The sequence below is a fragment of the Epinephelus lanceolatus genome, chromosome 6 (assembly GCF_041903045.1).
Source record: "Epinephelus lanceolatus isolate andai-2023 chromosome 6, ASM4190304v1, whole genome shotgun sequence".
Classification (NCBI taxonomy): Eukaryota; Metazoa; Chordata; class Actinopteri; order Perciformes; family Serranidae; genus Epinephelus; species Epinephelus lanceolatus.
The window spans coordinates 7,634,035-8,210,750 of record NC_135739.1 but is presented as its reverse complement, the minus strand read 5'-3'; the positions used below and the strand labels follow the sequence as shown (position 1 = coordinate 8,210,750).

General features: G+C 41.1%; 13 protein-coding genes across 29 annotated transcripts; 6 read left to right on the top strand and 7 right to left on the bottom strand.

Moving 5' to 3' along the window:
• Positions 1 to 645: 645 nt before the first annotated feature.
• dpt (dermatopontin) lies at positions 646 to 7,671 on the bottom strand. The gene is made up of 4 exons (XM_033621331.2): positions 7,288 to 7,671; positions 3,428 to 3,553; positions 1,700 to 1,807; positions 646 to 1,465 (listed from the first exon to the last, which is right to left on the bottom strand). Exons 1-4 carry the CDS (start codon positions 7,560 to 7,562, stop codon positions 1,399 to 1,401), a joined length of 576 nt encoding a protein of 191 aa, XP_033477222.1. The 5' UTR covers positions 7,563 to 7,671; the 3' UTR covers positions 646 to 1,398.
• A 7,564-nt stretch (positions 7,672 to 15,235) lies between these two features.
• nme7 (NME/NM23 family member 7) lies at positions 15,236 to 99,797 on the bottom strand. Of its 3 annotated transcripts, none has more exons than XM_078168569.1 (12): positions 99,668 to 99,797; positions 96,912 to 97,013; positions 96,418 to 96,584; positions 94,012 to 94,122; positions 90,341 to 90,391; positions 89,923 to 90,130; positions 89,705 to 89,810; positions 83,874 to 83,938; positions 82,279 to 82,347; positions 81,079 to 81,180; positions 18,869 to 18,980; positions 15,236 to 16,898 (listed from the first exon to the last, which is right to left on the bottom strand). In XM_078168569.1, exons 1-11 carry the CDS (start codon positions 99,668 to 99,670, stop codon positions 18,870 to 18,872), a joined length of 1,095 nt encoding a protein of 364 aa, XP_078024695.1. In that variant the 5' UTR covers positions 99,671 to 99,797; the 3' UTR covers positions 15,236 to 16,898; position 18,869. The 3 variants fall into 3 exon arrangements, with proteins under 3 accessions (XP_078024695.1, XP_033478429.1, XP_033478428.1); XM_033622537.2 differs by lacking the exons at positions 15,236 to 16,898; positions 18,869 to 18,980 and adding exons at positions 65,092 to 66,512; positions 68,249 to 68,356; XM_033622538.2 differs by lacking the exon at positions 15,236 to 16,898 and having other exon boundaries at positions 18,406 to 18,980.
• Positions 56,461 to 66,427, top strand: atp1b1a (ATPase Na+/K+ transporting subunit beta 1a). The gene is made up of 6 exons (XM_033622539.2): positions 56,461 to 56,730; positions 61,170 to 61,298; positions 62,689 to 62,844; positions 63,009 to 63,193; positions 64,881 to 64,964; positions 65,068 to 66,427. Exons 1-6 carry the CDS (start codon positions 56,637 to 56,639, stop codon positions 65,323 to 65,325), a joined length of 906 nt encoding a protein of 301 aa, XP_033478430.1. The 5' UTR covers positions 56,461 to 56,636; the 3' UTR covers positions 65,326 to 66,427.
• A 461-nt stretch (positions 99,798 to 100,258) lies between the features above and the next one.
• On the top strand, positions 100,259 to 108,092 carry LOC117254067 (betaine-homocysteine S-methyltransferase). The gene is made up of 8 exons (XM_078168570.1): positions 100,259 to 100,547; positions 103,267 to 103,334; positions 103,689 to 103,861; positions 103,950 to 104,053; positions 105,657 to 105,818; positions 105,919 to 106,124; positions 106,543 to 106,622; positions 106,708 to 108,092. The coding sequence occupies exons 1-8, from the start codon at positions 100,443 to 100,445 to the stop codon at positions 106,794 to 106,796; spliced, it is 987 nt and encodes a 328-aa protein (XP_078024696.1). The 5' UTR covers positions 100,259 to 100,442; the 3' UTR covers positions 106,797 to 108,092.
• On the bottom strand, positions 106,846 to 116,281 carry LOC117253666 (basic immunoglobulin-like variable motif-containing protein). 3 transcript variants are annotated; one of them, XM_078168567.1, is made up of 10 exons: positions 115,903 to 116,281; positions 114,482 to 115,042; positions 114,274 to 114,403; positions 111,623 to 111,718; positions 111,432 to 111,536; positions 111,239 to 111,333; positions 111,022 to 111,154; positions 110,478 to 110,561; positions 110,301 to 110,397; positions 106,846 to 110,204 (listed from the first exon to the last, which is right to left on the bottom strand). In XM_078168567.1, the coding sequence occupies exons 2-10, from the start codon at positions 114,966 to 114,968 to the stop codon at positions 109,902 to 109,904; spliced, it is 1,530 nt and encodes a 509-aa protein (XP_078024693.1). In that variant the 5' UTR covers positions 114,969 to 115,042; positions 115,903 to 116,281; the 3' UTR covers positions 106,846 to 109,901. The 3 variants fall into 3 exon arrangements, with proteins under 3 accessions (XP_078024693.1, XP_033477138.2, XP_033477139.2); XM_033621247.2 differs by having other exon boundaries at positions 115,999 to 116,281; XM_033621248.2 differs by having other exon boundaries at positions 116,114 to 116,281.
• A 115-nt stretch (positions 116,282 to 116,396) lies between these two features.
• On the top strand, positions 116,397 to 125,117 carry LOC117253300 (inosine-uridine preferring nucleoside hydrolase). Its single transcript, XM_033620651.2, has 6 exons — positions 116,397 to 116,555; positions 117,655 to 117,843; positions 119,982 to 120,164; positions 120,254 to 120,365; positions 121,015 to 121,151; positions 121,233 to 125,117. Exons 1-6 carry the CDS (start codon positions 116,412 to 116,414, stop codon positions 121,593 to 121,595), a joined length of 1,128 nt encoding a protein of 375 aa, XP_033476542.2. The 5' UTR covers positions 116,397 to 116,411; the 3' UTR covers positions 121,596 to 125,117.
• A 3,917-nt stretch (positions 125,118 to 129,034) lies between these two features.
• On the bottom strand, positions 129,035 to 172,024 carry tmem131 (transmembrane protein 131). Of its 2 annotated transcripts, none has more exons than XM_078168566.1 (41): positions 171,707 to 172,024; positions 166,775 to 166,836; positions 166,272 to 166,312; positions 161,466 to 161,534; positions 159,148 to 159,268; positions 152,750 to 152,866; positions 152,535 to 152,657; positions 150,516 to 150,596; positions 150,258 to 150,408; positions 150,117 to 150,173; positions 149,972 to 150,033; positions 149,779 to 149,887; positions 147,133 to 147,241; positions 146,874 to 147,027; positions 146,602 to 146,772; positions 144,442 to 144,552; positions 143,913 to 144,047; positions 143,279 to 143,383; positions 143,102 to 143,188; positions 142,794 to 142,946; positions 142,629 to 142,704; positions 142,431 to 142,545; positions 142,049 to 142,187; positions 141,809 to 141,918; positions 141,648 to 141,720; positions 141,360 to 141,511; positions 141,139 to 141,281; positions 139,772 to 139,958; positions 136,841 to 137,026; positions 136,294 to 136,449; positions 135,238 to 135,677; positions 134,959 to 135,143; positions 133,611 to 133,741; positions 133,405 to 133,523; positions 133,173 to 133,325; positions 132,277 to 132,427; positions 130,750 to 130,865; positions 130,568 to 130,649; positions 130,378 to 130,481; positions 130,104 to 130,264; positions 129,035 to 130,025 (listed from the first exon to the last, which is right to left on the bottom strand). In XM_078168566.1, exons 1-41 carry the CDS (start codon positions 171,876 to 171,878, stop codon positions 129,759 to 129,761), a joined length of 5,436 nt encoding a protein of 1,811 aa, XP_078024692.1. In that variant the 5' UTR covers positions 171,879 to 172,024; the 3' UTR covers positions 129,035 to 129,758. The 2 variants fall into 2 exon arrangements, with proteins under 2 accessions (XP_078024692.1, XP_033477308.2); XM_033621417.2 differs by having other exon boundaries at positions 135,283 to 135,677.
• Positions 172,025 to 186,151: 14,127 nt separating this feature from the next.
• cnga3a (cyclic nucleotide gated channel subunit alpha 3a) lies at positions 186,152 to 199,301 on the top strand. 4 transcript variants are annotated; one of them, XM_033620726.2, is made up of 9 exons: positions 186,155 to 186,463; positions 189,466 to 189,590; positions 189,774 to 189,863; positions 191,738 to 191,911; positions 193,429 to 193,488; positions 194,040 to 194,228; positions 194,345 to 194,446; positions 194,528 to 194,634; positions 196,057 to 199,301. In XM_033620726.2, the coding sequence occupies exons 2-9, from the start codon at positions 189,490 to 189,492 to the stop codon at positions 197,451 to 197,453; spliced, it is 2,220 nt and encodes a 739-aa protein (XP_033476617.2). In that variant the 5' UTR covers positions 186,155 to 186,463; positions 189,466 to 189,489; the 3' UTR covers positions 197,454 to 199,301. The 4 variants fall into 4 exon arrangements, with proteins under 4 accessions (XP_078024690.1, XP_033476617.2, XP_078024691.1 ...); XM_033620727.2 differs by having other exon boundaries at positions 186,163 to 186,463; positions 191,783 to 191,911; XM_078168564.1 differs by lacking the exons at positions 193,429 to 193,488; positions 194,040 to 194,228 and having other exon boundaries at positions 186,152 to 186,463.
• Positions 199,302 to 202,064: 2,763 nt separating this feature from the next.
• Positions 202,065 to 214,864, bottom strand: ube3a (ubiquitin protein ligase E3A). Of its 2 annotated transcripts, none has more exons than XM_033622389.2 (11): positions 214,554 to 214,864; positions 210,490 to 210,536; positions 208,839 to 209,122; positions 207,545 to 208,749; positions 206,905 to 207,049; positions 206,058 to 206,263; positions 205,192 to 205,356; positions 204,569 to 204,724; positions 204,406 to 204,479; positions 203,398 to 203,541; positions 202,065 to 203,124 (listed from the first exon to the last, which is right to left on the bottom strand). In XM_033622389.2, coding segments are annotated over exons 2-11 (2,502 nt in total). In that variant the 5' UTR covers positions 210,492 to 210,536; positions 214,554 to 214,864; the 3' UTR covers positions 202,065 to 203,003. The 2 variants fall into 2 exon arrangements, with proteins under 2 accessions (XP_033478280.1, XP_033478281.1); XM_033622390.2 differs by having other exon boundaries at positions 208,839 to 208,926.
• A 20,392-nt stretch (positions 214,865 to 235,256) lies between these two features.
• Positions 235,257 to 284,868, bottom strand: atp10a (ATPase phospholipid transporting 10A). Its single transcript, XM_033621198.2, has 21 exons — positions 284,245 to 284,868; positions 278,413 to 278,617; positions 275,255 to 275,340; positions 268,745 to 268,851; positions 268,524 to 268,655; positions 268,220 to 268,350; positions 263,321 to 263,573; positions 263,017 to 263,234; positions 262,739 to 262,933; positions 257,188 to 257,746; positions 252,739 to 252,842; positions 252,215 to 252,341; positions 251,926 to 252,110; positions 250,255 to 250,606; positions 244,954 to 245,030; positions 242,456 to 242,581; positions 242,104 to 242,304; positions 240,567 to 240,647; positions 239,457 to 239,561; positions 236,186 to 236,373; positions 235,257 to 236,009 (listed from the first exon to the last, which is right to left on the bottom strand). The coding sequence occupies exons 1-21, from the start codon at positions 284,718 to 284,720 to the stop codon at positions 235,370 to 235,372; spliced, it is 4,548 nt and encodes a 1,515-aa protein (XP_033477089.2). The 5' UTR covers positions 284,721 to 284,868; the 3' UTR covers positions 235,257 to 235,369.
• Positions 284,869 to 327,339: 42,471 nt separating this feature from the next.
• On the bottom strand, positions 327,340 to 427,512 carry gabrb3 (gamma-aminobutyric acid type A receptor subunit beta3). Of its 4 annotated transcripts, XM_033621440.2 has the most exons (11): positions 427,063 to 427,512; positions 390,235 to 390,282; positions 385,163 to 385,254; positions 384,979 to 385,046; positions 358,051 to 358,271; positions 354,492 to 354,574; positions 352,263 to 352,400; positions 348,577 to 348,729; positions 336,425 to 336,669; positions 333,549 to 333,629; positions 327,340 to 331,171 (listed from the first exon to the last, which is right to left on the bottom strand). In XM_033621440.2, the coding sequence occupies exons 1-11, from the start codon at positions 427,155 to 427,157 to the stop codon at positions 330,836 to 330,838; spliced, it is 1,560 nt and encodes a 519-aa protein (XP_033477331.2). In that variant the 5' UTR covers positions 427,158 to 427,512; the 3' UTR covers positions 327,340 to 330,835. The 4 variants fall into 4 exon arrangements, with proteins under 4 accessions (XP_033477331.2, XP_078024685.1, XP_033477332.2 ...); XM_078168559.1 differs by lacking the exon at positions 333,549 to 333,629 and having other exon boundaries at positions 427,063 to 427,510; XM_033621441.2 differs by lacking the exons at positions 390,235 to 390,282; positions 427,063 to 427,512 and adding an exon at positions 385,345 to 385,484.
• gabra5 (gamma-aminobutyric acid type A receptor subunit alpha5) lies at positions 385,381 to 443,289 on the top strand. Of its 4 annotated transcripts, none has more exons than XM_078168561.1 (12): positions 385,381 to 385,514; positions 393,107 to 393,182; positions 393,831 to 394,297; positions 395,349 to 395,433; positions 395,608 to 395,732; positions 398,130 to 398,197; positions 399,925 to 400,145; positions 407,397 to 407,479; positions 425,854 to 425,997; positions 433,519 to 433,671; positions 435,729 to 435,940; positions 437,943 to 443,289. In XM_078168561.1, exons 4-12 carry the CDS (start codon positions 395,351 to 395,353, stop codon positions 438,231 to 438,233), a joined length of 1,380 nt encoding a protein of 459 aa, XP_078024687.1. In that variant the 5' UTR covers positions 385,381 to 385,514; positions 393,107 to 393,182; positions 393,831 to 394,297; positions 395,349 to 395,350; the 3' UTR covers positions 438,234 to 443,289. The 4 variants fall into 4 exon arrangements, with proteins under 4 accessions (XP_078024687.1, XP_078024688.1, XP_033477334.1 ...); XM_078168562.1 differs by lacking the exon at positions 393,107 to 393,182 and having other exon boundaries at positions 385,383 to 385,514; positions 393,831 to 394,019; positions 394,179 to 394,297; XM_033621443.2 differs by lacking the exon at positions 393,107 to 393,182 and having other exon boundaries at positions 385,383 to 385,514.
• Positions 443,290 to 449,503: 6,214 nt separating this feature from the next.
• Positions 449,504 to 575,614, top strand: gabrg3 (gamma-aminobutyric acid type A receptor subunit gamma3). 2 transcript variants are annotated; one of them, XM_033621203.2, is made up of 9 exons: positions 449,504 to 449,641; positions 454,976 to 455,121; positions 490,433 to 490,500; positions 524,330 to 524,550; positions 537,349 to 537,431; positions 546,660 to 546,797; positions 554,298 to 554,450; positions 560,752 to 560,951; positions 564,629 to 575,614. In XM_033621203.2, exons 2-9 carry the CDS (start codon positions 455,028 to 455,030, stop codon positions 564,905 to 564,907), a joined length of 1,236 nt encoding a protein of 411 aa, XP_033477094.1. In that variant the 5' UTR covers positions 449,504 to 449,641; positions 454,976 to 455,027; the 3' UTR covers positions 564,908 to 575,614. The 2 variants fall into 2 exon arrangements, with proteins under 2 accessions (XP_033477094.1, XP_033477093.1); XM_033621202.2 differs by lacking the exon at positions 449,504 to 449,641 and adding an exon at positions 454,447 to 454,773.
• The last annotated feature ends 1,102 nt before the right edge of the window (positions 575,615 to 576,716 follow it).

Below are 576,716 nucleotides of genomic sequence, written 5' to 3'. Positions count from 1 at the left end.
AGAATTTGCTAGGGGCGGGGCATCTGGATTTCCAGGTTAGTTATGGTCCAGAGTGAATCATTTAGATACTGAGACACTGGTGTATAGGTGATGATTAGCGTAAGAGATATGGGATAAAAAAGTTTTTTTTTTAAAAATCCTGTCACCCAAAATACGATAATGGTGTTGGTCTTCTCTTCTAACTCTCAGCAAAAACCTGAATAAGTCAAACCATTCCTTTGATTTTTTTAACACTGTAAGTTTCTTATCATGTGAGCAATAACTGGGTCACTGCTGATGTGGTAATCCCTAATGTCAGACCCTTCCAGCAGTGTGTTATGGCAATATGAAGCAGTGTTGAGTTTGCCTTCAGCCAAGTTAAGCCCAAAAGAGCTGTTGATATCGTCATGGCTGACTTCATCCACTCTGTGTTTTTGGAAGGCTTACACTCTCACGTAGCGAGATTATCCTTCCTCCCGCAACCTTTTCCCTCCACGAGTTCATCCTGTTGTTTTCAGTGACTTCAATGCTCATAAGATTTCAATTAATATATTTAATGTAAAACATCATATACTCTGTTATGAGATCTAAACTGAGTTTTTTTGGCATTGTGTTAAAAAACGAACAACCAGATCTTTATATTAAATAAATGACTTTACAAAGTAATCCAAAGAAGGGGATGGTTTTAATCCCATTTTCACACAGTACAGTTACATGAGTGCTAGTACAGTATTGCCAAAGAGAACAAGACACTTTAATAAAGGAGAGATTTGAAGTCAATTGAAAGCAGGTGGGACACTTCCATCGCACACAAAGCTCATAACGCCAGTGATTCTGAAAGAGCTTCGCATTACTTGCAACACACACACACAACTGTTACCTCCAAGACAATATGCCAATCAGTCACACCTAACACTCACTGAATGCTTTTATGACCGTGAAAATCATCCAACTAAAGCCATTTTGTTTGGCCATCGCTGTCATGTGACCTCAGACTAAGAGGTCCTGGAGCCGAGCCTGATGCAGTGTTTTCCACCACTGTGACCGCAGCATCAAGTAATTGACTTTGTTTTGGAAAACCACTTTCACATGATGCCAAATGACTTCCAGTTCCTCCAGTAACTAAATGAAAACACTTAAGCTTTCCACAGTATCCAGTGGAGCCCAAATCCCCTGCAGACCCTCTGTGTTGATGCTTAGTATATCAATATTCACCTTTATATGAGCAGTCATTTTTGCATGCTAGACTAAGAAACAGTGATTATACAGGCAGATATCAAACACCTGGGGTTGATCCATTTATCAGAATACATGAATGAAAGTGTTGTGTATAATGTCAGTATTATGTGTTTGTTTAAATGCAGAGTAAATATGTCGTTAACAGTGTTTATGGAAAAGAAAATAATGCTGCTGACAAGTTTATAAATTTTCAAATTCACAGTCAAAGTCTGTCATTCTGCACAGGATGTACTTCCACTGCCGATCTCTGAAACAAAGAACAAGACAAAGTCCTGTCAGTTCAGTGACCATAAATTACCAGACTTTATTGTTTCTTCAGTTTTTTGTTTGTTCTGCCAATAAGTTCTGGTCCCATATGGAGGTCGTTCCTTCCAGTTCAGCCTTGAGAGGATTTCAACAATTTTTGGACGGACCATAGATCCAAAGTGCTGCCTCGTGGGATCAGAAGTTATTGGGAAATAAACAGATGTTGTGAGCAAACCTGAGCACTCCACTGAAGGTGGTCTGGGCACCTCGGACGAAGTAGCCATAGCTGGGAACCACCATCTCTGCCTCTTCTCTGAAGTATTCAGGGATGTCATTGGTTTTCCTGTGGAAGGCAACAGAAGTGTGTGTAATGTTTTGGCATGTCAAGTATTAAAGTACTGACCTTTTAAAGCAGTGGTTCCCAACTGGTGGATTGCGGGTCATTCCAAGTGACTTGCAAACATGTCAAGTTTGTAAAAAAACACACCTTATTTTTAAATACAGTGAATTTCCAGCACAAAGGCTTTATTAATTAGTGCTGTTTTCTGCTGTAGACTGAGTGACTAACAGATTACTTGACAGAGACGGCAAACTAGCTGAAGAAAATGGCCAAACGCAAGTATGATGCTGAATGTATTAAACTGTGTGGACCTCAAACTAATGACTGAAGAGAAATCTGGGCCAGTTGGGAACCACTGTTTTAAAGAGTCGATTGTCATTTTGGGAATACACTTATGTGCTTTCTTGCCATGATTTTAGTAGGAAGATCAATACCAATTTCATGTTTATACGGTAAAATGAAGCTATACGGTCAGGTGATGGTTAACTTAACACAAGGAATGAATGTAGGGGCAAATAGTGAGCCTGGCTCCGTCCATAAGTGGGAAAAAATGTCTACCAGCACCTCTAACGCTGGCTCCCTCTAGAGGACAATCGGGCACATTTTAGGTACGCGCATTGACCCTGCGCTAAGTCCCGTCCCCAGATAAAGACTGGCCAATCATAGCGTAGCACCGGGCTTCATTTTCAGGCTGGTTTTGTGGATTTGGAGCTAAATGTTGCTCCTGGGGCACGTCGTGTATTAATGATAGTCGTTACCTGGAGAGGTTGGAAAAAGATATACGTTTCTTCCCTGTTCCAAAACCAGAATCAAACCCTGAAAAGTGTAGGGTTAGCTAGCTAGCTACTGAAGATATAGCCTACTGAATGTATACACATGCCATTGTTTGACTTCACCAGGAGATCCCTAGCCTGGATACTGGAAATCCAGACCCAAATCTAGAAAGATTTAGGGTAAAATGGCCCAACTCGAGGGGCGGCACCAAGCACGCATTTGTAAATATCACTGCACGCAATTGGATAACACTACGACCAATGAGAACAATACATGTGCTGAGGTATACGCGTAGCTGCCAGCGGAGCTAACTGGTAGATTAGACTCTTGCCGTATCCGGTCAGCAAAACAGCAAAAACGTCCTTCTTGCAAAGAAAAGATTCAAGCGCTGTCTTCTGTTCCTCTTTTAGAGAAAAAGCCAAGTCTAACTCGTTCACTGTAGCGGCCAAAGCCTCTGGCCCGCCTATATCAGATACACCAATGTGATTGGTGCAGCTCGGTTTCATGGGCATAGGTAATGAGCATCATTACTGATTGCCAGAGTGACTCGCTGAGCAAATTCAAATTGTGCTCTCACAAGAACTCTGGATTTCCAGGGTAGGAGATCCCTGCTCGTCTGACCTGACTCTGGAGATGGTCCATCTCAGGCACAACTCGGCACATTAAAACTGGTAATGGAAACACTGTCATGGTTGGGCTCAGCACAGCAAGAAGTGCCAATGGAAAAGCCAGAAAAGTGGTATCAATCTTCCAATCTAACTCTTGACAAGAAAGGGAATAAGCATATTTTCCAAAATCATAAATCTTAAAGTATATTCCTTTATCATGACCCTGTGAGCATGTACGTACATGCAGGAGTAGGGGCAGCGGCGTTTGTAATAGCAGCAGTAGAACTGCCATTCCCGGTCAAGGACAGATTCAAAGTACTTGCTCTGTACGCCTGCTACCAGGCCGTTACGAGTGCATGTTGAAGTCCTGCAAAGACAAAAGAGAGTCATTCAGTTATCAATAAAACTATTTTAATTTATGACATTGAAAGACGAAGAAGAAGAAGATCTAAAATGACCTCTTGCTTTTAAATCATTGTTTTCTCTGCTATCAAATATACAATTATTTCTTGAGAGATAAAACACTGAAAAACATTTCAGACCCAAAAAATCTACTTATTTTGAAGTAAATACTGGTTTGTTTGCACTTTGTTCATGGCCCCTACACTTTGCTGTCGCCACAACACATCCAAGAATACCAGGTCCAAGCAGCAGGAGCTGCTGCACAATGTGTGGATGTTTGTCATGGCAACATGGGCACAGCCATCAGCCATTCAGCCAGTGGGGGTGGTTTCCCTGCAGGGTAATGTCCTCACTGGTGTAATTCAAGCAGACAGCTATGTTAAAGAGGCAGGCGTGGCAGTGATAGAGTTCACAGTGTTTGTCTTTGAATCAGTGAGCTGGGTGCAGTCGAGCTGAAGTGGAAATCAATCAGAAGAGCACAAATGAAAAAATGCTCTCCGACCAAGAACAAGTAATCTGAAGCAGATACAGTTGAGTCAGCGGACTGTTTAGTATGATTCAAGCTGCTGTTTACACGGAGACGTCAGGTTACAATTGTCCCACTGTACAGGTTTTCCCAACTTTTATCCAAGTCCTTTAATCGGATCAACCTTTGTGTGCAGTTTGTGGAACATGTTTGTGTGGATATTCTTCTGTTTTTACTATCTAGTTTTTGTGAATGACATGTTGCAAAAGTCCCGCAGTAAGCTGAAACATGTGGCCCATAAAATGCAATGTGATGTCTCTGAAGAGCCACTGACACAGCCTGTTGGACAGATCTTGTTTAGATTCACTGGAGGAAGTCATGTTCCCAGGATCTGTCAGTGGAGAACACATATTGATGTTCTGGACTGAGACGGTGATTCATGCAGCACCGGGAGGACCTGGCTTTGTTCCTCTGAATGAGAAAACAGTTGACAAAATTCAACTTTTTATGAGAGTAACAAAGAGATAAACAAGTGGAAGGTTTTTAGGCATTCTCTTATATAAAGCATTACATTAACTCCACTGCTTATCCTTTATAAATGTGTATTACTTTGCTTTTTGTATGCACACGTGGAGAAATATGTTCCACAGTTGGGATTACTCATGCAGTTTAGAATGAGCGGGAAATATCTGACGTCATTTAATTCTTCCCAGGTTACACCATTATTAAATCAAATTTTATAAAGTGTTCAATGGACCATTTTCCATGTTACTTCTCCTCACTCTAGTGAGTAGTAGCAACTAGTGGCCAATCTGTTTGAATTCAGTGATGTGATATGTTCACCTACTGCGCAGTCATGTTATAACAAGGCTAAAGGCTTTTACACACCAAGTCCATATTTTTCATCCAAAATTGTTGCACGTTGGGGCACCCAGTAGTTCAGTGGTTAGAGCAGGCGTCCCATGTACAAAGGCAATGTCTTTGCCATAGCAGACGTGTGTTTGATTCCAGCCTGCAGCATTTTGCTGCATGTCATCCCCTTTTCATACAAAGGCATTTTTTGCATTCATGAAAAGACTTAAGAGAGTTGTTTGACCAAGAAGCAGTGAAGAAAATGTGGCGTGACGGGACACGAACATCAGCAACAAGAGAGAGAAACAGGCAGAGGTGGACAACGGGCCAGCAAATAAAAGAAGTTGAAATGGAGGCAAGCGAAGGTAACATTAGCCTATCCGGAAATGCACAACAGCAATGATGATGACAATGAGTGCAATTCAATAGCCTCACAGCACCATTTTATAACTCAGGTAGCCGCGGTGCCAAATTCAAGACATGGGCAGTGAGTGGCAACAGCGAAGAGAAGCAAATGTTAGGCTTTCCATTAGGGCTGCAACGATTAGTCGACTAATCGATGACTAATCGACTATTAAAATAATCGGTGACTATTTTAGTAGTCGACTAATCGGTTTGAGTTTTCACAGAAAAGTACTATAAAAGTACCCCAAAATACTCTTATTGCAGCTTCTTACGTTCAAATATTGGCAGCTTTACACACTCACCCATGACGGTGAACTAAAACCCTTTGGTGTGAGTACGAAACAAGACATTAGATGACATAATTTTGGGGTTTGGGAGAGACAGACCGACATTTCTCAACATTTTAACAAATTTTTTGATAAAATGATTAGTCAACAAATCGAAGAAATAATCATTCATTGTGCAAGATGTGTGTGCATAATGATTTTTATCGGATGACAGATTATGAAATAAAACCCAGCCTGCTCTCATTCCCAGGTTGTCAAATACCAACCAAATATCGACACCAAAGGCACCCTTAATGTCTTCATTTTATTAATGTCTTTACGGCTGACTCCAATGTAAATCCATCCGTGGTGATATTCTACGCTGAGAACAAGTGACATAGTATAAAGCACAAGAGAGCCCACATAGGGTGGGAGGGAGCTGTGGTGGATGCAAACAAATCCGGAATTTCACCCAGGGGACCAAAATTCACGTCCTACGTGAAATTAGAAGTAAATGTTTTAACATAACATTACGCAATTTACGTACGGTTGTCACACACTGATGTCAGTCATAATGTATTTATGTCACAAACATACTTATTTTAACCCAAAACATGTTTTTTGCCTAACCTGCAAAGTAGTTTTGTTGACCAAACCTAACAGCGACTGGTTTAGAACATTAACCACGTTACAATGTGTTTCTGTGCGTCACATAGGTGCGCCAGAGGGTGTTTTTGCGTCACTATCAGACGCTGAGAGGTGTGACAAAGCGTCAATATTTGTACAACCTGGGAGTGAGAACGAGTTGAAAAAAAAAAATGCACATGAAAATATGACCTTGGTGTGCAAAGGCCTAAGAAGAGCCGATGCAACCTGGTCTCTAAACAACCATAGACATTCTCTGGATGCAGCTGCATCTGTCTTTAAACGAGGACTGGAGGTCTTCCATTCCAACAACACGGGTGGTTTTGTTCATACAACAGTTTCAGCATCAAACTCCACACAGTTCTCATATGGGCCTTCGTCGTCTGCCAATAGTGGCCTTTAACAACCTGTGTTGCTGGTCAGAGTTTGTCCCTAAGAAGACATGACGCAACGTAACTCAGTAATTCAGGCAAGATTCTTTAAATCTTTGATCTGGTTCCTCTTGTTAATTGGAACAATGTTAGACAAGTGGGCCAAAGATGTGCCTATATGACGTGGCTTTCACATGGATCTGTTCGTAATATATGTCCCTCTGAATTGCTTTTCTGGACCTGAACGAACGAATGAATAAACATGTTCACAGCTGCCGTGCAGAGTTAAAGAGAGGCTGTAGGAAACTGCTCAAAGCAAGTTTACCACACTTACTGTACACATGTAGTCTGACTCAGATGTTGATCCTCTTTCAGTGCATTTCTGAATTTGTGTATATTATTCTGCATCATTTATTTATGCTGCTGCTGTTTATATCCCTGTTGGCTCAGGCACTCAGTGTAATGGTGTTTGCATGATCATAAACAGGAGAAAAACCTGCTGTTCATCAGAGTGCATTCTCTGTGCCACAGAGCAGCCATCCTACCAAGAAAACTAGTTAATTAAACTTGTCCATCAGTCCTACTAACATTGTATTTAAAGTTTTAAAACACTCTAAATATATAACAATAAGCAACATAGCTGTAAAAGTCAAAGAAAGTAGATAGTTTTAAGTAAATAAATCAGAGAACTCACCATTCCATCCCAGCACGGCTGATGTCGTCCCACCAGCAGTCAGTGGGCTCCCCCAGACCCTCAGGTGTGGGCTGGCATTCAAACGACCACAAGCGGTCCATGCCGTCCGCCTCGCTATAGTAGCTCCTGGTAGCCACCAGGACCTCTCCGTGGGGACACTGGAAGTTAAAGCTCTGGCGGTAGCCATTGACCCAGCCCATGTCATGGTGGTCTTGAGACTGAGCTGCCACTGTGGCCAGCAGACACGACGCCAACACTACCAGAGCAGGATTCATGTTGAAGAAATCAGTCCGTCTGCTGCGTTCCCTCACAGCTGCCCGACTTTAAACTCCTCCAAGTTTCCAACTTTTGTTGTCCAGATGTTTTGTAACCAGGAGTGATGTGTAATCTGCTGCTCATGGGACAAATCCAAAAGTGGACCTCGCTTAGCGTTTTAAGGTAGACTCTGAGACACAGTGTTAACAAAGTCTCACCGTGGGAAAGGGTTTACCTTAAAACACAGCACTTTCACATAACATGCAATTTAAAAAACTGTCGGCACGTTTGAACCATCTAATTACTCAGGCTGCAGAGTGTTCATGGTTTTTTTTATGTAATCTGTACTTAGGGAAAATAAACAGTTTTATTTTTATCATAAAAATCACCACATTTATTTCACCAAAAAGACATAAATAAACATTATTTTGTGACAGTTTTGCAACATACATTAAAATGCTGAATGATTCTGACAGAATTGAAAATCATAATTTTATTGAGCAATGCATCAGTAACATAAACTGCATGAAATAATAAATGTAGCCACAATGACTGGTTTGTGTCGTCCCATTTTGGAGCCTGATGTTTGGCATTTTGACTGTTGCCATCTTTGACTTTTGGAGCCAGAAGAAACCATATTTGTATGAGAGGGTGGAGATAACCCTAACGTTAGCTGCTAGCTTGGTTAGCATGGCACATTTGGGGCAGCAGTAGCTCAGTCAATAGGGACTTGGGTTGGGAACGGGAGGGTTGCCAGTTTAAGTCCCCATCAGGACTGAATATGGAGCATGGACTGGTAGCTGGAGAGGTGCCAGCTCCATTTAATGCATGTATAGGTCCAGTTTGTGCATGTGTGTATTTTAGGCCTGTGTGTATATGACAACAGAGTGAAAAAAAAATTGAATTTCCCCTCTGAGATTAATAAATAGTATCTTGTTTTTCTTTCTTTACAGCTATGGTGAACAGCCATAGTGCTACTGCTAATGCTAATTTTCTGTAGCAAAAAACAGGCATAAAACCATAAAAACAAAATGTACCTATGATAGAAATTGTATACCTGACTTTTTAAAGGGTCTTTTAGTACAACCAACCACTGAACAATAACTTAGCTTAACTTTCATAAACTGAAAACACTGAAATAGTAATATCACTGGTGCTCTGGGGTTGCACCATGGTTATGTTCCATTATCAATATTGTCGCCATGGTATTGGCTTGTTAATGAACGGCACCCATCTGTTACTCAGGCAGCCGCAACCTTAATTATATGTAACTTTAAGCCTTGATAAAATGTAAACAGGTGAATTGTTATTTCTGCTGTAAAGTTGGGCATTTTAACATGGGGGTCTGCGGACACTGACTCACCTTTGGAGCCAGCCTCAAGTGGCCGTTAGAGGAAGTGCAGTTTTTGGCATTTCTGTATTGGCTTAATTTTTCAGCCTCGGTGGTTGCCGTTTGGCTCATATCAACTGTGTGATAATAAGTAGGGAGGGAATGTGTCTTTATTCAGGAGATTTTTTACAGACATAAAAATAATAATCAGATCTTAATAAAGTGGAAAAGCAACAGCCAGAACATAAAGGAGTTTATCAAACATGATGCAAGGAAACACCAAAATAAAATTAAATATTTTATTTTAAAATATCTATTAATATGTTTAAATTCTCCTATGTTTAAATGCGATATCGAAAAAGGACTGGACGGTGGCCATCATCTAATATGCTCACATGTGCACCACACACTTCATATCAGGTTAGGGAAAAAGTGTTTCCTGTTGAAGGGATGAATAATGTTATGTGTATTAAGGGTTGTCATGTCCGCCTCATCAGAAACTGGGGAGGTATTAAGAGGAATATTGGATTTCTCTGTAATGCTAACTTTTTAGCACATTAGCTAACGTTAGCTTTGAAAGCAAAACAAACTGGAGTCTATTCAAGAGTCAGTCTCCTTTGTAAGATTGGCATAATGATCAACCACAAAGCTTTCCCTGACATCATCCATCCACTGAGTGAGAGCATACGGGTCGGCCAGTCTGGTCCCGTTGGTCAGTGTTTACTCATTCAGGTAACACTCGTGGTCCCAGAGGGTGAGTGACTTGACATGGTGCAGTCTGACGCTCTACACTAAAATGAGAGCCCTGTTGGTCGAAGAAACAGAGCAATATATTTCTATATAAATTTAAGAAATGGTCCAGAGCGTACTCCGGCACTCAAGTACACAATGAGTATTTCCAAACGCACCAATCTCATCTTCCTCCACTGTCTAAAACAAGCCAACAGAACTCACTAGCTAGTGCTGGCTAATGTCTGTGGAGAATTGTTTTGCCTCCAGCTAAGGCCCACCCACCACAAGACGTCATACTGTTTACCAACAGCAAATGGGTATATGTGGTCACTTCTGGCTCCAAAAATCAAAAAATGCCAAACTCAAGGCTTTAAAATGGGAGTCCACAAACCAATGGATGACGTCACAGTGGCTGCGTCCAGTATTTTATACAGTCTATGGGTGGTTGGTCAGATTTAGTGGGTACTTCTTTCCCCAACTGTCTCATGAGCCAACACCGAGCCAACTTTCACAAACACCTCTACAAGTAAGATTAAGGTGAGATGCTTCATTCGAAGAGTTTTCTAACAGTAGATTTGAGATTTGAAGAGAACAGACGTTAAGGAACAGGACTAAATGGTTGCTTTTGCAAATGTATGTCTGCTTAATTTCTTCACCACCATTGAAGCGCAGCACACAGTTGCTTCCCTGAGTTTTAATTGCGGACCTTTATTTCACGTTTGAGGATTGTCCACAGGGCCAGTTTATTTGAGGTTGGGGAGTCAGTGTTGAGAGACAGATTGGATTTGTTGGTGATAAGAAATATACAACACCAGCCATATCCCTCAACTTTGATTTGCATTTAAGCCCAGGAGAAAGATGCATTGAAGCTATATATTTTAATATCACAATAACAAAAACCTACGACAACATCTGATCTTCTATCACATCAAGATTATATCAGCTCTGCGTTAGGGTAATTGACTAAAAGGTTTATTCCACTTTGCTTTTACCAACACCACAAGATGACCATCCATTACAAACAATCATTCACATGTCTTGGAAATAAAGCTGCTCTGCACAGATAGAGATCACAAAGTGCTAACATGACGCCACACACAAATGGATCCGCGCAGAGTCACTCATCCATTTTCTTCACGGCATCACAAGATAACAGCTCTTAAATTCTCCACAGCTTCTGCTGTTCCTGTGAAACTGTGCTCTTGTAAAAGCTGACTGACAGACAAATTAGGCTCTGTTAGAAAATGAGCTCATATTATTTATGGAGCGTGGTGTTAGAACAGTTTGTGCAAGTGTTGTTTTTGGATGTGCTTACATATTTTTTTTTTTCCTAATAAAAGATGTAGTTTGACGACATTATGTGCAGAGGTCATTGGAGCTTAATGATGACATTTAGATTTTACTTTGTTCAGGAAGAATGTGTCCCACGTAACACTGAGACACACGTGATGTTACTTCATCAGCAGTGGTGATGACATGGCACTTTTTACAGTGGAGAGTGACAAAAAAACGCTGCCAGTGACTAACACAGCTGTTGGCAATGAATTTAAATGTTCTTGTAATGTAAGATGCATTATTCATAATCATTCATGATTCAAGGTTTTTTTTTAAACAATCTTGCTGAATGTGTTCAGTGAAATGCAGGGTTGCTTACACTGGAGCATATTTGTCTTTTTCTCAGTTATATGAATTCACTTTAAAGGAAACAGTTCACCCCAAAATTAAAAAAAACAAACACATTTTTTCTCTTACCTGTAGTGCTTTGATCAGTCTAGATTGGTTTGGTGTGGGTTGCTGACTCTGAGAGATGTCTGCCGTCTCTCAAATATAATGAAATTAAATGGCACTCAAACTTGTGGTACTCAAAAAAAAACAAACAAAAAAAACCAAAAATATTTGCAAAACTCAACAGCGATGTCTCTTTCTAGAAATCATGACCCGGTTACTCAAGATAATCCACAGACCTTTATGTTATGTTGTTCAGACTCTACATTCAGTGAATGTAGAGTCTGTAGGCAAACCTCGGAGATCTTGCCTCCGGAAGAAGAGTGGAAGAGCCCTGGTTTCCGGTTGTAGGCTATTTGTAGTCCGTGTGATATTGACCAATCATGTTTGAGCCGGCTGCAGTTGTTGCCAGGTTAAACGGTCCGTGTGGTGAATTAACGGGGCGGAACATAATTGGTGTCACTGCAAACTCTGAATCCATCGCAATGGTTCAGCATATTTACTTATATATAAACGGAAGTCGGAAACGGAAATTCGCCTCCTCCGCCCAAATCAAACCGGAAAGCCAGAAAATCAGGGGTCTGCCCCCAGAGGCTGTATTTGCCATCTGCCAGAAGTCAGACACCGAATACAGCCAATGGGTTCCGAGAATGCCTTTTAACTAACATCCGCTAACCATATCACTGCGCAGAAGGAAGCGTGTATCTGCTCACAGACGAGAGGCCCGTGCTCGTGACAGTGCAGGATGTAAACACAGATTAAAGTTTAGCCCCTCCAAGATTTTGCGAGCTTCTTGGGGGCGACGCTCAAGATATAGAGGCTTACCCACGCTTTCAAAAACTTGTAGACAGGTGCATAGGAGGAAAGTGTCCATAGGCAAAGAAAAAAGAAGACGGTTGTGTTACTTGCAATAAACTTTATATCGTTTTGGTCGTCAGACCTTCAATAGTCACTTTAGTTTCTCTTTTATGTCAGACATGTATTAAGGCTCATTTATGCTCCCTTTACGTATGAAAATGTATACGTCCGTTTCAAACGATGTTACCGTCACTGCCCACATACTTCCGTGCGCCCTTTACACTGGCATGGATGTTAACCAATATATCCACCAGAATGCAGCCCAGTCAAAAATTTATGACAACAACAAACTCAAAAACAAACATGGCGACTGTGGAGGAGATATTGATAGTGTACTTCTTGCATAAAAGACAAAAACAGAGGCAGCGTTGTAGGAGGCGGTGGTCGGTAAGGCTGTTAAATACATCACGACTGGAGGACGGAGAATTCTTTTCTCTAGTACTGCCGATGAGAGAAATTGAATTCTTATTTCTTCTTCGTGTCTCACTAGAGCTACGTATCGGGTAGTGACAGCAACACTGCCCCCACGGTTCCCGGTAGTACTGCTCCGTTTGGCCCGTATCTGTAAGCTTTATGGAAACGTGCAGAAATACGGACAAAATGAACGCGGAGCACGGACAGAAGGCTCCGTCCATTTCCTGAACTGTATTTAACGTTGAGCATAAATGGGCCTTTAGGGTGTTACATACCTTGACGTGTTTTGGCGGAAACTTCCACCTTCCTTAGAAGTGTTACTTGGTAGTGGTTGTGATGCGTATTTATCAGCTGATCTGTCTGATAAAGACGCATCACAATCACCAACACCCAAGGGTAAGGGTAACACCCTAATACATGTCTGATATAAAAGAACAACTAAAGTGATTATCAGGAACTGAAGACATAATGAACATCATTGAACTAGACCTTCAACACGTCTAGTTAACACAGCAGCAGTGGCTAACTCCCAACACCGAGCTGTTGAACACTCCCAACAATCTCACACCAACACCGAACCAGCCTGATTCCGTCATTTATCCTTGTGTCATTGACCTGTCGTTAACCATTGGGTAACGTTAGCCATGTGATGCTAGCAGTTAGCCCTGTCACTGTGTGTGGCTCTGTCCCAGGCACAGAGCTCCCACTCCCGCAGCAGTAGTCTCATGATAAACAGAGAGCGGAGCAAGGATGGGCTGAGCAAATTCATAAGCTGTACACAAACAACAACAACAACAAATAACATTTTACCCTGCTATTGAATTTATCAAATGTATTTTTTTGCCTCTTTCAGCACCACAAGCTGAGTGCCATCTAGTCCCATTACACTGAAGAGAAGATAGACATCTCTACAGCCGATATCTCACTCAGAAACTAGACACCTTGGTTCTTTTAAACTGTTTTCCTGCCATTAAAAACACCTAATAGAAACTGTTTGTTTGATGAATGAGGAGAGAAATCCATTTGATCACTGTGTGCCTGAGAATCTGATCCCGTGTGAGAGATCATCCTCAAAGCATCTAAAAATAAACAACAGCACATGTTCAGGAATAGTGTTCGACTTGCTGGATGAGGAGTTCCACAAAAGTCAAAATGGAGCAGAAGCGGGGGGGTATTTATAGAAACTATCGTCTATTTAAAAATCTCTATTTAGAGCAGAGATGTTGGCACTTGGAGAATGTAGGGCTTCATTCATAATACTTTGATCTGACTGTGACACACAGCCTGTACTGTGCCAAAGATCGCACAGTGAAGGCAGCCAGGCCTCTGGCTGAGGGCTGGTCCGCACAATGTCTTTAAAGTTAACCAAGATCTGAACACCACTGACATTCAGATGCTGCTGAATTTGCAAACGAAAGCTACTTTGAATAATCCACTAATCATTGTTTTAAAATAATTTAATAAGTATAGTGAACCAGTTTGAATGCAAGTCACAACTGAAATGTTTTTATTTATCTGAATGCACTCCAGTGATGAACTGGTTTTTAAAGATGACACAGTAACATCTTTGGGTCAGATGTGCACCAATAAATGCCAGTCTTTTTTTAAGACAAATATTTGGGAGCTAAAGTACACATCTGCTTTTCATTGAATCCAACACCAGCTTTCCACAGCAACACTTGCAGGACACCACGCAGTCCTTTTTTAAATATCACTATAAGTTTCCTGCGACTGATGCTGCGTGCACCATGAGTTTAGGTCTATGTGTGACATCAGTCAGCTCCAGTTATTTAAAGATAGGGTGGGGCAAAGAAACCACACTAGGGGAATTAATTGTAGATCTTTTGTTATGTCTTAAATGCTTTTCATACTCTGACAGCTCCCTCTGTAGATTCTGTCCTCTTTGGTCTCCCTCTCCAGTGTCTTCATAAACTCCAGTTGGTCCAGAATTCAGCCGCCTGTATCATTACTAGAACCCCCTCCATCGATCCTATCACTCCTGCTCTCCAGCAGACTTCCTATTAAAAATCACATCGACTTCAAGATTCTGCTTCGCACCTTTAAGCCCCTTCCTACACTATATGAACAAAGGTATTTGGCCACACCTGTTAATTATTGAATTCCAGTGTTTCTTTTTTTTTTAAAAACTTTTTATTTATGCTGTGCAGTTCATACATTCATCTTTTCACAAATAAGCATTTTGCATTTCTCTTTAACTTTGTATGAATTTAAGAGAAAAAAAAGATACAACAAATCAAATACCCAGTACTAAAAAAACAAACACACAAACAAAAGGCAAAAAAACAACTAAATATACAGTAAGTGTGCAAGCGATAAAGATATAACCATTTTATGTGTTTTTAGTACAATTTCATTTTTTCCCTCCTTCCTCCTCCTAGTTACAGGGCTCAAAAGTAATATTTTACACAGATAGCATTACTGCCATAAATTTTTAAATTAGTAGCATAGCACATCATTTAGTTGTGCAAAAAAGAAAAACAGAGAAAAAAAAACAACAACACAAAAACGAATTGGCTCAGCACCACACACACATATATATATATATATATATATATATATATATATATATATATATATATATATATATATATATATATATATTCTCCTTTCTCTTCCATCCTTTTCCTTCTTTTCTTTCCTATTATTGACAGTGAACAAAGTTTTGGTGGCAAATGCCATCAAATTAGAGAGAATCTTGAGCTCTGCGTTGACATCCAAGGCGACCATATTTCCATAAAAAGTCAGTTTTCAGCTGAATTTTAGCTGTAATCTTTTCCATAATATGGACCTCATTCACCTTTTGTTGCCATTGTTTTAAGTTGGGGGGTTGTGGCTGCAACCATAATACCGTAATAGTTTTTTGGCTATTAAAAGCAGGGTCCTCAGTAAATATGTTTTCTTTTTCCCCATTTGGAATCCTGAAGGGATGCCCAAAATAAATAACTTTGGGTCAAGTTTTATTTTTATATCCAAAATTTGCTCTATTATCCTTTTAACATCGTTCCAGTACTCCTGCAAATTTAGACAGGCCCACATTATATGTGAGAGGTCCCCTTGTTGGCCACAACCCCTCCAGCATAGTGCTGATGAAACGCCCCAGCAAGCATTTTTATGGTTTAAAAAAACGTCTAATAGCCGTCTACATGAAGACCTGATGTCTAGGCTAAATCACGGCTGAATTTGGGCTGTCAGTGAAAATTTGGTAGATGTTTAGCCTTAGCCAAAGTGTAGACGTCATCAATTATATGGCTATGTAGAGACCATGTCCAAAAAATGGAGATAAACATATTTTAATTACTGTTGACTCTCCATACGTGATTGAATATCATACCGCACGCCATCTGCAATGGCGAAAATTACATTTAATCAATTTCAAAATTAAATCGGCTAGATTTGGGTTACATGTAGCTAGACTAAATCGGAGTTAAATACAGCCAATACGTTTAAATCATGACTATTGCTTGCTGGGGCCATATTTTGCTGTTATAATTGGAGTTCTGAAATATCTGTTTTTAATCTTCCAGTGAAATTCCCTCCAATTTGGACTATTTGTTAATTTATGACCAGACAAACAAGTTTCATCCCATTCATTTTCACTAATTAGTATATTCAGTTCAATTTCCCACTTTTTTATTCTCTAAATCTTTGTTTTTAAGATCTTGTTGCAAAGCTCTGTAAAACCTTGAGATAAGTAATAAGAATTCCAGTGTTTCAATCAGACCCGTTGCCACAGGTGTTTGAAATCAAGGACCTAACTGTGCAGTCTCCATTTGCAAACATTTGTGATACAAAATGGGGCGTTCTGAAGAGTTCAGAAACATCATACTGTGGTAGGACGCCACCTTTGCAATAAGATGGTTCGTGAAATTTCATCCCTGCTGGATATTCCACGGTCAACTGTCAGTGATATTATTAGAAAGTGGAAGCATTTAGGAACAACAGCAACTCAGCCACAAAGCAGAAGACCACGTAAAATCACATTACATAACTGAAGAGCTTTGAGCTTCCACTGGCATTAATGTGAGCACAAAAAAATGGGAGGGAGCTTCGTGGAACGGGCTCCACGGCGGAGCAGTTGCATACAAGCCTCACATTACCAAGTCCAACGCCAAGTGTCAGCTGGAGTGGTATAAAGCACGCTGACACTGGACTGTGGAGCGATGGAAATGTGTTCTGTGGAGTGACGAATCACACTTTTCCGTTTGGCAGTCAGATGGGTGAGTCTGGGTTTGGCGGATGCCGGGAGGACGTTACCTGCCTTACTGCATTGTGCCAACTGTGAAGTTTGGTGGAGGAGGGATAATGGTATGAGGCTGTTTTTCAGGGTTTAGGACGATCTTAATGCTTCAGCATGCCAAGACATTTGAGACAATGCTACACTTCCAACTTAGTGGCAACAGTTTGGGGAAGGCCCTTTTCTATTCAAACATGATTTGGTTTGACATGGTTTGATGAGTTTGGCATGGCACAGAGCCCTGACCTCAACCCCTTCGAGCGCCTTTCAGATGAACTGGAACAGAGATTGCAAGCCAGGCCTTCTTGTCCAACATCAGTGCCTGACAGATGCTCTACAGAATGAATGGGCACAAATTCCCATAGAAACACTCCAAAATCTTGTTGGAAGCGTTCCAAGAAGAGTGGAAGCTGTTATAGCTTCAAAAGGGAGACAAACTCCATATTAAAGCACATCTATATGAATACAATGTCATTATAGTTCCTGTTGACCATTACACCAACAGGAACTATAATGTCATTATAGTTCCTGTTGGTGTAATGGTCAGGTGCACCTGTCTGAACTCCATATCTACACACCCTCCAGTACTCTTAGATCCTCTTCTGCAATCTAACTCACACCATCATCTGCTCACTTGACTACTATGGGTTCTAGAGCCTTCAGCCGTTCTGCCCCAGGCCTCTGGAACTCTCTCCCCAATAACATTCGCAATATTGACTCGTTTTCCACTTTCAAATCCTGTCTGAAAACACATCTTTTCAAGTTGGCATATTTGGTCTTATGACTTTATGATGATGATTTTATACCTAATATTTATGATTAGGATTTTTGTCTAATCATTTTATTAACTTATTACTGTATATTACTGGATTGTTTGACTTTATGATCTATGGATTGATTGCTGCTTGTGGTTTTTTTAACTGTCTCGTATGGCGTCCTTGAGTGCTTTGAAATGCGCCCAAAAATAAAATGGATTATTATTATCATTATAGAAGGATAAAAGCACAATGACTATGCCACTCACCAAAACACTGACTGACAAACTGGATTAGTCTCCCAGTTGGAGGGTCGGTGGTTTGATCCCTGGCTCCTGCAGTCTACGTGTCGAAGTGTCCTTGAGCAAGATAATGAACCCCAAATTGCTCCCAACGGCTGTGCCATCGATCTGTGAGTGTATGTGTATATTTATCTGATGAGGTCAGGTGTCACCTTTTGTGGCATTTGTGTGTTGTGAAGCACTTTGAGTGGCTGAGTGGTTTTCTAGTGAGACTAGTAAAATGCTATATAAATGCAGTATATTTATATAAATGACTCATTCTAAGGTAACAAAACACAATTCTTTTTTTCTTATTTTCAGGTGATTATACATTGAAGAAAACATACTCATAATATTATAATCCATTTCTGCCAGTATGTCCTCCTAAATCCGACACACTGGACCTTTAATATTGGACAGGTCTACATATCCCTAGACACTGAGCTAAATGCTAAAGCGTCCTAACATCCTCCCAGTGACACAATGCTAACATGCTATGCTTAGCAGGTAATATAATGTCCACCATGTTCTCCATTTTAATTTAGCATATTAAGATTTTCTAATTAGCACAAAACAGAGAGCAGAGCTGAGGCTGATGGGATCTGTTTTGCAGATACTTGGACGTAAATCAACACTTGCACAAAAACATTTTTGACCTGATTCTGGTGCTGGATGAAAAATCAGAGAATCATCAAAGGGATTTAATTTCATCCAGAAGAGGGCATGACTAACAACACAACATGTTCATAAGCAACCCTACAATATTTGTCATCTATACTGGCAACCTGATTGTGGCACTGTTTATAGTGTATATATTGAATTGCATCATATTTGCATCTTACTATTATCTAATCCTTATATTTGGCACCTGCTGTTATGTTATTTTAGGCTTATTGTATGTTGCACTCTTAACTTTGTATTGCAACTGCTGCACAGCAATTTCACTCAGGATAAATGAAATTATATCCTAGCTTACCTTAACGACAACAATTTTTTTCCAGCTGAAAACACCATGTCTCACAAGGTAGGGTTCTTACTTTGGATGAGGAGAAGGCTGCAGCATGCAGGGAGAGGACGGACCCGCCAGCCTGTGTGGGTTCATAAGAGGAAACATGTATTAATATATGTATGTTAACCTGTTTCTGTAGTGTTATTGTTCAGCAGTTGTTCAGTGTAAATATGTGGTGCTCCCATTGCAAAGCATAAAAAAATACATGGTCCTGGAAAAATGCATTGGTGGACATGACCCCTTAGTCATTGAAATTCATCCTCTGTGGACTAAGAATACAACATTTCATGGCAATTCATCCAACAGTTGTTGAGGTATTACTGTCTGAACTGAAGCAGTGGACCTACCAACCAATATTCACCAATGTATATGGCTTGTGTGGCTGAAAGAAAAAGGAAAACAAACTTGATCTTTGCTCTGAGATGCAAACTCTGGTCTCTGGTATGGATGTCAGGGTGCTAGACCCTCGTCCAACACCTGGACATGTCTCTCATTCATCAGAGAAAGAGTGGTATAGAGAGGTTAGTAGTTCTCAACAGGCTTAAATAATTACAACCCAAACTGAACCAACCCCTCTGAGCTGAAGAGTGAACCCAGCCCATCCAAGATTATTGTTTATTTATTATTATTATTTTCCAACTGGTCCAGCCACAGGGTCCACATTTCTCCTTAGTTGTTAATTCATTGGTCATGTTGTCAAGCTAGTTCGCTGTATCTGTCAAGTAGCTGTCCATTAGTCACTCACTTTACAGCAGGAAACTGCACTTCAAAATAAAAGCTCTGTGCCAAAAATTCACTTTACTTAAAAATAAAGTCTGTGTTTTCAAACTTGACATGTTTGCAAGTCACTTGTGGTCCATTCAGGACGGGACCCAGGACCCATTTTTGGACCCGACCCACCAGTTGGGGACCACTGGTTTAAAATACTGATCCCAACCCCGCAAAAAACACTTGTCAGTTTCCCAAAGCCCAGGACACACCGGCTGAATGGCAGCACTAGCGGGTCCATGTCATTGGTCCGACATCCCATTAGTCCGACATCCTATTAGTCCAACTGTCCGCGGTGCTGAACGGCTCCCGGCGGGCGTATTTCTACCTTGATGGTGCGCCGCGACCAGCTCTGGGTCAGCTGGGAAAGGCCTGAGGCAAAGCAGGCTCACAGCTTATGTGTTTTCACTTTCTTTTTCATTTTAACCCACACCATGATGAACCAAGTGGTTTTTGTGCCTAAACCTAACCAGACCTTAACCACGGGGCATCATGATGATTTCAGAACAACAGGACTTTGGAACAATGGGTTTAACATGGTCGGAACAATGGGATGTCGGACCAATGGGCAGTTCCCGCACTAGCCATGCACGTCTCCAGGGGAAAATGAACCAGCTGGGTGGATCACCAGCTCTCCACATTGTACTTCCTGCCAGAGAAGCTCCCTGTTCTGGCCTGGAGGAAGAACAGAGTCCAACACGGAACCTGGCTGCTCCTCTCCTTCCCTCCCTGCCCGTCAGGCTCAGGTTGAGATTGAGAACTCTAGTTGAAAGTAAGGATGAAGTTATATTTATGAGAAGTTCAGGCATCTTGAGCCAATGTTAGGTGATTAACACTTTAATGAACAGGAACTCCAGTGTTTCAGTGAACGTCCACCAACAAGACTGACATTCAAAAGCCCTGTTACTGAACGTCTGACGACAAAGACACTCCTCATACTGCACATTGAAACATGCTTTGTTTCCACAAGAGAAATGTACTACTGTGTTTATTATGATGGGAAATATAAAAGCCTAATCCAAACATCCAATTTGTTACACAGCAGTTTACACATACACACTGACAATAACTCATCTCCTGCCTGTAGAGCCTGTCAGGGCAGCTCTGGTCTCTCAGCACCAGGACAGACTTTCATTGTCCCAGTGTCCACAGTGAGGTTTGTATTTAAATCAGCGGGCATGAGCAGCTGCCAAGGAGATAGTGTCCCATTCAGAAATGTTTCTACAAAGAGGACATCTTTAGACTGTGCGTATGAGAGCAGAACAACCTGTGATTCTTCCAAACAGAAATCTGATAGAAAATTATACTAACTAACTAAAACTCGCCCTGCATTCTCAGTTTGGTGCGCTTCATTTATTCAGCATGAAACTGTCATCTCTTGTCAATTATCACCACACTGAAGGCATTGTTTGAAATGTGTGAGAATCTGAACAGTATCAAAGGACCATGAGAGGGCAGAACGAGGGCTCTGAATAACTCTGGTCAAAACAGACATTCATGTTTAAATCAGGTCATCAACACCCACTGCTGGGAGGGCAACTTTTAAAACTTATTCCACTACAGATTATTAAATACATGCTCTAAAATGTAACGTGTAACATATGCAATATGATCACTCGGACTAGGGGGAGGCAGGGTGGGTAGTGGTTAGCAGAGTGTAATCTGCCAGTTAGCTCCGCCGGTAGCGCTCTGGATACGTCACCCCGTGTATTGTTCTGATTGGTCGTAGTGTTATCCAATTGTGTGCAGTGATATTTACAAATGCATGCTTGGTGCCGCCCCTCGAGTTGGGCCGTTCTCATTACTCATGGCCAGACCCTAAATCTTTCTAGATTTGGGTCTGGATTTCCAGGCTAGTTGTTATGCATCTTTTTGCAGTTTTGTGTCTCTTTAAGGTAATTTTGTGGGTTTTTTTGGTCATTTCATGTCAGAATAAATGTTGGCATTGTATGTTTTGTTTTTGCAAACCACAGATATGAACTATAGGCGGCATTGTGATGCACTGTTGCCTCACAGTAAGGGGATTCCAGGTTCGAACCCACCAGCCAGCTAGGGCCCCTCTGTGTGGAGCTTGCACGTTCTCCCCATGTCAGGTGGGGTACTCCAGCTTCCTCCCACAGTCCAAAGACATGCAGGTTAATTGGTGACTCTAAATTGGCCATAGGTGTGAATGTGAGTGTGAATGGTTGTCTGTCTCTATGTGTCAGCCCTGTGATGGTCTGGTAACCTGTCCAGGGTGTACCCTGCCTCTCGCCCAGTGTCAGCTGGGATAGGCTCCAGCCACGCAATGACCACCAACAGGATAAGTGGTTAGAGAAAATAACTGAATACTCAAACTAAGTATTCTAAATATCACTTTTGGAATACTTTAAAATTGTCTTGCAGAGCTATTTGTCTGGGTCTTATATTTTCATGCCAAGCACAAACGACAGTGTCCTGGTTGTGCATCTCCTCTGCCATTATTGTGTGGTTGGTGCACTGCACACACTTTCTAAAAAATCTGTTTATGAGAAATGAATTTTACAATATGTCTAAACTGCAAGCGAGCATCGCTATGCACCTGTATTACATCGTGTATAAAACATGTAGACTACCTGCCGCCTGTGCGCTTGACTGGAGACATAAACACTTAAAAGATGGGCGAGTATCATCTATCTTTTTATGTTTATACTTTTAAACAGAGAATACATGTTTTAAACTGTGATATTTACTGGAAATGACAGACAGTATAGCCAACACTACGCAGGTTGTTATTAACGATGATCATTTATCAGAGACTTCCTCAGGATCTCCCTCCAGTCAGCTGCCAGCTCTCTGCAGTTAGGTTTCTGCAGTTAAATAAGGAGGTGTTGTGTAGATAACTCCTTATTTCAACTTCACGAATCAGCTGTTTCTTGCTCATTGCGGAGTTTTTAAAGCAAGTGACAGAAATAACACGGAACATTCTGATAGAAAACAACAGCATCAAGGTGACGCTCAGTCATGTTGCATTCAGTTAGGACACGGTGTTAGAGCAAATAAAACAAAACAAAGTAATCCCTTTAATGAATACACTTACTCATATTTTGTCTTTTAAATATGTATCTTGTATCCTCTTCCTCCTCAACCCTGTCAGCACCTGCTAGACAACACAGCTCAGCAGACACCATATTATTCCACGTCACCGTCTGCCTGTGTCAGCTGTAGCGTCCCCTCAAAATGATATGTATCATGTCATACCACAAAACAACAATGTTGTAACCATACACAGACTCGTAGCAACATTGTCTGGTCTCATACACGGTATGTGGCACACATGAGGGTCAGTTTCTCCTTTGTCTCACATAACCAGTCTCGCACTGTGGAGAAAGATCTGGCTGAATTCCACACTAAGGAAAAAAAACTCTCTGGATTGTTTGTATTTCTTTAAACCAATCACAGTCGTCTTAGGCAGTGATAGTGTCAGGGGAAACTTGTTTTGGTGGAGAGGTGAGCGAGACAGGTCTGGCTATGTGAGAGTAGTTCCATGTAGCCACGGGGATTTTGGAAACGGTAACACAGAGGAAGAGTGTTACCATCTGAGAAAGGCGGCAACAATCTACATCCCATGAGCCAGACTAGTTTCTACTCACGCTGTAAAAATGACAAACGCAAATTGTCATAAACTGAAATAGACCCGCGAGTGTTGTTTAAGTGTTGAGCAGCCGACCATAAATCAACCTCAGTATTGCTCTGTCTCCAAACACAGGTACAATTTAGGTTACATTCATGGGATTGAGTGACATTAGCTAAATGCGGTAATGCTAACATTACTACATACTAGCCTGAAATAAGGTCGGTGGTCAACACAAGCTGAAGAGACTTTGATGTTCTGTTGTACGACATAAAATATGTCAGTAGAAGTCGCACTTGTGAATTTTAAAGCTTTTCTGTGTCTTAAAAAGGCAGTTGCTAACGAGTGGCTAAATGAGACAGCAAAACGTTTTGACGAGGGAACCAGGGCAAAGCTAACGTCTGCTTTGACCTACAGAAAAACATCATCCCTGGAGCACTCTACCCCCTTATGTTAGATGGTACATAAATATAAAAATATAAAGATACTGAATGATATTGCTCAATTGTGATAGCATAGTTAGCTAGCAAACAACATTTGACTTACTTTTTTAAACGGGTATGTTTCATTGTTAATATTCACTATGCCTCTATTCAGCTGTGGCTTTTGTGTTTGTCTTTTTCGTTAATGTGCTTGTGTTTTTCAAATCTGCACAGCATTTTTGGATGTACAATTTGTTTTTAAAAGGCAGAAAGGAGAAAATAACTCTGATGTCTGTCTTTTGGGACCCAAAACAACTAATACTTAGGTTAATTTACAAAGCCCTCTACTGGCCATTGTGACCTTTGTTCGTCTTGAGCAAAGGAGAAAGTCAGGTGACATTATTACAGAGACATAAGGTCCTCAGACGGTGGTCAGGGTGGATGGATAACTTTGGAGACTGCTGTTTGTTTCCAGTTTCCCCCTTACAGTCAGCATTGATTTGTTTTAACCATGACCGCGATCATTACCTGACCTTAACCAAGATGTGTTTTTGCTTAAACCTACAAAACCTTAACCATAGCTGTGTCAAATCAGAAAATTATTTACTTATTACGTTTAGTGTTGTAACGGTTTTGGAAGACACTTAAAAACGATGTTCTGCTGACAGGGCTTCACTTGTCGTGTAATTTGGATGATTTGTTTCAATAGAGTTATCTAATCTTGGGCTTTGAGACTACAAATGTAGAACAGAAAGCCTGCGATAGGAGATGTGGGCACTAACCAGGCAGGAAGAGTCTCATAAAAGATAATATCAGGCGCCATGGTGGCCTTGGGCTTTATTAAGGTGCTGATCTTGAACCAAAACGTCTCTGTCTTAAGTCCAGCCAGGGATCTTTATAGCACACAATTCCCCAGCTCTCTCATTCACTCACTTCCTGTCATCTCTCTCCTTCTGATTTCTGTTTAGGGCATACAAAAGCCATAGTTGCATTATGGGAAATGTCAAGTTTTCAAGCCACACCAGGGAGTAAAAGTCAGGATATATGGCCGTCTTTTATTAATGTTAATCTCTCTCAAGTCCCCGAGCAATACTAAATTGCTGCCGTGCCCCTTTAAAGTTTAATCCAAACAAACATACCAGACAGTTCAACATGTTGAATGTCAGTGAAGTGTATTAATAAGCAAAGCATACAACTTGACTCGGTGCTGGATGAGTATGAAAAGGTCATGCAAATATCATCCAGAACCAAACACCATGATCATGGATCTGATCATTTTAATATGCAAAGCTGTAATTATTAGCTTTGTATCCATGATATGATGTGAACTACTAATCCTGTCAAACCCAAACCACAAGGTGACGCGTCGCTGGAAGCTTCTTATGAATTATTAGGGCGTGTGTTCACATTGCATTTCTCTTTTGCAGAGAAGCATCGACAGAGAGCTGGGAAGTGTTTCATCTCAGTGTTTCATATGAAAAAGCGTTGCTGTATGCATGGGTTTTGTTTCTATGACAACAATATCTTGACATTACTAGTACATTCATAAATGGCGTTGGACTGTACCATTCAGTTATTTAAAACACCTTTTTCTCAGAGCAGCAGAGCGTACTTTGGGCATTCTGCTTAGGGAGACGGAGCAACAGAACGCCAGGCGGAGTGAATGGTTGTTAATTCATGTAGAAATAGAACACTCATTTTAGTATGGAGTGTGAGATTAGATTTATGAACGCAACCTTTGTAAGATAGGTAGCTAACTTAATGCTACGTCAACAGAGGGCTGACTACACAGTTGAGCCTTGCACAAGACTGTTATCTTAATCTCCCGCCCGCTCTCGTAGAAGATGTCCTGAAGAGACTTCTGCCGGCCAGCTACTTCCGGTTTAGCCTCGTGCTAACTTGAATGGGGATGCATTCATTTTCCATAACCTCTTATCCTGTTAGGGGTCGCGGGGGGGCTGGAGCGTATCCCAGCTGACACTGGGTGAGAGGCAGGGTACACCCTGGACAGGTCACCAGACTATCACAGGGCTGACACATAGAGACAGACAACCATTCACACTCACATTCACACCTACGGACAATTTAGAGTCACCAATTAACCTGCATGTCTTTGGACTGTGGGAGGAAGCTGGAGTACCCAGAGAAAACCCACGGTGACACGGGGAGAACATGCAAATTCCACACAGAAGGGCTCCCCCACCCTGGGGTTCGGACCCCCCAGACCGACTGGGGATGTAATGAGGAGAAAAAGTAGCCCTATAAAGTTTTAATTGGCGGCTCTTCCAGATTTTCCAAATGTCATTGGACCAAATTCAATGACAGGCACACAGAGGGCCAGTAAAGTGACAGACTTTTATCACACTGATTAGGAGTAGCGTTCCTAATTTGATTGTATTCCAAAGAATCCTGGCCCCGGTAGAGTATTTCTTGTACGCCGACTCCCACGCACAGCAAAGTTGAAACCACTCTACCTGTTCTTATGTGTTACTTAGCGTTCTGTTTTTCAGAATGTTTCCAATATGTTAGTACCAAAATGTTCAACACTCAATGTACCAACTCATGTTTATTATAATGACAAAAAGCTGTTGTTGCAGTGTATTTTTTCCTTTATAAGTCCCTCACACAGCTTAGAATAAGAAGAGGAAGAAGAATATTTTTGCAACACTGTGTACTCTGTTCTGAATGAAGTGCGATGACTCATTGATATAATTATCCGTGAAAGTATGAATGAATTTAGCAAAACAAACATTTAACCATCTCAGTCTCATACTCAAAAACTAATTATGAATGAATCGCCTGAAACCTTACTTCTAAAAACACAACTATTTCTGGTATGCAGGGTTACCCAACTGCCACTGTGAGGATGTCAAGAGGTCCCCCAGCATGGTCCATTTTCCCATAAGACCTTTGCTGTTTAATAGTGCTTCACTGATGAAATTAAGGGGCCAGCCAAAAGGCCACCATAATAACGTCTACAAAACAAATCACTTTGCTTCAGGCTGTAACCTCATTAGAACAATGCGTCGTGCTTGCTCGGAGGATGTGTCTGAGCCATGGCTGGCGAGGCAGGCAGGCAGAGATAAGCCCCACTGACAGTAGTGATAATGGGAGAGCAGGAATGATTGCCTGGAAAATAATCAAGCCGCAAGTATTTCAGGCGCATGATACCCTGTTCTCGTTTATTTGGCTATACTGATGCAGCAACTTCCCCCTCGGGCTTCAAGGTTATCTGGGAGATGATATGTAGGGGTCAAAACGTTTGTCTGATCTTCACACTGATCAGAGCAAGGTGCACTCACATTTCTTTTTCATTGAATTAACATAAGTGTCGCACAAATGCCAAACACTGACACTGTCTGTGATCATTTTGTACATAACTGCACATCTGTGTCTCATATTTTGACACTGTGCTCACAAATTAAACAAATGTATTAGTTCTGCTCAGAAAACCAGAACAGTTCACCAGCTCTGTCTCATCTCCTCTGACAGATCCCAGAAAGTTGGGTTACCAGACCTAGAACAAATTCATTTCCAGTGGCTCAGCGACACTGCAGTGACACCCAGTTATTACTATGGAAGTCAAACTACAATTTGAAGTCTCTTCACTTTTTGGGAAAGGAAACTGTAAACTTTGGTGATACCCAGCGTAAACTCACAGAATGTTTGGTACTGGGTTTCTGCAGATGCTTGAAAAGTTTGAAAATGCACTGAGTTCATTCATCTAAAAAAGGCTTTATCTGGTATTAAAATGGTATTAAAAAGTCTTAAAAATGCAAAGACACGGGAAGGAGGATTTTATGAATCTTTGTAGTAACTGCGCGCTAGCTGTCACTTAACCCTGGGCGACATGGGGAACTGCAAATTCAACAAAAAATAGCTGTTTATCCAAGATTTTACAGCATGACTTAAACTGGTACAAGTACGGTATAGGAGCCAGAATGTGTATTAAATCTCTGTATTCCAGTAGTAATCGGCACAGGGGTGGGTGTGGTTTCACATTATTTTACCTGTTCATTCACTGGCTAGGTGCAGTTTTGGCTCTGATATTTCCTGTTGACTGTAATCACATCACTTATTTGGTTTCACCTCATTTTGCTTTAGTTATTTAGTTGTTTGTTTAATAAATCATCATAAAATGCATCTTTGGACTTCAGCATGGATTTTATTCAATGAGTCACAATTACGAGCCTACTCGGCCTCTTAGCTGCTTTTTTCATTGATGGTACAGTCGCTACATAAAAGATTTTTCAGGCTCAGCACGATGGGGAATCAAGGTAGTAGAATCCCACATGCAGAGTGACAAACACGAAATCACCAATAAAACCCACCAACGAACAACAGGTATTTCCCTCCACCATGCCTCCCTCCTATCTCTCATACCAGCACCAAGGTCAGCGGCAACAAATCACCCAACAACCTGCAGTAGTGCGGCCTATCCAATGTGTCAAGACTCCGCAATTGTCCACATGGCAATAAAAAAGTCTTAAGAAGTCTTAAATCTAACTTGCCTGAAGCTGTAGGTGGGATTTTCTTGTGAAGTGTTATGCACACAGTTTGTATGATATCTTACCACCTAGCACCACTACCCACTCCCCTTCTGCTATTTGCAAGCCATTGTTTTACAAGGGCATCATCGCTGCATGCTTGCCACACCCAAGATGATTGTGGGGGTGCACAGGCATGTCAGGCGCTCATGACAGGTCAACAATGTGATGCAGAACTAATGTTTTGAGGAACTAACATATCAAAATGGAAATCTTTCTCAACAGTGTTCACTCAGATAGACAGTCTGTAGGTTTACAGAGTGGACAGATATTTGACAGGGATGAATAGAAAAACTGGAGATGCCTCTGAGCAGGGGCGTGAATATAGACAGTGACACAGGGCGACTGCAATGGGGCCCCGTGGGGTGAGGGCCCACAGAGAGAGTGGGTTCTTCCAACTAAATGTTAGACAGATAAAAGGCCCTTATGAGTACTATAGATTGCTACTTTAGAAATATGCCTGTGTTCTATATATGCCATTGAAATAGCAAACCCATCTCCATATACAGTATGTGATGATTATTTTTGGGTAATATGTATGTTGTTTTTATCCAATGTCAAGTCTCTATTTTATCATGTGACGATGAGATTATACAATAGCTAGTTTAGCGTGCCTTCGGGCCCATCATAACAGCGTGCACTGTTGCCACCTGTAACTCCTTTCCGCCTCTGCCTCCAAGACAAACAGAACAAATTGCCCAGCTGACGGTAATAAACCAAAAAACAAGTCAGTTAGAAAATATGACGAACACTGTCTTACTCTTAGGTTCTCAGTGAATACACCGGGAGATGAAGAGACGCTAGTGTGTAATTTATGTCTGAAAACTCTGGCAGCAGTATGACCCAACAAAAGACACTTAGAAATATTACACTCCAGTCACGTCAATAAGCCACTCGAGTTCTTTCAGAGAAAACTTTCTGAATACCGTCAGTGGGAACAAAGGGTAAAAGCTGTATCAGTGAAAAACAAAGCACTTGATATTTCAATACACAAGCTGAACTTGGCCCATGATAATGGAAGCTTCCAGACCTTTCTCTAGCTCTGTGGAGATTGGACTGGCTGCACAAGAATAAACTTAAGATAACTCTGACTTTTGGTCTCACGCATGAACTCCTGTCTCTTGGGTCAAAGTTTTGTGTTTGTTTGACCCGGCCATCCACCCCGACCATCTCCCTAAGCGGATATTGTTGCTCTTTATACTACGTGACTTGACTTCCTCCTTTACTCTAATCATGTGATGGGAGACAGCCTGCAGCACATTGGTCATGTGATCACAGCCTCCTGGCTCACGATTACGTGGGTTCAATACAGATTATGGTGTGTTGCTTTAGGTAGGCATACGTAAGAACAGTGAATGAGAACAACCTGTGATACCACAGCTGTATTAAAAGTAGGGCTGTCATAATAACACATTAATTTCGATTAATTAATCAGAAAAAATAATACATTAAAAAGAATAACACTGATTAATTGCGTTCTGTGGTGACCCTGTTCATCAGTGAAAGCCCCAGAGGCTTTGTCACATGATGGGGTCAGACGAGAAGACACTGCTTGGCCCTGTGAATGGCATGTTTACATGTAAAAAAAAAAACCCAGATGAAACTGTTGATAGGAGCATCGTTCTCTACAGTTTCTGCAGTAAGAAATTTTTATACTAACAGAGTACTAAAAGCCTGAAATATCACCTCAATGCAAAGCATTTAGCAGCGAATCCAGAGGTCCGAGCTAGCGCAGCCTCTGATGCTAGCATTAGCATGCAGCCTCGTCAAGCTACCCTTGACCAGGTGTTCAGATGCAAACTGAGTAAGTCTACCTGTGAATAGGTCCCTTGCAAAATGTATTGCAATGGACTGCAGACCAGACCGCCGTAGATTAATTAATCACAGAGCATGTAATTAATTTGATTTTTTTATAATCACTTGACAGCCATAATTAAAAGAGGGTAAAACTGTTGTTTGGACACATGTGGAATACGTGTCAAAGCTTCATGCCTCATGGTTTACACTGGCAGCGGCTGACGGACATCTGAGAGTTGGCATTGTTGAGAAATATGCCGCCAACTTTTCATGGTACCTTCTGATGCAGAAAACATAGATCATAGTGATGATACTGTGCAGGCCTTTGTTTCACTCTGCTGACTTCCTTTAGAGCCATCTGCAGGTATCTGTCCCATCTGTCCCATGGCAGATCTTCAAAAGTTTATTTTGTGCAACCAGCAGCAGACTGTTGCGAGGTAACCATTAAAACCATGCAAACACCAAATTCTTTTAGTTATGGGTAATTATATAACAGTTTCTGCTGAAAATAAAACAAGAGGAGTGACCACATTCGGCAGGGGGTGTGGAAAAGTGTTTGCATTTCCTGCATTCTGGTGAATTTTTGTGCACCAATTTATGGTGGAAATGTCTTTATTTATGTAAAAGATTTCAGGTGAAAGGTGTCAATTCAAAATATAAAAACATAATTGGATATAATGCAGTGAGGCTCTTGGGTGTTCTGAATTGTTGTCAGACCTCCGCCAAGGCCAAATGACCTATCTCACAATGTTAAAGAAAATGATGTGTTTGGATCCTCTCCAAATTTAATGGGTCCTCCCTCGGGCAATGCTACAGCCGTCCACTGAGTGTCATGAAAATCAGGCCAGTAGGTTTTATGTAACCGTGCTGTCAGACAAACAAATCATCGTAACCTTGGGGGAGGTAAATATAGCAAGTGAAAAAACAGTGATATATTTTATATTTAAGGGGACGAGGACACAGGGATAATAAACCCTATACTGTCAGTCACTATCATATACTATAGGGATGTTATCAATTACAATACAGGCAGATGTGATGCTGTGGTGACCAACACCAAAGAAAAGTTTCTCCCCTGGCACAGATTAAATCCTGAAAACTCACCTCTGTTCATCAGAATCACATATTTATAAGGAAAAACATCCTCTCATAAGATGGAACTTTCAACTTTGCCTCATTTAGTATACGCAGAACTATGAATATGCAAATGAGTGCCATCCCTCAGGCAGTCACCTGCAGCTCGAGCACACCTGCTCACCTTCAACTCTGTTCATCAAACCTCTGCTTGTAAACAGTAACATGAGTCTTTAGCTTGACTACGTCATCAAACAGCCAATAACAAGAAGCTAATATCAGACAAACCTCATTCCTTGGGGCGGCTGTAGGTTCGATTCCAGCCTGCGGCCCTTTGCTGCATGTCATCCCCTCTTGCTCCACCTTTCACGCTATCTGTCTTTCAAATAAGGGCAAAAGTGCCAAAAAAAAAAATCTAACAAAGATAAGCCTCACTCCTGACCGCCAGCTCAGCCCGTTTTCATTCTGAAGTCATCAGATACCAGCGCTCTGTCAGTGATTTCGATGCCAAAAGCCTTCTTTCAGAGCGGTATGATACATCGCCAGTTGGCTGGACAGCACCTTTCACGGCAGTATGATACGTTGCGTCAGTTTGAATCGCTCCCGGTAGAAATGTCAGATAAGGAGCTGGAAAGTCTGAATGGGTCCAACAAATCCTGGACTTTCACCTGGGAGGCCGGTGTTTGCTTCCCGTATGAATTTAGAGCCAAACCATGATGTTTTTTTCCTAAACCTAACAACGTGTTTTCTTGCCTATCCATAACCCTGTGCCTACATGACGTAAACAGACATGCTGTCCTGGAACAACAACAAACGCAGGAGGATACCTAATGTGTAATATGTGGACGTGAACAGCACTGACAAAGTGGCCATATGTGATGAGTTGGGATGACGACTCGTTGGCCAGTTCTGACAGGTTTAAGTGAAAATTAAACTTAACTTGCAAAACACTGATACATAGTCTGGCCTCTCCTCTGATACTGCACATGGGAGAAGTTTACCTGTTATTGTACTTTAACCCAAGCCATGATCTTTTTCCTAAACCCCACCAAGAAAGGGCGCAAACATCTTCCCACAGCTCCAATACCCTTTGTTTTTCTGTAGCGTTATGCTAATGATATGGAAAGCCCCATCCTGCAAGTTGATGAGATTTGTTCCTTAGATGTGTGATGTAACAAACCCTGCAAGTCTGAATCTGTGTTACTGAGACTGTCATTGGGAAACTGATAGCTCAACATTCTGTTTTGCTCTCTGTATGAGCCCCAAACACTTTCCAGAAATTAAAATCCAACTGGGGCCAATCAGGGATCTGCACTGTAGTTGATGACGTAAAATGCAGACTGCAGCTTGCAGAGGAGTAACGGCAACAATTAAACAAAAGCATGCATTCGCAGAGTTTTTTGGAGAAAAGACGTTTTCGCTGTTCTTCTGACTGGATTTGACAAAAGCCTGATTTATTAACTGACGCCACTGGTAATGAAGAAGATGTTCTCTGGTGTTTTGTTACACTGACTAGCGGGAGGAGTTTGTCCGTCAAGGCGAGTACTCTTGTCCACTGAGTGTTTGGGGTGGCATCGAGTCCAGACTGATATAGAGAGCGAAACAGAATGTTGAGCTCACATTGTCAGGATGGTCCTCCCAGGCTACGAAACTGAAGTTCCAATGCGAAAATGTTCCGTTGTGGTGCTTAATGCTTATTTTGCTCGTGATATGTCTTGTAGCATCTCAAAAACACGATACAGACAAGCTGACAATGTCCAGAGCTTTGTTTTCTCTTTAACTTTTATAACCCTGAATGTTCCCAGAAACAATCCTTACCATGATCACAGGTTGTGATATGAAGATTAATCAGGCAACTATTGTGTTCTCAGATTGTGAGCAATTATTTTTTCATGTAAAACATCTACAGCCAGAATCTTACCTTTGACCCATATAAAACATGCTTATGCAAATCAGCTTCTTCCAACTCCTGAACATCACAAAATCAAATCAATGCAATCAACCAGAGAGCTAAAATTACATATCCATACCCTTAAATCACACCTTAATGACAGCGATGCTCTTTTTTTCCTGTCTCAGACAAGCAGCCCTGCTCCATCTGTCTTCCAACATAGATCACACCAATCCTCACATCCCTTCATTGGCTCTCACACCCATCTCCTGACTCGACTAGCCTTTTCGATGCAGGATCTATTTGTGTCCTCTGTATTTGTATATTTGTCCTCTCTGTTCAGAGCTGTAAATGCATTTCTTATTTTTCTGTATCTGTATCCTGTGAAGTATGGTGTAACTTTGGTTTAAAAGATGCTGTATGACTAAAATCCTACGTCAACCTGTCCAACAGGATATTTTTTCCTCTGAGAACAACAACATTGAACTGCCAAAAACATTAAACTGAAGTTTCTTCCTCTGATCACAGACAAACCCTCCAGAATGCTCAGATCATCAGACACTGGTCTCTTAACTGTGCCCATGATAAGAAGTAAAAAAAAAGCCTATAACCATGAACTTTGTTTAAAAAAAAAAGCCCCTCTCACCCCTCAAAGGTGCAAAATGGTTCACACAGAAAGCGTTTTGCAGGTTGCAAAACATGAGTTGCACCACACTGCCTTGTTTTTTTAAACTGAATGTCTCTCATGAAAAAACTTCTTTTTGCTGCACCTTTTTATTGTTGCCAGGCAACCACCCCATGAGGCCCCGATCACAGAGAAAGTGTTTTATCAGCTGGAGGCGGCTTTTTTAAATTGTTTTGAGAATGATGCTTTTTGCTCGCGTTTTTTGTGTTGCGACGCACCTTGTGATTCTGCACTAGTCTTGGCATTTTTGCCGGAGCGCTGTGAACTCCTGGAGTTGAAAAAACTTCAACTAAAGCAGAAAAATGCCCCATGTCATCTCTTTTTTTTGTCATCTTATTCCTGTTGTCCAGTCAAATGATTTGAGAGGCGGGCCTTCTGTGGTGGTCACGACAACAAGTTTACAGTTGGTAAACAATGGAGGAGAAACTGGTTGTAGTGGTTGCTGGATACCCAGAGCTATACGGTCCTATGACAAACAGCAGGTTGTCAAACTGCCCCCAAGTCATCCTAAAATATGCCTGGAAACGGCCATCATCAAGGAGAAGCTCCTGGACCAACTGGTGGTGCTCCCTGTGGTACTCTAAAATGTTGAGGCAGAGACACTTGCTGTAGCTCTGGTTGAGGGTGAGAGGCTGTCAGTAAATAGTGTGTTGGGCACAGGGAAACAGAGATCTGTGTGGGTACATGAGAGCCTAAAAAAGAGGGTGGATCACAGGGAGTACCACCAGTTGGTCCAGGAGCTTCTCCTCCATGATGGCTGTTTCAAGTGCTGTACTTATATGCTTCCACGCCTGCTGTTTTCTATTGAGATCCATTGTGTACCAACTGTAAACTTGTTGCCATGACCACCACAGAAGGCCTGCTTCTCAAATCATCCAATTGGACAATTGGGAAAAAAAGCGGAGATGATGATCACTTTAACATTCTGAAAAGTTGAGGTTTTTTTCAACTCAAGGAGTTTAGAGCGCTCCGGCAAAAACACCAGTTGCCTAGAGTTCAAAAACACAAGGCACGTAGCAATGCAAACAGCATTGTTAACAAAACAGCGAGCAAAAAGCTTAATTCTTATTATTAACAATTACAAAAAGTCGCCTCCAGCTGCTAAAACGGATTATGTGTGATCGGGGCCTTAGTCCGCCCCTGCAGTAGGATTCCTCTCTAAGTGGAGCACCAACTACACTGCCATGTCTTTCCCTGAGACACAGAAATCAGGGTTCCAAAATAGAAACAAAGAGAAGCAAAATTCAGAAAGTGCATTAGAAAGACATGGATCAAGAGAGGAAGGGTAGAAGGCCCACAGAGACTTAACTTAAACTTGAATTTTACTTTTACTGTACTGTACGAGGGCTTGTTTTGTTGAGTATTCTGTTTCCTATATAATTCAGTTAACTCCAATCTCCATGTCACTTAATGGAATATCTCTACAAACAGGCATGGCATCTGTAATCTAATCCGCAGCAGGGAGAAGTGGGCTGAAATGATCATAAATCATACAGCAGAGTGGAACATGTGGTAAGTGGCACTGACTCTGCTAATGCTGTATTGTTTTTCAGCCTCAGATGTTGATGTTATTCAAATGACTATTTCAACAATCAGTGAATTTATTTCCCTCCTAAGGCTCAACGTTTGCAGCATATTTGAAATTCAAATCAAAACTCTGCGCTGTTAGCATCAAAGGTGAACCATGTCCAAGGTCAGTTTTCATGCATTAAATTTATTCCCTGATAACACTTCATTTAAGCATGCTCGTGGTAGGTAATAAAAATGGCTGTACTCCATTTCTTCACCATTAAAAACTGATTATCTTTGCTCCAAATTATCCACAATTTCACTGTAACATGTGTGAAACGTAACCTTATCAGATCCTGCTGATTCTGGTTCCTTCTCTTGGGTTGATTCAAACACTTTTTTTTTCCATTTCCAAATTACACACCTACACAGCACAGTCATCTCTACACCGTGTTTGAAGAACTGGGTCAGTGACTGCTGACAGACACTGGGTTACAGAGCTGCATGTCAACACAGCTACTACACTCCACTGCTGGAGTGATACTGAAAAATCACTACAAGATACAACCTGTGATGTGACTTTTTTTTAAGGTTTTAAAGAGACGACTGTGAAAATGATGAGAGAATAATAAAATGCTGTCAGAGAACAACACATTTAGTCAGAAACTTGGCTTTCCCAACATGTCAACAACCAGCAGGTTCGACACAGCTCAGTTTGGCATGTTATGGTCAACATGAGTTACTGTATGGATGATTCAATAAAGAAATAAATGTCGAGGGGTGACAACCAACCAGTACATCACATCCACTATGTTGACTCTCCGACAACAATAACAACACATTAATGACCACTTTCAATGACGTCACAGCGACAACCTTGTGATGACTGAGCGATGACCCATGACCAGCCGCACATTATCTCATGTCACAGCCCATATCACACACATGGGTTGTTTCCCAAAGGGGTAGGTCGTATGTCACAAGATAATTAAGGTATCCAAACACACTTTCATCATACCTTCTTATTTTCTATATATAGCTGAAGTTAACGCCAGCTTTACCTCATGCTCTGCAAAGGACCTCAGTTAAATAAAATCTACTTTATACAGTAAAATCAAACTGGCACATTTTAATGTACGATGTTAACACCAGACAAAATGCACCAGCAAATACTGAGTATATATCGAAGCACTTCCATCCATACTAAACATTACAGAGAGTAACTATGGTGGATCTGGACTGTGCAGTGATGCAGGATTGAACCCTATTGGTGATACTTATGATAAAAACAAAATATAATTTATCTTCTGAGAGGATCAGCTCTTGCTGTGGTGACTGTATGGAAAATAATGTGACGTGCAGGGTATTGATTTTGCCGCGTAACTCGGACAACTGCTCCCCCATCATTTTACCCTGCAGGGCACACTCTCCATCGGCACGCTCCACAGCAGACATCCCTCACGTCCTACTCTGCCTCAGTCCGTCTGTCATTGAGCTGTGAGAGTTTCTGTCGCAAACACACACAACTCTGCTGATCAAACGGCAAGTTCGTCTCTTGTTCATCACGTTGTCAATAAAGGAGTCATACATTTTAATATTTAACTGTACTAGAATATGCAGGAAGTATCCCAAATCTGACTGTCTCTCTCTGCCTGGTGTTTGATGTCTGATGATGTACTGGATTAAACTGCACCAACTATTCCCATATTATATGTGTGCGAATCCTTCCACAAATCCAAATTTGCAGTGTTGAAAACAGCCAACGCATGTTCAGGATGAAGGGTTGACAAAGCGTCCTACAACGTCAACAACCAACGTCAACACCCAGGGTACCTGGCACGTCGTATCTGAACGTGGAAAATTCATAACAAAAAGTTGAATTTTGACAAGGTCGGACTGAGAATGTGATGTTAAGTAAGTAGTCTCTATATACAGACTCTACATTCAGTGAATGTAGAGTCTGTAGGCAAACCCCGGAGATCTTGCCTCCGGAAGAAGAGCGGAAGAGCCCTGGTTTCCGGTTGTAGGCTGTTTGTAGTCCGCGTGATATTGACCAATCACGTTTGAGCCGGCTGCAGTTGTTGCCAGGTTAAACGGTCCGTGCGGTGAACTAACGAGGCGGAACATAATTGGCGTCACTGCAAACTCTGAGTCCATCGCAATAGAGTGTGCCAGGGCTGACGTCAAAACCCGGAAGTTTAGCATCGCGCTGGTTCCCGGAAGAGAAAGTGAATGTGATTTTTGCATTGCGTTTTGGATTATGTCAGAAAATAAGCTCTGTGGCTAACACAAGTTTATGATACTTACAGGTTTTGTTCAGCGAGACAATCTTCACATATGAACACCTTTCATACTGCATTTGAAGCTTAAATGCGATCGCCAGAAGTAAAAAGCTAACGTTAGGCTTTAACGGACTTCATGACTACTCCACGGTCGCATGACTCTTGACGTCACCGCCACTAAGCTTTCAACTGATTTCTGCCGCTTTATTTTAAAAACATTGTATAATGGGGAAATCGGACTGTTTAAGCTAAATAAGAAGCTGTAATGGCGGACTGCCAGCACTCTCGCCTGTTCGGGGGTGATGACGTTTAATGTCCCCGACAGGGTTTGTAGTCGTATTGAGCATCTTGTCAGCAACCGCCTTTTTTACGACACGTAAAAACTTATATATAATAAAACCTTATTTGAGGCATTTTACCAAAATCCCATTCAAAAAACGTACTGACTTTTAGACGAGAGAATTGGAAGTGCTAAAAGCGCTAACGGAGTTCTGGGTTTACTGGCACACTCTATGTTTCAGCATATTTACTTACATATAAACGGAAGTTGGAAACGGAAATTCGCCTCCTCCGCCCAACTGTAAAGCACTTTGGTTGGCCGTTGGCTGTTTTAAAGGTGCTATATAAATAAAGCTGACATTGACATTGACAAATCAAACCGGAATGCCAAAAAATCGGGGGTCTGCCCCCAGAGGCTCTATCGCCGTCTGCCGGAAGTCAGACGCCAAATACAGCCGATGGGTTCCGAGAATGCCTGCTAAGTAATGTCAATGTAAGTAACAAGTGCTGTAGCTTGTGATTGTACAACCACACAAGTCACTTTTAATCAAGTGATCGTGTAAATCTCCTCTTTGTAAGTACATTGACCAGGCTGGGCTAAATTTGAACTGACAAACAGCAGCTGACTCCTGGTGTGCTGGAAAACAAAACCAATAAAGCCAAAGTCAAAGAAAGACCTGTGAGCAGTCAAAAATAAACTGAAAAGCCTGAAGCCATGCATTTGTCAAATAGGGCCTTTTTTTATTAGCCTACTGACTGAGCATGCATTTACTTTCACTTTTTAATCTGGCTACAGTTAGTGTTGCAGTGTATTAAACATTGACATCTACTACACATGTTTAGTATTTTTTATTCTTTCATTGACTTTACATCATCAGCAACTGTGTTAGGAAGTCACTGACAGTATTCAGTTGTATTTTTTAATCTCCTGGAATAAATATCTGATATAGGCAGTCAATTACCATAAAATGTTCAGCTGTGTCACCTCTATAGGATGTTATTGTATCTCCAGTGTCTTGTTGATCGTGTTGTGCACAGCGTGACCGCATGTTAAGTCCTGCTTATTCACCTGTGACAGCAGAACAAGGAGGGCTGCACACAGGGAGGAGGGCTGCCCCGTTAAATGTAAAGGTCAAACCATCAAAGGGTCCACGTGTTGCTCAGGAACTTAAGAAGGATAGGATGTGCAGGCCCTTCTCGACTAATCCTTATAATGAGAAGTTCACGTCAACTTTTCCAGGCGGCACTCAAACCTCAGCGTGTAATTTGAAGGCTGGTAACAAAGACATGCTTGTTTGTGGATACAACACAGGAAAAGGATCAGCCCAGGTTAATGAGTACAAAATGAGCTTTCTTCCACTAAACGCTGGTCGAGGACATTCTCGTGGGACTGTAACAAGTCTGCTATACTGCATATATACTTACTTTTATACTGCATGCATAGTAGTAATATTATTTAAATAGTTCATGAAAGTTTAGAGCTGCAACTAATGAATATTTTCATTATCAAATAATCTGCCTATTATTTTCTTGATAAAATGTTTTGTCAATAATGTGTCAGAAAATAGATAAACATGCCCTGTGTAATTTCCCAGGGCCTGTGGTGACATCATTTTATCCGTCCGACAGTCCATTAATCCAAAGATATTCAGTTTATCATCATGTATGACAAAGGAAAACATCAAAGTCTCACATTAAAGACGCACAAAATCTTTGCTAATTCATTTTCTGTCGATAAACTAATCGATTAATCATTGAGGCTCTATAAAGATTAATAAAATGCAACCACTCACCACATATCTGAGGGCAGACTGAAAAAATTTAATGAATACCCAACCTTTAATATGAGTTATTGTCGCATTAAAGGACAACTTTGCTGATTTTCCAACTCATTCTCACTCCGACCTCGTCACATATCACCGTTTGGTCATTGACTTTCCATGTCCGGATACCACATTAAAGGTACCCTGGGTGCATTGGTTGTTGACGTCCTGGGACACTGTGTCAAGTTCTGCCTGTTACATGCGTTGTCTTCTTTCAAAATAAGTTTACATACAGGGTCTTTCAAAATGATTGCACTAAGCCAGTGCAACACCGCGAATTTATGTTGTTTTTTTTTCCTTTAACAACTACGCACGAGGTTGGGTTTAGGAGAAAAGAACAGAGTTTTCCTTTATACTCCTGCGGGACGTGAACACCACTCTCCCGCCCGCGAATATGCTTTTCGTAGGTGGTATCTGGGAAAAATTTGCAAAAGTCCCGCCCTCAAGCGCTAGGATTGGACAGGTAGCCTGTCAGTCAAACTTGCACCCCAGCCAGAGCTACGTCATCATTCCTTCATTCATATCTTCTCTACAGCCAGTCTGCCGCTGTTACTTAGAAATGAAAATGTATGTCAACTTCGCCTTCACGCACCAAACAGCTGTAACGAAATTGTGAGGCCAGAGAGAAATGTTGATTCGTTTGCCTTTGTAATCTTGGATATTTCTATAAAAGAGAAATGTTGATTCATTTGTTTGCTCTTTTGTTTGATCATTAGGCTGTGTTAATAGGCCTACGTTGTAAATAGTTCATTGTTCTTCTTAATTACGCCATTACTATAATTTAATTATGTAGAAATTATTTATATATTGAATAATTACTTGCATTGCTATAATTCCATTATGTAGAAATTATTTATATATTGAATAATTATTCTAATGTGCTTGGCTTAGACCTAGGCTATTTGAATTGTGGTAGGTGATCAGATCAGCCCGCACAGCATTGCAAAACTGGATAATATCATGTCAGATCAGACTGAAGTCAAACTAGTAGCCTACATCATGGATATATATAGAACACGGCCTACACAGTCCAACTTCTGCATCACAATCATGGGTAGAAGGGTGGAAAAAATTAGCACTCTCAAATTTTTATTAATATTACATCAATGTGTTCCACCTAGGGACATATTGGCTTCCACACAGTGAGCCAAGCTGTGAGGAGCGGCTGGCTTCCTCCCTGTCCTCTTATAGGGGTGGTCACACACGCCAATCAGAGAAATTTGTTTGACTAATGTTAGTTTAATAATAAATATTCATTACAATCTCCTTACAATCACAGTCTCCTTCCCTGCGATGAAGCGCGAGCCGGCAGGGAAGCGCGAGCGAGCGATGCAGTCACGTGACGGATTTTGGCCTTTTTGGATTGGATCAGGGACTTAACCAACGTGATTGGATAATCTCCGGCTATCCCCTCATTAATAATCATGATTTTCCCGGATTCCACCTACGAAAGCTCCCGCCCGCCCCACTCAGACCTTTACCACCTTAACCTTCCTTCTTGTTCCGCCCGTTTCCCCCTGACACCACTGAGCGCTATTAAAATATGACGGTGACTGGCAGCGTATCATGCCAACGTTAAAGGATGGCTTTTTTTGTTGGTGTCTGACGCTCCAAGTCACAGCCCAAGCACCGGATTTCGATGCCTTTGGAGTGAGCTAGGGTTGGATTTTCAACCAGGTCTGTGTCACTGTGGTTAATGCAGTGTGTACAGATAAATGGTGTTTGCCTTTCCCCTATTCAGCACCAGGAACTCCCCTCCCACCCTGTGAGCAAAAGTTAGCAACAAGACATTTCAATTAACCTGTTACACATCCTACAGCGGATTTTGACTGGCAAGAAAACCATTAATCTGCACACACTGTCCACAACACAGTGATACAGACCTGGTTGAAAATCAGCAAAGTCTCCCTTTAGAATAAGTATTAGTCTCATTATGAAGTCGTAATATCTTTATGTCTTAAAGAGCATGAGCTGTGGGTTTGAAGAAAGCCGATCACCAGAATAAATGCTGGCATTGTGCGTTTCTGCAAACCACTGACATGTCTTGTGTTTGTTCGTTCTAGAGTCCAGGCTGAAGCTTTTGCAACCAAAGGCCCTGAGACTCTGGAATGACCTGCTCGAGGATATAAGGCTGTCTGAGTCACCGTCTTCGTTGAAGTGTCTCCTAAAAACATACCTCTAACAGAAAGCATCTCCTGATTTTATCTGAACTTTCTATTTTATTGCTATCTTATTGATTTTATTTCCTATTTATTATCTTAATTTTAGTTTTGGCATTCTTTATTTTAGCTTTTACTTTGGTGACATTTTAGTTTGTTTCATTCTCCTTGGGTTTTAAATGTGTTCAGTTTTATTGTACAGCTCTTTGTAACTGTGTTTTGAAAGGTGCTGTTTAAATAAAGCTTATTATTTTTATTATTACCGTGTCTTTACGTTTCATCAGCTGCTGTGGTGAATGTGTGGTTTGTATGTTCCAACACAAAGACAAATACCCAATGCTGGGGGCACAGTCACAGAAATGCTTCAATGAACCGGTAAAAAACAACCGTTTTGCAGCAGTTTGCAGCTTGGCAGCTGTCTCGCCTTGGCCTCATAACTTCCTCCTCACAGTGACAAAGTAAACTCATATCCTACATGTAATCAGAGCTATGTCACTTTAGAAATGTTGATATGATTCATATGAAATGAACAAATGTAACAGGTGGTGTGCAGAAACAGTGCCAGCATTTTCTTGTGGCGCCTGAACTGCTTTGTCATTAGGACAATAATTGCAACACACTTGATCATTCTTCTGTTATCTTGAAAGTGAGAACTGGAACACAGAGGTAGAAAGGTAAAGTACAGCTGCTACAGTTGGAATGGAGAGTTAGTGAAAGGCTGAGACTCACTGCACCAACAACATTCTCAGACTTTTTATGGTCGTCATCTTGTGCACCTGCTGTACATGATTACTGCTTTGGACAGAGAGCTATCACCTTCACTCAGGTTTCTTTTGAAGTGCAGAGAATGAGGTGTCTGGCACTGCCACAGCTCGAATGTAATGGTATTCTATCTCTGACATCACAAGTCAAGTTAAGAACTACTGCTTGCTTTCACACCTCACACTTCAGGGATCAGAACTGCTGTCTGTAATGTAGCAAACTGAAGAACATGTAGAGAGCAGAGTGAGAAAGGCTGAAGAATATCTGCCTGTAAGTGGCTGACAGATTTACTTTCCTGACCTTGTAAATGTGCATTAAAGGTTCAGTGTGTCGGATTTAGGGGGAGATATTGGCAGAAGTGGACTATAATATAATAAGTACAGTACAGGCCAAAAGTTTGGACACACCTTCTCATTCAATGCGTTTTCCTTATTTTCATGACTATTTACATTGTAGATTCTCACTGAAGGCATCAAAACTATGAATGAACACATGTGGAGTTATGTACTTAACAAAAAAAGGTGAAATAACTGAAAACATGTTTTATATTCTAGTTTCTTCAAAATAGCCACCCTTTGCTCTGATTACTGCTTTGCACACTCTTGGCATTCTCTCCATGAGCTTCAAGAGGTAGTCACCTGAAATGGTTTCCACTTCACAGGTGTGCCTTATCAGGGTTAATTAGTGGAATTTCTTGCTTTATCAATGGGGTTGGGACCATCAGTTGTGTTGTGCAGAAGTCAGGTTAATACACAGCCGACAGCCCTATTGGACAACTGTTAAAATTCATATTATGGCAAGAACCAATCAGCTAACTAAAGAAAAACGAGTGGCCATCATTACTTTAAGAAATGAAGGTCAGTCAGTCCGGAAAATTGCAAAAACTTTAAATGTGTCCCCAAGTGGAGTCGCAAAAACCATCAAGCGCTACAACCAAACTGGCACACATGAGGACCGACCCAGGAAAGGAAGACCAAGAGTCACCTCTGCTTCTGAGGATAAGTTCATCCGAGTCACCAGCCTCAGAAATCGCAAGTTAACAGCAGCTCAGATCAGAGACCAGATGAATGCCACACAGAGTTCTAGCAGCAGACCCATCTCTAGAACAACTGTTAAGAGGAGACTGCGCCAATCAGGCCTTCATGGTCAAATAGCTGCTAGGAAACCACTGCTAAGGAGAGGCAACAAGCAGAAGAGATTTGTTTGGGCCAAGAAACACAAGGAATGGACATTAGACCAGTGGAAATCTGTGCTTTGGTCTGATGAGTCCAAATTTGAGATCTTTGGTTCCAAGCGCCGTGTCTTTGTGAGACGCAGAAAAGGTGAACGGATGGATTCCACATGCCTGGTTCCCACTGTGAAGCATGGAGGAGGAGGTGTGATGGTGTGGGAGTGTTTTGCTGGTGACACTGTGGGGGATTTATTCAAAATTGAAGGCACACTGAACCAGCATGGCTACCACAGCATCCTGCAGCGACATGCCATCCCATCCGGTTTGCGTTTAGTTGGACGATCATTTATTTTTCAACAGGACAATGACCCCAAACACACCTCCAGGCTGTGTTAGGGCTATTTGACCAAGAAGGAGAGTGATGGAGTGCTGCGGCAGATGACCTGGCCTCCACAGCCACCGGACCTGAACCCAATCGAGATGGTTTGGGGTGAGCTGGACCGCAGAGTGAAGGCAAAGGGGCCAACAAGTGCTAAACACGTCTGGGAACTCCTTCAAGACTGTTGGAAAACCATTTCAGGTGACTACCTCTTGAAGCTCATGGAGAGAATGCCAAGAGTGTGCAAAGCAGTAATCAGAGCAAAGGGTGGCTATTTTGAAGAAACTAGAATATAAAACATGTTTTCAGTTATTTCACCTTTTTTTGTTAAGTACATAACTCCACATGTGTTCATTCATAGTTTTGATGCCTTCAGTGAGAATCTACAATGTAAATAGTCATGAAAATAAAGAAAACGCATTGAATGAGAAGGTGTGTCCAAACTTTTGGCCTGTACTGTATGTTGTCTTTAGTGTGTAGTCACCTGAAAATAAGAACCGCTGTGTTTTGTTACTTAAGAATGAGACGTATATGCCTACATAGGGAGCGGGTCCTCATTTACAGAGATCGATAGGTCGCACTACCATGTTTCTACGGTAGCCCAGAACAGGCAAACCAAACACTGGCTCTAGACAGGGCCATTCTCGTTTTCATCTGTCTGTTTTGGAGAGGAAGAAACCTCTGTGGATAATTCGGCTCCCAGTAAAAACCTCCTGAGGGTCTGGATGTTAAGTAATTAGAGAAAAAAGGTGAGCACACGTTAGCAGGAGCTGGGCTAACGGCCGCCTCTGACATGCCGAACAGCTTCAGAGAAACACTGATTTGTAACACGAGACAGCTTTACGTTGTATTTTTATAGTTTAATCAGCGGTTCTGTTTGTTTTGGGGAGGAAGAGACCTCTGGGGATAAATTGGTTCATGGTAAAAACCTCCTGAATGCCTGGATCAGAAATAAGGTGAGCATATAGGCGCTGGGCTAGCACAGGAGAAACACCGATTTGAAACCTGAAACTGCTTAATTCAGTGTTTTTACCAGTTTTAATCACCTGGTCTGTTTATTTTGGAGAGGAGGAGACCTCTGCGAATAATCCGACTCATGGTAAAAACCTCCTGAATGTTTGAGATAAAAAATAAAGGTGAGCACACATATCAGGTGCGACATGCCAAACAGTATACAGGAAACACTCATTTGTAACGTGAAACTACTTTATTCAGTATTTACACCGGTTTTAATCACTTTATCTATTTGTTTTTGAGAGGAAGAGACCTCTGTGGATAATTCGGCTCCCTGTACAAATGTCCTGAACAATGAACACTGGAGGAATTCTAACCAGGAGCTCATTGTTTTGATTTTCAGACCACCACCTTTACTGTTTTGGTTCAGTTTCAGTGCTCTCATCTAATTTTGCAAAAAGCTTAGGACGCATTCACACTGGTGCTTTTTGGTCCGCTTTAAACGAACCCTGGTCCACTTCCACGGATAGTTTGGTTCATTTGGAGAGGTGTGTGGACGCTCATTCGAAATCTGGTGCGGACCAAACATGTGAACCCTGTCCGCTTGAAAACTGGGGGTCTTGGTTCTCTTGCAAGTGAACCCTAGTGCGGTTTGCTTACAGTTGGTAATGCAAACGGACTATCCAGTGAACTTAAGAGAGGAAGTGAACCAAAGAGAGGAAATGAGTTAGAGCACAGTGCATTTTGGGTAGAAAAAAACAAAGCCAACAGCGCGAACCGGGAGAAGCAGAGGTAAAAAAAGAAAAAGCTGGAAAATGTCTCGTGGGCAGACGTGGAGTTGCGAGGAGGTGCAGGCACTTATTGATATATGGTCAGAGGAATATATATCGCAGTTGCATGTGGATTTCCGTTTTCAGTCCTGGCCAATCGATGAGCCGGGTTTTCTAATTCCTCATGCTTTTTTCAGAGGTTGTTTCGGGCAATACCGCCCCCAAACGAGTGGCTGTTGTAACTGCATGACGTTGTCCAGGCAGTTTGGTCCACTTTAAAAAGTGCAGTGCGAAAGTGAACCAAACCAAATGAAGGTGTGAAATTTTTTGGCATTCCCTGCCCAATGGAACCAAGTCCCCCGGACTATCCTGGTGTGAATGCGCCCTTAGACAGACTCACTGTATTCTTCCTGTCCAGCACCAAAGAAAAAGTTAGCAACTAGCTGGTAAATATAGAAATCAAAACAAAAGCTAAGAGGAGAATGGAGACATTAATCAAGTAGCCAGAAAAACAACTCCAATGATTATATCTGCTTGATGTGTAAATAAGCAATTGTTTGTTTACATGCTTTTCATAATAATAATAATAATAATAATAATAATAATAATACATTTTATTTAAGGGCGCCTTTCATGGCACTCAAGGTCACCTTACAAAAGTACAGAAGTGCATAAAAACAGGGATAAAAACAAACAATAAAATACAATGGACAGTGCAAGAGTATGAGAGTTTGAACAGATGGGTTTTCAGTCTGGTTTTAAAGAGGGGTAAGGAGTCCATGTTGCGGAGGTCAGGGGGGAGGGAGTTCCAAAACTGGGGAGCCAAGCGGCTGAATGCTCGGCCCCCCATGGTGACGAGGCGAGCAGAGGGGACAGAGAGATGGATGGAGGAAGAGGATCGGAGGGTACGGGTAGGTACAGAGATATTAATGAGGTCAGAGAGGTATGGAGGGGCAAGACTGTGGATGGCTCTGTATGTATGGAGTAGGATTTTGTATTGAATGCGGTATGTGATGGGGAGCCAGTGGAGCTGCTGCAGGATGGGTGTGATGTGGTGAGTGGATGGTGTTCTTGAAATGATGCGAGCTGCTGAATTCTGTACCAGTTGAAGTTTATGGAGGGTTTTCTGGGGGAGGCCAAACAGAAGGGAATTGCAATAGTCAAGTCTGGAGGTGACTAAACTGTGAACCAGAATGGCGGTGGTGTGAGGGGTGAGAGAGGGGCGGAGGCGGTTGATGTTTCAGAGGTGGAAGTAGGCAGACCGGGTTATGTTGTTAATGTGTGCTGTGAAGGAGAGTGTGCTGTCGAGGATGACACCCAGACTCTTTACCTGAGGGGAAGGGGAGATGGAGGAGTGGTTGAATGGAATGGTGAAGTTATTGGATTTGTTGAGAGTGGATTTAGAGCCAATTATTAACTAATCATAAACTGTTGTAAAATGCTTTGGCAGGGAAACAATTACCAGCATGGCTTCAGCTCGAAGGAATTATTTAAAGTCCTTTCCTCTGCCTCTCTGTCTCACCTGATAACACAAGACTGTTTTGCTCTGCGTACAGTGTGTATCCACAGCGCTGTCAAACAGCCAGTCCAGGAGGCACATCGTCCCTCCGGCCCGCTGCATAGACACAGTATTGTTGATGAGCTCACACGCTGCATACCAGATTCCATCCACAACCTGTCTCAGAATGCTGCACCTCCTGGTAATCTTGGCAAACCCTTGATCTATGCAAACAGTGTGCTGCTATGTTATCACTTCGGAATCAATAGTCTCACAAAGGAGTGTATTACATTGTTTACTCATAGTGGTGTGAAAACAGACCAGCACATAACACTGGCTGTTTTACTCTGCACCAAACAGAATTAACTGATAAATCAGATGAAGGAGGGAAGTTGTGGTTTACTTCATGTTGAATCTCATTTGAGAATAAAAGAGGAATTCAGAATCAGAGCAGAGGTGTTCGTTTATAGAAAGATGGTTTGTATCATTTTATTTGAACTCACTCTTCTGATATCCTAAACATATTGTACTGAAAACTTTCTGTCTGATCTTATTTAAATGTGTCATCTGTGCTGTCACACCTCTTTTGATGACTTTGTACCTCTCTAATTGATATTTTTGTAAGTGTTGCTTTTGTTTCACAATGGCTGGGAGCGCTCATGGTGACAGCTGGTACTTTTACTGTATACTTCAGTTACAAAACTACTGTTGCTCTCCTTTGCTACAGAAGCTTATAAAGCACCTCCTGTGAGCCAGAAGAAGCATGAGCGGATCATGAGGCAATGGGCCCCCTGGGCACAGATATGCAAAAGGCCCCTCCACCTCTCCAGACACACAGACTCTGTGGTGGTTTTGCCTCTTTTGTTGTTTTTGTTTTGTGTCTCTTTGTGTCTCTGTGGTCATTTTGTGTCCCTTTGATGTGATTTTATACCCTTTTTGTAATTTCGGTTACTTTAGGGTAAATTTGGATCTATTTAAGGTAATTTTGTGTCATTTTGAGGTGATGTTATGTGTTTTTGGTCATTTTGTGTGTACTTGTAGTCATCTTGTATCTCTTTGTGGTTGCTTTGCGGTCATTGTGTGTCTCTCTGTGGTTATTTAATGTCTCTTTGTGGTTATTTAATGTCTCTTTGTGGACATTTTGTGTCTCTTTGATGTGATTTTATGCCCTTTTTGTTGTTGTTTCATGTCTGCCTGAGGTCATTTCGGTCACTTTTTGGTAAATTTGGACCTATTGAAGGTCATTTTATGTCATTTTGAGGTAATGTTTTGGTCATTTTATGTGTCTCTGTAGTCATTTTGTGTGTCTTTGTAGTCATCTTGTATCTTTTTGTGGTTGTTTTGTGTCTCTCTGTGGTCATTTTGTGTCTCACTGTGGTCATTTAATGTCTCTTTGTGGTTGTTTGGCATCTCTGTGGTCATTTAATGTCTCTCTGTGGTCATTTTAAGTCTCTCTGTGGTCATTTAATGTCTTTCTGTGGTCATTTAATGTCTCTCTGTGGTCATTTAATGTCTCTTTGTGGTTGTTTGGCGTCTGTGGTCATTTAATGTCTCTCTGTGGTCATTTAATGTCTCTCTGTGGTCATTTTGTGTCTCACTGTGGTCATTTAATGTCTCTTTGTGGTTGTTTGGCGTCTCTGTGGTCATTTAATGTCTCTGTGGTCATTTACTGTCTCTCTGTGGCCATTTAGTGTCTCTCTGTGGTCATTTAATGTCTCTTTGTGGTCATTTAGTGTCTCTTTGTGGTCATTTAATGTCTCTCTGTGGTCATTTTAAGTCTCTCTGTGGTCATTTAATGTCTCTCTGTGGTCATTTAATGTCTCTTTGTGGTCATTTTAAGTCTCTTTGTGGTCATTTAATGTCTCTCTGTGGTCATTTTAAATCTCTCTGTGGTCATTTAATGTCTCTCTGTGGTCATTTAATGTCTCTTTGTGGCCATTTAGTGTCTCTCTGTGGTCATTTAATGTCTCTTTGTGGTCATTTTAAGTCTCTTTGTGGTCATTTAATGTCTCTCTGTGGTCATTTTAAATCTCTCTGTGGTCATTTTATGTCTCTCTGTGGTCATTTAATGTCTCTTTGTGGCCATTTAGTGTCTCTCTGTGGTCATTTAATGTCTATGTGGTCATTTAATGTCTCTTTGTGGTCATTTAGTGTCTCTCTGTGGTCATTTAATGTCTCTTTGTGGCCATTTATTGTCTCTCTGTGGTCATTTAATGTCTCTGTGGTCATTTAATGTCTCTTTGTGGTCATTTTAAGTCTCTCTGTGGTCATTTAATGTCTCTGTGGTCATTTAATCTCTCCTTGTGGTCATTTAGTGTATCTCTGTGGTCATTTAATGTCTCTTTGTGGTCATTTAGTGTCTCTCTGTGGTCATTTGGTGTCTCTTTGTGGTCATTTAATGTCTCTGTGGTCATTTAATGTCTCTCTGTGGTCATTTAGTGTCTCTTTGTGGTCATTTAATGTCTCTGTGGTCATTTAATGTCTCTCTGTGGTCATTTTAAGTCTCTCTGTGGTCATTTAATGTCTCTCTGTGGTCATTTAATGTCTCTGTGGCCATTTAGTGTCTCTCTGTGGTCATTTAATGTCTCTTTGTGGTCATTTAATGTCTCTCTGTGGGTGGTCATTTTAAGTCTCTCTGTGGTCATTTAATGTCTCTCTGTGGTCATTTAATGTCTCTGTGGTCATTTAGTGTCTCTTTGTGGTCATTTAATGTCTCTCTGTGGTCATTTTAAGTCTCTCTGTGGTCATTTAATGTCTCTCTGTGGTCATTTAATGTCTCTCTGTGGTTGTTTTGCGTTTCTTTGAGGTGATTTTGTGCTGTTTTTGGTCATTTTGTGTCTGTGGTCATTTCATGTCAGAATAATTGTTGGCACTGTATGTTTTGTTTTTGCAAGCCATGGATATATGAACTATATAGGTGGCACTGAGGTACAGCGATTAGCGCTGTCCCTTCACAGTGAGAGGGTTCCACGTTCGAACTCACCCGCCCATCCGGCTGGGGCCCTTGTGTGTGGAGCTTGCATGTTCTCCCTGTGTCAGCTGGAGTTTCCTGGCTTCCTCCCACAGTCCAGAGACATGCTGGTTAGATTAACTGGTGACTCTAAATTGCCTGTAGGCCTGTGTGTGTGTGTGGGCATGTATGGTTGTCTGTCTCTATGTGTCAGCCCTGTGATAGTCTGGCGACCTGTCCAGGGTGGGATTCAGCTGGGACCCCTAACAGGATAGTCATGGATAATGAATTAATTAATGAATATGAACTGTGCCTGTGTCTGATAGGCCTGCTCAGTTATCCATCCATGATGTAAAACTTGTACAATGCACTGTATATGTTCAGGGACTGCTGTGTTTTAACAACTGACCAAAGAGTGTAACATAAAATAAATGCATCAATGCAAAGATGTACAGATTAATACCTGCAGGACAGCTGTGAATTTACACAACTTCCCATTGCAGGGAGGACAGAAAGCAGACTCAGTAACTCAGTGTATATGATGTGTTTTTCAACTTCATTACCAACAATTGTGAGTTCATGACATTAAACGACGAGCTGAGATGAGACTTGTTAACACTCACTGGGCATTGATTCAACTGATCATATCACAGCTTAATAAAAGACACTGTTTAGCATAGCAGCAAATTTTGTTCTTGGCCTCTCCAGAAACCCTCCTAAAGTTGCAGGACACAATTCTTCAGTACCGTCGATGTCATTACCATTATTTATGATGATAAGATTAGAATTGGCATGATGGAAAACAGTATTATGCAGTTCACTTCAATCTTCTGCGAATGTTTTAATCTTATACAAGATGAAGTATTCACTCATAAACACGATGAGTGGAGGGAAGCGCCTCCTCCGTGTGCAACCATGCAGTCACCCACAGACTTCCCAGCACTCAGTGTCATCATTCTGTGACTCATGACCAAGTGACACTGAGTTAGAGTACCAGAGGACATGTGACCAAGTGTTGGATTCAACTTAATATGGACTATTGATCACAACAAATAAAGCCTTTCTCGATTGTTCCAAAGCAAAAGTTAGACTCTGAGGACTCTGCAGCCTACATGTTATAAAGCAGGTTGAATTCCCACCTCCCATCCTGTTTAGCTCTTGTTCCATCAACACTCACTTCTTTGTGTATTTTTCCATGTGAGTGTTTGTTTCAGCTGGAATTTGATGCCTAACCAAAATATCATGATTGCACTTTTTAAAAGACAGGTTAGCATGAAATATTATGTCTCGCTGACGCTGCTGGCCATTGGAGCAGACGCTGCCTTACAAGTGGAGCCTCTCAAATCCCTGTTTGTTAGTTTTCAACTTGTGAATGCTGTTCCTCTTTCTCAGAGCAGTTTGTTTGTGTCTGGCATGCTGTCATTATGCTCCAGTCTGTTCCCCATATGACACATTTAATACGTTTTCAGTTTTTTTATCAGCTTTGGCTTCTACAAACAAAAGGGATGATTGCCAGACCACTTTCATGGCCAAAACCAGCTGACTGATATTTAACTTATCAAGATGACCATCCTTTGTAGCGGTGACCAAAATAAATAGGATTAAAGTACTTTAAGGTGCCATACCAGTGGGTCTAAATGTACAGCAGGCAATAAGCAACTGCTGGATTAAGCTACTCAAGCTGCACCTATGCTGAAGACTAAGTATAGTTAAAATCAGTTTACTTCTTTTAGTAGAAAATTGTTTAGTCACCTTAGTCATGTCATGGAATATGTTCTTTATGTATCAACAGTTACAAAGAAGCAGAATCTGAAGTCTTAGATTACACATCTAAAAATAAAATGAGAATCCAAATATAAAATGGTGGAGGTACTTGCATTTTACTTGAATATTTATATTTTCTGCTACTTTATTCTTCATGTAATTTACTTTTTACTCCACTACGTTTATTTCAAAACTTTGGTTACTAATAATACAAAAATGTAAATACAAATAAATGAATAAACAATGTATTATTATAGGTTAAAATAAGACAAGGCTTGATTGATCCCCAAGGAAATTCACGAGCTAATTTTGGCTAAATAAGTACAAATTTTACAAAATAATCATGATATTTGTAAATTTAATAGACTTATATTATCACTATGCTGGTAAAATGGAATTACATCTGGTCAAGAGCACATTATTAAAACTTTTTCAGGACAAAGTGGCAACCTCCTGAAAACTGCAGTTCCTCTTACGGCCACCTATGGCCACACTGGCTCTAGAAGTGAGTCAATCCCCACAGACCCCCATCTTAAAATGTTAAAATAAACATGTTTACAGCCTGGTAGAAAAAAACAAAAACATTTAGGTATTTATAGCTAATGATAGCTCATGACAACGGTACAGGGTGTGAAGTTTTAAATAAATCACCTGTCAACAGTATTTTTAAGACTTAAAGTTATGGCTGAAATGCCATACTTGAGGATTCAAAATGTGAGTCCACAACCATTGGGTGATGGCACAGTGGCTACGTCCATTGTTTTTACAGTCTATATTTAGGACTTGAAACTCAAAGTTTTGAACTTGTTTTTGGACTTGACTCAGGACTTGCCTGTCTTGACTTGGGAATTAATTGCAAAGACTTTGAATTGTGACTTGCAAAACAATGACTTGGTCCCAAGTATTAAGTAGCAGAATATGCAAATACTCAAGTAAAGTTCAAGTACCTCATAACTGTAGCATATTTATGTACTGCAGTAACATTCTACTAGCCTATTAGCTTAGTAGCAATATCAGCATATTAATTTAACTTATAAAATTACATTATAATAAAATGTATTTGTTGATTTGTTTGATATTTTCAATGCAAATCTTGAAAATAAATGGTAACTAAAGTGTAAAAATGAATGTAATGCATTAAAAAGTACAATATTTGCCTGTGTAATGGAGTAGACTACAAAGTATAAAGTAGCAGAAAATGCAAATACTCAAGTAAAGTACAAGTATCTCATAAACGTGGCCTATTTATGTACAATACTTGACTAAATGTTGGCCGGCTTAGTGGGCTAATGTTCGATTAGCCTATTAGCAATATTAGCATATTATCTTAGAAAGTAAGTAACTTAAATTTCAAAATAAGCCTAAACGTAGTTGATTAAAAAGTGCAGTATTTGTCTGTGAAGCTTAGTGGATTAAAAAATATGAGGTAGCAAAAATTGCTACTACCCAAGTAAAGTACACTACAGTACTTGAGTAAATGTATCTAGTAACATTCCACTAGCCTATTAGCAATATTAGGACATTATCTTAAGGTATAATAAGACATCATAATTAATTTATTTGTTGATTTGTTTGAGATTGATACTGTCGATCTTCAAAACAACTAGTAACTAAAGTTTAGAATATGCATTTAATATGCAAAAACTCAAGTATCTCATAACTGTAGCCTATTTATGTACAGCAGTTGGGGAAATGTAGGCCTATTTAGTAGGCCAATGTTCCATTAGCCTATTTGCAATATTAGAATATTATCTTAACCAAATAAAAGACATCATAACTTATTTGTTTGTTGATTATATTTAGTATTACAATCTTAAGTAACTTGTAAGTGTTAAAACAGGCCTCAATGTAGTGTATTAAAAAGGGCAACATTTGCCTGTGAAGCGTAGTATAGTAGAAAGTGTAAAGTAGCAGACAATGCTAGTACCAAGGTAAAGTACACTGCAGTATTCAAGTAAATGTTCCTAGTAAATGTTCCTAGCAATATTCCACTAGCCTATTGGCATATTACCAATATTAGCATATTATCTTAACCCACTATTTGACATCATACCTTATTTGTTTATTAATTATATTTGGTTTTATCAATCTAAATCTTCAAACTAACCAGGGACTAAAGTTTAAAACAGGTCTAAATGTAGTTGATTAGAAAGTGTAATATTTGTCTGTGAAGTGTGGTCTAGTAGAAAGTAGAAAGTAGCAGAAAATACTATTACCAACATAAAGTACACTATAGTACTTGAGTAAGTGTACCGAGTAACGTTTTACTAGCCTATTAGCACATTAGCAATATTAACACATTAGCTTAACATATAGGCTAATAATACATCATAATTCATTTATTTGTTCATTTATTGGTTAAAAAGCACAATATTTGGCAATTATTGCTACTGGAGTAGACTAAAAAGTATAGAGTTTCAGAAAATGCAAATACTTGAGTAAAGTATAAATATCTCATATCTTTAGCCTATTTAAGTACAGTACTTGGGTAAATGTAGGCCTAGGCTAATGTTCCACTAGCCTATAAGCAATATTAGCATATTATCTTACCCAATAATTTGACATCAAAACTGATTTGTTTGTTAATTATATTTGATATTACCAGTCTAAATCTTCAAAGTAACGACTAAACGTAGTGGATTGCAAAGCCAAATATTTGCCTATAAAGTGTAGTTGGAGTAGAAGGTATAAAGTAGCAGACAATGCTCAGGGACGGTTTTTGCTATGGACAATGTGGGTGACCGCCCAGGGCGCACTCTATGTGAGGGCGCATGAGTGCCCTCCAAAAAAAAACAAACAAAAAAACCCCAAAACAAAACTCGCCAGTTTTCTAGACTACCGCTCATTTCCACGTCAAGTTAGTGGAGTGGGCGCTGGGGCACCCCTATTATCAGCAGCAGAAAGGAAAGGCGAATCCTGGCGGTTGTGGGTTGAACGGGGGTCACAGACAGGAATACGGCGGAGGCTCATAGTGCTCTGCGGCACAAGATAACGGCTTACCGGCGACAGAGAAGTCCGACTCCAGGTCCAGTAATTTCCTCTTTCGTTGGTGTCATGACTGCCCAAAAGTACCTGGACAACTGAGCCGTGGTGGCACACAGGTATGTGGTGTGTCAGAGGAGCAACGAGCCGTTCACATTTCTCCCTTTGTGGCAGGAAACGGCCCACAAACCTCACCGCACTTTAGGGACTGTTCTTTACTTGTCAGGGGAGGAAGGTGGCTGGTTGATTTTTATTTTATTTTTTTTATTTTATTTTGATCCCCCCATGTTAATCACTTATTGATGCTGTTTTTGAAGTATGAATAAGTCAATAAGTAATTTATTCCATTGAAATATCAGTGATGTATTATAGAAAAGTGATTTATCTTTTTATAAATGACAAAAGGCACATCTAACCCATTTTTGCTGTGGTACTATGATACTACTCAGAACTGTGATACTTTCACTGGTATCGTACCGTGGGGGGTGGGGAGCGGTGGGGGGTTGGGGGGGCGCCAAGGCGTCGGCCGGCGTAAAACTAGCCAGGACCACCTCTGACAATGCTAATACCAAAGTAAAGTACAGTACTTTAGTGAATGTACTTTGTAAGATTCTACTAGCCTATTAGCACATTATCTTACCCAATATGTTGACATCATAAATTATGTATTTGTTTTTTATATTTGGTTTTATCAATCTACATCTTAAAAGTAATGAGTAACTAAAGTTTTAAAACAGGTCTGAATGTAGTTGATTAAAAAGTGCACTATTTACCTGTGAAGTTTAGTGGAGTAGAAAGTATAACCTAGCAGGAAACGCTGGTACCATTGATTATTCATATTTGGTATTATCAATGTTAATCTTCAAAGTAACTAGTAACTTAATTTTAAGTAAAATAAGCCTAAATGTAGTGGGTTAAAACATGTATAAGTGTATTGGCGTAGAAGGTCTAAAGTAGCAGACAATGATAATACCAAAGAAAAGTACACTACAGTACTTGAATAATGTACCTTGTAAGGTTCTACTAGCCTATTAGCAATATTAGCTTAACCAATAACAAGACATCATAACTTGTTTATTTATTATTTATATTTGGTATTATCAGTGTAAATCTTCAACATATCCTGTAACTTAAGTTTTAAACAAGTCTAAATGTTGGTTACAAAGTGCAGTATTTGTGAATTTTAGCTGGGAAGAAAGTATAAACTAGCAGAAAATGCTAGTACCAAAGTAAAGTACACTACAGTAGTTGAGTAAATGTAGTCAGTAACGTCCCTCCACCTGTGGTTACCATGGCACTGGCATCATTTAAACCGTTTTGTGTCAACTGTTGGAGACTTTGTGTGAGCCCGGGTCTCTGTGTAATTTCATTAGTGTGTTAGCTTGTAGCAGCCCCCCCCTCTTCTTCTTCGTCTCCCTGTTACGCAAAAAGCAGAGGCTGAATGTGATTTGCTGGAGTCAGCCCTCCCTCTTCAGGGGGTAACTTATTACGGGAGTTTGCAGGCGGAGTCGGTTTCCCCGAGAGATAAATTGTGTGTGGTATTATTGGAGGAGTCGGGTACGAAATTGTCCTTTCGCGTTTCCTGTGAGGGACAGTCAACAGTCTGAGCTCGAGACACCTGAAACCAAACCGCTAAATCACCGAGAGAGAAAGGGGGACATTACCGGGGGAGTTAACATGTCTGGAAACAAAGAGAGCGACGGCGGGTGGAAGACGTTTCTGTGGAATTCAGAGAAAAAGGAGTTTCTGGGACGAACAGGCAGCAGTTGGTGTAAGTCTTCATTTCCTATTTAACTTCCACGAGCGAGCTAACCGTGCGGAGACGGCGGTTACCGTGTCAAACACGCAGTGATGGAGGTTAGCTCAGAGAGGGGGGACTGTCGGTGTCCTGTTGGGATCTTTTTTTCTTCTTCTTCTCCATTTCCTGACTGTACAGACAGACAGACAGACAGACAGCACCTGTTAGAGCTGACTGCCTTTAACAGGCTGCGTCGTGACTTCGCTTTTCAATGGAGGCTGTGCGTTAGAAGTTGCTCTGTCAAAATCTGATTAAACTCAACTGTGGAGCATAAAACGGGCGTTTCTCACTGATAGAGCCTCGTAGACACATTACAGGTCGAATATAGTTAAAAAATAATGCTAATTATATTTAATAAAAATCAATTAACTCGCTTTTTTGGTTCCTTTTACACATTGAGTGTTAGCGCGTGAGTTTTACAAGACTCAAATTAGGCAAATTGTGGTTAATGCATTGTAATAAGAGATGATTACCGAAGGCGTAGCCCATACCGGGCCATTCATTAATAAACGTCCTTTATGAAAAGGTCATCCTGAAGGACAGTGTGTGGTGGGCCAGGACTTTTCACTAATCCAAACGGTGAAAGTTGGGCTGGGTTGCCTCACTGCTCTTGTATTTTAGCCTCTTAAATGAGAGTAAAGAACCAACAAGAGGACATTTTATTTCTCTATATAATAAGCTGAATGGCTAATGAGTCGCTCCTGTGTACAGCAGGCCCGGTTTGCTCTCACTCAAACCCAAGATTAATGGATCTAATCGTTTTACCCGTTTTCAAGACTTTAAGTCGGGGGAATGCTCGCCTTAATGCGGCCAGCACTGCTTGTTGATTTGATAGGATAACCACACGGGTCATTATACAGTGCCCATTAAGCTGGTTAAACCATTTTAAAAATTACAAATGCCCCTTTTTTCCTGCCTCCCCAACCTGTGTGAAACACAGCCGGGTTCGGCCAGACACCGCTTGGTAACACGGTGCTGAACAGATCACGACTCACATGTCTCAAGGGCCGCCCCTCTCCATCTCACAGCCTTTGCTTTTTTTTCTATGTTCCGCTGAAAGAAACGAAGCAGTGCTCGGCATGCCTGTGCCACTTTAAAGCTCTCATTCCTCACAGCTTCATCAAATAAACAGCTGATTTCCGAGAAAGAGTGACAGCGAGGGGCAGGAATCACAGTAATGCTGCTGTGGTATCGTCACAGCTGCTGTGTGGCAACAATGGCGAGTTTATGGGCGAACTTACAGCAGCTACTTGTAGATGGAAAATTTCAGTTAACACGCTGCTGGTGCAGTAATATCACCTCTCCTGTAGTTGCACGACTAGTATGCATCTACAACATGGTTACTGGTGGTGTTTGTCCAGAGGGGAGGTGATGTCGCACTTCAGTAAAAGCGAGCGATGTTGCTGTTAAAGCAACAGGTATGTCCTTGAAGGCAGAGAGTTGCTGCAACAGTCTCAGTGTGTCTGTGCAGCTCGTGTGAGCAATGTTCAACGCTACACGGTGATTAAAGTGAGCTGTTTCTATTTCTGCTGTTTGATATTTGGCAGATTGAGTGTCACACAGCGGCTCGGATCGTCTCCACCAGTGTTATAATCACATTGACTTATGTAATGTCAGAGATATATGCACCTTAGCGTCGACTGGGCTTCAAGTATAAAGTGTGGAGAGATCATGCATTGAGTGTGGTGTGAAATGTGGTGACGGTTTCCTCACAGCACGCTGCAGCAGTCTGGTGGGGGGAGGTGCTCTCCATTCAAACTCTGCCTGTCACCACCAGTAGGCCAGTTTCTGAGCTATTTACGTATCTGTGCAACAGGGTTGATATGTGCCGACAAAATGGTGTTGCCTCTGTCACCCACGTGCACTCACAAAGCTCAGGTAGTTGGCGGCAACTATCACAATGCCCACATATTCTGCTTTTAGTCAACTAAGAAGTGATACTGATACTAAAATGAAAAGTCACAGAGCCAGACAGGGCTGACTGAAGCAAACAGTGGCTCTGACTTGTGACTTCACACCCCTGTTCATTTCACCTGCATCCATGTGAAAAAATATTTTGCAGAGACATTAGGTGCTGCTTTTTAATTTTAAATCCTAAAGAAATCCCTGCACATAGCTCCAATCCTAGACATCTGTTCAGCACGGGTGTCAGTGTATAGTTTCCCTCTCAACAGGTGCATATAGCGCAGCAGGCCTGCTATGCTGCAGGCACGCTCATAAGAAAATAGCTCACCATGCCTTTACTTTGGTGGCAGGCGCTGTGACAACAAGTAGCCATGTTGAAGTGGAGATATGTCACACTTATTCAGATGTTTTACTTGTGCTTTTACGCTGATAAAGTTCTGAAGATGTCTTTAAGAGAAAAAGAGATGTTGCTCTCTTGATCATGTGTGCTGGAAACACTGCTCGTGTCCTTTCAGTGCGTTTTGAATGCCAAAATTCTCAGTATCAGAGTAGCACGCAGCACGACGAGGGCAGGCCCAGCGAGCCAACTGAATCTCCTGCAGACTTCTCAGTTAATGTGGCCTGTAGCAGGAGATAAGGCCGCGGAGCTGAACCTGTTATCAACCCACCAAACTGGTTTCGCTGTGGCTGATTTTGACATGAAACCGGCAGTGGGGAGACGTTTTTTGGGAAGGTGCCACAATAACAGCAAACACATGAGGAATCTGGGAGCGCTGATGGTTGTCTGTCGGTTTTCAGGAACCCAAAATCAGGAGCCAGGAGATGGCTGTTGCTGTGTGACAGTGGTAGAAAAACAATCTAGCATCTAAAAAGACTTGTGTTATGTAGGTAGCCAAAATAAAAATAAAGTTTTGGTAGAGTTTTTCCATGGATTTCAAGGCCCTTTGTTCTTAACAGTTACATTCCTTTAACAGAAATATTTGTATATGAGAATTTTAAGAGCTTTCCATCAATTCAAAATATATTTGTTGTTCTATTAAATATTAATTACTCCCTTAGGTGCATGGGAAATCAAATAAACCAGTAAAAACTGGATTGTAAAGTTATTTTAGGTCAGTTTTTAGGGTGTGCAGTAGGACCAGACTATAAACTGTAAATTTTAAGGTTTCATTTGAGATCACAGAAGACAAACATGTTGTGTTTGGAGATTCACTGGTCTTTGAGATCACCACAGAAACATTTTTTACACCAGTGATGACCACAATGTTACATCTCAGAGTCATGGTATAGAGGATTGTACAGAAACTTAATTACAGACAGAAAACACACCGCCTACTGAGAGCACACACAGTTAACTGTTGTTTTATGTCTTCTCTACTGAACCCGACTGAAAGTAGGCAAACAAGAAAGTTTTCTGTCTACAACGACGACATGAATAAACACAGAGGAAGAAAAAGTGGAGCCTTTTTTTCAGTTAGGCAAGGACAGTGTTTTCATGTCAAACCTGTTGTAAGTGACGACACGGTGGGGGGAAGGGTCTGCGTGAGAAGTGGCTTGTGACTCATTCTGTTGAACTGGGACCGTGGCCCTCCTGCTGTTGCATAATTGGAGTAAATTTTAAATTAGGTGAAAATGAGAAGAGAGGTGTGGAGGCTCTAGCAAAGGCAGCTTACAAGGTTTTTCTTGTCGCCTGAAGGGTTTGTCCAAAGTGTGCGTGCTGTTTAAAGATTTGAGACACAAACAAAGTTGAGAGAATAAAAGCTTTGCTCATGACTAGAACTGACTAGAGCTGCAACAGAAACCTAATTTGCGACTATTTTGATTTTTGAATATCCATTTTAATCACTTAATTAAATTAAAAAGCCAAACTTCTGCTGGTTTCATGCTTCTTAAGTGTGACAATTTAATGCTTTTCTTTGTCATACATGATAATAAATTAAATAGCTTTGGATTTTTGGACTGTTTTTATATTTTACTGTTTTACTGTTTATTTATATGTCGCTCTGGGCAATTACCAACATTTTTCACTATTTTCAGACATTTTTTTGACAAAATGATTAATTGTTTAATCAAGGTTGCAGCCCGAGCATTGACCTTACTTTGCTTTTAATTAAAAAAACTTCATGTTTTTTATGTTTACTGGTCATTGAATTAAAACTTGTTTACGCACTGTAACATTTGAAAAAACGTTAATCATTTTTAGGTCTGCTTTTCCCCCAAATTGATTAATGGTTTGGTCTATGAAATGTCAAAAAATGTAAACAAAAAGCTCATCCTGATTTTCCACTTCAAGGTCTTTAAATGTCTTGTTTTGTCTGGCCAACAATCCAGAGATATTTAGTTTGCAATGATATTAAACAAACAGTAAATCTTCACTAAAATCAGAGAATGTTTGGTATTTTTCCTTCATGAATGACTGAAAACATAAATTAAACAGTTAATCTGCACTGTGTTGCACTTCTAATCCTTTTACACTATTAATGAAATGTTTGTTTTTACCCCTACAGTTAAAATCTTCCTCTTCTACGTGATATTCTATGGGTGCTTGGCTGGAATTTTCATTGGGACCATTCAGGCGTTGCTGCTCACGTTAAGCGCCTACAAACCAACCTACCAGGACAGAGTCGCTCCCCCAGGTAAATTCACCATTCACATTTTTACTTTTTAAGTGTCCTGCTACGGTGATGGATGTTTTTGTTCAAGCTCAAGAAAGAGTTGTTTTGGGCTGTATCAGAAATGTTTTTGGCTGTGTGAAGTCTCTGTGATGCTGCGGCTGTCTGTGGTTCATGTAGTAAAAAATGACTGTTGGGGTGTGCCTTGCAGCTACTCAATCAGTTGTCTTTCTGACCTTAGATAGGTTCAGCCATTTTGTCCTTCACTCCTCTCAGCCAGTCAATGTTCCCCCCCTCAGGCAACAGGGGAACTGTTGTCGCTTACACCCATTGTGACTGAAATGATTCATGTGTGCTACGACTGTGTCACAGCCGACATGTTTACATACACGTGTGACCAGAGTTTGTAGCTCACTCTGTGTATAATAATGGGTTGGTTTTGTCACAGCTTAGAAGCCTTTAAGCTTGTTTTGCTGCAGAAAAATTCTAATCTGTAATCTTGTGAGAACATCAAACGCTGTTACAGTTACACTACGAGTGTTTTGAAATATCCTGAGAGCTTGGAGACGGTGTAGATTTTAGGTGCCCAGCCTTTTCTTGTTGTGCCAGTACTTGTTTGCACAGCACATGCTCTAGCCTTGGCGGTATTTTTAGCAGTCATTGTAAATGACTGGCTTCATGCACGCGGGTTAGTTTGCCTGCCGTTTTGTCTGTCAGCCGTCCACTGCTGACAATCAAAGAGTAGCCTGGAAGAGACAGAAGTGTGGCGCGCTTTGAGCTGAAGTGAGTTTCCAGTAGTGGCATGATAAAGGAAGCAGGGAGTAGTTAGATTTTTTTTTTTTTTTTTTCAGAGCTCAAGCCCGCCTCTCACTCTGGGGCTAAAAGTTTCCATTGTGAGAGAGACACACGTGAGAGTGGATGGGTGGGGGCAGGGTGTTGGTGAACTTTCACAAGCCTCTACTGAAATTCAAATGACTAAACTTCCCTGTCTCTGCGGCTCAAATAAGTCGAATCTCCCTCATAACTGTGGCAACAAATAAAGATTGGAGACAGAGAAAAAGCACATGAAATGTCATGTTTGCTTTCACTGCTCTTACCCATCTCATTCTCTTCATGCCACGCCTCACCCGGGCCTTGTGCACAAGATCTGTGGAAAATTACAGCTATAAAGAGCTGACAGAGACCATCTGAGGAAATCCCCAAGACCCTACATTGTGTGTTGTCCTAAGATAATAGACCCGAGGCTCTCTCCAGATTCTACAAAGAATAGGTCACATGACATAAAGCTTATGTTGGGAAAAAAAACAACAAATAGTTTTTATTGTTTTTCTCAAGTTGTTGTTTTTAACTCTCCTAGACTCAATCTTTTCCCACTTACTTTGTTTCTTATCAAAAACTATTTTGTGTTTTTCAGGTCTATCACACACCCCACGCTCAGAAAAATCCGAAATTTCCTTCACCTTGACCTCGCCGAAAACATACAAGAAGTACATCGATGCCCTAGACGCTTTTCTTGAGAATTACAATGATACGCTTCAGGAGAGTGAGCAGAAATTCGAGGACTGTGGAAGCAAGTATAATCCAATCACACAGGGACTGTTATACTCTCTGGCTGATCCCTGATTAGCATGTAACAATCAAGATTTGTCACTCATATTTATGTCTTTCGATCAGTTAACAATACATTCTCATAACAAACATCTTAATAACACTTCTTAAATGTACCGTTTGCAGCTGCTCCTTCAACATACAGGGACCGCGGCAGTCTGGAGACCGACTCAGAGGAGAGGAAAGCCTGCCGTTTCAGGAGGGCTTGGCTCGGTAGCTGCTCAGGGACTCCCGACACAAGTTATGGCTTCAAGGATGGAAAGCCGTGCATCATCGTCAAGCTCAACAGGATTGTCAACTTCAAACCAAAGGTAGGTTTACAGCACACTTAGAACATTATAGGTTTTATTTTTTACAGGTGCATTCACACTGATAAAGGGTTAAGAATAAGTTTTAAAGGGGAGCTATTATGCTCATTGTCGGGTTCATACCTGCATTTTGGGTTTTTGGAACATGTTTACATGCTTTAATGTTAGAAAAACACTATTTTTCCTCATGCTGTCTGTGCTGGAACACCTGTATTCCCCCCTCAGCCTCAAACACTCGTGTTTCTTTAAGCCCCCCTCTCAAAAAAGCCCTGTCTGCTCTGATTGGCAAGGATTTCAGGGTATAGCGGCACCTTTGAACGTGAATGATCACCAATAAGAGCTTCGGAACCAAAATCTTCACAAGCGGATATTTTCCAGCAGGAATATGACGTGAAATCGGAGAAAAATTTACACGATCAACGTTAGCATGTAGCAGTGTAGGCTAAACGCTTGCAGTAGCACGCCTGGAGCAGATAACCAAAAAAAGAAATCCGTCACCAGCTGACGTCAGCTTGTCTCAAAAATAGAAAAGACAGTTTTCAGAATGGTCTAAAGCCTGAGGTTTTTGCTCACAGATTACTTTTAAGTCATTATTTGAAACTTTGGCCAAGTTTGATACAAACATCCATCGTAACATTTTATGACAGAAAATAAGGAAAAGCATAATAGGTCCCCTTTAAACCAGTAATGTTTAAATGTGTCAGAAAAAAATATATGAGAGCCGATTCTTAAAGACTGACGAAACGGGTTTAACCTAATTTAACTAGTATGAAACGTCACCCACCAAGGACTTAAACTTGGCAGGCCACGTGACACACAGTGTAAAGCAGCTGTGAAAATCGTGAAACTTAAAGCAGCACAAAAACAGTTCTTGGAGGGTAAATCAGCTGCATTCAGTAGCAGTAAATCAGGAAGTTTAGTTTTAAAAAAAAAGCATGCAGAACATACTGTATGTTTGCCTATCTTACATATTTTATCTTCAGTACTGATTGACTAACTTTTTAAGACATTTTCATGCATCCAGCTGCAGGCCACAAGTTGGATGTGATGGATTTTTTTGTTCTGACGTGACTTGAATGCAGCGAAGATGTGCTCCATGTCTTTGATGTGTAATATGTGTAAAATTCCCCATCACAGTCAGTTAGCTGCTGCATATGTGAACAAAGCTGTGTACACTTCAGTGTCTCCAGAGGGACGCATGAGTCAGCGTCTGTTGGGGCTGAAAACTACAAGTTTCAAAATGATGTTAAAGAAGTTAAAAGAAGTGACGTTTCTAGACTTTTGTAGCCCGCTCCTACAGCCACATTAGCCGATGCAAGCACAACACATGACTGAACTGTGGGCTGGTAGAGTTGTGGGTAATGTAGGCGGCTGAACTAAAAAACAGTTTTTATTTTTTTAAACTGGCCATCATGATTGAAACACAGTTACAGACAGAGCTACATTAGTGGAATACTCCACAAGTTACAAATTGTAACTCACTACACAAAAGTAACATGCTGTTTTACACATTTGCAACCTTGCCGTGGTCTTGGAGACAACTTACTTAAATACTAAATAAACTCGCAACACACCAAGTTGCATGCAAGTTTCACCATTTACAACCATCACCCTGGTTCTGCTGCCGACCACAATAAAACCTTACAAACGACACACCAGGATGTTCATGAACATGTCTCTCTTATTTCAGGCTCCTTCTAACAATCAGTCCCTCCCAGACGCTCTGCAGAGCAGACTTCAGCCCAACGTGATCCCCATTCACTGCAAAAATAAGGTATGTTTGATTTGACAGCATTTGGCCATGATGTATAAGTACATACAGTATGTATTGATGCCGTAAGAAAGGTTCGAATCAAAGTCAACCTTGCTGTTTGCAGAGAGACGAGGACGAAGGCAAGATCGGAGAGATCAAGTACTTCGGCATGGGCGAAGGCTTTCCTCTCCAGTACTACCCGTACTATGGCAAAGCGCTGCACCCCCAGTACCTGCAGCCTCTGGTGGCCATTCAGTTTACCAACCTCACCATAGGCCAGGATATCCGCATCGAGTGCAAAGCATATGGCGCAAACATTGCCTACAGCGAGAAAGACCGCTATCAAGGACGCTTTGATGTTAAGTTCCAAATCGAGTCGTGACCTCAGCCATGACGAGCACTCTCATTTTGAAACAACTAAAATGTAGAGAATAAAAGAGTTCAGATAAAACACCACTAGTCTTTGAACATTCATAATATACAGGACCTACACTTAATCTGTGTGCTTTACACTAGCTTTTCTGTGTGTTTGTCGAGGGTTAGAATGTAAAATACAAGAGTAGCAATAGCAAATATTTATTCTACTGTACATGAAAATATTCCTTGAGCCATGGGATGTGTTCATCTATTACTGTAAAACCGCAATTCCACTACTGACGTGTAGCGAGCTGTGTTTCTGTCCCCAAAGTATTTCATCCTAATGTGGTTTCTATATATTTTTGGAGTGTCCAGTGCTGTAGTCGAGTCCTGTTGTAATCTCTTCTGTCTTATGTCAGCTTTAGTGGTCCAAGGTGTGTGCGTGTACGCTCGTGTCCGTGTGCAGGTGTGTTACTCAATGTGAGAGCGTGGGGTGTGTGTCAATGTGCTCTGACTAACTGAAATACTAGCATGGTACTCTGAACCTTTACGGCCCATGTTTGAGTAAATGACTGCGCTCCATGGAATCCTTTTGTTCTTTTTTGGCGTGTTTCTTCATCCAAGTTCAAGTTGACTGCGGAAGGATATGTTTGTACACCTTTTCTTTGTTGTTCACCTTAGCTGTAGGATATGGTTTGATGACATTTCTGTTTGATACTCTTACATCTGTTCATTCTTAATTCATAGTGTAGAGCTTTGTGGGTCCAGCCTAGAAGACTGTCACCTCCATGGAAACAGTGGCAACTCAGTGCTTGAAATCTGTTTTGCTGGAGACATCACATGACGTGATGCAACTTACTATTGAATGTTTTAGCCATTTTCATGGTGGAAGAATTTTATATTTATGCAGTTGTACATTTTTTTCAAAGTGTAATGTATGAATCCAATACCAAAGTCGCTGGTCAAAAAGTTAGAGAATATCAGAGGCAATGCAGTATCCCGTGTAATAAGATGTTTAGTCGGTGTGAAAATACTTAATTCAATGTTGAAGATCAAAACACTTGTCAGGAGTCTGCTCTTGTCACTTTATTTAATCTGCATAAGGCTGAAACAATAAAACAGAAAAATGAGACAACTGTGAAGTCTGTGAATATGTAGTGAAATGTTTTCTTGTCGCGCTCATCCATCCAAAATCTTGAAGAAATATTGCACCTGTAAAAGGAAAAGAAAATAAATGACAGTACCGATTGAATTTAAACATAAAGAGTCAGTTCGAAACACAAACAGATTTTTCTCCTAACCTGTAGTGCTATTTATCAGTCTAGATTGTTTTGGTGTGAGTTGATGAGTGTTGGAGAAATCGGCTGTAGAGATGTCTGCCTTCTCCCGGTATAACAGAACGAGATGACACTCGGCACCAAAAAATACATCTGAAAAACTCAAAAATCAGTGTCTCTTTCCAGAAGTCATGACCTAGCTACTCAAGATAATCCACAGACATTGTCGTGAGCAGTTTCAAGTAGGAATTATTTTCTTTCTACCAAACTACACCTGCCAAACCTATCATTGCACAGAGGGCAGTGTGCATCTACTGCTAGCTCACCTAGCACCACCAAGCTAGCTACTGTTACAGTTGATCCAAGGAGGACGCCATTAATGCACGAGGCTCTTGTCCACAAGCCCTCAGGAGGTGCACCTGGCTTTAAAGCCAATATTTGTTTGGCCAAACAGTGGACTTACAACTTCTGAGTCGTCATGTGATGCCACTGGGCCCAAAAAGGCTGTTTCCTATAGACTTAACATGTTGAAAGAGACATCTGTAAATCAGCTGATACATAATTTTTTAGCGTTACAACCCCCGTGAAATGACCTGTATCACTATTAAGTTCAGACCCATTCAGTCCATAAACATTTGGAAAGTCTAGAAAAGTCACAAGATTGGATCATTTTATTTCCTCTCAAGTTAGCCGAGGGCTAAACCAGAAGTTAGCCGCTCAGCCACCAATGATAATGAAGCAGCGCACATCATCCAGGTGATTTTACATGCAGCAGTTTGTGGCTTCAGGCCCCACTGAGCAACTTTCATTGGAATGAATGGGGTCCCGCGTCAAATGCTACATCCAGGTGTTTTTAACACATCCATACCCATCCATGAGTAGATGCACGTTTCCTTCTGTGTTGTGATTTGGTTGCTGGAATCAGTTTGTTACAAAGAAAATAGTTCCGACATGAAACTACTCACAAGGTCTTTGGATTATCTTAAATAACAAGGTCATGATTTCTGGTAAGAGACTTTGCTGACATTGCTGAAACATTGCCAACACTCGACAACTCGCACCAAAACAATCTGATTAATAAAAGCTCTAGAGGAAGAGGAAAAATATGTAGTTTTGATTTTGGGGCTACCTGTCCCTTTAACATCAAAGTATGAGCCAGTCTTTTCTCTGTGATATCAGAATAATGACACTGTAAACGTTCAGAGTAAATTCTCTGTACAAGCCCTTTCTTGGCCACTGTGTCCCGGTCTTGGGAAAATGGCAGCTCAGTCAGTCACAGGCTAATGTTTAACAAGGAGGCATTTGTCCGGGCAACAGATCAGGAGTGAACAATGACGCTCGATGGGTCAGACCCACTCCCTACAAAACAATGGTTGTGTTTCAAATTCCTCTGCCATTCTTGTTCTCCTCAAAACGCAGTTTGAGCTGAGGTTGCCCCGGCCCACAGAGCAGAGTCATGAGACTCGTCTAAAGACACGGCTTCTCACAGAGTCGGGGGTTTTGTTCTTGGCCAAACGCAAGGTAGTTATTTATGCATGGACTCAAAGACAATGAGGAAACCTATTTGCAGGATCAGAGAAACTACAGATGGAATCACGTGGGTGTACTCCACAGCACATGGAGCGTACAATGTGTGTGTGTGTGTGTGTGTGTCAGTGACATAGCACCCACCTCCAGAACACCGTCCTCAGGGAGGTCTGTACAGTGGACGGCGTTTTTCACTTTGTCTTTACCGTAAAGAGCACGCAGCGTGTTTGGACGAAGATGCCGTGAAATTTCCTGTTGGATGAAAACATCTCGATCATGACTCCTTCAACTCATAAACACAAACAAATCATCTTATTAATATTCAACTCATGACTAGAGTTGCAACTAATGATTGTATGTGTTATCAGTTAATTTGCCCATTATTTTCCCAATTAATCGATTATTTCATTAATTAAATGAAAGAAATAATTAAATCATGCCGTGTGTAATTTCCCATAGCCAAAGGTTACATCTTTAAAAAGTATGTTTTATTAAACTATTCAGTTTATCACTATGAATGACAAAGACAAGCAGCAAATTCTTTCATTCAAAATTAAAAGCACATGTTTTTCCTGTTACCTGCAGTGCTGTTTGTCAGTCTAGATTAATTTGGTGTGAGTTGCTGAGTGTTGGAGATGTCAGCTGTAGAGATGTCTGCCTTCTTTCCAGTTCAATGGGACTAGGTGGCACTGGAGCAACTAGTAACGCCGACACCAGAGGAATCTAGACTAATAAACAGCACTACAGATGAGACGGAAAATGTGTACTTTTGATTTTGGGGTAAACTGTCCCTTTAAAAAGCATGAAATTAGCAAATGTTTGACTTTTTTTTTTGCTTTAAAAAAAAGACTATAATTTGATGATCAAAATAGTTGCCAATTAACTGACTAATTGTTGCAGCTCTACCCGGCACTACAAACATGGAACTAACACCAGTGATGTAAAAGGTTTGAAATATAAAAACAAGTCCTGTGTGAAAGACAGAGTGGAGTTTTGAAACTGAACATCCTGTACTATTGCATGTTACCAAGACACAGTGATTACTCAGCAACTAAACATGTGATCCTGCAGAGGAAGTGACCAAACACTCACACTCAGCAACCTTTTTACACACTCAATAGTAATAAAGGGACAGATTACTACTGTTTGCTTTTTACATTTCAGAATTTAAATGTTAACCAGAAGCAAAATCTCAGTCTCTTGACATAATACTGCAGAAGGTATTGATACTTTTGGCTCACTACATGATTTATGTTTAAACGACATATTCCAGATAACAGTTTCCATACTCCTCTCTATAAAAGGCAACAAATTAAATAAAATATTCTTACCTTAAAATATTCTCTCATTACTGTACATAGCAAATATATTAAGGAGTCACTTAGTTCCCCTTTTCACTGCTCACAAATGCACTTTTTTGTCCGGGCAGTAGTTTCATCTTGTGTGTCTGCTCTTTTTCTTTCAACATCAGACACTCCCAAGGTCAAAGCCGGGCTACTCCTGGTGCCTCCAGGAAATGCAACCCTCCCACAGGGTCCACCATCAGGGGAGGGACAATGTCTAAATAATTAATTCCACAAGACGACTATTAACTCTTAGGGGATGCAAACAGTATACGACATATATGTTTGATGTTCGAGCAGTAGGGTCAACATCAAAGCATATATACTTCAATCTGATCAAAGTCGGCCACTGTTACTTAACATCTCTCTTCTTATCAGAGAATCAACAATTTAACAAGGTTTGTTTCACCTCATAAATAATCTGACCGTGTCTTACGGCAGGGAAACATTCCCTATGACAAGTTCTTTATCCTCCTGTGGTTTATGAGAGCGCACACAAAAGGCAGGAACAAGTTTCAAGGTCATGAATCAACTTAAACAAAAGTCTCCCGGTTCTAATGATCGGTTGTACGACACAACATTGAATTGACTACGTAAGAAATAAAATCTGCTGCGGGGTTCAAGGATCATGGGAAATGTGGATCACCTGGGAACTACGGGCCAGCTGAGTTCTTTTTTAGCTCTTTTCCAAACAGTGTTGGTTTTTGAAGTTACACATTTGTTTATGATGATTAATGTGTTTTTCCAACAGGGCAATAAAAGAGTCAGACAAAAGTTCCATCATGCAACAATACAACATACAAAGGATCTATAAGCCTAAGCTTAAATACTGTATGTTACTGGGTTTTTTTTGGTTCCCAGCCTTAAGCCAGGTGACAACATTAAAAAAAAAAAGAAGCCAAATTTCAAGCATGCCGACAAACACAACTGTGTCAATGAGGTGATGATTTTTGGCCAAATGGCGGTCATGTTTTTCAGTCAATCAAGTTGATCTCATTAAATCGGAGTAAAGTCCTTCTGGGGTCAAACCTCTCTTCTCGTGATATAAAGAACATTGTAAAAGCTTCACAATTCAAATTGCAAAAGAACGAAGGGACATGGACATTTCAAATGGTAGTTTCCATTTATACATTCAGCCACTGTGGAGATGTCAACGTCTGAAGTCTAGGGAAAACTCTTTCATCTTAGTTTCCCTCGGGATTAATAAAGTGTTTATCTATCTAATTTAAGCACGTGTTTAAAGGAGCATAACATCAGTAGGCTGTAAGCTGTAAGCAGGTGATTTCCGTCCGTCCCTAGGGACAGGTCGCGGGGGCAGCATGCTGAGAATGGTACATCCCTCTTCTCACCAACACTTTCCAGTTCCTCCTGGGGGATCCCGAGGCGTTCCCAGGCCAGATGAGATACATAATCCCTCCGGCCCGTTCTGGCTCTGCCCCAGGGTTTGCTACCAGTTAGATGTACCCAGAAACAATGGGAGGCAGCTGGGAGGCATCCTGATCAGATGCCTGAACCGCCTCAACTCACCCCTTTCGATGTGGAGGAGCAGCAGCTCTACTTCAAGCTTCCTCCAGATGTCTGAGCTCCTCACCCTATCTCTAAGGCTGAGACCAGTGACCCTACAGAGTAAACTCTTTTCAGCCACTTGTATCGCAATCTCATTTTGATCGCTACCAAAAGCTCATGACCATAGGTGAGGGTGAGAACGTAGATGGACTGTTAAATCAAGAGCTTTGCCTTCCACCTGAGCTCCCACATCACCACCACTGTCCAGTTCAGTGCCCGCATTACTGTGGACGCTTCGCCAAAAAACCTATCCATCCCAGTCTCCATTTTACCCTCACTCACGAGCAAGACCCTGAGATACTTGAACTCCTTCGCTAGGAGCAGTAACACTCTCCCGACCCATAGGGGGAATCCTTCGTTTTCCAGCAGAGATCCATGACCTCAGACTTGGACGTACTGACTCTCATCCCGACTGCTTCACACTTGGCTGCAAACCGCCCCAGTGCATGCTGGAGGTTACGGCATGATGAAGCCAAGAGAAAAATACTGACCCAGGAAAATATACACTTAACATCTGACATGAAAAAAAAAACTGCTGAGAACACAAATCCATCCGAGAGGTCTCCTTGATGAGTTATATAAAGAAGATACTGAGCTGGGGAACATAGGATCCTGGGAACATTAATACGCCCCCGCACTTTTGGGGTTATAAATATTGAGTGGCATGGCCCTAGGGATGGCAATGTTAATCCGTTGGTCAGTCCACCAGTAGTCCGACTCACCGGATGTAGACTGTGGCTATAAGCCTGCCACAGGCTGGCTTTTTAGGCACGACATTCTCCTTCCCTTTCACTATCTGTGTTACTTTTTTCAAATCCCCTTCACTACGAAAAACAACACATGCCTCAGAGCTAACAACCTACACACTGAAAATGGCAAGTTCGGATGAAGATCTGGATGGTGAGTAAGGCATGCCTGCTTTGTTCTTTTAGTGAAATGTTGTAAAGATCTACATCAACAACAACCTAGCACCTTGGAAAAACCTCTGTCTCACAGGTCTCTCTTACCCGAAGTTGATCCAGAGAAATATCTCAGCTACTAGCTGACATTCATGGTCTTCAGAGGATGAATCCTGCTTAACTTGATAATCAACTGTTCCTTTAGCACCACCAGCCATGAGATCAAAGTTGTATTTTTCGCATACAAATACCTGCTAAACTAACGACATTCCCATCAGCCTCTGCTGTACTTTATGTTTGGTGCTAACATGTTAGCATTAGGGATGTCGAGAGTTAACTGGTAATCGGTTAACCACAGAGAATTTGACCAGTTACACATGTCAGTCTATAGGTTAATTTTGCCATCTTCAGTTTACTGCACTGAACACCACCTGGGTCTGGTAGGAGCTAGCAAGTTAGCTGTGCTGCTCAATCAGTGATAACCACTAGTAACGCCGACCCGACCCACAGCGTTGCTGTAGAAACATTGTGCTCATCCTCCTGTCTCCCCAAGCTCACCCCAGTGAGTAGGTGGTTCGATTTTTGAGCTGTAAATCCCTTTTAACATTTACTGTGTTATCATTGTTTGTCCTTTTACCAGCATTAGCAGTGTCAACACTGCTAATGGTGCTAACATTGTTATTAACAATGCTAAAGGGGTCTTGTGACTCAAAATGAAGCTGCTTACTAAAGGGGTAGACCTGGCAAAGACTGGAGGGTGGGCACAATGTTTCAGCAGCAACGTGTTTTGGCACCAGGACAGATTTGCCAGCTGTAATTGCTGACTGAGTGGTATCACCAGCTAGCTGATGTTAGCTCCCACCCTACCCAGGTGGAGCATGGTGCATAGCAGCTAATGAGCCATTGGAGACCCAAGGGTGGGCAGTGGGCGTGTTTCCACATGTTTGCTGTCTGTCAGCAAAACCAACAGATATAAAACAAAGGGCAGGATGAGCAGCCTTTCTGTGTCATATTACAGCCTCACAGAGCTGCTAGCATGGCTGCAGACTCTTAGTGGTCAAACTGAACTGGCTTGCAAAATGACTTGTAATAAATTTTGCCATTGTAGTCCAGTGATCGTTTGGCAAATTCAATTAACACTACAGAAAGTCTTCACAAAAACGGTTATTATAAAACTCAAAGTCAGTTATTATCAGCTAAACTGTAACAGTGGTCTTTCAAGTACCATCATCTGGCTAATTGGTATAATTGTTAGCATCAATCAGATTGTATCAGTCAGACAGAAGTTCAACAATTAGAAACTAAAGCAGAACTTCTTACATGGCTGCTCAGTTGTATAATAATCTTCGTCAGTATAATGAATTGTGTCTGTATGTCGTTGGTATGTGTCCCAGGAAACACAATACAGCAGCTTGTGAGTATAGTAACAACCTACAAAATGGCCCTGACCAGGCAGTGGCCTCTTGTTTATGTGTCCCATGTCACACGTGACTGAAGCCAATGATGGTAAAGGGAAAATTAGAGATAAACTTAGAGATTTACTTATGATAAAAGAATTCTTTGCAAAGCACTGCTCTCTGTAATTACATTAGTTACTCATGAGTACTGTCAGAGTTTAATTTGATTTTAATGAGTCCCATAGTGTGCTAGACCGATGTTCACGTAACGACTGCTGCCTTTTGTGGACAGTAATGGCCGGGGCAGAGTGACCTGGTAGTTACATGACCATCCAGAACTCTAAAAGTTTCACGTCTGATTGTTCATGCTCTGCTGACTGTCCAGCCCTGCTGAAGTGAGGGAGTCTGACCACAGTGGATACCAGTGTGGTTTAGGCACATTTAAAAAAACCAGGCTCGCTCCATTTCAGTCACTGTGTTATCGAAGGATTCTGCCAACCCAACCACTAACAAACATGCAAATAGAACAGTGTTTCCCTGGAGTGACTGCGTTAGCCTGGCTGAGAGGGGGGAGGGTTCATGCTAACCCAATTACACATTCATTGTATCACCTACCACCACACCAAAATCCCTCTCTCAAATGCAACACTGATAGTTCTTCAAAGCTTCTTTAAATATGTATCAGTCCACAGTCTACATGAACCACACTTTGCAATTATTCAGTAAGAAAAATATGTCACTATTAAAGCTGGTTACATTACAGCTGTTACTCCCATTATTTTCCTCTTCCAAAACAGTGGTGAACAACACCAGGAGCAAATGCCAGGAGTTGAGTTTTCATTCAAACAAAATCCTAACTGTTGTGTTAAATGTGTGCCAAATGAAGCACACACAGAGCACACTGGGCCAATGAGGCATTTTAAAACGCTATTTATAAAAAATGGGGTCCGGCACAGTCCACATAAAACGCACCGCAGCCACGTTACATCACTTCCAGCAAACTTCACAGAGAACAATGAGGGTAAAACAGCATCACTGATCCGTTTAAACCAAATATTCTCTGGTGTGGCTCAGCTTTAAACACAAAAACACAGAATCTCTCAGCATGTTAGAGTGACGTTTACTACAGTGCCTGTTTGTAACCTGCAACCTACTGACAGCATTATCTTCACTTCACCTACTCAACTGACTTTAGCAGTTAAAATAACAGACACTCCACTGTCCTGCTGTTGTTACAGACATGTGGCGTGACCACAGACACTTTCCTTGCTCATGGATTCACAGTGATGCACCTCTGCAGAATGAATATGGGGGAAACACTGTAATGAATATCTGGTGTTATTTTTGGCATGACAAATGCTAGTTAAGGTGAACAACTGCCGTAAACGTTTGAAATAACTCATAACTTTTCACCTACATATAGCTTTGTGAAATAAAAAAAGGCCTGTGGTTAAATTTCCATTTTGATCAAAATCCCCAAAATGTGTTTTTATCTAGAGATTTATCTAAAGATTACTGTATTTCATTTTAACAAATAAGCTGCAGAAAAGTGCCATGTACACCTTGGACAAATGTCTTACCTATGAAAATACAATCTGAAATTATACTGTGTTGGGGTGGCTTTAAATTTAATTAAAAAAAAAAACTAGGCTTATATAAAATGAAATAAAATAATATAATATAAAATGAAATAAAATAATATAAGATCAAATGAAATAAAATAATATAAGATAAGATGAAATAAAATAATCAGAGAAACACAAATCTTGCCATCACAAATCTGAAAAATGTAGTAAAATTAAATTTCATGTGCGTTATTATTTATGACATACATCTTGTGTCTTGACCTCAATCACGAGGCATGTAACTCTTGTCTTATCACAGATTTATAGCTTTATAGTTGGAATGGTATTTCTTGTGTTTTTATAACACCATACTATCTTTTCATGTTTTATTACTACAACTACTACTACTGTCTATTGGCACGCTGCCCTTTTGTGTTTTTATTCTATATAAAAACTAACCATATAAAGAATACATATATGCAATGTAAATACAAAATGTCTGCTCTGTGTAAAAATATTGTCTTTAAAAGCAGTCATAGATTTCTGTAATCTCCCTCATATTACAAAACTTGAAAAAAGCAATCCCAGTTTGTTGTTACAATTTTCAACATTAGGTTTAATCAACGACAAACTCTCTTGGTTTTAAAAAAAGAACATTGACGTGTGTAAACGGGGTGAATCAAGTTTCTGTCCTGCTCAGATGGATCTTTTGAGTGTACTACAGTGCACTAAATTTAGCATAGTGACTGGCTACCAGGAACAGCTGATATCTTTTTCCACAAAAGCATTATGCAGACGGGTCAAAAATCAATAGGAAAAGCATATTTTTAGCCAACATGATGCATGGATAGTGTCTTAGCCTCCTGCAACAGGAAGTTCAGGCCTATTTGATCATGTCTTACACCCATCATCTACAGTAAGACAGAGTGAGGCACCATGCTCTGCTCATGTGTAGTGGAGGGCACAGATTTATTAAGGTGCTGATTTAAAGAGGAAGTAATAAAACACAATGGAAGAAGGTAGAGAGTTAAATCTGGGTCAAGACCGTTGTGTCTGTCCACTCTGATATCAGCACACATCACAAGACAGAGCACGGTCACATGCCTGAGTTGGTACAATTCAAAGCAGCTATGGGTGTGGAGGTGTGAATACATGAGGCAAAAATACAGTACAGGATGTATGAATGCTGTATGAAGAGGTCAGAATGTTTATTAATAGTTAAGGGTCAGTTGCTTGTGGTAAGAACAGATTATTGATTAATTCCAGAGTACTTAAGACTAATCTATAAACAACTGAGGTCTTGTGTGAATAAAAACACATGACTACAGAGCTGAAGGACTCGATGACCTCAAACACACTTTATCATATTAAGAGTTGATGGCAGATCAATTTAAAGGGATTTTTCAGATTTTTTGAAGTGGGGTTGTACAAGGTACTGACTTATAATCACTGTATTGCTCACAGTAGATGGTGGTCAACACGCCCCAGTTTGAAGAAGCAGGCAGGAATACCACCACAGAAGACAGGGGCAGCTGCAAAACTTATTTTAGGCACCTCCGAAAAAAATCTTTATCAGTGTAGGTGTAAGTTATATTTAGAATATTTTCATAGCTTTATCTTGCTGTCAAACAGCCCTTTCCAGTGAAGAACTGAAGCTGTTATCAATGCTCTCCTTAAATCCAGACTCCATTTACAAAAACAGCAATTTTATCCCACAGAACTCAAGATGGGCACGAGTACTTGATTTGGACATCAGTATTTGTTTAACGTTTACAGTAATCACCACCCAACCTCCCATATGTGAATGTGACTTTTACTTTTATTTTTTCATATTTAAAATGGGTGAAATATTTCATTGTAGAGCTGCGTGCAGCGTATTGCTTCACTCAGTGCCTCCTTGCCCTGCTGTCGCTCTCTCTCTGTTTATCATGAGACTACCGCTGTGGGAGCACTGACAGAGCTAACTGTTAGCATCACATGGCTAACAGTTATCAACCTCTGTAACAGCAGCAACAGAAAGTTTGCTGATTTCTCTTATGTTAACTTTGAATTCATGGTTTAAAAGGCTAATTGAAGCCTTGTTGTTTAATAAAGGAATTTCAAATTACACATGTATTCCATTGTTGGCCAATTTGCATTTCAATCAGGAACACTTTTGTCAAAGAAAACTTTATATCCATTTGCAGTATTACATTTAGCGGTATGGCTCTGTTCTGGGGCCCCTCTGCCTTTCCTTGGGCCTATGCAGAAAGCCTCTTCCATGAACCTACGTGGAAAGCATAAGGTGGAGAGAGCACACCTCTACCCTTCCACATGCAAATGAGGAAGAGGCAAACCTTCCTGCCCTTCCATGCGCCTACATGGAAAGCCTAAGGCAGGGAGAGCAGCAGCAGAGCACATTCTTACACAGAAAACAAGAGTTGTCGGTCTACTGCTGCCTCAATCACTTAGTTTGTTTGTGCTATTGTGTGACTTTGGTTTTAGAGGGATAGAAAGTCACACAATAATAGAAACAAACTAATTGATCGAGGCAGCAGTAGACCAACAACTCCTGTTTTCAATTTCATTTGTCAAAGGAGTCTGGTGGCTATAAAGAGGGCATAGATGACTGCTTCAGTTCCCAATTAGAAAGGGCCGCCTGATGGCAAGATAAAGTGGAAAAACTATTCAAAAAACATACTTCTAAACTGTTCTGATTTTTGTTAGGTGGCTAAAATACTTTTTGTTGCTGCCCCAATCCACAGCAGCACATTTGCTTATCTTCCGTGGCCAAACCGGGGGCGTGCTGACTGCCATCCACTGTAGGTGATACACTGACTATGGATAAGTACCTCATATAACCCCACTTCAAAGAATTCAAACAATCCCTTTAAATTGATCTAGCATCAACTCTAATATGATAAAGTAAAAAGTGTGTCAGCTGTACAGTCATGTGTTTTTATTCACACAAGATCTGTATTGTTTATGGATTGGTCTTAAGTCAACTGGAATTTATCAATATTAGCCCATTCTTAGCACAAACAACTGACCCTTCCTTTTTAATAAGCATTCTGACCTCGTTATACAGTCTGGCCTTCCAGTGTTTGTTCAGTCCAACCTGTCAGCCTGATAATGGCGTCTGGAATGTCCTCACACACTTCTTTTGTCAAGAAAATGTCCTGTACTTTGGTACTGAGCAGAACAATGTTACACGGACACACACGCCCTCCCAGTGACCTCATCAGCTAGCCTCTAACATGCTGATCTAGCCCACAACATTTCTCCTCTGAGGTCTCGGTGCTGCTGAGACTTTCCATTTATCTCGTGTATCAAATAACCGACCTCCACCGAAGAGTAGGAGTGTTAATGTTTAGGTTATCTGTCAGATAATAGAAAGGTGGTGAGTTTGAGGTCACGGAGTTATGAAACTGCTTCAACTCCCAGTTAGTCAGTTGAGTCTGAAGCAATCAAGGAGGTTACAGAGGCTTTAAAAGAGAACAAAGTGTCAGAACGAATGACAGCAACTGAAGAAGAGAGCCTCTGGCAGCAGCCTGAACTATGTCAAATATAGTGAGAAATTTATTTCCCCCCGTATACACTGATGCCACCTTATTGCTCAGATCCCCTTTTTTCAATTGTTCACACCTAAACTGACCAAAACGTGCAGAAGAGGCCGGTGAAGTCAGCGTTAACAGTTTTATCTATAAGCTAATGTGCAGCAAATTTGTGACCAGGTGATGACAAGGACGAGGAGAAAGAGAGACACATTTTTGGTGGCGTAATGGCTGCTCCTTTTGTTCAGAGGTGTGCACGGATGCAGAGTCGGAGCAAGGAGTGGTGGGATCCTGGCTAAAAGCTTCACTGGCACAGATTTCATTCAATAAATTACAGGACAGCAAGGGCTACTTTTAACTACATCCTCCATGTTTGTATTCACAGAGTGACTCCTGCCAGTAAGAACTGTGATGAATGTCAATTTAGACTGATGTAAAAGTCGCATAAATGCCAATATGTGCAGACTGAGGTCACACTGCACAAACCAGACCTGTATCTGACTTAGTATTACATATGAAAGAGGGCCCAAAATAGAATTGAAAAAGATCAGATTCCATGTTGTTTGTGCTTTTCACACTTCAGTGAAACAAAAACAAACAAAAACAAAACAAACAAACAAACAAAAAAAACAGATCAAACTCACAAAAGAGGAAATCATCCGTCTGAATGTAGCTTAAGTATTGCAGGAATTCACCCAACCATACAATAAGATAGGGTGGTCACAAAGGTTAAATTATTTTGGCACCAATGGTGTATTTCAGTGATCGTCAACTGGCTGAAGCTTTGGCGGACCACATACAGTAATTATTATAATTAGCAAGTTGACCCTCAACTTGTGGGACAGGTTCAGGCAAGCTTACTAGAAAAATATTAAAATATTAAATGTCAAAAAGCAACAAAGCAGCGTCCCGAGTAAGTTATTAATAACTCATAGAAATGTTGCGTGCAATAGTCCACCTTCCACCTTCTCATCCCCTCTCTATGTCACTGTCAGGTCTGAGTCCTGATGATTGTGCTACTATAATGTATTAAGTTCACAGTGTGCGGGTCATATTTTCTGCTGGTTGGACAATGTGAATTGGATAAGCTTAGGCAGCTGAAACAAATTCCTGCCATATCTTTATTTAATAGGGGCAAACTAACAGCTCTCATTTAATGTTGTGTTTTATTTTTTTAATCATTATTAAAATAATTGTATTATATTATTAAAAAAAGGCTGATTAGGCTCTTTTTTTTGAAAGTCTGCTCCCCACAGTGTCTGCTTAGAAAAACTCTGTCCCTTGGACTAATGTAGCTGATGACCCCTGGTGCACTGTCACGTGACCTGGAAATCATTAGCCAATTAATTGACCCCTTTCCCGCTCTGTGGCTGCATTGTCGGTCACATTTTGATAGTGGCCTGGAGGATTGACAGAAAGCATAACAAAATAATTAAATAAACTGAATTTTAAAAAAAGAAACAGCAGAAATGACGAGACATGAAAGAACAGAATTATTTTTAACAAGACTGACAGCTGAGTCATGGACGACTGCTGAACTGGTGGGGGAGCTGTGCAGGTGTGTAGTCCCTCATTTTTATGGTGGCAGAGCATCTTATCATTAGATTTCACATCACGAACCAGCACAGCCCTGCAGCACTGGTTCCACAGCACCCAAAATCACACCCATGCACTGCACGTGTTCACACACTTGCTCACACACACATACACACGGGCCAGCTCTGTTATGTAGTCATAAAGACCACAAAGTCTTGACAGTGTGCACTGAGCTCGGCTAAAACAACATTCTCCAACTTAGTTTATTTTGTCTCATTCAAGATTCTTCAAACCCGATACATCTGCATTACTATTCATGTCATCAGCTTTGAACCAATCAGAGCTTGAAATGAAATAAATATTAAGCTCAGTTATGTAGAAAATACGGAGCTCCTCAGTCACCTGGTTTCCAGCTGTCAGACTTAATGACGGTGTACACCAGAGTTAGATCACACAGTAAAACCTAAACTCAGAAGATTTAGTCAGGCTTATGCAGGATACAAGACAGAGAGAATGCCAAATAGTTGGCTGCACAGGCTCTAAGATAAGATAAGCGTTTATTGATCCCCAGAGGGGAAATACACAAATAACTTAAAATAAAAAGGGACACAGAGGAAGGACAATAATGTTGTTGTTGCTTTTTCCAGGCTCAACAGTCAAACTCACACAGCAGCAGAAATGGCTTCATTTATAAAGTAAAGCAAATAAATTATATTATTGGAACATTTTTGAGGGGAGCATTTATAGCAGTGCCATTGTGTTAGACTGCATTAAGTTTGGCTGTAGTCAGAATAAAGTGGCAGCTGACTGTATGTTACATATCAAAATGGCATATGTTGTTTGTAAGAATGTATTTATATGCTTATTGTTCATGTCACTTAATTTTCTTTTGTTTTTTTGTCTTGCATGTTCAAAATAAATATATCAATCAATCAAAACCAGATTATCTGTTGGCTGTCCTTGACAACAAGGACATTTGAAAACTCATTTCAAAAGGAGGTTGACGGATGGATAATCATTCGAAGAAGACGTATTGATTTTTTACCACATGTAACCAAACGTTTGACATTTCAATTGCAGGAGAGGCTTCCAGTCTGGAGTATAATGAGGAAACAGCAAATAATATTAGACTCACTGGATCAGCAGGTCCACAGAATTCCCTGAATGTCTGCGGCGTGTCGGTGCCATGGATCTCAAGGACCATGCAGGGTCCGGAGCACAGCTCTGTCACCATACTCTGCAGGGAGAGAGACATGACGACACTTTACCAGGGGTTCCCAACATTTTCACAGCTGAATTTTCAAAGCAATTCATAATATTTGACCCAATATAAGTAGTTATAAAACTGCTAAACTGCTAGGTGGTAACTTGGTAACTTTACTTGCTCGTTAGACATTCCTGCAGCCAACTTGCTGTAGATGCCGATAAACCACACCAGCAATTGTTTTGTGGACACATCTAATAGCTATTTCATGACCTTGCCTGTACCTGAGGGTATGCGATACCTTATTTAAAAATTAAGTTGATCGCTGTCATGTCCTGGTAGTCTTCCCCTATCCCAGGGGATCAATGACCCAACACAGATGCCAGATATTATAGATATCTGGACCACGATACCAGATTAAATCAAAAATGTATTTGATTGAATCATGAGGTATTGTTGGGGTAAGCGTTGCCTGTAAATAACGGACCTATTAATAGCCAAATGCTTGACTGTACTGCAGCAGCCTCCTTCTCAAGCTGACGTTAGCTGTCCATCTGTAACTGTCACCAGCATCATTTAGTGACATACCACACTGACACTGAATGTTTATCTTCTGTGCCTTAAATATCAGTGTGACAGCCACGGTTAACCTGCTGCTTTCCTGTTTTTATCCTTATGTGACAGCACGTTTCTCTCCCCCAGAAGGTGCTGGTCTGGTCTGTGTTATATCACGTGATACTAGTGATGTTTCCAAGGTCACCCTGTGCAGCAGTAGATTTTATATTAGCAATACAAAGAAGGTATTTTGCATAACGTATTTTGGGATTTGTATGGAAATATTTTGAACAATAGCTAAGACAAAGTATATTCAAAACATTGTGTTAATTCCAAACCATTTCCCTGCCTGGAAACAGTCTTTCTAGGAATTTCATAACAATGGGACTGATAGTGACAACATGCAATGACTCAACTTCAAACAGATTACAACACCATCAGGGAGATTTAGTCACTTCTCAAAATCTTTACCAAAGATAAGGCAGTGTTTGTGTGTTTTTATTGAAAGTAACAGTTGGCAGCAGCACGATGCAGGTACTTGCTATGATGGCACAACAACGCAGTGTTTATACTCACAGGATACTCCGTGACAACCCCTTTGTACACTTCAAAGAACTCTTCTGCGTTCGCCCGGTCCACGTTGAACTGAAAAAAAGAAATATTACACGTGAAAAACAAAAATGAAAGTTTGATAATGGAATATAGATTAAATTAAATATGAGAAAGAAAAACAATAAAGGCAGAGTGAAGGAATTCCCCTTAATCAAATGGAAATACTTCACTTAGTATAGTTGCTTTGAACTGTAACAACAGCTCCATCATCACAGACGACCTTTTGTAATTTCAAAAAAAAAAAATACTTATGTACAGTACTAACATCGTCAAGGCTGTGGCACCATGTCCTGGGAACAAAAGGCACCGCATGAATTGTTAATGTGCTCCAACTTTATTCCCATTAATGCACACCATGCTCTGCATGCTGCTACAGAGATAAAACCCTGATTGATTTATTTCTGTCCTACAGCCCAGAATGTGCATCACGTCTGATGTGGCAAAATGAATGGACTGGGAGGTCACTGTTTGCAGCAGCTCAATTATGAGGTCAGGCTGGATCACAGGAAGTCAATACGGTGACCATATTGGTTACGAGTAAAGCTAAGATACACGGGCATAAGAGAACATTATATTAAATACAGTATATGTATCGTTTAATTACCTCCACCAAGGAGGTTATGTTTTTAGGTTTGTTTGTCAGGAGGATTACAGAAAAACTACAGGCCTGATTTTCATGATACTTGGAAAGAGCTTATTAAATTTTGGAGCAGATCTGAATCACTGAGCGGATACACAAATTATTTCTCCCTTTCATTAACATTGCGACACAGGGCATTTGGCCTCGTTGGAACAAATGTCATACATCTTAATATCCAGCTGATGGTGGTAAAGTTCAATACTGGCATATCACAGCCAACAGTAGAAACACTATGACTGCATATCACAGTCTGCATTTGCGAGCAGCAGGAATCCTCTGGGGTGGCCTACACATGTAGCTGCTCCAACTTCACACAGAAAGCAGTCATTATGGAGCGCTCAGTGGTTTCATGCTAGAAATGGAACAACTGGAACAGCATGTGTGTGGATACTAAGTTGATGAATCATACTGATTTGTGTAATTAAGTTGTTTATTCAACATGCAAATTTAAATTTGATTCAAGTACAATTTGCTTCCTTGTTTTCAGAACTGTTTTTGATAACAAGCTGCCATTATTTCAGTCGAAGCATTTGATATTTGTACATGATAATAAAGTGTTTTCTGGATTTCACAAATGTATGTTAAGCATGTTAAGTATTTCCACGGTAACTGTAACATTTAGAGAAATATAACGAGGACCAGAAAGAGAGCACACATGACCAATTTTAAAGTCTCTGAATTTGCCTCCTGTGTGCTTCATAATTGATTTTGATGGTCTGAGTCCCACCTATTTATCAGATTTGTTTTTATCGTATGAACCCTCAGGTCCTCTGGTAGTGGCCTTTTAATTATCCCCCCCCAAAAAACACGGTGAGGCATCATTTCATAACTATAGTCCACGTCTATAAATTTGACAACACACAGAAAACATATGACAGACTCTACGAGACCACAGGAGAATTATCTGTTAAAGTTTTACCATCTGAAGGGCTGAGATTTCAAATCCAGCTGCAGATATGGAGTTCAGGATCTTCCCGGTCAGACCTGTGAACACATCAAAGCTGTTCATATTTATGGGCTTTTATGAGCTTTATTCTAAGTTTACACAGAGTGACAAGGAAGGAGTTTATTGCTACAATAAAGTCTTCAGTGTGATCCTAAGCAAATAATGTCTTTGGCAGACTTCACTAATTGAAGTGAGGTAAATGACAAGGATTATTGTTACAGAATAAGCCATGAAGCCATCATACTGCTCCTATACAAACATCAAATGTTATCTTATGTTGCAATGACCTCACATTGTACGGACTCCTTTGTACAAAGTACAGTGTGATTGTCTTACAGATGTCCTATCTATTCGAGCAGAGGAGACATTATTTTTGTCCCGACAGTTAACACTTCAGAGAGAGAGATACAGAGCTGTTCCTCTTGTCACTGAGGCAGAGCTTTAATGTAAAAATGGTACAACCACAGTGACAAAGGTGCAGCAGTGACAGTGAAGGTCAGACAGCTGCAGACACACATAATTGAAAGAGGGCGCCAGTCTCATAATCTCATTCAGACATCCTGATAAAAAGTAGCCTGTGTTCTCGTCAGGGAGGATAGGTGTCCACAGTTTCCATTAATTCTAAACACTGCTGTGTGCGATCGTGACTTTCAGTTCGGACCAGCGAGCGCTGATGAATTTCTCTCTTATTTGGGTGACTGCTCGGTCACAGTCCACATGTGTGTATCAGGTGAGTAACCACCGTCTGAGTCCTCTGTGTCCTCCCCGGGCTGCACACAGCAGCCTGCCTAGGATAGGCACACACTCAGCGCAGCTCCCAAAAGCAGCTGGTGCTGTTGCTAGGAGATCCTATTCTGGGTGCCTGGCAACAGAAGCTTCTCTATTCCAGTCATGTCTGAGTGCATGTGCAGCCACAATTTCCCTTATCACCACTGTGATTGGCTGTGTCCTGCACACGTAGCTGTAACGTAATTTGGCCTCCTAAGTGATCTTCAGGGGAAATGTTTGTCATTGAACTGGTTGACTGTCTCGGTTTGAGCTCGGCTGGACAAACCCCTCAGACTGGGTCACTACTTTTGGCTCGGACCAAATGTATCACCTTACGTCTGAAGGTTAACACTGTTGTCACATTAAAATAGTGACAGTAGTAGTAGTTGTTTTGTTTTTTACTACAATACCTGTCGCCTTCCTACAAGACTAGTCTGATAACTAGAATTCCAGCTTCACGACTGTTTGCCTCCGTGAACCAGTACAGTTTACATCAATGTCTGTGAGAACATGGATGCTTCAAACACATCTTCCCCTCCGGGCAGTAAAGAAGATCTATACAAGCAGCACAGTTTGAAGGTGGACACCCAAGAGGAGTGTCACCGTTTCAGTATCTGACCAAACGTCTCCCCTTCTGTTCCTCAGATATGATGTTGAATAATGGCCAGAAAAGTGTTTTTGCAGAATATTATGATGTCACAGTGATGCTGACCTTTGACCTTTTGGATATGAAATGTCATCATTTTATCTCATTGGACATACAGTATGTGTGAGATTTTGTCATTAGTAGCATATAAATTCTTGAGTTATGTCCAAAAACATGTTTTGTGATGTCAGTGACAAAGTGAGTCAAAGTGAATGTTTGTGCCAAATTTGAAAAACATTCCCTTAAGGTGTTCTTGAAATATTGCGTTCACAAGAATCTGAAACTGACTGAATATGAACTCTGGCAGGCAGACGCCAAAACAGTCAACTAATTGTTAAGAGGGATGGGAATACTCAAAACACCTGCAACATGCGACTACCTCTACAAACAAGTTTCATAAAATTAAACAAGCTCCTCACATCAGATTTCCTCAGAAAATGATTTTATTGGGAAGGACGAATATCAGAAGGCGAATGGCGGTGTGTTAAAGCAGTATTTCACTTCTGGAAAGATGGTCTTCTCATAAATCTGGTCTGTCTATGCAGACGTAAGATGCAAATACTTTTGAAACTGGTGCTACCTGGCCAGAGAAAACAGAGGAAAATGGCTATTCCATTTGCTTTTGCTGGAGAAGTAAAAAAAAAACCTACAACTACCACAATGCACTGCACCACACCAGACCAATAAACACTCCTACAGGTGGGTGACATAATGCGAGTTGCTCGTCTAAAAATACAATCTCGTATCACATGTAAACAGTAAGCTAAAATATGATTCTGAAAACATTTGAGGTGTGAAATAGGCAGCGAAGAACATCTAGGTTTTGGTGGCACAGTGGTACAGTGGTTAGCATTGTCACCTCACAGCAAGAGGGTTCCTGGTTCGAACCAGGGTGGGGGAGCCCTCTGTGCAGAGTCTGCATGTTCTCCCCATGTTAGCTTAGGTTTTCTGCGGGTACTCTGCTTCCTCCTACAGTCCAAAGACATGCGGATTTACCGGTGACTCTAAATTGTCCATAGGTGTGAATGTGAGTGTGAATGGTTGTCTGTCTATGTGTCAGCCCTGTGATAGTCTGGTGACCTGTCCAGGGTGTGCCCCGCCTCTTGCCCAATCTCAGCTGGGATAGGCTCCAGCACCGCTGCAGCAATAAGCAGATACAGAAAATGAACGCCTAGTTTTACGGTTTGATCTTCACAATACAGGAAACAGTGGAGTTTCTGTTCACACACTCTCATGTTACAGCTAAACAGGGTACTAAAATGTGTTTCTGAAAACACTGAAGTCAGAAATTGGTAATAAAATAACAGAATCTTGGTTTATATTTGATCAGCACTGCCTAGTTATACCGTTTGATCAGTTTGGTCTGAGTTTGGGAGAGAGGGGCGGATCTCTCTCTCGATCCCCTTCTGTTAAAAAAATTGCGGAAGTAAAATCTGTGGTTTGAGCAGCAGCCCTAGAAACCAGCAAAAATCCATCTAATGACGTGATTTGAGCCACACATGAGAAGGGAGATCTGGGCACTGGTAGGACAGAGGGAGATTTACCACAGTTTATTTACACATGCTAATGACACTGTTAAGACACAAAGCTGGTTGAAAATCAGCAGAGTATTCCTTTAAGGAAGGTGTCACGATCATGTCTTTGTGAGCTACAGAACAGTATCAGTTTTACTGTACTGGAGACAGCAAAGCCTGTTGTAAGCACATACCCATCAGGCAGCCAGACCACAATGAGCACAGAGAAATTTGTGGGCTGACTTTGAAAGGTCACATGCACTCCTACTCAGATACAGGCCTGTGCTAGAAATGTTTAAATGAAATGTGTTTTACCATCACGGAGAGAGCATGTTTAATAAATAGGTCTATAAATCAACAGTACACTGGTGAACCTTTGTGGCTGTTTGTTTTGAACCGATACCAAGCAGCAGGCTGCAGCCCCTGGCTTTTAATAAATGTTAACAAAACAAGACGAAAGGAGAACAGCCAAGAGAGATATTTGGTCACTCTTGATAAACGGACACAGCCTAAATTACAACACCGTCACATCAGTGTAATTGCAGATAACCATCAGCAATTACACTGGCATTAATTGAAACATTATACAAATGTGTGCTTTATGTTTTGGAGGAATTTAATTTTGCAGCAGATAGAGAGATCAGCCGTTTCTAAATTGTGCCCCACAGCAAAACAAAGCATGCCAGTACTTTTTTTTTTTTAATGGATCCACTCTCATAGATATTTCTCACGGAAGACAGTTCAACTTGTCATAGCAGGAAAAGCACAGGTGTAACTGCAGTAATAACATTAATGATGGCTTTATTCCATTTAGGTGTGGCAGGATATTATGCCAGGGAGCAGCATGCACAGCACCAGGGTCCTGGCACACCTACAGCCCATATACAGGCATTACTAATGTTATTTTGATGGATCAAAATGTCCTGCCATGACAAGGCACTATACACTGAGAATAACACAACATTAAACACATGAATGCTATTAATGGAATCATTTATGTGGAGTCCTTTTACTTATGTTGCTTCCTCTCTGATGTTTAAATAAACAAGCAGGGAGGGGCATGCTCCAATCTAAATGTCATCTCAGCTCACAATGTTCCTGTGTTTGTCTCTGCTGATTTTTTGTTTTCAGGGCTCCCTAATGAAGTGTCGTCAAGTGTTTCCAAACAAGACAAAGGGTCTGCAGCAACACTGTGAGGCTGTGCTTTGAGATAAATGCCAACATTAGCATGTTAGCATACTAAGATTAGCACACAACAGAAAGTATAGCTGAGGCTGGTAGGAATGTCAATAGTTTTGAAGGTGTTAGGTCAAAAGGTATTTGACCAGATGGTGGCGCTAGGAGAAATGTAAGAGGAACACCAGAGTCATTCAACGCAATCCCTAAAGCAATGCCGTTAGCATGGCTAAAAATAGAGAATGAACACAGCACACAGAGCTCAAATACACCCATGGAAACTTGATATAAACCTCCTCTAAATCAGATACCAAACAAATAACCGCTGAGATCAAATCAGCAGTAAAGATTAAATTAATTTATACGGGACCACAGTGAGCTTGTTTATTCTAATGAGCAGCGTGTGAGCTTATATGTCCGGGACAAGTCGTCCAGGTCTCCCCTCTGTCAACAACTCTGTGTCTGCATACTTCAGCGCCGTCCAGAGAATTTCACATTTCACAGGTCAGAGCTCCAGTGGCATGCTCCGTGAACAGGGATCAGGGCAGGGATTTGGAAAAATCCAAAGCCAAATTTGGTACGTCGTGCCTTTGTGTGACACAAAGACATTAACATCAGCTATAGGTGGAGGGGGAGACGAAGTTATAAAAGTCACAGGCTGGTCACTAGGACTGCCCCTATCCATTATGTTTTTCTTGACTAATCTTGACTAATATATCTTTAGATTCGATTAATATAACAATTATTTTATAAAATAAAGATTTAAAACCTGTCTCATTAGTATTTAATCTTATTCAGTCATCGTCTCTTAGAAACAATCATAATAACGGCACATTTTAAAATTAGTCTTATTTCCACATCACTGCTGTGGTACAATTAATAATAATGCCTGATCAAAAAATTACTGGACCTCAAACTCAGCAGCAGTGCTTAATTTAATCACTGTATCTCAACAACTTTTCCCCGTACAGGACAACCAGTAACTTTCCTAAGCACTTGACTTAAACTTAAAATGGCTATAACATGGATTTGTTTCATCACTGGAATAATATGCAGTTTAGATAATCACTGGTAGGTGTATTTTTGCCTCAGTGAAGAACTGATAGGATTCACACACTGTAAAAACACTCTCTGATGTTAGTTTAAGCAGTTTTCTCACTCGTGCATGGCCATTTAAGTAAACAGAAAATATAAAACGGCTGAATAACAATGTGTCACGTCAGCAGTGGTGCAGAAAGGTCAAGAGACTTCAGCACAAAAAGTAAACAGGACGGTGCTGTCTGACTGCCGATTTGACACAGCACTCCAGGACACTTTTGCTTCAAGTGTCCATAGCAGCTGTTCTCCTGTGATCAGACATTTTAGCCACAGCCATGAGCTGCAGCTCGTTCTCTGGAGGAATCAATGCTTTGACCAGGCCCAGAGGAAGTGAGCCGAGCAGAAGTGAGACAATTTTCATAGTGGGCAAACAGTGGTACTGCAATATCCAGGGTCTGCCACATGCCACACTTCTTATTCTGGCACCATGTTGGCTAAAATGTTGGTGACATTCGCACATGTAAACACAACAGCAACATCATACAGTTATTGACATGACTTCAAGTGTTTCTGCTGACCTTGACAGCCTCACTGCATAATTTAGGAATGTATCAACAGACAGACACATACTTATTAATATACAGACAGGTTATGTTCCCTACCTTCTGATATGGCATGTGGCTTGATGATACAGCATGTGCAGTCTGTATAAATGGCTGTATTTGAAGGACCGTGGCCAATTGTGGATGGGAAAAAAAATTCAAGCTCCTGAAAAAACAAACACAAAACACTTTAGAGTGTGTAATCATCTCTGAGTGTGAAGCACAAAGCACAAAGGGCACACATGAACATGAATAAAGCTAAAGCTGCACATTCTTACTCTCGCTGCTGCAGCAAGTGAGTCAGAGCCATGACCAACATTTTTGATGCCATCTGTTCCAAACTGGGCACGGACACTTTGCGGCGCCTCCTTCCGCGCCACAGCAGGGTCTGCAGGTCCCAGGAGCCTCCTCCAGATAGACATGGCCTCATCACCCATCAGCTCCATGGCAACCACAGGGCCCGAGGACACGAACTGCACCAGGTTACTGCAAAATGGAGCAACGATGGAATAACCCATTAATACAAGTGGAATTCCTGCGAGCAGAAGGTCAGCTGTGTTAACTGTGTTCAAATGTCACTACAGTGTCATTAAGATCAATGTCACAGGTTCTGTTAATGATAACGACCGGCTACCAGAGGTGTTTTCTGTTAGCTCACACCTGCTCAAAACTTGCAAATCATTTACAGGCACTTACTTGAAGAAAGGCTTTGACTGATGTTCTGCATAAAAGTCTGCCGCTTGCCTCCTGTGATGTAAGAAAACCATAAAACAATTATGTTAATGAGTGGCCATATTATCTAAGGTATACTATGTGTGAACTCTACATACCAAACTACCAACAAAGACATTCACAGAGATCATAATATTTATGTAATTTCTTGCCAGAGTAAAAAGCAGCTGTGTGAAATTTATGCTTTTTGGTGTGCAAGGTTTTAGCTTCTTAATAGTTTGGAAACTACTCCACACTTTTCTGTGAAAACCCAGAGGACATGTATACTGATGTCAAGTTTTCATTCAACAGTTAAAAATGTACACATTTGCATGATGTCAGCTCACTTAAAGAGGTATTTAACTGCTAAAAGGAGGGTCTTATCATAAAACTGGGCCGTCTATGCTGTAAAAAGATGTCAGTAATTTTGACATTGGTGCTGCATGACCAGAGAAAACAGAGGAAAAGGGCTGTGGCATTTGCTTTTGCTCAAGAGAAAGAAAACCAACAACTACCACTGTGCAGTAGGCTGCACCAGACCAAAAAATGCTCCCACTGGTGGTTGACGTAATGCGAGTTCATCCGTTTTGACTCAGAAAACAATACGGTGGCCAGCTGGTAACAAACAGCCTCATATCACAGTTACACAGTAAGCTGAAATATGTTTCTGAAAACATTTAAGGCGAGAAATAGGCACTGCAGTAACAGAATCTTGGTTTACATTTGATTCAGCACTGCCTAAGTTTGAGAGAAAGCGAGGAAAGAGAGGGGCAGCTCTCTCTTGAAGCGCTTCTTTACTCTATGTCACTAGCTGGACTCCCATTTTGAAGCCTCTAGTTCAGCATCGTGGACGTTGCCATCTTGGACTTTGGAGCCAGAAGTGACCGTATTTTGTCGAATCTGGAGCTGTGGAGGAGCAAGGGGTGGATCTGACTGAGAAGCCGAGGACACTATCGGCTGACAGCCTGTCACTCAAAGTGGCCAGCCCTTAATTATGCACAACTTTTAGACTCAATAAAATGTAAACAGGTGAGTCATATAAAAATTCACCCCCGTACAGTTGTCATGAACGGGAAAATTAACTATACAGACCAAAACCTCTTTTTGCATTTGGCTGTAAACACGTTTATTTCTGCTGTAAAGTCGGGCATTTTAACATGGGGGTCTATAAGGATTGACTGGCTTCTGACACCAGCCTCAAGTGGCACAGAACTGCAGTGTTTGGCACTTTCATGTTGGCTTCATTTTTCAGCCCTGGAGGTTGGCGACCTGTGACTCCTGACCCCGGCTAGGGGTCGCCAAAGCTTCAAAGGCGGCGGTGAGACCTTTTTCATTTAAGAGGTGTATGAAAACTTAAAAAAATGCACAGTTTATAAGTTTGTTCTGTACAGTTATTGTTATACATTGAAAATAATATGGAATACACATAAGTTATGTCACTTAGTCAGGGGTCGTCAGTTTACTCAATGACAGAAGAGGTCCTTTAAGGAAAGAGGTTGGGAACCACTGCTCTTTGTGTCCATGTTGGCTGGGTTACAAAAATGCGGAAGTTCAATCTGTAATTCGAGCATCAGCCCTAAAGTCAGCTGTGAGCAGGGAGATCTGGGCGTTGGCAACATAGAGGGAAGTTCACCACATTTACTCAGACTTACCACACTGCTATGACACAAAGTCATATCATATCATAAATCAGAAAAGTGTCCCTTTAATGTGAGTCATCATGAGAAGTATTTTATCCTGATTGCAAACACTGCAGCTAAAAAAAATGTATAATTATTTCTGGACTTTGTTATGTTTTTAATTTATCATATAATGTTATATCTCTACCTTTTTAATACCACATGATGATTTGATTTGAATGATGTAATCAATGCTCAGTACAGGGGTGGGGGTTACTTTGATATGTTGTGTTTTTGTTTATTATTTTTGTCAATTTTTATCATAAAAAAGAATGAGCAGATACTTTTAAGTGCACCTACAAACTGTATTTTATATGTTGTAAATACCCAATAAATATATCTATAAAAAATTTACACATTTTCCAGCAGATTGCAGTATTTGTAGATGCAGATTTTTTTATTACTGGCAGCTGGAGAAAGCTTTGAAACAGTAGTCACCTTCATACTGGGCAACAGACAGTTTTACTTTAGTTATCTGTGCAGAGGAACATCGTTGAAAGAACTGTTCAATTTTAATGAAACATGCAAACAATTAATTTTCAACCAAAATATTTTAGAAACTTTTATTGACCTGAATAAATAAAATCTAAAAAATTCCAAGATATTAATGCTAATCAAAATACCACCTACAACTCTGAATTAAACCCGTCATATGCTTTCAAATATTTTCTAATACTTGTCAGATCTAGTGATGGGCGAAAAATGAATTAACAAATCTTTTGAATGACTCTTTTTAGTGTCTGGTATGTACCAGGTCAGCCTTTCAAACGTTTGAATACTTGACAATCCATTACATGTCGTAACGTAGTGCAGCAACGGCGAGATCGATTATAGCAGACTCGAGCCACTAATGGGGCATTAACATGCTCTACAGATGTTCGTTCTTCTGACTTCGGTGTGTTTATGAGCTTTGAGTTTTAATGTGAAAACATGGACGCTACAAAGATGATGTGTTACGTTTTATTACTCAGAGTGTTTCAACAACACATTGATAAAGAAATGTAAAGGCCTCATTTTTCAGATTATTCCAACATCACATGAATGCAGCACCAGAGAAGGTAAATGGGACTTCTGCTGCTTCCCCCTCGAAGAGCAACAGATCGTTGGTCAGTGACATATCTGTAACATCATATTGAGCTTTCCTACATACAAGACGGAGCTGAATCAATGAATTAAAATGAATATTTAATCTTTATTAGTGTAAACGTATACATGATGACCGGTTATGCACTAAAGAGAAGTTTTATGGGGCAGCAGCACGAGCTGCTCCTCCATTGACACTTCAGACAAATCTTAAGATGTAAATGTTTTCAATGGCCTTTGGTTGTTCGTAGTGGTTTTAATATTTTAGTATTTTATAATCTTTTTATGTATGTAATTGTTCTTATCTGCGCTATTCTGTTTTATATTTGTGTACATGTTATATTGCTATATAGGTGTGTTCATTCTTTTAATTTGTACAGCAAGGAAATTGTTGTTTTTAAATGTGCCATAGAAGTAAACGTGCATGTACTATAACAGTCACAGAGACACTGACACCATATTTTGCAAAACTCAAAGGAACCAATACTGTGACAAGAATCTGTCTGCCCATCACTACTCAGATCATTTAAAACACCACAATGAACAAACTACAGAAGCATTATCAGCAAAGTGCACCTAGGCATCAAATGTAAAACTAAAAAGTGCACATTAGACTCGTTGCTTCATCTGAGCCTGAGAGGAGTTTGATAATATGTTTGCACCACAACTGAGCACCTGATAAAACCGTAATTAAACACCAACCTTGTCTGCCCCTTGGAACGCCATATGTTCGTAATGTGTGTGAGAAAGCAGAGCCATCCATCTGTTTGTGTGAGGATACTGGCAGCAAACTGCCTGTTTCTGCCTCTCTGAGAAGAGTTTGTCCGATACATTACCACAGTGTGTGATTTGTAGTTTTATTAAACACTCTCACTGGCGAGGCTTCGACCTTACCATGTCAGCGTTGTCATTTTGGCTTTGGTCACAATCAGGTTGGAGGCGTATATCAGTTCAAGGACATCTCCGATCTTGGTGACGACATCTGGCTTTATCACAGCTAGAGTTCTGGAAACATGGGGAGAAAAATAGAAAGTGAGTCATGGCTGACGTATAATGGATGGATGGTGGATGGACTTGAACCTGTATAGTGCCTTTCTAGTGTCCTGACTCTTTTATAGTACATGTCACATTCACCCACTCACACACACATCCATACACTGGTGGCCGAGGCTTCTAACAATGTGCAGCCTACTCCTCAGATAACCATTCACATCACACTCACACACATCAGAAGCAATTTGGAGCTCAGTGTCTTGCCCAAGGACAATTTGACAATGCGTACTGGAGGAGCCGTGTTCGTACCACCAATTTTCTGATTAGTGGACGACCACAGCCGCTGCTGCTCAGTATTACATATAAGCCAATAAGAGGCAACTCAGGAGAACCAGACCAGAAACACTGTCCCACTTACAGTAATGAATGCTTTATAATGTGTAGGGCTGGGTATCGTACCTCGAGATATACAGGGTAACAAGTGAATTGTGTCCATAGCACACAGACAAACCAAAGATCACAGAGCTCGGTCAGTCTTGAGGACTTATTCTAAGGGCTGGGCGATATGGCCCTAAAATAATATCACAATATTTCAGGGTATATTTGCATTTAATAGTTCAGCAAAATAAGATCTATCACCAATTACACATTTAAACAGCTCCCAAATACACAAATGTTCCCTGGGATCTATATTTATATATAAATCAACAGGTGGTTTCCTTCTTTCAGTAAAATCCTAAATGATCGTTTTTTTCCCACCTGGACCTTTATGCTCTGCCATCTCTAATCATCACACTGTAACCTGTGACAGGCTGTTATGATACAACAACTATCACACGTTTGTCGAGCCGCAAACGTCACGTAGGTTTACATTACCAAAGGTTTATGACAAAATCACTTGATGACACTGACTCCCGTGCGTGCACGGCGAGAGCTGCTGTACTGCTGCCAGAGGAGCCACTGACTGAGATCCCTCTGAGTGGTAAGTCACTAAAAGAGTCTGAGAAGTCCGGCGCTGTTCACAAAACATTCAGGACGCCACAGTTTATTCCACACTACTGAGGCTGCTCCTCTTTTTGGAACCATTGCAGAGTCGGTAATAATTTGCTTTTGTCATGCTTGTTGTTGTCCTCATTAATAGTATGACATCAATATGTAAACAGGTCGAAATATCATGATTATCACGATATGAATTTCTTATATGATATCAAAAATAATACCTGTATTATAGTGAACAAGATGATACGGCACACCCCTACTTATTCTTCAAATGTTGCTTGATTTAGATACCATGTTAGGTCAAGATAAACCATGATAAAACTTCCAGTGGTTAGTATCACGGTTTCACATCTGAATTATTGTTAAAACTGTGTTTTAAGCGTGCGATGTAGGTTTGTTTTGCTATTCCCTTGATTACAGAGAGAGCATGCAGCAGACAAACCCAGTGATGCTGCTGGTCCCTTGTCCCAATCTATAGCGACACAGACACTCGAGTAAGTATTTAAAGAGAGGCTATCTTTAATGTTAAAGGTACACTATGCAGGATTGTCGGTTACACACTTGCCAGCAATATTAAGAGTAAAAGCCAACCCCAGATTCTCTATGGCATTCTGCCTTGCTATATATGTGTTTTTTGGCGTTGTGTCTCTTGGATGCCTGCTGCTTACGGTCTGGCACCTGGTCGCTCGCTATCTTCTTATAAAACCATGACCTCATCTGAGCACTGAGGGGATACACGCCCATAAACCTACCGAACACAGAAAATAAGAAGAAAATACAGGTAGAGGGCAGAGTCTCACATACTTGTTGTGGGTCATAAATGATGATTGAGAGGATTTATTTCTGTTTGAGTCTATTTTTTGGGGGGTTGGGGGGAATCCTACATAGTTTATCTTTAATCCATAATGGATATGGTCTTAATATTCTTTTAATGTGTATTGTTTTGGTATCTGTGCCAAAATAAATACATAACAAGTAAAATGACAAATAAAATGTGATTAATCAATATAGTCATCGTCAAGTTATTTAAACACATAAAATCAAAGTCATGCTGTTGCCTTAAAAATCTGATTGACAGCTGATTAACAGCAGATATAACACATTACAACACATTTTATTTATTTTTAATAATCATCATACTGTGGACTAAGTACAACGTGTAGGAGTGTGCAGTGTAAACAGATCACACCTCTCTATAAATAATGCTAAAATAAAAGGTATGAGCCGCAGTTAGAGGTGATGTAAAGCTGCGAGACGTGTAACCGGAGAGGATCAGTCAGACATATCACATAACCAACACAATCGTACCTTTCTTTTTTGCTGCCGAGTTTGTTTGCTGTGTACTGATCTCCGTATTCAATCAGATTCAGCTGCCGTGAGAACACGTTCACTCGATTCCCGACAAACAGGTCCTCTTGATGGATGTCGTCATATTTGGTCCTTCTCAAGAATATCCGCTGGTTTTTTACATCAAACTACAAATAAAAAAACAGACATGTTGGTTTATTAAGCTGCAGACTTGTGTCATTCATGATATCAATGTGCCAGAGAGCATACAACCCGCGTGCAAAGTTTTTTCAGATGTCAACAGTGAAAAACATCAGCAAAATTCTATACACAGTAGATTGACAAAAAATACATGATCAGAATAAATACTTGGACCTTGTATTCTCCTTAAATATTCAGTCAGACTAAAAGGCATAACAAATTCTAATTATAATAGTCCTGCCTTTATAAGTGGCCTAAAAAAGTTGAAACAGCCAATGTAACAGCACATTTAAAGTACAGTAACGAATGCATACCATTTCCACCGAGCTATCTTTGGGGTAGTAGAACAGTTGATAGCGCCGCAGGAGAGCTGCAGTGGGGTCATACCACTCAGCAAGAAAGGCATAGCGATCCTCCTGATAATGTCAAGGAACAGAACAAATCAGAGTAATAAGGAGACACAAAATAACCCACAGCGAGCTTTGAAAGGTCACGTCATAATGTCGCTTTGAACCATGAGGCTATGATACTGTAACAACTTTTGTGTTTGCTCAAAGATATTTGTGTAGGTCTCAGTCCCTGATATAGATCCAAATAACAATTACCACAAATAAGAGAAGATACACACTATGTATGAGTTCAAATTATTAAAGTTCAAGTGGCATCTCTGTCTGTGTTAACGGCTCTGTATTTGTTGCTGGATACGAACAACTACAATTCACAGATGCTTTATATAACTCTTCAGCTATGTTCCAATGCACGCCTTAGTGTTTCAGATTTTTGGTTGCACCATCACACCTCATGGTATTGTTTTGATTATGATAATCATCTTGCAGAGGCTTGAAACATTTTTGAATTAGGCAAAGTTACGTTGCTGTGCAGACTTTTTTTAAAATCTGATTTTTGACTGCACAACCACACAACAAAAATGTAACTCTAACAACAACAGATGTAGAACTGATCATTGTGCTGGATAACCTAATTTAGGAATGTTTCAAGTTGCTGCAAGTTAAATAAACACATCCAAATACACCAGTAAGGTTCTTTAAAGAGTGGACTTGAGTGAGATGGCAGACTGTGGTAATAAGGTTTTCACAAACTCAAGGTTAAAGGTTTCAAGAATGTCTTGTTATAATGGCAGCTTATTTAAAAGCAATGATGTCTGACTTAGAACAATCTAATATCAACACTTGACTGGAGACAGATCTGCTTCTATTTATCTCATCAACCAAAGAGGACTAAAAGCTATGGACATCAATAAATGACTGCCTCAGGTTAATTTGTCAGTTTGGCTTAAACATAGTTAAGGTTACTGAAGCGGCAGCTCATTTGTTAGAATTGTCACCTCATAGCAACGGGGGCCCGTGTTTGACCTCCAGCACTTTATGTGCAGGCGATCCAATTTCCTCACTCAGTCTAAAGTCAGGTGAATGAAAGAAGCCGGTGTGTTTGTTTGTCTCAGTGAAGGACAACATGTCCTTCATGTGTTTCCTTATCTTCTGCTCATTGGTAACTTCAAAAAAGCTCCAGCCCCCTTGACCCTAAATGAGTAATCGGAGAATTTAGATATTGGATGATGAAATAATCTTATTAAAAATGTTTCAATATATGTGTTTATTAACAAATGCAAATTGGCGGTGTATGATACAAACTGTCATGTAATGGGTTAATATTTAATTAAATAATGACTTCATTTAATCATAAAACAATTAAATAAAAAGAATGAAATTAAAACCCTGGAAGAATTGATCTTTTTTTTTTTTTTTTTTAAAGGTCACATATATGGCCTTTGACCAAAGTTTTCTCTTAAAAGGGCAAAAAGTTAAAAAATCATCTAGGAATAAGATAGTTCGCTTAGTGCAAACACAGACTAAAGACATACTGACACATTTTTGATGTTTTACCAGTGAGCTTACCCACTATCACAGGAAAATGGACATTGAGACCAGTGCCACAGTTGCAATATTTGCTCAAAGGCATTTAAGCAGAACAGGTGCTTTTTTGTCACTTTTGCCACAGCAACCTGCAACGATTTTGTGAGGTTAAATTAAAACTAACTTTTAATGTTAGTTCACAAGCTAATATCCAGACTGAGACATTTGGTTTCCTTCACACTTAAATGTACTGACCATCTAGCTCTAGTTTGTACCAGGCGTATATCCATGTTCCCAGGGTTCTATGCTCTCCAGCTAAATATCCTTTTATTATGATACACTATGGAGATCTTTTAAATGGTTTAATATTCTCAGCACTGTTTCTACCTAGGTGAAATGTTCAATATATGCCTCCCTGGGTCTATATGTTGAAATCACACACAGTTTATAGTGTATTGTTATTCTCCTTGAATCCAAAGCATTCAGATTTTCTTCTTGAATTAACAGATCGATAGCGCCACAATGGCTAAACGGATTTTTACTATTCAAAATGCATTTTAAACGTCTACTTGTCTTTGTTGTTTTGCATTTTAAACTGCAGAGACAGCCGTCTTACAACATTCAGAACACAGGACCCTGTTAACATAGTGCTAGTCCTGTGTGTACCTCTCATGTGTTATCACAAACTGGACATATTGACCACTTAACTTGGCATAACACACTCCGCAACTCATGGCAGACTCGTTATATTGATATCAAACTTATTTAATCGGTAAATTAGTCACAACTATTAACTTTGCACTATAACGTTAAATTAGGAACAGGTGCAAACGCTACAGGCTGAGCTAACGTTAACTAGTCGATGCTCAACTTCCGGGACATTAGCTAGTTAGTTACCACAAAATATTGTTGTAATAAAACGGGCTTTAAGTTGTTTATTAATAAATGTAGCTTTCCATAATGCCGCTATCAATAAAATAACTCTATTAAGTCTAACGTCGTCGTTTAACGGTAACGTTAGGTCAGTTGGTAACGTTAACTGTTATGCTAACTGTTAGCTGTTAGCAAGTGTTTGCTATGCTAACGTTAGCGAACCGTTTTCCGTTTGGTCCGTTAAAGCGTTACAAGTCGACGGTGCTGAATCTCTAACCAACGAATATTGGTCATTGTTGTTGAACAGAGATGTTTTAACTTACCATTTTTTGGACAAATTAACAAAAACTACGTGTTCCGACACTGTTGACAGCTAGCAAACATTAGCCACGGCGGGCTGTGCTTCGTTTCTATAGTAACGGTAGTGACAGGCTGAGGTGCGTTCAGGGTGCATTCACAAACAATGGACATGAATAGAGCAGAGGGGACGTTTAATCACTTCAGCTTTCACCGGTGAAGAAAACTGCTGCAGATAATCATTATTTTCAAAGATAACATGAATTATACAGTAACAAAATTGTGTAGTTACACCGTGCTATTAGCTAAAATTACATAAGTGAAAATCAGTGGGGAAATATTGATATCTTGAACTGCAAAATGACCTGATGTTTATAAGCTTTGTTCAAGAAGCAACTTTACACTTCAGGGTTTAAAAAAAAACATAAGAATTGACTAATCAAGTGCTGGACTACAATGGACTACAACTCTAATACAACCCTTCACATCTTCAAGCTCTATCTGATTGCACTGTCAAAGTTTCACGTGCCATCTAGTGGTCGTCTGCTGCTATTGCGTTGGTCGGAATTAAGTCAGTTCTTAAAATTTCGAGCGGCTTTAAACGCAACATCTGCACCTTTTTACCCGGAACAACAACAGTCTGATAAACAACATACACATGACTTTAGTTTCTGCAGTAGGAGTTTAAACTATTTGTATATAGTCTATGTTATTTGCTCTATCCCGTCGACTGTGTGTGTTTAGAGTGAACAAGAGTCTTTGACATAACCTCAGTGTCTTATTTAAGTGTCTCTTGTCTCCATGGGTTCCTCTGCTCGTCTTAGACTTTACATGAATGATAATGGACCATTAATCCTGGATGGTGGACTGGCGACTGAGCTGGAAGCGCAAGGAGCCAAATTACAGGTAAAACATTACAGATAAATAATTCAGATACAGTCAACTGCTTCAGTGCGTCAACTTTGGTCTCTATCAGCCATGGTTTCTCTTTTAAGATATAATCTCTCAGCTGCACAGCTTCCTGTTTACCAGCTGGGTTTTTTAAACATGTAATTTTTAAATCATACAATATAAATAATATGTGTTTTGTTGGCTAAGACCACATTTAGCTCCATCTTATGTAGATATATCCCCTCGTTGATCAGTCAAGTTTTTCTGATTCAGATTCTAAATCAGATTTTTTAAAAATACTGAAGATGCCTCAGACTAATTGACCATTATTATTCTTGCAATGTTTGTTTTTGGATTACAAGGTTAAAGCAGAGTCATTTTGACCTTGTAGAGTTAAACAATCTAGCATAGGAGTTGTATTTCCATGGTAACAACCAATGACAGTGGTTGTCAACTGATGAAAAAACTTACAATAAGAATGGCAGTGGTGGAAGAACAGTTTACTTACTTAAAGTAAAGTAAAGGTGACACCACAATAATTAAAATCTAAGTGTGAAAGTGTGTTACAAAAAATGTAAGCACAGAATAAAAGTATTCAGTATGCAGCCAGAATGGGCTCTGTCACTGTTACATTAATATATATTGTACTTTTGAATTATTAATTATTTTGGATGCAGTGACATGTGAGCTGCATTTTAATGTTGCAGCTGGCTGCAGTAAAGTTAATACTGGGTGTCTACAGGTATCAGACCGTTAAATTTAATGCCTGTTAAGTACTGTTCAAGACACCTTTTAACCAAATTTAGGACAGATTTTTGGACAAATCATGTTTCACTTATTTAAGCATGGCAGGCAAGTAGTATACAGTACATGTGGTCTTTTGTAGAGGTAAATGTTATGTAGGAATTTGTATTTTAGAAGTGTGGACTTTTACACAGAAAGGCTTCACTCATTTTCACAAAAATAAGTTCCCCCGTTAAAGGTTTTTTTGGGGGGAGTTTTTCCTTATCCGCTGCGAGGGTCCTAAGGACAGAGGGATGTCGTATGCTGTAAAGCCCTGTGAGGCAAATTGTGATTTATGATATTGGGCTTTATGAATAAAATTGACTGATTGATTGATTGATTGAAAAAGAAATTAAAAAATGGATAAATGAAATTATATAAAATGTTTGTAGCAGTTAAAACCTCACAAATTTAAACTCAAGACTATTTAATGACTGTCGCAACATTGAATTAAAGACATTTTAAAACTTTTTAAGGACCTGTAGATACCCTGAATATTTTAATAGTTTTAAACACTGTTGGGTGTTTTAATTTACTGTATAACAACACATTGTATTTTATATGCTCATTAAAGTTACTAGTAACTACGTTTGCCAAATAAATGATGGAGAGTAAGTAGCATTAATTAATATAATTACATGCAGTACAAGTATCTCAGAAATGTACTTAAATACAGTACTTTACTTTAAGGATGGGAGAAGAAGAAGAATATAAATTAACACTTAGTGCAGATGACGTAATGATAACCCGAACAAATGTAAACACATTGCTAGAATTTTCCATCCATCTTCTAACCGCTTCATCCTCTTGAGGGTCGTGGGGGGGCTGGAGCCTATCCCAGCTGACATCGGGCGAGAGGCAGGGTACACCCTGGACAGGTCGCCAGACTATCGCAGGGCTGACACATAGAGACAAACAACCATTCACACCTATGGACAATTTAGAGTTATCAGTTAACCTAGTCCCCAATCTGCATGTCTTTGGACTGTGGGAGGAAGCCAGAGTGCCCGGAGAGAACCCACGCTGACACGGGGAGAACATGCAAACTCCACACAGAAGGGCTCCCACACCCGGGATCGAACCGGCAACCCTCTTGCTGTGAGGCGACAGTGCTAACCACCACACCACCATGCCGCCCAAATAGAAAAATCTAGTCTATAATATAAGTTCAACACTCAAAAAACAGAGGTAATGAGGACAATACAATAATAGGAGAACAACTTGGAAAAGAAGTCGAGAAAATATAATTTTAAATGAGAATGCAATAAACTAAAATACTTAGGGATTTTAATTCCAAAAAACTTGGAGGAGATATTTGAAATTAACTTTTTTTTTAAATGAACAGACCAGGTTACAGATGAATTAAACAGATGGAAATTATTAAACCTATCCATTTTTTGAAAAGATTAAATCAATTAAAATGAGTACACTCCACAGATTTCTCTTTTCGTTCCAGAATTTACCAAGCAATATACGTTAAGGGTTAGGGTAACACCCTTAGAAAATTCATATGGGAGGATAAAAAGCCACGAGTGAAATTAAAAGACCTGAAACTAGTACTTTAGCAGTAAATATTCGGAGTTATTTTTCCTCCACTGGAGAGGAGGCATGCTTTTGCAGTTGTTGTTAGATAAATAATAAAACTACTAGATGGCGCCATTGGCCCTGCACTGACTGTTGTCTGTGACTCTTCCATACTGCCCATATTCCATGTGCATATGTTGGAACATAAGCAAAATAATGCAAATGAATTTGAATTGAAAGGTTGCTTTCATATTAAAAAAAAATAGAGAGATATTTTTTTGCACAACTGGGATATTTATGAAACATCATGTATTAGGAGACATCTGAAAACTTAACTGAAAAACTGGGATGAATATTTCTCTTATCAGTCAAACACATCCAGATTATAAAGTTAGATTTAAGTGTCTGTGTGTGTGTGTGTGTTCAGGGAGATCCTCTGTGGAGCGCCAGGCTCTTGCATACCAACCCTCAGGCCATAAGAGATGCTCATCACAGGTGGGTGCATGCAAAATAATACAGCTGCAACAAAACAGTCTGTCTCCAGCTTCTCACATGAGAGGATCTGCTGCTTTTCTCTGTGTTACATTAAAGTAAAGTGAATAGTTTGGGGTTTTGGAGTGTTAGTCGGACACAACAAAACATTTATAACATGACTTAGCGCTCTATGATATACACCGATCAGCCAAAACATTCAAACCACTGACAGGTGAAGTGAATAACTTTGATTATTTTGTTCCAGTGCATTGTTCTGCTGGGAAACCTTTGGTTCTGGCATTCATGTGGATACCACCTGACATGTTCCACCCACTCAAACCCACCGTCACCATCATATTTCTGACACGTTAACAGGTTTCTCCTCAGCGGTGCTGATGTTATCACAACAGCTACGTATCAGGCGAGTATCACAGGGTTCATCGATCACCTGGATGTGAGCTGTGAACGTGCCCGAGAGCTGCTGATGTCTGGAGTTCACCTGGCCAAAGAGACGGCAGAGACATTTGTCTGTGACGCTCGTCCAGCAGGTAGGAAACTCTACACTGTGTGATGTGTTTAAAGCTGTGAAACACTGCGTGTCTGTGAGCTGTGATGCTGTTTGTGTACCTCTCCAAGGGCAGAGATGTCCCCTGGTGGCCGGCTCTGTTGGACCGTACGGGGCCTTTCTGCACAACGGCTCAGAGTACACTGGGGCGTATGCACAGGAGATGAGTATTGAAGTGAGTGGCTGTCAGATGCTGCTGACATAAGGAGTGACTGTTCGTGCTGTGTGAAGGATTTCTTTTACATCATATGAATATTAAACTGTCAGGAAAACATATCAGCCAGTCTCAGGCACTCGGCTAATAATCTTTATGGGTGGACTGGTTTATACTAGTCTGTAGCTCTAACAGGGTGGAAGATTTTGAGCTAAGTTAGCCTTTAGCTCTGTGAACCAGACTTCTTCAGCTAACCGTCTGCATAAACAGAACTTTTATATCCATCCATCCATTTTCATCCACCCATCCGGGGCCGAGTCGTGGGAGCAGCAGGCCGAGCAAAGCACCCCAGACATCCTTCTCCCCAGCAACACTTTCCAGCTCCTCCTGGGGGACCCCAAGGTGTTCCCAGGCCAGATGAGATATGTAATCCCTCCAGTGTGTTCTGGGTCTGCCCCAGGGCCTCCTACCAGTAGGACGTGCCTGGAACACCTCCCCAGGAGGATCCTGATCAGATGCCCGAACCACCTCAATTGACCCCTTTCGACGCAAAGGAGCAGCGGCTCTACTCCAAGCTCCCTCTAGATGTCCGAGCTCCTCCCCTTATCTCTAAGGCTGAGCCCAGCCACCCCACGGAGGAAACTCGTTTCGGACATTTGTATCTGCGACCTCATTCTTTCAGTCACTACCCAGAGCTCATGACCACAGTTGAGGGTTGGGACGTAGATGGACCAGTAAATCAAAAGCTTAGCCTTCCCTCTTCACCTCTTCTCCACGACGGACCGGCGCAGCGCCTGCATCACTGCAGAAGCCGCACCAAACTGCCGATCCATCTCACGCTCCATTTTAACCTCACTCGTGAACAAGACCCCGAGATACTTGAACTCCCTCGCTTGAGGCAGTAACTCTCCCCCAACCCAGAGAGGGCAGTCCACTATTTTCCGACAGAGAACCATGGCCTCAGATTTGGAGGTGCTGATTCTCATCCCGACCGTTTCACACTCAGCAAACCGCCCCAGTGCATGCTGGAGGTCACGGCGTGATGATGCCAACAGAACCACATCATCTGCAAAAAGCAGAGATGCAATTCTGAGGTCCCCAAACTGGACCCCTTCCTCCCCCCGGCTGTTCCTCGAGATTATATAACTTTTATAACTATACCAAATATGTTTTAAAGGACCAACTTCCTTCATGATTCAGCCTGACGGGGTGAAAGTTTGAGAGTGTGACAAACAGATTAACATCATGAAACAAGGGAAAAAAGACGAGGTAGAGTTTAAGCTCACCACACTTTGCTCCTTTGAGTTCCCGCCAAAAAATGATGTCACTTCCTGAAGATGGTCTCTATGGAATTGTAGTCTTTTTATGCAGAAGGTGGATAACAAAGATCTTAATCTGCAGAGGAAGCCATTCCTTATAAATATGTGACATATTTTAAAGAAAATATGAGGAGGTAATTCATGGGGAGAGAAATGTTTCTGCACCACAGCAGTGACCTTCTTACTGACTCGTGTGAACTTGTGTTATCATGGTGCATGTTTGGTCATATTTTCCCGTTGTAGATTATTTGTTGTAGAATTAAGTCACGATCAGTGTTCTCAGGCATCTCTTTTTCTCTTCCAAGGAGTTTAAAGTTTGGCATCGTCCTCAGATCGACTGCTTGGCAGCAGCAGGAGCTGATCTCCTCGCTTTCGAGACAATCCCCAGCATCAAAGAGGCGGAGGCCCTGATTGAGCTGCTCAGAGAGTTCCCAAACTCTCAAGCCTGGCTCTCCTTCTCCTGTAAGGTAACCACTGCTCATCGTCACTGTAGTTACTGTGGCTTCCTCGTTAACTGTCGTACGTTGTTTCAAAATAACTCACATTTTTGTGCTCACACCCTGTCAGGATGGGACATGTATATCAGATGGCAGCTCCTTCAGCGAGGCAGTGCAGATGGCGAACAGATGCACGCAGCTGGTTGCTGTCGGAGTCAACTGCTGCTCCCCAGCGCTGGTGGAGCCGCTGCTGCAGTCTGCAAGGTCGCTGCTGAGCCCGGACATGAGCTGGGTGGTGTACCCGAACAGTGGCGAGGACTGGGACTCTGAGCAGGGGTGAGTGTGTGGTCAGGAGATTCAATATCAAGGTCACAGCTTCAGTGACATCATCAGTGTGACATCTTATACAAAAGCAGAGCTATTCTGCTGTCCAACATATTACATTGCTTTACTCAGGTTAAATAATGTTGGCTTAACCTTGATTTGCAGCTGTGTTATACACTCACTGGCCACTTTATTAGGTACACCCGTTCAAGTGCTCATTAACACAAATGGCTAATAATACATTATAAGAGCTGTTCTGCATCATAATTTCATATTTTAAGGACTTTTTGCTGATAATACTTTTGTACAGTTATGTTAAATATATAGAATTTTAAATGCAGGACCTTTACTAGTAATGGAGTATTTTACAGTGTAGTATTGCTGAGTACTTCCACCACCACTGTTTCATGTTGTTTTTATCCTTCATAAGGTGGCTGACATCAGAGAAAACATCAGCATCGATATCTGAACTGGGTCACACATGGATGAAACAAGGTGCTGCTTTGATAGGTAAGGTCAACTGTTTTCTCTTCCTTTAAGTTTTGTTTTGTTTTTCTGTTTTTCCTCTGATGAGTTTCTGATGTTTCTTCATCAGGGGGCTGCTGTCGCATCGGTCCTGCTCACATAGCAGAGTTACGGCGAGAGTTAAAAGGAAGTTGCACATCTCCATCCTCGGCCGTGTGACTGGACTGGAAGCAGTGATTGTGGTGAAGAAAGATGTCTGTTCCAGGAGTTTATAAAAAGATCTTAATTTATTGTAAAATAAATAAATAAATCACTACATCAAATCACACAATGACGTCTGTGTGGGGTCAAAGGCGAACAGAACTGTGAGGACAAACTGTGGCTGTACACAAATCAACGTGAAGCTAAACCATGCAGTCTTCACTTTCTGTGGTTTCACATTTTCAAAGAGTTGTAGGGATTCCACGATCACTTCTGTACAGCTCCTGTCTTTTTAAAAACTGGGATCATCTACGCAACAGTCTCACTGGAGGTTTCACAAAGCACAAACAAAATGTCAGCTGCTTTCACAACACTTGAAACTGGACGGCATTTCCACTGAACTAACCACAGGCGCAACACAAGCCCACTTACCTGTACAATGAGTTGTGGAGGTGTGTCATGTTTGAACAGAATTTACAGCAGATGTGTGGACGTCGTGTTCTCTAACAGCACTAGTGGAACATAATGTGCACTCTTACAGAACCACTGCAGTGAGTTTAACATGAAGTGATAGCAACAAAATCAGATTCAGAGGAATGTGCATGTGATTAGCAGTCGGGTGAAATATAAAACAATCCTGTGGTGTGAACACCTGTGAGAACATCTAATCTCCATGTATTAGTACGACACAGGGGTGGACAAAATAACAGAAACACCTTACAGTGCAGTGGCCATGAAGTTTATACCACTCAATACAACTAGAAGTCAATTTTTGAGGCCGTAGTTTGATGTGCTGTCAGGAAAATTGTATTTTTTTTTATATGTTTGTTATACGTCATCATGATTTTTGAGACTTTCCACCTTTATTACAGAACATACAGATGTATTAGCAGCTCAGACGGCGACTATCTGCACGCCTCTAGATCTTGTACAATAAAGGAATACTTCACCTGCAAAATATCTATTTGTATATTCAGTACTCACCCAATGTTGCCTTGAATTTCAACAGAAAACTCCATTTCACATGGATTCTTCATTCAAATTAAGTTTTTAGAGTAATTATTATACAAATTATCATTTTGCAGGTGAAGTTTTCTCTTAATACATTGTGTGGAAAACAAACAATAATAGTCTATTAACTAACACACTGCTCAATGGTAGTTTGATGTGGCTGACTTGTGGAGTAGCTGCCGTTGTTTTTGATTTAAAGCAGTTGGTGTATCGTTGGTAGATGCTGGCAGAGACAGAAAAGTGAGGAAACGTCAAAAATCATGAAGACAAAGAGGAACAGTAGGCAGAACCTCACCAACCCTGACTCTGAAAGATTATTTGATTGAAAGCACTCACGACTACAATATGGCCCCAAAAATGACAGCTGAGTTGACTCCACATCTGATAGTCTTAAAAAACTGTCAAGTACAAGTCTGGTGATAAACTATATTTTTATACTGTCAACAAATCCCATCAAGAGACCAAAACCAACACTGAACTGATCCTGTTATCAAGTGTCTGTGTATTCAAAACATGATGTTCCTCTGTCCCACAGAGCACCACTGTTTCAAAAACACATCACTGACCACTTTTACACCTTACATTAAAATGTGTTTTACCACATAAAAGCACAGGTGTAAATGTACCCAAAATGCAATGAGAAGGTGCTGCTCTTCAATCCACCAAACCTCCTCTTGGAGGTGTCAGGAAAACACTGTGACCACACTGAACCCAAGTGTAACTGCAACTGCTTTTTCGATCTGCGTCCAACTATGTAGCCAGGAATACGTAATCATGTGCAAGTTTTTCAAAACAGCAAGGCAGCAGCAGCTCTCCCATCACCTGACACTGAAGCTACAGGGCACACAGTGGTCTCCATCTCATCTGATGTTAACACAGCTGCGGTGCCTCCCTCATCGCTCTCAACATAGCATATTGTTCCTGTTGATCGCTGTCTTTACAGACAGGTAACAAAGAAAACTCTGGACCAGCAAAGACTATTTTAAATGTTTGTCTCAGTTTTACACCAATAGTGTCTTTAAAAATCATCTAATAATGTGCAAAAAAATAATCAAGACATTTTTTTGTATTCTTATCATAACAGTTGTTGACAGGCAGGGGCGGGGCCTGTTTGGTTCTTTGAGCTGGACAGAGCAATCAGATCTAAAGGAGGACACTGGGGACATTTATTAATGCAGCTGTAAATATAATCAGGTTCAATCATATCTATATAACTAGATACAATCTGGAAAAAGGACACATCCAAGGTGTTGCAGTGGATTCCTTCATTCCAATGAACATGGGCACTGTAATCGTATATTCGCCATCCTGCTGCCATGACTCCTCAGTGATGCAGCAAATGTGAATTAATCCCCCGCTAGAAATAGTCCCCGACAAATGTGCTATTTTCTTCTATTTAAATTTATTCTGCTTATTTAGAGCTGCTATAATTAACATTTTTATAATCAAAATGTATTAAGTGACAATGAAAATGTGAAAAGGGTCTCTCATAGTGATGAAGCTACAGACAAGAGTCACTCAAATCAAAAACTCCCCTCGGCTTTAAGGGGTTTTATGATGGGTTTCAGCTGTCAGGCTGCCACTTCGTGTTACTGTGTGACTCTGGTGTTTTAAAGGGTTAGTTGGGATTTACCAAAGTCACATAATAACAAACACACTACTTGATCGAGGCAGCGGTAGCCAGGTAAAGCAGTGAAAATATTCTAAATATAGCATATATTACTTCATAAAACCACACTTCAAAAAATCTAAACTATCCCTTTAAAGGCAATGACATGTCAGTGTTGTGTTAATGTGATTGTTTCCCCCAAATGGAAAAAAAACAGTTTAAGTTTAACAATGAAACTACTGTATATCAGCTATTTAAAGCTTTGCAATTCACGTCCCCAGCAACAGTAAATGGGCTCTGGGCTGAGAGCCAGAGACAGGCCGAGGATCTCAGAGAGCACTGAGAAACAGACTAACACGTTGTTGGTTTTAGTTTTAGCATGAGATTTGTTGGCAGTAAAATATATTATAACAGCAGAGCTATCCTCTCAAATGTATCTCAGAGCTACTGTACTGTAATATCTGTTACTTAACCCCCTCCCCCCGTATGTCCCGTGAACCTTTTCAGTCTGTGATGTCTTCTTCAAGGTCGCTGTCAGGGGAGCTCCTCTGTCTGTACTCTGTGGTGTTGGACAGACGTTTCCAGCTGGTGTCCTTCTGACTTCCCATACTGTGTGAGCGTCCCAGGTTGGCCAGGCGCTTGGATGACGTCCTCTCCTCCGCCTCCTCTGCGGCGCTCACCTGGGGCCGCTCTGTGCCGTGTTGGTGGAAGTCGTGGCGCAGGTTCTCCAAGTTAAGAGCCCAGGGGCCGAGCTTCTGCCAGTTCACCCTCTGGAAGGCCATGATGCAGTGCAGGTTGCCACCCACCTGTGAGCCAAGCGAGCGTTCTCTCAGTTAGCCTCTGACCCTGACATGTTAACACAATCAGCAATGTTTAAAATAACAGGTGTGAGGAAGGGGAACCTTTTTGGTTTTGCGGCGCTGAATCCCCCTCTCTGTGTGACGGATGTCCAGGTATTCTGGATTTTGTGTGTTGAGGTCTGTCACAATGTCGAGCCACCTGAAAAGAGACGCTTCATGTTCAGCAGCTGAAATACAGGACACGATCAAATAAGGAAACTGAATGGAGACAGCGCTTACTTTTTACAGTGGATAGCTGGGTGTTTCCTGCTGGGCTCGCCAATGAGGATCCAGTACTCCATTTCATTGGTGGGTAAAGGGCCCCTTTGCAAAGAAAGGACACCACTGATCAGTTTCTAAACTCTTTTCAGGCCCTATCTGACATGTGAGTATAAATATCCAGCCCTTGGAAAACTTGCATTTACCCACTGTGGCCGTACAGTCCACACTCCTACACACAAAGTTGGTTCCACTGTCAAACATCTCTGCCTAAAGAGGAAGTAGACTTACCTGTGCTACTTATTATACTCATATTATTTTCCTTTTAAGGATAACTTGGACTCTACTTTCCCATGTTTTGCGTCTGAGAGACAAAAGAAACACCAATTTTTTAAATTGGTCCATTTATACTTGTTTCTAATCCAGACCTGGAAATTACAAAAATCCAATTCCATCATTTCCACACTGTGTAGGAACCCTGTGAACTACTCATCAAAAAATATACATATCAGCAAAACAGCCAGTAATATAAATACTGAACTTACAGTGCAGCGATGGGACCTACCTATAAGCCTTTGCTGCTTTGAGTGGCGTAGCTTCAAAGCCCACTGGGCAGAAGTAGTGGTTCTGGCAGTGGTAAATGTAGGCCATAGACTCATCCTTCAGTCCTTGTGTCAGCTTCATCAATGCTCCTTCAGCTAAAAAGACGTGAGCGGTGATCACTTTTGTTTTGTGTCTGTATTAGCGGACATGCAGTTGAGTTTGACAGCTGGGGGACTCACCTGTCTCTCCTGCTGTCTTGTGTTTCCCGTGCGGCTTGTACAGAATGTAGGAGCAACCTCGCACTCGGAAATTGTCATTGATTTGTCTGAACCACCTGTAAGAACAATGTACTGATAACTGAGCTGCATACATAAATACATACATATCAATGTAGTGTTTATTTTATAGAAACAAACAAGCACTTTTGTTTACCGCATTAAGGTTGCGTTGCCAGTGAAAGGACCGAACTTGATTTCTTCAAAAGGCGGCTGAAAACCCAGAATATGCAGAGCCTCCTCCTGAGAGATGGGCGGCAGACTAGCAATGCAAATAAATACACACTAAGTGTCAGAGGAGCTGCATTTTTACATGGCGTCTGACAGAGGACATTATGTGCTGCTCACCTCCCGGCACCCAGAGTGCTGTACAAGAAGTTCCAGCAGGAAACCAGAGAAGAGATTCCACATGAAGTCTTGTACTGTGGCCGACTGATGCAGTACCTGAAGCACAAAGGATCCCCAGGACATTTAAATATAACAGAATATATTATATTACAACTGTAACACATTTTTCAGTGCTGAGTTCACTTTGTAAAACCTCTCTCACAGTCAGCACAACAGATGTCAGTCTGGACTACTGACTTTTCATTGCTTATAAAATACATTCAATGACACTTTTCTAACTCACACTCAACCAAATTTCTGTGCATTTAAACTTTGTAAATGTTCAGATACCAGGGCTCAAAATACCACCTGCATATTTAATGTAGTGCAGGTAAAATTTGAGCTACACACGTAATTCTTAGCTCTACATGTACCAATGCACGGACCTTTGTACAGACAATATGTTGTGCAGGGCTGCCCACTCTCACACACTGACCCTGACACTTACAGACTGACACATTCCACATGCTTTCATGCCACACATCCATTTTCTCACGTAATGAAAATTAATTTATAATAGATAATGTTGCGATGCAAAAAGAGGACACTGACAGACAAAACAGAGCAGCAGCTTTTGACACACGTCTATTACTGCTGCTATGGTACCAGTGTTACGTCGCAGACTGTTCCTCTGTCGATATGTGTTTCCCCTCCACTTAAACCTGACCCAAACCCTTAGCCCTAACCCTAACCAACAAGGGGGGCGTTACGCGTTAACAGGGGGGGAAACGCTATTCAGTGGGCGAACACATTTTGATACAACACCGGTACTTGGAGCGGCCAAAAAGGATGCTTGCAAAACTTGTATTACTAATAATTTAGTTTAGTTTCCATATTAGGTTTGCTGAACATTGTAAATAACATTCCTGCTAGTTCCCAGAAGTCATTTCACTGCACATTACTGTACAGGGAAACTCAGCTCAAATGATATGTGTGACATTGAAAATATACTAATTTTTAAACTCTCCTAAATTAAATGAATATGTGTTTTCCTTCTGAGGAAAGTGTCAGTGTAATCTTACTCAGAATGACCCTGATTATAATCAAGTAAAATTTTAAGCTATTTTACTGTACAGATTTTTGGGGTAAGTCAACTCAGATTACATCATGACGCACTCACAATTTCCTCATATTTGAACTGTCGTGCAAAAGAAATGTCATAGTGGTCGATGTTGGTCGATTTCTTTTGGTCGCAGCTGTGGTGGAATGACAAGATGACAAAATTTGCATGTAATTTTAAAGCAGAGCCAAGTATTTTGAGCCCTGCGTGCTGTTGTGAATTAGAAGACAATACGCTACACTCCGTTATTTCTAAAAAAAAACAAAAATTGTAGTAGTTGTACAGGATGATGTGACACTTCAAGACTCTCTTCCAGTGACAGAGTGGTTCACAGCTCATCTCAGGACGGAGTCACTTTTCCTGCCTCGTTACTTTCCATTCCTCAACCCAACAGAGGAATTCTGCTCCATATGGAGCTGGAATGTTTATGACCACCAGCCAAATGATCTGATGTCCCTGTTGGACTCAGTAAATGCTGGATGTCTGGACAGTTCTGCAGAAGACTGCCAGGGATGGATCAGGCACACAAAGAGATCCAAGAGAGGAAATTACGTGTAGGGATGGCATTCGACAACTGGTTCCAAATCTCATCCATCTGAGTTGTACACCTCCAAGCTTATCAATTCCCGCATGTTTTTCTGACAGTTGCAAAGCAAAACAATGAGGTAAAACTCAAGTGTTTGCACTGATGGAAACTTGGAACACGGAGGATTCATGGCGGAGAGGAATTAAACGGTCCTAAGCTTCATTTCACAAAGAAAGATGACAACAGTCTTCTAGTAAGAATGGAAACACGAGCAATATACTGAAACATCTTTCTACGCAACATGAGCTTAAATCCTAAGAACGCCATGTATTTGACACTACGTATGAGTGCCACTGCTTCCCAACTGAGCAGCACGTCAGTTACAGAGAGTAAATATCCTGTTATAATAACATCAGTGCCGCACAGGCAGGCTTAGCAGATTTTATATTTAAGAAATAATAATAAAACAGTTGCACTGATGCTGAAAACCTGTGAAGGCCTACTTCTTTCAACACAATAAAATCTTCTCATCACTAGTTAGATCTAATGTTGCATGTAATGATGCAGAACACAGGGTTGACAACCACTGTTTTCTATATTTCTATATCTGTATCTATCCTAAACATATATGTATAATGAATATATGTAGTTCTATATTGTGTTATTTGATTTACATTAATTCATTTTGTTCACTTTAAATTACTGTGTGCAAACAGGAAATAAGCCTACTGAAGCATTTTGCAGCATTTCTGATTCATCTCTGACATATACTGTTACACAGTGACATAACCATGCAGTAAAGAGGTGCCCTTCTTTTTATAGTAATGCAATCTTAATTCATGCTGAAAAAATATACAAATAAAAGACACCTAAAACTAAACTCATAGTAGAGTTCATAATTGTCACTGACTGTAAAAAGCTATGATTGAAAATGTTCTGGAGCTAACAGCGCTCCTGCAGCCTGATGTGAAGCTCACTTCAATGGGTTTCTCTTTTAAACTCTTGAGGCTCTAAATATAACATTACCATCTTCTGAGGTCCAGCACTTTCCTCTGTTTGATCTCCTCCAGCGAGGCATGAGGAGAGACGTCTTGCAGATTTCGGCTGGGTCTGTCTGATGACTTCATCTTCTTGGTGCTGCATTTCTTCACATTGCCTGAAACACAGCATCAGTCAATGTCGGATAAACAAGGGTTGAAACTGTCACAGGCTTCTCTAATAACATGTTTCTTACTTGTTCTTGTTTTCCTGGTGAGCACCGCATTGAAGTCTGTGGTATCAATCTCCCAGGCTAAAATAGGTTTAGCGTGGCTGGAGGACACTTCAACCATGTCACAATCCCCATCTGATCCCACATGGGCCCCTCCCGAATGGCCAGCACTGAAATCAGATGCAGGTTTTGGCTTCACAAGAGACAGCCCGTCGTCCTGCTTGCTCGTGACAACGTCCCTGGCTGCATTTGGGGGACGGTACACGGAGGGAGCCTGGTTGAGAAGAGCATAATCAGAGCAGACCGTGTAGAACTTCTCACGGGAGTGTGTGACCGGGCAGGTCCACGGCAGGTGGAGCTCGGCGCTCGAAGCCCTCCTTACTCTGGCAGCGTCCCGGGCGATGGAGCTGAGCAGACCATGTTCCTCCTCCCCATTGGTGGGCCTTTGCAGCCCCGACGGTTCTGCTGGCCCAGATAGGTTTGCTCCTTGACTTTCTGATGTATTAGGCATTGAACAGCCACTTATATGATGGATGACAGAGCTAGCTGAGGCTGACTGTGATGCTGAAGTGATGGCTGGCTTTTCTGGTGATGAAAGGACAGGCATTTTTTAGACACAGATATAAAAGGAAGATGGAGCTGAAGCGACAGAGACCACACACTGTGCATGCAGGGACATCTGATCACATAAATCATTTTGTACTACTGTTTTCAAAGTGGTAACTCTGAAACAGACCTATTGTGGACCTACTTTTTTATTCAATCGACAGAAAAGTAATCAGCAACTATTCTGATACTAACTGAATCATGTAAAGTATACTGCCCAGTTTGTAGACACAATCGCCACAAAAAGGGAGAGTGAAAGTCTTCTAGATTCAATCTCATTTGGCATTTCACCTCGCTGTATTTGAGTTTTTCAAGCGCTGTGTCTCTTGGATGCCTTCTGCTTGCAGCCTGGCACATGGTCGCTACCTTTTATTAAGCACCAGAGCACTGTAAAAGTACATGCCCATAAACGTCCCAAACACAAAAATTAAGACAGAGGGCAGAGTCTCTGCAGGAAAACACCACATAATTCTAGTGGGTCACAAGGGATAAGTGTGAGGGATTACTTCTGTATGAGTCTATACATTATTTTCTAGGGAAATCCTGCATGTTATATCTTTATATAATAATGCCATAAATGATTTGCTCCTTACCTTGGTCTTACATTATAATAAATTTAATGGGAATATTAGTTGGACAAAACGTGTGATGGAGTCATTCAGGCTCTATGATATTCTAACAGGGTTTTGCAATATTTTGAAGACTAAACGACTAATCGATTAATCGAGAAAATAATCCACAGATTGATCAGTAACTAACACAATCGTTGCTTGCAGCCCTACCCTCAATGTCCTTGTTCTAACTTACAGCCACATTAGACAGCACCACACAAATATTACCTTTAACCTCTAATAAGTCACCTATTGCGAACAGAGCCTCTTTAATACCCGGCTGTAGGAAGCTGCGCGGTTATTGAACATTAACTAACATTTCACCTGTGCAGCCGCTGTAACCGAGACGAGCACGCAGCTCCAGCTATCAGTGCTGCACGGTATTGTAGTTAGCAGATGTAAACACGCCCAGCTGGTCCGTTATTCTTTCCCATCATACCTCGTGAGAAGGCTCAAAGCCAGACGGGGGTGGAAACCGGCTAAACGTCAAGCTAACTACATATCACTCCACGCAGGTGCACATTAGCGCCGGACATGTTAGAAATAAGCGATAATAAATCCCAAACGTCGTCCTCCTGACCCGTATCTTCTTCCTGTGCAGGTTTACAGGACCGTACCATTCTGAGAGCCAACCGGGGTGTCCGAAAATATTAACGCTGTATTACAACATTAAAACACTCGCGTCAACAATGTAGACAAACACAAAAGTAATACTGCCTGTTGAAGACCGTGTTTCAATGAGTTATATTAAATTTACTTTACATATACACGTCACTTTCAGAGGGCCTGACCCCCGTGTTAGTACGCAGTGGTACAATCCAACAGTTCAAACCAATCACAGGAGCGTCTGCGGCGACTCTTTAAACTTTTCTTCGCTGAAGGTAAGCCTGTCCCATATTTTACTGACCAGCCGAATACTAAAAATAATAAATAATAATACTTACACTATAATTCATGTTGGCATAGACGCATTTTTTTTAATTCGTATGCATTATCAGTCACGCGCTTTGTTAAACCGCACGCACACTTCAGAGGTGAAAAAGACTAAATAAGTGTTATGCTGCATTCACGCGCTCCTCGGGTGGTCCCGTTTCCTGAGGAACATACATGTATATTAATAGTAATAATAATTGGGAAGTGGTTCTTCCGACTTGGGTGTGTTCACGAGCTTTAAGTCGTAATGGGAAAACAACATGGACGCTACAAAGGAGCTGTGTTGTATTTTATTGCCCAGAGCTTTTTAACAACACGGTGATAACAGTTGAATCTTTGTATTACTGTGATTTTGTCCCAGACTTGTTGCTGCACCAAGACATCCCTAAAACTACAGATATCACTTTACCTGACTGATGCTAATAAATAACTTTTCTAACGGATCTCTTCATGGGCAGCAACTAACGGTTACATTACATATGAGTTACAGATAAAGGCGCGCAATGTGTGAATTAATAAAAGTTTATTTCCATGATGGGAACATTTACTTTAGTCCGCCATGTTTCTGCATATGTGACATTAACTCAGTTACTCATTTCCCAAAATGTCCGAGTTATTGTTCCAAGTTGAGGGGGCGTTCAGTTGAATTTTCCCAACCAGTAACTCACTTTTTCCGATGATTCCGGACACCGCATGAATGCAGGGTTTAAAAGCCAGAGGCGTTTCTAGGATTTCCTACGGGGGCCCGGGGGGATCATTCCCTGGGATTTTTAAAGAATATACAAACAAGCTATATTTTAATGTTAGTTTTTACTCTGGTACCTTATTAAAAAAATACCTTACACTATAGGATTAATTGCCACATGAAAGGGGAGGTTATGTATAAATTAGTTGTATTAGTTCATGGTAACATGGTGTAAAGAAAGAATAAAATATAACACTCACAAACTTCTTTTAACGTCTTTGTTAACTGAGCCTGTAGCTTCCAGCCTTTGAAAGACGTGATGTAGTATTTTTACTGTGATTTTGGAAATGTATATGTTACAGGAAACCATGGCAAGCAAGCAGGTGATCATCGACACTGACTGCGGCATAGATGATGCTCAGGCCATCATGATGGCCCTGGCAGCACCTCACATTCAGATCATGGGCATTACCTGTGTATTTGGAAACGCAACAGTCAACCATGTGTGTCAGAATGTTCTGAGGGTGCTCTCCGTCTGTGAGCGCAAGGGGGTAAGTTTTCTGAGGCTGTCTTTAAATGACCACATGAAAATATTTTTAGACAGAATATAAACTCACTGTCACTGTCCCACTCAGTTTCCTCTAAAACGGTTGATGTGAAATGTTTTCTGTGATCTGCCACAACACACTAATGATGGTTTACTTAGGCTTAGGTACATAACCTATTTGGTTGAGGTTACAAGGTGATAGTGATCACTGTTAAAACAACCAACCATTGTTAGCTGTTAATAGCTGATGGGTAGGTAATAAACAACGCCCTTCACTTTGCTTACTTCCTCCCTAAAGAGATTTTTTGCTTTGTGCTAGCATCACTATGTTTGCTCACTAGCCTGAGATTAGAGGGTGGGATCATTAGGGATGTTTGCAGTGGAGTTGTATTGTCATCTGTAGTCTCAGGCCTCGATCACACAGAAAGCGTTTTAGCAGCTGGAGGCACCTTTTTGTAAATATTTTTAATGAGAATCAAGACTTTTGTGCAGGTTTTTTGCGTTGCGACGCACCTTGCGTTTCTGCGTGCTAGGCACCTGGCATTTTTGACAGAGCATTCTGAACTCCTCAAGTTGAAAAAACTTTTCACTCTGTGCGGAAAAGTGCCCCACATCATCACTTTTTCCTCACCTTATTTCCCATTGTCCAGTTGGATTATTTGAGAGGCGGGCCTTTTGTAGTTGTCACGACAACAAGTTTACAGTAGGTGCACAATGGAGGAGAAACTGGTGGTAGCAGTTGCTGGATACCCAGAGCTATATGACCCGACAACAGACAGCAGGTTGTCAAACTGCCTCCAAGTCATCCTTAAATATGCCTGGAAACAGCAATCATGGAGGCAAAGCTCCTGGACCAACTGGAGGTACTCCCCATGATCCACCCTCTTCTTTAGGGTCTCATGTACCCACACAGATCTCTGCTTCTCTGCTGACAGCCTCTCACCCTCAACCAGAGCTACAGACAGTACCCTCTGCCTCAACATTTTAAGAAATAGCTACTAGGACGTGATAGGGTAAACAATAAAAAGGCGCAACAAGTGTTTTGTTTTTTCTTATGAGTGGCACTCAATTTTTAAAACAAGCAGTGCAGTCACCCTATAATTTTCATTCAACACATCATTTCCTGGTGCATTAAAACCAAAGACTTCAGCTGGTAAACTGAGTGCACTCAGGACATGTGATTATTTACACCAAAAAAGTGACACTATTCAAATCTTTTTACACAAGCTGGTGCTGTACTGTACATAAATATTGTATTCATTAAGCCCCATTTGGATTTGATTAACATTACAGGAAGACGCGTGGAATGAAATATTCACTGTGCTCCTCTTTAATTTAACTGATCTGTAACAGATGTTGACGTTCAGCTGGAGACGCACAGGAGAATCTCCGCAGCTGACATTACAACAACCCTTGTGGGGTCTTGCTCTTTTTTCTGTAGTTGTATGGGTCCCCAAATAGGCCCACATGTTGATGTTAACATGTCTCCATACATCAGATTAGCAGAGATATTTCTGAGCTGATTTAAAAATAAGTACAGTAGAGGGAAGCAGAAAAAAATATGAGCTCCGCTTTAAATAAACAAGACGATCACTCTCAACAGGAATTAAAGGAACTGTAAGACAGTCAGAGCATGTCTATGCTTCAGTAGTTGTCTGCACACAACTCACAACATGAAGGTAGCTGAGCTGGTGGCTAGCAGCTAACAGTGCTAATGGCGCGAACAGTGCTGACAGAGCACTACACCTCCACGATGACGCACGGTCAGACCGGCGAACAGAGAAGCTCGGAGTACACACACACAGAGGGAGCACAACTTCATTATCTGCTCAAGACGCCGTCACTCCACTATATCTTTACGTAGTTCAGTTTAGGACAAAATGTTAAAATCCCTGACGCACAAACTTGAGAATATGAATGGCAGTAATAGTGCCATCTGGGGGTCCGAGTGGGAGCCAAAGGGTCAGATGGATAGAAAAGCAGGAAAAGGGCAAAGTTTGACAGAAAAGGACACCATCACTCCAATATATATTTACACAGAAACAGATATTTGCTGCTGTATTAATGCTCTGAATGTCAGGTATAGTTCCTTTATTACAAAAGTATTCATGAGGATTATCTTTCCCTTTTGTTTCTCTGCAGATCCCTGTGTTCCGAGGTGCTGCTGGTCCTCTAGTTGGAGCCAGTAACCCCGTTAGTAACCACTTTGGAACTGATGGACTCGGGGATGTGATTGAAGATAAAGACCCACACTGGGCGGAGAAAATCCAGAGAGAGCATGCAGTCAATGCAATGATTAGGCTGGTGAATGAAAACAAGAAACAGGTGAGAAACCTCTCAGTGGTCGGTCTGTGTGTGTGTGTGTGTGTGTGGCTGGTCTCTGATGTTCAACCACTAAAATGTGCTCCCCACAGGTCTCCCTGGTGGCCCTTGGCCCTCTCACTAATCTGGCACTGGCTATCAGACTGGATCCATGTTTCCCCCAAAAGCTCAAAGACCTGTACATTATGGGAGGCAACATGGAAGGTAATACCAGCACATGATTATAGGGTTTGATTTTGAAACATGTAAAGGTCCAGTGTGTAGGTTTTAGGCAGAAATTATTATTGGCAGAAATGGAATATAATAAATATGTTTTCTTTAGTGTATAATCACCTGAAAATTAGTCAGTTTATATCTACATAGGGAGCAGATGCTCGTCCACGGAGATCGCCATGTTGCACCGTCATATTACTAAAGTAGCCCAGAATGGACAAACCAAACACTGGCTCTAGATAGATCCATTTGTGTTTTCATGTCAGCCACTATAGTTAGCAGCACCTCGGCGACGAGCAACATTGGTAAAACACTGATTTGTTAATGTGAAACTGCTTTCTTCACTGTTTATCACCGGATTAAATCACTGGGTTTATTTGTTTTGGTGAGGCAGAAACCTCTGTGGATAAATAGGCAAAAACCTCCTAAAGGAAAGGTGAGCACACTTTAGCAGGTGTTGGGCAAGTGGCCCGTCTGTGATGAGCCAAACAGCAGCAGAGAAACTCCTTTTACTGGTTTTAATCCCTGGAGAAGTTTCAGCTGGTTGCAATCTGCAACGGTCACCACTAGATGCCACTAAATCCCCCAAATTTTACACACTGCTCCTTTAAGATTGCATAACTTGATTTCGTCTTTGCAGGAAAAGGAAATGTGACACTATGTGCCGAGTTCAACTTTGCATTGGATCCAGAGTCTGCCTATATTGTTCTTGAGGAGTTTCACTGCCCTACATTCCTGGCATCCTGGGAGTACTCGTGCAGAAATGCACTGACGTGGGTAAGACATGCGCTCGCAAAGAAGTCTATGACTCTGCATGTCTTTTCCACTTAAAACTTATTTGAGTTCATTTTTGTGCAGGAGTTCTTTGAAGAGCTGATCAATCAGGACACACCTGCTTCAAACTTTATGAAGTTAATAACATCGAAATGCTGGGCTTACTCCAAAAACGTTATGAAGAGCAAGAGAGACGTGTACTTTGGACCTGGCTTTGTCTCTTACGACGCCTACGCAATGGCCGCGTGTATTGACGAAAGTGTGGTAACAGAGACAATCCAGTGTCCCGTCCGTGTGGAGCTGCAGGGTTCCATCACTCGAGGCATGATGGCACTGGACCGCACAAATGAGCTGAAGAAGAGCCACAGTGTGTTTGTTCTCACGAAGTGTGACATTGCCAAGTTTAGTAAGTTACTCATGAAGTCTGTTAGACGACCTGAGAAGTAATCACTGATGACATATGTATGGGTATGGAGAAAAAAGATAAGTTCCTCCTTCAATCAAATCATTTTTGAGTATATCGAATTAAAAAAAATATGATTTTTGCTTAAACCCTTTAAACCCTGACAAATTGAGGTGATGTACAATATCAACCTTTTCTCCATTCTAAATTTCACTAGAGGTGCACTAATGGATCGACTTAGCGACTTTATCTCTGAAAAGCGACTAGCAACAAATTCAGCAACTTATTCATTGGGGAAAAGTTCATAGTTTATTTCCATGCATCCTGCTCAGAGTAATCACAGTGACTGTCTCTTTTGCCAGAGGCGCGGGGTCTCTTCTACCCCCTCTCTCCCCTCTTGAGCCGTGCACACACTGGGTCTTATTCATTAAACCTGAGCAGAATGAATTTGTGTGTAAACTCTTCGCAGAAGGAAATTTACGGGTATTTCATCATTCATCAATATGCTACTAGCTCCGATCTTTTCATAGATTCTAACAAAGTCTACACCTGTTTCTGACTGCTCGTAGTGCTTGTGTAAATAAGATACTGCACAGAAATGTTGATTGTCATTATTAGAAATTACAATTTTAGTTCGTGTTGTGCTGTTATGTTCATGACAAAAGATTAGAAATAACACATTTAGCTAGACTAGTTGGTATTTAGCAGATTTAGGCTTCGGATTAAGATTCTTAAAAACATGAAGTAATAATTTAAATCGACTTAATACAAAACTGGAAAACACAGTTCTGCCAATAAATAAAATAACATCTCCTCCTCTGCCCTCTTTACGCACTGCAGTCCCAAACTGCATGTAATTTTTGTTTAATTTAATTATCAGAGACTTGACGTAGGAGATGTAAACATTATTTCAAATTGAATATTGGTTTAAAAAGACCTGTGGATGTGGGAAAGCAATTCGGCGTATGTCTTGTTGGTGAATTCAAATCTGCCAGAGAGTTAGAGGAAGCTGATGTGGTTTTACGCCAGACTATATTACTTGTTGTTAAATTTAACGGTGGGTTATGACCGACATCAGACTGCCTGCATTAAGATGTTTTAATGGTGGTTTCATTTAACAACAGAGACAGAGAATGCCGAGGCTCAGGGCAAACACAGTAGTTAGCTGGCTGTCCATGACGGCAGATGAGGGAGATGTGATGCTGCTCTGCAGGGTGCTTGGTGTGTGTGCAGTTGACACAAGGGAAGCTGACGACGGAGGGGCAGGGGCTCGATTCAAATGATGCTGTCAGGCAAACAACATGCTTCTAAGTGTTTTTTCAATTTTCTCAATCCCAATTCACCTAAGATAACTTCAGAGTCAGCACTGGACAAGTTTGTCTTTACTCTTTCTTTGTTTGCTCCATGTTCACAGGTCGACAGGACGCACCTATCCATAGTAACTATCACCTCCATATATGGTCGTCACTGACATATTTATGGGCAGGGATGTACACTGACTGCTTACAAGTGGGAGCGCGCTGTCAATTTATTATTGATTGGCACTCATGCACATACACACGTGCCTACGATTAAATCTGAGTTTTCCATGGCATTCATGAATCCAGTGTAGGGTTTTAGTACCAAGCTTTTTTATGTGCAAATCTACTGAGAGATTTGCTGACATTTCCTGAATGAGACCCAGTGTGTGGCAGGCAGGAGAGGAGACACTACTGTACACACACCTTTACATTCCATATTGATACTAATTCATAAATAATTTTTTAATTCTACAAACAAATAGATAATTATCGTTTTAAGTAAATGATGAATAGTAGGCTCTCTGTAATATCACTACATCCACAGTATAGACTACTGTTTTCTCTGATTGTTCTTCTCTGATATGTAAATAATTCATTTGAGCATATGAAAGTCTGTTGCTCCTTTTTTCTTTTTGAAAAGTAAAACATGCTACACAGATATACTACAAGTCATTTTCAGCTGGATTATATTTGTACAAAAAAGCTCCGTCCAGTAACCTGCTGTACTTTTTATTTGGAGTTGAAGTGAGAGTAAGAGAAGGTCAGGTACGTTTGTGCAGCTTTGGAGAAGATGTGAAAGTTATTTAATAGTCAGTGTTTAAAATGAACCTACAGTTAAATCTCCCGTTAAAGGAAAGTGACAATCATGTTCGTGTATGCTGTCCATTATAGAGAGATGGAGAAAGAGAGAAAATCAGAATTGGCAAATCAAACTAAAAATAAACTGGAAATCAGAATTGGCCAAGAAAATTTCAATTGTTGCAAACCATTACAAGGCCACCTTCATAAAGTTTTTGTTCACTGTTACATATTTAACTGGGCTTCTGTCGTAACAAGCAGCTACAGCACCAAACCTGGGGCTCCCATTTTTGCCCAGATGTGCAGGAAATGCAATAGTTTGATGATGGGGCAATGTTACAGGGGGTGTAAGAAAATTTGTATTTAATACAGTTTAAAAAGTCATTTTCCATGATCTTTTACAAGAATACACTACTGACATTTTAATGCTTGAAACTTACCCTTTCACGTATAGTGTAACCAAGGATTGAACATCCCATCCAGACTTGCTGTGTTTGGAAGTTTTTTGGAACTTGTCTCATCTCACTTTCCTCTCCTGCCCTCGTCACCCGTACACCGTCCTCTCCTTGCCTACTCTCCTTTCTCCTCATCTGTGCATCACTAAGGTCCCCTGTACTTTCTCATATCTATGTTTGATCCATGGCCGCTATCCAAGGGTGGATAAACTCCTGGTGCCTGTCATATGACACAGATAAGCAAAGCACAATGTACATTTATATCGCCATAAATTAATGAATTCAACACTATAATCATGCTATTTTTAAATCTTTGTAGTTCTGGATTTCCTCATCTGAAGTGTTAAGGCCTTTGCACACCAAGTCTGTATTAGTCTGGATTTTTTTGTGTGTGGTTTTTTTTTTTTTTTTTAATACATCACTCAATAAAAATCATTGTGCACATAAACCTTGCTGAGTCTGATATGTTTTTTTTAATTGTTCTATTTCCATGCATGCTATGACTTTTTTTATTTCAGTTAGCTGTGTATCACAAACAAAGAAAAACACACGCACATCCAAACCGGAAGAAGGGCAGGTAGTGAGCCGAAAACGATGCAATCAACAGAAAAATCAAACAGCTCGCACACTGCAGGGCTCCAATGCTCAGTCGTAAATTATTCAGGTGAGTAACGTTTCGAGCGTCAGGCTCTTCATCAGGCTGACGCTCGAAACGTTACTCACCTGAATAAATAGTTAGCTGTGTAACCTCTTGGTCACAAGCAGCATGTACAATAACCAAACCTCTTATGATGATATTAAATCGAGCAATTAAAATCTTGGACAGGAGGGGCGCCAGTGGCTTAGTGGATAGAGCAGCACCCCATGTACAAGGCTGTTATCGCAGTGGCCTGGGTTCGAATCCAGCCTGTGGCCCTTTGCTGCACGGCATCCCCTCTCTCTCCCCCTTTCACTCTTAGCTGTCCTGTCCATTAAAGGCAAAATGCCTGCAAAAAATATCCAAAAAAAAAAAAAAAATCTTGGACAGGGAACCAATAAGAGCACATCATTGCCACGTTCCTCAGAAACTAAATATACAAAGTTTTGATAATTTCATTAATTTCAAACTCATCCATAAACACCTAAATAATTAGGCTCCCCAGGTGCTCAGTGACCTTGTGGTTCCACTTAGAGCTTCAGTCTCAGTACCACGTGGAGCAGCCAGTGGGAGCTGTAAGGTTCCCCTGTGTAACTCCGTTTTTGGACAAACAGCCTTTTCTGCCCATTGTGGAATACTTTATCTACAGAGCTCAAATTGGTTGCTGATTTCATTTACTTTAAACTCAAACTGAAACCGAAGGAGGAGGAATCAGTTATGCAGTCATGAATAATTTGGTGCTTCATATTCTATGGTCCTAATTATGTATTGCAGTTTGCGTCTTGTATTGTTGTCTGTATTTTTACTGTTGTTTGTACTTTTACTTGTGTTGTTGTTGCTGAGTCTTTTGTATCTTAAGGCCCAGCTAGGGACGGGCATTGCAAATTAGCTTAGGCTATAAATGCTGTGATGTGTGGCATTTAAGTATGCTACATACTTGTCCCTAAACAAATGAACATTAAATAAAAAATATTCATTGTGAAAACTCACAATATGAGAGAGAGAGAGAGCCCTTTACTCGCTTGTGTCTCTCCACTTGAGGTACCTCCCTCTTTCTGCACCATGGCGACCTGCATGAGTCATACAAGCACTTAGTGTTTATCAGTCTGGCACTGACTTTCAAGCATGAGGGAAAACAGACATGATTATAATATCACTGTATTCCTAATGTATTTGATTATAACCTCTAAATTTTATTACATCAAAATGAGCTTATGTAATTGCGTGTCATTTCCAGGTTTTCCATTACCATGCGAACTACACTGCATTCTGCTGGATAGGCTTTGTCGAGGAAGCAGACTAGAGTTTCAGAGTCTGTGTGTAAAGATGATTGACACAGTAAGAGGTCATATTTATCTTTAACCATGCAATAAGTTTGGACGAAAAATAATAACTTGGTGTGCAAAGGCCTTTAATGTCCTATTTCAGTCAATATGTGTGTCTTTGTGTTGTTATCCCAACCAAATTGTATTTTATAGTAACACACAACTGCCACAAGATAGCAAAAGCTACATTTAAGGAGCAGTATAAGTCAGTTAATTTCTCACAACATATTCCTGCAAATGTTTCACAGTAAAGGCCTTGCGATAAAACGAAGGGCTTCCCTTTATTCAGATGCTACAGGACTTTTAACTTCAAATGGAATCCGGATGTATGAAGTTTGCACATCATAACGCCATAAACATGTAACAGGGCAAACAGGAGCAGCTCTGAAAAGGAGGATGCTTCATGCTAATATGACTGAATCAAACAGAGTGAAGTAGGAATAAAGGCCTATCTGTAAAATAATCCACCTTCAAATAAAGGCTTGGTACCTTCTGCAGTTTAGGTACATTAAGTGGCCACTATATGAGCAGACAAAGTGCTGTCTGTGAAAAAGATTGTGCAAACTATTCAAACGAAGTGCTGGCAGATCAATACAATACAACCTGACTTTCCAGACTACCTGACTGAATTAATACATCATTGACAGATTGGACTCTGCCAACGTGCTGCCTGTGTACTAGCAATATTTTAACTTTTACACAGCTCTGAATAACTAAAACTCTGTTAAGAGGGCACAGTAAGAACTGCTGAACTTGGCCAACTTTACTTCATCATTACCGGTACTTAACTGAATTTAAATGACCCTAACAGCCATTACCCTTGCAATTAGCATGAGAGTCACTTGTGCTAATCGTTAATGGGGAGCGTGCCTATGTTCCCACAGCCCTGTGTTCCCACAGCTCTATGTTCCCACACTTCCTTTTTCATAAATTTGTATCAGATTTTATCCACCTTTCTCCCAATTTGGTAGCCAATTACACCCAACCTATTATCCCCCTAACCCTAACCCTTGTGGGAGGATAGGGCTGAAATTGAAGGGAAATGTAGGAACACAAAACCTAATTTTGAAAATGTCCTAGAAATGTGGGAACATAGGGTTTCATTTTGAGAAAAATCTTAGAAATATGGGAACTGTGGGAACATAGGGCCTAATTTTAAGAAAAATCTTAGAAATGCGGGAACATAGGGCCTAATTTAAGAAAAATCTTAGAAATGTGGGAACATAGGGCTGTGAGAACATAGGGCCTAATTTTAAGAAAAATCTTAGAAATGTGGGAACATAGGGCTGTGGGAACATAGGGCCTAATTTAAGAAAAATCTTCGAAATGTGGGAACATAGGGCCTAATTTTAAGAAAAATCTTAGAAATGTGGGAACATAGGGCTGTGGGAACATAGGGCCTAATTTTAAGAAAAATCTTAGAAATGTGGGAACATAGGGCCTAATTTAAGAAAAATCTTAGAAATGTGGGAACATAGGGCTGTAGGAACATAGGGCCTAATTTTAAGAAAAATCTTAGAAATGTGGGAACATAGGGCCTAATTTTAAGAAAAATCTTAGAAATGTGGGAACATAGGGCTGTGGGAACATAGGGCCTAGTTTTCAGTGAAAAAAAAATTCTTAGAAATGTGGGAACATAGAGCTGTGGGAACATAGGGCTGACCCCCGTTAATGCTAATCTATCTGGCACCACGTATGCCAATTGTATACGTACACTTGAAATCACAGTATAATTTGAGAACCACACAAATGTTCAAAACTTTGTATGACCATACATTGCAACGGCAGGATGTAGTTAATGATAGCCGTTAGCCGTTCCATTAGCATTAGCCTGTGTATCGCTTATGCTAATCACTAATACTAATAGCTAATGCTAATCTAGCTAGCACAAATGCCAGTCTTACAGGTAATGTCAAACTCATAGTATAACTTGAAACCCACACAAATGTTTATGACTTAATAAGAATTTACATATTAACAATATAATGTAGTTAATGATAGCCGTTACCCTTTCCATTAGCCTGTAAAATGTTGATGCTAATTGCTAGCACACATATGTTTGTTGTTTTCACAGACGTTTTTAAGGGTTTAAACTATTTATGCCAAGTGGTTTAACGTTATATTGTATTTTTTCACAACAACAGCCCCCTTACAGCACTCTTACCTGGACATTTCTGTAACAATAGTCACTAACATTCTTCATATCTGGCCTTCAAGTCAACGTCCATCTTTCGTGCATCAGCTGTTGACCATGAACTGGACCCTGACACAGCTGAGCTCAGAGCGCCCTCTGCTGACCTTTGACAGACCATTGCAGCTACACACACACAACAGTATCTGCTGCTGTCACTGTCAAACAATATAGGAACATTTCCAAACTTTACAGAAGTTTAAATTATTCATGTATTCATTTCTTCTTATGCTTTGTTGTTTCATTTAATATTGTGATGTTTATTTAGGTTGTTTGACCTGCTAAAATATGTCTTGTTTTTGTGTTTAAATGCGTGTATAAATGTCCCTAAGTGTTTATATTATTAAATAAATTCACTGTGCTCCAGAGGTCTGTGAAATTATATATTATAGGCTATGTTTTAGTGGTCTTAAAATATATTTAGAATACTTTCACCACTTTACCTTGGCCGTCAGACACCTCTTTTCGACGGGGAACTGAAACAGTTCAGGGCTTCCTGACTCCACTGATACAAACTGTCATGACTGTTAGCCGTTCTGTTAGCATTAGCCTGTGACTCGCTTATGCTAATCACTAGCACTAACTGCTAATGCCAATCTAGCAGCACACATGCCACTTTTCCACAGAAACTAAAATGTACAGTATGATTTGAGTCTCCATCTTTCCTCAGCTTTACACAACTTGACACGTTTTCAATGCTCCCATGTGGGAAAGAGAAAACAGTTATTGCAGGTTTAAATAGAATACAAAAAGACATGAAAAACAAGATGTTCTGCTGAAATCCTTTATTTAAATTTGCTGACAAATAGAGGTGATGTACAATACAAACCTCAAACGCAAGTGTTCTTTGATCACCAATTAATTCTCACCGAAGGCTTCTTGATATTATCAGGGCAGAGCCCGCTTTAAAATGGGAACATGAATGTCCATGAAGCTTTTGGGGCCGTTGGTGCTCTGAAGAATCACATTTCAGATTATGAAAGGTCGCTGCTGCCAAATAAAAGACTAGTTCAATGATTTAGACGCAGATGTTTGCGAATTTGACTTTTTCAAACCAATTTGTATAAGAAACCAATAAGAACCAAAATGACTGTGAAAAGAAGACTGATGGCTTAAAAGAAGACATCTGTTCCAACATTAATACTGAACACCAGAGACTCCGCGCCGTGTACCCAACTTTGAGAAGGAATGCAGCACTACCAGCCTTTCTATAACAGCAAAAATGTCTGCACTGGCGTTAACATACCATGCTATTACCATTTTTAATTTAGGGGCACCTGTTAAAACAAATCCAAATAAAAAGTTCTGCCCCCCATGAATAAAAAGCTGCAGTGAACTAAATTGCGGGGCTGGTAGCCTACAGCACTGGGCTACCCAACCCATTACACTTCAGGTAACATTGCTTTCTGTTGGGATTCTCTGATTATAAAAGAATTAGATTTAGCGTACAGAGTACATCCAATCCATGATGTGCTTCTGTTAAGTGCAGTCATGTGCAGTTTAATTGCCGTTGTCAGAGGAGCTGGGCCACGGCTCAGAGCTGCGCCTGCTCAGGGTGGGGCGCCACATGTTCCACGGGTTGTAGGTCCGACTCATCTCCGTTGAAGTTGGCGGCGACGGGGCGGGACTGCTGACCAGGTCAGTGAGCGTTGTTGAGTTGGTCGTTGGAGGGAAAGGGTGTAAGGCTGAATCTGCGCTTGTTGACCAAATGGAGCTGCCGAAGGGTGTGGCTGCAGACCAGGGATTGCGGGTGTTTCCCAGGAGTGACTTCAAAAAGAGAAGAGAAGCTTCACAATAGTATCACGAGCAGGGGGAGCTACGTTAAACACAAATAAGGGATCTTACTACTGTTGGGGCAGTCGGTGAGCTGGAGCTGCTGGGCCAGGAGTGCAGAGAGTCACTGCTCGGTATGTCCCAGATGGAGGAGGCGGAGGCGGAGGCGGAGGTGAACTCAGGCCAGCTTTGCTGAGGCTCTGATGACTTTGGGAGATTCATTCCACTGAAAACTAACAACACACACACACACACTTCAGTTTGGACGCAGCCAGCCAGCTATAACCTGTAACACCAGTTATTCTACGTTCTTCTGTTTGATGGTAAATCAAACTGCATGGGTTACCTCCTGTCAGGTTGAAGGAATTGTTGGGTCCAAAAGCAGAGAATGAGTTTGCCGAATGGAAGTTTGGACTGCTGGCTGTGTCAATGGGACTCCACAATCCAGAGCTATGGGAGAAAGAAAAGCAGAATTTTAAATGAGCTAAATCTTGATGTCACGTCTGGATGCAAATGTATTCATTTTGTCACATTACCTGTCAGAGCTGTCACTTTCCACTGATGTCATGTGTGCCAGACTCTTCCCCTGGCTGTCAGTTTTACCTGGGCCAGAGCCACCTGTCAGCGACATCAAACATCAGTGTTGTCCCATAAACTAACCACCATAGCAACAATGAACACACTTTGATGGAGAGTTAGTTCATGGTTTCATACTTACCAGGGCTTTTATCATAACCAGCAGCTACAGCAGCGAAGGTGGGGTTCCCATTTTTGCCTGGGAGTGGAGTGGCTGCAGACAGTTTATTTCCTGGGGCCTTCTTTTGGTTTCCCTCACTGCAACAGAAATTCACCAAAAATCTGGATTAGATTTTAGATACACATTTAAAATACCAAACCAAAATAACATGCTTTATTATAATAATAGCTAAAATTCTTATCTCAGTATTTACAGGCTGACTAGCACACGCAATACGTATCTGTTTTTTTTTTTCCTACAAAATGGGCGACATGTTTTCAGCTGCAAGTCAAAGCCACGTTTCAAATGTCACAAGCACTTTTATAAAAACAGACTGTGATCAAAATAAAATGCAAAAACAGGAATTTTATACCCTGTTTGAAAATACACAGCTGAACAACATGTGAATGAAAAATTATGTAACATATATAGCAGGGCTGTACGGTTAACGTTTTGCACACAGCACTGGAGCTACAGAGGTTTAAAGGTTTGCAGCACAGGACACAAAACTATAACATGAGTATTTCAAATGAATCTAGTGCTGGAAAATGATTTAAATATTTTCATTTATTAAAGCTATTAATCTTATTTATGCACAGAGCATTAACAGAGAGGCCGAGGGAGGGAAGGAGCGAGAGTCATAAACTAGGAGTACAGCGCTGGATTGCACATGTGCTGCCGTAATTTTATCTCACAGACTGATTTAGTGCAGCACGTACAACATATAGACCAATGTAGACTAAGTAACAGACAGATTAAACAGAGGCGCAGCTCTGTGAGTGTTGCTGGAGAACTTGTGAGTGAGTGAGTGGGACGGAGAGTGTGAGAGAGGAGCGATGCTCATTGGTTTGCTTTATGTAACACAACTTGACCCTATATTGATATAAACGCTGTTGTCTAAATCTATATCTTGCTGGAAACATATGGATACATTGTACATAGTCGTTACATGGCCCAGCCCTAACTGTTTCTAAAATGTTTGATAAAATGGTAATTTAAAGATGGGTTGAAGGGTCAAGGCTGGCTTTCTTGAGAAACTCTGCTGCACTGCTGTGATTATAAAGGTTAAAAATGCAAGAGCAAAAACCTCCTGAGGAAAACCTCCTCAGTTCAATACAGCAAACATAGTACATAGTTCAATACAGCTGATTTTAATCAGTTAAAAAAATGCCTTGATTGGCCCTGATACCATCATTAAGATCAGATCATGACATCCCTAGTTATATGTTTTATATCCAGAAAAAAACGCCTCTCCCCTGACTAATTTCTTGACAGGCAAGTCTCGCCTTCTTTAGTATGATGTTGACGTATCACTGCAATGGTCTGACACAGTCAATGTGGCGTTAACATATATGTGTCTGGTTCTGACAGTCGCTGGCAGTGATAGTGGGGAAACAAGAGGTCCTGGCGCCTGTGAGAGCTTTTTTACAGACACCTTGGTTCTTTCAGAATTTCAAACATGAACAAAACAAGGTGTTGTTTTAGCTACACATTTGACCGAGTGGATACCTGCTACTGTTGAGCACGCTGCTGTAGGTGCCTCTGGACAGTAAGCTGGGGGAGGTGGGTGGAGGGGAGCAGGTCCCTGCTGTGACGGATCTCTTCAGGAAAGGGTCTGCGTTTATTGTCTGGAGGGAGATCTGCTGAAGACTATCTGCTTCTGCACATGGGGAACAGGAGAAAATCAAACCAGTTAGCGTCTGAATAAGGACACAGAACACGACAGGACAGTTTCAGGTCTGAATTTAAATGTTAAATTACCCAGACTGTGAAACAACATCTGTGACGGTATACAAATGTTCAAATCGTCACCAAGATATGAGGAGGGGAAATTTTAAAGACTGGAGGGACAAATAAAGCTCATTTCCCACCAGACCAAAACCCACTAACGCCCACTAACACCTGGCTTCTGTCTTGAGTGGGGAAGGTTACAATCAGCATTCATTTCTTTGCCCTGTGAGGCAAATTGTGATTTGTGATATTGGGCTTTATAAATAAAATTGATTGAATTGATTGATTGATTGATTTCCAGGACAAATGACTGCAGTGGTCACAGCTCTGGCTTTGACCAGCAGTGATGGAAACATGACATCTGGGTGGACGTGCTAACTTTTAAACATGCATAGCTGCAGTTACATTTCGTTTAGAGTCTACGTGACACGACCCTTTAAACCGCACCCACCACCAGTACAGTAGACCGTGGAAGTGTGCCCTCTAGTGGAATTCTCCAGTAACATTCACAGCACATGGGCAGGTATGTGAATGATTTCCTGCCAGTAGTCTCCGCAAACCCATGGTTTAAAAGTATATCTCTGGCCTCACATTCAATCAAATCACCAGCATTGAAAAATAAAAATCTGATCACCAAAAAAAAAAAAAAAAAAAAAAAAAAGATCTTGACTTACGGACGCTGTTTTTGGAAAGTGGTACATCCCACTCTGGAGAAGCAAACTCCTTCTCCCCCTCAGAGCTGCTGCTGTGGCCCAACTCTGGCACTGGACCGCTGGACAACAGTTTGGCCAACAGAGAGGGGCGCCCTTCTTCCAGCTTCCCATCAACTGTCAAAACAAATGTGTCACTAACATATCTGTACTGAAGCGGACAGCAACGTGACAACATGTAGGTGAAGACACTCACATCTCTGTTTCTGCAGCGGTCTTGTCTTTGGGATGTTGGTGAGAGGGTGCAGAGCTTTGGATGTGAAGCTCTTGCGCTGTTTGTTCTCCAGCGGTGTGACATATGGCAGCTCCAGAGAACTAAGGACAATAAAGATCCGTCATAAAAAGGTTTGAAAAATGCAGTGAATGAAAGATGATGTATTATTTGTGATTAAATAAACTGACCTGGATTTTTCTACGGGGCTCTCTTTCTTTATGGTTCCTTGTTTCTTGGTTTTGGGTTTGATTAGGAAATTTGAAGTCTCTTCTTTCACTTTTCCTGTTGTTGCTGTTCTTCCTTTCTTTTTCACTGGTTCCTGGAAAAAATGTTCAGAAAAGCAGAATAACAGCATGTTTATTATGATTTCATCTCCATAGCAGTAGATGCTAGAGCTGTTTCTGTAGTCTTCTTACATCTCTTTAGTCTGTCAGTGCTAGTATGAAAATTATAATAACAGCATGGCCACAATCACTCCAAATACTTCATTTAACAGGAAAACGGGGCTAAACACAAGCAATGAATCAAAGCATCTAAATGTGTTAAATAGTCCGATGAGAACACTCGAAACGAAGGTGCAACTGAGAAAAGGTGTCTACAGGTATCAGACAGTTACATCTAATGCCTTTTACGACCCTTCCAGATAATATGGTTATTAGAGTGAGTTAGGTTAATCCACATTTTGCCGACAGCTAAGTGCAGGTATAAGTAAAAACAGTATCTGGGTAAGTGGTAGGTTTCAAAGCCCAGGTCAGACCAAAGATTCGCAACGAGACGAGATGAAACATGCAGCTGTTTCCAATGTGCCATTCTGAGATGTTTTGAAAACCTGCCAGTTCACACCAATTCAACTAGATGACACGGTGTATCATCTCTATGCAACAACTCTCTGTACTTCTGTTCTGATTTGCAGCTTTTCCGGTTTATTTTATGGCTGAATATAATTTGTAGCTTCTTAAAATATGAATGGAGATAGTGATAGTGAGATACTGGCTACAGCTGCATTTGTAGTAGTGATGAAACAGCTAATAACTGAAACAAAACAAGCATCAGATGGACTGTATTCATAATAAATACGGCACAATAATATAAGTAAGCAGCGCCAATTAATCAGTCAATGAGATGTGTGAGTGTGAGGCGGGTGGAAACAGGTAATGTGCTTTATGTTCTAAAACCAGCTGCCGGCCATTTGCCCAGCTGAGTTGCAGGTGGCACCATCAGCTGGCTTGAGTCGAGCTCAGACTGACCAGTTCACACCGCTGCAACTTTCCTCTGCAATGATCTACAAAGGTTTCATCTCGTCTCATTGCGAATCTTTGGTCAGAACTGGGCTTTAAGAATGGGCGGCTGTGGCTAAGAGGCAGAGCGGGTCGTCCTCCAATCGGAAGCTCGGCGGAGCATCAGAACATCTCTAGTAAACAAGTTAAGTCTCCTCAGAGTTTTGTGTTCAAGTCTCCAGTCTCCAGCTCTGGTAGATGCAATGCATGAAGAGACAGCTTTGACAGAAAACATGTCCAACACAGGATGTGAGCGTACCTCTTTGATGTTTGTCTCCACATCTGGATTGGAGGTCTCTGTGGTGGTGGAGGAGCTGTCGTCGTTATCGGCCAGGTTATCTTTGAGCTCGTCTCCCTGAGTCTTTACTGTGGATTTCTTCTCTTTCTCTTCCTTCTTCCTCTGGGCTTTTGTTTTGCCTCGCAGCTTCCCTTTGGATTCCAACACTGCACATGATATTAACACACATGTTAAAAGACCTGTAGATGATCACAGAGGCGTTCTGTCCTACTCTCCTGTGACAAACACAAATGTGAGTACCTTTGTTTTGTATTGACTGAGTGCTCTGTTCCTGTAGAGTCTCACCACTGAGTGAATCTGGACGGTCGAGGTCGTTGTCCATGGCTCCTATCAGGTTGGCGTATTCTGCATCCTCAGGACAGAGGCCTCTGTGAGGCAGCGATGACCCGGCTAAACTTTGACCCTGGAGGTCCAGTTGTTTGGTGCTCCGAGCCTTTCGGTTGGTGAGCTGGCAGCCAGCTGGAGGGCCTTCTTGGCCTGAGGTTGCACTTCCTTTGGTCAGTTGCGAGGAAGTTGCTTGCATAGTTGGGCGGCTGAAGCCGATCCTGGACCTCTTATCTTGGCTGTCTGAGTCGGACAAGGTGCGACTGTTGCCCTGTCGGCCTCCGACCCGAGCTGCTCCGTTGCTGGACGCATATACTCCTCTGGAGTTCTGGGGAGGGTCGCCGTAATCGTTCAACCTGAAAGGTCAAATAAAATTCCTGTTCAAACACACTGTACATGCTGCACCTCCCCTCTGTAGTTAAATCTTCTGCCACGTAAACCAACTTCCTTTGGATCTCTTCAGTGCTGCATTGTGTGGTATTGCTTTATGGATTATACTGTGGCAGAAAAAAAAAATACTTCATATTTTTCTCTTGTGTTTCTAGAGTTAGGTGTTTTTGTGGACTTGTAAGGAATTGTTGAGGAAGTTTGATGTAATATTTTCCACCAGACGGAGGATGGGAAATAATCTCAGAAGGAATCAGACACTGTCAGAACTGTGGACAATGGTTCGTCACAGATACTTGACTACAGCCCAACAGACATTCACTGTCGTCTGTGTGTCACAGTCCCTTTAACGCCTCATCAATCAGAATGATAGAATATCCGTAAAAGAATTTTAGAGCAATTTCAACAACAGTTGACAAAATCTTGGCCTGTTTCCTTTTGAGTCTTTAATACTTTGTTTTTAACATTAGATCTCTCTTCCTCTCCATTAGATAAACATTATCTCTCTCTGTACACTGATGACATCATGTGATTTGATCAGCCTGTGCCTGAGATGTTACTCAGCTTCTTCTATGTTACACTTACTTTGAATCACTGTCCATTTGCACAATGTCCCTGAGATTAAATGGTCTCCCAGTCTCCAAGGTGGAGTTGGACTCCACAGAGACACGTCTCTTGAAAGGCTCCCATATGCTCTGAGCCTCCAGGTAGGCTGTGGCGATCACCAACAGAAACATGGAACTGAAGACACGAAGACAAAACAAATATGAACGGTTAGTCAGGTTGAAATACAAAACAAAATGTAACACAAAAATCAACACTGGCACCCGAGTTTACATGTCTCCTGGCGTTAGCATGTAGCTACATGTAGCAGTGTATGTAATGTAAAAATTTGACCACAGAGAAATTAACGAGCTGACGTCAGCTTGTCTCAGAAGAAGAAAAAAATCTTTGGAAACTGAGGCTGGTGCTCGCAGGGATAACTATTACATACATTTGCCTCATTATTTGAAACTCTGGCCACGTTTCACCTCAACATCTGACACTGTAACATTATATATATGACAGACAATGAGGTAAAGCACAATAGGTCCCTTTTAATGCTACACTGTGAGTACAGAGTGGTTCCCACCTCATAATGAGAGACACTATGATGTAGAGCTCCAGCTCCCAGCTCGGTCTGGGCAGGGTCTCTGCACATGCAGCTAACATGTGGTAGGGCAAGGAGGCGTTCAGGACAAACACAAACTCAGAGCCTCCACATGTCACCAATTTCAGCTCCCGGATCACTCGAGATGAGGTGAAGTCGGGTGTAAACCTGTGAGGAAAGGAAGGACATGTTAAAAGGCTGCTCACTCAACGATACAAAAACCTGTCCTTGTGTGGCCTTTACTGACTGTCTGACAAACCATTGTTATATTGAACATTCCTGAGGTGAGGCATGCAGCAAACCAGTTTGAGAAAGGCTGCTGCATTTTCCTCTGATGCTCTAATTTTCAAAGCATGTGTTAGTCACAAACTCGAGGAAGTGAAGGTCTTCCAGAGAGGATGTGTTTACTCTGCCTCTGCACTGATGCGGGCAAATTTACAGCATGTGCACATGTGCAGTTTGGTAAAAAGTTTTTACTCTTACAAGCTGTAAGTTGGAGAAGACTAATATATTTGCCAATATGACTTTTTAGGCTTTTTTTGTTGATAGCAGTGAGGAAGAAAGGAGCAACTAATGACTTTAACAATGGCTACATTCCATTCAGGTGCCAGTTCCAAGTGCTTTGGCAGCGACTGTCAGTGACACTATAAATAGAATAAAACAGTCAAAGGCCTTCAGTGTTTTCAGCTCCACCTGTGCTTCTCCTGCAATGACAAGGCAAAATATCTGCCATGAGAAAAGTCTACACCACAGTGAGACAAAAAGGATTTTGCTCTGAAATTTCATCGAGCTTTGTTCCATACATGTTTAATAAAAACACGATTTAGTTATCAGTCAGCATTTGCACTAGTATGAGCATTTATCATCAAATGTGCAATGTTAAAGGCCGACTCCGTCACTGTTCTTTTTCAAATGGAAACACTGCTGCAAACTCAGGCGTTTGCTTAAAGCAGTGACGGAGTGACGAGTCCTCCAAATCTCACCGAACCACTCTTCTCCAAATGCTGCTCATTTCCAATATGAATACTATTGTAAAGATCATAAATAATTAAAACCTGTGTGTTTGTGTGTCAAAATATTTACACCTACTGTGACGTGTCAAAAGGCTGATCATAAGAATGTGGCGTAAACTGCCCCGCCCCAACAAGTGTGACTAAACAGTCAGTTCACACCCACATAGTTACAAGAACGAGGTCGTTACGGGAAGTATTGTGTTAAAATACACGTGCCAAAAAATACTGAAGTGTAACCTGAGAGTGACATCAAACTGTGATGATATCATGTCAGCCTGGAGAAGTATCAACCCTCTCTGTGTGTCAGTAAGAATTAAAGACACTGCTGTGGAAATATCCAATTTGCATATCAACTGCATGACAACTGTTGCCAGGTGAAGACAGTGAGAGCATTATGAGAGACAGTTCCCCAGAGGCAAAGGCAGAAGGTGAGAGCTGATAAGCATCTGTTTGTAACAAACAGTGATATTCAAGTATAGGTTGCAATTCTACTTCAGTCTCACGTGCGTGTGCCCCGAGGCAGCCATGGAAGCTTTTGTTTGCAAGCAATAAATAATCTACAACAGATTATGTTTGCAATGAGGCAAACACATGTGGAAACACCTTTAGGGTGTGCCATGGGTGTGTAGCATCTTTACAACATGACACTCAAGTTCAAATTTTGAGAACAAATTCTGTCATTTCAATTGCAAATTACTTGTTGAGAGTTTACAGCAGTTTCATAGTTTAAAATTAGCATCACAGGAAAGAAGAGTTGATCTTCAAACTCGTGGCATTTGGTGGCTGTGCACTACCGTGACTTTTTTTTAACACCTTTGCTGTTAGAAGGATGTTATCTCTCACAGGAAACCAGCAGGTGACAGCCACAGAACAACGCTGATGTGTCAGAAGAGCTGGTCGGGGAATTTTTTGAAATAGAAATAGAAAATAATCTTCATTCACCTATAACTGAGGACCAGTTAGCTCTCTACCGCATGCAAGACTGTCTCACACTGAGCTAAATTAAACAAGTAACACCACTGAGGTACATAACACAAACATAATGCAGTTTGTGGTCATTTATGGTGTGTGGTGTTTTGCTGGGGGAAGAGCTCAACCCTGCTCTTACAAACACAGAGGAGCTTAGTGGAGTTCACTCTGCACTGCTGTGTATGAAAGCTTCACGAGTTAAAACATCTGTGTAACAGCTGACTTTAAAAAAAAAGGATCCGATCAGGCTCAATATGACAATACTGATCAGTTAAAACAAGCCTTGATCTGCCCCATCTCTAGTTCCCAGGGTCCAGTGTTTCCAAGCTTTATCAGGGGAACCTGAAAAAGATGTTCCCCCACCCTGTATTCATTTAATACAGCATAAGTTAACTGGATAATATTTATTAAATTTGAGCTGAACACAACACGAAGGTTAATGTGTGTTAAGAGAACAATGGATCTGGGAACACATGACCCTGACAAACAGATTCGCTCCAACAATTTATACCCACAGAGCTGGTGTCACTCGAACTTTTGAGTAAAACTTGAAGATGACTGTCCTGACTTCAATATTTGAGATTTCCTAGCAAACATTTGAGAATTTAACAAGTGAATATGTGTTCACTTTGAGCGTGGACGTGAACTTTAAGCGAAGAAGAAAAATAAGACCTGAGGGGAGCAAGCTGAGGCTTCAGAGAGACAGAGCGCCAATTCATCCTCTTACTGAAGGCTTACTCAGCTGGAGAGGCTGAGGACAAGTATTAATAGAGCTTCTGGGAGATGGGGAGAACACACACACACACACACACACACACACTGAAGTTCCCATGGAGTAACCATATTCCTAAACTGCCTTCCAACTCTGGGTCTAGATCACACACAGCTAAACACTCGTGGACAAACACAGACGACACGTTTGTTCACTCACAGTATGATGAGGTCTTTTGAAGCATTTGGCTTAAGTGCAAATTCTTGACAGTTGAGAACTTTGAATCCATATCCTTCACAAGCTTGTCCGTTGATTTCTGCCGACCTGATGGTGATGGGGAGCAGGCCCGTGTTCTCCACCCTGAAGGTTCTTTTCAGGGTGAAGTTTGGCTCCTTGACTTTTGTCTCTGAAATAAATGAAAGGATAGTAATTAATGGACACTGGATACATTACAGAGAGAGACATTTTTAATATCATTCAGAGCAGGTCAGTTGTTTTTATGACTTATCTTTCAGACAGGTCACACAGTTTTGTAGGATCTTTGTTAATCCTAATCATAATGTTTTTGTTTTACCACTCTGTGTTTAATGTTTAAAGTGATGACGTAGCCACAGTAAAAGGCCGCTCTAAAATGTGTGGTTTTGTCTTAAAAAAGTAAATTCACTGGGCACTCTGAACAATGGACTACGGTCTATAAGGGCTATGGTCACACACATGAGATTTATTCATGAGGAAAACACTTGTACAAAGTGCCAAACACTAGTCGGGTATGACTCTGCTGAAGATGACAAGCACGCAGATGAGCTTCCCTGAGACATATTCTGACTGCACAAAAATTCTTCTGTTGTCCAATCGTTGCTTCAGCTGTACAGGTGGCTGGTGTCAGACCATCGTGCAGGTAAAGACGCTGGTTTTGAGCTAGTGTGGTTACACATGGTCTGCAGTTGTGAGGCCGGTTTGATGTGCAAGGTTTGGAGACAGCATCTGAGATATCTTATGGTAGTGACATGAACATTCAGTTCACGGGGAACAGCTCAGGCGAACGTTGCTGCAGTCAGCATGATAATGGCACGCTCCCTCAAAACCTGCAACATCCGTGACATTGTGGGAACAAAAGATGAACTTCAGGCACTCGTGCGTGGAGCAGGAACAGATGCGTTTGAATGAAGCCTTTATTTCAAAACACGGCTGCTTACATTAAAAATACCGACCAGTTTCGACTCTCTGGTCTTCGTCAGGGTGCAAAAAAAAAAAAAAAAAAAACAGGGGCGTTGTGTTGTGTTGTGTGATTAAACTGCACATTTTAGAGTGGCCTTTTATCATGACCAGCCCAAGGCACACCTGCGTAGTATTCTCTAAGCATTTTGTGTGCACAAAAAAGTGTTTCATGTTCGACTTCAACTTGTGAAAAAGTGGGAGCAAATACCAAAGTGCGTTTACATATTTGTTCAGTGTATATGTGGCTTTGTGTAAATGAAACTGTATTAAATCGCATCTGGATTTCATCTGGATACGAGACAAATGAAATGGCGAATGTAAACTGGGCCCGCAGTCACACTGATCAGACTACAGCAACATGAACTCACTCTCTGTGCAGTCTTTCAGCAGCGCCTCGGTCATCTTGAACCTCAGCGAGCTGCCCTGTCCCGGAGGCTTCCCTGCAACTTTAAGGCTCTCCGTCGTACCTCGGCCGTGAAGTACGATTGTGTCGATCACAGTCAGGTTATTCCTAAACAGTGAAGCGCACAATGTCAGAAGGGAAATTTACTACAGGGACTGTTTGACTTCCATTAAAGAATAAACGTACCTGACTATGAGGAGGGAGGAGACACTGTGGTTGCTGGTGGGAGTGAACCTCACGCTGAACGACTTGACTTCTCCGGGCAGCAGGAGGAGGTTATACACAAAGGGTCTGGTTGATCCCTCTACAAACCCTGTACTGCTCTTCATTAGGGATGTCTGCCAAACAAACAGAGCGCCTGTTAGAGACAAACAGCTTCCACATGCTGCCTCCGTCACGGACAAGAGGGCTGTGATTAGCAATTATATGTCAACCAGCTGATTCTCTGAATTCCGTAATTTGTGTAGCACTCACTTGATTTCTGTGAACCTGGAACTCTAAGGTGTTTGTTTCAATGTTGATGTTGGACAAATTTGCTAATGGAAGCCTGGAAGATAAAATCAGAGATGATTATCGTCAGTGTAAGACGAGGGGGTGAAGAGCAAGGACATGTTGGGCTTGTGGAGATTTCCCACCTGTCAGCCAGCTTTCCAGTAAACACAGAGGGGCTGGGTAACAGGGCCAGGGGGAGAACTTGGACATAGACAAGGACGTCGGCTGGATTTTGCAGAATCACCTCCTCCTCCTGCAGAAATACAGAAAAATGTCCCATGTTAGTTCACAACACAGAACTTTAACAACACCTTAAGATGTTTCTGCATGTGTGTGTTTGCGCACATGTGCTAACAAGAGGCGGGTGATTTGTTTGTACTCACAGAGGAGCTGTTTGTGTTGGTCAGAGGGAATGTAATTCGCTGCGAGGAGTTGACCAGTGAGGGCCAGGTCAAGTGTGCCGTTATTTTAGCCTGCACATTTTTCTGCAGGTCAGTGTTGACTTCAAAGACGGCTTCAATCCTTCAGTGAGAGAAGAAAACATCTGTAATTAGACTGCTGTTGTGGAGCAGGGGTGTTCGTTCAGTTACTTTTGCTTTTGATAGTTACTGGTTAATGAGTGTCAGGCTAACTGGGGCACAACTGTTTGCTGTAAATGGAGGAACAGCAAAATAAGTGATAGTTTCTCCACACGTGGGATGTCAACGGCTAACCATTCATCAGTCTAATTTAACAGTATAATGTCCTAACTCTTAACATGCTTACTTGTGGCCCGAGCGCTCTTTCAGCTCTTTCCATCGCCTGAGGAGTTTCTGGTGAAGATCGACGTCAGCATCCCAGATATCCTCCTGGAGCGCGAGCCCGTGAGGCTTTGACTCAGCTGTGAAAGTTAAAATATTTTTTAATGTAGACTCTTGTTTCACGAGATTTTAATGTTACACACACTCAAAAAAAAAAACTTACATTTAAGCACAAATGGCAGCCCCACATAACAGTGATCACCACACTGCAAGCTGGCATCAAAATAAATATTAGCCACCTGAAAAAGATGGAGGAAAGAAAATAAGTTCATGTTTATAAGGACACTTGTGGCTCACTAATGTTTTGCTCGGTCAGATGAGGGTCTACCTTTGATTTACGTCTTGGCTCCAGCTCGTCTTTGTTGTTGCGGAGCCGTTTATAATAGAAGCGTATATCTTCTGTCAGGGAGCGGATCTGCTGTAGCCTCACTTTCTGAGTAAAAGAGCTCTGTATGCTGAAGCTTTGATGAACAATTTTCCCCTAAAGACAAAAACACAAATACAGACATGTTAAGTGTCAAAATGCCGCAGGTCTTTCACAGGAATGTGGCCTCTGCAGGTGACATTTCATCTCATCCCCTGCTTGCTGCCAGCTCAGTACAGGTGTGAAATCTAACTCATGAATTTGTTACTTACTGGAAATGAAGGTGGTAAAACGATGTGCTTGGGAGAGCTGTTTAATGTACCGACAGCGATGAGCGCTTTAACTGGGATGGTTAATATCTGAGGGAAAAGGAAAGTCACCATTAGACTAACTGCTTGTGCATTTCTTTGAGGGAACAGAGTAAACAGCAGATGTGACCGGCTACCTACCTCATAGTCTGTGGTTATGTGTATGGCTCCATCATACGTGCCCTCCAGTGCCTTGGCCACAAGTGTCACTCTGAATGCTGCATAATAGCCAGATGCTAGTATCACCTTTGTAGGGACAAAAATATGTGTTAGTTTCATTTCTCTTTTTAATAATAATGCAAAAACCTCAAAGTGCTCAGGCTGCAGATTGTTATCATGAGGAAGCTGTTAGCTAGAAAGTACCTCTTTCTTCTTTTAACATGTCTGTCAATTTCTGCTGATGTTTTATCACCTTCTACTTTTGTTTCTCTATGCTACCTTTATTTTTTGTGCTTCATGAATCTTTTCTGATCCCAAATCAAATTCTGTATTTACTGAAAACAGTTAGGAGTGATGACTGTTGGTGTCTGAGTTGTTTTTGGTCCCCCCTCTGTTGGGGTACCTAGCACACAGATCTGGTACTAAACGGTGGAGCTGTGAACACTGCAGTCTGATTGGTCAATAGAGGACGCTCACTCTGCTCAGGGCTGAACTGTGGCTGGTTTTGAAGTTCATGTAACCACTGTTCATACCGTGGAGAGTTTATTACTGTGACTATCAAAATAAAAGATGTTTTGCTGCCTCTCACAGCAGCTGGAGTCTGAGAAAAACGTACTGTTTTGTGATTGGAGGCTGAGGTGTTCTGCAGCTCTCTCAGGCGACTCAGGGCCACTGTTGTGTTTCCTTTCTCTGTCTTTAGCAGCTCCATGGACAGGCTGTCTCCTGTCACCAGCCAGGACTTGATCTCCAGCTGGAGGACAAACAGCAGTTTGTAAAGGACAGAAAGGAAAAGTGCAGAATTTTCGCACTACAATTGGAGTCACAAGCTGTGACAGTACTTAAAATTGCTCACCCATCACCTACTACTGGGGAATCAAGTGTTATTATAAGGGCTGATGTTGCAACAGGTTTAACTGTTCAAAAAATTTGAAGGCACAAGTCAGCATATTTCAAATACCATGTAAAACCACTTCACACAATGGACCTAACTGTGTGAGGCTACAGCGAATAACTTCCCTCTTTCCTTTTTTAAATTCCCTTCCAAGAATCACTGTCTAGAAAATCTGACCGCTGTTACATAATCAGCTATTGTTTCTTGTATTGTGTGCTGTAGCAATGACTGTGGTAATGCTGCGTGAACTCACCTCTATGGGATTACTGTTCACCACCACAAATGTGATGCTGCTGGTGTCTGTTGCACTGCGAACGCCAAAGTCCAGGATGTTCTCCTTCAGACTGGGAGGCAGGACCAGAGGCTGTTCACAGCAGGCGACAAAAACAAACACCACGTTATACAGACACACTCACTAACAGTCATGACATCAACTCTGTCCTACAACAGGCAAAAGAGGTCAAAATTTAGTTAAGACCTGAATCTGACTTCTTGACTTCTGTTTTACTGTAAATCAAATCATTTTGCCATAAAAAGACAGAGCTAACAGCCATCGTTGATACACTCTGGTTGTGACGTTACTGCATTCTCAGCTTAGCAGATCTCAGTCTGCCGTCTGAGCTTTTGACTCCAGTGGAATTCATGCAATTCTGTGGTGTGGTTAAGGTTTTAAATGTATTAAATTGTAAACTAATTCCTTATTCTGATTTAGGTATAAAAAATTATAGTAAAAGGACAGACACCTAGCAAAACAGAAATACATTTAGTTCCCAGAAGCTATGGGCTGTTCAAAAAATACAGAATAAAGTTTATTTTCTCAAAGAACGAGTTAAAACGAGCAAGAAACCTGAGGGAACGTGTGTTAGGAGGAGATAGAGTGGGTTATGGAGGAGAAAAAAAAAATGACTCATGTATCAATAAATAATTAAATAAACAAATAAATAAATGTCTTAATAAATAAAGGAATATATACGTGCTGAAATACATATTAGCAGAGGCTGGGACCTCATTAACATACAGACACAGAAATGCAGAAATAACTAAATGTAGTTGTACAAAAATGTAGAAATAAATTTATGATATTTATTTATTTATGCCCCATGAAAATAAATGTAAAAAATAAATAAATAAATGTATAAATAAATGCGGGAATATAATTAATTCTGCAAAAAAATGAATAAATACTAAAATAAATAAATGAAATAAATAAATGCATAAATAAATGCGGGAATATTATTAATTCTGTAAAAATATGAATAAATACTGAAATAAATAAATGTATAAATAAATGCGGGAATATAATTAATTCTATAAAAAATGAATAAATACTGAAATAAATAAATGTATAAATAAATGTGGGAATATTATTAATTCTGTAAAAAAAAAAAAGAATAAATACTGAAATAAATAAATGTATAAATAAATGTGGGAATATTATTAATTCTGTAAAAAAATGAATAAATACTGAAATAACTAAATGTATAAATAAATGTATAAATAATGCGGGAATATAATTAATTCTGTAAAAAAATGAATAAATACTGAAATAAATACTGAAATAAATAAATGCATAAATAAATGCAGGAATATTATTAATTCTGTAAAAATATGAATAAATACTGAAATAACTAAATGTATAAATAAATGCGGGAATATAATTAATTCTATAAAAAATGAATAAATACTGAAATAAATAAATGTATAAATAAATGCAGGAAAATAATTAATCCTGTAAAAACAAAAAAAGAATAAAAACTGAAATAAATAAATGCATAAACAAATAATTAAAAATAAATAAATTCATAAAACAATAAATAAATAAAAAGTTTAAATCAACTTGTAAATGGTTAAATACATACATAAATAAATACTGATAATTCAAACAGGACATAAATAAATAAATAAATATCTTAAATTATTTCTACATTTTTGTACTACATTTATTTATTTCTGTGACTGTACTATAAATAGGGTCCAATCTCTGCAAATATTTATTTTAGCATTTCTTTGCTCTTTTATTTATCTATGGCATTTTTCATCCTCCATAGCAGTTTCCCTATCCAAAGGCAGAGTGCCATGTCAGCATGTTTGGGTATAATGTTGGCAGCATTGCAATCATTTCTGATTAAAATACCGTCACCATAAAATACTAAAATGAAGTTATCACAACTGTTCCATCTGTGATGCAGTTTGCCAGCTATCCTAAAAACATTAAACCCTTTTTTCTTCACTTCACAGCTTCAGCAGTTGATGCTGTAAACCTCTGTAGGGCAGTGTTGTATGAAGGATAAAGACCGCCGGTGTCTCTGATAAGACTAATTTGCTCTTTGTTCAGTGCCACTTTGATGTAAGTCAATTAGCTCCACGTAAAGAGGATGCTCTCTTCCAGATAAACTGCGTGTCCTTTGTGTACCTCCAGGAAGCCCGTGTAAGCTCGGACAGGCAGGTGAAACTTGGACGCATTTGTGATGAGCAGGATGTTGCTGTCTATGTGAATGGAGGGTCGCACTGGCCGGAAGAGGAGGGAGAAGATGTAACGTGACTCGTGTGGGGGAATAAGGATGGGCGCGCTGAAGTTCTGCACCTAAAACAGAGAAGAGGAAAAGTGATGTCATAATGACCTCTGTACATACACACACATCACAATCTGAGTGACCTCTGTGAACTCATCCTGCTGACTCTCACATTAAACATGGTTTTAGCCTCTTCAGGCAGGGACACGTTGTGTATCCGGATTGCAAAGCTGAAGGCATTTGTGAGGAAGATGGGTCTGTCCACTGGGTCGACGGGGCTGTCCCTGATGTGGAACAATGTTGCTGTGTGGTCAAAGCCCAGGTAGCTGCCAGAAGACAGGCAAACAGAAACAGACCATTTATTAGGAACATTTATCACATACATAATACATGACGCCACTCTTTCAATGTATATCCACAGAGCAACTCACCCATCTAAAACTTCTGCCTGGTAAGGGATTTCAAGCTTGGAGTAACTCTTTTCTTTCGCTTTGACAGTTATCTTACCAGAGAACTGATATGGTCTTCTTGCTTTTGAAGCTGCAAGGAAAAAAAAAAAAACAAGATCGAAACAGCGGATAAGTTCAGTGAAAAAGGATATACACGGCCCCACAAGAGGAAGTTGTGCTAACTAAAAAGTGCTCAAGTAAGGACATGATGTAAAACTCTCACAGCTGAAGAATAGCATGACCAGTTCATTTCTGTGACACACACAAGGGGGACTGACCTCTGATTCCTTTTTTTAATTTTCACCCAAGTATATGAATAAACCTAAAATTCAGTTAAAATAGGAGAGTCTAAGACGGAAGTTTAACACACTTGTTCAGATTACTTTTTGTGTCACTGTCAGCCGGTGAAGACCAAGAGGAGGAAATTGACATCATGCTGTTCGCACTGTATCTGGAGTTTCAGTGGAAATGGTTCATCTAGCTGCACTATTTTAAAGTGACTCTGAACAACTACACTTTCATCAGTTAAGATCTTTTGGTTAACTGTCTGAATCCCACAGATGGAGGCAGCGGTGAAGGCGTATGGCAGCTCATGTTTTTTAATTTTGACAATATTTAACTTTTACGGCTTAGTTTGCAATTAAATTTCCCTAAAAAACATCTAATATGAATTAATATGTTAAAGCAGAAAAGATAAGAGTTGAACTAAGGAATAAAATGAGATGTACACTCTGGGGTGTATTCACAAAGAATGGCTGCAGCTGCTGATAACACTATCAGCTGCCCCGTCTCAAGGTCCGATTCACCGACAATATACCAGCACAAATATGCCAATAAAGTTTTGCAACTGATTAAAATTTGCCCTTGTTTTTTTTTTTTGCATCTGATTGCAATTATCCATGTGGCAGAGTATAAATGAGTCAAAAGGTGCCTTTGTGCCAAGTACACAGCAGGCAACTGCAGAGAGAAAAAGAAAAAACTAGGTGTGAAGGCATTCTTCAAAACTTCAGGCAAGAAATTTAAAGGCCGAGTGAAATGAAAAATAGACTTTCCCAGTTTTAATCCTGTTTTAACTGATCATTAATCTCTTGTTTTATGCCAAATGTAAGTCAAAAAAATCAGTATTGAGGTATTCTCCTTCTGTAAAACCAGGTAAATCTGTTTTACAAGTCTGATGACTCATCCTGCACTCCTGGGCGTTTACAGTCCAATCAGATGAGACATTGGGCGACTCGCTCGTCACACCAGTCAAATAAACCCACACTTCACTGTTCATGGGTTGTAGCAGCTAACAGAGAAATATGGAGAGAGACAGGAAGAGATGTGTGTTCAGATATCAGCGGGCAAAACCTTTGTTTTCATTTCCAAAACAACGTGGCAGAGGTCTAATTCATTCATCCCTCTCTCATCTTCTTCCTGATCTAATGGCAAGGGAGGTGTGTGTGGAGCCGGCAGTCTGCTGGGCTGAATCCAAATGTCCGGACTTCAACGCACTTGCGGACTTTGTTGGCACGTTCCTGGGAAGTCCGGCAGTGCAGACTTTCTGCAGGCTTCCAGAGAGTCCGCTTGGGATGCAGACTTCAGCAGAGTTTACTGGTTTAATTATCCACATTTCTGTTTTTGAAAGCATGTAGCCTGTTTTATAGAGACGTATGAATATGTTTTTGTTCAGTAACAAAAAAGGCCATAGATGTATTTCTATCTTGTTATCTGCAGGGACAGATGAGTAGGCACTGTTCATCAACTTATACGACATATATATGAATATGACAGCAGAGATAGTTGAACGTTTCCACGGCAACAGGTAAAAAAGTCTCAAGGGCTGTCTATCAGCCGCTTGCAGTCTCTGCCCTCGCAGACTTTATGTGATGACGGTGAATATGACACACTACGTACAACTGAAGTTTGGACGGCTCAGTCCGCAAGTCCAGAGGGACATTTGGATTCAGCCCTGTAGATCTGTATCACATTAAGCCTGCCTACTTTTTAGCGGTCCAATCAAATACGAAGGATTTGATTGAAACCTCTCTTGTATCTGTACTGAATGTTCCACTTCACAGGGAAATCTGTCACAGTACACAAGCCAAAGATGCTCTAACTTCTCTTTCTCTTTCACTGGGACTTTAAACATGTCAGAAGAAACACGCTTCAGTTGCCACCAACTATCCGGAGGTGCTGATACTTTCACTGTGACTGCAATTTTGTGAACTGGACCATTTTTGGAGTTTATTTGCATAGAAAGGGGTTGATTTTGCACCAAATGTATGCATATAGACTAAATTTATACACATGCAAATAGCACAGGAGCACCAAGACACGATGTGATTGGCAGCGCAGTAACACGGTTTCTTTTTGTCTTATTTGTGCAGGTTCAATGGCCGCAAAAGCCGCACAATTCTTTTGTGAATTTGCCCATTAGTTGCCAGTTTATTAGGTACACCAAGCTAAATCTAATGCAGTCTAATTGAAAAGTCTGCTATTTATCCTACACTCAAATATATCAATAATATAAACACCTGTCAGTATAATGAAATACAACAGTATCACAAACTACAGACTCCAAAACGATCATATATATTTGAATCAACAACAATGTCAAATATTGCCACAGTAAAGAACAATACTTACCGTCAAAACTAATACTTGCAACTTTGGTATATCGGCTCTCCCCGGCTTTCAGTGTGACTGCTTTGAAATCTACTGTGACTGCTTCATTTGATGGTGTTGTACGTACACTCTGTGAAGCGTAAATAAAGGACGGAGTTAGATGAGCGATAAGGTAACAGTTTAAGGATATAAAGACGCGCCTACAGATACTTACTGTAATTGGAACGTCTTTTGTTCCTGAATTTAAAAGGTGTAGATTCAGCAGTTTTGGACGATCTGTAGATGAGAGAGAGAACGTAGGAGTGAGCGAAGAAGCACAGAGAAAGATTAAATGTTGCTTCTTTTGCAGGACTCCTCACCTTGTGATCGCAGCGTACCAAAGTCAAGCATCTCTGTGGAGGAGTATATACCAGGGGCTGCAGAAACAAAAGAACATTCAGTACCACAATAAATGTACGATAGTGTGGGTGATACAAATTCACAAAGGTTTGAAAGTCCACCTGATGTGACCTCCACCTCTACAGGGAGGATGATGAATTGGTCCTCACTGGGGGCATTGGTTTTGATTCTGATGAAAGCCGTGTGGTTGTCGACATCTCTCGAAGAGAAGCTGGCTCTCATCACCCCCTTTGTCTCAAATGGAGGAATCTCCTGGAGACAGAAGCTCAGCGTCAGTGACAGTGACTCAACTCTGACCGAGACTATCGTTCATCTTCAACACAAACACTGGAACAAACACACTGAGACTTGAGACTAACCCATAATTTTCCAGTGCCTCCTTGTTGACCTGTGGGAAGCTCTAGATGAAGATCCCCACCACTGGAGTACATCTCAACAACCTGGAGTAAGACAAGAAAAGGGAACACAGCCCATACCTATCAAATCAGTCCGCCAACACATAAGGCAAAGTTCACCACCTTTTATCTGGATGTCCAGTCACGGCTTTAACTTCCTCAGTGTGTGCTGTATTGACAAAGGCAGCTGCTTTCTCCTGCTTGTGGAGCTGTGCCAGCTGTGCCAACACAGGCCAATGCCCGCAGCGGTTAGCTTATAGCCTACAGCTATTACATTGTTAGTCAAAACAGAGCCCTAGGTGACAAAAACACTCATTCATTGGTCATCTGCCCTCTCAGTCCTACTAGTGTTGGTTGGCTTTTCCAATTCATATTCTGGAACCAGGTCTCCAATACGCCTCTGTCAAAGTGAGGAGTCAAACTTTCATGCATAGTAACAAATACACGGGTCTTCTCTTGTTTTGTCGCAGCAACAGCATCCAGCAAAAACTGCCCATGTAAAATGTATCCCTCTGCATTCATATTTTGGGATGACATGATTTGTTGTTGGAAACATATCTTTGAAATAAAAATGGGGCCGTATTCACAAACATTCTCAGAACAATCTCAGAGCGCTCCTAACTTAGCCTAAAAGTTTTTAGTAAGGAGTCCTAGCTTAGGGGTGATTTAGGAAAGTTTAAAAAGCAGCTCTGAGCGAGGAAGGGACAGAGACTTTTACCTTAGTGAGGAGGTACGGTTGACTCTGTTGCTAGGTGTGGTGCATTCTTTTAACACGTGATTGGTTGACACAGACACACCCTTTTGTGAGCCTGTAAGGTGTGGACACGTAGTAGAAATGAAATGATCTGCTGACTGTGACAGTGTTGTCATTGCTCATGTGATCACTCTGCTGATGGAAGGTTGAGACGTCAGACGTCATCACTGCTGCACAGTTGCATTTTTCCAGTTTTCCAAATATCTTAGTGTTGTGATCATTTTATTTCTGGCTTTATAGTGTTAGGTGGGAAATGTGTGTGTATTCTCCAGTGTTTGGTGAATATTTCTCTGACCTCTTTGTGTTTCCACCATTTTCTCCTCTGATTAAGAAACTCTTGAGCCTCTTAACCCTACGGGCCTGAATCGTCCAAATTCACACCTGTTCTATTGATTTTCTCCGCGACCATGCGTCATAGCAAGAAGCCACACCTATCACGTGAAACAGCGGAACCGCAGCTTTCTGACAAGACCAAGCACTTGTCGGTAGTCAAATGTTTTCACAACGAATGCAGGGTTGCACAAAAATGCTGTCATCTGTCCACCTGGCACAAACCACATGTTTTGGACAACTGTGAAGTGACACAATGTCCCACCATCACGGTTTTTATATTTCCAGATTCCAGAGAGTCTCCCCTCTTCAGATATGGCAGAAGATGTAAACTTCCAACTTGCTATGGTGAGATACATGTAAAAAATGTAAGAATCTAGTAACACAGATTTGTTTTTTAACCTTAGGAGCTCTTTTAAGGTCTAAGATGCTTTGTGAATAACTTTTATTTTTAAAAGGACATAGTCTTAACTTTAAGGGGAAATTCTAAGTAAACAGCTGGCTAACACTGGCACATTTATTGAAATGTTGATTAATGTGAGTTGTCCTCATAAAAGAAATAAAAGCAAGCTTTGTGAATACAGCAGCTGTTTTTTAGTGCCGTCTGTCACACGGGTGAAATCCAGCCTGTAGTTCCTCGTGCATCCAGCGCCATCATTTCACATGATAGTTAGTAGTTGGAAGCTCCAATCTAGAAAGTTCTCCTGCTCCAGAAGTGTTGCCAGCAGTGCCTTTATGTCCAAGGATGACCTCAACTGTCCTGTCACTATAGCAAGCACTGAGGAATTTAGTGCTTCACTTGACATCAACACTAACATGAAAGGTGGTGAATTTTACCTTTAAGCAGCTGTTAGATATAAAAATAAATCAGTGCACATTCGACAGTTTGAGCTTTTTACCTGCAGTGGTTCACTGAACGGGTTGTGGATGTTTATTAAAGGTGAGAAGCTGCTGTTTACTGGGACTCGAGCCCCGATGAAGGGCCGCAGTCTGTAGGGGTTTGGGATGCCGACCCCAAAAACCTTCAGGGCAGAGACAGAGATGCAAAATGAGTCACATTAATTCCACTATTCATTTTATAGAGGAATGAAGTATTGTTTATTTTAGTCCGTACCTGGTATGTAAACACTCCATGATGTGATGTATTAATAAATAAAGTGTTTTCTACATTCCCAACTACTCGAGCGAGAAACACGACATCGAATGACGTGTTCCCTCCTGGTGGAATTATCTGATGAGAGAACAGATGAAAAGAATTAGGACACTAAACATGATGTGCAGTACAACAGAGCAGAATACAGTTTACAGTATGTGCTGCCCCCAAACAGCTGGGCTAGTAGCCTGAAACATCTGAACACACCTGACCTTAAAGACCTGCTGCTACAAAAACATTACAGCTACACTCTAACTTGACTGTTTTTGCAAGTGGTGACTGTTGAGTGGAGTTTTGACTCAGAGTTCCCTGAATCCCTTCCTGTTAGTTTACACGAACATGAACATCTGCAGACCGAAAGAGTATCTTGTTGATTCGTACAAACTGAAACATCATGTTGTGCACGAATGTAACAGAACAGATCTTCTTGTGTCATCTTCTCTGCTTCAGAACGTTCAGAGAGTCTCAAAATGCAGATAGTGGAAGGAGTGAAAGGGCAGAGGGATTTTAAAAACATTTTTAACAGCCACTTCGGCGTGAGAAATTTACTGCCCGTCAGCTAAAGGCTTGGTGGAAGTGCAGGAGCAAAAAGATAAAGCCTAATAGGAAACATACACTCTAACCTGTGCATTATTCATTTATCAAGGAAAGTTTTTTCAGTCAGGAAACCTCTTCAAGCAGGAAACTATATATAAGCTGTGCCATTTTCATCAACATCCCAGGGGCATGGGTTTGGTTTCACAAGTGAACATATATATCCTGCATTTATACACACTTAGAACAATCTAATTCCTCTTCCTCCGCATGTTTTTCGGGTTAAAATGAAATATAATTAAACTGGTTGTCGTTCTTTCCATGATGACAGTGCTGCAGAACAAAAATAAAAAAACAGAAATACTGTTTAAACCTCTGCTGTTATAAATGCACTAAACCTTTTTCAATCTATGTTTAGTTTCCTTGACAGAGATGACAGATAATCTTGTGTTTGCATCTTTAGTACACAGAGTTCTGTGCTTTACTGCACGTGCTTCACCTCTGATTGATGATCTACTCGTGTCATTTTTAGGAGATTTTTAACTATAATTAAAGCCCTATTTGCACAGGATTAGTATTACCTGGGGACCTTGTATGATTTAGAAAATACCCTCAGTCTGTGTTTTGTGTAGCACATTCGCACAGGATAAGCAAAGGTTGTATTTTACTGGGATTTACTGACATTATTCCCTGCATTACTAGCAGTGATGTGCAGTGTTAACCTCCTTTTTTCCCTTGTTTTTTTAATGTGGGTTAAAGGTCCAGTGTGTAGGACTTAGTGGCAGATTGCAACCAACTGAAACCTCTCCCATGTGCCGAGCATATAGAGGAATTATGGTGGCCTAGGCAAAAATGCAAATGGCCCTATCAAGAGCAGTGTTTGGTCAGTCTGTTCAGGGCTACTGTAGAAACAAGGCGAACTCTGTGAAAAGGGAAGCTGCTCCGTATGTAAATATAAATGGTTCATTCCAAGGTAAAACGCAGCTTTTCACACTGAGCTGATTCTACCACACATTGTCACATCATCCATTTCATCATCTTTTCAGATTTGATTTGAGCTCACTTTTTCTGCAAATGGGTCTCCATGTTGTGTAGCAAGATGAGCCTCCTGCACCACAAAATAATCCCTACAACAGCTTCCGTGATTGTCGACTGGCAAAGAGGTGTGAAGGAAACTAAAACCTAAACGCAACCCCAAATCACCAACATGCCGATTTGCATGACGTCTTTATTAGGTGAAATATGGTAACTTGCAGTAGAATTTCTTTACTACACAGCAGATTCACACGGGATTAAGATCACAGAGAGACCACCTATGCAATTATTTCAAATTACTTCAGGCCTTCAGGTAATACTAGTCCCGTGTGAATAGGGTTTAAAATGCACACAGGAAATAGAGAAGTGACACATAGCTGGAAACTAATAAAAGGAGAAAGAGACAACTCTGGGAACATCTTAGGAGGAAGAAGTATTATATCTTTGGAATAACATTTTGCTTTAAGTTCCCAATCTCTTCTGTGGCAGCTGTGCTCCAACTGTTTAACACATTAATTTGCTGCACATAAAACTTTACTGCATAAGAAAAGTATACTTCAAAGTATTAATAAATATCATGAATTCGGGATACAACTAAAAAACGCTGACAGTCACTTGGTCTGATGTGCAACACGTGTGCCACTGGAACATGTGACCACAGCAGAGGTCTCTGGGGATTGTTCTCTCTCCAACTATATATGGGCTTGAGCGCAAAGAAGAATGTTGGTGAAAAATGACGCTCGGCGAAATAATCAGAAATAGATTCAAAGGTATGCATCGGTTCCATGCAGCTAATAAAGTGAACATGTATTTGGCATTTATTTAAGAAAAACACATCCATGTTAAATCAAAGCATGGCATGTCTCAAGAGGATGGGTCCAAAATAAATCTTTCACACACAGTATGCTCTCCCATCAGGTTTTTTAGGATGATAAATTAGCTCTATGCCTTTGGGCAAGAGGAGTGGGTAGTCTGAGTGCTTGCAGAACCAAATATTAACGCATATCAGCTCTCTAAACTGCAAACAACCTGTAATCCCTGCTCCTAAAGTTGCCAATAATTCATAGAGACGTGACGTTTCAAATAAACTACCACACAAAGCTATAGATCCAAAATCTTCCCTTTGAACTCAACTGATAAAACCTGATGACGTCATTAATAAAAATAAAATCTGTGAAATGGAGAATCTCCCTGGAGATGTGATTTTATCTACCATAATGTAGAAAGCCTTTATACAAACATATCTCATGACAGAGGACAATAGGCCTCAAGTTGTTATCTTCAAACCAGCACTGAATTCCTTCCTCCTGAATGTCTCTGTAAACTAGACTGTTGTGTCCTGAGGTTGAGTTCATTTTTCACCACTGATATGCACATTACTGCCCTACAGAGACATAACTATTACCACTTGGACAAAAACACAAACAACAAACATCCTCCTCTTGACATATCTTACATAATCAACGTCTTAGGGCTATACATTGACCTAAACTACTCTGTGATCTTAAGTAAGTAAATCATGTGTGCAGAAACAGAGTGATAGATAAGTGATAGGTCTTTCCCGTCAGAGCAGCCTTTACATGCAGCGCAGACGACATGATATATTTGCTAATACGTTCTGATGAAAAACATATATTGGAAAAGCATCACAGTGCTGCTAACAACAATTAAATCAAGGCTGTTATCCTGTTGATCTAATGCCTGCCCAAAGCCGCTATTTTGTCTTTTAACTTCTGAAAGTGGCATGTGTGTTGTGTAGATAGACATCTGCTGCCTGTGATCACTTCGCATCTAGACTTTATCAAATATCTGACCAGCTCTGTAACCTACAAAGTGAAGGGCTGCTAAAGCTGAACTTTGAACTTAAGACTTTCTTGAACAGCAGTCTGACAAACATCAACAGCTATTTATGTAGCAGTGCTGATAAGATCAGTTCCCGTGCACAGCTCTGGGATCAGCTGGTCAGCTTTCTGTCATACCAGTCATGATGACTGGTCAGATGGTAATATATTTGTTTGTAATAATATGACATCATGGCAGAAGCTGTGTGAGTGTGTTAACGTGATATTTTCACTGTGGAGACTCATTTGTTTAGCTGCACTCTTACACTGCACAGTCCAGTTTTCCATGACGTGGAGTGATTATTGATAACAAGCTTATTATTCTATTTTGTTCTGATAAGTTAGATCAGAGCTGTTCAGACCATTTTCATCATAGAAATAGCTGCTGCAGCACAGAGCGAGTTCAGCTAGTTGTATGACAGTCTCTCAAAACAGATATCTGCCTATGGTCCTGATCATACAGAAAGCTCTTTAGCAGCTGGAAGTGGCTTTTTGTAATTGTTTTTAAGGGGAATTAAACTTATGCGCAGAGCGGAAAAGTGCACCACATCATCTCCACTTTCTTCCCATTGTCTAATCAGATGATTTGAGAGAAAACGGTGGTAGCGGTTGCTGGATACAAAGAGCTATATGACTTTATAAACCGCAGTTATCAGCAGGCGTGGAAGCATATAAGTGCAGTACTTGAAACAGACATCATTGAGGCGAAGCTCCTGGACCAACTAGTGGTACTCCCCATGATCCACCCTCTATTTTAGGCTCTAATGTACCCACGCAGATCTGGATACCCAGAGCTATGTGACTACAAACTGCAGTTATCAACAGGCTTGGAAGCATATAAGTGCAGTACATGAAACAGCCATCACTGAGGAGAAGCTCCTGGACCAACTGGTGGTACTCCCCATGATCCACCCTCTTTTTTAGGGTCTCATGTACCCACTCAGATCTCTGTTTCCCTGTGCCCTACAAACTATTTGCTGACAGCCTCTCACCCTCAACCAGAGCTACAGCAGGTACCCTCAGCCTCAACATTTTAGAACTACTAATAACTGTGAAAAAAAAAAAAAATTAAATGGTAAATTTATTACATGGGAAGGTTAGGGTAAGTAGGTGATGGGGTGGTGCAAAATGCTTTCTGTGTGATTGGCGCCTATGAATGCAGAATCTGTCGGCAACAGGAACAAGATTTTGGTATCTAAAGGATTGTGTTGTTGTCCAAGTAGCACTGACTAATCATGTTTGAGCTAGTTTTAAATGTCTGCACTAAAACAGTAGGGATGTAACAATATATTGATCTGGATCAATGCATCGATTCAATGATCAACAATCAAACAGCACTGATGCAAAGTCAAAACACTGATACATATCGTCATCTTTAAGATTCACCTCAGCAAGTCTGTATTACCATTTCCGTCCAAGTGTGCCTCCTTCCTAAACATTCAAACAGTGCTAGCGGCCTAGCGCCAAGGAGACAATGGCACACAGCCAAGAAAAAGACAAAGATATTAATTGTTATCCTCTTATATCGATCACAAGCACCTGATCTGAATCAAAACTGTACTGTGACAGTCTGTGATATCAGCAAATATCACGTCATTATCCAAAGACTCAGTATAAAATCGTAACATTATTTAACTTGTGATTCACTTGGTAAACAGTCTGTGTGTAGAGCAAAAGAGGCGGGACGCGTAGGCCAAATCAAAATCTCGTAAACCATCTGACAAGAATTTAGTTGGGTTTTTTTTAAAGTGTTTTTTAAATGATCTCCATTTATATGCAGATATCTGTTTATAAAGATTCACCTAAATGTCGTCTGGACCTAAAACATCTACAAAAAGTTGATAATCTGACTGTAAACAATGATTAGCACACAGAAGAAGAAGCTACATCGGCTACACCGCAACCCCTGAAAAATCAGCCCCCAGAGGCTAAAACATTGTCCGACCGACATCCGATGGGTTCTGAGATTGGTCGTAAGCAAACACTGAACTTGGTGCTAAAGATCATATTTATTATAAAGCAGCACACATAGTAACACACAGAACAGGGTCACGGGTCGTATTCGAACCCTGACTGCTAACAAGGACTCAGCCTACATCTAGATGGGACACACGCTGTACTGGGTGAGCTAGACGTCGCCCCAGAGGTCATATTATTTAATCCAATGTATAAGCGGTGGTGTCCTCATAAATGTGGCCATGTGTTCCCAACTTTGAGAACCATACAGTAGCTTGTGTGAATTGATAAGAACCTTTTACTCGTACGTACTGGAGCTGTCAATAGCAACTGGAGGTTAAAAGATAAAACCGGAGATGGAATAAACAAAAACAGGAAGAAGCCGCATGAGGTAAACAGGCCCTTTACGTCAATGTCAGTTATTTTGGACCCATCCTCCTGGGACACTGCATCCTGTGGGTTTAAATGACTTGTGCAGTGTCTTCTAATAAATGCCAATGAAGAGTGTGTGTCATGTTTAATAACTGTGTCTAGTCCCTAGTCTGGTTTACTGTGTGTTTGTGTGTTTGGACTGTCTCTTTATGCGCTGCCTTTCATTTCTTTGGTGTGGTCACATGTTCTAATGACTCATGATTTGCATGGGGACTTCCCACTTTATCGTCAGTGTCTGTATGCTGCTGTTTACACTTCTGCTGTTGGTGTTTGAAGAAGGGCCCTGACTGCTACTACTAAAAGACAGGAGGATTCAGTATACTGTGTTTTCTGATTAGTCCCTTGATTACAATAATCAAGCCAAGTTATCACACTGAAAGAAATGCTACATGAAGCATGATTATCAAATAACAGGGTGAGATCGACACACGCCACATGACTTAAGACAAAGGGAACTGCTTTTTTTATATAACAACAGAAAAATCTGCATTTTCAAAGTATTAGATTTGTTGTGACAAAAAACCAAATCAATGTTATGTTTCTGAGTGAGTAAGTACTTACCCTATTCTGGAAAAAGGATGCGTGAAAATGTGCTGTTGTTGCTGATATTGATATCAAACTAATTTCTTCTGAGCTAGGATTATGTAAATAAACTTTCTCCATTTTTGGCATTCCAACGGGCCTGAAAACAAAGAAAAGAAGCATTTGTAAGAGCAAGTTAGCCACAATGCACTTATTTTGCACTGCTAGAGGATACTCCTACTCCTTTTCCACTGAAATTAGCACGTGTACATGTTTTTTCAACACAGGAAACCCGCTAAAAAAGGCAATAGACTCCTTTGCAATTGCCATCAAACCAAAACCAGATATATAAAAAGAAGTAACCATCATACTTATTTAGTCTTTCTTTCAGACAAATGTGCAGACTAATGTAGATTAATATTAAAGTGTTGAGACAGACGGTATCACTGCATCTCACCAGTACAAGGGCTAAAATTAGCATCCTCACCCAGATGTTTCCATAAATGCAGATCAGAGCCGGAGCCGATAAATGCCTGTGACTACCGCAGAGTCATTTGACTCAGGTGTGAATGCTGATTTTAATCTTTCCCAGATATTAGAAGAATCCGGGTTTTAGCGGGTTTTGTTAGCACCCGCTATCAAGAGAAGGGCTCCAGACACATACATATACACACTTGTGGATGCCACTTCTCATAACTACCCCATATGCTGTCAAAGTCACTCTTGCTGCTGCCTTCTAGTGTTTCAATCAAAACTGTGACTCTTACACTGCTTGTAGAAAAACAACTGACTGTTAAAACAGATTCAAATTCTGGAGAAACGCAGATGAGAAAGCGCTGGGATAAACAAATAGATGTCATGTAGGTTGTCTGGGCACAATACAGGACCAAACAAAGCTGAATGTAAACACTGTCAGAAAACAGCGGCGTGTATCACAGCCTCTACAGATGCAGTAAGTGCTGTATGTACGGCAAGCGAGGAGAAAGTGACGGTGTGTCTGCAGTCGGGACAGGCAAGTAAGGCATCAGGCTAGCAGTAAACCATGAATGTAACAGCGAGTGTGCAGTGTGAGCTACAGTTTGTCAGAACTGGTGAAGCTATTTTAGTGGTGTGTGTAGAGAAATGTTTTTTCTGTCGTCTGATCAGCCTTCAAACTATTTCTGGCACTGCTAAATCCATATAGGGGAAACACCGAACATATGAACAGACACTCCGATGTAACCTCCCTTGGATATTTGACATTCCTCTGGGTTACCATACCCGAATTACTAATTTATTGTAAAGGCCCGTACAAGTAGCTCTGCATGTTACAACCCATCTAAGGTATACGTTGTACTTTACATTACTGCTAAGCAGCATCTCACACACGTCATATACTTTTTGATTCCTACCTTCCAGACAGCCTGTGGGTTTTTATTTCAACAAGACATAAAATCAACTTGTAGGGACTTGAAAGTTTTTGAATCTCCCTTCTCAAAAATACAAAATCATGCAGTGAAGAAGTAACTCTGGCTCAAGGACAAAAGCCATGACATGTTCATGGTGATGGATTGTTTCTAGGCCATCTGATTAAACCTGAAAAGTCACCTGTATTGTCCTTTAAACAAGGTGGATAACGACGCACGTCTGGTTCCTCCAACATAATTAAGACATACGTAAACATGTCCATCATCTTAATATCTTAAATGAAGTGCATATAGAGTTGAGCCTCTATAGGCTGATTTATTTAAGACCTCTAATCCAACCGTGCCTTCCTTTCCAGTGTATTAGAGACAGGGTGAGAATTTCTCAAGGTTTCATTTTCATGCCCTCAAAACATTCACGGCTGATAAGTGAATTGTTTATTGAGGAAGTAGGACAGGGGAGGGCAGGCTGAGATAGCTGGGTCTCTCACTGTGAGTTAATGTAAGGGGACCCCGCTCCTCTGAGAGCTGCTCAATCGTTTGCACTCTGCACCCTGTTCGGGTAGGCCACACTTGAAGCTGGGTCACGCTACATGGGTGTGCACCCACTGTCAGAGTGGAATGTGATCTATTAAGTCTACCGCAGGTGAAGCTATTTGTTGGAGTCAAATGCTTATTCGGTGATGCATAGACTGTTGACAGGCAGAAGCTACACACCTTGGAGTAACTCAAATGGTGTGCTGAGACATTATGAAGAGTTACAGGACACACTGTACAAGCAGCAGTCTGTAAACTATGCATTTGGTTTTGAAAATGTTTTGTAATTTATCAGATTGCTTCTGATCTAATATTTCGAGTTGATGAGTTTTTTCATGTCAAAAAAGCAACTTAGCAAACACAGATTATACAAAGAAATATATAATTAAATACTGGAGAAAAATATTAAAGACTCACTGTTCATGAAAGTCCAACATTGGAGGTTCAAATCGTATAGGGCGGCAGTTCCCACGGTGCGGGGACGTGCTGTGAGAGACATCAAAATTTGACAGCAGCAACAGCAGCAACAGCAGGACAGGAAAAACAGTATCCATGTTTATGTGCATTTCAAACAATTGAGGGGCTCAACACACGAGCACAGACACCACAGTCTGTGCCCAGGCTCTTTTAACAAAGCATTAAGATGGCCATGGGACCACTCCCATATAGGGCACAATATTTCCATATGTAAAATCTCCATGAAAATCCATAGATACAAAAAATAAATCAACCGGACAAGAAAACCAAACCAAAAAAACAAACGCGTATCTCTCCTTGTAGCCTTCAGTGTTTGGGTGTTTCTCTCACACAAAGTCGACTACTTTTGAGCATCGGCTGCACCCGCCTGGATGAGGACACGCTCATAACTCACCAAACCTGTTCCACAACAGGTGTAACTTAACAATAGATACGGCCGTCCCTGCAGAGAACCAACTCCTCTTTGTAAAATACAACAGAAAGTGTGTAATGAGAGCCTCTATGTAAATCTCACAGAGAGGGAGAGAAGTTCATCAGTGATGCGGGCGTGGCACATAACCGAGCTTTATGTGATTTGATGGCTGAAAAGCAAACACCTGAGTGTCACATGCTCTGTTTACCAAGAATATGAAGCAGTTGTGGCACTTGGTTTGTGCTGCTCAAAAAATGCATTTGAAAAACTCAACAGCAGTGTCTCTTTCCAGAAGTCATGACCTAGTTGTTCAATCATCCACAGACCTCGTTGTGAGCTGTTTTACATAGGAAATATTTCCTTGCTATACCTGTGCCAACTGTATCTGTCAAGCCTCCAGGAACAGTGCAGGGCTTTGAAGCCACTTTTACATATTGGCCAAACGAAGAATTACAACTTCTGCATCTGTCACATGACGCCATTGGCCTGATAAGAACTTTTGCTCTAGACTTATATAAAGAAGAAGACTTCTTTTAAGTGTCACAACTCCTGTGAATGACTCATTTCACTATCAGGATTTGATCCACCTGGTCCGACAACATTAAAAAGTCTAGAAAAGCCGCACAATTGAAACAACTTTTCCACAAGTTAGCAGAAGGCTAAACCGGAAGTTTGCCTTTGGCTGCAAAAATGTCTCTGACGTGCCTGCTCAATGGGCCCAAACACGCAGAGGATCCGGGTAATATCATACCACAGACACTGAGCTTCTTTGGCTTCAAGCACCATTGAGCAACTTCATAGGAATGATTGGAAGGTCCAATTCACTTCATACATCCACGGTATAGCCATGCAAAAGGAAGCGTGCATCTACTCATGGACAAGACAGTTGTGCTCATGACAGCACGAGATGTAAATATTAATAGTCCTCCTCAGCTGAGGCTAACGTGAGCTAGCTCAGTGGTGCTAGGTGAGCTAGCAGTAGATGCACTCTTCCTTCTGCGCAGTGGTGCAGTTTGGTAGACAGAAAATAGTTCCTGCATTAAACTGCTCACAACAAGGTCTGTGGATTATCTATAGTAACAGGGTCATTGTTTCTGGAAAGAGACACTGCTGTGGAGTTTTTCAAATGTAATTTTTGGCACTTGGAGCACTACAAGCTGAGTGTCATCTAGTCCCACTACGCTGGAGAGAAGGCAGACATCTCTACAACTGGTATCTACAACACTCACACCAACACAATCTGGAACGTATGTATTTTGGATTTTGGTGTGAACTCTCCCTTTAAGATGGCCAAGAAAAAAATTACCTGCAAAGAAACGCTATAGCTGAAATCTTTCATACCTTCACTATGGTATTCGCACCAGGATAGATGTGGTGGTACCTAATGCCATCCACTAACACACCACTCACATGCAATTGCGCTAATATCACCCTGGAGTCAGACAATTAACCGGAGATCAATTTCACCTATTTACTACCAGGCCTATGAGTATGGGAGCAGACAATGGCTGCAGCAGCGTACTCCAATAGCAGAGCTCACAGGAGACGGGATGGATTTCCAACCCCTGAGGCGCACAGTAATCCAGACAGAGCCCCGGCCATGCACTGTTCCTCCTGGATAATCTGTCATCTGCAGTCTGTCCTCGCTTCTCCCGTTAATAGAACAACGGCTGACAAAATTCTTGCGGGATTAAGGATTCGGATGGATCCTGGCTGTGAATTCTGCGCGGCCTTTCGCTCGGCGCTTCAGAGCTAATGTGTTGAATGTCAGGGTGTAATTGGAGGAGCCGGGGAGATCATGAGGAGGGCTGTGCCTCTTGGCCTCAGCTCGGCATATGCCCAGTGTCAGGCTAACCTTAATACCAGTGCATTAAAAGAAAACATAGTGACAGTGAAAATAAATTCCTGTGGTGGTGACTACCATGTTGACAACTGTCTATACAGAAGAGTGAGAGGAGCACACTGAATATAAAGAAGAGATTGTAATTTACACCCAACAGTTCCCAGACACTACACACACACAGTGAGGAAAAGGGGAAGTTGAACATTTGAAAAACCTGAAACAACACAGTCAAACAGCAAAATACCCTCCTCCCCCCTAACTCTAGGGAGCGGTCATGCTATGCCTGTGGGAGATAACCCTTTTATGGATTAGAACATACTGTACAAACAGTAAAGGCCTGCTGTTGTATGCTGAACTGAGACACATGTGTAGGGACAATTAAGGACAGAGTATTGATTATATGTGAACGTCATGATGTTAATAAGTCAACTGTGCTGTACATGTTTGCTGCCTCAAAAACAGTGTGTACTTGTTCAGGCAGTTCTACCTGTTGGACACAGAGCCACGTAGCCCTTTCCAGCAGGTCAAACATTTAAGACACACACTGCAAAATCTGTGCCGTATCTGAGCATTTCAGTGAACTCTGTACGGTTCTTAGAAAGCTACTATAGTTCTCACTCTCACTCAGTCATGTTTGTCTGGAGGCATTTGAGCGATCCTCGACTAACAGGCAATGTGACCTAACCAGGGACGGCTGTCAGTAGCAGAAGTGGCGCTCCGTTGGTTGAAGTAATAAAAACACACACCCATCTGCCTGTCTGCTCTGCTCCACTCTGCCCTGTCAGTGTGGGTACAAACTGTCAAACTCATATTGGCTGTCTCTGCAGTCTGCCCTGCCAGATCTCAACTCTTCCAAGTCGCTGTGGCAGTACAGAGGCACACTGTGGTCTGGTGGAGCAACAGGTGACACAGACTGAACAGCTTCCCTGACGACTTGTGTCACAACCAGTACGTTTCAGAGAGCCGAGGGGGTTGTATGGGTATGGGTATCTCAGGGGAAACAGATCTTTGCATCTTGCTTTCTCTAAATGATTTAACATCAGCACATATCTGTACGTCTCTGTGCTATGGACATTATTTTTATACATTCATTCTTCATACTCTGCACCTCTGTTAGTTTTGAACATTTATGCACAAACTACCACTTCTAAAAAATGCACTGCACATTCATTTTAGTTTTACTAAACCAACTTGGCAATAAACCACATCCTAAACTGGATTCTGATTTCATGCTATCAACCAAACATGTTAATGTGGCTTCAAGTTATCTCGTGAGTATGGTGCTCAAGCTTTTCATATTTGGTTGTTAACTGATACTTTGCGGCCAGGCAGATGCAAACAAAAAAAATGCAGACCTAGGTTCGTTAGCCTCGACCAAAACAACTTTTTGTACATGCTTGTTAACATGACCACAGTGACTGATAATGCATCCCACAGTTACTTTGGTTGTTTCGCCGTCAACCATTTCCGCTACAGGTGACAATAACTGCAAAGAACTTACACTGATACTTTCTGGTAACTAAAGATAGCTACCATTAGCTACTGGGGGAAAAGTGTTATCTTCTTCCTGTGTGATGCACTTCCTTTGCGCCATAATTCGAGCCTTCATTCCCCAGAGATCGTAACCAGCATCAGACAGAAACATCTAGTGAAAGCAAAGCTTAATCTAAATCTAAAGTGTGGTTTGTACTTGCCGTTGAGTCCCTGGCGTGAGTTCTGCATGTCAGAAATGACTAAATCAGTGCCTGCTCGTTGAGCATCAAGGTTCTAAGAGTTGTCACACCTGGTCACACACCTCTGAATTTTTGAAATTGGCGCCAACTGCGTGCGCTGGGCTTGTCAATTCAACGGGGATGTCTTTGAGGGAAGACTCGCTGAGCAAGTTTGCCTGTACAATGATCTCTAATGACGACTCTTAATAATGAGACCACAGGGATGGTAGAGGTAAATTATTGGAAAGAAATCGCCACCACACTGGGGAAAGAAGAGGCTTTTACGTTGGTGTTTACTTCTCTTGCCAGGCAGCCTACTTCTCCAGTAACATTCTTCTCATAACACTTATCAACTTCTTGCTTATCGACAGAATATTTTGTTTGTACACCCCTGACATTTCAGAATATATCACAACAAACAACGCGTCGAGCATGAACACCTCTATGTATGCTTACGAGCATGCAATCAACGGAGTCCCGCTCCACTGTATCTTGTGTTAATATAAACAAACCTTAAATACAGATGGTGTCATTGGTGTCACGGAAAAGAAAACGTTTCCATTTCCACTTTAGGTGTGCTGTTGTGTTGTGTCAGTTCAGTTCAAGACCTCATTCCCCTTCCAGCAACACTAGCATAAGTATGCAATCCAGGTAACAACAGCACTTGCATACCTGACTACACCTACACTCAAATAATGACACTCAACTACATAAACATGCATGAAGTACTTGCAGCAAAAGAGAGATGGATATTTCTGAAGCAAAACATAAAAACATACCTTTGTTGGTGATATAAACTAAAATCAATGTCAGAATCTGCCTGCAAAAGAACAGAGACATGAGCAATTATCTACATGTGTTTTAACTCATTATTACATTAGGAGAGTGGTTCTCAAACTGTGGGGCAGGCCACCCTGGGGAGTCAAAATCACTGCAGGTGAGTGAAATATTGAGTTAAACAAAGTTGAATGACTATAATTTATAGAGGAAACTAGCACAGAAGAGTTTGCTGATGTTATCGTGCTGAACTGTATATCACTAAAATTCAACATGGATCCTTTTTTTATTAGTTACTTCCCCAACTACTGTTAATGATTGATAAAATAATTGTGTGGCAACGTTTTTTCTCTTCAAAAAAAAAAAAGGACCACTACGTTCAGAGATCACCAGTGAACCAAGGAAATGGCCTTATTTTTCATGCCCTATAATGGTGTGACTGTTTCTGCTTCTGTGGTGAGTAACGGTTCAACTTCAGAGAGGAAAAGAAAGTAACAGCACTTACCTGTAAAAGGCTTCCCTCACCAAAATGTAAAACTTCTAGAATTGTGTCTGACTGAATGAATGCTGTAAAAAAAACAAAAAAAAAAACACAGGAAGACATTGTAAGTATTATCACCACACTGAACAGGGGAACAATGTGTCTTTAACAACAGCAGAGTTTTTAATATTTAACCCTCATGAATTACTGGAAGGAACACTGGAAGGTGAAACTATAGCAGAATTTGACATATCTAAAAATAGCGTTCTGCTCGCAGCTCCTCCTCCTCCCAAATCTCCTCAGCAGTTAGCGGTCATTATAGCTTCCTGTACTGCAAAGTTTTATTACTAGTTAAGATAACTCCCTGCGTGAACTTTAATCTCTTGTACTTTCACAGCAGACGGAAGACAAGAGAAAGATCAGACTTGAGATCTATGTTCACAGTCTGTTTGGTGAAGTTTGGCGCCTGGGTTGTACCGAGAAGAAAGATTTCATCTATGAACACATTACATACTCTTCCATCGTGCATTTCTTTCTGCAACAGAAGCACACCCTCATATTCTTGAGTAGTGTGTTAAAAGGGTAGTAAATCTTTAGTTATCACACCATTATCAACAGGTTTTTTTAGGCATGCATGTATCTTGCTTTGGCTGTCATATGACCCTCTCCAAGTATAAATCCACACGCTTGGAGAGCCTAAAATTCAACTCCATGCTCAGCATTTATTACGCTTTCACTTTAATGAGAAGCTTTGCACCTGACGCCACCGAGATCACACAACAAGATCAGCCTCTGCGGGTCATGTTCACAACACACTTTCAGCATAGAAACCTGCCCTTATGTTGGATAATTAAACCGTTGCATTGCATTAAAGCTACATATGGTAACTTAATTCTGTTCCTTCGCCTTCCCTTCTGTGAAAAAAATCATGTTCCTCCTCCTCTTGGTAGTGCTTCTAATGGCATTTGCAAGAATCGACCATAGCTGTTGGAAAACAACCAATCAGAGCCAAGGAGTGCCGATCAAATATAAATTATGATTCTGTTACTGTGTTGCCGTTTTCTCACCTCAAATGTAAAATAAGAAAGTTTGCAACGGCTGGTGGGCAGTGTTTGGTAATGCTTTGTTTTCGCTTGATTGTTTTCAACATGGCGGTCGTGACACAAACATGCTCATTTTACAGCTAAACAGTACACTAAGGGCGCATTTACACCAGGATAGCCTGGGGGACTCGGTTCGATTGGGCGGGGAATGCCGAAAAATTTCACACCTTCATTTGGTTCGGTTCACTTTCACACTGCACTTTTTAAAGTGGACCAAACCGCCTGGGCAATGTCACGCCGTTCCGACAGCTGCTCGTTTGGGGGCGGTATTGCCCAAAACGACCACTGACGAGGAAGAAAAAAAGCATGAGGAAGAAGAAAACCCGGCTCATCGATTGGCCAGGACTGAAAAAACAGCCGGCTTGGTCACCACAAAAACACCAAACACCAAAATGCACTGCGCTCTACGTCACTTCCTCTCTTTGGTTCACTTCCCTTCTTTGATCCGCTAGATAGTCCGTGTGCATTTCCCACTGTAAGTGAACCACACCAGGGTTCACTTGCAAGTGAACCGAGGCCCCCAGTTTTCAAGAGGACCAGGGTTCGCTTGTTTGGTCCGCACCAGAGTTCAAATGAGCGTTCACTCCAAACTTACCAAACTATCCGTGGAAGCGGACAGGGGTTCGTTTAAAGCAGACCAAATAGCTGCAGTGTGAATGCGTCCTAAGATATGTTTATAAAAAATCTGAGGTGGGAAATAGGTAATGCGGTTAAAGACTCTTGATTCATACTCGATCAGCTGTGCCGAGTTTGACAGTTTGACCACAGTTCATGAGCAGTGATAGACAGCTGCGTTCGAGACTCCTCGGCTCTGAATGATTGCTTCCATTCAAGTGCAATGGATTCTTGCAAATGCTATTAGAAGTACAAAGAGGAGGCAGTAAAAGTTACTAACTACAGCTTTAAAGCTACAGTTGCTAACTTTTATGAAAGTAACTTTGTGTCATATTTGCTAAGACGGTAAAAATATTGTCAGAAAAAAACATGAGACACATAGTCAAAAATTCATATCCCTACTCCCCCCTCTGACTGCTTCTCATGGCATTTGCTAGAACCAGATCGCAGTGCAGTCAGCAACAACCAGTCAGAGCAGAGGAGTGTCTAATGCAGGTGTTAATCATGTCAACTGCCCCATGAACTATGATCAAACCGTCAAACTAGTCAGCACTGATCAAATATGAATCAAGATTCTGTTTCTCACCTCCAGTGTTTTCACAAACATATCTTTGTGACTGTTTAGCTGGAAAATGAGAATGTAGTCTGGTCTGGTGGGCAGTGCTTGGTACTCCCGTTTAACTGTATCCAACATCTGAGGTGAGAAATAGGCGATGCGGTAACAAACAAAATCTTGATTCATATTTGATCAGTGCTGCCTAGCTTGACCGCAGTTAACAAGCGGTGGTTGACATGATTGACAGCTGCATCTGAGACTCCTCCGCTCTTAGAAATGCCACAAGGCAACAGAGTAGGCAGAGGAATATGTTTTTTTTTTCTCCACAGATTTGTCTCATTAAGTGCTGTGTGACTATAGAGACCATTTCAGCAAATATGAAAAAAGTTATTTTTTTATAAAAGTAGCTGTAGCTTTAATCCGAGCTGGTCAAGAATCACATGTTACATCAAAATGCATCAGCAGAGTAGGGTGATCTGATCACCCCATGCAACAACTCACAGTTCCATTTCCGTTTTAGATACCACCACTGACATTACAAGAAAACTACACCACACGCCACTGACATTAAAGCTATTCTGCCATGTGTGAGCATCTGGTCAGAGTTGGAGTGAATGTTTCCAAGTTCAAGTCAACTATTTTGGTAAGAATATGGTGGAAAGAAATAACTTTTCCAACTGTACCTCAGTGGAACATGCAGGACTAAACAAGGGAAGGCAATAGTGAAAGTTACGCAGGATTACCAGAACCCTGACTGTCTACACAAAGTGAAACTTAGTATTTTCAATCACTTTGAACCACTACATCTCATGTTATTTGGCATATGGTTTAGAAAACCACAATCAAAACAACAAATAAGACAATATCCAAACTGTCCTCAACAAAAATTCTCACTGGTGCTTATTCTGCCTAAAACATCCAGTAGCAGTGGGCCTAAGGCCAAGTGCAACCGTGGGTTTCTTGGTGATTGTCAAGCTGAAAGTAAGCAGTCCTGCCATGTGCCTGTGTAAATCTGTACTGATAGTTTAAATAGTGAAGCATAACTAGCAGTGATCTTGTTAACACTGCCTCTGTCTCCTAAACTTGCAAAGTGACCTCACAACATTTGCCAAATAACCTCCTTTATCGCTCAAGTACATTTCTTGTTGGATAAATGCTCAGATTGTGTTGCAAGTGCATGGACCCAATGTAAACAATTTATAGGCACCAGACACATTTCAGAGTTGCCACAGCTTATCCTGGATGTGGACTGCAGCTGTCCACTCACAACCAGCAGACTTATCACTGTGACCTGACATGATCAGTGGATCTGACAGCTGGACACTTCAGTGCGCTGGATAAATAACATGCGGCTGTCATTTGGCCCGTGACCAATCAAGTGGCAAGCTGGAACCAAACCCAGCATCAAAATCAAAACGCTGTCAGCCACGTTTACAAATAACGGTCACCTGACAGATTCAAACATTTCCTTTTCTTGAGTCTAGTTTGAGGAACTAGTGTCAGGCAGCCACGCAGCGACAGAGAGGCGATGCTGCCATTAGTGTTGTCAGAGATGTATTATCTCCGGGTAAACCCCTTGAGATGTATCGTCTCATTTCTAAGACTCACCAAACAAATGGGAAACAGAGCAGTTGAGACAAAACAAACATCCAGCAAATAATCAAACAAACAACACAGTAAGTCACAACACAAACAGAACAAACGGAGAGAGTTACAACCTCAGACTAAGCACAATCAAAAGATAAAGGGTCCATCCATAAATAAACATGGGACAGGCAATTTAAGATGAGATAAGCAGAATGCTGACAAACTTTACAATTGACTTAATTTGATCAGAAAAGCTTTTTAGCAGCTTCCCTTGATATGAAATGAGCCATAAAGAGGATCTGATCTGAGCGTCTTGGTGAGTAATTTGTCATATGAGGAGCAGAACTTTGTTTTGGCAAAGCATTTACAATAAACTGACACCACTGGAACTGACGTCTTGTATCTAAAAGGAGCCACCTGAGTGTTTAATATTGTGCAATGGTATTTAAAAGAGCATCCTAGTAAAAGTCTGCAGAGTCTGTTATAAATAATACTGAAGGTAAGATCAGTTTTAGAGGTGCTCACGTTAATGCTATCAGTGTAGTCCATTGCTGGTAGTTTAAAGTATCTTTCTGACATTAAACCTAAAACAATGTCTTAAAACATTGTCTTTTAATTCAAATCATTTAAGATCATTCAGTAGCTGACACAAGCTAACATTAGAGCTAGCCATGATGCTAACAAGCTGCTCCTTCCGTCTCTGCCTTGTATTATTTTGCATGTTTGGTGTTAGCCTAACTTAGCCTTATATGGACGGGATGACAACATGACAACAAGCTACAAACGAAGCTAAGGTTTACTGTAACGTTAAAGGCCACATATAGTTAGCTAACGGAAGGTAGCACTTTCATTCTGAACTAACGCTATGTGCCAGTCCAACCGTCAACCTGACCCAGCGCTCAGTGACATTTCGTTAATGGCAGAGATAAGTAAGTACAGTTGAGCGGTGTTGGAGAGGTGTTAATGTTAGCGAGGCAGCAGGCTAGCTGTGTTAAAGTTGGCCCGTTGATGTAACCTCAACCCACACTTCGTAGAAATGTCTACGGAAGTTAGCGCTAGTTAGCTAATGCGGACGTAGCCAGCTAAGTTACAAACCTTGTTTATTGGCCCGCGTCGTGTGAATAAAAGCAATAAATAACATCCTCAATAATCCGATACATGGTGTTCTTGTTCTTGTGTTTGAGTGGCGAGAACTCTGGGCTCTTTCTTGACTCGCCATGCTGCAGTTCTGTCTGTTACGATAACAACCGAGCGAGTGAGCGGACATGCCCGTGTAAACCTCTGCTGACTCTGTCAATCATAGCCGTGAGGGGAAAAAAAACTGAGCAGCAGCTAACTACTGAACAGGACGTTGGCCTCGCTTCTTCTTCTTCTTCTTCGTCTTCTGCTGCTGCTGCTTCTTCTTCTACTCTTTCTCTTCCGCTTCATGGGTGACGCGTCACAGGCTGACACACAGCGGTGTATGCTGCTGCCTGCTGCAGCGGAGTGAACGGGCTCCACATCACAGTGACTCATTAACATCATTATCTTAATTGGATTTAATTTACTTTAATTTAATTTAATGTTATTTTATTTTATTTTTATATATTTTATTGATTTCAGTAATCTGTTTATTGTTTTCAACATTATACAAAAATAAACACACAGAATAGTAACTCATTCAAAAAAAGTTTACATTATTCATTTAATTTAATCTAATTTAATTTTATTTTATTTAATCTAATCTAATCTTATTTAATGTTATTTTATTTTATTTTATTTTTATATATTTTATTCATTTTTTTCAATAATCTATTTATTGTTTTCAACATGATACAAAAATAAACACAAAGAATAGTAACTCATTCAAAAAAGTTTACATTATTCATTTAATTAATTTTTATTTAATCTTATTTAATTTAATTTAATTTAATCTAATCTAATTTAATTTAATTTTTTATATATTTTATTTAATTTTTTCAATAATCTGTTTATTGTTTTCAACATTATACTAAAATAAACACATAGAGTAGTAACTTGTTAAAAAAAAAGTTTATGTTATTCATTTAATTTAATCTAATTAAATTTAATCTATTTTATTTTATTTTATTTTATTTTTTATATATTTTATTCATTTTTCTCAATTATCTGTTTATTAAGTTTTCAACATTATACTAAAATAAACAGAGTAGTAACTTGTTAAAAAAGTTTACATTATTAATTTAATTTAATCTAATTTAATCTAATTCAATTTAATTTAATCTAATTTTATTTTATTTTATTTTATTTTTTATATATTTTATTCAATTTTTTTCAATAATCTGTTCATTAAGTTTTCAACATTATGCAAAAATAAACACATAGAGTCATAACTCATTCAAAAAATGTTTACATTATTAATCTAATTTAATTTAATTTAATTCAGTTTTATCTTATTTTTATATATTTTATTTAATTTTTTTCAATATTTGTTTATTAAGTTTTCAATATTATACAAAAATAAACACATGGAATACAATATGTATGAATGTTTACAAAAGTCTTGCAGTTTCTCACAGCAGTATATAATGCTGCCTGCTGCAGTGGAGTGAACAGGCTCTACATCACAGTAACTCATTCAAAAAAAAAAAATGTTTACATTATTAACTTAATTGAATTTAATTTAATTCAATTCCATTTAATTTAATTCAATATATTTTATTTAATTCTTTTCAACAATCTGTTTATTAAGTTTTCAACATTATACAATAAAGAACACAGAATACATACAATATGTATGAATGTTTACAAAAGTCTTGGAATTTCTTTAAAATACATACATACATGGTGACAAGCTGTGTCAAAACAGTTGAAAAATTATAGCGCACACATGCTCACACATGAAGACAAAAATAAATAAATAGGGACACAAACAGCAATAATAAATAAATGAAAAAAAATGAAAAGGGAAAATACGAAAAGAAAAAAGAATAATTTACATTGGGGGACTATATGACAGACACTGTTACAAGTCCTTCATTGCATACAGTATATTACATTTACTTTGTCTTTATAAAGTTCAAATGACTTTTATTGCAGAGGTTGTAATTATTCTTCACCAGTTATGTCCAACATACAAGATAAATCATTACCCCTAAGATATCTGAAAAATTGAATTGAATTTCCCCTTGGGGATTAATAAAGTATATAAAATAAAAAATAAAATAAAAAACTATCTTATAAATGGGCCCCAGATACATTGAAACCATTCTTGTTTATTCCTGATTGTGTATGTAATTTTTTCCAAAGGAAAACATAAACTAGGGGTCAGCAACCTTAACTATCAAAAGAGACGTTTTTGACCAAAAATGATTTTAAAAAATCTGCTTGGAGCCACAAAACATATTTGAGCCTTATGGTAACACTGCATATTAAGTCTAAATTAGCCTTTCAACATTAAAAATAGATATAAATTAGCACTGAAAAATCTGTTTTACCATGAACACAGCCTATGTCCTTGCACCTACTGTTATGTTATTTCAGTCTTCAAGATAAATAATACAACACGTGGTTGCTGTTGGAAAGTAAAATCAGGCTAATGGTTAATGGTTGACGATAATAAAGGTAAAAGATTGCTGATTAACTCAGATAATATGAGACCAGCTTCTAAACATGATAAGCCATGTTGTCTTTGGTAAAGACAACACTCTGTGGAACGTTTGGGCGTGTGACTTACAGTTTGGCCTCTGGCCGTAAAGGCAGTTGACCTTTACTGAGAGGTGAATCCATGAATAGAAACAGGAATAATTATTGTAATTTATTGTTGACAGGGTGTCATGTTTCCCTCTTAGTCTTGTTACAATTAAAGGAAAAATTGCCAGCTTTTTTGGGGCTAGAGGGAATATTTCTTGACATCTACCACCAGCAGATTGTATTACTGAAGAGCACTCGTAATGAGATAACTCACAAATATATTATTTGTTTGATAATAACAAGGGTGACAAAGGTTCGCTATCTTCTGCTGGGTGTAACTCTTCTTCTAATTATCAGTACAACACTGTCAATGTGCTTTTTCTGCGGCAGAGGAAGATCAAAAGTGATTCCTGATAATGTGCTCTGGTTTTGAGTTTTGCTACTGTCACTGAACCATCGCTGATTATCACAGATTTTGATTTGTTTGCATACAACATTCATAACAATGTTTTCTTTGCACAGCTGTAAGCTAACTGCGTGATTCATCAGGTTTAGTCATTAGTGTGGCAAACCCAAACCACGGACAAGAGGTTCAGATACTATTAAGGCATCTCCTCCTGAGACCTGAACTTTTGTTTGGTATACATTTGAATTTCTCCTCGCTATTTGGGATCAGTAGGACCTGATAAGTATAGAAAACTCAACACTGTCAACGATAGTTAAGTCCCAACGTCCCTAATTAACAGCGTCTTAGCTTGTTACTGTTGCTAAAATTGGTCAAATTTGTTGTCATTTCAAACTATGAACTACATTAATTATAAATAAACATTTCCATTCATAAAATGTGATCAGGTTTTGGACCTTGTCCACTTTTGTGTCGGGATCAGTTGCAGACTGACTTGGCAGAGATGGCTGCCATCTTGTTTTTACATGGATTAGTGTATTGTGCTCCTACTGCCACTAGATGGCACAAAAAGTGTCCACGAACGAGGACAACAGGTCTAAGTTAAGTAGAATGAAGTATAAGGTCAAGTAAATCCAAAACTTGATGTCCACATATGAGGACACAGGAGGATATACACACAGGAAGCAGTGCTATATTAACAAGATGATTTTTATTGGAACAAAAATATTTTCTTGAATCAAACCAGCTTCATGCAGGAAGGAACAGGTTGGTTCCAAACATCTCCACAATGGGTTAACAAAGCAAAGAAACACATCAGCCCATGGCGCTTCATGTTGCCAGGGTGAGCAAAACCAACAAAGAAAAGAAAGACAACATCAAGGCAGCGGCTCACTCATTACCCGCAACTGCTCAGGAAGCTCTTGTGGCAGCAATCTGTTATACTTTTGTTTTGATCCAGGGGGACATATTGGCAACTGTAGTTCTCCTATACACTCAGGAACATGGATGTATGAAGAGAACTGGATACAGCGCTAGAGATGGAGCCCCATTCATTCTTATGAAAGTTGCTCAGTGGTGCATGAAGCCAAAGAAGTTCAACTGCCTCGTACAGAATTACCCAAATGATCAGCGCAGCTTTCGCACAGTTTGGCCCATAGAGCAGGCAGACTAGAGACCTCCGCCAATCGAGGTGGCTACAACCGGTTCACTCCGCTAACTTGAATGGGGATAAAATGATTCAATTATGTGGCTCCTGTAGACTTCCCAGATGTTATCGAACCGAATGGATCAAATCCCGATCATGGATAGAGTCATTTCATTTACAGATGTCTCTTTTGCCATGTAAGTCAATGGGAAAAAAGTCTTTTCCACCATGTGGCCACCAAGTAAATTGGCTTTAAAGCCCGGCGCACTTCCTTAGAGCCTGCTTGGAACACGGGAGATGTTTCAGCTGGTTGCAGTCTGCAGTCTCACCACTAGATGCCACTAAATCCTACACACTACACCTTTAAGTGAAGTTTTGAATGCAGAATTTTTACCTGTAGTGAAGTATTTTCACAGTATGATACTTTTTTTTAGTACTTTTACTCAAGTAAAGGATCTGAATACTTCTTCCACCACTGCAAGGTAGTATTATTCCATGATGACAATACTTTAAGGATGCAACAAACAGTTATTTTTACTATTGAACATATGCAAATATGATTGATTGTTCAGTGAATGCAACACCAGGAGATGGTTAGTTTTCTATCACAGAACATTAGGAAACTTGTTAATATGCACATCTGAACATCTGATGGGCTGGTACTGGTGAGTTTGTTGTATTTTTGCTTTTAACTGACTTCATCAATTATCAAATTTGTTGCCAAAACATTTTCTGTCAGTTGACTGATCCTTCAGCTAATCTCTTCAGCTGTAGAACACTTGTTGGTTTACTGGGTGCCTGGGGCAACAGTCAAACTGTCGTGTATAGGGGGGGTTAATAGGGTTAATTTCTGCCCCGGGGGCCCCACAGGAGGTCAGCTGAGGATCGTTTACTTGTTGCTGTGGCCTGCGGCTAATGACGGAAGCAGGAATCCTGACTGACAGCAGAGTTTGGAAACAGTCAGAACCACCTTCCACTAACTTTATTCAAGTAAGAATTTACAGCAGCACAGATCACAGCACACACAGGAATGCTCACATTCAAGTTTCTGTGAAGCAATCCACCATCAATCCATCCAGCAGAGTGTCACAAGCATCAAGGCAGGTGTTCATTTTAAAGCTATGAGAGACACTTTGCTTCACTCATAAACAGAGGGAGTTGAGATGGTGTGAATATTTAGAACACAGGCTACACAGCAAACACTGGGTTTACACAGTGAACACATTCATTATAATTACACCTAAGCATGCTATTGTTTTATTAATGTTCTGACTTATCTGTGGGAAAGTTTGGGATTATTGTTGACTGGGAGAAAAGTTGGTTCGGGACAAGCTGCTAAAACCAACCAACAGGTAAAACCAGATTCATAAAAATGGTGCAGAAGTGTGTAATGTTCTGTGTGTACAGTATGTGTGCATAATGCTGTAGCAGAGCTATACAAACAACTACGCCCCTTATTAAGTGGCTAAATACAGAGGTTATATTATTCTAATATTCACGACAACACAAAGAAAATAATAATAATTAATATCTTTGAGAAAAAAGATATGTGTGGCTGCACTGTAGTTGTGCCAAATTACAGTTACATAACACAAGTGCCACACCTAAAGCCATTGTTGATGCTTTATATCTGTGTTTTCCCCTCCTATTAAAAGTCAAAATGTCATCATGACAAAGGTCTGTTTATTAACCATCACTGAACCAGCTCTAAGAACACATGGTTGAGCTGGTGAGTGTCATTTCTAAAGCTTCCTGCAGAGGGCAGAGATGTAATAAAATACATCTGACAGAGCAGGGCTTTACTTACTTAAATGTCTCCATCTCCATTTAGGCAGAGAACAATCAGGCATTTTAATTTGAGACAGGTAGGGAAAGAGTGAATAGTTTGCAACATGACTTGTACTTACAGTTTGCTCCTCGTTTGACACTGGAATAGAAAAGTGGAAAAAATAAGTTGTGGAGGGGGTTAGTTAGTGTGATAAATGGGACTATAGTCTTGCAAATCTTTCTGACTCACTGACTTTCATCCATTTTTGTGTCAAGAACTGGTATTGCAGTTTTTGTTCTCATGCATATGGACACTCTGTCCTCCCATTTAGTCCCTTCTTACTTTTTAATGTACTGTTCATTACACACCTGCACATACGTTCCTGTTTATTTTAAAATACTTGTACATCACTGTGAGTATATATACACTCTAAGAAATTATTCATGTGGTTAAAGGATAATGCTTAAATTAAAGAAGTTTTTCAGCATAAAAAATTACATTTGTTACATTAATGTGTTTTAGTCAGTTGACAACTTATTTTTAAGAAATTAGTCAAAATCCAAAACACTTTGACATTTTTGAGTAGGACGGAATTAAAGTAAATAAGTTAGAATATCTTAAATAAAATAATTTTACCACTTAAAATCACCAAAACTTTTGATAATTACTGAGTTGGCTTAACATAATTAAGCTTTTGCAGGTCAAAGCAAATCATGTTGGTTGTACAAAAACATACTGAATGTGTCAGATTATAAGAGACTCATAGAATTGACTCAATGATGTCAGATTTGGAACTACTTAAAAAGGTGCATGCAAATTATTACACTTTTTTTCAATCAAAAACATTTTTGAGTAGGACGGAATTAAAGTAAATAAGTTAGAATATCTTAAATAAAATAATTTGTCCACTAAATATCACCACAACTTTTGGATAAATATTAAGTTGATTAAACTTAATTAGACAGACAGACAACCATTCACACCTACGGACAATGTAGAGTCACCAATTAACCTGCATGTCTTTGGACTGTGGGAGGAAGCGGGAGTACCCAGAGAAAACCCACACTGACACGAGGAGAACATGCAAACTCCACACAGAAGGGCTCCCCCACCCTGGGTTTGAACCAAGAACCCTCTTGCTGTGAGGCCTACATGGAATTCAACCATCATTCATTTTCTCATGGACGCCTGTGCTTCTTCTACTGTGACATGTCAAAATGTCTGACTCCTCACACCTGAGCTGCTCACAACAGACGGTAGAAAACCTTTGATCTAATCAGCACAATTCGCCAAAATGTTATTACATGTAAATAATTTACAAGATGAAAACTGTGTTTGGTCTAAAAGCCTTCATGTAGCTTAACTTGCAAGTCTGCAACGAAACACGTCACATGTCACACACTTTTAAAATTGGGTAGTGTTCATGTGGGTGTAAAGGACAGACTGAGGATGTAAAGGACAGAGACACTTGTTCTGTCGTCTGATTACAAGTAGGAACAGGAACAAAATGCATGGCTGATTACAGCACAGGTAAATGACTGCACCGTTAGAGCATTATGCAACAAACAAAATCAATGGAAAGCCTCTGTGACTGTAGAGTAGAGTTCTAGATTTTCCTTGCATGTTGTGTTTGACGTCTCTGGCAAAGGCTCACAAATTTGCCCTTGAGGTTGTCATAGCAACCCAGTGTAAGGGTTTGGCGGAGAATAAATCATCCTCTCTGTTTGGAATAAAACAATGACAAGGTACAAGTAATCACGGCCAGCATCTGATGAACAGGGTACATCTCATCAACACAAGAGGGCTCAGAGCGATGCCACGGCCACTTAAACTGATATCAGCTGCCAAGACACAGCTGAGGGCCTGCTTAGTATGTAGCCTGTGCTCTGGTTTTACATTACAGGCATGTATGACATGTTTTGTCCATTTTTTTCCTTTAAAAAAAAAAATCATCTTCTGAATTTTTGCTTCAAGATATATTAACTCCACTATGTACCACAGATGTATCATAGATTTTTTTTTTTTTTTTTTGGGTGTCTGTCCTTGTCACTGATCCTGTATGTGATTTTCATGGACAGGATCTCAAATTGCATCTCTGCTTTTTACAAATGATGTGGTTCTGTTGGCTTCATCACACCATGACCTCCAGCATGCACTGGGGCGGTTTGCTGAGTGTGAAGCGGTCGGGATGAGAGTCAGCACCTCCAAATCTGAGGTCATGGCTCTCTGCTGGAAACCAGTGGATTGCCCTCTCTGGGTTGGGGGAGAGTTACTGCCTCAAGAGTTCAGGTATCTTGGGGTCTTGTTCACAAGTGAGGGTAGAATGGAGCGTGAGATGGATTGTCAATTTGGTGCGGCTTCTGCAGTGATGCGGGCGCTGCGCCAGGCTGTCGTGGTGAAGAGGGAGCTGAGCCAGAAGGCGATGCTTTCGATTTACTGGTCCATCTACGTCCCAACCTTCACCTATGGACATGAGCTCTGGGTAGTGACCACAAGAATGAGATTGCAGATACAAGCGGCTGGAATGAGTTTCCTACGTGGGGTGTCTGGGCTCAGCCTTAGAGATAGGGGGAAGAGCTTGGACATCTGGAGGGAGCTTGAAGTCGAAAGGGGTCAGTTGGGGTGGTTCGGGCATCTGATCAGGATCCTCCTGGGCGCCTCCTGCTGGAGGTGTTCCAGGCACGTCCCACTGGTAGGAGGCCCCGGGGCAGACCCAGGACACATTGGAGGGATTACATATCTCATCTGGCCTGGGAACACTTTGGGGTGCTGGAAAGCTTTGCAGGGGGAGAGGGACGTCTGGGGTGCTTTGCTCAGCCTGCTACCTCCTGTCATGTAGCTGTCCCTTATTCACTCGCTCTACAGCAGGGGATGGCACTTCAAAATAAAAGCTCTGTGCCAGAAATTCACTGTACTTTAAGAGAAAGTGTATTTTTACAATCTTGACACATTTGTGATTCAGAGTGGACCCATGACCCACCTTTGGACTCCAACCCACCATCTGGGAACCACTGGTCTGTAACACAACTCAGTCCTCACTCATGACTTTGGTCAGCAAGTTCACACTGTTGCACTTTGTTTTATGCATTCTGTATCATGGTTTTTATGACTTCCTGCTTCCTTCTCATTTCTACAGAGTCTATATCTTTCTCAAGGCAGGTGGAATACTTTTTATATCCTGTTTTAATTTTCATTATATGCAATATAATTACATCAATGATGTGCTGTCATGCTGACTTTGTATTGCTTCAAGTTTACTGCAGCTTGGTTTAGCACTTGCTTAAGCAAAATTTTCCTCCAGGGACAGTCAAGTAGTATCTTATCTTTTTTTCCCCCTTATCTTAACCAAAAAGTCCCTTACTGATAGAAAGCCTTCTAGGAAATCTTCTTTCAGTTGCGTAACCAATGTTATACTTCTCTGTGCTTTAGACTTCAATTGTTGTTGTTTTTTATAGTAGTTAGTTAGTTAGTAGTTGTCATAGTTGATCTTCTCTAGCAGCATACAAATAATCATTTCTGATGTCCACTTTGATATAGAGAGGGGGGAAATCTGACTTTCATCCATCCATCCATCCATCGTCGCGGAGGCAGCAGGCCAGGCAAAGCACCCAAAACATTCCTCTCCCCAGCAACACTTTCCAGCTCCTCCTGGGGGACCCCAAGGCGCTTCCAGGCCAGACGAGATATGTAATCCCTCCAGCATGTTCTGGGTCTGCCCTGGGGCCTCCAGGTCAATGCAACATACTTCCTGGCAACAGCAAGAGCTATATCGATAAATTTCCTAGAGCTTTGATTTAGTTTCAAATTTGTAACATTTCCCGGGAGAAAAGTCCTGGATCATAATTTTATTGAGTGTGTGACACAAATCAAACCAAAATGTTGTAACTGTAGTGCAGTGCCACATGCAGTGTAGCATCTGAATCAGAAATTTTAAATTGTAGGATTATATCGGTGTAACTTTTGAAGGGTTAGGTACAGCTGATGGAGAAAATTGTAGATCACCAATGGAAATCTGGCATTTTCAGTGGCGAACAAACTGTTCTGACATAAATCCGACCATACATCTTCATTTGAAGTAATACCTAGGCCAGATTCCCACCTCATAAATCTGTGTACATATGTTTTGTGCATTATTCAATCATTAATCATTCAGTTCAATCACTGCTTACTCCAGTGTGAGAGATGTTTGCTGCTAACCAGACCTGATCACATCAGTTTGGATTCAGCTCATTGTTGAATGGCTGAGGGTAATAAATGAAGGGGCTGTGCAGTCTGATTGACTTGGAAATGCGCAGGGAAGCCAGCGTGTAGGAGACAATCGTTGCACTGGTGCACTCTGGGAAAGCCAGGGTTTAGGATGCAGTAATTACCACAGTGCCTTCTGGCACAGATGTAAAGAGGCTTTCAATCAGATCTCTATGCACCTGGAGACTAAACCTAATGAAGGCTGGAGAAGGGGAGAGTGATTGGTGACCACTTCTTGATTTTGTTTCACCATAGCAGCATCTGATTAAAATACTCTAAACATATATAAGTGGTTTTAGTTTTTCATGACCTCACCACTAAAGGGACTGTATTATCTGTGACTTATGCTTTCCAACATCCAGCACAAACATTAGATCATAAGCTTTGACATGTTGCACCTACACGAATGCAGGATTATGTCTAAATCAGACATTTGAAGAACGGTACAGAAACGTTATTTCTGTCTGTCAGTGTCTATAGACTCTCTGTATGTAAGCACCTTTTCTGTGTATCCAGAACAGTGTTTCTATTAATGGATTGCCCTAAACCCACTCTCAGTGAGGACAATCCAAAGTCTATTACAGGGCTAATTCCCTTCAGTTTGAGAGGACCACAGACGCCCACACACACAAAACAAACCATTATCAGATGCGGCAGCAGTATTGTTCATATCTGAGCTACAGAGATGATTTCTATAGATCATTATTAGAATATCTATAAGTGAATATAATATCAGAGATCATATTCCACATTGGTGACCATAGATAATCCTGAACAGCTGGAGTCTTGCTTTTCATTTAGTGTAATATTGAAACAATGTTCAACAAAAGCGACGAATCTTAAAGTGACCACGTCCATGAGGGGGCATTAGGAGGCTGAAATAGGTGCTCAAGTCTAAGCTGGGATTAGCGGTGCAGCTCCGTATATTGCCAAAGGATTTCTCTTTTAACCTTATGCCTTCGGGTGAGGTGGAGGGGGGGCGGGGCTACTCTGTGGTGTTAAGCTGGTGTAGTGACAGCAGAAACATTAGGTTGTGTGATGCTTCACTCAGTCTGCTGCCCTAATTATTTTAATTAATATGTTATGTATATTATATTTTATCTCTATTTTATATCTATATGCCTACAGTATATCTATATAGACTTATATTTTAAGTCACACTATTCTATGTCTTAGCATAGCTTTTATTTTACTTTACTGATTTATTATAACATATCTAATGAGCATTACTGGAGGAAGATTTTCATTGCCAGCAACTGCCTCTCAATTGTTGTGACAATAAATAACTTGAAATGTCCAAAAGCAATCTCATGTATGGATACAATCGTTTTACTTGGCCTTTTCTTATAAATCCCATGTTAATATACAAAAACACTACAGTATCATCTTAGCGTACCAGAATGGAAAGGGATGTTAGACTTCCTAGCAGTGGTGGAGGAAGTACTCAGATCTTTTACTCAAGTAAAAGTAGTAATACTATAGTGTAAAAATATGCATTCAAGACTTAAAATAAAAGTACAAAATCATCAGAGTGGGAGACGTCAGCTGTGACTCTGTGCCTCTTCCTCTTAATGGAAAAAGCAAAATAAAGTCTATAATTATAACTTATAATTATAGATGCATAAATGTGTTCATCACTTAATGTTGCAGATGGTAAAGATTGGGGTGGATAACCTGTAATGATATATAACCACCCATTAGTTTATTCATATTTTACACTGAAAATCTATATTTGCAAAGTAACTAAAGCTTCAAAATAAATGTAGTGGAGTAAAATGTACAATATTTCCCTTAGAAATGTAGTTTATATTCTATGTTTGCTTTTATTTATTTACTTGGTCTGCAACGGTGTTTGAGTGGGTGGAACATGTCAGGTGGTATCCACATGAATGCCAGAACCAAAGGTTTCCCAGCAGAACAATGCATTGGAACAACATAATCAAAGTTACTCACTTCACCTGTCAGTGGTTTGAATGCTTTGGCTGATCGGTGTATATATATACAGTACAGGCCAAAAGTTTGGACACACCTTCTCATTCAATGCATTTTCTTTATTTTCATGACTATTTACATTGTAGATTCTCACTGAAGGCATCAAAACTATGAATGAACACATGTGGAGTTATGTACTTAACAAAAAAAGGTGAAATAACTGAAAACATGTTTTATATTCTAGTTTCTTCAAAATAGCCACCCTTTGCTCTGATTACTGCTTTGCACACTCTTGGCATTCTCTCCATGAGCTTCAAGAGGTAGTCACCTGAAATGGTTTCCACTTCACAGGTGTGCCTTATCAGGGTTAATTAGTGGAATTTCTTGCTTTATCAATGGGGTTGGGACCATCAGTTGTGTTGTGCAGAAGTCAGGTTAATACACAGCCGACAGCCCTATTGGACAACTGTTAAAATTCATATTATGGCAAGAACCAATCAGCTAACTAAAGAAAAACGAGTGGCCATCATTACTTTAAGAAATGAAGGTCAGTCAGTCCGGAAAATTGCAAAAACTTTAAATGTGTCCCCAAGTGGAGTCGCAAAAACCATCAAGCGCTACAACCAAACTGGCACACATGAGGACCGACCCAGGAAAGGAAGACCAAGAGTCACCTCTGCTTCTGAGGATAAGTTCATCCGAGTCACCAGCCTCAGAAATGGCAAGTTAACAGCAGCTCAGATCAGAGACCAGATGAATGCCACACAGAGTTCTAGCAGCAGACCCATCTCTAGAACAACTGTTAAGAGGAGACTGCGCCAATCAGGCCTTCATGGTCAAATAGCTGCTAGGAAACCACTGGTAAGGAGAGGCAACAAGCAGAAGAGATTTGTTTGGGCCAAGAAACACAAGGAATGGACATTAGACCAGTGGAAATCTGTGCTTTGGTCTGATGAGTCCAAATTTGAGATCTTTGGTTCCAAGCGCCGTGTCTTTGTGAGATGCAGAAAAGGTGAACGGATGGATTCCACATGCCTGGTTCCCACTGTGAAGCATGGAGGAGGAGGTGTGATGGTGTGGGGGTGTTTTGCTGGTGACACTGTTGGGGATTTATTCAAAATTGAAGGCACACTGAACCAGCATGGCTACCACAGCATCCTGCAGCGACATGCCATCCCATCCGGTTTGCGTTTAGTTGGACGATCATTTATTTTTCAACAGGACAATGACCCCAAACACACCTCCAGGCTGTGTAAGGGCTATTTGACCAAGAAGGAGAGTGATGGAGTGCTGCGGCAGATGACCTGGCCTCCACAGTCACCGGACCTGAACCCAATCGAGATGGTTTGGGGTGAGCTGGACCGCAGAGTGAAGGCAAAGGGGCCAACAAGTGCTAAACACCTCTGGGAACTCCTTCAAGACTGTTGGAAAACCATTTCAGGTGACTACCTCTTGAAGCTCATGGAGAGAATGCCAAGAGTGTGCAAAGCAGTAATCAGAGCAAAGGGTGGCTATTTTGAAGAAACTAGAATATAAAACATGTTTTCAGTTATTTCACCTTTTTTTGTTAAGTACATAACTCCACATGTGTTCATTCATAGTTTTGATGCCTTCAGTGAGAATCTACAATGTAAATAGTCATGAAAAAAAAGAAAACGCATTGAATGAGAAGGTGTGTCCAAACTTTTGGCCTGTACTGTGTATATATTTAACTTTTTATCTTCATATTTTGTACTTGTATGTTTGAGATATTTTTTATCTTATATCTTTATATTTGTAAGTGTAGGATGGCACCTTGGGGCTGGGAGAAAGCACAATTTCGTTCCCATACTCTGTATGTGGAAATGACAATGAAGTTGAACCTGACTTGAACTTGACATATTAGCATCAAAGAAAAGTTCATTTCAGAAGCACACACATATCATATAGTTGGATTACAATACTTATTATTGATGCATTCATGTTTTAATCACTTTAATGTTGCTAGTAAAGCTGGGACTCATTCTTATTACTCTCTATACTGCAGGGTGGCCTAATCTGTAGTAATGTATTATAATTTATTACTTAATTTATATTTTGTATCACTAATCTAACTCTGCCAAATCTAGCCTATAGATTTAAAAGTACAACAATTAGAAGTAGGCTATAATGTAGCAATAATGGAAATACTCAGGTAGCGTACAAGTACATAAAAACTGTATTTAAGTACAGTACTTGAGTAAATGTACTTAGTTACCCTCCATGATTGGTTGATGCACTGTTGCTTCAAACTGCACACATGCACAGAGCTGTGTGAGGGTGTTAACTTTCTACAGTTTTAAATGCAACATTTCCACATTTATTATCTTACATTGTGTCTGTGCCATGTGTTTGGTGTGTGTGGTTTTAACATGTGTCCTGATGACTGTGCAGTCAGCTGTGAGCTGTGATGGACGCTGATGGACAGGTCTCCGTCTCCTCCCCCAAGTCTGATCTGGGACCTGTGAGCTCAGCCAGCACCGTCCTCACCCAGCAGAGCCGCTGCTGCCAATTATGGACAGCCGGCATCGATATTTTTGGTGACGCTGCACTCGGACCAAACGGATCGGGAATATTTCACTGGAGAACTATATTTCATTTTTAAAGATGGGATTATACAGAAGCGATCAGAGGGGAATTACTTGTTTGGTCGGAATAAAAAAGTCAGTGTGAAGCGGCTTCAGACGGGTGAGTTATCCGCTAAATGCTTCTGTTCAGACTCCGCAAGACTTTCAGATCTGTGACTGTAAAACTATCATTTTATTTAGAATAATGTCATGTGTCGGTTTCTGTGAATATGGACTCCTGTTCTGCAGCAACAGGTTGTCGAAGATGCTCACATAAATTCCCACTACAGCTGTCAGAGCCCTGATATTCTTCTGCACATTTCTCTGACTTCATTTTTATTCAACTTGATTAAAATGTCAAAAAAATGTGGAGTTATAGAAAACACACTTCAGAGACAACACTTAACAGAGAGCATATTGGTACATGGAGGCACACACTGCAGAGCACAAGCAGATAATCACAATGTAATGAGCTTTTTTTATTTGTTCATGTCTGACTGTCTTGTTTGAGGGCATCATACATGTCCTTTTCCATCTTTATATGTGAATTTCTTTGTCTGGAAATGAAAAAAATGTGAGGCAGGGGAGTTGTAAAAGAGACTAGAATGAAAGAAAATGTTAAAATAAGACATAAAAGAAAGGTGAGGAATGTAATGAAGATGTGCAGCACCATTTTGAGCAAAGCCGTAGATCCACTGAGTTCTTTCATGCCCTGATAAAGCAGTAAAAGCTGTCATTTCCTCTCCAAAGAAATTGAAATAGAATAAAATAATAATAATACATTGAGTTGTGCTTCAGGAAGGGAGCCTTTTTTGTAGCAGATTATATTCGCCAAGGTTGGGATGGAGAGCAGAATATTTTGTTAAGAGCTGTAAAATAACCTGTTTTCATATAACGACCACTGCAGCTGTACTTTAAGTGTCTTGCAACCCCGTGTGGGTCCAACACTTTGTGTACATGACATAAAAATAAAGCAGTCAGTTAGCCTTTAGCAGAAGCCATATGTCCAAAGGGTGTATCAGTTAAACAGTGCAGGCCTTAAAGCTTATTTGTAGGAGACTATGAAAAATGTAGCAGTCTATTAAACATATTTACATTTATAACTGGATTTAATGAGGATACTTAGTTTGTAGGGTAAAAAGCAGTAGGCCCATGTGAGTGAGGGGGGGTGTCTTGATCAACACAACCTCACCACAAGCTTCTTAGTGAGTCTTGACACCTGGGTGCAGCAGGGAGACTAATCTCCAGGAACAATAATCATTTAAACACTGGTTTCAACTTTAAAGAGCCCACTACTGTAAAGGGGACACACTGTTCAACAATTACAAATGATGTCACTGAATTAAAACATTATTGGGCCCATATTAATTACGTTTTGGTTGAGAAAATGGCAGCATAAAATAATGTAGAGGCAGATTTGTCTTGGGAGTAACGTCATATTCAAACACCAGGCTCCAACACAATGTATTTTCTAGAGGCTCCACGATACGATATTATCACGATACAATATTATTGCGATTTTGAAAATGTCGTAATATGCTGAGTATTGCGATAAAATATGTTGTGATGTATTGCGATTTCTAACCTTTTTTTCAGTGGCAAATTATGTCCCTAAAGGAAAACTTTGTCAACACTGACAGTTTTATTGAATAAAATAAGTCGCTAATCTGTTCATCTCACTCCAGTCATTAAAGTAAACTGAAAAAGCAACTGATGGCATTATTCTAGTAAGCTACCAACAGTTTAAGTTTTGTATTCCTAATATTAATCATTTATATAATAAAAAAAGTCTTGGTGTCCATATCATGATGCAATATTGCCACACAAAAATATCACAATATTATACGGTATCGATTTTCCTAACACCACTGTGGTATGCTGTGTATTTTCACTAGAATTTAAGTGTATCATCGTGAGGTTGTCCTTGTTTTTAATGAATTTTTGTATGATTAAAAAAAAGCTCAAAAGGCAGATATGTTCAGCACAATGCAGGAAGTGGTATGCATTGCAACATTTTCTTTTTTTAAATTGCGCCATCATCCTCTGGTCTCTGACAAACTGTGATTGTCACAAGCAAGAAAAAAGCAAGAAATTATATGTAAAACATGAAAAAACAATGACTTAATGACACTTGACTATAATAAATATGCATTCTCAGGTGTAACAGAAGCGCTGAGTGGCTCAGGGATGATTATGCAACTCACATTTGGTGTACAGACACAGCGTTGGCTTTACCTTTCGTCACCCTTCAAGCGCTTGGCTTCTGGGTGATTCTACCGCTGTGATTTAATTTAGTGGGGGTTGGTTAACTCCCTGGTATTAGCACTAAGCTACATGTGCGCACGTGTTACAACCACTGGTGTTCCCCAGAGATCAGTGAGTCATTATTTACCAGCAGACCAAAATAATCTATTATCATGAAGCAAAAACCACTTTAAATTTATTTAAATTATTTATATATTAATTATTATATATTTATTTACAGACCTGTAATAAGGTATAATGTTTTAAAAAGCCACTGGGAGAAATGGGATATCAGTAGCACATACTTGTCTTTCCCTTTTCCTGCCTTCGTCCTCCCTAAACTTCAGGACTGCAATTGAAATAAGTCATGAGACCTAATTGCAATACACTGATGGATTTTAGCTCTGTATAAATGTTCCTGTACTGTATTCTAATTTATCAAGTCAGCCTAAAATCCATCTGCACTGCATTAAAATGTGCTTTATTTCCTGGAGACGGCTGACCTGGCCTGGCTGGTTTCTCCAGACTTTACCTAGAACTGAAAGAGTCACCATGTACATTTAGACTTCTTCTTTAAGTGGTGCTCTAATAGACTTAACCTGCCGTATACACAGCCGAACATAGCAACTACAGTCTACCTGTAAGCCATAGCTTAGTTATTTTAAAAAGCAGCTGATGGTTCACAGAGAGAGGGCACTGATCCTGTTTAGTGTTAAGGACATAATGAGGATGTATTTTTAGGCGCTACTCTCTGCCAAACGTTCAGTAAACACATCAACAACACAGCTCTCACGAGGGGAAAATGATTTCTGGCTTTAAAATGTTGTGTTTGTGCCATAAAGTCGAAGTCTCAAAGTTTGTGTTCTCTGTGTGCTGCAGGCCAGCAGAGCCAGACACGACGACATGGCAAAAATCTGCAGTGAAAAGTCCTTTTCAGGCAGACACCGGCTGCCCACCAACACGCACGAAGACGAGCTCGCTGTCGTTGAAAATGGAGAGAGCAGGTCTGATATCACCGTCAGATTATTTAGATTCAAGGAATGCTCAAAAACTCACTTTGTGCTTCTGTTAGGTCAGGATTTTATGAATTTTGACTACAATCAGCACCTTTTGCATCAGTGACAGAGTCACTTGAAAGTTTGAACTTCAGCATGTCACTGTAATTTTCCCCTCCTGCTGTCTTGCAGGGCTCAGTCTCTTTGTGAAGACAACTCTGAGAGAGCGCTGTCTTCAGACTCCCACAGAAACTCATTTACAGGTGCTGGGGCCATGGCCAGGTAAACTTCTGCAGTCATACTTTTAAGTCCTTAGTTGGTATTTACCAATGGTTGGAAGTTACTTAGTTAAGTTTCTAAAGTACTTAAATACAATTTTGAGGTACTTTACTTGAGTATTTCTATTTTGTTTTGCTTTATACCACTTTATTACATTAAACAGCAAAATATTGTATGTTTTACTTCACTACATTAATTGGACAGCTTGTTACTGTTAATTTTTACAAAGCCCCTAATGCCTCAAAAGGTGATTTCTTGATTCTTGTGCGCAAAAGTTATTATCTTTAAAAAAAAAAATAAAAAAATCAACTTTTAGGACTTTAGGGGCAAAAATCAGTAACAAGCTGTCAAATTAATGTAATGGAGTAAAAAGTACAATATTTTGTTGTACAATACAATGAGGTAGATTGATTTGATTTAAATTGGTTTGATTGGATTATTGTGTCATGCATAAACAGTATGCTCAGCCCAAACAGGCTCACAGGACACCATAAAAAAAAGAGAGACCAGAAACCAGCAGTGACACAAATTACAAATAATACTAAACATATAAACCATCTTGGCATTTTTTTCAACTTATAAACATTGAAATTAAACAGTGAAGTAGAAGTATAAAGCAGAATACAATGCAAAGACTCAGGTAGAGTACCTCAAAATTGTACTTGGACAAGATTGACTTGTGCGCACAAAAAACAAAAACGAAGTCACCTGGGACGTGAAGACTTTACGGGATTTCAGTTTAAGAAGTGATTCCCAGCCTTTTGGCTTGTAACACCTTTCAAAAAATGTCTAGTTTCATTTAAATAACTGTATGAGGCCCCAAAAGGCAACATTTGACAATATATATTTAACAAAAATATTTAATGTATATTTAACAAAAAAGCAAACATTCAGTCCAAAGCCCAAACAATGAATTCAAATACAGAAATATATTTTTCTTATCCCCTTTCCTATTATTATTTATCTCACAACCCTTTAAACATATTTTGTATGATTATAATGAAGATAAAAGTTTTGATGTCTAGCATATTACTGAGGGCCAGACAGGAAACCCCTTTAACTTAAGCTAACAGTGCTAGCATTGATGCAACAGAAGTCCTGCGACATTCCCGAAGTGCCACTAGCTGCCGTGCAATTAGTAGCTTTCCACAAGCTGTCATTCCTAACTTGAGGCTTGTAAGGGAGACGCTATCAGGGATGTATAAAGAGAACTGGATACGGCGTTCTCATGAAAGTTGCTCAGTGGCGCATGAAGCCAAAAAAGTTCAACTTTGCAGGCATAAACTCACCTGGATTTCTCACTCTGCTTCCACATCGTTGGGCCTGTAGGGCAGGTGCACTAGAGAGCTCGCCAGCTGGTGATAAAATTATTTAACTGTGTTGCTCTTCTAGACGTTCGTTATGTTATTGGCTCATATGGATCAAATCCCGACAGTGAAGAAAATCTTTTTGCGGGGGTTATGATGCTCAAAAAAATGCATCCACTGATTTAGAGATGTCTCTCCCAGTCTAAGTCACTGGGGAAATGTCATTTTGGGCCCAATGACGTCACATGACAGACCCAGAAGCTGGACTGTCAATTTGGCTTCAAAATCCGACATACTTCCTACAGGGGGCCAGAGCGCAATTTGATGCAGTAGCCATAGATCAGCTACAACAGTAAAATGCTGCTTATACTGGACATCAGTGCTTCAGTATTTATAATTTTATGATGTAACACTCCTTATGAATGAAGGACTTTTACTTGTAATGTAGTATTTGTGTTTTGTTTTGTTGTATTGTATTGTCCCTCCACCACTAGTATTTCTGTACCCTGTTACATCCCTAGACTAGACGGGTGTCACTTTGTTGGCTTTTCCCTCCTGCTAACCTTCCAGGCTCTCTTACTTCTTCTTCATGCTGTGGAACTGGGCGTCTCACAGAATAAACCCTGAAACAGAGAGGCAAGACTCTTTCCTCGACCGCTTCAGAGGCCCTGAGCTCAAAGACATCTCCAGTCGAGACAGCAATGCCCAGTCTACGGGCCACAACGACACAATTCGAAAGAGAAAGTAAGTACTGGACCGTGTAGCGATGGTCGGTGCCTTAATAAAGTTTAATTTCCAGGTCTCACTGTGACAGTGGTGTCTTTGTGTGAACAATTTCAAACAAAACCCACTGAAGAGGACAATTAATCCACTTTACATGAGGAACAATCATTTCTTAAAGTAGGCTTAATGGATGGACAGAAAATGATGCTAAAATTACAATGGGACAGAAGATTTAACCTCAGTACTGTGAGTGATTGGATCGCTGAAGAGGTTCAGAGCTGCAGAGGACTATCGCCTGCCACAAAAACCCCTGTCACCTGCACGGGGAAGAGGAAGAGTGAAATGAATAAACTGGACCTCAACCACATCCTTTGAATATACTAACTCTCCTACCATGATATTGCTCTGCTAGCTAACCACGAGATAACAGATAAGTGCGGTGTTATAAACTGGCAACCTCTGCAGAACAAAGACTGCAGACAATGGCCAATAAGCATGTACGTTCTGCACCTGTGTGAGAGGACATAACTTTCCATACCAGCAGGTGGTGGTAGTCTGTAATCGTCATTCAAAAAGGGAAACTGGAAGACTGACAGGATGAAGCTAGTTAGCTAGCTAGCACATTACCAACACAACCCAATGTTCAAAGAACAAATGATATTTAACGTTCGCTGATAAATAATAACACAAACAGTTATGAACAATTTCTGCTAAAGAGCTCAATGGCTGAAAGAAAACACTTCCTTGATCAGAATCAGAATCAGTATTAGCTTTATTTGCCAAGTATGTGTGTACATACAAGGAATTTGACTCGGGTAGACTTGCTCTCAATGTACCAGTTGTATAACAAGTTTATTTCGATCTCACGTCATCTTTACTTTAGTCGTTTGTTTACTTTCCTCGCTTCCATTTCCCTTTTCGTGCACTGAGTTGAACTGCCAATCAGAGTGATTTCACTCTCCGTTGGGCCCCACCAGCTCCAACACCAATTCAAAATGCTGAATTGGCCAAAAATCAGGCAACAAGTGCCGACTAGTGACAACTAGGGCAACAGACACTCACCGACACACTGCCATTGACCAACGGCCGATTGTCAGCTTGGTGTGTCACGGCCCTTAGATGCACGTGTACCTATTCCCAACTTAACAGCAGAAATAAACATGTTTACAGCCTGGTACAAAAAAGCGCTTTAGGTCTATACAGCTAATTTTTCCATTAATGACAACTGTACAGTGAATTTTTTAAAGGCTTAAAGGTGTGCATAATTAAGGCTCTCAGTCAGAGCCACCCCTCGCTCCGCCACAGCTCCACCCTCTTGTCCAGATAGGGTCACTTGTGGCTACAGAAACCCAAGATGGTGACGGCCAAAATGCCGAACTCGAGGCTCCAACACGGGGGAGATATTAAAAAAACAAATACTTTCAAATGATTTTTTTTTAGCCATTATTAGCTTGTAATAAGAGATAAATGAATAATCAACACAGGGGCATGGGATTAAACTAACTTCAAAAAGTCTTGTCTTTTATTTCTTTCCAAAGTCTCGCCAGTAATTGGCCGCTAGCTACTTACAACATGAATAACTGCAACAACACAGACGAGTAAGTGTGTGCATCATCTGTGTCTGAAAGTAGAATGAAAATAGATTTAGATTTGTAGAGAAATGAATCATGGATCGTGCTGAGCATAGCTGGCATAGTTTGTGTCATGTAGCTGATGTGGTGCGTTCTGCGGTAAACCGCATAGCTAGAAGTCTTGTGAACACCATGCCCTTCACTTCCCCATTCCTTTTTGGTGTTTCCTCCTGCATTAGACAGATTTAACCTCTGCTCCTATGCTTGCTTGAGTCATGATTTGGGTTGTACTGATTTAACCCTGGGAATACGTAGATATGAAACTTATAGGCATATTCTGATATTTGGCTGACGGTAGTTTTAAAGCTGTAAACTGAAAAGAAGACATGGGACCTTACCTGTATTATGATGCCATCTGCTGGACAAATGTATGACCTGCTTTAGATCTTCCAATAAAGTCTTGTGGGACACCTTCAGTAGAAACCCCTCCGTGTAGTCTGGTAGTCCTCTGACAGCCCCTTGTAGACCACCTCCATCCTTTTTCACTTCCATTGAAAAAGTTAACCTCTGATCCGTAGCAAAAAAGAGGACAAGAAGGAGGAGATTAAAAAAGATGAGAAAAAAGAGGAGGAGAAAAAGGACGAGAAGAAAGATGGGGACAAGAAGGAAGAGGAGAAGAAGGATGAGAAGAAGGATGAGAAGAAAGATGAGAAAAAAGATGATAAGAAGGACGATAAGAAAGATGATAAAAAGAAAGAGGAGCCACCGTGAGTACACCATTAGATACAATATGTCTATTAAGAATGGGAAATGTATTTACAGAAAGCGCAAGTCTGTCTCTTTCACACTTACTGTATATAAAGTAATGCTGAGTTCTTTTCAGGAAAGAAATCTGGATTATGGATCCAGCCGCAGACCAGTACTACAAATGGCTGACTGTCATCGCAGGCCCAGTATTTTATAACCTGATGATCATCGTAACGAGGTATTGTCCATTTAACGTGCTTCAGAACTCCACCAAGTGGGATATTCATAAAATCTAAAATGTATTCTCCTTGTCTTCTAGAGCCTGTTTTAATGAACTCCAGGACTCATATGTAAAGCTCTGGTTAGTCTTGGACTACACCTCAGACATCATCTACTACGTGGACTCGTTCGTCAGATCGAGAACAGGTCAGAATCTTGAAAATGTTTTAAGACAGAATTTATTTACACCGATCAGTCACAACATTACAGCCCTGTCTACACATATAGAGATATTTCTACCAACACATTTTTTGGCCTTTTATTAGGTCACTAAAATGGAGATTTTTTTAAAATGCCTTCTAAGGTGCAGAAATAACAAAAACAATGGCGGACTACAAGTTTGCTAACGTTTTGTTAGCACTGCTTGGTCTAACGACTACTTTACACTATTTCTGAACCACTTTATGGACAAACAGAGGCATCTGCTGCACCCACTGTTTTTGGTACACCTTAGTGTCCACGGTTTTAAGTCCTCCAGAAACGCCAGTTTTGAATCAGGACCGGTTGAACCAGCAGTGGGTTTGTTGTCAGGTGACGTTAGCCTGTGCAATTTTTTATCTTTGTGATGAGGTAGACTGCTGAAGACAGCTAACGCCAGTGAGCATTTGGAGTTGTTTTTGTGTTCTAGTGTTTTTATTTATTTTCTAACAAAGGGGAACAATGTCAGTTTTCAAAAATATCTGTATATGTGTAAACAGGGCCTAAAACCACTGACAGGTGAAGTGAATAACATTGATCATCTTGTTGCAATGCACTGTTCTGCTGGGGAACCTTAGGTCCTGGCATTCATGGGGATGCTATGTGACGTGCTTTACCCACCGAAACATTGTTGTAGACTAAGTATCCCCCCTCATGGCAACGGCACTTCCTGATGGCAGTGGCTCCCTGGCAGGGAAATGCACAATGCCAGACCACAAAAGCAGCCCAGAAATGGCCTGAAGAACATGACAAAGAGCTCAAGGCATTGACCTAGCCATATTCCCCAGATCCCAATCTGATTGAGCATCTGTGGGACATACCCCATTTCATAACTTACAGGACTCAAAGGATCAACCACCAACACCCTGGTGCCAAACCCAAAAAGCCACTCCCAGAGGTCTTGTGCCTAAGCCTCGACAGTTCAGAGCCAAGTCCGATCCGAGGCCTTATCGTGGGATAGACTTGGCTCCGGGGTACTGGCACATCCCAAGAATACTCAATCAGTTGGGGATCTGAGGAATTTAGAGGCCAGGTTGACATCTTGAGCCCTTTGTCATGCACTGTACAGTTTTTTTTCTTCTATGTGGCATTGTGGTCCTGCTGGGGGTGCCACCGCCACCAGGGAGCACTGCTGCCTCGAGGGGGTGTTCTTGGTCCACAATGGCGTTTTAGTGGGTGGTGCATATTAACTGGTGTCCACATGAATGCCAGGACCCAAGGATTCCCAGCAGAACATTGCATTGTGACGAGATGATCAATATCAGTCACTTCACCTGTCAGTGGTTTTATTGATGTGGTTGATTGATGTGTGTACAACAATGTGTGCATTGTAGTTTGGATTTGGCTTCTAATTTTGTGTTTGTTCTTCAGGTTACCTGGAACAAGGCCTGCTGGTAAAAGATAAGGGGAAACTGATAGCCAAATACAGAACAACATCTCAGTTCAAATACGACATGATTTCAATGATCCCCACTGATCTACTGTTTCTGAAATTTGGATTCAACAACCCAGAGTTCAGATTTAACCGTCTTTGCAAAATCTCAAGGCTTTTTGAATTCTTTGAGAGGACTGAAACCAGAACCAGCTTCCCCAACATGTTTCGTATCAGCAATCTCGTACTTTATATCCTCATTATTATCCACTGGAATGCTTGTATGTTTTTTGCCATTTCGAAAACTATTGGTTTTGGATCTGACACGTGGGTATATCCTAATATCAGTCACCCAGAGTACGGCCGATTGACCAGGAAGTACATCTACTCCCTGTATTGGTCCACACTGACCCTCACCACCATTGGAGAGACCCCTCCACCAGTGCGGGATGTTGAATACCTGTTTGTCATTGCTGACTTTCTTACTGGTGTGCTGATCTTTGCTAGTATTGTCGGTAACGTCGGTGCCATGATCTCCAACATGAACGCCTCTCGTGCCGAGTTCCAGGCGAAGATCGACTCCATAAAACAGTACATGCAGTTTCGAAAAGTCACCAAGGACCTGGAGGCCAGGGTCATCAAGTGGTTTGACTATCTGTGGACCGAGAAGAAGACCTGTGATGAGAAGGAAGTTTTGAAGAACCTCCCAGACAAGCTCAAGGCTGAGATCGCCATCAATGTCCACTTGGATACTCTGAAAAAAGTGCGTATTTTCCAGGATTGTGAAGCTGGTCTGCTGATTGAATTGGTCCTCAAGCTGCAGCCACAAGTGTTCAGTCCTGGAGATTACATCTGTAAGAAGGGGGATATTGGCAGGGAGATGTACATCATCAAGGAGGGGAAGCTAGCTGTGGTGGCCGATGATGGAGTCACTCAGTTCGTAGTGCTCAGTGATGGTGCATACTTTGGGGAAATCAGTATCTTGGGTATCAAGGGCAGTAAAGCAGGCAACAGGAGAACAGCCAACATCAGAAGCGTAGGGTATTCTGATCTCTTCGCCCTGTCCAAAGATGACTTGATGGAAGCTCTCACTGAGTATCCAGATGCCAAAAAAGCTCTGGAGGAGAAGGGGAAAGCCATCTTGATGAAAGACAACCTGATCGATGAGGCGGTTGCCAACGCCGGCGCCGACCCCAAAGACCTGGACGAGAAAATTGTCAAACTGCAGAGCAACCTGGAGGCCATGCAAACCAAGTACGCCCAGCTAATGGCGGAGTTCACCTCCAGCCAGACAAGGATGAAGCAGAGGGTCACTGAGATGGAGGCCAAAGTGAAAGGCATACGACCTGAGGACCTGTCAGAGGTGGTGGCCGACAAAGACAAAAAAGTCCAGTAATGTGAGGAAATGAAGGGACTTTTCATTTAGAATAGAAGAGCGTCACTTTTTAAAGGTCCATGTTTATATCTATTTATACATCTCTGTTGATTATCACTGTAATGTGTCAAATTGTAAACAAATGTACAGTGTATACAGCAAATATTTTTGTTTGCATGCTACGATTGACAGCCAATTTCACGTTGTCAATAAACTACCTGAGTATTCTGATCAGAAGCACTTGTGTATGCAAAACAAATGGCTTTTCATAGCCTTAGAATAAAGTTTTTTTCCCCTGATCACTATCGACATTTTCACCAGAAAACAAAGTGATCTATCTATAAAGTATGAACTGCAGTTCATGCACAATTATGTCTGTTTGTCTGTGCTGTTTTAATCTTGCTCTGTGAAGCACTTTGGGCTGTGTGTTGTATGAAAGGTGCTAAAGAAAAAGAAAAAAAAAAGAATGCAACTACAATATCCATTTGATACAGTAGGTGAATGCACAAAATAAACCCAATTGCAGTTCTGTTTATAAGTTATCAGCACACACTATCAGTTGTAAATTGCAATGTTATATGTAAATAAATATTAAATGTTGATATAACATATTCTATGTGTCTAGATTGTTCTATTGTCAGAGATTTGATTGTTTTTAAGTGATATTTTTAAGCTAATTGTTTGGACATGTACTCAGAAAACTACTCCCAATCTTTACCAAAGCTGTATATCATCATACGTTTGTTTTCTCACCAGTGTCTGTAATGTCCGGATAACTTCCAATAAGTTTCAAAACAAACTTCCAATAAGTACAGCCATACAAATCTTAATCTGAGCACAGTCGAAAACTGTTTCCTAACATCAGCAACACCTGTGCTTACTGGCATGAACTTAAATACCATGGCAAAGTTGTGCTTATGCGTAGCAATCTGGAAGTTCTACGGTTGAGAAAATGTAGCGCCATGGAAAAGGGCTGTCTAACAGCAAGGTAAAGTGGTGACTTTTAAGTTGTTTTAGGTGGTTGAAAGACGTTTTTGCTGCTAACCCCCATCCACAGCTGTACATTGCTTATCTGCATGGCAGTACTTCTGTCTGCTTCTCCAAACTGGGACCATGCCGACTGACATCTACTCACTTAAATACCCTGATTGTGGATGGCAGTTTGGTGCGGGGCAGGTAGGTTGCACTGAAGTTCATTCAGGACAAAGTGTGTATGCGTTCCAATTGTTATTTGCATATTACTCATACATTATTATAGACAGATGCCGTGACTAATGAAATAGCTATGCCTATAGTCTTCGTCTTGTTGGGAATAGAATGATGTTATGTGTTTTACTATAAGTTGTGTTTCACTATATAAGTTTTAGATGTGTGAACAATGAGAATACTGAGATGATTTCAGCTGATCTGAATGTGTTTGCTTTGCAGAAGTGGAGAAGTACAGGAGAGGAAGAGACATGAAGTCTGAGGAGCACATACCGCAATGCTTAGATAATTAGTTTCATATATGGTAAAAAGAATAGAAAGTGATATACAGATAGTAAGGTACAGCACGTGTAGGGAGTTGTGTTGTTCTCTTGTCTTTCAAAACAGGAACCACGCCCCCACCGCCAGCGGGAAGGAGTCAGATTAACACGAGGCAGGGGCGTGGTGTGGTGAAGGAGGAAGTGGAACTGCCAATGAGAAGAGGACAACGCCTTGCCTGCACAATGACACTCTGTTACGCTCAAATATACTGGGTCAGGGAAAGGACAGGAGGTCAGACTTCGTGAACTGACACACCTTTGTTGTTCGTCAGGGACGTGAAGTTGAGACCCAGAGCTCTGTAATTTTATTCCTTTACTGCTTAATAAACTACATTAACTGAGACCGAATATCTTCTCCTATTGCTTCATTAAAGAACACGCAGGACTGAGCTCACACATAGCACATTAGAGAGTAGGATGAGACTCTCAGTCCATCAGTCTGGGTGCCAAAGTGCATACTTTTCTCCACCCAGTGGAGGCATGTGTGAGATATGTTCGGATTTTACCTGGTGGCCCCTGATTGGTTGACAATGCATGGCAAAAATAACTAAACCTAGGGTGGAAAATTCTGCCCAAGTGGGTGGCTTTGGGATGGACGATGTTGGTAAAAATTAGCTTAGGTAGCTTACACAATCTATTTTTCTTCTTCTTTTTTTAATATTCATATTCTTAACTGGCTAATAATGGCATCTTTGAACCAACCTGGTAACACTGCAGTATAGGCTCACCCTCTGACTGCTGGTTGGTTGCTACTTGTTGCAATGGTAGATTACAGCAATGTCTGTAGTACTATATCCTCCTGAGACCCCGTGTCCTCACACAAGGACATTAAATTTTGGGTTTACAGGACTCAAAATTCAGTCTGCTTGACTTAGACTTGTTGTCTTTGTTCATGAACACTTTTTGTGCTTTCTAGTGACAGTAAGGCCACAATAAACCTAGACTCACAAGTCAGTCTTTAGACGCTTTGCTTAACTAAAGACTGATGACTTTCTCCCTGATTTTGCGTTTAGATGGGCGGATACAATTTCAGAGTTTAAAAAAACTCCCTATGTTGTAGAACCAATAGTAAATCCACAGGGCGGTCCTTTGGTGGCTCGCTGAACTCTTGTGCTTGTAAACATGGTCCCACTAGAAACACGTGTACCGGTACAAAATGGCTCAGCCGTGCTTGCAGAAAACGCCGTCAAAGTTAGTGGATGTTTGTGGCGTTTGTGGTGACACATTCTCACCAACTAAAAGAAACAAACATAATCTTTTACAAGGCCATGACTCATCTGTCCGGCCAGACTATAACGTTATAGGGAATCGCCTTGTTCCTTACAAATACTTAAGGTAGAAAACCAGCAGAGCTTTTAGCTATATATATATATATATATATATATATATACATATATATATATATATATATATATATATACATATATATGTATATATATATATACATATATATGTATATATCACATTTTTCACATCACTGTATCACCGTTTGGACTAATCCGATGTTTGTAAAGTCTATAAACACAATGATTGAACAAACATTACTATTTCTGTGTGCACGTTTAGCTGGGCTAACCATTAGCTGTTAGCCCTGTTAGCCGTTAGCGGTGTCTGTAATAGGTAATAACTCATTAAACGGTCCGTGAAAAAAAAATCTTTTCCAGCGGATATCTTAGTTACAACATGATTGAACTAGCAAAGCAGTTTTGTGTTGCTATGTGTGGTATTTATTCAGTTTTGGGAAATCACGATGTCTAGAAAGCATCAGTGGCTGCAGCTGACAGGGACAGCTAACAGCAGCAGCAAAGCTAACATCAGGACGTCATCTCTTAAAAGCTTCCCGTTGTCGGATACGACATGAAACTACTCCAGTTAGCTCAATCATGTTGTAATTAAGACAACCGCTGGAAAAAATATTTTCTTTACGGATGAGCACACGTTTGATTAAATGGAGTTAAATCTCTCTGCATCCATTTTCAAGCTCTCTGTGTGTTTGTTTCCTTGAGGACGAGAAAAGGGGGAGCGCACATTTCCGAGAAGGCGTGTCCTTTTCAAAAATGCAAGAGCCGTTTTCGCCGGTGTGTTAAACACACTTTAGAAAGGAGTGTCCCCAGACTATCAGAAGGCGGAGATCTCTGATTGTCTGGTGGCGAGACTACAATAAACCAATCCACGTAAAAACAAGATGGCAGCCATCTCGCCATCTCTGCAAAGTCAGTCTGCAGCCGACCCCGACACAAACCTGGACAAGGTACAAAACCTGATCAAATTCGATGGTTAAAACTTGTTTATTTATGATTAATGTTTGTAGTTTGATGTGGCAACAAACTGACCACTTTTAGCGATGGTAACAAGCTAAGATGCTGTTAATTATAAAGTACTCGTTTGATCATCATCTCGTTTGAGATCATTGGGACTTTATTATCGTTGACCATGACCAAGTTTTTTAATATTTATCAGATCCTACAAATCCCATATAGTCACGCCATGCCACTGCTGTACAGCAGATTCTCAGAGCTTTTGCTGAAAGCGGTTGCCTGCTGCAACCAAAAACTATACAAATAGAACAGCACTAAACCAAAACTGAGAAGTTGCAGACTGTTAAAGCAAAATAATGAGCTTAAAGATGCCATAAGGCTACAGAAAGCTGAGATGATTCACTTGGGATTGTCCCTAGCATTGACCCCTTTCACATTACACACATTCTTGTTGTCCTTTGTTGATTTGAAAAACCTGACTACAGCAGCTTTAAGTTATCTAAACCAGCGGTTCCCAACTGATCCAGTCCAAATTTCTCCTTCGTCATTAGTTCAAGGTCCACACAGTTTAATATATTTAGCATCATATTTGTGTTTGGCCATGTCGTCAAGCTAGTTTGCTCTCTCTGTCAAGCAGCTGTCCGTTAGTCACTCTACAGCAGGAAACAGCCTGTCATAATGAAAGCTCTGTGTTGGATATTTAAAATTTTTTACAAACTTGACACGTTTGTGAGTCATTTGTGGTCCATTCTGAATGGACCACAAATGACCCACCAGATGGGAACCACTGTCTTTTATCGTATGTTTTCAGTAGAAATCCCCTCAGTGCATATTAATGACAAAGCTCCTAGATTTCCTTCACTTTTATTTCCTTTGCATAATCTTTGCTTTACATAAGAGTTTCACATTATCTGCACATTCTTTCCGTACCTGAGATATTTGGCCAAATAAAACAATTCATGTGACTCTTTTCCCTACAGAGGCATTGCACATTTGGCAACTGCACTTACAAATGTGCAATCAGAAACACTTAGTAGCAAACAAACCAAAAGGAAGAGAAACACTTCTTTCAGGATGTGAAAGTCTGAACCGACCAGTCATTCTGAAACCCTGCAAGCTATGGAAACCACATGGTCTGGTCAGGTTCAACACACAGTATTCATTTCATATGTAACACAAGAGGCACAACACAGAAAACTTCAAAATAACCTTCAGGTTAGTGGTGAGTTTCTCTCCCACTGACAGGAAATTAAATAAAGCTTGTCAGTGAGGCTATTTGGGTTAGCAGTAATATAAAAGGCTTCACCTCAGTATACTTTGTTACCAAGAAGCACCATTATGCTCAGCCCACTCCCAGCTGTGGGACCTCAGGACTGAATACTGCTACACCATGAAGAACATGACAAAAAAATCAAACTAAGTCAATAAATATACTGCATGTGCTGGCATTCACTAAAACCCTGTGTATAAGTGCACTTTCACAGTTTTACAAATCAAATGTTGTTCACGTCTGCCTGGAAACAAAACACAAAAGTCAAAATACATTATTTAAGTGCAGTGTTAAACTCTTTGGGAAATCTCATGTACTGTTTATGAAACTATGTCGGAAAAAGTTAGGCCTCGGAGTGAAACGCCCACAGTGAAGTATGACTGGTAGAGGGCGGTTAGGCACGGGGTTATTGCAGCATTTTGTTTTATGTCATATCCATCTGTTTTTTTTTTGTGATATTCCACCACCCCGCCCCCTTTTTTTTTTTGTTAAAATACAGTTTCTGTTTGTGGACCTGTCACAGCATCCCAAATCCTTTGGCATATGTGATGGCCTTGAGGAGTCTTTCTCTCAGTTTCTCCTTGGAGGAGTATTCTGGGAGCAGCAGTGCATTGAAGCAGGTGTGAGACGTCGGTAGCCTGAAAGAGAGGATGAGAAGTAGGAGCATTAAAGAAGAGACAAATGTGAACTGAGACAAGCTTAATGTGAAGGTTTGAGCACCAACAGAACGTAACAACAAGAAGTAACTAACTGTGAGTGCTTTTTTCCCAGGTATGTCGAAGGACAAAATCCAGAAATCCAGAAATCATGCCCTGTTGGAATCTGTTCTCTCTAAAAACTGGGCCTGTTGTTCTTGATGTGATCATCTGTTGTGTCTAAAAATACCTTTAAAAAAACTGACTGTTCTGTACCTGTCTGTGTCTGAGCCATTCTTGGCGATGATCATTTTTAATTTGCCGAGCCCGCCAACTGGTGCTCTGTCTGTGCCAGTGGTAAACTGAAGAAACAACCTCTTCTGCTCCTCTCCGAACGAGTGTATCGTCTCCCAGAAATCTCTGTGTGCAGGAAATATAAGACAACATTTATGGAGGACAAAAAAAAAATGACATAAATAAATAAATGTACAAATAGATACAGGTATACATAAATAAATATATATAAATGAATGAATAAATAAATAAATACAGGAATAAATAAATAAATAAATAAGGAAATAAAGGAATAAATAAGTGTATAAATAAATAAAAAATAATGTATGAATAAATAAAAAAATAAAAACAGGAATAAATAAATAAATAAATAAATACATAGGGAATTAAATAAATGCATGTACAAATAATTAAATCAAGTAAAAGAATAAATATGGAAATAAATAAATATATTGATAAATACGTAAATAAAAAATACATAAAGAAAAAATGTATAAAAAATAAATATGGAAATAAATGAATAAATATTAGAATAAAAAATAAAGGCAATAAATAAAACATAAATAAATAAAAGGATAAATGAAAAAACAAATATTGAAATATATATGGTTATAAATAGATAAATGCATGAATAAATAAAAGGTGATCATTAAACAGGAAAAAAAAAGATAGGAAATAAATAAATAACATTTCTACATTTTTGTAAAAGTACAATAGTTCATTTCTGTATTTCTGTTAATGAGGTAGGAGGTCCTAACCTCTGCATTTATGTATTTTTTTATTCATTTATGTCGCATTTATTTAAAAATATATCTATTCTTTCTTTTATTTACATATTTAGTTATTTATTTGTTCCGGTATTTACTTATACATTTAAGTACGTATTATCTGATTGATACTTTTGTCCAATAATAAAATCAATGTCCACTTTTTAATACGATCTGCTGCTTAAACATGTTTTCTGGTGGACAAAATGTAAACAGGACGTACTTGATGATTTGGCTGTCTTTGCTGTAACCTCCATCGTATTCCGTCGTCTTTTCAAGTGCGTCAAAGTCAAGTTTCTGTGAAATACCAACAGATTCATCTGTAAGTCATAAAATACTGGCTACAATGAAGCAACAAAAATCTTTACAAGGCTTTGTTTCCTCACCCTGCTGCCACAGATAAGCAGCTCTACTTCCTCGGGTCTGAACAAATATTTCAGCGGGGACTCATTTGTGACCATTTGGAAACCTTTCTTAAAGGCTTTGAATTGTCTCTCCACGCTCTTGTTGAGTATGTAGTCAGCATACATGTCCACAAACTCCTGTGAATTATAGGTGTAAAGAGCAAAGTATTTGTTAAATGTAGGGCAGTCAAAGGAATATATGTCCTGTGTTGTGTGTATTTTAAGTGACTCTTCTTTTTACAAACCATCTCAACAGAGGAAAGACGACCTACGGAAAACACTGTCATAGGAAATGGCAGCTGCACTGTATCATTTTCAGTTCTTTCATATTCAACAAGTTCCTGTTTCTGCCCTTGAGAAATTCACAAATAAAATCAAAAGAAGAACAAGAAATATGTGAACTGATTCTAGGAATAATGCAGCTGGACATTAAGACACGTCAGAAACAGCCATGGTGTGAAAAACTTTTCATGAAATTTGGTGATGAAAAGTAGAATTATATTAAAAATAAATTCATTTCACCCTCCTTCCACGACCATAATATAAATGAGCATAAACATCCTTCAACAGAGCTCTGCTGTGGTTTAAACATGTGGACATTTCACCTGTCTATTTTCTTTAGTGATGGGGATCTGGTCTCCCTGCTCCTTTAGGTCGTATAAGATCGGGTTTCCAAAAAGGTCTGTGTGTGATATCTGGTAGGTGAGCGTCATGTCTTCCTCTACGTTGCCGGTGTATGCGAGCAGCTCCTTCAGACTCTGGTAGAGAACCTGTGAGAGGAAAAGAAGAAATGTCTGCTGTTAAAGAAATTGTTTGAGACTATTAGATATGCTTTCCTGTCAGGAGTTGAGGCCTTTAGTTGAGGTGATACACTCCACTCTCATGTCTGTCAGGTAAATATGAAGCTACAGCCACATTAGTTATCTTAACTGAGCATACAGAGTGGAAACACTTTGCCTGGCTCTTTCTGATAGTAATAAAATCCACCTACCGGCACTTCCAAAGCTCACTAACATGTTATATTTCATTTGTTTAAGCAGCTTCAAGATGTTTTTAACTGCTTGTGAAGCAGTTTCAGTTTAATACTGATGCCTCCATATGATGTGACCTACGTATGCAAACGAGAACATCAGCAAGAAAAACGCTCTATTTCTTCAAAGAACAGCAATGACAAAAGATCCAGCAACCAACAATCATGTCACGACAAGTGTACTTACAGAAATATTGAACTTTTCTTTTAAGTGCTTATGTGCTTTTATTATATGCAACAAAATTTAATCCTATAGCAAATAAATATTGAGCTTTATACTTGTGCTTTGTCTCCCCCAACTCTGAAAACCACAGCGTCATTTTCTTGAGTCTACCATACACATCTTCCTTAACAGAAGCTGTCTCCAAAACATATTTGGAAACACAGAAGTGATGGATTGTCTTTCACTGTATATATTAACTTTGGAGAAAGTTACTGTACTGGATGTGAGTCTGACAGGTCCAAGAAGGTCCCCTTCTTGCCCATGAGTTTCCTGTAGACAACCATCGGGAAATGTACGTCCAGGATGCAGTTGTTGTAGATGGCGAGCCCCAGGACGAGTCCAACGAGAGTGTACTGCGCTTCGTTCTCAAGGGAGGATGAGTTAAACCAGAAAAGCTTAGTGTCGTCGTCATAGCTGAACATTCCTTCAGAGAGCCAAACAAAGAGAGAGGAACATTTTATACACTAAGAAACAGACATTTTGTGAAGTATTTGCTTTCTTGATGAGAGTTGGATGAAAAAAATCGACGTGACTCTCATGTCTGTACAATAAATATGAAGCTACAGTCATTAGCTTAGTACAGAGGCCGGAAACAGGAGGAAACAGCGAGATCAGTACCTCTAAAGTTCACTAGTGTCTTGTTCTATAGTTGCCTTTACCATGGGGTTGCCTAGCAACAAGCTGAGACCAGGAAGCTGCTGCACCTGGCCAAAAAACAGACTTGCACATAACCCACCGTAAAACCACAACTTGACATTTTTACACTTTGGTGTTTGTACGAATTAAACCAGATATAACATGTTAATTATTGAGCTTTAGAGGTGCTGGTAGCCAGGTTTTTTTTTACCTTGTGACAGAGCTGGCTAGCTGTTTCCTTGTTTCCAGTCTCCATGTTGGCTGTAGCGTCATATTTACTGTACAGACATGAGAGTGGTATTGATCCTTTCTTTCTCTTGGCAAGAAAATAAGTGCATTTCCCAAATGTCGAGCTACTCTGTTGAGCTGATATAAAACAGGAATAAATGGGAAGCAGATGAAATTGATGAAGTGATTTTTATGTCTCACCTATGTCGGGATTGAAAATTTCCTCCAAGACCAACTGAAAGAACTCCTTTGAGACCCCTCCCTCGTCCACACCTTGCTCCCCCTCGAACTCAACGAACAGCTGCTTCTTCAGGTCGGACGGGTTCTCCATGGAGATCATCTCCAACTGCAACTCAGAAATAATTTCTGTTCACACTAACAAGCCTGAAAACACATATCACATCAAAACCTATATGACTGGACCATGTTGGAATTTAATTTGAAAGGACAGACACAGGAAGTGTCCACGCTCAGCAGTCAGACAGGAGTCAGGTTAATTTCCAGGGCTGGTACCTGCGGTTATTCCACAGGCTAGTTAATAACATGTCGGGCAGGAAATCCAAAGTGTGGGATCATTTTGAGAAGGTGAAGGGCGAACCCAAGGTGATATGTAAACTCATCTTCATTGGTCGACTACAAACATGACGTATCATCTGAAACATGGAAGTAGCTACATGCCCATTAGCCCACAGCGTCATTAACAGGCGGCTCACTCAGTGTGTGACGTGCACTTGTAGATGAAATATAGGCCTATTTTAATGAAGGTTCATTAATACATGTAAGTGTGGCTGTAGCCTCAATTTGACATCATACAATAGTAGCAGATCATGCTGTGACTCACTCTGACAAGGGCGTCGTCGATGATGTGATCTCTCCGTACTTTGAGCTTGAGGTACGGGTTGGGCTGCTGGCCCTGGACCATGCTGTAGAGGGCCGTGAGACGTCTCTCGCTGTACATCCTGATCCTGTTGTCGTAGTACAGTCCCTGGTTCTTGGTGATGACACTGAGGATGAAGGGGCAGGTCTGGAAAGAAAACTTGGTTTCGGCGTTGACCTTGAAGAAGGTAAAATCCTTGTCCATCTCCACCACCTCGTTCAGTGACTCGTTAATAAAATCCTCAAATGGGATGAGGGGTTTAATGCTGTCCACAGGCCTGACGCCCAGTTCTTTCTCCAGAGGATCGACCCGAGGACCCTTTTTATACAGCCGCTCCTCACCTAGCAGCTCATGCAGGGTGGGCTCATCAGAATCTGAGTCTTCGTCATCCTCCTCATTGTGATCCACATTCACATCCCCACCCAGGATACTTGCATAGAAGGCAACTTTTAAACACTGCGTTGCAGCCACCACAGTCTCGTCATCATTTACCAGGTTGTCGCTGTCGTATTCATTGCTGACAACTGTGAAAGTGATGAGCTGTTGGAAGGTCTCCATCATGCGGCGGATGTGTTGGAGACCGTACATGGACCAGAGCTTCACTAGCCTGGCGAGCGCCGTCACAGGCAGTTTACTCATCGCTTTGCAGAACTGTGGCAAAGCCACTTCCAGGTACTCTGGGCTGTGAAGGTTACTGTTCTCCAGCACGATGAGGAAGATGTTCAGGTAATCTGGATTTGTTTCGTACACGTCAAGGTATTCCAGGTCAAGTTCCATGTTTGGAGTGAGGTAAACCAGTGCGTTTACAAGAGCTGCCTCTACCTGGTCGAGTCCTAGAAGTTTGTCGTAGACTCTGCGCACTGCCTCCATGTCCACTGAGACCTCACAAGGGTCAAAGCTTTCATTAACACCCTCGTCTGGTAAAGCAGCTGCAGCTCCCATTTCTTCTGAGGGTTTATCACTTGACTTCTCACTCTTGTCTGCACCTCTTGCTTCTAAAGAGTCAAGGTTTTCAGCAGCTTTGGGTTCATCCTTCCTGAAACTCTTAATCAAGGCATCTGCATTGGAGAAAATCCTGCCGATGATGCGGATGAGAGCAGAGTAGTCCCCTTTCTCCTCGCAGAAACTCAGGATCATACATACTGTGTTCTCTGTGAGGTAATTAACATCTGGACCAAAACAGTAAAAGGAAAATTGAATTGACAGAGTGAACTGATTCAAAGCCAGTGTCCATAAGAATGAGTCAGTTTTACAGTACCTGAGAAGTCCTCCTTGGCGGGACAGAGGTCCATATCGCTCATCCTACTGTCCAGATGAGTGTCTTTGTGTTGGGAGTCAGAGTCTCTCTTGGAGGGGTGAGGATTACAGAGTTTGGCATTAATCTTAAACAGCTCAAGTGCTTTGGCAGCTGCTGTATTGTTATCCAAAGGTTGAAAATCACTACATGATGCGCAAAACTCATTCGTGCAGTCGCCATTTCCACAGCCGTCAGTTAACTGCCGAAAGTAGCGCTCAATTAGATGCTTTGCAGTCGCTCTGTTCCTGCGTAAGATATTTAAACAGGAAGTCAGACTGATGATTCAAAGTCATCTATGGTTAGAAGAAAAGCATGAACATATTCTTGCAATGCAAATAATACAACACATTGAATGGATTGCATTCAGTGAAATCCAAGAAGAACATGTTCTTGTTAGGGATGCCCAGATCGACTGTCTAATCTTCATCGGTTAATATTCAGTAAATAAATGCGATGACCAAATCAGCTACTATGACTCAGATTTCACATGTGTGTTTTATTGAAGGAAAAATGTGAAAAATTTATTGTGATATAGCGGCATCTAGTGGTGACGTTTGCAGACTGCACCAACTGAAACTTCTCCTGGTTAGAATTCCTTCAGTGTTCATTGATCAGATTTTTACAGGGAGCTGAATTATCAGAAGTCTCTTCTTCCCAAAACAAACGGACCAGGTGATTAAAACTGATCAACCAACTGAATAAAGCCGTTTCACATAAAAAAAAACGTGTTTCAAAAGGGCTTCTAAATATGGGGGCCAACGCGAAAATGTGAATGGCCCTATCTATGGAGGCAGTGTTTGGCTTTACAATCTTACGGTAAGCGAACACTGATGTCCCAGGTAAAGTCGGTGGTTGTTGGACCCATCCACCACCCCTCCCAACCGCCCAACTCAGACTTCCGCTGCTTTAAATTTCATTTGTGTCCCGCCTTGTTTCCCCCTGATACTGCTGGGTGCCATCAAACAATAATGGCAACTAGCTGCATATCATGCCGACGTGAAAGGACAGCTTTTTTTCGTAGGTGTCTGAAGCTGGAAGTCAATGACCAAGCGCCAGTTTTCAACAACTTCGAAGTGAGATCGGGTTGTAAAAAATCAATCCAGTAGGACACACCCACACACTGACTGCGTGTGCACGGCGCAACAAGAGGGGGAAAGAGATCACATTACGTATTTCAGATCGTCTTTTAAATGTACTGTAGGCTACCAATAAGACTGAATTCATTCTGCAGAGTTTAGTCAGTTTCGCTGCCACCTGGTGGACATCCCATTACACTACAAAGCAATCAAACCGACCTATGATACTATTAAACCTGCTGCTATAACAAAACAAAATCACGATTGGTAGCGGCTGTGTATCGGTCGATAGGGCTCATAGATGATGGGAAATTATCGGTATTATCGGAAAATATCGGTGGCAAAAAACATGATCGGGGCATCCCTATTTGACAGACTACGATATAATTACACAAAGACTTGATCACAGGTATAAAAACATCAAAAGGTGCAACTCTTCAGATATCTATATTAGTTAAACTAGCTTTAACTTGCACGTATATTAGTTTAGCTACTAGTTTAACTAGTTGAGTGCAAGTCCAAAACAAATGACTTACATTCGGCTGGATTCAGGTGCACTCCTGCAGACCCGATGGACAGTCCTCTGAAAGACAAGTTGAGCAATAATGTCAAATTTGAACGCACTGTGAATGAACAGAGTATAACAACAGAAGGCTGCAACATTTTAGTCAGCCTAGGAAACTTTTAGACCAATTTATGGCCCTAACATCAGAACTGGAAAACAGGCATGTATCTGGTATACCCTGACAAACAGCTGATTTTCAGGGGAAGATACTGAGATCACAATTTGGGAATTTTAACCCTAACAGTGCTCTATGATTTCAAAGTCTGCAATATGTTAGATTATTGGATTTCACAGACTTCACATGTTCCACCACACAGGAACAGGATGATAATATCTCCAAATCAAGAATGGGCATTTTTGGGTGCCCCTATGGGAGATAAAACATGGTGGAATACATTATAAAGTTTTCCTTTAAATCAAGCACAACATAATGCAGTGCCATATAAGCTGCCCAACATGCTGGGGCCCTTTTTTTTCCCCGGCCCCTGCCCCTCGGACAGCCTGAGTCCGCCACTGGTTCCTAATATGAACAACATGTGCTTTTTCTTCAGACACACTAACACTGTGTGTGTGTGTGTGTGTGTGTGTGTGTGTGTCTGCACAACTACACTGAGAGCTCCATTTACATGTATCAGTTTACGCATAAAGCCAGCGTGTATAATAAATGAGAGCTTACAGGTCAAAAGAGTGAGAGTGCAGGCTGGACGCAGCTTTCTCTCTCGTTCTCTTCAGCACGTCAGCGAGTACTGAACATGTGCGTTTTGATATTTACACTCTTTTGGAACAGCTGTCTGGATGAAATGTCTCCAAAAGCTCTGGACATGCGACTCTGTGTCCTTTTGATTTATGACGAACGGTCAGATATTTGATTACATGTGTATCAGGCTACATGATCTAATTTATAGTTATTTTGGGCTATTATTTGTAATTCGGGGAGCTGGAGCCGTTCAGCCTGTGCCAGGTTCTTCCAAAAGCTTAAATAACTGTTTGTTTAAATGGTCTTCATTACATTAATATTATCATTGAGAGTGTGGCCGTGTTTTCACAATTTTTTAACATTTGCCACACTGGTAATATATTATGTAACCTATGGCTATTTTTCTGAGTCCAGACGTACAGTGACATTTTGCAGAAAAGCAGCATATTAGTGCAGAAAATGTACTAAAATCCTACTACAATACTCCAATCCTAGAAACGCTCCTGTGTACACCCGACCTGTTGACCTGCTGCGACTGGATTTGCTTCTTGGCAAAGATGTGTGAGGACATCAAACCTCAAAAGGCTGAAAACAGGCAATAAATATTAATCATATTTGTTCATTATCTGGCCCTTGGCCATCAGTCCTTTGGAAAAGCGTCCCCTGGCAAACTGAATGTTCCTGGGCTAAACGTAACATTCAGGTTGGTGCTTTGTACTTGTAATTGACGGATTATTAAATCAACAGCACTATGGGACTGTTCTTTATTTATCAGAGGACTGGGGCGGCTGGCATGTGACTGCATGTGACTTCATTTTTTTTTTTTTTTTTTTTTTTTACTTATACAACAGATATTTTTTCTTGAGCCTCCTGAGTGACATGCGGAAAATGTCTGACCCTCCTTTCACCATGAATTAGTTGTTAGATTTTTAAAACTTACCCTTTGATGTTTGAAAGTTTAAAGTCAAAACTTAAAAACTCTGGAGTTGAAAAAGGCTCTGCTGGTTAGTTAGTGCTGATGATTGCCTTCCATGTATTTATCGTATTTGTCATACTGATTTTATCTCACACTGACGGATTTTTATGTATTGTTTTGTTATTGTATTTATGTATTTGTTGTTTGAGGTTGTTGTTTTTGGTCTACCTGCCCAGGGACGACAGATGTAAATTAGCTGTTAGCTAACTCTGGTGCAATTACTTTTAATTGTGCGCTGTCCCTGTAAAAATAAACAATAAATAAAACAAATGAATATCATAACAGCCTGTCACAGATTACAGTGTGATGATTAGAGGAGAAATGGCAGAGCATAAAGTTCCAGGTGAGAAAAAAAACATCATTTAGGATTTTACTAAAAGAAGGAAATCACCTGTTGATTTATATATATATATATATATATATATATAGACCAGGGAACATTTTTTTGTATTTGGGAGTTGTTTAAATGTGTAATTTGTGATAGATTTTATTTTGTTGAACTATTAATATTGTAACAGAATCTGAATCTCACTGAGTTACTGTTGTAGTTCACAAAGTTTTCATCGAATATTTGAAGGCAAACTGTAAAACGTTATCACTTATTTTGTTGCAATTGTATGTTCTTAAATTAAAGTGTGCCGTCAAGAATATCATTATCGCAGAAAGACCCTAAAATACAACAGCATTATTTTAGGGTCATATCGCCCATCCTGCCCCTCCACTAAGCCAAAATAAAAAAACCACCTCAGTGCTTTAAAGGGCCACTGTGTAAAATGGGTTGAAAACCGTTGAAAACGGTGACATGAGTGGTCAAATTCTAGATTGCAGGGCTCACTCGCTCACCCCTCCCATCGGGTAAATGACGGTGGCCTCGTAGGGACAAAAAGCCTTGCGCAGACATGAATTTTTCAGGAGTAGGTCTATCTAGCGACGAGGTGAATGTTTATTTAGAAATCTAAACCATGTTACGATATTGTAATGAATCCCTCACGAGCAGGAGACCAGAGGAGCATTCGGGAAAAAGGCCCGTTTATTTGAGCACTCCAAAAACTCTGGTAACACTCCAGGGGGTAAAAGACTCCGTCCCAAACTCTGACTCTTCTGGCGTGACACACACACTCCATACACACATACTCGTTTACAGTACCAAACGGGGACCCCCTCCCCTCTCTGCTCCGCCAATCTCCAGCCCGCACACTGACTGACAGCGTAGCCTGTAAACAGAGCTCAGCTGTTTATTTAGCCTAGCGATATCTCCGGACTATAGTAGCTGCAATGGACGACTTTGAACACGATTTTGAAGAGTTTCTTGTAGCAGACACAGACCCAGAACCATACCTGTTTGAGCCGGAGCATACAGATGAGGAACTTAGACGCTGAGCGGGTGAGACGAGAGGCTGAATCCTCCGCTCACATTTTGCTGCACAGAATGTGATTCGGTGCTACCATCGTTGGGGAGAGATATCACCAGGAGGAAAAGCGCCGCAGAGAGTGCATCACAAGGAGTGAAGCTGCGTCTTCTTTTCCTCGCAGATGACGGTTCGGGTTCATTCTCTCCTGTTGCGTGGTAAATGTGGTTCATTCCCAAACTTTATAACTAACAAAACTTTTCACTACTCTCTATCGACGAACTACTAACACTCTCTGCTGTTTCCTCCTCCTCCTTCCTTCCTCCCGCTGTCTTCGTTGGTTCATTTATACACGTGAAACGCGTTCTCTGGCTGGCTGGATTGTCCGCTTGGTCTGCCTTACATACATGGCTGCGCAAGATGGCGACCTCTCTAAAGCAAGGCCCTTGCTCTCTCTCTCTCTATATAAATATATATATATATATATATGTAAAAGCATATTTATAAGGCTACGAAAACCAAACGAATTTTATTTTATAGCGATTGTACACTTATATAAACATATTGATGGGTAGAATATTCAGATTCAGATTTGATAATCAACCAGGCCAAATATTACACACTGGCCCTTTAAAATGATCTGACACCCCTCCCCCTCACAAGTAACGGTCATTCCCTAAATAGTTCCGTCATTCTTCATGACACCTCCCGGACACCGTAGCTACCATTCGAAACACTGATATGCTAATAAATAACAGTAAATAACTGTGTTATTTATATTTCGCCTGGTTAAAGGACATGTAACGTAAGTCCACATTTCACCAACAACGTGATATGACACAAACTTGACAGCTGACCCTCGCTAACTGTCACACAGTTCTGTTTTTACAGGTTACAGTAACTTCTGCTGCTAACTGCTTTAAGCTAGCTTATTAAACAAAGCTACGGAAGTGAACACAGCATAAATCAACGTTAGCTTCAGTGTCATTTGACGGCCAGCTTCATGTACTCACCTGTGATATGATCAGGAGTAATGTTCCTGTGTGTGTCTCTGTCAGTGACAGTGCAAAAAAAAAAACCGTGCTGTCAGTGTGAGAGCTGCAGTTTGAGCCACATTCAGTCCGCTGCTGTCTGCGCCGCTGCGAGTCAACCTGCTGAGATTTAACCACACGGAGCCTGAAGAAGACTCACTGTGACAGCGTGAGGAAGAGTTAGCTTGGTACTTTAGTTAATAAATCAGAGCAGAAAATCCTTCTCTACCATCTTGTACACAACAGCGTGACGTATCCCGGCATGCAGCGCGGGGCTGTCAGACATCACGCCCCCCTCCCTCCTCTACAGACACCCGCAGAAATACACCCTGAATAAACAATGCGGAAATACACCCAAAATAAACAATATCACTCTAAAATATAATTTAACCTAATATCTAAACTGAGTATTTTACTACTTACTGTTAAAACTGGACGGTATGTCAGTGTAGAAAAAAAATTGTTGAATGTGCTAACCCAGAAAACTTTGTTTCAGTTTGTCCTTTTTACTTGGAACTGCTCAGTACTTTTATTTAGTAAAATAAAAACAGACATTAATTTATAAATCTGGATTATGACTGTATCAGGATAAACTGTAGGTGTGTAGCAGCTCTTTTTCACTGTTCAGTTCATGTGAAACTCAATATCTCAAATATATTATCAGTAGTCTACTTTAAAATATGATTATTTTATTTTTAAAAATATTTTTGCCCTTTGGTTTTTAATTTTTTTCTTGTATACACAAGATGTAGGGTAAATTCAGGTCATTTACTTTATAGTCGATCACAAAAAAAAAAATTGTATTGAATAAATCTTTTTATGATAAGTCAAATATTAATAAAATGTAACATCTTACATCTGCTTTTGTTGTCACTCTTATTGTTTCTTGTATCTGCAGCACTCTTTGTAACATGTCACATGGCTAACCTTGCAAGTTCTGGGACCAGAATCTTTGCACTGCCCACCCAGACCAGTCAAAATGACTGTTTCATGTTCAACACATTTGCAGTAAAAATACAATTATATGTTTGGGGTTATATTTTAAGAACCCAAGATGTACAACCTAATTTGTCCCATGATTTTACCTGACGTCTCACATTATCTGACTTGTAATCCCATGTGGGATGTGGCAGATGTTTTGCACACTGATTTAACCTTGCAGAACGTTTAAGGTTCTTTGCTGTTATATCGCAGCACTTCAGTCTGTTGGAGCTGCTCCTACAGTCATCATTCAAATAACTTTGAACCTTAAGTTATTAAGCAAAAATGATACACAAAGGCAATTCTAAACTGAAAAAAATCACATAAAGTGATAAATACTTTTTTAGCCTTAAAGAATTCATGATTTATGACTATAAACATAAAAACAAAGGTCATCACATGTATGTTTTTTTCTGTGAGCATCATTTAAACACTTAATGAATTTATTCACTATGTGCATTAGTGTGACTACATCCATGTCTTGGCTTATAATACAACAATGTAAAATACTCTGTTACAGTTACACATAAGGTCCATTTTAGGTAAAAGTACAAAAGTATTATCAACAAAATATCAATAAAAGTACTCACTATGAGGAAATATGTGCCCTGTGAGTTTTATTATGATCAGCCAAAGCATTCAAACCACTGACAGGTGAAGTGACTAACTCTGATTATTTTGTTCCAATGCATTGTTCTGCTGGGAAACCTTTGGTTCTGGCATTCATGTGGATACCACCTGAAATGTTCCACCCACTCAAACACTGTTGCAGACCAAGTACCCCCCCTCATGGCAACAGTACTCCCCAATGGCAGTGGCCCCCCAGCAGGATAATGCACCATGCCACACTGCAAACATGGCTCAGGAATGGCCCAAGGAATGTGACAAAGACCTCAAAGTGTCAACCTGGCCTCCAAATTCCCCAGATCCCAATCTGAATGAGCATCTGTGGCACGTGTCATTAACCCACCTCACAACCCACTGGACTAAATGGATCTGCCGCCAACGCACTGGTGCCAGACACCGCAGGACACTCCCAGAGATCCTGTGTCCATGCCTCCACAGGTCAGAGCCAAGTCCAATCCAAGGAGGCCCCACCTTGGATTAGGGTACATCTGGGGTACCGGCACATCACAAGAATCCTTGAGCAGATTGGGACCTGGGAAATTTAGAAGCCAGGTTGACACCTTGAGCTTTTTGTCACACTGCACAGGACATTTCTAAACAGTTTTTGCAGTGTGGCATGGTGCATTATCCTGCTGGGGGGCCACTGCCATTGGGGAGTACTGTTGCCATGAGGGGGGGTACTTGGTCTGCAACAGTGTTTGAGTAGGTGGAACATGTCAGGTGGTATCCACATGAATGCTATTTTTTTGTTGTATTTTTTCTTTTGGAATGATATGAAAAAGTGTGTCATTTTGTCACAGACCTACTATCAGTAAGTAATTCCATGCAGTATCACTCCACTGATTAGTCGTTGCCTCTGACTGCTGAACAGAACTCATGAGTCGAGCTGTTTATTCAAACATTTGTTATATACATTTTGGGTAAAATCTGAAAAATTTACATTACACATCTCTGCAGGAAAGTGTTGATGGAGGCCCAGACAAAGTACAATGTCATTCATAAGCCCTAAATCATATTCATAAACCATAAATAAAACCGGCCGTATGTCAGGTAAAAACCTGCCGTCTCATTCTGCAGTATGACCTTGTAAATTATGCATTATCTAATTCATGTGCATTGCTCTTATGGTGCTGAGGAGATGTTTGTTATTCTGTCAGCGTTGGAGCCTGACATGGAGCTTTACACTGAGTGTGACTTGGTGGTTTCTTTGGGTCACATATACAGAGGTTTTACATGACAGTACAGATGGAAACTAGATCAGAAGGAGAAATATTCATATTCTTACAATAACTGAGTGCATTCAGCGTGATCCTGTCTACTTCTTATATTTATTATTAATAGATATGTGCTCAAATTATCATCAAACGAGAGAGAATACAAATAAATATATACTTTTAAGCACTGATTATCACCCTTCCTTCTCTCTATCTGTGCTCATACATGTAACACTGATGTAGTACATGGCTGCAGTAACACACGTGGCCACTGGGAGTCACTGTAAGGACACTTTTAATGTAATGAACTCACAAGGTGATTTCTTTGTATCGTTTTTCCTTCATTGTACAAAACCCAAAACCAGTGAAGTTGGCACGTTATGTAAATCGTAGATAAAAACAGAATACAATGATTTGCAAATCCTTTTCAACTTATATTCAATTGAATACACTGCAAAGACAAGATGTTTAATGTTCAAACTGAGAAACTTTATTTTTTTTTTGCAAATAATCATTAACTTAGAATTTAAAGGCAGCAACACATTGCAAAAAAGTTGGCACAGGGGCCTTTTTACCACTGTGTTACATCGCCTTTCCTTTTAACGACACTCAGTAAACGTTTGGGAACTGAGGAGACCAATTTTTGAAGCTTTTCAGGTGGAACTCTTTCCCATTCTTGCTTGATGTACATCTTAAGTTGTTCAACAGTCCGGGGTCTCCGTTGTCGTATTTTACGCTTCATAATGCGCCACACATTTTCAATGGGAGACAGGTCTGGACTACAGGCAGGCCAGTCTAGTACCCGCACTCTTTTACTATGGAGCCATGCTGTTGTAACACGTGCAGAATGTGGCTTGGCATTGTCTTGCTGAAATAAGCAGGGGCGTCCATGAAAAAGACGTTGCTTGGATGGCAACATATGTTGCTCCAAAACCTGTATGTACCTTTCAGCATTAATGGTGCCTTCACATATGTGTAAGTTGCCCATGCGTTGGGCACTAATACACCCCCATACCATCACAGATGCTGGCTTTTGAACTTTGCGCCTATAACAGTCCGGATGGTTCTTTTCCTCTTTGGTCCGGAGGACACGACGTCCACAGTTTCCAAAAACAATTTGAAATGTGGACTCGTCAGACCACAGAACACTTTTCCACTTTGCATCAGTCCATCTTAGATGAGCTCGGGCCCAGCGAAGCCGGCGGCGATTCTGGGTGCTGTTGATGAATGGCTTTCGCTTTGCATTGTAGAGTTTTAACTTGCACTTGCAGATGTAGCGACGAACTGTAGTTACTGACAGTGGTTTTCTGAAGTGTTCCTGAGCCCATGTGGTGATGTCCTTTACACACTGATGTCGGTTTTTGATGCAGTACCGCCTGAGGGATCGAAGGTCACGGGCATTCAATGTTGGTTTTCGGCCTTGTCGCTTACGTGCAGTGATTTCTCCAGATTCTCTGAACCTTTTGACGATATTACGGACCGTAGATGATGAAATCCCTAAATTTCTTGCAATAGCTCGTTGAGGAATGTTGTTCTTAAACTGTTCGACAATCAGCTCACGCATTTGTTCACTAAGTGGTGACCCTCGCCCCATCCTTGTTTGTGAATGACTGAGCATTTCAGGGAAGCTGCTTTTATACCCAATCATGGCACCCACCTGTTCCCAATTAGCCCGTTCACCTGTGGGATGTTCCAAATAAGTGTTTGATCAGCATTCCTCAACTTTCTCAGTCTTTTTTGTCACTTGTGCCAGCTTTTTTGAAACATGTTGCAGGCATCAAATTCCAAATGAGCTAATATTTGCAAAAAATTACAAAGTTTACCTGTTCGAACATTAAGTAACTTGTCTTTGCAGTGTATTCAATTGAATATAGGTTGAAAAGGATTTGCAAATCATTGTATTCTGTTTTTATTTACGGTTTACACAACGTGCCAACTTCACTGGTTTTGGGTTTTGTAGGTTAATTGCACATTATAATGTAGAGAACAACAGAGAGAGTTAAAATAATCTCCCAAACCGTCTGACCCCTGACCTCAGGGAAAAAGATCCTGAGTCATTTTAATGAGGAGTTTCCTCACAAAATAATAATTTAGTATTGTTTCTCATTATTTTGACAAAGTTTCCAATTATTTTGGGATACTAACTGAATATATTTTAGATATTAAATCATTATTTTCAGAAAGTTTCTCATTATATCAAGATACAAAGACTTAGTCGTTATTTTAGATACTAAGTCATTTTGAAAAAGTTTTTCATTGTTTCCAGATACTAAATCATTTAAAAAAAATACTAAGTCATTATTTTGAATAAGTTTTTATCATTTTAAGAAACTAAGTCATTATTTTAAATACTAAGCCATTATTTAGGCAAGCTTTCTTATTATTTTCAGATACAAAATGATTTTCTAAAAATACTAAGTCATTATTTTGAGAAAGTTTTTCATTATTTTCAGATACTAAGTCATTTTTAAAAATACTAAGTCATTATTTTGAGAAAATTCATGATTTTCAGATATAGATTATTTTTTTTTTTACAACACTAAGTTAATTTTTTGACAAAGTTTCGTATCATTTTGAGATACTAAGTCATTTTTAAAATACTAAGTCATTGTTTAGACAAAGTTTCGTATCATTTTCAGATACTAAGTCATTTTTAAAAATACTAAGTCATTATTTTGAGAAAATATTTTATGATTTTCAGATATAGATAATTTTTTTTTTACAATACTAAGTTAATTTTTTGAAAAAAAGTTTCGTATCATTTTCAGATACTAAGTCATTTTTTAAAGGTTTAAATGGTCAGGCTCCGTCATATCTTAGAGAGCTCATAGTGCCATATTACCCCACCAGAACACTGCGCTCTGAGAACGCAGGGTTACTCGTGGTCCCTAAAGTCTCCAAAAGCAGATCAGGAGCCAGAGCCTTCAGCTATCAGGCTCCTCTCCTGTGGAATCATCTTCCTGTTACGGTCCGGGAGGCAGACACCGTCTCCACATTTAAGACTAGACTTAAGACTTTCCTCTTTGATAAAGCTTATAGTTAGGGCTGGCTCAGGCTTGCCCTGTACCAGCCCCTAGTTAGGCTGACTTAGGCCTAGTCTGCCGGAGGACCCCCCTATAATACACCGGGCTCCCTCTCTCTCCCTCTCTCTCTCTCTCTCTCTCTCTCATATTCTATTACTGCATCTTGCTAACTCGGCCATTCTGGATGTCACTAACTCGGCTTCTTCTCCGGAGCCTTTGTGCTCCACTGTCTCTCAGATTAACTCATACCGCAGCGGTGCCTGGACAGTGTGACGTGTGTGGTTGTGCTGCTGCCGTGGTCCTGCCAGATGCCTCCTGCTGCTGCTGCCATCATTAGTCATTAGTCATACTTCTACTGTTATTATACACATATGATTATTGTCACACATGTATACTGTCAGATATTAATACATACTTTCAACATATTGTACCACAGTAGCCAGAATTATTACTATAATATTATTACTTTAAATAATGTTTTGAAAAAGTTTTTAATTATTTTCAGATGGTAAGTAATTTAAAAAAAAACACCAAGTCATAATTTTGACATACTAAGTCATTATTTTGAAAAAGTTTTGATTTTGACAGAAATGGAAAAGGAGGTGACTCCATTAATCTGCACTACAGCCTGAGCTTCATCACACACAGGAATTTGTCTCATCATTTCCCAGTAACCCTTGTGCTCTGGTCTTGTTATGTTTAATGCTACAGAAGGAGGAAATTGGGGCTTTAGCAGCCACTGATTCAAGTGAAGCTCTCACACTGAACATTAGCCGATACTGTGGTCATTGCTTCCTACTGTATGTGTGATAATCTATGGTTATATCTGTCCCTCCCAGCCATTTGATATGGATTAAGAGTGCCTAAAATCGACATTATCATGGCACATCACTTTTCATGGAGCATATCAATTAACCTCAGTTGTACTGTTGGCAGTTTGGGAATGTGGCTGCAGGGTGGTACAGAGTTCAGCAGAGGACACTGAAGGTTGCGTGTAGGACAGGACTGTAGCGTGGACCGGAGGATTATTGTATCATGGTTGTTAAGTGATTCCTGGACGTGTGCCGTACAGCGGACAGAGACAGGGGTCACTGAGGCAATAAGACAGAGCTGATGTCTTCTGTGATCGGAATCTGTGAATGAGAGGCATGAAGGCCGCGTCTGATCGGCCCTCTCACCTCTGGCTCATAATCCACGCTCAGCGGCTCAGGGGATTTTCAGCACTTCAGCAGAGTGTGAATGTTGACATCATCAGAACACGCGAGCAAACAGTCGACCGAAATGTTTACGAGGCAGAAACAAGGAGCTTGCTTATATCACACTGTTTCCACAGCATGAAGGTCCTCTGATAAAAACAGTTCAGACTGAAATATCTCAACAACTACTGGATGGATCGCCATGACATTTTGTTCAGATATCCCAGATAAAGATCCCTAAAGCCTCAGAAATGCTTTCCACATGGACATGAGCTCACACGGATTGTGACGACAAAAAGTTTGGCTTTTTATACCCTCTGCGGTTTCTCCTCACAGAAAGCAGATACTCTCCAAAACTGTAGGGGGCAGTGTATCGAAAACTCAAATCTATAGATCTTTGCTGAGGCTGCTGCCCCCGCAACCCGGACCCGGATAAGCGGAGGATGACGACGACGACGACATCTATAGAATGTTTCTCCACCTATACGAATCTGCATTATTAGGATCTTGGATGTTTTTCCCGGTGACTACTTGCAGTGCTGCGAGAAAATCCCCTGTGGTCCAACAAGCATTTTCCCTGCAGGCCACCATTATAAAAGATGCGTCTGTAAAACTGTTGACAGGACACTTTGAACCCAATTATGACTCTTTCTATTATACATTTTTGAGCAATGGTGGTTTTACATTTGCAAATATTTCCTCAAGCTGAGAAAAAAAAAATCTGTGACATCATCACAATGTAAAGTCTATGAACCAAGTGGGAACTTGTGGGGCCAGCAGGACACACTTGACTGTGGACACAAACCTGAAAGCTAGAACCCTTTTTTTCATATGCATCAGAGAACCAACTCTGTTACAATGAATAGGTGCCATATTGGGGTCTCGTCATTTGTGTGGCTGTGGGCACGGCCATCACACAGTCAGTACGTTTACATGCAGCTTGAGAAAATCGAATTATTGGCTTAGTCCGACTGAAACTGGAGTATCCGTAGCTCGACGAACACACCTAGGTAATTCGATTGAAAATCAAACTTGGGGTGTCAGTGGTTTAGTGGTAGAGCAGGCGCCCCATGGACAAGGCTGTTGCCGCAGCGGCCGGGGTTTGACTCCAGCCTGTGGCCCTTTGCTGCATGTCACTCCCTCTCTCTCTCCCCCTTTCACACTTGTCTGTCCTATCAAATAAAGACTAAAAATGCCCCAAAAAATATCTTAAAAAACCCCAACAGAAAATCAAACTATTGCTGCATGTATCCACTTAGTCCAACTGGAGTCGGACTCGGCATTCTGCCCATGCACCACTTTTTCTTTCGCGGGTTTTCACCCAGAAGAAGAAGGAGATGACGTAGTGCAGTAACTCCCAGAAAAACAAACAAACACCATGGCGACTGAGAAGCAGAAGACGCACTTCTGGACAGATGAGGAAATGACATTCATGCTCCGACAGCTAAAAGAGCTAAACATTTTGAAGTTTATGGATGGTAGGAAAACACAAAACGCAGATTTATTCAAAAAAGTTTTTGAACAAGAATCGGATTGAATAGTTCAATACGCACTATATTAAAAAGGACACAGCGCAGCCTATCGAGGCGGAGTCAGATGTACTTGGTCAGAAATTCGATTTTCTCAAGCTGCATGTATACTCAGACAAGACGAGAAGTCCGACTTGACTGATTAGCTGAGCTACGAGCTTAGCTTGACTACTGTGTGCATGTAAATGTACTGACTGAAACACTTTCAGCTGGGTGTCAACTTACTAGCATGTAGGACGTAGGGGGAGGGTCTACTAGCAGAAAATGTTTTCATCAATATAAAAACACTTAAAACCCACATACTCAGCTCTTCTGCTCATCCCACAAATGCATGTTCCTTACAAATGTGGCACCATTAAAAGAGAAATAAACAGGCTTTCCAACGGTATAAGATTTATTGCCAAGAAGTGTTGTTACAACAAAGAAATAATCTACCAAACACAAATTTCCTTACTTTTTGTGCTTAGTTTACATGGGGAGTTGGTCCTGTTCTACAGAGCATGCCATGTTGTTTTTTTACGGTGGCCGAGACAAACCAAACACTGGCATTAGAGAGGGTCTTTTGCATTTGTGTGTTACCTAAAGGCCACCTTTAGGTCTCGACTACACACTTAAAAGGGAGGGCTGAGCAGAGGAATATTCAGTTGGTTGCAATGTGTAACTTCACCACTAGATGTCACTGAATCCCACACACTGCTCCTTTAAATGATCACAGAAATATGACAATAACAATATTTATTATTAGTCTTGTTTCCTCCTACAGGGGAACTGTTGACTATAAATTACCCGTAGGTGTTTGACTGTCTTTGTGTTTTCTGTCCAGTGTGTGTCCCTGCCGTCTCTGTTGGACGGTTTCCTGTGTCAGTGGGAAGTTAGCCTGGAAGAGAGCAATAATGCTTTGGCTAAATCACTCCTACGTGATAGTGCAGGATGAAGCCGTACAATGCCTCCACCAACTGGAAGACAGATGGCCCTGGCTCACAAACAGCCTTCATTTGTTATTTGGAATCAAAAGTGATGCGGTGTGTAGCTCCTCTGGTGTGAATGAACAAGTCCTCAAGTCTTCTCGGGAAAACTCAACACTTTGAGGAGTGGAGAGGAGGAGAGGCTGCAGGGCTTTTAAAGCATAAACGATTCCCATAATCCAGCCCTGTGACGGCTTCATTGGACCAGGTTATTTACGAGGCAGCTTGGGAAATTGAAAATATCCTGATTTAAGCTTGTTAAAACTACAGGTCATGAGGCTGGTCCAGGCGACTTTAATGACCAGAATCAATGACGCTCCTCTGTGATAAAATGCAAATCAAACTCTATTAGCTTCTGCAGCATTAGCATCCCGTCTGTCTGCAGACTACAGGTAATCAAAAAAGTAATTAGAGAAAATGAAATAAGACTGAAGGAGACTGTGAGGAATCCTGTTTAATTAAATTATCAATCTTTCTCATGAATCCTCAGAACAAAACATGTGACACAATACACGACAAAATCCATTTTTATTGCATGTGCTGCTCATCTAATGCCACAGAGAGCAGGCAAATCACACAAAACATTGTTGTGCAGAGACCGAAGCTTTGCACAATGGCACAAAAGTTCCACACTTACACACACAGTTTGCAGAAAAAAACAGCTGATCAATCTGCCTGGTTTACACTTGGGCTTTGAAAGAGATGGAGGGAGCAGCGCTGCGAGGGGAGAGGAGTCATCATTATCTCTGGGTTCAGATGAGGGATCTGCTCTTGCAAAGTGCAGCGGCGGTCAGTAATTTGGCCGTCCCGTTGCAGCGGCTCACTAAAGGCAGCATCAGCAGAGCCTCGTCTGTCCCTTCTCCCTCAGTGTGCCTTAAAAATAAACATTAATAACGTCCCACACCTCTAGGAAGCCGTCGCAGATGTTATGCACACCAGGCAAAGACACACCGCTGCAACACCAGGCCAAAGATCATTCATCTTCTGAAGGCCTCTTATGTCACACTTTGGTACAGATGTGTGAACAGGTGAGAACAGAAACACAGAGGGATGAATTTATGTAGTTAAATCACTGAGACATAAGACTACTTGCTCCAGATATTCGAGTGTCTTTCAAAGGTACAATGTCACCACGAAAGGTTTGCACCGTCAATTCAAGACCACTAAAAGTTTGTTGCCATCACCAAACCCACCAGATTCCATTAAAATAAACAGTCATTTTAGCGTGTACAGAGGCAGCATGTTTTCACATCTAACTGGATGAATTAAGTGTTTATTTCTGGAGCCTATCCCAGCTGACACTGGGTGAGAGGCAGGGTTCACCCTGGACAGGTCACCAGACTATCACAGGGCTGACACATAGAGACAGACAACCATTCACACTCACATTCACACCTACGGGCAATTTAGAGTCACTGATTAACCTGCATGTCTTTGGACTGTGGGAGGAAGCTGGAGCACCTGGAGGAAATCCACCCTGACATTGAACAGTGACCTCAGCCACCTCTGAACAATTTATTATAACAATATAGATATTGTTCAGGGATGGCTTTGGTTCGATATAGGGGCACAGAGGTACATATATATATATATATATATATATATATACAGTACAGGCCAAAAGTTTGGACACACCTTCTCATTCAATGCGTTTTCTTTATTTTCATGACTATTTACATTGTAGATTCTCGCTGAAGGCATCAAAACTATGAATGAACACATGTGGAGTTATGTACTTAACAAAAAAAGGTGAAATAACTGAAAACATGTTTTATATTCTAGTTTCTTCAAAATAGCCACCCTTTGCTCTGATTACTGCTTTGCACACTCTTGGCATTCTCTCCATGAGCTTCAAGAGGTAGTCACCTGAAATGGTTTTCCAACAGTCTTGAAGGAGTTCCCAGAGGTGTTTAGCACTTGTTGGCCCCTTTGCCTTCACTCTGCGGTCCAGCTCACCCCAAACCATCTGGATTGGGTTCAGGTCCGGTGACTGTGGAGGCCAGGTCATCTGCCGCAGCACTCCATCACTCTCCTTCTTGGTCAAATAGCCCTTACACAGCCTGGAGGTGTGTTTGGGGTCATTGTCCTGTTGAAAAATAAATGATCGTCCAACTAAACGCAAACCGGATGGGATGGCATGTCGCTGCAGGATGCTGTGGTAGCCATGCTGGTTCAGTGTGCCTTCAATTTTGAATAAATCCCCAACAGTGTCACCAGCAAAACACCCCCACACCATCACACCTCCTCCTCCATGCTTCACAGTGGGAACCAGGCATGTGGAATCCATCCGTTCACCTTTTGTGCGTCTCACAAAGACACGGCGGTTGGAACCAAAGATCTCAAATTTGGACTCATCAGACCAAAGCACAGATTTCCACTGGTCTAATGTCCATTCCTTGTGTTTCTTGGCCCAAACAAATCTCTTCTGCTTGTTGCCTCTCCTTAGCAGTGGTTTCCTAGCAGCTATTTGACCATGAAGGCCTGATTGGCGCAGTCTCCTCTTAACAGTTGTTCTAGAGATGGGTCTGCTGCTAGAACTCTGTGTGGCATTCATCTGGTCTCTGATCTGAGCTGCTGTTAACTTGCCATTTCTGAGGCTGGTGACTCGGATGAACTTATCCTCAGAAGCAGAGGTGACTCTTGGTCTTCCTTTCCTGGGTCGGTCCTCATGTGTGCCAGTTTGGTTGTAGCGCTTGATGGTTTTTGCGACTCCACTTGGGGACACATTTAAAGTTTTTGCAATTTTCCGGACTGACTGACCTTCATTTCTTAAAGTAATGATGGCCACTCGTTTTTCTTTAGTTAGCTGATTGGTTCTTGCCATAATATGAATTTTAACAGTTGTCCAATAGGGCTGTCGGCTGTGTATTAACCTGACTTCTGCACAACACAACTGATGGTCCCAACCCCATTGATAAAGCAAGAAATTCCACTAATTAACCCTGATAAGGCACACCTGTGAAGTGGAAACCATTTCAGGTGACTACCTCTTGAAGCTCATGGAGAGAATGCCAAGAGTGTGCAAAGCAGTAATCAGAGCAAAGGGTGGCTATTTTGAAGAAACTAGAATATAAAACATGTTTTCAGTTATTTCACCTTTTTTTGTTAAGTACATAACTCCACATGTGTTCATTCATAGTTTTGATGCCTTCAGTGAGAATCTACAATGTAAATAGTCATGAAAATAAAGAAAACGCATTGAATGAGGTGTGTCCAAACTTTTGGCCTGTACTGTATAAATATATATATATATATATATATATATATATATATATATATATATTCTTGATTTATTCTTATGATCATGGGCTACTGGTGTGGCATGTCACATGACTGGCTTAGACAGCACTATCGGTATTTAAGAATGCGACTTTCTGTCATGTATCAGAAGTCTGCAGAAAAGCTGTGTGGCTCAAAATGTCACTTTGCATTAAAATCCTTCTAAACAGGAGTTACTTGGTGTACCCTTCAATGTTTTAACTCAGATGTACAGCAGCAATAATATGAAAACTCAGTCTTTCTCTGAAGCTGCTCCTTCAACCTTAAATGGAAGATTTGTAGTGAGACTATAGGCCGGGGCTGTTGGTGCGTGTCTCCACCGCAGGAACCACCCCCGAAGGACAGAGTTCCGGAACTTTTACAGGGGCTAAACAAGTCCCTGCCTCGGAGTAGGTACTCAGAACGGCCCCGAAAAACTCCTGGGTGGGGCTTGGGGTTTACTTGGTGCTGATTGGATATACTCAAGGCGGGATGTGACATCAACAGAAAGCGACAAAATAGCCGGCATTTTTAAAACTCAGCAGACAAGGAGTCGCATTTTTAAACCAAGAGACACGCCAGAGACCCAGCAACCACCTCAGCTCCTTCCATGTTGATAATCGTCTTTCTTATGTCTGCTTTCTTCTCCTTACTTCTGCTTCTTCTTCTTTGTTGTTGTTCTTCTTTGTTTGTTTCTTTGCCGCGTCGCCCCGGTTAAAATGGTCGCGCAACGATTACATCACATACAGGAACCTTCCTCCTACTCCACCCTCTCAGTGGAGACACGGCAGTTGAGAGAGCCGAGTGAGAGGATGTTCCTGTAAAGTTCCTGCCCCCCAGATAATACCAGGAACTTCTTCAGTGGAAATGGGCCTTATGTGACAGTTGCTGAACAGCGCTGGCTGTGGCCACAAGTGGAAATTACAGGATAACAGGACCCTGAAATTACCTTTGTTGCCCTCTTGAGGCAGCTGCTTAAATCAATACTTAGGGTCCGTCCCAATACCCCCCCTTAACCCTACCCCTTGGTCCTACCCCTACATTTGCGCATTCCTGCGAGGGGTAGTGGTGTCCCAATTCCTTTTTGCGTGTAGGGGTAGGGGGCATAATGAGGGGTAGTGGGTATGAAACTAGCCCTTCGGACCTTTGGGATTGGGCCTTAATGTTTCAAATGCTCCATGTAACCAAGTGGCCGCCTCCAGGGCTGAAAAATGAGGCCAATGTGCAAGTGCCAAAAACTGCAGTTTCTGGAATGACCACCAATGAGCGAGTCACTCCCCATAGACCTCCAATGGTAGACCCCCATGTTAACCCTTTGAAACCTGAGCAAAGTGGCTTGATTACTTTTAAAACATGGGAAGAAGGGAATAAACAACAAATAAAAAATGCCCCCCCCCCAAAAAAAAAAATTGTGAGAAATTGCTAAAAAGAGAAAATTAAAAACAAGAAAATTAGTTAAAAAAAGAAAGGAAAGGAAAAAATAAAAGCAAGTTAAAAACAAACAAGGATATGATCTGGAAAAAAAGCTTTTTAAAAATATTTTTTTATTTTTGGAAAATTTCTTACCAAATTGCTCATTGCCTTTTCCCCCATGTTTTTGAAAGAAATTGCAATAAATTTGTAGGAAGACAAAATTAAAAACAAGAATATTAGTTAAAAAAAAGTTAAAATAAAAAACAAAAAAAGGAAATGATTAAAAATATGGTTTAAAAATTACAATAATTCTGTGCCATAATTTTAAATATCTAATTATTGGGACATTTCTTACCAAGTAGCCTCTTTTGCAATGTTTTTGAGCAGAATTGCACCAATTTGCTCAGCGTTCAAAGGTTTAAATACTTGCAAAGGGTGTCTGAAAGCATCACAAGAAAAGTGATGTCACTCCAGGTTTCAAAGGGTTAAATTTATTTCCGATATCATAATAAACCTTAATATTTTCATATGACTGTCCCTCGAGACCAGACTCTACACACACTCTAATCCAGATTGAATGAACAACTTGTTGAGCTACTTTATGCTTTACACCCCTGGGAGCTGAAAATAAACCCTGAGCTCAGCTACACGAGCACATTGATCAAGCTAACCTCAGCATCTGCACTTTTACTGCAATAACACAAGACTGGCTGTGCTCTGAGTTATGTAGCACGGTAAGCTCCTAACAATTTTATCCTTTCCAATCCCGGCCCAGAAGTTCGAGGCAGAAAGGAACACAGGTGGAACGCAAGACAGGATGAAAATTGAGGACTGAGACATTTTATTAAGCAAAGAGTACATTTTCCTGAACAGACAAACAGGTAGCAAAGGATAAATACTTTATTATTATCTTTTTTATTTTGTTCACAAGTAGCCACGGTACTAGTAACCTCCAATTACTCCAAAGACAAAGAACTGAAAGAACAATGTGAATATTTAAAACCTAAAGTTTTCCCAAATTGATGTTTGTTGCTGATGTGGGCTGCAGATTTTAGTACTCTGTGTGATCTTGTGTCTACTACATATCTAGATTGATACCAAGGCACGATACTGAACTCTACGGAAGCCCTGCGAGGCATCTTAGTTTGATCCAAATTGTTTTTCTCCTGTGAACAGGTGAAAAAAGGATTTACCAGGATGTTTCTAAATTCCCTTTTTCCATCTGTCAAACAGGTGGGAGAAAAAAAAAGCTTTAACAGGATCATTTTTCTAAGTTACTTTTTTTCATCTGTGAAAACAGATGGGGAAAACATTTGGCAGGCGTTTTTGTTTTTGTTGTAATACTCACGTTGGCCACAAGAGGGACAAGTGTGCCACTACCCAATGTTCTAAACAGGACTAAAAGCGTTCATGTTTTCTCTCAGCTCAAAGCGCTGCTGGGGAGAGGGGTCTGAGGTGCTTTGCTTGGCCTGCTGCCCGAGAGCGACCCAGCCCCGGATAAGCAGATAAAAATGGATGTTTTCTTTCAGGTGAATTTGAATTCCTCCATACTCATGCCAACACGTTATGTAACATCACTTTCGTGTCTTTCAGCTGGCAGAAAACATGAATGCTTTTAGTCCTATTGAGAACTGAAATCCTAGAAAAACTTTTTATCCCACCTGTTTTACAGATGATAAAAAAGGAACTTAAAGGAATCATTTTTTTCCCCATTTTCTCTTAAAGGTCCAGTGCGTAAGATTTAGGGGGATTTAGTGGCATACAGCTGTGAGGACTGCAGATTGCAACCAGTCCTTCGGCATTTGGGAGGTTTCTAACATGAGCCGAATTGTCCGCAGAGGTCTCTTCCTCGCCAAAACAAACAGACCAGGTGATTAAAACCCCTGAAAACACTGAATAAAGCAGTGTCATGTTACAAATCAGTGTTTCTTCTATGCCGTTTGGCTCTTTGCAGACAGGCTACTATCGCCTTTTTTCTGATCCAGACGTTCAGGAGGTTTTTACCAGCAGCTAAATTCTCTGTAGGTGTCTCTTCCTCTCTAAAACAAACAGACCAGGAGATTTAAACCGGTAAAAACACTGAACAAAGCAGTTTCAAGTTACAAAAATCAGTGTTCTCCTGACACTGCTCATCACAGAGGGTCTGCGAACTCTGGTGGCTGACACACAAATACGAATGGCCCTGTCTAGAGCCGGCTTTTGGTTTGTCTGCTCTGGGCTACTGTAGAAACATGGCAGTGCAACATGGCAATCTCCACTGACGAGGAGATGCTCCTTTTGTAGATATTAGCAGCTCATTCTAAGGTAACAAAAACAGGATTCTTATTTTCAGGTGATCATACACTTAAGAAAATGTACTTATTATATCTAACTTCTGCCAATATATCCCCCTAAATCCTGCACACTGGACCTTTAAGTCATAAACACAGGAGAGTAAACAATTCAGAAAATGGATCACCACAATATTTCTTTCTTACATGCCTCTCAGGGGCTTCCGTAGCACTCTGTGATTTAACAGCAGATAATTTGTTGCATCTACAATGCCAACTGTGAAGCTTACAGGAGGCCTACCTTGTAACCAAAATACAAATGAAAAACCCAACAAATAGAGCTCAGATAACGTGCAGTGTGCAGTGAGGGTGAAGGTTCCCGTGTGGAATCTGTGCGAAGTGTTGAAATTCAGCAGTGAATACACTCGAGCTTCAGTCTGGCACATTAAGTGTGACGCCAAAAGCACAGAACAGACAGAACCCATAAAACAAAGTGGACAGACTGCAGAGTCAGAATGTGAACAACATGCCAGAAAAAAGGCACTGTGTGCAAAAACAGACAGGTGGAGAAGAAACCACATCGCATGTAGCCTCATAAATATCATCAACACAAGATGCTCCTCATTGAACAAAGATGCAGCGTCATCTTTAAACAAATACAGCTTCAGCATCGTGAGCAAACTCTTAGACTTGTAATTTCTTATCCAGTGTTAAGGCACATTGCTTCGAAAATACAGAAATATAAATGATCTTTGGTAAATGATACACTTTATAAAAATGTACTGCAATGACACAAGAGATACAACAATCATAAAATATTAAAGGTGCTGCTGCTTTAAATGCTTAATAATTGCACTGTAGCATCTTTCCAATTCTCCATACTTTTACTAGTTAGTCTGTGCATGATGTCGAGTGCATCATGAGGAAATAAAACTGCGTCTGAGCAGGGAACATGATGCCATCAGCAACAATACTCTACAGCAATTTTAAAATAATGCTTTCAAAGTGCAAGTTTAAATCTTAAAGCCGCAACTTTTACATTTGGGAAAGACTTTCTTTCACCAAAGAGTTTTTTGGTCGACAGCTGAGCACCAGCAGAACATAAGATGAGACTGTTGAGATAAACTCAGCACATGAAAAAAAACCTTAGAACAGGACCTTCAAGTAAACTTGTTTATGAAACGTGATGGTAGCTTGTTGTCAACCTACGGTACAGTGCTTAAAGGATTAGTTACAGATTCTAGGAAACATTATTTGCTTTCTCACTGAAAATGAGAACAAAAGATTGATACCACTCTCATGTCTGTAAACTCAATATAAAGTCACGAGACGGTGACCTTAGCTTAGCATAAAGACTGAAAACCATTGGGAAACACAACACGACCCAATCCCCACAACAAATGTTAGAATTGTGCGTTTCTGCAAACCACAGATACGTTATATTTGCATGTTACTCATTTGCAGCAGATATGCTAAAACTTTAAGTTCAATAATGCTGTGGCTGACGTGTTGTTTTGTTTAGGCACAAAACCAACTGTCCATTGTTTGGAAAATATCATGTTTTGGGTTAAATACCCGCTTTTGGGGGTGTGGTCCCCGCTGGAGAAGCAATAATGTCTCTATGGGTTTTTGTGCCGCTATCCCAGCTGGCAAAACACCTACAGGTGACTATAAAACACCCATGTTTAGCACCTACAAAAGCACTGGAAAACGCTGATGGGTTGCTACAAAATACCCGTGATTGGCACGTAAAAACAACTGGAAAGACACCTACAGGTCACTACAAAACAGTCACATTTGATGGCTAAAAAAGCGCTGGAAAAATACAGATGAGTTGCTACAAAACACCCATGTCTGGCACCTAAAAAAACAACTGGAAAAACACAGGTCACTACAAAACAGTCACATTTAGTGGCTAAAAAAACGATGATGGGTCACAACGAAACACCAGTGTTTGGCACCTAAACAAAACACTTGAAAAACACCAATGAGTTGCTACAAAACATGCACGTTTGGTGCCTAAAAAACTACTGGAAAACGCTGATGGGTTGCTACAAAATACCTGTGATTGGCGCCTAAAAAACAACTGGAAAGACACCTACAGGTCACTACAAAACAGTCACGTTTGGTGGCTAAAAAAAGAAAAAGAAAAAAAGCACTGGAAAAATACAGATGGGTCACTACAAAACATCCACGTTTGGCACCTAAAAAAAAAACAATGGAAAAACACAGATGGGTCGCTACAAAACGTTGCACGTTTGGTGAAAAAAAACAAACAAAAAAAAAAAAAACACCAATGAGTTGCTCCAAAACATCTGTGTTTGGTGCCTAAAAAACAGTGGAAAAACACAAATGAGTCGCTCCAAAACATCTGTTTGGTGCCTTAAGAACTGCTGGAAAAACACTCATGGGTCGCTCCAAAACATCCACGTATGGCGCCTAAAAAACACTGATGGGTCGCTACAAAACATCCACGTATGGCGCCTAAAAAACACTGATGGGTCGCTACAAAACATCCACGTATGGCGCCTAAAAAACACTGATGGGTCGCTACAAAACATCCACGTATGGCACCTAAAAAAAAAAAACAGTGGAAAAACACAGATGGGTCGCTACAAAACGTTGCACGTTTGGTGAAAAAATTAAATAAATAAAAATAATAAAAAAAAACACCAATGAGTTGCTACAAAACATCTGTGTTTGGTGCCTAAAGAACAGTGGAAAAACACAAATGAGTCGCTCCAAAACATCTGTTTGGTGACTTAAAAACTGCTGGAAAAACACTGATGGGTCACTCCAAAACATCCACGCTTGGTGCCTAAAAAACACTGATGGGTCGCTACAAAACATCCACGTATGGTGCCTAAAAAAATAGTGGAAAAACCCTGGCAGGTTGCTACAAAACACCCACATTTGGAGCCTCTGGAAACGCAGCAATAACTCGCTAGAAAACAACTTCTTTTGTTGTTTGCTGGTCTCGAACAGTGGTCTTTTGTGGTCCGCAGTAAGGCAGGCGTTCTGCATAGGTGCCATTTATCATCCCCTCCACCTCCTGATGGAAGAGTCAGTCATATACTACGTCACTTTAGAAACACAGATACCCTAGAAATGTGCAAATGTAACAACACCCCTAAAGCCCACTAATTGACATGTATGAAAAATGCCATATAGAGACAACATTCTGTGTCTTTACAAGGATTAAATGTCTGACTATTTCCTGGCTGGGTGCAGTGACTTCTTTGAGTTTTCACCGGTTCACGACAACAAGAAGACTCAAGTCTTTGTATAGATTAAACAATCAAGTCATAAAATGTTAATTAATGAGCTTAGATGTGCTGGTAGGCAGATTGTGTTGTTGTTAGGACAGAGCCACCTGCTATTAGCTTCATATTAAATGGCCAGACATGAGAGTGGTATCAATCTCCTCCTCTGACTCTCTGTAATAAAGTAAATAAAAATGTCAAACTATTCTTTTACTGTGAAACTGGCTGGCACTGTTAAAACAGATCCCATGAGTCAGCGAACACACACACACACACACTAACAACACACACAGTGACGCAGCCACACACACACACAAGCACAAACACACACACTCAAGCAGAGCATCATTACTGGTAGATTGTTGTTGTATAAAGACTGAAATTAAATTTTCTTGGTGAATGCTCATAATGCATAATCATATCTAAAGTCAACAGCTCTCGGAACTATTCAGTGGAATGTACTATGTGACAGAACAGCTGTAAACACGCTATTCAGTCTTTAAAATTTAGCAAACAAATGTTGCAAATCCAGCAACAAGACTGAAACGTGCGCTGAGCCAATGCCACCGGTTTACGTAAAGATAAAACTCTTTGAGAATCTGCACTGAAACGTGTTTCTGTGGAAAACATAAAAAAATCTCTTCTCAGGAATATCAACACTGATTCAAGGCCGCGGTGGCGTCTGATCCTGGTCTTAACGCATTTACAGGTGAAGCAGAAAGAACGAACAGAGAATCATTTCAGAGAAAGAAAATAAAAAACTCCCAAATAGGCCAGCTGTGGAATGTCTCTACTCTGCTCGTCTTTACAATAAAACCTGATCATCTACTGAGATGCATCTTTGACATAAAAAATTTCCAGGATTTTAAAAAACAAAAGAGGAGATATTCCAGTTCTTCCATCTCCCAAACCTCAAAAATATCTTTAGCTTGAAACGTCCAAAATATAAAGTACCTATCTGCATCTTTAATAAAAGAATCTCCTTGAAAAATACAATAAAATTAGATTTTCAAAAAACTATCGTGCAAATCTGAGTAACATACTTAAGACTGTGAGACATCACAAGATGGTGTGCAGCGACTGTTCTGCCACCTGCTCTGTCCTCTGTGCTGGATGAACGCTGTGGTCAGACTGGAGTCTTTCCTCTGAGTTCCTCGTGTATTTGACACACTGCGAGTCTCCGTCAGGGGGCAGGTTCAGCTGGATGCTGTCTGATGGTGAGAGCAGGGGCGTGGAGGTGATCCAGCTGGACAGACTCAGATCTGACGCCTCTAAAGTCTTATCCAGACATTCGGAGTCTTTGGTGGGAGGAGGCTGTGGCTCCCTCGAGAGCTTAGGAGCGTCTTTGGTGTAAGGAAGTGTGTCTTTTTCTGTAGGAACTAATGTGTAGAGATCTGAGAGGCCCCTCTCACTGTTTGTTGGCCCCAGCGGGCTTCTCTGGCCCTGTTCATCTGTTTGTAAAAGGGGCCCCTGTTGTGTCTTGGAGCTGGGGAAGCTCCTCTGGTCTTTTTTATTGCAACCTTTAGGGGAGGGCTTGGTGAGGGACAGGAAGGGAGGCTTGGGGCTGAGCGGTGACCCCACCTTGACCCTGCTGAGGCTCAGAATGTTCCTGCGAGTTTCAGAGGGGAGTTTATCCAACTGTCTTCCAACTTGGACTGGGCTGGGAAACAGCGTGCCTTGACACGCCCTGTAGAAATATCTGGAAAGTAAAACAGAGCCAGACATCAGGACAGCACTATTCCGAAGATGAATGCCAGGCTCTTCGGATAAACATGAAAGACATCTGGTGCAGATATAAGTCACTGCACGAGTCATAAATATTTGGAGAGACGGGCTTGTGTATTCAGTCAAACACAAATCAAACACACAACGTACCTGGGCAGCAGCGCTGCTACAGGCGTGATGACACAGAGCAGGTAGAAGAGGGGGTCCTGCAGCAGCCTCTGCATGGTCCAGTAGGGGTTAGAGGGGGAGTAGCAGGTGGGACAGGAGGAGTTGTAACACAGCGCCACTGTGAAGAATAAGGCGACACTGAAGGCGATAGACAGCCAGTTCGTCCAGGTCTGCAGGGGAAGGACACAAAGGGGGAGTTTTGTGAAGAGTTTTTCTTCTATATAATATTCTCCTTAATTACATAAAAATATATCACAATGGTACATGACACGTGTAACATTATAAGGAATTTTATGCAGTATAATTTGGGCTCCAACTGCTGATTACATCTAATAAACACTAAATTAATCCACAGACCCAGCAGTGATTATTTGTGAACTAGTCCAAAGAATTACAACACTGTAACATTAAATAGTGCATTCAAATTTTTAAGTCTCATTAAAGTTTCTCTGCTTTTTCTCTGTTATTTAACTTTACTTCTATACTTACTTTATGTGAAGTCTTTGAACATTAATATTTAAATGTCTACTGTGTAGAATTTAGTGACATCTTGTGGTGAGGTCGCACACGGCAACCAACTGACACTTTCCCCATGAGCCATGTGTGGTGAACTATGGTGGCTCATGTGACGGTAGCTCTGCTCTTTTTGAGCAGTCAAGCTACCCCTCAAGAGTGACCACAGTTTTTCTATTTACTTGACCCAGATCTTATAAAAATGGAACCCCTTAAAAGTGCAGCTTGGTCAGTTGATAAAGTGCACACGTTCCTGTTTGATTGCAGATGAAAGGATCCACTGAGAGCTGGGTGGAGCAAAGTGTGCTGTGTCAAGTTGAAGACGATGTCACGGCAGTTTCATGCAACGTTGCCATGAAGATTAGCTGAGAATCGATTAATTTGACGGGGTGGAATGTGAGTGGCAAAAGCACCTGGAACCGGAAATGAGTCTAGCCGAGTCGAGCCAAAGCGTGTAGTGGAAATGAGGCAACAGTCACTTGACTGAGTGTTAATTTGGGATGCCCCCTAAAAGCTGACCCAACTTTAGTCGACCAGAAAGGTCATTAGTCGGCAAGATTTCATTGGTCGCTTAGTCCCAGAAAAAACAAAAACAAAAAACAAACACAAACAAAAGTGAAACTATATGAAACTACCAAGTGGGAGTTTAATTTGAAAGGACAGACACAGAAGTGTCCACGCTCAGCAGTCAGACAGGAGTCAGGTTAATTTCCAGGGCTGGTACCTGCGGTTATTCCACAGGCTAGTTAATAACATGTCGGGCAGGAAATCCAAAGTGTGGGATCATTTTGAGAAGGTGAAGGACGAACCCAAGGTGATATGTAAACTCATCTTCATTGGTCGACTACAAACATGATGTGTCATCTGAAACATGGAAGTAGCTACATGCCCATTAGCCCACAGCGTCATTAACAGGTGGCTCGCTCAATGTGTGACGTGCACTTGTAGATAAAATATAGGCCTATATTAATGAAGGTTCATTAGTACAGTTTTGTATTTGTAGAATTAATATCGTAAACATGTGGGCGACTAGTCGACTAATGATCCTAAATGACAACGACTGGTTAACTAGGAAAATTCTTAGTCGGGGGCAGCCCTAGTGTTATAATATAAAAATACTGATTGGTAAAGTTTTAATGTTATTTCCCTGTAACATGTGATAAACTTGGAGGGGCAGAATAACACACATTCAAATGCGCAAAGATATAATTTTCAGTAAAACATGTTTGTTTACATTCTTTCTGAATGTCTGACCCTGCATGTTCCACACCATGTTGGACTGTTTTAGTGATGACAGTGCATCCCCTGATCTGATGGCCAAAAATAACAAATGGAAAAAGTTGTACAGAAGCAGGTATATGAAGTTACAACAGTGGTAGTAGATAAAAAAAAATTGGCTCTGAAAAAAAAAAAAAAAAAAATAACTGAAATTAAAAAAAAATAAAAACAGGCACTCAAAATTATATTTATTCTAATTTTTTTTGCATTCTGATGTTTTGTTTTTAAACAATCTTCCGATTTTTTCCTTCGTGTCACTTTTTTTTTTCAAATATATATATAATTATATATATATATATATATATATGTATAATTCTATAGATTTTTTTTATTTTAATTTCATGATTTTTTTAAAGAAAAAATCAAATTAAAATGCAAAAGATATCAAAATAATTTAAAAACATTTTCATGCCTGCTAATTGATTTTTTCAGTGCCCCTGTTACTACTTTCAGTGCCAAATTATATTTTCAAATTTATTTTTAGTGCCTTACTGTCACTGTTTTAGCTCCATACAGTAAATAAAACCACTGAATGCAATGAAAGGTATCAACGTGAGAACCCTGCACAGGTTAGGAGATCTGTGTTCTTGTGTTATTTAACGAGTTTAGGCAGCTACAGGAGAAACGGCCCCCGTGCCATCCTGCGGCTGATAGACATCTGACAAGGTGAATTCTATAAAATGCTCCACTGGAGTATTGTCCCTCCTGACACATACACAAGCACTCACAGAAGCACATAATTAATTACAGCCTCACAGCTTCTGTATGGGGGGAAAGAGACAGAGCGCTGCATGCTGTCATCTCAGATACCTTTAATTGACTTTCACAGCCGTTTACCAATCATGCACGCATTATGCTCCTGAGCAGCCGGAGAATGAAGTACCTGCCAGCTGAGCATTTGGGAGTGTTTACCTTCGGTCGATGCTGCTCAGTGTGAATCCCTCTCTGCACGAGGGGGCCATCACGTTCGGGAAGGTAGTTAGTGAAAAGGACATTTTTCATGTACAAAACTTGTCAGGCTAAATTTACAGCCTCAGCATAATGGAAAAGAGTCTGATTCAATGCAGGGTCATAAATTTAAAATGGCTCGTGACCAAGACTGCCGGGCCGTTTACGAGAACCACGCGTGGATACCTGAGGATAAAACCCAGGGAAGGGCAGGGAAGGAATGTGGAGGGAAAACAAGAACAGGTATTTTGGAGGTGTGTGGCAGAGTGGAGTGGTGTGTTGCCATGTGGTGGAGAGAGTCTGCAGAGGGCTCGGACCGAGTCACACACGCTGTCAGGCTGATATATAGGCTCTGATGCTGCAGAGCTTTCTGCTTCAATCTAATCAGCTGGAGTTAAATATCCATGTGCACGTCAGCCTTCACATCACAACGCTCGCACAGCGTAACATGCTGATGTGAGTGAGACACAATCTTCAGTATCACCATCAGTGGGTCTGAAATCAGGTTTCTTACCCAGGTTTTGGTCTCAATGCCCAGGTGGACCAGGATGGTGAATAAGGCTAGCGTGGTGATGGGCGTTCCCCATGTAAACAGATCGACATCAGAGTCAGCATAGGCCTGGGGAGGAGAGGAAGAGGAGGGGAGGGGAGGAGGAGGAGGAAAGGAAGGAGACAAGTAAAGAACAGAAGTAGAAGAAGAAAAAGGAGGGGGGAAATAGGAAGACAAAGAAGAAATAGAAGAAGAAAGAAAGAAAGAATAAGAAGATGAAGAAAAAGGAGGCGGGAAAAAGAATAAGGACAAGAAGAAGAAGGAGAAAAAGAAGAAGGAGAAGGAGGTGGAGAAATTGAAGACATAAGAAGAAGAAGAAAAAAGAGATAGAGAAAAATAAGATGAAGAATTAAGAGGAGGAGAAGAATAATTAGAAGGAGAAAAATTAGATAGAGGAAGGAGGAACGGAAGGAGAAGAAAAAAGAAAGGAGAAGATTAAGACAAAGGAGGGGGGAAGAGGGAGAAAAAGAAGATAGAACAGAAGAAGGAGGAAAGGAAGGAGAAGAGTAAAGAACACAAGTAGAGGAAGAGGAAGAGAAGAAGAAAAAGAAGAAAGAGAAGAAGAAAGAAAAAAGAAGATGAAGAAGAAGGAGAAAAAGAAGAAGGAGAAGGAGGTGGAAAAAACGAGGACATGAAGAAGAAGAGATGGAGAAAAAGAAGATGAAGAATTAAGAGGATGAGAAGAAGAATTAGAAGGAGAAAAATTAGATAGAGGAAGAAGGAACGAAAGGAGAAGAAAAAAGAAAGGAGAAGATTAAGACAAAGGAGGGGGGGAAAGAGGAAAAGAAGAAAGGGGGAAGGAGAAGAAGAAATAGAAGGCGAAGGAGAGGGACAGGACAAAGAAAAGGAAGACAAAGAAGAAGAAGAAAGAGAGGAAAAAGAACAAGAATTAAAAGAGGAGGAGAAGAAGTAGAAAAACGAGGGGGGAAAAAGGGAGAAAAAGAAGAAAGAGAAGAAGAAGACGAAGAGGAGGAAGAAGGGAGGGGACAGGGTGAAAACAGTGGAAGTGATGAGTAAGAGCAACAAGGACGTACAGAGAAGACGAGCTGGTATTAAAATTAAAAGCAGACTCACAAAGTACGGGATGAAGAAGCAGACCAGACTTTGGTAGAAGGCATCAATCATGTTCATCCAGAACATATATGGCTTATATTCCTGTCAGACGACACCACAGAGTTACAGTTATTAACCTCATCAGTGTGACTGAAATGTTGTCATGAGTCATCAAGTGAAATCTGTCCAACATCTGCTGTGAAGAGTAAACACTCATGGTTACTAACATATCTGAGAGACACCAGAGGAAGTCAACAACAGCAACAAAAACAACAACATAGCCACTAAAAACATTTTTAAATCAGCTGTACTTGGGCACATTGCTAAAGTTAGGGAGATGCTAATCTCTCAAGACAGATTCTGCAATTTACATTGTAGAATCGGCAGTGTGGCAGTCGGCAGCCCTGTGTGAAAGACGACTGGGGGGGGGCGGGGCTTTGAGTTTGAACGATGCTGCGCTTTAGCCAATCACAATGGAGGGGGCGTGGCCAAGACGTGCAGGTGTCCCCAGGAAATGTGTACCTACAGAAACAGCAAGCTCCGCGTCCATAGCGACCGCTCCACCCAAAACGCCGTCTCGTCAACATGAAAATTTTTTTTTTTCCCAGCAGATGTCTGAGTTACAACATGATTGAGCTAACTGGAGTAGTTTCATGTCGTATCCGGCAACGGGAGGCTTTCAACAGATGACGTCCTGATGTTAGCTTTGCTAACTGTCCCTGTCAGCTGCAGCCACTGATGCTTTCTAGACATTGTAATTTCCCAAAACTGAATAAATACCACACATAGCAACACAAAACTGCTTTGCTAGCTCAATCATGTTGTAACTAAGATATCCGCTGGAAAAAATATTTTATTCACGGACTGTTTATTGAGTTATTACCTTACTTTTATACCGTCTATGGTTATTACAGACACCGCTAACGGCTAACGTTAACAGCTAACGGTTAGCCCAGCTAATCTAAGATAACCGTGTTAATTACAAAACGTGCACACAGAAATAGTAACGTTTGTTCAATCATTGTGTTTATAGACTTAACAAACATCAGATTAGTCTACACGGTGATATAGTGACATGAAAAATGTGATGTATAGCTAAACTCTGCTGGTTTTCCACCCTAAGTATTTATAAACAACACGGTGATTCCCTGGGGGCACCGCCGGGAGTGAAGGGCGTGAGCGATCGCCGAGGCCCCTGCACTTCCGTTAGTCGAAAAACTCCGGACTGTGCCTCCAGAGGTAAAGGAAGGAAAAAAAAGTTTGTTTGTCTTTTTTTTAACCGATGGATTTCCAGATTGCGGAGATGCTAACAAAATGACAATGCTAACAAGCTGATGTTCAGCAGGTTTAGTGTTTGTCATATTTAAACTATTGCAAATCAACACAGCTACGAGAGCTCTTGGAGCATACAGTCATAAATGTGCACCTGAAATAATCGGCTGATTGGCCATAAAGGAAAGACACCAGATGACGCTTCCTCCTTTTTATCACTAGCTTCTTTCTACACTGAAAAAAAAGGGGGCAAATAAAAAGGGAAGAACACAGGAGCAGCCCAGACCTCGGAGTTCTGGCCGTTCACGTAGAGCTGAGGTAGTTGTTGGAGGGTCTCTGCTGACACGTCTTTGTCCAGAGTGCCAGTGATGAGTTGTGGGAAGGCAGAGAACATCAGGTTGAAGAAGATAAGATACCACTGATCAATCATGGCCGAACCTGAGAATCCGCAGTAGAACTGATACCAGAAGATGAGTGCTACAAACATCTGTGGGAACAAGAGATATCACATGAGCATGGGAAAACAGGGAAACACACTTCAGAGGTATCATATGTCAGGTGATCTTTATCACATATCAGCTCTCTGTTACTGACTGTGAACACATGTGTCTGCACACACTGAGGCAGAAGCGGCTTACAGCATTCTTGTAGAAGAAATAGAGGATCATGTTGGCCAGTCGTGAGTAGCACCAGTGTCCGTGAACCAGCAGGAGCTTCTGGAGATACCGGAAACGTGGGAGAGCAAAATCACTCGCCATCACCGCCTGCGAAACACCACAGAGACCCGACATTCAATCTCCTCCATCCTGTACGTTCCGTCTCCCTCCCATCATCAGCACACACACGACTTGTGTAGTTATTAGGGAATAACTGGTGTAAATGGCCGCCCCTGCTTCACACGTCTGCCTCTTTTTAATGAATCTTTAGTGTGTATAATCTCCCCAAAGCAATAACCCTTAAATGAGTTGTCCACCTTTTGGGATTTATCGTTACAGCAGCAGGAAGTTGTCAGTCTCATCCATCAACATCTGAAACAAAACCCTCCCTGTAGTCAGGCTGCCTTTATAATTCACATTTTAAACGGCAGCGCTAACCCTTTATGACAAGTCTCAACTGTCAACATTATCCGTCAACAAGAAAAATAACAGCAGGTGCCTCGTTGTGTGGCAATTTAGTTTCTGCTGCGCTCTAATTACGGCCTCGTAACGACTACATGGGGAGCGAGCTCCTGATAGAGGAAAGGTGTGTTAATCATAATGCAGAGTGTGCTGGCCTGAGAGCAGAAATGTACGTCTCAGCACGCCGTGGAATCCTGAGAAGTGACCGCCGTCTCATTAAGAGCGAATTTGATTAGCAATGATTAATCTAGCAGCCCAGGCGAGGACAGGATGCTGAGACTTTAACAGATGTGCTGCACAGCAGCGCGTCTCCGAAGACTCCCCTGGAAGGTAATTGGGAATCTCCATCAATGCTGTGCAGGATCACCTTTCCGGAACAGGGTGCTTGAGTTAAACGACCTGGGGGGGTTAACTGAGCTTTTTCCTTTCTTTTTTTTTTTTAACCACGTTATTGTCAACTGCCTGACTGTGGCGTTGGCCATAACCTCAGGGCAGGGAGAGGAGCTGGTGTGGATGGAGTCGAGACTAAAGCACCCATAAAGTGTAGCGCTTCACTGCAGGACACGGGACAAACTTCCTGACTCAGCAACACACAGGCAATCCTATTTAGAGGATGTGTATGGATGTGGGCTGAAACACACACTTAAGAGTAATGAAAACCCATTAACTATGTTACAGAACGCCAGTGTCTTCCCCAGTGGTGGAAGAAATATTCATATCCTTTACTCAAGTACAACTACCAATACCACACTGTGAAAATACTCCACTACAAGTAAAAATCCTGCACACAAAACCCTATCAAAAATATATCAGTATTATCAACGAAATGTATGTTGTATTTTTTTTATTGAACAGAAAACAATGCATCATAACGAATGTCAGGGTAAGCCAATCAGAGGCAGAGCAGGGCAGGATGCGCCTTTGCTATCGTTGGAAACATGAATTCATGTAACAGCTAACAGCTAACAGCTAACGTTAACTAGCTCTCCTAACACCAAATATCCATTCCAGTGTTTCCCCTTGTTCATTCGGCAACAGTGCCGTGAGTCCATAAACTCGGCAAGTGTCTGTGGTTACTTCATGTCTGTAGTAAGAGCAGGACATTTGCGTGTCTGTGATTTAAACTGCTAACGTCAGCTGAGCAGGTGAAGTGAAGGCAACAATGTCAGCAGGCTGCCAGTTACAAACAGGCTCAATAGCAGACATGCCAATGTGCTGATAGATTCCATCAGCACGTTTACATGACATCAGAGAAAATCTAGTCTGACTAAAATCACACTTCTAAAATAAATGTAAACATGTTAGTCCGACTGAAATCGTACCAAATCGAATTTTGCAAAGTCGGACTAACACACCCAGATAATGTAACTGGAAGTTGGATTATTTTTGCATGTATAGTCAATCAGACCCAAACTGGCCTAGATGCTCAAGGTGTCGACCTGGCTTCTAAATTCTAAATCTGAAAACTTTAGAGCTGTAAAGTTGTCCACCATGGTGCCAGTTTGATGTTAGCTAACCGTAGCTAACTTGTTTGTCAATTGCTTGGTCTGTGGCGTAATAAATCAACCGGAAAAAGGCCCAATACAAACAAGCTGAAAGGAGGCATATCTCCACCTATCGTAGCAGAGTCGGACATACTCTGGTTAATAAATCGATTCCCCTCCTGTGCGTGTATACTGGGACAAGGACAGCAGTCATATTAAATGGCCTAGTTGAGCTTTAAATAAGCGTTAACTTCACTGTGCATGTAAACATACTGAGTGTTTTTCAGTTTTTAGCCGAGTGAGACCAGAAAGTATTGGGTTAAAACAGACTGGTGTTCTTTACACTGTTTTGGAAGGAGAGAATAATGCGAGTAAGAGGCGAACCAGCTTTAAAAGTGAGGGATTTTCTTTTTAAATAAGTGCTGTGTGGTGGATCTAATTTATGGTGATGTGAGGAGTGGATTCCCCCGCCCCGCCCCTGGCCCATCTGCCAAGCTAAAGGAGACAACCTCGGGGAAACACAGCTCTCCTTACCTGCATGCCCTCCTGTCCCGAGATGCCCACACCCACGTCCGCTACTTGGATCATGCTGACATCATTGGCCCCATCACCTGTGATTAATGTAGAGACAGAGAAAATAGTCCCTCAGAAGAGGAGTAAACAGCCTCAAGACACATTGGAAGCAGAAGGAACTTTACTGAGCGTGATGGTGGCAAGACAGAGCTGTATTGTTGAGTGTGTGGGAGGAACATCAAGCTTCCACAGAGCTGTCAGTTTCTTCAACTGTTACATTAACTGTGTTTGTTATTTACTGCTTATTGCCAGGTGCTCTTCACCGGCTCGACTGTTCCTCTGGTTGGACCGAGCCAGGCCTGCTGTGGTGCCTGACGAGCAGCGATTTTGTTTTTCTTTTTGCAGATAGTTTTTGTGTCAGTGCAGGTGTTGGAGTGGGAGATGAAGTGTTGGTGGGCAGAGAGGGTTTTGTTGTCACGAATAGTAAACATGACTGGAGTGGCAGCGTTGGCTCATTATGAGAGGTAGTTGGTGATGAGCCCACAAACACAGGTTTGTGTTAGCTGGCAAATACTGTTGTACAAAATCTATCCAAACACACCAGTGCTGCAGCAATTAGAAATAACATTTCTGTAGCGACAGAACAACGTCCCCACTGCCCTCTGTTAAAGGGTATCTGTGAAATATTGGTAACATGGAATAGTAATTCAATCCTGAAATTTAGATAGTTTCGTCAACTGGGAAAAAAATGATAAACTTGAGGGGCCCTAATTAAGCATCACATAGGTCATGGATTAAAGTACATTGCATGAGTGTATTTAAGGTGTTTCCAAGTCCACTTTAACTAGTTTGACGACACATAACCTTGGAGCAAAGTACGGCACATGGGACAAGAAGGCTGTATTTATTCCCTTCATTAAACAGAGGTGAGTTTTGGGCGTAACATGAATACAACTAAATCAGAGTGTCGTCTTCAATTCCCTTTAAAAGACAGGTGCGCCTGCAAGAGCAGTTATGTCACTGCAGCACAGACTGTGGACACTGTGGTTATAAACAGCAGGAAAATGCTGCACCATTCTGAAGTCACACCATGTTTTTGTTGGTCAAGTTGTGTTGAATTCATGACATCATCTCACGCGTTGAGTAACATGGCACGATGTGATTTTGCCAAGTAGGACCTGCTTTTGGATCAACATCCCACATCGCGTTCCCGAACCAACATTGCGATCAACCAATCACAGCCCTCTGACATCATCAGTGTGCTGCTCCTACGCTTCTTTCAAATTTCTTTTGTGCTTCTTCAGAGCTAAGCTAGTTTTACAAACTTAAGATAACACAATTAAACACAATCCTAAGTAACACTGGACAAAAACCTTATGAGCTACTGCAGGGTTAGCAAATTAGCCTGCTAAGTAGGTATGCTATGCTAATGAGTAAACATGCCAGTAGACTAGAATATTAGAGAGTTAGCTTGCTAACGAGGTAGGCTATGCTAACAAGTAAGCTTGCCAATAGGGTAGAATACCATTAACTAACAAAGAGTTCGGACAATATCATTTTTCAGTTGCAATTTCCTGCAATTAACACATACTGTATTTCCTCCTATTTTTCCATGTTGATCCTGGATAGATTTGATTAGATTTATCCAGGACTGTCATCATCATCATCACCCGAAATTCTGGATAATTTGTTTATGTCCACATCAACATAGCTGTGATGGCCCTGGATCAACATCAGTGATTCTTTTCAGGGTCAATGATAAGATGATGATCTTGAATCAATATAAATAAATCATCTAGGGTCAACATGATGATGAAGGACCTGGATCAACACAAGCATTCCAATCTTGCAACATAATAGTTTTGAACATGATATTGAAAAGGAGGCAAATTTGTGTCGTTCACAGGTCATTGCAACTGAAAAATGACATCTCTTAATGTTAGTAAACAATATTTTAGCCTATTGGCAAGTTTACTTGTAAGCAAAGTCAACCTAGTTAGCAGGCTAACTTGCTAACCCTGCAGTAGCTTATGAGGTTTTTGTTCAATGTTACTCAGGGTTTTCTTTAATCATATTAACTTCAATTTGTAAAACTAGCTCAGCTCTGAAGAGGCACAAAGGAATTTTGAAAGAAGTGCAGGAGCAGCACACTGATGATGTCAGAGGGCTGTGATTGGTTGATTGCAATGTTGATCCAGGAGCAGGTCCTACTTGGCAAAATCACGTTGTACGAGTAACATGCAAGAAAATGTTCCACCTTAAAAGCTGTGGGTAGCATTCTTTGAGCAGCACAGCAAATTAAATTATTTTCTCTCTATAGTCTATAGCTACTTGCGTACTATTTACTAGTGAAGATGAAATGGCAGCAAAACATCCTCTCATCTTTTAGTTAGAGTTGACTAATGTATGTAAACTTGCCAATGCAGAAACAGTAGCTACATAACCAAAAAATAAAACCATGTGGGTGCGTCATATGTGTGCTGTGGTATTCAAATAAACAGCACTACAGCTCTGATATCGACTTCAAGCGGATGAGGTCTGAGAACGTTGGTGTTGTAATGTACTGACAGATATTAGGGCTCCACCATCACCTGCTGTCCCCGCAGAGATGTAAAATAAAAGAGTGTGAGGAGCAGTGTGTTTCCTCCACATTACTGCTAACATTGCAATGACAGAAAAACGCTTGGCGGGCAAAAACACAATCCTCCTGAGTGCAGCAGGAACAAACGAATGGAAAACGGGGAAAAGACAGTCGTAAGTCACACTGACGTCCTCGTGTCACCTCCATCACGCTACAGCTTCATTAAGCCAAAGAGTGTAATTACTAAGGTGCCTTAAAATAACATTGTTTTGACTCAGGTGTGTGTGATGAGTGTGCACTTCTGTTTGCAATTTCAAAGTCAACTCATATTGACTCCAAAACAAGGGAGCTTCACTACATCTGTGTTACTGTGAGTCTGCCACAGTGATATTTATTATAACAGGGACATGTTGTAGGAACACGTGTCACTGATTATTAAACAGGAAAATATATAATATCTTCATGATGCCTGAAGACTTTGGGGAATCTGTGTCTGAGTGATAACTGCTGCACGGTCATCTGACAGTGATGCACTGTGGGAGCACACTGAAATATGAATATTTAGTTTGCTGAGACGTCCATAATATTTTAGCCTCCAACATTAAAATGATCAGCTGCTCTGATTTGTGTTTTGGACACGGTACAAGTACATAAAGTACGTCATGAGCGGGAGGTCGACCTGGAGCGGCAGGATAAATCTGGTGGAGAACGTGAAAGGGCAGCGCTAAACAAAAAATGAAAAACATGCAGTGGCTGCCACAAGATATTACTAAGGAGAAATATTAATATAATATAGCCTCTTTAAAGGAATACATCACCCACAAATCGACCATTTGTTTATCAATAAATCAGCCAGTTTTACCCAAAATTTGTGTAGAAAACTTTGATTTTCTTGCATGCTTCAATGGTGAATGAAGAATCCAAACATTTTGAAAATTATTGCATAAACACATAAATAAATAATAGTCTCATGCACAGATGAGCAGCGAGCCTGGGCAAGCGTGTGGATATAAACTCTGCTCAATGCGATGCACAGGCAGAGTCCATACACACACACACACACACACACACACACACTTGCTCAGGCTCGCTGATCACATTCAGAAGTGTTTTAAACCCGAACAAATTGGATTGATTGCTTTTAAAAAAATATGGGAAAAGGAAATGAGCTATGAAAGAAGAAATGACCCCAAAAATTAGCAAGAAATTAGTAGTACACTTATAGTTAAAAACAAAAAAACAAGGAAATGACCTGTAAAGAGTGGTAAAAAATTCTAATAATTCTGTAGCATAATTTTAAAATGTAATAATTATTTTTATTATAAAAATAGTTTTTTAAAATGAAGAAATTATCCAAAAAATAGCAAGAAATAAGTAAAAAGAGAAAATTAATAAAAAAAATTAGTAAAATAAAATAAATAAATAAAAGTTAAAAACAAGAAAACAAGGAAATGATCTAGAAAGGGTGCTAAAAAAATTATAATAATTCAGTAACATAATTTTAAAATGTAATAATCATTATCTAAAAATAGTTTTTTAAATAATTCTCTAAATCAATTTTTTGTGCAAATTATGGAATATTTCTTACCTAGTTGCTCATTGCCTTTTTTCCCATGTTGTTTTAAGGAAACTGCACCAATTTGCCCAAAGTTCAAAGGTTTAAATGCCTGTGAAAGGCGTCTGTGAGCAGCACAAGAGGATGTGATGTCGCTCCAGGGTTCAAAGGGTAAAGTAGGAAGGGCACAAGTTGTGTGAGAGTTACTGTCGTTAAACGCTGACCCCTCTGATTTCAGTTCATCAAGAATGTTCTCTGTTTTTGGATTCTTTGTTCACCATGGAGGACTGTGAGAAAAAGTTTTCTTCACAAATTCAACAGAACACGGGGTGAGTAATTGACACACAAATGGTCAAGAACTCCTTTAAGTCCAAATAATGTCTCAGAGGTTTTGTGAAATTCTGATTAAATTCAGATGCACGGAGCAAAACTGAGAACAGCACCTATTTCATCAATTCCATGAAAGCATGTTTGCTGCGGTGATGAAGTTAGAGCTCAGTAAAAGTCCAATGACACTACTTAGCATTTTGGAGAGGCGGCATGATCTTTAAAGTGGTCACAACTTTTTGAGACAACTGAGGAAGTTTCTGAGGTGAAGGTTAAGGGTTTCAGACTGAGTGTTACTTAAGACAAAAAGGTAATGAGTTTGAACTACTTACAAAATTAAAAAACTTTAGGGAAGCCAGTTGAAGTTAAAGTTGATATTTCCACCTGTCAGCAGACGTGTGCGGTGCTCAGGCATGTTTTGATCTGTCTGGACGCTCCTGGATTTTACAACCTGGTGATAGCCTAAGGCTTCAAGACTACGGCTTACAGTTAAATATATTCAATGATGAGGAATGTTTTGCCCTGAACTTAGCCCCTTCTAGCCTCCGGATCGTACATGTCTAACACCAAAAACAAATGCAAGCATGACAGAGAGTCTGTTTCTCTTCAGAAAAAGGCAGGACCGAAAGATATTTCATTTCCAGGACAGGTTATTTGTTACAGATTGAAAATTTTGACATTGACCATGGAGATCAAATCATGCACATCAGCTGCACGGGTCTAACTGTGAGGCGGGCCATGAATACTTTTTTTCCACTAGCAGTAGTAGTAGCACATCAAAAGCATCCAGGTCAAGAACTCACATAAAAAGGGGAGTCGTGGTAATGGGTGTCAAAGTGGATCTTGAACTTTCACTCACCTATGGCGAGAGTCATGACCTTCAGCTTGTTCCGCACCAGTTTGACCACCATGCTCTTCTGCAGCGGCGTGGAGCGGCAGCAGAGCACTGAGCGGCAGCTCCGCGCAACAGCCAGAAACTTATCCTCCAAACTCTTATCCAGGGCGTAGGCCAATGTCCGCCCGTCAATCACCAGGCCCAGCCGGTGCACCATGAAGGGAGCAGTGTGGGAGGAGGACGGGGATGAGGAGGGGTAGATCTCAAAGGGTGCAAAGTTACTCTGGAAGGCCTTGGCGGCGTGGTCTGTAGAGCTGCAGAGGAATTTGGCCTGGATGTAGTGTAAACTCTCCTCCAGCAACAACGCACACGCCTCCTGGTGCAGAGACAGGCACAGAGTGGGTTGGAGTTCAGCATCAGGTCACCAAGTTGCTTAATATCAAACTGCCAGTCCTGCTTCACATCTGGCAGACAGATGCTTCAGCAGCACAGAATTAAACATCGCTGGTCCTCAAATGACCCTCGTTCTTTAAAGTTCCCATGCATTTACATGTTTCCTGTAAAAACAGGAAGCTAAACAAGAAGTTGTGTCAGATATTTATTAGCATTTATAGTAGCTGCTAGTGCTGGATGTGCGTTACAACCCCCGCCAAAAATTCAAATTGACAGGAGCTACTAGCTCAACATGGAGAAAAGCCAGCCTGCTCTCTGCTGTCGAGGACTTCTCGCCACCGCTGTTGCCTACGCATGTTACTGTTGGATCAGACAGGGATCAAATGGAGGAAGAAGATGACCACGCAAGCATTTCTGGAGTGAGGACATGCATGTCTGAGCCCAGATCTGAAGCCAGCAGTGCTGCAGGCTCATCCCTGCTATGGAGCTGATGCATCCCAATGATAAGCTTGTGTCTATATTTATATCTGCTCATGTGTTTTATTGGACGCAAAACGCAGAGTGAGTCATCATCATTTCTGCATCATTTTCCAGGAAATTACAAAGTCTAAATTACCATTAAGAATACCTTCACAGAGACTTTTTCTTTTTTCTTTTTTTTAAATATCTATTTTGATTTCAAGGGAACTTTAAAAAAGTTAGTTACAAGGACATGCCACTGTTTATGGGGCAGCATGCACCCTAGACAGGTCACCAGGGCTGATACATAGAGATGGACAACCATTCAGACTCAGCTTAACATCGACGGCCAATTTGGAGTCACCAATCAACCTCCATGTCTTTGGACTGTGGGAGGAAGCTGGAGCACCCGGAGGAAACCCACGCTGACACAAGAACATGTAAACTCCACACAGAAAGTCTTCCCCACTACTTTCTAATCCACAATGAAAATAAACTAATTCATACTGGGGATTGTTTTGTGTACTCTGAATGTAAATAAGTTGCCAGCGTGCATAAAAAAAGCATCAAAATAGAGCTTGGTTATCAAAGAAAGTGCCAGGGAAGGACCCCTCAGACCCCCCGACAGAGGTCTGGGTTGAGCCTCAATATCCTTAAACCCCGGAAATGCCTCTGCATTCACCTGACCTGTCTGTCAGCCTCCTGACATTTTGCAAAAGTGCTTCCCAGGCATGCTAGCAGCTCTGTGAGGCTGTACAGTGGTGCTGTGAGCTAAATGCTAACGTCAGTGCTAACATGATCTTTGTCTTCTCAGTGTTACACTCGTGAAACTCTGCTGCTCACCTGAGAATCAGCATTCAGTGTCAGGATCTCCTCCTCAGGGTCCAGCAGCTTGCAGGCGTATGCAATGTTTACAGCTGTTTCCTGTTTGTCGCCCGTCAGCACCCATATCTGCAGGCCGGCCTTCCGCAGAGAAGCTATGGTTTCAGGCACGCCATCCTGTAGCCTGTCCTCAATACCTGTCGCTCCTGTGAGTGAAGGAGCATAATAGTGACCCTTCAACATCCAAAATAGAAAAAAGCAGCGAGCCAAAATGAATACAAGACCTACGATAAATAAAGACATAAATTACCCAGAAGATGCAGGTTTGTCTCCAGCCTCAGGGCTGAGTCAAAGAGTAGCTCCTCTCTTCCCTGGATGGCCGTCTCAGCCTCCAGGTGACGCTGCAGCCAGCAGGCATATTGCTCTTTGCTCAGAATCTGACACATGAACACAAGCACACACACACATAAACACACCACCGTAGAAACAGCGAAGCAGCTTCTCCTCCTTTTGCCTACATGGCAGAGGAGGAACCACAGGAGAAAGTGCAACCTTGAGAAGGTGTTTTATCACATCGCTTTGGTAACGGACTTTGCACAAGCAGGGATATAATGAGCCCGGCTTGTGAGAGCATAAATTAACAGCCTGGGAAAGTGGCACAGATTGCAGCTGAGTCACGAAGAATGTCACTTTAGAAGGGCCAGTCCATGTGATCATCTGCGCCGGGCTACAAACACAACCTGCCAAAAAAGCCACTGAGAAACATCGTCTCCGACTTCTGAAGCAGTTAAATGAGAGAGGGCGTTTGTTCAGAGCTTCATGGATCTCTGTTACCTTTTTTGCAATGCACAGTGTGCGAAGGCCGTCTGCAGCATACAGGTTTAGGTAGTTCTGGGTCCGGCTGATAATCTTTTTCTGGCGTTTCCCTTTGGAATTTCCTAGGAAAAAAAACAAAACAGCAAAGCACAGAAGAAGGAAGATTTTTTAGGGGAATTTGCTCAAGTGTTTCCAGACAGCCAAAGGCTTCTTCCAAGAGGCACATGGAAGCCATCTGTCTTCACACCTAAATTAACCATGTACGCTGTGCCTTAATATATTTCACCAAGTCTTCATATTGCTCATCAAGCTGTGTCTGGGGTATAATAAGCAAAATATAATTTTAAAAATCTCATTTTGTAAACATAACTTCTCCATTTCAATAACTGTCTAAATGGTTTTAACATGACTGAATATTACATGTTGTTTTAGATGATTTTGAAGTATCATGTTTTGTAATGAAGTCTTGCCCAAGTGTGTCTCTGGCGCAGCGTTTTGGGCATCTTTGGCAGGGGGACGGTGCACAAACAGATTGGCTTTATCAGTCTCCTGACACAGATGCACCAGCCAACACTCTGATCGCCAGCCTTGTAATCTCACTAATAACACAACAGCTTGGCAGGCGCTGCTACACATGCACCGTCACGCAAAAATATTTTTACTGAAAAGAACAAATTAACACAAAAATGTCAGTAATCTGGAGAATTCAAACACACTGAAATAATATTTTCTTTAACACGATGAAAGATAAACTCATGGTCGTCTCACAGAGAAGTAATGTGACAGTTTAATATTCTTGTTTGTGACAGAAACTCTCTTTCCTCTTTGGCTGTGGAAAAAAACGGTATTTCCAAGGAACAGGAGGCCGTACAGACGCAGGTGGAACTTCACACAATGTTTATTTTTCCTACGACTGAGAATGGGAAAATCCACCTAAAATACAATTTGTGTTCTGCATGTTAAAGGGATAATTCGGATCTTTTCAAGAGGGTTTGTATGAGGTACTTATCCACAGTTGATATATTACCTACAGTAGATGTCAGCTCCCAGTTTGGAGAAGCAGGCTAGAGTACCGCCACAGAAGCTAAGCAATGTACTTCTGTGGATGTTTAACCACTTAAAAAAAACAGTATCACTTTAAGCGTACTATATTTAGAATATTTAGTGCTTTCTAATGAGAATCTGAAGCTGTTATATCACTCTCTTCAAAGCCAGACTCCACTGAATAAACAGTACTGTAACATTGCAGGGCGGCAGTAGCTCAGTCCATAGGGACTTGGCTTTGGGAACCAGAGGGTCACTGATTCAAGGCCCCCTCTGGACCAAATATGGAGCGTGGACTTGCAGCTGGAGAGGGGCCAGTTTGCCTCCTGGGCACTGCCAAGGTGCCCTTGCTCTGACATCTCTCCATTTAATGCATGTATAGGTCCTGTTCATGTGTGTGTGTTTCATGCTGTGTGACAACAGAGTGACTTTGGTGTCTGGAAGGGTTATTTCTGATTAATCAAAGTCACACAATTACACAAATAAACTAACTGATCAAACAGCTAATGTGTTCAGCCAGCTAAAATTAGTGTTTTTGTCAATGGAGTTTGACGAGAGCATACATGGGGAAGACGTTAGCGCTGGAAAAGGCTGTCTGATGGAAAAGTAGAATGGTGAAAATACTCTGAATGTAGTGTACACTGATATTGACATTTTAAGGTGGATAAAATATGTTTGCTGGTGCCCCCATCCACAGCAGCACATCTCCTAGCTTCTGTGGCAGTACTCCTGCCTGCTTCTCCAAACTGGGGGCGTGCCAACCACCATCTACTCTAGGTAATACACTGATTATGAATAGTAACCTCATACAACCCCACTTCAAAAGATCCAGACTATTCCTTTAAAGGTTCCCTGAGGAGTTTTGGCTCCCCATTTAGCAAATATACTCCTCCCATCAGTGCTCCTTCAGAAGCTCCTGTAATATCTCTGATGTTATTCACATTTCATTACTATACTACAGCTCCATTCATCGTGGGCGAGCACGTGAAGGAGGGAGAATAGTCGGCATAGTGTTGTGTAACTCAGTACAAGACACTTTGTTTCCTATTGACAGAGCGAGGTCTGTGTATCAACACCAGATTGTTTTTCTGCACATACACTTAACAACCAGCTAGCAGACTGAGAGGATCTATGACAGAAAGTATATACAACCAGTATCGTAGACTCCACCTCCAAGTTTAGAGAGCCAAAATCAGAACCCAGAGGTCTGCAGTGTCATCACAATCTAAATATATTACCATGTACTAACAGTGAAAGATCTTCAAATGAGGGTAAATAACATTAAAATTTAAATTCTGTTTTAAGGTGGAATTTACTATTAAACAGCAGGAGTGAGACTAGAGTTACGTCATGACACACACTCCAACTTCTAAGCCCCGAGGGTATCCGGTCCACCTCCAGCACCACCATGTGCGCTGTTATTAGAGTGACACTGAACAACTCCCTCGTCGCCTGAATGGAGCCTTTATGGAGGTCTGTGTTATGGGGAGGCCCAACTCACACTGCACTCTCACTGGCTGGTTTCACCCAATGGTAAAACAAAGAAGGGAGCTGTCTGTGTGTGAAGACACACCCTGTTGGCCAAACTGCTGGACTGAGACACACAGTGGAGGAGGGTGAGTGTGTGACAACTGTCCCGGTGGAGTCTCTCTCCTCTCTCGTGAAAAAGCTCACAGAAGGCGTTTAAAATGACGAACAATCAGCTGAGCCTGCAACCTCAATGCAAAGGGACCAGCGTGGCTCTGATGATCCAAAATCAATACAACAATCATACTGTAATTCACAATTCTTCCAAAGAACAGGACCTCAGGTCAGCTGGAAAACATGCCAGAACAAGACGGGAGTACTTTCCTCCATTGATATGTTGCAGTTAACAAGTCTTCATTCAGTGTAGGAGGATCGTTTAGCTGGAAACCATTTTTTTTTCTGCGAAGTCGAGCTGCCTCCTTGAGATGAACTGCCTGCCTCTAATGAACAGGAGGGAGCCACTAACCAGGCATGTGAAATAAATTAATTATCCACACAACATGACAGCATGCTTTTACTGAGAGGAAGCCAAGACAAGTTGCTGCACAGGTTGATTCAGCCCATTAAAATATAAATATGTGGAATATATACGACCAGTTTATGAGGCTTTTACACGCAGCACCGCGTCTTGAAAAAATATCCACATCTTATTAAATCATGGTCAGATATCTTAAAGGGGCACATAGTGATTTACCAATGCACTTCCTTTAAGCTGGTGGGACTTGGGAGAGAGAAATTTAAAAAAGAATCGTCCTACAAATGACCGTAAGCTTGTATGATCTCCCACAATGCAACTCAACACCACATTACGACTTAAAGGCTCAAGAACACATCAAACTCGGAAGAACGATTTCCCGACTCAAGAAATGGGACCATTTGAGGATTAACTCTGTTACTTTTCCTGTAACATCTCAACCAGAAAGGAAATCAAAGTGGTGCTAAAGTATTCACAGATTGACAGATTTTTTTTAATCTAACAGTCGATTAACTGTTAAAATCATCAATCAAGGCAAAGCAAGCGAGCATCTGATGGTTCCACTTACTCAGCTGTGAGAATTAGCTGCATTTCTGTTTTCTATTACTGTAAACACAATGTCCTTGAATAATGAAAATAATCGTTTGCAGCACTACAGACTGTGTGTTGTGTCAAGCGCTCGGTCTGTGGGCTGAAACAGTCTCTGCTAAGCACCCCTGGACAGATGTCTGGTGACTGTGTACAGAGCATTAGTGAAAAGTGCCCGTGTAGCTCTCTGTGTGCCTGGAATACTAACAACCTGGTACACCTTTGCCATTAGGACATTAAAGAACTCGTACAAGGTTATAAGATCACAGAGGAAAAGTGGAAGGAAGTGTTTTTATTGAAGGTAGCAATAAAGATTAGCGTCGAGTTTTGCAGCTAAAAATACTGGTTCTTACATAACATGTTATCTCATATGTTTACTTCAGTGGAAAGTATGAAGGTTTGGGGCAAGGGGGGTGAAACCTTGCAGGCATGTTTGTCCACAGACACAGAGTAAAATCACAATTTTCCACAAAAACTAAAGCAGCTGCGACTGAAAACAATTCATCATTTGGGATTGACCAGAGCAAAGTGAAAATATTCTCACTTTGCTGACATGTCCAGTAAAGCTCATGAGCCATGTGAAGATTACATCCAGTGATTTGTAGCCGATCACAAGTTCACAGCCATTAATTCTGGTGGAGGAGTCCGCAGACATGATCCAGATCCAGCAGCACCCCACTCCAAACCACATAACAGAGCCATGTTGACAGCAGCGTCATCATATATCACAGAGTGCACCACCACTTAATTCACCTTCATGTTGTGATTAATCTCTAACTGGACACAACAATCTGAGAACGTCTACAGCGAGTGTACAAATGAGTGTTTCCTACCTGTGTCGGGGGGTTTGATGAGGTCCATGATGACAGAGTCTGCACCTTTAGTGTAGACCGTGATCTGATCCGTCAGAGGGTGTCTGACCACCACAGACATGCGCTTCCTGGTGGAGTCGAAGCCCAGTGTGTGCAGCAGCTCAAAACTCAACTTCCCCAGGTGAGGCAGCTCCACGGTCACCTGGTCAGGGAGGCGTCCGACGAGGGAGCACTTGTAGGCCCTGGCGGCGTACACCAACGCAGCCTCATCGGGAGACTCGGCTTCATAGCGCAGCTCGCCCTCCTCTATGTTCCACCCCTTCCCGTCGTAGCAGGGTGGCATGGTGCTGAAGGCGTGCTCCAGGCCTCCGTGAGGCTGCTCCTCGTTTAGTTTGGTGAGCGTGCTCTCTGCAGACGGGGAGGACAGCAAGCTGGAGCATCCCTTGTTGGAGGAGCGGTTGGTGATGAGGCTGGAGGAGCTGCTGCTGTTGGAGCCTGAGGTCAGGCGGCTGGGGGTGAAGCGTTTTATGAAGTCCTCGATGGTCTTAACTGGAGACTTCAGCTCAAACCTCATCCGGACCTGGAGGACAACAAATACGGAGTCAACCACACCTGCAGCGACATGCAACTTACTCTCAAATTATGAAGCTTAATGGTCAGTGTTTTATAGTTCATGTTACAAAGTGGACGCTAACTTTGATCCAATTAGCTGCTTACTAAAGGCACCAGAACACTCCATCAGAACTGCTTGTAAGATGGTCAAACAGAAACCTCCTCCCCCTCACACCTTTCTGATGTCGGATTAAGGAGGTGATTATTTTTGTCACTTTCAGAAAGCTGTCATTTACACCCACTTCACACTGTGATTGGCGTATGTCAGAGAGTAGACGGGGTTTGAACTTTTCTAGCTCTCTGTTTGATTCTTTGCAACATTATTTTTGTCACTTCCAGCATGGGGTAAGGTACCTGTGGTTACCTGCTGGAGCCTATCCCAGCTGACACTGGGTGAGAGGCAGGGTTCACCCTGGACAGGTCACCAGACTAACACAGGGCTGACACATAGAGACAAACAACCATTCACACTCACATTCACACCTACGGACAATTTAGAGTCACCAATTAACCTGCATGTCTTTGGACTGTGGGAGGAAGCTGGAGCACCCGGAGGAAACCCATGTTTCTACAGTGGCCCAGAACAGACAAACCAAACACAGGCTCTAGAGAAGATGTTTCACGTTCTTATATTACCTGAAAGCCACTGTGGGTTCTCCAGATGCTTGGAAAGGGAGGGGTATTCAGTTTGTTGCAATCTGCAACCTTAACGCTAGATGACACTAAACCCTACACACTGATGTGTAGTATCTTACTGCTGGGGAGATGGTCCATAAATCTGGGCTGTCTGTGCAGTAAAAACACGTAAATACATGATACAAAAATAATTCTGAAATTGGTGCAACATGATCAGGGACAACAAAGGAAAAGGGCTGTGGCATTCACTTTTGCTCAAGAGGTAAAAAGAAACCCCTACAACTACCAGAATGCACTGCACCACACCGGACCAATAAATGCTCCCCTTAAAAGTGATGACATGCAAGTTGGTTTTAGCGGACTTGTCAGCAAACAAAATGGCGACCAGCTGGCATCAAATGATCTTGTATTACAGTTCAACAGTAAGCTAAAATATGTCTCTGAAAACATCTTCGAAAAATAGAAACAGAATAAAGTTTACATTTGATCCGCACTGTCTAGTGTGACTGTTAAGAATTTGGTCACTCTCTCGATCTGCTTCTATACTCTTGGTGTCTGTGTCGGACATGAAAATGCTGAAGTTCAATCTGTAGCTTGAGCAACAGCCCTAGAGCCAGCAGATTTGAGCTGGGAGATGAGCAGGGAGATCTGTGCGCTGGTGAGATGCGTGAAGGTTAAACATGGTGCACTTACACATATTACACACACTGTTATGATTCAAAGCTGCTCGAAAATCAGCAAAGTATCCCTTTAAGAAAACTCGTAGGGTAGATTTAATGGTCATTTTAGTTTATGGGAAACCAGGCCTATTGTGCTACAAGGGACTTGAGTCCTGATGAAAATGCACCTCCAGGCTTTTATTCTTCAGCCACTCCTTTATCCCAAGGTGGCGCAGTACAATGGCAGAAAGAGTGACTCACATTGAGGACTCCTGGCAGCAGGAGCCACGGTTCTCACATATATAGATATAAATCATTCAGGTGCTGCTTCAGCCACAAGGGCATCATAATAAAATGTGAACAATTACATTGGCTCAAAGGACGAAAAAAGCACAAACAATAAAAAAAGGGAAAAAGAAACAGAGACTGTATCAAAGCCAGCGTTTCTGCGCAGATCTACATTTCCTCCCATCTTATCAGATAACCTCCAAACAGAAACACGGAGTCCATAAATAATGCGTCACGTTGTAAAGCTTAATCTGAGCAGACTTGTGCCTCTGACTGGCAGGACAGCGAGCTGGTGCGCACAGTGTGGCGAGCAGAGGATATCACCTCTGAACAGGACAACCACACCCAGGCTCCCACAAAAACATAACAAAACACGGATACACAACTGTGACTGGAGCAAGCACATCAAAGATACAGGCAGCACAACAGCGAACGCTACGTGACTTTGTCAGGATTTTGGAAGGTTTTTATGTTTTTGAGGCGTGATGAGTGGTTTTTAAGAAAAATAATGGTCAGCATTCTTTGTGTCAAAAGATGGAAACTACTCCCATGTTGTTCAAAAGAAGAAAAACAAGAATACTCGGAGGGGTTTGGTGCTTTGGAAGAGTATCAATAGTTTCTACTGGATCCCCTACTGATGCTCCTTATAATACCGCCTCGCTTTTTGTTCTTGTTTTACAGCCAATCTCAGGAACATGCTGACATGAAGAAAGTGGTTTAAAGATCAGAGAGAAACAGTGGAAAATTAGCGACTCAAAACATTTATTTAAAATATTATAGTGGCTTTTAGGAGATGGTGCATCAAGACGGAGCATCTGTAGCAAGCCTCAAAAGGTCCTGATGTGATACTTTATATTTCTCACAAAATTAAATCAAAACTGGGGAAATGTGGGGTGTCCTGGAGGCTCCAAACTTTTAGTGTGTGACCACTTAACACAAAGCATTATCTACATGTGGCCCCTTATCAGTGGGGAGGTTTTATCCCCTTTGAAAGTCTGAATGTTTTTTTCAAAGGCCCGAAACACCTCAAACAATTCACGAGAAAACAAGACTACTGCTGTGTCTCAAATCGCGTATTTCTGTACTTTCACTTAATATTTTGAGTGCATAAGTGCGTTCACACTGAGAAGTATGGAAAAATGCAGTGCACTATGAGTTCCCAGATGGTGCACTCAAAATGGTCAGTAAGTTGAGTGTGGAACTATGGACACTTCTCGCCCTCAATGGACACCATCTTGGCTATGTAGCGGAAGGGGAGGGACCACTTTTCAAACTGGAAATGGCGGCCGAGGACTGTGCGACCATGAACATCGCACCACTATACTGTTGTCGGGTATAAGCCAGCAGTATGTTTATTGGGTTAATTTAGCAGTCTGTAATGATTTGGTACCGCGAACAATAATGCGAATGCTAATGCTAGTTTGCTAACTAGCTAATTTGCGGTTGTCATTTCCGGTGAGTGCACAATGGCCGTGTTTGGTTTGAGACAACACTACCCTGTCGAAATTCGCACACTACGCCAATAAGCACATAGTGCACAGTATGTGCTTTGAGACACAGCAACAGCCATGCTAGCAGCTCTGAGGGCTGTGTGTAGGCACAGTGGTGCTTTAAGCTAAATGCTAATGTCAGCACACCAACATGCTCACAATGACAACACTGATGTTTAGCAGTTATAATGTTTACTATTTTCATCTTGGTTTAGTGTTTTAGCGTACTGACATTTGATAACTAGCCCTACACACAAAGTACACACACACACACACAGTACAGCTGCGGCTGATGACGTCATTCGTTTTCAGGGACTCTCAGCTCCTATCTTCAGTTATGTTTCAAAGATAGTAAAAATCTTTTCTTTGTATTACAGACGCAATTCCTGAACTCCTGGCTGTGCCCCATCCTGTCTCAGACCTCCTATCTTATCTTAAGAAGTCCTAACTATAACTGTAAATCAGCGCTCATCCTGTCATGTCTGTATCTATGTTTAGAACGTACACGAGACTGCCTGTCACTTTGATTAGATTGTACCCGTCGGCTACTCTACATGGACATATCAGCTAGGGATGGGAATGGAGAACTAGTTCCAAACTGTCCGATCCATCGGAACAGTTTGTTTCCAAGCTTGTCAATTCCTTTTGTCAATGCCAGCATGTTTTCTGACAGTCGGGTGCTGCAACACAATGACATCAAACTCATGGAAGAAATGTTCCAGTGCACGGCTTCATTTAACTGAGAAAGATGGCAGCAGTGCTGCTTTTTATGTCTATGAAATGATTTATTCATGTCAGCATGGAAACACCATCTCTCTACACAAGAGAAATTACAGGAATGCCATGTGTTTGACACTGCTTCCCAACCGAGCTGTGATATAGTAACATCAGCGCCACGCAGGCTGACTTTGCAGAATTTTACTTTGACTAAGAGAAAAACTATTTTGACTACATAAAAGCGAATGCTGTACAAACATTCTCCAATTTCATCTACACCAGTGATTCCCAACTGGGCCAGTCATGAGGTCCAGATTTTCCCTTCATCATTTATTCAAGGTCCACACGGTTTAATTTATTCAGCGTCATACTTGCGTTTGGCCTCATAATTGAGCTAGTTTGCTGCCGCTGTCATGAAGCTGTCCATTATTCACTCACTCTACAGCAGGTAGAGCGAAAAAAAAAAGTCCAAAAAAAGTTAATAACTTACAAATTATGGCGAAAAGGTAGCTTCTTGCAACCCTAGAATTAAGATAAAAATATTCACAAATGAAAAACACTTCTGGTTGCTGATAAGTAGTGTTCAACTTTTGATTTAACACTAAAAATTAAAACCCTCTGCGCGCACTGCAGCGCAAGCCGACAGGTGTGCGACTCAGAGCAGCATGTGTCACTGACACCAGACTCAGAGAATTTAGTCGTCTGTGTTCAAGCAGGATAATAAGTCTCCATTCATTGCACACTGGGCTTTCTACTTCCTTGTCCGAGATGGTGTTGCGTTCACGGTCACCCAAAAAAAACCAGAGGAAAAAAAAGGCTGAATATTCGAATTTTTTTTTCACAATCGAATCCCGTGCCATCGAACGAAGCTTGGAAGCTTTGAATTTTTTGGGTCAGCCCTACTTAAAAGCACAAATTTTAACCTCGTGGAGGCACAGCGGAAAAGAAAGGGGATCGCCAAACTGATCAGGATTTATCATCTGAGGATCATTAATGTTTTTACAAAATTTCCTAACAACACATCCAAAAGTTGTTGATATATTTTAGCCTGAAAAATAGTGAGGAAGGAAGAACAGCAAGAGGGTTAGACCAGAACCAGGAACTGTCTCACTGATTTCTAAAACCTAATCTGTTATTGACTTGGACAGATTCTGTCGAGGTGACTTTTACCTTCTGCCTGGGCTGGTTGGGGGAGGACACCACCACCGTGTTGCAGATAGTGAGAGCGATGAAGAAATCAATGATGTCGGCGAGGTCAGAGGGCAGCTGGGACACGGGCTGGCTGTGGAAGCGCATGAAGTCCAACTGACTGCTGCATTCGTTGACTTTGTCCAGGAGCTGAGGGTCGGGGGTGATATCTTTCTCCTGCAGGACAGAGGACGGTTTATCAGAGGAGAGCACACAGCAGCATAAAGTACGAGGATGGCGTGACAGCGAGGCGCACTGACCATGGGGCTGCTGAAGGCCGTGTGCTTAGACAGGATGCTGGCTCGCTTGGCCTCCGCCCTGCTGCCCGTCCTGCGGTGGGACTTTGTGCTGTGGGAGCGCAGCACCACTCGGGCGCTCTGGTGGCTGGTCACACTGTCCCGCCTGGGCAGAGTGCCACCGTGAGACGTGCACTCTTCCTCCTCAGAATCCATCTCCTGGTACATAGCAAGTCTTCTAGCTGGATAACACACACACATCATTAGGAGTTACTTAAAAAGCAATAACTGCTGAATGAAGGAGTGTGTGTTTGCTGGCTTGTCTCACCATTGGCATCATGGGAGTACTCCACCCCTGCCACAGTGCAGCGGCGAAACACCATCTTATTCTCCGTCAGAGTGCCTGTCTTGTCAGAGAAGATGTATTGCATCTGGCCGAGATCCTCGGTGATATTAAGAGCTCTGCACTGCAGGTGAGAGTCCGTCTCCTCGTCGTACAGATCCATATCCTGATGGATGAAGTACACTTGGCAGATCTTGACTATCTCAATCGACACAAAAAGCGAGATGGGTATCAGCACCTGGGAGAGGACAGAGAAGAGGTAGATTTGGTTATCAGTTTCTAAAGCCTTCTCTGTGTCACATTCACAGTGTATACACAGAAAAAAAAAGCGGAGTAGCTCAACTAATTTGGATAAATAGAAAGCACAATTTGAGAAAATACAGAGCCATATTGAGTCAGCTGTAACACCTGGACAATAAAAGCTGAGTGTGTGTGTGAAACTACACTTAACAAAAATATAACACAGCATGTCTGTTTTCCCTCCTGTCTTTCATGAGTTAAAATTAAAGATCTAACACTTTTTTATGCAAACGAAAAACTTATTTCTCTCAAACTTTGGTCACACATTTGTTAAAATAAGTTTTGGTGAACGTTCATTTTCCAAGATCATCCATCCACCCAACAGGTGTGTCATGACAAGATGCTGATTAAACATCATTACTACACAAGTGTGAGCTTGAGCTGGTTACAATACAAGACTACTCGAAAAAGACAAAAGACATTTATCAGGCACTCTGACTGGATACAGATATTCACTTTTTGGTCATAGAGGATTCATCCGTGGAGAGAGCACTTCTCTAAAGTAGGGATGCTGAATTTTTTGCACATATCCAAAATGCTGATATTCATGTGCGTACCAATGTATGAACATCAACTTGAGAGAGAGAGAACTTGTAACTTAAAGGGAAATTTTGGTTTATTTCAACCTGTCTCCTATCGTCCTAAATTTGTTTCAAGTGACTAGTGAAATAAAAATAATAGTTAGCATGTTAGGGGAGAGCAGACCCCAAGCCAGCACCACAGAACCAGCCCCCCCAGGAATCTTCCCCCCAGCAGCACAGATCTATACAACCAACACAGTTTCAAGGTGGACACCCAAAATCAGTGTCACCAGTTCAGTATTTGACCAAATGTCTCCCCTTCTGTTCCTTTGATATGATGCTGAGTAATGGCCAGAAAGATGTTTAATGCAGAACATTAGATGTACCAGTGAAGCTGACCCTTGACCTTTCCATTTCATTTTTGAGTCCAAGTGAACGTTTGAACAAAAGTTGAAAACATTTCCTCAAGGTGTTCTTGAGATATCACGTTCACGAGAATGGGACAGAAGGACGGACAACCCGAAAACATAATGCCTTCGACCATGGCTATCGCCAGCACAGAGGCATAAAAAAAAGACATAAAAGAATAGGAGGGTGATGGATGCCATCTTGTCAGAAATGTTGAAACAAATTGAAGTGGTCTATAAAAGGCTGCCAAATTTTGTAACATTTCTCTCAAGTTGATTTTTCAGAGCTAATTCAGATTTTTTTCTGGTTCCAAGTGTTTCATTCCATCCTTCATTAGATCTGAATGTTTTGGTGCAGTTCTCTGACACATATTAGACACATGATAACTTCACTGTGTTACAAGTCTATAATTCCTAGAGCCCCGTCAAAGGATTTAGTCAATAGGTCTTTGTTTAATTCTTGATAAGGTCTGAAAAATATTGCTCCAATAATGTGATACCCTCAAGCAACTGTAGAACGATATGAGCTAAGGATACCATTACAAGGGCACAGCGTCACATGAAAGACCTACATCTGGAAATATCCTCCGAATTTTTGTTTAGACTAGTTCAAGTGAGGTTTAACCTAAACTGCAGGAGGCCATGTCTCGTATAAACTGGTCTGTCTACCACTGCTCCTCTGTAATATCTTTATCTAAGTCGTCCTGCCAGGCTGATTTCAAGTGTTTCATAGTTGCTATAAATGTCAGTTGACACAGTTTCGCATATATGTTTGTTATGCCTCCTTTATTGTGAGGTATCATTTCACTTAAGACTGGTCTGATTATGAGAATTAATGTATTGCTATGCCTTCTCTCATCACGAGGGCCGACTGGCAGATGCGGACACAAAATAAAGTGCTTTTCAAAACAACACTTTAGGTTACAAGTTAAACATGCTATATTTATTTTTATATCACTTTGTCAAACAAAAACGTTGCAGTCATCTTACCTTTAACAGGTTTGAATGATGCTTTCTCTGAGACAATCCTGGTAACAGCCACAGCCGGTCTAATTTGACCAATTTTAAGTCATTAAAGTCACATGATTAAAGTGTGATCCTATCGGCCTGTCCTATCGGCCTTTATCTGCCGATACTGATGACGTGCCGATATTATAGTGCATCATTACTACGAGTGCCAGATGCAGTTGGAGGCGAGCAGTTGCCCACTCAAGTCGGTTACGATGACGGACTGCTGCCAAGTCAACACCCTGGTGAGGACGACGAGCATGCAGGTGAGCTTCTCTGAGATGGTCTCTAAAGGCCAAAACACACCGGCGGCGTCATATGACAGCGGCGTCATATGACAGTGGCGTCATTGACGCGAGTCAAGTGCCGCCCCCAACACACACAAAAAGCGTCACGCTGCGGGGCATCAACCGGATTTCTATTTCACGGGAGCTGGGAAGTACAAAATAGCGCTTTTTCAAGGGCGGCAATGCTGGAAAAATAGGACAATAGCGTAATAGCGCCGGTGTGTTTTGGCCTTAACAGTTTGTGCAAATGTTCTTTGGTTGTGCAAACCATTTGTTGCATCAGCTGTTTCACGTAAACGACATTTGAGATGGCTTATGGTAGTGAAATAAACATTCACTTCACAGGCAACAGCTCTGGTGGACATTCCTGCTGTCAGCATGCCAATGGCACGCTTCCTCAAATCTTACAACATCCGTGGCATTGTGTTGTGTGATTAAACTGCACATTTTGGAGTGGTCTTTAATTATGACCATCCCAAGGCACACCTGTGTAGTAATGATGCTGTTTAATGAGCATCTTGATATGCCACACCTGTCAGGTGGATGGATTATCTTGGAAAAGGAGAAGTACTGGCTAACATAGATGTTAGGGGCAGCAGTAGCTCAGTCTATAGCCCCTTTTACACTGGCAGATTTTCCGCGAATGTTCGTTTTGCCAGCAAGCTGCGAGTGTTTAGACACACAGAGCCGGATTGGCGAGTTGATCCGAGGTGCCCAATTAGTGGCGGAACCCTTTTAGTTTAAACAGACAGAGGCGGCCTTCCACATCAGGAGAGGCTGTTGATGACTTGTGGGAGGAGCTGTTGATGACGCCGCACGTGCGATCCATTGGCGGTGGATAAACACGAAACAGCTGATAGCAGGAATTAGCGAGCAGCTAGTAGCAAGAGGGAAACGCAAACCTGACAGACACTGTAAAGATGAGCAACTGGGGAGACAAGGAATTGCGCGCCCTCCTTGTCCTCGCAAACGAAGAGGCCATTAACCGTCAGATGACGGGGACGGTGAAGGACGGGCCAACTTATGAGAGAATCACCGAAGCACTGACCAACCGCAGCTTCTCTCCCACGTCACTGGTTACTCACACGCTGAGCTACACGTTTTGTTACTTGCTCACGCCCCCCATTGCCCCGAAAAAGGCGCATTCTGTATAAACAGAAGTAGGTTTTTCCCCGATTTTGCTTTTAAACTGCCATTGCTGAACGAAGACTGATTGGGCTTTCCTGCAAATCTGCACGATTCCTGTTTAAAAAGGGCTTAAAGCATCCGGACCAAATATGGAGCACGGACTGGCAACTGGAAAGGTGCAAGTTTGCCTGAGGTATCAAGGTACTGATCTCAAACTGCCTGGGGCGCCTGTCCATGGGCAGCCCCCCCACTCTGACATCTCTCCATTTAATGCATGTATCGGTCCTGTGTGTGTGTGTGTGTGTGTGTGTGTGTGTATTCCAGGCCTGTCTGTATATAACAACAGAATTTTAAAAATTGAATTTCCGCTCAGGGACAGGGATCGTCTTTTGACAAATCTGGACCAAAATATGAGAGAAATATGTCTTTTGTGTACATAGTTGAAAGCCTTAGATCAAATGTTGAATAAATGGTTAAAATAGAAAGCTGGAAGTAAAGACGCACTGGAAACAGTGAAAGTTACGGATAAACACTTGATTACATTAGCTACAGTAATTTTCTGTTAACTTTTCTATTGTTCACCTTCCTAATAATGTGATTTATTATATACAAGTGTTCTGGGTTTACGTTTCATTGTTTAAAAAATGTTGGTGTAATCCCGAGTGAGACATTTCCATGCAACATTTTTGGAAAGTGGTTCCGGGGAAATGAGTCATAGCTCTTGGGAGAGCAGTTCAGGCTCCATGTGCCTGGAGAGTCATGTGTTTATTTTAGAGGGCATCAAGCAATGTCTGCCAATACTGGTAGGTCCTCTAACCTCAAACAGTCGCTGTTTGTACAGTGGAACCAATCACTGACTTCTCATTCGCTGCTAAAGTGACAACATCTGACATGGGACAGGGTGACATGTTCACCGACATTCTGAAAGCAAGCGGACCAAAAAATCTAAAACAAACAAATCAATAGCTGTCAGGAGGCTCTTCTTCATCTTGTATTAGAGAGATTATTTTGCAGTATGAAGCGAGTGCTTCCTCACTGCTCGTCCAGATGAAACATGACGATAAAGATCTAGAGGTCACACACCCACAGGGAGAGAAATAGCAACTGCCGCTGTTTTGATTTAAGACCATGTTTGTGTACAGTGGGATAAAACATTTCAAAGCTAATCATACTGGGTCCTGTTTCCGTCTTTATCTGGGCCTTTGTTTCTTTAAGCCTCTCTCTGGTTCGTACCTGAAAGACGATGATCATGGTGAGGAAGAGATAAATGGCTGACATGATGGGTGATAAGTCCGTCCCTTCTGGACTAAGAACGTCAAACACAGGTCTCTTATCTCCGTACTGAAACATCCACAGCCCATGACCTGGAACAGCAACATCACAAGGTCAACTCATATAAACACTGCAACGAGGAGATATAATAAACAGAACAGTAAACACAGTCTGGAATGAAGAAATGAAATGAAGGTTTTTAAATTAAATTTCTCAACAGAATGATTTCCAAAACAGGGGTTAACACAAGTGAAGTGTTCCTCACCAACAGCAGTAAACAGGCACATGACCAGCAGGATGATGACACACCAGAACACATCTACATTCATCTGTCTCTCCAGTTTACTACGCTTGTAGCGCGGGCCGTTGTTGTTTAGCATGGCTTTGGTCTCGTGACCTGTGAAGAAGACAGTGTTTTAGCAGCAGCAGGTCAGAGGTCAGATATAGAGTGTGAGAGCTTACAGCAAAGTTATTTTAGTGGCTAACCTGCGTAAATGACTATTCCCACAGCCTCCTCTGTGTTGCGGATGGTGCAGCCTCTCAGCAGCAGGTTTTCTTTGTAAAGTGCATCTCTTCTGCCACTTCGATGGATTCTGTCGGGTTAGAAGATGCATACAATGATAATAATCTTAATATGTATTGTATTGTTTAGAACCTTGTATTGCAACTTTGCAAAAAAAAGGTGCAACACAAATCAATAAAGTTTAAGTATAAAGTTTAATTTATAGAGCTGGGCAATATGAAGAAAGTCAAATATCGCAATCACAAGGTTGACCATTGGCGCTGTTATAAAATATTTACTCAATGAGATGTTTTGTAAATCAGTCCTTTTGGGATTTCACAGGCTTTTTGGGACTGCTGTGACCTTACATGCCTGATTTCATGGCAGCTTTTCTAATCAATTGCAATGCATGCTGCCATGCTTTCAGGCATTTAAGGCATCATTTCCATGAAATTATGGGAACAAGTAAGAACTGCAAAAACAGTTGCAATATTTCACTGAAACTGAGGGCAACTTGTTAAAGTGACAATAAACTGCACTGTCCTGGGTTTGTAATTTATAACACACTAACTCAGGCTGTACACGCCTCAGAATTCAGTCAGTTGAGTGGATTTGGCCATTCATTACTAATATTAGACTAGTCGTTCTTTTTTTCCATATAGAGAGAGATTATAGATTATAGAGTGTGAGAGTTTTAACATTCTGGGTAACAGTGACATTCCCTCCAAGCTAATACTTGCTTTCTATGGTAACAACATATTGTAAATGAGCAACAACATTTTTTGCCGATACTAGATATCAAAACAGAGTCTGTGTTGTATTGAGCTGCTGTGAGCTGTAAATTCACAACTTCTGAGCAGAAGGCTGAAGATAACGTTGTCTCAGAGCATTACGGGCAAAGCCTCTCTTCCTCCAGGCAGCTGCCTCAGACTCACCCTGGGTCTGGGTCTGTGGCTGCCTATACTGGAGAGCAGTGTGAAAGTAAAGAGCACTCACTCTGCAGCTAAATCTGGGGACCAACTCATCCCCAAAAGTAAACTGCACACTGACTTACAAAAAACAAACAAAAAAATACAGACTACTTGACCTGAAGGGTTAGGGGAACTCAGTCGACTGATGATTCCAAACTTTGACTTTCAGGGGGGCTGCCCTGACGCTAACTGTACCTCATCTTGATTCTTTCAGCACATATAATAGATCTGGATGCAACAGCCTCTGTCATGATGATTTGTCTTGTCTGTTATTCACACGTTTCAGCCATTCCCTTGGTGTGTTTTGGCAAAATGAATGAACAAAACTGACAAATTGAAAACTTGTTAATCAGCAATGTTGCACACGGTGCAAAACAGTTCACTCCTGCTTTCGTGCAGAACATCAGGGAGTTGTTACGATGCTTGGTCAAATCTGCGGAAAAGTTGCAGTGATTGGACAACATTGCGAGATTGCGCAGAATTCACAGAGATTGGTTGAATTTGCGTTAATCTTTGCGATCCTGAAGGGGCGGATGAATAAACACAAGTAATGTGGATAAAATTACTTAGTGGGTAAAGGCGAGTAATAGAACAGGTAGAACAGTCTGAGATTAGAAAATTACACCACTTTACTGTAATGAACTCTTTAAACCAGGAAATGGTACTACAATATCTAAAAGAATCTAAGACGACATATGGTCTCATATCATGATATCGATATAGCATCGATATATTGCCCAGCCCTTCCATACGAGTTGGTCCAAAGTGCTATCCAACAAAGGCAAAATGACCATGGATATGTCTTTAGAATCAGGTGAAAAATACTGATGCTCCAGGAGAAATAGAGTATCTCTCTATAGCAGAGCCCCCGAGACAACATCAGTTTATTCTGCTGAGCACCTCAATCGATCACGCTCTAAAGCATCGTGGTCTTCCCTCACCAGGAGCCCTTATCTCAGCACAAATTCCCTCTGATACAGAAGCACTGACCGTGCTACCGCTCCACTGAAACCCCTCGGGCTTAGAGTCAATCAGCCAATTCACCGCTTCATCGCTGACCCTCAGATCTCACTTCAGACTAAATTTAAAGCTTGTCAGGCTCATCTGGAGCGTCGATGTCGTACAAAGACTGAATTCAGCTCTTAGCCAGCCCACCAAGGAAGTTTAAACCCTCTTAGAAAAGGCTTTTTAACTTAAAGTGAGATGTATGTTGAGCTGTATTAAATGTGCCTGTTGTGGGGGGCGCTGAGCTTTTAATGTCAGCCTTAATCCCATTACTAAATCAAGGATTACAAGTGAGTAAATTAAACGGCCCCACAACCTTCAGCTGGAAGCAGCGTTTAATCATCTCTGTTGTAGCTTCTGTCAAAGTCACACAACTGTCAGCGTGTTTGCAAACAGTTCATCCTTTGGCCTCTGACAGGCTGACACGTCACCACCGCTACAGATTGATAACTGTGTCCCTGAGGTCCGAGCAGCCATAGTTCACACACAGCTCGTCTGAGTTCATAGCTCACACCGTTCAAGAAATTGATAACACTCTGAGACGCAGAGTGCTTTCTCTCCCAGAGCGGTAGTGAGATTAGACTGGGTGTCATTGGCCGTAATGTAATAAAACACTGCTGAGACAACTGCCCCCCCCCTCCGCCACTGTGCCCTGTGATCCACTGTAGCCTGGCAACTGAATACCTGCAGCATCTGGTCTCCTTCTGGGCAAAGAATAAATGTCATAATCATGTGAGTGCTGGTCAGCCCGGCTGCTTTACTGTGAGCTAAAAGGACGTTTCTCATCGTCTCAGTGAGGAGACACAATGAAAGGACAGAGCCGACACACCTGACAGAAATCCAGGTCTTTGAAAACTCTGACAACAGCAGGGAGCGAACATGCTGCATCCCACTGATAAACATGAATAGTTCAACGTTTAGGGAAATGGTATTTGCTTTTTTGCTGAGAGTAAGATGAGAAGATTGACACCATTGTCATGTCTGTGCCATAGACTGTATATAAAGATGGATGGTGCGTCATCACTTCCTCCGACTGCATAAAAACAAAGTCAAAATATCTCCGATACGAGCGCTGCCATCTTGCACTGGTGATGTCATTCGGAGGCAGAGAGTTTGCCCACTATTTATCAGGGGGTGAAACCATGGTATCAAGGTCCCACCTGCTCGTATCAATCGCTAGTCAATCAGAGCTATCATGACATCACAGCCCCTTTTTATAGCATCAAAAGCAATCAAAACCAAACCAAAATTTCAACATACATCAGCACGACAAGAACAACCTTAAATGATAGAATCCATCCTTGGAGTAATGTATTTAACATGTACTTTGATTTTTTAGTTTGGCTCATGTTCCATCTAACATGGAGGGGGCTGGTTACTGCACTGTAGCCGGCCACCAGGAAGCGATCAGTATGTTTGGCTTCACAGGGATCAACACTAGCTTTTAAAAGTGGTTGTCAGTCTGGAAATATGGCGTACGCACAAAAGGAGGCCTGAAAGAGGGGTCCGCCACTTCTCAGGGAAAAGTTGTGATCTATAAAAACAGACTTGATGGGAGAAACTTTGACCCATGGTTACAAACATTTTGGAGACAGTTAATTGACGACGCAAATGGTGAGATGGAAGCCTATGTGTAGAAATTGTCGAATATTTTTTGGCACGTCATTTTTGGCTTTTGTCCGTGCGTACATTTTTAGTATGGATCCCATGCGCTGGCATCAACTTTTGGTTGCCAAAACTAAAAATCTGGTTGCCATTTTTAATCACCTCATATTTTGAGTAATTAAATACTATACAGTTAGCTCAATAATAAACATGTGACATACAAGAATGTTTAAAAGTGTATTACAGAAACTGTAATGTTTGTCTGATACTGTACAGAGTGTCACTGTCTCTAAAACAGAAGCCTGTGCACACATGAGTAACGTACATGCAGCATTGTCTGGTTCTAGTTCTGACTGCAACAGCAAAACATAAATATCACTGATGCAACAAGTAATAAAAAAAGAATCATTCTGGGGTGCACGTTTTGCTGTTTTGTCTCATTTATGTTAAAAAGTTGTTGCCACTGATGGCAACCAAAGGCAAAGAATTGGTTGCCAATATCTCAAAAAGGTAATGGCAACCGCTACTGCCAAGCCCTTTAGGGGAGCTGTCATCTCGTCGATCTTTATACAGAATCTGTGGACATAAATATGAAGCTACAGACAGTTAGCTTAGTAGTTCCCAACTGGTGGGTCACGGTCAAAAAAGTGGGCCATGGGTCCATTCTGAATGGACTGCAAGTGACTCGCAAATGTGTCAAGTTTGTAAAAAAACAACCAAAAAAAAACAAAAAACAAAAAAAACAACATACTTTTATTTTCCAGTACAGTGAATTTCCAGCACAGAGCTTTTATTTTTAAGTGGCAAAGGGACTCAAATGCAAACTAGCTCAAACACATGGTCAAAGACTAAGGACCAGTTGAGAACCACTGAGTTAGCCTAGCTAAGCATAAAGACTAGAAACAGGGGCCTGTCAGAAGGGAACAAAATCTGTCTACCAGAACCTCTAAAAAGAGGTTATGACATAAAACACGAGATATCTCTCGTTTAAACTGAAGTGTTTAAATGTCACATTGTGGTTTTATGTGCTGAATTATTTGCGGAGTGACTTCCTGGGTCCGTATTCACAAAGATTCTCAGAGTCCTCTCAGGGAGCTCCTAACTTAGCCTAAAAATTCCTAGCAAGGAATCTTAGCTTAAGAGTGATTCAGGAAGTTTCTGAGAGCAACTCTGAGCAAGGAGGGGACAGAAACTTTTATCTTAGTGAGGAGGTGGAGAACAAAGGATTTTTAAGAGGGAAATTCAGTCCCGGGATCACGGCACAAGGGAAGAGGCAGACTTGGGAGCTCATTGCCCGACAAATCAATGCGTCGTTCCCTCTCCTTTTATGCACAAGCGATGAGTGTGAGAAGCGCTGGTACGTGCTACAATCCAAAGCGGGCGTTATTGCATTACTATGCTGGGTGGGAAAAGTAAGGTCATCCCTGATGAGGTCAACCACAAACATTATCCCTGCATGATCAAGCCAGTAGCGTCTTATTAAATCACTGTCTTTCAATATACGGAGAATATCTCTCCTTCCTCTCTGTCTTTCCGCCATCTTCTCTGTTTAAGACACTCTTAGGCTTCTTAAAAGTCCTCCTCCCTCCTCTTAACAGTTTTTCACCTTCGGAGCTCTCTTAAGGCCTAAGAGGCTTTGTGAATAACTTTTATCTTACTAAGGGAAAATTCTAAGAAAAATCTTAGAATTCGAGGAATTCTAAGATTTTTCTTAAAATGACGTCACTAAGGGCTACTTTTAGTCTTAGGATTCTTTGTGAATATGGGCCCTGGAGTTTTGTCATCACCATAAAGTTGCCAGACAACCACAGAGACTTTGAATAATGTGCAAAGTAAAAAACTAGAGGATATTCAAGCAGTTTAGTGTTGACTTGACTCACAAGAGACTGATAAAAACGTTAAAATCAAAGAGGCAGACTTGACATGTGTAGTAGTATGGATCAAGCTCCAAAAACACCAGATCCTACATTTCCCATAAAGCAACTCAAAAGTATCTTTCATTAGTCCACCTCAACTAGCAAATGCCCATGTCTTTCAATTCCCACACTTCCAGTTTGTAATCTTCACTACCAAATGTTTAGTTTCCAAAATCAAGCCAAGATAACCCTGATGACATCACCACGGTTACTTTCACACTTGACACAGCTCCACAGAAGAGGTCATACTACTACAGGCTTATAAGTACCTCTGGTGAGTAAACTGGCACTGAAGTGTGACATCAAAGCTGGATGACCAGTATGAAACATTACATGTAGATGAACAGGTGTCACTACTCACATACTGGTTAGTACAACAGCCACAGACTGTAAAGGAATGAGCTAAAACGTGTCTGATAAGGGACAGGGACAAAGTACGGCAACAGGATATGATGAGGCAAGCTTTCCCATCTCTGTCAGTATGTCCACTGCATCTCAAAACACACCCTCAAGCACTTCTACTGCAAACACAGACAAAAAGGAAGTGAGGTATAAGACAGGAAATCAGCTGAGAGTGAGGCTAAGATGTTGTTGAATCCTCAGGCTGGCACAGCAGTCTACGGCTTCAGTAATGAGCAAAGAGCAGCAGTTTATTCTGGTCATGAGGAAGCATACGCACCTTCAAACGTGCATGGTCAAACAGGCAAAACGCTGCAACCACAGCCCAAGAAGGCAAAATCGTAATCTCGACTTGGAAAAACTGTTTAAGTCATAATTATAAGTTGGAAACTCCTGGCCTGTCGACAGACCGCAGTTTCACATTATTTCCATTTTGGAGCTAAACATTGCTCAAAACAACTGCATCAATTTACAGTGAAATGAAAATGAAACTTGAAACCTTGAATGTGAGTTAACAAAGTTGGGTTCAGAGCAGTTGTTTTTCCCGCCACAAGATGGGCAGGCGTCTACCACACACCACACAGAGCTGAGCACTCACATGTAGCCTCGGAATCTGTTCAGGTCGTTGTTGGGCTTTTCACATTCAATGATGCCGTTGTACTTCAAGGGGTCAAAATCACAATCCTGCAAACAGACAAAAAAAACCTGCTGATTATTCAGGCAGTAGACAGCACCCTTCTCAGTTTGGCTTAAATGCACTTACACTAGAGGTGTTTTATTTAGCCTGAACATTAGAAATATGGCTCAACAAAGTGCAACACAATTAAACAACATCACAAACAGCAGCCTCGGAAATTATCATCCAGTTGACGTCCTCCAGTTTCAACAAAAACTGAGCTGCTGTATTAGACTGTATCAGATAAACTGGCAAGTAGTCTGAGTGTAAAAGTCATTTAATTGCATTGATGCCAAAAAGATCTACCTTGTGTGGCCCAAATGGACTCCTGTTAGTGTATTTTATTATTTACCCCTCCAGATGACCTGAGGTGCAGTTAATAAGAGGTGCTTGTTGTTCAGCTTTGGTCATGGCATTCAAGTGGATGCCACTTGACGTGTTCCACCCACCCAAACACTGCGGTGGGCTAAGTAACCCCCCTCATGGCACAGTACTCCCTGATGGCAGTGGCCCCCCAGCAGAAAAATGTGCCATGCCACACCACAAAACCTGCTCAGGAATGACCTGATGAACATGACAAAAAGCTCAAGGCATCGTTCCGGCCTCCACATTCCCTAGATTCAAATCTGATCCAGCATCTTGGGACGTGCTGGTACCTCAGAGGTACCCTTAATCTACAGTGAGGCCTCCCTGGATCGGACTTGTCTCTGACATGTCAAGGCATGGACACATGACCTCTGGAAGGTGTCCTGTGGTGTTTGGCACCAAGGTGCTGGCTTTGGATCACTTGAGACCTGTCAGTTGTGAGGTTGGGTACCAGCACATCCCAAGATGGTCAATCAGAACGGGGTGTGGGAGATTTGGAGGCCAGGTCGACACCTTGAGCTTTTTGTCATGTTCATCATTGGGTCTGTCAGGCTGCAGAAAGTTTCACGGTAATGTGACCGAAAACATTTAAGACCCAACTAATCTGAATTTAAGACAATTTAAAGGGAAATTTCGGTTTATTTCAACCTGTCTCCTATCGTCCTAAATTTGTTTCAAGTGACTAGTGACATAAAAAATAATAGTTAGCATGTTAGCCGTTAGCCTAGATACAGCCGGGGCGCATAGTAGCATCAGACCTGTTAAAACGCAAGTGAACAGGCAACCTTCAAGTGCAAAGTTAGTCCACTAAACAAGCTTTTTTTTTACCACAAAGACCGCCTCATATTGTTAGGATAAATGTCAGAGAACATACAGAAAACGACATGTAAACGTGTTGTCTTACCTTACCGGTGTGCTGCCATGTTTGTTTACCATTTAGCTCTGCTTTCCAAAGCGCGGCCGAAATATCGCGAGAACAAGCAGTGATCTCATACCGTGTCTGAAATCTTGCGAGAACAAGCAGCAACAGCTGGAAGGCAGAACCGGACAGTAGCCTGAAAAGTTCATTCATTTATTTTATGAAAGATTTATAGAATAATGGCTGACTTTTTGCCAGACTTCGACTTTGTGGAGGAGGAATTTGATTTTGCAGAGTTTGATGGCCGCCCTTATTTATTTGAGCCAGAATGCACTGACGAAGAGCTTCGTGAAATTAAAGAACGGAGGAGGAGAGAGAGAGAGAGGCGCAACAGGTAGAGGACGAGAGAGGAGGAATGGCTGCTGCAAGGCTGCGTAGCTCTGGAGATTGGTGGTGTACCTGGGAATGCTGTGCCCCAGTGCCCACAGAAGAGGAATGCCTCTGTTGCAAGGAATGGGACCGGTTGCAGCCTTATTTTCAAGGTCTGGATGTGACCGAGGACGAGACACCTCCACCTGGAGTAACGTTAGTATCCAGCTGGGCTTTATCTAGAGCTCGCGAGATATATTTCGGCCGCGCTTTGGAAAGCAGAGCTAAATGGTAAACAAACATGGCAGCACACCGGTAAGGTAAGACAACACGTTTACATGTCGTTTTCTATATGTTCTCTGACATTTATCCTAACGATATGAGGCGGTCTTTGTGGAAAAAAAGCTTGTTTAGTGGACTAACTTTGCACTTTAAGTATGCCTGTTCACTTACGTTTTAACAGGTCTGACGCTACTATGCGCCCCGGCTGTATCTAGGCTAACGGCTAACATGCTAACTATTATTTTTATGTCACTAGTCACTTGAAAAAAGTTTAGGACGATAGGAGACAGGTTGAAATAAACCGAAATTTCCCTTTAAGACTTTCTAAGGGCTTATATTAAGCTATAAAATTAATCTAAGGCATTCTAAGATTTTTTAAGGACCTGTAGACACCCTGTTCTACTTTTTACAAACAAACATGTTTCGTATTTTCACTTGACAAATTATTTAATGATTATTAGCAGGTTATCAAAATGACCAGTTTTACCATTCTACAACTAGGATTGAATTACTGTCACCAGTAGCAAAAATATGTTGTGTGAAAATTGGTATTAGTAACTGAGTTGCACACACAATTTCAAAAATACAACTTTTAAAATACAGAGTGGTAAAATTGTTGGCATCTCCAGTATGGCTGTGTGCCCACTACTTAAGTAAAAGCAAGTTTCCAATTGGCCAAAAATCATTTAAAGGAATGCTTCTTTCTTGAATGTCTCCATGGTGTACCAAGAATCCAAAAATGTAGGAAATTCTTGATGAATGTAAGTCATAGGAGTCTGCGTTTCACAACAGCAAAACTATTAAAAACATCTGTTTACGAACTCTCACACAACTTGTGCAGTATAATCCAAGTCACATTTATAAAGTCGTATGCTCAGTACTTGCCAAACAGGCAGCCCTTTGCCCCTTTTCTTTGTTGGTCCCCTGTGACTTCAATTCATCAAGAATTTTCTGTTTTTAGATTCTTCACCCACTGTAAAGACATGCAGGAAAAACGTTTTCTGCATGAATTCAACTTATACAAATGGTCATCCTTTGGAGTGAAGTGCTCCTTTATCACACAAGTACTTTAACTTTGGAAGCACAGCTAAAATTGAAAGTGTTAGGACGGGTTAAGTTTTGCATCCATAAACAAAATTCGCACAATCCTCTCACACAGACCCAATCATGACAAGACAGGAGACAAAACGGGTGGCTGTCTCACCAGATCAAAGAAGCTGCGGACGACCTGCCTCTGCTTGAGGTTGGTCTCTCCGTCCAGTGTGGCAGTCTCGATGTGGCACAGGCGGTCGGGGTCACTGGAGCTCAGCAGCAGAACGTCCGCGGGGAGAATCTCGTTGCATCGCAGCTTGATGAAGTCTCCCACCCGCAGCTCCTTCCAGTACTTCTCCACATAGCGTCTCTCCACTCTGCCAGAACAATGAGAGGGCAAGCGGCTGGTGTGAGCTGCACAGCTATTGTTTTCAATAATTAGCGGTTCTATATACAGAAACTTCAGCTCCACTTCCATACATCTGTAAGGGACAGCACATATGCATAGAAGAGGACAGCCTGTTTGTTTATGCTAAAGCTGGTGTCACCAACTCCCAGATGCCTCTCAATATGTCCATCAAAACACAACCCTAACTGTAGGTTAGCAGCAACATAACACTGTATTTTCACAGAATTATATCCAGATTTGGGATGTAGGTGGATGGGATGAGACCTTTGGGAGGGTTAAACAAACTTTAGGAGGAACAATCCCACTTATCACACAACATTGTCTTTGTAACTTTGAATCTCTTTAGGGTTTCCTATTCTCAGTCCACGTCAACAGAAATTAGTTTGCAGTATCACGCTGGGATATTGTCAATGATGCCTTTATTTTGAAGAACTTGCTGCACTCCCAACTGTTAAAGTGCAGAAACACCCATGAATGGAGGGAATTCACTCATGGTTACTAGTTTCTGAACAATGTAATATTCCTGGTAGCAAATACGCTAAATAATGCATACAGCCAAGCTACAAACAACAGTCAAGAAGTGAATGGAAAAACACTCATAATGTTACTTATTCATAACAACCCGCCCTCCCAGACATTAATGACTCACATCCGAGTATATAAAAACATTCCCTCCCTTGAATTTTGTCACTGAAAGGCACATGGTGACAGAGTGAAAATCAGGCCTTTTCCATGCTCTTTATATTCCACAGTCAGACGGTCAACAGAACAAAATCAAAACTTGTAACGTGTCTTCTTATAACTATTTTGTTCTGCCTGAAAATGGATCCGTAGCCTGAGGGCAAACGAGAGATCTGAAAAGGTTGGACCGCAGGATTGTTAAATAAGTGACCCACATTTGTAAAGTTTGTTGCTGCAGTAAAAGTAGAGCCAGGCATTCCTACAAAGGTCAAATATACTAACTGATGTACTAATGCTGGCTGATCAACGAGCAGACGGGAGGAAGTACGTCCTCCATCCACAAGTCTCAAGCAAGTCCCAAGTTATGGGATGTGGTGAGAATCAAGTCAAGTGAAATTCTGATGGTTGAGCCCAGTTCCCACATTTATTAACAGCGGAACAGTTAAAAGCCCAGGTAAGAAAATCATATATGGAATTAGCCATTTTATATTAAACTAAAACACGCAGAAATTTTAAACATGATCATAAAATGTCTTAATATGCAATGTCAGATGTCAGCAAGTGAAACATTCATTCATTTTATGTAACTGCTTATCCTGTTAGGGGTCGCAGGGGGGCTGGAGCCTATCCCAGCTGACATTAGGTGAGAAGCAGGGTACACCCTGGAGTACACCCTGGAATACACCCCGTCACCAGACTATCACAGGGCTGACACATGAGACATGACATAGAGACAGACAACCATTCACACTCACATTCACACCTACGGACAATTTAGAGTCACCAATTAACCTGCATGTCTTTGGACCCGGAGAAAACCCACGCTGACATGCGGAGGACATGCAAACACTGCACGGAAGGGTTCTCCCACCCCGGAACCTTCTTGCTGTGAGGTGACAATGCTAACCACTGAACCACCATCCCGCCCAAGCAAGTGAAACAAGTAGTCACAATTGGTCACAACAGTCATCTATGATATTTGCATTGAATAAGTCATTTTTTGTTTTTCATAATTGACTCAAAAGGCAAGTCTAATATAGATTAAACTTAACGTTAGCTTTCAAGCTAATGGCTCCCAAGCTAATGAGCAAAAAAGTTACTTAAAAAGACACATTCACATACTAATTTTTCAGTTTTGTAGTGACAGATGACATTGGATGTTGTGTTGTTGTTGCTGACCCTGCATAACTGCTCTTTTATTACTATCGTCATCAACAACATAATTCTTGAATCCAAACTTGTTATTTCTGGACTAGCGCCCTGTATGATCGCTGCCATGCCGGCCTTTGCTGGGTTGCCACGTCCTAGTAGATGGGCAGGTTTGCACACACTGCATTAGAAATCATCCAATCATGTTTCCAAATCAAAATGTAGATTTTCAATATCTAGAAAAATGAAAATATGTATAGTTAAAAAAACTCAAATCCTTTCTAGTCATCTGTCTTAAGTCATAACTCGAAGTCAAGCAAGCCTCAAGTCTTCAGATTTGTGCCTCGAGTGCTCCACCTCTGTCAACTACCCCTGAAGTGGCTCATTTTGGGTGTGGGTTTGCTCAAAGTTTCCAACTCTGTAAATCTCAAAGTCGCAGAAAATCTATCTACAACTATTCTGAATATTGATTCATCATTGTAGTCAATTTTAAAGCAACAATGCTTCACATTTTCTGATTTCAGCTCCTCTAACTTGAGGTTTTGCTATTTCTTTGTCATATCTGATGATAAAATTAATGTCTTTGCACTGCTGGTCAAACAACACAAGCAATCTGAAAGCATCACTTTGGGCTCTGGGACACTGCGTTGAACATTTTATGCCGTTTTCTGACTTTATATGGACTAAATGATCAATTCATTGAGAAAATAATCGGGCTGCACGATATGAAAATAAGAAAAATCATATTGCAATTAGTTTGACAGATACTGCAGTTGCAATATGAGTCACACTTCTAGTAGGAGTGTTAATTTCTTTTCATTTTTACCACAAAAAATACAAAAATGATGATGGTGTGATGTTTGCCGAGGTCTGTACCAAACAAGCATGTTTCCTCACTTCTGGAATATGATTTGTAGGTCAGTGCCCCTCTGTAGCAACACAATGCTTTATTTGTACTGTCATGTTGTAACATATTTTACCATCATAAAAAAATTGCACTTCCTGTGATTTGGATATTGTTGCATATAATGATAATATTTTGATTTAATGGAGCCCTGCAGATAAATACACAACTGTTAGTTGTAGCCCTATTTAGTTTCTACTGTTCGGCTGAGTGCAACACATGCTGTCTGAAGAACAAGGAACATCTTTTATGTGATAAAAAGATACTGTAGATACTCTAAAACACATTTTAAAAACTGTTGAGAAAGTGTACGCAAACACGTAAACACCCACTCGGGTGAATTTACATCTTATATGTGTGAATCTAATGAGCATGTGGTTTTTGTTATCTTTTAGGTCACACTTTATGAAATGTACATAGCCCACTGTAACCATAACATACCATGATGTGTATCTATGAGTATTATGTCTGCTGGGAATATCCCCGAGCGCTCTTCTTACTGGTGATCTTTGTTTAAAAAACGTCACGGCTACTACTAACACTTTACTGCTAAAATGTGTGCAACAGTGCCGAATCCGGGAAATTCACAACAGCTGTGTGTCTTTTATCTTAAGATTCTTTAAAGGGATAGTTTGGATTTTTTCAAGCGGGGTTATATGAGGTACTTATCCATAGTCAGTGTATTACTATGATAGGTAACAGTCGGCACACCCCCAGTTGGGAGGAGCAGGGAGTAGTGTCAACACAGAAGCTAGGCAATGTACCAATGTGGATGAAGGCAGCAGCAAAACGTATTTTAGCCACCTGAAAAAAATCAATATCAGTTAAATTGTACGCTATACTTAGAATATTTTCACCGCTTTGCTTTTCCATCAAAGAAAGTCTCCGCAATCGATGCTCTCGTCAAAGCCACCAGACTCCACTGACAAAAACAGTGATTTTAGCTGGCAGGAAACAGGAGCTGCTGGTCTACAGCTGCCCTGTTCAGTTAGTTTATTTGTGTTATTGTGTGAATATGAACTCTTTCAAATGCTGAAGTCACACAATAACACAAACTAACGGATCGAGGCAGCAGTGAACCAGCAGCTCCTGTGTTCCGTGATGTTAAATTACTATTTTGAGTGACACTGACTGCATCAGCTTCACATTGGAAATCGCTGTCTAAATATAGTACACTTACACTGATATTGATTTTTTTAGGTGGTCAAACATTCACAGTAGTACACTGGTAGTGCTCCAGCCTGCTTCTCCAAACTAGGGGTGTGCCAACCTACATCTACTGCAGATAATACACTGACTATGGATAAGTATCTCATACAGCCCCACTTCGGGACTTTCTGACTCAAAGGTAAAGGGGTGAAAATATTCTAAATTTAGCATACTCAAACTGATATAGAAACTGTGGGCATGCCGATCACTTTGAGCTGTATATAATACACTGATATGGAGTATCTCATACAACCCCACTTCAAAAGATCTGAACTATCCCTTTAATATGCTCTACTATGTTGTTGTTTCAACGCTAGTTTTTCTGAGACACAGGAATTATTCTCTGAAACAAACAAACAAAGGCGAGTGAAACGAGGACAGTCTATCTGATGAAAATGAATTATGCCTGCAGACAGAAGTCTGTCCTTCAATGCTGCTTCAATGTGAAATGTATCTTTTATTCTGAGTGCATGACTACAAAACAACTCCAATAAATAGAGCAGAGAAAATATGGCCCACACACATCACTAATTAATTATCCAGTTATAGAGGAATATATCAGCTTTGACAGAAAACAGCTAGTTGTGGTTAGAGTGCTGCGTTCAGTGACCCAGAGTCCGGCTTGTTTCTGGACAGCACCAGCAGATGTAAAGCAGATTAAGAGCAAACTATTTACATTCCAGTAAAGCCAATTTTGTCTTTGTAATCAACATTTAGGAGGTATCCTTTGAAGTAAATAGTCATGACAAATGGGAGGAAACATTTACCAGAGCATGTTTCCATCTATCAGAAATTGTAAATATTAGCATTTTATGATAAAACTGGAATATTTCATATCATAAATACAACCTCCTTCTGCTTTATCATGTCAGCAGTGTGTCGTAAAATGACCTTTATTAGGTAAACTATTTTTTTTAAAGCTCACCTGCGGTTAAAAGTTCTCCAGATGCAGTCATGTCAGATGTTGCCAGGTTAAGAAAAGGGGATGTTTTGCACAATGTTGCCACAGCACAAGAAGATTCAATTATGTCCAACCTTGACAGAACAACTTGGGTCAAGACTTAGCTAAAACTGTGTAGCCACTAAACACTGAGTCTTTTGATGAGCATGAATTATGCTCTGTGCATGGGCGACAGTGCGGCTTTTCATTAGCAAAATACGCTCTGCACACACAGGCTCAGGAATATAGTTGGTAGTGGAGAAAGCTTGGGAGAGAAACAGGTTGTCAGGTAACAAACTGACTCGTGATTAATAATGACAGCACTGAGGCAACATCTGGAGTATCAGAAAACAGATTCACACCTCTGTGACAGAAAGGTGGGCTGCAAACTGGAGGTTTTCTGGACTTCTGGGCTCCACATGTGATATATAAGCCTCATGCCAGGTTTGACTCTGAGGCCTGGATGTTATTTCTTCCCATCCTGGAGCAGCTTAGGAGGAATATCTGGCTTAGGATTCAAGCGTGAGGTTAAGTGTGCATCAATAAAGTGGAGTAAATGTGTCTTGATTGTTTCTAGCCTGCTTCATCAGCTGATGTGAGTGTGCGTGAGATGCACTGGGGGGAGGACAGTTTGTACAATGATGGAGAAAATAACCAAACACACAAGCAGCAGCTGGACACTGCTGGCTGCTGGTGCTCAGGCCCAACTTACCTGCTGTAGACCAGACAATCCATGTGATTGATTTCTTTATCCGACCTGTGTCTCCTGTAGTCCTCCCATAAGTCTTTGATGGCAGTGACAGACAAAATAAAAACTACAGGAGCCAGGGCCAGTTCTGGCTGAAAGGCATTGACCACTGGAACAAAATTCAGCAAAGCGATGAAAACAAAGTAAACATTGGCGAACCTATGAAACTGTTCAAAGAGATTCTTTGGCAGGAAAGACAGTACTGTGTATTTGGTCGTCTTAATCTTGTTGTTTGCATAGTGTCGGTTTGGGTTTTCCTCCCCTTTGGCGTGGTCATACAGTATGTTCGCGTGGACAGTCCGGGTTTTGTTCTCCTTGGGTTTCTTCTTTCTTTGCCGTTTGACTTTTGAAGCTTTGGCCATCCCGGGGTCTTCGCTGTCCCGCGCCATAGCCGCGGTCCCTGCCTTCAAACTTTCCCACAGTTGAGGTTTTCCTCTCATACAACACAACACAAAGTGCTAGCTATGTTATCATTCTTTTACCGTGTGCTGCGTGTTTTCGTCAGTCTTTTGGTTTATTCACACAAACAGCCCCTTTTCATCCATGTCGACTCCTCTTTCCGCGAGTCAGAGGAAACTTTTGCTTGTTTGGCTTCTCCTTTTTTTCCCCTATTGCTGGGAAGGATGCTGCGATAGTAGGGAGGCATAACTTGGACGTCCCACAGCTCGGGAGTAGATCTGTAAACCCTGCGGATGGGCCTCCGCCACTGATAAAGTGCTGATGCAGTGTGTGTAGATCAGCGCATGCGCGCATGCTGAGCACAAACAGGATGCTCGTCAGCGGATCAGGGGTCGCACTCCGGTGGAAATCTGACCCGTAGGCCCCTCCTCGATCCAACCTGGGTTTTTTTTGTGTCTCCAAGTGCCACGCGGTATTATTGGAGTTTACATAGGCTCACAGGAAGCAGCCAATATCGAAAGTGTTACAAGTTTGTGCCGTTTTTATGCAAATAAAACACTTTGACGAGACAGAAAAATATAGTTAGACTATTTAAAGGGTAGGGAACTTTTTTTTTTTTATGTGTAGCATCTGTTTATAATGGAGAATATTTAATGTGGAATTTGACTATTTTTATCTTTTTAAAAAAATGAAAACACGTTCATTCAAAGATACAGCAACAATATGTACAGAATAAAATATATTTTTATTTACATTTTCTATTTTAAAATTTTACTTCTCATCTTAATACAACAAAATAAATCAAAAGCAATACACACACACACACACACACACACACACACACACACACACTACCCTACTATCACCTATATACACTATCATATTACGAATTTAGGTTGTGTTGGTGACCAAACTCCACATCTAATGCCAATTTGATACAGACTCCTGATGACAGATGATGTTGATATTTTGTTTGTTTACTTTGTGTTTACTCTTTAGTAAACAAAGTCCAGCAACTTCCAAACGTCCCATGCCAGCGTCATATTGACATAAAATAACTACACTCACACATATGGTATGGTGAACAAATGTTATATGTTATGACGTTTTGATACATGATTTAATATTTGTTTACTCTGTTTACAGACAATTAGATGAGATTCAGGAAGAAGAATGTAAGATGTATAGCTGTATATTTTTGTATATTCTGTATATTCCACTTCTTGCCTACATTTGTGTACTTATGTCCATTCTGGTACATTGAGAGCAAGTCTACCAGAGTCAAATTCCTTGTATGTACACACGTACTTGGTGAATAAAGCTGATTCTGAATCTGATTCTGAAGAAAGACAGGACACTCCCTTCTCCCCTCACACGACCTCTCCTCACCTTCTCCTTTATATAGAAAGATATGTTGAATTAAACTGTCTTTTGGGGTGTGTATGTAATGCGGTGTGTCTGGTTGTTTGCATGGATGGTGAGTATGTGCGCGGAACCATATATGGAGGATACTCAGCACCTGTGCTTCGTATGTTACAACAAACCTGATGAAGCCATGGGCAAAATGCATTGCTTATAGCATTTAAAAGTGAAGACTAATTTAAATATATATATATTTATATTATGGGGGGTGACAAACTCCCAATATATAAAAAAAATCTAAACATAAATAAACTTAACAAATTGCCGTTATTATCAACACCAGTTTGAGTATTATGGTGTACTGCAGTTCTGCATGTGGTTTGTCCAAGTGATGTTGCTGTACTCCAGTGGAGATTGTTGCTTGACTGCTGTAGGTACAATTATATTAAACACTCATTACGTTGAAATGTTTTAAAAAGTGGAAAACTAGAATGTCATGTAGGCAATATCACTGTTGACTGTAATAGGTTTTGTAAAGGGTTAGTCTGTCATAAAAAAGGTCAGAAAAATGTTATTAATAAAAAGTCATGTCATAGTATGTAATAAAAAAGACTGTGCGCACCTTTCCTGATGTATTGAAAATGTTAAATAGGTGATTATGGTAAATATTAATGCAATGGCAGGAATTTTTTGGTAGTATTTTGGTATCTAGTATATGTTTTTTTTTACGCCTCCTAGTGGCCAAGCAATAATGACTGCAGCTTTAAGTCTCAGAGGCTCTGACAGCCCAGCACAGTCTGCATCTATATCTGATTCATTATCCAACTGTCTTTTTGAAACATTATTATAACAGCCATTTTTGTAACATTTCTTGCAATCTTTCACACACGTTTTCCAACTAGTGTCTGCAGATGTGCCAGCTCACCTCCTGGGCACTGCCAAGGTGCCCTTGAGCAAGGCACCAAACCCCCAACTGATCCCCCAAATGCACAGGGTGCTGTCGTGTAAGGTAGCCCCCTCACTCTAACATTTCTCCATACATAATGGATGTGTATAGCGACTGTTTGTGCATGTTGGGCCTGTGTGTGTGAACATATATAACAATACAGTTAAAAAGTTTAATTATATACAGATGTATACAGAGACTCAAAGCTCTGACATATTAGTACCTCCAGAGACTGACCGGCCACTTAGCCAGCAGGTTCCCCAGAGGAGATAAATCAAAGGCCTCTCCCAGGGCAGTCCACAGCAATTTGCCACAGGGGGATCCAGCTGCTGGGCTAAAAACTAATGGCTGATTGTACACTGTGGCATCTTGGCATGGAGAACAATCCAGTTTCCCCGTGATGAATGAGCGGAGTGAGGTGGATCTGAGACAACAGGCCGGCTCTGGCCTCAAAAACCCAGCTACTGCACCAAGCAGACAATACGGACAAAACTAAATTGGGTTCTCAACTGCAAATAAAATCATCTCGTCCTTTTGTTCCTCTTTGAAGAATAAGGTTTTGTGAATCTAGTGTTTCCTGTGTCACTCACATGTGTCATTATCTGGTGTTACAGTAGTAGCAGCTGAAAAAAAGTGCTTCAACAGATTGATAACGTTTTCTCTGGCTTCTACCACAAATGGAATTTATGACCATTGTATTTGCAGTTAGCACATAACCTCCTGAGACCCCAGCTTTTGTTTGGTATGTATTCTTAATTTCTTCTTGCTATTTGGGATTAAAACAACCTGATAAGTTTATAAAACTAGGCGTTGTCTTTGAACAGTAAGTAGCTTATGAAAAAAAAAGATGTGCTCACATGGGGACGATGGATTTATGTCTAATAGTCACAAGTGTCTAATGAAGTATAAAACTGATTATTTCAGTGTCTGAACATTGTTGTGCAAAAACAACATTGCAAACAATACAACATTTGTTAAATGTTTATGGGTCAGGGGTCATTGCTCAAGTCTTAAACTGCTCCAAACTGTTCATTTCAACGCCTTAACATGGCTGTGCAAAAGCAAAATTGCAAATAATGTAACATATCTTAAAGCCTTGTGATTTGTTTGTTTTGTAACTCTGTGTGATGTTTTTTTTTTTTTTTGCTGCACACTGGCTGGTGACGTCCTTCTTGTCTGTGGGAGCAGTCTGTTACACATAACTGGCCTGTGTGAAATGCTGCAATAATATAATAAAGTCCCAATGTCCTCAGACAAGTGCCTCCTCCAGAAAATTATCAGTTTCTGAACTTGTTACAGCAGCTACAATTGTCAGATTTTTATGCCATATCAAACTACAACATTATTAAGCATAAATAAACAAGTGTCAAACCTACGCCTTCGCCTGACGTGCACCTCCCCAGAAAAGTAAATACACGTCATGGCAACGCAGATTTCCTGTCTATTTTTGTAAGCTGAAACAGTTTCCTTAAGTAGAAACAACGCTTTTGTTTGCTTTAATTTCACAGATAAGAAACAATAAAGCCTCCACGAAATAACATTTTAAGTCTCGGGTGTGATTTATCCTGGCTTTATATGAGCAGAGGGAATCTCTGCTCGTCACTAGGCTAATTTATACAATGTAAAATGCCATAGGCTTGTGCTAATAACGTTAACATGTTGTATTTGTTTGGAAAACATGTTTAGTATAAGACAGTTGTTTTGTCAATGAACCTTGTGAGTTGTGATGAAACCTTATTACCTCCGCCAAGGAGGTTATGTTTTCGCTGGCGTTGGTCTGATTGTCTGTTTTTCTGCAAAATAACTTGAAAAGTTCTGAATGGATTTTGATGAAATTTTCAAGAAAGGTTGATAATGGGACAAGGAACAGATGATAAAATTTTGGTGGTGATCAGTTGAAGCGAAGAGGATAAAATAATGAAATAGCGGGAAATCCGAGCTGCTTGGCGGAGGTCTGCGCTCTCCGAGTGCTCTAGTTTTGTAATGTAACATTTGTTAAATGTTGCTGTTGTCCCTGGCTTCATATGAGTGGAGGAAAAGTCTGCTAGCCACCAGGATAATTTATACAATGTAAAATGCCTTAAGGCCCAAACATACTCGGGCGTAAGCGGAGCGGACTCCGCGAGGAATGTCTGCAGTCATTCGGGCTTTCATAGTCGAGAGCACTTCTGCGTTGTAGTTTCCTGTAAAAATATCCGTGAAAAATCCCCGCAATGTGAAAAATACATGCCGAGCAGTCACTGGTGCACGGAGCGGAGTCCGCGCGGTCGTAAAATCTGAGCTTTGCGTGCACAGGGCTTGCAGACGTCCGCTTTGAGACAGCGCGGACCACCGCGGAGTCCGTTCCACGTACGTTCTGCCCGAGTATGTTCGGGCCTTTAAGCTTGTGCTAATAACGTTAGCATGTTGTATTTGTGGGGAAAATGTGTCCAGATAAAGACAAGTATTTGAAAAACAGATAACTGGTTGTAGAGTGTAGATCAAAAAATGTATCGGGTGCTCTTGGAAAAAAATCAGGGAACTCCAAAATACTGCAAATAGGAAAAGAATCCAGGCACTCCAAATAAATATGAGAATGAGGAAGGAAAGATTAGATTAAAAAGCCTTTAATATAATGGCCAACTCATTAAAAAGCCAACATGTTTCGACCACTGTTGGTCTTCATCAGGACTGGAGAAACGAAAGACAAGTGTTTGTCTGTGAATGCTGCGAGTTATAGTGAAGCTGATTTGTGTACTTGTGTTTGAAACTGTCTCTGTTAAGCCATGTTTAATGTGTGTTTAATGTGTGTTTTGGGTGTGTTTTGAATCACCTAAACTTTACAACACTTCACAGAAACCCTGATGCCGACTAGTGTTTTGGAGGTGTAACTGCAGAGTGACAGATACAACACTGCTCACAATGGGTTTGGCATAGGCTCTGCATAGAGCTGATGCACAAGTATGAATCCCGCACAAGGCAGAAAGAGGAATATGGTGCAGCAAAGCCAAAATGTAATGTCCTCATATGAGGACGCAGGGTTGTTGTAGTAGAATACCTTTACATGTTTTATGTTAAATCTGCTCTTTGAGTGTCGACCCTTTTCATTCTGTCACTGAGTGAAGTTCATATTCATGTTTTCCACCCCTTCATCATCCTCGCTGTAATGGAGCCGGCCCTGGCTCAGGGATTTCACATCATTCTTTCAAAGCTATAAAAAACACCCCAAAACACTGGATCATTTCTTGTCTGACTGTGAATGCCGAGGAGAAACATTCAACAAATGGAAGCTATTTTACACAAAGTGCTGGTGTCCACGACACATGGCTTTCATAATGAATATTAAAAAGTCTTTTAGCGTCTCCATGACGACGTGAGATGAAGTGATGAAACGGCTGACACTCTTCCATCCCTCTTTTAATACCAGTTCACTCTCCATCTGTGTTCACTCCTCCTGGTGTCCTTCAACGTAACATAAAAATTACATCATCAAGACTGCACCCTCCCAGAGAGACTTGATGTGCTGCCCTTGAAGAGAAACTCTCAGCTCATGGTGTTGGTGTGTACTCTGGATATATGTTCATTCACTTACTCAACATTTTATGAGCAGATGTAGCAAGGCAATGCTAAGCAGGAAAGAGCAGACTTGCAGGTTCTACATACATTCCTACTCAAACTAAATTTTAGGACTCCCATGTTCACCATATCAGGGTTTTCATGTTGTATATGTGCCAGTTGATCAGAACATTATCAGAGCATTGAGTTCATAGCTCTGTAACACCAACATACATAAAGATCACACAAGGCCTCAGAAACAGGCCACTGAAGTCATATCCTGTCTATTGTTTATATTAAAAAAAAGTTTTTATTTACTCTACGGTGGCTGTGAGGGTTCAATGCAGTTGTTTGTACTGAGATGAAATAACAGTAATGACATGAAAGAAATAATGAAAATAATGTGATCCCTGTACAAATAAAGGTGTTCACTACCAATTTATGAAGTTTTTTAGAGCCCAACCCAAATGTGAAAGGCACAAGTTTGTAAAATGTTGGGACAGTGGTCAGCTGGGACACCTCGCTCTGGGCTAAACCAAAGTGATGAAAAAAGCCATCCTGAAACGTTGGTGGAACAAGAATAAAAGTTAAGGCAGTGAAAGTCTGAGTAGGGCAGGTGGGAGGGGTGTTTTTTTATTTCCATATTTTCATATGGAAATACTGGTGAGTTTTCCCTCATTGGGTTTTGAACTGTTGATTAAATTTGTCTGAGAAGTTTAGAGGGTAAAAGTCTCTTTAGTTGAACTTGTAACAGCTCACAGACGTTTGAATCGAGACAAGCAGTGTTGACCTGATAGCAGGGGCGTAAATATAGACAGTATAGGCAATGTGGCTGCACTGGGGTCTGTGACGTGGGGGCCCATAGAGAGAGTGGGCTGTCCAACAATATGCTGGGCAGAGAATGGGCCCTTATGAGTGACTGCCACCTGAACATATGCCTATGTTCAAAGAAGAACCCTCATTAAATTCAAAAAGGTGCCATTTGTTATACTGAAAAAGGCAAACCCGTCAGTCATGTTTTTTTAATATTGTAAAATAGTCAGTAACATCTGTCAAATATATATACTTATTCTACATAAACTATAACTCAACTATAACAGGATTCAATTAAATTAATAATTTCTTATTTTTTTCTTTGATTATTTTTGTTCCAATACATTGTTCTGCTGGGATAATGCACCATGCTACACTACACAAACTGTTTAGAAATGGCCTGTGGAGCGTGACAAAAAGCTCAAGGTGTGGACCTGGCTTCTAAATTTCCCAGGTCCCAATCTGCTCAAGGATTCTTGCGATGTGCCGGTACCCCAGATGTACTCCTAATTCAAGGTGGGGCCTCCTTGGATTGGACTTGGCTCTGACCTGTGGAGGCATGGACACAGGATCTCTGGGAGTGTCCTGCGGTGTCTGGCACCAGTGCGTTGGCGGCAGATCCATTTAGTCCAGTGGGTTGTGAGGTGGGTTAATGGCACGTGCCACAGATGCTCATTCAGATTGGGATCTGGGGAATTTGGAGGCCAGGTTGACACTTTGAGGTCTTTGTCACATTCCTTGGGCCATTTCTGAGCCGTGTTTGTAGTGTGGCATGGTGCATTATCCTGCTGGGGGGCCACTGCCATTGGGGAGTACTGTTGCCATGAGGGGGGGTACTTGGTCTGCAATGGTGTTTGAGTGGGTGGAACATGTCAGGTGGTATCCACATGAATGCCAGAATCAAAGGTTTCCCAACAGAACAATGCATTGAAACAAAATAATCAAAAAACTTCCAGTAACACAAACAACAAAAAGACAGTGTAAGAGAAGAGAAATCTTTAACATGAAATACACTGAGCAGATCAGAGGTTAACAGAGACACAGCTGCAGTTCATCCTGTTTTACAGACAACAAACAACCTGCCAGAAGAGGGCATGATACTCCAATCAGTACACACCAAGTGCTTCACTCCCAGTGCAGTGTGGAAACTACAGGATGTGTCTGTGCACACATGTACAGTGTGTGTGTTTGTGTGTGTGTGTGTGTGTGTGTGTGTGTGTGTGTGGGTGCAGAGAAGGGAGTTTTATAAACGAGCATACTGTAGGTGTTACATGACAAATACATCATCTCCCATCATGGTTCTTTATTTGTGTTGTTCACTCCCAAACTGAGTTAAATCAAACCTCAATAAACCCAGTAAGAATCTATCTGATGAGCACACTGTGAATATGAACTACAGAGTGAAGAGTGTTCACAGGTTATGCAAACAGACTCACATTTCTTCACTCACAGAACATAACATTCGACCTTGAGAAATTAAAAGGCTTTGGATGTGGATTGTCTGACTGGGAGGCCTGTGGAATCAGATGGTGTCTATAATGAGAGTAGCATTCTCCTGTTGCTTAGAGACGGTGCGATGTTTGGCACATCCGTTTGTCTGAATCTGTAGGTGTTAAGAAACCACGGGGAAGCCATGAATGTAAATGAAAAGAATCATATCAGCTTCAACTTGTTGTACAGTAGCAACTTTTTTTGTAAATCTCCATTTCACTGCTGTCCTGTTTGAGAAGAACAGAACTACATTGATCCCACTGTCTGTAGAAATTGAAGCAAATATGCAAACAAATTATCCAAAGTTATTAGGAGGTCGTTTTATTATATGGAATTATATTATATGGCCAATGTGATGTAAAAAAATTCTGTAAGTCATGACGTAGTATCTTAAATAATTATTTAGTGTCTTTAAATAATGCAAAACTTTCTCAAAATATTGATTCAAAAATAGATTAATGAATAAATAGACTTAGTATCTCAAAATAATGCAAAACGTTCTGTAAATAAGTTAGTATTGTTTATCATTATTTGGGGATATTAAATTGATATTTTGAGATGTTTTCTCATTATTATGCAATACGAAGCCACTATACTAATACTAAGTCATTATTTTGATATACTAAGTTATTATTTTAAAAAGGTTTCTCGTTATTTTGAAATACTTCGTTAATTTTAGATACTGAGTCATTATGTTGAAAATGTTTCTCATTATTTTGAGATATTTTCTCATTATTATGCAATACTATGCCACTATACTCATACTAAGTCATTTAAAAAAAAAAAAAAAGTTTATCATTAATTGGAGATTTTAAGTCATTATTTTTGAGATATTTTCTCATTATTTTGAGATACTCGGTCATTTTTTAAAAAACGCTCATTATTTTTGAGATTTTAAGTCATTGTTTTGAGAGTTTCTTATTATTTGGCATACTAAATCATTATTTTGATGTACTAAATTATTATTTTGACAAAGTTTCTCATTATTTTGAGATACTAAGTCATTTTTTTAAAAAGTTTATCATTAATTGGAGATTTTAAGTCATTATATTGAGATATTTTCACATTATTTTGAGATATTTCTCGTTATTATGCAATACTAAGCCACTATACTCATACTAAGTCATTATTTTGATATACTAAGCTATTATTTTGAGAAAGTTTCTAATCATTTTGAGATACTAAGTCATTATTTTTGAGATACTAAGTCATTTTTTTAAAAGGTTTATCATTAATTGGAGATTTTAAGTCATTTTGAGATATTTTCTCATTATTATGCAATACCTAGTCACTATACTAATACTAAGTCATTATTTTGATATACTAAGTTATTATTTTGAGAAAACTTCTCATTATTTTGCGATACTAGGTCATTTTTTTTTTTAAAAATGTTGCTCATTATTTTGAGATTTTAAGTCATTATGTAGAGATATGTCAATAGTTTGAGAATGTTTTTATAATCTTTCTAAGTCATTATTTTGAAATAGTAATTAATTTGAGATACTATGTCATTATTGTGAGAAATTTTCTCATAATGATGACTTACCGGATCTTTTGTTTTTTATCACATTGGCAGAAATGCACTGACATAAAATTGGTGGTTACATGTCATTTACATGTCAGCATCAATAATATAAAGTCCAGTGTTGCCAGCTGTACAAACAAGTCAAGTTAGACTGATGAGGACAGACACACAGATCTCTGTATTCACCTTGTTTTCATAATGAATCCACGGGATGGATATTAAATTTATCACACACATAAGCAATAACTGCCGAGCTCACTGATTTCCAGGTAAGTCAGGAGGAAACCTGCTGATTCTGTTGAAGCTGCAGATCAATCTGCTGGGATGATGTACGGTGGCTCCAGGCCGTTGTAACAAAGGTAATCAGTTACTGCAGATGGCATCCATAACCCGGGACAGAAATTACACTGGTGCTGCAGAAACAGCAGACGGAGGATTAAACTCCCTCACGTGTTTGACTTCCTTATGCAGTGTTGATGCGACGATACAGTGTTCTGTATGTGCAAACACATGCCGGCTGATACATTATGTAAATGTTGTTCAAACATGTTAAACTCTGTCTCTGCTTGTAACTGTAATAAATGCTGGCAGAGAGATTCATATCAGCAGTACGTGTAATACGCAGGGCTCTCAGTCTGTTCTCCTCTCTGGGAATTTTTAGCTTTTGTCCACCAAAGTAATCAATAAAAAACAAACACCCCCCTTACTGTTCATTCTGTGTTCAGTCAGAGGAGGAGATATAAAGGCGATATACGTAGGTGTCTTAAACATTGTATTTAAAAAAAGGGAAAGGAAAAGCTGCACACTCATAACTCATAAAGATCAACATTTCAGCAAACTGCCGCCTTCTGAAATAAAAGCATGCAGTGATGACTGTGCAGCTTTGCCACTGTGTTTCATTTGAATGCATTTACACTCAGTTTTGTTTTAAACATTGCTGCCAAGTAGCCGACCCTGTTCATTGAAAGTGGATTAGAATTTTAGGGTTATCTATTTTTTTGTGGGTTTTGTGTGGGTTTTTACCCAAAGGATTTATCAAGAAGGATAAATTATAAGGTAAATTCAAGATCAAGATTAAAGATCTCACTCTGATAATATATTGACCTCAGTTATGTTTAGGCCAGTGGTTCCCAACTGGTCCAACTACAGGGTCCAGATTTCTCCTTAGTCTTTAGTTCAAGGTCCACACACTTTAATACGTCATACTTACATTTGGCCATGTTGTCGAGCTAGTTTGCCGTCTCTGTCAAGTATCTGTCCGTTAGTCACTCACTCTACAGCAGGAAGCTGCACTTCAAAATAAAAGCTCTGTACCGGAAATTCATTGTACTTAAAAGTAAAGGGTTTTTTTTTTACAACAAAACTGTGGTGAGTCACTTGTGGTCCATTCAGAATGGAGCCATGACCCATTTTTGGTCTAGGCAGCCCAGTCTTAGAGAAACAGGTCAGACAAAGAAGAGACCCTATCTCGAATTTCCCTTTACTCTGGGCAGGTGGGCACCCAAGATTAGTGCCAATGCATTCTTGAGTTATGGCCAAAATTTATTCATTTATTTATTTTTTTTGTGAGGTCACAGTGACCTTTGACCACCAAATTCTAATGAGTTCATCGTTAAGTCCAAGTGGGCGTTTGTGCCAAATATGAGGAAGATTTCTTCAGGCAGTTTTGAGATATTATGTTCACAATGAGACTTTTGCAAGGTCACAGTGACCTTGACCTTTAACCACCAAATTCTAATGAGTTCATCGTTAAGTCCAAGGGGGCATTTGCGCCAAATTTGAAGAAGTTGCCTTAAGGCCGTTTTGGGATATTGTATTCACAATGAGATAGACGCTAGGTCACAGTGACCTTGACCATTTACCTCTGACCCACAAATTATAATGAGTTCATCATTAAGTCCAAGTGGGCGTTTGTGCCAGATTTGAAGAAGTTGCCTTAAGGCCATTTTGGGATATTCACAATGAAACGGCCCTGAGGTCACAGTGACCTTGACCTTTGACCTCCAAATTCTGATCAATTATTTCTGAATCCAAGTGGACAAATTAAAAAAAAATACCCTCAAGGCACTCTTACGGCCTATTTCCACCAGATGCGTGTTGGTTGCGTCTCCGCCCCGGCACGGCAGCGGAGCCGATAGGATTCAATTCTAGTCAATGTGTGTGTTTCCACCGGCTGCGGCTGTGCAGCGTTCCGGCTCAGTCACAGCTCCGGCACTCCGGAGCCCTCCGCAACAGATACGCAGGACATCTATTTTTGCCGGACGCCGGAGCACGACGCAGCAATTCAGCACAGAGCAGATCGTGGAGGGCAGGAAGTCGTGCACAGAAACACGATGAAACATCTGGTTAATTTTCAAAACAAAATACACAGTGTTCGCGGCGGATCATATTTCCCTGCACTACACCTTGAAAACTACATAATGGGCAGAGGCAGGCCTGAAGTCAACAGGTCAGAGGTTTTCAGACGTCATTTCACCCGTTAACACCATGGACGAGGAGATATTAATCACAGCAGTGCACCGAGACGTCTTCTGGCGGAGCTGCACCACTCCGCACAGCAAACGCAGCCGGTGGGTATTGACGGATGGCGGAGCACGCAGCAGATAACCAGCGCTGCCGTTCCGCAACGGACACGCATCCAGCGGAAATCCGGCATTAAAGCATCCCATTTATGAGAAGGGGGTGAGCGTACATAAATAAATACATATCATAAAACTTGAATTAAAAGCGTCGTCCCGATTAAACGCCCAGTCTCTTTTACTAGCCTGGCGTGGCTACACATTCTGACAAATAAAGGCCTGTCTCAATTAGAAGCCTGGTTTGGTTGCCAAGTAAATCATTTTTATAGGTCTTTGGATGTATAAAACCGGGTTGTTTGCTACCCACTTGAGTTACTAAGTTAGCTGTTTAGATCACACATACAAATATAAATGTTTAAACTCTTGTCAGCATGAAAATGCTACGTATGGACAACCTGCAAACATAATTCCTCCAGCCACGGCATAAAAACCGAATAATTATATAAAAAATTAAGTACTTAAAACTATTAACCCAGCAACTGAAGACATCAATAAAGACTTGACTTTGTCATGTAGCCTCCAGTCAGTGTTCATTAATGCACGATCATGTTTTCAGAACATCTGTGGAAAAACTCTAATTTTGGGTAAATTCGATCTGGGACAGGAGGACAGTGTCACCTCTTGTCAGAGCATTAATCTGGACAGATACTTCTAATTTTAGCCAATAAGATAACTGGTCTGGGTCTGTAACACCCCCCCCCCCCCCCGAATATGAACACTGGACAGACACCTTGAGGAAATGTCCAGACAAAGACATCACGGCTGTCCTCAGTGGTGCTTCATTAGGGTTAGAGTGTCAGGGAAACATTCAGACTGCTCCATGATTATCACACATACAAGCAGCAGTTAGAAATCCTCCAGGAAGGTTTTATGGGTGACCTATGACCTCACATGGCTGGGTCTCAACTGAAATGAAGAATGACGAGGGAGGCGGTCCTAACAGCAGCGATACACAGATGCTTGTATCAAACATCAACATTTCAGCTGTGTGTGTTCATGTCACTTTAAATTGTGCTCAGCTCCTCCAACCTAAATGTTTAGACCCTGTTCAGACAGCTTAAATGAGGCCAACTAAACAATCTAGTTCATGAGCTGCATCTTTTTTATTCCTCAGTGTGAGTATCAGGATATCAGCTCCATCTGAACGTGTCTGATACGTTTCTCTTTATGGATGGTCCTGGACAATCAGACATTCAGATATAGATTTATGGTTCAGCTGTATGAGCATATTGTGAGGGAATGTTTCAGCCTCAAGAGTCACAAATACAAAACTATAGCACCTGGCAGCTTTTAGAACACTATCACAGTGTTGTATGAAGTGAATGAGTCGAGCTGGTTCCTCCTTCAGCGTTTCAGATTTTATAGATATTATGAAACAGTCGCAAAGTTGCAAGTTTCTGAAGTGGAGGGTTAATAGTTCCCACAAAGCTAATACAGATCACTTAGGTCTATCAACATACAATATGCAGCATCAACTGTTTAATTTGTTCATGCACTCAATTCAATTCTACTAAATTCATCCATACATTTTCATCCGCCTATCCAGGGCTGGGTCGTGGGGGCCGTCCCTCTCTCCAGCCACGCTTTCCAGCTCCTCCTGGAAGGCGTTCCCAGGCCAGATGAGATATGCCATCCCTCCAGCATGTTCTGGGTCTGCCCCGAGGCCTCCTACCAGAACTTTATTTATCCAGAAGGAAATTCTTGCGCCAGAGAGTGCTTCAAATTACAGTAACCACAATTTAACGTTCACAACCAGTAACTACCAGAGCAACCAGTGGTTCCCCCGGGTCAGGGTCTCTCACTGGGCCCAGCTTTAGAAACGGGTGGGTGGGTGTTAAATATCCAAAAATATACAAATATACAAGATAAGGAGTGTTTTCAAGGAGCAAAAGCAAAAGCAGTGCCTAATAGAGTAACAACAAGAGTAAGATAGAAACAAGATTTACTAAATATGAACTAAAATGGTGGGGAAAAAAGCAGACTGCACCTGATAATCAATGTTAAATTGTATATGATAAAACAATTAGTAGCAGTGCTGCACGATTTGAGAGGATATTGCACTTCATTGACAAGTGATCATGATATTGAAAACGTATGACATCACATTCCCATATTGACAAAATGAACATTACACTGAGCTATGGGACAACTATTAAAAAGTACATAAATAAGGGAAAATGGTGAAGAAAGCCACAAGACAATGAAGAGCAACTCTAACAGGCTGCTGCCCGAGATCGCGCTGGAAACGGAAGTATAATGTATGATGATGGATAAGAGGTGTTCAAACTTACCCATTATTTTTTTTAAACCCATTCAGAACCTAATTTTGATCCAAACACACACATACTCAAAAATAGAAAATTAAAAAATGTAACATTGGATTTCTACTCTTACTTTCTTAGACTTAGTTCCTCCCGTTCCTATTGGAACATTGGGTGAGGAGTCCCTTCCACTTGCTCCTGTCCCTGGCGACCCTCCTTGCACCATGCCAGCTGACACCCATCTCGCTTAGGTCGTCCTTAAACGTCTGTCTCCACGTCTTCTTTGACCTCCCTCTCTTCCTCTTGCCGCCCTCAGGCACCCAGTCCAATGCCACACTCGCTGGTCCTTCTCTTGGCAGTCGGAGTGCGTGTCCAGCCATTCTTCTTCTTCTGTCAGAGACCACGTCAGACAGTAGCGCCACCCCTGCCCTTCTCATCACCTCATCATTGGTGATGAGGTCTCGCCATGAGATCCTCAAGATGGTTCTGAGGCATCGTTGATGGAAGACATCCTGCATGTTGGTAAGGCTGGCAGTCCTCATCCACGTCTCGCAGGTGTAGGAGCCTTCGGAACACTCCTGCAGCTTTGCCGATTCTCGTTTGTACGTCTTTCTACACATCTCCTGTACTCGAGATGTTACTGCCAAGATACGTGAAGTTCTCGACGTACTCAATGTCATACTCGCCTAGAGTGAGTGGTGGGTGGTGTTGATCCTGTCTGACGCTCATGGTTTGGTCTTCTCGTGGCTGATCTCTAAATGCACTCATAAATTATTAGAAAACAAATAAATAAATAATAGAATAAAAACAAATAAAAAATTGATTAGCGTACTTTTTTCTGTCCATTGCAGTGGACAAAAATTCTTAATGCACAAATCCACCTAATAGTAAAAATGACTATAAACGTGGACCAAACGTTACTCCGACAAGGTGGGAGTGAGAATTTGTTGGACATATTCTCTTTCGTCCTGGTTTTGCTTAGAGCGACACCTGGCTTATGAGTTTCTCAACCTGGTCGCTCTGTAATGGAACCTCTGATAAGTTGTGAGACCAGCTACTTCACCAAGAGTGCCAACACAGCTCTTAACGGAGGTATATATGACGACAGAGAGGCTCATAGTAGCAGCCCTGGTACTTCATACTCCCAGACATCATACAGGAAACCTTGTGAAACTTGTCTTGGCTCTTTCCAAATCCTCAACACATATAGAAATGATAAGCAGCTTCTATTATCTGTGAAAGTACAAAGAATCCAGGCTTCTATCTATCAGTGCAGCAGCTGTAGCATATTTCCTCACTCAGAACAGCTGGATTAAATTATCATGTTAACCTTTGCTACCCACCCACAGCTTCTTCAGATGCCACCATCTCAACCACCTACTCCAACTACGTCTTCAAATCACTCTGTAACAGGAGAAGCTTGTTTGGAAGTTAGTGTTCAAACTATGACAAACAGAGACGCTCACTGAGCATTAACACCCTCAGGCACTCGTGGAAAAGTCTGATTAACAGCACGACATTAACTTTAATAAAGTCACAGACGTCTGCTGGGTTTCTCTGGCTGTTAAGGCTGCAGTAACATACTTTTATTAGCTGACGTAAAGTGCAGCAGCATTAAGCAAACGCCTGTGTACAAAGAATGCAAGTCTGATTGGTGTTTAATGAGAAAGCTCATTGAATGAACATTTCTCTCGAGAGTTCATGAAGTGGATACTGGTCTGCTTAATTAAAGAGACATGTTGCCATTTTGATGTAGATGAGTTTAAAATTAGTATCTCCCTCAGCCGCCACTGAGCGCCCTGATTTTAAATGCTGCACCTCGGAGAGTGAGGGCTGATGTGACACAAACAGGAGAGCAGAGATGGGACCAGCTGTAACAGTTTGTCAAGATGGAATTTAACAAGATAAAAAAATACTTTGATCCCTAATGGAGCAGAGACAGGCAGAGTTTGGTTTGAACATGTTAATGAAAGTTTACTGCCGATGATGAGAAAGTCTAGACTGAGAGAATGAGAAAAAACATGACACACGGCACACGGCGGTATGAAAGCCCCATAGCTTTGGTGATCACCACCAGCAGGTTGACAATTGTATATTTTAGTGACATGTCTCAACAACCAGTGGGTGGATTGCCTTGAAATTTGGTACAAATGTTCATAATCCCCAGAGGATGAATCCTCATGACTTTGGAAATCCACTGTCTTTTGCTACAGTGCTACTGCTAAATGGACTGACACACAGTTTTGTACAGACTTTCACAGTCTAATAACTTCAGTGATCCCCTAACCGTTCCTTTAGCGCCACCATGAGGTGGTTTTGAGTGAAATGTCTTAACATCAATGGATTTCCCCCATGCGTCCCCACGTTTGACAAACTGCAAACATGCCCTCTTTGATGCCCCTATGGTGATAAAATATGATAAAGAGCTCTATGGGTGCCCTTCAAGTGGAGAAAACGAGATGCAGCACCATATAGGCTGCACTTCATGCCAAGTTTCAGGTTGATTAATGGATACATACATGGATTACAATATATTAAAGGTGTGTAAGCTTTTTTTTTTTTTACTTTTAATTCGAGCCAATCCTGTATTTCTTATCTTTAATGGATTATTTGTGTGGTTTCAAATTTAGGGCTCTATCCCAAAATTGTGTTTATGGAAACATAAATAATATAATTCTGCTTTTTGTCCAAAAGATCTTTGAATAAGTTTAATGTCACCAAGGCTCCTCCAAAACACCAGTGTGAGCTAAATCAGCAGCTGCTAACAGGCTCAAACTCCTCTGCAGCTCCGACACAGATCAGCTGATTTGAATCACTTCACAAGTTGGTGATTACATGCTTCTACTCTTCGTCCTAAAAGAAGAATCAAACGTGTCGTCACTATGAGGACTTTTGTCAAACTGATTTCCTCGTTTGAAATGTTTTGATGAATTCAGGCTCTGATCATCTCTGAGTGTCTTAATGAAACAGACTGATCCTGGTTTAGTTTGGAAGCTAATATAGTTACACAGTAACCTGCTCAGCTACTTGCTCAAAATACATAACCACCCAACACCATCACAGATCATTAATTAGTGTTTTCAGGAGCTTTTATGGCCCATTTATGGCAAATTAAACACACTGTCAACCATGAAATGTAAATTATTTTTGGCGGAGCTGAGCAGAAGTCAGCCTATCATGAGCCTCTGTGAAGTCTGCATAGGCTCGTCAGTGTGGCGTTCAAGTACACACACACACACACACAAAAGAAATCTCTGAGGTAACTGATACATCACAGCGAACAGCAAAATAAGACACTAAATAACACAATAATGAAACAGGTGAGTTGTAACAATAAATTGAAATCAGTGCACCTTCCGTAACAACAGACAGACAGCCTGTAATGCTAAGTGGGATCACCAACTTATTAACTCTGTTACACATGCAAACACTGTCAGCTAAGATGCTGAACATGGTAAAAATATACCTGCTAAACATCAGCATGTTAGCATTGTCATTGGGAGTGTGTTAGCATGCTGATGTCAGCAATTGTTTTCACAAAAACCTGTACTGGTTAATTATTCACAGCGCTCCTGCTTTGTTATTACTGTTGATCCATAGCACTCAAAACACACCAGTCACTCTCTGCTGTGCGTGCACGATCCGGTTATCAGAGGATTTAGCTGACTGCCTCTTGAATGTGTAATGCATTCAGAAGTTCACTGTGCAGAGGCCCAAATAAATCAAACTAATTAACTCAATAATTGATTTGATGAATTTCTCCACAAAATGGAGACATTTTTGCTAAATGTGCAGAAATGTGCAGCTGGTGGAGCTCGGGGAAATCACGCAGCGAGATATCTTGCATAAACAATGGGCACTTTGTGCCAGGGGGTGAGACACTTTTAATTACAAGACAGTGGAATCTACAGCCACGGCGTGACCCGTTAATCGATGATTGAGTGGTGGATACATACCAGCCAGATGTGAAAATTAAAGCTGAGAATGGACGACACTTCCTGTCAAGCAGATCGGGATCATTTTCCTAAAATGAGCCTCAGCTTCTGATCATTACTGTAAGATACACACAGCCCTGAGTTAATGACTGTTTGTGTTCCTTACAGAAAGAAAGTTTGAATAAGTGACAGTTTATGGCAGCTGATTGTTTGCTTTATGACTCTATAAGGTAGTTATTGTGCATTTCATATTGCAGTCTGTACCATGCTTACTGTTTTTAAGACACCTGCACTAGTAACCTGGTCACTTTAAAAGGTATCATCTGTGTTTTTATATTGAATTTTGTACTGTGCAGTGTGTACATGGATTTACTGTAGTCTGCATTGCACCTTGAATTTCATTTATTGCGTCAGCTTGTTAAGTGTAGGACAACAGATGGAAATTAGCGTTTCACTAAATGTGGTGCAACCATGTTTTCATTTCTTGTAAATGATTATTGCCATTTCACACTGTCCTCTTATAAATCAAATAAACTAAACTAAGATAAATATTCTGTATGCTGACTTTCTCATTAATGCATCATGGCACTTAGGCCTATTGTTGACTTATAACTGAGACTAACATGGTGTGACCTCGCAATGTTCCAAAAAAACATCCAGTAATAACTCTGTGTATGAACAAGACTTGCTCTGCCTTCCAAACTGCATCCTTTATCTTTGTACTTGCAGTACGTACTGTAGCTGTCCTCGCAAAGTATAAACTGTTGCATGAAGAATACAAGAGATAATGACAAAGTACTTCCTCATTACACTGGGATGTGAACTTTGACCCTCTAGCTCATACACCCATCGTAGTCCATAGCAAGAAATTTGAAGTAAAAGGAAAAAGTATGCAATTTGTTACCTCTCTAAGTGACAGTTTACCAGCTCCAAACTGTAGTTGGGAACACTCTGCCCTATTAGCATTAATTTGGCTTGGCTTGTTATTAGCTGGCAACTAGCTTCTAGCCATCTGGACCACTCCGCTGAAGGAAGTATAGTGGGGCACTTGGATGCTGTTCACTAACTGTACGTTCAAACCAGAAGCCTCCAAAGAGGCAAAGTTTGTCGCGGACGCCCAAGAAGCATGATTGTCAAAAATATTTGTGGCAGCTTTGGTCGCTCTAGTCGCTCATCACGTGAATCACTGAACGTTCGATCGTGCTTGTCAGTTTAAAGAAGCCATAAAAAGCAGACTACTGGCTTGAAAGCAGCGTAGTTGCAGCTTGCTGTTGTCCAGTCAAAAAGCTCATAGCTGGCCTACAGAAAGTTATGTTTGCACAATGAAAAATAAAAACGTATGTCATCCCATTCAAACCAAGCAAGGAAGACTTGCATGCTTCGTTGTAACATTAGCCTGCAATTCTCTCCTCTATTACTAATATTACACACTTTAAAACTCACCAGACCAACCAACTACCTCCGCAGTGCGGTCCCAAGCCTCATTCTTTTTATTTTGGTCTCTGTAACCAAACAGCGACACATTATAAAGGACTGAGTGGGCGCAAATGTAAGTAATAACCTTCTCGATATCCATTGTCAGAACAAGTGTGCTGTAGGAACCAAAGTTACATGGCTTGTTCCCTGGGACCTGCTTCGTTGAAGCATGTCAGCATTCTGACTGGTTGCCACCGAACAGGGTCATAGCTCATCACCATAAAGTTAAATGAGTTTTAACTCCGCTCCAGACCCACTTTGGACGCCCAAGACGCGCAGCTGACAAGTCGCCGGGCTCTCATTAAAAATGAATGACTTCTGTCGCTTTGGAAGTTCTGGTCGCTGTTGGAGTGAACGTACAGTAACAATGACTTTATTGCAGTCTACACCACAAAACAACAAACATGTTCTTCTCCTAACTTAAACAGAAGCTTATCTAGACATGTAATTCTACTGCTGTCATCACCCGTTGCAGCATGCGGTCTTCCCCATGATACCCCCACATGGTGCCTGTTAGACTGGCTGCTGCTTTACAGTTGTCCATGTTTCCAGGTGGTTGTGGTAATCCATGGTTTCTGTTTGTGGAATGACGTAACTATGCACACATCCTTAAAAGATCAACCACATCTCTACAGACCTCACCATCTTAATTTAGCGTGTTAGCATGCTAATATTTGCTAATTTGCTCTACACACAAAATACAGTCGAGGCTAATGGGAATATCATGAGTTCTGCAGGTATTTATTAGTCATAAACCAAAGTATTGAAAACATTCTAGTTTTGACCTGATGATGGTGCTAGATGAACTTCATCCTGAGGAGGACGTGAACGTCTGTACCAAATTTAAAAACAATGCCTGCAACAGTTACCAAGACATTTCACTCAGATCCACACATGTGAACCTAATAGAGGTGCCAGAGGAAAAGTCAGGGGATCGTGCAGATGTATCTTCCGGGGACCATGAATGTGCAAAATGCATCCATCCAATAGTCCAATTGGAATTTGGCCACGGTGTTAGTGTGGCAAAATACCACACAGTGAATCGCACCTGGACCTCCCCATAGGCTACTACATGTGCAGTAATGAATCAACATTGCAGAATGATGAATTGAAACATTACTCTAATTTAAATTGCTGTTTTCAGATGAAAAATAGCAGGAGTGCTGTTGATTCCCATGACGTTGTTGAATGACTTGAATCAATATTTAATTCCAAATTAACAGCAGTTTGTTCTTTGGCAGATATTGATCCCATAAACCTGAGGAAGACTTATTGCACACAAATCATTAAAAATTATTTTACTATTCCTGCTCTGCTGGGACACTGGGCCAAGGCACTGAGGGAATATTTGGCATCGTGACTTTCCAGGCTGAAGATTGCATTTGCATCCATCCAGGAGTGTCTTACCTCACAGATAGAAAGGCTGGGAAATGACCATGCTTCATCACCAACACCAAAGTGACACATTTTCCCAATAAAAGAAATCATATTAGAAACCTAAAGTGTCCCTTATGTGGTGTTTTATCTGTGGGATACAGTGTTATATAATGTGTGGAGCCTCTGCAGACTAAAGTAAGGCTGGCTGATTACTTTGTCTTCCTGCTCATCAGTCTTACAGGCCTTAATGCCACTCTTACTTAATGGCACTTTATATATGTCATTATGGTTAATCTAACATAAAATTGCAGAATCTCACTATTTGTCATGCAGATGATGGAAGCTTCTCATTTTCAATGTCGGTGTAATGAGTGGAAAATCCATGCTTGTGGTCAGGGCTGCCGTCTATGGGAGGCCTGTGGAGCCATAAATCATTGCCCTCACGCACAGCATTGTAATTTAGCACATACACCAAGCACACTGTAAAATCCCACATGCACTCTTTCATACTTACTCTCCTAAATACAATACAAATCTTTCTGTGGAAGCAAAATTCTCTTAAAGGATCATTACACCCTCTCTCCCACCATATTTAAGAAAGCTTGCCTGTTTCGTCACAGTTTGGGAGGGGCCACAGAATTCAGCTGAACTGAGCTTTATATGTATGTATGTTATGGTCTGATTGTATTTGCAAGAAGCTATAGAAGCTTCAGTGTGTGAGAGTATGAAGGTGTGTGTCTTTTTGGTGTGGGGAAAATCAGTGCGCGTGTTGCACCCGCAAAATGAACCATCAGAAAAACACGTCCATCGTCTTTTTGCAACTTTTATTAAACAAAAATCCCTCAGTTCAGTGACATTTCAGTTCAGCCACCACAGGTCTCCACAGCTCTAAAAGCCACAGTGCTCTCTTCTAAAGGGTAAGTACAACAATTTTCTAACCTCACAGGAGGTAAGTAATGTTTCTAATTATTGTAATAATAAAAATGTAACTAAAACACTTATTTTAATGAAATGTTTTAACTGGACACACTGATAAAAAAATCAGCGAGAAAAATTAAATAACGTACGTGATATATTTCAGGGCGCTACACACACAAAAATCTTAGGCAATAAAAAAAAGGTGCAAGATCAAAATACAGAATACCAGACATGGACATGCTTCAGCTAAAGAGCCATCATCAGCGTGACACAACAATATTGGATGACAAATTATATACACCTATATACATCACCTGTGTGTATATAATTTGCCATTCACTACTGTTGTGTCACGCTGATGATGGTTCTTTAGCTGAAACACGTCTGTATCTGTGTTTTTGTCCGTATTAAATAAGTAAATTCTACTATGAGTGCCACTGTTCTGTCTTTTTGGTGTACACCTTTACCTCTCATGCACTGTCTCTGTCTGTTCTGATCAAAGCAGTAGCCCTCGCTTCTCTCTGCATGCAGCTATTATAATGTAGCTTGCGGTCACTTAAATATGGCTGTAACAAGCTACAAATGGCACACGCTAGCCTTAATGCTAGTGCACCCAACATTTTGAATACAGCCTCCTAAATCTGCATAACAGATGACTTTGAATGATTTTCCCCTCGTTGAAACTTTGGCTTAACAAATTAATCGTAGTGGTGAGGGTACAAGTGTACAGTCTAGGGGGATGCTCTGCCCCCTTCAGTTTTCAGCCAGGCCTCTGGAACATACAAAAGTCTTCTATGCAACGCCGAATGAACCAAAATGTCTAATTCAACGTCAAATTTGTACCTCTTAAAACGACAGAAAATGCAGCGTTAAAACGTCAGTTTTTAATGTCTTAAGATGTTTGGTCCGTTGCTATTGGTTGGCATCAACAAACCCACCCCCTTTTGACGTAAGGCTTCCATGCTCCACCTCCTTTTGACATAGGGGCTGCGTTGGGCTGTACGTAAGCCTTCGTTGTGGCCATGTGGTCTCTTGGTAGAGGGTACATTTTGCTGACGTGTCTTATGATTAGTATTTGGGACAGTCCATTTCCATGAGGGTGGCGTGCCGGTAATTTTGAACTCTGGTGGCTGAGGAGAGCAAGGAATGGCGTCCAGAAACTTTGTCAACAACTGTGGTTGTACATTTACTGAATGTATCCGACTTTTATCATCGGATGACCAACAACTGGATTCTATACAGCCTGTTATAACCAGGTAGGCTATCAGTTAGGTCTCCCCCTCAGAAATAGACGAAGAGGTGGCACCCAATTAAATTGACGTTTTAACACGGCATTTTCTGACGTCTTAAGACGGACGTCGAATTAGACGTTTTAGTCCATTCGGCGTTCCATAGACCTCTGCTGCCTGAGGACCTCAAAGTACATCCTGGCGTGTATGGCACTAAGAGGTCGGAGATATAGCTGGGAGAGAGACCATGAACAGCCTTAAAGGTAATCAGTAGAATTTTAAAATCTGTTCTAAAGCATACTGGGAGCCACTTCAACAGCATAACAGAATTCCTGGAATTCAGTAATGGCTTTTGGTTTTGGTGTGCCACACCTACCAATTTTTCACCACACTTAAACTCTGGTACAGAAGCCAGAGACAAATATGGGTGTGTATATTTTTAATGCATCGTTTCTCTGAGGTGAGTGCAGCAAGTTACCCATATACCCAGCACTGTTTAGAAGTATGTGTAGTGGAGCCTACATAATGCAGTGAAATTATAATAAAACTCATTTTACAGGACATTTATTGGCATAAAGCCATTAATTAATGTCTCAGTTATGAGCAAAAGGGCATATCCTGCATTCATTTTCCTCCCTGTGCTCTCCTCTTCTCTATTCCTCTTCTTCTTCTATCAAGTTAATTCCTGTTAGGTGAGCTGAGGGAACAGGGGAAAAGACAATATTTTATTTTCTGACATACCTCTCAGAAAAACGAACTGTGGGTCACTTAACGTAGTATATTCTCTGTGCTGTGTTGTGTCATGTGATGTGGAGAGCCTGCACAAGCCAAAGCACGGCCGGATGAGTAGGGATATTAAAGGGCAAAGTGTCACACCGAGGAGAGTCCTGGCCCTCGGGGTGTCTAGTAATCCTTATTACTCAATGCATACCATGAGCCCAGCTTACATGTGATGGCAGGATAGAGATTCAGATGCAAATGCGTGGTGTAAAGAATGTAAACATGTCGAACAAGCACACAAAGGATTACAGAAAATTTAACTTGCATGACATTATGTTTTATCTTCAATATTTTATTAGATCCATGTGTGGAAAAACTGCAATACTCAGCATTCGCCAGTTGCTGATTTGTGAAGGCAATCATTCAGACACCAGTGACACTCTCCTCTACTCAGGGACATGGAGGCTGGAGGTTGGGCCTGAGGGAGACGTAGCTTTGTACTGCAAGTCCTTCATGTGGAGAGTCATGGAACAAGTGCTGCAGCATAGAAAAATAGTGGAAAAACAGCAACCACGAGTATCTCTATTCCCCCACAGGAGACTTGTGTTAGAGTTCCCTCACCCCTCTAACATCACGCTCTTGGCTCCGCTGTTTGTGCTGCCTCAGAGGGAACACTGTGCTACTGATACAGTAACCTCTGTAAAGGCTGGGTTTGACTGGGACACATCTCAGAGGAGAGGGAAGGAGAAAAGAAAGCTCTGCCAATAGCAGACCTCTCAGTAAGCTGTCATAAACAAGTTGTAATTTCATTAAAGGGTTTTGTGTCTTCATATCCAGCTGATCAGGCAGTTTGTGCTCAGGTGGCATTAACGTTCTCCCAGAGAGGAGCAGGACCTGTGTAAGTGCACTGGAGTCTTAAATTTGGGGCGACTATAGCAGTGATTTCCAATCTTTTTGGCTCGGGACGTCTCACACTGTACGTAGAGCATCTCCCCCTCAGATTTATCTTGCAGCTAACAGATTAATATATTTATATAGCATGTTATAATGTTAAACATACGTGCAGAAGGCACAGTGATTTATCGTAGGTTAGCTAGCTCACGTTAGCTAGCTCTCTACAAATTAAGTGGGTTATTTTTATGAATAGGTCAATTTGTCTTGGGTTATGATATTTTAGATCCATGTTAATGTGTATTTTCAAACATAATTTAAGTTTTGAAGAAAAAAAAAAATCACGTCCTGTCTAGTAAATTCACCTTAATGCCATCAGACTGGTGTTACAAAGCGCCCCTTAGCGCCCTACTGTTGGTTGCTGCTTGTTTCTGCCTGTGACATTAGCTCCTTTTACACTGCCAGATTTTTGGCGAACGTTGGGCCGTTTTGCCGGCAAGCTGCAAGCGTTTAGACACACAGAGCAGGATTGGCGAGTTGATCCGAGGTGCCCAATTTTCCACCTCGTAGGGTAGACATATTGGCGGAACCCTTTTAGTTTAAAAAGACCGAGGCGGCCTTCCGCCACGGGAGGGGTTGTTGAAGACTTGTGGGAGGAGCTGTTGATGACGCCGTACGTGCGACCCACTGGCGGTGGATAAACAGAAAACAGCTGATAGCAGGAATTAGCGAGCAGCTAGTAGCAAGAGGGAAACACAAACCTGACAGACACTGTAAAGATGAGCAACTGGGGAGACAAGGAATTGTGCACCCTCCTTGCCCTCGCAAACGAAGAGGCCATTAACCGTCAGATGACGGGGACGGTGAAGAACGGGCCGACTTACATGAGAATCGCCGAAGGACTGACCAGCCGCGGCTTCCCTCCCACGTCACATGCTGAGCTACAGGTTTTGTTACTTGCTCACGCCCCCCATTGCCCCGAAAAAGGCGCATTCTGTATAAACAAAAGTAGGTAGGCGGCATTTTGCTGCACTCCCCGATTTTGTTTTTATACTGCCAATGCTGAAAAAGACTGATTGGGCTTTCCTGCAACTTTGCACAATTCCTATCTTAAAAGGGGCTTTTGTGTATGGTTTGGGTAGACTGTAAAACTGAATTGCCCTTCTGCAATAAATAAAGTTGTCTGAACTGGCCTGAACCGAACTGGAACCCCTGTTGAAGACCCATGATCGAGAGTTTATGCCCAGAAAAAGTTGTAAGCATGTAGTGCTTTGTTTCGACAAGACAAAAAGATCGAGATCACTACATTACTGTACTATAACTTTAAAATGAAAGCACCATTTACAGCTTGAAACAGCAGACTTTTGTATCCACACTGGGCAGAGGAAACAACTAAAATCCAACACTTTAAAGGCAGTTTGTGATCTTGGGATAGAGCCTGACCAGATGATTCCCCCTGTTTCTAGGCTTTGTGCTGAGCTAAGCTAGCTGGCTACTGTCGGTAACTTCATATAAACATTTTGTCATCTACTGTAAATCTCCGCAAGAAAGCATGTGAGTGCATTTCCCAAATTGTCTGACTTCTCCTTTAAGTTGATATGTCTAACTTGTTGGCAAACTGTTGCTCATTTATAAATCCGTCTGACAGGAACAACATAAGCATTCATTTGGAGTCATTGAAGGCTAATATTATATCACCTTTTAGCTATTTTTTGGTCCCCACCAAGAAAAATATCTGGTTCTTAGCAGCTTCTGTCTGTCTGTGTGATTGATGCTGAGCAGGTGGTCTGTAGTCAGTTCAGATATGTCCAAAAACCAGATGCCTTCTGAATCTGTTAGCAAAGATGGGGAGATCATGTGAGAGTAAATGAAAGCAGTATAGTAAGCCTGATGAACTGAGGGGAAATGCAGAGTTGAGTAATACCTCTCCATGGGTTCGTCACTGAGCAATCCGTTTCAAATTACAAGTCGTAGTTAACAGACTGTTAATATAAAAGTGTTGATTATAGCAGTTGTCTTTTATACTTTACAACTGTAACACAGTCCATACCATTGTCATTATTTATCAAGTGGCCAGGTATCTTGCTTTAAAAAGACAGTCATTCCTGTATGATTATTTACACCAAGTGACAGTTTCAGTAAATTAACTGAATACTCACTAAAAACAAAAACACAGCTCACTCTTCTTGCTCCACATTCAAGTCTCTACCTGATAATTGACATGTAAATTCTCTTCGTAGACTTGTAAAAAGTGAGTCCTGAGGCCAGCGGTACTGCAGGAGAGGTGCGTGCTTGCAGTATCAGCGCAGAGAAATCAGGTGAACACAGCATATGTGCAGTTAGCTCATTAATTTAAAGGGTTTCTGGGCGTCCCGCCAGCTCAGATGAAGTATGCCAAGGTAGCGGAGCATCATAGAGCTAATGTTATTTAGAGATGTTACAATGATCTACAGTATGCTTCATTACATGCAGGGTTAAGGGTGAGTGCTGTACGGGGACGATTGGTGCTGACACATGAAAAGTGGTAGGGCGGTCCAGGGGTTTGAAATCATTGTGGGGACTGTTTCAGAGAGCAGGGCACCCAAAGGCCACCAGAGGTTCTCTGCACCCTGGGGTGATCAGCTGGCAGCAATCTGCAACCTCAACACCAACTGCCACTAAATCCTAGATCCTAAATCAGAGGTAGCCCCATTCAGTTTGGCTGAAGACAGCTCCATTGCTAGAATATCCAGTACTGTAGCCACCCACTGCTGCACTGGGAGAGCATAAGAATGTTGCCATCTCTAAGCGAGCACCTTTTTTGCTGCAGTACAACCTGCCAGCCAGGGACGCTGCTGATTGTCATATCAAGTGAAATCTGTATTTATTTGCTGAAACAAGTTTGTTAAAAAGGTCCTAAGCTGCTAAGCTAATGTAAGATAAGCATTAGCTCGCTAACTAATATTAGCCTCAACTTACCATTCTTCTTCAACTTCATGTCGTACAAAGTTTGAAGTTGTTGTGTCTCTGTCTGTAATTTTTAACCTGCATGTTTTGCATACTGAAATTCTCTTTTGCTGACCCTTATATAGTTTTATAGTATAGTAGAGTTATATTTAGCCAACTGGTGCTCAGTAACGTAACATTCATTCTTCAAGGTTTTCTCCTGTGACTTCATTGGATGCTGTTGGACTAGTCTGAGTGGGCATAAGTTTGCTGCATAGATCAGCCTCTCATTGGGCGGAACGAGCCACCCGCTGAAGTCCCGCCCTACCACCTCTGGTTGTCAGTCGACAAACGTCCTTTACTAACTTTTGCGGTGTTTGATCTTGCGAGGATGTAGCCATTTTTCTGCCATGGTTCGCGTCCTGTAGGCGATATTTTGTGGGCGTGTTACACCAAAACCTGTTTCCCCCCGGCAATATTTTTGCAAGCGCACTGTTGCTGTGGCACCGCCAAGAACGATTGTGATTGGTTGAAAGAAATAAAAAAAGCCGGGGCGTTTTTTTCTCCAATCTTAAAGTGAGAGTCGGCCCAGCCAGACCTTTCTTTTCTTGAGAAAGGTCTGGTGAGCGAGACTACTGTTGGACTGGTTCAGACAAGGTGGAGCGGGGGAATTAAGCATCGACTTGGCTGAAGGACGTTCATGTGACTTGATTCAGGGAATGAACCAGAATGAAAAGATTTGTGGCACACTTTTTTAAATAACATACTTTCTAATCTCGGTTTGAGGGAAGGCATCACGTATTTTCAAGTCAAAAAGCTCACGTCAAAGTGAAGTCACGAGTTACTGATGTTTAAGTCCAAGTAGAGTTGCAAGTTTGAGTTTGATTAGTCGAGTCTAAAGTCATCAAATTTGTGACTCAAGTCTGACTTGAGTCTAAGTCACATGACTAGAGTCCACACCTCTGGAAGGAATAATGGGGTAATAATGTTGATTTATGAAATGAAATTATTTATACAATTATTTATCTTAAAATCATGATATACTGTATTTATGCACAACATATTTACACTACATTAATAGTACTTGTGATGAATAGTAACTTGTGTTTTAGTTTCTCCATCAGATGCCTGTGTTCTCACCCTGGACCCACACACAGGAAACAACCACCTCACTCTTTACATGTGAACATTGTTAGACGTCTTTTTTACACATGCTCAACAACATTTTGACAGACTATATTTCAATGTAGTGAACACACACACACACACACATAGAAGTGTAAGACCTGGGCATTACTGCTGATTGAAATAATGACTGTATATTGTTACTCTGAGGCGATAGAAAGGATGCATTGAAAAGCTGAGACGTTGTGCCGACCAGAGACTGCTGACGGTGCGCGGTCAGGTCCAAAAAGGTTCCACTCTGAGATGTTTAATCAATTTTAAAGAAAAAAAGGGGGAAAACATCTCAGCAGCAGTGAGCCGAAGGGGTGATGGGTTCCTTTATAAAGATACTTTCACATGAAACTGAGCGATAATATTATGTTGGAAAAATAATGTGATCATTTTACAAGAACGCCACTTTTTATTTCTTCTCAATTACAAACCAATTTAAATTCCACCATGTGTGATTATGTTTCCTCATCACTGAATTGTGTGTGAAATGTATTAAAAATATCTGCAACCACAGTCCACTTCCTCTGTTGGTTACTGACCTCGAACTAATGGTGAGTTTTCTGGAGCGCACCAACTGCTTACCAAGCCCTTTCCAACTGCATGCATGAAACTGAAGGGGACTTGAAAGCTATTTTTTTTGTGCTCTGACTGCAGACAGTTCAGGTAAAATAACTCAGTCTTTACTGGTCAAAAAGTAGGTTCGGTACACAGAGGGACAATCAGTGGAGGCAAACAAATCCAACAGGCATGAGGCAGAGGCAGAGTCAATCAACAGGCTAAATTAAAAAAACAAGAAAAGGACAATGGGGAAATAAAAGACTGGAATGACACACAAGGAGGTGAGATGAACTGGCACTGAGAGAAAACAAGACACATTAAATACTCTGATGAGGGGAAGGATAATGAGACACAGGTGAGGCTAATCAGGGCGTGGGCTGACAATCAGACACAGGTGAAGTCATCAAAAGGATGGAGAACACACAGGGGCAGGAAGTGAAGTGATCTGAAAAAGTAGAGATGTGAGTTTCAAAGTAAAACAGGAAACATGACTGAACGAAATAAAAAACATAACGTACGGAACCTGAGCTGTGACAAATAACAGTAATACATTTATTTGACCTTTAACAGAAATATCCACAAAATGATTCACAAATAATAAAACAAACAAACAAAAGCAATAAAATGAAAGTAAAAGAAAAGACCATAAAACACAGAGCAAACACAGGCTATTGAGGACCCAAACAGAATAGGTATAAGGTATATAAAATATACCTGTGTATGCGAGGACTAGGCCTCAGTCTTAGCAGGAATAGTAACAGCTGTGTTGTGATTGAGCTGCAGCTGTGTGACTGCTTTTTTTTTTTTTGGAAAGACTTTTAAAAACATTACAGTAGTCCACAGTAAATAAATCCATGACACCACTCCTGTACTGTACGTACATTTCACAGACATCTGCGAAACTCTGGTAAAACATGTCGCTCTGCATGATTTGATCTAGTGGGAGAATGTAGAGATTAAACAGAAGTCCTTGGGGGACTCCTCTCAATATTTATATTTGTTATGACATAAACTTTTTCAGCTTTGTGTAAATAGGAGTTGTGTTGAATATGCAACAACTGAGCCTGTATTTTAATGAATCAAAGTAATTCAAGCCCTTAACAAGAGCAGTCTCTGTACTGCGGTCAAAATGGAGATGAAATAATATTCCACCCAATCACCAGATGTTGCCATTGTTGCTTGTTGAAGTTCCATGTCAAGTTCTCTTCTTTCAAGATACACTTCCGTTTTCACAGGAAATTTAACGTTTATATACAGTCTCTTTCAAAATAAATGCACTACATCAATACAACGCTGTTAATTGATGCTTTTTTTCCTTCAACAACAAACACACATGGTTGTGTTCAGGAGAAAAAAAACAGGATTTGGCTTTAGAATCTTGCGGGACGCGAACACCGCTCTCTTGGGAGAAAGTTGGTGTTTGTTGGACCCATCCACCACCCCTCTCGCCCACCCCACTTGGACTTTCACCACCTTTACTTTTGTCCTTGTTCCACGTTTCCCCCAGATGCCACCAGGCGCTGTTAAACTATAATGGCAACAGGCCTCATATCCATGTTATAGTTAGGAAAAGATTATGTCAGGGCTTAAAAACAACGCTTTTGGTAGCACAATCATAGCTGGAGAAGCCGTCGGTGTCTCAGTATAAAACAACAGCTTTTTGTGTCACTATTCCTGCTGGTAAAAGTGGCTAAAAACCTGCTGGGAAAACAGTGACAGGGTCATCAATATATAACTGGTTTTGTTGTTTGTTGGTCTCTGACAGTGGTCTGCAGCTTGGCAGGTATCACTCCCAGGTGTCACATCTTCCACCCTCTCCACCTTCAGATGACAAAATCACTTTAGAAACAATTTTTCCTTATTTTAGATATTTCACCCTGATTCATCTCTGTGGTGCTAAAATATTCATGCACACAGTCTATAGATCAAAATTAGAGACGTGTCTGATTTAGGGAGGGTTACAAACTGAGTTCATGGTTTTGTTTTTCAGGAAAAACGGAATGAGAGATGATTTTCCTTCACCCAGCCACCACAGAGAGGCCAGCAGATATCAGATAAAATATTTTGTAGTATATCACTGCCCATATGACACATTTATTAGAATAAAATTAAATCTGAATGGTTCCAGCTCTCCATGCATCTATAACAATGGACTATATATCTACAAATGCTGCAGAGCCATCTGGAGCCAGTGCAGCCCAGCTGGTAAGCAGCACTGCTCTCCAACAGCCAGCTGAGGTGTGCTAATGAAATAATAAAAGTGATGAGTTCAGGTGGTAAGCTGTAACCAGCGTGGCAGTGAAACTGTGAACCCGCTGTACATTTGTCTGAATAATTTATTCTCTCGTCAGTTTAATGGTGTTCCTGGTAATGAGGGGGCGGAGCTGCACATCTGTATGGGTCATTAGCATAAGTCATATAAAGACATAAATGGATTTCATTCAAAGTCATAGTAAGATTTTGACTGTTGTGTTTTGTTTTTTTTTCAATCAGAGATAATTGGACATATTTTAGCCTTGCATTGCTTTGCTTGACTTTGCTGTCTTTTCTTCCACATAAAGGTGCATTAAAGGGACACTCCACTTATTCAGTGTTGCTCTTTCATACAGTCAGAGGGACTCACAACTGACAGATGGAAAAAGAGTTAAAAAGATCCAGAGGAATGCTGAATTTTAGTCTGTAATTTGGTTCAAGCTTCAAAAATCCTGGGGCTGTATTCACAAAGCTTCCTAGTACAAAGAGTTGCATCTAGTGATGAATACTCTAAAAAGACTCAGCGGGTTATTCACAAATATCTATAGCCCTTAAAAGAGCTCCTGAAGTGAAAAACTGTTAGGAGCAGGGAGAAGGCTTAAGCCTGATCACACAGAAAGCAGCTGGAGGCATCTTTTTGTAATAGCTTTTAATAAGAAAGAAGCTTTTTTCTTGTTTTGCGACACCACTTGTGTTTCTGCACTTTAGATGGCTGGGGTTTGTGCCAGCTGCTCCGAACTCCTCGAATTGAAAAAACTTCAACTCAGAGTGGAAAAGTGCCCCAAGAAATCTCTTTTTCTGTCATCTTTTTCCCCATTGTCCAATCGGATGATTTGAGAAGCATGCCTTCTGTGGTGGTCACGGCAACAAGTTTACAGTTGGTAAACAATGGAGGAGAAACTGGTGGTAGCGATAAGGTCCAACGATAGACAGCAGGTTATCAAACTGCAACCGTACTCGTACTCGTCGTACTCGTACTCGTCGTCCTCCGCTTATCCGGGTCCGGGTCGCGGGGGCAGCAGCCTCAGCAAAGAAGCCCAGACAGTCCTCTCCCCAGCCACTTCCGTCAGCTCTTCTGCGGGAACCCCGAGGCGTTCCCAGGCCAGCCGGGTGATGTAGTCCCTCCAGCGTGTTCTGGGGCAGCCCCGAGGTCTCCTCCCGGTTGGACACGCCCGAAACACCTCCCAAGGGAGGCGTCCGGAAGGCATCCTTACCAGATGCCCGTACCACCTCAACTGGCTCCTCTCGATGTGGAGGAGCAGCGGCTCTACTCCGAGTCCCTCCCGGATGTCTGAGCTCCTCACCTTATCCCTAAGGCTGAGCCCAGCCACCCTGCGGAGGAAACTCATTTCGGCCGCTTGTACTCGTGATCTCATTCTTTCGGTCACTACCCAGAGCTTGTGACCATAGGTGAAGGTTGGAACGTAGATCGACTGGTAAATCGAGAGCTTCGCTTTCTGGCTAAGCTCCCTCTTCACCACAACAGACCGGTTAAGCGCCTGCATCACTGCTGTCGCCGCCCCAATCCGCCTGTCAATCTCCCGCTCCATCCTACCCTCACTCGTGAACAAGATCCTGAGATACTTAAACTCCTCCACCTGAGGAAGGACCTCCCCCCCCCCCCCCGGAGAGGGCAATCCACCCTTTTCCGGCTGAGGACCATGGCCTCAGACTTGGAGGTGCTGATTCTCATCCCAGCCGCTTCACACTCGGCTGTGAACTGTCCCAGCGAGAGCTGGAGGTCACTGTTCGATGAAGCTAGGAGGACCACGTCATCTGCAAAAAGCAGGGACGAGATCCTCCCATCACCGAACCTGACACCCTCCACCACTCGGCTGCGCCTAGAAATTCTGTCCATAAAAATTATGAACAGAACCGGTGACAAAGGGCAGCCCTGGCGGAGTCCAACCCTCACTGGGAACAGGTCCGACTTACTGCCAGCCACGCAAACCAGATTCATGCTCCTTCGGTACAGGGACTGGATGGCCCTTAGCAAGGGGCCACCAACCCCATACTCCCGGAGCACCCCCCACAGGATGCCCCTGGGGACACGGTCGTAAGCCTTCTCCAAATCCACAAAACACATGTGGACTGGGTGGGCAAACTCCCATGCCCCCTCCAGCACCCTGGCGAGGGTAAAGAGCTGGTCCACTGTTCCGTGTCTGGGACGAAAACCACATTGCTCCTCCTCAATCTGAGGTTCAACTATCGACCGGACCCTCTTCTCCAGCACCCTGGAGTAGACCTTACCGGGTAGGCTGAGGAGTGTGATCCCCCTATAGTTGGAGCACACCCTCTGGTCCCCTTTCTTGAAGATGGGGACCACCACCTCGGTCTGCCACTCCAGAGGCACTGCCCCCGATGTCCACGCAATGTTGCAGAGGCGTGTCAGCCAGGACAGCCCTACAACATCCAGAGCCTTGAGATATTCAGGACGAATCTCGTCCACCCCCGGGGCTCCACCGCCTCGGAGTTGTTTCACTACCTCAGCAACTTCTGCCCCAGAAATTGGACGACCCACCCCCGAGACCCCCGTCTCTGTTTCCTCACTGGAATACATGTTGGTGGGATTGAGGAGCTCCTCAAAGTATTCCTTCCACCGCCTGACAATGTCCCCAGTTGACGTCAGCAGCCCCCCCCCCCCACTATAAACAGTGTGAGCAAGTTGCCGCCTTCCCCCCCGAGGCGCCGGACGGTTTGCCAGAACCTCTTTGGAGCCGATCGATAGTCTTCCTCCATGGCCTCACCGAACTCCTCCCACGCCCGAGTTTTTGCCTCCATGACTGCCGCCGCTGCGCTCCGCTTGGCCCGCCGGTACCCGTCAGCTGCTTCTGGAGACCCACAGACCAACCATGCTCTGTAGGCCTCCTTCTTCAGCCTGACGGCTCCCCTCACCTCTGGTGTTCACCAGCGGGTTCGGGGATTACCGCCGCGACTGGCCCCAGCGGCCTTGCGGCCACAGCTCACAACCGCCGCCTCGACAATGGCAGAGCGGAACAAGGCCCATTCGGACTCAATGTCCCCCTCTGCCCTCAGGACGCGGTCGAAGCTCTCCCGGAGGTGGGAGTTGAAGATCATCTGGACAGGTTCTTCTGCCAGGCGTTCCCAGCAGACCCTCACTGTTCGTTTGGGCCTGCCAGGTCTGCGCGGCGTCTTCCCCCACCATCTGATCCAACTCACCACCAGGTGGTGATCAGTTGACAGCTCTGCTCCTCTCTTCACCTGAGTGTCCAGAACATATGGCCGCAGGTCAAATGATACAACTACAAAGTCGATCACTGACCTGCGACCTAGGCTGCCCTGGTGCCACGTGCACCGATGGACATCCTTATGTTTGAACATGGTGTTAGTTATGGCCAAACTGCGACCTGCACAGAAGTCCAATAACTGAACACCACTCGGGTTCAGATCGGGCAGGCCGTTCCTCCCAGTTATGCCCCTCCAGGTCCCGCTGTCATTGCCCACGTGAGCGTTGAAGTCCCCCAGCAGAACAATGGAGTCCCCGGTTGGGGCACTGTCCAGCACCCGTCCCAGGGACTCCAAAAAGGGCAGGTACTCTGAACTGTTGTTCGGCGCATAAGCACAGACAACAGTCAGGACCCGTTCCCCGACCCGAAGGCGCAGGGAAGCAACCCTTTCGTCTACCGGGGTAAACCCCAACGTCCAGGCAGAGAGTCTGGGGGCTATCAGAAAGCCCACCCCGGCCCTCCGCCTCTCACCCGGAGTAACTCCAGGGAAGGAGAGAGTCCAACCCCTCTCAAGGACTAGGGTTCCAGAGCCGGAACTATGTGTCAAGGTGAGGCCGACTATATCTAGCCGGTAGCGCTCAACCTCTTCCACAAGCTCTGGCTCCTTCCCCACCAGAGAGGTGACATTCCATGTCCCAAGAGCCAACTTCTGTAACCGAGGATCGGACCGCCAAGGCCCCCGCCTTGGTCTGCTGCCCAATCCACATTGCACCGAACCCTTCTGGATCCCTCTGCGGGTGGTGGGCCTGCAGGGGGAAATGCAACCGAGTCATCTTAAAATATGCCTGAACACAGCCATCATGGAGACGAAGCTCCCGGACCAACTCGTGATCCACCCTCTTTTTAAGGGTCTCAAGTACCCACACAGATCTCTGTTTTCCTGTGACCAGCAAACTATTTACTGACAGCCTCTCACCCTCATTTCATCTCCACTGGGTGTCGACACCTTGTAGGCTCACAAAAGTGTGTGTCCATGACAACCAATCACACGTGTTAAAAGAACTCATCATACCTGGCAACGGGGTCGACCACACCTCCTCACTAAGGTCAAAGTTTCTGTCCCTTCCTTGCTCAGAGTTGCTCTGAGAACTTTCTTAGATCACTCCTACGCTGGGACTCCCTACTAAAAAATTTTTTAGCTAAGTTAGGAAATAAATAAATAAATAAATAAATAAATAAATGGGATTGACTCATACTAATAGTAAAAATAAAGCAAATAAACCATAATGACAAAAACAATAAACTGAGAAAAATCGAAAGAACAGTATTAACATGACATGTAAGTAAACTGTCCACTCACAGTGTCAAAACAGTGTCCATGTAACAGTGTCCATATAAATATTTACCTCGGCTGCGCCATCGTCACATCCAGTGAGTTAGTAACTTAAAAATAATTATTAAGTACATCTAAATAAGGAGATTTCTCAATATAAGTAAGGAGTATTTCAAAAAAAATTTGAACGTTTTTCAAAATATCGGCTTACTTATCTCAAAATAACGAGATTTCTCACATAAATGAGAAATTGACCACTGTTAAATGTCCACTCACAGTCCATAAAAGATAAAAGTCAAAATAGTGTCCATGTAATAGTGCTCATATACATTTTTCCTCAGTCCCGACAGTGATGATGATGGTTATTAATTTACAACCTATTAAGGTATCAAATTTATAAAACCAGTCCATGAGACAGTTTCATCACAGATCTCCTAGCAACAGTAGCTGGCATGATGGACACTGTATAAAAATGTCTAAATATATAACAGCCGGGCACAAACAGAGCTGGATATATACACACTGTTACTACTGACTGGGAGAGTTCAAACTGCCCTGAGGTAACAGATATTTACGCGTGTAAAACAAAGTATAGAAGTCAACAGGCTGATAAAATATTTTTGAAATATTTGGAAAGTTTTACTTCATATTTTTTGAACAAGTTGTATTTTTTCATTCCTAAAAATAACTCTCCATCAGTGGACATGCAGAGCTGTGCAGCTGGTGATGTCATACATCTTCCCTGAGCGCTCACACTTCGTTGGTGATGAAGAGCTTCCTTGATGAACCTGGAGATCCAATTTGTGTTGGCAACCATTGGCCCCTGGCTATTGGTCCAGCTGCTCCTGGGGGGATCCAGCTGCTGTTGTTGCTCCCACCTCCAGTTTTAATATCGCTCATTTAGATTAATGATGCTGCATGAATGTACAGATATTCAAACTGCCTGTCTCATTATGCCCAGAAATGTATTATTGCCTCACTTTAATTACCTTTCTCATCGTCTCAGGCTTGTTTGCTTTATTGCTTTTATTGCACACATGTGCCCTGAGGTTCGTTAGGAGAGCCTCTGAAGACGCTGAGGTGAGAAACAAACAGAGAAAATATTTGTTTTCATTCCAACAAGAATTCCCTTATCTATAGTATATGTTGGTATGTGATGGTTAAAAATACCTGACTGTAAATGAGAGTGTAATTTATTTCCGACAAAACTATCTGATCTTAGATTTACATGCCAATTACTGAAGTCTGTAATGCCTGATTTTTTACAAGTGACACTCTCTCGCCCTCCCATCTGACAGCTTCCCTGTAAAAACCCTAATTATACAGTCAGATCCTTAAAGCAGTGTTTTTTGAGGACGGTTTACGGTCCAGCATCCTGAGGGATTTTTCCGGGGACACTTTCCTCTGAACACTCTGCATGTCTGCTTTGATGTGGCAACTATACTGCAGTTCCATTCTCATCATGTAGTAATTGGTTGACATTTTTTTCTGGCTTGTTCCGTGCTTTAAAATCATAGTTTTAACCGAAAGCTTCAGAGATTTGTTTGGCAGCATGCAGTCGGTCCAAATTTTTAAGATGAGAAAGTGGCCACTTTTTGGACACGAGCTGTGTTGCTCTCACTTCAACTCAAAAATGTCAACCCAAGGTTCTGGCACAAAAATCACTTATTTATGATGAGAAAAAAGATCATGTTTTGGCTTAAAATACCTGGTTTCGGTGGCACAATCTTGGCAGGAAACAGCAATGTTGCCTTTTGTGGCACTATCCCAGCTGGAAACACAGTGAATAGTCGCCCCCATGTTTGGGGGCTAAAAAGCAGGTGGAAAAGCCTAGATGTCTCGCTATAGGTGTCACGCCATCCATCGTTCCCTTTCACCCTTCTATGACAAAGTCCACTCATATACTACGTCACTGGATAGGTTGATATGATAAATATGGAATGTATAAAATGCCAACATTTCCTTTTTGTGACTGGGCTGAACCAGGAGAGTAGAGGTTGTCATAGCCACAATGCGATGGCTAATAAATTTTATTTACTTATCTATTTAACCCTTATTTACCCAGGAAGTCCCATTGACATTGAACATCTCTTTCTCAAGAAAGACCTGGCCAAGGTAGCAGCCAAATTACACACATTATAATGCATGTGGTTTGTAAATGAGATGCTCCACAATCACATACAGGTGTGATGTTTTAAAGTCCATACACTTTTGGACACTCAAGATCTTGTTCATAGAATATTTATGTGCCACTTTTGATTTATACGGCACAGATCTCACACATCAGCCCCTTTTACACTGCCTGTTCAAGGCGGGAATATCGCGCCATTATGCAGCCTTGCCATGCTGTACGTAAGATACGATCATGGGATGGGGGGACAGAGTTGTCACAGGGGAGGTCGTAACAGTGCTGAAACAGTGTCTGAATAAAGGGACAGCTGGCAGGACGGGACCATGGGCAGGACGGGTGTAACGTTTTGACGATGTGTAATGTATGCAACCCACCACAGGAGAGTAGCTGATAGCAGTTAGCAGCTAACTCAAAGAGGAAAAACAGCAGCCGAAAATGTCCACAAATTGGGAGAACAACCAGGTACAGGAGCTCAGGGAACAAGCTCAGCTGCTGTATAACAGTGACAGTTAATGATTGTGATCGCCATGTTAATACCTTAGTTATTGTTTATAAATTGCTGCCGATGCGTATATGTTTTATGTCATGCTAGAGGTCACCACACCTCTCGTGATTCCGCGATGCTGACATGCTGTCTACAATCACACACACACCATGAACACAGGATAGAACACAGACAAACTGATGAGGAACAAAGGGAAACATACAGGTATATATACACAGAAAGCTAATAACAAGAACGAGACACAGCTGGAACAGGTGGACACAAGAAAAAGGCGGGAAATGTGGATTGACATACAACAAGGGTGTGGAGGGGAACTCTAGGGAGGAGCAAACAAGACTAATACACAACAAGTGTGACGGTAAGACTGTGGGAACAGGGAAGGACTAACGAGACTGAAGGAAGACAGGTGTGATAGAAAACAGGTGGGAAAACACACAAAGACAGAACGTAAAACCAGACACGACACATGAGGAGAGAATCTACAAAATAAAACAGGAAGCGTCATGACCATATCCAAAGTCACATAGTTCTGATTCAACGTATCCTCATGCAACGGTTTGTATGATACGAAATGTCTGCAAAAACTACAATGCCAACATGTACATGCTATTGGGCTACTGATCTCAGGCTTTCCACATGGCTGCAGAGATTTGGTCCCATCCAGCCGAGAGAGCATTTAACAATCAGTGACACTGGCCCAACAGCCACTGATGTTGGGTGATAAAGCCTGACTCAGTTTACGTTACAGGAGCCAGCTGCATGCACTTTATGTGGAAACAGGAAATGGCCTTCCCCAAACTGTTAACACAAAGTCAGAGGTGCACTATTATCTCAAATATGATTGTATATTGTAGTATTAAGAAAAACAGGAGGCTGCTACGTGTACAATATCCCTCTTTCATTCAACTGTTATTAGTCATTACATCCAGGAACTGTTCCAGCAGGCTGATTAATCTCATCCGTCACCAGAACAAAGGCATTTAATCAGAGTGCAGAAGACCGGAGGTTGCAGAATTCAGATTTCATGGTAATGTAAGAGTGGGAGAGAGGGAGTGAAAGAAAATGTGCTGCTGGTGTGTCACATCATCATAATGTAAAGCACAAAGAGAAACACACACCTGCTTTTCATTTATCTGAAGTGTGCCACTATAAATCAGCTGTAATTTGAATTATTGCAGCTCCAGCATATCACGCAGACTAATTCTCCGAGCCATTCATCCCACACTACAACAAACCCAACATTAACAAGAGAGGGGGGCGGGGGTGAGGAACAAACAGGCGTAGCGGCAGAAATGAGATTAGAATGACGGACGATTGTTGGAATATAACGCAGCAGAAGTACTCGCGGTTTATGAAAATTATTCCAGCGTTGCTCATTTAAGAGCTGCTGTGCCGTGACCTCACTGGTGTCGGTACACACACAATAAAACAGGGATCATATCTCTGTTATGGCTGTTCCAGTCCGGTTTCTGCTGACGAAGTCCCACAAGAAAATTGCCTCTTCTGGCTGGCTCATGATATCCACTGCTGCGGAAGATATAATTTATGCTTTGACTTTATTATGCTGTAACAGTAAATATACAGGATGGAAGAAAGGTGGGGACCAACTCTGGGAATGATTTTTGGGTTGTGAAGGATTGCTTACATGCACCATGCTTGCAGTGTTTGTTGGTCTGTTGGCTTGTTGGTCCACCACTTTAGTCCAGACTGAAATATCTTGATAACTGTTTGATGATTTGCCATCATTTTTTAAAGATATTTTTGAGGGGCTTTTTTGTCTTTATTTGATAGGACAGATATAGCATGAAAGGGTGAGAGAAAGGGGGAGTGATATGCAGCAAAGGGCCGTGGGTTGAAATTGAACCTGCAGCCGCTGCAGCAAGGACACAGCTTTAAGACTTTATGACCTTACGACTTTATCATGCATAAAAAAAATTGAGAAAAAAAGAGGCAATTGTGATCAATCTGATCCAGCGTGTTCTGTGGTGCCCTTTGACCCAATGCGTCATTGAGGACACATTGGCACAGGTCATACGATAGAGGCAGACGAGAAGACGCTGCTTGGCCCTGTGAATAGAATATATTCATATAAAAAAATGCCCAGATGGAACTGTTGATATTTTTGAAATTTTTGTACCATCCCAGAACTTAAAGCTTGAAATATCGCCTCAGCAGAAAGCATTTAGCAGCGAACCCTGAGGTTGAAGCTAGCACAACCTCCAATGCTAGCACTAGCAGCCAGCCTCGCATTCAGACACAAACTGAGTACGTCTACCTGTGACTGCAGACCAGTTTCAGTGGCAGAGGACAGGGGGACAATTGTGTCCATAATTCAGCAGCTGTAATACTTTCACAGCAAAAATTGATTAATTAATCACAGAGCATGTAATTAGATTAATGTTTTAATTGCTTGACAGCCTTGATATCAATATCCTTCCCTCTCCATGAGAACTGAGCAAACACCACTCAGTGATGGAGACCATGAAATACAGGCCAAAGCTCTGTAAGACATCTAGTAAGTGGACCTCAAGTGAAGATTTTTTTTTTTAAATTAGAATAATATATAATATAAAAATATTAACAAGGTCCGGAATGAAGCCATCAAGCTCAACATTTCTTTAAGTTTATCATGAAAAAACTCTACTTTGAAATGATTTGTTTAAACAGTACATGAATATTAATAAAGGATTTATTCATGTGTGTTTGTTCATATCATTATATACAATTACAGCTATACTATACTGTGTATAGCAGTGGTTCTCAAATCGTGTGCTATGGTGCCGATCCAGGTGTGCCATGGGATTGTGTGATCACCACACATTGCAATACTCAACTGAGCCTATACAAAAAGTTATGAATGAATTTTTATTTGATTCTATCAGTGTGTTATGCAAACCTTTACCTTAAAAAAGAGTCAAACTCAAAAAATGTAATTTGATTTAAAAAAAATCAACACTGGAAACCTATTTGTTGTCATTAATTATCGCATTATCTTGCATTATTTTCCATTTAAATAGATGTGTTATTGGTGCTTTGATGTGATATTAAAACGTTTAAAATAAATCCTTGAATAATTTTATTAATATATTTATGAGTAATAAATGTTGACCCATTACATCCCCTTATGTGACACCCAGCAGACATGTACATCTGCTGAGCAAAGCCAGACTTTGTTGGCAATTACCGAACCCTCTAAAAGACCATTTTAAAAGAAACATGTAGCAAATTCAAGGCAGTAAAAAACATCAAGCTCTGTGCATTAGTTGTGTGTTTCTGTTTGATTTGTAACAGGATGTTGAGCTCCTTCAGGCGGCTGCACACGCGAGTCGTTGAGCTGAGTGGACTTCTGACAGGTGGTGTCACTCCTACGCGCTGCGAGTCGCTCAACCAGGCAGTGCAGATGGTGCGTTGTGAGCTGTGTACGCCAACAGTTGTTGCTGTGGAGATACTACATACCCCCCCAGTACCTCCTTTACTTATAGTATTGCACATGATCCACTTACTTCTTTAGGAAAGAATGGAAATAATCACAAGCAGTGATATTGTGTTTTATATTTACAACACAAATAGGAAATGTTGTGCAAAGACTAACAAACAAAAACAGCGAGGCCAGAAATCACTGAGCAAAACACTGCTGACAACAAAGGCATGTAATTAACGTGAACTGAAGAAAATGTGCAGTAACAGTATGTACATTAAACTTCATGGAGGATCAAGAAATCTGACATGAGATCTCTGCACTCAGTCTCCAATACAACCTGCAGTCTGAAAGAAAAAAAAAGAGTCGCCATGTGAATTAAGCTGTATTAAATATGGGTTTCACAAATAAGTAAAATATTGTGACAGTGATCCTCAAAGCACAATAACAGGAAATTAAATATTGTAAACTGATCAGATATTGTTCGTGCTTACTGTAAAAGCCTGGGAACCTTTTTTTCAACTGTCATGTCACACATAAACCATCCACTTCTTCCTGATTACTTAAAAGCAATGGCAGAAGGTAAAGAAATAATTGCAAATGTTCAGAAGTAGTTTCATATTTTGGGAAATACTCTCAATCACTTTCTTGCCAAGAGTATGATGAAGAAATTGACACCACTCTTGTGTCTGTACCCTACAGGAAGCTACAACCAGCAGCTTGTTAGCTTAGCTTATCTTATCTTAAAGACTGGACACAGAGGGAAACTGTTAGCAGGGCCGCCCCAGACCAAGAATCTTCCTGGTCGACCAACAGTCGTCATTTAGGGCCATTAGTCGACTAGTCTCCTGCATGTTTACGATATTGATTTAATTTTTAAATGATATATATTTTGGTGGTTTGAGTTGAAGGTGTGAGAAAGAATAGTATCAGTAACATTGTTAACACTGTGCTACATTACAGAGAAATACAAAACCGTACTAATGAACCTTCATTAATATAGGCCTATATTTTATCTACAAGTGCACGTCACACACTGAGCGAGCCGCCTGTTAATGACGCTGTGGGCTAATGGGCATGTAGCTACTTCCATGTTTCAGATGATACGTCATGTTTGTAGTCGACCAATGAAGATGAGTTTACATATCACCTTGGGTTCGTCCTTCACCTTCTCAAAATGATCCCACACTTTGGATTTCCTGCCCGACATGTTATTAACTAGCCTGTGGAATAACCGCAGGTACCAGCCCTGGAAATTAACCTGACTCCTGTCTGACTGCTGAGCGTGGACACTTCCTGTGTCTGTCCTTTCAAATTAAATTCACGTTTCACAGTTTTTTTTTGTTTTTTTTTTGCTACTGCAAACAATCAATGAAATCTTGCCAACTAATAACCTTTCTGGTCCACTAACAACTTTTAGGGGGCAGCCCTGCTAATTAGCATGTAAATTCTTGTTTGTTTATGCAGAAACGTTAAAAGGGACAAGTTGTGGAAATCACAGTGCTCGGCCAAAAAACAGTTACAGGACATTTATGATGGATTAAATAAGCACATTCCCCTATTTACAGTCTCTATGCTCAGCTAAGCTAACTGACTGAGAGGCACGGATCATCTCATCTAAATCTTAGCAAAAAAGCAAATAAGCATATTTTCCAAAACTGTCAAATATTCCTTTCAGTAATGGCAGTGAATGACAGAATGACAGCTTTATAAAATGCTGGTATGATTTCCTTCAGCCTCTCTTGCTCATAAACCTGGGCTCTGAAATCAAAGCTACTTTTTGACGTTCTTACACAGTGTTTAACTCCGTTATTCAACGGAGCGAGGTCACAGCAGTCCCAGAGTCCACCTCAACACAACCGGTGAACAGTCGCTGGCATGAATGAAGGACTTGTTCAACGTTTTAGGAAGTATGTTGAGCTGTTTCCCCCTGCTTCTGGTCTTTATGCTAAGCTAAGCTAAGTGGCTGCTGGCTGTAGCTTCATGTTTAGCATATGTGCGTGACAGTGGTGCGAAATCTTCTCATCTAAAAGCTGTTTCTCACCAGTGTGATGCAAAAATGTGGTGCAGGAATATAGAAAATTCGCATGATGAATATTTCACACTGGGTGGGCCAGTGTGAATTATCCATGTTGCCTTGACTTTTTTTGTCTTCATAAGATAACAACAAATTGACTGTGAAAGAGGGAGAGACAGGGGGCAACATGCAGAACCGATCGAATCCACAGCCGCTGCAGCAAGGACATCCACGTGAGAGAGAATATCTAAGGGGCTAACTTCAAGCACACAATCCATCTGATGATGCTAATGCTAGCTGTTCTGTGACATGCATATAGCGTTAGCAAGCTGCTGAGTGATCGAAAGCTATGTATCGTCCTTTATTTAGTTGTTGAGGTAGTCGCGGTGTTTGTTGTACAATGTTAGGTGTTGAGAGGCCAAACTGATAAGACGTTCCCCTATTTTGGCAACAAGCTAGCTACGACCTGGAGGTATGACATCAGTTGGAATAAAAGATTTAATCGACCAAATGTATATTTCCACAGGCAGAAATCAGGGCCCCAGGAACACCACTCAGCCTTGCTTCCAATTTCTACCAGTGGCCACTTCTGGTATTGCAACGAAAAAAATCCCTGTGGCCCTAATAGCATTTTTCTCATAGACCACGATTATAAAAGAAACTGTTGACAGGACACCTTGAACTGCAAACGAGGTCAATTATGACTATTAGTTATGAATATTTGAGCCACGGAGGTTTTATAGTTGTAAATTTTGAAAAATCTGTGATGTCATCATGTAAGGTCTATGAGCCAAGAGGGAACCTGTGGGGGAGCCAGTGAGAAACGTCGCTGCACATATTTAGTGGTCTGGTACCTCAGAAGTAAACCCAGGAGCTAAAAGTTTCACTGGACTAAACAGGCGCCATCTTGGGGTCCAGTATCTAGGTATTATTATTTATCTATGGTGGAAATCGAGGCCCCTGCACAAGTGTTCTACAGGGGTGTGCAACCATTCATGAGACCCCACAAACTCTCAAATTTCTGTGCTAATGTTTCAGATGAAAATCCATGCTTGGTGTGAAACAGCTCTGACTCTCGGCAAGAAAGGGAAAAGGTGTATTTCTCAAAAGATTGAACAGTTCCTTTAAATCTGGCTTCTCTGCAAATGATTTCAAACTCTGACCTGTCTGGAGTCTGTTTATATGATCATATTCGTCCATGTGCAGATCGACAGACAACTGTAATAACAGTATGAATCTTCGTCAGCTGTCTCGTCGTTAGCATTAAGTTGCATCACAACGACCACATTTTATACTGACATTATGGGTACAGTCGACCTAAAGCAGTGTAAATGCTCTTTGATACACAACACCACAAAGAGTCTGTGGCTCGACCCGTGAGATATAATGTCCCAGCTCTTCATAAGTCTCAGTGTTCTGAACATCTTTGTAAAATACATGTCCTGCAGATGACTCCTTGCGTCTGAGTCACAGTTCAAAGTCTGCTCACGCTATGATAAAAAAAAGTTCATTAGGTTTTCACCGTATAAGGTTCTTCACATAAAGAAGTCAGAAATGACACAGAGACAGAAATGGGTTTAAAAAACATCAGTGCGTTAGTTGACGTAGTAAAGCCAGTAGATGATGTTGAAGAGGGAGAAGCTGAAGGGGAATATTATCCGTGACCATCTGTCGATGGCGTTCACATCGGTGAGGTCCGGGATTTTGATTTTGAGCTGCGAGGATCGTCTCCGCAGCCGAGTTTTCTTTAGATGCGCGTTCCTGTCCAGGCTGGAGCGCGGCCCGCTTGGCTTCCTGTACTGGACCCCCGAGTTGTCGTACACCATGGAGGAGGAGTTGTGGGTCTCGCTTACAGTGGTTGTGATCTCATTCCCTCCCACCTCGTTGTGGATCTCCAAGGTTGTCAGCAAAATGTTCCCCTGGGAGTCGACCTAGGCACAACAGACAGGAGCGGTGTTAAAAATGGGCTGTGAGCTGCGGCGTTGGTGACTGATGACACTTGTGCAGCGTGCGTCAGGCCCCGGGGCCGCCGTCTTCCAGCAGGCTGACAGATTACAGCCTGGGAAACAGAGAGCGGCCTTCAGAACCAGGTTTCCAGTCCCAAAGTTAAATCACTTCTCACAAATCAGCTCAAGGTTGGACTGGATGGCTCTAATACTAATGTCATGACAGCTCCTGCTCCCCACACAAAAACACACACAGAAACACTCATAAATCATTCACACCAACTGTGTGGCGAAAATAGAAGCACAATATGAACACAGTCATATAACAATGTGGTTACAAGACATGAGAGGAAGTGACAAGGTGAATATTTATTTTCTCAGTCTGTCAACTTTAGTGTGAACTAGTAACAGACACTGGACAGCTGATGAACTGTAGGGCCTGGACATCATCACATATATACAGTGTTTCATGTAACTATAACACAGGACTGTCTACATGTGTGTCCTTTGCATATCAGGAGAACCTTTCATCTGATCTACTTTACACGTGGCGGGTGTATTGCTGGGTAACCACAGATGTGCAGTGTTGAATTTGGTGTGATTTGGACACATGACACATTTGATAATAATAAACTTTGAATGATGTGAATAAACAAGCTAACAGCACTCTGTGCAGCAGTGGGGCGGGGCTTCAGGGCTCTGGATGCTGGATATACTAACATTACAACTGAACTCATCTTCACTTCCTGGCGTCAACAAGCATGAATGGATAGTCTACTTAAACTGTATACATATGCCATACTAACTTACAATGCTTATAACGTTACCACAGGCAAAATACATCCACTAATAAAATCAATGCATTACTTTAAAACCGTAGTGGTTACGTCAAAGTAGCTGACCCTTCACTAAGTCCTGCCCCCAGACGCAGACAAGCCAATCATAACAGCATCAGGCCGGCTCAGACCAGCATCCAACAACAACACAGCTGTGCTCCATTGACTCTAATGCCATCATTTCAGATTTCCTTCATTTGCAGGCTGGTTTTGTGGATTTGGAGCTAAATGTTGTGTCTGGGGCACGTCGTGTATTAATGATACTCGTTACCTGGAGAGGTTGGAAAAAGATATACGTTTCTTCCCTGTAGAGATGTAGAGATGTCTGCCTTCTCTCCACTAAAGTGGAACTAGATGCCGTGTGACTTGCGGGGCTCAAAGAGCCAAAAAAATGTAGGAACCATGTACTTTCTCCTGAACTACACCTTCCAACCATATCACCACGCAAAGGAAGTGTTCATAATATGAATGGTGAAAAGTAATTGTAAATGTTGGTGTTGTAAGTCAGGAAGAAAAAACTTTTTATGCTCAGGCTGTAAGTTTCTTTCTCACCCTGCTGTTCACTCCTTCATATGTTCACTCACTATTTCTAGGTGACATTATCTGGGTAGGTCAATTGAGTCAGCACTGATTCACAATCAACCAATAGAACAGCGATGCACCTTCTCTGTCAGCATATCATCTTACTGCTCCTCATTTTAAATGTGGTTCTTTCTCTGCTGTAGTTTTTTCTCACTTTATGGATTCATCAGCCTCATATGCCTCAGCAGTCATCAGCCTCAGCAGTCATCAGCCACCACCTCCACCAGTGTCTGGACTCCATGGGGGGATTTACCCTGCTGCCATTCAAATGTCTCTCGATCACTAAATATCTCCATCAGGTGTCCAAGCGCCAAAGACGTAATCGGCACAAATCATCTGTTAATCTGTACGCTCATATTCTGTATTGAATATTATCTTTTCTTCACTCTCCTGTCTCTCCTGATTGAAATATAAATCCTCGACTGTGTTTATCAGGCACTAATGGACAAGACAGTTGGAGTTCACATGGTAGCATAGATCTTGATCTAGCACTACTGGCGTCTGGGACATGCCTTGCATCCTTTAAAGTAGTCAGTTATTTTAATCTTGATATATAGACCTTAAAGTAATAATTATCATTATGCTATATTTTTTATATGTGTGTATCTGTATGCTGTGGTTTGTTAGTGTTTGTGTCATGGATTCCCTTGATCAGACCCCCTACTGTATGTAGTCCTTTTTGTATGCCGAGTAGTTTGTTGGCATTTCCTGTGCAGGATATCAGGGCAAAGGTACAAAGACAGTAAAACACAGTCAAACACCACAGAGAAAAAGGAAATATAAACAGGAACATTTTGATATGTGATGGTGATAATGACAGAGATGGCAGGTTGGCATGTGATTAACAATGTTCCCTGCTTAAAATGTCAAACTTTGCCCTGCAGCAGCAAAGTTTCAGTGGAGGTTTCACAGATGTGACACAACAGGCAGTGACAGACACTCACCCGCCGTGAGTGACGACGCCCTTGTACCTGATTGGACTGTTTAACAGACGAAGACTTGCAATTGCCTCCTTCCAGTACGGACTAGCCGGGAGAAAGACAAACAGAAACCCCTTTGTCTGAGCTTTGGTCAGGAGTTAGCTGAGGTGTCACAGAAACTGAGAGTCACAGTGGGCACAGACGCCTCAGAGAGGACGGAGACAGGACAGGACAGGAAGTTCGACTGTATGGACCAGACAAGTCCAGTGTTGACAATTCATTACATACAAGTGTACCATGGAAATGGAGAATTGCTCCACCTGATAAACAGCCTCATGTACAGTACATGTTAGCAGTCTTATCCACATATGTACCTGCTACTCATCTTCGTTTCTCCTGCTTGGAGTTGTAAACTTTGACATGTTGACATTTAATCTACTTAGACTTTGGACCACTTTAGGTGCTGAAGTTTGAAATAACATGCATAACACAAAGTCCTACAATTAGGAATGGGAATTGGAACCATTTCATTGACACCAAAGCTGTTATTCATTCTGCTTATTGGTCCAGTCCTTATCCATCCAGCTGATTGATGGAAGAGAGTATTCTGATAGATCGTATGATTCCTTTCTATGCAACCAATTGGCAAATCTGCTACTTCTGCAAGCCACTTTGCAACCTGACTCCACCCAGCTCCTCCTTTTTATGTTGTGTCTGACTTATCAGTAGCTATGTTTCCATCCAAAAGTGATTCGAATCATTGGGAAATGCGTATTAAAAGAAATACGAATCCTGTGTGTTTCCATTAAATATACGGACTTTGGTGAAAACTACGAATTCACGCGAGTTTTCCACAGAACCGGAAACAAAACAAGTCTCGCATTCTTCTTCTTCTACGTTTTCTGGCGGTTGGCAACCAGCTTGTAAATGCATTACTGCCTTCCCGACCCGGAGTGTGGATATCACCATGGAGAGAGGTGCGCTACGTCAGACTTAATTCAAACATAACTGTTTCCATCCCCCGTTTTGCGAATCAACATTTTTTCGAATCAACCAAAACCCAGCTAAAGCAAGCGTATTTTAGTTTGTGCGAATCAGGGGATTTTAATTCGAATTTTGGCGTTTCCATCATAATTTTCCAATGTGATACTTCTAGATGCGCATCTAAACAGGCTGATGGAAACATGGCTATTGACATTTCTGTTTGTCATCGATGCTGCTCTGTTCTGTTCCCAGGGGTCTTTGCTGCTGCTCTCCCTGCCTTAGGCTTTCCATGTAGGCGCATGGAAGGGCAGGGAGGTGTGCTCTCTTTGCCTCAGGCTTTCCACGTTGGTGCGTGGAAGAGACTTTCTGCGTAGGCCTGAGGAAAAGGCAGAGAGGCCCCAGAACAGAGCCATACCACCAAATATAATACTAGTTTTCTTTGACTAAAGTATTTATACAGCATTCTTTTTTCATTTAGGTTTTTTTCATCAAAGAAAAAATCTGCTGGGGCGTCGGTGGCTTAGTGGTAGAGCAGGCGCCCCATGTACAAGGCTGTTGCCGCAGCGGCCCGGGTTGTGGCCCTTTGCTGCATGTCATCCCCCCTCTCTCTCCCCCTTTCATGCTTACCTGTCCTGTCCGTTAAAGGCAAAATGGCCAAAAAATATCTTTTAAAAAAAAAAAAAAATCTGCTAAGCCTAACTGTGTGGCGCTAATGTTTACCCATACTGAAGGTGCTTAGTTGGGAAGCAGTTTCACTCGTGTTTAGAGCGTCAAATACATGGCATTCCTAACATATAAGCACATATGTTTCAGCATATTGCCAGTGTTTCCACCCTGACTTGTAATTATCATTTTAAAGACGTGACAAGCAGCACTGATGTCGTCTTTCTTTGTGAAATAAAGCCATGCTTTGGACATAATGCCAGCTGACAGTCCATTTTTAAAGGGTGATATAATTCCGATAGTTCAGAACAGGAAAAAAGAGATAGGCAATTAATCAACTGATATCACCCGCCCCCAAAAAACAATGAACGAAGAAAGGCAGTATTTTGTTGTTGTTTTTTAATGTAAAACATGTATATAAGTAACCTTGAGAATTTTATTATGAGTATATGACAGGGCTAAATTTAGTAATTTTGTGTTTTCAAAATACTCAAAATACTATACTATACTATATGACTGGACCGTGTATAAAATGCTAGAGGGCTTTTAATTTTAGATAAGGGCTTTTAAGTTGAAGCAGGAATTGGCAGTATTTACTCAGTCACAGACTCACTGACTTTTACTCTAGCACTGATGCTCTGGACCTGTTGTTCTGGTCCAACCAAAAAATTCACATAAAAGTAGTACAGTATACTTAGACACAGTAACAGTAAGAGAGACCTGCTTTTTCTGGAGCTGTACTCACTGCTCATTTAACACAACCTTCCCCTCTGCAGCTCCAGTTGGCGATGTACGTCCTCATATGGCTGGTGCAGGCTGCACAGCCATTGGCCACTCTCTGAGCCAAGTTTCACTGATAACGATAGTTTGTAAACCGATAAATCTGATCCCTGCTTTGGATAGCTCCTCCTGTTGCAAGTTTCTAGCAGCGTAGACACATTAGTTTGACATCACTGTCTTGCAATGCGCAACTGTCATCACTAAAGAATCAATAAGCTTGGAGCATACAGTTCTGGTGGATCAGATAATTTTGAACCACCTGTAACCAGTTCTCAATTCCCATCCCTAACAGTGACTTATAATCATTGGGGGTGCCAAATTTGGACATTTTTAAAATCATAAGCATAACAAAGAGCCTTACAATAAATAGGTTAGTTAAAAATGTTACTCACAGCTCTAAAAACACTGTGGCCTGTTGTTCTGAACCGCCCATCTTATCTTTGCGAAATGATAGGGTATAACCTGATTCTCACCTTGGGTCCATCAAATTTATCCCGGTCATTATTTGCCTTCTGCGCCTTCTCAGCCAGTTTCTTCTGCATCTGAGGACCTCGTCCAAAGAAGATGTAGTTGACGAAGGCGTATTCCAGCAGTGCAAGGAAGACAAACACGAAGCAGCCCATCAGGTACATGTCTATAGCTTTCACATAGGGGATCTTGGGCAGAGTCTCTCTTAAATGGGTGTTGATGGTTGTCATGGTCAGGACAGTGGTGATCCCTGGAGGAAAAAACAAGAGACTTTGAGTCAACGTGTTGAAAATTAGAACTGAAATTACTGCCTTGCAGCAACCAGTCAAGTTGCATTTATAGTTTTCATCCGTCCAAGATTAGCGTCACCAATTACATATCTGACCAAATGTCTCCCCCTCTGTTCCTGAGATGTGGCATAACAGCCAGAAAAGTGTTTTTGCACACTTTGTGATGTCACAGTGAAGTTGGCTTTTGACCTTTTGGATATAAAATGTCATCACTTCATAATTATGTCCTATTAGGCATTTGAGTAATTTTTTTATAATTAGCACATGAATTCTTGAGTTATGGCTAAAAGTTAACAGTGACCTTTGACCACAAAATTTTAATCAATTCAAAGCTGAGTCAAAGTTGATGTTTCTGCCAAATTTGAAGAAATTCCCTCACGGTGTTCCTGAGATATTGTGATTATGAGATTGAGATAGACGCAAGGTCACAGTAACGTTGACCTTTGACAACCAAAATCTAATCAGCTGATAGCTGAGTCCAAGTGGATGTTTGTGCCAAGTTGAAAAAAATCCCTCAAGATAATTTTGAGATATCGCTGTCATGAAGGTGAGACAGATGAGGTCACAGTGACCTTAATCTTTGTCTCACGACCACCAAAATCCTCCTGTTTCCTGCCTAGGCTATCATTGGTGCTGAGGCATGAAAAACAACTAACCTTGAACACAAACTGCGTGGTCATAATAAATACAGATGTCTTTTGCTGATTAAAGTGGCCGAATATTTATGTAGATCAATATTTCGTGTAGAATTATTTTTTTAGGCAGAAATTCTTTTGTTCTGCCATTTAATCTACAGCTGTGTTACTAATGTCTGTAAAACAGCTGTTGCTTCATCTGTGCAGTGACCCTTTTTAAACCTTTTCAATTGCGCTCTTAGCTTTGTTACTGATGTGTGTTTACGTCATAGCTAATAAATCAAATAATAACCTAGTTAAAGATTCTACAGTGCCTGGTTTATTCTCCTTTATTAAGAGTTTCTTAAATCAAGACTCTAATTAAAAATCCATTTGTGTAGCATCACAGAGGCTAAGATGAGGATACACTCATCAGAGTGCTATCAACTCATCAGAGAGAGCACTGTACTTTTCTTTCAAGGTCTCACCATGAGTCATTTTCCTCAGGTGCAAGTACAAACATTTCCATCAGTCCTGATTATAACAGTTAATAACCTTGAAAATTGTTCAGATAAAAGTTCTTCCATGCCTCTTCTTGGCAAGTTTGAATTAACTTGGATTGGAAAAGCAGAAAGCGCTTCACTGTACAGCTCATGTAGCGTACAGCGGGTGAACAGACTCAGCAGATACACAGTAACCAGTAGTGTAGTAATTCTCTGGATAATCTGCACCATCAACAGTAAATGTGTCTGTGTTGTTCTGTGTCTCCTGGATGGCTCACCGACCTGGACGCTGCATCTATTTCTGTCAACTCAGGCTTACATAATTAAACCAAAAATGTTGCACTGTACAGTGCTGTACTGTATGTGTGGGGGTGTTAAGAGCGCTGTGGGTTTATGGCATTGATTTCTGCAGAACAAAGGGAAGAGCAAGAATTTAAAGTCTCTCAGAGCTCTGAGGAGAGCGTTACTCAACAAATCCCTGAAATATGTTCAGTGCAGCTCTGTAGAGTTTACTCTTTGACTATACATCAGTAAAAAGTAAAGGGACTTTGTTATCACACCATTAAAGGCCAGCTCCATGTTTCTTTCTTTATGTCTTTCTGTAGCTCCCAGATCCCAACATTTGAGTTTTGTCAAAAATATGTATATTTTATCATCAAAACATTATTTTCCCAAGCCTTTCTAAAAACATTTTTCCAAGTGACCTAACGTAGGTTTTTGCATGACAACGTTGCTACATACAAACCTCCTCACTCGCCTAATGTTCCTCTCTGTGACTGATCCAAGCCTTATTTAAGACTTGTGTGTAATCAGTCTTCCAAACACCCTGTATTCTAATAACCACCTAACTGGCACGGAAGCTAGCTAACTAGCTGATCGAGGCAGTGGTAGACCAGCAGCTCCTGTGTTCTGTGAGGTAAAATTACTGTTTTTGTCAAAGGAGTCTGGATGCTTTCAAGAGGGCGATATAAAGGCTTCAGTTCCGCGTCAGAGAGGGCTGTCTGATGGCAGTGTAAAGCAGTGAAAATATTACACAGACCACAGATGAGTACCTCATCAATGTATGCTCACAGAACAATTTGCATGATATCCTATGAATTTGTGCCCTATGAATACGTCCTTGACGTATAGTTGTGTAATTAATGTAAAGCTATGGAGGTTTAGGCAGTAAAAGTTACTGAGATTAGATTTAGGAAGAGAAACATAGTGAGGATGTACCTTAAAATGACTCAAAGTTTACACGGATCCAAACACGTGACTCCAGGGGAAAGTCCCGGGTGAAAGTCTGTTTTTTTGTAACTCATTCACCACCCCAACCTGCCTCCTTACAAGCCTTGTTTACTGCCATCAGTGCATTGGTCACATGATTGCAGCCTTTCAAAATACGTGGGATATGTATGAATTTGGCACATTGTTTTTTGTAGGAAAACATATGAAAAATGTTTAAATAAAACCTGGAAGAGAACATAGATGGACCCACCCTTTAATATTAGGATTAACTAGCGTGCTAACCGCAGTACAGGAACAATGCTACTTCATTATTCCTACTTCTTCTACACTGAATCATTAACTGGTGACTTTTTGCCTGGGACCTGTAGCCTCAGTGTTGAAGCACAATATCCCGTAAGTAGACATTATTAAGACCCATTTTACACAATACTTGATTTAAAACATGTTAGTCTCTATATACAGACTCTACATTCACTGAATGTAGAGTCTACATTCACTGAATGTAGAGTCTGTATATAGAGACTAGGGTGAACATAGACGAGAGTAGCAGACCCCGGAGATCTTGCCTCCAGAAGAAGAGCGGAAGAGCCCTGGTTTCTGGTTGTAGGCCGGAGGCGGAACATAATTGGCGTCACTGCAAACTCTGAATCCATCGCAATGGTTCAGCATATTTACTTATATATAAACGGAAGTCGGAAACGGAAATTCGCCTCCTCCGCCCAAATCAAACCGGAATACCAAAAAATCGGGGGTCTGCCCCCAGAGGCTGTATCACCGTCTGCCGAAAGTCAGACGCCGAATACAGCCGATGGGTTCCGACAATGAAAACATGTCAACTAGAAACATCACAAAGAACAGCCGGGGACAGCGCTTTTAATCTCTATAAACAAATTCTGCATGTGTATGTAGAATCTGTCGGTAATGGGACAAGAATTTGGTAATGAAAGCGTTCTGGTTTCTGTTTGTAGTCCGAGTAGTATTGACCAATCATATCTGGGTGGCACGTAAACAATTCGCGTGGAGGGGCGGAACACATTGGCCGAAAGGCAACCCTGGAACACACTGACTATCAACTCACGATGATTTAACTTTATATAAGCTTTTTTAAAAATGTATCTGCATTCATAGAGATTAGCTGAAATGTCCCGCACACGGAGGAGAACATCGGATCTCCAAAAAATCTGTCTGTTCATCTTCGTCAGACCGATAGCTGATGGGTTCGGAGATTTAACTGTTTTCAGCAAACTCATGGAGCTAACATTAGCTTGATTAGCCTGTTAGCTACTGCTGATATCCGCCTCAGACAACTGTCATTCATTTCAGCTGCAAAATCCATGATTATCAGCTAGCAATACCGAGCCTGTTTTTGTCGACTCATTTCTTGTATCAAAGAGACATTGTTTCAAAAACAAGTACAAATTTTCATGATAAATTTGGCACCACCGCTTAGCAAACTATCAGTTACCTGATATACTCTATACACCATGCAGCTGCAATGAGATTCTCAGTAATTACACTGTATGATCTCTTAAAGCCTTACTTTAAACGTCATTTTCCACTGATGTCTGATAGGTATCCCTGCAAATGTAGTTTTCCTCAGGATACTCAAACCACCATAATGGCAGAGGCAGTGGAAACCTATGGTGAATCATCACATAGACGGTGATTGAATTTGGATAGTACAGTAAGTGTAAATGCTCTCTAACTGCATTGATCTCACAGTGTCTCAGACAGCAGTCCTCTCAATGTGGAGGTGTTACAGCAGACCAACCGTCCCCTGAACAGGTCTAACCCTGCAGAGGTGCCTCCTGATCCGGCTGCTAACCAGGCCCCTCACACGTTCATCTTTACAAAACGGTGATCACACAGCTGGGATTTAACTAATGCTGTCATCACATGTTCTTTCTTACAGACACTTTGTGTGCATTGATGCTGAATGAGAATTTCCATTAAGGCAAAGATCAATGCAGCTCGGGGATGGCAGGGTGTTTTCCAGTGGTGAACTGAGCCTTGTATTCGTTTCAGTCCCAGACTCCCAGAGGCCAGTGGAAAGCATGAGTCTCCTATTACACCTCAGACAGAGCAGCAGCCTCAAACAGACTGAGAGGAACACACAGTCATGTTAAAAAGTTCATTCTGAATCTAATATTTATCTGTTCACATATGACTAAAGTGTGGGAAGAGGTCAAACTTTGCAAGCCATTTTGGCTACTGAAGAAATGCTGACCAACTCCTCACTACGATGAGCTGGAAAAATCACGTGTGGCCCTGGTTGGTTGAAGCCAGTGGTGTTTCTGACCACCTGACAAATTTAAATCCAATATTCACTCCCATTTGAGCTCGATTTGGGCTCCACCAACTCCTAGGAAATATCTTTTTAGCTGCTAAATGCTCCACCATGTGGTTTGGTTTGTTTGTCAGCAGGTTAATGGAAAAACAACTGGCCAGATTTTCATGAAATTTAGTAGAAGGTTGTAGCATGGGCCAAGGAAGAGTCCATTAAAGTTTGAAGCGGGTGGATGCACAAATTATTTTTCACTTTTGTCAACGTTGCAAGATAGGGCATTGTAGCCTGTTCCCATTCCCAACTTGTTAAATACAGCCGCTATGTTACTAATTTCTGCGTCAGACACCAACACAAAAAGACACTTTTCATGTCAGTTCGAAACGCTGCAGATAACAACGTAATATAAGGAGCTGGAAAGTCCCTATAGGTTGGATGGGAAGGGAGGTGTATGGGTCAAACAACCCTGGACTTTCGCCAGGGAGCGCGCTGTTGTAGAGCTGAACTATGATGTTTTTTTCTGAACCTGACCATGTGCTTCTGTTGCGCAAGGAAGTAAACATAAACATGAAGTTTGTTACATACTTTGTAGGATCATTTTGAAACAGACCGTGTGCATCTAACGAGCAGAAACTGCAGGCTGAGCAAAGTATTTCAGACGTCCCTCTCTCCAGCAAGACTTTCCAGCTCCTCATGGAACCGAGGTGTTCCCAGGCCAGACGAGATATGTAATCCCTCCAGTGTGTTCTGGGTCTGCCCCGGGGCCTCCTACCAGTGGGACATGCCCAGAACACCTCTAACAGGAGGCGCCCAAGAGGATCCTGATCAGATGCCCGAACCACCAACTGACCCCCTTCGAAACGAAGGAGCAGCGGCTCTACTCCGAGCTCCCTCCAGATGTCTCTTTACCCTAAGCCTTTGGAGTTAACTCATTTCAGCCACTTGTATCCGTGACCTTATTCTTTCAGTCACGACCCTGAGCTCATGGCCACAGGTGGGGGTTGTGACATAGATGGACCAGTGAATCTAAAGCTTTGCCTTCTGGCTCAGCTCTCTCTTCGCCAAGAGGAAAACAGTCAGCTGTAGAAATACGATGACTCCATGTCACAACATATTCACAGGTACCAGTGATCCTCTGGGGCAGTCTGCACATGTAGTTGATCAAACCTAACATAGAAAGCAGTTGTTTCGGAGCTCCCAAGGACAGACCGTGGTTTCATTGGAGAACTGGGACAACTGGGACAACTGGGACAATGCTTTTTTTCTCAAACTAAGGTGTGGCAATGGAAACGCAAATACAAACTCAAATCCAAATGTGAATTGGCGGCATAGAACTCCACCAGAGATAAAAGATGTTTGGACTTTACGCTCCACTAGAGCAAGCAATGCACAGCTGAGATGATGAGGCTTCTGGAAATATATCTAGAAATACATATGTAGTGGTTGTGCTGGCAGATTTGCAAGTGTCTTTACTAACAACAGCTTCCTGCTGTGGCTGGAAATTGGGTTGATGAGAGCCGTAAGACTGAACCAAAATAGTCAAGTTTCAGACTGTAAAACCAAAACAGTAAACTAAGACAGAGCATGTGAGCGGAGCGGATTTCTGCTCCTCGCTCGCAGACCTGTCACTTTGCGCCACTCATCCGCTCCGCTTGGTTTTGCGCATTCTTCGCTCTGCTCCGGTCCACTCCATCATAAATTTTATCCCGCTCCACTCGCTCACCACTCCGCTCAAAAAAACTGCATCGTACTACCCTAACCTGTAATCTTCTATTCACAAATAAAACATGAGCTTGGTAGATTCGATTCTGTCTTTCCCCAGGCTACGTAATTTCATTTCATTTAAAAATACCACAACCTAACTCAACTAAGACATAAAGGTAATATTTCGTTTTTAAGCCGACAAAAACAGTGAGACCATAGGTTATTAATTTAAAACGTTTTATTTTTAAACCAAGAGAGACAAAACTGAGAAAACTGAGCAGAACTAGAGCTCCCAAAATTGTCGTCAATCTTCTAAAAGACCTGAGCAGCCAGAATCACAGTTTACTCCATAGCTTTGAAAGAAAATAGTGTGGGTGTGCGCAGGTGCAAAGATGCATTCTGGGTGGGGCATGAGCGACCGGAGCAAAATTGGAGCGAGAGATAAGGCTCCGCTTCACCTTTAAAAAAAAGATAGCCCCTCCTCGCTCAACACAAAATCCTCCCGCTCCGCTCACGTGCTCTGAACTAAGAGAGGACAAAAAATGTCATCTGAGTCATAGGACATTACAGACTGAAGTGAAATTTTTCTGTGGATTTGTCACAAGTGACGCCTTTAACATTATTTGATCAATTGTTAATATAAAAATGTTTATTGGTGCAGCTCAAACTGTGAACACTGCACTGCACTACTCTGAGGCCTAAAATGCATGTTGAACTTTGATATTAGTTAAACTCTCACACACTCCTGAGAGTCCACACTGACTGTGGAAAGGAAAGGATCACTTCCAGTCAGTTTTAGAAATATAAATAAAATCGGAAAGGTCAGCTCCCCTGTTTATGCTCTCCGCTGGCCGACAACATCCCACCTATCATCCTCTCAGGTCACAGCGTGGAAAATTACATGAACTTGACATGATCTTCCGACAAACGCTCAATCAACTGTACAGCGTCTCTGAGGGGGAAGAGGGGCCATCAATCATAAATATATCTCACATAACAACACTGTCACAGTTTATGGTGTGTAGCCCTCCATTAAAAACGTCCTTATAACCTTCCACATGCAAGCATCTCTTCCTTTTCTCCCTATCTCCAGATTTTAACCCCTCCACTACTGCCTGTGTGAGCGAGCTGGTGTACAGTGATAGTGAAGTATTGGCAAATTGCTGGTTTAAGTGCTGAGGGAGGAGAAAGAAGAGATTTGCATGTCACGTTCTGAAGAGAAAAGTGGAGCCGGAGCTGAAAAACGAGCATCTTTATAGCGTTACGTCTCAAAAACTTGAACATAAATGTTCAAAAGAGTTGTTGTCAATGCAAATATCACAGTAATCTTTCAGTGGGTAGTTTCTTCTTTTAACAAATGATGTTAAACGTGTGTATTGCTGCACCTTTCCCTCTGAGATCTGCTCTGTGTGTCTGATTTGTTTGAACTGATTGCACCTGATCCTACACACCTGTTGTAAATATGCTGCACTGTGGCAATTAATGAGCCTGTACACTGAGGAAGGCACTAACTGGAACATAAGTGGTTATTCTGCATGGTAAATGAATAAATATACAACTAATCAGAGCTCTGACATATTTTAAAATGTACCTACAGGTGTGACACATCATTAACAACATGTAAGATCTTGTTTTGGAGAATGAACACTGAGAGCATAAGATATTGTCCTCACAGTGGTATTGATCATCAGGAGAGCTGGACACAGGTTGCAGATTGCAGGTTGACTTTCCATGTGTGTCTCTCTCTAAGGTTGATATTGCTTATGTAACTTAGTTGATACCAGTGCAGTTTGTAGTTTATGGACACCAGTGAGATGTTATATCATTTGTCATATAATATTTTTAATTCTTCAATTTTATAAATTAATATGTTGTATTTGTTTCAGGTAAACAGTTTCAATGAGGGGAATTCTGATGATACAACCACCGCTCCACCCAGCTTGGTGTTAGCAAGATGCTGGAAACATTTTTCTACCAATGAGGGAAATTCTGAAAGGCTGGTAACATTAAATCTAGTGTTCTGCTGGTGTCTGGCTTTTTTAAAGTAAATCAAAACATTTTCTGTCAAAACCATAATACTGCAACAACTTTAACCACCAGCAGCAAAATCTCAGACCTTGTTTACACGGATACCGATACAAATAAAAACAGAGTTTTATTTATCCCGTATAAAAAAAATCGGGTTTACACGATCAGTTGTGAAAACGATATCCCTGTTTACACGAAAACGCAAAGATGGCAGCTTTTTGCTGCAATTAGCATGCCAGGCCAGTAGGTGGGGATACACCATATGTCAAACACCATGGAAGAACGTTCTGCGCATGCACAGTGATTTGTTTTCCTCTTGGCTCTAGTGTAGAGCCCTGCACGGGACTGTTTTCTTCATCCCGCTCCTGCCCGCTGAATTTCTGACCATTACCGCCCGCAACCGCAACGTATGTGTTACACTCCCGCCTGCTCCCACGAAACTCTGAGAATTTATGCCTGCACAATAATAGAGATGCATTGATTTTGTGTCTTCTCCTGTCCCACAGGAGAAAACACGTCATTTTATAGGCTATTAATAAAGAGCTTCATGGGGTTGTTTGTTTCATTTCCTTGGCCTGCATGTCTTTTGACGCACTGGTCAGGAATAGCGCTCCTATTTTGTTGTTTTCATTCAGTTTTTAATGAAATAAAGGCTGTTTCATATTCTATTCTCCTCCTCTGTATTTTATTTATTTTTCTACCTTTAGATAATCACGCAGTGATTGAGGTTAAGGTCTCTTTTCTAAGAGAGACCTGAATAAGAAACATTAATGAGATAAAGATAAAGCCTATGCTCAATAACACCGGCATCATCACGCCTCTTTATGTAATTAACAAATAGCAACGAGAGTAGGCTGTGAGTGGCTCAAATAACACTAATAAATAACATAAAATAAACAAAGTTAACGAATGAAACGAATGAATTTAACAAATGAATCACTTGGCCATAATATTGCTGTGGAGAAAGAGAATGTTGCTGACCGACTGCAGTCCCAATCCTGTGCGTCTCTTTTCCAAGATGCGCCCACAGACACTAAAGGCCCGCTCTGAAGGCGCACTGGATGCGGGGATACTGAAGATGAAACGCGCCAGCTTTGAGAGCGCTGGGAAGTAGAGGGCTCAGTGCACCTTCAGACCTTGTTTGAGCTTCTTTTCCACATCATTTGTTAATTCCATCCTGTCGGGGCGCTGGTGGCTTAAGGCCCGAACATACTCGGGAGTACTATAAGCGGAGCGGACTCCGCGAGGAATGTCCGCAGTCATTCGGGCTTTCATAGTCGAGCGCACTTCCTAGTTGTAGTTTCCTGACAAAATGTCCGTGAAAAATCCCTGCGATGTGAAAAATACATGCCAAGCAGTCACTGGTGCGCGGAGCGGAGTCCGCGCGGCCGTAAAATCTGAGCTTCGCGCGCACAGGGCTTGCAGACGTCCGCTTTGAGTCCGTGCGGACCTCCGTGGAGTCCGTTTCGCGTACGTTCCGCCTGAGTATGTTCGGGCCTTAAGTGGTAGAGCAGGCGCCCCATGTACAAGGCTGTTGCCACAGCGGCCGGGTTCGACTCCAGCCTGTGGCCCTTTGCTGCATGTCTCTTCCTCTCTCTCTCTCCCCCTTCACGCTTGTCTGTCCTATCCATTAAAGGCTAAAAAGCCCCAAAAAATATCTTAAAAAAGAAAAAAACAAAAGAAACTCCATCCTGTCGCTATAGGCTACATCCCGATCCCGCAGTGTTTTTTTTTTAGCCGCCCGTTCCCGCCTGCAGCAAAGTTCAAACCGCCCGCTCCTGCAAGATTTGGATTGGGTCCCGCGGGACCTGGCGGGACCCAATCCCAATGCAGCCCTCTACTCTAGTGATAAAAACAATGATAATCTACATTTTAACCTTTTGTAGCATAGTTAGCTACTATGCACTTACTAATATTGGGCACAGCAGACGTCTTTGTGCACCGATGTAGTGGTGATGTTGATGCAGCAGTGCTGAGTTCATTTGTAAGCTCGTAAGTAGTCCCAAAAGTGCTAACAAAACGTAAACAATCTGGCATATATCCGCCATTGTTGTTGTGGTTCCCGGGCTCCTAATGGGCATGTGCAAACTGGGTTGCAACATCATCGTTTTCCAAAATCTCCGTCTATCCTGTTTACACATCTCCATAGACGTTTTTGAAAATCTCTGTTTTCGTTAAGAAAAATGCCGGTTATGTGTAAATGATAGGTGCAAACACAAAGAAAAATACCCGTTTTCAGAAATATACAGAACCGTATAAACAGGCCCTAAAACTAGAAGCATCTCAGCTTAGCAGAGTTATATCATGTTTGGACTTTCAGCCGGCAGCTGACTGTTTGCTTCCTGTGTGAATGTAGAGCTAAACCATGATGTTGTTTTCTGAACCTAACCACATGCTTTTGTTGCACGCAGAAATAAATATGAGGTGTTTTACCGAAGTTTATTTTGCAAAAACCTAAATGGCAGCGCGGTGTGTTTTTGTCTGCATATTCAGATCTGTGTCAAGCAGAATACGTGTACAGTTGACAAGAGTGAATCAACATTGGATCACATTATATGTGCATTTCAATAATGTTTACTGCTGCCATTCTGCCATTCACTAAGCACTTTGCTGCACTTAAAATACTTTAATATTTTTTTATCTATTGAGTTTTTATCCTCACTGAATGTCCTGTGTCTTGTGTTTTCATGTTCTTTGTTGGAATGCATCACTTGAGTGTCAAAACTAATTTCGTTGTATTTCTGTGCGATGACAATAAAGGCTTTCTAGTTCTAGTTCTACATGTCCTGTGAAAATGTAAGCGTACTGTGAAAATACACAGTGCATGTAACAAGCGTGAATTGACACAGCGTCCTAGAATGTCAACAACAGATGTGGGAGAATACCTAGCATGTTATATATTGATGTCAATGTCCACTGACAAAATGACGATATTTGACAAGTTGGGATGAAAATGTGTTGGAAATACACACAGATAAACAGTTGACTCAAACTAATCTAATCAAAAGATTCAGGTCTCTCTGTGTTGATGAATAAGAGCTAAAAAGCTTTTTAATTGTTGCTCCTTTCAGCAGAATATGTCAGATTCTCTTTGTTTTTTCAAACAATATTGCCCAACCCTCCCCAAAAATCACCCACACAGTGCTCTGTGTCTCAGAACTTTTGTGCAATTGTGGTGCAAACATACTCTGTTGTATAACACTGAACCTAACAATGAGTCTGTAGCATCACATCATATGTGTCTGGTTTTCCACAGTTCCTTTTTTTCTTTATTTCTACACCCTAGTGTTTCTTGATTCCCTGGAAATCCACCTACAGCCACATTTACCATCAGCTCCACATTCAGTCTCTGTGGAGCTGCAGAGTCTCCACTTTGATATCAGAGCTTTAAAGTCTTGTGTCTGTTCGCAGGCCTGCGGGCCCATACTATCAAACACAAAAGACATCTGACTGAAGGTGAAACTACAGAGCTGAGGTCAATCTGCTGCACGGGACACATCATACCTAATGCAACTCTGGCAGCCGAGGCATCGTAATTTATCCAGAATGACACCCAGGATAGGATGGTGATGAGGATGGAGGGCATGTACGTCTGCAGGATGAAGTATCCGATGTTTCGCTTTAGCTTGAAGCTCAGAGACAGTCGAGGGTAGGCACCTGCAGGGGAGGACAGTGCAGAAGAAAAAGCCCTCTTTAATTCAAGAGGAACAAGGGGATGTCTAGCACTTTGTTTTGGTTCCTATGGCGATGGCCTCATGAACTGGTTTCATCACCATGGAAACAAGCGAGCGCGGTTCAAATTGCAAATCATCTTATGAAACTTAGCCTTGAGATTTTTTTGCATGCACACACCACAGAGCAGAGCAAAATATAAAACTTCTGTTAGCACACTCACATATACAGTGTTAAAGGGGACATAGTGTATGCTCCTCCGTTTTCTGTCATATATATAATGTCGGATGTTCATATTAAACATGACCAAAGTTTCAGATAAGGAGGTAAACATGTAAACGTAAACCTGTGAGCAAAAATGTCAGGCTTCAAACTGCTCTGAATACTCTGTTGTGTTTACATTAAGCCCAGTTCAGACAAAGATTTATGACGAGACAAGTTAAAACAGGCAACTACTTGCACTGCGCCGTTCTGTAACGTTCTGAAAACCTGCTGGTTCACACCAGTGCAACTAAATGAGATGGTGTATCATCTCTATGCAACAACTCTCTGTACTTCTGTTCTGATTTGCAGCTTTTCAGACTTATTTTGTGGCTGAATATAATTTGTAGCTCCTTAAAATATGAATGGAGATAGTGATAGTGAGATACTGGCTACAGCTGCATTTGTTGTAGCTGACCACTTTACAATGCTGCAACTTTTCTCTGCAACATCCTAAAACAGTTTCATCTAGTCGCGAATCATTGGTCTGAACTGGGTTTTACACAAACTGTTACACGTAGCTACATGCTAACGTCAGGGAAACAATCTTCTCTATGTAATCTTGGTTACTGACATCATTAATTTCTCCCTGACTTCGAATCATATTCCTGCTGGAACATTTCCAGTTGTGAAGATTTTGGTTTAGAAGCGTTTATTGGTGATCTTTCACACTCGAAGGTGCTATACTGTCACAGTTATTCCCTGGCTGCCATGATGGTGCAGAGATGTGGTCCCCACCTTTTCTGGGAGGGGGACATAAAAAGGCAGGTGCTAAAATGGAGCGTCTTAGACAGAGTATGAACACAGTTTTTTTCTCAAAGACAGTGTGAGGAACATTAAGCTAATAAAATTAAACTAATCAGATGCTAGCTGCAGCTTTATACTCTTTGCTCTGGTAAGACAGAGGGCGCATCGCTTGTTGCAAACTGCAAAAAATGCAAGCCGCACTGTACTGCTTTTTTTGGTTGAGAGTGCTTTTTGCAGCTTGCTGCGCCTTTTTTAAATTGTTGTTCAGCAACTACCAAATCATCTGTCCTAGCGTAACCGCTAGTTTGCTGTGAAGTCAACTCCGAAATCGGCACCTTAAAATGGACAGGCGTAGGACACTTGGGCTGTTCTCAAATAGTACATTGGACACAGGAAAGCAAACATTTGTGTGGGTACATCTGTGAGGGAATTTTGTTGTGTTACAGCCTTCAACTTTGATCAGTAAAGAAAATGGGTGACAGTTCCTTCTGAGGTTTCTACCATTTTTTCCCCTGTTAAAGGGTTTTTTTGGGGAGTTTTTCATTATCCCCTTTGAGGGTCCAAGGACAGAGGGATGTCATATGTTGTAAAGCCCCCTGAGGCAAATTGTGATTTGTGATATCGGCTTTATAAATAAAAATTAACTGAATTGAATTACGCTTAAAATGATAGTTCAGGTTTTTGGACATGACGTTGTGTGAAACGCTGACCATCTGTAGCTCTGATGTGACGGTGTCACTACTGTCAACGAGCCTCCTGCTCTGAGAAATGGCCCGTAGCTTACTGGAGAAAAAGTAGTTCTGAAGATGTACGGGGGACACGTAACCAAAAGGTTTTAAGCTACAAAAAAGTATGCATGTGTTTTGTTAGACTATTTCAATAATTTTAAAACATCCCTGCATTACGTCAGACCTTGATATCAATTGGGACTATTTTCTGGCCAGTATCACTCCGCCGTGCAGGCCCGCAAGACAGCACGCCAACAGAAATCAATCAGACAGTTCATCACCACGCCGTGCAGGTGCGCAGGATAGCAACGGCTAACGAAAACTTCATCGGCTGTTTCCAACAGAGAACCAGTAGGCTATTATTAGTGAGGAAAAGATGTACTAGCCCTATATATACCTACTACTACAGCGCAAACACCGGCTCACGACACACCCTCGTCAGCTGCTGTAGGTAAACAGAGGAATACCAAAATGGTGCGAACTTGTGATTTCCCCAGCTGTGGGAATAAAAACATCGCCGGCTCCCAATTCCATCGGTTTCCTGTTACAGATGTAACCCGTAGTTAGTGTGAGTGTGATTGCTGTGCTCACACCTGCTCAAACGAACTGCACTTAGGGGGAAAATGAACTTGAGTTCAATTGAACAGAACCAAACAGGGCAGGTGTGAAAGCATCCTCAGATCAACCTGACAGGTATGACTTTAACTGTTCCTAACAAGGCACTAGACTGTGTATGAGACAACACTCTGTAGTCACAAAGCAGTCTCTGTGAACACTCAGTGACCTTGCTGCCCTACAATAGTTCTGTAAGCTGACTGAGTGACTAAACACACACCTGTGTTGCTCCTGGTGCGCTGGACTAACCCTGCTGAGATGTTAAAAGCATCTGCAGACTCCCCTCAGAGTTTATCTGCATCAAGATCTGAGCCTGATTGTAATGAGCTCTAATAGCCCTGATCGGACAATATCCATCCTACATTAAATCAGCTGCGGGAATAATCACTGTTCTGGTGCCTTTGAGTTTTTGTATTATAAGAGAATAATTCATGCTGTCGGCACTCTGCCTCATGAATACATTATATTCCTGTAAGTACAGCCCCCGTTCTTTTATCAAGAGCCTGAATCATTATTCCCAGTTCTGGTGTTACAGTGAGAGGGGTCATGGTATGATGCAAATCCCAATGCAAATTAGAAAAGCCTAATGTGTCGCAGGGAAACAAAACACAGGAGATCCGCTGATATTTGGGTGCTTTATGTGAAACTTTAAAGGCCCTGAAAAAATGTTTCTCAATCAGCATCTCACTGTGAGTGATGGGAGTCACGTGAAGACACATCTGTCTGCCAAAGTTAGAAAAGTTTTGGTTATTTGCTGTGAGCTATTTCTATATTTCTCTATATTGAAGTGGGCGGGGCTTTGTTGGATACAGGTGATGTGACATACTTCTGTGCACCAATCAGGATTCAGACTTAAAATCTTTTGTTTTGTTTTGTTTGGTTGTTCGGCTACATCCAATCAAACCTGATAAAAACACACCCCCATAGTCCTGATGAAGCACATTAGCTGAGCATTAAACTCTTCATAAATAATACCCATGGTTTTAACTTTGATGTTTCTTATTTAGTCATGAATATTTAATGTTATGGAGAAATACTTTGGAGCTGCTTTAAGGGCATGAAAATGAACATAAACTCCGGTGAAAGGGGAATTAGAAGTTTTAGCAAAAGTGAGCAAAGTGTCTGAAACAGTTATACAGCACTCAAATGGCATGACTGTGAACTCACCTGTGGAAAAAACCACGTTCCTGGAAACCAGTTTGTAGTCGACTATGGAGAACTGAGGGAGCTCGATGCGTGTCACCCCAGTCACAGCAGTGTCTCCTCCTTTCCAGTAGAACTCGATATCATCTGTTGTGTAACCATCTGCAAACAGGGACAAGGTGTGGTTACCGTGGCTGAATTCAAATGTCTGGAATATTCAACCACATCATGATACAGAATTAGGGTCTAGAGGTAGCCTAGAAAAACTGGCCAGAAAACAACAAGAGAAGGTCTTCCAATGCAAGAAATACCCAATTTATTTAGTCATTGTCATGTTCTTATTTACAAACATGTCTGTATTTCTGTGTTTGTAGCCTATATCCATCCATCATCCATCCATCATCCATTCATCCATCCATCCAGCCATCATCCATCCATCCATCCATCCATCCATCCATCCATCATCCATCTGTCCATCCATCCATCATCCATCCACCCATCCATCCATCCATTATCCATCCATCATCCATCCATCCATCCATCCATCCATTCACTCATCCATCCATCCATCCATCCATTCACTCATCCATCCATCACCAATCCATCCATCCATCCATCCATCCATCCATCCACTCATCCATCCATCCATCCATCCATCCATCCATCCAATGTCAACCGCTTATCCGAAGCCAGGTTGCAGGGTCAGCAGGCTGAGCAAAGTATTCCAGACGTTCCTCTTCCCAGGCCAGCAACACTTTCCAGGTCCTCGTGGGGGACTCCGAGGTGTTCCCAGGCCAGATGAGATATATAAACACTCCAGTATGTTCTGGGTCTGCCCCAGGGCCTCCTACCAGTTGGATGTGCTAAGAGGTACCCAAGAAAATCCTGATCAGATGCCCAAACCACCTTAACTGGCCCCTTTGACGTGAAGGAGCAGCAGCTCTACTCCGAGCTCTCTCCCCAGATGTCCAAGCTCCTTACCCTGTCTCTAAGGCTGAGCCCAGTCACCTGAGGACACTAATTTCGGCCGCTTGTATGTCCGATTTCATTCCTTTGGTTATTACCCATAGCTTATGAGGGTTGGGACGTAGATGAACCAGTAAAACGAAAGCTTCGCCCTCCTGCTCAGCTCCCTCTTCACCACGACGGTCCTCACGCTCTATTCACCTTCCATTCCCTCACTCGTGAACAAGAGCCCGAGATGCTTGAACTCCCTCTCTTGGGGCAGTAACTTACTTCCAACCTGGACGGGGCAGTCCACTGTAGTCTATACCTTATATTGAAATCTGTTCAGTCACAAAAAACTCTACAAATGGGATTTATATCTTCTTATCTGATGGGACAAATGAGCAGACATTATTCATCAGCTTCTGTGAGGAAGATGACAGCACTGTGTACATGATAGAATGTTTCCATGGCAATGGACTTGAGGCCTGTCTATCTGCGGCTTGTAGTCTCTACCCTCACAGACTTCACATTCATTCATTCATTAAAATCCTGCTTATCCTGTAAGGGGTCGCGGGGGACTGGAGCCTTTCATTATACTCAAGGAACTATCTCAGTTTTTTGATTTTTCGTTCACCATGGAGGTATGCGAGAAAAATAAAGTTTTCCTCATGAATTCAAAGTAACACGGGGTGAGTAACTGATATATAAACAGTCGTTTTGTGGGTGAAGTATTCCTTGAAAAGTGCAGTCGTCTCATTTTGTTGGAGAGCTAAAATTAATAATGTATTTTTATTTGCTTAAGTGAAGTCTGGGGGCCTCGTAGCTACTGCTGATTTACAGTAAGTCGTATGAATCACACAGACTCGGCTGACTGTAAGTGCTGATTGCATGAGATGTAAATCTCTACGGGGATGTGTGTCACTGCAGGAAGACAGACTGACATGCATGCATGGGATCTATAACTGTAAATAGTTTGACGGCAGCCAGACACGTCATCCTGACTGATGAAGCTGGACTAATCATCCCTGTGCCCTACTATGGAAATCACCATCTGCTTAGAAACTTTCAGGATAGACACAGGAGCGCTCACTGAAGAGGGTGAAGCAAGCAATCTCATCGAGATGTGACAGCTTAATAAATCGAAAGCAATTCAGCAGGCGGTGCAGTTTCTGTCTGCACGAGATGAGGAGCGTGAGAACTTTTTTATGAGAATCACGGCGCTGTTCATATTTTTTAAAGGGTGAAAAAGTGGAGCTGTCTGCTGTATTTCTTTACTAAGCACAAGATGTGAGGCTTTAAACTTACAACTCTCAATTTCCAGAGTGCAGTTCTGTTCGTCCAGCGGGTACCTCCTCAGATCCATCATGCAAGCTGCTGTCGTCGTGATTCTGGATCGAAACAAAACCATGAGAGAGGGATACATTACTTGGGTGACCTTGTTTTAAATGGTGTGTCGCACATTATCAAAGCACACTGTCAAACAGAGGAAGATACAGGAGTAAATTCAAAGAGATGTGCTCCCTTACAGTTTAGAGACGAGATAAAACTCATTTTAAATAGAACGAATCATTACAGCGCGGCACAAACATCCTGGAAATGCAACGACATTCATTATTATCTGTTTGAAAGTAAGACGCTCCGTCAATTACTGCTAATGGCACTTCGAGGCTTTTCAGAACTGCAGCCAATAAACATATGAGCGAATTATGCGATATGAGCTGATGTGAGACCCGCTGTAAGTTCTGAGAATTGCAGCTTAAATGGCTTCAACAGAACAAATAAAACATTTAGCCACTTTATGTGTCTTTGGCAGATTGGGTAGCCGTGATAGCCTAAAAGCTGAGAGTAAATGAAATACATCCATTTCTCCATGATGCATATGTAATCTGTGTTAGTCCCATTTAGATCAGACTGGAGAGTGTGAAGGGAGGGAAGTGATCCCATCACATTTACTATCTGTCTAATGGAGATGCATATGCAGTTTGTGTTAGTTTTAATAAAAGTGTATCAGATATGGACTTAATCAGGATATGAGGCACATAATGGAAAGTGTAGATAGGCCTTTAGCTGCAGTGCTTAAATCTGTCTTCAAGTAGTTGCTCCATATTTTATTATGTAATTACCTCGGCTTGTTTAGGATTATAGATAAACTACTGGCCTGATTGTCATGAAACTTGGTGGAAGGTTGTAGAATGGGCCAGTGAGGATCACATTTAATTTTGGAGCAGATCTGAATCACAGGTCAGATACACCAATAATTTTTTTTCACCTTTGTTAACATTGCGAGATAGGGCATTTGGCCTCTCAAAGGGCCCTTCTAGATGACCACTAGACTGGAAATTAATGGAGATCATGTCAGAATTATACCGTAAAGTCTCATACAGGAGCTGGTTTTTCAGTTTACTGCTGGGGCATAGGCTACATTAACAGATGCAGTTAAAAAATCAACAACAAATAAACGGCTGGGTAAAACTAGAGCTACCACCTTGCTGTTGTGTGCCCTCGCAAATCCGTCAAATTGTCAAGTAGCAGTTACAGTTTACGTCCATGTCTGTAAAAACATTGATGCTTCACACACATCTTCCCCCTGCAGCACAGAAGATCTATACAATCAGCACAGTTTCAAGGTGGACACCCAAGATTTGTGTCGCCAATTCAGTATCTAACCAAATGTTTCCCTTCTGTTCCTGAGATATGACGTTGAATAATGGTCAGATAAGTGTTTTTGCAGAACATTATGATGTCACAGTGAAGCTGACCTTTGACCTTTTGGATATAAAATGTCACCACTTCTCATTTTATCCTATTAGACACTTGTGTGAAATTTTGTCATAATTAGCGTATGATTTCCTGAATTATGGCCATAAACATGTTTTTGAGACCCTCACCTTTCACCACCAAAATCTAATCTTTAGTCAAAGAAGATGTTTGTGGGGTGTCGGTGGCTTAGTGGTAGAGCAGGAGCCCCATGTACAAAGCTGTTGCCGCAGTGGCCCAGGTTCGACTCCAGCCTGTGGCCCTTTGTCGCATGTCATTCCCCCCCTCTCTCCCCCCTTTCACACTCAGCTTTCCTATCTATTAAAGGCAAAAATGCCCAAAAAATATCTTAAAAAAGAAGAAGAAGAAGAAGAAGAAGAAGAAGAAGATGTTTGTGCCAAATTTTGAGAAATTCCTCAAGGTGTTCTTGAAAAATACATCAGGCAACGTTAAAGTGAACTTGACCTTTGACCACCAAAATTTAATCAGTTCATTGTTGAACCCAAATGGACGTTCATTTCAAATTCTAAGAAATACTACTGACTCCGGAGTCACTCTGATGATGTCTTTGACCTTTCATCTATGATCACTAAATTCTAATCAGTTGATCATGAACTTAAAGTGGATGTTTGTGCCAAATTAAAAAAAAAATTCCTTGAGGTATTCTTCAGATATCGCATTCATGAAAATGAGACGGATGCAAGGTCATGATGACCTTGACCTTTGAACTATGAGCACCAAAAAGATGTGACAGACAGACGGACGACCCAAAAACGAAATGCCTCGGGCCACAGATAAAGCCGACGCAGAGGCATAAAAACCACAGAGAAGGGGATAAAATTATTTGTAGACAGTAACAACCGCTAACATGGTAAAGTCAGTATAATAACTAATTCCATCAGTACAGCAACAGAGTCATGTTATACTCACTCCTCTGTTACTCTCTCGTTCTCTTTATAACAGAAATAAAGTCATACTCTGATTAATTCCAGTTGTCTGTCTCTGCTGTACTCCTGATCCATGTTAAACTACCCTCAACAAAATTTTTCACATTAAAAGCCTACCTTTAAAGAGAAAAGCAAGAATTGTATTGTGGAATTTTGAAAAAATTGTTAACTTTCAGTCATGGTTCAATTATGGTGCTCTTTATTTAGAAGACCTCTGTTTTTAATCTGCTCTTAAATTTGGCTTAACATCGTTTTTATTCCTGTTTTGTAAAGCCTTTTGGATATATATATATATATATATATATATATATATATTTGCATTAAAAGTGCTAGTTATTATTATCATTATCATGACAATTTGTATTATTCTTATTGCGTAAATTAACATTGTTTTAGGAAACAACAATCCTGGAACCTAACAGCTATTGGTCTGATAACAATTTAGCCTCTGGGGGCAACGGGCAGTATTATGGGGGTTTCTGGTGTAGCCAACAGATATTCAGATAACGAATACTTGGGCCAAGACTTCCTCTTCCATGTTCCCATCATTGCTAACAATCTGAGCATCCAGAGATGGGAGCACGACGTTGGATTAGAGAGACGACTAAGATCTATAATCTGATATCTGCCTTAAAAAGGGCTAATAAAAAGCTAAATCATAGCAGTACAACAGACGATGGGTACCGAGATGCATTCGGCTCTTTTGCTCTCTATACTGACTGTTTATCTGCATGCAACCAAAGCCCGCTCAAACATGATGGGTCAATACTACTTGAACTACAAACAGAAACCAGAAGGCTTCCTATACCAAAATCTCATCTCGTTGCCTACAGATTCTGCATTCATATGCAGATATCTGTTTACAGAGATTAGAGAAGGAGGGAATGGACAGTACACTGGATTTATAAAGACAGCAGATAAACATGGAGATCTTAAGTGCTTTATTGTAGTTCAGAACTAAAGAAGCCTCTTGGATGAGAGGTGAAATGTCTTCAAGAAACTTGGGCCAGTCCAGTTGCCTACGATATAGCACTTAAGACTACCATGAGCTGGATGACTGAGAATCTTCATTAACATGACCAGGAAAAAGATTTTGATCTTGCATTACCTGGGAACAGTTAAGTCTAATATTGAGAATTTGTTTTAACGACAGTGCTCACCTGAGGCCGTAGAGAACGGTGCCATCCGGGTGTAGTCGAATCATTCGGTTCTTAACCGTGACACCGTGAACAAAGGACTTCTTGTCATTGAGGAAGTAGGTGTCTGGGACCCAGAGCTGGTCTGCTACTCTGTTGTCCAGTGTCAGGTTGAGAGGGATCCCTGCATAGGCCAGTCTCTTATCTCTCCAATACTGCTGGAAGTACATCGTCAACGTGTAGTCCTGCAGAGAGTAAAACAGCATAATGCAGCTACACTCAACAATAAAAATCAGTCAGAGAAATGCAATTATACTACACGGCAGATGCAGTGTAAATAAAGTCATTTTGTTCCAGACGTTTGCAATTTCCTCAGGCCAGATTTGCCGACATTATCCAAACTGAAGCCCGACTTTCTTACAACGTTATCACATTCAGCGCTTAATGTCTGCAGCCCAGAGCTCGGGATGGATTTTGTGTAACAAAGGTGATATTTATAGAATCATCCAGCAACTCTGATTCTCATCAGTTTGCCCAGGGTGACCATATTTCAAGGCCTGACTCAACGAGAAACTTCTCTCAGCTGGTCTGTGGACGAGACTGGCACTGGCCCTCAGACTATAGATTTCCATTACTGCAGGCACAGCATCAGCGCTACTGTAGGTTTCAGCTGAGTGACTAACCACTGCAACCAGCATGCCAAACCCACACTGCATATCTCAAGGATAGATAGATAGATAGATAGATAGATAGATAGATAGATAGATAGATTTCATTACATATTACCAGCCATACATGCAATGACATGAGGCCATTTCAATAATTTATTGGACATTCATTCGCAGCTCGCTCCACAAGTGGATCCATCAAACACAAAAGCTTTTCAAGGCCTTTAATGGAGCTCTTTACTAGCTCGCTTGGCTTTGTTCTGCTTACTAATGTTCTCTTAAATAAATAAGCAGGTCTCAGGAAATAAACAAAAAACTTGGCGGTGCAGAAAATGCCTACATCTCAATCCTTGGGTGCAATCGCATATGCACAATAAAGTGTTAGAAAACACCCTGATTTCCTTTGGATGTAAAAATCAAAACCAGTATTTCTCTTTTTCACAAATAACTAATTATAAACACAAGGTAAGTCTGTGTGGTTCCTCACTTTGGGAACTGCTGACATCATTTGGAAAATAAAGAGTTGCATTATTTTTGCACCGTGCACACTGATGCAGAGGTGCAGCTGCACCATGCACGGCTGACAAACTGTAGGTCTGTTTTGTGTTTGGAGTGAATTACACTACGAGGTTTGACTGACAGTATAATATAATGTAATATTGATTCCCATGAATAATTCAGTGTGTATGTACAATCAGAGGACGTATTTATTCTCCTACACTATGTTTAAAAGTTGCCTCTGGTTACTGTGTGAGTTGTCACCCATTTAAAATCCAGATGAAATGAAAAACGTATTGTTAACCCTTTTTAGATCAGATCCCTGGTCAGACTGTGGTCTTACCTAACAATATATGCTCCCCAAAAATAAATAAACACATTTCTTCGTTTTCTTTCCCTCTTTGGTTCGGTTCAATCTAACTCAAGTTCATTTGCCCCTTAAGTTAGGTTCATTTGGGCAGGTGTGAACACAGTAATTGCATTAGGGTGTGCACCAAAGCAACCAGACCAAGTCACGGTCTGGTTACAAACAAACTCTGGTGAGAACGCGTTCCGACCTCGATCCGAACTGCAGTCACATGACACATTGTTTGGGTTAAACATGAGCATGTTACAGTCCTGGAGGATTATTAATGTGCACCTCCTCCTGTACTGCCTTAATATGCACATTCAGCACATCCAATGCATCAAAACATTGTTTTCTAGTTGGAGCCACGCCTCGTTTTCAAACTGTATGGTTTGACTAAAATGAACAATGACAGCAATATAGTCCACGATGAGCAGCGCTAAAATCAACCTGCGTAGTTGTCCCTCCATTGTGACATTAGAAAGTGTCACATTTATCTTGCAAGTGTACTCTTCTTCAACGTTTGCTTTACTTCCTGGATTTTTCCCACATGGAAATTCTGACCAATCAAGAGCAGCTTTCTCACAAAAGGCATTTGATCTGGTCCTCTTGTAAATGCTGCTGTGAGAACACGAACCAACTCTAGACAATTATACAACTTTGGAACAATATCAGTCTCTGATTCAGACCAAAGCAAGACAACTCTAGGTCTGAAAGCAGCCTCGGTCTGCAACTTTTAGCCGTTCCAAGCTAAGATTAATTTAGCTAGCTAGCAAAAGCATGCTATGTCAGTGTCTGGTGGGCTTGGGCACTACTAAGGTATTGTGGTATTTTAGGGCTATTCAACGGAGACTGGGACAGTCTCTTTGACCCAGTGGGACCTATGAGGTATGAATCATTCACAATGTACCTGGAGCTGCGATGCTGAGTTGCAGCACATGGCAGACATGTTTATATGGAAAGCATTTGTTTTTGGTCTTTTATCAAGGATCTTTTCTGTAATCACAGAATTGTAATTCTCACCCACATCGCCTCAGTGAAACCAATCAATCATCCCCATGTTCTATGATAATGCACCAGCTACTGAGCCTTTCGCAAAGTGCATAATAGATTTTAGCGCCCATGTGTTGTACCCTAATGATATGACGCAATATGATGCTGTGACTTCTCCTTTCGTTAACCTCCTTGCAGTATACCAGGATATTAAGAAAACCTGAGGATTTTCACAACTGTCAAAAATACAGATGCACTTAATAAATAAACTGATACGGTGATGCTTTATTGTAGTGCACAGCACACGCCACCAGAGGTCAGTCTTCACTGCCAGAGGAGGCAGCCAAGCTGAGAAAGATGGCGACTGCGGATGGTGGAGATATTACAGAACTACTAAAAAGCTGGCCAGCAGCAGCATGCAGAGCGAGCACATGTTCACATCTAACTGTGTGAATTAAGGATTTATCTTGTCTGAACCAAAGCTGGCGATTGTCGGAACAGTGGAAAGACTAACCAAGATGATTTTGGTGAGATTTTGTATTGTTTCCATCGACTTTGAATGAATTGTGTCTGCCATGATTAGATTAATTCAGGGGCCTGCGATCATTTTTACATGATATCGATAAATATCCTTAGTTTCTTTTTCTTGGCTGCTTACCATTTCCTGCCTGACGCTCGGACACTAGCACTGTTTAAATGTTTAGGATGGGGGTGCACTTGGATGGAAATTACGACACAGATGTTCCATGGTAATTTTAAAAATAAAGGTATGTCTTAAAGATGACGTATCAGTGTTTTTCACTTTGCATCTTTAATACTGGATCATTGATCACTGAATAGATATACTGGTTGATATAGTGATTGATGCATGGTTACACCCCTTGTCAGAAAGGTATGAAGGTATGAAGCCTAGTGTCTTTGTTTCCCCAAAATGCCATGACGACCGGCCTTCTGGCTAGAATTTATTCCGTTTGGGGAGAGCGGTGTCTGTCACCTCCACATTATGCATAAGGCATGTTACAATGGACTGCTTTAGCAACTAATGTCACATGGAGCATATGATGGACTTTCTCGCCCTGACAGATACTATTTTGTCTGCGTTACATCACTGTAATAACATGCTCAGCTTTCAACAATCAAATGAAATTCCTCCCAACCTTATATCCTGTCTGCCTATCCTCTTTCACTCTAAAACACGTCACGATGATTTGCCACTTATAAAATGAAATGACTACATTTCTTCAAAATCTGAGTGTAAAAACGACCATAGACATTTTTCCACATTGTCAGAGTAGGTGTAGGTTCTGTAGTAATCAATGTTCCACAGTATGTTTCCAGAAAATTCTTGGCTTGAGACTTGGCTTTTTTATTTTTTTGAGTCTTTTTAGCCTTCGCCCTCCCAACTCTCGTTCACCCCCTGTGAGCTGAAGATGCCCTCATTACGCTCTCTCCCACATGCAGCTGAGGTGTGGGCTGGGTGAATCAGCTTTACACAACAGCTCTCATACTACAGAGATGGAGCCCATCTACCAACCCTCTCACTCAACGTCTGGACCACAACTATTTCAGTCTGTTGGAGATCTTCAGATCCCACCTCGGCAGGAGTCCTTGGCTTTCCTTAAACATTTCTTTAGCATCTTAGAAACAAATCCATACCACGCATCATGGTGACTTTACACAGAGTACAGCACGCCCTCAGTGTTCCCAGCACCTTGTGCAACCTGCAGGGTCCCACAGGGCTCTATTCTAGGTCTCAGTGTGTTGCCCACAGAGGGTTTGTGCACAAGGAGACACCCTCTGAAGCCTCACTGGAGGTCAGTGTTCACGCACTGTGAAGCTCTTTGTTTTTCAAGCACTTAGAATTAGTTTTAAGATTATTAATACTGGTGATGCCACAATAAAATCAATGTTGAATGTATCTATGATACAAATAAGGAAATTTAACTGTAATCCTCTAAATCCACTTCAGAGAAAATACACTATCTAAACTGTACTAAATGGCAGCGCTAGAAATATTAACAAATAGTAGTTTATTACAGATATATAAGTATTGACTACAACAATACATTTCAATACAGAAAGCCAGACATTGCTGCATTACAGTACATAGTTTTTCCACCAGAGAGCACTGACAAGTTTTTTTTTCCCAGTCGTAACATAATGACCATCAGTCAATAGATAATAGGCCTTCTTCATTATGACATTATAACAGGTGAGGCAAAGGTGCAAATAATGCCTCCATTTTAGGGTCCTTGTATTGTGCATGGCTTACTGGGACCCTTAAATGGAACCTATTATGCTAATTTTCAGGTTTATACTTGTATTTTGGCTTCCTACTAGAACAAGTAATGCTTCAGTGGCCAAAACTATTTTCCTCACTGTCTATCTGGAACCCCTGTATTCACCCCTGTTGGAATCGCTCCTGCTCTGATTGATCAGCAGTTCTCAGTCTTCCACATCTAGACCTCTCCGCACTGTGATTGCAGCCAGGAATTATCGTAACAGGGTAAAGCGGCACTCTCTACCATGAACAATTGCCAAGAAAGCTTCTAAACACAGCTGTTCATGTTCCAAAATTGGGGAGAAATTAACAGTATCAGTAACCATGGGTTTATACTGGAGACAGATATTTAATGCCCTTAAAGAGGTTTTTCAACAATGTAGACCCCACAGCAGTACCACTGGGTGTTATCCCCTGAAAGTCTGAATGCAAAGGATAAGAAATACCTCTTACCTATATTACTTACAGCAGCCTTGAAGTGTATAACCATCAGATGGCTGCAACCAGACCCTCCCACATACAATACATGGATCCACAAAGTCTGGGATGTCTATCAGATGGAACAAGTGACATACTCATAAAGACGACAAAAATCTGTCTTTGCTAAAATGGAGTCCTGTCATGGCTTAGTGGACACATATCAATATTATTTTTAATTCCTTTTTTTTTTTTTTTTTTTTTTTTTTTAAATTTTGATATTTTTAAATATAAATTTTGCTTTTTCTAATCAATGGGTTGAGACGTTGGAGTTGATGTCTATGCTGTTTTCTTTTTATGTTTAGCTAATTTCTGAGTATAATATGTTTAATGTTATACAGCTGGGAAAAAAGGAAATCTATACACTGTATTGTTATTTGGGACAAATAAAGTTGTTTGAATTGAATCGAATTGAATTGAACTGAATAAAAAGAAAAAACATATCAGCAACCAAGATTAAACCTTTCCCTTGTGTTAGCATGTAGTTAAATGCAGCAGTGTACTTGCAGCCAGGGAATGACAGCACGCAAATGCACTTTCTCCTTTTGAAAATCACCAATAGAAGCTTCTAAACACAACCGGACATATTCCATCAGGAATATGATACAAAATCGGGGAGAAAATACAACATTGGCATCCAAGATTACAGGTTGCCCTGATGTTAGCATGATGTAGCTACATGTAGCAGTGTATGTAAACACCTGCAGTAACGTGCTACCTCAAACTTTGGCCACGTTTAATACATACATGCATACAATGTAACATTATATATATGACAGAAATAATGGCAGTATATGTCTGTCTCCTTTAAATAGAACATTGTTAAAGAAGAAAAAAGTGCCTCAGTAAGGTGTTGCTTCACCATACGCCTCCAGATCATCTTCACTGCTCCTCAGCAGAGACTCTACAATTCTACTGGAGGGACGGATCACCAGAAATAGATATTCACCCATTTGGTGTTTCAATAATGAGGTTGTTCCTTCAATTTGTCATCTGTCAGTGTATCATTTGCAAACTGTTGCAATGTTTTTAGTTCACTCAGAAACACTAATGTCAAGAGACTGAGCTCATATAGCAAATGGTTTACAGTTATCAGAGAACACTCAATCTGAGTAACAACAGGGATTCTGCTGAGAGAACATACTTTACATTTTAGCTAAATTAACAAGACCAAACAACATAACACATAGAGAGGAGGCTGGGGTGGTGGAGGGAGCTATGGTAGCACACAGTGTTGGTATAATCATTTCAGCAGAGTGCCTGTGACGCCCCTCACATCATCTTGGAGGATGGTTTCGCCAACCTCATCAGGCAGTCGGCTGACATGGGAGGGTCGTTGGCTTGATTAAGCTCACCTGGGCCTTCCCCTTGTGTTAACTTGCTCTCTCCCTCACTACAGCAGACATCTACCCTGCATCGTTACCTTTTGGTTTTACACCTTTAACACTTCCACCGCACACCTGACACACATCTATGCATGGCTTTCATTACTAATGTATCTTAAGTTAATATTGGTTTAATAAATTATCTTTGTTTAAACTAAATCTCTTGTGTGGACTCCCTCACTGGCACTATCCCTGAGCCAGTTTATGACAGTGTCTTATTATAATGGCTGTGCTGTACAGTACACCTGCATGAATAGGTGTTTTCTCACTAAACAGTTTGGGGAATCCCTGACAGGAACTGCTCACCGGGGAGCACCTTCTATTTGCATTTACACCACCAATAGCAATGCTAAAGTGATGTAAACCAGTTGGCCGTTTGCATAGCAATGTTACTTCATACAGCAACAATAAACTGCAACTCAGAGCCAACTTACAGTATTAAAAAAGGCAGTTGCTGGAGCTGCATCGCCTCATATGTTAGGCTAATCAACGTACACATACAGTACAGAAATTGGAGCTAAAAAAATCCCTCAAAATGGGGGGGTTCTTAGAACTACAAAAAGTTCCTCTGATCCAAAAATATTTAATATGACGAGCCTGGATGACATTCATCAGTTCTGTCCTCTTAATCTTCCTTGACTTGTTTGTATGGGCCATGTGGTTGTGGTGATGTAAACGTCGTTTTCGCCGCTGAAATTTACAGGCAAATCAAGCATATCTGCTGGCTATGATGACTGTCATATGATGTGCAGACTTCACCTTCTTGGCACACTGCAGGCGTACGACAGTGTGGTAATGGTGCCAGCCAGCAATATAGATATAAAATATAGATAGTGATTGGTTAGGGAAAATCGAATCAGCCATCTCCCACATCAGTCAGTGGATGCGATGTCAAACTGAAAATAGAAATGAAGTGTAACAAGTTGAACATTTGTCTGATATCAGGCAAATCCACGTTTCCACTGAACGTCATTAATGATAACAGGACTCTTACAGCTTGAGGCAAGTTAGATTGTGGCTCTTGAGCCCCTCTCCAGTGGCTCCCAGTGGCTTTGACAATGTATGGAATGGAATATGGAAATGAATAATGGTTGTTTTTTCAACATTTTGATTTTTTTTTATACATCAATGTTTTAGGCCTAACAAAATTCTTTGATTATCTAATTGTAAAAACGTTGAGCTTTAAGCAACTACAATGTGCAGAATACATCTACTGCCTGAGACCTTTACCTTGAAATTTTGCCAAACTTCGATAGCAGTGGCTAGTCTTGAATCTTCCAAGCTGGTTAGCTATGGATGCCAAATCCCAAAGAGCAAAAGCCTAACACTGAAATAGAGAGTTTCGTAGTGTGTGGACAGATTTGTTTGCTTCCACTGTCAGCTCTGCAAAACTAAAGTACCAAACAATCATAAATAGTGTCCTGCAGAGTAGCCACCTTATGGTAAAACATGAATGAATGCTTATTTACAGTATAAGTATAGGCTAATTTAGACTTAATAGGCTGTTTACATTTATTAAAATATTTTTTATTATTATTTGTGGTCAAAAATGTCTCTTTGATAGTAAAGATTGCCGACCCCCGGTCTAGGAGTACACCAGAATGATAGGGTGGAGGCATGGGAGAGACGAAGGTTGAACAGAACTAGGAAATACATGGCAGTTTATCACTTTCCCTGTTGGATCCCACTGCCTTAACTCTCACTGTGTCGAGTTTGAGAAATTTTGCATGATCTGTTGTGTAGGACTAGATGTTAATATACCATATTGCACACTTGAGACACTGCTAGACTCTGTGGGATGGTCAAGTGAGAGATGGCATCCTCTAGGTTATCAAGTGGGCGCCCTCCTTCCTTGGCGTTTCACTGATTGGCCCACGACACCTTCAGAGGGTTCAGCAGTGAATCCCAGCATCCCAGGTTCACCCCCCTGACCGCCTGCCGGTGGGCCTTCCCTTGCACTCCCATCTCCTGGAATAGCCTGGATGTTGAGGTGGCTACGAACCCTCTGCAGCCGACTTCTATTGGTCGTACCTTCGCTGTCCAGCCTTGTTGTTGTACATCGGCTGCAAGCTCAGCGTACCTCAGCAAATGAAATACACTGAACCTCATATGCGTTGCCTTGTACTGGTTTCAGCCACGCCATAAGGGTTAAATACCCAGTTTCCGTAGAGTTTGCACTTCCCCATGTCGTCCAGTGACAGCTAAATAGCAGATGGTGGATCCACTGCTTTGAGCAGAAGCAAAAAAAGAATGTTGGAGGTTCTGCTATTCTGATCTGCATGATGTTGATGCAAGACAACTTCAGTAAATTCCCCAAAATATGACACGTCACAACGTAAACCACCCCCCCCCCCCCAAAATCCTACTTCCCATATCTTAGTATCTTTAAGACTTTGAAGGATTGATTTAAGGTATTTTAATTAAGGCCTTATTTTTAGATGAATTATTTCAGTGCCTTTTAAGACTTTTTAAGGATCTGCAGGAACCCTGGATAACACTGCATCTTGTCCCATAACGAAAACCTCCAGGACAGACAGCCTGCAGAGTTTGAGTGTAATATTCCATCAAATGGAAATTACATTAACAGCAGAACTGTTTGATAACCAAAAAGACCGTCCCATAGAAGATCTCAAAAATGTTAACCTATAAAAAAATTGAAAATACACACTCCTTACACTGATATGTGTTGGTGTTGTTTGTTGTCAGATATGTAGACCACAAGAGACAGAAAGAGGTTTGTTCGCAGCACCAGTGAGTAAATGAGTCCCAGTGGGAGGATGAGACTGTCGTGTTATCTTCGGCTCGGAGAGTTCACAGTCTCATACTCAGACATGGTTACTGTGTGCCAGTCAAACATCGTCTACGTCAACTTAACACCGGGATGTCTGCTGGGAATACAGGAATAGCACTCAGAGATGCTTGCCCCATGCAAGAGGGGGGCTTTTCATCGCTCCATGAGACAGCTAAGTGTTCCCAGCAGGATTCAAAAGTGTACTATATATGTTTTACAAACCGTGTCTCTGCATCCTCTCACACAACATTTTACAAGCCTTTGATTAAATAAATTCATTCCTTTCACCACCTTATAACAGTGTAAGTAATATTATCTTATGAGAACAAAGTAGCAGGTGAGCTATTTTTGTGGAGAAGCAGGGTGGGGGCCCAAGAGAAAACCTTTTTTTCTGTTAGATCATTGAGAGGTGTTCATCAGAAGTTAGTCTCTACAGAACCATCAGTGGTTTTGTCAAACACTGGATCTTAGACAAGCTGGAAGAAAACTCTTTTAGTTCCAATTTTCATTCTTGAGATACACACAATGTTAGTACTTGATGACCTTTATGCCTCGATCATGGGCAAGGTGTCTGGTTAGATACTCTGGTGAACTACTCTTAAGAACAACAAAGGCTGTCTTTAGCATAATTTAGCATTAAGTGATGAATTACAACTTTTGATAAATGAACCAGTTTGATCAGTCTTTGATTAGATACATTTAAAGCTCCATGGTAGATCATCATAAATATCTTACCAATATTGAAAATAAAACTAACAACTATAGCCAAGGCAAGACTAAACTCACGAACCCTTACTAATCTTTAAAAGCCTTGAGGTCAAGACACACCAAACTGACATCAAAGAACTGGAAGTGACAACGGCCGACTGTTGCATCGCCTCACGTTGCCTGTGTCCTGGCCAAATGTTGCACTCGAATGCATCGCAAGGACTACAACAAACAGCTGACCAGCATGTATGATCTGTGCCTGCGTGAGAGGAAATATCTCTCCGCACCAGCAGATAGCGGCTGTTTGTATTTGTCATTAAAAAAGGAAAAACTGCAGATTGACAGGAGGGAAGTTGGATGCTTTTTAGCCGGTTAGCACATAAAAACACAAAGTAATATTGGAAGAACAAATCATATTTACCGTATGGTAGCGAACAATAATACAAACTACCACAAACCATTTCTGCTAAAGAGCTCAATGGCTAAAAAAAATTATCTTACCTAATATGACAAGTTTGTTTTGGTCTCACTCCCTCTTGACTTTTGTCGTTTGTTTACTTTCCTCACTTTTGTTTCTCTTCTCGTGTACGGAGCTGAAATGCCAATCAGTTTTTCATTCACTGACAGACTCAGGTGCTGATTCAACAAGCCGAATTGGCTGAAAACGGTCGACAAGAGCCGACAAGGGCCAACAAGGACCGATTAGTGCCAATGGTGCAGGACACACTGCAAAACCTAAGGCATCAGACTCTCACTAATGGCCTGACATTGAATGAAGGCTGACCATTGGCTTGGTGTGTCAGGGCCCTTCAGCCTGTCTGAATGATGTCTGTGAATTTGGTTGAAAATGGTGAAATTTGAGAAAGTAGCATGTAATATACAACGCTACGTAGTTAAGATATCCCATCTTTGACTTTTCTCCTAGGTGAAAGTCCAGTGTTGGACCCATCCGTCCACCCCAACCTCCACCATATGCAGACTTTGTAGCTCTCTTTACTTCAACATCTGACTTCCTTCTTTGCACCCGTCAGAGGTCGCTGCCTCACAACACTTCTGTTTCTCTTCTCATGCACTGAGCTGAAATGCCAGTCAACGTGGTTCCATTCACCAATGGACTCCGATGCTGATTCAACATGCTGAATTGAATATAAACAGTCGATGAGGGGTGACTACTGCCAAAGGTGCGAGACACACTGCAAAACCTACTGTAGGGCATCAGACGCTCACCAACAGCCCGACATTGAATGACGGCTGACCATTGGCTTGGTGTGTCAGGGCCCTTCAGTCTGGTTGAATGAAGTCTGTGAATTTGGTTGAAAATGGTGAAAGATAACTCATCTTTGACTTTTCTTCTGGGTGAAAGTCCTGTGTTTGTTTGACTGATCTGTCCATCCCAACCTCCACCGTGTGCTGACTTTGTATCTTTCTCTACTTAGACATCTGACTTCCTTCTTTGCTCCCGTCACACAGTTACTACGGCCACTAGAAGTCGCTGCCTAACAGTAAACATAAAAATGGATCGTTAAAAACCTTTGTAATCGACCTTTGTAGTCATGTTTGGAGGACAGTCTCTACCATTAATTCTAATCAGGCTTTAGATATACAGTATAATGAGGCTGGTGTGCAAAGATCATATATCTATCATGTATGGCTTGATTAAAATATTACGATGCCATAAAATCATGCAGTAACTGTATGTCAGTTCGGGGTCATCTCAAGTTATAGGCACTAGTAGCATTTCCTCACACTGCACCTCCTCAAAAATATTTCATTTTATATATCAAAAGTTCTTCAGCAATGATTACTTTCACCTGAAAGAGGTTTATCAACTCAATAAAGGCACTTAACGTTCCATTTTTATTTTGAGCACCCTGTTAGAGTGACGAGTAATATGAATGTGCTGCACAGAGGGTTTATATTCCTGTAGGGTCACATCCCTCTGTTGTGTAACACTAAATGTAGCATTGTGCCAGCACAGTAGAGAAGTCAGCATGTTGTATATAGAGACCACACTAGTGTTTCTAGCTGAGTTCTCCTTACCTTGTGAGTAGCTGCAGCCTGAGGCCATTTGATGTGTTCTGTGGCTGACTTATTAACGAAGCCCTTCAATATAAATCTGGGAGAACATGTGTAGTATGAGTTTTTTAAGGGTAACACTTCCTCCAGGCAGAAGGTGGATAATGTTAAAGTGTCAAAATGGATGGGGGTTTTAGCACATGATGGATTCGTCTTCCAGCTGACTCATACTGTGGCTACTGAATAAATGTGTAACAACACCGCTGGGAGGATCTGCTTTACAGCTTAGGGATGATTTTTTTGTGCCTCGACAGGTGCTTCTTTGCAAGGTGGTGGGTCATGTCTGAAGGAGTGATCCTTAATAAAGTCCCCAATAAACACACATACTGCATTTTGTTGCTACAGCGGATTTTTTTAACAAGAGCATCTGGTTACGTTGGAGTTTTAAAAATACCAACAGAATGAAAAAGGACACAGAGCAATCTTGATTCCCAGGCTAAAAATAAAGGAGTGCAGCGAGTAAAGTGAGAAATGTATTAATAATCTCATTTCCTAGACAACAAGCTCTGCCGCTCGCCCACACAGGCTATAATGGGCCAATACCTTGTGTGACTCTGGCTGTTTGAAAACACACTGCCAACACCCTTACACTCTCCACTTCTCAGAGAGAGTTCTGCTTCGGTCTGCACAAGGAATATAACTGAGCAGTCTTCAAAGTCCTTTACATTGATTCACCACTGAGAACAGCTATAAATCCTGAAGTTTAGATATTTAAAGGTTACGTAAACAAAATCCAGGCTATTAATATAGCAGCAAACCACTACTTGTAAAGATATAGTGGAGTATTGGTGTCACGAGCAGAAAATATAGTCACACTACCTTTATGTGTGTTCAGTGCTTAATTTGAGCTGGAACGTACTGGAATGCATACCAGGATCTTTTCAGAAAAGGCCCTGGTGCGTTCCGGAACTAATTTGCATGGGTCTACATCTAAAAACTACATACAGTATTGGCTGATGTCACTAGTGTTGCAGGGTGGAGTACCGTAGTACTACGGTGCCTCACATACCACTACTGTGGGATAAGTTCAAAGTCCAATCGCAAGAGGGTGAGTGTTCATGCACTGTCCAATAACGTGCGCCCTTATTGACCAGCGTGCGCTGGCCACCTGGCACTCAATATGCTGCTGTAGTGATTTGTTTTCCAGACATGTGAGTATCTTTGAGCAGTGAAAGTTATTATTTATTTCCTTTTACTTGTTGGCAGTGATTTGTTTTCCACAGAGCTCTACATGGGAGCATTTTACTCGCATTCGTGACTAAAAATAGTTTTGTGCAAGCAAAACAAATCATTCAGCACACTGTGCAAGGACATATTTCAACCAGCAGCAGAAGCGAAAGGCAAATCCTGCTGGTTGTGGGTTGAACGGGGGTTACAGACAGGAATAAGTCGGTCAAATAGCCTACGGCGGCTCCGCGGCACAAGATAACGGCTTACCGGCGAGAGAGAAGTCCGACTCCAGGTCCAGTAGCCTAATTTCCTCTTTCGTTGGTGTCATGACTGCCCAGTAGTACCTGGACAACTGAGCCGTGGCGGCACACAGGTATGTGGCGTGTCAGAGGAGAAACGAGCCGTTCACATTTCTCTCTTTGTGGCAGGTAACGGCCCACAAACCTCACCGCACGGGACTGTTCTTTACTTATGAAGGGACTGTTCTTTACTTGTCAGGGGAGGAGGGTGGCTGGTTGATTTTTATTTCATTTATTTATTTTATTTTGATCCCCCTATGTTAATCACTTATTGATGCTGTTTTTGAAGTATGAATACGTCAGTAAGTAATTTATTCCATTGAAATATCAGTGATGTATTATAGAAAAGTGATTTATCTTTTTATAAATGACAAAAGGCACATCTGCCTCATTTTTGCTGTGGTATCCTGATACTACTCAGAACCGTGATACTTTCACTGGTATCGTACCGTGGGTCCCAATTTTGGTACCGTGACAACACTACATGTCACAACCATTCCATTCGGAGTTGCGCAGTGAGGCGGCTCGGGTGCCGCTTAAAAAGTGTTCCCCTACTTTTGGAAGTGGAGAAACACTGCTCTCTCAGAGGCCCAAAGTGTTCCCCTACTTCTAATTTTACAAATTAAGCACTATGTGTGTTGTAATCTGAGCTTCTCTGTTGTTTGTTGTGGGAGACGGTCCAGCGTCAAGTGCAGGTGAGTACCTGTTTGTGGATCCCACTGGCTAGCTAATCGCTGAAACTCTATACTGTGCTTATGTGGCGTTTACTGCTAATATAGCCATCCAAGCCTATGGCATTGTTGTGGAAGTGTAACGCCCACCCTCTGGTCCCCACTGCCCCACTAACACTTTTAGTTCTGTCAGCACTGTTTACGCTGTTAGCACTGTTAGCTACTAGCCATTGGCTCACCCATCTCCATGTTGAGAACTGAGTGCAGATGACTTGAATCTAACTCTGATTCATAGATGTGTTCTGAATGTCGGTTACAGCTCCTTTATGATAAATGATGAAAATGATAAAGGTTTATTCAAGCTCAGAACACAGTGGCGCTGCCATGGCACAGTGCTTCATTTGACATGCATCAAGTGCCACCCCTAGCACACACAGGACGCGTCACACTGCAGTTCGTTAACAGACAACAACACAAAGTTATAACTACTTTTACCGAAATATCTGTACCTCCTCCACCTCTACGTTAGCTTAAAATCATGTGTTGACAGCCCCTAATTAAACTTCATTTCTCACCTAAAGAGCCAATCTCCACAGCTATGACTCGCCAGGAAATATCTTTTTGATTGTGGGTCGTTTAGAGTTCTCTTTATGCATCCATGGTGAGGAGAGGAGTCGAGCTGCCACAGGAGCAGAAAAAGAGAGCTGCTACGGGAGCTGGTTTATGCAAGCAGAGAGTGAAAGGGGGAAAAATGCATTTAATTTTGGGGGCAGTGAGGCTGGAAATAGGACAGTGGCGTAAAGTGCCATGGGGCAGTGCGTCCAGGAGCACCGATGTGCATCTAGCCGCCACAGGTGTAGGGTTGTGCATTGAAAATAATGGGGGCGTATTTTTTAACACAAGGCATTCGCCGCCGATGTGTTTTGGCCTTTACAGTAAAATAATGGGAAAACTGCCATTATGTTTGCTCCATGCTAAGAGTTAGATTGAAACCACTTTCATACCTGTCCATTAGATAAGCGAGTGGTTCTCAACCCAGTGGTCCCTGAGGTAATTCCAGTGGTCCAAAGAAAAATGGGGAATAGTTTAGTTTCATTATTTATTTTACTATAGAGGTGAGCCCAATGTGAATAAGAGTCCTCAACTGCAGTTGACTGTAGTTGTAGTCTTTTCAAATGGAGGTCCCTGAACTAAATAGGGGTCTGTGACTTACTGTGTATTCATTTGGGGGTCCTTGACATGAAGGTTGAGAACCACTAAGATAAGCCACAGTAACAGACCAGCTACTGTACGGGTATAAGGTGTCATTTTAAAAATTACCACCCCTCTAAAAACTGTCTTGGTTTTTGCTTTAAAACTACTTGAAGCCACAGAATTCCCAAAGGGAGAAAACTTCATCTAAGTAAAGCACAGTCTGGTTCAGTGTGAGGTATGTGGAACAGGGCTGTGTATCACATCGAAAAGCATCCAGCTTCTTCTAAAAAGTGAGGGAGATGAACTTGATCTGGAGCCAAGTTTTCTCCTTTACAACCTGCCTGTGTCAGACACTGCAGCACAGACCACAATCACACGTCTTTCCTCAACTTTCCGAACCAACTCAACTTGTTGGGTCTCATCCAGCGCCGAAAAGCACGCTAAAGACACGTCTTTAAATTTTGATTTGTTTGTAAGACTGCTTTATAAGGTGGTTTCTTCCATGATGAATCATTGTTGAGTTGGATTTTACTGACGCAGAAGCCTGAGATAATGTCACATTTTAAAATAAGAGAAGGTCCAGTGAAGCGGCTCTGAACCAAGAAACACTGATCATCGCTCAATAAGTGAAAAGTGCGACTGGACTGCAGATAACTCGGAAAGACACAAGTTTGCTGCTCCTCTAGACTACATGTGAAGAAAGAGAGTAACACCACCACCAGGACCTTGTTGAGGTATATGAAAAGAGACAAGACATGCACTGCATTGCAGATCTACTCCGTCTGTTTCCCACTTCTCTTAAAGCACAACTCTAAACTGAGCAACAACTGACACTGGTTCACTAAATACAGTTTCTATTCCTATTAGAAGATCAAAGGTTACTGCAAACAACACACACAATCATGCATGTGCAAAAATACACTTTGCAAAGAACCAATCAGCAGCTGTGGCATTTCAAAGGTGAGCAAGAAGAGGCTGATAATTTCACCCCAAGGATCCTCCATCAGTTAGAGTTCAACGCTAATAGAAGGGGTTTTTTTTGTCTGTTCGCATTCACAAAAATACAAACAATAAGTTATTTCTTTGGACAGACACATTGTGCTTAGTTAAGCTTTGTTTTCTGTGCCTTCTCTCGGTGTGGCATTGTGAGGCTGTGCTTTTGCCCAGAACGGATGCCTTTTCAATCAGGCCGTACAATAGATGACTGACAGTTCTCATCTTCACTCAGACATCAATATGAAGCTTTCAATGATCTGACTGAACACTGGAGACGCCACTCACCGGGCTGTCATTAGTGTTCGCTTCAGATTTCAAACTGGAATGACGTGGCTGCTGTTCTGCAAATGTCAAATTTCTACCACACATCACACATCACAATAGGTTTCTGAATAGTTTCAGTGTTGTGCTTCATTTAGATGAAGTATTTGTTCACAAGAATTCATCTTAACACTCTCCATACATCAGAGATTAGTCGGAAATGTATCTACCAGACAAACTGAGCTTGTTTAATACAGTCTAGTGTTTGTGAGGCTACACTTAAATGCTTATTAAATTGTTCAGAGTAAAGAGCTCTTTGAAACAATGTTGGAGCTGTTTAGAGCTGTGACAAAGAAGACCACAACAGAAACTAACAGAAACCAAAGAATCAAGGGTGTAAGAAGGAAGATAAAACAACAGATATGGTGACTGAAGCTAGAGCGGCTATGGACACAGTGTATCAGACAAAATGAAGCCATCTCAGAATATATAAAGCAATGTGAGAAAAGACAAATATCCTGGTCATCTTTTCAGGAAATATGTTATGTGAGCAATCAATTTCTGATGGATTATGTACATGAAGAATTTATATTTGCTTAGAAAGATTTTACACAATGTATTTTATTGCAGTTCTGAAGGTGTGAAATCGGCCACCAAACATTATTGGCCAATATTTGTGCTAAATAGTTTGATCGTTTATCCACACACCGCTAAAATGGCTTCACCGGTCTGGCAGATCCACCATTTCAGCTTCATATTCAGATTTTTTTCATCGTCATTGTCCAAACACACAATGAAATTCAGGTGCACTCAAGGACCTGGCTCGTACATACAAATAAGTAATAAATATTAATTAAAAAAAAAAAAGCTTCCATTCCACTCACATTCTACACATTTGTACATACACTTCATGCACTCATTGCCAACGTATGTAGTTATAAAGGGATAAAAAAAAAGTGCTTTAGTGTTTGCTTCAGTTCAGAGTTCAGTATGGTGATGGCTACGGGGTAGAGACTTTTTATGAAACTAGTAGGGCTGCAGCTAATGATTATTTTCATTAGTCGACTAATCATTTTATCGAAAAATGTGTTAAAATGTTGAAAAATGTCGGTCTGTCTCTCCCAAACCCCAAAATGATGTCATCTAATGTCTTGTGTCGTACTCACGCCAAAGGGTTTTAGTTCACCGTCATGGGAGAGTGTGTAAAGCTGCCAATATTTGAACCTAAGACGCTGCAATAGGAGTATTTTGGGGTACTTTTATAGTTCCTTTCTATGAAAAATGACTCAAACTGATTAGTCGACTACTAAAATACTCACCGATTATTTTAATAGTCGATTAGTCATCGATTAGTCGACTAATCGTTGCAGCCCTAGAATCTAGTGGTGCGTATTTTGATGCATTTGTCCATTTAATGAGAGTTGAGAGGACAGTTTTTGAAACATCAGTTTTCAGTTGATGCACCTAAAATAACTTGTTAATTAGCCTCTTTGTTAACATGCAGATCATAGTAACATTTGCCAAAACATTTGGAAAAAAGAATACATTGTAAGGTAGCTAAACTGTTACAGATTTTAGGGGATTTGCAAAGCTTGTTGTAGATTTGTGAGATGGCCTATCTGGCATTTGAATATTCGGGGGCCATCTTTGTAAATCTGAAACTAATCCAGATGCTTGACGTGGTGGTCAAACTGCCGTAGTTACAACAGTTTATCACACTAAGTTTAAATGTCCTTGTCTGATGATACTATTTCTTAATTTATGGGCTTTTGGGGACAATGGTTTAGAAAAATGGAGCATTTGAAGAGTAAGTTGGCCATTGATTTCCATGGCAGCGATCAAAGCTTTGAAGCTTCAAAGCATTCGGGTCAGCCCTATGAGCATGGTAGCTGATTTTTCTAATAAAGATCATGGCTATTGATACTTTGATTGACAATGTGATGAGCCATTTGCTTCACGTGCAGGCTTTTAACAGTGACCAGAGTGCACGAGTTTTGCCGGGACTGAAAAGGTTAATTAAAGATAAATTCAAGGTAATTTCGAGCCAGGGTAACAGCACCTGACATAAACTTACTTATATATATATACTTACTTATAATATAATCAATATATGGAAAGCCTGTAACAATTTCAGTGTAACCTCCCCAAATAAAACACTGTACAATGTGCAAAGAGTTGTGATGAATAGAAGGCATTGCACAGTTTTTTACAGTACTGTATTTCACTCAGTGTAATCTATAAACACACACACAGGTTCACTGGAAGCTTTGAGATGCTTGAGTGAGCAAAATGTGAGAAGAAGCTACAAATGTCAAAGTCCTGGAGGGGGAACTGGAACACAGCTTCAACAGAAAGGAACAAAATAACATTGTTCAGGAGCAAAGATAACCTATCATGGTGTTTGATGGCAGAATATCTTGATAAAAGTGATCTATAGCTCCAGGCATTAAAACAAAACGTAGTAGCATTGATGTGAGGTCACTTTGCTTCCTGAGTCCAGTACGCTGAAGCAGCCTGAGCAGTTACCCCGCTGGTTCCTGTGTGTTTGACACTCCATCAGGATGGTGTGGATATTTTTGGATATCTGGCAAATCAAACAAGACGCTCTTTCTATAATCCCTCGTGGACAGGACACAAACAGCTCCTGGTGTTCTTTCATTTGTATCATGAGTAAATAATTTTTAGCACATGCTCAAGTGCCACAGGGAGTGTTTATTTTGTCCACGTCCTGCGGTGACGAGGAGGGGATGTGTTTTTCTTCTGTCCCATCTGCATGCCTAGAACCATTAACACAGACAGTCTGACATGATTGCCGCTGAGGAGGCTGAATGCTTTCATGTGCGGCTACGCAGAAAGCTGCTCTCAAGTTTAAAGTGGGTGTGGTCTCTTCTACAGAAATTAGGTTTGGTCCATTAGGAATGAAATTTAGTCAACTGATTGTAGATTTTCAAAGCTAATGAGAAAGAAAGAAACATGTGTGTGTCTCTATTTACTCAAGGCTCACATTCACATAGTCTTAGTGCTTCAAATTTTGGGCTTATGTCCACAGTAGCAGCTGCATAGATTATTAGGCTGGTGCATTATTCATGGACAGCATTAGGATGGTGAAGCTGGCTAACAAAGGATATTATCTCCCTATATGCTCAGCCAATTTCAGAGTTTTTCAAAGTCTGACAGTGTAGCCTCACCCTCAGACAAAATTGCTGCTGCTAACTGCTACCTGGCACCATTTGAGAGTATGCCGAATAAGTTATTAACAGTTTCTGTTTGCAGCGTAACCATGAATGTACAGACAGCTATTAACTTAAAGATATGATGTTTACCAGGCACATTTTGAAATGAAAAGGAGCTTTTTTTGTCTGTGATTTCTGAGTGGATTTATGTGCTTGCAATGAACATCTGGAGATTAAGATATCCTTGGGAAATGTATGGTACATGTCAAGGTGGGGGAAAAATGTACTCTTAGATGCATCTCGATTCTCTCTTGAAACATTATGTCTTGACCCAGTAGAGTCAAAATCGGAACGTTAAAATCACCTGTAACAGTTTTGTAAGACCGGGCTTTATGTTCATTACAGCTGAACCAATTAGATGGTGAGACGTAATGGACGTAAATATGTGAGCAACCACAGAGGGATACAATCCAACCGGCACCCCCCGGCCTATAGCTAGTCTATGGAAGCATACTGGATTCCATTCAGAACAGGCTGGAGTCAGTCATCTGTTTATTGTAATTGTGGATTATTACAAACATGTTATGTTTTAAAAGGAGCGAGTAGGTCACACAATGAGAAACTAGAATTACCGCTACGCAGTTCTGAGCCTCCGCAAACCAGCCAAGTTGCATTTACAGTTTACATCCACGCCTGTAACTGTCTGAGAGACATTTTTTACCGAAATTGAATTAAAACGCTTTTCATATTTTCTGTCATAATGTCATTAACGTTTAAATTTATTGTCATTAGGGGCGTCGGTAGCTTAGTGGATAGTGCCAGTGCCCCATGTTTAGTGGTGACACCTTGCTGCAGCGGTCGCGAGCTCGACTCCGGCTTGCAACCCTTTGCTGCATGTCGTCCCCCCACTCTCTTTCTCTCTCCCCACTTCACACTCTTTACTCTGTCCTGTCCATTAAAGGGAAAAAAGCCCCAAAAAATAATCTTAAAAAAAAAAAAAAAAAAGTATTGTCATTAAAAACTGATTAAAAATGTAAGAAATAGGGAGTTACAGAGGGTAACTTTAAATTAAAAACTATTTAAAATATACCACCTTTAAAATTATTGTTCAGGTAGCTCTTTAACACCTACGGGAGCATATCTATTTTTAAATGCCAGTAGAATTGCAACCAAATAAGACAGAGCAATAATTCTTTTTGCATATAAAACCTGAGGAGTTAGACTAACATATCATGCATTCAGTGTGTCCCAGAGCGCTGCTTCCTTACACTAATGGGTTTGTAGAAATGTAGTAAGAAGCACTCACAACAAAAACATTATAATCCAGACCGCGGGTATTCACAGCACCTCCTACGCTGGAATAAGCGTCATCATGTTGTGAGCATGAACTGATTTTCTTGCGTGTATTTATAAAAACGTGTAAAAAAAAAAAAAAAGATTTTCATTTTTTTGTAGTTTAATGTACTTTTTTTAGCAATTTATTTCATTAGCATGGACATAAGTCCAAATATATTATTAAAAATTGGGATATAAGGGTTGTATAGATCTGCAGAGTCATGAGCTCTGGGTAGTGACCGAAAGAATGAGATCGCGGATACAAGTGGTGGAAATGAGTTTCCTCCGTGGGGTGTCTGGGCTCAGCCTTAGAGATAGGGTGAGGAGCTCGGACATCTAGAGGGAGCTCGCAGTAGAGCCGCTGCTCCTTTCGCATCGAAAGGGGTCAGTTGAGGTGGCTCGAGCATCTGATTGGGATGCCTCGTGGGCGCCTCCCGTTAGAGGTGTCCCGGGCACGTCCCACTGGTAGGAGGCCCCGGGGCAGATCCAGAACACGCTGGAGGGATTACATATCTCGTCTGGCCTGGGAACACCTTGGGGAACGCTGGAAAGCGTTGTAGGGGAGAGGGATGTCTGGGGTGCTTTCCTCGGCCTGCTGCCCCTGCAACCCGGCCCTGGATAAGCGGATGAAAATGGATGGATGGGTTGTATTGATGGATAGGATATTAAACTCCAAAAATGGCACTACAGCATGTAAAAATGTAAAGATATGCTCTGGCGGGCTTGTTCTATAGTAGGTCATAAAAGGTTAAAAAAAAAAGTATTGTTTTTTATGTACGTTTATTTTGATCTAGCGTAACAGGTCACATGACTGGAGGTCAGGGGTCGCACTTTGGGTTGAGAGAGCCAACATAGCTACAGAGCGGAGAGCCAACATGGCTGCACAGGAAGTACATAAATAATAATATTCTGCATGGTCCAAGAGGTGCACACGCTAAGTGTCATTTTGTACCTTTATATCTGTATTTTTTGTACCTGATTATAATTTTGTTTAAGTGGCCTGTATGGACAATTTAATATATTTTCTGCTGCTGTGTTACCTTTTTTTGGGACCTGTCTATTATCAGCGTTCACTCTGAACTGGAAAAGAATTGAATCGTGAGGTATCTAAAGATTCCTGCCACTAGTTACACCAAATCTAAAAATGAGTAATGAGTCCGAAAAGGAGTTTGACACAAATTACAGCTCTTGCCTTACATCAGTCCCTCTGCACACTCCCTCACCTCTCCCACTCTCCACTGGAGAGGAGCACCTCACAGACTGAAAATCTGCTGCATTTCATTTGACTATTTATGAAAAATCTAAATCTAAAAATGCAAATTAATTTTACAGAAAAGGACTTTTTTGTATCCATGGACGAACCCTTGCTGTGACACAAAAACAGACACCATGATATACAAGTTCACAATAAAATAAACCTGATTTACATTTTGTTAATATAGCCTCATTATTTAACACGACAAACTGAATTCACTCAACCATCTAACTCGTTAAGAAGATCACAATTCCAGTTGTCACTGGGAGCGAGTGTTTAGCTTTTCTGTGCTTCTCACTCTGCTGCTGCATTAAAATGCACCACGGGTACATTTCATCACACATACTGGTCAGGACAGCATGTCAGGGGATATTTCCTCTTGGTAGCGTGCGATGGGGCATCAAGCTCTGTCAGCAGTTCAGACCAATGATAGATGGCATACAGGCATTAAACTGTGGAGCTCGTGGTGTGACAACCCAAACACACACACGCACACACACACACACACACACACATACTGACTCACACTCCTGATGGTCTAGTTTGTTTTTTATATTTGAGAAGACATGGCACTGAAGCTGCTGACCTTATCTTGTAACAGGACCATTAGGGCATCAGTGCTACACAGCCAGTGAACCAGGATGTAAAACTATACAGCTCGCCATAATCTGATGCAGCAGATGACCAAACCACTCTGGATACAACACAAGAGAGCCTCCGTACTGCTTCCTGTCCACAGACTGGAGTCATTCAGAGTGTTGTGTAGATTATTGTAGGTTTTATTTCTTTTAGATTTGGTACCACTTTCTACTAAGTCACCTTCTCATGAAGTGTTTTAACCACTGGCTTTATTCAGGGTTATTTTTTCCATTTTCTATTGTTAGTTCTATATCAGTTTAATTCACTTATAATCCATCAACATGAACAGGTTTTGCCAGGCTTAGTTTAAATAATTATTCCATTGAAAATAAATCTGAAACTATTTTGCTGATCATTTGATCGACTCAGTCATTTTTTAAGCAAAAATGCCAAAAAATATGATATTCAAAGGTTCTCAAAGGTGAGGATTTGCTGTTTTCTTAGGTCTTACATTGTAGTAAATATAATATCAATGGGTTTGGAAATGCTAGCCGGACAAAACAAGACATCTGATGAAGTCATTTAGGATCTGGGATATTGTAAAAGGCTTCTGTCACTGTTTTGTGGACAAATCGATTACTTAAGAAAATGAGATTAATCTGTAAAGTACATAATCATCAGTGTTGCCTCTTTTACTACTCTCTGACAAAGCAGCATTTGTAATGAGTGATAAATTGTAATGAATGACTTTATTTACAATTAACAAGTTATTTACAAATAATTTTTCAGGGCTGCCAGGTTGACATTTATTGACATCTTATTAACACACACAGCTGCAGACTGGATGGATTATTGTGAAAACTCAGTTAATTTGACACCATGTATAACTGCTGCTGACATGATGGCTTAAAAGGAAGTGAGCCATGAGTTATGAATGGATTACTAACAAATGCACGTGATAGAAGAAGTACAGATCTTTTACTTAAGATTAAAAAAAAAACACAGTGTAGAAATACTCTGTTACTACTTACTACTACTTCAAGTACTCATAATGCAGAACTGCTCATTTCAGAATGATATCTGTTATATTCAGTGTTGCGAAGGTAACTTTTGAAATGCAATAGGTTACAGATTACTAGTTACCTTGTCAAAAATGTAATAGGTAATGTATGGGCGTCACCAATGGGTGACGTCACGGTAGCCATATCCAGTCTATAAAGGCAACTGTATGACTGTTAGAGCCTACATATAATTTTTTTTTTACCAAAAAAATATATATTTAGATGTAAGCCCTTTGTAATCGCCATCATATTGATTAATAATAACCCTAGTTTAATTACATATTTTTCTCAGTAACTACAACAAATCACATTTATTTTGTAATTTTGTTATGTGTAACTAGTTACTCCCCAACTCTGGTTATATTCCTGATACATTCATGTGTTCATTACTTTAATGTTGCAGCTGATTAAGGTGGAGCTCAGTTTAGTTGCTTTATATCTTTAACAATACGTCATCATTTATTTGTTAGTTTACAATTTGTGTTAATGATCTGAATCTGTAAAGTAATAAGCAACTTTAGTACAAAGTACAATATTTCTCTGTGAAATGCAGTGGAGCTGAAGCAAAAAGTAACATCGATACGTATAGATAGATCTTAAATTTGTACTTAAGTACAGTATTTATTCATTCATTCATTCATTCATCTTCTAACCGCTTCATCCTCTTGAGGGTCGCGGGGGGGCTGGAGCCTATCCCAGCTGACATCGGGCGAGAGGCAGGGTACACCCTGGACAGGTCGCCAGACTATTGCAGGGCTGACACATAGAGACAGACAACCATTCACACTCACACTCACACCTATGGACAATTTAGAGTTACCAATTAACCTGCATGTCTTTGGACTGTGGGAGGAAGCCGGAGTGCCCGGAGAGAACCCACGCTGACACGGGGAGAACATGCAAACTCCGCACAGAAGGGCTCCCACGCCCGGGATCGAACCGGCAACCCTCTTGCTGTGAGGCGAGAGTGCTAACCACCACACCACCATGCCGCCCAAGTACAGTATTTACTGTAAAGTAAATACTTAGTTACATTCCACCACTGGTTTTTACTGAATTAGGTAAACACCTGCCAAAGGGTTTTTTTCACAACCTGGCAACCCAAAACTTCTTAATGATTGCGTATAACTAATCAAATGATTCAGTAAATCATTTGAGGCCATTATTTACAACTTAAAAACCTTGTCTCACAATAAAATGGTAAATGCGAGACTCTTAAATACTGTTTATGACAATTTCTTATTAGTTGATTTATTTTTTGTATTTATAATGTGAATCTGCAAAGTAGGTCCAGCTGTCAGATCAATGAGGTGAAGTACAAAGTTCAATATTTGCCTCTGAAATGTAGCAGAGCAGAAGCAGAAAATAACATCAAATGCAAATACTCAGATAAAGTATAAATACTTCGAAATTATACTTAAGTAAATTACTTGAGTAAACCCTTAGTTACATTTCAACCAATTTTAAACACCAGACAAATGGATTTTTCACAACCTGAAAACTTGTTGTAATCACTTCTAAGTAAATGATTAGTTAGGAACTGTTCGTTATTTGTAAGGGGGATAGGGGGAGTGCAAAAAGGGAGAGGCACGTCAAATATTTTTTTAACGACTGGGGAGGGACTTGTGTTTTTTTTTTTTTAAGCTTAGGGTAAGGATATACAACTTTAAATGTATTTTGTATTTGTTTTACTGCCAATTTTCAGAAGGCATGTGTCTTTAACCCTTTGAAACCTGAGCAAATTGGCTTGATTTCTTTCAAAAACATGGGAAGAAGGCAATGAGCAACGAAAGAAGAAATGAACCAAAAAATTAGCACAGAAATAGTAAAAAGACTAAATTTTAAAAAATAAAAATTTGTAAAAGAAAAAAAAAGGAAAAAGTGACTTGAAAAAGTGCTTAAAAATGTAAAGATTTTAAAATGTAAGAATAATAATTCTTATGAAAATATTTTTTCCCTAGATTTTTTCTTTTTTCCCTTTTTTTAATTGAGTTTTTTTTATGCAATTTGTGTTACATTTCTTCCTAAGTTACTCACTGCCTTTATTTCCATGTTTTTGAGAGAAATAGCACCAATTTGCTCGAGAAATACTTGCAAAAGGCGTCTGAAAACAGCACTAGAAAAGTGATGTCACTCGAGGTTTGAAAGGGTTAATCGCCATCATAGTCATAGCTAGAAACTGTCCAAAAACAGAAATTATTGTTGGATTATCAAATATCCGACGGTCCGTGAACTCATCATCATCAAAATCACTTTATTCTGCATGTCTCACTTGAAGTTTGGCCAAAAATAAACCAAACCCAGTAAGCATGACAACAGTGGAAAACAAAGGCTTTTTTCAACTCCAGGATTTTGTCTTCATCTTTTAACTATTAACTTTCAAACATCAGGGTAACTTTTTTATGGTGGAGACAGCGTCATGCATTTTCTGCTAGTGACTCAGGGAGGCTCAATGAAAAATATCTGTAGCTTTGAGGAGGGTAAAACAACAACAACGAAACCAAAGTCACACTCAAGCCACCTGCCTCCTCTGATAAATACAGAACAGTCCCTTATTCATTAATAAAGCCATTACTTAGAACGTACAAAACCCCTGATTCTGATTAATGTAACCACTTTGTATGAGACAGCACTTTTCATTGACCTGTTTGTGGAACATTATTGGTCCACAGAGTTCCACCAAAACTACAAATGACAATATAAATAAATAAATAAATAAATGAGGTTGTACTCACCATGTTGACCTCTGACACCATGTCTATACTCGCCACATCTATACTCATGCCAACAGCCACCGGTGCACCTTCAAACACACAGAGGAAAGTTAACAGTGATTCATAATAACAACACAGACAGGTAGAGAAACATCTCGGGGAGCCATTAGGGTGAAACACACCAGCTGAGGATCCTCTAACATACCTCCAAAGTCCGGCCGGAGACGGATATCATATCCTTTCAACAGTTTATCCACAGTCTCTTTGACGTAAGACATGTTCCCCGGCTCGTTAACACTGAAAGAGAGAAGACAACAGACATGGTGACTCTTCTGGAGGACAGACACCCACGTCTGTGTCCGGTTGTAACACCGGACGGACGCTCACCTCTGGTTACAGCACATCACCGCCATGAGCAGCAGTGACAGGATATCAAAGAGCCCTGTTCTCCGGGGTCCCCACATCCCTGTGCGGCGTGTGGACCGTTGGGTGCCGTCCAGCGTTCAACAAATGACTGAGTGAAGGAGCCACGGTGCTCACACTGCCTCCTGGATCAGGTGAGACTTGTCCCACATTGTGTCTACCTCTGGCGCAGTCGGTGTTAACATGCTTCATGAGGCAGCGGCGCGGGGACTTGGATGTCAGGCGTGTTCACGGCTGCCGGGGAGACAGCAGCGGAGCCGCAGAGCCTCGGTCAGGCTGCTCCGTGTCTCCATCCTCCGGTCAGCAGCTCTCAGCCTGTCGCGGGTTAGCTCACTGTCACACTACAAAGTGCTGCTCACGTATCCATCACTGCACTCACTGCACGTGTGGTCACATATGAGAATACACATCCACAGGTCCTCTGTCCACAGGAGCCACATGCGTAAAATAATCCCTGACAGAGCCGGTTCAGACTGTGGCTAACTCTGAGTTTGCATTATGACTCTTCATATCAGTGTGCGCGAGCTGCCCTGGTCATTAAAAAAAAAACCACGTGACAGACTGCATACAGAGGCTTGTATTGACGTGAGAGTCTCAGACAGAGCAGGAGTTCAATTATGTTGAGATGCAGTGCTGAGAGGAAGGGCTGAAACCTTTCCAACAACAGACCACAGTGTGTGTGCCATAATGAGACACAGGGGCGTAGCACCAAATTCTGGGCCCTATCCATGAGCTTTCTATGTGGGCCCCCGACCCCTCCTCTCTTGATCCATGTCTCACTCAACCTTTTTAAATAGGAACTGTGCAAATTTGCAGGAAAGCCCAGTCAGTTTTTTTCAACATTGGCAGTATAAAAACAAAATCGGGGAGTGCAGCAAAATGCCGCCTACCTACTTTTGTTTATACAGAATGCGCCTTTTTCGGGGCAATGGGGAGCGTGAGCAAGTAACAAAACGTGTAGCTCAGCGTGTGACGTAAATAGTGACGTGGGAGGGAAGCCGCGGCTGGTCAGTCCTTCGGCGATTCTCTCATAAGTTGGCGTCAACGTCCCCGTCATCTGACGGTTAATGGCCTCTTCGTTTGCGAGGACAAGGACGGCACACAATTCTTTGTCTCCCCAGTTGATCATCTTTACAGTGTCTTTCAGTTCAGGTTTCTGTTTCCCTCTTGCTACTAGCTGCTCGCTAATTCCTGCTATCAGCTGTTTCCTGTTAGTCCACCGCCAGTGGGTCGCACGTGCAGCGTCATCAACAGCTCCTCCCACAAGTCATCAACAGCCCCTCCCGTGGCGGAAGGGCGCCTTGTTCTTTTTAAACCAAAAAGTTTCCGCCAATATGTCTACCCCTATGCGGCGGAAGATTGGGCACCTCGGATCCACTCACTAATCCGGCTCTGTGTGTCTAAACGCTCACAGCTTGCCGGCCAAACGGCCCAACATTCACAGGAAATCTGACAGTGTAAAAGGGGCTACTCAAAGCACCTTTTGGCTGCATCCAAATGTCCACTAGAGCTGCACCTGACCAAGGATTTTCCTAGTTGAGTAACAGTCGTCATTTAGGGCCATTAGTCAACTAGTCGCCTGCATGTTTATGATATTAATTTGATTATTAAATGATATATATTTTGGTGGTTTGAGTTGAAGGCGTGAGAAAGAATAGTATCAGTAACATTGTTAACACTGTGCTACATTACAAAGAAATACAAAACCGTACTAATGAACCTTCATTAATATAGGCCTATATTTTATCTACAAGTGCACGTCACACACTGAGCGAGCCGCCTGTTAATGACGCTGTGGGCTAATGGGCATGTAGCTACTTCCATGTTTCAGATGATACGTCATGTTTGTAGTCGACCAATGAAGATGAGTTTACATATCATCTTGGGTTTGTCCTTCACCTTCTCAGAATGATCCCACACTTTGGATTTCCTGCCCGACATGTTATTAACTTGCCTTTTATTTCAGCAACTGCTTGAATGTTGGCATTGTTTGTTTCCGCAAACCACAAATACATTTGTACATTGCATACATTTCATATTAACGTTTCTAAAGTGACGGAATATAAGCTGACTTTGTCACTGGGAGGTTGAGGGGATGTTAGATGGCGTTTGTACTGGCAACGCTTTGCTGCGTTCCCCAGCTGCTTTATAAGCTACTGAACCTGAGAATATTTCACCGACCTGTCGACTTTTCCAGCAGCTTTTGTGTTTTAAGCCCAAACATGATCTTTTCCTGACCAGAACCAAATGATATTTGTGCCTAAACCCAACCACACTTTCACCACAGCCATGCCGAGGAACATTAAGTTTCAAAGTTTTCACTATAAAAAATAAATGCACAAATGTATCTATAGTTTTCAGAAACATTCACTGCAAACATTCTCTCTGGCACCTGGGTTGTAGATGCAACGATGCCCCCTGTAAACTAGGTGGTGGTGATACGCAACGTCAGAAGCAACGCTTGCAATCTGCCGTGTAACAAAAAGAAGATGAAGCAATTATATGCACAGCTGAAGCAGGAAGCACCTTGACATTTCCATGATGGAGAAAAGGCAGACAATTGGTGCATAAAAATATCACCAGGATGCAGGGGACTGAAGTGATTGATGCTCAAAATGTCTTTGGAGGAAGACCCCAAGACTTAATATGTGTTTCACCAAATGTTAAAACAAAACATACTCTTTTGCCTCGATGTTTTATTTTAATGTCACACCAGAGCAGCACTCAAGCAGCCAAAGTGTCTCTTGTCTATTCAGGAACCTCGCTGGTTGTCTGTACATGCCCCAGTGGTTAGCTCAGTCACCCCCCAATAGACCTTTTTCATGGCAGACATTTTGACTTGTAATAGCAGGAAAAGCTCAGGTGTATTTGTTAACATTAAGGATGGCTGCATTCCACTTAGTGCAGGCCCTGGTATTGCGCATGCTGGCTCAGTTTAATTGCTTACTGGGACACTTAATGGAACAGAGCCATCGTTAATGATATCATTTTCATCTGTGCTTTTCCTACTATGACAAGTCAAAAATGTCTGCTGTGAAAAAGATCTATGAGTTGCTCAAGTCCAGCTCCGGTGTGAGAAAAAGTGGTCGTCAGGAGAAAATGTTGCGCGTTTCTGCAAACTGCGTGCAGTGAAAAAAGTTTCCGCCCAGACTTTGACCCCCGCGGAATTCGCCGGTGGAGCTACACAGCTGGGCCAATGGAATTGTTTGTTTATAGTCGCGCAGACCCGGGAGAGTCCGAAATCCAGTCAGGCAGGACAGTATGGGAGAAAGGTTGATAAACCTCGTTTCACAGCACCCCGTCCTTTTTGATAAAAGACGGGATGATTTTATGAACAATGAATTAAAGGACAGCGTCTGGCAGCCCATTGTCCAGCTTGGTGGCTGCGGTGAGAGTGGTAAGTGCTAAAGAAAGTTGATGTTGGCACTTGTTAAACGTTAGCTTGCTAGCTCGCTGCTGCTGCTACTCTCGTCCATGTTCACCCTAGTCTCTATATACAGACTCTACCTTCAGTGAATGTAGAGTCTGTAGGCTGTTTGTAGTCTGCGTGATATTGACCAATCACGTTTGAGCCGGCTGCAGTTGTTGCCAGGTTAAACGGTCCGTGAACTAACGAGGCGGAACATAATTGGCGTCACTGCAAACTCTGAATCCATCGCAATGGTTCAGCATATTTACTTATATATAAACGGGAATTCACCTCCTCCGCCCAAATCAAACCGGAATGCCAAAAAATCAGGGGTCTGCCCCCAGAGGCTGTATCGCCGTCTGCCGGAAGTCAGACGCCAAATACAGCCGATGGGTTCCGAGAATGTGTTCACCAACACTCATTCACACTGTGCAGACTTGGATCACAACAACACGAAATTCTGCACCGTGTCCGTACCGCGCCTGTGTGTATGGTTTAAACAGGAAAAGCGCTGCATGAATATTCCGCAAATCCGTCCTGCATTTCCGCATCGCGGCAGTGAGAATGAACCTTTAGTGTATAATCACCTGAAAAAACAGAATTGTTGTGTTTTTGTTGCCTTAGAATGAGCTGGTTATGTCTACATATGGAGCGGATCCTCTTCCACAGAATTCGCCATGTTGTTTCTACAGTAGCCCAAAATGGACAAACCGAACACTGGCTCTAGATATGGCCATTTGCATTCTTGCATCGTCATTTAGGGCAACAGTAATTCTCCTATACGTTTGGAGAAGTTTCAGTTGGTTGCAATCTGCAAGCTCACCACTAGATGCCACTTAATCCAACACACTGGACCTTTAACTTCAGTTTAAAAAACTTAATTTATTCTCTTTGCTGTAGAAGAGCCCAGGTGTGATGTATAGAGACACAGAGAAGTCATCTGACGACTATACGATTAGTGTTAGATAGGCAAAAGGGGTTTTGGTGGGCCAAATGTAAAAAATAACATACAGTATTCATTATCATTTTTGTATAGAAGCATCTTTTGGACCCACAGATTTTCCATGGAGTTGCTTCAGTCTGCTCCTGATGACTTTGCAAGTTCAGTATATCCTCGTTGTCTCTTTGTTTATTCTTGGCAGCAGGAGTGAGAATGAATCTTTGGATCTGGTGTGAAATACTTTTGTGTCACTCAAAGTTGTTCCTGTGAAGATTTCAGAAGAAAGCTATCTGTATACTTTCTGTCTGAGCTCTTTTTTTTCTGTGTGCTACAGTATTTGCCGTAGTGGAAGAAGTTCAATATCACTGCAGGGGATGAGCGAGTGTGCCTGAGCTGGACTCTTCCCAACAACTTTCTCCTTCCATTTATTCAAGCAATAGACTCTCACTGCATTTCAGGATTAACACTATTACTCCTACGTGACTTTTTAGGAAGTGTTTCTTACCTCGTATCGTAGATGGCGTACAGCTTTTTGTTCCCATCAACAGCATTCCTGCAAATACAAAAGAAGGAGGAATTACTTTCTGTGTCCTGACTCTGACTTTTCCCATGTCCCAGCTGTAGACTTGTTTCTGACTCCACACTGTCAGGAGACAGAAGCACCAGAGGGCTTTCACCTCGAGTCCAAATTCATAAAGGTGCTGCTCTTTTAAAAACAACTCTTTGCACTTGGTCTTATCTTTTAACATTTAAAAGAAATCCAGCATTATAACTGACTCAGTTGTAAGTGGATTGGCCCTGATCCAGGTGGAGACGAATGCAGAATGATGAGATATACTGTAGAGTTCTAGTTGTGCTGCTGGCAGACATGTGTGACATATAGTCTCCTCCTGCAATCTGGACCATAAAAAAAAAAAAAAATCAGGACTCAGTTTTTTTCAGGTTTGTGTCCCACATAAGACAGGCCCACAATAGGCTGATCTATCAAAAAAAAACCATCAACAAGTCTTCCAACCCATATGACAACATGGGTTGTTTATTCCCACCCTCTAATGCGACCCACAGGAGCGTTTCCTAAATTACCACCCCTGCAGATGTGTTCTCGTACCCATACTACCATACTATTTCGTATGCCAGGAAAAATGGGCATGTCTCAATACACAGTATGTCAAATGCAGTACGCCAAAAAATACCACAATATTGGCAATATGCAAGCCAGCGTACTTTTCTGGCTGTTCTGACCCACAATCCTTTGGGACGTAGAAGATATGTCACATTGACTAAGCTGCAGACAGATGACAGTTTGTGCTACAGACTTTTATGAATACATTGGCAAGAGGGTCAAAGCTCAAGGTGCAATGTTAAGATGAAGTAGTATGTCCCTATTTTATGCATACTCACCGCAAAACATACTGAAAGTACAGAAAAAGTGTACGATTCAGTTTAGGTTAAATTAAGTGTGTTTGTTACATCACAGCATGAAGTTATATACTTAAAGTAATGTGAGACATGGCAGGACAACATCACATTGAATGTAGTGACTTTTTTACCAAAACAAAATCTCAAAACAAGCCACTGAGGGGCGAACAAGTGAACTTGTTCTATACACGTGTTCTGGGCTAATGATAAACCAGTGTCCAGTTAGACTCACAAGTCAGTCTTTAGACAATTTGCTTAACTAAAGACTGATGTCTTTCTCCCTGATTTTGTGTTTAGATGGGCGGATACAATTTCAGAGTGTAAAAAACTCCCTACATTGCAGAACCAATAGTAAATCTGCAGGGTGGTCCTTCGGTGGCTCGCTGAACTCTTGTGCTCGTAAACATAGTCCGACTGCGTTAAAAGTTTTAAACAAAGCCGCTGTACGTCCTTCATTTCCACAATCTTGTGGACTGAGCACACGTTTGATAAAACGGAGTTAAATCTCTCGGCATCCATTTTCACGCTCTCTGTGTGTGTGTTTCCTTGCGGACGAGAAAAGGGGGAGCGCACATTTCCGGGAGGGCGTGTCCTTTTCAAAAATGCAAGAGGCGTTGCTTTGTTGCCGGCCGTTTTCTCCGGTGTGTTAAACACACTTTAGAAAGGAGTGTTCCCAGACTATCAGAAGGCGGAGATCTCTGATTGTCTGGTGGCGAGACTAATGTCCAGTGCACTTTGTTTCTTTGGATTTGGCGCCCATTTGTACTCAATACAATATACACTTGCTCACCATAACAGAAGGGCGACAGCGTTGTCCATATGTAGTCATTATTCCATTCAGCAATTCAGTTATACACGCCAATACCTTCTACTTTTAAACATGCTTCCACAACACGGTCAAAAACTGTTTGCTTCCCCATTCCACACCTGATTCTCATTACCTGGAGCTTCACTATATGCCCTTCACACATGAAAGCTCCACTGTGTGTCCAGTTTAATAACTGCATGTGTATATCTATTTTTACCTTGTTTAGATAAGGATAGAATAAACAAACAAAACTATGGCTCCAGCATTAAGTACATAACATGACATTATGTCTGTATGCAAGTTAAAGTAATTCAACTTTGACTTATGCATTGGGACACAGTCTCCTGGGACAAAGCCCTGTGTTTGTTTGACCTGCTGGTCCACCTTACAGCCACTAGAGGCCGCCACCTTACAATAAACGTTAATATGAGTTGTAATAGGACCCGCAGACATGCTGCATTGTTTGTGCCCTCATGTGCAAGGCGCGCTCAAAAGCGAGAGCGAAGCCGTCATCGCCGCAAGTGCCTATTTCTATTATATATTATGTGCCTTATTTTTTTTACAAACTTGACACCTTTGCGAGTCACTTGTGGTCCATTCAGACCGCTGGGCTGCCACATGTCCCACTTATCTCAATAAGATTTTTCTAAGAAGACATTTTTGAAAGTGACTAGCTTTGTTAACAAATGCGAATCATCTGCTTCTCTGTGAACATTGTGTATTCATGTATGAATATGTACATCTCACTCATGACTTGCCGAGTGTTTTTCAGAACTTTTTTAAGTCTTCCCTCTAAGGACCTTTATCTCCCATATTGTCGAACTTCTCTTAATCAATATTCACTGAAATACAGAGGACCCTCTCTTTGGAACAACCTTCCTTCATCTCTACAATCATCATTGACATTATCGTTCAGAAAACTTTTGAACATCTTGTTGTAAATTGTACACCTTTAACAATTGTGTAGGACTTTTTAGTCTGGAACTCTCAATCAGTTGTGCAATCTTCGTATTTATCTTTTTCCTTTTATGCATGATTATTGTATATAATAGGGGAGGTGTCCTTATAAGCCATTTTGGCTTCTAACCTTTCCTGCACCATGTTTTAACTTTTAATTTCTTTTCTCTGTATTTCCCATGCATTCATTCAGTCATTTTCTGGACCCGCTTATCCTGTTGGGGATCACGGGGAGGCTGGAGGCTATCCCAGCTGACACAGGGCAAGAGGTGGGGTACACCTAAAGAGACAGACAACCATCACACCTACACCAGTTTAGAGTCACCAATTAACCTGCATGTCTTTGGACTGTGGGAGGAATCCGGAGCACCCAGAGAAAACCACGCTGACATTGGGAGAACATACAAACTCTGCACAGAGGGCCTCCTCCTGAATCCCCACCCTGGGTTCAAACCAGTGCTAACCACTGTACCACCATGCTGCCATTTTTTATACATGTATGTGCAAATAAATGAAACTAAACACACTTTTGCACCGCGTCCCGCCAGATGGGAACCACCGCTTTAATAAAACGAACATATTTTTTATTTTAGGTGTTATTCACAAACCCCATGAGTCATTTTTAGAGTGTCATTTATAACACTGCTAAAATTAAGGGAGGAATCACACTAAATTCCTTCAGTTAGTATATGAATTCAACTTTGCTGCAACATTAGACATTCAGAATACAGACAGTGTAATTTGCAGATAAAAAAATCATTGTAAGATTATTAAAGCTTTCAGGAGGGTTATGTTGTTGTGGAGATCCCTCTTATGGTTGTCATTGTTACTACTGTTAATTTTGTCCTTTTATTCTTTCCTTCTCTCTCTGTGTGTCTCCCCCTCCCTCCCCTATCTGTCTCCATCTCTCTCCTCAGCATCTCTCCTCCTCTCCTCCTCCTCTCACTGGCCACAGATCCTCCCGCTTCTCTGGCCGCACTGCTCGCTCGTTTCTTTAATTCGCACCAGAGTCTATTTGCATTGTACTTCGTCTTTGGATACACTATTGGATTTTCTGCAGAGCTTGCTGTGTGCTCGCGGCTCCTCGGAGACCAAACTAAAGGATGGTCAGTCAGCACAAGTGTTGGGAAGCCTTTACATTTTCGCTGCCAACCTTTTAATCGCTGTGGGGCGAAATAAAGCTCGCTGACAGTGGAATTAGTCCACAGCTTTTCTCTCTGTCTCTCCGTGTCTCTCGTGTCTCTGTCTCCCTCTCCAATATGCAGTCACTGTGCGCGGATGGAGGTGACGTTCTTCAGAATTGATGCCAAATACTAAACAGTGCAATCTGCGTGTGAGACATCTGCGGAGCTGGGAGAAGTTTGACTGCGCATCGTCTTGTGTGGTAAGATTTGGTAACTGCGGCTCAGCAGCGCCTGTGCAGCAGAGCGTTGTTATAGGCCAGCGTACAGTACGAGATTTAGTGGGACGTGTGGGCATTGGAGAAGAATAGGCTACTGTAGTCAGTGTGTACCCGAGGTGTGCTGCTGCTGCTGCTGCTGCTGCTGCTGGAGGAAGGGACCTGCACCGGGATAGACTTCTGAGCACGGTGGTGATGAAAGCTGGAGGAAGAGAGGTATTCACTTTGCCTCCTGCTGCTGGAGGGAAATCAGGCGGCTGGTAGGGATGTGTGTGAGTGCAGGAGTGAGTCGTGAATGAAGGGGATGCGGTGCAGGGTGCGTACAGTCACAGCAACACTGAGGAGATTCAGTTACTGTATGTGAAGAGTCCAGCTGCGGTGCAGGAAGGATTGCGGAATTACAGCTGTGCAGAGGTATTTCACACCTTCAGCTCTGACTGGATATCCAGTGGTGGGAATACAGCTCAGCTCAGCCCGCACCCTGTCAGAAGTCATCAACTTATAGAGAACATTAATTAGTGAGATGGAGCAGAGGCTCCTGCAGTGAGATGGTGGACTGGGAGAAGGTCCAGCACAGGCAGTAACACGCTGTTTGCAAGTCTGAGAGAGAGGAACTTTGTATTTTCATCTTTTTTTTTATTCTGACATGCTGCTAACATCTGTGCAGATGTTGTCTTATAGTGGTTTGGAAGGCAGATTGTGACTACATTTGGGTGCATGGAGATTGCTGCATTGGGTGTTGTGATACTGTCAGCACATTGCTGTGCTCCTGTGGTGTAGTGAAAACATTTGTGCACCTAAGAAAGATTAGCTGATCACTTTGTACACCCACATGCATGTAGTGAGGGTCGACTAGCTGCCAGTTAGGCTACAATGGTGTTTTACAATGAGATATATATGATATTTATTATTTAGTTTCCAGGGTGCAACAATGGAGGCTCTACAATGAATAATTCTAAAATTAAATTCTGTTTTAATTTGAGATAAAAGCAGCCAGTCAACAACCTTTTAAACAGGTGAGGATGTCTTGTTTCAGGAATGGGCGATGGAATGTGCTACAGCTTTGCAATGAGACGTCTGTGGGTCTGTGTCTTGCTTGTGAGCATCACCTGCCGTCTGAGGTAAGGAAGTGACTGGTGTAACTTTGCAGGGCAACATAAAGGCACATTTTGAAGAATCAGTGAACACACATTGTGTCTGTGTTATCTGCTCAAATGATTAAAATGTAAATTTTAAGTTACTGTTTTTATAAGTGAGTTAGATTATCTCTGTGTCTGTCTCTCTCACACATCCAGCCTCTCCCAGGATGTAACTGGAACTCCCAAAGAGGCTGAAATAAATGACAACATTACCATCTTCACACGCATCCTGGACGGGCTGCTGGATGGTTACGACTACAGACTCCGCCCTGGACTGGGAGGTAGGCCCACTGGATATACAAACCTCAACACCTCTGACATTTTGGTAATTAAAGCTGTCACACATACACTAGGTGAGAACTAAATATGTCATTATGAAAGTGTCCAGGGGGAGCCTCTCTTTTCTAATAACAACTACAGAAAGCTGTACTTGTGTTGTTCAGCCTCTGTATTGATAGCTCTGTATGAAAGCTTCCAGCCCTCCACTCCACGCAGAGAACAATGCTCCGCACCGCAACATCTGTCTCCTGCTCGTCCCAGACAAGGAAAAATGTGTCTATGTCCGTGGTGTCTTTGACAAAGAGGCATGATCAGCTGTTTACGTCTCCTCTAACTATGATTTAATGGCACTGTGAACACACGCTGAAGCAGACAGTGACGGTGTGACCTTGAGAAAGCCGTTTTTTCCTGTCATAAAACAGCAGCTCCATTGTTCTCAGTCGAGGCGGGCCAAAGTAAGAAACGACTGAAGTTCTCATCAGAAAGGACGGATGAAAAAGCAGCAAATCGGAAAATGTTTCTCCTCTGCTGTTCTGTGATTTCAGTGTGTTAGGAAACAGTACATTGTTTAGATCATTATAGTTTAACGCCGTTAAATAATTATGTATCATGAACTCTATTTGGCCCTACTGAAGTAAAAGTGTGGCACTTTAAGGTGAGTGTGTGCTGCTTACACTCTGTTTCTTATTGCGCTGGTCCTGCAGATGTTTGTCTCGAGGGCACTGAGCTGTTTTGATACCTTCAGGGTGTCAAGGCTGTTTAGGACATGCTGCATTCATCTGGAGAGTTCCAGTGATGCAAAATAGTTACAGCGAAATCAGCATTCTTTCTGAACAGATGAGGGGAGGTGGACTCTGTGTTTACATCAGTGATGCTCGCTGTCTAAAAATAGTCAAAGGTGATTTACATTGTTTCTCTGATGTTAAATTTTTTAATGTTAAGATGCCAACAATGTAGAGCGGTAAAGAGGTAATTGTTTTTTTTGCGTAGACCAAACCAGAAGTTAGCATCACCCTGGTTCCCTCGTCAAATAGCCAATGGGATTTTTCCATTTGATTTTGGATTATTGCAGAAAAATAAGCTCTGTGGCAAAGACAAGTCTGTGATACTTACATGATTTGTTCAGCAGGATAGTCTTCCCAAAAAAGGCTGACTTTATATGATACGATACGCTACGATGCAATACGATACGATACGATACGATATGATACGCTATATACGCTTTATTGTCCCCGCATGGAAATTCGTCTTGGACTAAGAAGCTGCACAAGTATTGCTGCCTTCCGATATAAATCCAGAAGAAATGAAAAGCATACGCCATAAAAAATACATAAAAACACACACTACACATAACTGTGTTGCACATCAGCCACTCATGTATTGCACAACACCAGCAAACAACAGAGCACCATGGGTAAAGTTGCATGACTTCAATATCCCCACCACTAACCTTCCAACTTAACTATAATTGGAAAATACTGTGACTTGATAAATCTACAAGTCGAAAAGTTGAAGTTAGTTTAGTTTGCAAGAGCGTGACAATAACACAAAGAGACTGTAACGGACTAGTGAGGAGATGAGTTCACATGTTTAATGTCCTGGACAACCTCTGTAGTCTTATTTAGACACCAAGAATCTTCACAATTCACTGGTGGAGTATTTACTGATGTATTTGATGTCAAAGAACTCTCTCTCTCTTCACCTTGTGTTAACTACAGAAATTATTTTTAGGCATCTTACAAAAACCCGTTCAGAAAACCTGTCGACTTCGAGATGAGAGAACCGGGAGTGCTAAGATGCTAACTCATGTCCGGGTTTTAACACTCATTCCTGCAGCACGCTATTCATGCCCAGAGAATTCACCTAGGAATGCACTACTGGTTTTGTTTTGTTGGGTTTGTCTCATGTAGCATAAATGGACTACAACTGCATTTCACTGTGCCACTGTGTTGTACAGTGACAATAAATAAACCCTGACCATACAGAATGTCTTATGGGCCCTTAAAAATTTCCAGTGTGTACTTCATGTACCGAGGATTATTAAACAAATGATCTTTTTATATTCAAGAAGATCGTCTTAAAAAGAAGACCCAAAGTTTTATGTTGTTTTACTCAAGCATAAAGAATGCCTTTTAAGCCTTCACCAAACAACATGAGTTTGACATTTTTCGGGGCAACTCAAGTTTAGTAAGTCACAGAGCCCACATGGTAGATCTGCACTGGCCAGTAAAAGTGTCATGCAGCATGCACTACAGAAGATACTGCAACAAGCTATGAGCATTGGGGAATGTGGTTTATTATTCTTCCCTCTGTCATGTCACAGAAAACAAAAACCTGCATTAGACCTTCATATTTATGATAATGCTTATTATGCTGATCTTTCCTTTTCATCCTTACAGAGAAGGTGACGGAAATCAAAACCAACATCTTCGTCACCAGCTTCGGTCCAGTCTCTGACACTGAGATGGTAAGACACACTTTATTTAAGTTACATTCTCGACTTATACCAAATATTTTATATTAAAAACCAGCCAAAATATGGCAGGATTTTTTTCACATAATACATTGAAATAAACAGAATTTCCTTTCATCATGTCAGTCACAATAGAAATATGTTGTATGTAAACTGATTGTCTGACTCAGGGACATATTGGTCTAAATCAGTCCATCAGCATTGCTGATAATTCTAAATGAGCGTTCATTAATATGTTTTACACCAAGGTGGCTCTCTGCATTTTGTACTTAAACTCTGCAGCAAACAAATCTGTCTATGCAATATTAAATTCTCTAACCAGCCCAGCTAGAGAGGCTCCAGACGAGCCACTGCAGTTGAAGTTTGGCAAAATGTAGAGGAAAAGGCGCCAGGCTGGAGACATGTGACGCACATTTTTGTTGACAAAATGTTAAAACATGTTAAAACAGGCTGCACAGTTTGTATAATCAGAGAATATAAGAATCAGTTTAGTCCTACAGCAATGATAAATGAACATTAAATTGTAAAAAAAAAAAACCTCATTCATAACCATATAATTTTTTTCAAAGAATGGCACGCAGCTCTGGGGCCACAGGTTGTCGACCCCTGGACTGACCTAAACCTATTAAAACAAGAACATTACATTTTGAAACTTTAAAGTACGTCCACATTCAGTGCATATCATGGCTGATTCTACCTCACTGGCATCCTGAGCTTTTATTATTTACCAATAACAATAACATTTATTCATTAATTATCTATCTTATTCAGAGTATTAACAAAATCATTTGTGTTTGAAACAACTCTACATCAGCAGTACTAAGCATGTGGAAGGTGCAGTCGGGTGTGGCGTACTGTGTGTACGTCTTTCCTCTTTGAAAGAGGCTCCGTGTTTACCAGTGGTTCCCAACCTTGTCTTTAACATGAACCCCCCTCAGGTACCCCTCCATCAGCACCACCCCTCAGTTCCAAATGTGTTTATGTGAGTTTATCATTAACTGGATATTGTGTACAACTATTCACAATGTTGTTACAGTATAAATTCACACAGTTAAACTGCAGTATTTAGGTTAGTTTGGTCAAGTTTGCGTTTCTACTACTGGTGGCAGAAGCTGGACGTTCCATTACTTTTAGCTTCCTACTTCAACTGCATATTCATTACTTTTAGTTAGCTAACTGATGAAGTGTATATTAATTTATCTTAACTATTTTTTATGTATTTACACATTACTTTTAGCTAACTGTTTATAACTTATGTGTGACTTATCTGCTCACTTGCCATGTTACATTCAATTAAATAAAACACAAAAAACATACCTGACAGCAAGAGGTAAAAACAGAATTCTCCGTCAGTTACAACCATATTAACTCAAGTCCCTACACGAATTAAGTGACAGAGGAAAACATCAAAATTACTATGAGAGCAATGTTGCTTATCTCTCCCATGGAGCACAACAGCAAAAGGGGAGAGGTAAGGCGGGAGACCACCCCTCTATAGGTGGGGTACTCCCAAAGGTGAACGTAGGGGTACAGAAACTGAGCACCATGACCCACCAGTTGGGAACCACTGCGCTATGGTACAAGTATCCCCAGTTGGTAATCATTGTGTACACAAAAAGCTTTGCAGCGTTTATGATATTACTCCCCATATACATGTACAGTATCTAATGGGCTAATTCATTAATGTGTTTTTCAGTTTTAACGTGTATTTTTTCCTGCAGGAGTACACTATTGACGTGTTCTTCCGTCAAAGCTGGAAAGATGAGAGACTTTGCTTCAAAGGCCCGATGGAGATGCTCCCCCTGAATAACCTCCTGGCCAGCAACATCTGGACTCCGGACACCTTCTTCCTCAACGGGAAGAAATCCATCGCACACAATATGACAACACCCAACAAGCTCCTGCGGCTGAAAGACGACGGCACTCTGCTGTACACCATGAGGTAAGCTCTCCCACGGCTGACCTTTAATCCTGCTCTGGACCACAGTGGGGTAAACATTTCTTTTCCAATCAGTCTAACAACTAAAACACGGAATCATAAGAGCGGGCGAGTGCAGCGCAGAAATGTTGTGTAATCCAATTAGAGATGACTAAAACATCCATCAGCCTGTAATACTTCTTTGGTAATGGTTTTTAAGACCCCTGCTGCACTCATGCAGCCCACACACTCATACTACATGTCTCGCTGGTGCACTGATGCGTCATCATGTTGTCCTCAGTCTGTATACTGGAGGTCAGAGCAAGTTGAAATGTTTGCATTGACCCAGTACTCTGACACAGAGAGCCCTGTGTTTCACTCCTCCATCAATAACTGTGTCACCACGTCACAGAAACCCTCACTTTAACAGGGAGACAGCCTTTTACTGCTCTAACACTGCATTTAAATGCTGTGTATGAGCTGCTGTGGAGGTGTAAGGAACATATTGTTTGCAGTTTCTGATACTTAAAATTAGTGGTGGAATGTAACTAAATAACTTTATGGCACTTCTCAAGCCACGTCCTACTAATACTCTGCTGTAGTTCAAGGGGAAACATTGTACTTTTACTTCACAACATTTACCTGACGGCTTTAGTTACAAGTTACTTTTCAGATTGAAGGAACAGTGAAACCCATAAAATGAAAAACAAAACAAAACTGATTTTTCCTCTCACCTGTCATGCTATTTGTCAGGCTAGATTTTTTTTGGTGTGAGTTGCTGAGTGTTGGAGATATCGCCTATAGAGATGTCTGCCTTAACAAGATGGCGCTCAGCTTGTGGTGCTCAAAACACGTTTGAAAAACTCAACATCAATGTCTCTTTCCAGAAATTATGACCCAGTTACTCAAGATAATGCACAGACCTTGCTGTGAGCAGTTTCATGTAGGAACTATTTTCTTTCTGCCAAATCACACCCTCACCGCGCAGAAGGAAGAGTGCATCTACTGCTAGCTCACCTAGCACAACTGAGCTAGCTAATGTTACAGCTCAGCCGAGGAGGACGCCATTAATGTTTACATCTGTCACAAGCTCAAGCTCTTTTCCATCGGTCTGTGCGATGATACAGTTGGCAGGTGTAGTTCGGTAGGAAGAAAATAGTTCCTACATGAAACTGCTCACAACAAGCTCTGTGGATTATCTTGAGTAACCAGGACATGATTTCTGGACAGAGACATCGCTGTTGAGTTTTTCAGAAGGCAGATATCTCTTCGGCCGATATCTCCAATGGGTGTGAAGTGTCCCTTTACATGTTTTGCACCCAGAACATATGAAGATGTTCAAATAGAGCTGAAACGAGTCGTCAGTTAATAGACAAACTGACAACTGATAGAAAATTAATTATTAAAGGCAACTATTGTAATAATATTTTAGTTGGTTTTCACGCAAAAAAGCCAAACATTTCATGGTTTCAGCATCTGAAATGTGAGGGTTTCTTTTAAACCATTTTAGTAATTTAATTATTTTTAAAATTATTTTTGGGCTGTGGGTAATTAGTAATAAATAATTATATTATTAATTTCAATTTATTATTATTTGTTTTATCTTTTATTACTGTTTTACTATTTATTTTTTGCACTTTCAGCTCAAAACAGATGCTACAGAGTATTTCAAAAGACAATTACAGCAGATACAAAAGGTGTTTGTTTAAACAGAACATCACATACATACCAACAACAGTGTAGGAATCAATTTCGACACCATTTTTCTCAATTTTTACAATTTTACAAACCAATCAGTGGATTTAATGGTGAAAATATAATGAAAATGATAAAAATGAGCTCCACCTCAACCAGCTGCAACAGTTAAATACTGATTTTACATTAATGCATGAGTCATAATAACCTAATAAGATAATATGTAATAGTTCAACAGTCACAGGGGACGTTGTTCTACATTAAGTACTTTAAATACTTTAAGTACTTTTACTTGTTACAGAGTATTTTTACACTGTGGCATGAGTGCATTTACTTAAGGAGCTGAATACTTCCTCTACCACTGCTCTAAAATCACTTAAGGGTTGACATGTAATTTTTGTTCCAGTCATATCATACTAATCCATTTATGATCTGATTTATGGACGATTTTTAAGAGCAACACATCGCAGTCCACACTGCAGAGAGAGATATTATATCCGAGATAGAAACGTCTCATATGTCATCGTCTTATCAGGACATAAATCCTCCGGATCAAATATTAACACAGGAAGTTGTAGGAAATGGACGTGGGTGCATGTCAGAAATGACTATTGATCCGCTGAACTTTTTAAAATTGCTGTGAATCTGCGGCACATTTTCAAACACTGCAGACCATTAGAAATGGGATCACGTTGGGCCATTAATGTGTTTGTGTTCTGGGAACAAGGTTATTAGAGAAACATTTTATGCATGCATTACTCTCCTACACTGCTTGTTCACAGAACAAGTAGTGTGTGCAGTGGTCTCACTGCTGCACCATTTAAATACCTCTTACAGGGAAAAGAAAGTTTGGATCCAGATGGTGCCGCCTCACAGTACAGAACATATTTACTATTGATCACAATCATTTCTTATTAATCTAAAATATGAAATGTACCTGTGTGAAATGACAGTCATCGCAGCAGTTAAGCTTTCTTGTTTCAGTTTGTGATTCATCTTTTAGTCTGCACTGTTCTTATTGGTCATTATGACATATCAGAGCTCTGCAAAGCTACACTCACCTGGATATCATCTTGTGGTTCTGCATTTTGATAATAACACACTTTATGTTTGTGATTCATCTGTAATAAACACTCATATTCATATTTAAAACAAAACTACTGTAACACTAAAGACACTTTCTTAGACTGCAGTCATTGATAATTTGCTCTTATTCATTATTAATTTATCAGCTGATTATTTTTTTGTATAATTTCCCCAAAAAATTCAAATTGCTTGTTTTATTAAGCCAACCATTCAAATCCCAAGGACATCTAGCAAAAGCAGCAAATCCTCACAACTCAGGAGCACGGCAATTATTAGGGATGCACGATGATTCCGTATCAGCCCATATTGGCTTTAAAATGAACTATCAGAATCGTTAATTCCACTACAGCAGGGACTTGATGATCACTAAAATTAGTTGGGGAAAAAAGTGGGTATTGGATATTGTCAAAAAATCCAATATTGTGCATCACTAGTTATTAAAGATAACTAAAACTAAACTTAAAAACTAAAACTAGGTGTGGAAAAAACATTTTAGTTAACTGAATTAAATATAAAGTCTGAAATGAAATTATATTGGGTACTTCCAAAACTAAACCCTGTCATGTGTGATATATATTACGACCTCAGTCAAGATTTTTTTCATTTGTGTTTTTATTCCTCTATAACCATGAAAAAACTTGAGATGTTAATTTTTTTCAACTGAAGAATATAAACCAATTTAAAGATATATATCAAGTGAAACTATAAGAACATGATTTAATGCTGTTAAACTAGTGTCACATAGTTGAACATATTCTGATATGTTCAGTGCCATGCAGAAACGTTGAACTTGACACCTCAGCCTCTCCTCTCTCTTTCTACACCTCCCCTCTGCTCCCCTCCCTCATTCAACTCCTTCCTCTTCACTCCTCAGCCCCCTACACTTCTCCTCCTATTGGATTATATCATTTTTTCAATGAACATTTTCTGCAAAAATAGCAAAAATATTGTCAAAATATTGTTTCTCTTACTAAAACTGCACATTTCCCTCTGATAATATAAATAAAAAAGTCACTGCAGATGAAGTTTTGTCAAGAACAACAACAATATAGCCAGCAATGCATGTTGTCCAGTTTAGCGGACAGAGGATTAATTGTAATTACCACATAAAATTGAAATTTTAACAACTATATTACTCCTTAGATGTTACTTAATGTTACCAGATTTTATTCACCTGCCAGAGTCTGCTGATATAGAAGGATTGGCAAGATATTCTTGAGCTGCACAACATTTCTTGTGTTTTGTCGGCCATCTTGGTTTTGAGAGATTTGTGTTGCAGTGACAACACCTGGCCAGTGGGTGGCAGTGTATGGCATGACGCACCAGGGTCCACTGTAGTGACTTAAATGCAACTACAGCATCAAAACCCAGCATATACAAGAAAATGGCTTTTAAATAGCTGTCCACCGCAGTGACCAGTATATGTGAAAGGGTTAAAAAAATAAATCAGGAAATGTCTGAGTGTTAATCTGACAATTTGGTCACATTTGTAAACACAACAAGCAGGAGGAAGCAGTGGTGCACATGTTTAATGCAACTGGGTTTCTTATACAAAATGCTGTGTTTGCATTGTAGTGCCTGTTCTGAACTTGTTAAACTTTGCCCTTGACAAAAGCTAACCCACTCTGGAAACTAACTAAACTAAACTGAACTGAACCATTTTTTAAAAAATAAAATGAAAATAAAAACTAATGAAAAATACAGAAACATAATGACTCTGCTAAGAAGCTGGAATCAGAAAACTTTTGGCATTTTCGCTTGAGGAATTAAAAAAAAAAAGTTTTCGATGATTAAAATTTTTTGTCAATCAGCATGTGAATTCATCAATTATTAATGAACTTAAACTTTCTGATTGAAACATGCAACATGCTCTTTAATGGGGAATTAAGATAAATAAAAGAGCAACACTTTGTTTGCGATACACACACACACACACACACACACACACACACAGAGTATAATCCATATCTAGAGAATGACAGTCTCATTTTATTTCTATGTTGAATCTCACTTCCTGTTAAGCTTGGCGTAATATTCCACTACAGAGTGATGTATGCAGTAACATATAGACCCACTGAACAGGCCAGTGAGCCAAGACCGATTATTATACAGTATGATATTATGCTCTGTAATAACTACACTCACTATGAGGCAATAAATTCCAGACTCATCGGTTTTATTTTATTCCTTTGCTCACTGTTGACATCACAGAGGCTGCTGTGTGCTTTGTATGTTGATGTGGGGCAGCAGCTGAGGCAGCATGTGACCTTTAATATCCTAATATCCTCTGTGGTCAACTCAAATCTTATGTATGCATCGTATTAGTATGATATAGTATTAGTTATTATGTTTGGTGGTGGATGTGCTCAAATCATACTGAAGTAAAAGTAGTCACATTATCAATATATAAAATATCATACTATAAAAAGTGAAAATTATGCAAAATCAAACTTAAGCAAAAGTGCATACAGATTATAAGAAAAAATGTTAAGTATCAAAAGTGAAAGTACGTATTATGCACAACTACTCAAAGTGGTGTCCTGTTATAGTGGAATATAATATTATATAATTTAATTATTATCATTGATGCATTTTAATGTCATAGTGGCTCAATGTGAAGCTATTTGAGCTGTTTTACATTCACTACTGGGTGGTCGCTCCCCCTTTAGTTCACACTGTTCAAAATGATCTTACTTCACACTCTGCGACAGCATCGTATAGAAGTTTGGTCCAACTCTGCACTGATGCTGTATGATGTTGTCTCAGGGTCGTAGCTACAGACAGAGGGCAGCAGGGCATTTACTGTAAGGGCTCCACAGTGGTGGAAGAAAACTCGCAAAACTAATTTTTATAAACTGGCGTTTGATTAGACTTTTTGTGTGTGTGTGTGTGTGTGTGTGTGTGTGTGTGTGTGTGTGCGCGTGCGTGTCTTTGTTTGTTTGCTTTACACTTTCATCAATATGCTTATCCTTATTGTCTCTTTTATTTGTTTCAGTTTTTAGCTACATTGAACTTACTCCAGTCTTGTAATTGCACTGTATGTATATATGTATATATATATATATATATATATATATATATATATGGGTGCTTATAGTGCATGTCTTATACAGTAACAGCAAATGTCTAATAAATAAATAAATAAATTAATGAATTAAAACAAATTAGAAATAATTTTAAAAAAGGAAAAACGTGAAAAATATTTGGTTTCACAGTTTGAGTTTGTAATGGCTATAATAATTAAATTAATAATAAATAATAAAAAAATAATAAAAATTTATGACCTTTTCTAACATAAACAGTGTCACTCAGTGTTAGCAAATCAAAATTATGTAAATATATATATATATATATATATATATATATATATATATATATATATATATATATATATATATATATATATATATGTATAGGTAAAACAATAATTTAATAGTAATTCTTAAAAAAAAATCAAATCTATATTCCTCCATAAATACGCACCATAATCTACTCTGATTTACAATCAGCTGATGCTCTCAGACACACAAAAAGTGTGCACCGTGCACATGGTGTCTGATTCACTTCTAGATACGTCCACACCAGTGATGTACTCCAAGTAGCTCCACTTCTCCACATATTTCTCAGAACTGAAAGTGATTTGTTCATATGATGCAACTTTTGCCACTTCTGTGCACCATTCTTTAACAGAGGGCTTTGTTGAGGGATTTTTCAGTTACAGCAATACATCATATTTTATGATATAACTATGTCTATGACATGTATGATCAATGAAAATCACATTTAACTACAGCTGTAAAATAAATGTTGGGGAGGAAAGCGTGTAATATTTCCTTTTGAATTGTAGCACAGTAGAGGTAGACAGTAGCTTCTAGTATTAGGGTTTGATATTGAGTGTATCAAACTGTAACAGTTGGGTAAACTTTTAAAATGTCTTTAAATCGGTGCCATCAAGTGGTAGCACTGTGGACAGACACAGCAGCTCGGCTTTTATAAGAGTGTCCAGCAGAGGGCAGCATTACATAAGGCTGTGCTCTCACTGTCCCCTGTGCCGACCGGCAGTGTTCCTACATTATATTCACCAGATGAGCTCATTTGTTTTGTTTCCAATAAAGCTGCAGTCATGCTTTATTGCGTCTCCACAGACAGGTGGCGCCGCACTCCATGAAATAATCCTCACCTGGTTTCTTTAATAATTCTCGAGCTCATTGTTGCACACACAGCTGCATCATTCTAACTGGGTAGATATGATCAGGGGTCCCTCTGCTGGCTCAGCTGCTTATTGCTACTGTGCTGTTAACTGTGTGAGACACACTAATGAAGACAGACTGTTTTCACTGGTTAATGCCTGTACACAAAATTAAGCACAACTCAGATGAAACAATTATTCATAATAAGTGTTCATTTGTGATAATGGTGATGATGATGATGATGATGATGATGATGTCTCATCTTACAGCCAATTTACTCCCTGACTTTGACTTCTCCTTTCAGACTGACTATATCAGCAGAATGCCCCATGCAGCTGGAGGACTTCCCCATGGACGCCCATGCTTGTCCCCTTAAGTTTGGAAGCTGTGAGTAAACACGCCTTTAAGCAAACGCACACAGTGAGTAGCAGCGTTAAATAATGCAGGTAAAGGTGTAAATGTTTCATGTCTGCAACCTGGGCACCAGTGACACAGTAAAAGTGTTACCAAACCTTTCCTAAAATACACGAGGTCACCGGTGAGAAAAGTGGCGTGTACTTGCAGTTTTGACATGACATCCGTTTCAGTGTCTGTACCCATGCAGGGGATACAGGGATGGATGTACCGGGGTGTGTTTGACAGCCCGTGTCCCTCAGGTGTGAAGCTATTGTTGCGGCGGCGCAGGATATAGCCATGTAGACACTGACACACTGCTCCTGATTAAGCCATTAATCAACATGTCAGAGCTGCTCTCCTGCATCCTTCACTGCCTCGCCTACGTTTAATGGGAAATATTTGAAACACACAGAGTGGAAGCAGCCATAGGCACACACACACACACACACACAAAGCTATATTTACCACCAAGGTAACCTTTAAAAACTCAATCCCACACCTTGTGTCCAGGTTTCCCCATGACTTCTAAGCTAGTTAGGTCGCCTCACACAGCTCCAGTGCTGCAAATATATCTGGGGATCTCCTGTCATGTAAGCTTAAGATTAGCATTTGAGGTCTTCCCTGCCGCTGACGTATTGAGGGTAATCTCGAGCCTCGACACTCTCCAGGCTCAGGGACAGAGCCGCAGTATGCTTCGTGCTCGGTGTCATTTAGCCACGCCCACGCCCGCTTTGGCTACCTCAACCTCCAGCTGAGCCCGGGGATGGGGATAATCAGAGCGACTCACTGAGACTGCCTTGGCTTGTGCACTTGATGGCAAGTGATCTGATGTCGATTAGCTTCTCAGCGAGCCCGGAAAGTCAAAACCTTCTTGAATTAATTATGCAAAGTTTAAATACAGCGGCCTTTACCTGCCGCCCTGCAGATTCAGTGTAACTGAGATTACAGGTGACTGAGACACTTAAAGGTCCAGTGTGCAGGATTCAGGGAGATATATTGGAGTATAATACAATGAGTGTGTTTTCTTTAGTGTGTAATGACCTGGAAATAAGAATCATTGTGTTTTTGTTACCTTAAAATGAGCTGTTTATATCTACACAGGGAGCAGGTCCTCATCTACAGAGACAGCATGTTGCACTGCCATGTTTCTACAGTAGCCCAGAATAGACAATACAAACTCTAGATAGGGCCATTTACGTTTTTGAGTCGGCCACTGTAGTGAGCAGCCCCTCTGCGATGAGCCGAACAACCTTGGAAAACACAATTTTTTGATGTGAAACTACTTTATTCAGTGTTTTAATCACTTGATCTGTTTGTTTTGGAGAGGAAGAAACCTCTTCAGATATTTCGGCTCCCGGTAAAAACCTCCTGAACAATGAACACTGAAGGAATCCTAAGTGGGAGTTCACGCTTGGTGTATGTGAGGAGTTTCAGCTGGTTGCAATCTGAAGTCGTCACCCCAACATGCCACTAAATCGTACACGCTTACTTTAAATTGATTTCACTTCAATTCACTTTATTTATCCCTACAAAGGCAATAGTGCAGTATTGTATATAGCAGTATAATATAGGGATGTGACAATATATAATAGATGTATAATCATGAATATCATGTCCAGCAGCACCCAAAGAGATGTCTGGGCGACCAAGAATAAAAGAGACTCTGCTGCACAAACACCAACTTTAAAAAAAACGCCAAAGATCTTAATTAGTATTGGCACGTTTCATTTCAAAAGATATGACGCCATTTTAAATAGATGAAAACCTGTCCTTTAAAGAAAGGTTTTTCTATAAAAGGGATGTTTACTAAAAAAGATGTGTGTCCTCTCTTTGATGCTATCAAAACATTTGTTCACAAAATGTTTGGTTCAGTGATTCCAGGATGTTTTAATGCTGCATTCACATGGAATCACGGGAGACAGCAGATGGATGACACTCAGTACGTTTACATGGACAGTTTAATTCCACTTTCATTCGGAATGAAAGGCCATTCTGATTGAAAGTGGTCATTTCAATTGAAAATTAAATCTGATTAAAGGCGGTGGTTTATTCCGTTTGTCATTCGGAATGAAAGAATTTTGCGTGCATGTAAGTTCATTCCGGTCTTTCTGCGCATGCTCGTTTCCTTGCCCTTCTGGCGCGATAAAGTATATAGCGCGCATAGCAACGGGCTGAGATAGAGCAGTCGGACTTGTTGCACTCACCGGTTTCCATACGCTAAAGCACGGTCTTCTGTCTCCCTTCTCCTCCTCAACAGACGAAGCATTAGCAGAACAAGGTTGTTGTCGTACTGCTGCTTCAAGAATATAAGCAAAACAAGCCCAAAAAAGGCACTAAGAACGGCGACGTCAAGCATCTTGTTATCCGGAGCGAGGACTACAGTGTTTTCTTCCGGTAAACGTAAACACGTAACATCCGCCCCGCCCCCTGTCCAATCAGAAACCTTCCCTGCCCCAAACCTTGCACAGACCTGAATAAAGGCGATTAAACTGATCTCCCATGTAAACGCTCATTCGGAATGAATATTTCCCATGTAAACTACCTGGAAAGACTTTAATTCAGAATGATTTCATTCAGATTTATTTCATTCTGAATGAGAAGCCATCATGTAACCACACCCAGTGTCTCGACAGCACGGGAAAAACAAACCAACAAGCCACGTGATGCAATGTGACATACATGACGATATGTTGCAATGGTGATGTCATATTGTTTGTGAATATATTTGGACGTGTAATATATATATATCCGGCTGTGAATTTCAGTGCAGAGGACGACAAAAAGTAAAATTATTTTTCCTGTAGATGGCAGTGCTTGTTACAATCACCATCGCCAGTGTTCTCTGCAGGCCTCACCTCATTTGCTGTTGTGCTCTTGTCTACTAAAATGACCTCCAGTTTGATGCGTACCGTCTGCCCGACTCTAAAGATTCTGAGCATATTTGGCTGATTATTAGGACAGTATCATGAATCAGTCATTTAGGCCGAGCTAATCGTGACATGCATAGTGTCATCATAATAATAGTAACAGAGGCATTTTCAATTTGTGCATGAACATAAATACCATAAAAGAATCTAAATACTGCAGAAGAGGTTTTACACTTGGCTGAGGTGTAAACGTTGTATCAATAAAAGCTGGTAAAGTGCAGTGGAAGTGGATGTTCATGGATAAATCATGATCATCATCAAACATCATGGAAACAAACATAAATTTAGTTTTCTTCTGCCAGTTTTCTGGAATTTTGATGAAAAACTGTGCTACATTTAAATGTAAACCTGAATACTGTTAATCACAAAACCACCAAAGGCTATAAGCCTAAAAACTAGATTATCAAATAAATGTAAATATCAAAAAATATGTAAAATATGCTGGGAAAAAGCATTAATATACATACATGGGCGGAGATAAGGTGTAACAGAGCATTACAATAGAGGTGACAAAGTGAGCTGTACAGTATCCAGGATGCTAACTGAAGAATTGGAAGTGAATACAAGTGAATAGAACTGAATGATGATTTGTGTCACAGTAAAACATAGAGCCCATGCGAGCTGAAAAAGTTACCGTGGAGCAGTGTATCCTGTTTCCTCCGGCTCCATTAACCCTAGCTAATCCTTTGACCTAATGGACAGCACTCGCCCACGAGCTCAAGGCTTTCAGAGCTACAGTAGACCTGTCCTTTGACGTTGTGTTAATCACCTCTCATGGACTCAACTTTACTCTCAGCCTCGTCCTCTGCCTCATACTCCTTCACTGCAGCTCCAAACTGTGTGACGGCGTACAGTCGTATCTTTGGCACGGTTTGAAGCTCTAATTAATCTTTACTAACTTCTCCACTGTGACTGTCCGTACAGTCTCCTCTCTCTGCCTCCACGTGTATTTGCTTTCTTGCAAAAATCTCATGTCTGTTAAATATGAAGCTCCAGCCAAAAGATGTTACCGTAGCCCAGCATGAAAACTGTGACATTTAACAGACAACTATGAGAGTGATATCGACCTTCTCATCTGAATCTTGGCAAAAAAGCAAGTAGGTGTTATATCAAACCCTCTGACAGTACAGCTGAGGTCCAGGGAAAATGGCAGTGGGAGAAGAGACGAAACAACAGCACACAGTAAGAGGAGAATGAGACAGAGATTGGTCAGCTATTACAAACTGAATCTTCTCTCTTATTGGCTGGACTGCAGCAAATTTGGGGCCGAAGCTCACGTTTTTAAATGTTTATTTCAACAGCAGAACATAGATAGAGTTCAGCGTCTAGACTCCGGCCTCATCACTCCCTGCAGATATGCTACGTGAGATATTGGGGAGTGATGATTAAATATTTCCCCCCTGAGCTGGAGCCTGCAGGTGGATGCTGGGTGGAGGTGGGGCTGATAGAACGAGCAGCAGGGCAGCATTGGCACTGACAAGCCGGAGAGAGAGCTGGGAAGATTTTGCAGCTTAAATAGACCGCCATATTGAGAGAGTGTGCTTGCACATGACATATGGAGAGTGGTGCATGACGTGTGTGTATGAATCAGTGCAGCTTGAGCTGACTGCCTGAACTGGCTCGCTAGCATTGCTGCAGCACAACATGTTTGTTACTCTACCCACAAAGCTCGACCCAGTGAGCTCTACAGTATTACATTTGTTGGTGTCACTGTTGTTTTTGTCTGTATGAATTTATATTTTCCTCTATATGTGTTTCAAATTTGGCATTTCAATCCTATATTTGTCTTGTGTTGACACAGCTTGATAAATTACAAGACTAAGGTAGTGTGTGTATAGTAAGTGTGGTCGAGAGAGAGTGACGATGGATGTGCTCAGAGCTGACGGGTGTTTTGTGCAGAGTAAATGTTGAGTGTAGGTTTCAGTTTGTCTGTTATCAAATGCTGCAGCTCCTCAAGACTCAGGTAAAGTTCCTGTTTCTTGCTTCCTAGCTGCTGCCATGTTTATATTTGTCACGGTGCAAATAATAGTCTGGACTCTTAAAAAAAGTAATGCAAACAATTGCCTGTCTGCTGTGCTTTGGCGACTGAAACAGGACAACACTTTAATTGTTTGGAATTAATTAAATTAAAGCAGTCCTCAAATACATCTGACCCAAATGTAGGTTAAAATCCTGTCCGCAGGTCCTCCTGATGTTTTATTCGATGATTTATGATATGTAAACAACCGCTATATTTGTTCATATAAACTATCGTTTGAAAGCTACGCTCTTCGCGGTTCAATCAGTGTGGACCATTTCAAGATACAGCCACCACAGCAGGCTCAATAAACAGTTATAACTCACCTAGGAAGTTTTTAAACCCACAAATCAATATTATGCAAACAAAAACACTGCTCATGTCTTCACACCCTCCCAAAGGTCCAGACGATCTAAATCCAGTGAAATAATCAGTCCATACACATAATTACATCCAGAAATATCCATGAACTGCCTTTGCATCATTTTAAATGTTCATATCAGTCCACATATTGCCCATAACCTCTGACATTTGTATGTTGCCATGCAGACACTTCACTATCAAAATGGTGGTGAACTCCTGACCTTTTCATTGACACCTCACTTGAGCCAATTATAGCTGTCATACTGTTAGTCTAGGCTTCAATAGGCAGCGAGAGAGCCTATCCTAGTTCCTATGGCCTTACAGCCAATCAGTAGCCAGGGATTGGCCTGATGACTCATGGGTCTTGTAGTAAATGACACTACTCATCTCTAGAGCAGTTTTTAACCCCTTGTTGTCATTACAGACTGTTAGAAATGTACGGACATGATAAACAAATGGCTGCTTTGTTGTAGCAATGAGGGGAAAAAAGTCTTTTTTGTTGATAGCACCAGGACAAAACCTTAGACAGACATGTTTATTTTCTGTGATATTGTTATCTACTTTAAATTTGGACTAGGTGAGGCTTTATGCTGTGATCCTCTTGTGTTTTCCAGCTCATACCTCCCAGTACTGGTCATCTGCAGCATCTGTTTTAAAGAAAATACTCAGGCGAAGATCAAACACTTTTATTTCAGTGTGTTGAAACTTGTATAATTCAATGACAGAGGCACTTACAGTGATTCTGACTGACTGGGGGGAAAAACTCGAGTGTTATGAGACTGTGCATATGACATGTATTAAAAATAGAACAAGAACAGCTCTCAGTTTACTTCAGGTTTGCCTTTGATGGGCAGTTTTGGTGAATTTAGGACCAAATATGACTGAGAACACTACAAAGGATTGCAGAAGCACATTGGCTGTCGAGGAATTCACATTATAGACAATACAACCAGCACACTGACCGTACACTGTGTACAAGCTTTCATCCTAGTTGTGTTTTAAAATATACAAATTGAACGGACATTAGGCTGCACTAATCATGATGTTTCATTCTGTGCATTTACCAGTTGTAATTTTACACTGATTTGATTTTATAGGTCTAACTTAAATATATATAATACATACAGGGTCCTCTGTAGCCTGTTGGTATATTTGTAGGACTTGTCTGCCTTCCTGTGGTTGTTCTGGCCTTTATTATATTGGAGTCACAGTAAAAGGTTAATGTCGTTGTGTTTCTGCAGCTCTCTCAGCTGAAATAATAACTTGCATCTCACAAATGAGCAGAGCAGGAGTGTGTGCACCTGTAAATGACCTGCAGTGCAAATGGAAAGCAAAATAAGACAGGTAATTGTCTCATTTTCAGACTGTCTGTTGGCTCAATAAGTCTCATATTTAATCAGATCCTGTCTTGGTGCTTATTAAAGTGTGTCCCAGGATGAAGATGTGCAGATGAACCTCTGTTATGAGACTGGATTCTCACATTTCTGTTCGCCCATATGTCTCTTTGCACTTACAGGACAGAAAACATGTAAGACATATATCATCATTTCCAAAGGCAGCTTTAACTATTCATTGAGAGGTGTTGTGGAGTAGCCGGGGGGAGAGGGAGGAAATTACCAAGACGGCACACGGCACTTTGTACAGAGTGCCACTAATGAAAGAGGACGAGACACTTTGATCCATTTGATATTTCTATATTTCATTTTAATTTAAATATAGATGCTGTATGTACAATATATATATTTAACTTATGTTGCTACTGACAGCCACAGCTTTACAATTTTGGTCAAGTGTACCTTAAATTTGTCCCCAAGATGACTTGTAATGATCGATCTGCTCTTCCTGTCCTCAACACTACAGACCCGCCTGTCAACTAAAGGTCACACATGATGGCAGACTGCTTTGTATTATAATTACTGTATATTACCAGATGCAAAGGCCATTTGAAATCAGGGGCTGTCCCTAAATGTTCATGACTGAATGTTAGGAACAGCACACAGTATTTCCAGCATGCAGTTCATTTGTGATAAATTACTGTAGCAAGCAGATAAGTCTTTCAGTTTCAATTTTATTTAGGAAGCCCAACATCACAAGATGTAAAACAAGATGATGCTTTCAGGTACATTTGCTGAAAACATTATTCTTAAGAAAGAATGGATGTTTGATACTCAACTAACACCTGCTTGCACATATTAAAGGTTTGAGACTTGAGACAGAGTCTGTTTAACCAGACTTTGGGGGAATATGACTGTTCTTGAAAACAGCACAGGGGTGGACAGTCACTGGTCATTGTTTGATAATATAATAACTGACATCAGGGAAATTAAGGCCTCTTTTCTTCACAAAAGCTGAAACAACAAACTTTTCACAGCCAGAAAAGAAAATTATCACAGTGATATCCGTTGTTTCTGCTTGAATGCAGAACATTTACACTTGTACTTTTTGTTAGAAATGATGGTGGATCACTGTTGGAGGACTCAACACTGCAATTTGCTGACGTGTTTTTGTAAATTTGCAAAGCTAGTTACTGTTGACTAAAGCTATGATGCTACCATCCACAAACCTTTCAGTATAAAATTATATTTGAATGCTTTTAAAAGGACACACCCAAATCTTTGTTTGGCATCTCTGACCTGCCGTCTGTCCAGTTAATTTGGAAAATATTTATTCTAAAGAACGATCAACAGCATTCCTCAAACAGACAGTGAACACTACTATTTTATTTGTGACAGCTTAGCTCTCATGGGTTAAGAATATTTACATTTGTATAGATCATTATTGATTATGAATATAATAGAGCTACTCTACATTCTGGGATTGTTAAATAATGCAGGGGAAAAAACAGACACAGTCTTAACCAAACGTCAGTGAACATGTTTTTCCACATATCTTCAAAACAGGATTTACTGCGTGTAATTCATGTTAAGTGTGATTGTGTCATATTTATTTTCGAAGCTTGAGTTGAACTACTTTGAGCACACCGTTTTTACTGTAAATCCTAATATTCTCTTTCGTCTCATCAGTGCCACTGTGTCATGCGTTTTGTTTTTACACCTGTAACTGTTTTTACTCTTCAGTTATTTCACTCAACATGAGAAATTTCACTGTCATCGCCATTTTAAACACAGAATAGGTGTTCTTGCAGTTACAAAGATGCTCTAGTAGCAGATAGTGGTGAGTTCTACTGTGGTCTTACTAGTGTTAAAAATATTGATTTATCAATACAGATTGATTCTGAATATTTGAAATGGCTTCAATACTCATTTTCCAAAGTATTGACACACTGTTACCAGCTGCACTTTCTGGCGCTCTCTTATTGTCAGTGTGTACTAAGCTACTCTTAGTCATGTTATATTAAGGTAGGTGTGGATCCAAGATACAATATTATCACGATACTGAAGTCATGATACAATATTATTGTGAATTTAAATATGTTGTGATATGCTGAGCATTGTGATAAAATATATTGGGATATTTTATCTTTTTTCACCTGCAAATTATGTCCCCAAAGGAAAACTTTGTCAACATCTGTTTTATCAAATTAGATAAAGTTTTCTGTCTGTTCATCTCACTTCAGCCATTTTTTTGCAGCAGTAAAATGTATCTAGTTCTAGTAGGCTACCTACAGTTTAATTTGTAATTGTAATATTAATAATTTATATAAAAATCAATACTTAAATCATTACTGTGTGACGATACGATATTGCCATACATAAATATTGCGATACTACGCTGTATCGATTTTTAACCCATCCCTATATTATAGCCTTGTCATATTAATCTTTTAATACAAATTGACTTTATTTTTAATTCAATTTTTCCAAGTTTACAAACTGTAACATTACATTACAAGACTGGTCTAGAAAAAAAAGTCAATAAAAAAGAGGCACAATAATGTGAGGACAAGTAATATTGTGTGCATTGATCCGATTCACATCCAATACAGACATTTATCCAAGTTTTACCCATGTAAGTCCATATTACGTTTAAGTGCAAGTGATTCCAGTGGTTCCTTCCACTCCTGCAGAAAAAGACGAGTCTGTCCATCAACACAATGTCTTTTTTTTTCCAGAGTCACAACCTCAGAGACCAAAGATTTACACGTAGAAAAAGAAGGATCACATTATCAAGAATTATATCAAAAAGTTAGAAATTCCAGTATCATGCCAACACTAGGCCTTACTGCTGATTTTGATACATCACAACACCTCAGCTTATTAGCTTACTGCACCACAGGGATGTAGCTGGAATCAAAAACACTCTTTATAAGATGCTTTAATTAAAAATAGACAGTTGTCAATTGACTTATTTTAAATTCTTCTCAGCAGTAAAGCAGTGAAGCATCTCCAGAATCCTCTATCATTCACTTATTACTCTACTTTTCTGTTTGTGCTCCCATTCGTCAAATAATCCACAGGTGTTGCTTTTACTTTACACAGCTGCAGTTACATCCTAATCCTAATGAATCTCTAAAATCTAAAAGTAACGCACACCAAGATTTATAATGAGGTGCTGATCACTGGCAATAGACTGGACTGTAGAAACCAAGTGTCTCACACTCTGGCTCCATATGCATTTATTTTATCTTGATGACGTTTCGGCCTCTGCGCCTTCTTCAAGATCAACAAGCATATTGAGACACTGGTTCACTGATCTGTTATATGGACCACACCTCTGTCACACAGCTGATGATGGTGAGGTGATCATGCTACGAGAGGAAAGGTCGAGGTCGAGAAAATCACAGTCACACAGCTGCCGGTGGTTAGATAATCATGCCACAGCATTAAATGGAGCAAAGAAATAATCGTGACGCCCTCAACAAATCAATACCTTTAAACCAAAACATTGTCAGGAGCTACAGCCAATCACATGTCATCAAAACAAATGACAACAGCCATTACATAGTCTACCACATTTCAGATGATACACATTTTTAAATCACCATATTCAACAATGTTAAAATACAAAAGTATTAAACAGATTACGTGTAGACAGCTCACATCCCAGCTACATCAGCTGATCTCAAACAGCCCAGTCAACTGATGGAGTCAACTGACTAGGCCCGTTTCCACTGAAGAAGTTCCTGGTACTATCTGGGGGGCAGGAACTACTACAGGAACGTCCTCTCGTTCGGCCCTCTCAACCGCCATGTCTCCACTGAGAGAGCGGAGTAGGAGGAAGGTTCCTGTAAAGTTACGAGGCTCTGTATGTGACGTAATCGTTGCGCGACCATTTTGACCGGGGTGACGTAGGGGCGTAGGGACGCCGTTAGCTGTTAGCGGTGTCTGTAATAACTCCCGTCACAGTCCGTGAAAAATTTTTTTTTTCCAGCGGATGTCTTAGTTACAACATGCTTGAACTAACTGGAATAGTTTCATGTTGTATCCGACAACGGGAGGCTTTTAAGAGATGACGTCCTGATGTTAGCTTTGCTGCTGCTGTTAGCTGTCCTTGTCAGCTGATGCTTTCTAGACATCGTGATTTCCCAAAACTGAATAAATACTACACATAGCAACACAAAACTGCTTTGCTAGCTCAATCATGTTGTAACTAAGATATCCGCTGGAAAAAATATTTTTTTCACGGACCGTTTATTGAGTTATTACAGACACCGCTAATAGCTAACGGTTAGCCTAGCTAAACTACGATAACCATGTTGTTATTGACAAAACGTCACATCCCGCCTTGAGTATATCCAATCAGCACCAAGTAATCCCCAAGCCCCAGCCAGGAGTTTCTCTGGGCCGTTCTGAGTACCTACTCCTAGGCAGGGACTTGTTTAGCCCCTGTAAAAGTTCCGGAACTCTGTCCTTCGGGGGTGGTTCCTGCAGTGGAGACATGCACCAATGGCCCCGGCCCCGTAAAATTACCCCGAAGTTCCTGCGGTGGAAACGGGCCTATAGATCACATGATTCCTTTCTATGCAACCAATTGGCGATTCTCATTCAGGGCGCCCTATTTAAACTGCTCTGCCCTGCCTACTGTTGCTGTTTCCACTGCAAGCTGCTTTGCAACCCGCCTCCACTCCAGCTCCTCCTTTTCATGCTGTGTCTGACTTATCAATGTCATTTATGTTTGTCATTGAATCTGCTCTGTTCTGTTCCTGGGGGTCTTGCTGCTGCTCTCCCTGCCTTAGACTTTCAGTGTAGGCACATGGAAGGGCAGGGAAGTGTGCTCTTTCTGCCTCAGGCTTTCCTCATTTGCACATGGAAGGGCAGACACATTTGCTCTCTCTGCGTAGACCCGAGGAAAGGCAGAAGGGCCCCAGAACAGAGCCATACCGCCAAATATAATACAGAACTCAAGTCACTGATTACTTTATTTGATGTCATATTGACTATTTAAAATCTAACAAAGAACACAAAATTCTCCTTTGCTTGTCCAGAACGTAGCCACACCACATGCTCCTACATCCCCAGTCTCTGATGAAATTGAATATTAAGTTCAGTTAATTGGGTCTTAACATTTTATCATTTACTTTTAAAGCAATAAATGCAAGTTTTATCGCAACTATATACAAATTGTAGTCTTGATCTACAAACAGAAACTCATAGATTGTTAAAGTGTATACAAAATATCAGGGGCAGAAAGAAATAATTTTTTTGGTGACATTTATTTTGCCCGTACAATGTGAATGTTTCTTCTAGAAGAAAATAAAGTAAGCTGCTCACGTAACACAGTTCTACAAAGACGTGTTTGAGACAATGCGGAGCGTCTTTGAGACGATAATCCACAGACTGGTTGACTGGGGTCAGTCTAAATTGCTGTCAAGTCTTCTAACACCACAGTTGCTGGATTAATGCAATACTGTTAGATTGGACACTGCAGTGCGATTGAGAGAGCGAGAGAGATAGAGACACACAGACACAGACACACACACACACACACACACACACACACACACACACACACACAGATTTAGTGCATGGACAGTGTGTGCTATTTGTACCACAGTTCAGTGTAAGCCAGTGTTTTTGCATTTTGCAGGGCTTGTTTTCAAGATGAACGTGTATAAATGACAGAAATTGTGTACCCACCATTTGTTTAAAATCTATCCATCACAGAGACAAACAGAATTAAAACCCCACCATCATCTGTGCTTCACACACAGGACAGTAAACAAACACTAAAACACCAGCTCCAAAGCTTAAAGGACAAACCTGGAATCTTTTAAGGCAATCTCTCAAACCGTCAACATTCACACATAACATCGTACCATTAGTAACATCTGCGTATTGTGGTACACTCACAGTGATTACATCAGATCCAAACATGAGCTCTTAACAGTGACACCAAGTTAATCTCTGCGTAATGAAGCAAAGTGGGCGAAAGGTCAAGTGTTGTATCACAGCCACGCCACATTCCTTAGCTAGTGGCATCTTAGAGGCCGAGGAACAGAGCGCCATTGGCATGTTCAAGCAGATGCACCTGCTGCTGGAGAACATTTGATCAGAACATTATGCAGAGTATATGAGATCTGTAAGACACTAGTTTCTGCCGTCCTACTGTTTATACTGCGTCGACACCACTGACGTAACACTCCTTAAAGAGTACAGCTGGTGTTGATGCACATAACTGTACATATTCCTCATGTTTTCTCTTATTCCAGTCTTGTCTATTGATCTATTGATGTATGAACTGTTGGTAAAATTCTCACATTTATAGCTGACAGTGACAATATATATTTTATTTTTAATATTTCTAATATCTAATAAGTACTAGTGTTAAACACTGTAACATAATGCACATTTTCATTTCTATTTTATTTAATTGCTTTATATTTACTTCTATTTCATACTCTTATAATTCTCTATTCTTTACATCAGAGCCACTGAATGAGCGAATGAGTGATTCTGATTCTGAGTTATATCTTCCTGGAGTATTTCCATGACAAATCCCATGAAAAGACTAAAAAACAACAATGAATTTAACCCACTAACAAATACTGTCTGTGTAGCCCAAACCTGATATAGTGTATTCCTACCAAAAAACATCATCAAACTATGATACTAATATACGCCTTTAATGATCCTCAGAGGGGAAATTCTACTGTAACAGCAGCACAAAGACAGCAACATGAAAAGAATAAATAATAAGAGGTATATAATAACTAAAAAACGGGAAAATTGGAACATGGAAAACAGAGAAAACTACAAGAACCTCAGGAGACACAAACATTGCGAGGTGAAGTGACAGTAGTCGTGATAATTAGCAGCAGAGTCAACAAGGCTCTGTTAAAAGTGCACCACACTGATGTTATTAAATAACAGCACCTACTGTCTGTGTTAATATAGAGATACAATATGAATATAATATAGAATAAGATGCAAAAAAATAAAGAAATCAGAACATACTAATGTGATAAATTATGACGTATGGGATGAGTTATAGTATAAGGTGAACTGTCTCACCTGAAGGTATTACTTTGTCTTGTTTTATTTGCTGTAACACTGAGTTCTAACTGAATGCGACGCAGGTGAGTGTCAGTTTGACAGCATTGTTTTCTATTGAAATGTTCCAACTGTCCAATAGTGACGCAGCGCTGCCATTTTGAGCTGATTTGTTGTCAGATGCTGTGTCTATGTATTTCTGCTGCTGGCTTTGAAACCTCCACAATGGACGAGGAACGGCTGATTCATGAAGCTGAAATGGGGAGTCCTCCTCATTTCACTACAGTAACCTAAATATGGTGGCAGCTGACTGGAAGTAGATTGTCCTGATTACTGTAATGCCCTACACACGGGCCAGCCTAAAACTGCCATTGCAAAACTATAGACTATTCAACATGTTGCTGCTGCCAGGGTTTCAACTAAAACTAAAAAGAAAGATAAAAAACCCTCCTGTTTTACAAAACCTACACTGGCTCCCAGTATCTATTGACTGTAAAATCCTTCCATGCTTTTTAAGGGTCTTAATGGCATCGCCCCCTGCTATATCCCAGACTCTCTTATCACCTTATGTCCCTCTACGAACCCTGAGATCCTCCACAGCTGCTTTTTTAACTGTTCCTAATGTCAGTGCAAAACCTTTGGGGATGCTTCTTCTAGCTGCTACGCCCCAAAAATATCGAACATAATAGACTTGCTGGCTCGGTGGGGGGTTTAAATGATGACTTAAACATATCTTTTTAACATAGCCTATAACAAGCAACTATCTGTTTTAATATTTGTAGTATGTATTTTTTATTACTTGATTAATAAATTAATTAATTCTTCTCATTTCTCTTTGAATGAGTGTTGTATAATTGTATGGTTTTATTTCTTTGCTTCTTGTCTCCACCGCTGAATTATAAAGTACTTTGTGCTGCATTCTGTGCATGAAAGGTGCTATATAAATAAAGTTCATTCATTCATTTATTCATCATCAGGGAGGTAAACATTATAACAACCTACTTGCTCTTGGCCATGGTGTGTGTCATTAGCAGTAAATATCACAATATAAAACATTTTTTATGTTTAAAAATTAAAATTGTAGAGAAATATAAAGTACCTGCACATCTTTTAAATGGTTACATCTCCAGTCAATCTGCAGCTGATAGGTAGGACGTTGTAAAATTTAAATGGGGCACACATTTCCCATTAACAGATTAAAATGTGTGTGCAGTGCACCTGCCTTATGACAGTGGCAGAGGAGGTGCAGTCAGGACTCTGCTGTGTGTTTTAACATGAAAATATAAGATGAACACAAATGAACTCTGCAAGATGATTCTGTAGTATTCCAAAGAATTTAAAATACATGACTTAGTGAGAGTAACCTATTGTAATACAACTTCCAAACTTCCATTAACAAAATGGTTTTAAGTTTCAGTTATAGTAATAAAAATTTTGTTCAACCAAAAATAAGCCTTCTGTTTTCATTCCTTTAATTCTGCCATATTTTCTGAGACGGTTATCGTACCGTAGAAATCTCATTCTGTTGCAACCCTGTAACAGAATATATCAACATATGTAGCAAAACCCACAAAAGGCATATTTTAAATACATTTTAAATATAAAGATACAATTTTTTTTTAGAAACTACATCTTCGGTCTCTGTATCAGGTCTGTGTGGGTCCTGGTTTGAATTTTTCTAGTGTGACAAGCTGAGAGGAATAAAGTGCCGTGTCACATTTGTAATGACTACACGATGTCAAAGTAATAATATTATCTGAACTATGTGAGTTTATCTGCTTAACAGTGAGTCTGTGTTGGATTTTTATGAAATCAAAGTTCACAGGAGCAGACAAATATGACAGAGTGCCTGTACCTGAAAACATGACTAAAAACATAACTCTTACATAACTGCATTCACGTAACATGTCATTTATCAAACTCATCTTTGCTTGAGAGGAAGTAACAACTAAAGCTGATAGAGAACATGATAAATAATATACAAAAACATGCACCTCTGCAGGCTGATGGGGAATTACCCTTTGTCAGCCTCAACCGGTGTGTGCAGGCTTGTGTTTCTGTGTGTATGTGCGTGTGTGTGTGTGTGTCTGTGCAGTGTTTGTGTTGTAAATCAGGAAATGATTTTGTTTTGATCCACTACACAACATTACATTACATTCAACTGGCAGAAGCTTTTATCCAAAGTGACTTTGAGTTTCACCCTACGCACATTGGGAGCTGTTTGGGGATCAGCATCTTGCTCAAGAATAGGCTGTTCTTTCAGAATGAATTCTTTCATCAGATGGAGATTGACCATCTGGTGACCTGGTGCGGACAAAGCAACTTAAAGCTCAACACTCTAAAGACAGCCGAGATGGTTGTGGATTTCTGGAAATACGCAGCCCCACCCGCTCCCATCACCCTGTGTGACTCCCCCAGTGGACGCTGTGGAGTCCGTCTCTTCCCTGGGCTTCATCGTCACTCAGCTGAAGATGAGCTCCACCATTAAAATAGCACAGCAGGGGATGTACTTCCTGCAGCTGAAGAAGTTCAACCTGCCAAAGACAATGATGGTGCACTTCTAGCTGTCATCCTGTCTGTCACTGCACTGACACTGAGGTGGGCAGCAAGAGTTGGCCAACACCTCCCATCCCGGACTCTTTCAAACACTCCCCTCTGGCAGGCAGCTGCAGTTCATGAGAAACCAAACGCCACAATACCCGCCTCCTGAACTCACCGTGATCAGAGAGAAAGGAGCTTTTTAAAGTCTGTGTGTGTTCAGCTCTCAGTACGTCTGTAGCTTCTAACTGAATCTCTGTGGTTTGGAGTTTAGGTTCTCTCCTGCGTCCTGTTTTTACTTTACATATCTGCTTTTTGGTTTCATGTTCGCTATCAGCTGTATTAGAAGTTGTGTGAAGTTGTATTTTCTTATTTTGCTGCTTCACAATAAAAGGTATTTCATAACAAAATAACAGGGGACACTATTGTGAAGAATCTATAGGAAGTGAAATGTCATGTTACTGAATTAGTGGAACTTTATTCGCGGCTTTTCTTCAATTAAGACGTCTAATAACAGGGCAGGGAGGAAGAGTGAAAGCAGTAACAGCCGCAGTGAGACATTGATGAAGAGCTGAAGACAACAGGCTCTTACTGCACCTCTGCAAACAGCTCACCTCCAACAGGTAAACTTCTTTTACCTGCTCTGCTGTGGAAAATCACATGCAGCAAAAATAATGGAACTTTAGCCGTAGATCAGCCCGCTACTTTAAACGTCATCACTCAAGACAAGGGGGCTATCAGTGAAAGACACACCTTCAAGAAGATGGCCCTGTTGTAATGGAAATGCCAATGGCTGCTGAGCTGGGCTGATGGCCCAAACCAAGCCAAGCCAAACCAAGCCAAGCAGAGCCAAGCCAGCCCATGACTGTCAAAAAAGGGTATAAGTGACCTTCCTTAACCAGGCCAGGGACCTCGCTGACACAGATTTTTACCCAACCACCCCCCCCCCCCCCATACACACAGACATCTGTCTTAGTATGTTAATGCACATGCTGGACTATTATCTCTGCACATTATACATATACTCTGCTCTGTGAACTTGTGCACTCCTCTTGATCTGTATTTTGCACATCCTGCACAAAACTGTACATTTATCTCATTCTAAAACAGTTCTATCGTACATATTTGTTAGTAGTTCTGTCATATTTTTATTGCAATTTTTTCTTTTCTGTATTTATGTCCTTGAGTTTTGCAGTACTTTACCTTTATTTTTATTTTCTGTTAACATGTTTATTGTATGCACCAAACACCAAGGCAAAAAACTCGTAAATAAAAACTTATTCGGTTATGAATCATATTCTGATTCTGATTTTTGTTTCAGGAATATTTGAAGATTTGAATTAATGTCCATGTTTGATTATTTACTGACCTAATATACCTGACCACCAGAGTTTCCCACAGGAACACAGTTTTTTGTGGGTCTGTGAACGCAGCGTACGTAAATATTCTAAATGGAAGATTCTCTTACTCTGCAAATCCTGAAGCTTCTAACTGATGGTGCAGTCAAAGTAACTGGGACTTGCTTTTAGGTTATTTGTCAGAGATGCATAAACTTCCAGGGTCAAACATAATAATATTATTAATTTGCTCAAGCCTGCAAAGAATGTTGACATATGGTCATCTCTGCACAGTGACACAGACACATTTTGTACAGAAAAAGTAAAAGCACGAATATCCACATAGTGTTGCTACAAAATATTTGTTTCATTGATTTGATGACTGATTGCTCTCCCTCCTCTTATATGTGTGTGTGCATGTAGACATGTATTACTCACGTTGTGGGGACATAAGTGTGTTTACACCGTCACATTGTGGGGACTTCCCCTCCTTTTGGAGACAAACAGCACTGATTTGTACACGACATCTATTGCACGTCTGTTTGTCCTGGAAGAGGGATCCTTTCTCAGTTGCTCCCCGTTAAAGTTTTTTTTTTCTGTTTACTATCAAATATGACAAAGAAAAGCATCAAATGCTCACATTTGAGATGCTGCAGCCAGTAAATGTTTGACATTTTAGCTTAAAAAATTACTGATAATCATCAAAGTTGCATTTTTAAACAGCTTATCAAGGAAATTCAATTTGCAAAAGATGCAAAAAAATCAAGTTTCTACATCTGTGTTGTTTTCATAGATGCGTATCCAGTCTCGGAGGTGGTCTACACGTGGACTAAGGGTGCAGCAAAGTCGGTGGTGGTGGCAGAGGAAGGATCCCGACTCAACCAGTATCATCTGATTGGTCAGACAGCAGGGACAGAGGACATCTACACCAGCCGAGGTACAGTGAAGTGACGGTACCTGACCACCTGACCCTGGGCGACCAAGCCTCTGATTAAAGATGACCCGCTCTATCATACACACAACTATCTGCACCTGAGCCAGAGTTACATCCCTCTGTTATCTTCACACAGTAGCTTCAGGCAGCAGCGCGGATGTTAAGCCCCCGCTTCAACCCTATTATTCAGCTCTGTGTTATTACAGTGTGTGCCATCCAAAGATGTTGTGAGAAGAATTTTTTTTTTTTTTTTTTTTAAATCAAGCAGGATAGAGACAATGAATGAATCACAAGGATTTGAGAATGCCTCCCACACATAGCCAGCTGTCTCTGGGGCTGCCAAGAGAAGAGAGAACGAGAGGGGAGGGGGGCAAAAAAAAATCACTTATCCGTGGTCTGAGCCATTGGGTCTGTAGGGTTAATCCGCATGCAGGCCCATCAGTTGTGCTTTTACTGAGTGACGTCACAGTTCAGGGATTGGCTGCTGCGGTGGAGACACGTTGGGAGGGGTGGGGGGGTGGGGGAGTGGCATCTGCTTAATTCTGTTATGTAAAGAAGTATGATAATACATTTCTGCTGCTGAGTTTATTACCGGGGAGCCGCTCCTATAGCTGTAATGTATACAGAGGTAGCTGCTTGATCCCGTACTCGCTGGGTTTACTCTGGATAATGTACAAAACGTTTACCGTTAAGTATGCAAAGGGAGCTTTTTAAGCAGGAGAAAATCCAGCAGGAGAAAGACCCAGACTCAGATTAGCACGCAGGTTGCCATATATCACTGTGCGTAACTTTGCCCCCCACACAGCACTGCTCAGACTCACAGAGCCAGCATGGCCTTAATTAGCATTGCTAATCTGAGTTACAAACCCTCTTTAACAAGCCAAGAATAGCTCAGCAAAGTGCTCACAGTGGGTGCAGGTGACCTTTGACCTCACAGGTTAAGCTGAGGAGGATGAAAATATAGACGCAGGAATTGATGACAGGCAGACCTTGTAGTTTCATTACATTACACGTCAGATCAAGACAGAAAGCGGCAAAGCTCAACAGATGGTTCTGATCCGTACTCACCAGTTGACCAACATAGCCGCGTTGTTCTCAGCTATGAACGGCAGTTCCCCACAGACACTCCAAAAACCAAACAGTAAAATCCACCACAACCGCATTTTTACACCTCGGAGATTTCCATCCACTTCCAGTCCCAGCAGGCGGTCAGATCAGATCGGGGTTCACCCAGTCGTGCCACCACAGAGCAGGGCTGCTGGCTAGTAGTCCTCGGAGCAACACAGGTGCCCTTTTCATTAAGGACATGATGCTCGTCGCCGCATCACACGGACCATCCAAACTTTTCCCCCGGTCCCTCTCAGCCCCCCTCTGGCTCAGTCATCTGTGCACCTGCTTGTAATCACCGCTCTGTTTTAGTGTTCGAGCTCAGGCAGGCAAGGATGTATGTCCCCAATCAAGAGTGGCCTGGCCTGACAGAATGGGATGGACTGTCTGCTGCACACACACACACTCTGACAAACACACACACACACACACACACACATAGAAAGAGAGAGAGGGAGACAGAGGGCGAGCGAGAGAGATATACAGGATGCAGATTGTGACAAGGGATTAGTGAGACAGAAAAATCCGATTTTGCCAGGAGAAAGCAGCAGTCATCTGTGGATTTTCTATAGTTTATCAGACTCCATGGCTCGACAGGATTTTTGAGAAAGGAAAAAATCCTTCAAATGCAATCTTCAGTTGATTAACAGGATGTGATGATTTCCCCACAAACCTGTTTCTCAATAATTTGGTTCACGCTTCCATAGTTAGAGGAGTAGTCTGGTGTGGAGGTTGTCATGTAAAGTTTACTCACACAGCTCTTTAATCACAGCCTCCACACGGACTACACAACGCCCACTGATTGAAGGAAATGAAAACAACACACGCCAAGACAGATTTTTAATGACAGGAAGCAGAGAAAATACAATGAAAAAGGAACGATTGTAAAAGGGAATCCCCGTCCAAAACAGGTCTGAGATAAGAGAAATGATTATAAAAGAACAAAAACACCAGATAGAGTGCCTTCATTATCATCATCATCATCATCATCATGGTCATCATAGAAAAGACACTGAATTTAACCACGTTTCCACCGAGCAGTTCAGTTCAGTTCAGTTCAGTTCGGTACTTTTTTTTTCCACTGTGAAAAGTTGTGGATGGTACCAATAGAACTGTTCTGTACCGTCCCCATGTTTGGTCCCCCCTCTGTTGGGGTACCTAGCACACAGATCTGGTACTAAAGGGTGGAGCCGTGAACACTGCAGTCTGGCCAGTAGAGGACGGTCACTCTGCTCAGGGCTGAGTTGTGTCTGGTTTTGAGGCTTGTGTAACCACTGTTCATACTGTGGAGAGTTTTATTAGTAAACTGTAACTATAAAATGAAAGCATGTTTTACTTAATTCACTGGGCCAACTGCCGGCAACTTTTAACAGGGTTCCTACGCAAGTATGGAAAGTATGGAAAAGTATGGACATAAATTTAATCAATTTCCAGGTATTAAAAAGTATGGAAAATGAAAAATAAAGTATGGAAAAATATTTATGTTTCCAGACTGTTACCACTGTTCTAAAATACTGTTTTCTAAAATAGAAAATTAGGTATTTCCAAAAATAATTTAATCAATCCGGGTCGTGTTTTATGCCGGGCCAGAAAACATACCGCTCCTTTTACCTGATTGACAAGTGGCATGTCCAGTCCGCTACATGCTGCACTATGTAGAGGAGAGGAGAGAGCTCTGTCTTACCTCTTCATAAACTAAAGTCATGCGCGACGGATGCTTCATATAATAACATAACAATATAGGCCTACTATTTATGGTGTTATGTCATCGTGTCATTTCTGTCTCTACATGGTCACGCGTTAACAATTCTCCTCTGCTCTCTGTATCGCGCACGGCGGAGTTCCGCCACAACACAGGTGAGCACGCTAGAGCTGCTCGGGCCGCATTTTCCTGACCAAACCTGACCCCGAGCCCGGTGCAGTTTGTCAGCTGACAAAGTTATTGTTATGGACACTGTGTAAATAACTAGTAACAAACGCACAGACAAACACGCTGCTCGCACAGCAGCGCAGCACGGCACTCATGGTGCTGAGCTTATGTTGCCCTCAGGCGTTGTCACGTAAATAACAACTTCCAGCACTTAAATAGGTCATAGCACAAAACAGCAGCATGTCAAGTGACTTTTTACTTTTATTATATTCAATAAAATTTTATTTTCCTAAATCTTGAGACACCTCATATGTAAGCTAGACAGACATTTCACCTGCTCATTACTGTGCACACATGTACTGTATGTACTTAGTCCTAAAGAGCCCTTCTGGTGCCAGTAGATATATAGAAACATCCCAGCAGGCTGTGCTTTGCAAGCATACAAAAAAGTTTCACGCATGTGAAAATTATTTTTCATGCGTGTGCTTCACCTCCGCTGCTACAACTCCATCCTAGGGGAAACACTGCTGTGTGCGTTTTGTGCAACAGGTGGATGTGGTAGTCTACTGGTAGAGTAGAGAGAGAGCTAAGTAGCGTTGAAGTAGAGTAGAGCAGGGCAGAGAGATGGAAGCAAAATATATTAAACCCAGTGTTAATACAGCAGAACTGGAGAGAGGGGTGAAAAATAAATATAGGTGGGCATGGCTCAAGTAGGGCGCAAAATTATAGACGGAGAACGATTGACAAAAATTGCCACTGCCAAGTACCATTATGGTACTTGGCTACAATCGCCTATTAAGAATAATTAAATATGATGTGAAATATGATACATTGATATATTTACTCAGATGTCGCATATTCTCTGAAAAAAAAACAAAACAACAACGCCGAGAAGTCTGGAAATTAGGGTATGGAAAAGTATGGAATTTTGAAATTCCAAATGTGTAGGAACCCTGTTTTAAGGTGGAATGTTAACTTGTAATGTCACTCAATGCATGAGTTGATAACATGAAACCATCAATACACCTTAAATTTCACTGAGACAACTTTGACCATCACTTTAGTTTCTATTGTCTCTCTTGGATGACAGACACTTTTAGTAATAAGTGGATCATCAAGCATTGTAGTGTAGCGTCGTTCCTGTGAGCTCCAGCAACACTAAACCCCTGAGCTTGCCTTAGAGGGACTAAATGCACAGACACACTATTTTTAAGAGACTCTCGAGAGAGTTATATTTTGTTCTGAAAATGTCAGCATGCAGCCTCGTTCTGTGGATGATAAACAAGGTGCAGACTGATAAAGTAGGAAATACAGTTAGTGCTGAATGGAGCAATGAACAACAATAGCCATGCCCACATTTAAGAGGACTGTTTGCGGTGGAGACTCTAAGCGGACCTATGGTCTAGGTACCATGTCTGTAGGGTTACATGTGGGTCCAAAGATACCATACCGAAAGTGTTTGGAAAAAAACGTCACTGTCTCAGTCACCATGAACTTCTAACAGCAGTGTTCCAGTGTGGTGCATACCAACAGCAGTTGGAACCTAAAATTGCAAACACTAAAAAACTAGATGGGCACCTGGGGGCACAGACCTCCGGCAAGGCCTACCCTCACCCCCCAGCCCCACCCACCTGAGCAGGGTGTGTGCGGGATAGGGATGAGACGGTGTTGTTGCAGTTCACCCCCGGTGAATGTGAGCTAACCCCCAGAAACACAGCCACCTCCATATTTGTTTGTGACATCTGAGGTGAGATCTGTGTGCATTTATTGCAGAAAAATGCCCTGGGATTCGAATCTGCTCCAAAATTTAATGGGTTCATACTTGGCCTATGCTACACCCTTTCACCAATACCCTTTTTCCATGACCACTTTTCGCTGTGCAGAGTCAAACAATACCACGCTGATCTCTCTGTACATTATCAGATAACAGCCCCCGATGACCCCCTTCTCCCCCTGAAACAAACGTGTGCGTTGCGAGACTCAACTCACCTCTGTCTGCAGGAGACCAGAGAGAAAGGCGTTTTTTTAAAGTCTCTGTGTGTTCAGCTTTCAGTAATTTTGTATCTTATAAATGAATCACTGCAGTTTACTTTCTCTCTTACGTCCTGTTTTTACTTAAGATATCTTCTTTATTTTACTGTCTTATGTTTGTTTGCAGCCATTTAGGAGTCTTATTAAGTTCCTGCTGATGAAAACCCACATTTCATTATTTTGCTGCTTCACAATAAAAGCTTTTACATGACAGATTATTAGGAGACTCCTACTGTAAAGAATTTACAGGACATCAAATGTGTTTATCACTGAATTAGCAGAACTTTGTTAGCATTTTTCTCCAATAAAAACAAGCCTGCTAACACTGCAGGAAGGAAGAGTAAAAGCAGAAACAGCCACAGTGAGATGTTTGATAAAGAGCTGCAGACAACAGACTCTTACTGCACATCTGCAAACAGCTCACCTCCAATAGGTTCCCCTCTTTTACCTGCCCTGCTGTGTGATGGAAAAACAAGCTCATTATCAGTTAAAGACACACCTTCAAGCAGGTAGCCCTGTTGTGATAGAGAAACAAATCCCAGCCACGCTTGGCTGACGTGCCAAGTCAAACCAAACCAAACCAAGCCAGCGCTTGAGTTTGAAAAAAATGTTTCAAAATCAGGTCAGTAGGTTTTCTGTAATCCTGTTGATAAAGAGACAAACGAACCAACAGCACTGGAAACGTAACCTCCTCCCTGGAGGTAACCAAATGACACATGGCATTACTCACACACAGCTATATTAACACTGGTCTAATGGGTGAAACAGAGAATAAAGAGTTAACCACCCATATTGTCAGATAGAAACTCAGGGTTATATTTAGTGTCCCTACAGTTCAATAGTTGAAAGTCATTTGCAATCCCTAACGAGGTTCTAACACCTGGGTTTTTTGTATTGTTTCAAATGATATTATGTTCCAGATTAGAGGGTCACATAGGAGTGGATTTTCACTTCTGTCCCATCCCACTCCCACAAAAAGTTTCTATCCTGCCCCAACCCCATGACAGAGTAAAAAAAAACAGAGCAAATCAGTATAGTCAGTATAGCATAATGCTGAAGTAACTCCTAACATAACAGCTGGTATGGCTATATTGTCCATATTTTTGTTTTGTGATAATATTCTTATAGCATACTTTTCATATTTTTTGTAATGTTTCTGACTGTTGCAGTACATTTACTTTAATTCTTTACTTTAATGCTTATTGTATGTTTATTGCATGCTCCAAACACCAAGGTAAATTCCTTGAGAATGAAAACCTGCCTGCTACCTTATTTTGAGTCTAACTGCTACAACCATGTGGCAAATAACTTAGTATGTTAGCTCAATGCTAACATATAATAGGAATTAACATTACCCCACTGACGGAAAATTTGCATTGCGATGGCGATGATATTATCTAGCAAACGATCCATTTTGCCTAACGTGCTTAACATAAAATGACATGTATGCTCATGCTTACGGACATGTATTTTCAAGACTCTGTGAAAATGAACTAATAGCTTCTGGCTTATAATAATTATGATTCCTGTCCTACCGAGACATGTATAGCTGTAGACACATTTCATTTGTAGGGAACATGGCACACCCCACAAAAAACGCCTACCATTGGCACAAAATAAACCCACCAACACGACGGTTATCTGAAGTCTGCTACAATGCCACACTGTAGTGAATAAATGAGCCATACATGAAGACCTTTTTTCTTGTTCCATCCCAGTCACGTGATGAGTAATGAAATTGACTGTCATCCCGTGGGAATCCCAGGGGAATCCTGTGACCCAGGGTATTCCTGTAAAAATGCAAACCTCACCTTGGCTCCAAAAGGATGTCAATTTATTTTATTAAAAGAAAACAAAAACCTGGTCAAATGCCAAGATATGGATGCAAATGGCCAATTCTGTAGTGTTAGTAGTAGGCTGAAGCAGCTCTTTCTTTATTCCAGTGGATCTTCATTTAAAAGATGAGGCTGGTGATGATCTATTTTTTTGGTTATTGTTGATAAATCCCAGAAAATGAAAAACAAAAGTGTATTAGTCCACCTCAGTAACTTCCTGTTCCTCTTACGTGTCTGTGTAATTTCCTAAATCCGCTGCAGTTTTAGAACGTTACATAGACAGGTGATAATGGTGCATTTGTTGGGACTATTTTAAGTTGCGGATCATTACACATTTCATGCTCAAGTGAGGGTTTACAGCAACAGGATGGTGTTTGTCAGAGTGACTTAAAATAAACAGTGTCTGAATGATGAATACTGGTGTAGTCTAATAATAGCTTTCAGTCTGTTCCCAGGTCAGATTTATTGGGTTTTGCTGTGCTGTCTGTGAGGTAGTCCTCTGATGGACACACAGGTGTTGTGTGGTTGATTTTGTAAAAAATAATATACGGCACTCCTCCACCTTCTACATCCCATATTGTTTCCTTCAGTATTTCTTTAAACTGTTTTCATTACGCCAAGTAGGGACTAACTGAAAACTAACTGGCAGCACTTCCTCCTCTGTCCTGCTGTGTACCACAGGTCAATACACCGTGATGATGGCTCACTTTTACCTAAAGAGGAAGATCGGCTACTTTGTCATCCAGACGTACATGCCTTGCTTCATGACTGTAATCCTGTCGCAGGTTTCCTTTTGGCTCAACCGGGAGTCTGTGCCAGCGCGGACCGTCTTTGGTAAGCTTGAAACATGCAGACACATCAGCCAGTAAAGTAACAGTGACTGTTTCCATGCACAAAATATTCCAGTTATTCTGAAAAAGACTATATTCCTACTAAGTTGTTTAAGTGGTGAATGAAAATGATTCCAATAATTACCAGTATACATGCAGCAGTGCATACTCCCAATAATGTACCCTAGCATGTTGTTTATCATGTCAAATATAAAAAAGTAGAACGACTGGTACCACTTGCACTTTGGCTCTTAACATCAAAATAGGATTTTTTCAAAGTTTCCTACCCCTGGCGGACTTGTCGGACCTTACAAACACAGCCTCCCTATTTCATTCCTTCAACCACCTTCTTAGGTTGGTGTTGTGATATTTGCACATATTCAAAAACCTGTTGAAATCCAAGTCTTTTATAATATTTAAAATTGTGTTTGTCCCTCTGACCATAAATGTGGGATTCTCTTTTGGGCATGCATCTCTACCCCAGCCCCCAGCCCAGCATTGGCAAGTTGGTTTGTGTACAACATATGCATGACAACGCACATAGCCGACCGTAAACAGACAAGAAGCTATGTGTCGCAAATAGCGGTAAAAATCCCAGTTGAGAAACATATCCTGAATGCACTGTAAACATGTCCAAAGAATGCTCCTAAATATCCCACGTCTTAATCGGAAAACACTAAATGACCCGTATCTAATACAGAATAGTAGTGGAATATTAGTGTGCATGTAAACGTACCTAATTATGTACTTAAAGGAAAACTTCACCCACACAATGACCAATTGTTTATCAATTACTTATGTGTTACCTTGCATATGTGCCGCCACGATGAATAAAGAATCCAAAAACGTTGAACATTCTTGATCAATTAAAGTCATAGGGGTCTGCATTTAACAACAGCACACTTATATCAAAATATCTGTTTACAAACTCTGACACAATTCACGCAGTACAATCCGAGTCTCATTTATCCAGTGGTTTGCTTAGCACTTCCTAAACACAGGCATTTTTGCTAAAACCTTATGATAAAAACACTTTCGCATGAATAGTCTCATGTATGGACGAGTAGCACACCTGGGCAACTCAATGGAACGCACAAGCAGTATTCAAACGCACACACTTGTATGCGCAGATTTTTCAACTTGTAGGTTTTAGCAAAAAAAAAAAGGAAGTACTGAGAACACGACTGGATGAATGAGACTTGGAATTTACTGCATGACGGAGGCAACCTCCTGTTGGAAGACAGGCTTTGTCAGGTCAGACGTTATCTTCTGCCTTCAGCCTACATGTGGTAAATTTACAGTCATGATCCAGTGTTGGCAAAAAATGTTGCTGCACATTCCTGAACCACTGTTGGCATTGTTAACAAGCATTAGCTCGGAGGGCTAACTGGGCTTGTTTGCTTCCCATGTGGCCAGCAACATCCTTAGACGCTAGGGATGTTGCTGAAACTAAAATTCAATGTCAGGACAACATCTAATGCCAACGTCAATTTGATGTAGAATACTGACAACAGATGACACTGATGTTTTGTTTGTTGTAAGTTGTGTTGTTAAGTAACCAAATCCAGTGTCTTCCAAACGTCTCATGCCAACGTGATCTTGACACAGAATAATGATAAAACCCAACGTCTGCAAAACATACGTTTAACGTCTATTATGTGAAATTCTATCGTTGTTAACCACTTGAAATACTGTAAACCTGATTTTAATTCCAACCAAAATTTAACGTCTGTACAACATAAGAGTCCACCTTCTGTCTGATGTCATATTGACGTGCCAGCTGGGTAAAGTATGTGAATGCTACTGTCACCCTAAACGTCCCACCAAACCCCTCTCAAACTCTATATTGAAAAAAAGGAACAAACAGTCGAATATTCGCCAGATTTGACTGACATAATTCTGGTACAGGCCTATATGCATGCATACCCTGGTACCACTGCTGCATGATTTGTCGACAATGCTCTAAAATGTGATCTCCTGTTACTACAGTTTATTCTGTTGGAATAAAACCAGAGTAGTAGGCTTGGTTAGTAAAAGTGACTCAGTTTTCTTCACCACCAGGTGTGACCACAGTGCTCACTATGACCACTCTCAGCATCAGCGCTCGAAACTCGCTGCCTAAAGTGGCTTACGCTACAGCTATGGACTGGTTCATCGCAGTGTGCTATGCCTTTGTCTTCTCCGCCCTCATTGAGTTTGCCACAGTTAACTACTTCACCAAGAGGAGCTGGGCCTGGGATGGAAAAAAGGCGATGGAGGCTCAACAGCCCAAGGTATGTGCTGTTTGTGTATGTGTGTGTATGTGTGTTCTTGTTAATAAGACATTAGGGGGACTCACACCTGGCTCACATTGTGGGTACCACTGATTAATCAAGAAAGTAATCGCCAAAGTATTCAACAATGAAAATAATCAGTAATTTAATCCCAAAATGTTAAGACTTATTTAGAAAAACAGTCAAGTTAAAGTTGCTAGAAGTAAAATCAAAGTAATGACCTGAAAGTTCCTGAAACGCTGTGCAGAGCTGAGAGGAATTGCAGAGTTGGATGGTAGGTTCCTCACTGTAGGCGACCACTTTCACATTATACAACATCATTTGAGCCAGTGCATGAGTGCAGCTTCAACAGGTTAAAGAAACTTTTGGATCCCAAAAGAGGGAATCCCCTCAAGAACTAATAGTCAGTGCTTGAGACAGGAAGTCCTGTACTCAATGCTTGTTCGTGATTCACCCAGCATTGGCATCACACCCACAGCCAGACAAACACAACCTGCAGATTTAGTCACAGTCGTACACAAACAGCAATGTGCACACTCACACACAGAACAAAAAAATAGAAGATTTATCTCCTGAAATCTGCTGGAGCACATCCTGCAATCACTCCTGCTACAGCACACATTTTCCATTGAGCACTCTAATATTGATTATTTCAAAGACAAATGAAAGAAAGACAATTATTGGGGCGCCCGCAAGCTCACCCGAAGAGTGGGTGCCTTATGTACAAAGGCTGTGTCCTTGCCACAGAAGCCATGGGATCAATTCCAACCCACAGCCCACTTTTCTGCTGCCCCTCCCCCACAAATGAGACAAGAATTAGCTAGCTTGCCACACCACAGTCCCTAAAACTTGCCTTACCAGGTGGAGAGTGGATAGCAGCTTTGAGAATGACTTAAATTCAGCCAGCCCTAACCCCTCAGCACCAGGTGTCACAGCAGACTGATGGCCAGCAGCAGCAGTGGTTCTAACCTGTAGTGTAACGGCAGCAACAGAAAGTTTGCCGATCTGGCAGGAGTCAGGGCAGTCAGGATCCCAAGAGCTGCAGCATGCGCCGATTAGATCCGTGTCACTGCAGCTGCTAACTGGGGGTCAGTCTCCAGAGCTGCTGCCTGCTCTTCTCCTAGTGAGGTGGTCTGTAGCAGGAGGGAGTGAGGTGGAGGACACACTGTGATTCAAGGGTTTAGCTAATGTTAGATACATAAACATGAACTTAAAGCAGCAGCCGTAAGCCTTACCCCCAATTTCCACATACTCCATCTGCACCGCGCAGTAAGTAAAAGAACAGGGTTTGGCTCAGGAGTTGCGAAACACCGCTCTCCTGAGTGAAAGTTGGTGTTTGTTGGACCCATCCACCATCCCTTCCATCCACCCTAATCAGACTTTCACCACCCCAATTTTCATTCTTGTCCCACCGCTTTTCCCCTTGCAACCGGCCACATATCATGCCGATGTTAGAGGACGGCTTTTTTCGTCCATGTCTGACGCCAGAGGTCATTGCCCAAGCCCAAACTTCGGAGCGAGACCAGGTTGTAAATAAATACAGATAAATAAAAACATGCTGACATTCTGAGGAACACATGGCATTAATGTCAAACACAGTTCTAAACTGACACCTCTTTCCCTTCATTTTCTCTTCTTCTCTATTCATTCTCTCTAAAGAGGTTTGATGAGGTTGGTGTGGAAAGGGAGCAAAGTGAAGTCCGTGTCACACATGATAATAAGTAAGAGATGAATTAGGCAAGAAGAAGAAGTTCAGAAATGGTGGATCAATAAATTCGCAGTTCAGTCGGCCGGTGTTGTGGCACAGTGCCAGCTCATTACTGCCCAAGGACATTGATCCCCACTTTCAGCCTCCACTGGCCATCTTTTCTTCTCCTCTTTGTGTTCTTGTGTGTGCCTGTGTTATTAACTCCTTGTTTTATTATGTTCGATGAATGAGCAGCACTTTTGTTTGGGCATAATTGTGTGTACACTCAATCAATGTGTTTCTTTCTCTCCACAGAAGAAGGACCCTTTGGCTCTGTCTAAAAAGCCAAACAACACCTGCTCGGCTGGTGTGAATTACACAACCAACCTCACCAAGGACGCATCCATCTCTACTATTTCAAACAGCACGGCTGTTCAGCTCAAACCCTCTGAATCCAAGGCCCCGGACCCCAAAAAGACTTACAACAGCGTGAGCAAGATCGACAAGATGTCCAGAATAGTGTTCCCGGTGTTGTTTGGGACTTTTAACCTGGTGTACTGGGCCACGTATCTCAATAGGGAACCAGTGATCAAAGGAGCAGTTTAAGCTCTGCGATCAGGATCATTTATCCTCCTGATGACCACTTCAGGATTTCATCACTGGAACGCAATCAAAATCAATGCCAAGCACTTAGTCCTTGTATCATAGATGTGTTTTTTTAGCTCATTGGATCACACTGCATGTCTGTCGCTTCAGAAAAATGTTGCCTTGAGTTTGTACATGTAAATTACACGAGTTTTCAGTTTATATCATTTTAGACCTCCAGTCAGTGAGTAGTTTCTGCTAGATTCTGATACTTTAACATTTTAGCATTTGGCATTTATATTTGTTCCAACAGTAGACGATGGTACAGTGCAGCAAGGCCAAATGCTATGCAAAACATTTTTACAGTGTCATTACTCTAAAGCGGCTTTTACCTTTGTGACTCTTACTTTGTACAAATGGGCCGGAGGTCCAGGTACGCGAGGCCGGGCCCAGGCACATGGAACTTTGCTTCCTTGTTAAAAGCAGATGAATAGCCATGCTAAATGTGTTGCCTTCAGAGTGTGATAACTCATGATGAATGCACTGAAATCTCCCGCAGTTACTTTTTTAGAAGCCAGATTCACAACCTTCTCTGAATCATGTTCTGTTTTGGATCTTATTTTTTCTCTCAATTGACCTGACCTAAGTCCCGCCCCCTTTAGTTACGATTGCCACTGCAGACGAGCTTGACAAAAAGAAACATGGAGATGCTGGTTCTGCTTAGCTGGGAGCCGCAGTCTTTATTAGAGTTTCTGGGCATCTGGACATATAGCTTCAAGAAGCCAACAGCAAAGACTACAGTATATGATGGAAGGACATTTTCTCCACGTTAATGTTTATGAACAAAACGACGCGAATCAAGAACTGAGGAAGTAGAGACCGGGGTTAACAAGACTATGGCTGGGTATGTGTCTCCTTTTCCTATTCTGGGGATCACTGAAGTACTCTCTGTATTTATTACTGAATACACACCATGGTGCTGACATAATGATAGTCTCTCTTTAGTGTATAAAGTTATGTTAGTTACTTTGGGGCAGCAGGTCCTTACAGAGATAACATTAGCCTTAAGGTTTTCTGGCTAACGATAAATTATGTCAGCAACCAATCGATCTCTCGTTTTCCAAATCTACAACGTTATTACAGAAGACAATGAGGAAGCGAACCTGGCTAACGTTGTTAATGTGACATTAGGCTAACACTACACGCAAAACACCTTGAAGCACACCAATTTTCGTAGAGCGCTGCCTACTTGAGGCCGTTCACACTGGACGCAGCGTGGTGCCAATCTCCGTGGCCGGGTCACGATCTGCAGTGATAGTTTAAGCACCTGGTCTATTTTTCCCGCAAGCTGCGACCAAATCTGGTAAGAAAACACACTGGAAATGTGCTTCAAATGATACAACGTGTGCATTGGATATGATATAAATGAAATGTGATAAATGACAGAATACACATCCCATGCCTCCACATATTCGTCAGCTGTGTCTTAAAAGAGAGAGACCAGCAGAACCACGACAATTAAAAAATTAGGGTGGTTCCACGTCTAGTGTGATCATGGCGTAACTCCTCTTGATGTAGCTATACATTAGCTAGTTAGCCCGCAATTTACTAAAATCTTTGATGACATCACAGCTTTTCTTGGCTTGAGGAAAGTTTTACAAACATAAAATCTCTATGGATCAAAATTCACAATAGAAAAAGTTGGAATTGACCTTGTTTGCAGTTTGATGCTTTCTGGGCCACAGGAAATTTTTTCGATGTAATACCGCAAGTGGCCACTGGGACAAAAATGGCTGCAAGGCTGAGCAGCGTTCCTGGAAGCCTGATCTATATATCACAGTAAACGGGAATGTTTACGGAAGTTCTGTCAGGTTCCAAGCCTGCTCAACTGTTGCTGGAGCACAGGACTTAGGGCAGGCTAATTTTAAATGACCAGTTTTTCATGAATATAATTTTCCAACGGGGACAGAATTCAAGCTAAAGTGAAAGTGGCAGCTTCTGTTTCCAGGTCACCATGTTGAGAATCCTGTATGTACGTACGTATGGTCGTAGTTTAAAAACATGTATATATGCCCTGCTTTTAGAAAAGTACCACTAAGCCAGTAAAGTTAGCTTCTATGTTATGCATATACAGCAGCACAGTGTTACTCTAGTCTAGTGCTTCATTGACTGGATCTTGAGAAATGAGCAGAATAGCTTGAGCTTTAGCAATTTTGACAGAATATACGATGCTTTTTTAAAACATATTGGTTTTTTTAGATCAGTTTGTTGTTTCTATAAGCTTTGATGATAACTCGCAAATATTCTTGATAAATATTTGGATGCTTTGAGCAGGATCACTTTTTTTGAGTAACAGTTAAGAGACTGACTTGAGCTCATTGGGTTGTCGGGCTGATCGGAGAGACAGACAGTCACAATTTTGACCACTGTCATTTTTAAATCATGATTTGTTATTTTTAGGACGTCAGGCAAAAACATGAGATTGAATATTAATACAAAGTTTTCATCAAGTTCATTGAGCTAAATCTTAAAGGGAAAGTTTGACATTTTGGGAAATCTGCTTTCTTACAGAGAGTCAGATGAAAGGATTCATATCACTCTCATGTCTGTACAGTAAATGTGACGCTAACACCAGCAACAGGTTAGCATAGTATAGCTTGAAGACAGCTAATTCTATTAAAGGAATACTTTTTGGGGAAATATACTTATTTGCGTCTTTGATGAGTCTGTACACCAAATATGAAGCTACAGCCAGATGGTATTAGTTTAGCTTAGCATAAAGGTGGAAACAGGATAATGGCTGACTTGGCTTTGTTCAAAGACTAGAAATCACCTTACCAGCTCCTTAAAAACTCACTCGTAAGCGTGTTGCATCTTATTTGTTGAATGCATACAAAGCCAGTGATGAGACTCAAGCAAGTTGTTGTACCAGCTGTGTGTTAAAACATAGCATTAATTCACAATGTAGAGAATGAGAAGTATGTTCCTTATTAAGTGTTGTCGTGGGAAAGAGAAACAAGAGAACAGCCAGATGGAAATGTGTTTGGTATTTCTATCAGGAGTAACAGTATAATTTACTTTCTTTCTTTCTTTCTTTTTTTTGCTTTTCTCCTTCATTTTACCAAAATGGTGCACATGAAATATCAGTCTCTCTAATAACATTTTAATAATAAAGTAGAGGTGGTGCAACTTCAGAAAGTTACAACTACTTACAACTTTGTGTCAACTTTACACTTGAAATTAGATTTAAAAAGCTTGTTTTAACATTTCGGTTTTACACCTCCAAAACACTTGGCGGTGCTGGGGTTTCTGTGAAGTGCAGTAAAGTTTGATTGATTCAACTAAAATGCCTATAACACACATAAACATGGCTTAACCCTTTGAAACGTTGAGCGACATCACTTTTCCTTTGCTGCTTTCAGACACCTTTCGCAAGTATTTAAACCTATGAACCCTGAGTAAATTGGTGCGATTTCTTATAATTATTATTATTAAATTTTAAAATTATGTTACATTTTTTAAAAAAATAATTTTAAGCACTTTTTCTAGGTCATTACCATCTTTTTCTTCTTGAAAAATTTCTGGGTAATTTCTTCTTTTGTTGCTTATTGCCTTCTTCCTGTGTTTTTAAAGAAATCAAGCCAATTGCTCAGGTTTCAAAGGGTTAATAGAGACAATATTTAATGAAAGGACAAAATTCGGCTCCATTATAAATTGCAAGGTTCACAGACTAAACAGTTGTTATTTACAAAACAAGTTTTCCCCACATATACAACATGCTAACTCTATTAGCATAAGCCAATGAAATTTTACATTGCATAGTTAGTAGTTTTCTTCTACTCAGATGATGTCGGAATAAATCACAAACAAGATTTAAAATGCTATTTTGTGGGGGCTTTTTTTGTCTTTACAATTTATTGTCTCTTATCTGTGAAATAAATTTAATAAATAAAAGCTTTGTTTCCACGAAGGGAAAGGGTTTCAGCTTACAGAAATAAACAGGAAGTCTGCGTCGCTGCAACGTGTAGGCTAGTTACTTTTCTAGGGATGTGCATCAGGCCACAGCACAATGTACGCCATAGAGCCTATGCCGAAGGTACAACATCAGTTGCTTTATGACCTTTACAGGTGCTGGAAAGAAGGGGTTTACACTTTATAACTAAATATTTCACATGCCACGTACCTGGCAAGTCCTGTTTCTGTCCCAGTAATGTTTCAAGCATATATTCCAAACTACTGGATGGTGAAAAACAGACATATTTAGGTATATTTACAGATCTACGAACACCAGTCACATAGGTAAGTGGAAACGAGGCGTCTTTATGCTAAGCTAAGCTAATGGTCCCCTGGCTCCAGCTTCATATACAGCGTACAGACACGAGAGTTGTATCAGTCTTTTTCGTCCAACTTTCAGCAAGAAAGCAAATAAGTGTATTGAATGAAATAACTCCACCTCACCTGAACACAGCTTTTTCCGTGATACTTCAGAAGTTGCATGCACTGCACTCACTTCAGCAGAGTGTGTGTCGCAGTCTTTACAGTTTGAACACTTAGAGTTTGAGCCTATCGTCTGTTTGGGTGAAGGACTGAAATATGAATGTTATCATGTGACTTTAAGCCTTCTGTGTGGCCTGCCTCTATTTAATAAGTTAATGGAGCACACCAGTTGTATTGTATTATTACATTTAAGTGAATTTTAGGTACAGGCTGTTCTTTAAATGCAAATATCTGAAGCAATAAATAATGCTCATATAATTAAAGACTTCTGTTTATGGTAATATGAGATAATTTGACTTTCATTTTGTTGATGTCTTTTTATCCAGATTGTATCCTTTTGGCAATAGTCTTTTCTATATATGGCTATACTCTGATTCAATTTAGCTCATCCCCTCCCTCTCTGGAAGCACAGTGCTCTCTGACCATGTTTCATGTATTTGTTTAATTTAATTTATTTATTTACCTTTGTAAAAGACCTGTGCAGTTGACCAATGTAAGGGTCTGGGCCACTATGAAAAGTTTTTCCTTTATTAATTGTTATGCATACCTGATTCCAAATAAAGCTTCACTGACTCCATCAGTCTGCTGTTATTGGTCAAATAGCTCAGTGATAATGAAACGTGAAAAGCCTCTGTGTATTGTGTAATAAAGAGGCTAAAAACACAGGATTGGACATTTGAGGAGTTTACGCGCAAGAAAGCCAAAGAATTAGTACATCATGAGAATTTATAGTGTCTGACAAACAAGCAGTATCAACTGACACACCCACAGCTTTCCAGTACACATGAAAAGGTGTTTCCTGTCACTTAAGCTACTGTTTTCCTGTTATTCAGACAACCAGTTCCGAGAACAATAGCTTCTTCTCACATGACAAAATTTGGCCAGAATCATTTAGCTCAAGTCACGTCAGGATAAAAAGTTTATGTAGGGTCACGTACACTATATATTCAACAAAAGGAGTTGTATTTTAAATTTATGCTTGCATTCATATGCATACTTACATTTCATGTTTTGAATTAGACATAACTGCACGAGGCTAACAAGTGCTAACTTTGAAGATGTTTTGTTGTGCTTACATTTCTAACTTTGTTTTGAATAACCTATGTTACCTATATAATCTGTTAGAATCAGTGCAAGTGGAAAACATGTTCGCCCATAGATAGAATTACAACAAAAAATTTCATGTAGGATATTAAGGGGCCGTGGAGGAACTTCCCAACAGACAACAAATGCTGCACCGACGCTAAACGGATGCGAAACTGATACTAAACAAATTCTAAATGCATGTTAAACAAATTTAAACAAATGTTAACTGAAGAGGGTGAAAGTTTGTTGGGTTGTTGCCTTCACTTGCATTGGCTAATAGTTAATTGTTTACATTGTTAAAGAGGGGGGAATATACATTGTGCGTGACATAAACTTATTATCCAGATGTGACTCGAGCTAAATGTTCTGGCATGATTCTGGCCAAATTTGGTTATGTGAGGAGAAGCAATTGTTCTTGAAGCTGGTTGTCTGTATAAGAGGAAAACAGTAGCTTAAACGATAACTTTGGTATTTTTCAACCTGGGCCCTATTTCCCCATGTGTATGTGTGCGTATGATTCATAGGTACAACTCGTTTTAAAATTGGTTCAGTATTGAGGGAGGAGGATGCAGCCGGGAGCCGCGAGGTAGATATGGGGTCAAATGCATCCCGTATAAGGTTGTGCATTAAAAGTGATAGCACTGGCGATCTGAACTGGTCAGTGGCGAAAAAAAAGCACTTTCAATGCACAAACTTATACGGGACGCATTTGCCCCCATATCTACCTTGCGGCTGCCGGCTGCATCTGCCTCCCTCAATACTGAACCAATTTTAAAACGAGTTGTACCTATGAATCATACACACACATACACATGGGGAAATAGGGCCCAGGTTGAAAAATACCAAAGTTATCCTTTAAGTGACGGGAAACACCTCTTAATGTGTATTGGAAATCTGTGTGGTGAGGTGTGTCAGCTGATACTGCTTGTTTGTCAGACAGAATAAATTGTCTTGACTTACTAATTCTTTTGCTTTCTCACAAGTAAACCCTCATACGTCCAATCCTGTGTTTTGAGTCTCTTTATTCTACAGCACGTCAGTTGTGTCATGACATTTACGTCTCTCTGAGGAGATTCCAGATTAACATACAGAAAGATACAGTATCATTCAGTGGTGTATGAATGTAATCTATGTATATATTTAGATGCATTTATGCAGTCAACGTGATAAAACGCTGCCTTAATCTTGCTTGATGGAACAACGGTCTGCATGTGCTGCCTCTCCTTTGATTATACGCTGCCATGCACATCCACATCCCCATCATGCAGCCTCTGCAGTTGGTGAGCTGGTAAATCCATCTTGGGGGTCTCTGTGGCGGTAACATCTGGCTCACATCTGTTTGTCAAGGATTTAGCTCCATTTAAGTTGCTTTTTCCATTCAGCTGACCCATACTCTACACCAAATTAAGCTGTCACTGATGGCACCAAATGACATCAATCATAGTATATAGCTTGAGAGGCAAAGATGGGCCACAGTATAGGCTGGTGGGGAGGACGGTCCTCTCTCATCCTGCACAGTGATATCAAAACACACTCCATGCTGTCAGGATGTGCTCTTCCTTGCTGACCTTTATATACACATTTTATACATGACAAACTGATGTCATGGCAGGTTGATGCTAAAAAGGCTAAAAGACATTGTTTTTCATTACAAAACTGAATTTCTCAATTTTCCTGGTCAGATTTTGAATGAATTTAAAGGAGTTGTGTGCTCTACTCAGAACATTAAGGGACCTGTTCTTTATTTATCTTGTCATTCATGCTGGTTAGTTTGTGCAAACGGTTTATTTTTGGTCAAATTTCAAGTATTTTTCTGTCATTCTGTGTTCACTGCCTGTAGGGCATAGAGAATGAACGACCTCTTATATATGTTCCAACTGGTTCTTGGGACCCTAAATCAACGCCCAGATGGGAGCAGCTCAAACTCTGAGGGTAATGGATGTGAGGCATCTGCAATTATATGTTTGGCCTTCCTGCGTACGACACTGTCAAATATATTGCTGAGCTGTTTCTGTGACTTGCCAGTCACCTTCCCTGCAATGTTGACAGTCTTGGAGAGCTTGTATTTGCTATATTTCCTTTATGTTTCCTCCTTTTGTGCATCTTTATATATATCTTTATATTTCATTGCCCCATTAATCATACAAGTGTGGTATCAATCTTCTAATTCGACTCTCAGAAAGAATTTTATTATTTTTCTTTTTCTATGCGCACAGAAAAGACAGATGTTTGCCTTATTTATTGTTTGTATTCTATTCTATTTTAAATATTGTAATATGTAGCATGGAGGAGGCTACAACTACATGCAGGAAGAGACTCAAAAGCACTATTCGGACAGGATTAGTTTTACATGGGCACGTGGGGTAATGTCACTTTACCACAGGACGTCAGTAATATTAATGACCAATTCGCACGGGATAATAAATATCAGTAAAACTACCACAAGTGGGAGGGGTAAATCCATTCACGCACTGCCATCCCCTCCTGCCGTCATGTGCGTATGATAGGACTGTCAAAAGCACCATGAAATTGAGTTCAAATATTGTCAAATTAATTTAGTAGACTTCGAATAATATTAGAATTTATTATTATTATTATTATTATTATTATTTATTTTTACAAAAAATATGTACATGTTCATACATATATATATATATATGAACGTGACACTCAGATGAAAACACCCGTTCTGACCTCACTGAAGTGCCAGGTATGACCAACTTCGGCTTTGCTGTCCATGTTTGGATACTTCAATGCGTAGTTTTCCACCACAAGAGTGGATCCTGGTCGGCTCGTAGTGGTGTCTCATTCTGGTAACGTTTCATCTCTTCTTCAAAAAGGGTAGGCGGGGAGGCAGCAGGTGCAATACTCTCCCTGTATGTCTCCCCGAACAGGTCACACATCGCGGACAGCGCAGTGGGTGGTGTTGGCGCAGCGGGCTCCTCCGTCGGCGCCTCTTCCTCCCGCTGCGTCCCGAATGGGATTCGCCGTGATATACAACATTATTGATAGTATTAATTAATTATTAATGATATTCGAATTGGGCGGCACGGTGGTGTGGTGGTTAGCACTGTCGCCTCACAGCAACAGGGTTGCCGGTTCGATCCCGGGTGTGGGAGCCCTTCTGTGCGGAGTTTGCATGTTCTCCCCATGTCAGCGTGGGTTCTCTCCGGGCACTCCGGCTTCCTCCCACAGTCCAAAGACATGCAGATTGGGGACTAGGTTAATTGGTAACTCTAAATTGTCCATAGGTGTGAATGGTTGTCTGTCTCTGTGTGTCAGCCCTGTGATAGTCTGGCGACCTGTCCAGGGTGTACCCTGCCTCTCGCCCGATGTCAGCTGGGATAGGCTCCAGCCCCCCCGCGACCCTCAAGAGGATGAAGCGGTTAGAAGATGAAGATGATATTCGAATTATCAAATTTAGGTTCGAACTTAAAAAATATATATATATTCGAATATATTTCTAGCTTTTATTTTTTTTGACAGCCCTAACACACATATTTACTGCTGGTCTATTCGCACAGGATTAGTATTACCTGAGGTAATTGTCCGGGACCCTTTTACAGAAGGTAAAAGTCGCGGTAGTCTTTACTGTCATTGTGCGGTAATGATTACTGACATGGCACATTCGGACGGGACTAAAATCTCTGGTAATTATTACTTTATCCCACGTACCTATGTAAAACTAATCCTGTCCGAATAGGGCTAAAGAGATGCAAACCAACAGCAAAGAGACCCAAAATAATCACATACAAAATTTACCACAGAAAGACACAAAACCACAAAAAATTCATAGTCAATAAAAAGAGATTTTAAATGCTAATACTGTAACGACTAACAGAACTACTACTACTACTACTCATAATAAAGCCCAAACTACCACAAAGTCTGTGTGTCTTGCTCCTGTGTAGGAGAGGTGGTGGGGCCTTTTGCGTATCTGTGCCCAGGGACCTATCATCTCACAGTCCGCCCATGGACATGTGGTTTGAGGGCGTGTGAAAAATGTCAGTGACATGAGTCTCACAGTCAGTTGAGAGTTGGCATTCCTGCAGTTAAAAACATGGACATATCCGGGGATAGCTCCGATAGGTGAAAGAACACCAACAACGGTGACTGTACCTACAAAACTGGGACGTCTGGTCACACTAACCGAGGCTGCGGCTCCGGGCCAACTGCAGAACTGGGAAAGTGTTGGGAGTAAAAACCTTGTGGCGGTATGTATAGGCATTTCTAATATAAGGCACAATTCATTATGGGAACTATCTATGAAACGTCCACAGAACTGCTTAGTCAGTAGGGATGAGAGGACACTCACTGTACCTTATGTTCAGACATTTACTGCAGCTTCTTCATCAGCATATAAACTACCTGCAGCTCATGCATGTAGCTCACTGATGTCATTTGATTTCTGGACTGCTGAGCCAGCTCTCTCTGCTGTAACTGAGTGTGAATATACGTACATACAGGGGCACAGAGATGAATCATAATGTGTGTATGTTACCGACCTTATATCTCCACGAACTCTACACGACACACAGTCTCAGGCAGTGATTTATATTTTTTCTAAAAATCATTAGGTCACCTTGAATCAAACCCTGCAGTTGCACGCAGGTAATAAAAGCCTTTTTAAATTAATGTAGAACTTTTAAACCTCAGTGAAAGTGCCAGACAAAGGATGAAAACAGAAATTTGACAGCAAAGTAATAAAACAGGAAGCAATATAAAATACATAAATAAAGGCAAGCGTCGTAAAAGTGAGGTTGAAAACAAGAAAGGACATTAGACCAAAACAAGACTATAAAACAGAGTTTAAAGATGGAGGTTGAAGCAGATCATTCAGCATGATCGTGTTTTTAATTAACAAAACCCAAAGTTTGGAGCCAAACGTCTTCTCACACCAGTATTTCTTTTACATTCTGAGCCATTTTGCTATTGCTGACATTATCTGTGTGACCTTTAATCTCACCAACATAACATTGTTCCCTTCCCAGTCAATGCACTCTGTGCAGGAACGCTACAATAACGTGGATTTTAAACAGGTGGTCGGATGAACACTCACACAGTTTGTCATGTATGCAGAGATTACAACAACTTTAAGAAATGTCACGGTAAACTATCGGTGAGACATTTACTGTGCGGATCTGTGGTCTCTGTGCACTGATGCAGAGTTCATAAAGAAGCCGTGTGAAAGGTCAGAAGGAAACCTGTAAGGGTTGTAGCTCTCCATAAATTCTAAATGTTGCATGACAACAAATGTTACCCAAATGTTCTGGAGATGATGCTGCGAACAGAACTTTTATATTTACAAAAAAAAGTCTTATTCCTCTAGTTTTGGTCCTAAAATCTCATGTAGCAAACACTTGTGTCAAATGAAGTTACGCATCTATCCATCTTATCTTCACCAAGATTGTGACACTGCGTCAGTTATCTGTGCACTTTGTAAGAGCTGCAACTTCTGCCAGAATAAGGTGTCTGTATTCTAAGGAATGAACATGTGATGCCACATTCTGCCTCTCTGTCGCTCCCTCCAGCCACTTCCTCCTTCATCAGACCCATTCATTGTCGTTCTCTACCCGTCCACCAGATGCCCTCAGACTTGTCCACCTGCTCCAGTCACCTGACTCCCACACCTGTTTCCACTCTCCCTCATCTGCCCTGCAGTACATAACAGGCTGTTACTGCTCATTCCCTCGTCAGTTCCTGTCTGCTTTGTACTTTTGCTTTGGAGCCACCAGAACCTGAACTGTACCCTGACTTCTTCTGGATTTGGGTTCTAACCTTGTTGCTTCACACTCACCAACTGCGGTGGTCAGGCTGTTATGGGACTGGTCCCTCTCTGCATCACAGTGAGTTAAAATAACCCGCAAAATATAATCTTTGAACCAACATGAGTTCCTAGATCTGATTTTTTTCATGTCAAATGCCACGTCTTCCTTGTTTTGTTGAATAATTGCCCCCAATAAATAATTATGAATTATAATTGCAGAAGGTGTATAAAGTCCAGATGCCAGTCTGCAACAAGTCTAACAAATCATTTGACCAATAACTGACATCAATATATCCACTTTCTTCCCCAACCTAATTTGAGTCAGCCTCAAGTCTCTTCTGTAGTGGAATTACAGTAACATCATATTAGGCATGCGTAATATGATATGTGATGTCATGGCCCACCAGCAGACAGAAACATGAAATACAATACTCACGTTCACATTGTGAAAATTGAAAGCATGTTGACTGATTCTGATTTTAAAGCTAGTATCAGCTAACACTGATGACATGCCATTATCATTCTGCATCACTACCTGAGTACTCTCTCCATCACTGCGCACTCTGCACTGTCAAACTGATCTTTCCAGCATCTGCACTTCCCCTTTTAACCAGCAGAGGAGGACAGCAGGCAGCTCCAGCAGCAGCAGGGCTGCAGACACGATCGATGTCAGAGGATCACACTGTCTGTTAAACAACATATTGTAGCTGCGTACAGCCATGCAAGTCTCTTGGTGCTTCTGTGGCTGTGCCTGTGTTCTCTGCCAGGAAGAGGTTTCTGTTTTGGTATAAGTGAAAGAGAATCTGTTATTAATCTTCCTTCGATGCTGCGAAGACATGATTCACATTATTTGGTGCCATCAGAACAAAATGAAACTATATTTATGAGGTACTGTGGTATCTGAGTGTCATCAAGGGATTATTTATCTCAGCAGTTAATTTCTACCCTTCAAGAGTCTTTTGTTTGTGTCAGAGCTAAAACACAAGAGGCCGACAGAGGGGGGGAAATCACTATTTTGTTCTTGTTGCACACAAAGCTTCATTGAGGCTCAGCCAGAGATTCATTTCAAATGATAGCCAAGAAGCTCCAAGGGGCAGTCCTCTATTCTCTGAGGAAAACCTCTGATTGACCCTTTTATAAAGACCGCTGAGAGGAAACCACTTCATATTTCATTATACTGACAGAGGGTGTGCTTTCATACAGCATGTGGTCATTTCTGTTATTTCTGGCCTTTTATTCAATAGAAGACTCATTGTATTTCTGTCTCTCTGGAGCATGTGCTACAGATAGAAGAGCTTTTATTTAAAGAAGAAATCAACAGATTTTTACACACACATGAAATTCAGTTTACCGGTTCTGGAGAGAGCTTTAAAAAAATAACCCTGCTGATGTCATAGTGATGTCATCAGGGTTATATTGGCTTGTCTTTAAAAGGCTAGCTCAGACCAAAGATTCGAGACAAGACTAAACTGTTTTAGAACGTTGCAGAGAAAAGTTGCACCAGCGTGATCTGACTGATCTGAGCTTGACGTAAGCCGGCTGAACTCAGCTGGTCAATTTGCCGGCGGCTGGTTTTAGAACATGCGGCAAGTCATCTGTCCCCATAGCTATCTGTTTCTGTCCTCACAATGTGCTGGTGTCTGCTGCTTGCTGTATGTGCTTACGCCCCCCAACAGTCACACAATCTCATTGACAAACTATATTATATTCAGACACAAAATGAGCTTTTAAAGCTGGAAACCACAACGAAAGTACAGAGAGTTGTTGCATACAGATGATACACCATCTCATTTAGTTGCATTGGTCTGAACTGGCAGGTTTTAAGAACGTTGCAGAACGGCACATCGCAAGTTGCCTGTTTGAACTTGTCTCGTCACGAATCTTTGGTCTGAACTGGGCTTTAGACTTAAGATTCTACCAGAAAGCCTCCCTTATATACACGTGTTGTGTGGTTTGGGAGAAGCAGGAATTTAGGATACAGGCAAGAGCTCCAAAGAGACTACTTTACCTGCTCAGACTGCAGGTGCATCACCAAAATACAGAAATGGATAAATTAATAAAAGATATGACCGGAATAACAACACTTTAAAAATAATAATAAGTAAAGAAGCGTATTTACCATGACATTGTTCTTTCACCATGAAAGACTTCCAAATACTGGTAACTACAATGTAATTAATATTACTGGCATATTGGGGGTTACACTCTCGCCCCCAATATTCAAATATGCTAAAATATGCCCCTCCTATTCTATGAAAAGCGACTATGAATCGGTGTCTGTGACGGCGGAGCCTGTCGGTGAATGAAATGACTCTGATTGGCAGTTCGGCTCAGCAAACAAGAAGAGAAACTGAAGTGAGGAAAGTAAACAAAGAGCTAAAGTCAAGAGAGAGTGAGACCAAAACAAACATGTTATAAAATGTAAGAATGTTTTTCTTTAGCCACAAGCTCTTGAGCACAAACTCTTCCTGATGGTTTGTGGTGTTGTTCACTGGTGCGCGGTAAATATGCTCTGTTCTTTCAACATTAGATTGTGTTGGTGATGTGCTCACTGGCTAATTAGCGTGAAGGTGGTCTTCTGTTTTCCCTTTTTGAATGGCAAATGTGATTGGCGTCTGCTGGTGTGGAGACTTATTTCGTCTCACACAGGTGCAGAACGTATGTGCTGGTTGGCTGTTGGCTGTAGTCTTTGTGATGTGTTCAAGTGTAACTTTTTGACTGAGACACATCCATGTCAGGCAACACAGCAGGGAGCCTTCATTGCAATTAGTCCTCTAAAGTTGGTTTGTCGTGTCTGGGCCTTTGCATACAACGAGAGAGTGAACTCTGGCAGAAGGAGCACAAAAGAGTGTCCAGAAATACCACAAGTGACAAGAACACTCAAGAAGGCTTTCTGTTGCTCTGAAAATAAATTAGACGTGCCCAAAGCTGCTCCAGACTAAGAATTTTTCTAGTCGACCAATAGTTGTCATTTAGGGCCATTAGGTGCTGGGTACTACTCTTGTGCCATTTTTGCGCCAGCTTTCAAGAGCGCAGCTGCCGGTTGCATCTGAGGTTGCTAAGCAACCCTCACACGCATCCTTTCATAGCCTATTTACCTGGAATCCTGAGTGCAGAGCTTCTTCCAGATGCTGTTTATAAGTGTGTAAGTCTATCGTCTCTGGGAGAGATGTAAAGCTCTGGGTAGCCCTGCACTAACATGATCAACTTTTCCGTGTTTATCAGACTGAATATTTACAGAAGAAGGGAAAGATATCTGTTGGCTGTGATTGATTTGTACCGTGACTCCTGTCTGACTGCTGAGTGTGGACACTTCCTGTGTCTGTCCTTTCAAATTAAATTCCCACATGGTCCAGTCATATAGGTTTGGATTTATTTTGACAAGGTGCAGCTCCTAATAGAGTTTCACGTGTGTTTGTTTGTTTTTTCATTGTTTTTTTTGTGCGACTGAGCGACCAATGAAATCTTGGCAACTAATGACCTTTCTGGTTGACTAATGTTTGGTTGACTATTAGGGGGCAGCCCTACCAAAGCTTCATTAAAATAGAGCCAATGTGCAAACCATTGACAATTAGCCTGTTCAGTAACGAATAGAGCAGGTTAGGGGAGCACTGAAACACTGATGTTTGCTCATTTGCATCGTGTCCAATTAGGAAGAGGTGTTAGTATGTCATAAAAGATATGAAAATGGTCATAAAAAGTCATTAAATATCATACACTGATCAGCCAGAACATTCAAAGCACTGACAGCTGAAGTGAATAACTTTGATTATTTTGTTCCAATGTATTGTTCTGCTGGGAAACCTTTGGTTCTGGCATTCATGTGGATACCACCTGACATGTTCCACCCACTCAAACACCATTGCAGACCAAGTACCCCCCCTCATGGCAACAGTACTCCCCAATGGCAGTGGCCCCCCAGCAGGATAATGCACCATGCCACACTGCAAACACGGCTCAGGAATGGCCCAAGGAATGTGACAAAGACCTCAAAGTGTCAACCTGGCCTCCAAATTCCCCAGATCCCAATCTGAATGAGCATCTGTGGCACGTGCCATTAACCCACCTCACAACCCACTGGACTAAATGGATCTGCTGCCAACACACTGGTGCCAGACACCGCAGGACACTCCCAGAGATCCTGTGTCCATGCCTCCACAGGTCAGAGCCAAGTCTGATCCAAGGAGGCCCCACCTTGGATTAGGGTACATCTGGGGTACCGGCACATCACAAGAATCCTTGAGCAGATTGGGACCTGGGAAATTTAGAAGCCAGGTCGACACCTTGAGCTTTTTGTCACGCTGCACAGGCCATTTCTAAACAGTGTTTGCAGTGTGGCATGGCGCATTATCCTGCTGGGGGGCCACTGCCATTGGGGAGTACTGTTGCCATGAGGGGGGGTACTTGGTCTGCAACGGTGTTTGAGTGGGTGGAACATGTCAGGTGGTATCCACATAAATGCCAGAACCAAAGGTTTCCCAGCAGAACAATGCAACAATGCAATCCTGTCAGTGGTCTAATCTAACCCAAATCTTAGATTCTTGTATCAAAATGCTCTAAAATGATCACTTAAGTTAAGTTTCTTTACATTTTTTCTGGGAGGCTCCTTCGTGGACGCCCTGGAGGGCTGGGTGACTGAAAATGCCCCCCCTAATGTGAACCAGATGATTACGGCCCTGCTTTGTCTAGTAGTGAACATTTTTTTGGCACACATCATAAATAATTAGGAAGGAAGAAAGTGGAGAAAAAGCTCAACAAGAAGTATTTTTATGCTGGTTTAACAGTTCTTATGGAAAGTGCAAAGTAGTCCCTAAGAAAGTGGAGTGACGCAGACTTACCCACAGAGGAGTTTGTGATGAATTAGGGGCTTTCAGAGGAGCCATTCAGAGAGTGCGCACCTGCGTGAGACCAGCAGCAGTGTCCGCAATCTGCAACCGTCCAAATGAGAAGCTGCTCCTTCGCGTGAAAACGCCCGCGAGGAAGGATTTTTTTTAAATATAACAACGCCTCGTGAACAATGACTGAAACGTCTGCTGGATTACTAACTATGAGGAGCTTTTCCCTCGCTTCATCCTCCGAGCAGCTGTGACCATCGCGTCCAGACACCGACACGCGCCGTCTCCGTGCACACACCAAGACTTGTCCTCCTGCGAGAAACATGTCCTCCAAATTACTGGCTTATGTCTTACTTGTGTCTGTCCTTCACACCTGGTAAGTGACGCGCGTTTGTTTCCAGCAGATGTGTTTATAACATCAACTCACCTGATGTTTGTTTCCTGCAGAAAACTTTAGCTCTAAGTTCATGTGAAGGACTCTGAATAATCATGTCTCCATGCAGTCTGCACAGATCACTACATGGCATCATCGACTGTCTCCAACCACCTTCTTCTTCTTCTTCACTTTACCTCCACAGCTCTCTAACAATCGAGTACGAGGAGGAATACGAGGATGTCACTGTGAACCAAATGCTGGCTCCTAAATCACAGGAAACCGACGCCACGGAAATACTCAACAATTTACTGAAAGAATATGATAAGAAGCTGCGGCCGGATATCGGAGGTAACTCATTCTGTTGTGTGTCAGCCACTGTAGTTGCAGACTGTAAATCCATCACAGTCACAGATGGCAATCAGCTGTTTAATTGGCAGCCTATTGATAAATGCAGCCTGTGTAACCATGCACTGACCTGCAGGTTCAGTTGGTGTTATAATCAGATACATGTGCAGGTGTGTGTGTGTGTGTGTGTGTGTGTGTGTGTGTGTCAGTCTCAAGAGTCACTTGTAATTCCAGTAGAACAGATATATCACCATTAACTTGGGTGACACCTTATAACAATGCCACATATGCAACAGTAATGTGTCACAGATCATGATTCGTGCATGCAGAATCATGCATTGTATGGAGTCACCTTATAATGCTTGCAGATGTCTCACAGCAGGAATCATATATTGCACTATAAGTATGGTTATTATACTTGACAAGGTCAGGCATCACAGCTGCTTTTAACTGCTTTACCTGCTCTGCAAGTGAGGTTATGAGGTGACATCATTGTGCTTTCTGTAATGTGCTAGAGACGCTGTAACATTTGTGTGACAGCTCATTGTCTGCTTCGAGTAAAGACGGAGTGTTTGGATTTCTATAACGTGCACCGTACTTTGCCGGGTCCAGTCAGTGTTATTTATGAAGCCCAGTGTCACAAATCTCAGTTTGCCTCGGGGAGCTTTACAATCTGTACAGCATGTGACACCCTCTGACCAGAGCCACAGAGGAGGGATCCCTCAGCCTGGACAGGCAGACGTGTAATAGATGTTGAGTGGACAGAATAGACCAACATACATAAATTACGATACAGACAATCCATGAGACAGAATGATACATAGATTGTGAACATGTATGAAAAAGATGGATCCAGGTGTCTGCAGACAGCCACAGTCAACATGATCTCCTCTCCTCACCTCGATGCATATGTCATGGGAAGCAGTATCAGTCAAAATCAGTCGTTTTTGTTAATGATAAATATGCGCACGTGTATTTCCATACAAGAAAATTAGTAAGACCAGCCTATAGGTATGTTTCATAAAGGCACAAACGTCATATTGATCAGGCTGGCTATTGATATACACAGTTCCACAGGTCATTGAAATCCTTCAAAGTCTTTGAATCTGAGGAGGAAAAGAAATCAAGGGCTGGAATGTTTTTGAAAGTAGACAAAAGTAGACTGAGGTCAGGGGTCTGCAACCATATAAAAGATTTACCTGGACTTATAATGAAGATAACACAGCCTAAATAGTCGAACTTAGCCCATCAACATTACTTATATTAATGTGTGTTTGGCTGCCGTGCAGTGGGTTATTTAGGATCATTTGGTACTTTAACTTTGCAGCGTTGGCGGTGAAAGTAAATTAATCTGTCCACACGCTATTAAATTTTGTAATTTGTCTCCAAGACTTTTACTTCTTTTCAGAAAAACTGAAATTCATAGCTAGTTAGGGAGACTCATGACGAGCCACTGTTACTGAGGTTTAGCAAAATTTAGAGTTAAAGGCTCCGGGCTGCAGACGTATGTTTTACTTAACAAAATGGGGTTTTTTTATTCAATATAAAGGCGATGCATTTTTACCAATGGAGGCAACAATTCTAAATGACAATTAAAATGTAAATAAATAAATAAATATTATTCATTTGCATGTATTTGTTTTCAAAGCCACATGGAAGCACTGGAGAGGGGCTAAAGAGCCACAGGTGGCCCCGGAGGTGCAGGTTCCTCCCCCTGACATAGGGTCATTGAAAGTGCTTGGACTAATATATTTTGTACAAGAATATAAATTCTCTCTCTGTTGCTTAGCTTGTAGTGGCATAGTATGTTGCTTTGCTGTGTTGTGTTAGACAAAGCAAGAGGTCTGCCATCACTGTATCACAGCAGCACAGTATAGAAGTGTTCACACACTGAAGCCTCTAAAATTTCCATTGTCTGTAAGCTTCTGTAAATCCTGCTAGTTCTCATTATAAAAGTTCTCAGTGTTGTAACAGTAATTAACCTTGATCTATGTCTCAAACTGTGCAGTGTTGGGTCCTTGAATTTGAGGTAATTGGACCTGGAAGGTCCTTAGAAAGCATTCAGCCATTCATCCTGTAAGATGGTCATTTTTAACTCATATATGGGAAGTTGAGGTTCTGATTCAAAAACTTTATTTATAGGCAATCGATGCCAAGTGTACAGCATAGACCAACATACTTAAATTACAAAGCAGACATATGATAAAATGATGAGGTGAAAAAGATGGATGCAGGAGGATGTCAAGCAGCTTCCAGGTGTCGCCAAACAGCCACAGTCTGAGCCACATGACCTCCTCTCCACGGTAGATGCATGTCACTGGAGCCAGCATCAGTAGTTTTTGTTAACTATAAATACATGCCATTTTTATAATTTTGCACATTTTTGTAAAAGAACAGTGTTTGTCTTTTTTAAACACATTCTAAAAATCAAAAGACTAAATTCAATTCCACTGTTTTATCGACCAGCCTATAAACATGTTTAGTAAGTGCACAAATATCATCAGTTCATCAAGCTGGCTAATATTATACTGGGGAATTATGGACCTTCAAAGCTTTTAAATTCGAGGTGAAAAACATCAAGGCCAGACAGACAGAAATAGACACAGGTCTTTGAAAGTGCTTGAATTTATGTATGTTGTGCAAGAATAGAAATTGACATGGACTGCTCTTGTATGGAGCCTCTCTAGTCTTCTACTACACTACATGTCACATTCACCCATTCACACACTGGTGGCCCAAGCTACCATACACGGTGTCGCCTGCTGCTCTGTGGCCACCGATGGAGCAGCAATTGGGAGCAATTTGGGGTTCAGCATCTTGCCCAGGGATGCTTTGACATGCGGGCTGAAGGAGTCTGGTATTGAACCACCAATCTTCCGACTGGTGGACAACCAGCTCTGCCTCTTCTGAGCCACAGCCTCCCCCATGAGTGACCACATAGGTCTGCCATCACTGTAACACAGCAGCACGGTATAGAGGTGTTCACACACTGAAGCCTCTCTAGTCTCACTTTTTAATTGTTGTCTGTAAGCTTCTGTAAATCCTGCTAGTTCTCAGTGTTCAATCAACCTTAATCTGTGTCTCAGACTATGCTGGGTTGTATCTTTGAATTTGAGGCAAATGGGCCTTAAAGAATCCTTAAAAAGTCCTTGAATATGATGTTTAATTAATAAGGTTTGGGACCCCTGATTACAGTAGGAGTGTATCTCGCTCTGAAACATGGTGCTAAGAATGTGAAGATATGTTAAAAAGATAGAAAGCCTGTATCGTCGTTGTACTGAATACAGCAAAAATAAGATGTGTGCCGCCATCTTACTCGCCATAGTGATGTGATGTTGTCAACACTTCCACCACTACAGTAATGTTAGCTAAAGGGATGCACAATATTGGATTTTTTGCTGATATCTGATATGCTGATATGTAACAACTCATTTGACTTATAACCAATACTGATATCAATATATCCACTTTTTCCCCACTTAATTGGATTGCATTGGATTAACATCATATTATGCATGCATACTCTGGAGACGTGAAATACTTTTTAATGTATGTAATATTCATTCATTGTGCAAAATAAGAAAAAGCATGTTTTCCAATTTTGATAGTTCATATTAAAGCAGATATCGGCTGATACCAATGATGTGCTGATATTATCGAGCATCCCTAGTTAGCTAGCTAAGTCATGGCTAACACTCTTTCATATAAAGGTCCATTTATGCTCAACGTTAAAGGGAAATTTCGGTTTATTTCAACCCGTCTCCTATCGTCCTAAATTTGTTTCAAGTGACTAGTGACATAAAAATAATAGTTAGCATGTTAGCTGTTAGCCTAGATACAGTCGGGACGCATAGTAGCGTCTGTTAAAACGTAAGTGAACGGACATACTTCAAGTGCAAAGTTAGTCCACTAAACAAGCTTTTTTTCCCTCATATCGTTAGGATAAATGTCAGAGAACATATGGAAAAAGACATGTAAACGTGTTGTCTTACCTTACCGGTGTGGTACCATGTTTGTTTACCATTTAGCTCTGCTTTCCAAAGTGCGGCTGAAATATATCTCGCGAGCTCTAGATAAAGCCCAGCTGGATACTAACGTTACTCCAGGTGGAGGTGTCTCGTCCTCGGTCACATCCAGACCTTGAAAATAAGGCTGCAACCGGTCCCATTCCTTGCAACAGAGGCATTCCTCTTCTGTGGACACTGGGGCACAGCATTCACAGGTACACCACCAATCTCCAGAGCTACGCAGCCTTGCAGCAGCCATTCCTCCTCTCTCGTCTTCTACCTGTTGCGCCTCTCTCTCTCTCCTCCTCCTCCGTTCTTCAATGGCGGAACTTTTCGCCTGAAATGCTGAAAATAAAATAAGAGGGAGACAGGTTTTTCTCATTTCATCTTATTTTGTTATATTTCTCCCTCTCCTCTCTCTGGGAGCGTCCGACCTCTTGCCGCCCGCTCCGTCTCAAACACGGAGGCCTCCCTCTCCGCGGAGCCTGCCCTCCCAGCCCCACACATACTCCCGAGGCTCGGGTCTCCCTCTCCGCAGAGTCCCCCCGCCCTCCCGGCTCTGCTCCGCTCCCAGGGCCGACCCTCGCGCCCTCCGACTGGGGTCCCTCTGTTTTTGTCTTTTATGCAAGAGGTACATTATCAATATCTCCTCCACAGTCGCCCTGTTTGTTTTTGAGTTTGTTTGTCATAAACTTTTGACTGTGGGCTGCCTCCTGGTGGATATATTGGTTAACATCCATGCCAACGGATGCATGGAAGTCTGTGGGCAGTGACGGTAACATCGTTTGAAACAGACGTATACATTTTCGTACGTAAAGGGAGCATAAATGGGCCTTAACAGTAATCACCTTCATGCTTACATGTGTTAAATTTTAAATTTTCTAGCTGTGTAAAATTATATACCTGGAAAAATTTTAACCATTCGTCCCATAAAGGATCATTGATGATGATGTAAATAAAAAAATTCAGTAAGGAGAATTGCTAAACACGTTTTCGAGGAATACCTTGAGTATTAAAACAATATATGTAAAATGTCATATGTAGGTAAGGCATTTGTGTAAAGTTGTGATTAATTTTCTATCTGTGGCTGTTTGTGGTGAAATTCATTCAGTTTTTTGTCTGTTTGTTATGTGCTGACCTACAGCAGCAGAGGTCAAGACGTAACTCATCTGCATATCCTCATGAATATAAATTACATTTAGAGGTTGAGACTTTGAGTGCAGGAGAGAGATATGAGGAGTTTTATAATTCATAGACCCTCATGCATTTCCTCATGTCACATACGGTACGAGTGGCTCTGAGAATATGTTGTTTGTTGGTCATGTTGAGGCAGTGTTCACACTCAGCTCTGCTTCTGCCTGTCGTGTCGGGGAGAATTAGTATGATGGTCATTTCCTGCCATATGGTTTACAAGTTGTAATGAGTGCGTAATAGACGTCATATGAGATATTTCTGTGACTGTGTTTGTTGTGAGAGCAAAATGTAGGTTTTATTTTGGGCCATGCTTCTGACCAGCACACTGATAAGGCACAAATTGGTTGCAGACCACAGTTACCACAGCTCAGAGTGGAGCTGTTTTGTTTTTTGGACTCTCATCCGCGTGACAAACTGAATTATAACATATTAGAGGATATAAACATCCTGTTGTATCGCAGAGTCTGGAAAAGATGCTCTGCTTCAGACACGGTTCAGCTTCAACTTGTGACCACGGTTCTTCTTTGCTGATGGAGTTTGTCTGTCTGTGGCCTCTGTTGTCATGACTTTCATCATGTATTTACAGAAACTCTGCAGCGTCTGTCAGTGGTGAAGTGAACCAGTTAACTCACCTCTTATCTTAAGAAGACTGCTGCTGGTGCACTTGTGTTTGTAAAGAGGTCAGCAAGGTAGACTTAATGATACATGATTGTATCTTTAAAGCTGCAGTAATAACCATTTTTTCCCGCTTTCTGTGCACAATGTATCTTGTCTTTAAAGGGGCGCATGGCAGCTTCATTATATTTTGCAATGAGTTCCAGAAACCAACCAGTACTCCAATACCATGTCAAGTTTGCTGTGTCAGTCAGTTAGTGGTAGTGATAGTCATCATTTAGGGCCATTAGTCGACTAGTCGCCCGCATGTTTATGATATTAATTTAATTATTAAATTATATATTTTGGGCGGGACAACACAATGGTTTGAGATGATCTCACATTTTGGATTTCCTGCCCAACATGTTATTAACTAGCCTGTGGAATAACCGCAGGTACCAGCCCTGGAAATGAAGGGCCATACAAATGCCGTGTCTTTAACCGCCTGGAAAACATGAGGTTGCCTATTTACCTGAAATCCTGAGTGCAGAGCTGATCTCCTTCCAGGCACTTGTTTATAAGTGTGTAGGCCTATCGTCAGGTTTGATTTAGTGATTTGATTAAACACAATTTAATCAGAAATGTGCACCTTGTGAGCAGAAAGTCATTTGAGCTAGACTTTGATTTAAGGCCCCTGTACAGTAAAATCTAATCCAAATTGCCATCTTGCTGTTTCTAGGGCTTCACCAGACTCAAATTTATGTCAGTTGAATCAGATTCGGCTGCTTAATATGAATATTCGATGATTTGTTTGTTTTGTTTTTTGGATTAAACAAGCTAACTGCCCTAACGACAGATCAGAAATGTAACGTGTTTCCCTTTGTTTCCAGTTGCTAAGCTAAGCTTACCGTTGGCTCCGGCTACATGACAGTTTCCGTGATTATGTACAGCATACCATACCATGACTTAGTCATACAAAAAATTAGAAAAAACAAACAAAACATTGGTCCACAGGGGGAGCCACAGCGATCGGTCGCATTTTAGCCATTTTTAAGCATTTTTCTGTTGTTATAGCGCCACCCAGTTGCCAATTAGAGTTAAATTTCTTCAGTCACCTTGAGGCGTCCTGTTCTACATATCTACCAAGTTTAGTAAAAATCCATATGGCGGTTAGGCCTAGATAACAAATGAGCTCTCTAGCGCCCCCATTTTGTTTGATGGGGTCAATAATGGAGGGGTCCCCTCAGATTATGTGTGGTCATATGCCTACAAAGTTGCGTGGTGATGGGTGAAACCCTTGAGATGTTATACACCTTTATGTGATGAGCCACGCCCTCCGCAATATTCATTGCCTTACAGAAGCTCAGTTTTAGTAAGTTTTCCAACTTTTGCCAAGAGGGAACTTTAGATATTGGTCCCTAGATTATGTTCACCGAGTTTCATGCAGATCGCTCAAACTTCCTAGGAAGAGATCGATTTGAAGTGTTTTTAAAAAAATTCAAAATGGCGGAAAATCTATATAAGTGGAAGTTATGGGTTCTTGAGGCAAATGTGTTCCTCATGAGGAGAGGCATCTCTGTGCAAAGTTTCATGTCTCTACGACATACGGAGCATGAAATATGCCCATTCAAAGTTTGCAATTTCAATCGATTGCTATAGCGCCCCCCTTTGGCCAATTGATGTAATATTGCTTCATTGGCATCCTCCCATGACCCTCTACCACTGTGCCAAATTTCACATGGATTGATCAAGTCAGTGAGGAGAAAAACATGGAACAGACACACACACACACACACACAGAGTTTTCATCATTATATAGTAAGATAATAATAAAGTAACACAAAAATACATAGGACTAGGTACAGCACATTATCCTCAAATTAGTTTACATCCTTTATCTAAGCAGTACATTTTCAAGGCATCTTCAATGTCACCATTTTTTACAAATTCCAAAAACCTTTCCCAAATATCATGAACTTGGAAGCTCTAATTCTCACTATGGAGGTTTTTCAAGAGCCAAACTCGCTGTTAAATCCTTCAACCAACAGCCAAGAGAGGGGCAACACACATTTTCCAGCAGAGCACAATTGAACGCCTCACCTGTAGCAAACATAATTCAACCATCGTTTTCTCTTTCCTAAGCAGTATAAAACTTTCTGGGAACAGAACTAACAAGCAGAGCCTAGGACTTAAAGGTAATGGGGATGAGGTCATCCGAGACACAAATTGCAGCACTGACCTCCAAAATTTTTTGATCTCAACAAGCTCCCAAAAGCAGTGATACATGGTCCCTTGATGTGTGTTGCACTAATAGCATTGGTCAGGAATTTTCAGATCAAATTTGTTCAGTTTCACCAGTGCGATGTATTGATTGATGATTTGAGTTTGAGCCTTTGCACGTATTGGATCTCATTCACGAACCGGGTATTTTAAGCCAAAACATCAACTTTTCCCAACCATAACCAAGTGACTTTTGTTTAACCATATCCGCTTCATAATAACATACAAATATGACATATTCGTGGTTTGCAGAAAAGTAAAATGCCAGTATTTATTCTGGCGATTAGGTGGACATATCTAGCATACAGACATAAGAGTGGTCCTGATCGTCTCATCTAACTTTCGGCAAGATATCTGACTATTCCCTTTAGACTATTATCATTTCCGTTTATATTGTGCTTTTTTGGTGCATATTAAAGTGACAAACAAATGTGCAATCAATAAAATAATCACACATGAATGGAGACACAGAGAACATGGGTCCATCTGTGTCCCTGAGGATCCAGGGCTCAGGTTGTTAATTAGTTTAGCAAATGTGCATGCCTCAAAAATTATTATTGGTGCCGTCATGTTGGCAACAAGTTGAAACAATTATCATAGTAATATGGATCATGTCAGTAACACATGAAGTGTTTATAACCAGAGCTGGACAGGAGAGCAGGTACAACCGTCAGCATCCTGTAGTGTCGGTCCTTTTCATGTCGTCTTACAAACTGTGTTCAGCATCTGTGTTGAGTCTTAGGGCGGGTGTTGCATGTTTGCTACTTCTGTTACTATGGACACAAAGCCAGATAAGCTCTGTTGTTTTGGCCTCACAGAGAGAGGACGGAGGAGAACAAATATAAGTGGTGCACAGGATGTCACAGAGGGGCCGATGTGGATGCCCTCGCACATTGATCGGAGGAAAAGACCTTTTGATGGCGTCCTGAGAGAGTTGATCCCTCTCTCACATCCTAAGTGCCACTTTCTCTGTGTCACTTTCTCCATGTGTCACTTTGACTCCAATAAATAACCCTAATCTCTCACTCTCCTCTCTTATGACACCCATCTGTTTTTTTTCTACCTCCTCTCACCCTGTGGCCACTTCCATATGCTTTTGTTTGCTCTCACTCAACGCTCTAACCCCCTCTGTCTCTTGCAGCACATACAAACATGAATCAGTGTAATCAATTAAAGATTTTTCCAACAGCATCCAGTGACATATGGACAATGTACCGCCCAAGCATTTATGCTGATAAATGTTATTGATGGATTCCTCGCATGATGAAAGAAAAAGGAGGCCTCTTTGACCTAAAATAACAGCTGTGTTGCAGAGTCACAGGATGCTCAGCTGCACATTGACTTTTAAATAAACCATTCATGTCATGCAAATTTGCTTTTTCATCTCTTGGACTTTATTCCTCATGATGCTAGCCATGTGTTTGCCATTGAAAAGGAGTGGGTGCATCATTAAATGACAGAGGACAAAAGTGAATTCTAAAACCGACCGAGTCGCCCCCAAAGAAGAGAATAATATATTAGAGAGAATAAATTCTTTGTAATTTCTGCAAAGCTTTGTAGTGTCAAAACAGCATTAACTGTATGGGTCATGTCGTGTTTGGACAAAAAAAATCTCACCTCTAAGTTTATTTAGTTGCTGTTCTGGAGCTTTCAGTCATATTACATGATCTTCATCAGCAGGTGATGTTTGGAGTTGTAGATGTTTTTTCATAACAGCTGTTCATTTACACATCCAGTACTAGATAGACAACAACATTAACAGTTGTTTGGAGTTGTGTTTTTTGGCAACCTGATGAATGGGAGAATCATATTCACTCTTTTTTAGCCAGCAAGTTTTCACTTCCAACTTATTAAATTCCGATTCTTAAGGTTCATTTGTACTCCCTTAAAGTACAAAAATAGATATGTCCATTTCAAACGTTGTGTCACCGTCCTCATACTTCCTTTATGATGGCATAGATACAACCAATACATGACACTAGAGAGCAGAGTCAAAAGTTTCACACAACAACAACAAACAAGGTGACAGTGGAGGAGGTCATGATATTGTAGCTTTAAAAGGAGGCAGCGCTGTAGATGGCGGTGGTCATATGGCCGGAGAATTCGGTCCATTCCACCGTTATTTAGATTTCTTCATTGTCTCCTGCTGTCATATCTCGCTTGAACTAGGCTACACCACCTGCACAGTCTTCGGTGGTCCTGCTCAGGTTTGTCCATATCTGTAAGCTTTCAGGAAACATGCACCAATAAGGACAATATGAAGACAGAGTGAAGACAGAAGCCTCCGCCCATCTCCATATCTAATGTTCAGCATAAATGAGCCCGTAGTCAGTGGCCCTACACGTCACACTATGATGCTCTAGCTTCCCTCCCAGTGTCAGTTTTGGGGACGGTGTGTCAATTCGTTCCTTACATGCATCGTGTCTTTTCAAAATAAACTTGGTTTAAGAGGAAATGTACAGTTTCCTCTTAAAAGCATTCACTCTCTTTTGATAATAAACTTCCTGTTTGGGTTTACTTTAATTTTTAAGAATTACTTCCATAAGTTAAAGCAACAAACTTAGGTTTTCTTAGGTTCAGGAAAAAAAACATCTTGGTCGGGCTTTAAATAAGTGCCTTTGTTACTAATGTAACATCACGTGACATATGTCACTAGTGTAGTATGCTAGCAGAGCATACTAAGCTATGTTGTCATTAGAATAACTTGGTTGACTCTTGGTTACACACAGGAAATGAACTGTGGGCTCCCAGTAAAAGTCAGGAGTTTGTTTGACCTATCCACCTCCCCTCCCACTCACCCTATGTGGACTTTCTAGCTCTTTATATTCAGCAGTTGCTTGACCACCAAAAAATGATGCCACCCTGGGTGTCTTAAGCCTTTTTTAAATAGGAATTGTGCAAATTTGCAGGAAAGTCCAATCAGTCTTTTATCAGCATTGGCAGTATAAAAACAAAATCGGGGAGTGCAGCAAAATGCCGCCTGCCTACTTTTGTTTATACAGAATGCGCCTTTTTCGGGGCAATGGGGGGCGTGAGCAAGTAACAAAATGTGTAGCTCAGCGTGTGACGTAACCAGTGACGTGGGAGGGAAGCCACGGCTGGTCAGTCCTTCAGTGATTCTCTCGTAAGTCGGCCCGTTCTTCTTTGTCCCCGTCATCTGACGGTTAATGGCCTCTTCGTTTGCGAGGGTAAGGAGGGCGCGCAGTTGTCTCCCCAGTTGCTCATCTTTACAGTGTCCATCAGGTTTGCGTTTCCCTCTTGCTACTAGCTGCTCGCTAATTCCTGCTATCAGCTGTTTCCTGTTTATCCACCGCCAGTGACTCGCATGTGCGGCGTCATCAACAGCTCCTCCCACAAGTCTTTAACAGCCCCTCCCGTGGCGGAAGGGCACCTCGGTCTGTTTAAACTAAAAGGGTTCCGCCAATATGTCTACCCTACAAGGCGGAAAATTGGGCACCTCGGATCAACTCGCCCATCTGGCTCTGTGTGTCTAAACGCTCGCAGCTTGCCGGCAAAACGGCCCAACATTCGCGGAAAATCTGGCAGTGTAAAAGGGGCTTTATAAAGGATGCCCTGGTGACTCAGCACCTGAGGCTGAGGGCCACCGCCCAAGTGTCTGTATTTAACAGAAGTGAGATTGGGTTGTTTTAACTCTGTTTTTGGTCTCCACCAACTCCTTAGGGAAATATCTGACTCTTTAGCTGCTAAATGGTCTACAACACATCCTCATACCTAAACAACAGACTAGGTCCTTGGCTAGTGACTTCCAAAATGACATATATGACTACTGGAGAGTACCGGCGACAGGTGCACGTACTTACAGAACTGGAGTTACATCCAGTAACTACTGTTCAGCGGGTTGCAGTTTTAAACAAGTGGTTGACATCATAAAACGGTTGCAGTTTGTTTAGGTTTAGGCACCCAAACTACTTGGTTAAGTTAAGGTAGAGCTCATGGTTTGAGGTTAAATAAGTGTGTTTTATTACTTATGGTAAGTTAATGTTACGTAAGTGACATATGTTACGCAAGTTAACTTACATACACAAAAATAATTCAATGTTGACTTGGTTTCATGCAGCACATGAACACCGGTCTCCTGGGTTAAAGTCCTGTGTTTGTTTGTCCAACCACCCCAACCCCATCTCCGGTCATTATTACTACAGCCACTAGAGGTCACTACCTAATAATAACATAAATATGGCTTGTAATAAGCTGCACAAACAATGTTTATGGTTGTTTTTGGAGGGATGACAGTCTGGCTAAGTGCTCCACTATGTTCACCAACTAGCCTACTTTGTTTGTTGGTTGCTGCTGAGTATGTAGTATACAGCGAGTTTTTTAAATTACTGAAACAGCTTCCTGATGTTAATGTGAGTGGTGAGTGAGTCAAAAAAATGAAACTTACGAGCCGTAAAACCAAAACAATGAGCTAATAGATGCTATAAAGCTACATACAGAGGAGAGGAACTGAGTTGGGTTTGTTACTAAGTAAGTTTCCCAGCTGTAAGGAGGAGTTGGTAACATAATGTATGCACAAAAGTGTGGAAATGCCTTAAAGTTTTTGAGTTGACATTATAATGAATCATTTTTAAATTCCAGCACACTGTATAAGCTGGAAGATATCAATCATAGAAACAGCATCATGTGTTTATAGTTGCACATGTCTTAGAAATGACTTTGTTCAGCAGAAATTAGGAGTGATGGATGTCGTAATCCAGTAAAACAGTGAAAGTCATGACTAGAGAAGGAATTCCACATTTGATGGATGTTGTGCACGATGCACTGTTCAGCTGTCAGCCACAGGATGAAGCGAGTATCTGAGTAATAAACACGGTGACCTTTTCACAAAGCTACTTTAGGGACGACCAGATCCTCTCTTTTTCCCGCAGCTTCTTTCCCCTCACACACACGCGCACACACACACACACACACACACACACACACACACATTGCCTCAGTATGTGACTCTTGTTGTGTATCACAGATCTGTATTCCTCCCTGGTCACCCAGCCAAAGCTGACTAAATTAATTTGTATGGATAATTTCAAAGAAGCAATGATAAATAGGATGTTGGCAATTAGCCTTTTTATTTTTAATTCCCCAGACCACAAACCACAGTTAAGTAAATTATAAAGTCATTTGTTGTGACACCGGCCCTTTGATGGCAGATGGTGCATTAAAGTCATTTGACCTCTGGAGCATTAATGAATGTGACTTTTTAAAAGTTGTAATGGTTAAACAACAACAAGAGGCATTTCCCCCACAGGGCTGGAGAGTAAAGGGATTCTTGTGCTGGTGAGGTAGAGAGACATTTGTGTCGTGTCCAACTGTCATGGTATTTAAAGTTTAACATTTTACAAGTTGCAGGATATTAACGAAAGAGACTTTTAATTGGACTTATTTTCACCTACAGTAGTGTCATATCTTAAAGCAGGACTACATAGCTTTTGAAAAAAGATATGACACAGTCTTCCTGTTAGAAATGAAATGTTCAGTTCACTGTGGTGTGACCAGAAGCTAATGGTTGCTATTGCTAGCTAATGTTAGAAAGCCTTAAACATATGCTGTGTAGCTGACATGACTGAATCAGATCACTGATGTAATGAATCTTATTTACTGTTTCTACTGTTATGCTCGGTCAGGGATACTCAACTTGCTTTGCCCAGGGGCCACTTTTACAAAACGATAGGGGCCAGTAATTTAACAAACATTAATAATATTTAGCAGCGTATATAATGAATGAATTGCCTGTTTTAAAACTTTCAATGGTTGCTGTATTCACTCATCTTTTCCAAGAGGCAAATCCAGTTGCAGGTATGCATATGCAGGGGCGTTAAAAGGATTTAAGGACATCTGTTGGGGGTCCAGGGTACCCTTCTCTGGCACTTAATTGACGAACAAGCTCTACTTTGGTCCTTTCTAAATGCAATCTAGCACCTTATTTACAATTAAGGTATAAAAAATTGCCAGTCAGTGTTCACCGGGAATTAAGGAATGATTGGTGGGCCACCTGGCACTCTACTGGGCCCACAGACCATTAATTGAGTATCTGTGCAACGCTTTAGCATTTACCATTATCCTGTAATTCCAGTCCCATCCAGGCAGGTAACGTTATGTCATGTTTTATCTTATTATGGTATTTTTTATGTACGGCATGTGCTCTGTCTTTCTGTTGACCCCTTTCTTCTCCGGAATCCAAAATGTTTCCACACTGCTGATATATTCCCAAGTAAATAACGTTATCCTCATTGTCTTTCTCTTGGCTGTTTACCATCTGCCTGCCGCTGTGTGACACAGACTTTCAAAATAAAAGCGGATCCTTAAGATGATGATATAGAACAATGTTTTTACTTTGGATCCAGATACACTATGCTTAACGACCTTGGAATGAGATTGGGCTGAAATTCCTGAATGGCGTGCCAACATTTTCAAAACTTTGCTGTAATGCAGTTTGTGGAGAGTCATTAATGGGGGACAAGCACACACCATGTCAAATTTAAATTAGCAGTGTGTTCTTATACACGAGCTCTTCATGAATGCTATTTGCAACACCACTGGACTGACATTTAATTATGACAGAAACACAGTTTGTGTTGGTACTGAACTTCAGGTGGTGTTCAGCAGTTGGAGGTGTGCAGCCTGTCACCTGCAACTCTTCATCTAACTGCTCACTGTGGCTGCTCCTGACTGTTACCTTACTGTCTTACAAAATGATAATGATAATAAATTGTGTTGTTTTGTAGATGTGTATTTGATTGACATTCTTGGTCACAACTAATGTTGGTAAAATGCATAATTGCCTAGAGTTGATTTGTGTTCTCATGGCAGCATTTACAAGCGGACCAGATCAAATGCCTTGTGTGAGAAATCTGCTCTTGATTGGTCAGAATTTCCATGTGGTAAAAATCCAGGAAGTAAAGCAAACGTTGAAGAAGAGTACACTTGCAAGATAAATGTGACACTTTCTAATGTCACAATGGAGGGACAACTACACAGGTTGATTTTAGCGCTGCTCATCGTGGACTATATTGCTGTCATTGTTCATTTTAGTCAAACCATACAGTTTGAAAACGAGGCGCAGCTCCAACTAGAAAACAATGTTTTGATGCATTGGATGTGCTGAATGTGCATATTAAGGCAGTACAGGAGGAGGTGCACATTAATAATCCTCCAGGACTGTAACATGCTCATGTTTAACCCAAACAATGTGTCATGTGACTGCAGCTGGTTCAGATCCAGGTTGGAACATGTTCTCACCACAAACAAACCGCACCAGAGTTTGTTTGTAACCGGACTGAGACCACCTCTTCAAGAAGGTCTCAATCCAGTTGTTTTGGTGCGCACCTGAGTGTGATTGCTGTGTTCACACCTGCCCAAACGAACCACACTGAGGGGGCAAACCAACTTGAGTTTGATTGAACCGAACCAAACAGGGCAGGTGTGAAAGCACCCTAAGTTGCATGCTGCATTGCTTCCTGTAAATCTCTTGTACATAGGTAGACAACTTAAATCCAGCATGGGAATGGCGGACTCCAACACTATATTACAGATAAAAACTACCTTACACAGAGAATGAAAAGACATTGAATGAATAACCCTGAAAACCAGATAGAAACAAATAGAAACAAAATTGATTTAATGAAAACCTTAAGGTTTATAGCTTCATGAAGTTAAGTTATCTGAATGCAGCTTTAGTTCAGTGAGTGCATATGGGGCTCTCTGAGGGACTGAGATAAAATCCCCTGATAATTAACAGCTGTGTTTTTTCCTTTCTATTGTGCCTAATGTCAAGACACAGGCAGGTAAAAGCTGACACCATCACAGGAATATAATAGGCTTTCAAAGGGAAAAAAGGAATGTGTTTTTTGCAACACCACCTTTCACACAGAAAGAAATGACTGAGGCTTTTGTTTAGACCTGCACCTAGTTACAAAATTTGGTTACAAAAGATGCTGTCAGGATCTGTCAGACTCGGCTCAGCAGATGACAGTGGTAGACTGATGTGGTGCACACATGGTACATTTAATTCTCAGTAATTAATCAGAGCTAAGTGTTCCAATGTCAGAGGAAAAAAACAGAAAACCTCCTGAGGTTTGTCAGTCACAATCAGATCAGGTGTGTGAGGAATAACTCATGCACAAGTTTGATATTTAACGGTTCGATGTGTATCTTACAGCTCTCCGGTTGACTTATGGTTGAAATGTTTACCATGGCAGACACAACATCCACAATTCTACTCCAGCGGGAGACATATAGCCCTGTATCCACCAAACAGTCTCCACTTGTGCATTTATCGTCCACACAGTGGAGTTATATTCCGACATTTTCAGAACAAAATAAAACAGGCTGCAGTGAGAGTCTCTCTCCATGGGATATTTAAAAATAGCGGGTTTTGCATTTAGTCCTTCTCAGGCAAGCTCAGGGGTTGCTGCTGCTGGGTTGATGCCCCTCTACAGCCCTGTCCAGCTCTCCTCGTGTAACAGCCTGTCTCCTGGTATCTCCTTCACGCTCTTGAGATTGTGCTGGGAGACATAGCAAACCTTCTTGTGACCACACGTATGGATGTGCCATCCTGGAGGAGCTGGACTACCTGTGCAACCTGATTGGGCTGCAGGTACCGCCTCATGCTACCAGTAGTGACAAGGACACTAGCAGAAGACCAAACTAGAGATGAATCAGTCAGGAAGGATAAGGAGAGAGCAACTGTCTGTGGACACCACATGTAAAACCATTCTCTTTTTAGGGGTTGTCTTGCTTTTGCCTCTCCATTGCACCTGTTGTCACTTTGATTTGCACCAAAGCAGCTGAAACTGATTCACAATCACTTGTGCTTCCTAAATGGACACATTGATATCCCTGAAGTTTAACTGACTTGGTGTTAGACTGTGGCCATAAAGAGTTTCCTTCAGTTTTTTGAGCAGTGTATGTCATGCATTGTGGTTAGAAGGGTATTAAAGGGGAAATGTGTATAGTAACTGTTGCTCAGCTGTTCTGTGCTGTCACCCTAAATATGTCGTGTTCTTAAAAGTATTTTAATAGGCTGCCACACACTTTCATTGTAGAAAAAGAAAGAAGTTTACAAATTGTTCGTTAACGGCTTAGCCCCCTGAATATGCAGCATCCTCTCCACAGTTTGTAAAATAAATGGACCTGGTGGGAGATACAGATGCAAAGTGCTAAATCCACAAAGGTCCGAATGCCAATTCAGACTCTCAGATTTACGTCCAGTCTTAGTTGCAGCCACAGAGCAGTACATTCATTACAGAGCCCTCCTTAAACTAGCTTTGGTGTCTAGCTACTTACTGGGTGACAGATGATCGGCCGTGGTACAGTTAGCCTGAGGGAGGTGATCTGTTCTGCTTTCTGAATATTTTAGTGCCCTTGGCATTTCTTCTCGTAATGAGCCTGGACAGTGAGAGAAGAAGTTGAAGCCTTCGTGCCATAAGTCATTATGCTGCAGCTCCGAGTACGCAGACGCCAACCATGAATAGGCTGCGACTTTCCCACATGTAGTTATGTCATCGGGAGTTCCTGCTAGTTTATGTGATTAATGAGAAGACAAAAATGTGCAGCAGTGGAGACCAGTTACTCCAGCAACAGAGGGGCAAGAAACAAGTCCTAGTTTGAGAAAGTACACAGTGAAAAAACAAGACTTTGCTCATGAAGGTTATTCAAGAGAAATATGTGAAGTAATATAAAGTAAGTAAAACAATTTTGACATAAGATAATAATACTGACAATGTAACTCAAAATACCAGTTTAGTTTGACTAACAATGAGTGTGCTTATTTTTACTTTTAACTTTTGACAATAATGAGCTTCCATATTTTAGGGCAATTTAATCTGTGTTAGTGAAGTCTTTCTTAGGCATCTTTTCATATGTTTAAAAATATTATGATGATATAATCATATGTCATATTACTGCTTTTTGGCTTGAACTCAGCCGAGCCAAAGTTTGTCACTCAGTCAGTGATGAAGACACACCATTGCTCGGTGGAGTTGGAGTTTCCACATTTGCTGTTGCTCTTGCTAAAGAAAAGAAAACAGTCCGCAATCAGTGATATGGAATATGAAAGCCGGATGAAGTTATTATTCATCTCCTTTTCGCTGTTGTTAAGTGTTTGATAAAGTTTTATACTGGCAGCTGGTTTTCTATAAATACTATTGCAAACAGCAGTTGGCCTTTGTGAGCTCCATGACCCTGCACATGTGTGCCTGAACGCTGTCCTGTCCAGCCACTGCAACAGTAGTATAGGTCTGTTTGCCCCTTAGACTGGATATATAAAAATATTGGACGTAGCTGGAGCTGTGGAGGAGTGAGGGGTGGATCTGACTGAGAAGCCGAGGGCACTATCAGCAGACAGTCTGTCACTCAAAATGTCCCAACCTGAATTATGCTCAACTTTAAATTCACCCCCAATGCAGTTTTCAGGAAAATCAACTATAGAGACCAAAACCATTCCTTTGTATTCACACCATTTTGTTTTGAGGCTGTAAACATGTTTATTTCCACTGTAAAGTTGGACATATTCACATGGGGTTCAGTGGGGATTGACTAGTGTCTGGAGCCAGCCCCAAGTGGCCATTGGAGGAACTGCATCATTTGTTAGCCCCATAGGTTGCCGCTTGGTTTACCCCAGTGAGAATTTTAGTTTTGTTTGTAATTTTTTATTTCTAACGAATTCAAAATCAAAATTAAAGTAAATCGGTTGAGAGACTTTACTTTTTATGAAGAAAAAATGGTGGAAGCTTTTAAAGTGCAAAATGTTTGATAGGGTTGAGCAGAATACTCAGATGGAACAAGTATACAGTACAGATAATATAATTTCTATGAGTATTAGTATCATACGAGTAAAATGTGTCATTATCTGCACTCATGATAAAGGAAAATCCTCATTTGGGTAGCTGTGTCGAATCTATTACTCTTGCAATAAGCTCTGAGGCTGTTCTGTAAATACTTTTTTCATAGGTAATAAATATCGCAACTTCTGATTAATCCATATAAATTTCAAGCTTCAAATAACAACTTCTGATAAGGCCCAACCCAGTTTCAATTTAAACCCCACCCACTTCTGGCATAAACTCCGCCTATTCCGAGTACATATAGCGATACAGATAGTTTAGTTGGTTACGTCCACTCCTGTACTAAGCTGTACAACAGTTGTTTAATTGTATGTTGGTCTATTGGCAAAACCCCATTAAAAAAAAGAGGAAAAATTCAACAAGGTGCGTGAGAGAGACATGGATCAAGGGGATGGGGTGGCTGGTGCAGTTGGTGCAACACCCCTGCATATGACATGTGACTTTAGCACACTTAAAGTACGAATATTACACAAAAAAAAATGTGAATGAATATTTATTATTTAGAAATTCACATTATAGACACAACTGACTCTCCCTATCTAATCACACACTTTAGCACGCTGATCATTCACAGATCAGCCACATACTCGGTTTCAACTTGATCTTGTTTTAGTCGTCCAAATTAATGAATCAGAACAAACTGTATTTTCACAGTTTACTGCATTTAAACTCAATTTGGTTATTTTATGTGTGATTTTATTTATACACCATATGAATAGTTGTTTAGCAGTATTAAGCATTCAAAGAGGAAAGTTAATCCTCTTTATCCCAGCACTGACCAGCCATCACTAATATGAAGTGCCGGAAACACCTACTCTCTGTACCTTTTTTTTGTGATTGGTGATGAGGAATTATTGAAAATCAAAGATGGATTATCTGCCTGCCTGAGGAGCCATTTAGGAGAGGATGTGGTGGGAAGATCCAAACCCACTCAGGATAATACGCAGGCCAACAGAGGTCAAAAGAATTGATCAGTTTGATGACTCACATAAGTGGAAGTCTAATCAAGTCATTAAATATTTCAGTCCTTTGTAAACACAGAGAGTTACCCTTGGCGAGGACAGACATGATACATCTTTTTCTTTTTTCAAACAGTTCACATGAGGTGTGTTTCCATCCACCTCTTTTATGGGCATTTTCAATTTCCACATATAAACCTGAGTACAAACACCAAAAATTTGAAAAAAATCTCAAAATATTACAAACAAATGCACCTCTGGGGAAGGTGGAAAAGTTAGAATTTCAATGTTTTCCTTCATTCGAGGTTTGACTGGCGCTCTTTTTATTATGTCATCTTGTTAAACCCTCTTCTTCTGCGGTGGTGAAATGGCACCTGACAGATGAATCAGTGCCACCTACTGCTTATCATCATGATGAACCAACTCCCAATATTAGAATAACATTATTGGATATAAAAGGTCATAAATTTGCATTTTTTAAAAATTGTTTTTTTATGGTATGTGTCAGTGATAGCCGTGGCAGGAGGCGTCATGTTTTTTAGTTGTCCGTTTGTCCATCTGTCCCATTCTCGTGAACACAACATCTAAAGAAAGCCTTGGGGGAATTTCTTCCAGTTTGGCACACATGTCGACTTGAACTGATTAAATTTTGGTGTTCAGAGGTTATAGGTCAAGGTCACTGTGACCTCGTCGGTCTCATTCTTATGAACGTGATATCTCAAGAATACCTTGAGGGTATTTTCTTTTATCAAATTTGGCACAATTGTCAACTTGGACTCGGCATTGAACTGATTAAATTTTGGTGTTCAGAGGTTAAGGGTCAAGGTCACTGTGACCTCGTCTGTCTCATTCTTATGAACGTGATATGTCAAGAACACTTTGAGGGTATTTTTTTTATCAAATTTGTCACAAATGTCAACTTGGACTCAACATTGAACTGATTCAGTTTTGGTGTTCAGAGGTTATAGGTCAAGGTCACTGTGACCTCGTTGGTCTCATTCTCATGAACGTGATATGTCAAAAACACCTTGATAGTATTTTTTATTAAATTTGGCACAAACATCTACTTGGACTCAACGATGAACTGATTAGATTTTGCTGGTCAAAGATCAAGGTCACTGTGACCTTGCACCTGTCTCATTCTCGTGACCACGATATCTCAGGAAGGCTTGAGGGAGTTTTCTCTCATTTGGTACAAACGTCCACTTCTCAAGAATGAACTTGCCAGAATTTGGCAATCAAACGTCAAGGTCACTGTGAACTCACAAAAAATGTTTTTGGCCATAACTCAAGAATTCATACACTAATTGTGACAAATGCCATAAAATGATGACATTTTATATCCAAAAGGTCAAAGGTCAACTTCACTGTGACATCATAACGTTAAAACATTTTTTGGACCATTAATCAACTCAGGAATGTCAGAGAAATTTGGTCAAATACTAAATTAGAGACACTATTCTTGAAACTGTGCTGATTTTACAGACCAGTGGTTTTCAAATGGTGTGCTGCAACACACTGGTGTGCTGTGATGCAAATCCAGGTGTGCTGTGGGATTTGGTGATAACCACACATTATTATTGCAATATTCAACCAGGCCTATACAAAAAGTTATGAATGAATTTTAATTGACTGTATCAGTATATTTTTTAAGCACCCATTTGCTAATAAAGAGGCAAACTCTGCCCTTAAGACATTTGATTTAATTTAATTAAAAAAAAAAACTGTGTCACCATTTGCGTGAGGAAATTATAAATGTGTGACACATCACATTATCTTACATTCATTTTTCCATTTAAATGGATGTGTTACTGGTGCTTTGATGTAATTTTAAGAAGGTTAAAATGAATTCTTGAATCATTTTGTTAATAAATATTTCATGGGTAATGGTTGGTTGTCAATTTTTGTTTGATATTAGTAATTAAAAACAAACATTTATGTCATGATAAAAGTGATAACACACGTTTTAGAAGCTATTGTGCATAGATATAAATAGAGGCATGCCTTGAGATTTTGGCTTGCCAACACGGCAAGTTTGAAAACCACTGGTATAGACCGTCTGTGCTGTTGGGTTTAGGATATGTGTGAAGCATCTTCGTTTTCACAGACATGGATGTAAACTGTAACTGTGACATGAGTGGGTCATAGAGGCGGTAATTCTAGTCTGAAAATTTGTTTAAAATTTGAACCACTTTTGAAACTGTAGACAGCACTTTGAAAAGTTGACAAAAGGTCTTACAGAATTCAAACTTCTTGACGCATCAGCTATAGATATTGAACACTTTCTGGTTTCTTTCTATGTCTGCTGTGGTTAGGACTGCAACGATTAGTCGACTAATTGATGACTAATCAACAATTAAAATAATCAGTGACTATTTTAGTAGTCGACTAATCGGTTTGAGTCATTGTTCATAGAAAAGTACTATAAAAGTACCCCAAAATACTCTTATTGCAGCTTCTTACGTTCAAATATTGGCAGGTCCCACGACGGTGAACGAAAACCCTTTGGCGTGAGTACGAAACAAGACATTAGATGACATAATTTTGGGGTTTGGGAGAGACAGACTGAAATTTGACGACAATGAAAAGAATCGTTAGTTGCAGCCCTAGCTCTGATCTGTGTTTCTATCTTTTTATTTTTTGGCTCAGTTTCTTTCATTCTCGGAACCCATCGGCTGTATTCGGCGTCTGACTTCCGGCAGACGGCGATACAGCCTCTGGGGGCAGACCCCCGATTTTTTGGCATTCCGGTTTGATTTGGGCGGAGGAGGCGAATTTCTGTTTCCGACTTCCATTTATATATAAGTAAATATGCTGAACCATTGCGATGGATTCAGAGTTTGCAGTGATGTTCCACCTCGTTAGTTCACCGCACGGACCGTTTAACCTGGCAACAACTGCAGCTGGCTCAAACATGATTGGTCAATATCCTGTGGACTACAAACAGCCTACAACCGGAAACCAGGGCTCTTCCGCTCTTCTTCCGGAGGCAAGCTCTCCGGGGTTTGCCTACAGACTCTACATTCACTGAATGTAGAGTTTCTTTGAACAGGGATGACAGGTTCACGTGGCCTGACAAGGACATTTCCAATTTTACATGAACATAAAAAGGCAAATATCCAGCCGTGGTCATATGTTCATGTTTGCCGTAAATATCACTGTCAGTGTGTCAAACAGAGAGACGGGGCTGCAGTTTGCCCCCGCTCTTCACCAGCAGCTAATATACATCCATTCATCAGCCGGGCTCCAGTGCAAACCAGGAGAGAGATTAGCTAATGTCTCTGTGGACCTGTTCATCATCCTCTGCCCACCCTAATGACAAATAAATCTCACAAGAGGTTATGGCTTACCTCTCCTTTTCACTGGATGATTTTATAAATGTCTCCCAAGCACTCATTCGGCATAGCAGAGCAGATTATACCGTCCCCAGAGAGACTTCATTCTCTGTTATTCTCTTGTCTTTCTGTTGTACTTAAAACTGCCCATCTTCACACAATATACTCCCACTGTATTAGTATCTGAGGAGACAACAACCTGAACAGCACAGTATATTTATCAGGTGACCATCCTGAATGTTTCACTGATGGCTGCACCGATAAATAACCCACACACAACTGCTAATTAATTTCTAGTTCATGTTACCTATTCCCCTGAAGTTAATGAGCTGTCCCCATTTACTGAATGACTAGTCACAGCCCAACTGCTGCTAAGTGGCACTGTAGGCAGGCTCAGAATTACAGCCTGCAACACAATTAGCACTGTATAATGAAGAAAGTAATGTGATGCAGCTTCATTGCAAAAGGTGCAAATTTTCAAAGGGACATAATTAACATGTGATCTACCTTTTGTTTTTAGCCGTTCACCGCCCACACCTCAGGGTCTATTTTAGCTGCAGCGCAAAGATGCTCCTGATAATAAGATGTGCTTTGTCCATCCCTTTGGTATCTAATAGAGAGGAGCAACAACATGCTATTTGACACAGCACTGACCCTTTGCTAAACGCCTTCATATCAGGCTTTCCATTGTAACATGCCACACATGCAGTTTACAATAATAATTGGCACGTTTACCGCTTGAGTACTTTCTTTAGGCAACGGGTCTTTGATGTCACACAGCGGGAGACAAAGGCAGCTTCTCATCTAAGTGTCTGACAGTTTGTTTTGTTGGCTGAAACAACAACTGTCACAAGCCGATTGTTTCGGCTCCAGCTAGCGACCTAATTTACATTAATCCATGAGTTTGGTGATAACACTGTCTTTGGCTGACTTTTTAGCGTGTCTTTAGTCACGTTAGCTGTGTGGATAATGCCATTCTGTCACTTTAGTCCTGAATGAAATATCTCAACAAACATCGGACGGATTGAAGGCAGGACTTTCTTACTTTCTTACTTTCTTACTTACTTTCTTCTTTTTGTGGTGTTTGGGATGTGTCTGGGCACAGAGTGCAGGTGATGTTGGGAATTTTTAAAAAGGTGGCGACAAGGTGCGCTTGTGATAAAGTGCTCCAGGAATGAGCCCCAAAACCCAGAAATGAGTTAACAGTTTAGCAATCCTGGTTCCCTTCTCTCAAAGTCAATGGTTTTTTGAATGGGTTTTTGGTTAGATCCCTGAACTAAAGTCTGTTGTTAACACTACCTTGAGAGACATTCACGTTTTGTTCTATGACATAAAACATGTCAGTAAATAGTAGGGGTGAGAATCGCCAGAGGACTCATGATACGATATTATCAGATACTCATGTCACAATACTATATTATTGAGATATTGCAATATGCTGAATAATGCGATAAAATATATTTTAGGGCTCTCCTGGTCGACTAGTCGATTATTTGGTCGATATGCTCTCGTCCGACCAAATTTTCATTGGTCACATAATCACAGTGTTACTTTCATAAGAAGGAAGAAAGTGCTACATCAACAGCTTTCCAGGATTAATCCATTATTTCCTGTGGCGGGGGGACAGGCTAAGTTACCTGTGAAAATGGGGGTGTTATCAAAACACCCCCATTATGTACACAACGTTGAACTCACCCACCCTCACGCTCAGCGCTGCAGTGTCCTGTCTGTTTCTGTAAGCTGAAACCATTTCCCTCAGTGGAAACGAAGCTTGTATTTACTTTAATTTCACAGATAAGAAACAATAAATTGTGAAGACAGTAAAGCTCCACTAAAATAGCATTTTAAGTCTTGTGTGTGATTTATCCTGGCTTCATATGAGAAGAGGAAATCTCTGCTCGTCGCTAGGCTAGTTTATACAATGTAAAATGCCATAGGCTGGAGCTAATAATGTTAGCATGTTGTATTTGCTTGGAAAACGTGTTTAATGTAAGATGGTTGTTTTGTCGGTGAATGTTGTGAGTTGTAATGGAGCCAAATTGTGTGCCGTTACCTTTGTTAAATGTTGCTGTTGTCCTTGGTTTTATATGAGAAGAGGAAAAGATCGCTAGTTGCTAGGCTAATTTATACAATGTAAAATGCCATAGACTTGTGCTAATAACATTAGCTTGTTGTATTTGTGGAGAAAATGTGTCTGGATTAACACAAATGTTTGTGAATGCTGTGAGTTATAGTGAAGCCAGTTTGTGTACTTGTGTTTGAAATCATCTCTATTAAGCCATGTTTAATGTGTGTTTTGAATCAACTAAACTTTACAGCACTTAACACAGTCCTCCACCACCGACTTGCAGATTTTTTGACTAATCGATTAGATGAAGATTATGTATGTAAAATAAAGATTTTAGTCTGTTCATCTTACTTTGATCATTTTTATTGCAGAAATATGTGACACAAAGCACACAGACTGAAAAACACCGTCATAAAACCTGTCAGAAATGCTTCATACACCTGACAAACTGAACTGCTGTTTCGTGTACTGCTGTTATAGTCACATATGAATCCACTGACCTTGAAGTCAAGGTGTCACAAGTTAATGCCACCTCTCCTGCTGTTCTTAGATTCTTAAACTTTATGCTTCACTTCTCTGTAGAGCTTGGGTACGGCTGTGTTGGGACTGAGCCACGTACCTGGGTTCATGTGTTTTTGGCACCTCGTTTTCAACATGGCAGTATGGACGCAGATCTTTGCACATGATGGACTGTGTTATTTTCACAGCTCTCTCACAGTTGGACGGTAGTTTTGTCAAGCTCAGCGTGTCCAGTGCCGGTTGATTTTTCAGTAGAGCAGGTTAAAAAAAAGTAACCGTCCTCACCAGTGATCATTGAGATGAGATGGAAAATAGGGCCAGCAATGTTCTTGTCTTACAGGGCAGCCACTCACAGCACAGTATTATCAGGGAAATGTAAAGGAAATTACAGTTTTTTAAGGCGGTCTTTTTAGGGAGATGGAAATTGATGTTTTGTTCTGATATAAGCCTATTTGCATTCTTACTTTACTACACAGCTGTATTCACACCGCTTCAACATGTGGAGCAATCAAAAGCTTGATAGACTTGCCGTAGTTACAGCTGCTAAGCTATGATTGGACATTTGCTGCTGGGGGGACAGTTTTGGGGAAGGGTCAAGTCTCTTTTCAGCACAATGTTACTCAGTTAATAATTATTGACACCAGGTCCAGAATTAGTATGTGATTACACTTGAGTTTAGTGAAATGTGGACATCCTGCTCATCTTTGCTCTGTAGGTTTAAAGGAGACGATTAGTGGTTCCTGCCAGTCATCATTTTTATAACTGTACAGGCGGACATGATGTCACACAGACATTTGAGCCATTTGTGATTTGAAAGTGGGCACTCATCTAAAAAAAGACACAAGGTGAAGACCATAAGAAGAGAATCAATTCAAATGTAATCTGCATGAAGACGGAAAGTGCTCTCTGTGTATTTCACTAACATCCATGTGCGTCCACCGAGGTCTTACTTTTTATCGTACGAACGTCACACTACTTCCTGCTGAACAAAAATTACTAATGCAAATTAAGTGCACATGAGTCCACTGTCATGGACTGGACTGTCACATTTGTAATCTAAATTAGATCCAACCTTGTGAAATTCTGTTTTGATATCACTGAAATAAACCAGTTTATTAAAGGGGGAAAAAAATGAGTTGTTTTTGTTACATCTGATCATGTTCATGTTATTAGCAGAGAAAGTATGTGTCTACTTCTCGGGAGTGAGCTGACGAAACCTTAAGAGATTCCTGTTGTCATTATTGATCTCTATTGATTAGATTAAATGTCTGCATACAAATCTGTTTGGGGAAAAAGGTCAGGTCAGGAGAAGAGTAGTCTGATTCACAGGACAGGACTGTGGCTAAAAACCTGCCTTTGGCCAGTTATTTAGGCCACTATTCTCCAATCCTTTCGCTATCTGCGTGTTGCAGGGCAAACAACCTACACGCTGAAAATGTCATGATTTAATGCCCTTCCAAGCATCTCGCAGATTACCACTGCTATACTGTAATTCTGTTTTATCTCTATACATTTTCTTTGCTTTCCTTATCTCAGTCCTCACTTCCCTGGATACTTCTTTCTTGACCTGACTGTTACCTGTAAAGAAAATGTGTTTCTTCTTATTAAGAACCTTTTTTAATTCTTTAGTAACCCACGGTTTGTTGTTTGGGAAAATAGAAATCTCTTTACATTAGTATCTACACAGAAGGATATATAGGAAGACACCACCTGAGTCAGATCATTACAGTCATCACAGGCATCATAAAAAACGGACCAGTCTGTGCACTCAAGGCAAGCTTGTAGTTTGCTAGTTTGCTAGCACTTGACTGTCTTCACAGTGCGCTCCAAGCGTTTACATACAAGCTTATAGGAGGGTAAGAGGAACGGATTATTAGGTAGTCCGACCTCCTCACACACTTTCCTCCAAGCAAGCTCCCCTTTATTCCTGTTTCTATAAAAGTAGGATGTGTTGTCGTGCAGCTTGGGGTAGCCACAGACCGACACGATCAGCTCCTCCTGCATTTTTCCGATTAATGAACTTCCGACGGGACCTCATTGGGGTCATACAGACCAAGTACCCCCCCTCATGGCAACAGTACTCCCCAGTGGCAGTGGCCCCCCAGCAGGATAATGCACCATGCTACACTACACAAACTGTTTAGAAATGTCCTGTGGAGCGTGACAAAAAGCTCAAGGTGTCGACCTGGCTTCTAAATTTCCCAGGTCCCAATCTGCTCAAGGATTCTTGTGATGTGCTGGTACCCCAGATGTACCCTAATCCAAGGTGGGGCCTCCTTGGATGGGACTTGGCTCTGACCTGTGGAGGCATGGACACAGGATCTCTGGGAGTGTCCTGCGGTGTCTGGCACCAGTGCGTTGGCGGCAGATCCATTTAGTCCAGGGAATTTGATTTTTCCCTAACCAATCAGTAGAGATCAACGACTCACCCAGAATCTGACGTCATTAGTATCCATGCCTCGGGGGTGCCGAAAACAAGTGAGCATTGCCCGTTTAAAATATCTCTGTTGTCGTGCACGCCCAGCTGCATCGCCATTAAATCCAGTTTAGCAGCTTCCTTCTTAATTTGGTCCTCCATTAACGCGAGTAGTGGCGAAATACCTCGATAGCATCGTTAATGTGGTCTGTAGGATCTGTAGCGGTCACCATTGTTGCTATCCTCACCAGTTACCCACCGGCGTACAGCTTGACATCAGCGTGGCGCTGATTGCCCCCACCCCCGGCGTTCATTGGTCCGTCCATCGTTTGGACGAGATAAATCTCAAATTCATTGCAGTATGCCAGACCAGAGATGCAAGCCTACTCAGTTGAATGGGCGGGGTCTATGGTCTGGAACCAGGCCACTGCCACTGGGGAGTACTGTTGCCATGAGGGGGGGTACTTGGTCTGCAACGGTGTTTGAGTGGGTGGAACATGTCAGGTGGTATCCACATGAATGCCAGAACCAAAGGTTTCCCAGCAGAACAATGCACTGGAACAAAATAATCAAAGTTACTCACTTCACCTGTCAGTGGTTTGAATGCTTTGGCTGATCAGCTTATGACATGAAATTGCGTTACTCTTGTGGTACATGCCACTTAATTCAAATCATTTCAAAAAAATCAAAACAAATCATTTGCATCGCATCCATCGAGCCTCCCAGTGGGAATATGTGTCTAGTCTCATTTTTACATTGACCTTACATGTAATTCACTGGCACATATTGTTTTATTTGCAACCGGTGTGAACACAATATTAAACCTTCAGGGGAAATGTAAAACTTCTGCTGCTTCACATGTCGTCTTGGAGCAAAAACTGTCACCAATAAATGTGTCCTCGCAACATAGAATGTAAACATGATTCCTGCATTTGTTAGAAATCAGTCTTCATCAATAATGACAGAAGTAATAATGGCAGTTAAATGTGCAAACACACATTTTTTCGCCTATAGCCGGATGATAATGTGCTTTCAGGTCTCTCTCTGACACTGGAGAGGAGAGGTGTGTTCAGGGCTGACCGGCAGGGTTTGTTGACTCTGTTTCATTTCTTGTCTTGGTGGCCTCTCCTCAGGTGCATTCAGTAGCAGAACATTATAACCTGACAGCACACAGTGAGCCGTTAACTCAGCTCATTGTGTGTTTGTTGGAAGTGTTTGCAGCCCTGTCCCATTCGGTGGTTATCAGGCATGAAACGGGTGCTGATTACGCCGTGATTTACCAAAACACACAAATGAGAACAAATCATAAAAGGTTTTGGAATGATTTTGTCAAATATTACATTCACTTCTTCAGAGCTATTTTTCTTATTTTATTTTTAGAGGTGTATACAGTGGCTCCAAACAGTGTGCTCACCAGGTGTTGTGTGATTATGAATATAGTGCTTTTGAAAAGCTGCCTCAGCAGGGACTCTCCAGAAGTGTTCTCTAGTGTGCCATCTGTTAGCACGTGAACTGAACGCCGGAACGGAGAGTGGCAGGTGGAAGAATTCTTGCTGTGGACTTAATTGGCTGAGACATGAAGACTCCAAAGACAGGTAATGCAAAATGATGGGGGAGCTCTTTTCTATGTAAATGTGAATGCTCATGGCAGCAGTATGTCACAGCTGTCACTTAGCTGTTTTAAAAGTTCAAGCTTTAAATGACAGTTTTACTCTGAGCATGAAATCGTTGAGAGCAGCGGAGTTGGGGAAAGCCAGCAGTGTTCCACCACGAGAAGCTGGCTGAGCTGGGAGGAAGACTTAGGTGGGAGTCTGTAGTAAAGAAAAGGATGTGTATTCTTAAAACGTGGTGTGTATGCATTGTGCTGAGTCTTGGTGTGTCAATGTGGTGCTGTAGGCTGTGAGATCTGGTGGACATTTCTCCTCTGTCCCTGCCCTCCTGGTGGAGGTGATTGTTGGCATATGTGCAGTGATATGACACAACCACGCTGGCGGCTCACACCAATGGTCGAAGGACACTGACTTTGTCAAACTAGTTAGAGTGAAAAGATTCACCTCGACGAAACTGAGTTATCAGTTGTTGCCTTGGTAACAGTTATCAGCAGCAGGTTTCACAAACTCAACTGACTTTATGATGATGTAACATTTTGATTTTGATGGCATACTCTAACTACCTTAAGGTTCTGTTTATTGTGTCTTATGTCACTGAAAAACAAAGAGTAGGGGTCAACAGGGCTGGTTGCACCTTTTACTGTTATTTGAATGACTCACAGACTGTAGGCTATCCTAATAGATTCCCTTTTAATGCATAATGGGAGCTTTAAGTGACAGGTAGGAGTAGAGTGACCTTACTCTCCTTAAGCATATTCTGTTCAGAAGATATGGACTGTCAAATAAGTCTTGTGCACTTGTGACAGCCATCGCTATGGTGGGGTTGGTCATCTCCAGTGTTGGGCTCTTTACTCTAAAAGTGAAATGTATTACTCATTACTTGTTACACTTTGCAAAAGTAATAATATCACGTTGCTTATTGCTCCCTGCCAACAGTAATTCGTTACACTACTCGTTATATTGCTTTTCTGTTACACCTCATAAGACTGGTAATTACCTATTTCCAAAAAAATGCCTCTGTATGACTATGTGGGTAATCACAATGATTAGCAAATGATTTTTTATTTATTTATTTATTTTTACATACAGGGTTTTCAGTTGTCTGTGACCGGTATTTTCCGAAGGCTCTGCCTGAAAGACGGAGAGTCACTTGTGGAGCAACATGTCATCCAGCCACAAGCATCACTTCTTCGTAGCTGCAGCTGTCCACAAGTAAAATCCAGTTTGAGTTGTTTAGCCAGTGTAGCACTACAGGCGACGTCTGCAGCCAAGGAGGGCTCACTGTGATGGGGTGTATTTCCTGGAGCTTCACGTTGTCGTGCTGTTGGTCATAGTAGCTGTTTCAGACCAGAGGTTTGAGGACATGTTTTTAGCAGTGGAATTTTTTTGTTAGTACGATTACCTGCACAAACAGAGTTATTGTGATCTTTCCATCTGACAAAATCAAAGTAACGGGAATATTTCCAACCGCTAAAGTAAGCGTTTCCATCTTCCTAATTAGCCTGTATCTTTATGGCGTGCCTGCGCAGTGCGGTGATTTTGAAAATGAGTCTGCTGATGTGATGTTGTATTTTAAGTCAGTAGTGACGTGATAACAAAAGTAACTCTAACATTATTACTGAAATCTTATTGGTAATTACTTACACTACTTGTTACTGGGAAAAGTAATGTAAATACTTTTCTGGTATGCTGGTAGTCTGACACTATGGGTCTGGTTTCCCCTATGTTATTTTAGTGGGGAAAATTTGAAAAAAAAAAAATGAGGCAATCTTAAAAATTAATTTAAAAAGTTAAAGTTCAATGAATTTTTTTATAGAAATGCAGCAACCTGACACATCTCCTGCACCAGGAAAACATAAACAGCAAATATCATTCCTGTAAGTGTATTTAAAAAGCACCCATGGTAAAGTCATGTCTTTCTAAATCCACACCTCCAGATTTTCACATTTTCAAACTTCTAGTCCTCAGCCCTCTCTGACACTGACTCAAGTGACATCACTTCACAGGAGGTAGAGTGGGACGTCCACTAATTGGAAGATTGGCGGTTTGATCCCCGGCTCCTCTAGTCCACATGTTGAAGCATCCTTGGGCAGAAAACTGTGAATGTGAACCCCAAATTGCTCCTGATGGCTGTTCAATCAGTGTGTGAGGTGGTTACTGAATAGCAGGTGGCACCTTGTGTGGTAACCTCGGCCATCAGTGTGTGAATGTGACACGTGGTATATTGAGTGGTCCAAAGGCATTATACAAGTGCAGTCCATTTACCATCAGACATCATACAGCTCCCTCTGGAGACACAAAAGGCTTTACACAACTGTGTTGACATACACACTAGTGCTCCTCAACACCTTGCAACTGGAGAAGTTTCCTCTTAAAGCTAAATTAAATTTTGAAGATGATCCCAGCAGTCTATCCAAAGGTTTTTTTTTTCAGCATCTTTCAGCTCATTGTTTTGTTTTCTATGGCTTCCAACTTTACTCTTTTGGTTCCTCATGTATTCCTAGATGTAAAATTGTTACATGGACATCAAGATGATAGCACACACAAATTGTTTTCCAGCCAGAAGTGACCATGTTTGGCTGAGAGGGTGGAGCTGTGGAGAAGCGAGGGATGGATCTGACTCATTGACTGTGGTGACGCCTCACAGACAACCTGTCACTCAAAGCAACTGCACCCTTAAATAAGCTTTACTTAAGACCTAATGAAATATAAATGGGGGAATTATATAAAAAGCTCTGTGCGATTGTCATGGATGTTAAAATCAGCCATACAGACCCACACCAGGCTGTAAACATGTTTATTTTTGGTGTTAAGTCAAGCATTTTCACATGTTGGTCTATGGGGGTTGACTGGCTTCTGGAGCCAGCCTCAAGTGGCCTTTAGAGGAACTGCAATTTTGGCACATCCACGTCCATGTTCATTTTTCAGCTCCAGAGGTTTGCTTGGTGAAGAGGAATTCCCTCCTAAAGCTGTACTGAATTCTATTTTGATAAAGATCCTAACAATTTGCAGTTCCCTTCAGATCCACAGAAGTCTCTTAGCGTCTTTCAGCTCCTTGTGTTGTTTGTTAAAGGGGAACTAATGTTTTTTTCAACCTGGGCCCTATTTTCCGATCGACTTTTGTCTAAATGAGTGATAGGATGTTCAATATTTGACATTTCTCCAGTACGAAGCTAGGGCTGACCTGCCTGCAGCCTTTGAGCGCGGGCTATATTAAATAATAGGGCACTCAGACAGCGTCAAACAGCGTCAAAATACGTCCACTAAAAGTGCATTTTTTTAACACATAGGCTCGGATTGTTAGTATAATTATCCGACAACATAACGGAAAGGAGAAATGAACATCTGTGTTTACCTTTAGCTGGATTCAGACATGTTCCTCTGCCTGTTGCTGCTCCCTCTCTCTCCTCGTCCACTCTTCAGTTTCAATGAGCTCTGCATCTGTGTACGTCCGTGTACTCCATGTTCAAATAAATACGGGCGGTCATCAAATTCAAATGGCTCATCCAGATCCAGTTGGTCAAAATTGGGTAAAAATTCAGACATGTTTTATTGTGGCAAGTCAAAACACTCACTCAGAGAGTGAAAGTCTGGCTCTGAAATCTCACGTCTCCCGAGATTTGAGTTGTTGCAGGAAGTTACCGCTGGACTGACCTTACAAGCATGAGGAGTTACTCTGTTTGGAGTAGTCATGGCTGAATTTATACCCGATTTTGACCAACTGGATCTGGATGAGCCATTTGAATTTAATGACCGCCTGAATTTATTTGAACACGGAGTACACGGACACAGAGCCGGACGAGGAGAGAGAGGGAGCAGCAACAGGCAGAGGAACATGTCCGAATCCAGCTAAAGGTAAACACAGAAGCTGATTTCTCATTGCCGTTATGTTGTCGGATAATTATACTAACAATCCGAGCCGAATCTGTAGGGGAGGGGTGGTGGACACGACTCGCGGCAGTATTTTGAATTTGAGTGCAGTAACCGTTTTGGCCACATTCTTACATACAGCGCCTTTGAGCATTTTCACATGTTGGTCTATGAGATTGACTGGCTTCTGGAACCAGCCTCAAGTGGCCATTAGAGGAACTGCAAATTTGCACTTCTGTGTTCATTACACTACATTTTTCAGCCCCAGAGGTTTGCTTGGTGAAGAGGAATTCCCTCTTAAAGCTGCACTAAATTTTATTTTGATAAAGATTCCACCAACTTGCAGTTCCCTTCAGATCCACAGAAGTCTCTTTGTTGTCTTTCAGCTCCTTGTTTTGTTTTTTACGGCTCTTAAAACTCACTATTCCCGTATTTATTTCTTCTAGATATAAAAAATATAGCATTATATACTAAATATAGCAATAGCATATAGCAACATCAAGATGATAGCAGACCCAAACTTTGTAGACTTATTGTCCAGGCTAACCTGCGTGAGGTGCTGTCCTATTTCTGCGATGAATCACTGCTATATGCTGTTGTGGCGGTGGCTGCAGAGCAGCGCTACCTGGCTTCAGGCGGAGCAACCATGTTGAGGTCAGGATGTGTGGACAGTTAAATCATTTCACAACCTGAAAGCATGGATTACCAGAACCATCTGGAAACATGGAGAATTATAAAGCAGCAGTCAACATTGTAAGAAGACGCATAAAAGGACTAAGTTACAGTGCAGAAGCTAAGCACAAGCTTCCATGTGAGCAATAAATGAGTGATCGATGTAAACTGAGTCAAGACTGAAGGATCTGCATTCACTGAAACAGCATTTATATTAAGCTGTGATTAAATCAGTAAACCCACCACAGCTCATGATGCACAGCTTCTGCCACTGTGTCTCAAACCTGTGCCCCCTGTTCTGCTGCTGATGAGCTTTTGGCTTTTTTAATTTGTGGAATTATCTTCTACCTTCAGGTTAGATGGAACACAGTGGAATTTGGGGTAGGCCATAGACCACCACAGCGCTTCATCTTGGGCCAATCAAGGATAGAAGCACTGCTGGTTTATCAGTTAATTGCATTCATCTGCCTTCCCAGATGAAATTCAGTTCTTAATTAGTTGGCTGGAGTGAAAACCAGCGGGGATAAGTGGGATTGAGAACCAGAGGACTAGCCTGCACTTCCTCTGCTACTCTACATAGAGTTATCATCATCAGCATCTAACAGTGTGTTATGTTCTGGTGCAGTCTGTTGCCTGTTGCTTAAAATAATTTGCATGCATGGGTGCATAATTGCAGCATTAAAGAGAACACGTATAAAGAGGTGTTTTATGACAGCAGTTTATGCGATGAAGACTAATGTGTGGTCATTATGAACAACCACAGCTTCCCGAGGACGGCTTCACACAGCAGCTTTTCGCTCTTCAAAGGATTCAGAACAAAGTCTCATCGATCCAGCTGCACTTTGTCTCCCTTTGATTTACAAAAGAGGCAGGTGTGGTGCCCAAATGACAGATTTAATCAATACTTGTTTATCTCTTTTTTCCACAGTCAAACCAACTGTTATAGATGTGGACATATATGTGAACAGCATCGGCCCAGTGTCATCAATAAATATGGTGAGTCAATCCCTGTATGTTCTTTCTGTTTTGTTTACACTCACACATCTGTCTTCATTGTGGTGCTAAGTCGGGTGCAAATTGCACTGTGCTACATTGGCATTTTTTTCTGACCTTGAAATGTGAGTTGCTAATAGTTTGGTATGAGGAGAGAGGGAGGAGAGTCGCAGCCAGGTGGAGTTAGGGGCAGCAGCTGAAACTGTGCTTGGCAGGATGTTGTTATTTTGTCCTGGTGAGAACAGACGTCCAAGGAATAAGTGTGTTTTCAGCACAGCATCGCTGCCAGCGAGCAGTGTGTAATGAGCTGAGCTTCTTCACAATATCTATCAACCACACCTGCTTGTAGATGCTATGAAAGCTTTTCCCATCAGATGATAAAATGCCTTTTATCATCTGATGGTTGTTGTTTTATATCTTCAGCTTTTTATTTGATGATCTATTGAGGTTCTCCTCCTTAAATGATGTGCATCAAATCTAGTCAATCACTCATCACAACCACCTACTGGATGCTCCTCCAGTGCTGTGCTGTGCTGGGTATATCAACAGTAAGGATTATTTGTACCCAAATAAACCCCCAAACCTTCACTTAAAGGTTCAGTGTGTAGGATTTAGGGGGATATATTGGCAGGAATGGAATATAATGTATTGAGTGTGTTTTCTTTAGTGTATAATCCAATTTCATTCAACTTAGAATGATCCATTTATATCTACATAGTAAGTGCTTGTCCACGGAGATCGCCATGTTGCAACGCCATGTTTATGCAGTAGCCCAGAACAGACAAACCAAACGCTGGCTCTAGATAGGGTGATAAGCATTTTTCGCATTGTATTGGTAGCCCTTCTACTATGAGAGCGTCTGAAAAGCACTGATTTTTTTTAACATGAAACTGCTTTATTAATTGTTTTTAGCAGTTGAAATTACCTGGTCTTTGTTTTGGAGAGGAATAGACCTCTGCAGGTAATTTGGCTCCCGTTAAAACCCACTGAGCGTCTGGATCTTGAGTTATGAGACAAAGAAGGTGAGCACACATTAGCAGGTGCTGGGCTAGCGGTCTGTCTCCAATGTGCCGAAACACTGATTTGTAGCATGAAATTGCTTTATTCAGTGTTTAACTGATTTTAATTGCCTGCTCCACTTTTTTTTTTTTTTTTTTTTTTTTTTTTTTGGATAAGAAGAGACCTCTGTGGATAATACAGCTCAGCTCATGGTCAAAACCTCCTGAACAATGAACAGTGATGAAATCCTAACCTGGTTTTAGCTGGTTGCATCTCCAATCCTCACCACTACGTGCCACTAAATCCCCCTAAATCTCACACACTGTTCCTTTAAACCTGCAACTATAGATTTTTTTTTTTTTTGCCACTTGGGGGCAGCATAAACAAAGCAAATTGGCATATTTTCACTTTTTAAGCAGATATATCGAGCCGTTCTGATGTTTTTTTAAATTAGTTTTATTAAATTTTTGAAATGTGGGTTCCATGCACTTCAAGTGTAGCTGTTATTGCCGGCTAGCTGTTATCATCTGATACCCCAAATGAGTTTTGTGGATTAAAAAACTACACTGGACTTCTTGTTTCTAAAGTGGCCATTTCCTTTAAACTGCTTTTCTGACAAATAATTAACTGCGCCAGGTTGTGTGTGTCTGTGTGATTGTGTGTATCTGTCTGTGCGGAGCCATCCTGCAAACTACTGGACCAATCAGTCTAATATTATATGTGCACATTTATGACTAAGCTCAAGGACCTCTCGTGGTTGTAGCAATTCATAATTTTTAGAAAATCTATTTGATTGACTGTTTAATATGGTTGTTGACCGCTGCCTCCTCACTCTTCTTAACTACCTGGTAGGGGCTGCAAGTCATCATCAAAATCACGTAGCAAAAGTACAGATCAAAAGGCATTTTTGATCTCTTTTTTCGTTTCGGCAAAACCATCTCAGCTGAAAAAAACGGGCCTTAATGTCTTTTGTAAGTCATATTTCAGCCTTAAAAACCAACATTAGTAAAAAAAATTGTAAAATGGCCAGCCATCTTGAAGCATCCATTGTCTGTAGTGTCAGCTTCCACAGCTGGCGCCCACCTGCTTGACAAAGATCTAGTTTCAGTCTAACTTTAGCTTCCTGAAAACGGGGATCAGACCTCACTGACACAGTTACACTTTGGGAAAAGTAAAGCGCATGCATGTTGGAGTGATCCGTGCATTAACAAATCTGGTTCGAATGCATCTCAAAACACCTCCTAAAGTTGTTTGACTAATCAGATTTAAATCTGTCCTGAATGCTTGTGAAATACATCTTCACTTGGGTCCTATGTGCATTGGCTGAAAGTGATATAGACTGAATTTACGCTATAATAAATTGTATTAATAGAAGCGACTGAGCGGAAATGTCAGTTGTTGTTTTATAGCATGTTGACCACAGATGCAGTCACACATTTATAATGTTCGATCTTGCTGACATGACGGCCTGTTTAAATGACATTTGGTTCGTCCTACACTGCAGCTTTAAGACACAGGAATTTAAAATTGAGAGATGTTATCTTTATGACACATTGCTGCGTGTATGAAGTGCTGGCAAAGGTCTTGTGTCTCAGAGGTGTGACTTTATACTCCTGTTTAAATCACAGCCAGACTTTATGTGCCTGAAGCAGAGAGGCTTTAACTTACAGGATGAGGGGAGGAAGGGAAGGGGAGATCAGAGAGGCATGAGGGAGTCAGGGATGGATATCGAAATGGAAGGAAAGCATGGAAATTGATAAGAGACATGGATAAGAGGCAGGACATTTTTGGATACTTAGAGTTAAGTAAAGATGATGAGTTTTGGGTTTTGGAAAAGGACACAGTGTACTGGTGGTCAGATGGACAGGCTGAGAGAGGAGGTCTTTAGTTGAGAGGGGGAACAGATTTAAAGTCATGATGAAAGAACTGCTGAGAAAGAGATGAGGCATTTTCTTGAGCAGCTTGTTTGATCGGAATCACCTTCGTTGATACTGCGTTCATGTGTGAGGTCTGTGTTTTAGGGCAAATGGCCACACTCTGATAATTTGGTCATCTGTACAGTTGAAAGATGTACCGATCCAAAGTTTTTTCCCCCTATACTGATTCCACTAACTCAAACTCAGGGCACTGGCCAAAAACTGATCTGAAACCAGTGCTCTCACTTCAGGAATTTAAAATGTGTAAATCTCCTCTGTGTTGAAAACATGTAAGCTAACATGAGGCAGAACTACAGATCCCCTCCAAGTGTAGACATTTCAACCAACCGTTGTGGGAGCTGGTCTATCTTCGTCCCAAACCTCACCTGTGGTCATGAGCTCTGGGTAGTGACTGAGAGAATGAGGTTGCGGTTCGTCCTGTTAGAGGTGTTCCAGGCACGTCCCACTGGTAGGCAGACCCAGAACACACTGGAGGGATAACATATCTCATCTGGCCTGGTAACGCCTTGGGATCCCCCGCGAGGAGCTGGAAATCATCGCTGGGGAGAGGGACGTCTGGGGTGCTTTGCTTGGCCTGCTGCTTCTGTAAAAGGTTTATGAAACAGCACTGGTACAATGCAGTAGCCTCATAATCATCCATCCACAATCAGCCATCATGGTTTGTCTAATATGTAACACCCATAATCCATGCTGTGTTATTACTGTTGTTACTGGTGAACAAATTAAGTTAAACATTGTTTTTTCTGACCAGAACGGACCTGCAAAAAAAATAGCTCCACCAGGACTCTTTTTAAACTCCAGTCACTAAAAGTTTGTTGCAGTGATGCCAACTTGTCACCTCTCACCAGATTTAACAACTTTAAAGACCCTTTTAATACCTTTAAAAAGAAAAAATGGGCTTTTTTGGCCTTTATTTCATAGGACAGATTTGGTGTGTAAAGGGGAAAGAGAGTGGAGATGACATGCAGCAAAGCCTTTGTACGTGGAGCACCTGCTCTACCTGGTGAGCTAGTGGGGCCCCAGTGACTCTGATGCTAAAAAACAACCAGAGATAAATTTAGCAGCTTATTTAGATCAACAGGAGAACAATAAAATATATTTAAATGTATTCTAGTAATTCATTCCCATGCATGTTACTTAGAGTCCAGGTCTCAGTCCATGGCTTTTCTGCCAACAGCATGAGGCAAGTGAATGTGCAATGATGTCACAGATATATAAATGAATGTATGACATCATCTGGTAACTTTAGGTGACTTTTGGAGCTAGTGCAAGCTACTTTCATCGGAAAAGAGTTTGCACCATTGGTTTGTTGTTGGTTAAATGCGACGTCAGTCTTTGTTCCCTGAGTATCATACTCGTATTGTTTGTTCATGAAAATCTTGATGTTGATTTGGGGACATTGACATGGCTGGATTGCTAGCCAATCATGTTGTTAAACATATTGTCAAATTATATTGACTGTTTGTCAATTGTATGAAATGTCATTAACTTTGAATATTGCCAGCATAACGTTAGCTTTCTGGCTAATAGCTGGGCCAAAGGGTTCCATGAGCTGGGCGGACTAGAATATCTCCCGTTGCTAGGGCGTATCTAAGGTTCGTCCTGTATACTGGAGTTGTGAATATTGTTCCATTGCATAAGAACCTTAAAGGGAAATTTCGGTTTATTTCAACCTGTCTCCTATCGTCCTAAATTTGTTTCAAGTGACTAGTGACATAAAAATAATAGTTAGCATGTTAGCCGTTAGCCTAGATACAGCCGGGGCGCATAGTAGCGTCAGACCTGTTAAAACGTAAGTGAACAGGCAACCTTCAAGTGCAAAGTTAGTCCACTAAACAAGCTTTTTTTTCCACAAAGACCGCCTCATATCGTTAGGATAAATGTCAGAGAACATATAGAAAATGACATGTAAACGTGTTGTCTTACCTTACCGGTGTGCTGCCATGTTTGTTTACATCTAGCTCTGCTTTCCAAAGCGCGGCCGAAATATCGCGAGAACAAGCAGCGATCTCATAGCGTGCCTGAAATCTCGCGAGAACAAGCAGCAACAGCTGGAAGGCAGAACCGGACAGTAGCCTGAAAAGTTCATTCATTTACTTTATGAAAGATTTATAGAATAATGGCTGACTTTTTGCCAGACTTCGACTTTGTGGAGGAGTTTGATTTTGCAGAGTCTGATGGCCGTCCTTATTTATTTGAGCCAGAATACACTGACGAAGAGCTTTGTGAAATTAAAGAACGGAGGAGGAGAGAGAGAGAGGCGCAACAGGTAGAGGACGAGAGAGGAGGAATGGCTGCTGCAAGGCTGCGTAGCTCTGGAGATTGGTGGTGTACCTGTGAATGCTGTGCCCCAGTGCCCACAGAAGAGGAATGCCTCTGTTGCAAGGAATGGGACCGGTTGCAGCCTTATTTTCAAGGTCTGGATGTGACCAAGGACGAGACACCTCCACCTGGAGTAACGTTAGTATCCAGCTGGGCTTTATCTAGAGCTCGCGAGATATATTTCAGCCGCGCTTTGGAAAGCAGAGCTAGATGTAAACAAACATGGCAGCACACCAGTAAGGTAAGACAACATGTTTACATGTCATTTTCTATATGTTCTCTGACATTTATCCTAACGATATGAGGCGGTGTTTGTGGAAAAAAAAGCTTGTTTAGTGGACTAACTTTGCACTTGAAGGTTGCCCGTTCACTTACGTTTTAACAGGTCTGATGCTACTATGCGCCCCGGCTGTATCTAGGCTAACGGCTAACATGCTAACTATTATTTTTATGTCACTAGTCACTTGAAACAAATTTAGGACGATAGGAGACAGGTTGAAATAAACCGAAATTTCCCTTTAAGGGGCAACAATGATTCTTCCAGGTATTAGATAAACCCTCAGGTGTTGCCAAAGAAACTGAGAAGTGGCTTGTGAAGAACGGTGGATTTTGCTTGCAGAAAACATAAAAATATAAATAAATATTCTTACTTTTTTTTCTTTGGTGAGTGACCATGTTATAAGCGGGATAATGCCCTTACAGGTGTCCATTATCACTTTTTAACGGCCTTCACGGAGACAACGTTGGCCATTAAAAAGTGATAATGGACAACTCGTCAGGCATTATCCCTTACATGTAACATAGTCAGCCGTTAGACCTTCACCTGTAACACTGCATTATATTTTTCAGTATTGCCAATGGCAACGCTTGTGTGACACAGAAGGAGGAAAATCCAGTTGCCTACGATGTAGCACTCATGGTTACCATGACCTGGATGACTGAGAGTTTTCATGGACTCATAGCCATTCAATCCATTTTCCATGAAGGCTATTGTACATTATGCAGTTTTGTGGACCCATGGCAACATCACATACACCTTTAGCTCATTGTGTGCTTCCTGAACTGAAGGCATCTGATGGTGTTCGGCCTACACACTGTACTATAGGACTCTGTAGACCTTGAGAGAGCGTGACAGACATACAGAGAGGGAACAGAAGCAGAGCAGTGTGGAAGGAGCTGGGCAATGTCATCTCCAGAGGACGGACAGACTCTTGGACATCTTAATTATGATGTGTGAAGTCAGTGTCTACCTGTGTGCCTCTCTGCTGCCCATGTACCCCAAAGTTTCTCCAGCTAAATGTAATTTTTTATGAAATAACATGCTGCGTGATTCTGCCTTTAATTGGGGCCTTTTAGCTGCTTAGTGCTCAGTAAATATAGTGTTCTCTTTACCTAAACGTACATTTACAGCTGAAACAAATAATGACGCACTGAGCTGATCAACAGACAATTAATCAGCAACTGTTTTGCTAATTGGCCCAAGCCTAAACATTCCCTAGTTGTAGAATCTTGTGAGGATTTCCTGCTTTTCTTATGTAACAGTAAACTGAATATTTTGGTGTTTGGACTGTTGGTTGGATAAAATAAGCAAATTGAAGATATGTGATTGGGATTTTTTTTTACCATTTTCTGACACTGTATTGACCAAACAATTAATTGATAAACCAATTATTGGCAATAACAATAATTAAATTAAAAAAATAAGCAAGTATTCAGTCATGTTACCTGGGTAAACATTAATAAAAGTATGCTATTCTCTTCAGTGTAAACCATGGATACAGACTGTGCAGTATCAACACAAACATGAGTCCCCTTTGTGACTGTATGTTTTCTTCTGCACCTGCAGTGCTTTCATCTGGTGTGATGTATGAGCAGGAGTGTTTTCTTGCCTCTTGTGCAAAGTCTCCACAGCATACAACATTTCTTTGTACAAGAAAGGCTTAGAGGAATCGCTCGACATTTTGTGAAATACATCTATTTGCTTTCATTATGTGAGTTAGATGGCTTGATACCACATCTCATGTTAAGTAAAGAGATGGAGACAGTTAGTTTAGCTTAGCATAAAGACTATAAGTAGGGACAAACAGTTAGCCTGGCTCTGGACAAAGTTCAAAATACCTATAAAGTAACTGTTAAACTGTGTAACACCCTTTGGAAACCATGGAGACTTCCCAATCACACAGAAAGCGTTTTGCAGGTTTCAAAAAATCGACTGTCACTAGTGAAAACCCTTGCTGCACCTTTTTATTGTTACCAGGCAACCACGCCATCACCTCCTTACCCTAACTTTCCCGTGTAATCGATCTACCATTTATTTATTTATGTTATTTATTTCACAGTAATTAGTAGCTAGTTACTATAATGAACAGGTAGAGGGTACCTGCTGTAGCTCTGGTTGAGGGTGAGAGGCTGTCAGTAAATAGTGTGTTGGGCGCAGGGAAACAGAGATCTGAGTGGGTACATGAGACCCTAAAAAAGAGGGTGGATCACAGGGAGGACCACCTGTCTATCGTCGGGCCGTATCGCTCTGGGTATCTCGCAACTACTACCACCAGTTTCTCTTCCATTGTGTACCAACTGTAAACTTGTTGTCATGACCACCACAGAGGGCCCGCCTCTCAAATCATCCGATTGGACAATGGAGGCACTCTTCCGCTCTGACTTTTTAAATCAGAATGTTCCGGCCAAAACGCCAGGCGCCTCGAGTGCAGAAACACAAGGCACATTGCAACACAAAAACAGAAGGCAAAAAGCTAAATTCTCATTATAAACAATTACAAAAAGCTGCCTCCTGCTAAAACACTTCCTGTGTGATTGGAGCCTTACTGTTGTTTTCATATTCCTGTTTGTTTACAACATTGAAAAATTATTAATCAGCTGACTTTAGAAGTGCTGCTTGGTGTATTTTGTATTCAGAACATCTCACATTTAATTATAAAGCTTAGCTATTGCCCACGTCAGGCTCAACTGTACTTTGAGCTTGTAAGCATGCTAACATTTAAATGTCGACATTGACTTAAGGACAACACCACCTAAATTAAGATGTCCAGTGTATTATTTCCATGGCCTAGAGAAGTGCAATCAATATTTGTGAACATGAGCTACAGCCAGAAACAAGAGAAGAAGGTCTCAAACTTGTGATGTCATAGGGTATAAAGTCTGCAGCTGCTCCACAGACAATGCATAGGAGTCAAAATCTTGTGGGCCCACAAAATGTTTTTTTTTTTTTTTTTTTTTACCTGAGCAATAAAAAAAGTCCAAAAAAGTTAATAACTTACAAATTATGGCGAAAAGGGTAGTTTCTTGCAACCCTAGAATTAAGATAAAAATATTCACAAATGAAAAAACATAAGTAGTGTTTAACTTTTGATTTAAGACTAAAAATTAAAACCCTTGGCGCGCACTGCAGCGCAAGCAGACAGATGCGAGACTCAGAGCAGCATGTGTCACTGACACCAGACTCAGAGCGCAGTGGACCGGTGGAAAATGTCACCATCAGCATATTATTTTACATCAATAAAATCTATTTTATCATTATTTTGAGTCACATTGTTGAAAGAATTTAGTTGTCTGTGTTCAAGCAGGATAACAGGTCTCCATTCATTGCACATCGGACTTTCTATTTCCTTGTCGGAGATGGTGTTGCATTCAAGGTCCCCCCAAAAAACGGGAGGAAAAAAAGGCTGAATATTCGAAAAAAAAATTCACAATCGAATCCCGTGCCATCAAACGAAGCTTCGAAGCTTCGAATTTTGTGGGTCAGCCCTATGAGTCCCCGTTGAAGTGTTGCTCATGCGCTCGTTACCATAGCTACCTCGTCACAGGCTTGTGTGTCCACTACTTGCAACAAATCACCTCGACTGAATATCATCTAAAGTTTGTATGTGGTCATACCTGTGCTTTTGATCAATGTCTGAGCCCCATTTAGAATCATATTTCACTGCCTCATTGCATCCCTGACTTATCATAGCCTCAGCTAACTAAGCTAAATAACACAGTACCACATCTAGAAACAAAAACTTACAGCTGATTGATTCAACCCTTCACCGCATCATTTTAGCGCTGAAAAAATGGAAGCCAGCTCAACTTTGATCTGTAGCACATCACACCCGTCGACAGTGATAAGTGCCGGGCGTTTGTGTGTAGCTTCATGTCAGCAGCTTACATTGAAAATGACTCGTAGCCTGTTGCTGTATCGCTTGCAGTGTGAACACAGCATCAGCACTCTAGTCTTTGGATTTGGGAGAGAGTTGTTTATGTTTACTAATATTTTTGGACTGTCTTTGACTATAGGAGTGACATGCATGAATTTTGAAAATGGGCGTAGTTCCCCTTTAAAGGCCCTGCTTAGCCACAAAGTTGGTTTCAGTTATTCTGGGTTAAAAGTCGTCACAGGTTAAAGTTGGGTGTTACATACAGGTGTAGGTTGTTCTGCTCTAACATTTGCCACATTACTGCTGTCAATCACACAGCCCACACACACCCACACACAGTCTGCGGAGGTCTAATCAGCCAAATTAAGACCAGTGTGCCACCACAGGGGTGTGTGGGGGTTCTCACCTTGTTGCTGTCGTCGCCACTTGAGTGATTTTGTGTCCGCAGCTGACAAATGTTCAGACCTTTTAAGTGACTTTATTTTTTTTTTAAGTACTGAGCTACTTTTTGAGCAGACATCAGCTTTTGTACTTGAACTTGATGAAGCTCTGGAGCTTGCAGAACACCTGCTGGTCGTGCAGGCTGAGCGCCACATTTGGTCAGAGCAGCTGAAAAAGGAATAAGCTGTGCTTGCTCAGACCTGTGTGACCAACCAACAAACAGCCAATCAGGGACACGTTTTTTTAGCTTCATGGATTTTTTAGTCACAGTAAGATGACACTTTGAGCCAAACTCTAATGACAGGAGAGAATGATTTTCGCATGCTTACTTGTGTTACAGATAAACTGCATTGTTAATCCTGTCATACACTGTGCTTGGAAATGTCTCAGTCTTGCTGCACCAGTCTTATATAGAACATTGTATCCATACGACAAGCAGAGTCCTGTGCTTTATATTAGCATCCCTGGAATATTCAGCATGAATACATGAGCCTGTATTTAAATTTAAATGAGCTCCGCAGCATTTTCAGTGCGTATTCAGAGCTACTACAGCCGGCACTCAACACCCCCTCTGTGTGACAAGCTAATTTTAAGCTCCATTGTTGGAGAAGAATTCATATACAGTATCAGTTGTCATACTTGTATTGTTTCTAATTACAATGCAGTGTATAATTCTGAATGTCATGACTTTGCCAGGAGACAGACAGTGATTAATTCCCTTCGCTCTGGGAATAAACTCTGAAGGAATTAGGTCATTTTCACATCAAATGTACAATCAGAGAGAAAAGTATTCTGCGGAGAAATTTAAATTAAAAAAATCAAAGGAAGTGGACTAATTAATGTCCATTAGCACACAGAAGTATTGTACCAGGTCTTTTGACATGAAGATGGCACTGCCCACACACTGAAAGGTTTGAGTGGAGCGGCTGCTGAAAAGATCTCAGATTTTCATTCACAGCAAATCACTGACATTTGTTCAGTTCTTCAACAAATGGTTACATCACTCGATGTCTGAATGGCAGCAAGTGAACTACCAACCCATCAGTCTGTCCATCCTTCTAATTTGCTTGGTAACGTTTATAAAGGTACATTTTTGTCATATTTGCTGAAACTGTCACCATATTCACACGGTATGACATGACACAGTATTTGTGAAAAAAAATCATGTTGCTCCTCTTGGTAGTGCTTCTAACTGCATGAGCTAGAAAACAACCAGTCTGTAATGCAGCTGTCTACGGCTTGGTGTTGATACTCAACACCTTTAAGGTATCAGCCAAAATAACAAGTACCAAATAGTATTGAAACTTCTCCAGACAAACGATGCCTGCATTTGATCCTTTTTGTACCTAGATCTAGAAAAAAATGACTATTTGGTTTTGTTGCAGTTTGCTCGTTAGCATCTACTGTTTTTTAAAAGTTTTTTTTTTTTTTTTTTTTTTCTCATTTCTTTCGGTGGTAGGTCGTCTTCGCTGGTACTTTGCTGTAATCTGCTCCTTACAATAAAGCTGCCAAGCTGCCAATCAGGGCTTTTGATGTGTCCCCCAGGTTTTTTAAACTAAACTAAATTGAATTCAATGCATTTTTCAGCTAGAGTTTGCCTCTTTACTAGGAACTGGGTGCACAAAACATACTGATACAATCAAGTGAAAATTCATTCATAACTTTTTGTATAGGCTCAGTTGAAACTGCAATAATAATGTGTAGTTATCATAAAATCTCACGGCACACCTTGATTGGCATCACGGCACACCGCTTGAGAAACAAACAACAGGATACACAACTCAATGCTTCCATTCTCATGATGGGTATCAAACAAAGCAGAAAAGAAAGGGTATCAAATGAAGTACTCTATTAGTATCGGTGAAACTTTAAGGGTACTGGTATTGGTTTTAGTATCGTAATTTTTTAAATGATACCCAGACCTACATCTGTCAATCATGTCAATCACTGCTCGTGAACTATGGTAACTGCATTGCCTTTTTCTCACCTCAAATGTTTTCAGAAACATATTTTAGTGTACTGTTTAGCTGTAAAATGAGAAAGTTTGCTCCAGCAGATGGGTGGTGCTCCACAATAAGTGAGGACAGAATAATAGCTTTCACTGACTGAATTAAAGGGATAGTGCACCCAAAAATGAAAATTCAGCCATTATCTACTCACCCATATCCCGAGGGAGGCTCAGGTGAAGTTTTAGAGTCTGCACATCCCTTGTGGAGATCTCAGGGGAGAGGGGGTAGAAACACAACTCCACCTAATGGAGGCTATAGCTCTAAGTGCCTCTCTGTGCACCGCGCTCACCGCAGTTAGAGCTACAGGCTACAATGAGGCTAAAAACAGAGTTCAAATGACGTTTTTTCCGAACAACTTTTTATGTCGGGGCTTCAGGACACTTGGATCACTATGGACGAGCAGTATGGAGATATTCTCTATTATGTGTTTTTGGATGTTTGAATCTGGGGTGCCGTAAGCCTCCATTAGGTGGAGTTGTGCTGCTACCCCCTCTCCCCTGGGATCTCCGCAAGGGATGTGCAGACTCTAAAACTTCACCTGAGCCTCCCTCGGCATATGGGTGAATAGATAATGGCTGAATTTTCATTTTTGTGCGCACTATCCCTTTAAGGACAATACTGTACTACATGTAAGAAATAACTTAAGTATCAAAGATCATCGTGTCCCAGCAATGCAAGTTCCATTTTTATGCCTCTGCACCAGCGACAGCCTCGGCCTCAAGCATTATATTTTCAGTTTGTTGTTCTATTCTCATAACGCAATATCTCAGGAATGCTTTGAGGGAATTTCCTATAATTTGACACAAATGTCCACTTGGACTCAGCGATGAACTAATTAAAATTTGGTGGTCCAAGGTCACTGTAATCTTATCCGTTTAATTTTCGTGAATGCAATATCTCAAGACGGCCTTAAGGGAATTGCTTCAAATTTGGCACAAACATTCACTTGGATTTTATATCCAAAAGGTCAAAGGCCAACTTCACTTTGACATCATAATATTCCGCAAAAACATTTTTTCTGAGCATTACTCAACGTCACATCTCAGGAACAGAAGGGGAGACATTTGGTCAAAAACTAATCTCGGGTGTCCACTTTAAAAATGTGCTGATGTTGTGGTGTATTGATGTTGAGTGCTGCTGGGTAGGAGATGTGTGTGAAGCATCCATGTCTTAGAATTTGTAGCTTTTTACAGCAACATTCATATCGATATATGAGTCTGGACAGACATGGGTCTAAATTGCAACTTGACTGGTTGGCATGAGGTGGTAATTCTGGTTTAGCAGCTTCATCACTTACCTTTTTTAAGTACTCTTCCTCCTCTCTGAGTGGCTGGTGGTGCATTAAGAAACACTGAAAAACTAACATACTTGATTCAGATTCAAACATATATTTTCAGATTTTTTTTTTGTATTCTAACAAAATGGAATGAAGACTGGTGGAATTAGATTATCCAATGAGTGAAGTTTTATTTACTCATTCATCATTCTCCCTGTTTACTCAAGTGCTTATTTTGTTGGGTCTTATTTATTTAATTTAGATCAAATAGATTTACAAAGCTGGGAAGTTCATGCTGAGTCCCAAATCAAGGCACACAGCATGAAATTAATCAGAAGCTGGATGTGAAGGCCAAACTGAACCTCCTCCCCAAAAGATACACCGCTGGTAACAAGTGGCTTCATCACCTTATTGAGTCAAACATTTTCAAGTGTATCACCAGGAAGTTTACCTTTAAACACCCAAAATAGCATTAGTACATTTTTTTTCCATGTGTCATAAATTCATAACTGACACCATAAAAAGTGTACCAGGTTAATAAAGGGAAAAATATTCATAAAACTCTGCCCTTGATGAACAGCATATCCCTGCAGGAAGGCAAGGACCAAGACAAAGAAAAGGTAGTTTAAGACCAGAGGAAAAATGTGAGGGAAAGCTTCTGTGTGCAGAGCCTCAATGACTCCAACACCTGTGCACAAATTAACCCTCTGGGGTCTCAGGGTACTGTGATAATTTTGGCATGCTCTGATGTTGTTGTATAATAGCCCCCAATCGCTTGCATGGATTTCCAATTTATTTAATGGTTGAATGTAACACAACCAAGAAGCACAGAGGATGTGAAAGTGAATCAATTAAACATGACCAGATGGAAAATTATGAAAATGAAATAAAAGAAAGCACAAATATTCATCATTAAAAAGATTTGCCTGTAGAAGGTTTATTGAGATGAGTCCACGTGAGGGGGTGGACACAAACCAGAGCATGTGGACATAGAAAGATGTTAATGGTGCCTTAAACTGTAGAAATTATGAAAGTTATGGGAGGAAAATGTTTATTATCTCAAGGAGAATTCCTCCATGTTAGCTCAGAGTGCAGAATTAACTGTTATTTTTATAGTGATCACATCTGAACCCTGGATTTAGAATGGGGCAAAGCAGTAGACGGTGGTGTTGACAGTTTGGCACAGGCTTTGGTAAAGAAGAAAGTTTGTTTTGAGGTGAGACAGCTCACAGTGCTACAGTGTGTTTATGGCTGTTTATTGAATTGTGGGAACTTCTGTCAGGCTCCATGATTGGCTTGGTGATTGGTCCGTAACTGGTGCTGTATTATGAGGAAACAGCAGGATTTTCATGTACATTTATATTATTAAAATGATATTCAGTATGAGGAAGGTCGAAGTCCATCGCATGATGTCATTGAGCCCAAAAATAATTTTTCCCATACTCTTACAATGCGAAAGAGATGTCTGTTATTTAGTGGATCCGTTTTAAGGAGCGTTGCACACCCTGGAAACACCCTGGAAAATGTCTTGTTTTACTTTCAGAAGTTTATCTGATCTGATCTGGTGCGATATCATGTTAAAGTCTGGTAGTGTGTCTCAAATCACATAGGCTACGTCTGTACGATGAAGTGTGCTTAGGTGCTTGGTGCATTCAAAAGTTGAGTTGTGGAATGACGGACACTTAACCATCAACGGTCGCCATCTTTGTGACGCAGGAAACTTCTCAACTTTTGACATGGCGGCTGGGGAAAACAAAGAGCTTGTCAGTTATACGTTTTTTGAACTAAGTACCAATGCTGTTGTAATGATTTGGTACTGCCAACAATGATACAAGTGCTCACATAACTTGTTAGCAAATGTTAGCATTCGCCAGCTAGCTTACTTGGTCCTAGCTACGGCAGCACATTTCAATCAGCACCAATGTTGTGGTGTTAGTTTGGTTTAATTGTGGGGGAGATAGCGGTCAAATGTTGATGATAATGCTCCACCTTCTGTTTGCGATTTACCGTTTAAAAAGAAGATGAAGAAGAAGAAGTGTTGCATACTAATTTACATATTTGACTGGTTTCCAGCGAGTTGCTTGATTTGTAAATTCTGAAAATGTCCATCATGGCATCATACTGTAGTAATGTTATTTTCTACCTCCTGCTGCACTCATCCTGGATTGTTTGTGAATGGGAAGCTCGTCTATCCGTCCTTTATTTTCTCTTCATTAGGCTCAGTGACGATTAAGCCACCATGAATGACCCTCTCAGAGGAAACAAGCTGAGGCCTGTATTAATAAGCAATAAACAACATGTTAAGTTGGAGTCAGGGAAGGCAGCCTCTTTGTAATGATAAAGAAGCTATTTTTATACTCATGGGTCATGCAGTGTCCAAGGCAACCTGGTGTAATCACGGAATTCCTGCCAAACCAAAGCTGGCGCCGGTGGGGTTCCTGATGTTATTCTCACCCCGTGGAGAGCTGCCCACTCGCAGGCTATCACACACTGGGTACCCAGAGAAATACAATATTCATGCCAGTTCATTTCCCACTGCGTAAGCGGGCTGCTGGTAGGAATACTGCAACATCCTTGGTGTGTGGTTTTCTTTAGCTCCCAGCGCTATATTAATTTGTGATGTTCCTGAAATTGCAGCTTACTGTAATTGTTTGGCTCGTACCTGCTGTGATGGAAAAGGACCTTGAAAAATTTGTATTCACTTCATAAAAATGTTTCCTCAATAGGTGGGTCAGCTGGTTCAACTTAGTTACAAGACGCACTCGAACGAAAATGCTGAACACTTCACAAAAGCGGTTCTTTGGCTTGTAATCATAGGGGGACATGTTGTGCTGTACGGCACCCATCTTTCAAAGGTGCTTTACAGTGCCTTTGTCTAATAGCACTATATAGAACAATTAAAGGTACCATATGACACTTGACTGTTTTTACAGTTTAGAGCCTGGGCGCCCTCGAGTGGTACCAGATAAGACTGTGGACACGTCAAAATGCTTCTAAATGACACTTTTACTTTAAAAAAAATGCTTAAACAAAATGTTGGCTCAAAACATGCAGAATCCTGAACTAAATGCTTACTGAAAATACATTACCTGGAATATTCCTATGCATATGAGGGCAAAAAGGTTAAGAGCCACTGCTTTAATGTGTTTATCCTCTGAAAATACACTGCAGGCTATTTTAACATAGTGTTTAATTCTCTTCCCGATAAAGTGAACTACACTCTACTAAGATGAATACCCTTTAGAGAACCCCAAAGGAACAGTACAGGAGCTCAAAGGGTCTCTACTGGTTCTCCAACTTTAGTTTTGTTTCCTTTTGACTCCTTTCATTTATTGGGAAAAGACCAAGCAGGGAACCTCTAAAGAACAATACAGGGACCTCAAAGGTTCTCAACTGGTTCTTAAAATTAGTTTAGTTTAGTTTTCAGGGGAAAGAGCCAGTAGAGAACATCTAAAAAAACAACACAGGAGCTTAAAACGTTCTCTACTGGTTCTCTTGCTTAGTTCAGTTTAGTTGACTGGGAAAGGAACCAGTAGAGAACCTCTAAAGAACAATACAGGGCTTAAAATGTTCTCCACTGGTTCTTCAGTGTAGTTCAGTTTAATGGGGAAAGAACCAGTGAAGAACAATACAGGGGCCTAAAAAAATTCTACTGATTCTTCAACTTTAGTTTAGTTTACTGGGCAAAGCACAGGAAAGAACCTATAAACAAACTATACAGGGTCTTTAAAGGTTCTCTTCTGGTTGTTTAGTATAAAGCCTCTTTACTTAACTTTAGTTTAGTTTACTGGGGAAAGAAACAGTAGAGAACCATTAAAGAACCATACAGTGGCTTAAAGGGTCTCTATGGGTTCTTCAGCTTAGTTCAGTTTAGTTTCTGCTGGGGAAAGAGCCAGTAGAGAACCTCTAAAGGACTATACAGGAGCTTAAAACGTTCTCTACTGGTTCTCTAGCTTAGTTTAGTTTAGTTGACTGGGAAAGAAACCAGTATAAAACTTTTAAATAGCAGTACAGGGCTTAGAATGTTCTCCACTGGGTCTTCAGTGTAATGTAGTTCAGTTTAATGGGGAAAGAGCCAGTAGAGAACCTCTAAAGAACTATACAGGAGCTTAAAATGTTCTCTACTGGTTCTCTAGCTTAGTTCAGTTTAGTTGACTGGGAAAGAAACCAGTATAAAACTTTTAAATAGCAATACAGGGCTTAGAACATTCTCCACTGGGTCTTCAGCGTAATGTAGTTCAGTTTAATGGGGAAATAACCAGTAGAGAACCACTTAAGAACAATACAAAATATTCTCTACTGGTTCATCAAATTTAGTTTAGTTTACTGGGCAAAATCTAGTAGAGAACCTATAAAGAATCCATACAGGGTCTTAAACGGTTCTCTGCTGGTAGTTTAGTATAAAACTTCTTTAGCTTAGTTTAGTTCAGTTTACTGGGGAAAGAACCAGTAGAGAACCATTAAAGAACCATGCAGTGGCTTAAAGGGCCTCTTTGGGTTCTTCAGCTTAGTTCAGTTTAGTTTCTGCTGGGGAAAGAGCCAGCAGAGAACCTCTAAAGAACAACATAGGAGTTTAAAAAGTTCTCTACTGGTTCTCTAGCTTAGTTCAGTTTAGTTGACTGGGAAAGAAACCAGTAAAAAACTTTTAAAGAACAATACAGGGGCCTAAAACATCCTCTACTGGTTCTTCAACTTTAGTTTAGTTTACTGGGCAAAACCCAGTAGAGAACCTATAAAGACACCATACAGGATATTTAAAGGTTCTTTACTGGTAGTTTAGTATAAACCAGCGTTTAGCTTACTTTAGTTTAGTTTAGTTTGGTTTACTTTACTGGGGAAAGAACCAGTAGAAAACCATTAAAGAACCATAGCGGGGCTTAGAAGGGTGTGTATGGGTTCTTCAGCTTAGTTCAATTTAGTTTCTGCTGGGGAAAGAGCCAGCAGAGAACCTCTAAAGAACCACACAGGGCTTAAAACATTCTCTACTGGTTCTTCAATTTAATTTTGTTTAATTTACATAGGAAAGAACCAGTGGAGAACCTCTAAAGAACCATACAGGGCTTAAAATCTTCTCTATGGGTTCTTCAGCTTATTTTAGTTTGGTTTACTGGGGGAAAAATCCAGTATCAAACCTCTTAAGAACTATACAGAGGCTTAAAACCTTCTCTACTGGTTCTTCAGTTTAATTTTGTTTAATTTACATAGCAAAGAACCAGTGGAGGACATCTAAAGAACCAAACAGGGACTTAAAACGTTCTCTTTGGGTTCAGCTTATTTTAGTTTGGTTTACTGGGGTAAAATCCCAGTAGAGAACCTCTAAAGAACTATCCAGAGGCTTAAAACCTTGTCTACTGGTTCTTCAATTTAGTTTGGCTTAATTTACTCAGGAAAGAACCAATAGAGAACCTCCAAAGAACCATACAGGGGTTTAAGAGGTTCTTTGTGTGGAACTAACATTTTTCAGACACAAAATGAGTAGATTGTTTTCACCCAATAAGCCCAAGTGGTGTGTCTCTTTTTTTCGTTTTTCTGGCTGGAAGATTTGGGTAATGAAGTCATCAGAATGAGGATCGTATAATGAGGCTCTTGGTAACGCCACAAACAGAATAGATCTCAGTGGAATATTAATATGCTGCTAGTGTGGATCAATCAGCATGTAATGAACTAACAAAAATATCTCTCCTGTTTTACCAGTGAGCGTGACTCTTATGGTACCTGTGTGATCACAGCACTGAGCATGTTGCAGACAGACAGTAGCTGAACCGGGGGTTAATTTGAAGTGCTCTGTATACTGTGCTGATTCCTGTCGAGACATGAAAGATGAGCAGATATATTCAATACCAGTGTGCCACCACCTACCATCAAAGCTGCTTCAGATAGAGTAATGCATGACTGAGGCAGGAGAAAAGGAACAACTCAGGGTGCATAGGAGTTTGGTAATCAGCTTGATTAAACAATTAAAACAATTGGATATATCTTGTGGCTCTCAAGATCCTCTGTGATGTCAAAATCGCGGTGAAAATCGTGTAATGTGACCTAGGCTGTAGGTAACCACAGCGAATCATCTGCCTCCATCTAACCCTATCCTCTGTGTCCTCTTCTCTCACACCAACTGACTTCATGTCGTCTTTCACTACATCCATAAATCTCCTCTTTGGTCTTCCTCTAGGCCTCTTGCCTGGCAGTTCCAACCTCAGCATCCTTCTACCCATATATTCACTAGCCCTCCTCTCAACATGTCCAAACCATCTCAGTCTTGACATGTTGGGCCCCTGGGACCCAGCCATGTCTGGGTGGGGCTGAGAAGGGGTAAGTGTTCCATATTCACCATCGTTGAGTGAGATAGGCTGAAGATAATGCAGAGTAAAAACAGTAACTGCATTGTTGAAAAGAACAAATTATGCTGGGGGCTGATTCAATTAATTGAACTGTGAAACATAAATAATGCACAACAACAAGGATTCTGTGTGTAACTTAAAGCTGCACAGGGCAGTGGAGTATGTTGTTAACAAACTCCATCCCTCAGTTTATTTTCTCTAAGGGTCAAGAGGGGCTTGAGCCCTTCCCAGCATGCACTGGGCGAGAGGTGGGGCACACCCTACGGGCAGCTTGAAGTTTCCTGAACACCTGACCTACATGTTGTTAGACTGTGAGAGGAAACTCAAATGTGGCTGGCTTACTCTGTAATTTAAAAGTGAAGGTTTGGACACTTTTAGTATTTTGCAAAGTTGATGAAAAGATCAAAACAAGAACCATTCAATGTGCAAGTTGTGTCAATCAAAGGTAAAATGAAAGTACAGTAAATTACCACTGCTGTCAGGTTCATCACAAAGGAAGTGCTCATTGAAAACCTGGGTTTTGTTCGACCCAATCTCACTGCCACCTCGCCAAATACCAATGCTTGGGCAGTGCCCCTCAGCCTCATATACCGATGCACCATGGAACCTCTACCGTCAGTATAAGATGCTTTAAGCAGCTGCCGCAGTGTAAAGAGTAAGAGAGCCTGCACAGTGTGGACAGAAGGAGAGGTGGATGGGTCAAACAAACCACTGACTTTTATCCAGGAGACTGAGGTTTGTGTCCAGTGTGCACCCAAAAGTAAACAGTTATTTTAACAATAATGTAGTGTAGGATGCTAGTATGTGTTGCAAACTATGCTAGTAACATATGCCATGTGACGTATGTGACATATGTCACTTGATGCTAAAATGCGTTAGTAACAAATCTAACTGTGTGTATTGTTGCCTAAACCTAAGGAAGTAAACCTTAGGGATGAGCGAGTACCCCAATATTTCTATCTGTATATGTTGAACCAACTACATTATCTGTATCTGTAGTCGAACTGGGCGCTATCTGGGTGTTGGACTGAGTTTAAACTGGAAGGGCGGGGGGGGGGGGGGGGGGGGGGGGGGGGGCTAACCAGGAGTTGTTATTTTAAGCCTGAAATTGATATGGCTTGATCAGGAATTGCTATATTTATTATTTATGAGAGGACGGTTGACAGAACAATGTCAGAATTAAGCTTTAGATCATGTCTGATCACAGAAGCAAAAAATGAAACATGGCTATCCAAATGAGGACCATTATCCATACCAGATACTCTTTTACTCAGAGTGTTTGGTTTAACCCAGTAAAACTAAAAACAAAATAAATGTGCGTTGGAAGTTTATTTTGAAGAGACTGTACACATTTAACGAGCAGAAACTGAACATATCCTGTGAAAATAGAAGTTCATTTTGAAAAGACAAATGTTAATTGACACAGCATCCCTGAGTGTCCAAAACTGATGCTGAATGGGCACCTTGAGCGTCATACTTAGACGTGTAGGACCACTGACCATGCTTTGGTATTTGAGTTGGTAATTTTGTGTCATTGTGAAGTAATTTTTTGTCTCCTTTTTGGTAGTTTTGTGTCACTTTATAGTAGTTTTATTTCTCCCTTCGGTTCGTTTTTTGCCTTCTTGTGGTTGGTTTACCTATTTTTGTAGTTATATTTTTTTGCATCAATTTGTGGTGTTTTTGTGTCTCTTAGTGGTCATTTTGAGTCTCCTCTCCTCTTCTTCATTTGAGTGACATTTTCCTAGGCTTGTGTAGGCCCTTTCAGTTCCTGGGTGGCGCTGAGGAGGGAGCCAACTGTGAGCTATAGAGATTTCCCGCCCTAACAAACTGTACATGTGCACTTGAACTGAAAAACTCAGAGTTACAGCTCTCACCAGGTGGATGATGAAAGTTTGTCTCCTCGTGCCAAACGACCTTTAGCTGGCTGCCTGTAATGAGGACACAAGAAGAGACCTGAAGCCAACAGAGGAACATGACAAGATGTCTCAAAGCACAGGACAGATACAGTGTGTACTGTATGCTTTCTGCTGCATAATCATAACGTGCTAGCTTTACACTGGAGACGTATGCTTCACCCTAGTTTAAAGTATCTGGTGCAGTGCAGTGACCATGACTGGGCTGTGGAAATTAATCTTACTTTCATGTTCCATTGATTTAGTCAGGAAAATATTTATTTGGCATCAGTGTTCAAATGTGAATATTCTGTCAGTTTCATGTCTGAAAATGAGTCATTTCTACCTTGAACTGCAGTGAAACAAGGAGCAAGATGGGAGTAGGAGAGGTGTTAAAAAGAGATTAAGTACTTTCCTGCTCAGTTAAAAAGGAGTAGAGAGCTGAAGAATAGAGGTTTTATCTGAGTCCTTGAGTTCACAGTAATGACAGACACAAGTGGCTCAACTACAAAATCTACTAGAGAAAAACATGGATAGAAGAAAGTAAAAAAAAAATAGTCTTGGTTTAGCGTGTTTTGACCATCTTGTTCATCAACTCATCAAAAAGCATTAAAATATAATATTTTTCTTACTTATTGTGCCATTTAGGGCTGTAACCAGTGTCTTTTTTTCCACAATTGAAGTGTCTATTGAGGTTTTGTGCAAAGCTTTGAATGTTTGTTAGTATATTTCATGACATTGTCACCCCAAAAAAGATATAAAAAATCCTCAAATAAAATCCCTGTGTCAACATGGGTTTTTTCTGGGTACTCCAGCTTCCTCCCACAGTCCAAAGACATGCAGGTTAATTGGTGACTCTATATTGTCCGTAGGTGTGAATGTGAGTGTGAATGGTTGTCTGTCTCTATGTGTCAGCCCTGTGATAGTCTGGTGACCTGTCCAGGGTGTACCCCGCCTTTCGCCAAATCACAGCTAGGATAGGCTCCAGTTCTAACAGGATAAGCGGAAATAACAGAAAAAATAATTAATGAAATTACATCTTTTTTTTTTTTTTCAATAAATTTTGACATTTGGACTTCACAGTGCTTTAGAGTTACTGGAAATTTTTGGATCACACAAGTCGGAAACAGTCCTACGCAGCCACCACTGAGCCTAATCTTTCAAGGTATCCTCATACAATGCTTTGTATGAAATTCTATGAATGACGTCACATACTTAAAATGTAAAGTTACGGAGGTAAGGTTTAGACAAGTCAAGTTATTGTGGTTTAGGAAAAGAAACATGGTGACGACGTACCTCAGAATGACTCAAAGTTAGGGTTAGTTTGCACGGTTCCGAACACCAGTCTCCTGGTGAAAGTCCTGTGGTTTTTTTTTTGTGTTTTTTTTCAATGATATTTTTATGGGCACTTTTTGCCTTTAATTGATAGGACAGCGTGAAAGGGGGAGAGAGAGAGAGGGAGTGACATGCAGCAAAGGGCCACAGGCTGGAGTCGAACCCGGGCTGCTGCGGCAACAGCCTTGTACATGGGGCGCCTGCTCTACCACTAAGCCACCAACGCCCCAAAAGTTCTGTGTTTTGTAATCCATCCACCACCCCAGCCTCTCACTTTATGGGACCGTTTCCTTCTTTACTCCCGCCAGCGTATTGATCATGTGATTGCAGCCTTCCCACTGCTTCACAATTATATACAAATTACTGACTCATGATAACGTTGGATATGTACAAATTTTGGTGCAGTACTTTTTGTATGTAAAACAAAAAAAAAGACAGAAAAGAAAAGAAAAGAAGAAAGCTGCACAGCATTCAAATGTTTTTAATTAAGATGTCAAGGTGAAGAATCAAACTTACGAAGCTCCTAAATATTCAGTGCAGCCCTAGCATCATTTAAAAAAATGCATTCTGTGCAGGACGAACAGGAAGCCACGTTTCCACCAAGCAGTACGGGGCAGTTCAGTTCAGTACACCTTTTTTCTGTTTCCACTGTGACAAGTCATGGATGGTACCAAGGAACCATTCCATACTGTCCCAATTTTTTGTCTTCCCTTCTGTTGGGTAGCACACAGATCTGGTACTAAAAGGTGGAGCTGTGAACACTGCATTCTGATTGGTCAATAGAGGACGGCCACTCTGCTCAGGGCTGAGTTGTGACTGGTTTTGTAACCACTGTTCAGTGGCAGGTTTCACATTGGTAAACTATAACTATAAAAGTCAAGGATGTTTTGCTGCCTCTCACAGCAGCTGGAGTCTGAGAAAAAAATTAAATTCACTGGGCCAACTGCCAGCAACTTTTAAGGTGGAACATTAACTTGTAATGTTACTCAATACATGATTTGACAGTGTGAATCCATCAGCGCACCTTTAATTTCAATATGACAACTTTGACCACTACTTTAGTTTAGTTCTGTTGGACGACAGACTTTTAGTAATGAGTGGGAGCAGTGAGTGACAACAACCCCGCCCACAGGTACTGTTTGTGGAAACGCTAAGTGGACCTATTGTAGGGTCTAGGTACCATGTCTGAAGGGTTACTTTTGGTTCCAAAGATACCATACTGGAAGTGTTTGGTGCACACGGGGCTTCAGTAAGTGAATGTTATTTTACTTACCGCCTGCTACATAAACAGAATCCTACTCTGCTCAAACAACGCAGTGTGGATCAAGGTTCATCTATAAAATTCCCCAAAAATCATTAATAATGCCTTGTTTGCATAAGGAGACAGGAAGTTCAGTGGAATGAGTCTCTGCTCTCTTTTCACAGATATTAAAAGCTGCACCACTGCAGGCAGCACCGAGCAGTGGTGTCATCATGGTGGGTGGCTTCTACTCGACTGCTTCACATCTCAACTGTTTATTCAATCTTGAGCCATTAGTCAACCCGGTCACAGTCTGATTTGTATTCTGGTCATTTTAAAAATTGAGTAAACTGTGGCAGAATAATTCCCTACATATCAGAGTCGACATTAAGCCTTGCACAGAGTTTCGATAATGAGTAATATCCCCATTTGTCCACATGATTTAAAAACTGATGGGGAAATATTCCATTATAAGAATAAATGTGTTCAGTGTGACCCAACTTAACGTCTTTTCGACAGGAGAGAATGATGAATGATGAAATTAAATATTTCACTTTCCACACAGTATTTTTTAAAGGTAAATGCACACTGAATCACAGAAGGTAGAAAGAGAGTGCTGCGGTGACAGCTGAAAATGAGAAAACCCTCAATTTAAAAGAGTCAAATCATCCGTCAAGGAGGTTTACATGACACCAACAGCAGTTGAGGCGTGTTTTGGTAATTGTAGGGAAAAAAAACAAATATACAAAAATACAATTATGGAAGAAAAAAAACACACTTGTACTTTTTTGCCTCAGTCAACAAAGAACTTAGGCCAGGCCTGGAGCTATTGGGCCCTCCACGTGTCATTGCTAAGGCCCCGCCCCTTTGGGGGAAAGAAACCAAGTATATTAAATGACGGCTGATGCACGATCTCTAATTTTATGGGCGGTATGAGCTATGACCATTTATGTATTAAGAGAACTGGATACAGTGTTGGCGGTGGGACCCCATTTATTCCTATGAAAGTTGCTCAGTGATGAATGAAGCCAAAAAAGCTCTGTTTTAGCAGTGTGAAATTACCTGGATGATGCCCAGTGCTCCCTCATGACTGAGCTGATAGAGCAAGTGCAGTAGAGACTTCCGCCAGCCAAGCTCGCTACTTCCGGTTTAGCCCTTTGCTAACTTGAATGGAAATAAAATAATTTGATCTTGCAGCTTTTCTAGACTTTGCAAATGTTATCAGACCAAGTGGATTACATCCTGATAGTAGAATGGATCATTTCACAGGGGGTCTCTCCCAGTGTAAGTCTATAAGAAAAAGTCTTTTTGAGCCCAAAGGCATCACTTGACGGACACAGCAACTTCAACTTCAGCTTCAGATTAACTTCAAATCCCGCACACTTCTCGGACGTGGGTATAACACGTGCTGTGTTACTGAAGCTGCGATGATGGAAGGTTACAGTCGACAGCACTAGAAATAAAGGGATGGTGTCCGCTTGGGTGCTCTTTGGCCTCTGGGCCTGAGAGAACTTTTTGGGTACATTGGAACGGACAGCAACCAATGTTTATTTAATAACATGGCCCACGTTCCTTTTATCTTTATTTTTCATATAAAATATATTCCAACCCAAGGCTGACCACAGTCACCTGAGTCAATCAAGCATCCTCATATTCTATAATTGTGCGCCAGCTATTGACCCTTTCGGCAAGTGAGGACCAGATTTCACTGCGCATGTGTTGTATTTAAATGATGGGATGTGATATGACGCCGAAACATATCTTCTTTTCAGCCTCTTTGAAAGAAACACGCCAGTGTAACTAAAATTCAGCCTAGATGTTGGAACAGATTGCTTATTTACAGCCAACGCTTTGCCTAATGACGCCTGTTGACTCAATCAGTGCCAGTAAGAGAAACAAAAATTTGTTTAACAAGAAATAAAGGCATCAAAATTCTATTCCAAACACATTAAATTGCACTGACATTTATTGAATCTTGCATGCTTCGCAAAGTGCCCGTATGTGCTGTTCTGGTCCAGCTGCACAGGAACTCTGCCAACTTTGAAAAAGAACTAAACCCAAAGAGCTCCTATCCCTTACTTTTAAACAGAAAATGGAAACTCCTCCTGCTCACACATCAAAGTTAGACCATGATCGGCAGAGACAATATAAAAATACCCCACAAATAATAATATAGACTTTTCCTGAACAAAAAACCCCTTTGTGCTCTAGTCAACATGGTACAGTCTGAGTCCCCTCTAATTTAAAACCCACTGGAAGCTCTCACTTCCTGTTTGGCAGTTTGGACCCATGAACAACAGGTAATATGGACTAACAAACATTTCAGTTACTTGAAGTCATATAACAAGTATGGTTATTTGATTAAGAATATGAATGATGACAGTATGCATATTGAAATGACCTGAAACTACTTTTTTCACCAGGTTAGCATGCTAAACCCACTTGTGCTAACTGTGCTAACACAACTCAGCCAGAGAAGCCTTCAGGTACACTGTTTAGCAACACACCTATCTATTGGTAGGTAGGAAGGAATAAATCATAGAGCTGCAGAAACTAGAATGAGTCTAACAATGTGCAGCCTACAACTATATACAGAGCACAGCTTAGCCTCATGACAGTCTTAAAGGGCAACTTTGGTGTTTTCCAACCTGGACCCCATTTTCTCATGTTTTTGTGTCCCAGTGACAAATGAACAACAGTTTTTTAAATTGGTTCAGTTTTTAGTGAGACAGCTGCAGCCACAAAACAAGCTGCAATGTTACCACTTGGGGCAACTGCACAGTATATCGTCATTTTACATCTGCTAATAGTGCTTGTTTTTGCCACTGACAGGTTCAGATTGTTATTCCAAGTGTTTTTGTTGAAGAGAAACAGCCTTGAAATCACCATTGCTAAAGCCACCAGACTCCATTTAAAAAAACAGTAGTTTTATCATAATAAAATACACTTCATTCAAAGTCCACAAAAACAAATTTAAACTCACAAAAGCTGTCTTGGCCAATCTTCCCATTGTTCTAACAATCACCAACTGTGGTTTGGTTGAATTAAACCCTTTATTCACCCAGTTAGATGTGAAAACATGCTGCCTCTATACACGCTTAAATTACTGTTTATTTGAATGGATTCTGGTGGGTTTGGTGATGGCGATTTTGGGGCTGTTTCGGTTTAAACAAAAAGGATCTTACTCCTTACAACAAAGGCCTGTCTCTGTAAGGATACTTTACATAATGTTGTTAGACACTTATAATAATTATCTGAGCCTGTCTGTGGCAAAAACAAACACTTTTAATGGACATACAGTACAGGCCAAAAGTTTGGACACACCTTCTCATTCAATGCGTTTTCTTTATTTTCATGACTATTTACATTGTAGATTCTCACTGAAGGCATCAAAACTATGAATGAACACATGTGGAGTTATGTACTTAACAAAAAAAGGTGAAATAACTGAAAACATGTTTTATATTCTAGTTTCTTCAAAATAGCCACCCTTTGCTCTGATTACTGCTTTGCACACTCTTGGCATTCTCTCCATGAGCTTCAAGAGGTAGTCACCTGAAATGGTTTCCACTTCACAGGTGTGCCTTATCAGGGTTAATTAGTGGAATTTCTTGCTTTATCAATGGGGTTGGGACCATCAGTTGTGTTGTGCAGAAGTCAGGTTAATACACAGCCGACAGCCCTATTGGACAACTGTTAAAATTCATATTATGGCAAGAACCAATCAGCTAACTAAAGAAAAACAAGTGGCCATCATTACTTTAAGAAATGAAGGTCAGTCAGTCCGGAAAATTGCAAAAACTTTAAATGTGTCCCCAAGTGGAGTCACAAAAACCATCAAGCGCTACAACGAAACTGGCACACATGAGGACCGACCCAGGAAAGGAAGACCAAGAGTCACCCTGCTTCTGAGGATAAGTTCATCTGAGTCACCAGCCTCAGAAATCGCAAGTTAACAGCAGCTCAGATCAGAGACCAGATGAATGCCACACAGAGTTCTAGCAGCAGACCCATCTCTAGAACAACTGTTAAGAGGAGACTGCGCAAATCAGGCCTTCATGGTCAAATAGCTGCTAGGAAACCACTGCTAAGGAGAGGCAACAAGCAGAAGAGATTTGTTTGGGCCAAGAAACACAAGGAATGGACATTAGACCAGTGGAAATCTGTGCTTTGGTCTGATGAGTCCAAATTTGAGATCTTTGGTTCCAACCGCCGTGTCTTTGTGAGACGCAGAAAAGGTGAACGGATGGATTCCACATGCCTGGTTCCCACTGTGAAGCATGGAGGAGGAGGTGTGATGGTGTGGGGGTGTTTTGCTGGTGACACTGTTGGGGATTTATTCAAAATTGAAGGCACACTGAACCAGCATGGCTACCACAGCATCCTGCAGCGACATGCCATCCCATCCGGTTTGCGTTTAGTTGGACGATCATTTATTTTTCAACAGGACAATGACCCCAAACACACCTCCAGGCTGTGTAAGGGCTATTTGACCAAGAAGGAGAGTGATGGAGTGCTGCGGCAGATGACCTGGCCTCCACAGTCACCGGACCTGAACCCAATCGAGATGGTTTGGGGTGAGCTGGACCGCAGAGTGAAGGCAAAGGGGCCAACAAGTGCTAAACACCTCTGGGAACTCCTTCAAGACTGTTGGAAAACCATTTCAGGTGACTACCTCTTGAAGCTCATGGAGAGAATGCCAAGAGTGTGCAAAGCAGTAATCAGAGCAAAGGGTGGCTATTTTGAAGAAACTAGAATATAAAACATGTTTTCAGTTATTTCACCTTTTTTTGTTAAGTACATAACTCCACATGTGTTCATTCATAGTTTTGATGCCTTCAGTGAGAATCTACAATGTAAATAGTCATGAAAATAAAGAAAACGCATTGAATGAGAAGGTGTGTCCAAACTTTTGGCCTGTACTGTACATTGAGGCTGTGCAGTTGCCCCAGGTGATTATACTGTGGCCTGTTTCGCTGCTGCCAACTGCAGCCTTCTCTCTCAATATTGGACCAGTTCAAAAAAAAAAAAAAATTCTTCCCACTAATTACTGAGACACAAACATCTGGGAGTTACCCTTTGAAGGCAAAACGTGAGACTCTAATTGATACTAAGTGGACAGAAGTAGTGAATAATAAGTAACAATAAGTTGACATTTTATTCAAGACATGATTGCTGTCTTATTACTGTGTGCCTCTTCTGTAAACCTGATTTTGCCAGTTATACTGCTAGTGTGACCAGATATTTTCATACTAACTGTTTCTTTAGTGTTATACAGCAAGGTCTTTACTGATTTTATAGACTGAAGGAAAGTGTGTGGACACCTGAACCTTACACCCACATGTGACTCTGTAATATTTTACTTTCTTTCTGCTGGTTTTTAACCTGGTTGCAGGGATTTACTCCCATTCGGGCTCAAGAGCATTAGTGAGGTTGGAAGGTGATTTTGGCTGATACGGTCTGACTTGCAGTTGGCATTACAATTTGTCCTGAAGGTGTTGGATGGGGTTGAGGTCAGGGATCTGATCTGCAGGCCAGTCAAGTTCTTCCAACCCAAACTCAAAACTATTTCTTTAAAGACCTGACTTTGCGCACGGATGAGTTGTCACATGGAAACAGGAAAGAGCCTTCCGAAAGTTGTTGCTACAAAGTTGGGAGCACTGTTGTCAAAATATTCTTTTTCCTTAACTGGCACTAGGTTGAGCAGCCCAAACCATGAAGAAACATCCAGAATACACAAAAGTATGTGGACAGACAAACACAGACTGTACGCCACAGTCTTCTGCCACTAAATCAAGGTTCACTTTAACCATACAGGTGGTATTTCCGTGCAGTAATGTGCATCCTCCTCTCTGCTGGTTTTGAACTTGCTTGCAGGGATTTACTCCCATTCAGGCACAGGAGCATTAGTGAGGTTTGACGGTGATGTTGGCTGATACAGTCCGGCTGGCAGTTGGCACTACAATTCCTCCTTAAGGTGTTGGATGGGGTTGAGGTCAGGGATCTGATGTGCAGGCCAGTCAAGTTCTTCCACTTGGCCTTTATGACTTTGTGCATGGACGAGCTGTCACATAGAAAAAGGAAAGAGCCTTCCCAAAATTGTTGCTGAAAAGTTTGATGCACTGTTGTCTAAAATATTCCTTTTCCTTAACCTGGGGCTGATTGGCTTTCTTTGACCTTTCGTAGGCTCAGTCACTGGTATCTGTTCATTTATAAAGCCATACTGGGTAAACTCTCTTCGTATATTTGTACTTGGATTGATCAGAGATCTGACTGTAGCTACAGTAGAGATCTTAACACTTAGTTTTGCTGTCTGTTCCTGGTGCACAGACTGAGCTGGGAAAAGAAAGCTTGTATGTGCTCTGCTCCTCTCACTTGGTATAACCTTCAAAAGGATTTGAAACTACGTGAACTGGTCTCTGTCTGATTTTAAAGCTCTTATAAGTACAAGGATGAATGAGTAGGTTGGGTCTTGTCATTGTGCGTAGGTGTTCTAATATTTCTACATGTTACTGTGCATGTTTTATGTTTTTTAATGTGTGGTTGTTTGGCTGTAGCATTTTGTATGCTGGTGTCTCAGCCAGGTCTCCCTTGTCAAAGAGATTGTTGATCTCAGCAGGACTTACCTGGTTAATTAGATAAAAATAAAGGTTGCCCAGCCTTAACCATGAAAAACAGCCACAGACAAAAGAACACACAAAAGCATGTGGACAGACAGACACAGACTGTGCACCTCAGTCCTCACTTTAACCATACAGGTGGTATTTTCATGCAGTAAGAAGCGTCTGTCAGGTCTGCACGTCTCAGGAGAAATTTTGTTCTGTTCTTCGGTTTGAAGGGTTTTATCATGCGGGATCTGTTCTTACTGTACAGCAGTAAGAGTATACAGTACCTCAGATCGGCAAGCTTAATATAGAAGCTCCTCTGAGGCAGTTGAGGTGAAAGACCCATTTTCTTCACAGCAGTGTCTGCTGTAGTGGCTGAAAGCAGCTGCAAGCAGCGGGGAAGGGAAGTGAGATCGATACTCTTTCAGCATAGTTAAAATATCCCTTTAATAAGGGATTACAAAGCTGGAAGTGTTACAGGGTGCTGTGAGACTCACCTCTCAGCCTCCATCTGCATCTCACTGTGTCCAGATGTGAGTGCTTCAGTTCATATTAGTTCTATTTATTTGATTTCCACTGGTCATTAAATCGTAGATAATGTTCGTTTTTTTTTTGTTTTTTTTTTCAAATCTCCTGAGCTCTATGCAATTAAAGGTCATGAGCACCCAGTGGTTCTCTTGATTATAGCCTTCATTCTAATTGGTGAGCGATTCAAACTGGTGCAGAGACTGGGTAAAAGGTCAAATGCATTTCATGGCAGCAGTATAAAAGGTGTGGGCTGCAGAAGAAGGGCAGACTATTATTAATTTCATTGTACTGAACGTCTTTATATGTAATGTTGGATCCTAAGAACTCAACTGTTGCTGAGGAGATATTTGGCTTTGTCTGAGCCAGTGTGTGTCCCAGCTCAGCCCGCACAGCAGCATCACTATCAAACCAGTTGGATTACAAAATAGGGACGAGACATTTAAGGGTAAGTTTAGTATTTCTTTAACCTGGGCCCAATTTTTCCATGTTTTTGTGCCCAAGTGATGAATTGGAAAAACATTTTTCGAAATTGGTCCAGTATTGAGTCGGACCTGTATTGAGAAGCTGCAGTGTAACCAGTCATGGCACGTTCGCACCATCAATTTACATCCAGTAAAAGTGCTCATTTCTGGCACCAACACATACCAATTACTATTTCAAGTGTCTGGCAACACTGTGAAAAGGATCCCTACTGATATAGATGTATTTGGATGAAGTGGATGTAAATTGACCCCAAATGGTTACATGTAAATCTGTTTTGTAGCTTATAGCTGCAGCGCTCAGACTCAATGCTGAATCAAGTCAAAAACTGTTCCCATTTGTCATTTAGACACGCTACACAATATCAGCCTGATTATAGCCGGGTGCAGCGTTGTACAGTGTCGGCTCAGTTTGTGAATGACAATAAGTGTCGTATGTGAGAATCCGTCTTTTTATCTCCTGTAGTGCGTCATAGTAGACGACAACCGACGCAACATCTGGGATGCCTCGCGACGTCCTGACAGAAAGTCTAGCATGTTTGATTTTCTCCTTGTCAGTCACAACTCCTCCCATCACAGCCGTCACTTTGACCAATACGAACACAGAGCGATCTGCTGCTGCGGACAACTGTACGGCAACAACACCCCAGCCTTTTAGATGTTTCCACCAGGGATGTAAAAAAGAAAAATGCTGGCGTGAAACAGCAGAGGCCCTTTATCAACCTACTGAGTGCTGCCATTAGCATCAAGCTAGCAAAGAATATTATTTCTTCATAATGGAGCATATAAAGGAATAAAAATTTAAAAAATAGTGGCTTTTACTCACAACTGCAGAGGCTACCAGTTTCATCTGAAATAGACGACATTATAAATGGGCCGTTATTTATCATTCCCTCTGTATTTTTTATATTTTTACTGCCCCTGTATGCCTTGTTAAATTTAATCCATTGCACCGTCATTTCAAACTCAACACTTCCTGTATCTGTTTCAAATTAAGAGCCCATTATAATTTTAGTTGAGAGAATCCCTTCATTTTCTAAAAAGGCTTTTATTGTTTTTACGCTACTACAATAACATTTCAGCCGGGACACAGACAGCCATAGTGACTGAAATAATATTAATAATAAAAACAGAACAAGAATAATCTGATGACATCACACATGTTGTGAAAGACGACCAGCGATGATTGGCCGTGAACCAACGTGTAGTCTGTCATGTCTGTCAGTCAAGTCACTGCAAGATTTTATGACACCACAATCGCGTAATCTGACAAAGTGACCATTGGAGCGGGCAAACATGTTGCGTACTTAATGCTGTCGTTATATTCTATAATCCAGCTTTTGTTTGAAGCCTCTGTGCTCACTGGCAGGGCAGCATGACATGATGAGACACACACACTGCCTTCCTACATCATCAGTGTGTGTTTACCCTAAAAAGACTGGATGATTTCAGTGTCAAATCAAGTGTCTGTATCAAGCACAGCTATACCTGTGTGTGCTGAAAATGTACATTTACTCCTGGGAAATGTGAACATGAATTGGCTTTTCACTGTCAGCACTTGGCATCTCAAGGTGCTAAAATCAATCAAGTAGCAGGAGCTGACACACCTGAGGGTGTACCACCTGCATAGGGTGTCCTCCTTCTTCATGTAAGCAATACATCATAGTCAAGATAAATAAAAATATTTTGTTTTAGATCTTGAGACAAGAAACCGGCATCGCAGCCTTTGTGGTAAACGCTCCAGAGCTGCGATGCAACGTGGCTTGTGACATAAAGCATGATATATTTTTTCCACATATCACTTGAAATATAAGAAGTGATGATTTTGGATTCTTTGTCAAACAAATATCAATAAAAATTGAGTTGTTGTGGAGGTGCTGACAGGAGCTTAAAACCACTCGCTCACCCCTGGATGCACAGCAGCTGGGGAGTATTTGCTGTCAGCACAGTGGTGACTTAAGCAAATCACTGAGAGGTGCCAGGTGAGGTCTGTGCTTGACATGCGGGCCGGGGGAGAAGTAAAATGAGAAGCACTCCCACTGCTGAGAGTGATGAATGACAGATGGCGTACAGAGATGTGCTGCTGAAACACATAATCCTTCTATTCAGTGTCATTGAAAAGGAAAATCAATTCTCTTGAATAGCAGGTGAAGCTGCTCCATTTTCTGTCTTTAGCCGAGGACACAGAGCGGCATCAGTGATGTTTTTAAAATGAAACGGCACTAAATGATAAAGCACTGTATATCCACTTACATGTCTTTGGATCCTCTCTTTCAGGAATACCAAATTGACATCATCTTTGCCCAGACGTGGACAGACAGCCGTCTCAGATACAACAGCACAATGAAGAAATTGACTTTGAACAGCAATATGGTCGGACTTATTTGGCTGCCAGACACCATCTTCAGAAACTCCAAGACTGCAGATTCTCACTGGATTACAATGCCTAACCAGCTGCTCAGGATATGGAACGATGGGAAGATCCTTTACACTTTAAGGTAAACACAGAAAGGTTGTTTATTTGGCCACTTTATTCCTGGGAAATTAAAACCTGAGCTTCTCTTTACGAGTGGAGGGCTTCAGTGAACAAAATACAAATCAGAGCATATGCAGAATTTATGTTCTGCATACCCAAGCAAGTTTTTAGGTGAAAATATTATAATTATGATAAGTATTAATGAACAGAACTACAGCTGTGACAAAATCATCACACACAGCTTATGACTGTGAGTTAGAGTGTACTGTTAACTGCATGTTGATAATCAGAAGAATTAGTGTTACTCTAGTTGTGGTCATCAGGTTTGTCTGTCTTTGTAGTTTATTTTGTGACAGGAATCAGGACAACCCCAGTATTTAGGGAGAATTAATAGATGATGTAGTTAGTTTTAGAGGCATAAATGTGTCCCTTACAGGTTTGCTTTCATATATGCACCTCACTGTATTTTGTGCAGGAGCTCTGATGCTGACATTTTTTGTCACACTGGTGTCATTGCTCTGTGTATGACAGTGTTGTCCAGTTTGTAGGTCCATCACTTTGGTCCAGCCTGAAATAGCTCAACAACTATTGGATGGATTGCCTTTTATTCATAATATAGACATTCATGGTCCCCAGAAGATGAATCCCACTGACTCTGGTGAACCCTTGAATTTTCCTTTAGAGTCACCATGAAGGTCTTATTGAAGGTAAATATTACTATTTAAGTATTGTCTGGCTTGCCGTTTAATTGGGGACAGGAATATATGATAAATTGTGACAACTTTGGTGATTTCTACACCTTTCATTCAGCGCCATCATCAGGGTCAAAAGGGCAGCACATGGTGCAGTGGTTAGCATTCGGTCTAGGGATGCACCGATCCGATATCTGGATTGAATATCAGCCCCGATATCATCAAAATAGATGGATCGGGTATAGGAAAATGCAACCTATACTGAGGCGATGCTTTCCTCTTAAATCTATTGCGACGCAAGCTATGTCGTACGTCATGGAGCGAAGGAGAGAATCTGATGTGTGGAGGTATTTCACACTATTTCAACTGCTGTTGCACAATTGTTTATTTTTGTTAAAAATAAGCTATAATAGCTTTTTAGGTCAACCATGGTATCGAATCGGTATCGGCTGATACTCAAAGCCACCGTATCGGGATCGGTATCGAAACTGAAAAAGCTGGATCGGTGCATCTCTAATTCGGTCATGAGGCACAGGCTGCCAGGTTTACCCAGCTCATGACACTATGAGGCCCCCCTATCTTTTTGACTGACACATGCTGTTGGTCTGTCCCAGATCGTCTCCTTTTTCAGAAGCTGAGTCCAGAGTTGTCTTTCTTCTTAGATGAAAATCCAAAAAAGCTGAACCCCTCTAGTGTCTTTATTGTCACCTGGCACCCTAATGCACAATAAGACCATTTTCTCCTGATATCTTAGCTATCTTAGATATCTTAACCATTCCTCCCTGTTTGCTCAGTGCCATTAAAGTGTTGATACGTGACGCCTTGGTTTTCTCCCTCGAAGTTATTGTAAACAGACTTTGTGATTTGGTCAATCTTCAAGGTGTTTGTGATAAAACTTTCCATTCCATTTTGGTGATTGTGATGTTTGAACTTATTGAAGACATTGCATGAGCTGTGTGCCATTCCATTCTACTTATTTATTCTAACTTTCAGTGTGAAATGTTGTTTACTCTGGAAAAGTGGAAAATTATGTTCACTAAAAGATGTCAGTGTGATTGGGAAATGAGGTGCTGATGGACACTGTTGTCTCACAAAGCAATGCACAACAGAAATGAGAAATTATGCCCAGTGATGACAAAACTCCTGGGTCATATTAGATAACAAAACAACAATTATTTTCTTGATTAATCATTTAGTCTGTGAAATCCACCCTCGGGGCTGACAAATGAAGCCAGTGCCGAAATGCAAAAACTGCAGTTCTTTGAAGAGCTACTTGAGGCCAGAAGCAAGTCTGTCCCCATATTAAATCATAGATGGAGGTAGCTACCGTGACCTCATCCATTAGTTTGTAGACTCCCATCGTGAGGCCTCGTGTTCAGCATTTCAACCATCGCCATCTTGAACCAGAGGTGGCCAGGAGGGTGGATCTGACTGAGAAGCTGAGGACACTATCAGCAGACAGCCTGTCACTCAAAGTAGCCCGCCCTTAATCATGCATTACTTTTATATAATGTAAACAGCAGTGGTTGGTGCAGTGGTTAGCATTGTCGCCTCACAGCAAGGGAGGGTCCCTGGGGTGGGGGAGCCCTTCTGTGCAGAGTTTGCATATTCTCGGGGCGTCGGTGGCTTTGTGGATATAGCAGGCGCCCCATGTACAAAGGCACTGTCCTTGCTGCAGCGGCCTGTGTTTGACTCCAGCCTGCAGCCCCTTGCTGTGCCCCATACCCTCTTTCTCCCCCTGTCTGTCCTATCCATTAAATGCAAAATGCCCCAAAATAAATCTTTGTGTCAGCGTGGGTTTCCTCCAGGTGCTCCAGCTTCCTCCCACAGTCCAAAGACATGCAGGTTTACTGGTGACTCTAAATAGTCCGTAGGTGTGAATGTGAGTGTGAATGGTTGTCTGTCTCTATGTGTCAGCCCTGTGATAGTCTGGTGACCTGTCCAGGGTGAACCCAGCCTCTCACCCAATGTCAGCTGGGATAGGCTCCAGCCCCCCCGCGACCCCCAACAGGATAAATGGTTATGAAAAATTAATGAATGAACCCTCTGTACATTCGTCATGAATGTTGAAATTACCTATAGAGACCAAAACTGTTTTTTTAACCAGGCTGCAAACATGTTTATATGTGCTGTTAAGTTAAGCAAAACATGGAGATCTTTGAGCATTAACTTGCTTCTGGAGCCAGACTCGTTTCGCAGTTTGAGCTGCTGCAGTTTTTGACACTTAATTTTTCAGCCCTGGTGGCTGCTGCATTGGTTTAAACACCAGACTTTACAGTAGAAATAAACATGTTTACAGCCTGGTAAAAAAAATGGTTTGGTTTTTATAGCTAATTTCAACTTTCATGACAACTGTCCTGTATTTTCATAAAACTCACCCATTTACATTTTATTCAGGCTTAAAGTTACACCTAATGAAGGGCATGGTCACTGAGTGACAGCTGCACCCTCTCATCCAAATATGGTCACCTCTGGTGCCAATGAACCAAGATGGCAAAAGCCAAAATACCAAACTTGAGCAAGTTCTCTAGAGTTTAAGGTGATGTTTGCCTGTTTTGTCCAGACCCAAAGATATTTAGTTCACAATAATTTAAATCACAGCAAATCCTCACATTTCAGATGATGGAGTCAGGAAATGTTTGGTGTTCTTGAAAATTGACCGAACAACTGTACAAAATACTAAAACATTTTAATTTTCTGTAACAAACTCCAAAAACACTCTGCTGTAAATATTATAATGTTAGTATACAGTATGAAATACGGCACAGTAACAGGCTAATATGGTTTGGTAATCTTGGCTTCCAGCACATTTACTTCCAGTAAATATACTGTATGTCGTCTGATTTGTGGGATATTATATCATCTTGTATCCAAGAGCTGCATCAACATTTTCTCTTGATTCTTATAATTACACCCCTGAATTTCTATCTCCTCTGTGCAGTGTAACCATTTAAACCTCCCCTTCGGAATCAACAAGGTTTATTAATCAACCCATCAGTTTATATCGTAGCAGACTTTAGCTGTCTCAGAAATTTATGCAAAACAATTTGTGATGCAAACATCTCTCCAAAAAGAGCAGCGCAAAAGCAATTAGCCCCTGTCATTACCAATTGTAAGTGCAAATTGCCTGCTTGAGCTTTAAGACCAATTTACTAAGGCAGCCACTCTCGTGCCCTCAAGCACTCTTTGTAATTGGAGCACTCGACATTAATATAAACTGCTCCTTCAGTAATAAGCATCTCTAGACTGCCCTCAATCTTTTTGGCACTGTCCTTATGTTGTGAGACATCTCCAGATATTTAATTGATAATGTGAAGGACTTTTCTGTCTTATAGTGGAATGTATTGTACATGTGGGAGGCAGATTTAGGCGAGCACTGTATAACTTTTTTGCTGTGGTGTTTTCAATTCATGTCAGTCTGTAAAACATTGTTTTGGACCTTGGGGAGTACAACAATTCACACAGAGATAAAACATTTCCGCAAGAACAGAAAACTTGTATGAGCAGGCCAAGCCACAACAACAGCCAGCTAGATGCTCCCTCATGCAGCTCTATTGATACTGACTCTATGGGAGCGTGCAAACTTTGAGGAGTAATATCCGCTGATGGCATGAGAGAAAGACAATGAAATGTCATTTGGTATTAATTGTGCATTGGCTTGGCCGCAGTAAACAGAGATGACATTTTGCGATATCTACGCCTCTCCCACATGCATTGCATTGTTCCAGTTCCATGCTTTAATGAGGTCTAAAGATCACACCAAAATTAGAGCACAAAGATTTATTTTCTTCACTTTTTTCTTATTTTCCTGTTGTTTGTGTCCATTCTGGAACATTATATAAATAATTTCAATCTAATTGCCAGAAAAAATGTTGGCATTGTTTCTGCAAACTACAGATACGTCACATACTATTATGTAACTTTAGATTTCTTTACATTTCAGTAATGCTGTGGTTAATATGTGGTTATGTTTAGGCACATAAACCACTTGGTTATGTTAGGAAACATAACCAAGTGGTTAAACATTAGGAAAAGATCATGTTTTGGCTTAAAATACAGTAACTTCATTGCACAAAATCTACCGGAAAAGCCGCATCTGTTCTTAAAAAAAAAAAACACCTGGGCTTGACGCCTGAAAAGCTGCTCAAATTGCAATGATTGGTCGCTAAGAAACACCCACGTTTGGTGCCACAAAAGCTGCTAGAAATGCAGCAATAAGTTGCCAAAAAATAATTAGGTTTGGTGCCACAGAAGCAGCTGGAAAAGCAGCTATGGGTCCCTAAAAAAACATGTTTGGTGCCACAAAAGCAGCTGGAAATGTGGCAATAGGTTGCTAAAAAACACCAATAGACCAATAAACACCCAAGTTTGGTGCCACAAAAGCTGCTGGAGACATTGCAGTCGGTCACTAAAAAGCACTCTCATTTGGTGCTTCAAAAACCAGTGAAAATGCAGTGATTGGCCGCTAAGAAAGTTTGGCACCAAAAAGCTGCTGGAAATGTGGCAGTGGGTTGCTAAAAAACACTCACGTTTGTTGCCTCAAAAGCCGCTGGAAATGCAGTGATAGATGTAAAGTAAAACATATTTGGTGCAAGAAAAGCACAATAGCTGCTGGAAATGTGGCAGCAGGTCACTAAAAAACACCAACGTGCCATTTCTAACGTTAAAAGCCATTAGAAATGCAGTGTTGGGTTGCTAATAAACACATTTGGTGCCACAAATCTGCTGGAAACGTGACAAGGGGTTGCTACAAAACAACCAGTTTTGTTGTTTGTTGGTCTCGAACAGTGGTCTTTAGCAGCTTGACAGGTGTCTCATCTCAATGTCATGCTATTCACCACCTTTTTCGCAATGACAAAGCTAGCTCACATGCATGTAATGAGGTCTACGTCATTAGAAATGGTGATATGATATAGTATGTACAGTACAGGCCAAAAGTTTGGACACACCTTCTCATTCAATGCGTTTTCTTTATTTTCATGACTATTTACATTGTAGATTCTCACTGAAGGCATCAAAACTATGAATGAACACATGTGGAGTTATGTACTTAACAAAAAAAGGTGAAATAACTGAAAACATGTTTTATATTCTAGTTTCTTCAAAATAGCCACCCTTTGCTCTGATTACTGCTTTGCACACTCTTGGCATTCTCTCCATGAGCTTCAAGAGGTAGTCACCTGAAATGGTTTCCACTTCACAGGTGTGCCTTATCAGGGTTAATTAGTGGAATTTCTTGCTTTATCAATGGGGTTGGGACCATCAGTTGTGTTGTGCAGAAGTCAGGTTAATACACAGCCGACAGCCCTATTGGACAACTGTTAAAATTCATATTATGGCAAGAACCAATCAGCTAACTAAAGAAAAACCAGTGGCCATCATTACTTTAAGAAATGAAGGTCAGTCAGTCCGGAAAATTGCAAAAACTTTAAATGTGTCCCCAAGTGGAGTCGCAAAAACCATCAAGCGCTACAATGAAACTGGCACACATGAGGACCGACCCAGGAAAGGAAGACCAAGAGTCACCTCTGCTTCTGAGGATAAGTTCATCCGAGTCACCAGCCTCAGAAATCACAAGTTAACAGCAGCTCAGATCAGAGACCAGATGAATGCCACACAGAGTTCTAGCAGCAGACCCATCTCTAGAACAACTGTTAAGAGGAGACTGCGCGAATCAGGCCTTCATGGTCAAATAGCTGCTAGGAAACCACTGCTAAGGAGAGGCAACAAGCAGAAGAGATTTGTTTGGGCCAAGAAACACAAGGAATGGACATTAGACCAGTGGAAATCTGTGCTTTGGTCTGATGAGTCCAAATTTGAGATCTTTGGTTCCAACCGCTGTGTCTTTGTGAGACGCAGAAAAGGTGAACGGATGGATTCCACATGCCTGGTTCCCACTGTGAAGCATGGAGGAGGAGGTGTGATGGTGTGGGGGTGTTTTTCTGGTGACACTGTTGGGGATTTATTCAAAATTGAAGGCACACTGAACCAGCATGGCTACCACAGCATCCTGCAGCGACATGCCATCACATCTGGTTTGCGTTTAGTTGGACGATCATTTATTTTTCAACAGGACAATGACCCCAAACACACCTCCAGGCTGTGTAAGGGCTATTTGACCAAGAAGGAGAGTGATGGAGTGCTGCGGCAGATGACCTGGCCTCCACAGTCACCGGACCTGAACCCAATCGAGATGGTTTGGGGTGAGCTGGACCGCAGAGTGAAGGCAAAGGGGCCAACAAGTGCTAAACACCTCTGGGAACTCCTTCAAGACTGTTGGAAAACCATTTCAGGTGACTACCTCTTGAAGCTCATGGAGAGAATGCCAAGAGTGTGCAAAGCAGTAATCAGAGCAAAGGGTGGCTATTTTGAAGAAACTAGAATATAAAACATGTTTTCAGTTATTTCACCTTTTTTTGTTAAGTACATAACTCCACGTGTTCATTCATAGTTTTGATGCCTTCAGTGAGAATCTACAATGTAAATAGTCATGAAAATAAAGAAAACGCATTGAATGAGAAGGTGTGTCCAAACTTTTGGCCTGTACTGTATGTAACATACAAATGCAGGCTGAGTATTTACAAATATACTTGTACTTTTTCTCTCATTTTTCAATCTTTGCATCTGAGGGGACAAAACCATTTTGGAAAAATGCAACCCATCCTTTAACCACCAGAATCCTGTTTTCAACATACTGTCTTTCATGTCGTCTCGGTTGTTTTCTCAATCAGGAGGTGGTCTGTACTGTTAATTCTGGATTCATTTTCAAACTTGTTTATTCAGGCTGATGTGTGAAACCAGCCAGTCTGTTTCATCATGTTTTGAAGAGGTCAGGGAACCCTTAATGCCTCCTGTAGCCTCTGTTCCCACTGAGATAAGAAATGTATCTTGCGTTCTTTAACTGCTTTATAATTGAAGGTCAACAACATGCATAATTACATCCACAGGTTTAGCTGGTCTTAAGGGACAGCTGGCCTATAGCTGCATCACAGACAGAATATGCACATGATAATTGCACTGGGCAATTTTCTAAGAAGTTTGTTGATCCATTATCATGGTTTAAAGGGAAACTTCAGCATAGTTGAAACCTAGAACCTGTTTTCCCATGTTTGTCTTCCAGTGACCAATAAGAAAAGCATTTTTTTTTAAATTGGTCCAGTGTTGAGAGAGACTGCTGCAGCTGCGAAACAGGCGACAATGTAACCATTCGGGGCAACTGTGCACCATTAATGTACGTCCACTTAATTGTTACAAGTGTCTGACAACATTATGGAAAGGATCCTACAGAGAAATAGAACGTTTTATTTTGCTTTATTCTGTTTGTCATTGTGTCTTGCTCAGGGAGAAGTCTCATTCCAGTCTTTCAAGAGTTGAGTTGTTGCAGGAAGACACTGTTGAATACATGAATGTGGAGAAGACTTTGGTGTGTTTGATGAAAGAAAGAACAGCTTGTTGTTACCTTCAAGTTTTTCAATGCCATGGCTGAATATTTAGGTAATTGTGACTATGTGGATTGTGTGTGAGCCCTTTGATTTCAGTGGCCGCCCATATTTATTTGTGAGAGTATACGGATGAAGAGCTTCTACAAATTGAAGAGTGGACAAGAAGAGAGGAGCGAGAGGAGGATGAACCAGCTGCTGCAGGGCCATGAAGCTCAATAGACGGGTGGTGTTCCACTCAGTGCTGTGACCCTGTGTCCACAAAGGAAGAATGTCTATGTTGTGAAGAGTAGGATCAATTGCTGCTTGATAAGTGTGGTCTTGATGTGTCCAGGGACAGTAAAGAATGGTAAAGAAAAACATTTAATTTCTCTGTAGAGTCCTTTCCATAGTGTTGTTAGACACTTATCACAACCAGAGCTTGTCAGGGGCAAAAAAGAAACTTTAAGTGGACATATACTGAAGTTGTGCAATTGCCCTGAAGGATCGATGCCTGTTTCGCAGCTGCTGGCTCCAGCTCTTTGCGTAATACTGGACCAATTTCAAAAAATTGTTGATCCCATTAGTTACTTACACAAAAAACATGGAATAAAGGGTCTAAGTTGGAAAACAGAGAAGTTTCCCTTTAAGTACACATGGTAGCAGAGCAGTGGTAAAAATGAGGACATACAATGTCACATTGTCTCTTCACTCCAATGCCTCCCAGTCCTAGTCCACAGTGAGTACAGCTGGTCACTCATCACTGTGTCTCTCATGAGTTCTGTGAATTACAGGCGACTGAAGGCTGTCAAAGGCCTGTCCATACTGTAATTACTTGGTTGCCACTGGAGGCTGATAAAAATCATAGAGGTCCACCTTTCATTTTTCAATTAAGAGTATTGCTCACATAGACATTCTGTCATTTTAATATAAACTTACAGTGACATTGTGTTGTTTGTTTTAGGATTTGAACATACAGGATGCAATGAATAATTGTTTACTGGCGATTAATCTGTAGATTATTTTCTTGATAAATCGATCAGTTGGTTTTTTTTGGTCTATAAAATGTCAGACAGTGGTGTAGCTGTGGTTCTGTCCGGTGTTTCCAAAGCCCGAGATGATGTACTCAAATGTCTTGTTTGTCCACAAAAAATGACTCAAACAATTTATCAAATGAATTGGTGCATAATTCAATAGCTGACAACTAATCGATTTAAGAAGCATTTCATTGCAGGAAAGATGGTCTTTTCATAGAACTGGACTGTCTATGCAGTTGACAGAAGCAAATACTTTTGACACTGGTGCTGCATGGCCAGAGAAAACAAAGGAAAAAGACTGTGGCTTTTGCTTTTGCTCAAGAGGTAGAAAGCCTACAACTACCAGAATGTACTGTGCTGCGCTGGAGAAAAAACACTTCGGCCAGCCGGTAGCAAACAATCCCAAATTACAGTTATACGGTAAGTTAAAATATGTTTCTGAAAACATTTGAGGACAGAAATAGTCACAGAATCAAGGTTCATATTGGGGATGCCTCCTAATAGTCGATAAACATTAGTCAAAACAAAACATGAAACTCTATTAGTAGCTGCGCCTTGTCAAAATACATCAAAACCTATATGACTGGACCATGTGGGAATTTAATTTGAAAGGACAGACACAGGAAATGGCCATGCTCAGCAGTCAGACAGGAGTCGCGTTCATTTCCAGGGCTGGTACCAGTGGTTCATTATAATCATCGTCAATCATTACTGCTTTGTCCACAGCGTCATTAACAGGCGGCTCGCTCAGTGTGTGACGTGCACTTGGAGATAAAATATAGGCCTATATTAATGAAGGTTCATTAGTACGGTTTGTATTTCTCTGTAATGTAGCACAGTGTTAACAATGTTACTGATACTATTCTTTCTCACACCTTCAACTCAAACCATTGTGTTGCCCCGCCCATAATATATCATTTAATAATCAAATTAATATTGTAAACTCTTGGTCAGCTTGGAAAATTCTTATTCAGGGGCAGCCCTAGTTCATATTTGATTAGTGCTGCTTAGTTTTACCATTTGATCTTATTATTTCTCTTTTTACAATACAGGAAACAGCATTGCGCCCACTTCCTGTTCACAAATTCTCATATTACAACCAAACAGTGCACTAAAATATGTTTCTGAAGACGTTTTAGGTGAGAAACAGGCAATACAGTAACAGAATCTTGATTTTTATTTGATCAGCATTGCCTTGTTTTACTGTTTGATCTGAGTTTGAGAGACAGAGAGAGAAACGGGGGGCTCCTGACCCGCCTCTATACTCTTTGTGTCTGTGGTGGTCAGCAAACAAAGACAAGTAAGTGCAATCTGTAGTTCCAGCAACAGCACTAAAGCCATCACAAATCAGATCAGATTTTCGTTGGTAGATGGGCAGGGACATCCAGGGACTGAGGGAAGTTTACTGTTGTTCATTTACACATACTACCCACAATGTTATAATACAAAGCTGATCAAAAATTGACAAAGTATCCCTTTAATTGTTGCAGCTTTAATAGGAATATTAGTCTATACCCATTGGTAGCTTTGTCACCTTCTACCTATGCCAATCCTCAGTGCCTATGTGCAGTTTCACATAGATTGACCACGTCAGTGAGTAGAAAAACGTGGGACAGACAGAATGACTGACTGACAGAATGACACACTGACAGTTTCCGTGATTATGTACAGCATACATACCATGACTTAGTCATACCAAAAATTAGAAAAAAAACCCCCAAACATTGGTCCACAGGGGGAGCCACAGCGATCGGTTGCATTTTAGCCATTTTTAAGCATTTTTCTGTTGTTATAGCGCCACCCAGTTGCCAATTAGAGTTAAATTTCTCCAGTCACCTTGAGGCGTCCTGTTCTACATATCTACCAAGTTTAGTAAAAATCCATATGGCGGTTAGGCCTAGATAAGAAATTAGCTCTCTAGCGCCCCCATTTTGTTTGATGGGGTCAATAATGGAGGGGTCCCCTCAGATTATGTGTGGTCATATGCCTACAAAGTTGCGTGGTGATGGGTGAAACCCTTGAGATGTTATACACTTTTATGTGATGAGCCACGCCCTCCGCAATATTCATTGCCTTACAGAAGCTCAGTTTTAGTAAGTTTTCCAACTTTTGCCAAGAGGGAACTTTAGATATTGGTCCCTAGATTATGTTCACCCAGTTTCATGCAGATCGCTCAAACTTCCTAGGAAGAGATCCATTTGAAGTGTTTTTCAAAAAATTCAAAATGGCGGAAAATCTATATAAGCGGAAGTTATGGGTTCTTGAGGCAAATTTGTTCCTCATGAGGAGAGGCATCTCTGTGCAAAGTTTCATGTCTCTACGACATACGCCCCGTATGTGGTAGAGACATGAGATGAGATATGCCCATTGAGACATGAGATGAGATATGCCCATTCAAAGTTTGCAATTTCAGTCAGTTACTATAGCGCCCGCCTTTGGCCAATTGATGTAATATTGCTTCATTCACATCCTCCCATGACCCTCTACCACTGTGCCAAATTTGGATTGACCAAGTCAGTGAGGAGAAAAACGTGAAACAGACACACAGACATACGGGGAATGAGATATGCCCATTCAAAGTTTGGTGGTCTGGTCGACTTGTACTAGGTCAGCAACTAACGATGATCCTCCTGATTGATCAATCAATTGCTTGATCTGTGCGGTAGAATGTCAGCACATACTAAAAAAAAAATGTCCATCAGAGTTTCCAAGAGTCCAAGGTAACACCCTCAGATGTCTTGTTTAGCTTGACCAATGGTCCAAAACCCAAATATATTCAGTTTACAATCATATAAAACAGAGATAAACAACAGATCTTCTTATTCAAGAAGCTGGGACCTGAGAATGTTGGCTTTAAAAATGACTTACCAGGACTTTCTTCAGAACAACATTACATTCATATTTCTGGGTAAATGCATTATGTGCGTGATTGAGGCCCGACAAATATGTTGAATGCATTTCCTCGCTAATAAAGCATTTGCAAAGCTCTTGTTCCCCCTGAAAAATATGCAAACCCAGAAACAACAAGCATGGATCCACCCATCAAAACTTTGCCTTACACATTGTTTTAACCCTGATTTATACTGTAGAGCTTAAACCTTATTGTGTGCTTTGAAGAATTTGGTGCAATATGGAAAAAGGTCATGTTGCTGACTTTGATATTTTCAGTCTGGTTCTGAAAAATAACACTTTTATAAAGTAGTTATTTTTTAGTTTTTCTTTTTTGCAGGTTAAAGTGTCTTTTTAACATTTGTTGACTGTAAATGGCCTTGAGGGGAATTCAAGAAGCAATTATAAAGAAACAAGCTGTAAAGGGCAGATTCTTCCTCAACCTCTGCAACTGCAGGACGTGCTCTGTAGCTGTAGGTGATTAAGAGACGTCTCACAGTCTCCACTCACAGCTGTCTCACACTGAGGGATTGTGGTCCTTGAATGTAGCTTGATGACAACTGCCCAACCAAGACTGAGAGAACGCTTGTATCGAAATTGTACTTGTGCATTCGTGCTGCATTCTTGTCCTGTTTTTAAAAAAAAATAATACACCACAAATTACTTTTATAAATGTGATATTTTGAAAGTTTCAGCTCATGTGATTTGGTTTCTCATTAGATCCTTTACTACAGTCCTTAAAGAGTACAGATATCACAAACTGATTCTGTTGTTTTCTTTTCAGACTAACGATAAATGCAGAATGCCAGCTGCAGCTGCACAACTTTCCAATGGACGAACACTCCTGTCCACTCATCTTCTCCAGCTGTGAGTACACCCTGCTCAGTGTCGTCTTCTCTACAGCAGAGGTTCTCAACTGCTTTTCAGCCAAGGACCCCTTACAAGACAGAGAATGTACCGGGAACCCCCTAATGTATGTCTCTGGTGCCCAGTTCAGACCAAAGATGTGTGACGAGATGAAACTGGTTTAGAACGTTGCAGAGAAAAGTTGTAGTGGTGTGAGCTGACCGGTCTGAGCTTGACTCACGCCGCCTGATGGTGTTGCCTGTTTTAGAACATAAAGCACGTCACCTGTTTCAACAGCCAATCAGCTTGTACTGAAGTCCACTGGTCAAGTCAAAATGACTGTAGAAACTACATTGACTATTGTAGCATATTTATTATGAACACAGTCGATCTGATGCTTGTTTTGTCAAAGTTTTTTCACTGTTTCATCACTGCTACACATGAAACTGTAGCCAGTATCTCACTAACACTTTCCTCATTCATGTTTTCAGAAGCTTCAGGTTATGTTCAGCCACAAAATAAGCCTGAAAAGCTGTAAATCAGAACAGAACAGTGGCGGCTGCTGGTCTTTCAAAGAGGGGACGCTCACTTTAGGCTTGCATCATAAAATTTGTCATATTGTCGCGAGGCAGTAACTTATAAAAGTAACATTTAATTGAAGCTGTTTTTCAACCACACTCATGCCATAGAACCACAGCAAAACACACCTCAAAGATTTTCAGATGGGTTTACAAACGGTGAAAATGAGCTATATCGCTTATGGAAATAAGGAACTCCGGACGGCACTCTGTCAGAAGACTCCACTCACAAATATCTGCATGGGACTGAGCTTGAAATGCGACGATGCCGGTGTGTATTTCCAAAGCGCTGTCAGTCACAAAGGGGTTCAGCCTTTTAGACAGTTCCTCCAATCATCACGCAGACACCGAGCGTCCTCTCCCGCCTACCGCTCCATTAGGTCCCAGGGAAGCTGAGCCTCCCTGGAAGTGGCGATTTTGTCACATTTATCCAATGACCGTCTCGCTTTGCTGCATGAAAAAAACCTGCTTAGCGCTGTCTCATAGGAATGCATGGAGGCTCCACGTCCACCGTGCTGACACGAGAATGTATGACAGGGAGGTCGCGTTGAAAACTGGAGATAAACAGCTGACGTTTGAACATCATAGTCATGATGTGAAATGCATCCTAGCGCACGTTTAATGCAGTGTAAACTCTTATTTTAATGTAAATTCAATAGTGCATATTTGACCATTTCTTCTATGAAATTTTAGGGGAAGCTCAGCCTCCCTTGTTGTCTCAAAGCAATCGCCCCTGGAACAGAAGTACAGAGAGATGTTGATGATACACCATCTCATCTAGTTGCAGTGGTGTGAGCCGACACGTTTGTAGAAAGTTGCTGAATGGCACGTTGCAAGTAGTTGCCTGTTTCAACTCGTCTGGTTGCGAATTTTTGGTCTGGACTGAGCATTAGAATAATTTGATTAAAAAAACCAAGAGAAATGTATTAGAATGATAGTAGACAGATATTAAAATCATTTGCACCATCTGAGCACAGAATACTCATAAAACTTACTGCAACTAACACTGTACCGAGACAAAATATCAAGGACAAATCAAGAGAAAAGAGTTAATTAAAATGCATTTCAGACCACAATACAGATTCTTATTATTCTAATTAATGATTTGTTAGATTAGACAATATTTAGATCTGAACTATTTTAGATTTAAACATTTTGTTGTTGTTGTTGAACTATAAAGTCTTTATCATATTATGATAATCAAAGAATCTTGACAACTTTCTACAGACCTCCTGGCAGAGCACCACAGACCTCACTTTGACAACCGCTGCTCTGTAGGGCCAGAAGTACCAAGTATGAAAAGCTAAAGCATTTATTTTGGAGCACCTTATGCAACAGAGTACCATATTTTATCAAGTACGTCTCAGGTGATGATGTTGGTGTCATGTATTTCCACACAGCAGGTACTTACTGAACATGAGCTGATAATAGTGTCCATCTTTGCTGTTACACCTGGATACACCTGTGTGTGTGAAAAGTAGCCATGAAGTGGCCACTCAGAAGCAAATATGCTTTTAGAAGTGTTTGTTTAAAACACATTGACTTTTTAAAATGTGTCGTGTTGGAGGACAGTCATGGCCTGAAGGACAATTCAAAAACAGTCACACCGCAGCTCCTGATAGGTGGGTGTGACAGCTTGGGAGTGAAATAAGTAACATGCACCAAGAGGGGGAAGATGAGCCTCCATGAAATCTGATTGGCCCCCATACAAGATTTGGATGGTACAAAGGAGCATTAGGGCCATGATTGAGTAAAAAAAAAGTCTCTATGAGAAAATAAGTCATAGTATTACGAGAATATACTCATGATTTTAGGAGGAAAAAAGCCACAGATTAAGACGGGAAAGTTGGTGTAAAACATGGTATAAAAAGTCACAAGAAGAAAAATTATGTTCTGTCCCCCAAAATCAAAAAGAACATAGTGTATTTGAAAAGTGCATAATAACAGAGTAACACACATTACCAGCTGAACCGTCCATGGATCAAAGCTCTGGTTGCGTTTCACCAGATGGTCGGCGAAGATCCCCTCCTGAGTGTCCTGTTTCAGAAGGCTGTCACTGGCGTTTGCCCCACTGAAGTAGGTCGCAATGGTGCTACGTCCTGCTTGTCGCCACCGTGTCTGTTCAGCCATTTTAATATGATCTTTGTTATCAGTATTTCCACCATCACAAACAAAATGTAATCTGTACAGCTTTTTTGTTGTCAGGTATTCACGAAAGAAGGTGAAGCCTTCCTGGAGCTCGTTAGAAAAGACCGACTTTGTTCGATATGACAGCTAAATGTTAGTGTACTAAGGTTCTGTTGGAAAGAGCCGTAAGCGTCATGGCAACAGCCTTAACATCAACACGTTGATTGAAAGGCACACAGACAAATCAAGTGTGTTGACACTTGGTGCATTGCTAATGTTTTTGTATTGGGTGACGTAAAAAAGAATGAGACAGAACATAAAGCAAAAAAATCAATGTCAGCACTGAAAGCAATCGATCAATCAATAATTTATTTGTCATGTGGAATTGTAAAAGGTACAACTCCAGTGAAATGTGAGCCCATCAGCTCCTTTAACTTGTGCACTGTAATTTAGTCCTTTTGCATCTCTTTACATTGTTGGCTGCTGCTTTATTATCGTCCACCTTTCCAAATGATTCTCGTAATCCATGGGTTCTAGTTGTGGAATGATTTAACTGTCAACACATCCCGACCCCAACAAGACGTCCACACGGTCGTTCCTCCAGAACACAGGCAGCTCTGCTCTGCAGCCGTGTCTGAACGGTGTGTAGCAGTGATCCACAGCAGGACAGGGACAACACCTCACATTCCCCCAGTCCTTATTCATCGTAAAGCACACACTTCCTCTCCTTCTCTCACCAGAGTCCTCTGCTCTGTCAGATCAGCATATAGAAAAAAAATGTCATAGTTAAATGATGGTGTCCAGGATTTAGCCAAGTTTTGGTAAAGTTTCCTGACATCCCGTTGGAATTTTGAGGTTGTTGTAATGATGTTTACATTTGAAAACCTCGACCTGGCTAGCTAGAAGAAGTCGGCAGAAGAATAGTTTACAGACTGATGAGTTGATGTCCTCGTCCGATGAGTGACTCACAGCCACGTGCCAACACCATCCAAAACAAACCACAAAAAGCACTACCAACACTTAGAAAATAGACGTAAGAGCGTAACTTTAGCACAAATTTAGCAGAGCTGACAGAAAGGTGACTGGAAGCGTACTGTGTCATACCAGTATGGTTTTATTATTCGTCTTGTAAATGTGGTGAAAACTGAGACAGTTTGGTCATGAATGTTGAAAACTGAGACATTTGACGGGACTCGGGACACACAGCTTGAAACCCGGACTATCCCGTACTAACCAGGGCATCTCTTTCTAAAAGTAATACTCCCTGCCAACTGTAATTTGTTACACTACCCATTATATTACTTTTCTGTTACACGAAACTGCTAATTGCGTTATCTCCCCAAAATTCAGATGTGTGCCTCTGTGTGAATGTCAGGGTAATTATCAGTATCATCAATCATCATTGAGAAGCAACATATTTTATTCTTAACCTCTCACATTCATGCTGGTTTGTATGTAGCCATGGCAACATTTGAACAATGTGACTTACAGAAGCTCAAACAGCAGCGTCTACGCAACTCAAGGAAAGAGAAGTTCGGTAAACTAAAGCATAAGTGGTTTTAAGTGCAGTCAAGTATTTAACTGCATAATCACCAGCAGCAGACTGCCTCCACATTATAAACAATGAAGTCTACAAGTAAATATCATAAGTTGCCATGAAACACATCTCTGTTGCAAAGTAGTGTATAACGCACAGTACTGTGGTTAAATTTAGTTTCACTACATGACAGCTCAACATGAGTTGTCAGTCAGCAGAACATGCAGTAAACCTGATGATGCTCTTAAGAATGGAGCAGCGTGTTGGAAATGAAGCATGCTGGGTAGGTGATGTGCTGTGGATCTGTAGTGGGCTCCGTGATGTATTATCAGGATTACAGAGTGGTTCCATGTGATAACACCTTATACCTTATACAGCTTATTAGAGCATATTGTGTCCTGCTCACAGCATGGCCACATCTGTGGACCCATCCTGCTGTGATCCATTAAACCCATTTCCTTACCTAAGGAAATCACCAGGCATTACACTGTTTCCATGACGACATCTCTGTTTTCTGATTAAGTCAGATGTGCTTATCTATAAAGCCGTCATGCCTGTGGGGGACCAGAGTAATCAGCTGAGTACAATGCAAATATCACACAGCTCTACTGTTCCTCACAGCCCTTGTCCATCTCTGCTCTCCATAATCAATAGCTCACTGGTTTCTGGTTGTGTCCCGTCCCATTTCAAGCAAGCGGTTGTTCAGCCGCTTCTCAAAAAGCCCAATCTGGACCCCGATGTTCTTAGTAACTACCGGCCCATTTCCAAGCTGCCCTTTGTATCTAAGATTCTAGAAAAAGCAGTTGCAAACCAGTTAGTGACAGCGTTGAACAGTTACAATATCTTAGATAAATTTCAGTCCGGTTATCGTCAGTAACATTCCACAGAAACTGCTCTTCTCAGGGTCTCCAATGACATCATGATGGCCTCCGATGCCGGTAAATCCACTATCCTGGTTCTGCTTGATCTCAGTGCAGCCTTTGACACTGTTGATCACCACATCCTTTTAGACAGGCTGAGGGACAGGGTGGGAATCTCAGGGACCGCTCTTCATTGGTTTAAATCCTATCTGTCTGATCGATCCTTTTCTGTGGCTGTTGGCCCTCATAAATCAGAGTTTGCCCCCCTTTCTTGCGGGGTGCCCCAAGGTTCAGTGCTTGGGCCTATCCTCTTTACGCTATACATGCTCCCTCTCAGAGATGTCATCAGCAATTTTGAAGGTATTTCATACCATATGTATGCAGATGACCTCCAGTTATATTTTTCTTTTAACCCTGATAGGACCGATGGAATTGACTCACTGTACGATTGTATGAATGTAATTAAGGTCTGGATGTCTTCTAACTCCCTTCAGTTGAACGCAGCTAAAACTGAGATTTTAATTATTGCACCTGATGCCTCAGCATCTAAAGTGGCCAGCTGCTTAGGGTCCCTCAGTGCAAATGTGCGCCCCAAGTTGAGAAACCTTGGGGTTACATTTGATCAGGCCATGCTCTTCGATGACCACATCAAAACTGTCACTCGCTCCTGCTTTTTCCACCTCAAAAACATTTCCAAACTCCATCCATCCAAGATCCATGTTAAATTATTCCGAGCTAGAAATGATCATCCATGCTTTTATTTCCTCACGTCTGGATTACTATTATTAAACTTCATTAGACCGCCTCCAACTAGTCCAGAACGCTGCCGCCAGGCTTCTGTCCAGATCTCATAAGTTCACTCACATCACTCCAGTCCTGGCATCCCTGCACTGGCTCCATGTTAATTTCAGGATCCAGCACAAGATTCTAACCATCACTTACAGAGCCCTCCATGGTCAAGCACCTGCATACTTGACGGATCTGGTGTCCTTTCACTGTCCTGTCAGGTCACTGCGGTCCGCTGAAGGCCACCTACTTACTGTCCCTCACACAAGATTAAAGACGAAAGGTGATAGAGCCTTTAAGGCTGTAGCACCGAAATGGTGGAATGCACTACCTCATGAGCTGAGAGCGGCCTCTTCCATGGACACTTTTAAAAAGCAGTTAAAAACACATCTTTTTAGGCTTGCGTTCCATTACTTGTCCATTATATCATCTCTGTATTTTGCTGCACTTTACTTTTTATTTGTTTTTGTGTATTTTGCATTGTTTCTGTTATTGTATTTTTTGTATTTTATCTTGTGAAGCACTTTGTGAGTCCTCTCTGTGAGAAGTGCTATATAAATAAATTTACTTACTTACTTACAGAGCATTTTAGCATCTTTCAGCTTGTTGTTTTGGTTTTACTGTTTGAGTTTGTTCTCACTGCTTTCATTAACTCATTCATCACTGAAACATTATTTCCGGCTGCAGCAACCAGCTGGTGAACATAGTGAAGCATGTAGCACCTTAACAGATGGACTTTTCCATTCAGAAAGTGATGGAGACCCAAAACAGAGCTAATAGGAGAGTGGATATTAAATTAACACTTGCAGGGCTCCAGAAAGACGAGTTCAGGTGAAAGCTAATGTTCTCCTGTGTCTGCTGTATGTGTAAATAGACAGCTGTTTGCTAACATGTCCACCATTACAACTTTATAAGGGGCCAAACACAGGCTGCATCTTTCACCGTCTGGAAAATCTGAGTTAGGCGCTGGGTGCTACTCTTGAGCCAACTCTGTGCCAACTTTCAAGGGTGCTGAGGCAGGTGGTGTCTGAGGTTGCTAAGCGACCATAACCAACACCTTATCATAGCCTACTTACCAGAAATCCTGAGTGTTAGTAAAAATATTGTCCATGGGACAGATGTAATCATCAAATTCTTCATATTTACCACAGACTGATATTTATAGAAGAAGGGAAATATATCTGCTGGCTGTGACTGTTTGTTTATCACATGACGTGGTGCATGCTGCTGCATTCCAAAAGTTGAACTCTGTTTATTTCAGGGTGCAGCCGTCACACCCAAAAACCAGGCGTTCAGGAACATGTGCGCCGCGTCAGCCTTACTGTGGTGTTGAGCACACCTGCTTACATAATTGACTGAGTTGGAGCTTAATTCTTTCTTTGTCATTTTAGGTAGGGCTTGTGATTGTTTTTATTATTGATGAATTTTTTTCTCGATCCATCAACAAATTGTTTGGTTTATAAAAAGTGGAAAAATGGCGAGAAATGCGCAGGTTCATGATTTCCCAGAGAACAAAGTGACATTTCCAAATAGCTTGTTAAGTCCATCCAATGTCCCAAACCCCAAAGTGTTCCATTTTACTCTTATTTACGTCAAGGCAAAGCTGTAAATCATCGAATTTAAGAATCTGGAATCATGAAACGTTTGTCATTTTTGCATGAAAAACGCCAGACACCTACTAATCAAAGCTGCACCGACTGACTCATCAGGTAATAGAGTAACTATTTCAGCTCCATTAACTTCGAGTGGGTAGTGTAATCTACAACAAGGCATCATATTTCAAAACTTTTCATTTGTTTTTCATGAAAAATCTTAAGGCAGATGCTATTAGCACCCAGGCGTCCATAGCCAACAATGTTATTTGCACCAGTGTGCCAATGTGGCTATTTACAGCCAGGTGTATATTACTGGGCATCCTAGCAACAATAAATATAACATCAACAGGAAATGGTTTATTCCGCCATTCTGCTAAAGTTTATGTACACAGTGTTTATTCAGCAGCTTTATACCCCCTTCAAAAACTGCAGCATTCGTAGCTCAGTCCTCTGTCTGAATGTTCCGTGCTTGACCCACTCACCCAACACTTCTTACTCCCTCCATGGACTGTGTTGCTCTTTATACTACGTCACCTGACTCTCGGGCGGTATATTTGTGAGTTTTTTTCTTGTAAATGTACCACTTTAATACCAAAGAATATCTAAGATCGGTGAGCTACAACTGTGACCTGTTTGCCTTAACCCTAAACACTTCTGACCTTGACGCATTAACATGAGTACTAGCCTATCATAGCACACAGTGGATCCAAAATAATGTGTTGTAGTGATGGATGTAAATAGCTGAAAAGCTGCAGGTGTGACTATTCTCGTCTGGGTGCAAATGGACACTCTGAAATCATTTTTGTTTTGAAATGTTAAATCTTTAAAAAAAGTAACCAGTAATTATAGCTGTCGTATTAATGCAGTGCAGACATGTAGAGGAGTAAAAGTATAAAGTGGTACAAAATGGAAATACTCAGGTAAAGTACCTCAAATGGTGTGATGTAGTGTGTCTATCTAAAGTACTTTTATTTTGAAAGGCACCATGTCTTCCTGTTAGGCTCATGTGTATTAGGTCTAATGAATATTGTTAATTTATAAATGCATCATGAGATGTGCCCTAGACTAATATTTTATGCAAATGTCATACAGAATGCAGCTGATCAAGTGTTGCCATTAACAGAAGTTTACTTGCTCAAAGAGCTGTTTCCAACAGAAAGCTGATATTTTCTGAATATCGTGAATCTGAGCAGCGATTGCTGAATCTTTATTGGCATCATTAACAGCAAACGAGAGAACTTTGGCAAATGTTAATGACATTCATTCATCAAGCATGTTTGAAAACAATTAGCAGCTTGGGCAACGTCTTCCCTCACAGTTAATGTTTTTGTTAATTGAAAGCCTATTACATCAAATTGCTATCAGGCATGATCATAATGTTGTTAGCTTTTCTACTTAAAATGATTATATGTCTGTTTAAGACAGAAAGGTTCCAAGCTGGTGCGACACCAAAGCAGAAATGGAATCATTAATCCATCATTAACCTCGTGTGATTGATTGTAAAAGCACTCCCAGGCTGCGTGTACATCATGTGAAGGTCAGCTCAACATCCAGACACATTCAGTGTGTTATTGAACCAAAGCTCTCCCTTAATCTACTTTCCTTGTGCCTCTGTCTTTATTCCAGATTGTCTTTTCATTAGCCAGCCTCCAGCACAAGACAAATGTTGCTCTGGGTGGCCCTAGGTCTGTCTGCGCAGGACATCCATCATTAGGATGTGCCATGTAGCGCCAAGGGTCACACACACATGCTCTGTGTAATTGCAGATGGATACCCGCGAGATGAGATGATTTACAAGTGGAGGAAGAACTCTGTGGAGGCGGCTGACCAAAAGTCCTGGCGTCTCTACCAGTTTGATTTCATGGGCCTGAGAAACACTACAGACATTATCAAGACCACAGCAGGTAGGATCTGGAGCTGACTTCGGCTTTGTACAAGTTGAGCAGAAATCATTATAAATCCCTTCATTTATCTGTTTGTGCACCAAGTTGTGTGTCACGTCACCTCATTTTGTTGAATAAAAGTGGAGCCAAACTGGTTTGAGAAGGAGAAACTCAGATTGTTAGATGATGTCACACAAGAAAACACTCAAGTATCTAAAGCAATACAGTAAATACTGCAAGAAATAAGCTACTGTAGTTTCCATAGACGTTTCCCTGCTAAAGCACTTCTATTTGTCATGATGATTTGTCATGATGTACTAGGGTTGGGTACCGAAACTCGGTACTTTTTGTACTTGGTAACAATTCACTCAGTACTACCGAGTACCGATTCACTTAAAATGAATCAGTGCCAAATTTCGGTACCTGAGGTGGAGGCAGAGCAAGAGCACGACTCGCACCTCAGACTCAGCAACAATGGCGACAAAAAAATGTGCAGACAAAAGTTAATGTGCAGCACTGTTCTTAAATGTTCTCAATAACATGTTGAAACTGAGAAGTTTAGACTTTAAAAAGTACCAAAATAAGGTACTGTTTGGTACCGGTACCGAATTCCAGATACCGGTACCGGTACCGTATCGGTTCAATTATGAACGGTACCCAACTAGGGATAGACCGATATGGATTTTTTTAGGGCCGATGCCGATACCGATTTTTTTCCATCACCCTTAGCCGATGACCGATTATGGACTGCCGATTTTTTTGAGCCGATATTTGGGGCCGATACTGCTTTTGCTCCCTCTATTTACATCAAAAAAATGACACAATGATAACAAATATTACAGGTCTCAAGTTTAAAATAAGAAACATTTATTGAACAGTAAAAAATACTAAAACAAGATGGAAAGTTGAGGTATAACAGGTAGAATATTATTATTATTATTATACATTCAAATAAAAAAAGAGTTCAGTGCTCTTAAATCTTCCAGTAATGTCTTTATAAAATAAACAAATATTTAAGCTGAAGCATAAATAAAACAACAACTACTGTACACAGTAGGATTCGCTGCATGTGCGCTGCAGGGTCTTCCGGCAACACAGAGCTGCCCGTGGATGCCTGTCTGTAAATCATGCCAGGGAAAAATAAATCCGCGAACCCACGCGCGTATCGGCCGATGCCGATACAAGTAAAAAACTCAAATATCGGCCCGATATATCGGCCGGCCGATGTATCGGTCTATCCTTATACCCAACCCTAGTTTGTATATAGAAAAACTCTTTTTGTGAAGCCCCCTGATGAGACCACTAAGGCAATTCAAAGATAAACAAACAAACCCACTAGTCGAACTCTTGCTGTCCTGTCACTGCTTATAAAACGTCAGTAATGGGCGGCAGTAGCTCAGTCTATAGGGACTTGGCTTGGGAATTGGAGGGTCACCAGTTTAAGTCCCTGTCTGGACCAAATACGGAGCCTGAACTGGTAGCTGGAAAGGTGCCAGCTCACCTCCTCCCTTGAACAAGGCACCGAACCCCAACTGCTCGGGGCGCCTGTCCATGAGCAGCCCCCTCGCTCTGACACCTCTCCATTTGATGCATGTATAGGTCCTGTTAGTGCATGTGTGTGTATTTCGGGCCTTCGGAGTCTTCTTCCTCCTTGTTTAGAACGAGTTTACAAATAATCTCTAATTCTCTTGTCCGTCTGTCGTTGCCATCCATCTACACTGAATCTGATTTTAAAGAACTTAAAGGTTCAGTGTGAAGCATTTAGGGGATTATATCGATAGTTTCCTTAAGGCTAGTTCACATTACACGATTGTCACCCTGATTTTGCGTCGCGGAGACTATCGTAATCTTTTGAGTGTTCATACCTGGCGACATGTGTTTCTGTCATCGGGAGTCCTGTGTGTGCACACCACAAGATTTCTCCCCCGAGCCCTCGCAGACAGAGCCCCAGATAACGCGGTGACGTCACCAAACTTGGAGACGACACTTGGTAAAGGCATGGATATTCTTTATTATCCTGGGTCCAAACACAACGCGCTTCTCGTGATCCTGTAGACGCCGCCATTGTTGTTGTTGCATGCCGGCCGGCTTGTCAGTGTTGCCAGATCTTGGGAGAGAAACAAGCAACCAGGGCTATGGAAACAAGCCCCAAAGAAGCGACTATCATGCGTTTAAATAACTTATGACGTTTAGAGAGCAAGCCCGAATAAGCAACTTCTCTTTAGAAACAAGCCCAAAAAACCACAACCCGACTACTAATATTTGTAAGCGACTTTACAAAAAAACAAGCCCAAAGTCGCAGCTAATAAGCGGACCTGGCAACCCTGTGGCTAGTCCTCCTCACATTTCTTCCGTCCTCCTGCGTGCTGACGTGGGACGTATCCCGCCTCTCATTGGTTGATGCTCTTTGTCAGTCGTGTCACACTTCTCCAGTTTTCTAGCATGCCAGATATCCAGTCCCAGTCACAGACGAGGGGTGACTTGCTCGTAGGCTTGTTCACACATGAGGACTCGTCGTGGCAGACTATCTGCCGACTCACCTCTGACCCAAGGTGGCTCTCAAGATCCTCTGGGATGTCAAAATCATGTAATGTGAACTAGGCTTTAGTGTACAACCACCTGAAAATAAGTGTGTAATAAGTGTTTTTGTTACCTTAGAATTAGTCTCGCTCATCAGACCTTTCTCAAGAAAAGAAAGGTCTGGCTGGGCCGACTCTCACTTTAAGATTGGAGAAAAAAAACGCCCCGGCTGCTTGTATTTCTTTCAACCAATCACAATCATTCTGGGCGGTGCCACAGCAACGGTGCGCTTGCAAAAACATTGCCGGGGGGAAACAGGTTTTGGTGTAACACGCCCACAAAATATCGCCTACAGGACGCGAACCATGGCAGAAAAATGGCTACATCCCCGCAAGATCAAACACCGCAAAAGTTAGTAAAGAACGTGTTGAAAACGGTTGAAAACTGCTACACAACCGGAGGTGGTAGGGCGGGACTTCAGCGGGTGGCTCGTTCCGCCCAATGAGAGGCTGATCTCAGATTACCTTAGAATTAACCTTTTATATCTACAAAGGGAGCGGGTCTTCGTCTACAGAGATCGCTGTGTTGCACCGCCATGTTTCTACAGTAGCCCAGGACAGTAAAACCAAACACTGGCTCTAGATAGTGCCATTCACATTTTTTGTATTTTCAGGTCGGCCACTGTAGTTATAAGCCCCTCTGTGACAAGCAGCGTCAGAAAAAACACAGATTTTTTTAATGTGAAACTGCTTTAGTCAGTGCCTTTACTGGTTTAGTTACTTACAGTAACTTCAGAGAGATAAATAAATAAATAAATAAAAGGTAAAATTAATAAATAATGAACTGGAAAAGAAGAGATCACAGCGGATAATTTGGCTCTCTGTAAATATCTCCTGAATGTTTGGATCAGAAATAGGTGAGCACACAGAGCAGGTACTGGGCAAGCGACCTCTGTAGATAATTCAGGTGATGATAAAAACCTTCTGAATACTGAACATTGAAGAAATTCTAACTGAGAGTATTTTCAGCTCGTTGCAATCTGCAATCCTCACCACTAGATGCCACTAAATCCCCCTAAATCTTACACACAGTTTCTTTAAATTTGCTTTGCACAGCAAGTTTTTTGCCGCCTGTTTTACCGGCACACTGTTTGAGAGAGTTGCTAATAAATGGCCTCACCCATGTGAATAAAAAGGTGTTTGTAATATTTCAGATCTCGTGTATTTCAAGTTTAAGTTGATTGTGGGATTGTCTCGGTAGGTGAATGGTTACCGTGCATGCCACGTAACCACAATGTTGGCAGTTTGATTCCAGCTGTTGTACCTCCTCTCTCTCCCCACCCTGTAACCTGTCTGCATCTTTACTGTCAACAGTTCAATAAAGGTAAAAATGCCAAAAATCATCCATAGCTTACTGTAGCAGTGACTTCCTGCAATACTAAAAACTGCCACCAACAATGAAAAATACTGTATAGAGAGATAATTACAGAATGAAGTACACTGAATGACTATTGCTGAAGAAATGTTGACAAGAAACAGTATCAAAACAGATTTAACTTCATGACACTTAAGGATTACAACTTTTAAATGTCTCCTTGAAACCTCTATGAAACAAGAAACTGACCACAGGTGGTTTTTCGTTGATTGCATGTTTCCAACATAATTACTGTCAGCGAGTAAGAAGCTTCTCTGCAGACTGATATCCAAATCATTGCCTACAATTATTATCATACAGGTTCATAATGCAATTCAGTTTCCCTGCCAGTAATAATACCTGATATCAGCTGAAGAGAGAAATCACTTACCTTAAGAGGAAGCTGTGCGTGATCTGCATAGCGCTGAGTCAGCACTTATATTTTTAGAAATGTTATACATCATTTGCATATAGAAATTCTCATGAAGCCTAAACTTTTACAGCAAGCCCCTCGCTACTAAACAATATGCAGAACTGCACTTCATCCCTCGCACCTCCAGTTAGAACTCAGTGGCAGTATGCAAACACATAAACATATTTATAATGCACTGTAATGCAGTAGTAAGCAGATACAATGACATTTTAAAGTGATTGTTAAAGTTAATTTGTCAACAATTATAACTTCTCTGAATATCATAAATGGTGTATAAACAGGTTTATACACTTTTACACTGTGTTACTGTTTTACTAGCTTTTTATACAGATCATGCACAGGTGGGTTTAAACCTGGAGGTATGTTTAGTGTTTAGGTTTCATTCTTAGCATCAAATGAATGAACTACAACCTAAAAATTCCTTTATATTTACTTAGAACTACAGTGTAGTGTAATGCAGTTTGTCAGTTTTGGCCATCTTGGATTTTTGGAGCCAGAAATTACCTTACTTGGGGAGAGGGTGGAGCTGTGGAGAAGCAAGGGATGGATTTAAATAATTAACTGAGACAACAGACAGCTTGTCACCCATAGTGGCCATGCCCACAATTATGCTAAACTTTACGCCTTAATAAAATGTAAGTGGGTGAATTATATAAAAACTCACCCCCCGCACAGTTGACATGAACGGGTGAAATTAGCTACAGAAACAAAAAACGTTCTTGGTACCAGACTGTGAACATTTTATTTTGGCTGTTGAGTTGGGCAAATTGAAAATGACTCGCTCTTGGAGTCAGCCTCAAGTGGCCATTTGAGGAACTGCAGTTGTTTTTAGCACTTCCACTTTGGCTCAATTTTTCAGCTCTGGAGGTTGCCGCTTGGTTATAAACCCTTTATTTAGGCTGAATACACTGATTATAATTGCTAAATAAGGGGATTAAAGTGTTACCATGATGTTAGCTAGATGTTATTGTACACGTTTACTACTGCAGTCTTATGTTCTCATATTACATACAGGACCTTCAAAGGTTTAATGTTAATCGTATTTAATTTTTATTTAATCATGCAGTCTCAATGAGATTAAGATGAGGACAAGAACATTTACAAGAAAACAATCAGCAAAACAATACAAGACAACTACAGTATTTGTACACAATAAACAAGGAATTAAAAACTGTAACAAGAATCACAAAAAACATCAGCTTATAAAGCTTTAAAATCTCCAAGGGGAAGGTAAGACTCTAGTTTGCATAACATCCTACAAAAATGCACACACGATGGTTTGTAAGTTATCGTACAAACTAGCGCCTCACGAATAACATTACATTCTTAAGGTAAAGTTATGGAGGTTAGATTTAGGCAAGTTAAGTTACTGTGGTTAGGTTTAGGGGGTAAAAATGGTGACGACGTACCTTAAAATGACACTCAAAATCCGGCTCTGAACACTGGTCTCCTGGAGAAAGTCTTATGTTTGGTGACGTATCCACCACCCCTCCTTATGCGACAGCTTCCTGCTTTATTCTTTACTCTTGTCAGCGCTTGGGTCACGTGATCACAGCCTTCCAAATTACATGGGTCACGCATAAATTACTGGCACATCATTACATGGGATATGTATTAATTTAGCTAGGAAAACATATGAATAGTAGTTTGCAGTTCTTTCAATTTTAAAGCTTCACAGTGCCTGAAAAATGCCAATGTTAGTGTGTACATGAGGGAATGCATCATGTCCCCTCCAAATTACTGTTTGTATATCAGTTACTCACCCCTTGTTATGTTGAATTTGGGATGAAAACTTTGAGACGTATCCAAAAATGAAAACATTCTTCTACTGTATGCTCTCTTTAAATAGCAAACTAACTGATCGAGGCTAGGGCTGTGCGATATGACTATATATATTGTGTGATGAGAGAAAAATGTCTATTGTTTCATATTTTGCTCTATCGTTTATATCGTTGTGACGCAAATTACAGTTGTTACGGCAGTATTTTTCATCATTTGGAGTACAGCCTCAGTGTTGAGTGGGTGTGTGGGTGTGTTTGTGCTCTGGAACATAACAACTGTGAAACAATCAGAAAATAACATTTTATTGATCTGATTCACCAGCTTTCTCGCAACTTTTTGTTCATTGGATTAAAATGTGCTATATCAGGATAGGTATCGCTATCGGGATATGAAATGACCTATATCGGGATATGAGATTTTGGTCATATCACCCAGCCCTAATCGAGGCAGTGGTTGACCAGCAACTCCTGTGTTCAGCGAGGTAAAATTACTGTCTTTGTCAATGGAGTCTGGCTTGAAGAGAGCATAGATGAGTTTCACTCTAAGTTTAGTTTTAAATAGTAAGGTTTCAGTGAAAATGCATGTGTTTGTGAAGAACTGGATAAATAAGACTTCGAGTTCTCGAGCGCGAGTTGTGTGAGAATTTGTAAACAGATGTTTTAGTATAGTTTAGCTGTTGTTAATCTTGGACCCCAGTGACTTCAATTCACCAAGAATTGTCTCTGTTTTTGGATTCCTTGTTCACTGTGGAGGCATGTGAGAAAAACAAACTTTTCTTTATGTATTCAATGTTACATGGAGAGAGTTACTAATACAGAAGCGGACGTTTGGAGGTTGAAGTGCTCCTTTAAATAGTTTCTAGATTTAAATAAGAAAACAGATGTTAAGGTAGCCTGGAAGCTTCACCATTAGAGCTTCATAAATTAATCACATGAGCTCGCCTCCTCGTCTTGACTTGAGGAAGTCCATCCAACTGTGTAATACAGACAACAATGATGAGAATGAATTGTGTCATATGTAATAAAGCGTAATGCTCTGTGATACACAGGGTTTAACAGCTGGAGTGTTGATGAGGCAGCATGACAGCACAGGATATCTCCATAGTCGAGCACAGACGTGAAGGTTGACTGCACAATAGTTTCACAGTTGGAAGATGACAAACATCCTTTGAGTTTATACAAGGAGCCATGTTTGATTTTTAATTTCTGTGTCAAATGTTGAATATGAATCTTGAATGAAAGATGATCAGCTGTAATCTGAATTTATTTGGGTTATCTAACTCCTGATCAGTGCAGTTTCTGTACCAGTGCCCACAGTGACTGGAGGTGTATGTGTGTTTGTAAAGCTTCTCATCAGGTTGTTTTCACACACAGGTGACTATGTATTGATGACCGTGTACTTCGACCTGAGTAGAAGAATGGGCTACTTCACCATCCAGACCTACATCCCCTGCATCCTCACCGTGGTCCTCTCCTGGGTGTCCTTCTGGATCAAAAAAGACGCCACGCCAGCCAGAACGGCTTTAGGTACTGTGGTCTCACTGCAGTTCAGTAAGTCTGTCCGTACCAAGAGACACTGTGGGTTTATGTCTGGAACATTGTTTTAAAGTTGAGCCATTAAAGTTGAAGTAGAAGTAGTGATGCAGACATCATCTCAAGGTCCTCCTTTTAAGGTTTCTGTTTGCACATTTTAATCATGTTTTGCTTTGAATGTGCTCCGTCTTTACTTTATATCTATGCTGCATGGATATTTGTTTGTCACTTAACTTGAGTCACTCCATCTGCTTTTTCTGTTTTGTTATGCCTTTTTCTCTTTTGTGCATGCTCGCTATTTGTCGTTGTGCAGTGCTGTGGAACACTTTGGTGAAGGTAATTGATTTCATCCATTTTTTTGTGTTTACATTTTATCCATATTTCATATTTTTGAGTGAGGTAGTGTTGGTCTAGGCCTTTTCTTAAGGGATAAAAAAATACAGTAATTTCAAACTTAGACTGACATTACAAAGATATTGGTGTGTAAGTGCCTCTATTGAACAATAAGTGCAAAGTACTGAGCTGTCTTTGCAAATGTTTCTAGATTTTTTTTTCCTGAACAATTTGTATAAATGTGTGATTTTCACTCAGCCCTCAAAGTGGAAACTGACAAGTTTTGTTTTTTTTTTGGTTGCTTTAATGCATTATTATGAAGTAAATGTTGAATGGCTATAAAATAATGACACTATCGGCATTTAGACTTAATCAGCCCACTCACCAGCAGTATATGAGCTGACAGTCTGTCCACACCAACACAGGTATTTGTAAAACCATGACTCTCGGTTTGGCCTTTCATCCACACGTAACCGCAGTTTTGGGCCCCTGTAACTGGAGTTATTTGTAACTGGAGTCCAGGGTGAACTTTTTGGAAAAGTCTGGTGTCAGCAGTCATGTGTGGACTATGGAAGCGAATCGTGACTAATATTTAAATTAAAATGTATTTGCAGAAATGCTTTTTCATTTTAAGAATGTGGCTGCATTATTTGACTCATAAATAAAATTAATCATCAATCATCCTATTTGCATTTTAATTTTCTTCTTCAAGACTGCACATTCTTTTACTTAATTAAAATGAAAAAGAAAAAGTCATTTGAGATTTAATTTTTAAAATATGCCCCAGCAAATAGATACCAAAATTCAATTTGAAATGTAAAATTTGAAAATTAAAATGCATTTACAGATTAACTATTAACTCCGTATCCTCAATGAACAGTCCATGAAAAAAATATTCAAATTTCTGTAAATGCATTTTAATTTTCAAATTTTACATTTCATATTGAATTTTGGTATCTATTTGCTGGGGCATATTTTAAAAATTAAATCTCAAATGACTTTTTCTTTTTCATTTTAATTAAGTAAAAGAATGAGCAGTCTTGAAGAAGAAAATTAAAATGCAAATAGGATGATTGATGATTAATTTTATTTATGAGTCAAATAATGCAGTCACAATCTTAAAATGAAAAAGCATTTCTGCAAATACATTTTAATTTAAACATTAGTCGATCTGATTGTCTTTGCAACAGCTGAACCAGTGTCACCAAAACATTACACCAGCCGCTCCTTCAAGTGTCTGTATCCTCTGCTCAGAGTTAATATGCTTTGTACTGTACATTCAAAACTGATAAAAGAGACAATAGTAGAAAATAAATAAGTGCTATTAATCTGCCATCTTTACTGTAAAGCATCTGCATTAATTACATGGAAATCAAGACAGAGAATGAAGATAATGACTGGATCTTAGATGTGGGCTGATGTACAGTACAGGGGCAAGCCGAGCCAGTGTGGCAGTAAAGATAAAACCCGTTAGGTGCAGAGAAGGATTGGGGTCAATCAGCCAAGGGCAAAACCTTTTAGCTCAGGTTTGAACCTTAATAACTTAGCTTAGCAGCAAGTTATCACACACCTGACATGCCTAATTTTTTAGGAAAGCCATCACATACATTGAACCATTTATGTTTGATGCATCACATACAGAGCCTCACAGTCTCCTCCACATTAAGCTGCCAGTAGAGATAAATGCCTCTCTTTAAACCTGCTGTTCATTGTATCGTTTAGAACAAAAACTCTTGAATCTGTGCCACAGCATCAGCAGAAGGCAGGTAAGTGTAATCACTGTGGCAAGCAGAGGCTAAAGGAAAACTGTGAGGTGTCCGCCTGAAATAGATGGGGCCAGCTTGTTACCATAGAAACCTCGGTGAAACAGTCGCAGATGTTTTTTTTTTATTTTTTCTTATAGGCATCTCTATAATGCTCGTGGAGGAGGAGATGGGAGAGAGGAGAGCATGAAATCATACAGAGATGCTGGAGGAACGGAGGTTTCTCTCACGTCTGTCAATCTGAGTGACATCTGCTGTTAGTCAAAATGAAGTGTTAGCTTCTAACTTAGCTGCTAAATGACACTGAACAAGATAGTGTCACTCTTAATATGAAGAAAGTAACTTAAAGAGGGGCAGCTGCTTGGTGCTTTTGCATGCAGTAAATCCAGGAAATCTTAAATCTGCATCAATCAATATTTTTTATTATCAATGGAGCAAATGTAATGTGAAAGAAGTCTGCATTCTGTGGTCTGCTTTTTTTAAAACATAGCCTCAGTCTTGTTTCAAATTTCCTTCTTAGTGTTTTTATTCACATAAATCATTAATTATTTTAGTTTTATTCAATAAAAAATGCTAACATTTTTGTCCTTTTCTAGTCATCAGATTATATTGAACATTTCAGTCAATTTAGTGTAACCAAAACCAACATTTTTGTCCCCTCATTTCTTTCTCCGAAGCCCTGTTGTTATTAATTTAAGTGAGTTCCTTCGAGTCCTCCTGACTGCTCATTTTCGTCTGCGTAGCCTGTGCAGTCGTGATACGGTGCGTGTAGCACAAGAAATGTAACTGCTGCACTGAAAAAAAAACAGTCTATAATATTTTGTGTCTTCTTTTTTGTCAACAAAAATAAAGAGAGATTTTAGTAAAGTCTGAATATTTTAAACTGCATTAAACTCTCGTCTCCTTTCGTCATCAATATTGCATGTTGATATAGTCACAGTTAGAGTTTAATGACTTCGGTGGAAAATAAGGTCATTGACGAACATATTGTGTCATAGGTTTTGTTACATAAATTTAAATAAAAACAACAACTCTAAAAACTCACTGTACATGACAAGGTAAGCCTCAAACAGCAACAGATGAAGTCAGCCATTATACCTGGTGAACATATTGAAGCATTTGGTAGCTACAGAGCCAGATATTCTTCTCAAGGATCGGTGGAGACCAAAAACAGAGCAAAAAGAGACTATCCATCCATCCATTTTCATACAGGATCACAGGGCCAGCAGGCCAAGCAAGGCACCCCAGACATTCCTCTCCCTTGGTGTGAGTTGCAGAGTGTTGGAGATATCAGTGATAGAGATGTCTGCCTTCTCTACAGTATAATGGAACTAGATGTTGCTCAGCTTGTGGTGCTTAAAGCGCCAAAAAAAATATACTTGAAAAATTCAACAGCAATGTCTCTTCCCAGAAATTATGACCTGGTTACTCAAGATAATCCACAGACCTTGTTGTGAGCTGTTTCATGTAGGAACTATTTTCTTTCTACCAGACTACACCTGCCAACTGTATCACCCCGCACAAGCATGAGCCTCTTGTCCATGAGTAGATGGATACATAAATTTGTTTGTGGGTGAAATGTCCATTTGACATGTCCTTGAGGATAGAGAAAAGTTTTCGAATTTAACTGTTCTTAAAGCTCTCGCTGATAGATATTAAGGATCCCCATTAGCTGGTACCGCAGTAACCAACTAGTCTTCCTGGGGTCCACAAAAAAAAAAAAAAAATCAATCATATCATCAACAAAAGACCACATTCATTTTACATTTAAATACAATTATAATATACCCAATGATAAAACTTAATTAAAACATACAACATTTAATAATTTTCATAAATCTAACAATTCATTTTCTCTGAAAACACTGAACACAGCCAAGTCAACATTTACAATCTTAAATGAGATTTAAGTTTCTTTTTAAAGGTATAATATGTAGTTTTTCCACATAAAAATGTCTAAAAACGACTAAACCAATATTATATATTTTGTTTAGTTGTGTACTTTGATTATCAGAAATGTTTCCAACAATTTTTCAAGCCCAGATAAATATGAAATATTAATAACAGTTACAGACCGTGTCATTAGGTCGCATGTCAATGGCAACGTAACTCCAGTTACAATAGACATTAAATGAAAGAGAAGAAGAAGAAGAAGCAGACCGGATGAGACGTCAGAGAATGAACGTTACTGTTGCTAGGCTAAGCTAACTCGTCATGGGTCAGTATTATGCATTGACGGTTGCTGCACCTTCTGACACCGAAGCTGTCCCGGTAAACAAGCCGGTAAAACGGAAACGCACCAGGTGATCCCAGAAGAATTTGGGATAAGAAGAGAGCTAAATCAAGGATAAATATTGGTGTGGCCTTTCCGAGATGGAGAGAGCTTCGTGAAAATCTAGGACTACAATTCGACGCCGACCTTGCGTGTGTTCTACTAGACAGGTAAGCCAACATCTGGCTGATGTTATCGAAATATTAATCATTTTCAACAGTGTATTGCAATCATCTCTGCTGCTGAAGCTCGCTCTGCCAAAAAAATTGCCACGGTGGGTTTCGGTTTCACGGAGTGAGGAACGTCAGATCTGTATCTATTATATGATTACAACTCCCATGATCCCATGCTACTTTGTGATGTCATCCAACTCCGTCTTCTGTTATTGTTTTGGTTTGAGACCCCTAGTGGCAGAAAATTACATATTGCACGTTTAAATACCTGTTTACTTTCTGTACGACAGAGATGATGAGGCAGATTATTCCAGAGAGTTATTGCTCTATAAATAAAAGATTGTGATAAAGCATTTGTTCTTGGGCGAGGTAGTACAAGCTGACCATTGCTGGGCCCTCTATTACTATGATCGTGCACAGTATTTCGAAAAACAGTTTGTTCAAATATAAAATCAGGTGTTCTACTGATCAAGACTGACTTAAACAATACAGCTGTGTTTACTGCTAACCGGTTTTCTACGGTCAGCCATAAGAGGGAATCATGCATGTGGTTAATGCTTGATCTGGATGAGCAACCCAACACCAACCATGCAGCCTTATTTTGGACAATCTGCAGCTTTCTGAGCTCACCTTTAGTGGCAGATGCCCAGACCACAGAACAATAGTCAAGGTGACATAATACTAAACTTTGCACTATCTGACACAAGAGGGAGCGAGCAACAAAAAAAGCATATTTCCTGGATATGCCAACAGCTCTTCCCATCTTTAAGATGATTTGATTAATATGATGACTAAAGGAAAGCCTGGAGTCCAACACTACACCAAGAAGTTTGACAATCTCCCCTTATTATATAACTTTGAATCCAGCTTTGGGCTACAAGATAATTCATGTTTTGAACCTAATAAAATGCTTTTTGTTTTGGGAATATTAAGAACTAACTTATTACAAAGAACCCAATCGTGCACTACTTGCAGTTCCATATTAAGGACATCATTAAGTTCCTTGCATGAAGGGGCAGCATAATACAAGGTTGAATCATCAGCATAAAAAAAAACATTTTTGCACTTTTAGTAGCCCAAGCAAGATCATTAATAAATACAGTGAACAGCAGTGGTCCAAGGCAACTGCCCTGAGGCACACCACGCACTAGATCCCTGCTGTTCGATATGCCACCATTCAAATACACTTTAACTGTGTCTTGTTTTGGACAGTTGACAAATTTCCCTTCACTGTGATGGGATCCTACACATTTTTATTGGCCTCATCTCAAAATATTAGACACGTTTGAGCTCAACAAATGCACAACATGACAAAATGTGTGTATGAAAGAGTTGTCCAAAAAACTTTTATCAGCATAAAACCTCCCAGCAACAGTAAAGTAGGTCTCTGCTCCTGAGCTTCAAACTCACTGGAGTCAACAGAGGTTTCATGCAGTCTGCTCTCTCTTCTCCAAGACAATATAAAACCAAAGTGTTCACCTCATTCCTGAGTTTAAAGGGATCACAAAGTATCTGGAGGCACACACTGCAAGAATCTGTCAAAGCTTCAGCAAAGGTGATTTTATATTGTACGGTCTTTGTCCACAGTTTTTGTCATAATCCTGCATTCGCTCGTGTTTCTGTAGTAAAATGAGGAAATAAATACAGTTCAGCATCACAATCCAAGTGAACTAATCCAGTACAAACCTTGTGGATCTTCATTATTACCTGTGAGCAGTGCCTAAGGTGAGTTTGTCTTGTCTTTTGTCCTTCAGGTATAACCACCGTGCTGACTATGACTACCCTCAGCAGTGTGGCCAGGACGTCACTACCCAGAGTGTCGTATGTCACTGCCATGGACCTTTTTGTCACTGTCTGCTTCCTGTTTGTCTTTGCTGCTCTGATGGAGTATGCAACGTTAAATTACTATTCATACAGCGCTCGAAGACCCAGCTGCATGGAACCTAAAAGATCGGTGAGTTGACCTTGAGTCAGCTTTTGTATATTTATAAATATACTAAATATTCCTGCAGTAATATTCCTTAATATTGAAGTGATGTAAATGATAAGATGTAGATTGAGGTGATGCCCTTATGTACAGGATTACTGTCACTTGTTATAAAAGTAGCTTTTCTCTGACGGCACTTTGGTTTGTTATCGCAAGATGGAAGTGAGAAAAAATTCCAGCGTTGAGATGATGCCCTTTATAAGCTCTTCTGATAAGACTGTTACTATTTTAAGGGACACTGCATCAGTCTGAACAAGCTTCAACAACTGAAGGGAAGCAGTGCAGACTGTCACCTCATGCTCTGTGCAGAAAACCAAAGCTCTAATCTCTAATGCTAGACAGAGACACTGAGGCTTGAAGCGGGATTTCAGTGATCTTTTTCCTCCACAAGAGCTTATTTTCTATTGTTTTAAAAATGAAAATATGCCTCTGTATCCATCAAAATACTTAATATGCATCACAAGTGTTTCAGGGTTGGTGTCCCATTTGCATTACGTTGACCCAGTGCAGGATTTATCTGTTGATGACGCATCAAGAAAGCTTTGGAAGAAAGTTAGCAAGTGTTTGTCAAGGATTTATGAAGCTGCAGCACATAAAGGTTACATTATAAATATGTTTTCGTGCATCTTATGTGTAAATACTGCACAGATTTTAAAGGTATACTGAGCAGGATTTTCCTCAAAAACAATGTATAGACTTTTACAAACTAGAAGTGTGTGATGGTGTATTTATCTACTCTCCCACTGTATTTTCGTACTTTCTTCTTCTTATGCTGTGTTTGCGATGGGGGTCAGGACTTTATGAAAACATAGTGACCAGATGCCAGACTGTCGGCAGCATCCATCCAAGAGGAAGCAACAAACATCACAGACACAGCGCAAAACAAAAAAGCAAATTTAGTGGGGCGAAAAACCCAAGTGGACAAAGCTGGGGTTGGCTTTCACTTTCTGTTTACAATCAGCAGCTGACAGTTCCTGCAGAGTTTATCTTAAATGCTTTATGTAAAATGGCAGATTAAATAAGTCATCTTAAATAAGACAACTGGAGTTATTTGTATTACAAGCAAAGAACATTCGTCAAGCAAAATCCGTCATCCGGTGGAGTTTCGCCGGCTCTCCCTGGCTGTCACTCGAACTAAAGGCTGTACTACATTTCCGCATTGCCTGTCATCCATGTCGCCACCACGGACACAAAGAGTATAGAAGCGCATCAAGCGAAAGACGCGCTCCTCTCTCTCTCAAACTCGGGCCGAAATCCTATCGAACAGTAAAACATTTTAGTGCCCTGTTTAGCTGTAATAGCAAGAGTTTGTGAACAGGAGGTGGGCGCCGTACTTTCTACTACACAGTAAAAATGGTGGCTATAAAAACACAGGTCAAACAGTAAAACTAACTACAGAGGTCAAATATTAACCAATATTCTGTTACTGTGTCGCCCATGTCCTGCCTCATATGTTTCCAGAAACATGTTTTAAGTTGCTTTTTAACTGTAATATGAGATGGTCTATTACCAGCCGGCTGCCACTGTGTCAAACTGACAAGTTTGTATTACATCACACAACAGTGGGAGCATTTATTAGTCTGATGTGGTGCATTCTGGTAGGTGTAAGTTTTCACCTCTCTTGCACAGACGCCGATGACGTCAGCTCGCTAGCTGACTCTGTTGTCTGTGGACATTCCCATAGGAAAGTTGTAATAGAACTTGCGCTGGCTCCCAGCAGCAGTGATGTGATCGGATCCAAATCCGTGTACTTCTGTACTTCTTCGACCAACGGCTGATTAGCTTTGCCTTACATCCGCCTACACTGATTGCTGTTCCCCGAATTGTTGTCTGTAGTACAACAGAAAAGGAAGTGTTCAGTGCATTGCAAGAAGAGATTAAAATGGATATGATTTCATTTGATTCAGCCATATTGCAGAGCTGCAACGTCCACAAGATTGGAGAAACTAAGGATTTACAGCGTGCCGTACCTATGGCAACGCCGTCACATGGTCTGGATATCCCCGCCCATTTCTGTTACAAAACAAAAGACGAATGTCCCCAGACTCCCATTCCGAAGTAAGGGAGGCTGGTCACACGAGACTAAAGCAAATGCATCAGTCCTTTTCCTTTGTTTTCTCTGGTCATGGAGCACCAACTTCAAAAGCAGCTCTAAAGCAGAAGTTGCCAGTTGTGGATCGTAGTCCAAAAATGAGTCATGGGTCCACTCTGAGTGGATCGCAAGTGATTCATGAACGTGTCAAGTTTGTAAAAAAAAAAAAAAAACATTATTTTTTAGTACAGTGAACTTCCAGCTCAGAGCTTTTATTTTAAAGGGCTGTTTCAAGCAAACCATCTTGATGACATGTCCAAACACAAGTGTGATGGTGAATGTATTGTAAACTGTGGGACCTCAAACAAATGACCAAGGAGAAATCTGGACCCCGTGGCTGCACCAGCTGGGAACCACTGCTCTAAAGTAGCTCTTTCCAGTCTGAGGAAGTATCTGTGATGATGTCGTCTTGACTTGGACTTGTAGAATTTGCATTTTATTAACAACAACCAAAAACAGCTTCTTTTGTGCTACAAACTGGTGCAATACAGTATTGGTACTATTGTTGGTAAGGAGAGAAAAACATAACATACAGAGCCTGGGGGAGGGGGTAATATTCTGAGAAGAAACTCCGACATTAAAGTCACAAATTTACAAGAAAAAATCTCAAAAAATAATGTCTCTTTTTTTTTCCCTCAAAGAATCATATCTCTTTACTTTGCAAGGCTGGATCAACTTTGTCACACTCAGCAGCAACCTTGAATTGTGAACAATCTGTGAGGTCGAGGCTGCTGTTTCTATTGTGGTAGTATAATATTATATAAAAAGAAGCTGATGAAACATTCTGGAATAACTTTTAAACTTAAAAATACTGTGCAACAGTGCTGAACAAAGGTGAACTCAAGTCTACTGTGTGCCAGGAGATGAATGCTTCACAGACGTTTCAGCAGAAGTTAATGGAAGATATTGAACATTAGTCAGGACATCTCAGCATCTGTTATATTGATTTTGACCATTCTTTTTTAATCTCCTATTTTTATGGAAGTACAACACTGTATCACTGGTGTTTCCCTTTATTTTATTTTATTTTATTTTATTTTTTGGTTTGAGATAAAAATCAATTATTTGATGAAGCTAAAAATCCTCGAAACAAAACAGAAAAAAACAGATATGACTTTCATGACACGATACGATACAATACGAAACGATACGATACGATACACTTTTTTGTCCTTGTAGGGAAACTCGTCTTGGACTCAGGAGCTGCAAAAGTATTCCTGCCTTACAATAATAGTCCAGAAGAAATGAAAAGCGTACACCATAAAAAAAAGATAAAGACACATACTACACATAACAGCATTGCACATCGGGCCATTCATGTATCGCACATAACACCAGCACACAACAGAGCACCATGACTCAGTGACGAGCTCTGCTCACTGAAAACATACATGATTGTTACTTGGAAAACAAACCAAGTTCCCCTTAACATCCCTGTAACAGCTGGTCTGTACCAGGAGAACAAAATCTACTAATGTGATGAGTGATCATAGCGTAAACTCAGGATTCAGTTTGACTTCCTGTTTGTCTGTATGTCTCCTCTTCTTCTCAGAACTATTCTGTCCTGGATGTGAGACCTCCGCACACCGTCATCGCTTTAAACAACTCCATATACTGGCAGGACTTTGAGGACGCTTGTGTTTACGAGTGTCTGGACGGAAAAGACTGCCAGAGCTTCTTCTGCTGCTTCGAGGAGTGTAAAGATGGTGCATGGAGAAAAGGACGCGTCCACATAGACGTACTTGAACTGGACGCATACTCACGGGTCTTTTTTCCCACCTCCTTCTTGCTGTTCAACATCGTCTACTGGGTAGGCTATCTCTACCTTTAGCACACTGCTCTGTGACAATAGACGGGCAGCGCAGGAGAAATTCAAGATAATAAAAAGGTAACACCAAATAAACTCTTTCCTGTGCTACCTGGAGATAAAAAGACAGTGTGCGTCTGCAGGCCTGTGCCGAGCAGAGATTTCTGCCTCTGTGACTTCAGGTACGATAATACGACACATTACTGATTCCCTTCAATATGCTGTACACAGAGGGAGGACGGGATGGACTGTGTGCTAATGACAATGTGAAGACAAAGAAGGAAATGTGCTTTGCACTGCTGTCCCAAACTTCTCAATCAGGAGGATGACTTGTGTTGTAGGGAATGTATCGGCACGTTATTATCCAGCCATCAGTCAAATCCAGTTGATGAAAATCCAAGGACATTCAAACCATTCATAGTGCCTTCCTCTGGAGGGGTAGATACTATCTGCTACAATAATCAGGGAATAATGATTTATAAAAAAAAAAAGAAGAAGAAGAGTCTGGCTTTGACTGATTACGGCTGTTCTCATTCAGAGCTTTGAGTTTTTATAAAACAGCCATTTGTTGTAACAACCACATGAAAAATCATTAGGTTTTTATCTCTTCATACTGACTCTCAGCCATTAGGCATGACCCATTCCTCCTGCTTGCAATACCATTAGTAGCCCCACACGGTATAATAAATAAATTGGTTCCCAGGGAAGAGAGCGATTTGAATAAATCTTACAGCAGAAAGAATAATGATATTTGCTTTATTGGCATATTTTTTTTCACCTTAGAGGATGTAAAGTCAAGGATTTGAATGGTTATATTATTTATGTTTGTGTGAGTACAGGCACAAATCTTCCATTGTTACCCACAGGCTAACTGCTGTGGAAAAAAAGGCACAGCAGCACCAACACTTTCAATGACGTATTTAAAGAAAATGTCTTTCCTTTAAGGAAATAGTTTTGGGACATTTTAGGAAATACATTTACTGGCTGTCTTGCCAAGAGTTAGATGAAAAAATTGATACCACTCTCATTTCTGTATGCTAAATATGTAGCTACAAGTCAGCAGCTGGTTAGCTTAGGTTAGCATAAAGACTGGAAACAGCCTGACTCTGTCCAGAGGTAACAAAATGTAGCCTACCTACAGATACAATGTGTTAATTACTGAGATGTGTTTTGTACCTTTTCCACAGAACCAGGCTAGCTGTTAGCCCCTGTTTCCAGTCTTTATGCTAATATAAGCTAACTGACTGGCAGCTGTAGGGCAACTGTAGTCTCGCTTTCTTTCAACCAATCACAATCGTTCTGGGCGGTGCCACAGCAACGGTGCGCTTGCAAAAATATTGCCGGGGGGAAACAGGTTTTGGTGTAACACGCCCACAAAAATATCGCCTACAGGACGCGAACCACGGCAGAAAAATGGCTACATCCCCGCAAGATCAAACACTGCAAGAGTTAGTAAAGGACGTGTTGAAAATGGTTGAAAACTGCTACACAACCGGAGGTGGTAGGGTGGGACTTCAGCGGGTGGCTCGTTCCACCCAATGAGAGGCTGATCTATGCAGCGAACTTCCGCCCACTCAGACTAGGGCAACTGTGGCTCAGGAGGTAAAGCTGTCGGTGGTGCTCTTGCAGTCTAAGATACTAAATCCCCAAAGATGGAAGACATGTCTCCACTTGCCTCCACTGTACAAAAATGAAGCCAAAATATCCTGGATGTGCTCTGTGCCATCTTGCGCTAGTGACATCATTTGGAGCCAGTCTCTCCGATCTCCACAGCCCAAATGCCCTTCCAACCCACCTGCAAGTGGCCAATGATCGCGAGCACATAGCTGTCAATCATGCCGTTAAACCCCCTTTTAATAATATCAAATAACTAATTTACACCAAACTTGTCTGAAAAAACACTTGAACAAACATCAGTGTGATCAGAACTCCCTGAAATGGCAGAAACCCTCTTTGGGAAAAATTTTCTTGCGGTGTGCTTTGAGTTCTTACTTTAGCTCAGGTCCCATCGGCTAACATGTAGGGAGCGGGCTTTATGATCTGGGGCCGTATTTATCAAGTGTCTTAGAGTGCCATTTTAGTCTTAAGTGCTGAGAATTTGTGAAATTTAGTCCTACTCTCAAACTTAAGAATAAAAGCTATTTATCAACCTTCTCAAGTCTAAGAATCACTCCTACTCCCCCAGACCTCCAGAGGTGTCCTAAGTGGTTAGGAGTTGCCAGTAGAGGATGGCACTGAGGCGAGAGACTTGCGTGAACGTTCCGGGAGCGGAACGATGTCCTGGCTTTGTTTGATGACGAGCAGCTGATCAAACGGTATCGTTTGGACAAAGCGGGTATTATTATTGTCACAGATTTAATAAGGGACGTCATCTCATCAGTAACATCACGCAGCAGAGCTTTCACGGCAGAATTAAAGGTCATCACAATGCTTCGATATCTTGCCACTGGAAAAATGCAATAGTGTAACACTGATTATTTGGGGCCATCACAACCGTCAATTAGCAGAATTGTTATGGAAACAATAATGGCCCTTAATGCTCCTCACCTCGTCATGCATTTCATTGACTTCCCAACTACACCCCGGTAATTCAACAGAAGCAAACTGCATTTATGCAAATAGCTGGCTTCCCTGGAGTGGTTGGTGCAATCGATGGCACACATATTAGGATCATCGCTCCAAGCGTGGACGAGAGCATTTATGTAAACAGGAAGAGGTACCACAGTATCAATACGCAAGTAGTGTTTGATGCAGACTACAACATCTTGGATGTGGTACCCAAGTGGCCTGGGTCCACCCATGACACAAGGATCCTAAATGAAAGTGGCCTGAAGCAGCTGTTCGAGAGGCACATTGTGCCACCTGGGTGTCACCTAATTGGGAATAAGGGATATCCCTTACGCCGCTGGCTTCTTACCCCTTATCAGATGTCACAGACACAAGGCCAAATGAACTATAACAGGTTAGCCCAACGAAATGCCTAATTGTTTTAAATTTAAAATGTTTAATTAAGTTTATAGAATATGGTTTAATAGGAGGGTTTATTCTCGTCACAGGGCACACAAAAGCACAAGAAGTGTGGTGGAGAGAGGAATTGGCCAGTGGAAGCGCAGATTCCATGTTCTGCATTCAGAAATATGGCACACTCCAGACAGAGTGTGCTGTATCATTATGGCATGTGCAATACTGCACAACATTTGTAAGGCTCGCAATGTCCCACTCCCACCAGCAGACGATGATGATGACGATGAGGGAGGAGATGGAGATGCGAGCGTCCCTAGCAACATCCATCCATCTGATAGTATCTCTTCTTCTCTCCAGTTTGGTTTTCTTTTTGATTCCATGTTGGTTTCAGCTTGGTGGACTGTGGCTGCAGTATATAGAGCCACTCAATTAACCGCACACAAGTTAGTTGCCTAATTAATGAATTGGAAAGATAAGGAAACATTTATTTTTGATTCATTGCCAATGTATTATTATATGTTTTGTATTATTTGTAGATTATTGTCAAAATATACATTCTCATTGTCCATTTAACTATTCACTGAGATATTTCTAAGATATTTATATATTAGTAGATAAGGGATTCCCTTCAGTGATTGGTCATTTCTATGGACTTGGAAGTGACGTCACCTAAAGTTCTGTTTATGGCACATAGTACTGTCGTGATTCAGCTCTGAGACCGACACTTAAGATTCAGTCCTACACTTCACTAAAAGTATGAGTAGGACGCTTGATAACTAACTTTTAAGTGCAGCTTTCAGCGAAGAATTTTTTTAGTCATAAGTCGACTCTTAGCAGTGCTCTTAGGAGTCATTCTAAGAAGCTTGATAAATACGGGCCCTGTACTGCAGCCAGCCTCAGGGGGCAGTACATATGTTTTGTTTTCACGTTTGGGGAGCTGCCATGTCATCTATCTTTATATACAGTCTACAGTATGAATGGTAAAGAGCTTTGAGGTGTCGCTAAAGCTGAAAACACACCAGCGCAGCCACAGCATGGCGCGTCATGTGAAGGGCATCAAGTACCCCCCCATTGTCATTTTGCTTCATATTTAGCGTACAGACACAAGAGTGGTATCCATCTTCTCATCTACCTGTCAGCAAAAAAGTTAGTAAGCATATTTACCAAAATGTCAAACTATTACTTGAATAGAATTGCGAGGAATGAGTGGTTTATTGGTTAATATGAGCCATATATGGGCCTGTATTTCTAGCATTATGCTATGGAGGTTTTAGAGTTTGTAAAAACAACTGATCTTGGGTTAAATATAATGACGACAGTAAACTTAAAGCAGTTTCTCATGCCTACCAACTGCATTGTCACAGGTTGGGGTCCTCTAAGATGGAGCACCCAGGGAACAAAGTTTAATTCTAGTGTTATTTTTCTGGATGTTACACATATTCTCTGCATATATTGGTGTTGCACAGCAGTCTCGTCTTGCCAGAGCTCTTAACACACACGAGATGAAGTGAACAGGCAAATAATTGTGTTGCTTCTTTCAGCTGTTAAACAAACAGCAACCCTTAGTTCTTTTCCTAACACAGTTGGTTAACTGGATGCCCAAATGAAATGTAATGGGTGTCATTTGTACATTACTGCAGGCACAAATATGATAATCCCACTCATCAGGATCATCTCTGTTTGGCCCGTGACTCTCATTTGCATGCAATAGACAATTAAACATTACCCTGAATAAGTTGTAAAACATTCTGGGATAGAATTATAGTTTAATATGGACTGTTTTATAATTTGATTTCCCTGTGTTTAGATTTGGCATTAGCAACCGTTGAATTGCCTTAGTGTAGCCCGCCCACAGCTGAGATGAACACCAGAAATACATATTTACCTCTGATAATAACCTCAGCATGGGGATGACCTCACTTCAGCGAAGGCTACGTCTTTGCCTTGGGCAGTATACTTATGTGGATCTTTTTGTATCCCTTTTTTCGAGCTGTTTTCTTTTTATTGTAATTGCTATATATGTGCCAAATATTTCACATATGTGCCCAGTCATTTATGTTTTCAGGCAAGTTTGAACAACCCTATAATAGCTCAACCCAATCACCAGAAAAGCAGTTGGCATTGTATGTTTTTGCAAACCATAAATATGTTACATTTGTGTGATACAGAGGAAATGTCGAAACTTTACATTCCAACAATGATGTGGTTAATGTGTGGTTAGTTTTAGGCACAATAACCACTTTGTTATGGTTTGAAAAAGATCACGTTGGAGCTCAAAAATGACCTACACTAGCTCGCCAGGAAATGCAGCAATGTCTTTGTAAAAAACAAACTTTTTGTGACACTATCCCCCAGTGGAAAACAGCAACAGGTTGCTAGAAAAACAGCCATGTTTTGGGGCTAAAAAAACGCAGGAAACAAAGCAACAGTTTGCTAAGAAACATCCACATTTGGGGAATAAAACCCTGCACGAAAAATAGTGAAGGGTTGCTTAGGGCTGCAACTAACGATTATTTTCATTGTCGACTAATCTGTCGATTATTTCTTCGATTAGTCGACTAATCATTTTATCGCTAAATGTGTTAAAATGTTGAAAAATGTCGGTCTGTCTCTGCCAAACCCCAAAATTATGTCATCTTATGCCTTGTTTCGTACTCATTTTGGGAGTATTTTGGGAGACTTTATAGTACTTTTCGATGAAAAATGACTCAAACCGATTAGTCAACTACTAAAATAGTCACCGATTATTTTAATAGTCGATTAGTCATTGATTAGTTGACTAATTGTTGCAGCCCTAGGGTTGCTAAAAAACACCCACAGTTGGGGGCTAAAAAATTGCAGGTAAATAGTGACGGGTCACTAAAAAAACACAAACTTTTGGGGGCTAAAAACTGCAAGAAACACGCCAACAGGTCACTAAAAACACCTATGTAAGGAGAATAAAACCCCTGCAGGAAAAATAATGACAGATCGCTAAAAGACACCAAAGTTTGGGGGCTAGAAAACTGCAACAAACACAACAACAGTTCGCAAAGAAACACCCACATTTGGGGAATAAAACCCTGCAGGGAAACATAGCAAGGGTTGCTAAAAAACACCCAAGTGTGCAGGCTAAAAAACTGCAGGAAACACACCAACAGGTCCCTTAAAACACCCACATATGGGGAATAAAACCCCTGCAGGAGCAACAGCAATGGATCACTAAAAGAGACGCCTGGGGGCTAAGAAACTGCAGAAAACTCAACAACAGGACACCAAGAAACACGCACATTTGCGGAATGAAATGCTGCAGGTAATATAGTGATGTGTCGCTAAAAAACACCAACCTTTGCTGGCTAAAAAAACACAATAAATACAGCAACAATTTGCTAAAAAAACATCCACATTTGGGGGCTAAAAAACTGCAGGAAACACAGCGACAGGTTGTCAGAAGTACACCAACATTACTGCAGGAAACACAGCTAAACCACAACAGGTTTTGTTGTACGTTGTTATTGAACAGTAGTCTGCAGCTTGGCAGCTGTCTCTCCTAGGTGTCACGCAGTCACAAAATCAGCTCATACACGTCACTTTAGAAATGTTGAAATACATATGAAATGTGCAAATGTCACATATTTGTGGTTTTCAGAGATGTACAATGCCAACATCTTCTTCTGGTAGCTGGGGTGAATAGTTACACTAGTATCTTTCGATACTGCACATGCAGTAAAGTGTGGTGACAAAAACCTTAATGAGTAAAAGAAATATAATAGGATATTTAAAGTTGGCTTTTGACTCGGGCCATTTTTAGTGATTGAGAGGGTTGATGCTGCGTTCACATTGTGGCAGTATGTAGTAGATGTGAAACTGAGCAGTCATTATTTCCAACAGGAGAATAACAATAACCCCGCCAGTACTGCTGTAAAGTGCCGCCTACTGTGCCTGCAGACAAACAAGATGCTGAATGAAAATGGATGCAGCCACATATGTTAGTGCACCTGTTCATGGCGTCTCCTCAACAAACACAAAGTACTGACAGGAGTTCTTCTGTCTTTTTGGTCCTTATCTTCTGTGATGGAGTCACTATTTTCAAGATATCATGTTTCGTAATAACTAACCAACCTTAACCTGCCACAAGTGGCTTTTTGTCGGCCACAATGTGAATGCAAAACGATTGTTTTATCACATTTGTGATTAGTGTTAATTGATTCATTCCTCTGTGGAGCCCAGATGTTACAGTGTTCTGACCCCCTTCTGCAGACAGATGAAGGGCGATGCAATAAGGTGTCCTGAGTGGTGCTATACTTAACAATAACTCTGGCATTACCGTGTTAGGATAAAACGTGATTTAATGAATATACACTTTTGTGTGGCATTTTGCCTTCCCTAGACAACTGACAGAGAGTGAAGGGGGACGTGACAGATGCCAGACTGGTTCACCTTCACCAGCTGAGCTACCAGGATGCACCCGTTTGTAAGTTTGTATTCTGCCAATACAAACTTACAACAGGGCCCTGACTTTTTAAATCAATTGTCAATTGAGCTCATTCTTGTCTCGCTCTGTATCATCAGGCAATAGTGTCTAAAACACACAGCAGCAACAGATGAGAAAGTTCTTGTATCGTTGAACTCAGTTGTGGTTTTCTTGAGTAAATGTATGAGGTCAAGAGTTATTGTGAACATGGTTTGTTCTTTGAAAGTTCATTATCACATTTCTGTAAATTTTATTGACACTTTGGCAGCGAAAAGAATACTTCACCCCGCAAATGATCATTTGTAAATCAATTACTCAGCCCAGGTTATGTTGAATGTGTGAAGGAAACTTTTTTTCCGCTCATGCCTCGCACAAAGAATCCAAAAAAAAAACAGAGAAAATTCTTGATGAATTGAAGTCATAGGAGTCTGTATTTAACAACAGCAGAAATATATCCTCCTGAGAATGGAACCTTTGGCTGGTATACATCTTTAATTTCTCCTAGCTATTTGGGATCTGTAGGATCCTATAAAACTAAACATTGTCAACGGTAATTAAAAAATGAAGCAACGAGGGTTAGGGGTTGAAATCTTTCCCTAGGAATTGGGACACCACTCACTACGTCACTGCGTAGGTCACATTCACGCATACGTAACTATTTTAAACAGGAAGCTGCGAGCCATCTACATTTCCAACCAGCATCTACAATGGAGTCTCATTCATCCTACCAATCGCGTTTGCCACATTCATCATGCTTCGTTTCGATGAAAGACAGATGACAGGGGACTTCTGCTAGCTAGCTAGATAACCAGCTAACAAGCTAACATTACGAGGCAGCATAGTTATACTAGATGGCGTGTTATCATAATGTGAAAAGTCTGACAATTTTGCAGAACAGGACAGGTGACAGACGCCAGATAGTGCGAGCTAGCTAGCTAGCTAACACGCAATCTAACGATGGTAACATTAGCTATATATGAACTTTTTTCCCCGTGTCTTGCTCAGTGGTAGCCATGGCGACGTCTACCCCTCGCTGGCAAGTCAGCATCTGAAATCCCTTGCTCCGAAGGGCTAGTTTCATACCCACTACCCCTCGTTATGCCCCCTACCCCTACACACAAAAAGGAATTGGGACACCACTACTCCTCGTGGGAATGCGCAAATGTAGGGGTAGGACCAAGGGGGGGTATTGGGACGGGCCGTAAGTTAACACAAAATGAGATGTCCTCATACAAGGACACAGGGTCTCAGGAGGATATCAAAACATCCATTTTCAAATTCTCACACAACTTGTGCAGTATAATCCAAGTCTCGTTTATTCATTCGTACGCTCAGTACTTTCCAAACAGACAGCAAGTTAAACTTATCTATGCTCTCTTCAAAGCCAGACTCCATTGACAAAAACAGTCATTTTACCTTGCTGAACACATAAGTCTCTGGTCTGCCACTGCCTCGATCAGTTAGTTAGTCTGAATTATTGTGTGACTTTGGTGTTTTGAAGGCTTAGTTTGGATTCACCATAGACACATAATAGAAGCAGTACTAAAGCAGCAGCTCTTCTGTTCAGCAAGATAAAATTACTATTTTTGTCAGTGGCTTTGAAGAGAGCATACATTGGTTTCACTCACAGTTCAGTTCTTGGTTGGAAATGCTGTCTGTTTGTGAAGTACTGAGCATACGAGTAGATAGATGAGACTGGGATTATACTGCACCAGATGTGTGAGAAATAGTGAACGCATGTTTTGATATAGTTTTGCTGTTGTTAAACGTGGACCCCTATAACTTACATTTATTTTGAGTTTTTAGATTCTTAGTTCATCTTGGAGGCATGCAAGAAAAAATAAGTTTTCGTCCCAAATTCAGCGTATCATGGGGCGAGTAACTGAAATGGTCGTTTTGGGTGTGAAGTATTTTTTTAAGGGATTTACATAGGACAATAATAATATGGTTGTTTTGGTAATGTGGTCTAACAAGCTTAATTAAAAAGTGTAGACTGGAGTTGGTGCACAAGTGTCCCTTTTGTCTTAAGAGGTTCACACAGAACATTCTTGAATCCCCATGATACTTTATTTAAAAGATGACAGATTTGGCCAAAACATATTCAATGTGCCTTTAGACTGACGCAACAGATTCTCCATCCACTGCCTGTCGCCGCTCCCTCCGTGCCATTTCAACTTTAAAAAGCTTAATTTCTACCCTCCCTGTCATATTTGCTGTTGATTTGACACCTTGTTTTTTCCAACTGGACAGTCCACATTTTTCGGCATTATCTTTCCAGACACTGGGAAAGCAAAGGGGGTAAATACGGAGAGGGATTTAGTCTGGGATTTGATCCCATGCCAGTATGTGCATGTGTGTGGCTCCAGACTGAACCAGTGAACCAGCTCTGGGCACCGTGTCATCTGTGCCAAGGATCAGCAGGACTGCAGGACAGACAGTCAGACATGAAACTTATCTGTCTGTCACTTATGTACTATGTAAATCCCTCGCAAGGAAAGTTGTGTATTTTTGTGATTTGGAAGTTGTGTCATGTAAGTATTAGTGCCGTTTTGGTGAAGTACAATAAACTCAATGCAAACACTGCATTGACCCTAAGCCACATTCAGTAAGTATTATAAGCCAAAGACTTTTCTTTTTCAGTTTATTATCTGATACTTTAAATCATGTCAGAGGAAATTGTTCAGTTCAGGCTTCAGATTCTTTGTATTCGGTGCAGTAATGTGAAGTGTCAGTTGATTGGAAACTATGAGCGTAACAGAAATAATTAGCCTAGAAGTGATCTAAGATGGTTTATGTCATTTGCCAATTCATCTACTGTTATATTATTTGTGGCAGAAATCTCACTAACAGCTCCTCTATGTGCTGAAGAGGGTTTTCGACGGGTGTCTCTGCTGCTGTACACAAAGTGCAGCTTTCATTCTGTAGCCCAACCTTTGCTATCTGCAGTGTATTTCAACAGTGGTGAATCATATTTTTGTTGACATGTATTATCTCCTATGTAACTTACTGTATACACAATACTCAACTGTACACTTCTTCTGCTTTGTGTTTTCATATTTGTGGCCTCAGTGTGACATAGATATCTCATTACTCAATGGTACAGTCAAGTGCAAGTGTTGAGATTGTACTCCTCAACAGCGTGGTGTCCTGTGAGTGGGGTTGTTTTGATGATATTTCTCCTTTGGCTCCAGCATCTACAGTCCATTTCTGATGCTCATGCTATTTTCATACCTATGGTTCATTTTATATCTCAGATGTGCATTACGACCAAGGACCAGAAATTATGGAATAAAGTTTTTTTTCATAAATGTACATCATGGCAGCTATTTGGCACTTCAGATGTCTTTTGTGTTAATGTGTTTCAATTTAAGATATTTTTGAGACTGAATGGTTTCATTATAAAATGTGCCCTCTGATAGACTCCAGCTTACTTCAGCTGATGTGTTAATTAATTCTGGATAAAGTGAGAAACACAACCCAATCACCAAAAAAAATGTTCACATTGAAAATTTCTGCAAACTCCGCATACATTACATCTGTACAATATTTTGAACAGAATACATGGACACTTTGGTTTCACAAACAGTAAATAGAGTGATGTCTCGGTAAAAAAAAACCCCTGCTTTTTATGGCACTCTCCCCGGTGGAAAAACAGTAACAGGTGGCTTAAAAAACATTATATTATCCACAATATTTTGTATCAGTATGCTTTATTTTTCTCTTCAACGCTGTGGTGAAGTTGTGGTTAGCTTTAGGCACAAAAACAACTTGGTTATGGTTAGGGAAAGATCACGTTTTCACTTAAAATGGCCACATTTGTTGGCACAAAAGCAGCTGGAAAAGCAGGGATGAGTTGGTGAAATACACCCAAGTTCGGTGGCCCAAATGCTGCTGGGAAAGGTTGCAATGCACCACTATTGACACTACAGTTAGGTGCCACAGACATTGCTGGGACATGTCTCAATAAGATGCTAAAAACACCCAGGTTCAGTGCCACAAATGCAGCCGGAAAACTCTGTGATGTGCCGCTAGGAAACTCAGGTTCAGCAATGGAAAGACCACTAACGCCAGAATTCCACTGTACCACCGTTGCGGAACGGCTGCGCTGGTTATTCACTACGTGCACTGCCGTCCATCAACACCCACCGGCTGCGTTTGCTGTGCGGAGTGGTGCAGCTCCGCCGGACAGCGGCAGGCACAAGGACCCACGAGATCTCACGAATTCACACATAATCACACGATATAACATGATGTAGTTTCTATAAACAGAACCACAAAACCAGAGGAGTAGCAGGAAGACATCTCTGTGCACCTCCATGATTAACATCTCCTCGTCCATGGTGTTAACGGGTGAAATGACGTCTGAAAACCTCTGACCTGTTGACTTCAGGCCTGCCTCCGCTCATTATGACGTTT

Excerpts from the sequence above, each read along its gene's own strand:
- dpt (XM_033621331.2), bottom strand. The coding sequence starts at position 7,562 with ATGAATCCTGCTCTGGTAGTGTTGGCGTCGTGTCTGCTGGCCACAGTG. Across the intron at positions 3,554-7,287 it reads AGCCGTGCTGGGATGGAATG|GACTTCAACATGCACTCGTA; the intron begins GTGAGTTCTCTG and ends TTGTCTTTGCAG. Across the intron at positions 1,466-1,699 it reads ACCTTCAGTGGAGTGCTCAG|AGATCGGCAGTGGAAGTACA; the intron begins GTTTGCTCACAA and ends TCTTTGTTTCAG.
- atp1b1a (XM_033622539.2), top strand. The coding sequence starts at position 56,637 with ATGTCTGGAAACAAAGAGAGCGACGGCGGGTGGAAGACGTTTCTGTGG. Across the intron at positions 56,731-61,169 it reads ACGAACAGGCAGCAGTTGGT|TTAAAATCTTCCTCTTCTAC; the intron begins GTAAGTCTTCAT and ends TTACCCCTACAG. Across the intron at positions 64,965-65,067 it reads CCATTCACTGCAAAAATAAG|AGAGACGAGGACGAAGGCAA; the intron begins GTATGTTTGATT and ends TGCTGTTTGCAG.
- nme7 (XM_033622537.2), bottom strand. Across the intron at positions 82,348-83,873 it reads AAATCTCAGCCCTTCAGATG|TTCAACGTGGACCGGGCGAA; the intron begins GTAAAACTTTAA and ends TCTTTTTTTCAG. Across the intron at positions 66,513-68,248 it reads CTGAGGACGGTGTTCTGGAG|GTGCAATATTTCTTCAAGAT; the intron begins GTGGGTGCTATG and ends TTCCTTTTACAG.
- LOC117254067 (XM_078168570.1), top strand. The coding sequence starts at position 100,443 with ATGGGTTCCTCTGCTCGTCTTAGACTTTACATGAATGATAATGGACCA. Across the intron at positions 105,819-105,918 it reads GGCTCTCCTTCTCCTGTAAG|GATGGGACATGTATATCAGA; the intron begins GTAACCACTGCT and ends ACACCCTGTCAG. Across the intron at positions 106,623-106,707 it reads ACAAGGTGCTGCTTTGATAG|GGGGCTGCTGTCGCATCGGT; the intron begins GTAAGGTCAACT and ends TTTCTTCATCAG.
- LOC117253666 (XM_078168567.1), bottom strand. The coding sequence starts at position 114,968 with ATGCCTAATACATCAGAAAGTCAAGGAGCAAACCTATCTGGGCCAGCA. Across the intron at positions 114,404-114,481 it reads CACCAGGAAAACAAGAACAA|GCAATGTGAAGAAATGCAGC; the intron begins GTAAGAAACATG and ends GCTGTGTTTCAG. Across the intron at positions 111,719-114,273 it reads GTGCTGGACCTCAGAAGATG|GTACTGCATCAGTCGGCCAC; the intron begins GTAATGTTATAT and ends TTTGTGCTTCAG.
- LOC117253300 (XM_033620651.2), top strand. The coding sequence starts at position 116,412 with ATGAGTTATATTAAATTTACTTTACATATACACGTCACTTTCAGAGGG. Across the intron at positions 117,844-119,981 it reads CCGTCTGTGAGCGCAAGGGG|ATCCCTGTGTTCCGAGGTGC; the intron begins GTAAGTTTTCTG and ends GTTTCTCTGCAG. Across the intron at positions 121,152-121,232 it reads GCAGAAATGCACTGACGTGG|GAGTTCTTTGAAGAGCTGAT; the intron begins GTAAGACATGCG and ends ATTTTTGTGCAG.
- tmem131 (XM_078168566.1), bottom strand. The coding sequence starts at position 171,878 with ATGTCCGCTCACTCGCTCGGTTGTTATCGTAACAGACAGAACTGCAGC. Across the intron at positions 139,959-141,138 it reads GCTGAAAGACTGCACAGAGA|AGACAAAAGTCAAGGAGCCA; the intron begins GTGAGTTCATGT and ends CATTTATTTCAG. Across the intron at positions 135,144-135,237 it reads TCAGTCAATACAAAACAAAG|TGTTGGAATCCAAAGGGAAG; the intron begins GTACTCACATTT and ends TATCATGTGCAG.
- cnga3a (XM_033620726.2), top strand. The coding sequence starts at position 189,490 with ATGGCAAAAATCTGCAGTGAAAAGTCCTTTTCAGGCAGACACCGGCTG. Across the intron at positions 189,591-189,773 it reads GTTGAAAATGGAGAGAGCAG|GGCTCAGTCTCTTTGTGAAG; the intron begins GTCTGATATCAC and ends GCTGTCTTGCAG. Across the intron at positions 194,229-194,344 it reads AAAAAGAAAGAGGAGCCACC|GAAAGAAATCTGGATTATGG; the intron begins GTGAGTACACCA and ends AGTTCTTTTCAG.
- ube3a (XM_033622389.2), bottom strand. Across the intron at positions 206,264-206,904 it reads AATTTTCAATCCCGACATAG|GAATGTTCAGCTATGACGAC; the intron begins GTGAGACATAAA and ends GGCTCTCTGAAG. Across the intron at positions 205,357-206,057 it reads ACCTGTCAGACTCACATCCA|GTTCTCTACCAGAGTCTGAA; the intron begins GTACAGTAACTT and ends TTCCTCTCACAG.
- atp10a (XM_033621198.2), bottom strand. The coding sequence starts at position 284,720 with ATGAGAGGAAAACCTCAACTGTGGGAAAGTTTGAAGGCAGGGACCGCG. Across the intron at positions 268,656-268,744 it reads GGGAATAGTCATTTACGCAG|GTCACGAGACCAAAGCCATG; the intron begins GTTAGCCACTAA and ends TCTTCTTCACAG. Across the intron at positions 236,374-239,456 it reads GCATTGAGACCAAAACCTGG|ACCTGGACGAACTGGCTGTC; the intron begins GTAAGAAACCTG and ends CTTCCCCTGCAG.
- gabra5 (XM_078168561.1), top strand. The coding sequence starts at position 395,351 with ATGGGCGATGGAATGTGCTACAGCTTTGCAATGAGACGTCTGTGGGTC. Across the intron at positions 395,733-398,129 it reads ACTCCGCCCTGGACTGGGAG|AGAAGGTGACGGAAATCAAA; the intron begins GTAGGCCCACTG and ends TCATCCTTACAG. Across the intron at positions 398,198-399,924 it reads CAGTCTCTGACACTGAGATG|GAGTACACTATTGACGTGTT; the intron begins GTAAGACACACT and ends TTTTTCCTGCAG.
- gabrb3 (XM_033621440.2), bottom strand. The coding sequence starts at position 427,157 with ATGCGGTTGTGGTGGATTTTACTGTTTGGTTTTTGGAGTGTCTGTGGG. Across the intron at positions 358,272-384,978 it reads TGGTGTCAGAGGTCAACATG|GACTACACGTTGACGATGTA; the intron begins GTGAGTACAACC and ends TACTCTCTGCAG. Across the intron at positions 352,401-354,491 it reads CACTCTGGAAATTGAGAGTT|ATGGTTACACAACAGATGAT; the intron begins GTAAGTTTAAAG and ends CCCTGTTTGCAG.
- gabrg3 (XM_033621202.2), top strand. The coding sequence starts at position 454,721 with ATGTCCTCCAAATTACTGGCTTATGTCTTACTTGTGTCTGTCCTTCAC. Across the intron at positions 454,774-454,975 it reads GTGTCTGTCCTTCACACCTG|CTCTCTAACAATCGAGTACG; the intron begins GTAAGTGACGCG and ends TTACCTCCACAG. Across the intron at positions 537,432-546,659 it reads TCCACTCATCTTCTCCAGCT|ATGGATACCCGCGAGATGAG; the intron begins GTGAGTACACCC and ends GTGTAATTGCAG.